At 42.6% G+C, this 557,477-nt stretch overlaps 3 protein-coding genes and 1 pseudogene across 7 annotated transcripts; all 4 read right to left on the bottom strand.

Annotated features, from left to right (window-relative positions):
- Positions 1 to 4,336: 4,336 nt before the first annotated feature.
- Positions 4,337 to 17,859, bottom strand: Siglec15 (sialic acid binding Ig like lectin 15). The gene is made up of 6 exons (XM_021645487.2): positions 17,808 to 17,859; positions 9,857 to 9,916; positions 9,171 to 9,554; positions 8,119 to 8,490; positions 7,077 to 7,107; positions 4,337 to 5,420 (listed from the first exon to the last, which is right to left on the bottom strand). Exons 1-6 carry the CDS (start codon positions 17,857 to 17,859, stop codon positions 5,294 to 5,296), a joined length of 1,026 nt encoding a protein of 341 aa, XP_021501162.2. The 3' UTR covers positions 4,337 to 5,293.
- Positions 17,860 to 25,622: 7,763 nt separating this feature from the next.
- Positions 25,623 to 25,911, bottom strand: LOC110553529 (selenoprotein K-like; annotated as a pseudogene).
- Positions 25,912 to 70,007: 44,096 nt separating this feature from the next.
- On the bottom strand, positions 70,008 to 93,859 carry Slc14a1 (solute carrier family 14 member 1 (Kidd blood group)). 3 transcript variants are annotated; one of them, XM_060377008.1, is made up of 10 exons: positions 93,702 to 93,850; positions 90,646 to 90,803; positions 87,265 to 87,421; positions 86,611 to 86,800; positions 84,488 to 84,616; positions 82,527 to 82,719; positions 80,253 to 80,400; positions 79,932 to 80,066; positions 74,149 to 74,198; positions 70,008 to 72,426 (listed from the first exon to the last, which is right to left on the bottom strand). In XM_060377008.1, the coding sequence occupies exons 2-10, from the start codon at positions 90,790 to 90,792 to the stop codon at positions 72,253 to 72,255; spliced, it is 1,323 nt and encodes a 440-aa protein (XP_060232991.1). In that variant the 5' UTR covers positions 90,793 to 90,803; positions 93,702 to 93,850; the 3' UTR covers positions 70,008 to 72,252. The 3 variants fall into 3 exon arrangements, with proteins under 3 accessions (XP_060232991.1, XP_060232992.1, XP_021501161.1); XM_060377009.1 differs by having other exon boundaries at positions 90,646 to 90,731; positions 93,702 to 93,844; XM_021645486.2 differs by lacking the exon at positions 90,646 to 90,803 and having other exon boundaries at positions 93,702 to 93,859.
- Positions 93,860 to 117,631: 23,772 nt separating this feature from the next.
- Slc14a2 (solute carrier family 14 member 2) lies at positions 117,632 to 545,848 on the bottom strand. 3 transcript variants are annotated; one of them, XM_060377006.1, is made up of 22 exons: positions 545,617 to 545,671; positions 535,605 to 535,735; positions 298,110 to 298,174; positions 179,293 to 179,477; positions 177,367 to 177,547; positions 176,158 to 176,347; positions 167,306 to 167,434; positions 163,196 to 163,388; positions 157,200 to 157,347; positions 156,106 to 156,240; positions 155,727 to 155,776; positions 155,104 to 155,278; positions 136,466 to 136,591; positions 132,588 to 132,670; positions 130,902 to 131,061; positions 130,024 to 130,213; positions 129,623 to 129,751; positions 128,228 to 128,420; positions 126,539 to 126,686; positions 125,861 to 125,995; positions 122,435 to 122,484; positions 117,632 to 118,596 (listed from the first exon to the last, which is right to left on the bottom strand). In XM_060377006.1, the coding sequence occupies exons 4-22, from the start codon at positions 179,464 to 179,466 to the stop codon at positions 118,396 to 118,398; spliced, it is 2,790 nt and encodes a 929-aa protein (XP_060232989.1). In that variant the 5' UTR covers positions 179,467 to 179,477; positions 298,110 to 298,174; positions 535,605 to 535,735; positions 545,617 to 545,671; the 3' UTR covers positions 117,632 to 118,395. The 3 variants fall into 3 exon arrangements, with proteins under 3 accessions (XP_060232989.1, XP_021501172.1, XP_060232990.1); XM_060377007.1 differs by lacking the exons at positions 117,632 to 118,596; positions 122,435 to 122,484; positions 125,861 to 125,995; ... (5 more) ...; positions 132,588 to 132,670; positions 136,466 to 136,591 and having other exon boundaries at positions 154,871 to 155,278; positions 545,617 to 545,848; XM_021645497.2 differs by lacking the exons at positions 155,104 to 155,278; positions 155,727 to 155,776; positions 156,106 to 156,240; ... (7 more) ...; positions 535,605 to 535,735; positions 545,617 to 545,671 and adding an exon at positions 150,180 to 150,873.
- Between the last annotated feature and the right edge of the window lie 11,629 nt (positions 545,849 to 557,477).

The following is a 557,477-nucleotide window of genomic DNA, read 5'->3' as shown; positions in this document are numbered from 1 at the left end:
AACACTGTGCCAAGAGCTAGCAGCGCCAGAGCTACAAGAAGATAAAGGAGGCACCTGGGAACACATTTCAGTCAGCCCTCACAGGTGGAGAGAGACACACCTTTGCCCTTTTTGGTGCCTTTGTTGCCTTATCCTAGTCCCTGCCTAGAGTTGTCACCTCCCGGGGGCCAGGCAGTGCAGATCACTCTCGCACACACTTGGCAGCATCAGTGGCACGTTAACCTCACATCTGGTTGACAGCAGACCTGTTTAGTAGCAGTCACTGCCCAAACCAGTTACACTGAGTGTCTACTTGGTCAGCCCAACAGTCAGGCTCTTTGAACTTCATCACGTATTACTCCCTGCTCTCTTGTGAGCTAACTTCACAGCTTAATTTTGAGGGAATAGCTGATGGTGTTAGGTGAGGCTCTAGACTTAGAGCCAGGCCCTAAATAGACTTCCGCAGGATGCTCCTCTCTTAGAGCACGCCAGGAGTCCTGGGGCCAGGAGCAGGTCCCATGCTTCTCCACAGTCTCCTCCACAGCTCTCTGCACAGGTTCCTGGGTCCTTGTGAGAATAACCTGAAAACAATTTATGCTGCTCCTTCTTTAGTAATGAAAGTGTGAAGGAGTGTTGGCTCTAACTTTTCGATGTATCACATAATATCACTGATCACTGAAGAGAATTTTTCTTTCAGTGGCTTCAGATAATTTATATTGGAGATCAGTCCTGTGGTATGTACACTTTAAAACCACAGTTTTATTTTGATCATTAACTGTGCAATATTTCTTATTCATTGTTTAATATTTTCCATGCTTGTTCAAAGGACACATTTTTTCGTATAATGGTGAGAAACTGGAAGACGTGAGAATTAGCTGAGTGAACTTCTGCAAATAAAGGACATTGTGATTTACCCGTGCTGAGCCTGTATCATTGTTTTCAGCATGTTGGTTGGCAAGCCTTTTCTTGCATAAATCACATTAACAGAACTTTTAAGTTAGTTGATTTATCATGGCAAAGGGTCTTTTTTTTTTTTTTTTTTTTTTTTTAGATAATTCACCACAATGTTAGCATCTCTAGTTCCAAAGAGAAAATTTCTAGCTCAGTATGTGTGTGTGTGTGTGTGTGGGGCAGTTAGGAATTGGCATGGATGGAAGGCCATCAGAAGAGTACTTGATAGCTGTAAAGTGACCTTGACCCCTGCAGGAGGAGGGCCTTGAAAGCTGGGCAAAGGCTCGCAAGGTCTGTGATGAACAGAAATGTTTGGGGTGCTGGGAGGCAAGAGTGTCTGGCAGAGCCCTACCTGAGTTGCTCCGGGTCACTATAGAAATTGCCTTCAGTGTTGGTGAGCTACAGCTTCTCCTTAGCACTGATGGTTATGGACACTAAAGATACATCTGCAATGAGCCAAGCTGTGCATGGAAGATCGGCAGGTGCCATGTAGAGGGTACAGTAATTTGAGATTTTCCAAGGACAGAGCTTTCTGGGTCTGGGTGTGGGGCATGTCTCCCCATCCTTGTGTAGGATCAGCTTCATTTTCAAGAGAGAAATGTGTGGTTTAGGGGTTGATGAACCAGAAGGTTCCAGCTTGCAGCCTGCATCACAAACTTGAAAGCAGTTTGTCTTTGGGATTCCCCCCTCAACTCCTGGGGAGCTGAGTCCCAAATTCGATGACTTTTGGCCATTGCTTGTGTCTCTGGTCCTTGCTTGCCAGTGGACAACTGAGCCTGACTGGAGGTTGGATATGGGTGGACAGACATCCCACGTAGATCTTGGGGACAGCTCAGATGGGATGGTCACAAGTTGTTCCATCACTGTATTCCCCCCTGCCCATTGGCTGCTCTTTCTAGAAGCCGATCATGAAGCTGCCCTCTGCAGCCTAACAGACTGTTAAAGGAGATGGCAGTTCTGCTTGGAATCCTTGTTGTCCATCACTGAAATCACCATAATGGGTTGTTCCCCTAAGGAATGCTGCTGCTTTGCTATTGAACATAGCGCAGCAAGTTCCCCAGCAAAGTGGCCAGCATACCAAAGAGCAAACAGACTTCAGCTGGCCTCAGAATCAGCTGGATTCTCTTACACACAAATTGAAGGAGAAATTTCCAGGAGAACTGGGGAAATGTAAATACGGACTGAAGGCTAGAGTCACTCAATGCAGCAGTGCACGTGTTCTTCAAGATATTCAGGTTCGTGAAGAACTGTGAAGTCTGCTGCTTACTTGCAAATGGTTCGGCCAGACGTGCAGTTAAACAAACAGCAGCCAGCGGGTGATGTTGAATGGAGGTGGTGGGCACATGGGTGTTTAATTCCAAGCTTCTTTAAGGGGTGGTGGTGGAGGGCTTAAAAGATATTCTTTAAAGCCTTGGGGCTAAAGTCTCCTGAAGATAATGCTTAAAGTTCTAATCCCTTCCCTGAACCTGTGGGTCAGTAGGGCCTGGCAACACTCAGCTTATGTACTTACTTAAACAACTCCCCGGGTATCCCTAACAAATATCTTTCAGGTCCCTAGGAAGATGATGGGTTAACAAGTGCAACACTGCTCAGCAGTACCAGGAGAATAGCACCATACTCAGTCTCTTGAGTGCCAACTTCTGTTACTGTCACCACTGCCAGGGGTGTGACAGGGCCCCAGACCAACTGACTCCATGATAGAAATAGCATTCAGGCCATAGAACTCAGCACATACGCAGTACCACCTGCTAAAATAAATACCTAATCCATCAATGTTTGTAGTTGTGGGAAGGTCTCTAAATTCTCTAACCCTGCTTTTGGGCTTCTATAGTTCTGCTTCTGGCTAAGTTCTCTTGTTAATTGAAGTATGTCAACCCAGAATATGGTTTTCGTGCTCAAAAGTTCATCATGAAAAAGGCTTGGGACTACATTGGGTTCCCTAACACTCTGTGTGGTAGCTGCCTGGCTAATAAAGACTTTCTATCAGCTTAAACCCATGTGCAGGCAGCCTTCTCTGATGGATAACCCCATACCATGGCAGCATCCTCTGTCCAACAGTGTTCTACCCTCTCTGTCTACACCCTGCCTCTTCCTTTATGCTCCAGAAACTAATAACTATTTATGCCATATTCTGCCATCTTCGTTTGGGTGTCCCTGTGCTTCAAATACCCCTTTTTCTTGTCTTCCAAGCTCTACCCTCCCCTGTAGTCTCCCCCATCAACATAGCCAGTCCATACCATCTTCAGCCTTCCCAAGAGAGGGTCAGCTATCCTTTTTATGTACATGATTTTAGACTCATTGTGTGTCCAAGCTTGAGAGTTTCTGAAAGGGCTTATTGTGGTATCAATCATTCTCAGTGTTCCTCACAAGCCATTTAGGGGTGTAGTGCTTGCTGTCTTGGTTGAACAGGCTCAGTCAGCAGTAGGATGTCTTGTAGAGGATTTTTTACCCCCAGTCTAGCAATTCACAACATCATAGATGGAGTCCTGTGATCTGGATTCAGTTAACAACACTGAACCTCCCTGCCAGTCTGTGAGAATGGGAATGGGGTGGGTATCATGGCTGTTCTTGGTTGTCAACTTGACTATATATGGAGTTAACTACAACCCAAGTGGCTGGGCACATCTGTAAGAGATCTTTTCTTAATTAAGTCATTTGAAGTGGGACAATCCACCTTTACTCTGGGCCACACCTTCTCTTGGCAGCCTAGAGAAAGACATGAAAGAAGGAAGCTTGCTCTCTTTGCCTGCTTGCAACTCCATTCTTTTACTGGCTTTAAAGCCCAATTCTTCAGGATTCTGGTATATACTGAAGACTGCTTGAGACATCCAGCCTTGTGGACTGAACAACTATTGGATTCTTGGAATTTCCTTGGGTACACAGGTATTGTTGAACTAGCTGGGCCACAGCCTATAAGCCCTTCAAATAACACCCCACTTTCTTGTTCCCTTCCCCCTCTTCATATATTCATTCTATAACTTCTCTTCCTCTAGAGAATCCTGACTGATACAGTGTAAAATACCACTTTCAGACACTGTGATTTTAGAGTTACTGCAGTACAGCCTAGCTCATCCTGACTGGCAATGATTTCTTCTTCAGTTTTGTAACCCCAAATACCAATTCCTAACACAACACAGTATGTAAGCAGTAATTCATAGAATTTTCTTGGCTATGAAAACAGCTTCAAAGACCAGTGATGTTCTAATCCACATTGTAAGCACATCCCTATCTTTTCCTTGGTGATACAAAGTCCTCGATGGAGATGTTCTAATGCTGTCTGCAAGGAGGTCCTGTGCTCTCTTAACAGCTCTTGCTGGAGATAACTATGAGCTGTCATCATCAATTGCCTGGAAACCCACTGCGCTCTACCTACAGACTGTCCTGGGAAAACATGGTCTCTTTAGCCTTCTGTCTCATAGGTTACTTGGTTTCAAGTACACCTCTCTCCTTCTTTAATGGGATCAACAATTGTACACCAAAGTGTAAATAAGGAAAGCACCGTTCTTGAAATCAGCCTGGCTGGGCTGGGGCATGTTGGGAGAAATTGCCAGTGCTCCTAGATTTTGCACATCCTAGGAGGGTGTACACTGTGGAGAGAGGTCAGAGCTACAGCTGCCTTAGTCACTGGGACCCTGGCCCCTTCAGGTCTCCCAGTTCTTGACATACGGCTTTCAGATGCTTTGAGACTGCGGGTCTTCGCTCTTCTCTCTGTGGGGCCCAGCTCAGAGCTGATGTGCTCACTGGTGGGCAGAGGGCTGGGCCAGCACTGTAGAGATCAGAGGAGGCAGGGGGTCCCAGGCCTCTTCCTGCTGTCAAGTTTTCAGGGTTTACCGTTCCTCTGGCTGGTTCGCACAGCTCCAGCCCCAGGCTGTTCTCTGGGGCCCTCCACAAGGCTGGGCGGTGCCACGCTTACCTGAGAATTCTGCATGTCCGGAGGCCCACCTCTGAGACAGAGTTGTAGTTTATGCAGCCCCTTTCAGAACTATTGTTTCCATAGCTCCAGACTGACTGGCTAGTGAATGAGAAGCTCAGCCCCAGAGAGGTGAAGGAAGCGTCCTGGTCCAAAATGCAAGTTGGTGCCAGGGCGGGCTGGAGCCTGGAGCTCCAGACCTTATGGCTAGTTTCCCGTCTGCTTTACTATGTAGTTCTAAGTAAGAAAAAACAAGGGGTGTTTTTCCAGAAGTTTCATGCTGATGCTCATGTGGGCACACATAGACATCCAGATTGCTGTCCCACTGGCATAATTCCACAGGGCTCTGAGCCTCTGTGAGCAGGGTCCTGGGCCCCTCGGACATTGCCTAATCCACAGCTGCCAAGGAACCTGGGAATTAGGAGCTGTACAGGCCTAACCTGGTACTGTCCTTCATTTCTCATGGTGAATGACTGGATGATGATGGCTAAGGAGTTCCCCACAGCAAACACGTGGCAGCTGGTGGCCTGCAGGATTCACCTGGCTCAAATTTTCGTAACTGGACTCCTGAGCCTGAGACCTGCAGACAGGAGAAAATTGGCTTACCACCTAGTATTAGGCGATGTCCTTGACTTCCCAAGCTGTGTCCCAGAAAAGGTCAAGGAAGATACATTATGGGAGGTCATGGAGCCCAAGCCAGCAAGGCTTGGGGACTGATTAATGTAGGACAGGGCCATGCTGCCGGTAACAGCATTTCTGACCAAGTTACCATCTCCTACAAAGTGACTGTCAGAGGCATCAAAAACCAGCTCCATGTTGCGTGCGGTGGCACACGCCTGTGATCCCAGCACCCAGGAACTCACAGGTAGATCTCTGAGAGTGCAAGGTCAGCCTAGTCTACAAAGCGAGTCCAGGACAGCCAAAGCTGCACAGAGAAACTCTGCCTTGAAACAAAACAAAACAAACAAACAAACAAACAAACAAAAACCTAGCTCCATGTCCCCAGTCTAACTGCTTTCCAAACATACACACCTCCAACCTCCAACCACTGTGCTACACACAGCACAAATCTTTCCTTACCTACTTCCCCCTCCTCATCTCTGTGACCAGGATTCAGCTCCAACCCTGGCTGTCCTGTTTTCCTCCCTTATGCTCAGAAGCCCCTTCCCAGCCTCTTCCTGGGTCTCCCTCCAAGACCCTTCAGTTCAAATTCGACCTCTTACGCAGGATCCAAAACCTGACTTCCAGCTCACTCAGAATCACCCCCAACCTTGCCGTCCCAACCCACATTTCCATGCTCCCCCATGCCTGCCTCCCTCCCACATCCCACCTGCCCTTTGCTTGCACTTTTCACTCCTGGGACATCCCTATCACCTTGGCCACCCTAGGCTTCTACCCCCAGCTTGCTTTCGTCAGAGCCAAGTCTTCAAAGAAAATATCCTGATCTAAAAGAATCACAGCCAACCGGCCACCCGCCGGGGCTCTATCCACTGGGGCTCTGCTTTATCACGAGATCCAATTCCTTTACAATCTCAGATGGTCTTGGTATGTGTTTGTGAAAAAATGTGTACATTGGAGTGCAAGTTTGGATTTTTCTGTCACTTTAGTATCCAAATTATCGCCTGCCATATTGTAAGCATTTGGTAAATATTTGTTAGATGGGTGCACAGCAGATAGTGTTGTGACTGTGGTCCTGTTGTGCAGCCATAAAGGAAATGCTTATATGACAGGCTGTCAAGACTTGAGAAGCAGCTGGAAATATGTGCCCCCCCTCCCCAGCCAGCACTAGGCAGCTGCTCTAGAACTGAGTCCTTTCTCTCTCAACATGGGCTGTTATTTGGGTAGACACTGAAGAGAAAGAGTGGACCCTGGGCCAACAGTGTCTTTCTAGATCCCTCATCTAAGCCAAGTTCTTGGTGATTTTGTTTGGGAAGCAGTCAGCAGTGAGCCTGGGAGAAGGAGTCTTCCTACAATGGTATCCTTATGGGGCGAACTCTTCTAGAATGCTGGGGGCAGCAAGAGGGAACAGCTTGGTGGCATTAACTGTTGGAGTCAAAGACCAAGCTCCTGGATGATGGGTGTGGTAACAAGTCACTTGACCTGTCCAGAGGATGGTGTGCTGGAGGGAGGGCAGGGTGCTTCGAGTGTGATCCGGGCCCTGGGCCAGCCTATTACCCTAGCCTTGCCTGCTCTTTCTCCTCGTACTACCATCCCGGGGAAGGCAGTAAGTACTTACCTTGGAGGGGTGTCCTGGGTGACCAGGTGATCTGTGTGAGGGACAGAGAGAAAGAGCAGGTGTGAATTTGCCTCCGGCCTACACGCGGACTTCATCCTCTGCCCCACCCACTGAGAAGTGGTCCCCAGGAATGGCACCAGGCAGCAGGTGGGTAGCTAGCTGGATTGACTATGAAGCCTTAAGCGGGTGAATAGGAGTTAACGTGGGGGGAGGGGTTAAGGGCGATGCGTCCAGCAGAGCAAGGCTGCTTTTCTGGGGATCTGGAGACACAGCCTGTTTGATAAGTTTGAGGAAGCAGCAAGAACGGCAGGGTCCCAGCAAAGAGCAGCTGGGACACTGACACAAATTCTGCATTCCATCCCTGGAGCGTTTGAGACAAACGTTATTGGTCTGGGAGGACAGAGAGGCTCTGAGAAGCTCCCTCCCTCTTGGGGGCGCTCAGCAGCCGCCCCATGACAGCAGCCTGGAGAGGCTCTCTAAAAGTGGCTGCATTCCCCAGCCAGGTGTGCCATTCATGTCTTCCAGGCTTGCGTGTCCGTAAGGTTTTTTTTTTTTTTTTTTTTTTTTTTTGGCTTAGCTATCACCTAGGGCCTCAGAATAGCAGGTTGCCTTCTTTCTTCTGCAGTTTCTGGGGTCTACGGGAGCCCTCCTCGAGGGGTACTGCAAAGGTCTGCAGACTCAGCCTCTCACAGGCTGGCGGGAAAGCACATCCGAGCATCTTTGTGTTCCCACCATCATGGCTCATAACCTCAAGGGCCTCAAGATGCTAGATAAAATGTAAGGGGGAGCTTGAGGCCTGACCTTTACAGGACACTGACTTATGGTGTGGTGGTAAAAGAACGGACAGGACTGGGTCACCATTTTCTCGACGCTGCAAAGACCTTCAAGCAGGTCCCACCTCGGGCCTCCGGGCAGAGACAAGAAAGTGAGCTGGTGCCCGTGCAGGAAGGTTGTTCTGGTGTGCCATGCCAGGTCGTCCGGCAGAAAGGGGAGGAAGCCCTCTCCTCCCCCTCGTAGCCACCCAGATCTGAGGTGCACCCACCTAAGCGGCGGCGGGTGGCCCGCGCACCCAGAACACCCAGCAGCAGCAGCGCCTTGAGGCCCAGAGCGCCCAGCAGGAGCGCCAGGGTCGAGGTTCCGGGGACGCTGTGGAAGTGGAACAGGTAGACGCTGGCCTCCGCGCGGCCCAGACTATTGGCCGCCGTGCACGTGTAGCGGCCATCGCGGGTCAGCGCGGGCAACTCGGCGGTCACCTGGTAGCCATGACTCTGGCCCCGCACCGCGGTCGAGCTGTTGCCCAGGGCCGGGCCCGACCAGGCAAGGGCAGGCGGGGGCTCCCCCTCGGCGGTGCAGAGCGCGCGGAAGGCGTGCGCGGGGCCGGGCAGCACCGAGATGTTGACGATCCGCGGCGCGGCTGCGGGGGAAGAAGGCCAGCACGGGTCAGCCGGCGGGGCACAGCGCCCGCATCACTGGGAGGGTGAGAGTTAAGCAAGGAGTAGCGCCCGCCCCACCCCCAAGCTGGAGGGGTGAGGTAGGGGAGTGCCCAGAGACAAGAGCTGGGCACCTGGGCGCCAGGCTGCCCGGGTCCTAGGGCAGCGGCGGCCTTATCAAGCTATTGCTCTTTTCTGCCTCAGTTTCTCCATGTGTAAAATGGTGATCACGACTGCTTTTAACTTACGGGGTCACTGAGAACTGGCAAACTAATACTCGTGTGTTGCTTGGACGGCCGGGCTTGCAGCAGGTGCTCACTAAAGGGTCAGGACGCAGGGAGGGGTCAGTTGCAGCGTTGTTTTCTCCAGGGACCAGGGATGTGCAGGGGTGGAGGTGGGGGCCCGAGAAATCCTTCAGCGCAGGTGGCGCGCCTCCCACGTCCTTTACCGCGTTTATGGTTGCTTGTTTTCCTACCTTGCCAGCTACCGGTGACGTCACCAGCGTCGGACGCCACTCATTGGCCCCAGCCTTTCCTGGGACCTGATCAGTTCCGTATTTCTACCAAGTTCTCAGAGGTCTCCCTGGCACCCACCCAGCCTGCTCTCGGGGACAGGAATGCGGGGAAGTCGGGCCCCTCGCCCCTCGGTCCCCAGCCCGCCTCACCGGTCACGCGCAGCCGGACCCCGTGACGACTCTCATAGCGGTCGTGGGCGTCGCCGGTGAACTCCACGCGGCAGAAGTAGCGGCCACTGTCTGCCAGGGCAAGGCGCTCGACGCGCAGTGACAGGTCGTTGTGGCGCGGGTTGCCCAGCAGGCGGAAGCGGCCGTGCAGGCTCAGCGCCGTCTGGCACAGCTCGCTGCCGGGCGCCGCGGTGCACCGGAACACCTGCGGGCCGGCGTAGGGCTCGCCCGCGCGCCAGATGGCGGTCAGCGGCCCGTCGTAGTGGCGGTGCGGGTGCGTGAAGGTGCAGGGCAGCATCGCCGCGTCGCCCGCCTCCGCGCTCACCTCCGCAGGCACCTGCATGGACCAGCGCTGCGCTGGAGCGCCTGCAGGCCGGGCGCACATCAGCCTGGAAGGACCGGGCCCTCGGCCCTGGCCCTGCCCACCCCCCTCCTGCAAACACTAGTACGCGGTGCCTTTCCGCTGGAAGCCCACTTTCAGACTTCAGAGGCATCCCCTTAGACCTGCTCTGCTGTGACTGAGAAGGGGACGCTTTGCCACTTTCGTGGCCTGTGACCCAGTGATCCACACAACCCTTTAGCATTCCCCCCCTCAGAAACCTGTGTAGTTGCTGAAAGGCTGTGCTATCCCGTGTTTACAAGATTCTTAAGATGAGAACATCACTTACTGTGCGCCTCTGTGTTGAGCACATTCCCCAGAGTGTCTCTTCTAGTTTTCACAAGTGATCCTAGAGGTAAGTGTAGATAGTCTCTGTTACATGTTAATAAACCAAGGCACGAAGAAGTTAAATGACTGCGGCCATAGCTAGGTCAAGGCAAAGCCAGTTCAGAACCCCCTGGACCTACAGCCTGCACTATAGGGTCCTAACTGTGTGAAACTGGATTCATCTGCAGGCGCTAACAGTCCCATTTGTAGAGGAGAAACCAAGGCCCTGGGAGAGGATAGTGCTTCTAAGCACACATATTGGGTTGGCAGGAACAATCCCTTTAGAATCAGGGTCAGTCCAAGTGGACTGCGTCCTGGCTGGCAACTTGGAAGGCCAGTGTAGGCCGGGAAAGGAAAGACCAGAGTGGTGGGTGCTGTACTGCCTGCCCCCTTGCTGTGTGCAGGCGCCTCTGGACCAGCCGTTGTCAGTCTTCCTAATGCCTTAACCCCTTTAATACAGCTCCTCATACTGCGGTGACTCCCAGCTACAAAATTACTTTCATTACTACTTCACAAAGTGTAATTTTGTTGCTGTCAGAAATCGTAATACAATTATCTGGTGTGGAGGTGGTCGTAGGGTAACCCCGGTGAAAGGGTCATTCAACCCTGTAGGGGGTCGAGACCCACAGCCTGAGAAGCATTTTTCTAGACTCACTTCACACGACCCCCCCCCCCCCCCATTTTCTCCCCCGTGAAGCACATCCTTCAGCCTGTGCTTCCGGTTCTCCTGGCACTGGCAAACCACAGCTGTGGCTGTGAGGGTGCAGGTACTCGGCCTCAGAAGGTTATGCCAGGGCTGGTATCTCCCCAAGAGGAGGCAGGTGGTTGAGCCTGCCTAGCCAGTGCCCTGGGGCACAGTGCACAAAAGGGACCTTTAGAGGGTGTTATTAGAATTGTATGATACACAGTCCCTTTATATATACAGTGCCATGAACCCTGAAGGCACCAGGAGGAGAAAGACAGGGAAGAGTCGTTACAGATGTGTGAATGAAGGTCAAGGTAGGGCAAGTAGGAGACAGAAAAAGCCAGTTTTTCCTGCCGCTAAGCTCAGCCCTCTGTGGCCAGCCTCACTGACTCCTTGGGTAGGATTACCCTCAGGCCACCACTTGTAGCCACCACCATCCTGTGGGTGGACAGGATACTCGTGCATGAGCCACTCCAGCACTGCCATTGCAAGAGCTCGTTGTGGCTACTCTTGGACTCATTTCCTTTTCCTGGTGGGAGAGGGTGGATCACTTGCCTCTCCTCACCTTTTTCCCTTTCAGTTCAAGTCCTGCCCCAGGTGGCCCAAGTGAGCTGCCCCTGCAGGAAGCACCGTGGGCCGCAATGCTGAGCCGCCAGTCAGAGCCTGCCGTGGCGCGCCACCACGAGACCAGACCTTAAACCACGCTTCTTTTTTTTCATTCCGCCCGTACTTAGGCTTAATCTCTTTTGCTCTGGACAAATTGAATTACATGTTTGAATTCGAGGGGAGGGCTTGACATTTATCCTTAGTAAGAACTTGTTTGTTCAGTTGTTAATAATCAAAGGGCTGCCTTTCAAATTCGGGAGACCTGTCTGAAGATTGTACTGATCCTGGAAGGACATCTAGCTGAAGAGTCTCCTCAGGTCTGTCTATCCGTCTGTCTGTCTGACAATGTAGCTCAAGCTGGCCTGGAATTCATTGTATATTCCAGTCTGACTTAAATTTATGTCAGTTCTTTGCTGTAGTCTCTTGAGTTCTGGATCACGGGCATGAACCATCATGCTCCTCTGATTAGCGTGCTTGTGTTTGGATTGCAGTCCCCCTATATAACCCAAACAGGCCCTGAACTTCCTAAAAACTTTCTAAAAGCTGGGATTATGGCTGTGCACCCTCAGCACCAAACTCAGTTTCCCCTCACTTCCTGCCCTCTGTGACCTTAGCCTGTTTTGATCTTTGCATCTTGCAGGCTCCCCGAGTCAAAGCGCTGGCTGCCTATGCGTTTTCTGCTACTGTGCATTCAACAGTTCAGCCAGCATTTATTGGGTGCTTCCCTACTCCTGCCAGGTGCTGAGATTTGAGCTGTAGAGACAAAGATGAACAGGGCACCCGCTCAGCCTGCCGGAGCTCTATGGAGAAAGATCAGTGAACGTGTAATTATGCTGCCCTCTGCCTGGTGCTCAACTGAAGGACACAAACAAACTGCCTTTGTCTGAACAAGTGGCTCCTGGACCGCTTCCACTCACTGGCCCCTCCTGTTCAACCTCTGTTCTCTGTAGAATCATCTCCTGCCAGAATGTTCCCCTCTGAGGCCCCAAACCTGGCTCTAGCGTCTCTCTCCCCTGGAGCCAGGGCATGGGAGGGGGAATGGGTTATCAGAAGGATGGGACTGGTGGAGAGAGTAGACAGGAATTGTGTACAGCGGGCAGGCATTGTAGAGCCCACCAGAGAGGAGATAAACGTGTGCAGAGAATGTAGGGAATTGCACCGGGACCTGGGCTAACAGTCTGTGCACAGGGCGCAGGGGACCAAGCCTTACGGCAGGGCAGTGGAAAGACATGGCAATGTGTGCCTAGCACCCCAGCGCTCAGGAGGAGGAGAAGGATTAGGAGATCAAGGCTACTTCTAGCAACAAGCTGGACAAAGAAAGCATGAGGCATGGACAACATAGGAGCAGGGGAAGCACGATGGGATATGGAGGCCAGACTACTGAAGAATGGGGGCTTGTTGGGACTCGCCCTCATTTCATTGAAAACACACAGCAACCCATGAGATTTCATCACTGGCCCATGTGAGAGAAGGGGGAAGTGGGGCTTGGAGAGCCCAAGTGCCTTGTCAGGGTCAGTCGGTGACTCACTAGGAGCAGGCCTCAGCTTGCTCCTGGGTGATCCTGCCTCCCTGTTTGTATTCTTTCCCTAACCCTTCCAGTTGATTAAGAATGGGTGAAAAAGATTCTTTTTTATTTCCGGGAGCAAACTGCTGTTCATTTGATTAAATGAGCTGCACAGGAACAGCTTATAAATTTTAAAGTCCAAAGAGACTCTGGATTCTTTTTTTAGAGGCTGGATTAGGAGGTACGGCATCTCCTTGCCACTTCCCCAGCCTTCTCTGTGACACACGCAGGAGTGTTTCAGCTCACACAGGAGGTTTCTGAAGCTTCTCCACTGGGCCCCCATCTGCTCATTCGCTTGTCATGCCTGCGCCAGTGACAGCAACATTTAAGATTTTAAAGGTAAAAACCACCAAAGCGGGAGGAGGCTTTCAAGAAAAGAATATACCTTTATCTTGAAGTTTGGGAGAAATTCTCCTAGCTACCCACAGCCATGATGAACTCTGAAATATCACAACAAAGCCAAAAGTAGGCAGAGGCAGCCAGGATCCCCGGTAGGCATGCAGGGTGGGCTCGGCATGCTGGTGTTGTGTTCCTTCAGTGAGAAGATGGGAATAGAGGCTTAACTTAGTCACTCTAACATCAGGGGATAGGCCTCTGTGGATTCCACCCAGATCTATAGTCTGCTGGGAGATATTCTAAAGTGTGATCTGGACGGCTCTCAGGTGGAGTTTGCTCTAGGAGCCAAAGGAAACATAAAGACCCTTTCAGCAGAGGCTCTCTTGTGGCTCCCAGCAGGCATGGGCTCCCTGCTCACTTGCTGAATGGATTCACGAGCGATGCTTGGATCCTGTCGTAGGCAGGGTCCTTTGGATAAGCCCACCCAGAGGACTCAAGGTGAAGGTAAGAGTCCTTAGCAGGTTTGTCCAGAGACCAAAGGCATTTGCTTTGGCTGAGATCCTAGCTCCTGGCATCCAGTGACATTTACCATTGCCACTGGCAGCTCTTGGCTGCTTGCTAAGAAGCGGCAGAGCTGACTCCTGGCCTGGGACTGTGGTGCTTTCTGTAGGGTCTTTCCTGTGAGTGTTCTGTCAGGAAACCTCCAGGGGTCAATGGAAAGCCCACATTCTTGTTGCCCAAAGTATCTGTCTCGAGTGGTGGGCCACTAGGCATGGTGGGGACACGCCAGCTTTGGTACAGCTGAACCTAGGCAGCTGTTCCATCTCTGATAAGGAAAATATAAACTGAAACACTAGAAAGGGGTTTATGATTATAAGGCCATTTAAGGAAGTAAGGAATGACAGTTGACATTCATTAAACCTGGAAGGAATCAGCGGAAACAGTGAAATCACAGAACAGAAATGATATGGTAAAAATATCATTTACAGGAGGAAAGCCATAGAGCCATGACTCACAGTGACCTTGTATCAGGCTGAGTGACAGGTGCTCTGTTAAAATACACCTCAGGGATGAAATGACCAAACTATAGTGCCATTAGCGGGAGGAATAAACCCAGAGAGCTCTGACTCATCATGACCCTGCATCAGGTTGTATAAGTCACAGATGAAAGTCATTCGCTGCCCTCAATGTTGTCTTGTTTCAGTGAGGCAGAGGCTCCATCCCTGGCTCTGAATTGACTGTGGGACCTTAGGTGACTCTATGGTTGTTGGTTAGCTAGGTCCTCCATGAGAAACTATTTCCGGATGTTTACTCAAGTTACTAAGTAAAATTCTGACTGTCTGAGCATACCGGTACTTACTGCCATGATGCCATGCCTCCTGGAGACACAGTCGTGGTGACTGCCCACCTGGCACTATCTCTCCCCAGCTCTCAAAACTGGCCTCCTAGTACTTAGGAGGCCAGGCCAACCTGGATTATATAATAAGACTCTTAAACAACTAAAAACTTAAGGATAAAAACAAAAACAAAAACAAAACAAAAAAACAAACGAAAAAACAACCCTAAACAGGAGCTCCACAAGAAGACCAACAGAGCCAACTAACCAGGGCCCAGGAAGGGCCTGTGGAGATTGAAGCATCAACCAAGGACCATGCATGGACTGGACCTAGGCCCCCTACACAGATATAGCAGATGGGTAACTCCGTCCTCATATGGGTTTCCTCGTGAGGGGAATGGGGGCTGCCTCTGAAATGAACTCTGATGCCTGCTTTTCGATCACTTTCCCCTGGTGGGGCTGCCTTGTAAGGGAAGAGGATGCACTCAGTCCTGATGCAGCTTGATATACTGGGGTGGATGGGGGGAGCTCCCCTTTTCTGAGGAGTAGGAGAGGAGGCATAGTGGAGACAGGGAGGGAGGGTGGGACCAAAAGGAGAGGAAAAAGGGGGCTATGACTGGGATATAAAATGAATAAATTAAAAAAAATTAAATAAAAACCCTAGATCTGAAATTTGAGCGAAATTGACAGTACATAAAATATTTCAGAAATATGTCTAGTTACAAACTTTTAGGTACTTAAAAGTAAGCCACCAGCTAACCAGTAAACAGCTGCTAGAAAAGGTCTCTTACAGCTGTGCACAGGGTCTACCCATGTTCCTTGTGTGCCCCTCAAGGGGACTTGGTTCTCACCTCCTCACAATCTTGACTCAGCTAGGGAGAATCTCTAAGGCTCCCTGAAGTAGGAAGGGAAAGGAACCTAGCTACAGAAGGTGGGCAGGGAGAGTCGGCACTGGTTTGCATCAGAATGGGAAACCTTTGCTTTGGCCACAGCTGACCAAAGATTTCCACCAGTCCCACATGAGGAAGGAGGCAGGAATTTGCAGGGAGCCTGTGTTGACCATCTGTAAGGTTCTGAACACAGCCACACTTTCTGCTTCTCAGTTTGTGGCAGGGGAGGGGACAGGCATCTTTTGATATTTCTATATCATTGTATTAAAGGTCTCACAGATGGTCCAGACAGGAAAGGGAACTTCATGGTGGGGCAAGGGCCAAAGAATGACACTTAGAAAGAGTCAGGTTGGCTACAGTGGCCTTTACAGGACAGTTCTCTAGAATTTGAAGGCTGGGTGTGGAATGAGGCCAGATGGGCAATCACGATGGAGTGATTGTGCCTCTAGGAGGGATAACACCATGCCGGTGAGAACTAGAGTCCATCAAAGACATGTTTCTGTTCCCTCTCTCCAGTGAGCACATTTCTAGTGGACATAGAGCTAGCCTGAAGAACCCAGTTATCTGTAAGGAACCATTTTCTCTCAGAACCACCTGGACAACATGCTAACAGGGTATTCTCAAGCATGGCTCCAATGGTGGTCTCTTGGGCACTGTGGCACCCAGAGGGCCAGGGCTGGGGGCGGGGGGAAGCTATGTTCAGCTTCATCATCAGACTTCACCAACCAGGGTAGGTCTAGCTGGGGTATGCCACTGTTCACAGACCCCCTTTTCCCACCTGGCTCTCTTCCCCTTCACCTGGCTCTAGTTCTTCTCTCTTTGACCTTGCAGGTGCCAGAATGCCTTGTCAGTGGAGAAAGGTTGAGAGGAGGAAGATGACACAGACAGCAGAAATTTCACCCTTTAATGACATACCTAGAAGGTTCCAGAATGGGAGAGTCTACGGGGTGTGAGTAGAAGGCCTGAAATTTTATCCTTTAATGACGCACCTAGAAGGCTCCAGAATGGGTGAGTCCACGGGGTGTGAACAGAGGGCCTGGTTAGTCTCCATCTCCCCTCAGGGTTCTCCTTTAGCCCTGTTTCTCCAGCCATGTGGGTGTGACATGGCTGTGAATGTGTCCCAGTCACCGAGCTGATGGAGATGCACAGCCACAGGCTGGCCCTGTCCTGTAACCAGTGCCCACCATGGGGTTTTGTTCATTGTAGCTGATCCCTGACCTGGTCCTCATGGTGGTTCTGGTTCTGCTCTGCTTCCCTCCTTCTTCTAAGCAGGACTTCCTCCATTGAGCAGACTTTTCCCGCAATGCTCGCTGGAAACAGGAAAGGCCTACTCATTAAACCCTAGGCCTACTCATTTACCCCTAGCCTCAGTGATATTGGCAACAGGGACCAGTTCTATAGGGCACATGAAACTGGCTGTCCACAGCTGGTGAACACAAGGACCAGTACCTGAATTTTGCCCCTGACATCAATGTTGTGTCTCTGGCAATTCGCAGATCTGCCAGTCTAGGTTGGGGCATGATTACCCCTTAGCCCACCCTCCCAGAAAGATGTCTGAGTTGGATCTCCTGGGGGAAAAGACAGACGTGACCAATCCCCATCTCTACCACTGTATGATGGCAGGATATAAGTTGGAGGAATGAGGGCTGAAACTACACACCAATGTTTATCAGTTCTACCTGACCGCGCACCAGGAGAGTAGACTGATGTCAGCACGCAGCACATGGTAGCCATGTATGTGTTGGAGAAGTTGCTGTTTAGAAGCGGTTATGAGAAGGATGTCCCGGGATGGGCGAAAGGACTGCTTCTGAGCTCTGTCTGCCATTTGTCCTTGCCACTCTCATTTGTAGTGGGCAGTGGCATCCCTGAGAAGGTGGCTGGCAATGTTGGGTTCTGGGTCTTGCTGCCTGATTCTGATTCTGCAGGTCATAGATGGAGCCAGAGACTTTGAGTTTTAAATAATGTGCTCTTCAGATTCTGACTCAGGCAAACCCAGCATCCCTCAGTGCAGTACAGGAGTACCGGTCCCCGAGGATAGTTCCCACTCACCCATCATGTTCCCATTAGGAGGTTATGCAGCCTCTGTTCTTGGCCTGATTTCCCACACAGAACCATCCTCATCTTTGTTCCAACACATCCACAAGCTGTTTTCTCCTGTCCCTGGAGCAGTTGGATGACAGCGACACCCGACGTCTGTCCAGAGCCTTACCCTAGGAATTTTTTCTAGGAATTTATTCCTCTCAAAGCAACAGTCAGGGATGTGGCCTTTGTATACTGAGGTGTGCGAAATCAGGGCACTGCCCCAAGTCACTTGGAAACCCAAGACAAGGTCAAGATTTGACCTTCTGCCCCTGTCACCATAGCTCTCTGATACCTAGCTTTTCCCTTGCACAGACCCGGAGGCTGTGGGCAAACACAGCTGCCGAGTTCTGAGGGGAGAAGAGCTGAGTTAAGATTTTTTTCTATTCTGGGTCAGAGTAAACAGGGGAAACTCACCCATCTGGAGGACACATGCCAAGCAGGCCAGGAATTGGAGGGACCCTTCCATGCTCTAAGGTCTGGACACCCAGCAGCCCTCTACCCAGCCAGGCCACCACAGAGAACCCTCTCAGTGTGGTGTGAGAAAGGCAGGTGGGTGTGCTATGTGCCGAGTCGGCAGGCCGCTGGACTGTCTGCAAGCTGGAGGAGCTGAAGAGAGGCAGCCAGGCGGCTAGTGGTGTGAGCAGGCAGGACCCGAGCACTTTAGTCATGTGGAAAACAGACAGGGGAAGCTCTGGAATGAGTCTCCCGGGCAGGAACCAGGGAAGCAGAGGGGAAGAAGCGGGGCCTTTGCTCCTCCCTCCTTCCCTCTTCTTCTCCGGTCACTTCTCAACCACTACCCCCCCCCATTTTTATCAAACTGGATGGTTTTGTCTCTCCCACTCCCCTTAATTTTTTCTTTCAAAAATACCATTTTCTATGGAGGCTCTGTCAAAGTGTGTAGGGGCCTGTCAAAGTGGTCACACAATGATATGAGACCGTGGAAAGCTGTCAGGATTTCCTAGAAAAAGGTTAAACTAGCACAGACTAGCAGATGATTCTGCTAGTGACCAGGACCCTCTCCAGAGCATCAGTTTCCTAGAGCAGCACTTCTGAAGGTTAATGGTTGTGAAGATGACCCTGGAAAGAAATCTCATTGAATGTAGATTCAGGAGGTCTAGTTGGGCAAGTTGTTCATATATCTAACAGGCAGCAGGTCATGCCAAAACTTCTGGTTCTCAGCTTCTCTATCCTTGAGCCACTGGATGAAGGGCAGGGCCCTTGGTGAAGGAAGAAAGGTCATTAGAAACTTATTTGATGGGTCCGTGTGTGTGTGTGTGTGTGTGTGTGTGTGTGTGTGTGTGTCTGTGTGTGTCTGTGTGTACGGATGGTACCTGGAGGACCGTGCCCTGTAGGAACTGGAGTGTGATGGCTAGTTCTGATGTAATGATGAACTGGACTCGTGTCCTTTCTAATGTTGGGGTTTGTAACCTTGAGGGATAAAAGACAACATGAGATGTAGTTTGTGAAATTTCTGTGAGACAAAGGCTTGTGGAAATTATGTAAGACAAAGGCTCTTACTACTTGAAACCAGCCCATCCGTGTGGCCAGATGACAATAGAGTGCTCCTAAGAGACTGTCACAGTGGTGGTTCATTTCTTCAAGCATGAGTGGGAGCTCCATCTTCCTAAGTGAATTCGTGAGAGCCAGGATGAGACATGCCTCAGCAGTGGTGTGGCTTGACTATGCTCCTCTCTGGATTTCATTCGCTGCTTCCATCCTTCAGTGAGATCTTGTTCCAAATTTGAGCACTGTGAGAGCTGGTCTTTAGGAAATCAGTATTGTTAGCAAAATAACCATAACAACAACAAACAACAAACCCAACCAACCAACCAAACAGAAAAACAAAAACAACAACAAAACAACCAATCAACCAACCAACCAAAACAAACCAAAACAAAAACCAGACCTGAAATATGACGGTGATGGTGATGGAGTACTTCGAGGGTGGATAGCAGATCTCATCACTATGGCAGAATGGGGCATGTCCTCTGCCCTGGGTCTTTGTAGCTACATATACAAACCAAACTTCCATTTCTTCTTTCTCCATCTTCCTACTCTTTTTTTCCTCTCTTCCTTCTCTTACTTTTTCTCACCATCTCTTTCTCTAAGTGGTTTTTGTTTTTGTTTTTGTTTTTGACTCATTCCTTGCTTCACCATCCTTCTCCTTGTTTCAGTGTTACTGCAATAAAGTCCGGGATGACCGCCGCTTGAAGGCTAATATTTGGGAAGGCAATTGGTGAGAAGGACTCAGGTTGATTCAAGGGTTGCTCTGCAGAAGGACAGGCTCATACTCTTGTCAAAGCTCCATCTGTGGGATTTAGGGATTCTGCAGGGAGGAAAAGAAAGGCAGGACTCTGATGGTGCATCTCTTGTTTTTTAATTCTTCTCTACCCATCACAATGGTCCTGCACCTCCTTTAGTTCCTTTTTGGACCAACAGGTACAGTTTCTTCAGGTTAAAACTTACATGGTTTCTATTTGATGCATAGAAATAAACAGAGAGGAGAGGCATGACAAGGGTCACTAGAAGCTTTATATTCTGTAAAGATGGTGAAAGATTATATATCAGTTAATATCTTAACCATTTTGGTGACTTTATCTCTGGGATTTAGAATGCTAGGCAAAAGGGAAGGAGTGATGTAAAAGGCTTAGGGAAGGGCAGGAACCTCTGGGGGCAGGTGAGACTGGTGAACTCTGCCAAGGACAACTCCCCAAAGGAGTGGCTTTGCAACACCAGGGCTTCTCTTATCACAGTAGGCCAGGTTTACAACAAGAGTCCTTGAGAAGCAATACACAGAGTGAGAGTTTGCCCGGCTAGGTAAGCAGGTGAGCCGGAATTTGATGTTCCCCAAGCTCGGTCTGGCTTTCCAGTGCCAGCTATTGGTGTGTGTTGAAAAGCATAGGCACATATATATAGTATATAGACATACATACATATATGTAGACATACATACATGTATGTCTATATACATATATGCATATGTATATATGTCTCTCTATATGCACGTGTTTAGTATACATACATAGTAGCTGCTTAGTTGAATGATATTTGTGCTTGTATTACTGGACACTAAGCTGATGCTGCCTTCTCTTGGCCTTACTGTATTACTGGGTTAGGATCCATGATGCTTCTTGAAGGGCAGCGTTTAGGAGACAAGAGTTATCAGGAGGAATCAAGTTTATTCTGACCCTGAAGAGATGGAAGGTCATAACCCACTCTTACACCTCTGTCCTGGGAAGCTTGGAGGCACACGGGCCTACTCTAGGGAGGGGAAAGAGTTGCACAGCGAAGTGGCTGTGTGGTGAGTAGGCCTTTGTCGCCCAACGTGTGTCACCTTTGTTCTTTGGAACGCTTCAGTGGCCATCCACCCCTCACTGTTAGCTTCTCTAGTTCTTTTTCTTTTACTTGCTGTTTGACAGGATGTAGTATTTATTGGTGAGCACGATGAAGGACGGGCTGTGCAGTGGAAGCACCAGTAAGACCCCAGAGTCACTGGAGATGAGTGGGTTCTCAGCTTTTGCATCTTCAGAACTGTCAACATTCGTGTTGATTAAGCCCCATTTCTTTGAGATGTTGTTCTATTGCCAGGGAACTTGAATTTGATCTTGCCTTGGGCCTAATGTCACATGGTGGATGGCCACGATGACTTGGCTAATATGAAGTCTGGCTCCTGGATCTCTGGGGCTTCCCAAAGGCACCCCAAGTACCTCTCTGTAGCCTAGAGTGGAGACAGTATAACTTTGAGACACAAACATTTGGTGGAAAACAAACTCCCCGAGGTACCTTTGGGCAGCGTAAACAGTCAGCTGTGTTCATGGCTGAGAAGGCTGCTTGTGTGGCCACTGAGTACTGTAGTTCCTTGGAGACAGACATACACTGCTCTGCAAGTGTGACCTCACTTTGGTTTATGCGCTGTATATTGTTGGGGACATAGACCGGAAGACTGACGACAGGCCTCACAAAGGTCACCAGATGCAGCAGTTAACACCTTAGACGGTTAGGTGTGGCTTCCCTCTAGAATTGAAAATGTCTGAAAAAAGGATTAGGAAAGGGTGGAAGGGGCAAAGGAGGGGAACCCAAGCAGCTCTGCCAAAGACAACTCCCCAAAGGAGTGGCTCTGGGCACCTGGGCAGGCTCGTTTGTGTTTTACAGGTAGGCTGATGGCAGTGATGGTAACACACTGTCCAAACCAGGACACTTCTGTCTGGTACAAATGTGGGATTGTCAGGACTCCAGCACAACAGTAACAAACCAAGACTGTTCTTGGAAAACTAGGCTGCTCTTGTCTTTTTCTAGAATTTTCATGTACGAATGTACTTTCTGCGGAACGTCTTAAAGGTTTTCTGGCCATACAGACAAATACTTGTGGTAGACATGCATGATGGTGGAAGGACCAAGGCAAAACAAATCCATGGTAATAGGCCTGCCTTATTTGGGAGGGGTCCATGTGTGATTTTAGGACTTAGAGATGATGTGAAAGACATATGCGATTCAACAGAAAACTGTACCTCAGGTTTATAAAATTTTAATATTTTCCTAGGCCAGTACTTTGCTGTAAAGTCAGCTTTCAAGACACTGGACAGAGGGAGGCAGCGAGTCCATTGTCTTATCATAAAATGATATCACAAGAGATCCTACCCTAGGTGTGATGTCTTACTACATTGTTGCCTTGGGTTTGTCAGGATGTAACCCCTCATAATAGAGGAGCGTCATTTCCCAGGTACCCAAAGCATGCCTTTTCTCTCTCTACCTCTGTTTCTTTGACTCCATTTCTCCTGTAATCACTTTGGGGAGGAGATTGAGATGTATGTGGTAGGGTCTTAGAGGGGAGTTGCGAATGAATGCTGGCATCTCAAGAGGGACGAGGGAATGTATGCCTTAGAGGCTGTGCTGATTTACATGCCCTGTAAGCTATACACGACACAACCTGGTGAGGGGTAGGCGATACCTCTGTGTGAATGCCCCAGCAAAGGTAAGGAAAGGTTGGAACACGAAGAGATGATTGGCTCTGGGGAGCTGAGGCTGCTCTGGCCAGGTAGCAGATTGAATCTGGAGGAAGCGAAGCTCCAGCCGACCTGGCCAGAGAAACGGAAGTAAGTCTCAGGATCAGTGGGTGGACTGTAGTGACAGAGTAGATGGCGGAGGAGCTGGTTGAGTCTTAGGTAGTGGGTTTGGGCCTTCAGGCTGCTGTGAGCTCTTATTCCTCAGCAATGGCTGGTTCTAGTCTTAGCCTAACTAGAAAAGGTAGTGTTTCCATGTAGGTCCTCAGGGCCAGACCAGACTTGGGTGGCTAGAAAGTCAGGTTTCTGCCAGTACAGACTTTGGCCAGCTCTGATATATAACAGGGGTGCAGGGGTGGGAGTCAGGGAAGGGTGTAATGGGCCAAGCTCTTGGCACATTTAGGCAGGGAGCAGGGATTCAAAGCTGAGGCTTTCTAAGTATGGGTAAATGAGGCCTTGGCCTCTGGCTCATGTCTGAGGATGTTCCTCCCATGTCCTGTCAACATTTCCCCTTTGGTGGAAATGCTATTTTCAGATTTCTGTGTCATTTCTTCCTTCACCTTATTGGTCGTAGAAGAAGGCTATGGTGCATTACAAAAGAGCACAGCCTCCACACCAGACAGTGGAAGAGCCGAGCCCCGCTTTGCAGTAATCACGGAGAGATGCTAGGAAACATCTCTCTGTGTAGAGAGAGTTATTTTTCATTTTGAGTGTCATCTATGCAGAATACACTTATGGGGACTCTCTCTCTCTCTCTCTCTCTCTCCCCCCTCACTGTGTGTGTATAGAGACCAGAGTTTGACATCATGTATCTTCCTTCATCACTCTCCACTGTAGGTACCAAGTCAAGGTCTCACACCTGAGCACAGTGCTCGCCTATTCAGCCTCTCTATCCAGCTTGCCCCAGGGACCTTCTGTCTCCACCTCCCACACACCTCCCACACCTTGGGATTACCGTGGACTCCCACCCACCCAACATTTGTGTGGGCACTGGAGATCCAAGTCCTGCTCCTTATGTTTGCACAGCAAATACTTTAGCCACTAAACTGTCTCCCAAATACTAGGTTCCAATCTCAATAAAGAAACGATATGAGTTCAAGAATTAGACAGAGAGGCTGGAGAGATGGTTCAGACTGCAGAGCACCTCAGTACTGTGCACAGAGCCCCAGCTTTGGTATAAAGCATCATATTAATCTGGGTGGGGCCAGAAGAACATGGCCCCCTGACTCAACTAAGCAGGGCTCATATGGGCCCACAAAAACTGAAGCGGCAAACACGAGGCTTGCGAGGTCTGCCCCAGGTCCTCTGTGCATATGCTAGGGCTGTCAGCTTGGTGTTTCTGTGGGACTCCGAACAGTGGGAGTGGGCGGGTCACGCTCTTGTAACTCTTTTCCTCCTGTAGAGTTGCCTTGTTCAGCCTTGATATGAGGACTTTTCCCTTGTCTTATAGTATCTTGTTTTGTTTCCTTTGGTTATTGTCTCCTGGAGGACTGCTCTTTTCTGAAGGGAAATGGAGGAGTGAATCTGGGGGAATGGGGAAGTGGGAAGAAGGTGGGAGGAGTGGAGGGAGGGGAAACTGTGGTCAGGACTTATTGTATGAGTGAAGAATTTATTTTTATTTAGAAAGGGGGAGGGGATTGGATGTAGTGTCACTCACCTATAATTCCAGTGCTCAGGAAGTTGAGGCAGGAAGGAAGATTAGATTTTTTTAAGGTTAACTGTGGAAAAGAGATACCTGTGAAAGCTCACTATGATTTCAAGCTTGTCAGAAACACATGGCAAGCCAAACTTAATATCCTGTTTTCTGTTAAAATTCAGACAAGTGTTCACTCTTAAAAAAATCTGTTTAGAGTTTTATTTTTATGTTGCTACTCTTTTAAAATTAGATTTATTTATTTTATTTTATGTGTGAGTGGTTTACTTGCATATATGCGCACCACATGTGTGCTTGGTGCCCACGAAGGTCAGAAGAGGGCATTGGATCCCATGGAACTGGAGTTACAAACAATAGTGAACTGCCAGTGGATGCTGGGAATCAGACCTGGGCCCTCTGCAAAAGAAGCACGCGCTCTTAACCACCAAGCCATATCTTCAGCCCCTAGAGTTTTTATTTTTATTTTTTAATATAATTTTTTATTTATTACAATTTATTCACTTTGTATCCTAGCTGTAGCCCCACACTCTCGTCTCCTCCTGATCCCGCCCTCTCTCCCTCCAAAACCTCCTCCCATGTCCCTTCCCCAGTCCACTGATAGGGGAGGACAGTCTCATGTATTACACTCTTGCTTCCCATTCACTCTACGGCCAATGATGACCTTGAACTTCTATTCCCTTCCTCTGCCTCCCACGTGTTAAGACTACAGGCATGCACCAACCACACCTCATTATGTGCAGTGCTGGGGACTGAACCCAGGACTCAATGCATGCTAAGCCAGCACTCTATCAACTGAGCTACACTCTCAATTCCTTGTAGTTTTGAGAAACAACTCAATTGCTTAAAACAAAACAAAACAAAACTATCATCTCTGTTCCTTCTTTCATCCCTGCACATATTATAGGCTGGACAAATTTTGGGTCGAGGGCTTTGTTTTGTGGGTGGGTGGGTCCCCCTCCCTCCACTGGAAGTCCTTTTTGGTTATAGGATGTGGCCACTTCAGTCTCAGTATTTCCCACTGCTAGGAGTCTTAGCTATGGTCACCCCTATATCTTCCCAGGAGCCTCCCTATACCAGGTCCCCAGCTTGTCCCAGAGATGCCCGAACACCAATTTTCCTTCATGGTGGGAATGGCCAACCGATGACTGGCCCAACCGGAGACCCACTCTATGGGTGAGACCCAACCTCTGACACTGTTTTTTCCCGGGGATTAAATGTGTGGCCTTTATTTCTTCAAGATCAAAGATTTGGGGTTTAATCATATAAAGATGAAGAATCAAGCTTTGCAGCCTAATATTTACCTGCTAAAACCTTTTTAATACTTTAGTAGACTATACAAAAAAAAAAAAAAAAAAGGAGACAAACATGTACATTTATAAAACTGCAGGTCCCTTAGGCCAGATCCTGCAGCGGAATTCCTGGCATGATCTTCATTTATCTATGAAGACGCAGAGCAGTCCTTGTTTAGACATACGCCATCTTTTCCTGCAAGAGCCGCTCTTCACCTCTTGATGGCTTCCTTCTATGCATGTGCGTGTCTAACTGTCTGCTTGTTAGAGCAGACACTTACCTTCGTCATCCACCAGCCATTGGAGGAGGGCTGGGGCCACGGACATGACTGATTCCACCCATCCTTGGTGGAGGGTTTCCTGGTGGTCCTCTCCTGTCATTGTATCTGGAATCAGATGAGCTGCCATAGTCTCTTCTTTTTTTTTTTTTTTCATGTCTTGCTGAAACAGAGTTTTGAGAAACAGAAAATAAAAAACAAAAATTCTGTTATTCTCCAAAAGAAATCTATTATAAAAGAATCTCAATGGGACTGATTCTGGCTGTCCAGCACTTGTCCATTTGAGATGTAAACCATCTTCCTGCTGGTTGCCTGCTTCCAAGTGACTGAACCCCTGGTACTATTAATCATACTCTGTTATCCTTGCAACAGACAGGAACCTAACATAACTGTCATCTGAGAGGCTTCATCCAGCAGATAATGGAAACAGATGCAGAGACCCACAGCCAAACATTAGGTGGAACTCAGGGAGTCTTGTGGAAGAGTTAGGGGAATGATTGAGGGTGCTGGAGGAGTCAAGGACACCACAAGAAGACCTACAGAGAAAACTAACCTGGGCCTATGGGAGCTTCTAGAGGCTGAACCACCAACCAAAGAACATCATGTAGGCCTCCTATACATATGAAGCTGAAGGGCTGCTTGGTCCTCAACTGAGTCCCCTAACAATTGGAGCAGAGGCTGCCTCTGACTTATGCTCTGTGCCTCCCTCTGGATCCTGTTTCCCTTGCAGGGCCACCTTGTCTTGCCTCAGTGAAAGAGGAGGCACTTAGTTCTGATGGAACCTGATGTGCCAGGATGGATTGGTACCCAGGGATGGTGGGGAAGGGGGTATGAAGTGGGTGGGAGTGTGGGACTGGGAAGACAGAAGGGAGTAGGGTTTATTAATGAAGAAAAAATACTATCATCTATACTCCAGAAGACTCTTTGATCTGATTAAATGCTTTTAGCAATGTGGCAAGGTACAAAATCAGTTTATAAAAAGCAGTAGCTTTTCTATACACCAATAATAATCAACTTGAAAAGGAAGCCACAGCCAGGCTGAAGTCACAGCTAGGCATGGTGGTGGTGGTGGTGGTGGTGGTGGCACATGCCTATAATCCCAGCCCTCGGGGAAGCAGAGGCAGGTGGATCTCTGTGAGTGCAAGGCCAGCATCATCTACAAAGCAAGCCCGGGATAGCCAAAGCTACACAGAGAAACCCTGTCTTGAAAAACAAAAACAAACAAACAAACCAAAAAGGAAGTCACTAAAAACATGCTGTTCGAATTTACAATTGCATAAAAATAAATAGCCTTAGTTAAAGCAGTAAGACAAGAGAAAGAAATAAAAGACGAAGAAGTTAAATGTCCCTGTTTGCAGATGCCATGCTCTTGTTTTTAAAAGACATTAAAGACATGGGAAACCTCCCCTAGAGCTGTTGGTCGGGGCGGAGTGTGTGTGTGTGTGTGTGTGTGTGTGTGTGTGAATCCAAGAGACCCCAGGCACTATAGGTTATTGCCATTTCCCTTGGCTTCCTCTCAGAATTTGGAGGTAAATCTGTAGGTGAAGACATTGCACACTTTGGACGCAAAACTTGAAGGAACAGAGCTGGCACCGACCTGGAAACCTCCTCCCAGAGGGCTGGCTTTCGGAGTATCGGGAAGAGCCCTGCGGCTGCCAAGGGAGAAAAGCAGCCAATAGTCTATGGCTAGGAAACCTACTAACTACGATGACCAGCCTGGCAGGGTATGGTGCAACAGTGGCACATTTATCTTGGGGTTGACCAACAGCTGTCTAATTGGACTTAAGGTCCCACTCAAGAGGAGGGAATTCATACCTATATTGAAATTTTAACCAACTAGATCCTGGAGAGATCATAGATCCTAGAGAAGAACCAGCTACTACTATGTTCTTTAACCAATATAGTCCCTAACTATATTCTAAATACTTATTTAAAAAAAAAAAAAAGATTTATTATGTATACAGTGTTCTGCCTACAAGCCAGAAGAGGGCACCCGATCTTATTATAGATGGTTGTGAGCTACGATGTGGTTGCTGGTAATTGAACTCAAGACCTCTGGAGGAGCAACCAGTGCTCTTAAAAAAAAAAATCAAAAACCAAAAAACAATTAATTTTTAAAATTAATTACAGTTTATTCACTTTGTATCCCAGCTGTAGCCCCCTCTTTCATTCTTTCCCAATACTACCTTCTCTCCCTCATCTCCTCCCATCCCCCTCCTCATGTCCACTGATAGGGGAGGTCCTCCTCCCTTTTCCTATGACCCTAGCCTAGCAGGTCTCATCAGGACTGTCTGCACTGTCTTCCTCTGTGGCCTGGTAAGGCTGCCCTCCCCCTCCCAGGGAGGTGATCAAAGAGCCACTCACTGAGTACATGTCAGAAACAGTCCCTATTCTAGGGAACCCACATAGAGACTGAGCTGCCATGGGCTATATCTGAATAGGTTTCTAGGTTATCTCCATGAATGGTTCTTGGTAGGGGTATCAGTCTCAGAAAAGACCCCTGTGCCCAGATTATTTGGTTCTGTTGCTGTCCTTATGGAGCTCCTGTCCCTTCCGGGTCTTTCTATATCCTCTTTCTTTCATGAGATTCCCTGTACTCTGCCCAAAGTTTGGCTATGAGGCTCAGCATCTGCTTTGATGCCCTGCTGGGTAGATTCTTTCAGAGGCCCTCTATGGTAGGCTCCTGTCCTCTTCCCTGTTTTCTTCCTCTTCTGATGTCCATCCCATTTGCCTTTCTGAATGAGGCTTGAGCATCTTACCCAGGGTCCTTCTTCTTGCTTAGCTTCTATAGGTATACAGATTTTAGTAAGTTTATCCTATATTATATGTCTAATATCTACTTATAAGTGAGTATATACCATGTGTGTCTTTCTGCTTCTGGGATACCTCACTCAGGATGATCTTTTCTAATTCCCACCATTTGCCTGCAGATTTCATGATTTTCTTGCTTTTAACTGCTGAGTAGTATTCCATTGTGTAAATGTGCAACCAGTGCTCTTAACCTCTGAGCCATCTCTCCAGTCCCTAAACACTTACCTTGTACCTACAAATAAGAGTAGCTCTCACCCCCTCATCAAAGAAGCTTCTTTTTTGCAGCAGATGGAGACTACTACAGAGACCCACCACTGGCCAAAACTGCAAAGAAATGGAAACATAGGCACCCATCCCCAGCATCTACAATACAGCTTCTACATCTATGGCTTAGGAACATTTTGAAGGACAGAGCAGAAAGACTATAAGAGCTAGAGGACCAGGATGCTTGCTGCTCGGTAGAATCTTCTGGAAATGATAGGGAAAATGCACTCACAAAATCTCAACAACAAGGTTGCCTAAGCAAGACCAGCACAATGACAGCATAAGTCAACATGGCAGTAAGAAAGGAGTCTTCACAAGGCTCCATTCTTAGGTGAAGAGCCACAGGCAACCAGTGGCTTCTGAGAGAGGGAGAAGCAACCTTCTCCAGGTATGAGCCAGTGTAGAAAGAATCTGTTGTGTATTGTATGGATGCAAACACCTGTCAATTAAAAAAATCTTTGGCTGAGGCAGGAAAAAGGTGGGACATCCAGCAGGCAGAGGGAATTCTGGAAGAGTCAGGTGTTTGGAATTTCAGCTGGCAGAATGTGAAGAGGATGTATGCATAGTGCCTGAGCTCAGGTAACCAGCCATGTGGCAGAATGTAAATTACTACAAATGGGTAGTTATTTTAAGTTATGAGTTAGTCAGAGAAGAACCTAGCTGTATGACCTACATATTTGTAAAATAATAATTGAGACTCATGTATTCTTAGTCTAGGAGCTAAAACGTGGGAGGAAAAAAAAACCTTCTCTACAACAAGCCAGCCTTCTCATAGATTATTCAATCCCAAATGGTTAGCCTTTAAAATATGCCCACAACAGCAACACTAAATGCATTTAGGATGTATACGTGCGTGAGTGCGTGTGTGTGTGAGAGAGAGAATAATATTTGTAGAAGATGAGGTCATAAATTTGAACATTTACTCACTGCTAGTGGGAATGTAAACTGAAAAACAATATTAAAGTTCCTCAAAGAACTGCGACTAGAAGTATTATTTGTCCCAGCTTTAACACTTTTGAACATTTCTGAAGAACTGTAAGTAAACAAACTGCAGAAATTCTTCCACGTTCATGTTTCTTGCTGTAAGATTCTTATAGCAGGAAATGGAATGAGCCTAGATGTCCAACAAAAGATGAATGTATTAAAAAATGTAAAGCATGACAGGAGACAACTTCCTGAACAGAACACCAACAGCACAGGCTCTAAGATCTACAATTAATAAATGGGACCTCGTAAAACTGAAAAGCTTCTGCAAAGCAAAGGACACTGTCAACAACAACAAACCAAGAACCTACAGAATGGGAAAAGATCAACCCAACATCCCATAGAGGGAGGACTAATATCCAGAATATATAAAGAACTCAAGAAATTAGATACCAACAAACCAAATAATCCAATTTAAAAATGGGGTACAGAGCTAAGCAGAGAATTCTCAACAGAGGAATATTGAATGGCAGAGAAACACTTAAAGAGATGCTCAACATCTTTAGTCATTAGGGAAATGCAAATCAAAACAACCCTGAGATTCCATCTTACACCAATCAGAATGGCTAAGATCAAAAACTCAAGTGACAACACATGCTGGTGGGAGTGCAAACTTGTACAGCCACTTTGGAAATCAATCTGGTGCTTTCTCAGAAAATTGGGAATAACTCTACCTCAAGATCCAGCTACACCACTCCTAGGCTTATACCCCAAAAATGCCCCACCATTCAATAAGGACATTTGTTCAACTATGTTCGTAGCAGCTTTATTTATAATAACCAGAATCTGGAAACAACCTAGATGTCCCTCAATGAAGGAATGGATACAGAAATTGTGGTACATCCAATAGAATACTACTCAGCTATTAAAAACAAGGAAATCATGAAATTTGCAGGCAAATGGTGGGAACTAGAAAAGAACGTCCTTGGTGAGGTAACCCAGAAACAGAAAGACAGGCATGGTATACACTCATTAATAAGCGGATTTTAGCCATATCATATAGGACAGCCATCTACAGACCCAAAGAAGCTAAACACTAAGGAGGATGCTTAAATCTCATTCAAACAGGATAGACCCCAGAAGCGGTGGAAGAGAGGAAACAGGAAGGGAGTGTACTATAGAGTGTCCTCTGAAAGGATTCACCCAACAGGGGATCGAAGCAGATGCTGAGACTCACAGCCAAACTTTGGGCAGAGCGCAGGGAGTCTTATGGAAGAAGAGAGGGGTGGGATTAGAGGGACATAAAGGGGACAGGAACCCCACAAGGAGACCAACAAAACTAAAAGATCTGAGCCCAGGGGATCCTGCAGAGACTGATGCATCAACCAAGGACCATGCATGGAGAGGATCTAGACCCTTGCTCAGATGTGGCCAATGGCAGCTCAGTCTCCATGTGGATCTCTGAGTGAGGGGAGCAGGGGCTGCCCCTATCATGAATTTAGTTGACTGCTCTTTGATCACTCACCCCTGATGGTGCAGCTCTGCCAGGAGGAAGAGGATTCAAGCAGTCCTGATGAGACTTAACTAGCTATGGGCAGATGGCAATAGTGGAGAACTCCCCCTTCAGTGGACTAGGGGAAGGGGATGGGAGGAAGAAGGAGGGACTGTGTGACTGGGAGAAGTTGATGGAGGGGACTTTAATCAGGGGACTTTAATTATTATATATAATAATAAATTGTGAATAAAAAATGTAGAGCATGTATATACATGGTGGAACTTTATGTAGCCATAAAGAAAAATGAATTCAAAACATATGCAGGAAAATGGATGGAACCAGAAATAATTGTTAAGTGAAACAAGCCAGGCTGAAAAACAAATAGCACATCATTTTGCTCATACATGGAGACACAGTGAAAATGCATATGTGTTTATGTGTGTTAAAAAGGCTAACAGAAGCACATAATAGAAAAGCAGAAGGGTATGAAGTATGGGGTGGCAAGGTGGCTCAGAGGATAAAGGGGCTTGCTGTTGGTTGGACAGAGTTGGATCCCCAGCACCCCTGTAAAAGTTCAAGACTAAATGAATGCCACAAAACTGTCTTCTGACCTCCACACAAGCACCAAGGCGTGCATGCCCTGTCATTACAGCATGCAGGCAGACACACAGCAATAATATATAAAATTACAGCAACAACAACAACAGAAGAGGAGGTTAACCAAAGGAAGGAAAAGGGAGCTGCTTGGATCAGGGAGAGCCAAAGGGAAAGGGAATGAATAGAAACCAAGTGTCGTGACATGTATACATGAAGATGACAGAATAAAATCTGACACTTCATATGCTAATCTGAAAATTGTTAGGTAAAATCTTTAGCAATTTTTCAAACCTAGAATGGTGGCACATTCCTGTAATCCAAGCGCCAAGGAAGCTGAGACAATTTTTGAGGATAGTTTGGGCTACATAGTAATTTTAAGGCCAGCCTCGAGTTGATAGCAAGATCTTATTTAAAAACAAAACAAACAACAAAAAAAATGACTGGTTTCTCTTGGTCTGCACATTAATAAGAAATAACATATTTTATAGAAAAGAAATAAATGCTGGGTGTGGTGATTCACGCCTATAACCCTGGAGCTCTTGAGACCAGGGTAGAAGGGTCATGAGTTTGAGGCCAGCTTGGGCTACATATGAATTCTTGTCTCAACGAACCAAAACCATAATATTTCATGGCGACTTAAGAATTAGAAATTCTTCAACAAAATGCCACATTTCATCTAATAGAGTAGCAAGTATCTGATGGAAACCTTGCAAGAAGACTTGAGGTGGAAACGGACTTCGAGCAGCAGAGGCAGACGGACGTAGCCACATCACCTGTGCTCAAGACATTGACACCTTCAGTCATGATTGTGATGTGTGTGTTCTTTCACCTAGCAGCTCTGTTTCAAGGGCTCAATTCTCTAGACGTTCTTATGTAAGTGGCAAAAATATTTGTATTAGAATCTTCTCCCTAGTATTGTTTTGCTAAGGGATGAGTTCAGAAGCCTCAGCGCCACAGTGGTCTTTGGCAGTAGAGCTGCGTGTTTCTTCCTTAGTTCCGATTCCTCTTAGCTCTCCTTTCTAGAGTGTTCTGCTATCTTTCAGCAATATGGTTGCTCCAGGTCCTGTGTCCTCGTTCTTCAGGCCAGAAAGGCTAGGGTTTCCCGTCAGGTTAAGCTGCTAGTTAAGGTACTGACTGTAGCTTTTTCTCTGGCAAAAAGTCATAAAAGAAGGGAGATTCACCTCATATTATTCCTTCTTCCAACTTCCTCCAGTGTTTGCTTGTTTGGAATACACTCCAGGGCCCAGAGCCTCCTCCCACTCATATCCCAGAGTATGTCATTACTGTTTTCAGGAAGTTGGTACAATCAGACATTACTTAGCTACTGTCAGATCCTGGTTTTATTTTATTTTACTTTTTGAGATGGCTTCAGGCCATGGAGATCAGGCTGGCCTTGAACTCACTATCTTCCTTCCCACCTTCTTGAGCACTGGAATTACAGGTGTGCATTGCATCTGGCTCAGCTCCTGGAAAAAAATTTTTGAAATTATTCAATGTGTGTGTGTGTTGTGGGTAGGGGAGTCAGAAAACTTTCTGGGAGCTGATTCTCTCTTTCTGTCTTATTTCTGAGGCCTTTGCTGGTTTTGCTACCAGGTCTCAATTTTCCTGTCTCCATCGCCCATCTCTCTGAGATTACAGCAAACCACATAATTCCCATGGGTTTGGAGGTTCAAACGCAGGATATCAGGCTTGCATTACAAGCACTTTAACCCACGGAGGTCCTGATAACCACTGACATGTATTGATATCACTTATCCGGATGCTGTTCTGGCTTCATCAAATATTCTATGACAGATTACTGCACTGAAAAAATGTTTCAAATAGTGAGTTTTCAGATACTATGTATGGCGGTGGTATCTTTAGAGAAGGGAGGTTTTTGTCATTGCTTTTTAACTTACAACATTATTTCCCAATTTAGATAACAGAAAATAATGACTATGTATACAAACACAGGACCGATGACTCATGATGAATGAAGCCAGCCCCCATGAAGTGACTCACTGTGGCTTAAGACACTGGAGGAAGTGACCAAGTGATCAGCCTACCTGATAATGTTTGGCTGTGACTTGGACGGATTTCTAACAAGTGGACTCTGATTTGGAAGAGATTTGAACTTGACTGGTCACTGGGAGCCATCTTCCGTTCTCACTTGTTTACCGTCAGGAGGGCATGAGATTCTAGGATGTGATTAGATGTGTTGAGTCACTCAGTCATGAAAAGCATGGCTTGGGATGGATGGTGAGAGGAGTACTAGGACCAGGTGGGGAAAGGCTAGAGGTGCTGAATACAATTGGACCTTGCTATGTTTATATCTCTCCTCCCTTCTCTGGTTAATGGGGTGGGGGTTGACTGCTTGTGAGTGGATGGGGCAGACCTGAGTTTCAAAGCTTCGTGCCAGCATTTAGGAGCTTTGGGCAGTTGGGAAGACTCCATTAAAATAGCATCCCGTTCTTCTGAGGAAAATATGGCCATAGATTATACTCTTTTTAATTTTTAAAAATTTATTTATTTATTATTAATTACAGTTTATTCACTTTGTATCCCAGCTGTAGCCCCCTCTTTCATTCCCTCCCAATCCTACCTACCCTCCCTCATCTCCTCCTATGCCCCTCCCCAGTCCACTGATAGGGGAGGTCCTCCTCCCTTTCCCTTTGATCCTAGCCTGTTAGGTCTCATCAGGACTGGATGCGTTGTCTTCCTCTGTGGCCTGGTAAGGCTGCTTCCCCATCAGGAGGAGGGGACCAAAGCATCAGCTACTGAGTTCATGTCAGAGACAGTCCCTGTTTCCATTTATAGGACACCTACTTGGAGACTGAGCTGCCATGGTCTACATCTGTGCAGGGGTTCTAGGTTATCTCCATGAATGGTTCTTGGTTGGAATATCAGTCTCAGAAAATACCCCTGTGCCCAGATGTTTTTAGTTCTGTTGCTCTCCTTGTGGAGGAGCATTCTTGTTCTATAAATCTTCAGGAACAAAGCTAGTCCACTTTCAGCTCTCATCACAGGATGTGTCATGTGGACCAGGAGTCAGGAACAGGGAAGTCAGAGACAAGAAGACCAGGTTTTGGAGAGTGAAGCTCCTCACCTCTCTTGATTATTCCTCTACCACTGAGCTGAGGGTTGGGTGGACAGGAGCTAGAGGGAACTCTTGTAAAGTGTGTTCCTGGTGAGGACATTGCCACCAGCACTCGCGTTTTCCCTTGGGGACGGAAGCTGCTACCTGAAGTCCTGGAAGCTTGGCTTCTTTCCCTCAGCTAAGTCTGGCCTCCAAAGGGAAGCATGCTGGCCTGCATCTGCTTCTCTTGTGGGTGAGGGCCTTTAGGTGGGTTAAAACAGTCCAAGGACAGGAGCATGGAGTTTAGAGGATGAGAAAAGAACCAGGCAACAAACCACATACCTATAATCCCAGTACAGGGAAGCTTGAGAGAGAAGGATTATGAGTTCAAGACTAGCCTTGAGACTTTGTCTTAAACCAAACCAACTTCCCCACTCCACTCCCAAGGGAGGGGATAAACCAAAAGCAGTGTAAAAGAGGGTGTGATCCAAACATCATAAACATGACATTACTGAACGTAGCACACCCCTATAATTGCAGCATCCAAGAGACAGAAGCAGGAGGATCAAGAGTTCAAGGCCAGCCTGGGCTACAAGAGATCCATGAGCTTTGGGAGAAGGAGGATATAGATATCCCATTTAGGCCAGAGTATTCCACTGACTCTTTGCACCTGAACCTATTGTGATTCTCTGTGTTAATCACCATCCATTACAAAATGAAACTTCTCTGATGAGGCTTGAGAGAGGCATTAATCTATGGGTATAATAACAAGCCATTTAGGATCTGGTTTAATCTGAGCCCATTTAGCAAAATGATTGTAGTAGGTTCTTTCTAGATCCCATGACCTGTCTCGTTATAGGTTCATTTTGGCCCCGATAATGTTGTCAGGTATGGGCTCTATCCTGTGAAGTGATACTTAAACCTAAACAGAAAGTGGTTGCCTACTCCTGTGATGTCAGTGTCACTATTGTGCCAGTGGGCATGCCTTCCCAGTCATTATTGTAGCTCTTGAGGTTCAGAGCTGTATGAGACTGGTGATTTCTTTTCTCCACTGATGGCATGCTTGTGCTTTCTAGTACTATGACAGTTAGCCCTAGGAATGAGGTTTCCAGGTGAGTTTCAGCTTGGTTTCTCTAAGTCCTATGACTCAAATATGTGGTGTCTTCAGCAACAGAGACCTACAGTCAAGCCAGAGGATAAATAAGAACATTGCCAATATCCTGACAAATATCAGACAAAAATGCCCAAGTGTCTATGAGGCTAAAACTCCAAAACAGGTAACTCATTCCTGGCAGTGGGCTTTTTATTTATTAGCCTGTATTATGTAGAAGGGTCATTGTTGCTCTATGATAAAGTAACATCATTTTAACACACTCTCCATATGAATTTAACACATATGAATTTAACACATGCTTCCATATGAATTTTTGAAAGATCATTGCAATTATTGCCTTTATACCAATGTGCTCTGTTTCTCGACCCTTGAAAACCCACTCTTCATTGCCTCTTAGTAATTTATTGACCTCTATAGGTATTCCAAGTGAAACACACATATATGAAAATTCAAAGTAACATCCACAAATAAGAGAAACATGCAACATTGTCTTTCTGGGTCTGGGTTACCCCACCCAGACTTACTGTTTCCAACTTCACTTGTTTTCCTACAGGTTTCATAATTCTGTTTTTCTTAATAGCTGAATAAACTAATTTACTTTCTGTTTTGATAAGCAACATGACCAAAAGCAACTTGGGGAGAGGAAAAGGTTTGTTTGGCTTATACTTTCATGTCATAGCCATCACTCAGGAAAGCAAGTCATGAACCTGGAGGCAGGAATTGAAGTAGAAGCCATGGAAGAACTTATTGGCTTGCTTTCCTGCTTCTATTCATCTTCCTTATACATCCAGAACCACATACCTGAGGGTGATACTGCCCTCAATGAGCTAGACCCTCCTCCATCAATTAGCAATCAAGAACATGCCCCACATACATGCCCACAGGCCACTCCAATATAGGCAATCCCTCAATTGAGTCTCCATTTCCCTGGTGTCACTCAGAAAGACTCATCACAGTATACACAATGGATTCTTACTTGACCATAAAGAAGGATGAAAAGATGTAATTTTCAGAAAACGGAGGTCACACTAAGTGAAGTGAGTGAGACTCAGAAAGACAAATATCATGTTTTCTTTCATATTTGGATCCTAGATTTTATAGAAATGTATAAGATCATGTATTCGTATGACATGAGACTGAAAGCAAGACTGTCTGGAAGAAGGGAAGAGAATACAGAAGATAAAGAAGGTCAAAGTAGATGATCTATTTGAATGAAAATGTGTTTATTAAACTTATATACAATAGCTATGCACCAGGGCCTTAGATTTAACTCTACACTGGTATAATTTTTTCTCAAGGAAAAAAAAACCACCATGTATCTATCATTTTATTTCTTTATTTTTAATTTAAAAAGTAGCTTTGAGGCACTGTCATATGGCCCAGGTTGGCCTCAGACTACTCTGTAGCCAAGACTAATCCTTCTGCCTCCACCTCTCCAGTGCTGGGAATCCGGGTGAGCCATTGTGCTCAGCGAGCAGCATCCTTGTAATGACGCCCTGTCCAGAGTGTGTGCCCGTTTAGGTGCAGATCCTGCTCATTTCTTGACTCTCTGAGTCATTCTCACTTCTAAGTTACTCAGTGACGCTGCAACCCTCTGAGGAACAACAGTTCCTCATGTTGTGGTGACCTCCAACCATAAAATTATTTTTGTTGCTGTCTCATAACTGCAATTTTGCTACTGCTGTGAGCTGTAGTGTAAATATCTGTGTGTTTTCCAATGGTCTTTTCAATGATCCTCAGGTGGAGAACCACTGCTTTATGTGACTCTGAAATACACATGCTCTGCGTATGATCAGACCCAGTCTGTCCCTATTTCCATCCCTTCTGCCCACCATGAACCCAGTCCCTACGTTTAAGTCAGTCTCCCTGTTGTTTGATCCAGCTGGCATTCCCACCAACAGCAGGTGGAAATTTGGCTTATTTTAAGAGTTTTTTTGCTGTCTGGAAAGTCCCTTTTGTTGCTCTGATTACAAGGAAAGTCGCACTTACCCCTGCCCTCCTACCAAGACTAGCGTTTTGTATCATTTTCCAAAGTAATGGCACCATTAACTATCACAGGAGCACCCACAAATCCTTTGTGGCTTTTGTTCTCAGTGCTTTGTGTGTGTTATGTAACTCTAATGGCTCTGGGAGACAGAGACAATGGCTCAGAAGGGTTAAGGAAGGTGCCCAAAGGCACACAGCTTAAGTCATGCTGTGTGGCTTCTAAGCTGAGACAGCTCAGTTCTTCTGTCCTGAGAAAACAAGACACTTTTTCCTTTTGGCATTGGGGCTTGAACCTAGGGCCTCATACATTCTCGGCAAGCATCCTGCCACTGAGCTACATTCAAAGCCCACAAAATTTAATATTCCAGGACAGTTGATCTAGCACAGACACAGACTTGAGTAGCCACACACATGCTCATCTATATGCAGTGTTTTTCTTCCTTTATTATTCTTTTTGTTTGTGTTTGGTTATCTTACCTTCTTCATTTCCTATCACTCTCTTGCCCCACCCTCCTTTTTATGGTGACTGCCTTCTGGCCATATTTCTTCATGAGATGTGATACCACAGTCATAGATATGTGTTTATATAGTGTGTAAATATTTATACTTTTACACAAACATTTATGGATCCATTATTTGGGGATTATAAACTTATTAAGATAGATTGAGTTTTAACCACGTAACCAGGGCTTCCTTGTGTACCCCAGCAAGCTTTTTGGAGATCTGATGTGTTGGGAGCCATGCAGGAGCAGCAGCAAAACAGCTCTAGAACTTGCAGAGTGCACTCACTGCTTAGCACAATCATGATGAGTTTGTCTTGGAGAGGTATAACCCCAAGACAGACATGTCCTGCCAACTTCATGCTGTTATGGAGCAGAGCTCTGCATGTGCTCCTTAAGGTTACCACATCCCTCATAATATACGAGTTGTATGAAAAGCCTCTGGGGGCTGCCAGCCCCTCACTGGGTAGTATATCTAGCACTTAAAATTAACAATGCCTGATCTCTTTCAGCCTTGGTTGCTGGAGCAGATTAATGATTTAACCACCACCCTTGAAAAGAACCTGCAGATATAGATTGTTTGCAATGGCCACTACCCTTAGAAAGAATTAGGAAACAGTGATTAAAAATGTTTTTACCAGTGGCTCTGACATAGAAAATCTTAGGGAAAAAACAGATTGTTTAGCAAGGTTAAGTAAAGACATTTTTGCTAGAGGATCTGCTGGAGCCCACTGGTAGAGTCAAACAGTTCCTGAGTGGGGAGTGAAGATTGAAAGAAAAAACAAAACAACAATAAAAAACAAAACAAAAATAAACACACACAAACACACACTACGCACAAGATCAGTTTGAGAGGGCGGCCAGAAGAAAGTGTCCAGCCTGGTTTATTCCACAATTCTTTTTTATAGTCTGAGTAAAGAGCCTCAATACAATGAATGGGTTCACTGAGAGGTCAAACTTGTTTACTTTGACTACTTGTCTGAGTGATCCTCACACAAACAAAAGGAAGTGGACTTGGCAAAATATCCTGCCTATCTCTGTCTCCAGGTAAAGGCCAGGATGAAAACAAGCTGTTCTCCACAGGGCTCTGATAAAGAAAATTTTAGAGAATAGTTTGAAGTTCAGGAGAGTACACTCTTTAATAGTAAAGCTAGGGACATGTTAAGGTTGGTGAGCAAGAACAGTACCCCAATTAGAACTATCTGACATGACTCTCTCACTGAAGCTGGGCTTTGAGGTGATTAATTTCTGTGTGTGAACATCCAATTAGACCAGCACCATTTGTTGAAGATGCTGTATTTTTTCCATTGTATGGTTTTGGCTTCTTTGTAAAAAATCAGGTGTCTGTAGGTGTGTGGGTTTATTACTGGGTCTTCTATTTGATTCCGTTGTCCAGCAGTCTGTTTCAATGCTAGTATCATGCAGTTTTTATTATTATTGCTTTGTAGTACAGCTTGAGATCAGGGATGGAGACACTTCCAGAAGATCTTTTATTATAGAGGATTGTTTTAGCTGTTTTGTTTTTTTGTTATTCCATATGAAGTTGAGAATTTTTCTTTCAAGGTCTGTAAAGAATTGTGTTGGTAATTTGATGGGAATTGCATTGACTCTGTAGATTGCTTTTGGTAAGATGGCCATTTTTACTATGTTAATCCTGCCAATCCATGAGCATGGGAGATTGAAAGGGTTAGGCTAACTTTGTAACCTATATGTCTTCTAAAGCCTATAGTTTTGAGTTTTAGGTCCAGGTTAAGCTAAAGCCTCTTAGTACCTTTCCAGAGAGTGAAGGAATGTGACCCTATCTGTGAGGACAGATATAAAAAAAAGGGCAAGCAAGCAATGACCTTCACTCAGCAAAAGAAGGACCAGACCCTTGTCCTTGAGATAGCGTTTCTTAGCAACGAACCTAGACTTCTTCTGAGTAGCTTTTGACCTCCGGCCAAGAGCCCGCAGCCCTAATTTTCAAGGATGAGCTAACCACCCCCACCTTCAATTGCAGCTGCATCCACACTTGGCAGGACTGGCCAAGCTTGAACACCTAAGACTAACCAATTATCTTACTTTATAGCTTCCTCATCCAATCCTAAATTGCCAAAACTAGAACTTCAAATCTCCCGCAATTTTTCTTTTAAAAACCTAAAGGTCTTTGTCTCCCGGTGCCACTCTTGGCTGACCAACAAGGGTGACCCCATTGTAAAATGGTTAATAAACCTCTTGCTTTTGCAACGAGTCTTGGTCTGGGGGAGTTTCTGGGAAGGGCGCGATTGAACTCCTGAGCTGTGAGACCCCAGGTCTTACAAGATCATTCCATCTTCTGGTATCTTCTTCAATTTCTATTTCTTGTATGAAGTTATTTTCATACAAGTCTTTCACTTGCTTGGTAGAGTTACACCAAGATAGTTTACGTTATTTTGTGGCTATTGTGAAGGGAATTGTTTCCCTAACTTCTTTCTTTACCCATTTGTATTTTGTATTGTAAGACCTGGGGTCTCACAGCTCAGGAGTTCAAGATCGCGCCCTTCCCAGAAACTCTCACAGACCACGAAACTCATTGCAAAAGCAAGAGGTTTAATTTAACCATTGCGCAATGGGGCCACCCCTGCCGGTCAGCAAAGAGTGGCCCCAGGAGACAAAGGCCTTAGGTTTTTAAAAGAAAAATTGTGGGAAATTTAAAGTTGCAGTTTTGGCAACTTAGGATTGGATGAGGAAGCTATGAAGTAAGATAATTGGTTAGTCTTAGGTGTTCAAGCTTGGCCAGTCCTGCCAAGTGTGGATGCAGCTTCAATTAAAGGGGTGGTTAGCTCATCCTTGAAGCTTAGGGGCTGCGGACTTTTGGATGGAGGTCAAAAGCTACTCAGAAGAAGTCTGAGTTCATTGCTAAGAAGCACTATCTCAAAGACAAGGGTCTGGTCCTTCTTTTTGCTGAGTGAAGGTCAATGCTTGCTTGCTTTTTTATATCTGTCCTCACAGATAGGGTCACATTCCTCCATTCTCTGGAAAGGTACTAAGAGGCTTTAGCTTAACCTGGACCTAAAACTCAAAACTATAGGCTTTAGAAGACATATTGGTTACAAAGTTAGTCTAACCCTTTCAGTATACAGGAGGGCTTTAGATTTTTTTGAGTTAATTTTGTATCCAGCCACTTTGCTGAAGGTGTTTATCAGCTGTGCAAATCGACCCATATCTATCACCCTGCACAAAATTAAAGTCCAAGTGGATCAAAGATCTCAACATAAAACCATATACACTAAATCTGTTGGAAGAAAAAGTGGGGAAGAACCTCAAACTCATTGGCACAGGAGATAATTTCCTGAACAGAACATCAACAGCTCAGGCTCTAAGGTCAACAATAAATGGGACCTCGTGAAACTGAAAAGCTTTTATAAAGCAAAGGACACTGTCAACAGAACAAAACAAGAGCCACCGAATGGGAAAAGATCTTTACCAACCATACATCCAATAGAAGGATAATATCTAGAATATATAAAGAACTGAAGACATTAGATACCAACAAACTAAATAATCCAATTAGAAACGGGGTACAGAACTAAGCAGATAATTCTTCAACAGAGGAACATTGAATGGCAGAGGAACACTTAAAGAAATGTTCAACATCCTTAATCATCAGGGAAATGCAAATCAAAACAACTCTGAGATTCCATCTTACACCAATCAGAATGGCTAAGATAAAAAACTCAAATGACTACCCATGCCAGAGAGGATGTGGAGAAAGGTTGCATTGCTGGTGGGAGTGCAAACTTGTACAACCACTTTGGAAATCAATCTGGCGCTTTCTCAGAAAATTGGGAATAGCACTACCTCAAGGAGCTATACCACTCCTGGGCATATACAGAAAAGATGTCCCACCATTCAATAAGGACATTTGCTCAACTATGTTCATGGCAGCTTCATTTGTAATAACCAGAATCTGGAACAACGTAGATGTCCCTCAACGGAGGAATGGATACAGAAATTGTAGTACTTTTACACAATGGAATACTACTCAGCTATTAAAAACAAGGAAATCATGAAATTTGCAGGCAAATGGATGGAACTAGAAAAGAACATCCTTGGTGAGGTAACCCAGAAACAGAAAGACACACATAGTGTATACTCGCTAATAAGCAGATATTAGCCATATAATATAAGATAAACATACTAAAACCTACAGACCTAAAGAAGCTAAACACTAAGAAGGCTTCTTGGAAGGATGCTTAAATCTCATTCAGAATGGCAAACAGAATAGACACCAGAAGCAGAGGAAGAGAGGAAACAGGAAGGAAGCCTCCTATAGAGGGTTCTCTGAAAGGCTCCACCCAACAGAGGAACAAAGCAGATGCTGAGTCTCACAGCCAAACTTTGGGCAGAGTGCTGGGAGTCTCACAGAAGAAGGAAGAAGGCAGGGGGAGCGAGGATAGAAGGAAATGGAGGGGACAGGAGCCTCACAAGGAGACCAACAAAGCTAAAGAATCTGAGCCCAGGGGGTCCTGCAGAGACTGATGCACCAACCAATGACCATACGTGGAGAGGACCTAGACCCCCTGCTCAGATGTAGCCGATTGGCAGTTCAGTCTTCATGTGGATCCCCAAGTAAGAAGAGCAGGGGCTGCCTCTGTCATGAACTTGATTGCCTGCTCTTTGATCACTTGCCCATGGCGATGAGGCCTTACCAGGCCACAGAGGAAGAGGATCCAGGCAGTCCTGATGAGACAAGGAGGAAAGCTCCCCCTTTCAGTGGACTAGGGGAAGGGGAGAGGGGGGGAGAGGGAAAGAAGGTGGGACTGGGAGGAATTGAGGGAGGGGGCTTCAATCGGGATATATAATGAATAAATTGTGAAGAAAAAATAAAAAGAAAAAAGGTGATTAATTTCTTGTACCCATTTTTGCTTCAGCTTCCTGTTATGATTTAATAAAAATTATTAATGAGTAGATGTGCACCTTAAAGATTTAAAGTAGAAATGGCTGATTATTTTTCATATAAAGGTTTAGATTTGTGATTCTTTTAAGATTTTTATAAGATTACTTTTCTAAGATAATTGATTCTTTCTTTGTGATTGCAAACTGCAGCCTGCCAGTAAAGAAAAGCCAGCTGAGAAATTACCTTGCTTGCTCACCTTGTTAATTTAGAAACAGGTTGCTTAGTTACAAATGTATATGGGTTCTTGGAAATAACGTACTTTTCATATTTGTTGTTCACCCATAATATGTAAAACATTTGGTTGTATGAAGGTATTGGGGAACATGTTTTTCTTACGTATACTGATTGTAATCATTCACTTAAAGAAAATAGAATGTAACTACACTGTGACTTTTGTGCTGCTTGAAGGATTTTGCTGGGATATGTGAGCTGTGGGGAAAAAAGTAAAAGTGTGTTTTGGAACTTGCTCTCTGGAGTTTGTTCTGTCCACCAAGATGTATGCATGCAGGGTGGAACTTGCTCTTTGGAGTTTGTTCCATCCAGCGAGATGTATGTATGTAAGGTTGGACCTCACTCTTTGGAGTTTGCTTCATCCACCCAATATGTGGATGTGTGTGCATGTACCTATGTATGTATGTATGTATGTATGTGTAAAATAGAAGCCTGTAAGAGAAGCTAAATAAAGAAAAGTAAAGAAAGAAGCTTGTTAGAACCTACCTGCTGGTGTGTGTCTTACTTCATCACCAAATGTAAGTGTGTGTGTGTGTGTGTGTGTGTGTGTGTGTGATCTTCTCTCCTGCTTTCCTTTTCTTCTTTGATACTTGCCACAGCCAGTGGCCCCCACTAGGAGCCAACAGCCTTAGTCCCCCTCTGCTTACCATAATAGGTGTAAGTCCCTGCTTGTCACAGGGAAGCACCTTCTAGGAGCCAACAGCCCTAGCCCCCGCTTACATGGTAGCTGTAGGCCCCCGCCAGGAAGCTATCAGCACTGGCCCACTGCCAGCAGTTTAATTCTGGCCCCTCAGTTTGCCACCGTCAGTGGAAGCCACGGTCGGTAACCAACAGTTCTGGCTCTGGAAAATTACCCTCAGAAAAAGTCTGCTGGGTCAGCAACCAGGCAGCCAGCTGCAGGATCTATGCCCTGCCTCAGTTTACCCCCAGCTGGATTGTCCAAGCTGGTCTTTGACACTGAAGTATATAGGACTGATGCCATATGTTGTCTTAGTCTATGGTTGCTATAGCAAAATACCTGAGACTAGGTAATTTTTAAAGACACGTGGTAAAAAAAGAAACAACATGGGGCTGCTTTGCTCTGAGGTAGTCCCCTCAGGCAGTAACTAACTTTGTCCTAACAACCTAAGCATCTCTGGCCTTACTTCCTACACCACTATAATGGCAACCTAATTTCAATAAATATTGGTCTAAATCATGTATCAAGTCATATTATATATACCTCATGCTTTCGATTAATGGCATAATATTTCATCATGTGGTTATACCAAGTTTTATTTAGTTATTTTTTCTATTAGTGGCAAATCTGCTTCCATTTTACTCCTCTACGAACAAATGCAGCAGCAAATGTTATGAAACCCAAGTCTTATGTGCTGGCAATCTTTTTAAAATTATACTTTTATTTAGTCCTTGAAAATTTCATATAGTTATACATTATATTTTGAGCCATCCTTCCATTATCTCCCTCTAACTCACCCCAGAACCCACCAATTCATCTTCCTCTCAGTGTCATGTCCTCTGCCCTCTTACACTGTTATTAGCCTTCTGAACCCACTTAGTCCTGACCATTCTCCACTCAGAACAACAAGATCATTTAATGAAAAACAGTAGATTTCCCCACTAGGGCTTATGATCTTGCCAGCCATGGGCGTTTGACCCATTTTACAGTCTGAGACATGGAATCCCTCCTGTGGAGCAAGCCTGAGAGCCAATTAGAAGGTCGTTGGTGACCCAATAGCAGTCATGCCACTGTTGTACCAGTGAGCACAACTCGCCTGGCAGATCAGTGTTAGAGCATTCGGGACAAGTACTGGTAAAACCATTGGTGTCTTTTCTTACCCAATAGCCTGCACAACACTTTCCAGCACTATGAAAACCAGGAGGCCAGCAGGGAGTTTACTGGCCAGATTTATTTATTTATTTATTATTTATACAGCATTCTGCCTGCATGTGTGCCTGCACACCAGAAGAGGCAACCAGATATCACTATAGATGGTTATAAGCCACCATGTGGTGGCTGGGGGTTGAACTCAGGACCTTTGGAAGAATAGCCAGTGCTCTTAACCTTTGAGACATCTTGCCAGCCCAATTTTGATTTTTTAATGTCCTGCAACCAAAGTGTATAGTATCTTCAGCAATAGGATCTTACCATTTAGTTATGATGGCCAAACAAGTCACAGAAAAAAGCCTGTGCTTTTTTGGGTGCCTTTGAGGTCTCCTTAACCATTGACTCACAGAGAGGTATTCCATGCCTGGCACTAGATTACCATCAAACAACCTACGTTTTCAGGGAGCAGTGTTGTTCACCCACTGCTTAAGCTTCATTTTTTTTTTTTTTAATTAGCTTAGAAATGAGTAAAATTTCATGAAGCATCTTTATAGGCTTTAAGTTTTTAAACCTACTTTATTTGGGGTCTAAACACCTCTACCTCCCTTCAACCCCCCGACCCTAGGTAGGAGGAAAAGAAGGTTAGTAAGGAGAGGGGATGTAGACCTCTTTAAACTTAGTTCCTTGGGTGATTCCATTCTTGTCACAATTTCAGCAATCCAGCCAAACAGCAAACGGCAGTAGCAATGGAACAAATCAGCAGCAGCCTCCTCAAAGCCTCTGAAGCATTTCCGTCTAGTAGCTTCTCGAAGCATCCTTTCTCGCTCTCTCTGTCTCTCTCTCTATTTATCTCTCTGTTTCTCTATCTCTCTCTTTCTCTCTCTCTGGGCTCCTATTTATACCCTCTCAGAGTCTGCACAAGGATATTTTCCAGCTGGCAAAAAACCGTGCCCCCTTCCCCTCCCCCAAGGCAGTTTCCAGCTGACAAAGATCATGGGGCTGTTATCAGCTGTGGATAAACTAAAAGCATTCCCACATCTCACACTTGGGATCTCACACAACAAAAAACATGATTACATAACATACCCCAGTTTTTAAAGAAACCCAAACTTCCACTACCCATCATTATAGCCTTAGCTTTGGTTACTCAGATCCTACACCTTGCTGTTCTTTATCCATTTAAACCTTTAGCCCGAGTATCCCTCACCCTTTTTTTTTTACGTCACCTGTGTCCCACTGTCCCTTCTAGTTGTAGTTTTTGCTTGTGCTGCAAGATTTTTAGGTTTCCAGATAATTTTTTTTTTTTAATGCACTCTTCATTTTTGGTTAGTCTCCCTCCACCACCTGTGGCAATCTTATTTCTATAGGAAGTATTGTCAGAAATGGTATTGTTAAGCACCAGATGTCCTTCCAAAGTGGTTGATACTTTGCATTCCCACTATGTATAAGTTGTAGATGCAATTTTTCTATCACATAACACACTGTATAATAATAAACATATTAAAAAAAAGAAATAGTATTAATGCTTTTCAAATTATTCCATAAAATAGAAAAGGAAGGAATGCTACCGACTTGTTTTTACCAAATTTACAGATCCCGTGACAAAACCAGATAAAGACACAATACACAAAAAAGAAAATTATAAACCAATTTCCATGGTAAAGATGGTGATGCAAAAATTTGGTCCCATTTCATGTTGTTTTCTCTGTGTCTGCTTGTCAGTTCCATCTCTCTTGGGGAGGAACCCTCCGTTTGTGGGACCTAGTGGGAGGTAGGAGTTCATTTTCCAAGGGTCAGCTCCTCTCTGTACCTTGTTAGGTCAGGGTGTGCTTGTGACCCAAGGGTCCCACCTGAACTGTGAACCTGGGAGGGACAGATTGGGATTCCTTATCGCTGAAGGTGAAGAGGAATCTAGTGTGTGACCCTGAGGCTGCACTGTCACCCAGTCTCCCTTGCTTAGCTGGCTTGCCACACCTAGTTGCCCAGCCTTTCTGTTCTTTGTCATCTTACCAGTATGTTCTTTTTCCGACTCAATTAGTCAGGGTTGGTTTTTATTATCGACAAGAACTATGACTTGTTCACAATATTATTCCTGCACTGCCCTCTACTACTCCCTATGTCAGAGGTCCACTGAGGCTGCCCTGCCCTCTGCTCTTCGGGGGTTATTGGAATGCACACTGTTGTTATCCTTTGCCTTCATGGGAAAGAGGAGCTGTCCAGGGCTGAGCAGCGCCTGCATCCCCGGGATGCATTTGCAGCAGGCTTCTTGTCAGGAAGGCCTGGTCTGACTTGAAAAGGAGTAGACAATGGCCGTCCTCCAGTCAAACGGGCTTCCCTAGAAGGAAGAGCTTGTGTGGGAGAGTCAGTGGGGCTCAGCCTCTGCACTGGGGATCACTGATCACTGAGGATTTCCCAGAGGGTCTTTGAAAGCACTACTCGTCCCCCTTAAGAAAATACATGCCTCTGGCTATATGTCCTGTTTTCTGTAATTTATCAAGTATTACCTAGGGTAAATTTAAGGACATGACAAGGCAAAGGTAAAGTGTGCCTGTAATGCCCGCCCTTGGGCGACAGATGCTTCTTGTCATTTACATGCTGGAATCCCCTACTATGCTGTGTTACACTTGAAATTGTCTGGGCATCTTCCCAGAGTGGTGAAGCTGTGTGCTGCCAAGGTGCTCTGCTGCCTCTGTGCCACCCCTCACCATGAGAGCCTCCTCCAGCCCATAGGCCCTCCCTTCCCTGGTTCTTGGCTATGTATGAAAATACCTTTATTGGCCCATCTGGGGACTTTTTCTACAAGTTGTGTTCATTATGGTCTTTGGAATATTCTTACAACAGTCTTAGAATTTAAGTATTAACTTTCAAGGGGCCTCCTTCTAATTTTGAATTGCCTTTCATTTTGAAATGTATATATGTCATTGTAAAAGCAATATATGTTAGGTATAAAGGATAGACATGCAGAAGTGACCAAGAAAGAAAAAATGTAATTCCCCTACTCAAACAAAAAATGTTTTAACATTTATTATTTTTATTTTTTGAGATTATAATTGTATTTCTTTCTCCCCTCTCTAACCCTCTCAGACACCACTCCCTTCACTCCTTCAAATTCACACCCCTTTTTAAAATTAACGGTTTTTGTATGCAATGTTTCCTTTCTTTCTCTTTATATTTATCTCCTTACAGAATTTTAAAATCTACTTCCAGCAGTGGGGGAGAAATCACTGCCTTCCAAGGTTAACCTTCCCAAGCTTTAATGAATTCTTTTCTTCAGAATTAGACACAAAGCCATATCGGTCTCTCTTTTTGTTGTCTCTATTTTGTAACTATCTTATCTGTTTCTATGATTTCAGTAGAACTTGACCCATGATGACCATTGTTTATCTCTGTCTCTATTTACTGTATCTGGAATTATCATGTTTGAGATAGAAGTCTTGCTACATTGCCCAGGCTGTCTACAAACTCCTGTAATCAAGCAATCTTCCCCATTCCAAGTAACTAAAACAATGGGCGTTCATCTCTACACCTAGGCTTTAATGCACATCCATTAGGGGACGAAACTCTGGGCCTCCAATCTAACTTGGTCTATCTGTGTGCATATGAATCCAGCTGAAGGCACTTATATATTTCCATGCATCTTATTAAAATCTATTATTAAAACATGAGTGGGTTTTCACATGTGTACAGACTTTTATGTTCTTTGGCCCCACTACTTTTCTTGCTTAGGAACATTATAACCCCAGTTTCTGGACTGGAACAGTCCAGGGTTTAAACACAGTTTCTTGTAGTTCTGTGATCCTGAATGTCGTGGATGTTGGCCTTCATCTGAGGAACGGAAAGAAGGTGATCGGAGAGGGCAGATGTTCAGCAGTCTCAGGAGTGATGACCTGCCCACATGTCATCACAAGTACCATGCAGACTATACCTTTACCTGCACTCCAGAGTCCAGAATGAGTTTGTCAAAATACACCTTTATCTCCTTTTCTTGAGATACGGAGCACTATACTGAGATGTCAGTGACTGACAGCCAATCTTCTGAAAACATTTAAGAAGCACAGGAACAGGGCAGCAGAGACTGAAGGAGGACATAGGGTGGGGCAGGGCAGGGCTGGGTCTGGGGTGGGTTAAGGACCATAAGATAGGGTGGAGTCCAGTTGGTCCATTGTGGTCAGTGTCCTGGCTTTGGGTCCTCTGGTGGTTGTTTAATTTGTTACTGTTTCTTGGATACACTGTTTACCAAACCACACATCTTGAGGCTTATCCCAAGTTCACATTTGCTGTTCCACTGACTATTCTTTGTGTACAATAAAATGCAAAGTGTTGAGGTCAGGGTAGCAAATGGATCTCATCATGTCCTCCAGCGAAATGTACACAAAAAAGGTGTGCAATGGACATGGGCCTACTCATACCTATAATTTATTGATGAAGAGGATGGGACCCATAGCGGGCCTGGGAGTCTGTCCTGGGGGCCATAAGCACCAGAAGAATGAGGAACTCGAAACGTCCTCCTAGTCACATGTATTGGGGCTAGGAGTCTGGTCTGCTGGTAAAGTCCCCAACACCTGATGATTGTGGATACAAATGGACACAGTTTCCTAGTGCCTGCCACCTGCCTTCTCCTTGGTGGTTAGGTCTGACTCCTAGTGCAATTCCTAGGAAGGATGGTGCTCTTAGCAAGTGTTTAGTGAGGACTGAGGGCAGAGTGGGTATGAGAGTGTCAGTGAGTTTAAGAACTGAGTAAGTTTTCCATTGTTTCGTGAAACTTGGAACAAGGTGAAGGCCTAGCAGACACCAGAACAAGAAGTTATTGATGCTGCTGCGCTGACCTCTTCACTTGCTTTGAGAAGAGCACTTTCTTGCCTCTTCTCAGAGGGGCAAGCTAGGGAGAGTTCACTTGTACTGAGCGGTGTCTCTGCCCTGGGTTGTGGGGCCTTTAGGACTTGCTTGCTTTGGGGGGGTTTCTTTTCTTGTCTTTATTTTTGCCAGAGAGCTTGGGCCATTATTCAAGGATGGCAAGTATGCAGTCATTCATCTTATAGCTAATTTCCTACGGGGAACCACTGCCCCAGGATGGTCATACAGAGATAAGAGGCTCAGGCTCTGCTCTCAGGTTTCAGCGTTCCTCTCTACCTGCGTCGTACATCTGCTCACCCCATTCCCTCGGTCTAGCCTTCTCTCTGTTGGTGCCAGGCTTTCTGAACTTGGGCACTACTGACACTACCGACTGAACAAGTCTGTGTTGCAGGGACTTCCCTGTGTGCTGGAAGGCTTCCAGCAGCATCCTGCTTTCCACCACTATCCGCTATACCTAACTTAGGCTGTTATATCCAAAGCAACTCTAGCTAGATGTTGCCAAATGTCTCCTGGGAATGGAACCACTGATCTCTTTGAAATTTTATTTCTCTTATGACCACATTGTCCAAGAGTTTGCCTCAGTTACTTCTGCTCATGCTGATGTCTGTCTTTAGTCTCGTGCACCTATTGTTGCTACTGCTAAGCATTTTAACACATAATTGTTTACTCCCTTCTTGTACCTGTCTGTGAAGAAACAGATCAATGAGCATGATCCTGAGGATGTGGATATTTTTAAGTACATGGACTTAGCACATCTCCTGGAGTAAGCTTCTTCAATTCTGCCAAGGAGACCCTAGTTTCTTCAAGTGTCAAATCATATGCAGGGATACATCAACCAAAGGCATTCGTCATCTAAGGCATAGAGGGGGCATTTGGGAGAGGTTTCTAGGTAACAACTCTTCTTAAAATAAAGCTGATTTTTTTTTATGTGTTATACACTTAGTTTCTATATGGGGTTTAGTTGGAATAATATGGTAAATAAAATCTGTACATATTCTTTTTAAATAATATTTTTATTTATTGTTAATTACAGTTTATTCCCTTTGTATCCCACCTGTATCTCCTTCCATCTTTCCCTCCCAATCCCATCCTCCCTCAGTCCACTGATAGGGAGGTCCTCCTCCTCTTCCATCTGATCCTAGTCTATCAGGTCTCATCAGGAGTGGCTGCATTGTCTTCCTCTGTGGCCTGGTAAGGTTGCACCCCTCTCAGAGGGAGGTGATCAAAGAGCAGACCAATCAGTTTATCTCAGAGACAGTCCCTGTTCCCATTACTATGGAACCCACTTGGACACTGAGCTGCCATGAGCTACATCTGTGCAGGGGTTCTAGGTTATCTCCATGAATGGCCCATGGTTGGAGTATCATAAGATTCCCTGCACTCTGCCTGAGGTTTGGCTATGAGTCTCAGCATCTGCTTTGATACTCCTGTGCATGTTCTTAAAGGCTTCTCTAACATTTGACCACGATATTTCATTTGTATTGAACTGTGTCCTCCCTCTAGGCTGAGAGCACCTACAGTGCTTGGTACTTTGAGACCTTTCCTCCTTTTCTTTCTATTCCCTTGTCTTTTTCTCTCTTCTCCTCTCCCCTCATCTTCCTTTCCCTCCCTTGTCTTCCACTCTCCTTCCCTTCATCTATAGAGTCTGACTGATTCAATCATATACTTTTCCTGCCTCCAGAACACTCACTCTGCAGGTGTATACCACCGTGTCTACCTTTAGGGGCTCTTATCAAGAAAACTAAACTTTCCCAGAATGGTCTTAACCAATTCTCAAACTGTATTTTGCTGTCCGGTATTGAATTATGGCCACTGAAAGATGCAGGGAGACTGAGCTAGAGAATGATGGCCTCTTTCAGCTTCACAGCAAAAAACCTGAAGGAGGAAGAAGGCAGAAGATGAGTGGGTTTCTGGCCAAGCAGCAGGTCTGACCTCATGTCCACTACATGCCACCACCCCTACTCCGCAGAAGCTCTAGCACCTGCAGCCTTTGCAAGAAAGGCAGGCAGCCAGGGAGCTAGCTCCACCTGCCTCAGCAGTGTAGCCCGCCTTCTGAACTTCCCCATGGCCCAGCATGGCTTAGAGTGGCCCCTGGGCAGGGACAGTGGTTCAGTGTTCCAGGAGTTCAGGGGGAATCTGTGGAGGACCGTTTAGGTTTCCCTTTCCTCTTGGCAGACTCTGTAGTTGCAATGGGAGGTTCCTCAACAAGGAAGCAATTGAGTAAGTCAGACAATGTGGCCTGGCTTCTGAAATGTCAGGGGCTTAACTAGGATTAGAAGTACTGATGGGATGTGGCGTTACAAGCATGTCTCACTGCAGCATGTAAAACTTGGCATTTAGGATTACTCTTGTCCAAGGGGCATTTTTTGATCTGAAGAGGAGGCTGAGAAATGAGTTACTTTTGAAAATTACAGGTGGCTGGGATTCAACATCCACTTTCTGTTGCAATCTGTTGTTCACTTTCTTTTTAGGATGGTGGCGAGGGGGTTGCTCTGAAAAACTTCTTAGCACTTAGAGCCAAGACCCTACAGGGCTGTGCTATGGGTTCAACAAAAACTCAAAGTAAACCGCTTTCAGAGAGAGCCTTGGTTTCACTGCTTTCACTCTGTTCTTGAGGTATCACTGAAGCCTTGAACTTGGATTACAGACAGTGCAGTTCCCCTAGGTGCCTGCCAGAACAAAGGAAGCTCCTACCTGGAAGAAGAGGGTAACCTAGGTCTCAGATAACTTCTACAGAAGAATTTTCAAGCCTCATACCCAAATCACAATAAAAATAAGCAAATGAGAAGGAGGACACAGATAAGTAAGAACCAGCACGTACAAGAGGTGTGAGAGTGCTCAGGCTCCTCCTCCTCTTCTTTTTTAAAATTCTCTTTGAATTAATTGTTACATCTGCACACTGCAAACATTGCACATGGACTGTATTTCCTCCCCAAACCTCCTCTCCTCTATTCTCTCACCCCTCCTACTCCTGTTAGTCTTTCATTCACACCCCTCCAGAAGCCTTACTTTTACTTTCAAGTTGTGATTTTATGTACTTATATAAAGTCTAGGCACCACAAATGAAAGAAAAAAAATAACGTGTCTTTCTGAGACTGGCTCAATTCACTTAATGATCATCACCAGTTATATTAATTTTCTAGTTAGTGACGTACCTTTGTTCTCTATGGCTGAAAAAAATCTGTGATGGCTAGAGAGATGGTTCAGTGAGTGAAAAGAGCCTGGTGAACAAGCATGAGGATTTGGCTCCTGAGCCCCAGCACCTGTGTAAAAAGCCAAGCCTGGCCATGTCAACTGTAATCCAAAATATGGCAGACTCCAGGTTTAACGAGAGACCTGTGCCAAAGGAATAATGTGGAGAGAAATGGAGAACCCCCAATATCCCATTCCTGCCTCCACACTTGTGCACATAGATGACTGCATCCTCCCACATATGTGTACATGAGCATCCACAAGTTTTAAAACATTACAAAAGCAGAAAAATTCCATTATACATACACCACATTTTTCTTATCCATTTCTTTGTTGTTGTACACTTAGGAGTGGTACAGCTGGGCCATATGGTGGTTCTAATTTTAGTCTTTCCAGAAGTTGCCATACTGATTTCTGTAACGTCTGGACCAGTCTGCATTGCCACTAGCAGCGGATGAAATGCTCAAGCTGGACAGACAGAACCAAACCCAGGCCCAGTGCAAAAGAGTGCTCAGGTTATTCATAACATAGGCCTGCCATGCCCAAACTTTAAAGCAACTCTGCTTACTGTGTATTAGAGAACATGAAAGGTGAAACTTAGAGTTCAGCAATGTCTGTAAGTTATAAAATATTCATATAGATTTGATAAACTCCCAAGCCTCTCTAATTGGGAGTTGAGAAAAGACTGAGAAAAGATAAAATAAATAATAGATTCCAGGGGGATGTGCTTAGCATAAAACAATCGAACTTGAAGACAAGTCAAAAAGTAACTTTCCAAACAGAGTACAGAAAGAGGACAAAAGGGTAAGACACAAATCAAAAGCACCAGTAATGTGTGTTATGTTCAAATAGAGTTCCAAATGGAAGAATGGAAGGAAAGGGTGGGGAGTGGGGCATATGAGAAGAGGAAGTGGTTAAGAATTTCCCCAAGTTGATAAGAGTCCTATGAATGTCGATCAGGATAAATATGACACTCAGACCTATACACATCATAGTCAGATTTCAGAAGATCAAAAGCAGAGGAAAACCCTGAAAGCAGATGGAAGTGCAAAAGAGAAAACAGAAATAAGGAAGACTTCTCAACATAAGAAGTGGAAAAAGAAAGAATGTTTTTATTTATTGAAAAAAAAATCCACATAGAACTCTTCACTCTGTAGAAACATCTCTCAGAAATAGTGGTAAATGAAGTTGTTCCCAGGAAATGGGAAGAAGTAGATGCTAGAAAATCTGCATTGATGAAAATTATGAAAGATATTCTTTGGGTCAAGAGAAAGTGGTCCCAGATGGAAGCTTGGAGCTGAAGAAAAAATAAGGATGAAAATGGAAACTATAAAAGTAAATATAAATGATGACAGTGATGAGAATGAAAATAATATTGTCTAGCAGTATTTGTTTATTTATTTACTTCAGCCTCTTGAATACTAGGTGACAGTCGTTAGCCACCTTGCTTTCCTTTCCAGTTAGGTTTAAAACATAGAATTAAGCAAGCCAGACTTGATGGCTAACGCCTGTCATTCCAGCATTGTGTAGGCTGAGGCAGAAAGGTCACCCATTTGAGGCCAGCCTGGGCTAAGCTGTGAAACATTGTCTCAGAAAAGAAACAAAAATCTGATAACATTAACTATCGTGAGACGGTAAATGAATTGAGAGTGCTCTAAGGTCCTTACATTAGTTTGGAGAAAGGCAAAGTTACCATCAGTGTTTGATAAATCATAGCACACACTGGAAACGCAGCACCTAGGAGACAGAGGCAGGAGCGTGAGGCCACTGGGGTCACAGTGAGATACCATCTCCAATAGTATCCCATTAGCTTTCAAGTTTTATATGCCAAGTATACTCTGTGATGTCAAGCGAGCTCTCTAAAGACTGCAGATGTGAAATCCCACCTCTTTCAGTGGTGTATGTAGCACACCTCTCAGTTACAGCTTCCTGTCTCTGTTCACTGTAAATATATTCTCTTCTCTGGGGGATACCCTTCTCCCATCTGCGCAAAGTTACTCCCACGAATCCTGCCTCTTCAACACTCCTGTTTCTCTGTTCTTTCACCTGTGTCTACTTTGTTTATTGATCTTCTAGAGCCTTAATCGACTGATCCACTCAGGAATGGAACGGCTGTTTTAACTTATAATTACACCACAGACGCCTTTTACATCTTTGTATGCTTATCCCACGGCTTTACATGGGGAGGCACTAAACAGTTATTACAGATACAACTATGTACAGAAAGCAAATTAGAATCTACGAGTTTCTTCTCAGCTGTGAAAATAATTAAACTGATATATATTTGAACATAGTTCATAGGATCATAGACAGGCTCAGATGGGCTAACAGATATGAGGAAACTTGGGTTATGTAATGCATTTTACATAATGTAGTTACGTAAAGAATTACTGGCAGCAATAAGCAGTGATGATCAGGTAGCCATTGGGGACTTATAATATGAAGAACATTAACCTAACGATTAAAGATTTTGAGGAGTACATTGACGTACAACAACAATGGGCAATCACACGAGCACCAGGGTAGTGAGATTCTGGAGTGAACACACTGATAAATAGCTGGTCTTTATGATGGGTGCCTCAGGATTATTTAGTCCAATAGTTTGGTAAGCTTGAACATGAATCAGAATCACCTCGAGGTTTGTCAAAACACAGACTGATCACCCAGATATGACAGCTATGAACCACATCAATTATAAGATAACACAACAACCCTATGGGGTGCAGTAGTGGCACACATTATGGTGGTAACCAATGGCTCTCTAATTGGACTTCAGACCTACTCCACAAGGAGGCTACCATGTATGATACTGGAAACCCAGCTAACTACTTAGTGCTAGTGAAATTATGGCTATCGATGGAAAATCTACAACGGCTAACTTTCCAAACCAGAATAACCCCTAACAACAATTAATAAACATTTGTTCTTTTACCTACAGATAAGCGTAGTATTCACCCCTCATTAAGAAAATTTCTTTTGTAACAGAGAGACCATTATAAAAAACCACAACCAATCAAAATGCAGAGTTATGGAGCCCGGTCCCCATGAATACATTTGCAAAACAGTCCTATACTTAAGGCTCAGGGTACACTGAAGACAGTAAGAGGCAGAGGATCAGGGACTTTTCTGCAGGATGGCGTCTTCTAAGAATATCAGAAGCCATACCTGTAAAGACTCACCAATGTGACTGCCCAAATGTGAGCTGAACAAGGAAGAAATCAATAAAGACGGCAAACTGCGTGGAAAAAAGTCCATGAGGCCTCAACCCTAGACAAAGAACTACAGGCAACTGAGCAAAAATGTGAGTGGGAGAGGTAGCCCCCCAGCAAAGAGCAATGTATTGGTTGTCTAGTGCCAAAAGGTTAGCCTTGAGAACACACATACATGTAACATATATGAACTAAACAGGCAATACTTAGGAATACACATGTATATACAAACACATATATGTATGAAATAATAATTGGTAAAAAGGGGCCATGAATTTGAAGGAGAATGGGAAGGAGTATTTAAGAGGGATTGAAGGCAGGAAAGAGGAGGGGGAGATGTTAACATTAAAATACAATCTCACACAAACAAACAACAACAACAAAGGACAGACTGCTGGGCTCCTTTCTGAGTTTCTGATTTGCTGCATCTGGGGTTAGGCCTGTAGTTTGCATTTCCATGCAAACCTGAGTTTTCCATCTACGTTGTTCCTTAGTAGGCATTGTGGGACATCCAAACATGGACAGCATGCACATCTTCCCTCCAGGAGCCTGAAGATAATGTTGGGAAGGGAAGACAAACAGCACAGACAAAGTGCGCCGGCCATTTCACTCCGCCACTTCGGAGGCGTGTCTAGGGATGATACAGACCCAACGCGTGATGAGCAGTGACGGTCTGAACAAGAGTCATGTAAGTGGCCAGCATTGACTTCAGAAAGATGGTGGGGTTTGGTGGAGAGTCAGATCTGCTTAGGTTGGAAGAAAGAAGGAAGTGAGGTAAAGAAGGGTATAACTGGGCTGGAGAGATGCCTCAGCTATTAAAGGCTAGCCTCACAACCATAAATATAAGAAAGGTATAATCTGGGTGGGAGAGGAAAGACTCAGACGGGTGGAAAATGTGTGTCTATATGACACCTCATCTCCAGCAGAGTCCTATTTTTTTGTATTTTGGGTGATGAATGACCTTGGTAAGGCCACAGGATGTGTGACCTTGCTTCCCTGTTGGGCCCCACCTGAGACCTAGAACAAAGACATAGTGATGAAACCCAAAGGCTCTGGCTTTTCTGCTTCCTCCAGAACTCCTGGGAAATGGCACATGATATGGGTAGGCACACACCAGGAATCAGAAAGCTATTAAAGCTTTTATAAACAGCCTCATAATAGTGGCATTTGTCTTCTTGAGGTGGTCTTTCTTTCTTTCTTTTTTTTTTTTTTTAATTAAGGAACCTGTTGGTACATGGTTAATAGCTGAGTCAAACTCCAGCTAGGTGGGGGTGAAAAAAATCTTAGCTTTGATGGGTAACAAGAACAGGGCTGGGAGGCAAGTATGGGATGTGTTGAGAGCATCATAAGAGAGAGCATTTCCAGGAAGGACTGATGTGTATGAGTGTTTTTTCTTCAAATGTAGCACTTACAGTCCCCATTATCAAGTAGCTTTAGGAAACAAACTTATTATTGCAGACGGACATCACTGCATAGGAGCTGGGGAAGTGCTAGTTTAATATAGGATCTTAGCGGAGGGAGATGTTTTTAAAAATGATTATTTTTAAAATTTTATGTGTATGAGTGTTTACCTGTATAGTATGCCTGGTTCCTGAGGAGGCTGCAAGAAGAGGCTTTGGAAATCATGGGGTTGGAGCTGTATTCAAGTGGGTGCTGTGGACGGAACCAGAGGCATCTGTAACAGCAGCAAATGCTTTTAGCCGAAGAGACATCTCTCCAGCTCCACACACACTGGTGTTTTCATTTATTATTCAGAAGGAATGAAGTATTAATAAAGTCCTTCTGCTGAGGAAGGGGCGGAGTGTGAAGGCGGTCTCACATCTGGTATAAAATCGATGGTCATCTCCTGGCAAATACGCAAAGGTCTGAACAGAAGGAGGAGGAGGACCCGGACAGCATTAGCAAGGCGCGCCCTCAGACGCTATAGCAGCCTGTCCTTCGCCTTCATTTTGGAGGTGATTTGGAATTTTAAAGTGTGAAACGTAAAAAGACGCAGATCTTATTGGCACGAATGACAGAAGGGAGAAAGGCAGAGGCAGAAGGAGTCTAAGCTCAGGGGCGTGTTGAGGGAGGGAGCCTGAGAGACGGCCTACAGGAAGACAGTTGACTGTGGCAGAGGACACTGCTGTTTGGTGAGGAGCATCAACAAAGAGAATGGCGGCTGTTCTAGACTGAGCAAGGGTACCTGGCTTTCTGCTGCAGTTTAGGAACCCCTCCCCTCCCCCAAGCACTCCGTAAGTGGAATCAACAGTATTTATTACACCTAATGGTTTTGAGAGTTAGGTGGCATTGGGGCTCATCTGCACGCTTCTGCCTGTGCACCCGTGACAGTTATTTCGTGATCCCTACCATCCTTTCGGAGGAGGAAGAAAACATTCCTGCTATGTTGTTTGCAAGCACAGGCCCTGGGGCTCCACGGTTCTGTCTTTCCCTACCTGTGTGGCCTCCTTACAAGAGTCACTCAGCCTTCACATCTGTAGAATGGGAAACCTTCCTTGTGGGGTTCTAATGAGGTTTAAGTGACATCACACCTGGAAGTGCGCATTAACCCTTGATGTGTTTCTTTGGAAATAATATCTACCCCATGCATGAGGAGCAAAGATGTAGCAGATACAATCCCTGTATCTTAGGAGACAAGCCTAACACCACAGATGGTTGGCATCACCGCCCAGTAGCTGGGGCGAGGGCTAGTGGAAGGGAGATGATGTGATTCTAGAAGACTTCATGGTACCTGTGATAGCTAATGTTGGCTGTCAACTTGATTACATCTGGAATCAATACAAACTTAAGCTTCTGGGCATGCCTGTGAGGAATATTTCTGATTGGGTTATTTGAGGAGGGAAGACGCATCCTAGGTCAAGACCACATGTTCTTGTGGCCGTCCACATAAATGAACATGAGAGAAGGAAGCTTGACTTTCGCCCTTGCCCTCACTCTCACTGGCAAGTTCATTTACCCTGCTGCTGAAGCAGTTCTTCGCATATATTAGAACTTCTTCAGGATTCCAACGTGGACTGAAGATCAGCAGCTGTCCCAGAATCCTCTAGGACCCCAGGGCCAGATTGGGATGACTGAGACATCCAGCCCTGCAGACTGAACAACTACTAGATTCTTGGCCTTTCCATCACAAGGGAGACATTGTTGGGATTCCAGACCACAGCCTGTAAGCCCGCTAATAAATTTCCTTTTCCTCACAACCTTCGCATGTATATGTTTTGTCCTAGCAGTTCTGATCCTTTAGAGAACCCCAACTAATATGCCAGGAAAGTATGCCTTCACTTTAACAGAGGAAGGAAATTCTGGGCTGTAGGGAAAGCAAAGCGACGAGGAAGGGAGGTGGAAGAGTGCACTAGGGGTATTGAGTAGTTTCTGAGGTGCTGAGCTGAGCCCAGAGGGCAAGCAGGCCACATGAGAAGTTCTGAAATTCCATCCTAAGCCCTTTATTTTATTTGCTGGATTCTTTTTATACTTCTCCACTAAAACATTCCAAACCATAGATGAACAGAAATCTCAAGCTTTATTTCAGAAATTCGTGCTGTGGGTGTTCTGTGTGTGTGTCCATGTGTATGTGTGCTGTGTGTGTGTGCTTTGCTCAGTGATGTCTTCATGTTGGTTTTTAATATGGAAAGACCTTTCACTACTTACTTGGCTGAAAGGGCAAGTCTCACGTGATACTCTTCAGCTTCCATTCCCTCCAGCTCCACATTACATTGCCATGATGGACTTCTGACCCTAGTACCATGTACGGTGCTGTGTAAGACTTGAGTGGACACTGATTGGAGCAAGAGCCACAGCCACAGGTGGGGGTAGGTATGCATGGTAGAAGCTATGAGAGGATCGAACAGTTTGGAGTGAGGGGGTTACTAAAAGCAGGAGAAGATAGTTCAATGTATGCAGACGTGTGCTCAGATCCAGACTGTCATTCTATCAGCCCCAGAGCCCATCCTCCCTGAGAGGATGAATTGCTATTCAAGTACCTGCCTTGAGAGTTCATGGGATCTGGATAAAAGGGACAAAGTACAGAAACCACCCAAGAGCTATGGCATATCAAGAGCTATGACTCTTCATAGAACCCTGGGAGATAAGAGTCTGCTTTCCCAGCCTTCTTTTTTCTTTATCTTCCCACTTTCCTGCCTTACAGTGAAGATCTTAAGTTAGCTTGGGTGACTCCATTTTGAGATGAGAAGCCATCTTGTGCACACCTGTGACTGGGGGCTGAACTAAAGTACCAGGAAAAATCACAGAATATATACTTGGCAGAAAACAGAGTTAACTCTCCTAGCAACAGCTTCCAGGAAATATCACAGAATAAACACTTGGTAGAAAATAAGAAATAATTCCCCTGGAAACAACCAATCAGAATCAGGAAAATTCTCCCCAACATTTCAGATGTAGTTTAGAAGAAAAGCAATTGTAGTTAAACTTCACCTAAAGGATCACCTCGCCCCTATGACTTTTACCCACAGTGATCAGGTAGGATATAAGAAAATATTTCTATTTTCCCATATTTGTTGTGTCTTGATTTGTGTCTTAATATATGATCTATTTCAGAGTAAGTTCCATGGGCTGTTGAGGATAAAGTGTGTAACGCAAAGGCATGGAACCCCCTCAGCTTGCGGTTTTTCAGAACAGAGTAAAATGTGAAAGGAAAGCAGGAAGAAAGGAAGGAAGGAAGGAAGGAAAGAAGGAAGGAAGGAAGGAAGGAAGGAAGGAAGGAAGGAAGGAAGGAAGGAAGGAAGGAAGGGGTTTGTCCTCTCTTTTAAACATCCAGTTTCTGGCACGTTCCTAAGTCATTTGGCCTTAATTCAGTTTTTACACCTATAGACTGAGAAAAAATTCTTTACTGACATTTTGTTGTTCACATGTGATCACACACATAGTCACTTAAGAATTCCATGGGTCTCATATCATTAAAATAATCACCCCCTTATCTAGCGCAACAACACTTAATTGTGAATTATTAGCCATGGACATCTAGGCTGATTCCATTTACCAGAAAAAGTGAATAGAGGAGCAACATACATACATGTCCAAGTATCTCTGTAGGAAGATACGGGGACCTTTGGGTGTCCTAGAGTGGTATAGCTTGATATTTGGTAATTTTATTTTTAGCTTTCAGAGAAAGCACAACACTAATTTTCGTAGTGACTGCACCAACTTAAACTTCCACCAACAGGGGCCAAGTGTTCCCTTTCCCCTAGATCTTCACCTGTATTTGTTGTTATTTGTTTTCTTGGTGATGCTTTGCATTCTGCCTGGGATGAGATGGCTGATGTTGAACACTTTTAAAAATGTTTATTAGCTTTTCGTGTTTCTTCTTTTGAGAACCCTCTGTTTTGTTTGATTGTTTTTTTGTTTGTTTTTTTTTTTATGCTTAATTTCTTGAATTCTTTGCATAGTCTAAATAACAATTGTCTGTTGGATACTAGCTGGTGGGGATTTTCTACCATTCTGGAGACTGTCTCCACTTAATCCTTTGCATTATTTCACAGTGTGTCATTTAATCTCCTTGAGTTTGTGTATGCTCCAAGGTGTCTCTTACTTTTGACTTATAGTCTTATTCCACAGTGATCAGGTAGGATATAAGAAAATATTTCTATTTTCCCATATTTGTTGCGTCTTGATTTATGTCTTAATATATGATCTATTTCAGAGTAAGTTCCATGGGCTGTTGAGAAGAAAGTGTGTTCTGTAGCATTGGGATGAAATGTCCTGTGGATATCCGTGAAGTCCATTTGCTCTATGAAGGAAGGTAAAATCCTCTGCTCTAGCAGGCTCCAGGTGGTGCTGGGTGAGAGAGTCTTTAGATTCTTCAGGGTCAGTGTTCTTAGGACCCTGGTGTGTGTGAGATGGATGGCTGTAAATCCTTCCTGGTGGTTCAGGCAGAGGAGTGGGCAGGCAGACAGGAGGGTGGGCAGGTGGCAGGTGGGCAGCTATGGGGGCTAGAAGGCAGGCAGGCAGGCAGGGCCTGGTAGGCAGGAGGGCAGGCAGGACTATGGTTCTTCTCAGCTTTCCTGCCTGTTTCTCTGCCGAGATCTCTCCTGGCTTTTTCATTCATTTATAGACCTCCTCTCTTGCATGATACAAGCCCATTGTGTATTATATCTATTGTTTTCTCTCCTTAGTTTTACTTTTAAAAGTAGCCTACCAACCAGTAGATATTGTGGCACTGATGAACGAAGTGGACTTTAGAGATTTTCCTCCCCCTTTACCTTCCGCACATCCATGCTAACCTGACAACCCCCAACCTACTTTGTAACCCACCCTTCTGTCCCATTTTTCTCTTTTGCACCCTATGTCTCCTTTCACCCACCCTGACCTTCCTCATCTCCTGATTGACCCTCTCTTGATGATCTCTTTTCTAGCTATTTAGACTACGCACATTCACTCTCCTTTGTATACAAATAAGTATGCACTGTATATACCATATATGTCAGAGTAGGATCTGCATGTGAGGGAGAACATGCAGTTTTGTCTTTCTGGGTTTGGATCACCTTGCATAATATTATATTTTCCAGACCCATCCATTACAAATTTCATGATTTCATTTTTCTTTACAGCTGGATGAAGTCCTGTTGTATAATGTACCACATTTTCATTATTCATTTGTCTTTTGATGGGTACCTAAGCTGGCTCCATTTCCCAGCTGTTGTGAACAAAACATGGATGTGCAAGCATCTCTGTGGTAGGAGAGAATATCTTATATGTCCAGGAGTGGTATAGCTGGGTTATAAGGTAGTTCTATTTTTTAGAAATCTCCATGCTGATTGCCATAAGGCTGGGCTAGTTTGTACTCCCAACAGCCGTGAATAATTGTCCTCCTTTCCCATCCTCATCAGCATTTGATGTCAAAGTTCCTGATGGTAGCTATTCTCACTGGGGTGAGCTGGGATCTCCTCATTGACTAAAGATCTCTAAAACAAAACAAAACAAAACAAAACAAAATGGAAAAAACCAAAGCCAAACACAAAAACTTACCAACAAGTTGTGTTTCTTCTTTCAAAAACTATCTGTTCACTTCACTAATCTATTGTTGACTTTTTTTTTTGGTTTTTTTTTTTTTGGTGGTTTTGTTGTTGTTGTTGCCATTACTTATAGCTTCTTCTGCTGTACAGAATCCTTGCTGTTCCACGGAGTCCCATTGTTGATTGTTGGTGTTGGTGCCTATGCTATGGGCATGCTTTCAGAACATCTTTGCCTGAAGCTGCCCCTTGAGGAGCATTCCCTATGTTACCCTCTAGCTGTTCGGTATTTCTGGTTTTATATTAATGTTCTGATTCACTTTGAGTTGATTTTGTACAGGGTGAAAATATATATTTAGCTTCATTCTTCTGTGTGCATGCACACATTCACATACCCACAGTAAAAATGTATAAGGTGAAATTAAATTTATTTGTCTGGAAGAATATATGCAAACAGAATGAAGGGGGCTGTAGTGATAACTCAACAGTTAAGAATGTTACCCTCTTTCGAGGACCAAAGTTCAAATCCCAGCACCATCATTGGATGGCTCACATCTGCCTCTAATTCTAGCTCCAAATATCAGACACTGTTCTGGCCTCTGCAGGCTTCCACATGTACACACACACACATACACACACACACACACACACACACACACACCCTTTAAAAAGCTTAACTGAAATGTTAAGGTTTGCTGGACTGGTTTCAAGAGCTCTTCTGTTGCCCATTAGTAATTCTATGCAGGTTAGATTATGAGGAAAACTGAGGCTATTCAGACAATCAAAGCAAAACCACAGGACTAGTGACTCTCTGGGGACCTCAGTAACTGGAATCCTAGTCCCCATGATCTTCCATGACATACTAGGGAACAGAGTCATGGAGAGTACTGGGCTCACAGTCTGACAGCTGCTCCACCAAGAAAGGAATTTTTTCCAAGCAGCTCCAGGCATCATAACAGGTTGGTACATTTCCATTGGCTTTTGTTTGTTTGTTTGAGACAGGATTTTTTTGTGTAGCCGTGGCTGTCTCAGAACTCACAGAGACCCACTTGTCTCTGCCTTGTGAGTGTTGGGATTTAAGGTGTATGCTGCCACCATCACCTGGCCACATTCCCTTTCTAAATGGGAATTGGTTGAGGCAGAGTGTGTAAGGGTCCAAGAATCACTGGAGAAAGACCGCTGACTCAAGCAGTGTGCAAAAGTAGAGAGCACTTATTCTGCAGAAATTCCAGCATGCAGGGATCACTACCTTTTCCAAAATGGCGATGACCCTGAAGTGAACGCACAGGCTCAATTTAAAGGCAAACGGGGGATTCCCAGAGTGTGTGAGATAACCTTTAATTTGATTGGTTAGGTAGTGACTCAGAAGGTATGGGAGGGATTCAGGATTGGCTAAACTCTTAGGAATTTTTCTGAGTTGCTAGGGACTTTGTGGAATCATTGAGTTTTGCTTAACCCATTTGTTGACTTTTAAGCTAATTCACTGCCTAAAAACTGTGGTTTTTCCAGGAATTATTTTCTATATTCTGAGAAGCGGAAACTCAGGCCTAGTCAAGCAAAGTTAAAAATGATGCCTGTTATGGAGTCAGGTTAGCCAAACAACCTGAGGGGCTCTTCTGGGGGTCTCTCAGGGGCTTTGAGGCTATCAGACCTCTCAGTGTAATGATTGCTCCATCCTGCCTCATGAGCTTCTTTCTGTAGTCAAGGGTTCCAAGCATATGACTAAAAGGGTCAGGGTTGGCATGACCACAGACTGGCCAAAAATAATAGCTCCTTCTTTCCAATCACCACAATCTCAAAGTGTTCCTGTTTATGGTAATAACATTACCGCATTGCTCACACCTCTCCCCCCTTGGAAGAGTCTTCTGAATGCGTCTTCCCTTTCTCTGTTGGGTCTGGATGTGTTTCCCATGGCCTTACAAAGGGATAGACGTGTCACCGCAATGCAGCCAATGTGTGACCACAGTTCGGGGGAAGGAAGAACAATAGAAACTCTCATCTCTGAAAGAGCAAAGTATACAGGAGGTGGCCGAGGAAAACACACCTGTCAAGGAGTGCAGAGAACTTGGGCAAATGCATTTGTCAGCTCACTGCCCTTAGCATGATTGAGTGATCAGCCAGTGTGGTGTCTCTGATTTCTGGAACCTTCAGCTTATCCAGCTCCAAGGAATGCCAGGCTCATTCTGCCCCAGCATGGCCGCTAGGCCCCGGAGGTCACTTTTATAATCAACAGCCTCAAACTCCTGTTTGCTCAGCCTAGGCTTTCTCAGGCCTCATACCCTCACTGACTTCATTTGGAGACTTCAAGTAGTAGCCAAACCATGAAGCCCTTATAACCTACTTCCAGATCACAGTTAGACACAACTTTGGTCTCCTAGTCAGTGGTGTCTACTTCAATTCCAATTTCTCTTAGGATAGCATATGACGGACTTGGTCTGAGTCAGGCAGTCGTCCCTCTGACCTACCATGTGCCTGGGGATGAGAGGGCTCTGATTGACAAGGTCTGTGTTATCTGACTCCACTCTCTGCTTGTAGAGCGTTGAGGCTGGCAACCCCAAGGGAACATCATGGGTAGGAAAGGGACAGAGCCCTCAACTGAGTAAGTTGTTGGTTAGGAGTGACTCCTAAAACAATTGCTGCTGCCCTATTGCTGAAGACACCACGTACTTCAGGAGCAGGACTCAGAGGAGCCAAGCTGGATGTAAGAGCTTTCTCCCTGTGGACTAGAGAGGGAACCAGAGAGGGAAGGGACACAGAGTTCTTCGCAGCTGTGAGTCTATGAACCACAGCGACAGCTAGCACGGTGAGAGCTCCTAAAGGTGTAGCAGCAGCACTCCTATCTTGGCAGTAGACAACAGCTGTCTGACTGGATCTAGGGTTCTCTCAGCAGGAGAGGAATCACGTCCAGTACTGAAAACATAACCAGCTACCTGGGCCTAGTGATGTCACGGATCTACTGCCACTACTTCACTAAGGCAGCATAATTCCTAGCTGCATTCTAAGTCTTTATCTTTATACCCACAGATAAGTGTATCTGCTGACCTTCTTTAAAGAAGCTTCTCTTTGAAACAATCTAGATAAAAACACAATTGGTTAAAATGCAGAGAACAACTGATCATGTGGTATCTGGCCCTATCAAATACAACTACAATACAACTCGTGCACCTAAGGCTCAGGGAACACCGAGGAAAGGGGGAGTGGAAAGATTGTGAGAGCCAGAAGACCAGGAAATCTGTTGTGAGACTGTGTCTCCCAGAAGTGACAGGGAAGCTTCACCTAGGATACAATAGTATGGCTGCCTAAAGAAGATCTTAACATGGACAACACCAGATGCATGCAAAAGGAGGAAATCTCATGGGACCTCATCCTAGATAAAGAGCTACAGGCAACTAAGATAAGCTGAGAGTGGGAGAAACAGTCTTCTCTCATGGAAAAGCCCCAAACTGGTTATCTAATGTTGAGAGGTCAGCCTTGAAATCACATACATGCTACACAGAATGGACTCAGTAGGTTGTATTTATATGTATATATTATATATAAAAAACAGTTAAGGATGGGGAGGTCAGGAATTTGGGAATTAATGGGATAGGAGAGAAGATGGAGGAAGGAAAAGGAATGGAGGAAAGTGATATAATTCAACTTTAATAAAAAATATGCTGCCAGTCCAAAATATTCAAATGATGTTCATTTAAATTATTTTATTTCTGTGAACCTAAAGTGTTTCTACCTTAACATTTAATCATTCAAACTTGCTGATATTTTAACCCTTTTTTCCCATTAAGTGTTTGAAATCCAATATGTTCTTTACATTTGAAGTAAATTTCAACTGGGACTAATTTCTATTCCAGGTTATTCACATTGCCCATTGCTACTGTAATCCATCAGGTGGGGCAAACTGTCACTGGGAGCCCAACACGGAGAGAGGGGCTCAGAAGGAGAAAGGCCCCTTTGTTGGCCTGGCCAGTCCTGTACACTGCGTGCTCTGATTGCTTCAAGATGCCTTGGCCTCTGGGACACTGACTCATGACCTAGCTGCCATTATTTCCTCTGAGGCTTAATTTTAGCCAGGTTTCCTGGAACTGTTCCAACTTTCCTCTGTGCCTCATTTCTTCCCTTCCAAGTCCTTGCATGTCACTGCAATGAAATTCAAAGCTTTGTTGGGCTGGAATCCAATGGACCCAACCCAAACAGGAAATGGGATTTCTCATTGTTTATTTGAGACCACGAACCAGAAAATGTTGGACACTTGTTTTCAGTGCTTCGTTGAGCTGCAAATGAAACGAAATGCAACAATTTCCAAAGGTTTCTTGATGTGGAATGATTTACATTCTTCAACTATTAGATCAAGATGAGGGCCTTTGAGGTGCCTCAGTGGGCAAACATGCTTACGGTCAACCCTGAGGATCTGAGTGGAGCCCACATAGTGGAAGGAGAAGACATTACCCACAAGTTGTCCTCTGATCCTCACATGCACTGTGGTTCTCTCTCTCCCTCCCTCTCTCTCTTGCTCATAAATAAATGAATGTTATTTCTTAAAGATAACTACTTAGAATATGAGTTGGCCCTATACTTTCCTTATCTGGTCATTACCAAGTCACATCCTTTGCTTCTAATTTGTTAGTAAGAAGGTACAGAATTTTTTTTTTTTGTGAGGCTGGGGCATCCCAGCATACTCTGGGAAACATTCCAGCAAGTATTCCATAATTAATATATTTGTAAATAGGTTTGCTGTAGGCCTCTTTCTCAAATCCCTCTGTATGCTCTGAAACAGACTGTATTGTCTGGCGCCACATCCCTACATGCAGCATGGGCACATGCAGTGTCACCATGTGACACTGCATGACCACGGCCAGCATGGACACATAGGTGCCATATGACATATGGAGTTTCGTTATGCCATTTGCCAGACACGTTGTCTGTCCAATAGCTTTTGTCTATTTTTCTCAGTATGATAGAGCTCACTCATTGCATTGAAAACTGACAATACCTTACATAGGCTTTCCTGAACCCTTGAAGCCAGGATCAGGCAAAAGATTCTAAATACGCATAACTTAAAGCATTTTGGGAAGGGCGGGGTTATGAATCTCATCCTTTTGTTAAGAATCCACTCATGTGGAAACTCACTTACTCCAGGACATTAATTCATCTGTGAAGGTAGAATCCGCATGACTAATCTCTTAAAGGCTCCACCTCCCAACCCTACTGTGTTGGGGATTAATTTCCTAACACAGTTTGGAGAAAGCATTTAAGTGGGTGACATGCAAATTGGTACCCGTAGCTTCTAAAGGTTTACATTATCTGGGGCCTCAAAACATCTCATCTTTTCTCTCTCAGATGCAAGGGACATTGCCTGACAATATCACATCAGAAAAATGTTTTGATACAATAGAGATTTTGTTGCAAACAGAAGGCATTTTGGAAGGAGAGCCTTTAACATTCTGTTTGGGATTGTTTCAAAGCCATCACTGAGACTCGTGGAGGCAAATTTTCGTTCTCATCATGTTTCTCAGATGTGATAACCAAAGCAAAAGGAGGAGGGAGAGAAGCACTTTCAGGAACAGAGGCCCGAGTGGAAGAACATCTCCCCGTGGCATCCATTCTGAGAAGCAGCTTTCTCAGAGCACTGACCCTAGGCCCTGGTGGGGATACTACTCTGGACTTATGGCTCCCAGGACATTGACCTCACAGGCTTAGTTAGGAGCTTGTCCCAAACATGTGAAACTGCCCTCAGTACATCCATCTCGTACCAGAGTTGGGAGAACAATGGGTGGTTGAGAAGATGGGATGGACCTGTCAATCTGTAATTGAGAGTTTGATCAGCTCCCCACCTGATTCTGTTACCTGAGGTTTTAGGGTCAAGGCCCATTCTCTGGAAGTAAGATAAGCATGCCCGCTCTCCCCGGATGCCAACCAAAGAGAGCAGAGAGTAAGAGTGGAAGGCGGTGCAAGGAGACCTGTTTAAAGTGGCCACACAGGGAAGAGGAAGAACGAGGTCCAATGGCCTCCAAGTCCATCTGAGGGACCTGACATGAGGTTGAGGTGTAAAGAGAGCGTAAGAAGTACACAGAACCAAGCACTCCTGGCCAGGTATGGTTCTACGTGTCATCGTCTGGGCATCAGTCTGTCCTGCAACGTGGCCTAATGCGACGTGATTACTGAAGTTTCTGCCGGGGAAGCCAGCTCCTCCTCTGTCTGGCACCAGGCTCACCCTTTCCCTTCCCCAGCATGATACTGGGAAAGGAAAATTTTAATCCTTTGGAGCCCATAGATTGCTAGCCAAGGGGGTGGGGGGAGGGGGGAGGCACACATGTCTCTGGCTTTAGAATATTTCCTTTTCCTTGTCAAGCCAGGTATAGTTCTAACTCGGAAATATATGTGACACATACTTATGTATGTGAGTGTTTAGATACAATCACATTAATAACTGTAAAGACACATGAGACTGAACTGAGATGTTAATATAATTTATTCATATGTTTACACAGGAACCTGTTACACAGACAGTAGCAAAAAACAAAACAAAACAAAACAAAACAAAAAACAGTACAAATGAACCCTAAGCGTTTTCACTTAACTTTAGGATAATACTTAGTAACAAAAATACCTTGAAGACATTGATATTATATAAGTAAGATGATACAGAAGGTTTTAGCTTGTTCCCATTTGCAGATCAGAGACGAGGCTGCCTTAGGTGAGCTCAGTGCTGCTGCTGGAGTGGGCTGAGCTACGCTGTAGATGCTCTGCTAGGGTCTGCTCTGCTAGGGTTCAGCTTCTTCACCTCTGGGGAGGGGGCGGTCTTTGCACACTTCTTGCTGCCCCCAGTACTTATTTCACAAATTCCAAATGGAAAAATTTAAGTGCAAACACTGAAAATTCAGAGTTTTTATAGGACAACTCAGGAATCCATGGTAGTTACAAATCCATGACTTCGAAGAGCTTCGGTCACAAGATTTAAAATGGTCATAATTCTCATTTTGTTTTCCTGAGATGAGGGAGCGTGGCTGGCTGCCTCAGGTGTTTGTATAGACTTCCCTCTTGCCCAACTTTAGCAAGCTGGTATTGTCTTCTCAGCACTGACTATCTTCTGCTTTTGATTTTCCAGACAGGGTTTCTCTATGTGGTCCTGGCTGTCCTGGAACTCACTCTGTAGATGATTCTGGCCTCATACTCAGAGATCCTCCTGCCTCTGCCTCCCCAGCCCTGGAGCTCCTGGTTAACACTGACTATCAACAGAGGGGAAATTGTTTCTTTTATTTGTTCTTTTGTTCTGAGATAGGGACATTGAGTGTAGCCCAGGCTGCTCTTAAAGTTGTCCTCCTGCCTCAGTCTCCCAAGCGAACAACATACTCAACAGGAAAAAAAAAAAAGTAAGATTTAAAATGTTCACTTTCCAACCTCCAAATAATTAAATTTCACTGGATGGGTGGCAGGCAGTGAGCACAGCCTTCTGCTGCCCTCTTCAGCATTTTTGGGCATCGAATTTTTAGAGAAACCACAACTTTTAAATAACAAAACAAAACAAAGAAACCCAACAAAACAAAACAAAAAACAAAACCTGGGGTATTCCCTACCGGTATTTCTTTCAGTTCCCAATTCCCAGTTTCCTAGACAGAATATTGGTGTGCAGAAAATAATGTCTTTTTTTTTAAAAGAAATTTAAAACTCTTGAAGACTGTGAATGTGACTTGACTGCCAGAGTTTAGAAGATACCCTCAATTCATTACAATTGTGGATTTAAAAGGCTCTTGAGGTTAATAAAGTTGCCATATATTTGAAGCACTTAAAAACCCAGTATACAGTCCCAGTATACTTAGGAAGTGGAAATACAGATGCTGAGTTCTAGGCTAGCTCGGGCTACATTGCAAGGCCTTATGTCAAGTACTCCCCCAAAACTAAAAAGTAAAAAATAATACAATAATTAAAGCGAAAGCAACTATGCTAAGTGTTTCACACATATACATTTAAATTTAATGTCTAGGAACTGGCTACCTGCAAACTTAAATCAGTGAAAAAATACTTTTTTTTATAAGAATAAATAAACTCTACCTGAATTTTTTAAATTTCATGAGTGGCAATACAAAACTATTTTGACCAGCAAAGTCCTTCCCACAGCTCTGTCGCTTGGAAAAGATCTAACCATCCTCATTAAGAAAATGCCACCATGCTTCTGGTGAGCTGGGGACCTGCCCTGAGGTCAACCTGCCCCAGCTGCAATGTTGGCCACAGTTGCTATGATGACTTGCACTGATTCTGAAAGCAAACTGCTTATCCTAGAACTCTGGGCTCCTCTGTTTTGGTGCCTGTGAATTCCGTAAGGCTTACATGGTTTACAAAGCTTAATTTTTAATACTGACATCAAAGGTAGCTTTAAATAACAGTAATTATTCTGCTTCCGTTTCTTCTTTCTCTTGGAACATTTTGACTTTATAAATATATTACAATCTTAGTGCTACTCCCCAACACACAGCGGAATTTAAATTCCATTCTAGAGATCATTGCCTGGCCATGACTCTCACATGCTTGACGGTACACAGTCAAAACAAACAAACAAACAAACACCACAAAGCATGCAAAAAAATGTGTCACTGATAGCATTAAAGTTGTTCCCTTCAAAGAAAAGCAGTTGGTGAGAGCCCGGAAGCCAACTGGAGCTGCACATAGAAACGACCCATGACCACGGCTGTACGGTGAGGCTGTTTTACAGGGGGCTTTCGACCATCCTTTTCTTGTTTTGTAGGTAGAAGATGCGGTTCTCTTCAGCGTATGTGACTTTGCTGAGGGGCATCCGGTAGATACTGGGATTTTTCGTGGTCAGCAAGAGAAACAGTAGCGTGGCCAAACAGAAAGACCAAGTACAAGCTGGCAGTTGGACCTGGAAAGAAGAGACAAGTTGCACATTCTTTTGAGATTCCACCTGAAAGGGAGTGGCCACCTGAACTTTCACCCCAGGGGATGAGTTGGTGAGGGCATTGCTCTGGGTTCTGCTTGGGCTCACAGAATCATGTCTACGATCTACCATTTTCACTTGTCTTTTACAGTGGTCAGTTTTGTCTCCTTTGTATGTCTGTCCAGTTTTTTCATGTATTTAGACTTCTATATATGACATGCCAGGATGACACTGGGCATACAGGGTGACAGTAAATTGCTAAGATCCCCTGATCACACCCACAAAGGGCTTCTCTGATTGGCCAGTCAGAGTGACCTTTCTGAGCCTGGCTTCTCCCCAGTATTGAACCCTACTTATTTTATTTCTTTCTATTTTCTCCTCTAAATACATTTTAGAGGGTAGGTGACATGCTTCAGTGCTGCCATAGCAACTCACGTAGTTCTGCGTTAGTTAGCTTTAGCCTTTTGTATGGGTCTCATGAGTGTGATGGGAGAAGGGTACCAAAACCTGACTGAACATCAGAATCACCTAGGCAATCTGAAGAGCTAAAATGCCCAATCTTCCTGCATGAGCTTCTTTATCTTCAAATCAAGAGATGGGGCCTCCGGACCTGAAGTTTCCCAGTCTCCCTAGCTAACTCAGTGGTAGAATCAGTCAGTTCACAGACTGATGATGCGTTTGAATTTCTTTGTTGGGGTGTGAAGGACTCCATAATGTTCTCATAACAAGTCTGGTGACCACAGTTTGGACTAGAGTTTGCTTTGTCAGAGGGTGAGAGTAGCTGAGATCAGCATACGAAGGAGCAGGGGTGATCGTGGTCATGGACCTTGACCTTCATTTTTCTGACCTACAATAGAATCTTGAGTTCCCACCACAAAGATGCTGCATCTCCATAGAGACCTTCTCAGATAAAACCTCTGTGAACTGCTGAGAGAGTCAGACACTACTGGGACCCACAAAGCAACCATGAACACCTCAACATTGTCTGAGTTCCACACTACCTGACAGGAGAGGAGGAGATCAAGATTCAGGCATTAGGAAGTAAAGGGGCCCAGTCTAGGTAGGGTATATTTGGCTTCTGGGAGGTGGGGCGAGGGTAGATCACAGGGTGGAAGACAGTGCCACAGTGGGTTTAAGGCCAGCCTGGACTGGAGAGAAAGCCTGGTAGGGTAGAGCTAACGAGCAAAGATTTTCCTAAAAATAACACAAGTAGAACCTAGGTCTGAAAAGCTTCATTGATGAGTGGGTAAGAATGCATTGAAGACTAGAGATATAAAAAAATTGGCAGGATTTTAAATAATACCTGCTTCTTTAGTCAGTTATCCTTGTCTACTCTTTTCTGATTTCTCAACTACTTCATGGGTGTGATTTTCTTAATAAGTAAACTATATTCCAAAGTTAATGTCTTGACACCACAGTTGGACCACGAATGTGATAATATGGTATCTAGTTATTGATAAAGCTATTGTTAAAGTTATTCTTTAAACTGAAACTGAGCAATCTGACATTTGTAACAAGCCTGGTGATTGCAGCTTGGACTAGAGTTTGCTGTGATGTTGGAAGGTAGAAGCAGCTGAGAGCCAGCACATGGCAGAGCGATGGCGATCATGGTCATAGACCCTGTTACCAGGTGCTGCTCAGGTGGGCATCCCTGGACTTTCACCTACAAGTCAGGCTGAGAACGAAATACAACCAAAGAAGACTCACCACAGCCATGATGTGTGTCATACAGGCTCCGAAGTAGGCAGTGAACAGGGCTACGGAAAGAGGAAAGAACACTATTTGGTAGATGTACTTTTCATCAGCATCCTAAACGGTATGCACACTTCTGGGTTCTACTTGCCAGCCCACCCCAGTTTCCTAGGTATACATGTGAATTTAGACTCAGAAGCTCCGAATTCAGATGACGGCCCACTCTTGCAGAACTCACTGGCCTCACCCCTACACTCTGTCTCCTCATTTGAACAACAGAAGTAACAGGACCAGGAAGTAACATATATCAGCACACAGTAAGTGTTCAGTAAAAGTAGTCTTGTGGTGTGATTCCTCCCGCCATTGTTGTAGTAATACTTTAGGGAAAGGCTTTCCACAGCAAATGCACTGCCATGCTGTTCTCTGTACACGTGACTGAATTTAGATGAGACAGCGTGAGTTCTCTACCATCTCACTGCGTCTACAATCTTCACATTAATGGTTTGAATTCATACCTACAAAAACTGTGGAATGTAAAATATGAAGGGGACACGTTGTTTGGAGCATGGCAGAAGCAGAACACAGCCCTGGGACTTTCTTGAATAATGCCTTTCATGTACTAAATTGGGCATGTCTTTTTAATGGTATTTTAAATTAATAATCATAATTACTAAACATCTGATATTTCTATTTACTTGGAGAAAAAAAACAACAGTGCAAATGGCACATTTTGACCATGCAGGTGTCTTCTACATGTAAAGCAACAGGAGCAAAGGGCTCAACCAGCTAATGACATCATCAGTTTCTCTGTCCTAGCTGAGGAGGAGGCAGGGGGTGGGGAACGTCCTCAGGTTTGCCAGGCTCAGTGACTTTCCTGTAATGTCCACAGAGTTAGACAGTCAGTCATCTACCATCACACGTGCTGTCTTACAGGTATGGCAGAAATGATGAGAGGTCTCCCTCATCCTCATTGACTAACGACTGTCCTTTCATCCGTATTTTGTGCCTGGCACCTCGGTCCTTAAACAGTGCAGCGGGTTCTCTCTCGGCTTAGTTTCTCCTGCTAATGAGGGTTAGTCTGCAGAAACAGTTCTGCTTTCAATTCCAGCTCTTCACCGTATAATGAACGAACTCAGGGTCCTCCCCCTCCCCCCTTTTTGGTTATTCAGAACTCGAAGGTCTGCTTTAAGGAGGCAGACAATGAAATCTCAAGTGAAATTTTACATCCACCCAGGGCAGCTGTGAACCCTTCCTTCTTGGCAGGGTGCCAGAATACTACTCTGAGAAGAAGGGTGCTCATGGCTTGGGTGGGAGGAATTTTCTTCTTTGCTTTCATCAATTTCATTCATTCTCAAGATCTAACTCTCTCATCCAACATCTATCCCCTGGGATTCTGTGCAGCATTCTAGCCTGCTCTATTGAGTACTGTCTCTTTATCTCTTCTGAGCACACCAGACATTATTGTCTCTTATCTCTTTCAAAGACCCAACATATTTCTAAGGCGTGCTTCCGGCACTTGTAAGTTTTATTCTGTTATATGCTTTGGGATAATCTGAGTCCAAGTTGCTCTGTTCTTTACAGTGAGAGTCAGACTAATAATACATGGCAGGCTGCCCATCCGTTAAGACTTGCAGTGCAGGGCTGGGACTGGCTCATACCACTGAAGCTTTCACATTCTGCACATCTGCACGGGGGCGATTCCCTGACTGCATTAGAAAAGGCCCTTACACCTCAACGAGACCCTGGGTTTCATGGACAATTCCCCTGTCAGGGTACTGTCATGGGAGAGTCCTACCATAGTAATGAAGTATTGGTAAGTGGCACCAAAACAGGTTTCTAGCTTCTGTAGGTAAGAGACAAGGCTAGTTCTTGGCTGGGCAGCTCCTGATCTACAGGTAAGGCGGGCAGCCCTGTCAGATGCCATTCCAGGTTCCCAGGTCCTTTTCCAGGGAGAGACATATGGACTGAAGAAAAGAACAGTTCTGTAGTCGGTCTCTGCTATTTATTTGCCTTGGCAGACAAGCTTGGGCTTTTGTTTGGTAGTGGCAGGGCAACATGGGCGAGCTGAAACTTGTGATGGCATTTTACGTGAAAGGCTTGCGTTGCAAGAGGGGCTGGCAGTCTGTCTCAAGAGTTCATGTGTGGCTATTAAAACGTCTGCTGGGACACAGTGGGGATGGACTTGACGCTCTCATAGTGTCCGCCTCAGAAGGACCTGCTAAGTCTCTCTGGGGAGGAGCTCAACATCTGTGGACATTAGAACTGCCATTCCCTTCAAATCACCAATTTTGTTTTTAGAAATATTAGTATAATGCACATTTGGATAGTTATACCAAAAGCGTTCAACGGAGCAGGGTTTTTAAGGGCTCCAAACTAGAAGCCCTGTAACTACCTCTCGGCATGGCAAGCTTGTCATATCTAAAGCTTCCCTATTACCTCAACCAGCAGAGGCCTGCATCCTGAGAGGCAGAGCCATGGTCTCCAACCCCCATTGAGAACTGCAGCTAAAACAGCTGGAATACCATGGAAAACAAGCTCTCAGAGCAAAGAAAGGGGACATTCAAGGAGAGCAAATGCCAGGGAGGATAGACACAAATGGAGCAAACACTACAGATGAAGCTTGCGAAGGGATGAAGAGGAGAAAATAATAAGAAAAAGTCCACAGCCATGGAAAAGCTTACATAGAACTAACCCACAAGGAAAGGAATATTTGGAGAGAATATTTGACAAATTAAAAACAAACAAAATCTCCGAATTAAAGAAAGACAGGAGTGCTCACACCGAAAGGATTTAATGGGGAACCCTCCCATCTAGACAGGCACCAGAAAAATAACTCATATGCAAAGATAAAATTCTAAATGTCCAGAGAGAAAAGTAAAATTACCCTTTAATAAGAATTGGGTTCTTTTTAGAAGACTTAATGATGGTTTGGGAGAGGGGAAAAAATCCTTAAATCTAGCTTTGTTTTCAGACAGTGGCATGAACACATAAACCAGGGAGACATGAGCTGAAGCTGTCCTTAGTCATGCAGGGTCTTAGAGGCCCCCAACAAAACTGTCTCTGAAGAGGAAGCACTATGACGGGCAATGTGAGCTGCAGGGCAGGGGTGAACACACGTGTCACCAAAGGCGGCAGTTACTTAACAAGGAAGTATGAAAGTGCCTGTTTACATAGATCTAAAGTGAAAATCCTATATAGTAGCAAATTGGTTCCAATGGTTGCTGGGTGTGGGCCTCCCACTGGAGGTCGACACAGGCTGAGGTATCTATTGTTTATACTTGGAGAGAAGATAAAGGTATTGGATAAAGACACTGAGAGGGAATAGTAAATAATTCTTAATAAGTTATATAAAGCCACCAGGAGAAAAGAAGTTGTCCGTACCCTTAAATGCGGTGAACAAGTGCTGGATAGCACCCAAGTTTCATGTGATTATGTGCACACTGTTTAATCCTAGACAAATTCTATGGGGCACTGAAACACCTCTTTTTAAATGGGGAAATCTAGACCCAGAAAGGTTAAGAACTCTGTTGGAATTAAGTTCCAGGTAAACTGGCAACCAAGTCACGATTGGGTTTTGCTGTTTGTTTGTTTGTTTGTTTGTCTTCCTTGAGTCAAGGTCTTACTGTGTAGTAGAACTTATGGCCCTGCTGCCTCACCTTCCGAAGTTGTAGCCAAGGCAAAGTAAGCATGACAGGCAGAAAATGGTTCCCTATTGGAACACATCCCCAGAATCTGTGATTATGAAAATCTTGCAACCGCAGTTAGGTTAAAGTCTTAAACAGAAAGATTGTCAAGGATAATGTGAGTAGGCCCATGTCATCACACACATAGAAGGAGGTTACAAAGCTGCCTGAGGCAGGAAGATAGTCTTTTGCTCTCTACCTTATACCTCTTTGTACTTTGTTCAGACTGAACAATGAAACTGTCCTATTACTACAATAAAATAGTAATGAAAACATTCACCTTTGGGGGAAACGCTTGCAAAGGTCTTAGGTGTCATCCTTTTCAATAACCTGATAGACCAAATCTACTTTTCATATGATCAAAATGCTTTCTGCTTAATGCTGGCCCCACACCAACTGGTACCATCTCTGTTACCAAATGGACTCCTCTCCTGTGCTAGGGCTCGCAGACTAGCCACCTTCTCTGGGCAGCCCATCCTGATAATCCTAACTATACCCATCAACAGATCCTGTACTATGGATTTTTTTTTTCCTGGTTGTAGTACAAACCTTTAGAGCCTCCCTCAGGATCCCTCCTAAATCACCCCGCTCCTACTTTCCACTCCTGTGCTCTCTGCTCGAGAATCATAGGGAAGCAAAGCCTCTCACCCTTTGTCTCCCTAGGGTACATGATGAAAATCTAAATTCACTCCATGAATTTGTTGCTACTACATACTCAGGAACATCAAGTATGCGTTCCTAATAGACGTGTGAAAGCAATCTTAGGATAAAGCCGGGGCCTGGGAGGGTGAGAGATCTGATCCCAATTACGCTTCAGAATCTCCCCATCTGTCTGCTTTGCCCTGAACTTGGGAATACACAAAGTAGAGTAACACATATTGACAGAGCTCAGCTGAGTCACTTCAGACAGAGACAACAATGACACCTCAGTAGCACCCCACAGCCTGAGATCTGCTAGCCTCACCACGGCATAACCCCTAGACGGCACAGTACCTACAGACCCTTAGACGTGGCTCACCTCCCCCACTCCAGTCCTGCCCACTGCATGGTCTACCGGTCGACAACTTGTTAGATAGCTGATGTTGAACCGCCTGGCGATAAAATGGCTTTAGACATATATTACATCAGGCTAAAAGTAAGTTCTCTACAGTCCAGTGTTCCCTTACCTTTTTGTCCCCAAGGGTGTCTGTCACTCCTTCTAGAACGATCTTTAATGTGTTTATATCCATTAAACTAGGGATGACAGAGGCTGTGGGGGAATGTCTGTCCCTCACCATCAGCTTGGGGAACCCACCAGCTTTTCAAGTCCAAAGCCCTTGTGGCTGACCTTACTTTAAGGAGCCAACCTAGGGCTGGAAAGCTACAGGCAGAAAGCAGCCCAGGGTGGGGCACAGTGGCAGATATGGCTTCTAGGTCTGGATTTAATCTTCTTGGACTTAAGGTGTTTCAACACGTCCCTAACCCAAGTTCAACAAGAAGGCTGGATCTGAGGGTGCTAGGGTCAGCTCAGCAGGTGGGGTCTCCTGGTTTTCATGACCCGTTAACAAATTGGTTCTGCATGCCTCCCTGCCAGAGAGATGCAAGCTTCTCCCTCTACCTCTACCTCTGTATCAGAGGCTGAGGGGGAGATCTGTGTTTTCAACAATTTTCCAGGTGATTCCGGTGCATGTTCAGGTTTGAAAACAGCAAATTAAAGTGACTCTCAAAGGACGTTATGGAATCCCATGTGGTTCATCAAGCAGCATAGCTTTATATTTAGCTTATTTCTTTTTAGTTTTTTTTGGGGGGGGTGGTTAACAACAAGCACAGAAATGCACAGTACAGGTCAGGGATCTATGCCCCCAAACGTATATCAAATGGAACAGCCACTGGGACTCCAGGCTCTTCCTTCACAATAACCAATGAAACAGGCAAAGACGACTTTAATTCTCCCAGCGGAGGAGCAGCACTTGGCCTGCTCACACAGTTAGCTAGCAGTAAACCCAAACTCCAATCGCAGCTTGAATTCCTCTAGGATCCATTTACAGTTTTTATGCAATCATTTCCTGCTTGCCCCTGATTTTGGCAGAGTCCTCCTAGGGACCCCATCTTCAACGCCATTTGTAGGGTACTCACCACAAGCAAGAGCCAGGAGGTGGGTCTGCCAGGTGAGCGCCATGAACATGCCCCCAATCGCAATGCAGGCCAGAGAACTGTTGAAACCCCAGAGGCCAACGTAGATGTCTTTAAATGGAGCTGCAAGACTGAGTCCTGTTATATGAAAACAAGAGTGGTCAGAGCTTGGGACTACAGGCAGGATACTCTGCAATGAGTTGTGAGGTCAGGGGAAACATCCCGAGAGCTCCCCTTGCTCAGAGATCTCCAGAAAGCTCTGTAGTACAGAAGCTGCCTGAGACCTGGATGATGCTTGTGTTGGGTCGAAAGTCTTATGCTCACCTGCGATGACACCCAGCAAGGATCCAATAGCAGCGTGCAGGCACATGAGTGGGGAGGAGAGCAGGATGGCACACAGGAAGATGCCTCCCGTCCACGGGTTATCACAGCCATATATCTGACCAACTCCCACAGGAAGGGACTTCAACAGCTATAATGGAAAGTACAAAATTGTAGCCACTCAAACAACAGACAGGCAGTCCACAGGACACTGACCTTATACAAGGTGAAGTTTAGAAATTTTAGAATTAGCATATTTTATCCTTCAAGATCAGAGCCAACGCTTTATTAATTAACAGGTGAATGCTGAGCAAGGCTCCTCCAAACCTCTTGCACTCAATAGCTTTCCCACCAGCTCTGGTACTTGAGCAGTGCGGGGCTTCCAGTGTTTTCTCCCTAGGTCTGACTCTGAGGACCTACTGATCTTCCCTAGGGTGGCAGGGACACAGGTCACGCTTCAGTTGCTTCCTGTTCTCCATCAGTGCTGGCAGTCACTCAGTGCCCTTCCACGGGCTGTAGAAATGCTATTGCAATTGAGTTGCCTGCCCAGACTAAAAGGCCAGTGAACTGAATAAGATTAGAAACAATTATAGCCAACTTGATGAATCAGGACCACTTTTGTCCTTCTGATAGTAAGCAGAACGTGTATCATTTAGCAAAACATGTATCATTTAGCAAAAATACCTTTAACTTATTTTAGTTATTAACATTTGTCAGATCTCAAAACATGAAAACACAAACTTTACAGTTCCGTTTTCTGACAGAAGCCCAAATCTAACTAAAGTGTTTAGAGAGTGACAGTTCTCAGGAAGGCACAGGATTTGGCTCAAACAAGTAATATTTCCATATAGTAAAACTTTTAGTTGGGACAAGATGACAAACATTCACACATGGCTTCCCCCTTTGAGCAAAACGTTTCCTGAGAGATCATGGCCTCTCTAACCTTTCATGTATCTTTTGACAAGGACCTAGCTAGAAGTAAGGATGCCGATTGGCAGGACAAGTCCCAGGTTGGGCGTCCAAACACTGGCTTGGCCCGTGTTCAGGGCACTGGACCATGGTGAGACCCAGTCCACCTTGACATGGGCTCTGAATGCTTCCTGTATCCAGTCTTGTCTATGTGTAGTCATTTCCCATCTCTTCTAGACTGGGAACTTTACACAGGTAAGGACGGAGAAGGCTCTATATCTTTGAACTTAGTATTCCAAGCATCTCTTGGGTGGCCAGGGGTGGGGTAGGAAGTAGGGCGAGGAGTGGGTAAGTTGAGTGAGCTAGCATATAAACAAGTTCAGGAAGCAAAGGGGTCAGCTGACGTTCAAAACCTTCATCATGATAGTCCGTATCTGAGCTACAGCAGGTACTAGTGTCTGCTACTGAGTACTGGCTGGTGAAGTTGAGAAACTGAGTTGTGAATTTGCATTTAAATTGAAATAACTATACGGGGTTACTGGCTCTCATATGAAACAATGTAGTCCTAGAGAGTGATACAATTTTCAAATGTTACTTTTTTGGTTGTCTTTTATTTTGAGCTGGTTCCCGCTCCCATTTGCTTTCTGGGCCAAAGCTAAAGCAAAGGCTTTGTAGACTTTTTCTCATTCAGTAGAAAGACTGGCAAAAGGGCACACCTAACCTGACAGTTGAAGAGTCAATCTTTTGCACATAAACAAACAAACAAACAAACAAAAAACAAAAATAACCCCAGCAAAGCCTCTTTTGTCTTCTTTGATTTCAAGTATCTTCTTAAGCAAGGGGCTGAGCTGCAGCTCGGTGGTAGACATGTTCCAGTCTCTACTGCATTCTGTAGACACCCCCCCCCCCCCACCACACACACATGAAACCAAGAAACCTGCAAAATTCCTCTAAAAAATCATTGGGAAGAGCTGGAATTCAATTTGGGAGAGGCTTGGGAGAGCCCAACTCTCTCTGAGCCTATCTGAAAGGAGATGCACCATGTCCACACCATGTGACCCTGCAGATCGCTCGCTCTGTCCTCCAGCACAGTTTGGAGGAGTTTGTTGATACAGGTTTCCAGGCCCTACCATACCCCGAGAACCCTGAACTACTGTTTGTATTCTGTAAGAAGGCAGAACACTACCCAGCCCCGAAACTACAACATCCGGATCCTGAACGCACTAACCCCCGAGTGATCGGCTGCCTCGAGAGTAGTCTCACCCACCCAAACTAGGGCTGAGCTTCCCACCATGTCTGACTTCCAATGAGCTGTCCTCTGGAACTGTCTTTGCAGAGTTTTAGGGGGGAAAAAAGTTAGTGTCTTACCTCCAGGGCGCTGAGCTCAGACCACGTGATATTGGGCACGGAGGTGACAGGTGTGAAGAGTTTACTTGGAAAGAATGTATTGTAATGTCCTGTGGCTGAGAGGTACAGTGACAATGCCATGTTGAAGGGGAGAGTGAAGACAGGCAGGTCCCACTTGCTGAGCACGGAGCTCAACGCACTTGAGAAAACCGGGCTAAAGGAACAAAACCAGAAAACAAGAATCAGCAGCCAGCTGAGCCCCCTCCCGAGGCCTCTCCTCGGGGATGGAGAATCTGTTGCAGTTGCTAACGTGCTCTGAAATTGTGCTAGCCAACCTTCCACAGTGGTGCGGGGGGGGGGGGGGGGCAGGGCAAGGGAGGGGAGGTGTGGGGTGGGTGAGGCGCAGGGGGGAATGGGGGAGGGGGGAGGGGGAGAACTGTTTTAATCCCATCACAGAGACAACTCTAAACCACACCGCAAAATCAACTCTTAGTTGGTTTTTGAAAACAAAAACCAAAAAACCATGAGGTGGCTCAGAGTGAGTTATAATCACGGTTTAAAAAAATAGGTTTGGAGCTCTTAATAAGGTGAAATCTTATCCACATAGTTAATGCCGAGCAATCTCCTTCCTCCCCACCACTGTCACACCACCGTCCTGAATCTGGGGGACATCACTCTGCCTGTCTTCTATAAATGTATCTGTTTTGGAGAAGAAAAGAACTAAGGATTCAGGTGGTACGAGCTTGGAAAAAAGGGTCTTATAAAGTGTCTTTGAGCCATTGGCTTGTGAGCCCAGACACTACCACTTCCTCATCCCTTGGTGTGCAAACTTAGGCTTGCTTTGGATGGTGCAGACAGTTTCCTGGACCCTGTGTCACTCTTGCTTGTTGACCCAATGGAGAAGCCTCATTGTAAGATCAGAACAGACCCTCTAGTTGGGGAGTGTCCCTGCCCCATTCAGAGCGGCTCCCAACTGCCTGGGGGAGGACGGTTCTATGGGCAGGGCCTCAGTACACACACGGGTGCAAGCAGAGTGGGGTCCTCCTGCAGGCGGTGCCTGTGGTGGGCTCACGTTCCTTTGTGAGCATGTTAGTACTTTATACTTATGATATGATATGGAAAGACAAACCAGGTTTTGAAGCGATGGGATTAAATTTAGGAAAAAAAATAATAAGGAGGTGGGCAGCTCCTTTAAGGCGATTCCACTGATGGGGTGGGGGTGGGGGACAGACTCAGCTATACTTTAGAACCACCTAGGCAGATTTAAAAAACACAACATTTAGGCAACAGCCCAGAGCAGTTGTGTGTGCTAAGCGTGCTTCATCCCCCTGGATGAAGGGGACACGCAGCGGACTTTGACATAAGGACAAATAACTGGCTGTAAGGAAATCCAGACCTCTTAAGGCAGTTGCTTTAGTTTCTGTAAGGCAGAACCTAGTTCTAATTCCTTTAACTAATTTTTTTTTAATTTGTGGTAAAAGACACATAACATAAAAATTGCCATTTGTTATTATGTTGTTGTTTTGTCTCTGTAGACAGATCAGCCTAGAAGCCCAGGCTGGCCTCATGCTTACAGCACTCCTCTTCACTTAGCCTCCAAAATGCAGGGATTATAGATGCCGCCACAGCTGGCACCATTTAACCATGTTCATTTCATTTTCCGTCTAGTTTGTGCTTGTGTGGCTGAGCATGCGTGTGTGGCCGATGTAGAGGGGCACGCATGGAGGTCAGAGGAAAACCTGGGGGTCAGTTTTCTCCTACCACGTGGGTTCCTGGATAACACTGGTGTCTCTATCTGGCAAACCAACTTGCCGGCCCACTTAACTATTTTAAAGCGTGAAGTTCAAGGACACATTCACGGTGTTACACAGCTGCCATTGACTCAGAGAACAGTCTTCACCTTGCAAAGGTGTGCTCATTAAACGCTGGCTCCTCGTCCCCCCCACGCTCCACAGGCACCTTGAGAACCAGCTAGAACTTACCAAGTCATAGACATAGCCGAAACAGGGAATATCAGCCACCAGAAATAGTCGCCCTTGTCTGAGAAGACAGCCATGAGTATTCCCACCAGCGTGGCATTGTAGCCCTGGAGCCCAGCGGCTATCGCTGACCTGCAGGCAGGAGGGACAGCACAAACGTTGCCTGGGTGGACAGACTTAGGAGCGAGCACAAACAACAGCTGTAACTTCTAGATTCCCTTTAGGATGCAAGCATACCTGGGCATGTGTCTCTAGGCCTTTCAGGAACCACACAGATACAACTAAATTGCACAGTGAAATATACATAGATAAAGCTCTGAAATGTGTTCACGGAACAGCTCTCTCCAAGGAATGTCACCAGCCACAGGAAGGATGGCATCTGGCGAGGGAGAGGGGCCTGTGCAAGGTAATCTACTCTTAGTTCAGCCTCCGCTGAGAAAATTCTTTCTTTAGAATCATTAAGGATTTGACTGGAACAGGGCTTTCGGTGTTTGAAACAGTGTTACCTCTGATTCCTCAGTGAGAGACATACAATTCCTGGAAGGCAAATCTATTCAGTGTCTTCAGAAACAGCCAACTTCAACTTAGGGTACATTTCCACGTTCTTATGGTTCTACTCTGCTCTCTCTAACGTACATCTCCAGTTATTGCAGAGGAAAATGAAGACTCTGACTTGGCCAGGCACCTATTTAATTACGTGCACACTCAGGTCCACTTGTTCGAAACCCCTCTGTGATGGTAGTCAGCCTGTCTCCTCGTTTTTTTTTCTAGAGAACCCTGACCAATGCACCCACCTTGTCCTTGGCATTTAGCTTCACTCCCAAAGCCTCTTATATGTCAGCTTCTACCCTGGCTGTATTAGAATCTATGTCAGGAACTATACCGGAACTAGAAACCTAGGAGAGCAATGGGAACACAGGGGATTCTGTAGAAGAATCCCCTAGTCTGGCAAGCTCCCCATTTGGCCATAGATGGTGTCATGAAGAATGACAGAGTTAGCTCCTAGCCTGACCCTTACAGGCACTGACAGTGGGGACCTGTGAGGTAAGGGTGGTGACATGAGATGGTTAGGTCAAACGCAGGCCCTGAGGGAAGGGGCTGCAGCCAGTGAGCTCGCTGCAGCTGGTGTGAGGGTTTTCGGCTTTTTATCTGACTGTGTACCAAGGCACAGGTTCAGCCAATGAGCTGCTGTCATATCTACTCACTGGACTGAGGACATCAGAGGTTGGACTCTAGGATCAAAGCCCTTTGTCTTTCTTCAGCAATCCCCCAGAAATTGAAGTTACACATGACGACTGTGGAGGGCTCTGTAGACTGCCCCTCCCCCAATACTGTTTGTCAGTGGCTAATGAATGGCAAGATCTACAAGTCAAGAGATGGATGCCACAATTCCAGTCGCAGGAAGAACTGGTCACTTAGCTGGAATTGTAATTTTTATATTTCTTTCCTTTTCTTTCTTTTTAGAACTATGAAAAAGTAAACAAAAGTTGAGCAGTAACACACGCAAATATTTTTAAAAGATGACTTGTCGTCTAAATACTAATTACCAAGAAAATGAGGAGCCCCATACCAGGGATGAAATACAGGCCCTTGTACATGCCAGACACGTGCTCTACCACTGAACTGCACACCTAGCCCATAATCATGCTTCATAGCATCAAAACCAATGAGGGGCTAATCCTATGAGGTGGCTTCTCATCAGCCCAGGAGCTGTGCTGGCTTTTGCATTGCCTATGAAAGGAGATAGCATGCTAAACTAAAGATGAACGCAGGATATAAAGGAGGTTGCTAAGCCTCTAAGTCTTTCCAAGAACCCAGAAGCGTTTCGCTTAATGTTGTAATAAACAATTCTATCACTAATGGAGACTCCAGTAGTTTCCCTCCTGGTGATACAGGAGCTCTGGTTTCCATACACAGCGGGCAGGACCCAGACTGGCTCCCTATCAGATGAGAAGAATAAGAGACTATCCGTGATTCTCTGGCCTCTGACTAAAGGCAAATAGAGGGCTTTGTGGAATAAAGGTTGTTTTTGCCTGGGAGGGTGTGGCTTTATCATGGCTGCCCATGGCCGCTGCCCAGCTAGTGTCTCAGAAAGAGTGAAGGCTGGCATGTGAGGGCTTGCCTACCTGTCTTGGCTAAGCAAGAGGGCGGTCAGAGTGGAGACCACAGTTCCTACAGAGCCACAGAGAGCCCACCACGGGTTCTGGACCAGAAGTCCCACCAGAATCAGGATTCCACTGATGGGGTTGCTCACGAACACCACCTGGGATATGCCGCGAAGAATCCAGTCCACAAACTGCAGAACCACAGGCTTGTCTGCAGAGAAGAGGTGAGCAGAGTTAAAGAAGAGATGGAATAACTGCAGAGTACGCCCCGGTGACGTAGGGGGTGAAACTTTTGAATGTGTTTTGAAGCCTTCCTTTGACCCCTTAGTTTGTTTAGTAAGTCTACACTGCCCCTACTGGGATCCAAGCTTCAGGAAACGGCTCATGCACCTGTTTACCATGCTCAGAGGTACAGACAAGCCAAAGGAATGACTTATCAGCAGTCAAACTTCCTTTGTTAAGTACTGAGATTCTCCTTTCATTTTATATGAAAGGGTCCTGCCCCAGCCTAGTATTTCCATGAAAAAGGTGTGAAGAGGCTTGCAAGACAGAAGATGCAAAACAGAAAATTAAAAAGTGAGGCCTGGGGAATAGAGCTAAATGCTTAGGTAGAAACACAAAGACCCTCCTCAAAGCTGCTTCCCCTAACTCTTCAAGGAATGGATGTTTACATACCTTTAAGCCAGCTGGCAAACTCTTTCATATCACCGGTGACACAGCCAAATACTCGGAAGCCACACCTTCTCCCCCGACATGATGAAATCTCGTTTTCACCCCGGTCTACTTTAACCATGGTGGGACTGTCTTCCATGGTCAACTCTTCTTCTGGATCCTTGAGGGAAGGACAGGGTTTGTAAGCGTCCTGAACCAGAACTCTGTGGTTGGCTAGCTTAGGCGGCTATAGTTGCCATAGCAGCCACCATGACCAGTGAAGCAACCACCTGGACCAATGGTTCTCAACCCTTCTAATTCTGTGACCCTCTGACATAGCTCCTCGTGTTGTGTTGACTTCCAACCCATAAATTTATTTTGTTGCTGCTTCATAACTGTAATTTTGCTACTGTTGTGAATCATAATGTAGATATCTGTGTTTTCTGATGGTCTTAGGTGATCCCTGTGAAAGGGTTGTTTGACATCCAAAGTGGTCATGACTCACATATTGAGAACCACTGTTATAGACTATGAGTGTCATGGGTCTGTGAATGCAGTCACTCCTCCTGGAGTATCACTAAGGAACTCATTATCCAAACCCAAGCACCACACAACCTTTGTCTTCGATGTCTTTAATGCTACCACAAGAAGTTTCCTGTCTATACCCTCATAAGGCTCAGTTTCTAGTTTGACAAATACATGCACTCAAAGAACTCAGTGTTAAGAAGGAAGAAAAACAGTTAACATCAACATAACAAGTCAAATAAAAAAGAAAAAGCTAAAATAAGTAACCTTAAAGTTTATATTTTTTCTTTTTTTACAAAATAGTAGTTGTAAGCAGGAGTGGTGGCAAATACCTCTAATGCTAGCCCTTAAGAGTTGAAAGCAGGAGGATCAGAAGTTCAAGGCCATTCTAAGCAACATAGTTCAAGCACAACCTGGGTTACATGAGATTCTGCCTTAGAGAAGCAAAACACCAACATTGAAACAAAACAAAACACATCCAAACTACTGATTTTATTTAAGATTTCTTTGAAAACGAAGAGATTTTTAAAAGTCTGTGTGTGTTGACAGCCTAAGAATCCCTGGGTCCTGGTCTCCAAGAACAAGATTGCTTGAATTCATTCTTATGTCATACAGTTGCCTCAGATACTCTGTAATTTGGAAACTATCATGTAAATGGATAAAAAAAAAAGCAAGAAAGATACACCACAAAGGTGTAGAACAGTGTCAGTGTTTCTTAACCTGTGGTTCACGACCTCTGACCTTTGTAAGTGAGAAAGCTGGAAATGGACAGTGCTGTGAGAAGCCAGAGTGTGATGCAAGTCTTGCACAGTGCAAGACTGCACAGGGTTTAACTATAGCCGGAATGTCGTGTCAGAATTCAAACACTATAACGATAATGCATGTTGACTACGGGGCTGGCTAACTCTCATGGTAAGTGTGTAACAGGAGGGAACTAACACCCCTGAATTTGGTACACTTCAACACAACACGAAGGTATGTTTCATGGTGCCAACCACAGATGCCAGGGCTCCCAAAGACGTACTGCTAGAGGTAGACACTGGGATAAAGACAACAGCCGAGTCACCCTGGTTGAATGAAAAGGCTCAGAGCATAGAAAGGTGAGTAGGAAGAGGGCAGCTCCATCATCAGCCTTAGAAGGCTTCAGCAGAGACTGTCATGAAATGCCCAAAGCTGCATGGATAAGCCAGCTCATCTCTCCTCACAGCAAGGCCATGGACTTGAGTTCTCCTTAAATTCTGGCTGCTTCTGGTCCCATCATTGCTCTATTTACCACATCCAAAAGCTAGCTATTAACGGCTAATAAAACTATGTCTTCTAAAAACACCTGGACTCTAGTTTTGACTTATGTTAACCCTAGTAGAGCAATCAATGTTTTATTACTGATTTATTACTATACAACAATTTTACTTCTCACTATAGCATAGGCTGACCTTGAACTTGCTATGATCCTCCTGCCTCTGCTGCCCAAGTGCTGGGATTACAGGTATGTGCAACCACGCCTGGCTATCATTCCGGTTTTTAAGCCATGGTATACCATTAATCATCTCATAAAGTTGGAGCTATTTCTACAATACATTCCAGACCAAGGTCATTCTATCTTGGCAACATTCTATCTGACACCAATATTTGCAAGTCTTTCAGTGAATCTTTGTGTTGGGAATTTTTTTCTGGAGGCATGGAACCTAAACCAAGCCCAAATAACTCAGTTTGCTTTCCTTCGTACTTAAAATTCACAAATCTGTTTAACTAACCTGGTGTATGAAAAATTTTTATTTCCTAAGAATAAATATAAATAAATGAATAATAAAAATAAATAAAACTTTTATTTTATAATCCAAGCAATGGCTATCACTTATTTCTGACTTTTCCCTCTTCAGATCTCGTAACTGCATATGCAAATATGTACAGTTAGCCCCTTCCTCAGTGACAGAGATCCATTTGCAAAGACATGCCAAGTTAACGAAGAGGACAGGCTTGAGTCTAGAACATAACAAGAAGCTCAAAGGACCATTGTCCTGAGTTGCTGTAACCGAATGTGCCGAGCCCTGAAAGTGGCAGTTTCCATCACAGATTTTGACTCCAGAATACACAAGTGCATGCTCTCAAAACTTCCAGCCTGTATTTATTTTAGAGAGTTTCGAATACCACGCCACCCTAGAGATTCGAAACCTGATAGTATGACTGGCCAGACATGACTGGGAACCTGAATGGCCTGTGTCCCTTTGGAACCACCCCAAGTTAAGACTAAATTACCTTTGTCCAAATCTACAGCTCAACCTAGAACCATGTTTCCAATGTTCTTGTGTTGAGATTTGGGGGGAGGGGTGGTAACATTGTTCCCCACTATCCCACACCACAGAGACTGAGCAGACAGTGGCTACATCCCAGAGGCCTCAGGGTCCATTTATTCTGAGCTGCTGATCTTTCTGTAGCTCCTGGAATCCCCTACACCTATTCGAGAACTCCAGCCTGAGAGCTGGTTAGGAGAAGTCAGTAGTTTAAATCTAGTTTACTCTAGAATGTTATCATGCTAGAAAATTTGTGTCTCTTTTAGGAACTTGGATGCAGCATCCAGGAGATGACCCTTCTAGCTGATGCCATGTGTTTCCATGGAGAGGAGAGGACAACAGAGGAAGCCTTAACCTAAGAGAAGCAGGAGAATCTTAAGGTTCCCGATTGTGCTTTCCTCATTTCTCTAAGGCTGTGTAATTGCCCTAGCTCAGTGGTCCAGCCTCTAAGCCTCTGGGAGTAGCTCATGCTAAAGCACCATGCTCAGCAGAGCTTGCTCACCACCCATGCCCTCTGCTCAGAAAAGACACCAAGCTGGGAACAGGCTCTCAGGTACCCCAAGGAACAAGGTGCTGGAAGGGAGCCTACCTGTTCTTGCCACCTGTGCGCCAGGGCCAAGCTTAGCCGTCTGAAGCCTCCTGGCGCTGCCTCACCGGCTTTATTTCCAAAAGGATCTATCCAAAGGGGACCGTGATGGGCGTCATCAGTGCCACCAATCAATGACTGTCCATTCATCCTTCCTTTTTCTCCATACATGACAAAGGGCAAAGAGATGTGAATCAGCAGGATGTGTCCTGGCTCTGGGGAGCCCAGGAAAAGGCAGACTGCTAAGGGAAGATGTTTTCTGTCCTGGGTCCCTAAAGCAGAGGGCCCCTTCATCACAGAGCTTGCAGTGGGAGGAAGGAAAGAGGACGCACTGGCTATAGAGATCAAGCTATTTTTCTTTTCTTAAGAAATGGTGGCAAACCATGCTGAAAAGAGCACAGAGGAAAGTAGGGGCACTGCTCTGTGTTTGACTGGCAGGAGGAGACCCATCTGAAATCTGCTGCGGAGAGGGAGGACAGCTTAAGGTTCTGAAGAGCTTGGGCAAGCTGTTGTGTACTGTGTTGGGGACCAGCTTCCAGACAAACAGTATCTCAGCCTTGTTTCTTGTGAAACAGGAGAAAAGGGAGCTCCTGGGTTTCACTTCCTGCAGTAATATACAAGAGACACTCTCCACACCCAGCCAAAGCTCATTCTGGAATACTGACAAAGGCCATTTTTCTTACATCTGAGTAATAATTGCTAAATATTGACTGTCAGTCTGCTAACAAGAAACAATTCTTAAATTTAACAAGTGTCAGATTTTAATAATTTCCTCATTCTTCCCTCCTTTCCCTCTCATTATCCTTCCCTCCCCCCTCTCCCTTTCTTTCCATTGCATTCAAAAATAGTTATTAATTCAGAAGTTCTAGAATATTCTATGTGTGGTATTTTTCTCTTCCTCTTTCACTTATTTTATTTTCGCATTCTTCTACTGAGTTGGTCTGAAACCTGAAAACTTTACCCAAAGCGACTTAAAGAACCCACAGTTGCGGAAAATATTTCTGACATACCTTATAGGAAAAAGTGTGTGTATGTACATGTGTGTTTGCACGTATGTGTGTACTCATGGTAAGCCATCTGGCTGGTGGTAAACCAAACTGACATCCCTGGTGTTTGCAGTATGAGCGGTTTGGGTTGGTAAGAAAGAACAACAGCAGTCTCAAGGCAAGAATCTTATACTGTGCTAAAGGCGAGGAAAAAGGAATGAAAGCAAAAGGAAAGGGAAAAACACAAGGGACACAAGGGGAGGGGTCATGGTCCTTCAGGACAAGCGCCTACTGCTTGCCCCTTCTCCACCTTCCTCCTTACACATCAGTCACCCGCAGATCCACTGCCACAAGCTCAGAATCACTATTTTCTTAGAGACAGAAATAGACAGATATATGAATGAGGTGGGCTTTAGACCACAGGGTTGAAACTTTCATGTCATAGAAAAGTGGGGCTCTGTGGTGCCAGGGGTGGGCACAGCCACACAAGCTGTAAACCCTGTGTTCTCTGTCTTCTCAGTTGGGGCCAGGCAAGTCAGTGTCACCGGATCCTAGTGAAGCCAACAAATGACAACAGCAGCTTCTGCATGGCAGGGTCTGAAGTAGGTGGCAGGGTACAGCAGCCTGAGTTCACTGTCACCCTGAAGTAACTCTGGAGAATGGGGTTGAACAAGAAAGAAAGGCCTCTGTGCCCTCTCTGGGATCAATTACTACCTGTTAAAAACAATGCCAGAGGTTCCTCAAAGCCAGCCTCTCCCAGGCATCACTGATGTGGCTACAAGTGAGCATCCGAGAATATTCTGGAAGTTGTACACGGTAAGCCTCCTAGCAGGGTCTGGAAAGTGTGGCTCAGAGCCCAGATCACAGTGAAACGGGCAGCGCTCAGTATTTTAGTTTGAGGCAAATGTGAAGGTCTCACTTCAATTGCCTTCTCTATTTTCTTGCGCACAATGAAACTCATTGTATTGTAGTGTGTATTAGTGATTGGTACAATTGGAGAGACCAGAAAGTCCTCAAATTTCCATTCAGTATCGCTTTAAATAATACCAAGAGTTAGATCTGTGTTTCTTGAAAGGTTTTCGTGTTCTGTCACAATAAAAAGACTTTCTGCGCTGACATTTATTTGCTACTTTGTCTAATCTTTATTTTAGGTTCTTTTTGATCACAAGGGTAAAACTGCTCAGTTCTCTGTAGAGCTATAATCAGAAACAAAGAACTGCTGTCAGGTAATCCTGCCTGCCGATTCAAACACTTCCCCGGCCAGCAGACACCGCTCCTGGGAGCCTTGAACTGTGTAGGGACAGAGTGCTGCAGGAAGCCACCAAGTCTCCAGCTACGCTTGTGAGTGATCGGAGTTCCAGATGGGCACACAGTACACACACTCCCTTCAGCAGGACAGCACACGCACAGGGGCCCTAAGCCCATAACCGGGAAGGGCTGGTCCCAGTACCGCACATTTTCTTGTGAGTCACAAAGATGCCATCTCTAGCTTTGCTTAGTTTTTCAAGAGCACACTCCGCTGAAATTTCTCATCGTCTTGATTAGTCAGGGCCCTTTAGCATACAGAGCGGGCACCCTGTGCAAGCTCCCTTCCACACCAGCCCAGGGCGGCTTCCACCCTCTCCAGGAATCATAACAAAGGCATTACTTTTAATCTTCTGGGGAGAGGACTGTGGCTTTGGTGAACAGCCTTCCAGTCCACCAGAGCTCCAAATATTCGGTTCCAACAGTCAGCGACACATTTCACTATTTAAAAGAGAGCAGAATTGGAGACAGAAAGGCAAGAGAGAGAAGAAGAGAAGGAGCAGGACCAAGACATAATCCATGCATGTATGCAATGTTGCAGGAAGTCCATTAACTGGTATCATTAAAATAGATAACAATAATAACAATAACAATAATAGTCATTACAACAACAACAATACTAGAAAGTAGGATCTGGAGTCAGACACATCTAAGTTCAAACCTGTGTTCTGTCTTTAAAAAGAAAGGGGAGGGCGCAAGATTGAAGAAAAGGAGGGCCGCCTCCACAAAAGCTAACTGGCAATTAACAGAAACGAGGATGGTCCTTACCCTCCAGCTGGCTTCCCCACGGCAGAAGGCAGTGCCTGATAAGGAGCAGCCAGGCTCTCTCAAACGGGCCAGCGCTGTGGAGAGTTGGTGCGCCAGAGGCACCTCACCCTTTTATACCCACAGTCCGCTCTTCAGGTCTGTGAACTGGCTTTCTCCTCCCACTTAAGCCACCAGCGCCAGAGCAATGGGGGTGGGGTGAGGGGGTGGCCCCGCTTCAGTACCTCATGTCTCTCCCTTGCTCTCTCTTCTCTTGACATGGTGCCAACAGTTTTGTGTGTCCTTCACAGCATAGCAGGGTCTTCTTTACTTAGTGATAACCAAACTCAAATTCACCTTTTCTCTTCTATGCCATTTCCTAGCCTCAACCTGAAATGTTTCTGGCAAGATTTGTAACCAAGAAAAAAGTCCACACAGTGCCATTTAAACGACAAACCACAGAGGCACAGGTTTGCAGTGAAGTGTCCTTGCGATGGAAGCTGCTTGGAGCTGACATTCCTGCTCTGATGTTAGGACAGGAAGACCCATGGGCTGTGGGAGAGGAACGCAGGACGAGTGGATACAAGCTATTTCTGGAAACTAGCTACCTGTTGCCCGTGCAGCAAAACCAAAAACACAAAGGTTTCTCTGGTTGTTCCTCTTTCCAGGTGAAAACCCCAGGATGGACTGCACTGCCTTTATAATGTTAACCCATAAACGCCGAGAGCAGATTCTGGCATTGAAATGAAAAGTTCCTTTTTTCCCTATTCTTCTTCGATTTCAGCTTTGTGGCTTGTTCCTTTATGGTAGGAATATGGTAAAGACGGGGGCACCTCTGTGAATACGGAATTAGGGAGAAACCCTCCCTGCTGTCAGAGGTCTTCCCTGCATACGGACTGATGTGCAGATGTGCGGATTGTCCTTATCGGCCCTCCTTCAGGCGGCCGCGCAGGGCTCTCGGGCTCCGCCCGCTGGACCCGAGCCAGACCTCTGGGCTCCTTCTCTGCAGGGGGCCGGTCAGTGCGTGGGGCTCATCGCAGGGGGGAGCCCCTGGGCCCAGATTCACTAGGAGAACTTTGCGAGGCAGGTAGGTCTCTGTCACTCTCTTTTCCCTGGTAAAACAGGTAGAAAATGAACCCTTCTGGTCACCCTGCAGCTGCTGTGGGGCAGCTTTGGGAATGAAAGGACTCATTCTAGTCTTTTCTGGTGTCCGTTATGCAAATGAACCACAATTTCTAATAATAATAACAATAATGATACACAATAGTGATAAAAATGATAAGAATGACCTAAAAGGGGTTGAGTGTTTCCTCTGGTTGCCAGCATTGTGCTCAGCACCTGGCGGGCATGAGTCATTTAATCACCTCAAAATCCCTATATGGAATGCAGGGCTGAACACTGGTAGAGTGCTTGCCTTTCATTCATCTGGCCCTGTGTCCTAGGACTGAAAAAAAAAATCAAACAAACATCCCTCAAACAAACAAACAAACAAACAAACAGTGCTAAATATCCTACGAAACAACAGAAAAATAAGCAAAACCCTCCATGGTGTCATTATTCCCATTTTGCAAGTGAGGCAGCTGAAGCAACCCATCTAAAGTCTGGACTGCAGCTGCTCAAGCTCTGTCCCCTACTGCCAACCTCTGCCTTATGTTTGCTTAATTCATCCACGAAGTCAGTTGTCATGATTGTGCTGTCGTCCTGACTGGAGCTGCCCCTCTCAGCACCCATACAGCCTTCTCTCTCTGGCTGTTGGCAGGTTGAGTGAGTGGAGCCACCAAGTCTCAGGTCTTTTTGGAGATGGCCACTTTCCCCTGCACTCTCCCTTCCTCCCTGGCCTCTGCTCCAGCCCTGTAAAGCCAGACACACCTTAAGTGCAGGTCACAAAATGCAGCCCTGAGTCAGGCAATACAAAGGATCTGTGTTTCCAAAGCAACCAAACCTGGGTTTGAATTTGTCGCTTTGTCACCTTAGATGCGTCATCCTTTCAGAGCTATGAAATGGGTGACTTCTATCCTTTAGCAATTGTGATGAAGGATGGTGCAGGTAAAGCTTTGCTGCTGATGCATAGGGTACCCCTGCTCTGTTTACCCATCTCTATTAGGGCTGGTGTGGTCTCCAGGATCCCTTTGGTTCTCTCTTGACCTCAGACTGGGTGAAGTCTGAGAATAATGTCAAAAAACATCAAAGTTGCCAGGTGTGGTGGCTCCTATCTTTCATCCCAGCACTGAATAGGCAGGGGCAGGTGAATCTCTGTGAGTGTGAGGCAGCCTGCTCTACATGGTGAGTTCTAGGACAGTCAAGGATACATACACACACACACACACACACACACACACACACAAAGACCTTGTCTCAAACCTCAAACTAACACAAAAACACCCCCCCCCCCCAAAAAAAAAGAAACAAAAAACAAAAAAGGAAACTAAAGTTTTTGGAGAATAACTGGGGTTTTTATGTTCTAATCTGCAAGGTCTGTCTTCTCCAGATGCCGTGGCTTTGGGGAGAGCCCCAGCGGAAAATCAGAGACAGCTGGGAGCCACTGGGAGCCACTGGGAGCCACTGGGAGTCTGTTGTATATTTTCTGGTGCCTTAAGACAGCCCATTGAACAGCTCAATGCCTTAACTGTACTCTCTGCAATGTCTCCCAGTGCCATTGACCAGGTAGCTGAGTGTCTCCCCACTGCTGTCCTGGCCATGCCTCCCTTACCTTCCTCTAGCCCCAATCCCATCTCTGTTTTCAAACCCACCTTCTCTCCTGCTACACGGCTACAAACACAAGCGACACAGAGCTTCCCCGCTCTCCTTTTTCCCTGGAGTTTCTGCTCCAGAAAGTTCTCTCTAGTCTCTTCCTACCCACACTCTGCCCAAATCTATTTGAATTTCTCACCAAATTCTCATGAACTTAAAACAATCTATTATCTATTCCCTGGTGGCCAGGTAAAAAACATGCATCCAGCAGCTGTTCTGGTATTGGTCTCTAAATGCTTCCTGGGTATTGTCTTCTAAGTACTTCCTGGGTGTGGCTGAACACTCCTGTAATTACAGCACTTGGGACACTGAGGCAGGGAGACTGTCAGTTTGAGGCCGCCCTGGGTTACCTAATGATACTCTATCTCAAACATTCCCACCTTTGAAATGTCGCCAAGTCCCACCTGGGCTGGAAGGGGCTGGACAAGATTGGATGCAACAGTGCTTTTTATTCGTGATTTAGTTGTCTTTCCAAAAGGATTTTGGGAAAGTTCATTAAATATATAATGTGAGAGGGGAGGAAGACTATATGAAGAAATAGGAAGAGGGCAAAACAAAATTGGCCGGGGACAGTTTAATATTTCCCTAAGATGTTATCCATGTAGATATATTTCTAAGTACTCATTTGGTTCAGAACCTAGTCCAACACTATTTTTTCTTTTAAGTCACGGCTTGATATCCATCCTTCTACAGGCAGTTAACTTTGGAAATGCTCTACATATGTAGGGGGCAGTGGCCACACAGGGATTCTGCAGAGAATGCCTCTACAGGCTCTTCTGCGTCCGAGTGCCACTGTCCTGAAGGGCAGGGAAGGACATTCTCTCTCGTTCTTTCTCCCCCACCTCACAACAAGAGAAGCAAAGACTGCAATGGAATATTCCTTTGCAGCATGCTTGGATCCAAGGATATTTGGGCTTGGTAAACAGCCAGGCAAAGAGGCATCAGATGAGAGTTAAATCAATTACTGACCCAGAACACCACGTGGGTTCCCTTTGTGGAAGGTGTTCTCTAGACAAGGTGCCTTGGGGCCAGCAGGTTCACAGTGCAAAGGTTTCACTAACACCTCTAATGCCTGTCCCTGTCCCTGAGCCTGCAGGGGGAGGGTGCCAATGGCAGGGGCACTGATGTTCCTGCACTTTTTGCTTTGTCTCCATTACAGTAGCTAGTTCCAATCAGCACAGGTCAGAATGGCGAGGAACCTCGGTTCTCCTCACAGCTTTCATCAGATACGAACTGCATTAAAATTACAACTTGGCCAGTGTTAAGTCTCTAGTGACTTTGCCTAGTGCTTAAAGCTCTGAAAGTTGTACACTGTACAAAGGCACGAAGTCTAAGGGGCTATCACTAACTAACTAGCTAACTAACTATGTATATATGTATTTCTTGCAACACAATTTCAGCAGATGGCACAAACATGTCTTGAGGGGCTGTGATAACCAGCAATGTCCTGCTGATGTTTTTGTTGTTGTTGTTTTGTTTTGTTTTGTTTTTTTAAATGCAGTTTCTCCATCAAGAGCAAGAGGGGAAAGGGTAGGAGGAGAATGTTTTCAATCTCGTTAGACAAAGCTGAGGGAGGGATTAGGACTTTGGGAAGTGAGGGATAGGAAACAGTCCATATCTCAGCCCTGTATTGAGGGTAACTCACCAGCCACTGGGATAGTTCCTTGTTGTGAGAGACACAGGAAGAATACTGTCCCCTAGTTGAGGAAGCTTTACATGGCAGTTGGTTTGGAAAGAGAAAATGGGATAGAATTGGGACTCTCTGGACACCAGGATCTGCCTAAAATGGGAAGGAGGTGAGTTCGGCTGCAGCCAGGGAGGCAGTTGCTGGCTTGGGCTCTTCCCGGTTTTTCCAGCTCTAGGTTTAATATCCCCTGGAAGGACAGCCTGAATTAAAGGACCCTTCATGCTTGTTGAAAGTCTCTTCCTCTCCTCCTCCTCTCTCTGTCTTTTCTTCCTTTGTTTCTTCCCTCCTGCTTCTCTTCCTCCTCCTTTTTTTCTTTCTTTCTTACTGTTGGCATTAGCCAAAGCTGCAGTTAAGACCGAAGCAGAACTTCCAGGAAAATGATTCTGGTTCTTGCCTTTCAGCCAAGAAACAGACCAATCATTCATTATATCATTAATTCTTGGATGGGCCACTTATTTCTTTAGTGATGTGGTATCTTTATAAGACACTTCAACCTGAGGTATTTTGTTAGATTAATGGAAAACTTTGAATGTCCAACATCATTTAGAGACCTAGATCCATTGGGGTCACATTTTTTGAGGAATCTTAGGCCTTTATAATCTTAGAAAGAGATTTGGCTACCATGTAAGCTCAACAAATTCTTGCAAATTTTCCTCAGCTAGGGAACAAATTTTTATCTCTAATATTTAAACAGGAGAAGCTCACTCTAAAACAATATTCATGACAGTCTTTGAAGGGTGACGTGAAGTTACATAAGGGAAGCTGTGGAGCGTGTGAGGCTAATCTCAGCTTATACCTGTGGTTTCTATTGGAGAGGATAGTTGCAGACTCAGATTCTTAGCTCAGTTATGCAAGAGACCATGCCCTGAGGTCCCTGGAAGAGCCTTATTTTAAGCTCTTTATTTCATCTGTTCACATAGTTGGTCTAGTCCATCTTGTTGCTTAAAAATAATCCAATCTTAAAAATACAGTCTTGAAGCACGGGTTCCTAATGGCAGTTACTCACTCTCATCCTGCTTTGGTTGCATCGTATGAAGTAGTCTCTTGGCATTACCCCTTTGCTCAGTCCCAATGTGACTTCTGTGCTTGGCTTGAAAACTTTCTTGTCCTTTAAACCCACACCATTTTATTTTATTTTATTTTATTTTTGCCCTATTTATTCTCTCATCTCCCACTGTGTCTTGTGGGCTGAATTCCAGAGATTTCATCGATGGGTGGAGTGTTCTTAATTCTAATGATTTCGGGCTGGCAAACTTTTGAACAGCTCTGAATCTGCGGTTCCTAAATGTGTGTTGTCAGCTCACATTGGCTTGAATTCTCACCTCTTCTCTTTGCAGTTCCCCTTGGTAACCCCACCCCCATCTTCTTTCCATTCTGCTTCTTCCTGCAACATCACTTTGTTTAGCTAGTTCGTTGGACGGAGTCCCAGGGTAGGCATGGAGACGTACTCGTTTGGACTCTGACAAGGCTGGCACTTCATCCATCAGGGTCTCAATGGCCTCACTTATTAGAGGACAACCTGGCAAAAATCAGCATTTCTCTGGGGTTGCTGTGCATTGCAATGATCGAGGGAGCTTTAAAAATGTGCCGCTTCCCCACCTCCACCCTGTGTGCTTGGTTTGAGGTGTGAACATTTAAAAACTCTTTGTGATTCCTGTGTGCAGCCTTGGTGATAATTCCGGGGTGCAGGCCATGGTGAGAACACAGGTACGCATCTACTGGTAGTGCCATTATATATAAATTATGAGGCTCAGAAGAATGCCTACTGCCAGGTGTGGTGACACATATATTGTTATCCTATCCCTTGGGAGGCTGAAGCAGGAAGACTATAAATTTGAGGCCAGCCTGGGCTTGCTAGGGAGGACAAGAGAGTAAGTAGATCAGTGTCCATCTTCCCTATGAAGCAGGGATGAAGGCTTAGTTTTATTCATCCTGGGTAGAATTCTTCATAGTTCTTGCTGCTCAAAGTGTAGTCGACCACCGAGCAGCTTTGAAGCTCCTAGAACTTGTTGGGCATGGCCTTTTCGGTCCCAGAAGGCCTTTCAAATCAGAACCTGCTTTTCAGCTACATCCCCAGGGAACCTGAGTTCGTGTCAAAGTTGGAATCTGCTCTAAGGCATCTCAGTTTTTTTGAGACTTGATAGGGGGCTGGCAGGGGAATGAATTCAGGCCCCTGGAGTGCTAGCAGCTTACAAATTCCAATGTCTTGCTTAGAGACACAACTGGTGAGCTCAGGTGAGTCACACCAGCTGGCACTAGAAACATCTTGTCTTTGGCTGGGCCGCACCCATGGAAGGCAGTGCTGTAGGCAAAGCCCATCATCCCCTTATCCTATTAGATTCCATCAAGTCCCCACCATGCTCGCCCTTGCCTGGTTAGGCTTGATGCGTGCGTCAGGGCCATCAATCACGGAGAGAGATTACCACAGGTCACGAAAGCTGCCACTCACACACAGAGAAGCAGGGCTTCCTGCAGCCCCAGGAGTCTGGCAGCAGCTCCTGTGATCTGTCCAGAGGCCTCCATGTCCTGCTCACCTACGGGACTGACACCTGCATTGTAATAGTGGCCCCCAGGGGCTCTGAGGTCTCTCCAGCACTTTCTGTGGCTTCCATTCTTGCTTTTGTAATTTTCTTTTATTTCCTTTTTCCTCCTGCCTCTCTCTCTCTTTCTTTCTTTTTTCTCTTTCTTTCTTTCTTTCTTTCTTTCTTTCTTTCTTTCTTTCTTTCTTTCTTTCTTTCTTTCTTTCTTTTTTTAAGACAAGGCTTCTCTGCATACCCCTGGCTGTTCTAGAACTTGCTTTGTAGACCAGACTGTCTTCAAATTCAAACCCAAACTTACAGATCCACCTGCCTCTGCCTCCCGAGTGTTGGAATTATGGCGTGTGCCACCACTGCTTGGCCAATATATTTGGTACTTCTTGGCATCTCAACCTGGGTCCTTGCAGTAATTCTTACCCTATCTCAGTATATCATTCCTTTGACTAAAACCTCTTCCTGACTGGAGCTCTTTCTCTGCACTTTTACACCTGTCTTCCTAATTGTTGCCCCTCACACCCAGGACAGGGGTGAGCTCAGGGGTAGGCCAATGTCTCTCATTAAGATTGATCAGAAAAAGCTTAGCTTTCAGGCTACAGCTGCGACTACGGGCATAAGCTATTCAGAGTATCCTGCATTTTTTTCCGTAATGGTTATCAGTATTTACAGCTATACAGTTTTGCTTTATTATACTTGCCTGTTGGCCTGCAAGCCTCCTAGAGGGCAGAGTCTGGACTGGGCTTACACATTGCTTAGTCTTGGTACTGGGTTCAGTGTCTAGCTCCCGACATGCTCAGAAACTTATTTGCTGGGTCACTGGAATAAATGGGTGAATGACTCTGGGGATTTGAAGGGCTAGAAGAGATTTTGTGCAGCACCAAGAGAAAGCAAAGCCTAGGGGCAGACTTTTCCATATCACAGGCCCAAGAAAGAACTTAGAGCATCAGGCCAAGGACATGTCCTTTAGGGAGCCATGCCTCTGCCTTGGTCAGTCAGCCTAAGGTACAAGCAGCCATCACTTTAGCGTCACAGTTCTCCATTGTGCCCACAGCCTTGGCTTGCCCCTCAATACCTAGGCCATTCTGAGGATGACAGATAAAAAGGAAGCCCAGCTTTGCAGAGCCTCCTCAGTAGATCAATGTGATAGTACAATAGTTTCAACCCCAGTTCCCAAACACAGACCAAAGCAAACACAGGAGGCCTAGAGTCCCCAGTGCCTCCGTGTAGGGCACAGCTACATCTCTTCCCTTTGTAGCCTAGTTGTGGCTTCAAATTCAGACAGCCTTGGCCAGCCCACTAGCTCTTAGTGCTTGGGACTCAGCTCTCTTGTCAGCTGTAGGCCAGCTGCAGCTCCCTTCCATCATTTGTCCAGTCCTCATTCTGGCCTCTGGCAGATGAAGTGTGTAAGACAGCTCTTGTATCTGGTACAGCAAGGGGATACAGGGACTCGTGTCAAAGTCAAGGTTATACGAGCAGTGATTATTCTGTGTATAGATCAGAGCCTAGCACAGAGAGGATTTATAATATCCTCAGTCTAAGAGGAAGCCTCCTCTCCAGGCTTGAAGCAGAGAGGGTTAGGTCCTCACCAATGAGACCAATGAAGCACTGAACTGTGGCAGACGCGATTTAGGGTTAAAGAGTTCTTTACGAGGAACACCTGAAGAGGTGGAGACACACCTGAGCGGTAAACAGCACATCTGAGCTGCATTGAGTGAAGGAGGTATTAGAGAGGATGGCCTCCCAGTCCCTGATGATAGGCCCAGAGAAGCAGTGCATTGTGGGGCCACTGACAGCCTATGATCAATCTGCAGGATGTGTGGGGTCATGGCTCATGAATCTTGTCCCTGCTGTGTCCACAGAAAAGCAACACCCATTGGTGTTTACAGAAGGTATTTGCAAGTCGCTCGCCCAGGTAAGACAACACCACAAATACTCCCCTCCCCCATGAAAAAGAACATCAATTTAAAAATAGTCATGATGAAATATGGGTAATATTAATGTCTAGGAGTCCCTTGTGCAATGTATATGCTCATGTAATATCTATAATAAATTATAAACAAGCACTTTAATAAATTATAAACAAGCACAATTATAATTATAATAAATTATAAACAATTTATATATAAATTATAAACCACATGAAAGTTTCATTTGGCTTCAGAAAGTGTGGTGAAAGTAGCAAAAGCCTGTTTGCTGTTTATCCACCCATACCCCACAACACCCTCACCTCCACCCTACCCTCATTTCCCTGGCTGTCTAGTATGACAGGAGGTCTTGAGTATTCCCTCCCAGAGGAAGGGAATATTGCCAGCTGTGCCTGAGGGGGAGTTTTAGCTCATGGAGAAGCACTTTGGAAAGTGGGGACCTGAGATGTCTCTTTGTTACTGGCTCTCTCCCCGCCCAGTTAATGTTCAAAGTTCTACCGGCTTCAGATCAAAACCTGGTTACCACTAAGGAGGAAGTAGAGGTTAGTTTTGGAAAGCCACAGAACACTTGCCAAGTCACTGGGATTTCTTAAAAGTTCTTTACAACCTGAGGCTCTGTGAAAACAGAGGTGTTGGGACAGGTGTTCGGAGATGCTGTTGCCACTAACACTCTGTAGGCTGGGGTGGGGGTGGGGGGTGGGGTGGTTCTGAAGGGCTGTTAATATAGAGGACCATTTTCCTGCTAACAAAGCTGGCATCCCATACTTACCAGAAGAGGGATTAAAGCTTTGGAGAAAAAAAATGTAAAGCCTTGAATCCTGAAAGGAGTTATGGGGTCTGTTTGATTGCTGACCAGAGGTGTAGAGAATGTCAAGACAGGACAGAGGGACAGGCCTGGATCTAAAGGGCCGGAGAGCAGGAGCTGTGGAGTTCTGTGTGATGCTGAATGCTATGTGAAGGGGATTATGTGAGAGTGGTCCCCAGTTCCTGGGGCGAGACAGTATAGGGGAAAGGGCTGTGAGCATGAGGTAACGGGGGGAGGGGCTATTGATGGACTCGGAGCACAGGAAGGGTGAATCAAAATGGCATCGTATATTGGTGAGGAAGAGGGGGTGGCCTTTAAAAATGGCTGGCAGCCTCTGTAGAAAGGACATCTGTGTGCTCAGTGGGCAGGCAGCTCCTGTCCAGCTCTGTACACAGCAATGCCCAGCACAAACAACTCATAAGAGTCATACGGAGAACAAGCCAAGCGCCCTCAACAGTGAGTGCAGTGGCTGCATAACGACATTTGGCAGCAAGACAACCAAGGCTTGCAACTCTGCTCCGTGGTGTGAGTGCCTCTCAGAATGCTGAGTGAGAACAGTCAGCTGCTGAGGAGTGAGGGCTGTAGGACTCCATTTCACTCACTGGAGTCAAGGTTCGAGTCTACTGAAAGGGCTCATGGTAGCGATGTTTGTTTCTTTATTCAGATACTGCTTCCCTAGGCGTGTTGGCTCATGAATATTCATTAGGTTGTGTATGTGTGATAGGTGCGCTTTGGTTTAAGTCTATCATGCTTTATAAAAAACAGCATGACCACATGGACTCCAGCAAAGGCAGTTGCAGGAAGTACAGCAAAGGCAGCTGGGAGTCTGTTTTGAGGTGATGGTTTGAGATGTCTGGAGAGGTGGGCTGATCCCAGAATGTGATTAGAGGTGCCTGAGCTTTGGTCTGGGTCTCTCCCGGCTGCATACACTGAACTTGAGGCTCATTTACAGAGAATGACAGGGCAGATGGGAGCAGGCTGTGTCTCTTAAGAACAGTGGAGAAGCAGACAGGAGGAGGAATGAGCAATTAGGCAAACCACTAGAGGCAGTTTCAGCGCTCCTTGACACAGCGACTTGACTCTGCTGGCCATAGAGCTTATGATGGGAGGGGGTAGGTGCTGTTTTATTTCTTCAGGTGACAATGCCCTGCCCCAAACTCTTCTTTGTAGAAGTGCTAGGCTCAAATCTAGGGCCTCGCACAGTGCTAAGATAGCCTCTCTTTCAAAAAGTGGAAGAACCAAGCATGCTACTGCATGTCTGTAATCCCAGCATTAGGAGGTGGAGGCAGGAGCACCAGCAGTTCAAGGTTATGATCTTCCAAACAGTGTTCAAGGCCAGTCTGGGCTGTTGAGGTCCTGTCTCCACAAAACAAATGGAATTGAACAAAGGAAAGCTAAGGAAACAATTGACATGTGAACTGTCCAGGACTGCTGAGTGAACAGCCTTTCCTGCGCAGGGCTCTCTGGCCACACAGCTCCAGACGGCAGAGGGCAACAAGGCTCCCGACCAGTGTGGTCAGCTCCACTAAAGGCCTGGAAGGTCAGCCCAAGAAGTGGGGGGCAGTGTGCTGCACGACGCTTCTCTGTGAATGTGATTAGGGCCCCTGCACACACTCAGACAGCAGTGCAGGCTTGACCTCCAGCTTTGCGTGGGTGAAGCGCTGTGCTTTGCTCGTAAGTGCGTCAGGTCAGAAGGTCAAGGCACCATCCTACACACCTATATGGTGCTGGCGCCTGAGGTGATGTGTCAACAGCAGAAGCCGTACATTTCCTCTGATGGAAAGTACCAGGTAGGAGGACTATGGAACACGAGCATAGCATTCAAGGCATATCAGAAACGCAGAGGAACCTTTCATTCTACCTCCACCATGGATGCTCACTGTCATGCAAAGAAGCTGCTTGGGGCACCTGGAAGAATGGAAGAGGCCGGCTGCTGTAGTCTGTACTCTTGACTGTGCTCTACAGGCCCAGGAACTATTGAGAATGTGGCTGTGAGGCCACTGTGCTATCAAGAGGCCCAGGAGAAGGAAGAGAGGTTATTGAGGGCCTGTTCTAGAAGAGCTGTTGGAAAGCTGGTCATTTCTCTTCCCCTGTCTCTGCTCCCTGACCACCATGGGGTGAGCAGCCTTGCTTCAACCCCTCCCAGAGTCATCTGCCCTGCTACAGGTCTTAAAGAAGTATGGCCAAGTGTCCACATGCTGATACCTCTGGACCTGAGTCTAAACAAACCATTTCCTTATGATCTGATGACAGCAGAGAATTTGCTGTAGATGAAAAGCTACGTCAGCCTTGACTCAGGGACTGCCCTCTACCCTTCTCATCTGTTCTTAATTCTAATTACTTCTCAGTGAGACCTTATAAGGAAGCGTCAAATAATTTTGGAGAGAAATGTTCCAGGACAACTATCCCCATCCCTACCTAAGCCCGTGCTATTCCTTCTAGGAAGATACTGAATGACTGAAGTCCTGGCACTGGGACCTCTTAGCATCATAACCTTTCAACGAGGATAAGTTCAGCGTCAGCTTAGCTTTAAATGGGATGGACACCTCAGTGGCACCACAGAGATGGCACCTGTGAGGTCCCTAGCCCAGATACCAGCAAGAGGCAGCAGGCAGACAACCATTCACAGCTGGTCTCGGGCTCACTCCCATGAGCCTTTGCTGGGTTGTCCTCATCAGCATGATGCTCTCCAAGCATTGCTAGCAATTTTCCTCAGGTAGAACATTTTGACTCCAGCTACTTCTGCTATGTCTACTCACATATTTGAAACTTCAGAGTTCATTTTCACATCAAAAGTTTAAATAGAAATGCAGTTGTGAGTGCAGTTGTTGCGGTTCATCTGCCTGGCTGTAGTCTCTCAGCCTGGGGGATAGTTACATGGGTATGTTAATTTGTGGAGAATTTATCGCCAGAGTGCTTACAACCACTTACAACTAGTTCATTTTGCTGGATGCATAGCATACTTTAATAAAATGTTAAAAAAAAAAACAAAAAAACAAATTAAAACAGAAACCTTTTCTATAGGCTGTCTGAATGCAGAGCACAATAGGAGATGGTCTGATGGGTCAGCATGAGGCATTTGCCAGGTCTCTAAAAATGGTCTTTGGGGAGGAGACAGAAAGGTCATCTCTGATGAGATCCCATCAACCCTCTAACAGCAAACCAGTAAAATATTAAAGATGAAGCGTATACAAGTGGTAGAGAGGTGTTCAGTTTTGCCTTGAGAACTGGAAACGTCCACTACGCATGAACGAGAAGAGAGACATAGACAGAGAAGCACTTACAGCAGATGGTAGAAAAAAAGAGATGAAAAGAATAGAAATAAAGTGTATTGAAACTGAAGCTCAGGAGTATTCTACGAGAGGAGAGAGAGAGAGACACAGAGAGAGAACTTGTCTGTCAAGCTCAAGGTTTATCCTTCAGGTGGGCCATCTGCCAACATCGTTATTATTTCTTCCATTTACAATTACATTACAACATTGCCACACCAACATCGCACCGGTAATGCTGCCGTCTTTTTCACTGGTCATACTATCAGACTTCCTATTATAACTGTCCTCAAAGAATGAATTAATAATGAAAATGAAGCTGGAGTGGTGGCGCACGCCTTTAATCCCAGCACTCAGGGAGGCAGAGGCAGGTGGATCTCTGTGAAATAGAGGCCAGCCTGGTCTTCAACAGGACAGCCAAGGCTACGCAGAGAAAGCCTGTCTTGAAAGGCAAAACAAAACCACAGCAATAATGTTAATTGCTTTTGTGATTCAGAGTTCCAGGTTTCTTTTGCAATACAGATCACTGCCTTGTGTTAGACAAGCTGGGAGCCCCGATCACGGAGCTTAACCTCCTTTCACTGTGGAAACCATAGATTCCTCAGCCCCACAGTTAGCAGGGGCATTTCTTAGCAGCTGTGCACTTGTCTGCATTCCAGTGTCCCTTTGAGAATCACCCTGCCAGTCAAGTGGGGACAGACAAGGGAGCACTAGATGCTGAGAACTAGGGCCAGCCTTTAAGTGGCTTTTGGAGGTACTTTGGTGCCCTCTAGTGCAGGCTGCACGCCCAAGCCCAGTGATTGCTTGTAGCTTCCTAGCATGCATTAAAGTGGAGAAACGGGCAATGCAGACTCAGATTAGGTAAAATAAACCATTTCTTTCTGTTTTCCTTCCTTTCTTTCCTTCTTTCTTTCTTTCCTTCCTCCTTTCTTTTTCTTTCTTTCTTTCTTTCTTTCTTTCTTTCTTTCTTTCTTTCTTTCTTTCTTTCTTTCTTTCTTTCTCTCTCTCTCTCTCCCTTCCTTCCTTCTTACTTTTTTGAAATATATATTTTATTTATTACAAGTTATTCATTTTGTATTCCAGCTATAGCCCCCTCCCTCATCCCCCCCAATCCCACGCTCCCTCCCTCTTCTCCTCCCATACCCCCGCCATCCTCCAGTCCACTGATAGGGGAGGTCGTCCTTCCCTTCCTTCTGATCCTAGCCTATCAGGTCTCATCAGGACTGGCTGCACTGTCTTCCTCTGTGGCCTGGTAAAGCTGCTTCCACGCCACGGGGAGGTGATAAAAGAGCCAGCCACTGAGTTCATGTCAGAGACAGTCCCTGTTCCCTTACTAGGGAACCAACCCACTTAAAGATTGAGAGCTGCCATGGGTTATATGTGTGCAGGGGTTCTAGGTTATCTCCATGCATGGTCCTTGGTTGGAATATCAGGCTCAGAAAAGACCCCTGTGCCCAGATATTTTGGTTCTGTTGCTCTCCTTGTGGAGCTCCTGTCCCCTCCATGTCTTTCTATTTTCCCCTTCTTTCATAAGATTCCCTGCACTCTGCCCAATGTTTGGCTATGAGTCTCATTCTTAGTCCTCGGTGTCTGTCACCTCTGTCCCCATCCCTCTACAGACAGTGGGGCTCTTTCTGAATTGAAGGACAGACACAGTTCTCTAACTTTGATGTACATAGGGAGTTTAGGGCCGGTTCTAGCTTCAGCATCCATGCTTCCTTGGTCTGAAGGGCCCCCAGGAATTTGTACTTTTTGACCATATCTGAGTGATTATAATTTAGGTGGGTTTGGACTGCACTCTCAAAAACCAAACCAAAATTACACATTGACAGTTACAGGAAAATTGATACAACTGGAGGTGATTATGCTAGATGAATGAAATAAACCAAACTCAGAAATTTTCCACATTTTCTCTCATATGTTGAATGTAGATGAGTGTGTGTGTGTGTGTGTGTGTGTGTGTGTATGTATGTGTGTGTCTGAAGAAGACATTCTCTCTCTTACTGAACATGAGGGCAGCACAGAGAATCTGAACATGTTAAACCAACTCCTGCCCTCAAAGGGCTCTGAGTCTGCTCTTGTCCAGAGCCTGGGGCTAAGGTCCAGTAGCCAAGTTGAGGCCCAAGGAGGAGGAAGCATTCCATAGTGGCAGCTGGTAAGCCCAGGAAGAGTGGTGAGTGCTGGGGCCAGCCTAGGAGTCCACTCCATTTTGTCCTAGCTATCAGTTTATCTGTCTGTCTATCTATCTATCTATCTATCTATCTATCTATCTATCTATCTATCTATCTATCTATCTTGTTCCATTCTATCTTGCTTTTGGCCAGAGTTTCCAGAAGTGAATCGGGCACCAATATCTCTCAGGATCATTAAAACCAAATATGATGCACAGGAGTCCACGGTCTCTCTGTTTGTCTCCTGTCTGTCTTTTTCTCTCTGTCTCTGTCTCTCTGCCTTACTGCCCATCTGTCTGTCTCTCTCTCTCTCTGTGTGCATGTATTGTTGTTTTGTGGAGCCCTGGCTATCCTCTGTAGACCAGGCTGGCCTTGAACTCATAGAAATCCATCTCCTCCTGCCTCCTCATTGCTAGGTTTAAAGACATGCACCATCACCTGAAGGAGTCCATAGTTTTTACAAGTTTTTATATTTGTTTTTTAAAGGTGATCTCACTATATAGCCCTGGCTGGTCTCAAACTCACAAGGATCCTCTTACCTTTGTCTCCTGAGTGTTAAGATTACTTGCAGGTATAATCTCACTGGGCCCACAGTCAGTTTTCCTTCCTCCCTCCCTCCCTCCCTCCTCCCTCCTCTCTCCCTTTCTCTTTCTTTCTTTCTTTCTTTCTTTCTTTCTTTCTTTCTTTCTTTCTTTCTTTCTTTCTTTCTTTCTTCTTCTTCTCCTTCGTTCCTTCGTTCCTTCGTTCCTTCCTTTCTTCCTTTCTTTCGACAAAGTCTTGCTTTATAGTAATGGAATTCACTATTAGACCCGATGGGCTCTATCTCACAGAGATCCTCCTGCCTCTGCCTCCCAATTAAGTGCTGAGATGAAAGGTTTTTACCACCAGAACTTAAAACTTTAGTAGTTTCAGGCCATCTCTGACCCTCAGGGATAGGAACAACTTCCCTCTGACAAAAATCATGCTACCTGCACCGGTCCAAGCCAGACTTGGTCCCAGTGCTGATAGGAGAAGTGGTGACTGAACTTCAACCCCTAACCAAGATTCTATCTCTAGTTGACAACCACTTGAAAAGGAAAAATCAACAGTTTTAAAAATGGCATGGTACTGGCATAGAAACAGAATGGTGGATCAATGGAACCGAACAGAGGACCCAGAAATAAACCCACACACTTATGGACACCTGATATTTGACAAAGACGCCAAAACCATACAATGGAAAAAAGATAGCATCTTCAACAAATGGTGCTGGTCCAACTGGATGTCTACATGTAGAAAAATGAAAATAGATCCATATTTATCACCCTGCACAAAACTGAAGTCCAAGTGGATCAAAGACCTCAACATAAAACCAGACACATTAAATCGGCTTGAAATAAAAGTGGGGAATACCCTAGAACTCATTGGTACAGGGGAAAACTTCCTGAACAGAACTCCAACAGCACAGGCTCTAAGAGCAACAGTCAATAAATGGGACCTCATGAAACTGAAAAGCTTCTGCAAAGCAAAGGACACCGTCATCAAAACAAAGCGACCTCCTACAGATTGGGAAAGAATCTTCACCAACCCTTTATCTGACAGAGGACTCATATCAAGTATATATAAAGAACTAAAGAAGCTGAAAAGCAGCAAACCAAGTAACCCACTTAAAAAATGGGGAACAGAGCTAAACAGAATTCTCTGTAGAGGAATACCGAATGGCAGAGAAGCACTTAAAGAAATGCTCAACCTTACTAGCCATTAGGGAAATGCAAATCAAAACAACCCTGAGATTTCACCTTACACCCATGAGAATGGCCAAGATCAAAAACTCAAGTGACAACACATGCTGGAGAGGCTGTGGAGAAAGAGGAACCCTCCTCCACTGCTGGTGGGAATGTAAACTGGTACAACCACTCTGGAAATCAATCTGGCGTTTTCTCAGACAACTAGGAATAGTGCTTCCCCAAGATCCAGCTATACCACTCCTAGGCATATATCCAAAAGAGGCTCAAGCACACAAAAAGGAAATTTGCTCAACCATGTTTGTAGCAGCTTTATTTGTAATAGCCAGAAGCTGGAAACAACCCAGATGCCCCTCAACTGAAGAATGGATGCAGAAAATGTGGTACATCTACACAATGGAATATTACTCAGCAATGAAAAATAAGGAAATCATGAAATTTGCAGGTAAATGGTGGGATCTGGAAAGGATCATCCTGAGTGAGTTGTCCCAGAAGCAAAAAGACACACATGGTATATACTCACTCATATAGACATACAACATAGGACAAACCCACTAAAACCTGTGCATCTAAAGAAACTAAGCAAGAGAGAGGACCCTAACTAAAATGTCCAATCCCCATCCGGAAAGGCAAAGAGGATGGACATCAGAAGAAGAAGAAAACAGGAAACAACCTAGGAACCTACCACAGAGGGCCTCTGAAAGCCTCTGCCCTACAGACTATCAAAGCAGATGCTAAGCCTGATGGGCAACTGTTGGGCAGAGTGAATGGAATTTTATGTAAGAACTGGGAAATAGTAAGAGCTGGAGAGGACAGGGTCTCCACAAGGAGAGCAACAGAACAAGAAAATTTGAACACAGGGAACTTCCCAGAGACTCATACTCCAACCAAGGACTTTCATAGAGATAACCCAGAACCCCTGCACAGATGTAGCCCAGGGCAGTTCAGAGTCCAATTGGGTTACATAGTAATGTGAAGAGGGACTGCCTCTGACATGAACTGACTGGCCTGCTCTTTAGTCACCTCCTCCTGAGGGGGAGCAGCTTTACCAGGCCATAGTAGAGGACAATGCAGCCACTTTTGATGTGAACTGATGGACTAAGATCAGAAAGGAGAGGAGAACCTCCCCTATCAGTGGACTTGGGGAGTGGCATGCATGCAGAGGGAGAAGGGAGGGTGGGATTGGGAGGGGAGGGAGGGGCTTATGGGGGATGCAGAATGAATAAAGTGTAATTGATGAAAAATTTTTTAAAAAAAGGGAAAAATAATTTAAGAACCTTAAATAACTTTCAAAAGTGGAGGAAAACATGGAGTTAGTCAATTTACATGGAGCACGTCTCGCCCCTGGGGGCAATGGTCTCCTGAACCTACTCAGACCTCGGACACCACCACTGCTAGTTCTAGAACTGATGCAGGATGTTCCAACGAGGGGGTTAAGGCTTCTCATAATATTTCCTATAAGCCCACACCTGTTTGTTTATATCCCCCATTTTTATTCATTATTAGCCAGATAGAGCCAAGTAATTGTGGTAATGATACTTGCTTTTTTGCCCAATGCTGTAATGCTAGTAAATTTACTAGCTGGTTACTCGCATGCCTCGCTGGGTGCCTGTGCCCGTTGATGCCCTCACACTATGACTCTCTTCAGACAGAAAAGGGATCCTGGAATTACAGCTGCCATTGTTACTGCCATCTCATTGGCGGCTGTTGGAGCTACCACCACGGCATTAGCCATGAGTCATACTGGGCAGACTGCTCAGACCCTGAATAACCTTTTAGCCAATGTAGCTCATGCCTTAGATGTACAAAAAGGAATTAATGCTCAACTAAAAGGAGGTTTGATGGTGTTCAATCAGAGGATTGACCTCGTACAGGAGCAAATTGATACCCTATGGCAAATCGCTCAACTTGGCTGTCAATGAAAGTATGCTGGACTTTGAGTTACTAGCATACAACATGAGAATTTTCCCTGTGCTGCAAATCTGTCTAAACAATTGTCTAGCTATATTTTAGGTAATTGGACTGGAGAATTCGATACTACGATGGAGCAGCTGAGAGTGGCCATTGTCATGGTAAATTCTACCAGAGTGGACGCAGGACTAGCCACAGGATTATCATCATGGATTGCTGCAGCCATGAATCATCTGAAGGAATGGGCGGGCATGGGAGCATTAGCAGGCCTTCTGGTGCTGGTCACCTTGGTTTGCCTGTGGTATATATGCAAGATTAGAGTCTCACAACAGCGTAATGCAGCCATGACCATTCAGGCCTTTATAGCCATTGAAGCAGGACAGTCTCCCCAAGCATGGTTGGCTACCATAAAAAGCCAAAATGTTACGCTCAGGATGCGAGGCTAAGCACTGCACTCAGGGTCAGCCGCTTTGGACCCAGAGAAGAGCATGTCTGATTGCATGCGGGTTGATGTCCCAGGTCCCGCCTCTGAGAAAAAGGTATCGGACAGGTCTGATGCTCTTTGGGTGGATGACACCTAAATGAACATCAGTACAAAGTCCCAATTTATTTCTAATATCAGAGATCAGACCTCTACTCTTGCCTGATGCGTCTAAAACAAAAAGGGGGAACTGTAGAGAGCTGCGGAATGCTATGCCTTAAAGATGGAGCTGGTTTCCGCCTTCCACCTTCCCGATGGTGAGTGCCCTCTGTCAGGAACAATTCCACATTTGGCTAAGGCTGAGGATCTGGCTTGCTTCCATGTATGTGGACCTATCTGCATTGCACACGTGGCACGCCTGGGTTGGCTACCCAGAGGCTATTTAAGCTGTGGGCTGGCTTTCCCCAGGGTCAGATGATTGTTCAAGGTTCCTGAATAAACTGCATTGAAAAAAAAAAAAAAAAAGAAAAGGAAAAATCAGTTCTTCAGGGGAGTTTTACTCAGTATATAAACTACACTCCAGGGCAGGCACCATGCCAGCAGTAGGGGTCAACACAATGATATTTTGGAAATTTTTTTTCTCATTAAGCTTCATTTGGGCATTTTTAAAACCTTAACTGCTCTTTTGCTTATATATTAAGGTGGGGAGGATCTGGAGGGAGAGGAAGGATGGGAAACTGTGAGCAGAATATGTTGTATGAAAAAATATTTTCAGTTATAAAAATCAAGCTGCCTGGTCTCCTTGCACTTGATGACTCCCTCCCAGTGTTGACAGTGTAGGGGCTGCTCCGTGACTTCCAAGGGTGGGTGGTGCTCTTGCACATGGGCACCCTCTGGGAGCGCTGCAAACTGTTCACACCTGGGCACACCCTAGTGCTCTGATGGGGCCAGGCTGAGACCAGAGCACCAGGGTTTTTCCATGCTCCCCACACGAGCTGCCTACCTCCTTGTCCCCTGACACTCCTGTCTGTACCTGCTCAGGCCAGCCTATGCAGGACCAAACCGTTTCTGCAGCATTGTGCCTCAAGATTCGGACAGACCCCTCAAGAAGCTAAGCGCTGGGGAAGGGACTGAGAGCCACCCCCTTCTCCACTGGGAGATCTGTGAACCAAGCAGCTCTGGGGATTAGAACCCCCTCACTCTTACATCATAACAACAATCTGTTTCCTCCCAACTCCTTTCTTATTCTGGTACTGCAAACCCAGCGGCATTTGGTCTTTCTCCTATGTCTTGCTTGTCTCCATCTTTTTCCTTCTTATCTCAAACGGTCCCACTTGGGACTTCCTGCCTGCTTGTCTGCACGGGGCAGGCTCCTTTTCCTGTAACAGCTGCTGTCCCCACCTCCACAGCTCCCTGCCCCCTGTCTTCTAGCTCCACCCGTGGGACAGCCCTCCATCCTACCTGCTCACAGGTGTGCCTGCTGTATCTCAGCAGGACTGCCATGCCCTCCTCTGGCTCCCACTGTGCCCCTGCAGTGTGGCCGGAGGGGCTGAGGCCTACTCCTGTTGTGCTTTTCCTTTAGGTCCACTGTGCGCACTCAGCAGGCTTCTGGGGACAATGCAAAACCTTGCTTCTCTGTTTGGTTTCTTGAGCCGGATGCTTCTGGTTAGTGGTTTCATTTTTCTTCAGTTTCCGTTAGAGTGCAGAGCTAGCCCCCAACTCTTGCTGAGAGAGAGACTTCATTTTGGAAGTTTCTTACTTCCTCCTGCCTGTTAGTACCCAGTGTTCCTCACTATGCCACATGAGAATGGGGACTGAGGACTTAACAGTCTTCAGGAGCAACTCTTTTAGAAGCAGATTAGGACTCAGAAAACAGAACCCACAGTTGCTTTCAAGCCTGGGTGCACACTGGAGCACACCCTGGGCACATTAGGAACACACCTGTGCCCATGACTGCTGATGACTTGCTTGGTCCAGGACAGGCTTGTGCAGCTGAACTGGACGATGCTCATCTACCTGATAAATGTGCAGCGATCTCAATGGCTTGTGCATCTTGATCCTGCACAATTTATGACATTCAAGAGATGATGGGAAAGCTCAGACTCTTGCATTCATCTGGATCTGCTGAACAAGCATCTTTGGGGCTGAGGCTCAGGGTCTGTATTTTTAGGAAGCTCCATAGATGATTCCTTTGTGCACAACAATGAGCAGGCAATTCATCGCAGGGTGCAACAGAAAGGGGAAGGGTTTCCTGGAGGCATTTGTAAATATACATGAGTTTCTCAGAGTGTGACTCACAGCGTCTGTGACCTGAGGACGTCACAGAGAGGTCCATTCTCACCTCTGCTACCATGTCTGAATCTACTCCTGCGAGGCAGCACAGTCATCTCCGTTAAACATGCAGTTCTAAACACACACTGGACCCCAACTGGCCCTGCTATTCCATCTACCTGTCCCCCCCTGAGATTATCGTATGACTTAGGGTTCAAGGTCAGTAAGGGAAGTGTGCGCGACCACCGGGCCACACCCTGCAGTGGGGAATGTGTAAGGATAGGATGCTTGTGGAAGGCTGTGCAGGGCTCACAGTTATCGCTCACGAGTTGATGGTGAGCTTGGAGCCAGTTGGTATAGACTGTTCTTCAGACTGTTCACGGAACACATACGTGTTGGAAGGAGGACTCTGGCAGTAGGTCCTGGAGGTGAGACTGGGTGGGCTGGGCTGCTGGAAAGTCTTGTGTATGCATATAAGTGTTTGTTGTGCATGAAACAGAGTTAAAATTCTATCCAGGACGGGTAGACGAATGCTGTCAGAGGCAAGGGAGTGGGGATGTGTGTCAGCCAATTATCAACAGTTCCAGAGCTACTACCTGACACCAACAGGCTAGTTTAAGGAATGAAAGAGACAAACAGCAGAAAGAGCAGCGTCTGCCCCAAGCAATTGTTTTTTCCTGAGGGAGTTGAGTTAATCGTGTATCTCAGCTTTGGGTAAATCAGCTTCACTGTTCACGCAAGGACTTTCTCGTGAATGAATGGAAGCCTGTGTGTTTTTATTTTTATACCTTACTGTGTCGCATGCTTCCCATATTATAATATACTGTTTTGTTTGCACATGGGCTTTAAAACAGTGTTGTTTGTGTCTGCTCAGATTTGCAGTGTCTGCCATTTTCTGCGGTATAAAACTAGGGCTGCTCTGAGTGATCAGGGTGATGTCACTGAATGGCTTGGAGAAGGACTGCTTCCCTCACCCAGCTGTCTCTTAGGAGTTGGCCAAGCTGGCTCCAGCTCTTTACTTCTGGTGCTTCACTGAACTGCTAGACTTGACAGTCCACCTTGGGATCTCATAGACATTGTATACTTTCATAGGCATTCTTTCACCCCATCTGTTTTCCCCCTGTTTGGAATTCTGGGCCAACTCAGCTTGCTTTATAGGTGAGCTAGTGAAATACTCAGAACAGCTGAAGCATTTTATTAGTGGTCAGTAATCAAAATGGCATACACATGGAAGGGTTCCTACTCTTAATAAAATCAGATTATAAAACTTCGGTGGAAATACACAAGGACCCATTCTTTAATGGATAGATGTCATCACATGGTGGCTGAGGGGCAGCTGAGTAAGCTTCAAGCATAAACAGCCTTTGGGCAAAATTCCCGAATGCTTGATCCTTAGAGAACCATAATTCCATGGTCATTAAAATACAGCCTGGGACCTTCGTGGCCTCAAGGTGTGATCACAAACTCCGAGGTAGCTCTGGAGTGTGAGTCATTTCCTTTTCCTATGTGAAGGACTTTTCTGCTTGGAGGAGTGCTCTATTTTCCTGGAAGAGTCATAAAGGGTTGGATTGGGTCTGGAAGGGAAATATACATCTCAGTGCTCTTGGGCTGGTGGTAAAAGATGGCTGGGACTGCTGGCATACAGAGAAATGAAATAGAAATTTATAGGTCTACATAAAAAATGTAAAAAAAAATGGATTTTGATAAAATGTAGTTCTTCCTTAAACCTGCACTTATAAATCTGTTTTCTTGCTTTTTCCTGCCTTCTTCCCCTGCCACCCATGTATATTACAAGTGTGTGACTGGGTACACATGGAGGCCAGAAGTCAAAGTTGAACGTCACTAATGTGGCAAGACTCTCTGGACTGCCAGTTCTTGGAATCTGCCCTTCTCTGCCTCCCTATAGCTGAGACTGAAGGTGCATGCCATCGAGTCTAGCTTTTTATACGTGTGTTCGGTTCGAGGCTCAGACCCTCGTTTGTGTAACAAGGACTTTACTGGCTGAGCCATCCCTACAGCCCCTGACTCCCTTGCTATCTTGGCACCTCACCATGCCTAACTGGAGGTGTGGAGGTCTCACTGTTGTTAGAAGAGCTTCTTCCACCTCTGGAGAAGGGCTGAAATGTTGCGCTGAGTGGCTTTCTATGAAGGATGACTGTAACTTAGGAGCGCAGTAGGAGGCACACTCAGAGTAACTAAATAAGACGTGGCTGGCTGTTCAAGAAGGGCTGGGCTAGCAATCTTGGTGCCCAGGGCTCCAAGACCGTGTGCTGAAAGGTGATGTGAGTTTGATGTGCACCAACACCTCAGGGCGCAGTGTGCATGGCCATTTCTGCATAGCTCTCCACAGGGAAGTCAGCTGCTTTCCAGGTCTTCCTTAATCCCGTTTCTCTTTCCAGACACATGCCTGGGTACAAAAGCTCCCCTGGTGGACTCTCTGTGAGTGGGCAGGTAAGCCCTGTTTTAAGAAAACCCAGAGAACAACTTGCGAATTTCAACTTTAATGAGAGTATGATTTCGAATATTACACAGGCAAAGACGTTTATTTACACTATGATTTGGGTGTTGGAAGAGATCAATGTTCACCTTCTGATGTTTCTGAACTATCCCTGTGGTGCAGAGAAGGTGCATTGGCATTTTCAATGAATTCAGGTGTCTAGTCCCAAGTCTGGAAAGCATCTCCTATGTCTAAAAATAAACTCCCAGAGGACACTAACACTTTCCTCTCTGTCCTCTGGGAACCCTCTCTAAGTAACTCAACTCAGGACAATTGCTTGCTGGTCATGCTGAGTTGATTAGTATATAGGAGATATAGGAGATGGGAAAGAAACATCTCGGAGGTAGAAGGACTTTAGAGTTCCTCCTCGTCGTAAAGAAACCCATGGCTGACATGGGGGAGGGGGAAGAGGACTGGCCCGAGACAGTTGGAACCCATAGTAGCAGAGCAGGGTAGGGACTACGCCCTCTTACCTTGCAGACTAACGAGGATTTCCTGGCATCATGCTTTGCTCCACTAAATAAGTGAAAGGGGTGATTAGCAAGTTTCCCCTGAAGAGAGTTCCCAGAGAGCCATCAGTGGCTATTTAGTCTAAGCTAGCACGGCTTTGATGAGTCCTGCACATCTTACTGAGGTTTCCAACTAGTAACCACATACATATCAGACAGAAGGGAGGTTGAGTGACCTTAGCATGGGGTGCAGACCCATGTGCTGGAGACTGCATGTATGTAACATGCTTTAGAAAGGACAGTTTAGGAGACATCATAGGCCTGGTACTTTGTTATGGTTGATGCCCTTCTGTTCTTCTCCTGGGACAGGAAGTAGATGCGGTTGGCCTCCGGGTAGGTGACTTTGCTGAGCGGGAGCTTGTAGATGGCGGGGTTGTTGGTTGTGAGGAGAAGGAAGATGAGCGCTGAGAGGCAGAAGGGCCAGGTGCAGGGTGGTAATCCAAACTGGAGAGAGAGGAGAGAAGAGAAACTTGTTATGTTAGATGTGAATGCTTACCTAGACTGTTTTGGCCACCTGCAGCCCCACTTAAAGGAAGGGCTGATTGGTGAGGGTAATACCTGATAGCCAATATAATGAAACCAGGCCGTTAGCTTATACTGTGACAGGTAAGCACGCCTTCCAAAATACAGCTGTTAAAACTTTAAGAGTTGTCAGTGTGATCTGATGTACAAGACTTGTTTTGTCTTGGGGAACCTGGCCAGTCTGTACTTCCAGGTCTAGAAACTATGGGCATTCTATACCTTCTTCAATCAGCTTCCTTTGACTGAATGCATTTGGCAGCCATTTGTAGCAAATAACATGGCTGTAATTGATTGGACTAAAGATAGGCACCAGATTCCAAACAGGCACGTGGCATGAGCTAATAGAATCTCTCTTTTGAGAATGTGAGTTAAAAGACATAGAGACAGTGTCTATAGGGCTCTTGATCTGAGAGAACTAGAGAAGTTAAGTGGTGGTAGATGGCATTTGGAAACTCATCTTTTTAGAAACAGAAATCTTTTACAGAGACATAATAAAAATTATATGGAGAGAGAGAGAGGGGTGGTAGGTTTGTCCTTGTAGAGGGAGGTGAATGTTAGGTTCTCTTCTTAAAGGTTCTCCCTCGGCCACACTTATTTCTCATCATGTTGCCCTGTCTTGTATTCACTCTGCAACAATTAATACTTTCCCCATTCTTCAGCTGAGATAGATGAGCGAATGGTTTGCAAAAAGCCTACAAATGTACTTATGAGGCAGATCAAGCATTTTACTATAATCAATAGAAGCCTCAGGTGGTGCCAGGGGGCAAACACTGCTGGTCCTGTGGAAGTCCAAAAGCCAACACTGTTAGCAAGACTTGGAACCATCAGAACAGCACCAGAACTGAGGCTGTAAGGCTTATCTAAGAGTGATGAATTCCACTCAACAAGTCTTCCCAAAGCTCTAATAAGATGCAATAAAGTGTTTTGGGAAGCATCCATTGAAGCCGCAATTGTAGACAAATCTCAGCTCTGATTATCTTATTATAGTTTTTTAATCTTTCTGAGACCTGCTACCTACTCAGAGAGCTGTTGCTCAGCGCATACCAAGTACCCAATCAACAGTCCTCAGGGCACAGTCATTATTATCAAGCAGATAGCAGCATTGTGGAAGGCCAGGACTTGCATGCACATATGCCAGCTAAAGAAAGGCAAAGAATAGTGGCTCATAGGGCTTTTCTGAGGAGGCATTGCATGGGTTTATGAATGTACCTCAGTGCTTTAGACTGTGCTCCTCAATGAAGTTGGATATTGTTGATAGCTGCTTTGAATTTTTATTTTAGTATCCTTGACCATCAGCAGCAGAACAAGTCAACTGTTTGGAAGAATGTCTACATGGAATAGCTTAGTCTATAACCTCTCAGTGTCAAGAGGAAGGCCATTCAGCACTGTGAACACCTGCATCTGAGAAAGCTCCCTGCATCTCCTCTAGGGACCTATCCAGGGCAGGCAGGCACATGGCAGGCTTACTGAATGATGGGTCAGGTAATGTTGGTGCCAGAACTGATGTCGAAAGCCTAGGGTAGATGGGCCCCTGCTAGGTCATCATCTATCTTCTTGTCTCAGTGCTTCTGAGGCTCCCTTGCCTCAGTTCTAGCATCCCCTGCCGTGTGCTCACTCCTTTAGGGCCTCATTCCCTCAGTATCTCTCTCTTCCATTTTTCCCCTTGTTGTAGAACTCTAAGGTTAAGACTCAGCTATGGAAGGGCCCTGTTCTGGTGCAGTACCTGTGCTGAGTTGAACGAGGACTCATTAGCGTTAAAGTTGTCACAAATGATGTGTGTCAAGTGTCGTAGTAAAGGCACACACAGCGTGTGATGGAGGCATCAGAGGGACTCAGTCCACAGACAGACGGGACAGTATCAGGAAAGCTGGTTTGACTTCTGACGCTAAGCCTCGCCCTCTTTGATAGCGCTGAAGGATGAACCCAGGCAGGCGCTGTACGGAATGTCTAATCCAGAAGTTGCAGCTGTGACTTTCTCTGCTTGGGTAACCAGCCTGGTAGAACCGAATATACCCTAAAGAGACACCTGTGACTGCCAATCTACTGGGATATTGAAAGAACGGATCTCAAGAAATGGAAATGTCCCCAAGAGTCTCATTCTGGAAAAGATGCCGGGATGGAGCTTGGGGGTGTGGTCTTGTCTTCAGGAGAGATTTACAACTTGTTACATCATCTTACCAGATGAGGCTAAAGCCCAGACAATGATGGTTCAGTAGTGGCTGTTTATACATGTGTACAGCACCAGCCCTCTTTAAACTCTCATTTCATCTTTAGGATCTAAAGAAGATGCGCTTGAGTGTAAAAGGAACTTTTATTCTCCTGGTTCAATTGTTGTCTCAGAGGTTACTGCCTTCTTCTGCTAACCTAGACCTAGTCCTTGGAAGCTTCTAGCCTCCATACAATCTAAGCTAGGCCTAGAGTGTTTTCAGCCTCTGAGACTTAATGCTGAATAAGCTTACCCTTTCTTGTTCTTTCTGAGTTCTGGCATGCCTGGTGCAATTCAGCTGTTCTGGCTCAAACTCCTCTCTCAGCTAACTTATTCGATCTGGCTTTTTTCTTGGCCTCTAACTCCAGCAATCAGCTCTAATCTTCTGGCTCCTTCTCATTCTCTGGCTTGTTCCATCCTCACCTGTGTTCTTTCTTTGCAACCTGTCTCTCTATTACTGTTCTGGTAAAAACTGCCTCCTTCCTCTCTGCATTGCCCCTTAAGCACCTCCCCTTTCCTCTTTCTTCTTGTGAGAGCTGGGCATATCTTATTCTGTCAAGTCTTTCTCTGATTCGTCATGGCTTCTGCCACTCAACTAGGTATCACTTTCAAACATGGGTGCTTTCTTCTACAAACTATCTTTATCTTCATTGTTTGAGATTAAAGGCAAGTACCACTATGCTTGGATCTGAGCTTTTCTTTACCTGAAACTCAGATCTGCTTGTCTCTCTCTCCTGAATTAAAGGCATGTTTGTATTCCAGCCAGATCACGGAGACCTAGAAGGTCTTTGGATGTGATCTCTTGAACACATTTCCTTTTCCTGTTTATTATTATTATCATTATTATTATTATTATTAATTTGGTTGTTTTAAGTTCACTTTTCAAGAATGGGTGGCGAAACTTGACGACTTGGGATATTCAGATCGCTACTGCAAGTTGAGTGACAGTTGCTTGTGTGAAGTATCGCTTGTGCTCTTATCTTCGGTGGGTTCGGATGGATTGATTCGTTAGGTAAGCCCTGAGCACTCACTCTGTGCTGGGCCTGTTTGAGCCTAGTGGCAGCTCCTGCTTTGCACACCATCCTAAACTGGGCCCAAGGCAAAGAAGAGGTTCTGGGACCAATTTGTGCTCATAAGCTTAGGATTCTCTTTGGATGACTAGATCATAGGTCTCTGCTCCCTGAAGCCATTGCCAGGGACCAGAGCTCTCCATGAACCATGCTAGTTGCTAAGGGATACAAATGTATACTGTCCATAAGCCAGGCAGGCAGATAATTTACACATGTGCACAAGTTAGATAATAAAGATTTAAAATTAGTTCTGCGGGATAGCAGACTAGAATAGAGTTGTATTTGAGAGATTGACTCTTCATAGTGCGCCACTGTCTTCTGGTGATGGATTTGATTCACCCAGAGCTGACACAAAAGTTACTGAGACCCAGTTCCTCCTTGGCAGTATTCAGGTGGGTAGCAGGATGTGAGCCAAAGAACTGAGGGCTTAATGCAGCATTTGGGAAGTGGAGGTGGCATGAGGTTTGTGGCCCACGTGACTTACCACAGACAGCATGTTGGCCAGGGCGGCACCCAGGTAGGCTGCGAACAGCGCTAGAAAGAGAACCAAGCACAAGTAGCTTAGTGAGATGCAACAGCAGCTCAGCTTCATCTCCATATTCCCTCCTCATTAATTTTATGTCTCAGATGGCATCTCTCACCCAAACTGAGTTTCATTCCTGTTGCCTTGAGGCTTTAAAAAGCATTAAATTCCACGGAAATGCCAGTACAGCTAAGATAGCAGATGAACTTTGTTAAAAAGGGCCAGCATTTAGCTGTGACAGTTCTCTTGGGTCCCATCACCATGCTTTCCAGTAAAGGAACATGTAATAGTATCAACCAGAACTGAAAATTTTACAGTAAAGCAAAAGCAAGTGAGCCTCGGAATTCCCTGTTGGGATATTCCACTGGGAGCTGTTAGCATAACATGGGTTTCCAGGAGAAACAGCATCCTGTAAGTCTGGGGACGTCAAACCTGCCAAAGGCTCTGTGTTTTGGGAAGGCCACGAACATGTTGACTCCTGGGGAGAACCAGCACTGGGAGGAAATGGAAGGCAATAAAATGGACCAACATGACTGGGCTTTGCTTTTGGGCCCATTCTCAAAAGAGACTGTCCCAGTTGCCCCTAAAATACTAAGAATAGCTAACTTTTCTTAGAGTTACTATAAGTCCAGCCAGGCGCAACACCAGCCATATTCTTTAGCATTCCTTCTCGTTAAGCAGTGTTCTCTCTCTCTCTTTCTCCTCTCTCTCTCCTCACATGAACCCCAAAACAACAACAAAAACCAAAACCAAAAAACAACCCCCCCAACAACAACACAAATAAACCAAACCAAAACAAGACCAGACAGATTAAATAATAACGGTGCTCCCCATGGCTAGGAGTTGAAGCCCACTGTTCCGAGGTAAGGATCTGAGATGACAGAGCAGAAGAGATTAAGGGACAGATGATACGACACAGAGTCTGCAGCAGGCGACAGTTTCCTGTGTCCCACCTTGCAGCCTGCTTCCCCTAGAAGACCCGGAGTCCCCGACACCCTTCCCTTGACTACAGGTACCCAGGATGGCATCTCTCAGGCTCTTCCTAGATAACTCTTCCTGCATCAGTCACTCATCTGCCTTTGCCTTGTCAGTAGTCCCACAAAGTGAGAGCCTCTGTGTCAGACGCCACCATCTGAGGTGATAGGGCTGTGTCGGACAGGGGCAGAGCCCTGACCATCTAGTTCTCAGGGTGAGCTCTAACTGCTGTGAACTGCAGCTTCTCAGGATGTTACGAGGTTAGAAAGAGTACAGCAGAGGGGCCAACCCAGGTACCACAGACCCTCCCAGAATATAGGGGAGTTGTATGATATGCAGGCAGCTCCAGCCTCGGCTTGTGAAGAGCAGAGGTTCAGAGAGCGGCCTTCCTGAGCCTAGCCCTACCCGACTGCCCCCTTGATCCCTGGGCTCCACAGCCAAAGGATTCATTCCTATGCTCCCTCGGCCCCACTGTTATTTTAGTCAAACTTGGATCCATTATATCAAGATTTCCCAAAAGCCTCATGTGTGCTCACTTGCAGTCATAAAACTGCAGAGGTTAGAGGTCGAACACAAAGAGAAGAATCCGAAAGTGTAGCCTGTCAGATGTGTGTGAAGGGTAATCTGTCCTGGGGAAGGGGTGGAATGGACTGTGGTGGAAGAAATCTTCCTCCGTGCCCGTCTAACCCATCATGGGCTGAGTGATTACCGGAAAAGGCTTTACTTCTCTGGGCCTTTCCCCTGATGTGGGAGAAATGGCTGTGGGAAAGAGCAGAAGCCATGCTAAGAGCACGCTTTTACAAACCTGGCTGGGCAATTTGTTTTGTTCATTTTAGCTTTAGTTTCCTATCTGCGAAATGGGGACAGGAACAATGTCCACATACTGCAGGATTGTAGGGGGAGGAAATGAGAAGCCATGTACCACGTCTCACAGCTGTGGTAGCAATGGCAGTCTGCGTTGGGTCAGGTCTATCCTGTGCACTCTGGGATATTTAACACTACCCCAGACAGGATGCTAAGAGCAGGTGTGACAAATGATAGCGTCATCAGACACTGCTAAAATGTCCCTGGCTGAGAACCACTGGGTCACATATGACACAGAGCCACTTAACTTCTTTGACAAGATCGGCACTGAAGATGGCGAGGGAGGCACCTGCAATCTGTCAGTCATCACCTGGATGACCCTGACCTTGGGCACCATCCAAGCTGCCTTACCTCTGTCATGCTGTCCTAGCCCTGTTCTTGGGTATGTCCCTTGCAGAGAGTGATAGTGATGATAATAATAATAATAATAATAATAATAATAATAATAATAATACAGACTTTCCATCTGATCCTAGCCTAGCAGGTCTCATCAGGACTGGCTGCATTGTCTTCCTCTGTGGCCTGGGAAGGCTGCCCCCTATCCCCACCCCAGGTAGAGGTGATCAAAGAGCCAGCCCCCAAGTTCAAGTCAGAGACAGTCCCTGTTCCCCTTACTAGGACACCCACTTGGATACTGAGCTGCCACGGGCTACATCTGAGCAGGGGTTCTAGGTTATCTCCATGAATGGTCCTCGTTTAGAGTAGCAGTCTCAGAAAAGGCCCCTTTGCCCAGAGTTTTTGGTTCTGTTGCTCTCCTTGTGGAGCTCCTGTCAGTAAATACTTTTTAAGAAGATAGAAAAAAAAAAGCCTCCAGCTTTACCCTTTAGAATTCAGTTCTCCCACCTTTGCAGTGGTGGTCATAAAATGAAAGTGTCCCTTCAAATTGTGTTAAAGAAACAAATATGTGACTTATATGGGTCAGGAAGCTTCTCTGTATTAGGGAAAATACTATAAATTTTTTTTTATTGTAAACTTATTCTCTAGAACCTTATTTGGTAACATTTTAGCATCCATGGCTATACTGAAATAGAAGCTCTGTTTTAAATCTTTTGGTCAAAAAGAGTTTTATTTGTTTCCATTTGTAGACCATGAAAGAATAAAGGTGGATGGAGAATATATAGGTTGAGAATACATAAATCTGCTGAGCTATGGCCATCATCTTAACTTCCTACATGGTGAACAAATATGCAAAGGCGCTCAACCGAAGGGGGTGCAGTCAATGCCTGACGCTTAGCTTTGGTCACCGTGCAAGGTGTGTGTTGCCCAGGGTTAACACTGGAGAGCTGTTCTCCCGGCTCCATCACAGCCAGGAGAGCAGCAATTCCAGGAGACTGCCTCTGAGGAACAACAACAAAATCATCTCTGCCTCCAAGTGGCCAGCCATCAAGTGTGCCGTGAAAAGAGTTGAAGACACAAAGGACAGTACCAACCAAAAGCTTTTTAAAGCCAAGGATTGCCTTTTATCCTTGGGGGAGTGGCAGCTTTCTCTGCAGGGGTCTGCACAGGTCTTTTCCGAGGCCAGGAGGGGGTTCTATGAGTGGTACCTACCACAGGCAATGGCAAGCAGGTGGGTCTGCCAGGTGATGACATAGAACATGCCTCCGATGGCAATGCAGGCTAGAGTGCTGTTGAAGCCACACAGGCCAAAGTAGATGGAGTCAAATGGTGTGGCGATGCTGAGCGCTGGGGGAGGGAAAGAACAGGCGGTGAGTATTCTACAGGGCTCCTCTGCCTTCCAGAAACACACCCCAGTCCTCAAGCCAGAATCAGACAGCATCACTGGCAGGTTTTCACAAAGAGGAATTTCAATGTTATTCAGTGACAATCCATCTAAAGAAAATAAGGGGACAGATCTGTAAGAAGGCTAGGGGCTGACCTGTTGGGAGGGAAGAGACCTTTGGAGTACGGGTTTGATTTAAACAGGGCAGAGAATGTCCTCTCTTCACAACACACAGAAGAAACTCCGGCTGTGATCCAAGCCCCCATTTTGTCATTGGAGACCACCCTTAACTATATCTGGCTAAAGCTTTCTCAGACTCTACACTCATCCCAAGGGTTAAATGTACAGTCTTTCTTGAGGTCGCTAGCACAGAAAGTGCAGAAAATGGGCATGAGGGAAGAGGGAGTTTCCAGGATTCAGCAGGTATGGTGTGAGAGATAGTCACTATTTTCCTAACACCCCTCTAGCTCATTAAAGAGGATGACGTTAAAAGTGAAGACACAGACCTGCTAACATCCCTATGGTGGATCCAATGGCAGCATGCAAGCAAATGAGAGGTGACGATATGAACAGAGCTATGATGAAGATGCCTCCAGTCCAGGGGTTGTCACAGCCATACACTTGGCCAATCCCAACTGGGATGGCTCGCAGAAGCTGTAGAACGACAAGGTCATTTGCTTGTTTAGACAGTCAGCTCATGCCTCCACATCAAAGCCCCTCACCAACACTTTTTTTTTTTTTTGGACAGGATATATATATATATATATATATATATATATATATATATATATATATATGTATACACACACACACACACACGCAATGATACATGGCTGTTTTATCCCCTAGTTGTACCCTGTGGGGAGTCTCCTCAGTGGTCGTTCAACACTGATGGAATCTCTGGATCCTCTTTCCGATATCCATTGCAAAATTTTTTTTTTTTTTGAAACACAAAGTACAAGTTTTAATTGGAAATCTCAACACACAAGTCCTTATGATAGCCCAGGAAATTATTTCCTCAAGAATGGCTGATAAAAAATTGATATTTTCTTAATCTTTGGGGATGGTGGTGATGGTCTAAACTATTCATATAGGATTATTAAACATTTTTCATTTCTATAAAAGTCTAAAATATCGAGAATATAATGAGCAGTAGTTTATGCTTTCTAACACTATCGCTTCGTAGTGCTCTGAGCAGAGTGACTCACCAACTTGGTCCCTTTCCTGGCCTCTGGCCCACGGAGGCTCTCTCTCACACAACAATGGCCAAGGGTAAGACAGGAATGCCGCCTTGTTTGAATGACGGTACCTCTCAGTGTTTGCAGGGCTCTTGTCAACAACGCCACAGACTGTGGAGAGGCACTGGGCGTCATTACTTCTTACAGTCCCTTTAACAAGCCCAAATGGCTTTGTGGCAACAAACTGCCAATAATGATGTCCCAGGTTGAGCTACAGAGTGGAACAGGAAGTCCTTTAATGTAATGGAAAGTAGGAGGTCTTAGGGGAAAAAAAAGTTCGTACTTAGATAAGAAGCCTAATGAGCATATTTTCCCATCTAGTTTAATACTTTTAGTATTGCTTCTAATTCACTATCTTGGCAGGCTGCCAGAGGTCAGCATTATACAATTAAATACTTTAAAAAGATGAGAATCTCTGCTACCTAGGTTTTGTAATGGAGGAAAACGTGTGCTTTAAAGCTTGAGCAAGGTTCATGGAGAGAACAGAATAAGCCACGGTGAGTCCCCATGCCAGGGGGTAGAGGCATGGTGGGTGTACTTTAATGACTCAGTGCAATGAATGAAAGAAAACATATCGTATAGGTATCTTAAGACTGGGCTTGAGCATCCAAAAGGCTTTCCAACAAAGGAAAGCAGCAAAGAGCCCAGGCCACATGTCGGGATGAGAGGGCTAGCCTTGACTTTTTGCTCTTCATTAATTTACTGAGGAACCTTGGATGGGTCTTTTAACTTGTCTTTGGCTGCTTCCTTTGTGTGATCACAGGGTGGGACCAGAAACAGAACTTTTAGCTCTGAAGAGACAAGGGCAGTATCTCTCAGGCTACGTGTGTAGAACGCCTGTTCTGTGTAATTGTGAATAACCATCATTCGCTTATGTTTCTGATGTACAAAATGAGTAAATTCAGCTTGCCGCTGAAGTTGTACAAATGCTGTCCTTCCTTCTTTCATGATACCTACCAAAGGCACTTGGACTTCCGACCAGGTGATGTTGGGTGTGGCGGCTGCAGGCTGCAGCAGCGTTGTGGGGAAGAAGAGGTTGTAGTGGCCTGTGGCTGCCAGGTACAGGGTCACGGCGATGTTGAAGGGCAGAGTGAAGACGGGGAGGTCCCACTTGCTGAAGACGGTGCTCAGGGCACTGGAAAGGATGGGGCTGGTACAGGAAACGAGTAAAAGATGCATGTCAGCTGCTGCTTGCCTAGGCACTAGAGCACACAGCAGCAAAGAACCCTACTTTCCCCAGAGAAAAGCAGCTTGCCGGCAGCTGTTCCGTGGGTCTTTCTTGAGCAGGACACAGAGACTAGGGAAGGTTCAACCTTAGAAAGGTGCCTTTTAGGGGAGCCCTGGGGTTTCCCCAAAGAGTCCTAGAACTCTATCCCCAAGGTAGGAGGAGTGAGAAAAGTTTTGGAGAAGAAAAGGAGAGAATTACAGTCATGAATACATTTTGAGTAGACAAGGATTCCAATTTCATGGACAGACTACCCTTCATTTTCTGGAAATGAGGGTGAAGCCTGGTACTTCAAGGTCTCTGCCTCCTGGATGGCCTTCAGTCTACCCTGAGAGATTGTCTCTGTCTGGTCAGCAGTCTAAAGGAAGGAGAATGTCTTGGCAGGGCAGGAGGGATGAGACTTCCAGACACTGGTAGGACTCTGCAGTTCTTATTGTACATGGCCGGCAAGTTCTTGCTTTGTGTTCTGGTGAGGCAAGACTGATCACGTTTGTGACCTTAAAGCAAGGATGGCAGCTGGGGAGGTACTGCACATGGATGACCTGGCATGGGGCTCTCAGTTTGGTAGTAACTGCCTCTTGTGGGTATTTCTGACATTCATGCCAAACAAGCACTTTAAAACGGAAGTAAAGTGGCAGTTAAAAGGTAGGGTTAGGAAGCAAACATCAGGTCCTGTGTAAAAGGCTGGGCATGGCAGCTTGGGTCTGTAACACCCCTGCGTGGGGCTGAGCCAGGCAAGTGTAGCAAAGGGCCAGTTCCTTTCTTTTGAAGGGTATTTTTATTGGGTCTAGAGAGATGGCTCAGTGACTAAAGTGCTCTTGCAGAGGGCCTGGGCTTGATTCCCTGCACACACATGACAGCTCACGACCATCTATAACTATGGGTCCATGGGATCCAGTGACCTCTGGCCAGCTAACCTCATTAAAGCAGCGGTCAGGTTCAGTGAGAGACCTTTCCTCAGAAAATGAGGTGGAGAGTAATAGTAATACTGGGGGTCAACCTCTCACCTCAACCATTGACATACTGTCTGACACGCCTGAATGCATGTTCACAGGCATGCAGGCACACAGGCAGGCACACAAGCACGCATGGCCTTGCATGCGCATGACTTTTGGAAGTAAACTCACCAAGTCATAGACATGGCGATGACAGGGAGCAGCAGCCACCAGTAGTAGTTGCCCTTGTCTGAGAACACGGCCATCAGGAGCCCCACGAGCACCCCATTGTAGCCGTGCAGTCCTGCCGCAATGGCTGACCTGAGGACACAAGCACATGCGGGTGGAGGAGGGGCCTTCCCGTGATTTTTACCTGTTTTTCTGAGTTGTGCTTTTCTAACTTGGGGCCCGACAACCCGTCTTCAAGCAGGCTACCCTTTTGGGAGGAGAGAGCAAAGACACCCTTCTACACTTCACTGTTCAAGGAAGAGTGGCATTTAGTTACCAGTGCCATTGTTCTGAGGAGTCCGGGGAGTCCTCCTAGGGAGTGGCCCCCTGGCCTTGTGCTAGAGGGCCGGGCCTTGGGGACCTACCTGTCCTGGCTCAGGACGAGGGCAGTCAAGGTGGACACGATAGTGCCCAAGCAACCAGAGATGGCCCACCAGGGATTCTGCACGAAGAGGCCAAGGGTGATGAGGACACCGCTGAGAGGGTTGTTCACAAACATCACCTGGGACATGCCTCGGAGCACCCAGTCCAGAAACTGGAACACTGGAGATTTGTCTGAAATGACAGGCCAGCAAATGCTCAGAGCAGGCCAGGCCTGGCCCGGGTGGCAATTGGTGGGAGGATCTTCAGAGGACCAGCATGAATTCTCATCCGTCAGGGAAGAGGCTAAACAAAGAACCCAGGGCTGCGTTCGAATGCCCAGAGCACTTGCCGGCCATTGCTAGCCAGAGTCAGCCTCCACTAGTCTCTAGGCTGGTTTTGCCGTGATGGGGTCAGGTGCCTACCGTGAGCCTAATTCTGCTTCCCATGAGAGTGGCATAAAATTTCCAGAAAATTCTCATGCTGCACAGAGGGTATGAAACCCACAAGCCAACCAAGCAATGTGGGGATTTCTAGGGAGCAGGCACTGGCCCTGCAGACACAGTTCGCCTAAGCCACTCAGCAGATATTTGTCTTGAATGCTGGATTCAGAATGCCAGGGCTTGTCTGCACTATTTAGCTGGTATTTTTGGGTCGGCAGAACCTTTCTATGGAGAAACAGGACCTTGCACACCTGTCCATGCTTACAGCACAGTTACAAATATTGAGGAGACTCCCTGCTTTAATGGCAGAAGGAGCTTCTCTGAGAGGCCCGGGAAAGAGATCTCAGACAGGTCTACAGAGAGGCCCTGCAGCACGTTTGCAGGAGGTGAGTGAAGTGACCACTTCGGGGCCTGAGTCGGTTTGATGTCGCAGACTGTACCTTTAAGTCCCTCTCCACACTCCTTCATCTCTCCTGTGATGTAGCTGAGGGCTTTGCTGACTCTCTTCCCACCAGCGGCCATGGAGCTCTGAATCCAGGAAGTCCTGGCTGTGCCGGCCTCCACCTTTATCTCAGAGCTCTCCTCCATGGTGTCCAGGTCCTGCCCAGAGACCAGAAATAGGTAAGAATGCCCCACACTCTTATGGCGTTCACAGCAGGTGACATTTTGAAGGCTCTGTGGGGAACCAAGCTTAGATTTCCATTTGAGATTTTTTTGCACTGCCATTTGACCACCCGTCTGTCTCTTTAGGTTGTTTTGTTTGACACGCCATCTTTTTTTGTTTTTTTTTCAATGCAGTTTATTCAGGAACCTTGAACAATCCTCGGACCCTGGGGAAAGCCAGCCCACAGCTTAAATAGCCTCTGGGTAGCCAACCCCAGCATGCCACATGGGCAATGCAGATAGGTCCACATACATGGAAGCAAGCCAGATCCTCAGCCTTAGCCAAATATGGAGTTGTTCATGACAGAGAGCACTCACCATCAGGAAGGTGGAAGGCGGAAACCAGCTCCATCTTTAAGGCATAGCATTCCGCAGCTCTCTACAGTTCCCCCTTTTTGTTTTAGACGCATCAGGCAAGAGTAGAGGTCTGATCTTTGATATTAGAAATAAATTGGGACTTTGTACTGATGTTCATTTAGGTGTCATCCACCCAAAGAGCATCAGACCTGTCCGATACCTTTTTCTCAGAGGCGGGACCTGGGGCATCAACCCGCATGCAATCAGATATGCTCTTCTCTGGGTCGAAAGCTGCTGACCCTGAGTGCAGTGCTTAGCCTCGCATCCTGAGCGTATCATTTTAGCTTTTTATGGTATCCAACCATGCTTGGGGAGAATGTCCTGCTTCAATGGCTGTAAAGGCCTGAATGATCATGGCTGCATCACACTGTTGTGAGACTCTAATCTTGCATATATACCACAGGCAAACCAAGGAGACCAACACCAGAAGGCCTGCTAACGCTCCCATGCCCGCCCATTCCTTCAGATGATTCATGGCTGCAGCAATCCATGTTGATAATCCTGTGGCTAGTCCTGCGTCCACTCTGGTAGAATTTACTGTGACAATGGCCTTGACACGCCATCTTATTTGACGTTGTCAACCTCGGTGAGGTAGAATGAAATGGCATCTTCACCCTTCTGTGAAGGAGGGTTCAGGCATGCAGCCATTCTTACCGCCAAGGTCAAAGTCAAATGGTAGGATGAAGATTTAGTTACAGATGTCTAGATTTTCTTTTTCTTTCTTTCTTTTTTTTTTTTTAAATCAGTCTTACATTCTTTCTAAAATAAGTTATTTTCCCCTAGCAATCTAAGTTTTTGAAATTTAAACACAGAGGTATGAGATCAAATACACAAAGATTTTCTTAAAAAAAAAAACAGGTAATATCTTATTTTCTAAGTACAAACCGATGATAAATAATCCAACTGAAATGGTACGACAGTTCACAAAGCAAACAGTGAAAAATAGACATTAAAAAAAAATCCATGTAACTACACTGAGTTCTGGAAACACGAACTCCAAGAGACATCTGCCTAAATCAGAGCCTCCTTGATGGACCCAAACTCCCCAACCTTCTGTGGGCTTTGGGCTGCAGGCGCTGGCTATGGTCCGGGGTCACCATACTCACAAAGAGCTCCACTGTGGGCTTCCGGTATGGGTAGGGAACTGGCTCTTTGGTTTGTTTCTCTTGGTGTTCTCCTTTTCCAAACACTGGAGTTTGAGGGAAAGAGAGAGAACCATCAGTTCAGACACCCACGGTTGGCATTTTGGCAGTTATTTCTCAAAAGGGTTAGACCATTTGGTATCTTCTATTCCAGTGAAGAAGCATAAAACCGTGGAGTCTTATGGATCAGAGCGCTTCTTTTCCTTTATCAGTCAGGCCCACTTGGGGGCTTCTATTCAAGGAATTGCATGTCTTCATGTAAACAGGGCCTGAAGGAATATAAGAAGTTCAGAGACCCCAGCATCTTAATCAAGATGCCTCAATTCAGCTTGACCTCTGTGTTTTAGATGAGGAAATAGTAGCCTAGAGGGACAGTGGCTTCTCTGTATCTCATTGAGACATATAGGTGCACAAAAATGGAGTAGATGTGAGACGGACAGTGGCTAATACAGAGAATAAGTGTCAGAAGACAGCTTGGCCACAGGGGGACATCTGTATCCCACACCATCCCCAAAGGCTTGGGGACTATTGAGTATGAAAGAGCAGAAAGATTGTAAAAACCAGAGGTTGGGGAGGATTGGAGCAGAACGGCACCTTCTGAACATGGCAGGACTGTCACCTCACTAGCTGAGAGCAGCTGTGGTTGCTTGCACAAAACTAAGCCCATTAACATTCTAGCACAGAAGGGGTAGAGACCCCATCCCTAACTGGGGAGCTGCTATGTGCAGGTGAGGGCTTCTGGGAACAGGAGAGTCGGTTCTTTAACAAAGCATATTCCCCAGTAAGCCAACCTCACTCCTGTGGATGGCCCCAGACCCACGAGCTTATGGGCTGCACAAATTGGACCTGATGGGTTATGTAAAGGAAAAAAAAAAGGAAAAAGAAGGCATGAAGTTGGGGGATATAGGGTGGAAAGTGAATCTGTGAGGACTTAGGGGAAGAAGTTGGGGGGAATATGACAGTAAAACATTATGAAATTGTCAAAGAATTAATAAAGCATTTTAAATATTTATTTTTATTTTGTGTGAGCGTTTTGCTTGCAAATATGTGCGTGCACCACATACATGCTTGGTGTCTACAGGGGTCACTGGATCCCATGGACCCATAGTTATAGACGGTCGTGAGCTGCCTTGTGTGTGCAGGGAATCGAGCCCAGGCGCTCTGCAAGAGCACTTTAGCCACTGAGCCATCTCTCTAGACCCAATAAAATACCCTTCAAAAGAAAGGGACTGGCCCTTTGCTCATTGGTCATAAAGTCATGGGCGACCTGAGACACTCAGGAGCTGGGTTTGAGCTTGGCAATGAGCTGGGCAGATGATTTTAAATTATTCTCTTTCCTCTCTTACTCTCCCACTTCCTGTTTTGATTATGGTATTTGTTTTTGTTTTTATTTTTTCTTGTTCTTTTTTTTCTTTTTCTTTCTTTTTTCCTTCTTTCCTTCCTTCTCTCCTTCCTCCTCCCCTTCCTTTTCCTCCTCCTCCTTCAACAAGATCTCACTGTGTGGCCTTGGCTGTCCTGGAACTTGCTATGAAGCACAAGATGGCCTCATACTCATCTATCTGCTCCTGTCTCCCTATTGCTGGGATTAAAGGTGAGTGCCACCGCGCCCAGCTATAATGATATTTAGTTTTAACTTATTGGTGGCTACACATGCTTTCTGGTCTAACTGCTAAGTTACCATTCCTCTACTTCCCACCATGCTTGGTCAAGGAACACTGGTTAGATGCAGAAAATAAAGAAAATTCTTTAATCATTTTTCTTTGAATTTTTGCATTTTAGTAGTTGTATCAGGACAGATGCTATCCATGTAGTTGCTGGAAATGGATTTTTATATGACCTTGTGCCCTTGTAATTCTATAGCATTCTTGTCATGTGACTCTAAACACCTTCCATTATTAGGCTGGATCATTAAAAAAAAAAAAAAGGCTTCCAGAAAATACTTTATTTACTTTGATACAAGAAGGCGCACCTATTCTTTCTAATCTTTGAGGGATCTACATACGGCATCAAGATCTGTACACACAAGTCCGAAGAGGAAGATTTTTGAAGAAGAAGCAGTGATAAGGGGACTCCATGAACAGGGCTGGAGCACTGGCTTAGAGCCTACCTCTGTAAGCCGGCCAAAAGAGATGCCACATTTCATTATCGTCCAAACCAAGTTAAGCTCACTCCTTGTTATTTGTTAGGCTGGATCATTTTTAAAGATGGTCTTTTTCGGGTAAGTCCTTTTGGAAAGATCAGGCCCTTTGAAGCTTTGGAACTGGTACTCTGGTGCCCTCCGGTGGTTAAGTGTGAGAATAGCAGACTGGGCTCGCCTTTCTGTTTGTGGTCCAGCATTTACATGTGTTTATGGTGTCTGAGCGCTAGAAGGGACGTACTGAAGGCGCCCTGTTCCCACTTGTGAAGAAGCAGGGGCTACAAACACTGTGGTTTGGGAGCACTTCAGCGGTTCTCCATCTGTGGGTCTCAACCCATGTGGGGGATCAAAAGACCCTTTCATGGGGATTCGTAACAATAGCAAAGTTACAATTATGAAGGAGCAATGAAAGCAATTTCATAGTTAGGGGTGACCACACCATGAAGAACTGTGTCAAAGGGTCGTAGCGTTAGGAAGGGTGAGAACCACTGCCCTTAGGGAAACGGGTACGTTTTGGAAGCTTTCAAAAGCGGAAATGGAGGAAGCCTCTGAACTTGAGGCTCGTGTGTGTGACCGCTCCTTTGAGTCAACCTCTGCCCCTGGGCTTCTGTCTGCAGTAGCCTGCCAGGCTTCAGCCATTCCCATGGGCTGACTTCCCCGCCGCAGGCCTCTGCATAGGCAGCACTCCCCGCTCTCCACACGCAGGAGCCCCGCTCAGAGACCTGCGCTGCCCTCTCTACTTGCAGGTTTTCCCATGACCACACTGGGCCTTTGCTCTGACTTAGCTAACTTTGTGTATGAATGGATGAGACTGGACAGTGGCAAGACAGCCAGGCACTGAGGTAGCTTCTGGGAGGTGAGGGACATGAGGGGCATTAATTCAGGGGTCAGTCTCTTCCTTCCAGGGCCCCTGCATAACTGGCTGGCCGGCTGTGTGGCCTTGGCATTTCTGCCTCCTCTCTGGGGGCTGTGGTGGGATTAGATTGCACTCCATCCTGTCTAGCTAGAGGCTTCTCCATCCCTCAGCTGGCTGGGACAATCTGTCTCTCCAGGATCTTCAGTATTTTCCAGAATCTGACCTTGTTTTTGAGGTTCAAGCTTCAGGTGCCCTCCTCTGCCCAGCTCTGGTTGCCTTCTGGGGAAGGCGTGGTCTATGGAGGACCTCGCACCACTCTTCTCCTTTACCTGCACACTCCTCACAGCTGTCACTGTCACAGTGGGAACTTTTTATCAGCCTTCTGGACAGGTGGATTTTTTGAATCTCTGTTTTGAGGGGGTTTCCAGATAGAGTCTATTTGGCTGTCCTCCTGCCTCAGCCTCCTGAGTGCTGATGTTAGAGGCAGTCACACCACGTGTAGCATGACCAGTGTTTTATAAACTGGCAGTGAATTCCAATCTCACTAGGAGCCCTGAAAGAATCTGCTACTGGTCCAGGCTGTATTCCTGATAGGTTAAATTTAAATCTGTAGTAATGGGTTGAAGGTAATTCCAGAGCCGAGTTGAGACTTCTCCCTGGCCCTATGGAAGCCCATCACTTGTTCGGGATTATTTCCCCGTCAGGCTGGGTGTGTCCAGATACAGGAAACCTGTGGATTTGGCCGGTGGTCATGTGTTAAGAGGACCACTGTGTTTGTAGTGGGTAGCACTGTTGTCTGCGTTGAGGTAGGAAGCTGGGAGCTGAGTGTGAGGGAGACGACATACACACCTTTGCTCCTCCTCCGGATGGATGACCACTCAATGTGGAACACGCTCCTGCGCCTGGGGAGCACGGTCTCGGAGCCCTCCTCTGCCTTCCGCTGGCCTGCTCCCTGCGCCTGCTCTCCACTGCCACCTAGCCAGGGGGCAAGAAGAGACAAGTCAGCATGCCACCTGGTCCCTGTCTGTAAGAGCTAAGCGGTGGAGCCAAGAGAACATCCAGAAGCTAGGGGGCAGTGAGCAGTGCAGCTTGAGGCTGGAGGAGAAACTCCAGGAGTCTGTGTACAAATGTGTGGTGGTCCTATTCCTCCCTTTGCAATGGCCACTTCTTTCCTCCACAGAAACCCAAGTTATATCTGGGTTAGGAGATGGATGAACCAGGCTTGGGCCCACTTAACCACACTAGAGTGAGTAAGGAAGACTCTGGGCTGCCTGGCTAGTCTCTATGGTTCAGCCAATGACATGGACCTCTCTGCAACAGAGTTCCAAAGCAGGCTGTGTCCGAGACTGCCTGGCCACCCCAGGCCAGTTGAAAAGGTAAAAGAAGGCTGCAGTGTGCAGTTTGGGGCCGAGAACCATTCAGTCTGGTCCTTGGAGCAGCTACCATCAGGTGGGAGCTTGTTAGAAATTCATAATTTCGGGCTTTACCCCAGACTGGTAGAACCAGAATCTGCACTTCAATAGGGTCTCCTACTTGAGTTATCTGTATATTAAAGATTTTCAAGTCCCAATATAGGAGAGGCCAAATGTCTGGGACACACTTGTGGCTACAAGAGTGATCCTTTACACACCACACCATCTTCAATTGCCACGTTATGGGGAGAGGATTCTGGCATTAGGAGCTAGACTTCCCCCGGTGTAGCTTGAGCACAGACGGGATTACATCACCTGGGCTGCGTATGAAAGTGCGGTCTCCTAGGCCCACACAAGGTCTGTTAGTGGGAGGCTTTGGTAGTCTCAGGGTATGGGATACACAGATTAGACCTGCCCTACTTGGGTTCTTGTGCAGCTAGAGTGGGGACAGTGCGGTGGCTGGCTGCGACAGTGGACGTCCATACTGCACACTCTGTCCTGTTCACAACTGTCTCCCAAGTGGAAAGGGTGGGCACTGTGAGCTCCAGAAGCTGGGAATCAAGGCTTAGAACGAGCTCTGTAGCATCTTACACACTGAGCCATGGTCCTTTTAGCTTCCAGTCCATCACTCTGTCTTTGCTGCTTAACAGTCTGGTTTGTGGACCAGTTTTCTAGATTCCACAAGAGAGCTTGCTAGGAACACAGAATTTCAGGTGTTGCCTCAAAACCACTAACTTAAAACCTGCATTTTAACATGTTCCTCTGCTGGAAAACGTTTGAAGATCCAGATTTAGATCACATCGCTGCTCATGCAGGGACATTGTTCACAAAGCTCAGACGGGAACGGGTGGGAGCTGTGGGGCAGGTGTGAGCAGGCGAGAAAGTCTGTCTACGCCCTCTCAACAAAAGGCATCATACAGCCGTGGCTCCCGCTAGCGGCCCAGCCTTGACTAACTCCCGAGGCCGAGAAGTGCCGGTTAGCTCTGCACAGGGATTCCTGGGCTGTCAGCTTGCCCTGGGACGCCTCTGAGGACAGCAGTGTGAGAGCGGAGGGGCATGTCTCTTCACCACTTGACGAAGCAAAATGTGCGTACAGTGCACGTTTATCCAGCCGGAAGAGAAGCCCTGCCGGAAGAGAAGCCCTGCCGGATCTGCTTCTCCTTCCTCGTGGAGCAGGCAGAGACCGCCCCGCTTCCTGTGGCCGAAGCCTACATTACTCAGAGCTGGATGAGGATCTCTGATCATGCCACCTCTCTTGTCTAGAGAGACCAGCTCACCAAGACGGCTCATTAATCGCAGAAAAGACAGGGACTATTTTAGGTCTCTTGACTCCCAATTCACCATTTTTCCTCCCCACTTCCAGTCGCTACACAACTGTACAGCACAAACCCGCTGGGTGAAGTTTTTTCTTTAGCTTGGGCCAGGTCCTGGATATCAGATCTCACAACAAATGCCGTGCACTAACCCCTGTTAGTCTTCATATACGCAACGAAAGTCTATCTGTCTAGTAAACCAAGGGGACATTTATCTGGCATGAAAAGGGAAGTTTTTATTAGGATGCTCAAATGTTTTTGTGGCTAAACAGTTAGCCAGAGGCACAGAGGTAGACGTTGGAAGACGTTTGGGGATGGGTAGCTGAGGGAGGCCTAGTGAGACTGGGCTCTCTCATCAGGTAGAGCCTACGATGACCTGGCTTCTTTGTCATACCTCAGATTCTGTGCCGGCTCAGAGCCAGGAAAGTGGGTCAGAGCCAGGAAAGTGGGCCAGGACCACCTATTACCATATGTAGTAGAGTTGATGGCCCGAACACAACAAAGCAAAAGTACAAAGCACCTCTCACACAGGCAAAACTGAAGGACCGATCGCTCTGTACTTCACAGGCCTCAGCTGTGATGGCCAAGAGTTGAAGAGGGAGAGGTAGAAAGAGATGTTACCAAGAAGACTGAAAATGAAACAGCCGACTTCCAAAGACTTGAAAACATTTAGATGTGAGAGCAAATTACTCCTGGCCCCAGAAAGCACTTTCAGAGCAGATGAAGGGAGCTTCAAGAGTGTCACCAACATGTGTATCCATCGCTGTAGAAATGAGACGGCCATCATGTAGCAGAGAAGGAACAGGGACACTGTCTGGAATGTGGAGGCCGTTCCTTTCTGCTCGGCATTTTGCAAATCATGTAACCTCATTGACACTTCCCTTAATTGCAGGATGTAATCCTTCCAGAAAGACATATACAGCTCCCCGTAGCGCTGACCTTCTCAACCTGACCTGTAAGTGCTGACGGATATCTTGAGTCTATCTACCACTTCTTCCCTCTCCTCTAGCAACATCAGATAAGGCCTGTGAAACACTGCTGTTCACAGTCCAGACATACCCTGGGGAGGGCATGTCCCTCTGACAGCACTGGGCTCCTCGGCTCCAGGTAGGATGGTTCCTTCTCCTTGGGGAAGAGCTGTAATTTTTCACCCACCTGCATAGACTCTGCCTTAGTCACGTGTTCTTGACTGGTGAGCTACTGGATTTCCTCCAGCACCTCCAGCATCTATCGCACATCTGGAGGACCAATGGTAGGTTCTCAGCATGTTGTTAAATCAATTAACAAGGGATGGTCATCCTATGCGTTTTAATGAATGGCATAACGAAGAAGCAGTGGCTATGGCAGGGTGTGCGTGTCGTTGTCTGGTGTGTGTTTATGTGTGTGTGGATTCATGTGTATGTGCATGAGGTGCGCATGCGCCTTTGAGTAGAGACCAGGAGTTGTTACTGGGTGTCTTTCTCGTCACTCTTTGACACATTTTTTGTTTTCTTTTTGAGACAGGATCTCTCACTGAAGCTGCTGTTGCCAGTTTGACTAGACTGGCTAACCAGAGCATCCAAGAGATCCTTCTTCCTGCCCCCATCCCCCACCCCTACCCCCACCCAGTGCTTGGATCATAAGAGTGGGCCACCACACCAGCCCTCTAACATGAGGGCTGAGGAGCAAACTTAGGTCCTTATGCTTGCACAGCAAGCCTTTTCCTGACTGAGCCGAGTCATCTCTGCGACCCATAAATAAGTTAAAAAATAATGTGTTTTATGGCGAATGTCAAATGGTTCATAAACATTGAACTAGAAGTGACAGGTTTTCATTGCCTGACAAAGCTATAGCTATAGCTATAACAGGGTGTATATGTGTGTGTGTGTGTGTGTGTGTGTGTGTATGTGTGTATATACATATATAGCAGGGTATGGGCGATCATTTCCAAAATTATCTAGATCAAACGGTAGTTTACAGATGGTTATAACATTGCTGGCCACCTATGACCAAACTGATAGAAACCCAGAAGTCCTAAGGAAGTGGCCAAAGAACTCAGTTAATAAGAGAAAGAAAACGGGCCAATGAGGCTGGAGCTCTGACATGATGTCATCTGATCATTAGGTGCTCTCTAGATCTATTCTGTCTGATGATGGAGCCCAGGCTGCTTGGAGATGAGACCTGGCCTGCTATAACTCACCTGTACATGTTAGTCACTGAATGTCTCCATCACCGCTCTCCCCACCCCCAGCATCAGGCATGGAAAGCGGTACTTAGGTGTCATGGTGTAGCAAGACTGTGCCCAGGGGCTCCGATGACCATGTCCCTGTTTGTGTGAGGTGTAGGGGCATCGCCTGTTGGCACAGCTGAGAATATTCTGTGGCAGGTGGCTGGAAAGCTCTGTCCTTGGTAATCCTTGTGTCATTGCCAGCAGGAGAGTAACTCCTGGGTATGCAGCCTGGCTTAGGACCTGTTGCTCCCCCCTCCACTCACCAGCCTTGTTAAACACTCCAGCGCTCACAGGCTCATTCACGGGCTATTTAGGACCATTCCAGAGGCACGGTCCATACCCTCAGTGATGGCTACTAACTATCTCCTGTCTTAGAAGGCAAGCCTTTAGTGGCATTGCCTTCCCGGTGGCTTAGCGGAAAACAGTTTTGAGCTCTAATTGTTTGTTCAGAAGCACTCTTTCTGGGGGCAGCGGTGACCTCAGAGTTCTCATGACTCTAAAGACAGCTAATGCAGGGGAATGTCAACCATTCAAATGATCAGCAGGAATGGAGATTTTGTCAAAGGGCTTGCCTGTGAAATAAAACTAAACTTTCAGCTTATTGAAACTTCTCTGAGGCTTCCAAAACAAATATCTCACATAGAATTTGATATTTTTTTTTTCAAAGAGGAAAATTCATCTAGTTTTTTTTTTTTTTTTTTTATGACTCAGCCCACTATGGCCTGTAAAATCAGCCTGTGGTGGGCCTGCCTGCAATTCTCCACAAGCTGCCTTCCTCAGGTCTGAGCCAGTTTTACTTTCTCCCGGAGAGGGATTGATGCTGGGTTCGATGCCTTCAATGTCCATCATGTGCAACGTCTGAGCCCACCATGGTGAACTGCCTGTCATTCTCCCCAGCTCCCCAGCTCCTGTGTTCTCATGACACACCCGGTGCACAGGCAATTCCCTAGACAAAATGCCAGAATGGCTGCTTCTGGAGTACCGCATCACAAACAACTTGTGTTTGTCGACTCCTGCTTACGCTTTGGTTACAATTTAGACAGATGTTCACTGCTGAGCTGTTTGCTATGACTCTTCACTGCTAGAGATTCATTCTCATGAGTGCTAAATGAGATGGTTTTTTTCTTTTCTCTTTAAAATTATTTCTCTGTATAGTGAGTGTTTGCTACCTTTGTGTCTGTGTGCCATGGAGGTCAGGGGAGGGTGCTAGATAGCCCGGAGCTGGAGCGGTGGGCAGTGGAGAATCCTCACTGAGTGCAGGGAACCACACCTGGTCCTCTGGGAGAACAGCATGCACCCTTGTTGTGGGCCCATCTCTCTACTTTCCTTTTATCTTTAAAAAATTCATTGTACTGAGTAACGCAAGGTCATTTCATGCATATGACCTATTTTGAACATGTTCTTTTCTCTGTACCCAACTACCCTTTCCCTTCCTGTCCCATCTTCCATTGAGCCACTTTGTTTTTCTAGATGCTTTCTTTTTTATTTTCATGGCATCTGTGCATATATGATTCTAGTGGATTTATTAAATCTAGGAATAAATGAGAGAGAATATATAATATTTCTTTCTAAAACTGATGTAATTTTTTTAGTATGATTCTGTGTAGTTTCATAACTTTATTCTTCATTACAACAAAGCATACATATGATATAATATATATATGGTAAGCATATATATGCTATCATGTATATATGGTAAATATATATAGTATAATATATAGGATATAATAGATAGGATATAATGTATATGTATGATAAATGCATATATGGTATGAATATATATAGTATATATGGGATATCTTAACATATATGATATAATGTATACATATGATAAAGCATTCATGGCATATATATAAAATGAACATATATATGAGAACATATAGTTCGCATTTTGAAATTCATTCCATGTTGATAGAATCAGCAGATCCATTGTGAGCGGTGCTGTAACAAGCAATGACGTGTGAGCATTGCTATGATAGGGTGACTCAGAGTCATTGGGTAAATACTGAGGGGCAGTATAGCTGGTGGCTCTTTTTTTTTCCCTTTAAACTAAAGTTACTGTTTTCAAAAGTTACTTTATACATAGTGAGGCCTGTTAGATTTGGAAATGAGAAATTAGAGTTTTGAGACCCTTTAGCCTGGTCCTTTCACTTTACATGTTGGGAATTTCGTCTTGGAGGAATGGAGTGACTTGTCCATGGCCAAAGCGTTGGCAGAACCAAGAGAAGACACTGGTTCTGTCTTGTGTTTTGTGGTTAATATTTGGGTCCCTGATCCTTGCATCCTATGGGCATTTTGTTTTCACTCCATCAGTTCTATTCTGCTTCTCTGTGATGGCCCACCTAAGGTATTTGAAAACCCATTGCTCTTCTAATGGTTTCTTCCCTTTTCTCAAGAAAGCACCTTCCTAAATCTTCCTAATATTTTTGGCCTAGGCAGTGGATGGAGAGGCAGATTGGATAAAGAGTTCATGAGGATACTTTATTCCTGGGGACTCCAGCCTTACTACATCAGCCAATGGTCCATTTTTTAAGACTGTGGGGTATGGCTCTTTGCAACCATGAGATAAGTGAGACTCATATTAATAGCTGATGCTTTAAACTCTCTTTCTTTCCCTCTCTCTCTTTCTCTTCTCACACAGCTCATTAGTTAGCCAATGGACTCACCTAAATTTTGATTTCTTTTGATTTTTTTGTCTTACTACATGGGGAAGATATTAGTAAGTATAAATGAATTTTATCTCATTTAAACTCATGACATCTTATGACAATCGTGTAGATGAGATTAGAGAGTCAAAAGGCCAGCTATCACTTAGGTAATTCTCAGCTCATTTCTCTTCAAAATGGAATTGCACTGTCTTCCCCTCAGAACTGCGTGAAAGCCCAGCCAGTCTCCCCTGCTCCCTTTCCACACACTCTCTTTTCCCTAATATCTATGGTAGACACAGTAACTTGATCTGTCTTCTTCCTATCCCTCTGCATTCCAGCTATAAAACTGTATTTTAATTTTAACTTTTATATTCAATAATCCGCATAGCTCCACATTGCCTCAGCCCCTCCACCTTGCTTTCTAGATGTTCTAAAACAGGGCAAGCTTCATTCTCAACCTTCACATATGCCACGGCATACTAACTTGTCACACTTCTCACTGCTTCCTCACCCCCGTGACTAAGTCCTGCCACTCCTCTCTGCCTTGTTTATAGTCTACATCTTCCATGAAACTGCCCTTGGTGTATTTGATCATGTGGATCCACCCATTCTCTAAATTCTCATTGTCTTGTCATAAAATACAATAGGTTATGTCTTTGTAGTTTAGGCCATGGCAGGGTTTTTAATGTAGCTCAGGCTGACCCTAAGTTCATAGTCTTACCGCCTTAGCCTTCTCTACCTTCAGATCATAAGCATACAATACCCCAGATCATAGTAGAATTTTATATTTATGGTTGTAACTTTTGTGAAATATATTTGATAACTGTTTTCCAACCCAATGAAACTATTTGGAGTGACCAATTCTTTCATAACTAAGTGACCTTTGAATCTAGGCTTTGGTAGAAGGAAACTGAGGCCCAGAGAGAAGGGTCTTACCTGGGCCATATAGAGGGTCAGTTAGGAAGCCAGGCATTGATATCCTGCTTTGAATTTTATTCCTGCAGTGTAGATGTTTTTATAGATAGCTGGAGGTTTTTACATGAAACCAATGTGATTGCCACTTTTTAAAAGAAAGCATGACTTATTTCATCTATCAAAAAGAATAACAAAAAGTTACAAAGATAAACATCAACATTGGAAGCAAATTGTCCTGGGTCACTGTTGCAGGTTCTTCTCTTATGGCAATATTTCCATGCTCCCTTTCCACACACTCTCTGTTCCCTAATATCTATGGTAGACACAGTGAATTGATTGTAGACCTTTACCAATAAGTTCAGCTATGTCCTCAAAACCCTTAACAGAGTGACCCAAACCTCTAGTACCAAGCAGCCAGAGTTGGTCTTCGAGGGTAGATTTTTCTTTCTGTCTAATGTTATAGAAGGTTGTGGCTTTTGTACACACTTGAGAGAAGGGGTACCTCAAGGCGTGGTGTCGACAATAGGCAGAGAGGCCACAGGTAGACATGTGTAAAGCTCACCGGGTATCTTTCCCCCTGTATAGAGATCAAAAAGCTCCAAAGTGAAGAGCAGAAAAATACCCCAATCTTCCACTAGCTAATATTAAGACTTGAACTATCTGCAGCTAGACACAGTGGACTTGGGATATATTACATAGACAATTACAACATATCTCCTAATGATTATTTGAGTTTCTCTATAAATGGCCAGTTTCAGAAGGGAAAATGGGGTTATAAAATTTACTACCTAACAAGATAAGCTGCCCACCTCTTATCTACTCAAATATGACTTGTGAAACAAACGGCCCATGAGAAAAGGCCAAATAACTTCCCTTAAATGCTATTAAAATGCCCCATTGTTCCTTAGGAGAGCAATTCTGTCTCTTGGAACTTGCTCTACAATGTATTTTCTTTATTAAAACTTTTCTGTCGGTTCTGGTTTGGCAAATACTTTCACCCCTGAACCTTGGGCCTTGGGCTTCCCTTTCCTGAGAAACAGGATTTCTCTGTGTAGCCTTGGCTGTCTTGGATCACCCTTTGTAGACCTGGCTGGCCTAGAACTCACTGAGATCCACCTGCCTCCACCTCCCGAGTACTGGGAGTAAAGCCACACACCACCACTACGAGGCATCCCTCACCTTCTTATGCTTTTCTTCACTCTGAGGCTTATGGTAGTTTGCAGAGTGGCCAATGGACACCTGGAATTCTCTGTCTGGGGCTGTTCTCCATGAGAGCCAAAAGCTTCTGGGCTGAGACTTTAGATTGCTGTAACCCACTAAGGTATGAGATAAGGAGTTCATTTTGGCTTACTCTTCAAGGGTGAGGGGCTGCTTCTCTTCTTTCTGGGATCCCTCTCACTGTCAGCATGTGATATGGAGACGGTGGCAGCTCGTTTGGCGTGAGTCCACATCTATTATGAAGACTCCTTCATTCTTCTCTTCTCTCATTCTGTTTCATGTCTGTCACTCACCACCACAGAGCAGGAGGGAGCAGACATGTGTGGCCTATGATGACATTTGCATCTGCAGTTTTCCTTCTGAGCCAGACTTCCTGCTCTGAGAGGCTGGTGGCCCGCCAGGCTCTCTTACACTCCCTAGCTCAGCGTCTGGCTTGTCTGCTGTCCCCAGCCACACCTCTGCTTAACAATTGCTTCTATTGTCCGTCCCCCTCTGACCTCTCCTCTTCTTTCTGTTCCTTCTCCGTTCCACCCACTGAGCTTTCTCCAATAGCGCCCTATTCACTTGCACCCAGATTCCCCTGGGGACTTGTACGGGGAATTCAGAGAGCCATTGAATGTAAGCCCTTCCCACGGAGAACAGGCTTCTCTGTGAAGAGGCTACTGGGAACTCTGTTACCTCCGAGCACATAGTCTTTTCTCCAAGTCTGACTTTTCCCAAATACAGTTCAAACCAGGATCATTTAGCCAGTGTCCATTCACCTTCATTACAGAGGCCAAAGGCTCACCGTGGCCTTTGACTAACCTGACAGGGTTCTCTACACCATCCTGACCACATGACACACAGATAAGGAAATTGCTTGTGTTTTGTTTCTTGCAAGCACCTGGTCCATGTTTGTAACCCAAATACAGCCTTGTTAGGCTCTGTTAGTGTGCCCAACACAGTCCCACTGGTCAGCTGGTATAGGGAATGAAAGAGAAAGAAGGACTGAAACGTACTATTATCTATCTATTGAAAAAGATGAAAAGGCTATGTGTGCATGTGTGTATGTGGGTGGGTGTGTGGGAATGTGTACCCATGGGTATGTGCCTGTGCCTCTGTGGGTGTGTGGAAGCCAGAGGAGACCATCTTTGTCCCACTGTCTGCCTTATTCCCTTGAAACAGGGCCTGTCTATGAACCTGGAACTCATCATTGTGCGTGTGTGAAGGGCAGGTTGGCTGGCTAGCAAGCCCTATTTATGTTCCTGCCTCCCATCAAAAACTGGGGTGCTTTGCATGTACAACAGTACTGGCTTTTTACATAGGTTCTGGGCCTCTGAACTCAGATCCTCATGGTTGTACAGCAAGTGCTCTTACCCACTGAACCATCCAGCCATCCTAGAAAAGTCCATGACTATAACTGTTAACTACAAGCTATGGGAAACAGAGCACCCTGCTCTCTTCAGTCTAGAATAATTGCAACTTGTGTGAAAGTAAACTAACCTAAATCCTGAGAGTCCAGAGGGCCAAGCTATCCTGGCTGGAGTTTTATAAGCCAAGATTCTCCAAGTGTGAGTTAAAAGCTTAAAACTAGACCAGGGGCTGTAGAATTTATCCTCTCTTTATTAGACATATATGGCCTTTAAGTTCTTTAATAATTGGGAGGAGACATTTGGCCAATAAAAAGGTCAAACTTGAAGAACGGGATAAGAGGCAGGCCACTAATGGCAACAGTGGGAACAGCTTCCTCCCTGCCCGTCTCAGGGAATCTCAGGGCTCCGGCTATTAGCTACCTGGCCTAGTCTAAGGAGACTAATGTAGTCTCAGGTCAAAAGACTCTTGGCTCTTGTTGTGGCTAGCTGGACATTTCACCCGAGAGTGCCTAAGGCTACCAAGCTACAGGCCTTACTCAAGGTCTTGGCCAGTCCGAAAAGGAGAGAGGCCTGTTGAAAGCAAGATTATCTCTCTTTTCCTAGGGCGGGACCCAACCTGAAGAAGGACAAATGCCCCTGACCCTGTTCATTGACTCTGAGGAGTCCAAAAGGAAGGAGACCCACCTTCCTGTTAAGGAATATATAGCTGTGAGGCTGCCCAAGCCCCTGAGTTCTTTTGGTCTGTGGATGGTCCTTGGAATAACCCTGTATGCAGCAGGGAGAAAAATCACATTCCTCTCTGATTCTGGGGCTAGCTTTTCAGCCCTGATCATCTTTTCCTGTTTGATTTTCCAGTCTTTCTTCCGACTTACTGGTACTGATGGCAAACCCCAACCAGCCTGGTTACATCCTCTTTAACCTGTATGATAAACAAATACCATTCACTTCTTCCTTATGGTCCTACCTAGCTACCCCGTTCCTTCCCCTGATAAAGCTATCATGCCTACACTTCAGGCTCTTCTAAGTTTCTGAGATCCTAAATAGTCTATGACAAGTATTACCTAGCACAAGTCCCCATCCCATAGTGGTCCAGAGTCATCTGGAGCCTTGCAGGGCTTCCCTGCAGTCGCTACGGGAGACTTCCACACCACCCGACTAGTTCCTTCTAAAGTCTGGAATTCCTCCGTTCCTGGGTGCCCACTAACAGCCACTCTTGCTACAGAGTTCTTACAGACCCCAACAGCATTTGGAGTCAGAAATCCAAAGGAATATTGATACAGATTTGACCTGCCCTTCCGTGGAACCCACATCCATGCAGCCACCCAGAAAGAAAGAGACATCCTCATGGCTAATAATGCTCGATTAAACATGCCCCTGAAGTTTTGGGCCTACTAGCAGCTATCTGGCCTCCAGTGCAGATGGCCGTTATGTATACTACCTTGCAAGGTCTACCAAAAGACCACATTGCTGCTTTTCTGGTTCAAAGCTGAGCTGAACAAAAAGCCAAACCGGAAGCTCAGCCTCCACTGAAGCCTGCCTTAGGTCTCAGTATCTCTCTCCTCCCTTTCAACATGTCACCTCAAGGAACTCAGCAGGCTTTAAATAAGGGCTTTACAGCCACTCCAGAGGGATGGTGACAGATCTAGAGAATAAGCTGTTGCTCCCTCAGTCCTCCTATGACTTAACAATCTTCATCATATTTGAGGGCTAAAAGCTCTCCATGTTCTAATTGGGTCTCCTTCACAGACACAGGCATTCTTCACATAGTCTATTTCCAAAGTCTGTCCCACTTGTCAAGAAAATCCCAGAGGAGCCGTCAGACTCCACCTCCTTTTATAGCCTGTCCAGAGTAGGGGGATTATGCTGGTAGACTGTCAAACAGATTTCACAGACATCCTTCCTCATGCAAGGGACTAAAATATCTACTAGCTCTTGTGCATACCTTAACTGGGTGGATGGAACACTCCTCAGAGCGAAAGGGCCCCAGAGGTACCAGCAACCAAAGAACACAGTGTTTGCTCTGTGTTCCCGTGGTCCCCACAGTCTGGCATGACTTTCATGTTCAATATTCCTTAGGTAATGAGTGAGGCTGTCAAAGTTAAGTAGTATTTGTATGCAACCCAGTATCCTCAATCTTCTGGAACAGTCAAAAGGGCTTATCTAACATTCATGGCAGGCTCCTTCTCATAACAGATCCAGAGGCTCACGACCTCATCACTGTGTTAATATTGCTAAGAAAGACAATCAAGGCTGCTGCTAAGACCAGGTACAAGTATTGCCTCAAGCATATTTTCATGATCACCTCATCACATTAAGTGGGGAGACCCAGTCCATTTTCTAACCCCCCTACAGGATAAAAGGACACTGGAAGTTTTCTGAACATGACCTATTGTATCCTCCTAGTGTCTTTAACTGTAACCAAGTTACAAAGCAGAAACAGGGGATCAGGGCAAGCTGGCTGAAACGGATGATTTTTGGATTCAGCGAGAGACCCTGACTCAATAAATACAGAATAATTGCCACAAAATGTCAACTTTAGCTTTCCACATCCACATATGCGCATCTGCATGCACACACACACTTTTGTCTCGATTCTTGTCTGATTAATACTTTTACCTCTATTCTTTGGTCTTGGGACAGATCGCATATTTTGTAAGGCTGTCTATGTTCTAATCATACAGCTTTAATATTCTAGAATAATGCCCGGTATAGTAGGTCACATAAAATACTCGCACTCTGCAGCTATATGAAGTAAATATATGCTGTTGAAATCGGCTTATATGAGGGCACCAAGAAGACAAGTTGTTGAGGAGTTGGGATGTGTAGACACCCCTGGACTAGGACGACCCAGTTCTACTGGCGCGTCTACCAAAGGGCACGGGACAGAGATGGGCCAAACCTGGGGCAGGTAACTGGGCTCTGGAAAGAGCAGGTGGGGACTTGCTGGAGGTTCCCTGGGGAGAGCTCTTCGACTCCACCTCATTAGGCAGAAGTTTCATCCCAGAGACTCACTTCTACAGAGTGCCTCCTTTGGGACTCTGTGATGTCAGAGCTACACGGGCTGAAGACCTGGGGAAAGGGTGACAAGAGCACACTGCTCACACAGTGGTCAGGAGACGGGGACAGGGATCTGCAGGCTGACTTGTTTCCCTGGTTCTATCCCAAGGCAATAAGTCAGGCCAGCTCAGGCTGCCGGTTTGCACAACTGAACTCTGGCCCACATTCTCTTATCACTTGGATAAGTCTCTAGACTGGCTGTGCTTTCTTAAGCTATACAACAAGAAGTTTGAACCGTAAATATTTAAGAGTCTTTTCAGCTTTACGTATCCAAGGTCTAGATTTTTTTTTTTTGCCAGAATTCTTAATAGGTTTCCCATCCCATGACTGCCTTCCCCAGATACAGTTGGATGGAGGAAAGCAGAGCTTCCTTTTGAGAAGCCAGATGCTCCCGTAGGTTGGCATCTACCTGGCTCACTTGTGCCCCAGCGTCTCTTACCTGGGCTTCTTCGGAGTCCCAGATAGGGCTGGAGAGATCTAGATCACCAGACTTGAGAAGTCTTGCCAATGTCCTTGGTCCTCAGCTCCTGGCACTGTGGTGTCTCCTACACCCGAACCTCCTCACTGCCCTGCGTCTTCCAGCCCTTCCTTTTGACAACTGTCTGTAATGCACTAATTTTCACCCCTGAATCCATACCTGGCACAGGTCTGCCAGTGGACAAAGAAGAAAGACAGAAGCCTCCTGCAGCCCTCCTGCTCTCTGGCCTTCTTGACTAAAGAAAGACACTTCCTAAGCAGCCTGGGGAAGATGTACGCTAGCTGCCATAGTCTCCCCACAGCTGAATCAGGCAGCTTCCCTTAAAGAGCAGCCCTGACACTTGTCTAGTTGCTTCCTTGTTGTCTCTCAGGCATTACCCTTCTTAGAATTCTAGCTCCAGTATTTGTCTTTAAGCAATTACCTAAGTGTTGTCTCCTTGGGGGGCCAATTTGCCTTCCAACCTCAATAAACGCACTTAATTCCCCAACAGGCAGGACACAGGCTGGGGAATAGTGCTTGCCATCAGTGTCTCAATGGAAATTTTTGCACAGCCTAATACCAAAAGTGGGCTTTCTATGGAAAATTTCAGACCTCTCCCCCTAACTCTTGTTGATCAGGGTCTTCAGGCTCACCAGGGTCCTCTCAGATTAAGAAGGGCATGACCTAACTGTTGAGGCCAAAATACACCCTGAGGTCTATATATTAAGGAGGCTGGCTCTTGAAAGTCCCATGAAGCCTTGGGTCTGGTAGGCTGGCTTGTGGGGGAGGGAGCCAAACATGTTTTGTTTGGCTTCAAGAGTATGATGGGTCATCAACCCCACACTCACATACTGCTCCCAGGATACACTTAGGGGTGAAAGGTGGCATCCTACCCAGAATCAGAAAGATACCTCACACTAAGGACATTAGCTCCACTTGAGTAGACAAACTCTCCTGCTGACGTCAAAGGGTCCCTTCCTACACCAGGTGTTTGGGACTCCCAAAGAAGGATCTTGATGTAGGAGGATGAAAAGCAAACAAGAGGGGTAGGAGGAACTTAGGTGCCCCCACATTCCAGGGGCAGGTTGGGAGCTGGTAGAGAGCTGACCGATTCTGTGCTTAGGCCCTTTCAGGGTCCATGACAGGCTGCTAAGCCTCCTCTTTTCTTTTCCCCTTGCCATGTAGTCTCTCAGCTCCATCATAGATGGCTGCTCTTTGCACTCTTGCTCAAGCTTCTTCTAGCGCTCCTGAACTTTTCACAGCTAGCTCAGTCCTGCTTTTTGAGCCTTCACCTTGGTTAGCTGAGATATAGCATGGGGATGCCACCAAGAAGGAAAGAGAAGAAATAGTCACCCATTAAGAAGCCACCCAGGAAGCTCACACTGGCTGGCTCATGAGCCAACCAAGAACCATGGCCTAGCAGAGCATCTCTCAGCCACACATGTTATGCATATGGCATATTTAGGGTGAGGCTGCCAACTGTTGTAGAAAGCAAAAGGACACAATGGAATCTTGTGCCTATCAGGTCCCAGCAAACACTGGGGCACACTATCAAGGGCACTTGGAACCCTATAGTCTCTTTAGACCTTGTAGGCTTAATTAGAACTCATTTCAGAATGAAATTTTCTTCAGAGTGCTCTGGCTTTCTTCAACTCTACATTTCCATATTTGAAGAAGAAGGATGCTGAAATTAGTACTAGGGCCATACTCCTTGTGGAGTAAATTTAAGTTCAAGCTATGTGTGCTCCAAAGAGTGTCTCCTTTGCCTCATTTTGTGTCAGCCCCCACCTTCCCTCCTGACTGTAAGGGAAGGTGAGTCATAGGAACTGAGTCATAGTTCATAAAGAGTTGGTTCAAGGGGACTTGATGTTCTCCTTCCCATCTCACTCCTAGAGGTTCCAGAATTTCTAGTTCCACTCTAGGCAGAAGGGTTCCCCATGGATTTCTCTATCCATGGTGTATTTAGAGGCAAGGAAAAAAAAAGTAACACACACACACACACACACACACACACACACAAATGTGGATGCTTTTAAGAAAGTTTCCAAATAGGACTGTGTGTGGTTTATGGGGTGGAAATCCTGGCTGTTGCAAAACTGTCACTCCCACCTGTTTTAGATGAGAATGTCTCAAATCTGTCACAACATTTGAGATCTGAGGGACCAAAGGCTTAGGGTCATATAGCAAGCATACTGGCATATGGGGGATGAAGTCAGAAATGCAGTTTGAGAAGACCAGGTGATGGCTGGATCATAGAGGGCTGACCACAGGAAGAACTTCAAAGCAAAGAGGTATGGGGCAGGGCAGGTTAAAGGAAAACTCAAGTTAGTGATGCTCTCTCTCAGGTAACCATGGTGAGGGATGCTGCAGGGGTCACCTGGTCTAGCCCTCTGCTCATTACACAGAGTCCTGACAGGTCTCCAGTTACTTCTGCGATGACTGGGTGGGAAACTGAGTCTACACCATTGCTCAAACAGTTGTAACAAAGAGACTCTCTTCACTGACTCAGTTCAGCTGTCTGTCATCTATGTGCGTTGCTTCTGAGCCACCCACTGCCGACAGCTAAGGCTCCATCCATTTTTCTTCCTAAGGCATACATCATCATTTCCAATAGGATAAGAATGCTTCATCTCATTTCCCCTGCTTGGCTTCATCTCAGCTGCCCTCTCGCATCACAGATAGGTTCAGGACATGCTGCTTGTGTTTCTTAGTACTCTCCTCCTATCATGATCAAACCTATTCTCAGAAATGATGCCTGCCACCTATGATGCGAGTGACCCATCATGCTTATGCCATTACCAACCCAGGGCTGTTTATATTTTAATAGGTTTCAAACCTTAAATCAAAGGGATGGCTGGGGATGCTTGGATAGCAGCTACGGGAAACGCAGGGGATAGAAGGAGAATAGGCAGGGAAATTTCCCTGGATTCCTTAAAATAATTTCTGAGACAATTCCTAAACAGAAGAACAACCCAACCAGGTAACTGCCTCAATCTGAAAACTGGTAAACTTCAATGCACTCTCAGGCTGTCTGTCCAGCATCCTTTTCTGAGGCAGGGCTACTCAGCTGTCCAGGCAAATCCCCATAAAATAAATTCCTTGAAGGCAGGGTCAGCTCTGATTCTCTCCTGGTTTACTGTCAAGCTGGGGCTGAGTAACATATTAACAGTTCCATACAAAAGAATCTTCTGGGTGAATGAACAAATATGGTCAGGCCAAAGGCAGACTTCTCAGGCTCTGAGCATTGGCAGGTACTATGTAGCCACCAACATGAGATGCCAGACGGGATGGAATGGGGGCATGAGTTGAAGTGGGGGTCACGTAGCTTTCAAAGTCAAAAAGAAACCAACATGGAAGATATGGGTGATTCCATTGCAGCGCCTACCCCAAAGGTTTCATAGAGCCCAAACTATGGTTTCTGAACCCCCAGTCCAGTGCAGCTACTGAGTTGCAGGAAAGAACCCACGGCTGGTAGTTGAATGGGAAGAAATACCTCAAAGAAAAGTAAAACAATAAATGATGAAAACCGTAAAGGGGAAGACAAGCAACTTGGAGCACAGGTCACAGAAGCCTAACGGGGTGGAGAGAAGCTCCAGACTCAGAGGAAGAAGGAGGGAAGAAAAGTGAGGATCACACCAATGACGAGCAAAATCTCTGAGTGCAAGAAAAGCTTGCATTTAGGTGTTAAAAAGCAGATAGATGAGAATGGGCGTTAGGCTCAACTTTATAAACAAAGCAAACCTCTAGAATGGAAGGTTACTTATAAAACAAAAAAGAATCACGTTTCTCATTTGTAATAGAGACAGGAAACATTTATGGCCAACTGAGGACTCCATGACCAGATAGAACACCATTCACTTGCTGGGGCCAAGACTTGGTGGCCATGTGAAGAGTTGGAAAGCATAGCACCAGTGTTCTTTCAGGTCTAATTTGAAGAAGATCCTCAAGGAAGAGTTCTAAAGAAGTAGCACATGGATGAGCATAATGTTCGCAAGACAGGATGATGGAAAAAGAGAGCAAAGAGTCAGTGTTCGGTGTTAGTGGTGAACAGACAAGCGCAAGCACAAGGCATGCGGTGGGGTCGGGTATGGTTTCTTGCAAAGGAAGAGGCATGGGATTAAAAATGGTGCACTCCCAAACACCTGGGCTAGGAAACTGCCAGTATTTTAGAAGTGGACATTGTGGAGGGGAAGAGGGAAGGGCTATGAAGGCTTTAGTGTCTGAGATTGGGAGAGGAACACTGAAGAGACGGAGCATGTTATGATTAGCTATTAGGTTTTTTTTTTTTTTAACATAATGGAGAAAATGGCTTTTATACTGAGTGCTGGAAAAAGCAGTTTAACTGCCAGTGGAAGGGAACGCTCAAAAGTTCAAGACTTCTTAATAATGTTTTCAGTGCTCCAGTTTTCCACGTTTGGCTTTTTAAATCACCACAAAAGCCCTCTTCTGTGGAAAGCTCTTTGAACCCACCATCCCCTTGCTCTAAACCGGGGTGACTTTACCTCATGTCCTCACTTGTCTCTACTCTCTGTCTGCCTAGGACCCACTCAGCAAGGTCAATTTCATAGCATCTATTCTTTAGACGCACTACTATAATTTTCTAGCGCTCTTCTTAAAAGACTGAGTAACGTTTTTGTTTTGTGCCAACAACATGTAAATCAGACTCCTCACTTCCAGTTTCAGCAAGGGCATACCAGCTTCCTTTAATGCTGCACAATGGGTAGTTATAAAGGTCTGGGCAGAGGGATGGAATCAGCTCAGGGTTAGGGAGGAACAGGCGGGCTTGATTCGATACAAGTGCAAGGAGAGGCAAAGAAAGTACGCGATGAGTTGATTAGTCCAGAGTTGAGACCACAGGGATGGAGGTAAGAAAAGCATTTCTGCTCAGAGCCGGGCTAGTAGTCACCATTGGGGGACTTCTCTTCTTCACCGCCTTTCATTGTCAGGAAGTAGATGCGGTTGGCCTCTGGGTAGGTGACTTTGCTCAGCGGGAGCTTGTAGATGCCAGGGTTGTTGCTTGTGAGGAGAAGGAAGGTGAGGGTGGAGAGGCAGAAAGCCCAGGTGCCTGGAGGCACGCCAACCTGCAAATTGAACCAAGAGATAGAAGAATGTTTCCAGGATCTTGTGTTGGGCCAGAAGCCCGGGGAGAAGGATATGATAGGAACTGAGGGTGGGGAGCCCTGCCTTCTGCCAGGTGAAGGTAGTTAGTATTCCTGAACCCAGAGTGTCAGAGAGTAGCCAGTCAAGGAAGTTGACTTGTTGCTCTCTTTGGGTACACTCAAAATCTTTTAACGCTGGGCCTGAATGGTCCTTACTCCCAGGTCTAGAGTGCCATCTGTCCATCCTGTTCTCTACTGCTGTCTTTCAACACACACACACACACACACACACACACACACACACACACACACACACACACACACAAACACACAAACACACACACCCTAGAACTAAATGTTCAAAATTCTTATTTGGATGACTCCTGGGTAAAACTTGCCACCCACTTTGGATCAGAGAGTCCCAACTTACCACTGCCATCATATTGGAGAGGGCCGCTCCCAGGTATGCACAGAACAGGGCTGTGGAGGAACAAGAACAGTTGAGTCAGCATCCCAGAGTCTGACTTTTTCAGCCGATGCACAGAACTGGCTTTTCTGCAGCTGTGGTGTCTGACACAGCCTTTACCTGACGATGTTATTTCCCTGTCAGTTATCCCTCCGTGGCTATGTATTCCCTGAGGCCAGAGGCTAAAGCTTACACACCTTTTATCTTCTCTCCACTTTCAGCATGACTTTATATAGTTCATTCTCATCCTGTCTCCACCAATTTTAGTAACAAATTCGAACAGACATATGACTAAAAGAAGGCCAGCTAGAGGGGCTTGGCAGTCACTTTCTTAAAAACTTACCACAGACAAGGGCCAGCACGTGTGTCTGCCAGGTGAGTGCGTAGAACATGCCTCCGATGGCGATACAGGAGAGGACACAGTTGTAGCTCCAAAGGCCCATATAGATTGTCTCAAAGGGCGTGGCCACAGTCAGTGCTATCAAAGAAGGGATGGTATGTTTGGGTAATTTTGGACCACAGAGGAAAGGCCTCAGTGTAGGTTCTGTCCTGTCCTTCACCATATACCTCCACCTCTGCTTATCAGAGGTGCCTCTGTAAATAGCATGTGACCATAGGAAATCAAACAGTAATTCTTGGAGTCACATGGTGGTATGTGTATGTGATGATGTCTGGGATAAGGGGCAGCCTTGGAAAAGACATCAGAACCCTTCTTCAGTGCAAGAAGTTGCATCATTTTCCATTTCAATACTGTTTCAAAGGATTGAGAAAAAAGAAGTCTAGACAAACATAAATGGATATGGAGAGAGGAGTGTCTGAGCCCCAGGGCAGGTGTGAACCGTAGGTAGACACGGGTAGGGAATTACTGCCTCTTGCATTATTGTTATGAGGTTTTGATGAATTTAAAATTATTTCCAATTACATTTTTTTGGAAAGTTCTGTTTCCAAAAGTCTTTGCAAAACATTAGAATAATTCTAAAATAGTCTTTTACTCCCAGGGTCCCCTACCCTATTTTCTGATTCTATTGTGGGAAAAAGCATATCTATATATAAATGTGTGTACATACATATACATATGTGTAGGAATATGAAATTATACTCGAGAAATGCCAATCCGATTTTAGGAGACCTTTCCTTTTAGCTTGCTTAAAACTTCCAAGTGCTGGACCACATGTACCCTAGCTTGGGCCGTAACTGCTCCCCTCCTCCAACTTCTGGGCTCCATACTAAGGGTCCTTGCATTTCTCCACATGTTCTGTTTCTTCAATCTGCTCTCTTTGGAGGAGGCTCAAGGAAGGGAAAAATAGTTTTTATCCCCATGACAGTGTTTAAAACTCTACTGAAGACAAATCTGGGATGGTTTCTGTGTGCTGAGGAGAAACGGGATAAGGAAAATAATTCTAAAGATTCTCCTACAGAGCTGGGAATCTTTCTTACCTGCTAGCAGCCCCACAATTGACCCTATGGCTGCGTGTAAGCAGATGAGTGGTGAGGAGATAAACAGAGCCACCAAGATCAAGCCACCTGTCCAAGGATTGTCGCAGCCGTAGACCTGGCCGACCCCAACAGGGATGGTTTGTAACAGCTGCAAAGTCAACAGAATGCAGGTCACTGGAATGTGGACAGATAATTCAAAATCCAGGCATCAGGGCCAAGACCAGGCCAGTGGGTAATGAAGGGGAACAGCGGGATGACTGTGCCCTCCAGCGCGAGAGAGTACAGGGGGGTGGGATGGCAACAAGCTGGAACAAATAGTTCCTCACTCCACCACCTACCAGGCATCCAGCATCCATCATGCAGTCAGGCAGAGCCCCTAACACAGCACTGGACTTGAGCATTTCCGGGGAGAGGAGAAACTTTGAGAGGGCCAGAATACACCCCCTTCCTAGATTGCCATTGGGGTATAAGGCACCAAGGTATTTCTTATAGATTTCTGAAAATCCTAGGAATGTTCTAGGAATATTGTAAATATTCTAGGCTGTTTTAATGGATGATTTGTAGATGGCCATTAGTGTGGAGCCTCTGAAACTGACTAAGTCTTTGCTACCATTCCTGTCTTTGCGTCAAAACACCATTGACTTGTCCTCATCGAGGAAGCTTGCCTAGCTAATGACCTTCCAGCTTTGAAATTTTGTAATCTAAATTGTGCAGCACAAATTGGACGGGTGTTTCTTCTTCTTGGGGGTGGTGAGGTCACAGGGGACAGACCTGGGAAAACTGGGAAGTGAGTGTGATGGGGCACATAATGTGACATTCCCAAATAATAAAACTATTATGTTAGAGAAAATTCTATAGTCCTATGGTGCTGGATAGATGGCTCAGCAGTTAAGAGTGTTTGTATGGTATGTATTCATGTATATGTAGATATTAGCTGTTAAGTCAATAACCAAGCTACAATCTGTAGAACCACAGAGGTTAGGTATAGAGTAAAGGTCTGGGGGAACATATAGGTCTCCATAGAAAAGGGTGATAATAATAGGTAATTATGGATGGATGGGGATGATGGAATTTGAGGATCAAGTTGAGAGGAGGAAGGAAGAGCGAGAGAATAGTGGGAGAGACAGCTAAAATTAAGGGCCATTAGAGGGGTCCTAATATAGTAGAAGCTTTCTAAAATACATATGTAAAAGTGATATAAATGAAATCGTCCAATACGGGGGAGATGGAGCCCCAACTGGCCATTTCTTGTCACCAAATGAAGCTTTCAGTACTGGGATTGGGTTATATCTAATTGAACTGTTGGTCAAAGGAGTCCCATGGGAATCCCCAAACAACCCAGGCTGCTGCCCAGACCACAGGTTGCTCTCCACGAACTGTTGATAAGGCCCTGATTGCTGAAGACAACAAACCATTCAACATGGGGAAGTGGAGCTGGTGCTTACACAGAACCATTACCCTTATGTCCTAGTGTTTCTGGTACAGGAAGGTACTCTGCACACGACTAAAAGAGAAACGTAAACACCAACCCAGCCACAAACCCTCTGATCTACAATGGTGTCGTGTCTGCAAGATTTTTTAGGGCAATGGTGTCAAAAACCTGGTGGGAGTAGCCAGCCAATATCTGATTGGACTTATGGCCCACTCCATGAGATGGAACCGTACCTGACACTGCCTGGTGACAGGATCCTGATACTTGATATCCCTGGAACTAAGGTAAAACCAAATTCTACTGTTCTAAAAAACCAAAAAGTGTAGCAATCGAACACATCCCAATGACATTCTGCTGTATTTATAGATCAGTGCCTTGCTCAGCCATCATCTTCCTCCTGCAGCAATTGGGAACAAATACAGAGACCCACACCAGACATTATTCAGAGAGTGAGAGTCCTTGGGATAGTAAGCCCTAAATGGGATGTCTCCATCAAATTCCTCCACCCCGGATAGCTCAGGGAACCCTGCAGAAGAGGAGGCAGAAAGAGTGTAAGAGCCGGAGGGGATGGAGGATGCCAGGAGAACAAGGCCCTCTAAATCGACATGAGCAGGGCAGAAACTGAGGCAACACGCTTGGGGTGGGTGTAGGGTCTGCGCCGGGTCCTCTGAATGCACAGCATGGCTTCTGCTTAGTGTTTCTTGGGGGAATCCCGAGTGTGTGTATAAGCAGGCCTCTGATTCTTGTGCCTTCTCTTGGGCTTCTTTCCTTCTTTGTTTTGTCCCATTCTGATGTGTTAGTTTTTGTTTTATCTTATGTTTTATCTTTTGTTTTATCCTATTTATTATTACCCTCTCCCTTCCCCCAAAGGCTGTTTGTTTTCTAATGAGAGACAGGGAATGGATCTGGGTGGGAAGGGAGGTGGGGAGGAACTGGGAGGAAGAGAGGGAGGAGAAACCATAATCAGGATATAGTATGTGAGGGGAAAAAATGGAAAAGAAAGAAAAGAAAAATAAATAAAATTTGCAATTTGGAAAAAATATTCTATTGTTCTTTTCTGTATTAGTGGGTTATGTGACTCTAGGAGACAAGAACTCTTTGAGGGTGAGCATAAACACAGGTGTAATAGCTATGTTCGTTGGAACCCCTGGGAGCTTTAAACAACAATCCAGCCTGGCTTCTCCACAGGGCATTTGGTGAGGACAGCGTGCTTCCCTGCAAGCGAATATCACATGCAACAGGCTGGTGTCTACTAGATTCATAGATCACGCACTTCAGATGTCAGGAGGGCACTGCCTTGTCCTTTTCAGACCTTTGTGATTATCAATGAATTGGATTTAGAGCACATCTGATTTCTTTAGGGAGTAGTGTTTGACTCCCAGAGAACTTTCAAGTGTTGGAATCTCTTGTTTCCCAGTCCGTGGCTTTTAATAGCTGAAGGGATGGTGGTGGTGGGGCCCGGGACCCAGTCTTATTGTTAGGGACCCAGAAGATGTGGGCAGGAAGTCTCAGCAGATGTTTAATCACATGTCAGCCTCTGAGGAACATGGAATGCTCAGTCCAACGTCCATCTTTCCACCTGGAAACACAGCTTGTAAGCCTAAGCAGTTAAGAACGAGAGGAATTTGGGAACACAGAGCCTCTGTTTAGAACAACGCTCTTCCACCTGCAGGGAATCCGTATTTTAGCCTGGGAACTGTGCTTTGCTACTGCTCCGTGCTGCCCCCTAGGCTACAGCGGATGCCTGAGGGAAAGGGCATTCGAGTGGACAGTGGAAATTTACAGACTGCCTCCCTCTTGTAATTCTCAGCTACCTACAGGCTGCTTGCACAAATTGGAAGCGCATCCTCCCAGTTCTTTGAGAGTAAAAGCAAAACGGAATTGATTCTACCAGATTCAGATTTGGATGGAGTAGGGGAGAGAATTTGCTGGTTATCAAGATTAATGGATTTTTGGGCAGGTGAGAGGGTGCGCTTGGACTTCAAGGTACCTGGATTTGTGGTCAACCATTTTTTTTTTTTTTTTTTTGTGTGTGTGTGTGTGCCATAAGCCATCTTTTCTCTGAGATCCATATCACACTGACCACCACAGCACTGAGGCATCTGCCCTTGCATGTACGCTGAGTCCTTGGTGATCCTCTCTTAGGTCGTGCCACAATGTGCCTGGGGTTGACAGTGGACAGGGTTATGTCCCTTCTGCCTGGCTGATCTTTGACAATGAGGTTTGGCTTTTCTTCCTGTTCCGTTTTGCTTCTGGAGCCAGGCCTTTCTGTAAAGGCAGGGTTTTTATTTTTTTTCCAACTTCTTGGGTTTAGTTCTTAACCCTGCTTCTAAACCCACTCTGAACTTAGCAAGACAAAACTTAAAAAGAAAGAGGAGGTACTTTCTCTCTGGAAAATTATGTATGAAAAAAATGCAATACCACTGAGGAAGGCTTATCAACCATCTCAGGGTTTATGAACTCGAAATCCCAATGACTTCAACAATCTCTCACTATTTGATCCAGCATTTGATACACAGGAAGCAGGAGCAAGTACATCTTTTTGAGTGGGCTCAGGTTTAGAGTGTAGCTGTCCCTGAAAGACCCTGGGGTACTGGAGCAGAGAAAGCCACACTAAAGCTCAGGTACACACAGAAGCTGTGGTGGGCAGTGTGGACCCATACGCCAAACCTATTTATACCTGAGGACTTGGGTTGTTTTCAAACACTGCAAAGACTATGACAGAGGCAAATCCTAGGTACTCTAGGAAGCAGAGCTACAAGTGTGGGGGTAAATATAAAGGGATTGCCAAGGACTGTGAAGAGCACTCCTGTGATTAAAGGGACCTGGCGATCGGTAGACTCTTTTGAAAAGCAGTAAGTTTCAGCATGCTATGATTGCTCCAAGCTGAGGCACACATCCTGCGTGGGAGTGTAAGATGGTGGTTCAAAGTTAGGATTTTGCAACACCTGCCTGGTGTTAAGTGCTAGCTGCAGGTTGTCCTTGGACAACTGCTTCTGCTCCTTAGTTTTCTCATTTGTAAATTGGGAGTAATGGTAGTAGCTACAAGGTGAAATGAGTTGTTAATGTATTTATGGTGTAGGATAGTGTGATACATAAGCAGTTGTGTTCATACAACACTAAAGTTTTATACATGATGCTAAAGTACCAGCTGGTAGCTATTTCTACATTTTTAAACAAGCCTAAGATTTTATATTATATATCCTTTTAGAATCTTATGGTAGATTTTTATTCTGCTTCTCTATTCTTAATGTCTAGAGGTCAGGAGAGTAAATGAACATGCATATTTGTAGGTAGGTTATAAGCAGAGGTCCTCAATTCTGGCTCTATTGGCATCCCAATTATATAATTTGTAGGATACTTAGCAGAGTCCCTGGATTCTACTCAGTAGACACTAGTAGCATTCTCTGATATCTCACGTGTTTGGATGCATGCATGTATGTGTGTGTGTGCATGTGTGCATGATAGGTGTGTTTATGAGTGTGGACATGTTTGTGCCACAGCACAAGTGTGGAGGACAGAGGAAAATCTTGGGTGTTGGTTATTTCCTACCAGTATGCGTTCTGAGGGTTGAACTTAGATCGTCAGACATGCCTGGCAAACATTTTTACCTGCTAAGCCATCTCACTGGGCTAGCACTTATTCTCAAGCTCTCTCTTCCTCTTTATCCCCTCCTTTCCTCTGTTTCTATCTTCCTCCTATGTTTTTAGACCCGTATCCCAGGCTGGCCTCAAAGTTGGCATGTAGGTGAGGATGATCTGATCATATTGTTTCTATCCTTCATGTGTCAGATTATAGTCACGTGTCTCTAAACTTGGTTTACATGGTGCTGGAGATTGAACCCAGAGTGTCGCATGCACCCCACCAACTGAGCCATATCCTCACTGCTGGTCATGCTTGACAATAAAAAATATTTCCAGATGTTGACTAAAGTTTCCAAGGAGTAAAATTCCCTTTGCTTGATACAGAGAGTATGTGAAAAAAAATCTACCCTGTCTTCTATAGATAATACCTAATTCAATATGATTTTGAAGTATGTGTTAGTCTTTTACTGCCTGATGAAATTATCTGTCTCATTTAATGCTTTTCATTCAACTGCAGCTACCTTGCATAGGCAACTTCACACTTCCTGCTCATTGTGCATTGTCTCTTGTGTAGAATGTAGGTTTCACGATTGGCTTCTTTCAGGCATACTCTTGGTGTCTGAAAGTTTCTAGAATGTGATAGAGGTCCAGTAGAGATTTATTGAATGCATGGATGTGGCTTCAAGCCTTTCTAGTCAATGCTGAGGTTATCATATGGTCTCTTTTTCTTTTCCTTTTAATTTTTTTCTTAAATTGAGACAGGTTTTCATTATGTAGCTCCAGCTGGCCTGGAGATCCCTATGTCGACCAGGCTGACCTTGAACTCATAGAGATCCACCTGCATCTGCCTCCTTTGAATGCCAGAATTAAAGTGTGCACTGCTATGACCAGCCTCATCTGGTTTCTGTTGAAGGATAGAACCTGGCTAATTTATTGAGTAGAGTCCAGGGTTCTTGACTTATTGCCTTTAGGCAACTTACCAAAGGCATTTCAATCTCTGTCCAGGTGATATTGGGAGCTGAAGACACAGGCTTGACAAGCGTTGTGGGGAAGAAGAGGTTGTAGTGGCCTGTAGCTGCCAGGTACAGTGTTAAGGTGATGTTGAAGGGCAGTGTGAACACTGGCAGGTCCCACTTGCTGAAGATGCTACTCAAAGCACTGGAAACAACTGGGCTGTATAAAGAAGAGACACAATTAATCACCATGACTATCTTTAAGCTGACTCTATCTTTATCTCTGGACATCGGAATGTCTACTATCCCTCATCTTTAAGCTCCCCTAGGGATTTTAGTGGTTCACTGATCTATAACTGAGAATAATGTTCTCAGTTTGAGGAAGCAAATTAAAAACATAGTAATTTGAATGGAATACCTTATGAAATAGTTTAAATACTTTTTTGTTCCTTCAACTGAGAAAACCAAACAAAACATGATCTTTATAAAATGCCATTATTGCCTTTGGCTTGTCCAGATGTATACCAGCTGTTGCCTGGGGTTGTGACAGCATTCTTAGGGTTTGACCTTCTAGTTAGATGATGCTAGAATATGTATGTAATGAACAAGATTGTACTTTCTGGGAGCCTCTCTGGGGACTTCCAGATAAAACAAAATCTTATTTGCACACATTGTCTTCTTGGTCGATGGTCTGTTCCTGGGGATGAGCATGGATTTTGGACACAGAGAGAGCTGAATCCAAAACCAATCTGTTATAACTTAGAGGCTAAGTGAACAATGTTAAATAAATAATAATTTAGAAATAAATTGCTTGCAGTTTCAGCTTTCCCTGGAAGGGACCAGCCACTCCAGATATCCCACACATATCTCATCCTCCGAGGCAGCTGGACAAGACAGAAAACCCCATGACCTGGTTGCATAGCCTGTCTTTAATTAGTGGCCACGAATCTCACATGGGCATTCAGGCCCACCTAAAGTAACTCTAACGCACAGAAAGCTAGTTCATGTTTGTTTTTCTCTTTGAATTCTTACTGTCTGCCTCCCTTCTTTCTGTCTGGGTCAACCACAAGGTTTTATTTACTTCATAAAAATGTGATGGGATGAGAAATGTTTCATTTCCTAGACCATAAAAACACACACCCCGCCAGCTTTGTTCCCACACTGCCTCTCTCCCTCCCACATTTGATGAAAGTATCCCAGCTCCTTCATCAGATTAACTCTTTGCCTGTTCTTTGGTTTGGATCCTTTGCCAGGGCTTTTCTCTTACAGCATTCTCCACAGCGTAGATCTCCTTGTCCTCCAGGCCATTCTTGTCAGGCTATGGTACACTTTATTAGTGTCTGCTTTCAAATGCTGTCTCTGTTTAACTCGACACTCACTCCTCTCCAGGGTCTATTTTTTCATAGCAGTCTTCCTCAGAAGGGCTGGTGCTCTGTTATCACAATCTCTCTGCTCCTATCCTCCCTGAACCCCATCAGTCAGGTGTGTGTTCTCAATTACAGCGCAGAAATGGCTCTTGTCAAGTTCACCTGATGACATCTCACTTGGCGAGTTCACAGTCACTCCTTTCCTCTTAATTTAAAGCTGGAATCTCGCACTGTATGGAAATACTTTCTGTGTGGGCTACTACAACATTGAACTTTCTTAGATTACTCCTCGCTTACTCCATCTCAAGTTCCCTTCCATGACATTCCCGCTTTTCTGCCAGACATCTAATTATTGGGAGATTCCTTGGTTGTCACTTGGCTCCTCTCTCCTTAGCCTTCCCCTGTGGGTGATATTTAGTCTCGTAGATATGAAACACCTTCTGTATGTGTCTGCCTTTCACAGTCAACTCTATCATTAGCTTCTTGATCCCCATGTCCACTTGCCATCTCAGCACGTCTGCTTGGAAGTCTAACACAGGTTGTGTAGACAGGTTTTGTTTGTTTTGGTCTCCCTGCTTTGCTCTTAGACTGCTGTATAACCCATATGCTCAAGCAAATCACAGTAGTATATTGAATATTCCCCCTTTCTTATCACCAGCTTCTCAGAAAGTCTTCTTGCCTTTGTCTCCCTTCAATAAACCCCAGACTCAGTCTCTTCTGGAGACCTTCATGTATTCTCTAGTCCAGGCAGCCCTGTCTCTGTGGATCTTTTTAGTGAATCCTTATTATAACTCTGCAACCACTCTTGATCATCTAAATCTGTTCTCCACTTTGTAGGCAGAGAAGCTTATTTAGTTTTGAGTTTACATCATCACTCTAATCCAAACTGTGACACTCTGTTCCATTTCTACTATAGACATAATAAAAATCAGAACACTCGTTGAGTGCCATGGTGCTAGGGAACCACCTCATCTACTGAACTCTAAACTCCCACCACCCCTCCCTCATTCTTAGAATTTCAGCCTCTTGGGTGTTGCCTCTATTTCTTGGCCACCTCCCATTCTTCATTTGGAGTCTTGTATCTGAGGCATCCTTCACCCAAGCTTTGAGATGGTACATGCCTCCCTGACATTTAAGTGACAATTCAAGTTTCCCATCTATAATGTATCTTTCCCTGACTACCCTGCTTGGAGTCATGCTCACTTTTCTCCAAGCAGTAAATCATCTTGAAAGAACTTTTGTTTGCTAGTTTTATAAGAGGTAAACTTATTAACTAGTAAATAAAGAAAAATATAAACCCAAGAGAATAGTGGTTTTTCCTTATCTACACTTATCAATAGTCACTGTGCTCAGTGAATAGGCACTTGGACTTTTGTCTAGTGGGTAAATCTTGAAAACAGCACTTTAATCCAGGTTAAATGGACCGAGTTTCAAGGGCAGTATGAATGGATTAATAAATGCACTGGAATAGAAGGTGGTACCGAATTTCACCCAAAGCAGGAGTCAGTGTTGTCTGCCTTTTAGTTTGAGAAATGGGGGGGTAGGGGCATTGAAATCTGAGCTACTACCAGGTGCCATATGGCAGAGAGGCTGTGTTGAGGGGTTGAATCTATGTAGTTATAAAACAAATGCATGCAAATGAGGATGAATTCTGCTCCTCACTGGGGGACATGTGGGGAGCATTAAGAAAATTCCCCACAGAAATGACCATTTTGTTTTTTGCCCCAAATGCATCAAGGAAGATAGAAACTCCAAGAAGAAAAATAAATTGCCCAGAATGCTTAATGCAGTAATTTATTTGCAAGCACCACTAAAAAGCAATGAAACACTACTTAAGCTAAATTGAACTAACTAGTTTTAGTAACTCCAGACTTTGAAACCTAAGAAAGACATTTACTTTTTGGAGATGTTAAAAATAAATTACTATGTCTGATTTATTGCTGAGAACAGGAATAAATCACCATGTCTGAGAGGAGTTGAGCATAGTGTAGTAGCGATGTGTGATGGGAAAAGTTGGAGACACTGCTTCCTATGATAGGAAACCAGTGGAGACTGTGGGTTCCTAAGTTATTGATTGGTTACTATTGGGCCATTTGGACACTTTACTGCTTCAAGCTCAAATGAAATTAAGATCATATGTGTGACTGGCTAAGCGCACTCTGTATTCAACAAGTATTTGTTCCTATGTCTCTTCTCTCTCGAAGCTCTCAACTGAAAGCTCTAGTTCAAAGACTCTGCACTTTGCATACAAACCTCCTGCTCCAAGAAAGCCTTCTGATTCTACCACAAGTGTGTTTCCAGATTTGAAAGATTAGTAAGGCCACACAATTCATAATCCCCATGTAGCCTGGGGTTTAATAATGCAGATTCTAGAGTCAGAGATCCAGCCTCAAAACCTGAATGTAAGACCTGGAAGGGGTTACTCACCCTCTCTACGCCTTAGTCTTCTCTTCTGCAAACTGGGGATAAATACAATGTCACCTTGCTGGTACTTAGGAGCTATTTAATTAACATCAACCTTTATTATTTATAAAGGAAGATTAACAACTCAATAAAACATGTGGTTTTCAAAACAGCTCTAAATGGTCTCTGGTAAGTTCTGTCTCCACTTAACCCTGCTGTATTGTTTCTGAAGTCATGAACTTATGGATTTTCATGGTCTTGCTAGACAAAAATTATCTGTTTATGGAGACACTGGGGTACACAAGTGTGCATGTCCCATTGCTACCCAATGAGCATTTCTGTGAGCATAAACAGGGAGGTACCTCACCAGGCCATGGATGTGAAGGTCACAGGAAACAGAAGCCACCAGTAGTAGTCTAGCTTCTCTGAGAACACAACCATGAGCAGTCCCACCAGCATCCCATTATAGCCATGAAGTCCAGAGGCGATGGCTGACCTGGATTGGGGTGGAAGTTATTTTGCATTAGCATATGGTAGTTGTACACATTGAACACTTACTCTCAGAACTCTAGACTCTGCATAAATTAGATGATTCCTTTAGTAATAGATGAAAAGTGAGACTCCGAGGTAAGATGGTGGACTAGAGCCACCTGTATGTGGCCGAGCGGAAGAAGTGTCAGGGTAGCTTAAAAATTTATATCTATGTATATATCCAAAGAGAAAGGGAGGAAATACTTCAGAAATAAAAAAGGATAGCTGAGGTTAAGTTGTGGTTCTTTCTGACAATGACCTCTCTGGCAGGACAGGGCCACCAATCAAGAGGAGGTTTCCTGGCTCAGGGGCCTGCCCTGGGCGCCATCTTGAGAGGGAACCTATTGCTTACGACAGACTTACCTGGGGCTCTCTAGACAGAAGCAATCCCAAGTCAGAAAGCCAGGACAGACTCTATCCTAGCCCCAGCCCTATAGGGGAGGAGAGTGACACTGACAAGCCAAAGGGTAGTCAACAGGACTCTCCCCGAAGGCGGAGTTTAGGGACAGGGGACCTCCTCGTCTGCCACAGAGCAGAGTCCGAGATTCTGAAGTTCCAGCACATGGTTTGCAGTCTACAGTCTCACCTCTCTAGCAAGATGGCTGCTGCTCAGTGGGCTTTAAAGGTGAAAACATAAATCCGCTTCTGTCGACACTAAGGCTGCAGTTGCTTCGAACAACATACATGGAGGCACCCTCCAGCTTGAACATTAGCTACCCCAGCGATTATGAACTGGGGACTCTCAGGAGGGTGAGAAAAACTTGTGTGATCCACAGACTACAAACCTAATGGCTTGCAGAGAGACACACGCAAGGGAACTTCTAAAACGGGGACAGATTAGCAGACATTGGACAGCATTTGTACCAACACAGGCTCAGCACCAGTACAACTCATAGGAGAGGAAAGAGCTGAAACTCAACTAACTCTTTTACCCTCTGCATGTACACAACATTCTCTAATGTTCACCGACATAGAAAAAAGTCAATCAAACAATTCATTTTTAATTTATTTTTTCTTTTTTCACCTCCTCTGTGTCACCCTTCTCTTTATTGTACTTTTCATAGTAGTTTTACTTTATCTTTAAAAATATTAATATTTTCATTTCCAAAGAACTGCGCCTCATCATTACATCAGATATAGAATACCTGTCAGCCCATGGAAATCCCTAAGTCATAAATGAAGTCTTAAGAAATATAAAAGAGTTGAAATAATTTCTTGCATCTTATCAGATCACAGTAGAATAAAAGAAATCAACAAAAATTACACATTGGGGGCTGGAGAGATGACTGAGTGGTTAAGACCATATACTCTTCTTCCACAGGACCTGAGCTTGAGTCCCAGCACACACATTGTGTGGCTCACAACCACGTGAAACTCTAACTCTGTAGGATCTAATATCTCTGGCTTCTGCAGGTACCTGAAGTCTTATACACACACACACACAGTTAAAAATACAATAAATCTTAAAAAAGATATTGTACAAATACTGGAGACTGAAGGATAAATTATTAAACGAGGAGAGGGTTATTGAAGAAGCTAGGGAGGAATTTAAAAAAGTCCTAGAATCAAGTGAAAATGATGAGGGACTTATGAGAACTCTTGCTATGGCGGTTCTAAGAGGAAACTTTATGACTGTGAGTGCTTATGCTAAAAAATCAGAGATCTCCCAAATAAATAACCCAGTGATGTGACTCAGTACCTTAGGAAAACATGAGCTGTTTAAACCTCAAACCGGTAGACGGCAATAAATAAATAAATAAATAAAATACAAAGATCTGTTCAAGAATGGTAAAATAGGGACTAAAAACAAAATCATAGACTCAACCAAAGAGTTTGTCCTTGGAAAAAACAAGATTGATAAAACCTACAGCTAACCTAACCCAAAAAAGGGAGAGAAGAAACTTTGAGTGACAACAGAAGATACAAAGCTGTCACAACAGGTTTCAGTGAAATCTGGAGAGTTACTAGGGAGTATTTCCAAGACTTATATTCCAAAAAAAAGTCTAGAAAATTGGGAAGAAATGGATACATTCCTATACATACAGCTTCCTAAAATTAAATCAAGAGGACATAAAAACTGACACAGACTCCATAGTGTGGACTTTCTCAATAGGATTTTTTTTTTTAACTTAGGACTTAGTACAAACAATGGGATTTCTGTGTGCGTCTCTGCGTCTATATTTGTATTGTTGTGCTTTTTTCTTTTTCTTGTTTGGTTGTTTGTTCTATTCATCTTATAGTATTGTATCATATTGTATTGTATTATTATTCCTTAGATGCCCGTGGGTCTGGATGGGGGGAGGGATGAGGAGGAAATGGAAGGAATAGAGGAAGAGAAACTGTAATCAGAATACATTGTATGAGAAAAAATTTGTTTTCAATAGATTTAGAAAAAAATATTGACAAATGGGCCTCCTGATTGTAAACCTTCTGCATAAGAAACAGTCTACTGAGGAGGAAACCCACAGATGGATGAAAACTGTTTCCAGTTCTATATCTGATGGAGGGTTGATATCTAGACTATACAAAGAACTAAACCCACAAGCATCAAGAAAACACTCCAATAAAAAGGAGGCTTTAAATATGAACACAGAGTCCTCCAAAGAAGAAATGACAAAAGGCTAAGAAATATTTTGACAAAGTGTTCAACATTTTCCTCCAGCAGGGAATTGAAAGTTAAAACTATTCTGAGATTTCATCTTAACCCAGCGAGAACCACTGAGATTAAGTAAACAAAGGACAGTAAGTGCTAGCAAGAATGTGGGGGAGGGAAACCCATGTTCACTCTTGGTAGGTGTCACAATGGCATAGACGTCATGGAAATTAGTATGGAGTTTCCTTCCAAAGCTGGAAATAGATCTACCATATGACCCAGCTCTTCCACTTATGGAAATACATGCAAAAGGATTTTTATCTTACTACAGAGACACTTGCTCATCCATGTTCATTGCTACTCTATTCACAATTGCCAGGAAGTAGGAACAGCCTAGATGTCCATCAACTGATCAATGGATGAAATGAAAATGTGGTGCATTTACATAATGACATATCATTCAGCTGTTAAGAAAAATGAAATTATGAAATTTGCAAGTAAATGGATGAAACTGGAAAAAGTTATATTGAGTAAGGTAAAAGACTCAGAATGATTTGTTACTGAATTATCTATTGAGTAAAACGAGCTAACACCAATGTTCCTCAAAACATTTCATAAAATAGCAAGAGAAAGAACATTATCAAACTCATTCTATGAAGCCAGCATTGTCCATATATTAAAACTGGACATTTCTACAACAGCAACAACAACCTGACCAATACCCCTGATAAACATGCATATAAAGTACTGCAAACTGAATCCAAAACACATGTCCCTACAGTTATGCAAGGACAGTTTAACATATGTAAAGGTAATATAAGATATGAACTTAAGGTTAGAAATCACATTATAATTTTAATAGCTGCAGAAAAGAACTCTGACAAAATCTAACACCTCTTCATGATAAATGCTTTGTAGAATCTAGGAATAGAAAAACAGACCTCAATACAATAAAGACTACTTACATCAAAGCTATGGCCACATTAGATAAAATAGAAAAAACTGAAAGCATTCCTTAAAAATAAGGACTAAGTAGATATTGTCTGTTCTCTCCAATTTTATTCAATATAGTGCTCTAAGTCTTAGGTAGAGCAATAATATAAGAAAAGAAACAAAAAGCATACAAATAGGAAAAGAGGAAGTAAATTATCTATTTGAAGATGACACAATCCTACACTTAAGACATTACCCTACAGATTATACCAGGACACTCATGGGTCTGATAAATATTTTTGGCAGAGTTGTAAGATCAAAACCCAACAGGCAAAATTCAGTCGTTTTTCTACACACCAATGACAAATTTATGAAGAAAGAAACTGTGGGACAATCTCATTTACAATGACTTAAAAACTACCGAGTAGAAAAAATTAACCAAGGATGTGATGACTTATATAGCAATAACTTTGCAACACGGGAGAAAGAAATTAAAGAAGACAACAGAAGATGGAAAATTCCTTCACACTTATGGATTAGGAGAATTAATATTGTGAAATGACTATGTTACTGAAAGAAACCCACAGATTCAAAGCTATCCCCACCAAAATTCTAATGACTCTCTCCATTGAGAGAGAGAGAGAGAGAGAGAGAGAGAGAGAGAGAGAGAGAGAGAGGAGAACCCTCCAGATGGCATCAGAAAAGCCTGAGACTGGACAAAGGAATGCCAAGCAGAAAGAGCAGTCCTGGAGATGAGCTGACTGATGCACTTGCCTCCGTGGATCATGGGATGTTAGCTGGACCTAGAGGAAGCATGGTGTGCAGAGTGGCCCCACACACTGTGGTCACTGCTGTTCTGGGATCCAACCTAGGCCCAGGGCCACACTGTGTGTGCAGTTGCAATGACATCAGCAGCATGGCTTTGAGCCTGTGGGAACTTCACCACGTGGCCAAGCCTGGTCCTGTCACCCATGCATTGTAACTTAAGTGGGTACCTTGTGTCTGCTCTTCCTTTGTCCTTCGGTTATAAAAGACAGACTGTTTTACCCACTAGCTGATTCTGGGTATGATGCGGAGTTACAAATAGCCAGGCATGCTGGTAAAAACTGATCTTGAGAAACCCACTGTAAAGAAATATATTTTATAGTGTGATCTAGTTATCCTACCATGAATATAACAAAAATTTCATAAAATGTTTATCTCTACTCTACATAAATCACTCTAATCAGTTGTGTTTTATTGAGTGGCTGAATTGAATAAGGTTACTGATGATTCATGATATGTAGTCTCCAAATTGAAAAGTATATGATATGGCAGAATCTAGTATTTATTTTCCAAATTTCTTAAACTGTAAGAAACTCCTGGGAAGCTGGGTACCATGGCACATGACTAAGCCCAGCACTCAGGATGGCAGAGGCAGGCAGATCTTTGTGAGTTCGAGGTCAGCCTGGTCTTCAAAGGGAGTCCAGGACAGCCAAGGCTACACAGAGAAATCCTGTCTCCAAAAACCAAAAAACCCCCAAACAAACAAAAAAAGGAAGTTCCTGAGAGACCTAAAAGTCTCTTCCCAAAATGTAGCAAATGTGCACCAAAGGCCCACTGTCACATTATTTGTGATAGATAAAAATTTCAAGGCATATGCTAGCAAAAGCAAGATGGATAAAGAAAGGACGGGAGCTGGTCACAGTGACTGTCACTGGAGGATATGGTGCCATTGTCATGGGCACCAGCACACAAGAGGTTTCCTCTGTGAAGGCTGTTCTATTTCTTGGTCTGCATATTCTTTGCATAGGTCTTTGTTAAACTGAACACACCGATAGTGCTTCCCGCTATTTCTGTACCTAATTTGGAAGAAAATCAACTTTAGGTCACTATTCGCAGATGATATGATAGTATATATGAGCCACCCCCAAAATTCAACCAGAGAACTCCTCCAGCTGATAAACACCTTCAGCAAAGTGGCAGGATACAAAATCAACTCAAAAAAAATCCGAAGCCCTCCTGTATACCAAAGACAAAAGTGCCAAGAAGGAAATTAGGGAAACAACACCCTTCACAATAGCCACTAATAACAAAAAAGTACCTTGGGGTGACACTAGCCAAGCAAGTGAAAGACCTGTTTGAGAAAAACTTCAAGTTTCTGAAGAAAGAAACTGAAGAAGATATCAGAAGATGGAAAGATCTCCCGTGCTCATGAATTGGTAGGATTAACATTGTGAAAATGGCCATACTGCCAAAAGCAATCTACAGATTCAATGCAATTCCCATCAAAATACCAACTCAATTCTTTACAGACCTTGAAAAAAAGATTCTCAGCTTCATATGGAGAAACAAAAAACCCAGAATCTCCAAAACAATCCTGTACAACAACAGATCATCTGGAGGTATCTCCATCCCCAATCTCAAGCTGTACTACAGAGCAATAGTAATAAAAACTGCATGGTATTGGCATAAAAACAGAAAGGAGGATCAATGGAACCGCATAGAAGACCCAGAAATAAACCCACACACCTATGATTACTCGATTTTTGACAAAGAAGCCAAAACCATTCAATGGAAAAAAGACAGTATCTTCAACAAATGGTGCTGGTCCAACATGCAGAAAAATGAAAATAGATCTATATTTATCACCCTGCACAAAACTAAAGTCCAAGTGGATCAAAGACCTCAGCATAAAACCAGATACTCTAAATCTGTTAGAAGAAAAAGTGGGGAACAGCCTAGAACTCATTGGCACAGGAGACAACTTCCTGAACAGAACACCAACAGCACAGGCTCTAAGAGCAACAATCAATAAATGGGACCTCATAAAACTGAAAAGCTTCTGTAAAGCAAAGGACACCATCATCAAAACAAAACAACCTCCTACAGATTGGGAAAGAATCTTCACTAACCCTTTATCTGACAGAGGACTAATATCCAGTATATACAAAGAACTAAAGAAGCTGAAAAGCAGCAAACCAAGTAATCCAATTAAAAAATGGGGAACAGAGCTAAACAGAGAATTCTCGACAGAGGAATATCGAATGGCAGAGAAACACTTAAAGAAATGCTCAACCTCATTAGCCATCAGGGAAATGCAAATCAAAATGACCCTGAGATATCACCTTACACCCATCAGAATGGCCAAGATGAAAAACTCAAGTGACAACACATGCTGGAGAGGTTGTGGAGAAAGGGGAACCCTCCTCCACTGCTGGTGGGAATGTAAACTGGTACAACAACTCTGGAAATCTATCTGGCACTTTCTAAGACAATTACGAATAGTGCTTCCTCAAGACCCAGCTATACCACTGCTAGGTATATACCCAAAGTTTGCTCAAGTACACAAAAGGGATACTTGCTAAACCATGTTTATAGCAGCTTTATTTGTAATAGCCAGAACCTGGAAACAACCCAGATGTCCATCAACGGAGGAATGGGTACAGAAATTGTGGTATTTTCACACAATGGAATACTACTCAGCAATTAAAAAGGAGGAAATCATGAATTTTGCAGGCAAATGGTGGGATCTAGAAAAGATCATTCCGAGTGAAATATCCCAGAAGGAGAAAGACAAACATGGTATATACTCACTTATATAGACCTATAAGATATGATAACCATAATGAAATCTATACACCTAAAAAAGATAATCAAGAGAGTGGACATGGGGTAAGATGATCAATCCTTGTTTAGAAAGACAGATGGGATGTGCATTGAACGTATTACAGGAGTCTACTGAGTGCATCTGAAAGACTCTAACTAGCAGTGTTGTCAAAGCAAAGACTCATGACCAAACCTTTGGCAGAGTACAGGGAATCATAAGAAAGAAGGGGAGTTAGTCTGATGGGGAAAGGATAGGAGCTCCACAAGGACCAAATATATCTGGGCACAGGGTCTTTTCTGAGACTGACATTCAACCAAGGACCATGTATGGATATAACCTAGAACCTCCGCTCAGATGTAGCCTGTGGTAGCTCAGTAACCAATTAGTTTCCCAAAGTGAGGGGAACAAGGACTAGTTCTAATAGGAACTCAATGACTGGCTCTTTGGCCTTCCCACCCCCCAAGGGAGGAGCAGTCCTGTTAGGCCACAGAGGAGGGCTTTGCAGCCAGTCCTGAAGATACCTGATAAAACAGGATCAGATGAATGGGGAGGAGGTCCCCCCCATCAGTGGACTTGGAAAGGGGCAGGGAGGATATGAGGGAGGGAGGGATTGGGAGGGAATGAGGGATCGGGACACGGCTGGGATACAGAGTTAATAAAATGTAACTGATAAGAAAAAAAAATTCAAAAAAAAAAAAAAGAAAATCAACTTTAGGTTTTCAAATAATAGATCTAAATGTAAAAAAAAAATGGGCTTAGCACACATTAAGCATTTGATAAAAATAGTTGTCAAATTCTACCAAATGCTGTTAGTGTTACTTGCTTTCCCATCCGTCAGGCTGCCTCTGTTCCTACCTCTATGATTTTCTTCTTATTGCTTCTGCTTTTTCAAATCTTTGATGCCCCTCCCATATCATCCTTCCTTTCCGCTCTCATCCTCCATACAAAACATGCATCTCTGTGCTCTTTCCAGTACTCAGAGATGTCAGTCTTTATTGACCTCTCCATTACATGCTATCTTGTTATTGCTTATTAGTCTTGCAATTTGAAACCTCCTTGAGAGACAACAGCTTAAGCATCCCTTTTTTATCTTCTTCGGAAGGAGTATTTCCGGAAGGCTCCATAGCCAAAGCCAACATGATGCTGTTGCTGTTGTGAGCTAGGACAGCTTAGTTCTCTATTGACCTTCTCAAAGTTGACACTAGAGTGGCTGACGGGGTTATTTATTTATTTTCAGTCAACTTTATGAAAGTTAGATTTTCCTAAGAAGAAGGAACTGTGCTTGAGAAAATGGTTCCTCCTAAAAATGGGCTCTAGGCAAGCCTGTAGAGTTCAGAGTTCCTCCAGGTCTTCTGCTTCAGCATCTGCTTCCAGGTTCCTGCCCCGGCTTCTGAGTGATAGATTGTAGGTAGACCCTTTCTTCCCTAAGTTGCTTTTGGTCATGGTGAATTATCACAGAAATAACTAAGACAGAGCATTTAGGTAGCTTCTTGGATGAGATTGGCGGACCACTGAATCAAACTTGTCACCTGTCTGTTACATGCTGTACAATAGGACCACAGAGAAAACTTACCTGTCCTGGCTCAAGGCAAGAGCAGCTAAGGTGGAGACCACGGTCCCCAGGACCCCAGCAATTGTCCACCAGGGATTCTGGATCAGGAGCCCTATGAAGATGATGAGCCCACTGAGGGGGTTGTTGACAAGCATCACCTGAGCTGTTCCCCGCAGGACCCAGTCTAGGAACTGGAGGGCCAGGGGCTTATCTGCAAGAGACAGACAGAGCCATCAGCGGGCACAGCTTGGACCAGTATAGGACCACTGGTTGGCATAGAAACTGAGGCACACAGGGATGCCCCAGCCAGGGTATTTCTCTTTATTCAGCCTGGCCTGGGGTGGGAGAGTGAAAGGGTTGGGAGTGGGTCTTGGCACCCAGCCCAAGGCTCTGAGTGGCCTAGCAATTGGTGTACAGCAGGTGGTAGTTTTTGCCATACAGACTGAGGGACCATGCTGAGACCAATTTAAAGCAGTTCCAGCCATTGGCTTGGTTGGCAAGGAGCCCCAGGAGCATTCCATGGGAAATTTATTGGTCCAAGGGAAGAGGTGGGGAGGGAGGTGAACTCCTGCTTTGTGTAGTGCTGTGTGACTCAGTTGAGGGATGGTAGCTGAGCAGCAAAGAAAGTAGCTCCAAGAAAGGATGTTGGAAAAGAAATTGTTAGAGCCCAGCTGTGAAAATCATTATTAAATTGGGGCCTAGAAGAAACCAGGTGTAGGAGAGGGGACATACATTCTGCCTCCCCTGGTTTGGTTTCCAGGACAACCATGCTGGTGGGGGGCAGGTAGGGACTGTTGGGACTGTTGGCGAGAGCGGTGTTTGCTAAGGCATTAAAGTTCGGAAAGCGGTTAAAAGGAAAGAACTCTGGAGCTTGGAGAGGGTGATGCTGATCTTTCCTTGGCACATAATCAGCATAATAAATGGCTGTGGAACAAGGGGAGGAATGAGCATGCAGCTATTTGGGAAATGGCTTGTATGTTACTAATTTGTTTGGCCTGTATCGATTCCACACAGGGATGATTGACTGGCAAAGGACTAAAATTAATAGAATGTATTAATTATAAAAGGAAATGTCAGATTCATTGACTACATGCCCTCATGGGGTCAACTCAGCTTCCCTTTACTGTGTCAATCCTTGCCATGAGAGAGTGAGGGAGCAACCTCATTGTCCAGGCTGGAGGAAAGGTTGCCTCCGGCCTGCCCCTTGCTCTTTCCTGGATACCTGCTTACCTTTCAGCCAGTTTCTGCATTCCTTCATGTCACCAGTGAGATAGCCCACAGCTTGGAAGAGGCTGAAGCCTCCCCGGCCTGCAGAAGCCCTCCGGGACACCTCACTCTCTCTCCTTTTATTCCTTTCATTGGGTTTTTCAATCTTCACTATGTGGCTGTCTTCATCAGATGACCGGAGATCCTTCATGGAAAAGAGAGGAGAAAAATATCAAATAATAAGCCTTTCATGTACTGTTCTTTCTTTGAGAGAGGGTCTCTTTTGTAGCCCAGGCTGTCCTTGAACTCTGTATAGCTCAGGTAAGCCACCTTGTGCCTGCCATCCTCCCCACTTTGTCTTCTGAATGCTGGGATTATAAGCACTTGTTACACAACTTGGATTCAAATGATGTGTCTTTTTGAGAGTAGGGACATTGGGAGCAGAAAGCGTTGTCAGGATTTTTGACAGATGTGGAATTGTGAAACAAAAGATGAGACTTGTGCCTGTTGTCTAAAGCTGCACCCCATGTGAACCCGCCCTTCCCAGGACTATTAAAGGTTCGTTCTGCACAGTAGGTTTTCTTAATGATTTGTGACGTGGATTCCTCTTGGCAGTTTAATGATGCCTGCAGACTTCTTTCCATAATAAACACTTTGGAAATGTATAAAACAAAGTAAGTAAGTGACAAAGAAAATTATATTGAAATGCAGTGATTACAGTGTTTAAAATAATCATGGTTCCTAGCTCTATCTAATGGCAATACAATTTAAAATCAGTGATGGATGGATATGTGGGACCTCCTCACTCCAACTCAGGACAATTCTGTAAGGCTATCTCAGATCCAAAACCCACCACAAGATCAACAATGGCCTTCATTGTGACTGCTGCATAGCTCAGTTTCTCCTTTTGCTGAATCCTGCTGCCCTTCCACATCTTTAAAAGTTGTCTCGAAGCACACCCCAGTAAACTTCTTACTTTCAAATCTTTACATCAAAGTCTAAGTCCTGGGAAATGTGGCTCATGACAGCTTGAATGGAAACCTCAGGTTCTACCAATATGACTGTGGTTCATTGTGTGTATTATTTGCAATTGAAGTAAATGCTAAAATCCATGGAGGTTAGTAGATATAATGATGGATTATTTTCCTCATCCCAGCTAATCTGCTCATCAATTTCATATGTGGACCTCTTGGTCAAGACTTCTTTCTTTAAAGCTTTGATTTTCACTGTGGTAGCTCATAAGACAAGCAGCTATTGAACAGTTGAAACGTGGCTGGTTCTCAATAAACTAGGAATAGATGAAAAATTCCTAAGCTTGATAAACAACATTTCCTAAAAGACCCATGAGTGACAATATATGTAATGGTGAAAGATTAGAAATCTCTTTCTCTAAGATCAAATGCAGAACAAGGATATCTGCTGTTGCCATGGCTGGCTACTCAACATTGTGTTCTAGCACAAAAATAGGGAAGGAAAGGAAACAAAAGTAATAGATTACTTAGAGGTATGAATAGGTTTAGCAAAGTTATAGACTCAAATTTTTTTTATGCCCTGGTATTTATAAAATCTAAAATTAAAATTAAGAAAACAATTTTATTCATGATAGCTCAAAAAGTAGAACATATTTATGGATAAATTTAACAAAAGATGTGTAAATGTTACAGAAAACTATAAAACATCACCAAGAGGAAGTAAAGGTCAAAACAAATGGAAAGACATCCCATGTTCATGGATTGGAAAACTTAGTCTTATCACAATAGCAATATTTCCTAAATTTATCTACAGATTTAATATAATTCCCATCAAAGCCCAAGTCATCTTTTTTTTCTATAGAAATGAAAAAATATGACCTAAAAATTCTTATGGGAATATACCAGGTCTTAAATCATCTCTCAGCCCCTTGGCCTCTGACCCCCACTTAAAAACCCTCTTCATGGGGTCAGTTCTCACCTTTTCCTCAGGCATTTCCAGCAGGGGAAGGGCTGGATGTGTGTCCTGGGAGCCTGAAGGCCAGGTAGGGCTGCTTAGCTCAGATTCGTACAGTTTATATCTGTTGGAAAGAGGCTCTGGCAAGAGAGGGCTGTTGTTGTTGTCAGACATCTCTTTTGAGGGGTGATCACTCATCTGTCATATGACTGGTAAGAGAGAATGGGAAAGAATGGTTAAATGGGAATGGCCACAAAGGACTTAGCTAAGGTTAGACAGAAACATGGAGGAGGCATGGCATCTGACCTGGAGGGGTAAACAGTGACATATATATATATATATATATATATATATATATATATATATATATATATAATATGTGTGTATGTCATATGAATTTATGTAATATACATCACACATATATCTATATAATATACATAAACATCATATACATACATATATTTCATTTATGCCACTGCTTGAGACAGACTCTCATGTTACCAGGCTGGCCTTGAACTTGGCCAAACATGACCTTGGTCTTCTTTACCCTTTGAGTTGTCAAAGGGATATAATCCAGTGTTTTGAGCTTGCTAGTGGAACACTACTAATTGAGCTATAGCTCCAGACCCAGGTGGGATTTCATGTGCCTATAGTCAGTGCTGCTAGAGGATCCGGAGGCTAATCCTCCATCCATAACAGTGTTACCTTTAAAAATCCCCGTTCTTCCATGTCCAGAACAAAGTTCTTTTTGTTGTAAAGATTTGCCTGAGCATCTACACCAAGTCCCTTTTATGTTTATCATTTACACGTTTTTTCCTCGCCATTCATGTCCACTGTGCTATCTCTGTATGGTCGTCAGCAGGAAATTTATTTTTACCACAGTAAATGCAGACAGAATCCAGCACTGATGAGGGTCTATAGAAACACATTCTCTTTGTTGCTAGGGAAATCATGTTGTTTCATTTGGCCCCTAATCCCCCTTCTTTCTCCTGTGTCCCGTGTGACTACTCCTGTCTCTTTCTTCTTGTCCTTCCTCAGAGTGACACAGAGGTACAAAGCCCTGGTATGTGCTATTGGAAGCTGTGTACAACCATGATGCAGGTCCTTTCCCTTCCACGTGGGCCTCCTTTCTCCTTCATTTGTGCTGTGACTAGCTCCAGGGAACATGCTTCGCTGGAGGCCCCCTGTTTCTTGTTCCATTTTGCTGCCTCTGGTAATACTTCATATCTCTCTCCCATTCAACTACTCTATCCCTTCTTCTTTGGCACTCTCCACTGTATGTATGTCTTTATTTACTTTTCCTGTGTTCTGAGAGTGGCTTTGAACCAGCACGCAGTCACCTCTCAGTATTAAGCCTTTGCTCTGGGTTGCCTCATCTGGGTTATAGGAAGCCTTCCTTAGGACAGACTGCAGATCCCTAACACGCGTGCTAGCTACCATTCCTGTGTTCACTGTTATAGGTGCTGCTCAAGGACTGTCCAAGTCCCTTCTGGAGGGGATCAAGATCTGTCTGTCCTGCGTCAGCACCACTTCCTGGTTATCTCCTTTCCTGATCCCACTGGAAGGAATTCTGGTCCTGCACTCTTGCTTCCAGACCACCTCTCCCCTTGTGTGTGCCGTAGCTGTCTTCCCCGTGGCTCACATTGTGTCCCTCTCTCTAGTGCTCACTGCTCTTACTGACTTCCCAGTCTGCCTCAGCAAAGGCTTTTGGTGTTGCAACCAGGCATCTTCCTCCTGACACTAATTCAATGCCCATTGTTCTCTGGTTTCTCATCTCCAGGAATTCTTTTCTTTTCATCTTTCTGGTCACCAGCTGTCACAGTCAAAGCATGGATTTGAAACTATTCATTTATGAATTCTCAAAAGTCAGATCTCTCTTCTGGTGCCTACCTCTTACACTTTTCAACTCACTTGCTCAAGTGCTCCTTATGATCCGGCTCTTTGACTTCCTGGAGACCTTGGACCCAAAGACTCTACCAGCCAGCTGTCATCCCTTTCCTTTGTGACCAAGTTAGGAGCCATGGCTTGTCATTTATCTCTCTGATTTCCTTGTTCCTCTCTCCCTCTGTAATGCTTGTGTAGTGAAAGCCCAAATGGTAGCCTTTTTCAAAGGTGCCTCCATTAAAAGATTTTTCTCACTTTAAGCCATCCCACAGAAAAACACGGAGTCAGACTTACTGGTCTCTCTCCAAACCTAGCAATTCTGTCCTTAAAAATTATCCTTATGTTCACAGTCACTGTCAGCTCGTTATCACCATCTCTTGCCTCTTCTTGGTTAGTGCCACCTGGACATGTCTGATTCTCTCTTGATTCTCCAAGCCATACTCTAAAGAGCAGTTTTGTAAAAACGAAAAAGCCCACCAAAGATGGTTCTACACTTAAACCCTCAAGGAAGACGGGCCTGGTGGTGTACCCCTAGCGTCCCAGCGTATGGGAGGCTAAGACAAGAGGATCCCTGCAACTTTGAGCTTGGGTTATATAACCAGGACCAGGCCAGCCAGAGACTATCTAAAATAACAAACCCCAACCAACCACCCTTATTAACCTCCCTCAAAAACCCCTCAGGTGACTTCAGCTCACATCTTAAACACGCAAGCAAGGCTCTATGTCACAAATTCCTACATGACTTAGCTTGTCGCAAGCTGCCCTGGCCCATGGCTCTGGGCTCCACACAGGACTGTTGCTGGTCAGTGGGTGGTGTTGGGCACCTTCCACAGAAGTGGCACTGCAAGGCCAGGCCTGTGGTTTGGAAGGTCTGTCTGTCCTTTACTCCTTAGTTGGTGGGGTTTGTTTCAGTGTTGTCAGAGAAGCCTTCTCAGACCCACCTTGGATCAGAAACATCCACCAGTCGTGACAGGAGGGCTCTGCCTCCTGAAAATACACAGCTGGCGGAGTGGGGAGGGGCAGTCGCTTAAGCCATTTGGAGGCTCTGGAGGCCCACAAGGATTTGTAAAGTTTTACGTAGAAGCAAATACTTCCAGGGCCCAGGAGTTTTCCTCAGAGCTGATTTGTAGATTTTGTCTAAATCTCCCAGAACTCAAGATTCATCAGGACAGTGATCTGTTCTCCTTACTTCAGTGACTCCTGGCACAGCTCTTGGCAACATAGTTAACACTAAGTGTAAAGAGGAGCGGCAGGAAAAGGGCAGGAGACAAGGAAAGAGGAAGAGTTTTTAAGTAAGACTCCATGTGACAGCAAAAGTGAATACATGTCCCAAGAAAACATCACAAATCCTTATAGATCTTGAGAGTCTCTGAGTGGCTTAAGAAGAGGGTGGCCACCACCGAGCTCTGCACTTGAAGCAGGCCACGCCCTGGCAGTGACTAGTACATGCCTGTGCTCCTTGGATCATCTCATTCAAGTAGAGCTGATGTGACTCCACAAATATAAAATTCAGCCTCCGTTGGTGGGTTCCTCTCCCTGATCTGACTCTGCAGGTGGGCTCCAGTGAGGGGTGGACACACTCATGTGGAGGGGCATACTGGAAAGGTTTTTCAAGTAAGCAGAAGTCACAAGGACACTGGGAATCTGTCCCCTAGTGTTCTCTCCCCCTCTAGTGGCCCAAAGGTGACACAGCATCCCTGGGCCCTTGGTAAAATTTCAATTGAAACAATAGTAAGGGAGGCAGATACCCAGACACAAGAGCCATCATGCATCTGGGTGGACTAAAGATGTTCTGGAAAGATCCGTGCAAGATCCACCGATGGTATTGTTGAAGAATAATAAGGTTTTTTTTTTAAACATTGTATTTTATTGACACCAAGTCGCTGTCAAGTAAATATGTATTGATCATTTTGTACAACAAGAAAGAAGAAAATCCTTCCTATAAAAATGATTTTATGCATCTTGATTGATGGGCATGTAAGAGAAGTACTTGCCTAAAAGGCACTTTCTTCTCTGCCCAAGACCCTGCTGTGTGCAGAAGATGTTCTTCTAGAAGAATCAAGCTACAGAGAAGCAGATAGTAATATTTTTGCATGTGACTACAGGGCCACCTGTGCTTGCCAGAGAAACCTCACCTTTGACTGTGGTATCTACAGAAAGTAGAGACTCACAGCACTGGCTGTTTGTTGCAATGTCTAGATTAGAACTGGCTCCCAGCACCTCTCCTGTCGCTCTCATTGCCTTGTTGGGACCTGGCTGAGTTGTGCAGAGCCTGTGCTGATCCTAGGCTCCAGCCCAGGCCCTCAGCCCAGCAATCAGTTTCATAAGCCCACATGGCCTCCGCAGGAACGTTGGGCTGTATCTCCTCTAGGGAACACAGTGTTCCTCTGCCGTGGGAATGTTTATCCTGTTAAAACACGGGGAATTTTGGCTGGAGGGCAGTGGTGAGATGCGCAGCAAAAATGGCCTTGTAAAGAGAAGGCCCCTGTGCTCGGAAAGTGCTCTGGCCACTCACACTGTGAGGGCCTCCTCGTTGCCCTCTTCAAAGGGCAGGCTAGGGTTCCTAGGACAATAAAAGTGCTGACTTAGGTTGCTGGCACACAGTGGGTAGTCTGTGCTTTTAATTTTCCTTCTAGTGCTTCCAAACTCAAGAGAAGGATGGCTAGAGTAATCAGACCAAGGACAAGAAATCTGATCTAAAACAGAATCGTTCTCTCTTCTTCCCTCCTTCCTTCCCTCTCTGCTTTCTCTTATACTTTAAGCACTTAAAATAATTAGTGTTATTATGACATTTACATACATATGTATCATGGCATTTTGCTCATATTTTCCCAACCTCAATGTTCTCCCTTACCCCTTGCCAGTTCCCATCCTGGCCCCAAATAGTTCACCTTCCTCTTTTCTGTTTTATGCCCCCTCCCACACCAGGTTCTAAAGTTCTGCCTGAAGGAAAATGTGCTATTTTGTCTTTCTTTTCTACAATTATCCCTTTCTCCCCTCCCCATCATAGTCTTCCTTCTACTTTCACGGGTGTATATATATATATATATATATAAATCTAGATTCTGCATCTGAGAGAAAACACGTGATATTTGTGTTTCTGAGTCTCAGAGTCTTTCAAAAGTTTCCCTAAGGCGTCGCCACTTGGTAGAGCTGAATGTGGATCTCTGCCCCAGCCACGTCCTGACTGAGGGCTTCAGAGCCTGTTCCCAGCCCTGCTTGGGCCAGTCCATTAAACTGGCTTCCAAGAACACATAATGATCTGTTTGGCGAGTTCTGCCCCTTCTTGGCTGCCCTGCACCTTCTCTTCTCCCTCAGAAGTACTGACAGAAAGGCTATTTGGATCAGCCCCACATCGCTCCATAAAGCTAGGCTTCCCTAACAGGGCGGCTTCTCCATTCTCTTTGCAAGAGCCCTTTTTATTGGGTACCTACTGTGACTCACAGCCTTTCCTTACGTCGAAAGCCCCCCAGGCCTTGTCTAAGAAGAGCTGGGTTTGAGTGGTGGGGAAGGGGCAATGGGTAGAGTAGCGGCACTGACGGGGAGTGTGGTGATACGGGGTAAGCCTGGCAGCTTGCCTTTCCCGTGCCGGGGGCATGGAGGTCCAGTGTTCGTATTAGGTCTTGGACCCATGGGGAGGTAAGAGAATCAATACTCCTGGCCAAAGAGCCTGGAAAAAAAATCTTTAAGTTCTGCCAGGAATTCCCCAGGGGCACAGAGGGAGGGCGTTACCAGCAAAGATGAAGACAGAGACCCCAGTTCTTTTTCCAGTGTCTAGAAAATGCAATTCTTACTCCATTGCTCTAATTTTACAGTCTTATTTTGGTTCTTTTCTCTAAAAGATTATTCATTCCTCAAACAACTACCAAAACATACCCATGCCAAAGGGGAAAGGCTAGTTTCCACGCAGCATAGTCCTGCTGCCCTGGGTGGGACTGGGCTTGACCCTGGAGGGTTAGAATGCAGTCAGTTCCAGCTCCCGAGTGGTCTCTTAGGTTTAAGTGTAGTGATAGGCCGAATCTCAGATGGCCCATTTATTTATACTGGTCTGGGTTGCAGCAGCTCTGGAGAGGGAAGAGTGAGTATTAGGGTATTCAACATACTTGTTGGCTGATTGGCTCTGCAGTTGATGCAGGGAAGAGTTCCATACAGTTTTACAGTCTTCGGATCCAAGGTCAGGGAGCCTGCGTCCTTCCGTTTTCTAGCGCTTCTACTCCAACTGGCCAAGATTCCACAGGTCCCACGAGGCTGACTGGCTTTAATGTGCACAGCCCCAATTAGTGGAAGCCCTCTGATCTATGAGGCTAACGTGGCCACCGTCACCCTCTCAGTGCTTTCACCCCTTCTGGTTCAAGTTTGGTTCATCACGTCAATGCATGAAACATCTCTACTTAGAGAGAAGTTAAGGGCTGATTGACCCTAAGTCTTCCTTTCTCTGGGGCAGCCCTTTTGGTTTTCCTTCGGTTTGGTTCCTTAGACCAGCCCCAGACCGTACCATTTTGGTCAGCCACCAGGCAGATAGATGGAGCGAACAGTTTAGTAACTGGGCCAGGGTGAACTGTGCCCTTTCTTAGAGTGGACTGTGTAAGAGGCTGGCTCGGCTCTGTCATTTATTAGGGATGTTCTGAGCTTTTCTTGGCAGCTCCAGCCCACCAAGGCTTATCTGCACTGACAGGCTAACTCACTGGCCAGAGGTCCAGGCTGGGAGGGACAGGGTAAGATGCGGCATAGCCTTTATGGGCCAGCTGCAGACTGACTGGACCTAGAGACAGCTGATGACTAGTGAGCCTGTGCTGTATTTTTTAGGTCCTTCGGCAGGGCCTCGCTGGGGTACTGTAGCTGGCAGGGGAACTCTGGTTGTGACCTTGGGAGTAAGAAACCAAACCGCCATGATGCTTCTCCTGAGATGCTAACGAGGTTGGAAGGGCATTTGCAGGGGGTGGTCATTCTCTTCTCAGCTGATACTTTAAAAGTGGTTCTTCCTCAGTCTTCTTCCTACATACTATACCCATGCCTCACCATACCCCATCAGAGGCAACGACTAAACCATCAGGTCTTTCTCCATGCGTGCCTGCCTGTATTAGCCCATGTTCTCCTCTGGGCCAGGCCATCCAAGGCCCAGCTCAGCTCTTTGGTGTGCATGGCTCTCTGTTATCTCCCAAACCTCTTCCCTGTGTTTGGCTTTGCTTTCTGACTTCCCATGGACACTCCTAACTCTCCTCTGGCCTGCAGTGTGCTTAGGGCATATTTGAAAGAATATCGCTCCCCCTCTCTTCTTCTCTCCTTCCCTCTCTCTTTCTTTTTTCTCCTTCCCTTGTTCCAGTACTCTTATCTATGCCCAGATGGCTTTTGGTTATTGTTATTTGGCTTTGCGTTAATTGTTAATGTGTTATTGTGTTATTGTTATTTGGCTTTGGGTTAAAGTTATTGAACTGAGGTTGCATAGAAGCCAGACTTACTGGATCGAATCTTAGGAAAGGTTCTCATCTTTATGTCTCTGTTTGGTCATTTTATCCATGAGACATAGACAAAAACAGTGCCTATCTCATGGGGTTTTCTCTGCCATTGCTGCTTGTATGACATCTCTTATACACAGATAGGAAGCCATTAAGGACAGTTTCCTTATGCTACAGCATTGTCTACATAGTAGGTACTTAATAAATATTTTTCCTGAATTAATGAATGAATGAATAAATCACTGGATATTGGATATCATGACTGTCCAAATTCTGGAATGTATTGGATCATCATGGGCATCATGTTTTACATCCTCTATAGCATTTTTCTTCAGTCATCCCCTACTGCAGTTTTCTCAAGTCAACACCATATTGATGGGGGAGGGGGTGTGGCTGGAGAGAGAGGGAGAGATGCGGTTTTTCTTATTTGACAGGCCTAGAGAAATGAGAGTACCTGCTTAAAGTTCCATAGGAGTTTACCCAGGACCTGAGCTGACCCAGTACCCTCATGCTCAAACCTGGGCTTTCTCCAGTGGCACCATCAAGTCCTTTGCTGTGGATTTTGAACCCTTTTCTGGAGCTGCTTCTCTTTGACACACTGACTGTGGGCTGAGGGGTCTTTGATGCTCCCCAGAGCCCAACCTTGTGCACCTGAAGCTTCTCATACAGGTTGTGTACTGCGGGCAGGTACACAACCTTTACTGCACTCAAACTGGGGTCAATCTTTTCATACTTGACCCAAGATCTTTGTTCATTCTTGAGGACTTGTCTGGTGTTCTTGTTCCATTGAAACCCCCCCTTGTGTGTGTGGTGGGGGGAGGCAGAGCTCACTGAACTCAGGAGGTAATCAAAGGGTTTTATGTCTGGAAGAATAGAAACCTGCAGGATTCTGGAGAGCCATCCCCATCAGGATAAAGGGTAGCAAGCAACTGTTGGGGTGGAGGTTCTGGGTGGCCAGACTGCAGAGAGCAGAGGCTTCTTAGACTGCTGAGCTGCCTGCACACTGTAGCGTGAGTGCTCCCGGTACAGCTTTCATGAACCATCCTGGAGTGGGCTTTCTAGTGACATAGTTGCTTTTGAGTCATCTCTGCTTGTAAGTAATCCTCTCCCACATTCCTGTTAGTAACACCAATTTAAAAAGGTTTGCCACATTGAATTTTGTCAAAATCATTACTTGATTTGTCATGGGTTTCCTTTTTGGGGTGAGCATGTGTTGCAACTTCCCTAGGAAATGTCTGTCACAAAACACTACCATCTTTACTTTAAAACCAATCCACCAATCAACCAACCAACCAACAAACAACCCCCCCCAAAAAAATCACAAAACCCAAACCCCCAAACCACTGCTCCTTTCTTGTGCACAGATGTTTGTTTTCTTAGAAAGCAATACCTGTGCAGAGGGAGAAGGAAGGGCTAACCCTGGGTGGGTGGTGCTTTGGCCAGTGCTCACTAGGTACCATTCCAGGACCCTCTCATTCAGAGAACACCAAAGGCACGAGCATTGAAGGTCCTTTCGAAGGCAATGTCATTAGAGTCCTGTTAGGTTGGCTAAGGGAGGCAGTCGGGGTCTGGTGTTAGATCCTACGTTTCTCTTAGCTACCACCAGGAGCCTCAGGGCCTGATTGACTTAGCACAGCGTCCAGGGCTGTGCCTCCTCCTTGCCTCTGCATAGCATGTCTCAGCATGAGAGGAAATAGGCAGGAGTCCTTCCACGAAGTGGATTTCCCCACAAAACCCACAGTTCCTCAAAATTGGCTTCAGGTGGCATTTTCTGTGATGATGATCTTGAATCACCCACTTAGCCTGACATGGTGGCAGGCACAGTAGGTGACTAGTGGGAGAGGTTGTGGCTTTGATAAGGACCTGAAGGTGCTGAGGAGTCCAGAGTAGGGAAAATGAGACCTCCGGGGAGAGACACCAGCTGTGCGTAGCCACACCTGGCCAGCCTGCAATACAAGTGAGTGACAGAATTATAGAACTTCACAGAGCCTGCTGTTCCCAAATGTCTTTCACTGGCCAATCAGGGAGAAGCGAAGCTCATTGGCCGGAAGTGACTGCTCCTTGCTTCAAGCTCTCAGAGCTGAAATCCTCAGTATTGATCAACATGACATCTTTAACAAAAGTACCATGATTAGGTCCTCTCCTCTAGAGATCCCACCTTAACGGGCCTTCCCACGTAGGGGACTGGGGGCTGAAAAGCACCACAGGCGACGCTAACGTGCAATCAAGTCTGAAGAGTTTGACTGAGCTTTTCTTTCTTCTGGCTGAAAACATTTTGTTGCCTACCTACTCCAGGTGAGTGCTGAATACCAGCTTCGCCTGGGAGGGTAGGAAGGTAGGCTCTCAGCCCTACCTCAGAAGCAGGATCTGGATGTTCAGGAGGCAGGTGAGCCCCCGACTCATTCACACAGGTGTTGAGGTGTAACTGGGATTGCTGCCACTGAGACAGCAAACAACAGGAAGTGGGATGAAGGGAGAGGCATGGAAGCAATCTTCATGGATTCCAGAATTTATGCTTAGTGGTCAAATCATTCAGAAAATAAGCAAAGCCAGACTTCATTTAGCAACAACAAAACCAAAACACAACAAAAACTCAGTTCATGACTGTAAAGACGATTTGCATCCTCTGTCCTCAGATTAAACAAGGTGACAACACCCCAGCATTTTTAGCATGTGCTGTGGCCCGTGGAAGTTAAATGGTGCTTTCCTCAGAGCCTTTTCAGGGTCATATCAACAGCAGGCTCCTGAGGAACCTAGCTGCAGGTGGTGTGCGATCTCAGAAATAAAGTGTATAGCTTATGGAAATGGGACTCCCTCAGTAATTCACATATCCCGTAACGGATCTCCCTTTGCTCTGCAAGCCAGATGTAACCAGAGAGAGGAGGCAGATGGGTTCTTGGTATTCTTAGCTCTGAGGAAGACAGATGCCTAGCCCTCTGGACCTAAGTTGAAGTGAATTGAAATTGTTGGCTCTCTTAGTGTTGTTTCTAGTGTTGAGATAAAACACCGACTAAAGGCAACTTGGGGAAGAAAGGATTTATTTGGCTTACAAGCTACAGTCCATTGTGAAGGAAGTCATGGCAGGAACTCAGGGCTGGAACCTACAGTCAGGAACTGAAGCAGGGGCCCCAGAGGCCTGATGCTTAGTGACTTGCTCACATGACTTGCTCAACCTGCTTCCTTTCTCATACAACCCAGGGCCACATGCCCACAGGCTGCACCACCTACAGTGGGCTGGGCCCCTCCTGCATCAGTCATTAATCAAGAAAATGTCTCTCCAATATTTGCCTACAGACCAATCATAGGGAGGCATTTTTTTTAGTTGAGTTGTTTTCTTCCAAGATGACCTAGTTTGTGTCAAGTTGATGTAAAGCTAACCAGTGCAGTGATTATAGGAAGCATTGTTATCAAGTTCAGTTTATAACAATGGAACAACACAGGAACTTGGACGGAGAACATTAGTCAAGACTATTGGTAGTAAAACAGTTTGTGCAATATCAAGGAGAGAATAGAGAAAGCCCACCTGGAGTGGAAAGCATCATCATGGTGGTGGTAAGAAGTAGAATTAAAGCTAACAGAAAGGAAGGATGGGACAGGAGAGAAGAGAGAGTGGAGAGGTGCTACAAAGGAGAAGTTGGAATGCTGCTGCTGAAGGATGTGCTGAGAAAGAGAACTGGGATGAAAAGGAATGCATAGAAACACAGATGACTGTCCCCAAGGCTTGCATTCCGCTCTAAAGGGTAGGAGACTTCAAGTTGAGGCTTCCCAGGCTGTTGCCTTTTCTCTGCCCCTCGTTCTACTAGCTGTGAAGGACAGAGCAATAGTCAATTTTTGCTCCCACTGCCCTGTGGCTCCTGGAAAACCAAATAGACAAACCTGGACCAGCTTACCCAAGGGAGGGAGGAAATCAAAGACTAGGAATGGAGCTGAGGACCCAACAGCTTTATTTTATCCAGTTTTCCAAAGTGAGCTTCCATCAAATTTTTGAAGAAGGCTCTTAAGGTTGGGTTGTAGTAGTTATATATTAAGGGTTGTTTACAATCTGGAGGTCTCTCAAGGAGTTTGTCAATGTGTTTGTCATAGAGCCTCTCAAACATGACTGATAACTGGTCTAGAGTTAAATATCAGTGGCTATGAAAAGGTGGAGTTGTGCTAAATACCACCGCAAAATAGAGTGTTAAAAATATTTGAACACGTATTTTTCAGAAGAAGGGTGAGTGAGCCCACTGGGATAGTCATAGCAGTGGAATAAAAAGAACACGAGACCAGCCAAACTCGGCGGAACCACTTACTATGCAGCCATGTTGGGCACAGATCCCTCGTGATCTGTGGAGCAGGGATGTTGGAAACTGCCTCATAAGGAAGTGTGTAGAGGACCTAGGATAGTGTCTGGTGTATAGCAACTGTCAACAAGTGTCCTCCTGCCACCCTTGCTCACCCTTTCCTGGGATTGTTCACCAGCCCTGAAGACTCCAACTACACAGATTTAGTGAGAGGATTTGCTAGAATAAATATTTAGGAAAGCTAATCTTTTTAAAGCACTGTTTTCTCCATAATAAATCCTGTGTTGGATACTAGTCATTCAAGTGTTTGCTGAACACCTATTAAAATGAACCGATCACAAGGAATTAAAAAATGAGCAAGAAAAATCACCTTCGCTGAAGTGTTTCCCACAGGTGGATGGAGATGGGTAGGAAATGGAGGTAGATGGACATTTTAAGAGATATAACTAATATTTATTTGCTAGAACATAGGGAGGCTAAATATTCTGCAATGTGTAGGTTTCATCTCTGAAACAAAGATTGTCCCACTCAAAATACTGAATGAATGGTTGTCACAGAATTTGTATGGTGGTGATAAAATATGTGGCAGGCACAATGTGAAGCAGGAAGGATGTATTTTGCTCACACTTTCCTGCACTGTGACAGGAAAGGGGTAGTAGGCATCACATCATGGATGACAGAAACAGAATGGGACAGTCCAGGGAAAATGTAGCTCCTAAGGACAAGTTCCTTGAAGCTTATGATCTCCAATCAGACCCCACTTTCCACAGTTCCATAACCTCCCCATAGACTGCTCAGACTTCAGACCTATCAGTGGATAACACCATTCTTTAGGTCGGAGTCCTCAAGATCTGATGGTCTTTGGAAATGTCCTCACAGACACATCAGAGGTGTGCTTTATTAATCTCCTAGGTGCTTCTCAATGCAGTCAACTTGGCAAACGTAACCATCACAATGAGGGGCTGTAAAAAGAGTAAGGATGGGTGAAAAATGGACATGAAGATGTACATCTGCCAAAAAGATGTTTAATACTGTTACCCTAAGATTAGCTTTTAAGAGAACCCTTGACTAGATAGTAGAGGCTCTGTGTCCTACCTATTTCTTTCTATTTTTCAGTTCTGATGAGCACATTCATCCCTTAGGGAGTTTCCCCCTGTGCATTAACTCTGCTCTCATTTTGGTAATGTTCATAATTCCTTCACACTTCAGGCTGAGGCAGTTGACTCTGAACTAAGGGAGAGCTGAAACTGGGCCAGAAGTTTGGAGGGGAGAATCCCCAGATCAGTGACCTTCCTCTATGAGTGCTCCACCTCTGGACAGGAGTTAGAACGGAGCCATAGAAATGGTAGAGACATGTGATCCAATTAGATGTCCATCTGCCATCTTTGGCTTCAGGGAGACCAGCAGCATGCAAGGCATTGCACTCAGCACCAATGGCTCATCTGTGACATCTCTGCTGGCCCTTGTGGCTTTAAGACGTAGACATTCTAGGGTTTGTAAACTGAAAGTAAGATGATAACACAGCCCATCAAGTAACCACATTCTTGTTCTTCTGCTCATACTTAAGAGTACACAAAGAGAATGAAAACCTCATTACTGTTTTCTGGATTTAGAATTGGTCCCCATGAACACTGGAGCATTTCCCTGCAGACAGCTCTCTGTTCATAGTCTAGGCAGCATGAGAAGTGGGCATATGAAAACAGCTTTTGAGGCAGAGGATAGTACCATATGAACTATTCTAATTTAATTTTGTTTGTGAGGCAGGGTAGCCTGTCTGGCCTTGAATTTGCTGAATGGCTAAAGATGACTTTGAACTCTAGTTCTTCCTGCATCTGCTGCTACCACCAGCTTTTATATAAACTATGTGAAATATATAAAGTATTAAATTTAATTTTACATGAATTTATCCAAATATTGATTAATATGAAGCTAAAGAAACTGTAAAAATTTAGAGAATTTTTTATTTCATCAGAGCAGTATTTATAGTTTTTATCACCCTATAAAGATAGGAAACAGAAAAAAAATAAAAAAATTTTACTTGTAAAAAAAGTGCAATTTTTTATGCCTTAAAGATGGAGCTGGTTTCTGCCTTCCACCTTCCCGATGGTGAGTGCTCTCTGTCACGAACAACTCCACATTTGGCTAAGGCCGAGGATCTGGCTTGCTTCCATGTATGTGGACCTATCTGCATTGCCCCCGTGGCACGCTGGTATTGGCTACCCAGAGGCTATTTAAGCTGTGGGCTGGCTTTCCCCGGGGTCCGAGGATTGTTCAATGTTCCTGAATAAACTGCATTGAAAAAAAAAAAAAAAAAAAAGTGCAATTTTTATATTTAAAGAGTTTGATTACTTAGTAAAGAAAAATGAAAATTACGTTTTTACATTTTTTTGTTATATATCCATAATTTTATTTATTAAAATAAGATGATTTGTTACTTGTTAGTTATTAAGAAATTATTTGGTAATTTATTATTCAATGGTGGTCATTTGAAAGTTAAATTTGAGAAATGTAACACCTTCAGTCCTATTATTATTTTAATTTTTGCAAATGTTATATAATTTTATTGTAGCATTATAATTCATAGCTTTTTCTCACACACAGAGAGAGGATAATTCAGTGATTACTCCTATAGTTCTTTTATGAGAGCTTATATATCTACATAATTTTAAATATGGCCAAATTTTATTACACATATATGTTAACACTATGCATCAGCTATGTAAGTATATCTTTGAAAGAACTGCTCATAGGCACTATATCCTTTGAGTAGGACCATGTCTGGGCATGCTGTAAGTTACTTTAAAGATAAATTTATTCATTCTTTGCACGTTTTTTGAATGAGTGATGTGCTGCAGAGCTAAAACATTGCCAAAGACAGAAGTATCTCCAATGGTGCTTCACAATGCTGAATAAGTTATTTAAAAACAACCTGGCATGGGAGCACACACCTACAGTACAAGTAACAGGAGCCTGATGAAGAGGATTAAATAATTCAAGACCTATCTGAAAAAAACTGAAAAAAAAAATCAAAATCCTTCTCACATCATACCTGGAAGAGCCAATTTAGGCTGTTTTTAGATGTGACAGCCAGCCAAAAAGGTGGCCTTCATGGACACTTGCCCCCTGGTGTTCATAGAGCTGAACTCTGTAGCTAGTAGAGTATGGTGGGAAAGGATGGTCTGTCTGTTACTTTGACTTCAGAAGGGAAATTATGAACCACTCTTCTACTTCAGCATTGTGGTTTGGGCCACCAGATTTGGCAGAAGCTGTTTCTAGGTTGTGACCACACTCAAGGATCTTCTAGTGTTCTTCTTCAGAGAAGCTGGGGGTCTGTTGCTGAGGCCAGTGTCAGCTTGCCATTCCTGTAGGAACCGCCTTGATGGTGGACCACCCAGTTCTAGACAGCAAGAATCCTCGGCCAGCATGAAGTTTCACCGGGGATCTTAAGCCAGTGACCTCGGCATGCTATTCCTGACTTCCTAGCCAAACACAGTGGGAAGATGCGTGTTTCCTGCTTTAAGCTGGTAAGAGGGTAGAATCTACCACATGCAAAAGATTATAGAGAAGCTACCATTACCCCTCATTGGAGGATTGCTTAGCAGGAACCCAGGTATGTCTATTTTTTAAAAATTTTTTATGTCTATTTTTTTAATGAAAGAAAAGATCTGGGGAAAGAAAGAAGTGACCAGAATTTATTGTGTACCTACTATGAGGCAATATTAACCAATTAATTATTCAATATTCAATTCTTAATCATATCATTTAATAATAATAATAATAATAATAATAGAAAATAGTATTTGCCCACTGGCGACATTATGAGGATAAAATAGTATGACAGAGTATGTAAGAAAAATCTGTTGACTTCTCAGTTTTTGAAGTTAATTGTTTAATGGTTGGATGGCATGGTATAGATACCATCTGTGAGGAGAAAACCCACTTGGTGATAAGTTTGGAATACACAGACAACTTGCTAATTAAGGGCTGTATGTATTTACCTACCCTACCTCTCCCCTTTGGGGACATTGACAAGTAGCAATAACATACAATGCCCACAAGGAGGTTCAAAGTATAGGGCAAATTTAAATGCATGAAAAAAATCAGAAAGAAACTTAAGACGAAACTGAAAACAAAGTGCTTTGTCATTTAATTGTTTATCCTTAGCAAAGACCTTCCATTGGCAAGGCTTGCAGCGGAGAGATGTAAAGTCATGTCCCCTGTCCTTTGGGTACTGAGGGCATAAATGTATTGTATGGAGGATTCCTGTGGAGAAAGATTCTTTGGCTTACTCGGTCCTCTGTGTTGTGTATATTGTAATACTCTGGGACTGGGTCTCTAAAGTTCAGTAGGTAGCTTTTAAGAACAAAATCAGGCTTTACCAATATAGGTAAGTAATGATTTAAACGTGGGCGTGCCCGATGCCACACATGTGCGTATGTGCCCTCCAAGGCCAGAAGAGCGTGCTGGATTCTCTGCAGCTGAGTTTCAGGCATCAGTGCCTACTGATACATGTCTGAGAACCAAATTCTGCTCCTCTCGATAGGGTGCAAGGAAGGAACCGCAGTGTGTTTTGTGAGATGAATCAGGGGAAGGGATAATTAGAAAGGCATCTGGCGGGGAGAGAACTTTTTTTTTTTTTTTTTTTTAAGATAGAGGAATATAGATCTCAAGCATCCCAGCAGGACAGATGAGAGATCCCAAGTGGGAATGACAGACAAGCCTCGCCTCCTTCTCCACACTTGGTATTTCCTCTTTTTCCCCCTGCCCCTCCAGCTGAATGGGTTATAGCTTTTATTAAGACTTGGACTTGAATTAAAAAAACAAACAGACTTCAATCTCCATTTGTTGTCTCTGAGAAACAAGTTATCTCAAAGCTAAGAAGGTAGATTGTCATGGAGTCCTCAGAGAGATGCTGCAAAGATCGGTCTGGGAAGGCAGTGCCATTCCCTTTCCGACTGCTGTCCTTCATCACCCTGCTGGAGTCCACAAGCTGCAGTCCTGTGCTCACTTCTTGATCCTACCTCATCAGGGAAGGCAAACCAGAGGGACCAGGTGTTCTCTGACACCGCAAACCAGAAGAAAAATCACTGCATGAGGAGTGAGGATGCATGAGAGCTATATTTAGCTCCGCTGCATATTAGCTGGATGACCTTGGGAAAACTTAGCTAATGAGCAAATGTAATAATCTTGTGGGTCTGCCTGCTTCTCTCCAGCTTAAATGCTGTAACCTTAACTCAGACAATGCTCATTTCTGCTTTTGAAACTTCTGTTTATCTGTGTGCCCCCCCTCCAGTCTTAGGACATCTGGAGTAATCTTGAGAAAATACATGTTGGATCACATAATCTCTCCTTTCAGACTCTTTAATGCTTCCCAGGAGCTCCAGGATGTCAAACCTCCTGAGCACAGTGTGAGGTCTGGTTTGCCTCAGTGGTGCTCGCTGCATTTCTCACAATGGGCTTCTGGTGGGCAGAAAGTAGTGGCTTGTTTAGTGTTATCTGTATCTCAAAATTAAGAAGTAAATCAAGCCTTACTAGCATTTTGTATAAGGTACCCTGGCTCGGGCATCCCTTAGGTAGTCATACGTGGCTCTTGTCTATCCTGTGCCAAGGTCAGCACTGTGAAGTGAGGAGGATGTGTTAGCTCATGCATGTTCTACAGCCAGACCAGACTGCCCAGATGAATACTTGCCATCAGTTAATGCCTTACATCTGTGTGATGACCATTCTGGGAAGTGAAGGAGTTTCATGGTGCAGAAGGATTTACCTTGAGTGGACAATCAGTAGTGTTCTAAGAAGACAGACGCAGTCCCTAAAGTTTTGCAAGAAGTCTGTGGTGTGATTGTTCACTCAGTTTGGATTAGGAGCTCATCACAAGCCATCTCATGAAGTAACACTACAGTGAGAATTATATTTCCCCAAATATATAAAAATATGAGGTCTACCTTAAACACTACTTATGTCATCATTATTAAAGATGTCCCTCATCTGTGTATTATGCCCTGAGACCTTTTTTTTTGGCTGGTATAATTGCATACAATCAAAAATATTGTGGTTCCTGTGCAAACACTTTTTTTCCTCTGGTAAAATTACACAGAGTTTGTAGACCACAGAGTCAGGTAGAGCCCCCGGTCTTGGATCTATGACTTTCCCTAGACGCAACATGCATCCTTTGGTGTAAAATAATAATATGGGCTCCTTGGTTGTTGTTGTACCTGATGCATTTATATAGAAAGGTTGTTTCTGTGTCGTACATTTCCTTTGGACCTTAAAGAAACAGACTTTACGATCTGATTTGAAAGGCTTAATCTGTATACTTATCATCAGACATTTGCTCAGAGTGATAAAGATAGCAAGTGTCATGTGCCATACACAAGTATGTTGTGGAAAGGATAGATTCTGGTAGCCTGCGATCTAAGATGGCAAAGTGCCTCCTTGACATTAGGAACAGTTGGATCACACACCAATTTCATCACGCAGAACCCAGCAAGAAAAGCCCCTTGCACCAGTCACTCTTGAAGCAATCTGTTTTTCCTCGACATCAGAACTCAGCGAATAAACCACAGGGATTGACAGAGTGTCATGGTATAGGCAACAGAAGAAAATTGGAAAAGTGAATTGTAGGTGGCAAGTGAGCAGTAATAAATAATCGGCTTATTCCTGTTTTAGAAATGTCTGGGACCAGTAGGGAAATCTAACCAGTGTAACTACATGACTGGGCCACTTAATCCCATATAAATACAGTGAATATTTTCTGCTTCTCTAAGCGAGATGACTTTTCAAACACCAATCAAAACCACATCTGCCTGTTACTAATCCTCTCCAGACAGCTGGCTGACTTGTGAAGTCTCACCATGAGCGGTTCACTACGGGGATAACATACATCTTTTTCTGGTATGTATCCTCTTTTGAATGAAAACATTTTAACTACACTATGTGTGTGTGTGTGTGTGTGTGTGTGTGTGTGTGTGTGTGTGTGTATGTTCTCTATCAAGTCTGTGCCTCAGCCCTCATGTGAGTATGTTCTCTATCAAGTCTGTGCTTCAGCCCTCATGTGGAGGGCAGAGGACAGGTTTCTGGAGTTGGTACTCCTACTGTGTGGGTCCCAAGGATTGAACTCAGGTGTTCAGCCTCGGTGGTAGGCCTTGTCATCTGCTGAGCTATCTCACTGGTCCTCTCTCCTTTTTAAAAAAAGCATGTATCCTGGAAAGAGCAAATCAAGCTCACGATAGTTTAGTGTAACTGCCTATTAAATGATCCTCTGGCAGAGCTCTGGGTCAGCGTTAGGGTCCTGAGAGGTGAATTTCCTAAAAGAATAGGAAAAAATGCTCTTCAAAGCACAGCATGGTTATAGCTGGAGGTTACCTGCTGTGCATGCCACAAGATTCCAGTTTTTACTGTTACTGTGGATGATTGAGCAGTGGTCATGCTGACAATTATTTTTACTATAGGCAGGGCCTCATCATGTAGGCCAGGTTGGCCTTGAACTCATGATGCCCGACTACTGCCCCAGCCTTTGTTTTCTGAGGGCTAAGATTGAAGAGCGCGGCACTGTCTCTAGCTCTGAGGGAGTGGTTTGATGGCTCACTGCTTGTGTTCACTTCCTTGCTTTTCTAGCAAGCAGATGCAACTGTTCAGTGCCACCCCTCCCAGCAGCTGATTGTGTCGGTGGATGCAGGAAAGAAAAGAATCAAAGCTATTTGACAAAATGCACTTTTTGGATAGAATTTATCAGCCACTTGCTAACTAAATTGAAGGGTTATTTTTTTCTCTTAATTTTGTATTTTTGCTTTCGGAAATAACAAGTTATCTACCTCGAAAGACCAGGTGTCTAATCGGCTTTGGCTGGTGGTGCTGATGGGTATTTGATAAGACACCAATTGACTAAACTGATGGGAATTTGAATGAGTTCAGTCAAAATGCTTAGGGCTGTCAGCAGGGAGTGTCGGCAAAGTTTTGCTCTGGAGAAGTATACTGAATGCTTCCCTATGAGGGAACACAGGGCTTTTGGAAGGGAGGCACACACAGAAGCGGAGCTTTGTAGGAGAGCTCTTTGAAACAACGTGAATGAATTTTTTTTCTGTCTTCTGATCATTTACATCATGGTTTCCTGTTTCGAGTCTCTCAGGAAGTAGGGATATGTAGACAATACTGTGGGGTGAATGAGGGTGACTGTAGTTTTCACATCATACCACTGACTAGCCTCTTGGTTGGGGTAAGGCTAGAGCTGGCCAATGCATGAGCCATGCAGGAAGTCGAGGAGTTTTCAGTAGTCTTTTGCTCTGATACCTCACCCTACCTCTCATTCCCTTTCCTCTTTCTCCACCTTCTCTAGGATATATTGTGCCTCAGAATGCTCCATCCCCAGGGCCGATGGAACAAAAACAGTTAAGGTCACATTTTTGTTGTTAACCTCTGAGCCATCATCTCTCCAGGCTGGTCACATTTTTGTTAAAAACTGCATTCATTCAGCCCTCTGTGTTCCAGGCTCTGTGCTGAGCTCTGTTCACAGCTCCCCATGCCACATTTGTAATCATCCACATTTGTTGGATGGCCTTTTGGTATTTCATGAAATAAGTTTCCTTGGCTGACACCTAGAGCTGAAGCTCTGATCCTTTTGGCTTAATCTGGTGAACAGCAATCCTAGAGCACACCATGGCTTTCAAGAAGAAGGAGATCCCTGGGCATCAGGAAGAGCTGTACACACCCCAAGTCACGAGAGCCAAAGTCATGGCTGTTCCCAAAGGCTCTGACCACTCAGCTCTTTTGGTCAGTCCTGCCAAAGCTTCTTTCATAAAACCAGTGAAAATGTACTCTATCCTGCTCAAGCAAGTGTGAATTACAGGAAACCTTACAGGTTCAGGGTCATCCAAGTTTAGACCTTAGTTCAGTGCCTATTAACTGTCCAATCTGAGCCATGGATTTGAGAAAAGGGCCTGTGCAGGCTATTTCCAGGTGACACTCATGCAGCAAGTCTCTATTTAGGGAGTACAGGGGCCACGTTCCGGGTCACTTTTGGAGAATGCTAGGTTGTTAGGCAGATAGAGGGAAACACACCTGTCAGGACAATGAAATTGAAGTGGTGACACGCAGACATGGAAAATACACTTCCAAGCCATGTGAGGGGTAAACTGGTCCAAACCCTTGCTCTCTTACTGTATTTTCACAGAGAAGTTTATGGCACAGTGTCCTTTCTAGAGAATCAGGGCCAGAGCCAGGCCCAGTTTCTGAGAGATTGGTGGGGAAGACCTGGGAAGATGTCTAAAAGGTCTGAGTTCTGGGTTGGAATTTCTAGCCAGACACCAGATACTTGTCCATAATTTTTTTTTTTTAAATAATCCTGTGCATCCCCTGTACACAGTTCCTCCATGTGGCAGGTGGAGCTAAAGTTCTGAAGGGTTAAGGGACTTGCCAAAGGTGACCAGCCGTGGCTGGACCAGTATGACAGTGCAGACTGGCAGGGCTTTGGCACAGGGTCTTGCAGTGTGGTACCAGTCACTGAGGGGAGGCTCTGATGACTCTGCTGCTCTCCTCCTAGCTCAGCCTCATAATCTTGGGCAGACTGCAGGGCCTGTGTTCTCCCCATTTGCCAAATGAAGATGGTAAAAAAAAAAAAAGTGATCTAAGGTCAGCTCTGTGGGCATGCAGCCAGTATGATCGTGTATGGCCCTAAATGCAAGTCATCAGTTCAAAAGTATTCAAAATTTCCAGTTACTCAAAAATCTTGAATTTATGAGGATTCATTGAATCCTCAGTTTTGTCTCATCTGCTGTTCCTAGTTCCCCATGACTCCTCAGATTCTGGTTCATAGTACCCAATCCAGTCTCTGTTTCTTGTTTCCCATTCAGATGGCTCCTTTCCTCCATGCAAAAGCATGCTTAGGCGTCAGGGAGAGCCGTGATGGGACACACGGACCCTGCAGCATCTCAGTCTGGAGTTTGCTCGCAGTGCGTCGTTGGGTATTGCTGTGTAAGTGTACTACGAGATCAGGTGGAGGTGTACCTCCTGCCTTCTGCTCCCCGGTGACCATGGTCATCCTTCTGGTGACTAGTGGGGAAGGAAGCCTGATAGACAATGACCTCCTTGCAAAATCAGTGAGCTAGAGTGAAGCACTGGGAGGCTGTGGGGGATGGACCTAGGAAGTGCTTCTGTGCTCCAGACATGCAACATTAGATGGTTACCATGCAGAGTGAGTAAAGGAAGAAGAGTTGTTGGAGAGACAGACAGACACAGAGAAGGAGTTATATGAGAGAGAAAAATAAACAAAATTTTATATTTTAGCATCTTTAATTGCATCTAGTTCTTTTTGAGTTTTGAACAGTGCCTCAACTTTCACTTTGCATCACTTCTCATGAATTCTGCAGCTGTCCATGTGTCTACTTCATGAAATATCTTGGGCATTAGATGAGAAAGTCCTTTGAAATCTCCACACAAAGGATGGGAGTTGCTGCTGGAGCCAGAGCAACTCCCTGTTTCCCCTACTATACAAAAAGAGGGCTATCTCATGGTCTATGGAAGCACGTCCCTCAGTTCATCAAAACCAGGATTTTCTGCCATCTTCCTCAGCTGTGTCCAGCCTCATTCTGTTCACTCAGGTAATAGAGAAGAAACCACTGTTCCAATGTTCAGAGCAGGTTGGGTAAGGCCTGTGTTAGACATTCAACAGAACCTAATTGTCTCATGGCCATACCCACTGTGCTATCTGTGTCATTGCTGGCCTGATTATGAATTCAAGAACAAACTTCTGAAATGAACCCTTGATGGGGAGAGGCAGTAATAGTGCTGGTTATTAGTGATTCTTCCTGGATGGGTTGTGAGCAATAGAATGAAATGAATTTCCTTTGAAAGATCTGCTGTGCCAAGTAAGAGATATAAATGCTACATTACGTGCTGAAAATACCTCCAGGGTTTCATTTATAGACTTGTTTATATTTATATATTTATTCAAATGTTTATGACTTTCTGTCATTTTCACGTTGGTATCTCCCCGCTCATTATGGCTTTATGGCTGCTGTTTGGAAGCCAGTGGCTGTGCATACCGTCCCATGATTTGATGAGGGGAAAGGATCCAAGAGAGGAAAATAAGTTTAATTTGATAAGTGGGGAAAAGTCTTCCCTTGGAGGGGAAGTTGAAAAATGAAGTGAGGGGTCTATGTGTTTTGGGCGGGGTGCTGGAGAGTTCCTGCAGGGAGGCGGCTGAGGATGGCATATCTTTCTTTCCGTTGAGAGCTGAGACTCAGTGGCTTGGGGTGGAGGCTGTGCAGAGGTCTCAGAAGGAATGACTAGGAAGTCAGAGCAGTCACAGTCCTCCTTATGTGTGTGCTAATCCAGACCCATCCCCTTTCTTTTACTTACACAGGTCCTACTGAGCCCTCCGGTGTAGCAAGTGCTGTGTCTGGAGCCCATGGTACTTCTAGGGGCCCATGAAACTGTTTCAATTTCTTTTTAAAACCAGAAGAAAAATGCATAGATCCAAATCATGTTATATTTGTCTTGATACCAAGGCAGCCATAAAATATAATTTTTAATACTTTTTTATGGAGTAAGAGACCAACAAAAGCTAAATGTCTGGGATCCCCCACAGTCACAGTGTAGGCCTGATGACACAGGCTGTCTAAGGGAGTAGCAGGGGATGTGTTCAGCCCCTAGAGAAGGCACCGTGGATAAGAGCTTTGAGTTAAGTTAGCATGGGTTAAAGTCTTTTCACCAACTCTAGAGAGACCATTTCAAATAGGAATAGGGGCTCTGGTGCTGTGTGTTTAGATGGATAAATAAAGAGTCCCATAGATAATCTATATTGGCAAATACACACTAAATGTGAGGGCTCTGCTGGCCTTGGCCTTGTTCACCTCTTTTATTTTGTTTTTGAATTTTTCCCTTTTAAGATACAAAGTCTCAGTGCTCTCAAACTCAAAATCCTCTTGCCTCAGTCTTCGGAGTTCTGGGTTTACAGCATGTGCCCCTGATGCACTTTTGATCAAAAGACCTGTGACGGTGCTCCGGGTCCCAGTAGTGGACCACAGCAATTAACGTACATGTGTGGGTGGCCCATCCACCGAGAGTTCCATGTAGTCACATGCGAGGTGGATGGCCCACATCCGACTGGGGTATCAGGATTGGCCCGCATCTCCCTTCTACCTGATCTCTCAGGAGACTCCCTGGCCTTAGGAAAGGGTCCTCCACTTCCGAGCTGCTTAACCTTCTTTCCCCCATCATTTGCCACACCCAAACATACCAGTATCTCCTACCATTTTGATCTCCAGTGATGTCAATATCCTTCTAAACCTTTGAGGCTGAGTTCCTTCAGACCACCCATCCCTCTCTCCAAGATGTGGGAGTGGCCTCTAGACCAGTCTCTTCCTTTCTCCTGGAGCCTGTCTTCCCTCTGTTGTCTACACAGCCAGAGGCCTGGACCCTTGACCATGCAGCTAAAATCTTTCCCCAGCTTAAAATCCAGCCCTGCCCCCGATTTCCTCTCTACTTATACACACATAGTCTGAATGGGAAACTAGAGTTATTAGATTTTATTGCCCACCTCTAAGTTAGTTCTCTTAGGTTAGTTCAGTGACTTGAGCCCTTTATAACTAGTGTTCCCTCTGCTTAGAATACCACGCCTATTGCCAGTTAGTCCTATGGCTGCATCTCGGAAGGGCTGTCTCTTGCCCTTCTCTACCACAGCATATTCTTTTCCTCTCTGGCTTCTGAGTCCTTCTGTTTTCTACTCCTTAGAGGACTCACTACTACCTACCCTCTCTCATGTTACTGGCAAGAAGTATGTTCAACATTCACTCATCATCCAGGACCTACATCAGGTGACACGATCAAGTAATATTTGCTGAAGGAGCAGGGAAAAGATCATGACTGCCAACCCACTAAAAACAGCTGACCACCAGTCCCCATAGACAGGCTTTCCATCTTCACAGCAGACTCAGATTCGGGTCCCCTTGCTAGCTCTGTCCCTTGCAGCATCATAGATATGCCCTGAAACAGCTCAATGTCCCATCTCATGACCCTTCTGCCTTTGGAAGTGGTTCATTGCTAAGACATATCTGGGTTAGACTCTCCCCTTCAAAAACTTGCAGAGGCTCCCTTGGCCTCACGGTGACTCACATACTTTATCCTTCTTAGGGCACCAACTACTGCCCTGGCCTACCTCATATCTTAGCGTTAGCCAGCCTGAACCTTTTCTACTCCCACAAACCCAACTAGAATATCACAAACGATCGTGACATGATTATTGCTGAAACCAGTCTTCAAATCGACAGGAAAAGGAAAAGGAGAAGACAAAATCTCTTTAATAAATTTCAAACTGCATCATGGGAAGGAGAAGCAAGAAGAGAGATGTTAGAAGAGCTGGGAAGAAAAGAGGGTGCCGGGATACATTCTCCACAAACATTCTGTCCATGAACTCAAATAGAATCTGTGGAACTCATGTGAACCAGATGTATACAAAGAAGGGACTGGCATGAAGGGGTTAGGAGTGGTGCTCACAGGCCTTGGGGGGGTGTGTGTTCTGAGCCTGCCTTCAGTGGGAGGCAGAGGCAGGAGTGAAGTGTAGAGCAATATACAACTTTGGTGCTAAGGACTGAGCCTGTGTGGCCAGTTACCAAAACCCTAAAGGTACAGGAGGTTGCAGCAAAGAGGTAAATGTGGGCAGAGGGAGAAGGCTTCTGCAGGCTGTTCCAAAGAGGATGTGATTTATCTGGAAGTGAGTGGGCAGCCCCTTGAGGGGCCTTGGTGCAGAAGGTACTCATCAAGATTTGTAGCTTAAGCTGAGAAAGCCTTTGTTGGCCATGTGGGTTTGGAGGTGGGAAGGCCAAGGTGGAGGCTTTGCCTACTAGCCAGCTGAACAGCACTAATTAACAGTCAGGTGACATGCTTTCAACTTTTCTTGGAGACCTGCTGAGGTCTGTATAGGATTGGTATACAGAGAGCACTAGGGTCATTCTAAAGGGGATACTGAGAATCCATGCGAGGATCAGCAATGTCCCATTTCCTTGGCCAGTGCCAGACGGCAAACAGCTCAGGCAGGCAGCAATTTTATGTGTCATTTTGGTGGGATATAGTCCCCCCATCCCCTGTCATATAATTAATTTCTAACTCTGGTGTTGGTGGGAAGGTACCTTGCATGTGGAAGGTCCATGAAGAAAGGGGCATTATTCATGGTGATATAAGATGATCAGATGGTTCATCTGAAAGGCTCTGAGGACAGCATGGAGGCTTCTTGAGGAAAAAGATCTGAAGCAGGTCAGCCTGCATCCACCCTTTCCCACTGAGCTGCCCATGGACTCCACACTTGCCTTGCCAGTCCACCATAGCACAATCCAAACAACTTCCAGGAAACCTCCTGATATAGATCCTTCCGGTGGGTTCTGTGTTTTGGGTTGAACTTTGCTTACATAGCGGCTGGGACAGGATCCAAACCCAGCCCTTGCCTGACCAGGCCTCCTGGGCTCATTGAGTCACATCACTTTCTGCTCCTCCTGTGTCAGGAAGGTTGTGAAGGGACCAGAAGCAAGAGGAGTCTGCTTGGGATTGGAGAGGTTTCTGTGTGCCCAAGGGTGTGTAAACATGCATAAACATGCACATTTGATGGTGGGGATTCACTTTTGCTTCTTGGAGAAACCAGAACCAAACAACCCACGTCCAGCTTTCACTTTATAACTTACCCATCCAATTCTTTTGCCCAATTCCTGGGAAATTCCCTTTGGGGTTAATAACTCATTGAAAATTCCCCATTTCGAAGGCGGTTGCCCCTGCCCTTTGGGTTCCGACATCTCTCTGCTCCCTATCGAAGGTTTGAAGTAGACCTTCAGTCTGCTGAATGAAGATCGTTCTCTATCTGCTTGTACTTCCGTTAACCCAGCTCAGGAGTCCTGTGGGTAAGACAAACTGTTCTACATGGCTGAGCCAAGGTTCACTGCATCTAATGGTATTCCAAACTCATGGAGAGCAATTGGCAAGGTCGACGTTTCCACATGGTTTACCCACATTAATTAATTTAGCCTTATGCTATAATGGCAAGATGACTGGGCTGCAGTTCTATGGAGGGCCAGGATAGGTGTTCTGTGTGCAGAGAGGGAAGGTCCCTGTGGCAGGTATCACCTTCCAGTCTACCATAGCCACCTTTCTTGTTTTGGATGGACTCTGTACTTCTCAGCAGGAGAGGCTCTAAGGAGCGTGAGCACTGAGGATTCCATGACTCACTTTTGTGCTGTGTCTTCCTGATTGATTCATGGATTCTGTATGTACGTGTGTAAACTCATTATAGATACACTAGGAGTGGCTGACTTGGTCACTGAATAAGGTTGTACAAGGCTTCAGAGGGTGTGGAAGAAGAGAGGCTAGGAGGACAGTATAATGGTCGACCTTCATTGCCAACCTGGCTGGATTTGGAATCACCCAGGAGACAGAACTTTGGATGTATAGGGGAGGGCATTTCCAGGAGGTTTAACTAAAGAGGGAAGACCCATCCTGAATCCAGGCAGCACTGGTCCAGGCGCTGCAGTCCTGCACTGAACAGACAGGGCAACAAGTGTACCAGCATAGCCTACTCCTGCTTCTTGGTGTCCCAGATGTGAGGAGTCCTCGCTGCTCTCGGTGCCACGAACTCTGTCACGCCTCCCTTGCCAGCACAGATGGTATTTTCTTAAACCATAAGCCAAGATAAAGCCTTCTCCCCTTGAGTTGTTTTCTGTCATAGCAGAAGCCCCGGTGGAGAGCAGTTGGGTTCTCTTTCCAGGTGAATAACTAATTCATTCACTCAGAGTCTTTGCTTCAGTTTAGTTAATGCTTAAATGGAAAGCTAGTTTATTGTAGTGGTAAAACTGTGGCATTTAAAGCTAGAATGTATTATATTCTAGAACTTTCTATGCTTCAACTTAAAGAAAAAGAAAAGAAATCTATGAGATCAGACAGGGTATTATATACCTGTAATTCTACCATTTGGTAAGATGAGACAGGAGGATTGTGAGTTTCAGGCAGGTTAGGCTACATAGCAAGACCCTGAAAATGGTAATATTTATAAAGCAGGACACACACACAGACATACACACATACACACAGACACATATGCACACACAGAAATGCAAGACACACATAGAGACAGACACACACAGACACATACACACAGAGATACAAAGACTCTGACATACACACATGGACATACATAACACCCCCACACACAGATAAAAACACAGAAACACAGATAAACACATATATACACATGCACATATATAACACACACAGACACACAGTCAAACATACACACACACACACACACACACGACCACCACCACCACCACCACCATCACTACTATCACCACTGTCGGTCTTTTGTTGTTTGATAACATAGATTCCAAGCAGGGTAGAGAGAGAGCAAACCTAGTCACTGCAAACTCTAAGGAACAGCTGTGTGCAATTACCCACTTGCTCAGTGACTACTCATATAAGCAATACCACCCACGGAAGTGCTGAAGACCACAGAGGTTGAGCATACATAGCTCACATATGGGAGAGTGAGGCCCAAGTCCAGCTTTGTTGGACTTGAAATGTCCACTACGCTGAGCTGGCCCCTGTTGGAGCAGAGTGCTCTGCAACCTTCTGGCAGATCAGTCAGACAGAGCTGGGCCAGGGTCAAGGGCTGCCTCTTCTTGCTCACAGTTGCCTTTTTCTTTTGGCCTTCAAAGCTAGTAGGAATACTCTGTGTCATGTTTCAGCTAGGAAGCAGAACTGGGGGGGTTGGACTCCCACCTTCCAGCTTCAGGTCTCTGTCAGCATGTGTGGGAACTGACCCTCTATATCTGCTCCCCGAGGTACAGTCTGGTGAGGAGATAGCTGGGTTCGGGTGGATCTGTAGCTGGAATAGAAACTGTCTCCACGTACTATCCTGACGCAACATTGGCAACAGCAGCATCATAGTGTTTAGACACTCAGACATTTGGTTGCATTTTATTTATTGTAGAGGTCTTCAGGTACTCATAATTCAGGGTAGGAAAGAGGGAGAGAGGATGAAAAATCATCTAAAAATCTCATTTTACTATCAAATAAATGGCACCAGAAAGGTTACATGTTTGCATAAGCTGACAAGTGAGAGGATGGAAATGGTATCAACAAGCCAACTCCTCTTGGTCAGCAACTGTCCCTCCAGGATTTAAGAGAGACCTTTGGTGCTGACTGTTCTTGACCCCTTGATGCTGTTTATTAATTACCATTCCTGCCAAGTATGTGTAGATATTGGACTCTTTGTTCCTGTGTTGTCTGGATGTTTTCTGCTGCCACAAAGATTAATATCAAGGGGATTCTAACATCCTCAAAGATTGTACCATTTTTATTCCTCCCAGTGCCTGATACTTGCAGTTTAGGGAGGATATGGGTGTGACTCTAGCTGAGACTCCTAATGGGGTGACATGAATGCTGAAGTGACCACCACCTAGCCAGGCAGGACTAGTGGAAGGAGGGGAACAACAATCCACTGACAAAAGCTTTGATCCAAAAATAACTCTGCCTGCAAGAAATGCAGGGATAAAGAGGGAACAAAGATTGAGGGAATGTCCAACCAATAATTGGCTCAACCTGAGACCCACCCTACGATAGAGAGCCAGCCCCTGACACTGTTAATGATGCTCTGCTATGCCTGCAGACAGGAGCCTAACTTGACCGTTGTCTGGGAGGCTTCAGCCATCAGTGGATCTAGACAGATGCTGGGACTTGCAGCCAAGCATGGGGCAGAGCTCTGGGGTTCCTGTGGAAGTGCTGGTGGAAAGATGGAAGAATCTGGAGGGAACAGAAACCTCACAGGAAGACCAACAGACACAACTAATCTAGTCTCATGGGGGCTTACAGAGACTGAGACATCAACTCAGGAGCATGCATGGTCTAGAACTTAGCACCATGCACATATGTGGCCAGTGGGTGGCTTGGTTTTCATATGGGGTGCCTGGAGAGTTCAGGGGGTGCTGTTTTTAACACAGACTTTATTACCTGCTTTTGGATCACTTCCCCTGGCAGTGCTACCTTGCCTGGCCTAGGGGATGAGGATAAGCTCAGTCCTGATGTGACTTGATGTGCTGGGGAGGGTTGATGCAGGGGGAGGAGGTCTTCCCTTTCCTGGGTGGGGGGAGAAAGGGAAAGGAAGAAGAAGAGGAAAGAGAAAGACTGGGAGGAGAGGAGGGAGGGGGCACCCTTGGGATGTAAAGTAAGTAAACAGAAATAAAAATAAATAAAAACATAGTAGACCTATTGGTGGGTGGCATTCAGGTTAAACCCAACCATAACTGTGACATTGACTCCATGGATTTGGTTCTCCCAGCTGATGTCTACAGATGCCTTCACTGCAGACATCAGGACTTGTAGTACATTGTGTGGGAGAACACTTATGGCCTTGCCTCTCTAGGTTGTAGGAGGGCCCAGCAATAGTGCCCGGAGGTTGTTAGCATTGTACACACTCAAGCTCCTCCACAGACCAAACCTACATTTCAGCAGGACTTCTGGAAATGACACCCCACAACTGGAGAAATCTGGGGTTAGGTTATTCAAAACTTCACATATTAGCACTCACAGGAGGGGTTCTACATCAAAAAGGAAAGGAGAGAGTCTAGTACTCTTTAGGAAACAAAACAAAGACTCCTGAGCAGGCTTAGGAAGTGGAAGAATGAAGACTTGGGTGTTGTCTGATTCTCAGGTCTATGAAGTAGGGTTGTTGGTGGGGAGGATGGTGGGGGGTAAACTTAGACTCAAGCTCACTGAGTGAGGTTCAAAGACTGGTTCTGGCGCTTATCTGACTAGAGCATGAGACCTCTGGTCACTCGCCTCAGTTTTCATATTTGCAAAATGGGAGTAAGAGTGTTCCTGTTCATAGTGCTGTTTACAGTAGGAAATGTTTTAATTCCTGTCTGGCCCACAGGACAGAGACTTGACACATTGTAAGTACTCAGTCAGTGTCAGCTTTTATTCTGATCATATCCCAGGCACAAAACCACCCCTGACAGTTGGATCAGAGATGCTGCCAATTTAAGGATGTGTGACATTTGTATTTCAGGGTGACAAGTGGGTCATGGTATTAATATATAATCTTGCATCCCAGGGCTTGGACTTTAGATATATTAGGTACCAGGACATAGAGGAGAGGCTGTATTTGCTTTCCTTCAAAGTGAGTTACACACACACACACACACACACACACACACACACACCCTTCCACAATTGTCTATGTCTTGTGGTAGCTTCCAGAAAGCTAACCCAGTTCTCCTCTGGGAACTTTTCACTCTGTTCTGTTTGAAAAAATCAACATATAATAGTTTTATGATATGAATTATAGTTCAATAGGAAATGAATAAGTGTGTTTAGCCTTCTTTAGGAAGGGCTGTTTCATGGCTGGTGCGGTGAGGTAAGTCTGGGCCTGTGAATTAATGCAAAAACTAATGTTGTCAGCAGCTCCGAGCTGAGGCAAAAAGAATTAGGGCCCTCAGTGAAGACCTCCATCTGGTTTATCCAGGGAAGCCGTGTTTTGGTGGAAGAACCAAATTAGGATCCAGAAGCTCTGGGTTTTCAATTTGCTGGACCTTGGACACCACCTCTTTCCCCCTCCCCACCGCCTGCTACCCCCTTGAACCCTTAGCTGTAAAAAAAGGGGGACAAAGGGGTGGAGCCCACGTGGCTGCCAAGGATTGCTGGAGTCTCCTGGGTTCTGAAACCAATCAGCTAGGCAGCTGAACTCTCCTCACAGTAGGACACTCACCAACCTGGGGCAGAATCATGATGACCACCCGGTTTTCCAGGAAAAGGTCCTCTCTGAGGAAGCCTGGCCACTCTGGTCTGTGTTCTCGGGCCCAGACATAGAAAAGAGCAACCTCTTCAGAACCCCCAGGGTTGAACTCCCTCCCTACAGCAGCTCATCTCTACCTCGTCGCCAGGCGGACCTCAACACCTCCCCCTTCCTCCGCAAGCTAACCAAATTCTCCCTTCATGGACAGTTCAATGGAAAGTTAGTCTGAAACGACAGTGTATCGTATTTCATGAATTTAATAGGGTTTTCATGATTTTACAAAGTGCCTATACCAGACACTCGCAGCTGGAGGCGGCTCAGCGGGAGGCTGAAGCTCCGCATCTGGGTTTTTCAACTCGTGCCAAAATCCATTGAATTTGATCCGGAATGACTATGAATCTTTGGAATGTACAAGCCCCTTTCTCTTGCCTTATCCAAATTTAAAAAAACAAAACAAAACAAAACAAAAAAACAAAACACCAAACAGGGGTGGGGGAGGTGGGAGAGGGTTTGGGGGAAAAAGTCCTGTGAGAATTCCATATGGAAGCACTAAACGTGGATTAGAAAGGATTTCCTATAAACAAAATCACAGTCAGGGATATTGGCCCCTCACCATGTCCAAAACAAAGAGCCCTTGTGTGCGTGTTCGTGTGTGTTTGAAAACATATACATATATTCATTCGGGGTCCTCTCACAGCCCCTTATTTTCTCTGGCTAACTCCCCCCCACCCGCCGTCTTTTCCTCTCACCCACCCCCAAACTAGCCCCAAACTCCTAACAAGAACAAACTTTAATCGTTCTGTGCAGTAAATCCTCTACAAATAAATATCCAGAGCGACTTCAAACACGCTTAATTGGAAGCACATGGGAAAGAGCTCTGCAGTCCTGGCCGAGGCTACAGAGCTGTAATTTAACGTTATGATCTGCCATAAATATGCGCCGTAATGAGTGCCGTTTGGGTTTCCCTTCTGTGTATCAAAAAACTGCAGGTTTGAGAGGTTGGTTGTTTTTTTTTTTTTTCCGTCCACATTCTTTTTCTTTTTTCCCTCTTTTGCTTTGCTTTTGTTCAATCATCAAACTTTACATTTCACACTCCCCACCTACCAACTCCAAATTAGAAAGGATGACCACAACTAAGCCAGCCTTCCTCTCCCTTTAACCTTATTTCCACAATTCTCTCACTCCAAACCACGCGTGACTGTCCTGTCTTCCCCTTTGCTGTAAAAGAATTATGGTTTAGGGTTATAGTGCTTAAAAAAAATGTATTCAGTCACCAGAATGGGAGAAACGAGGTTAAGCATTTCTGGGGCTCCTCATGGCTTTATCTAGAATTATGGTGGAATGAATATGCAGCGATGGCGAAGTCTATCCTTTGATTGCAAAGTTGCCTTAAGTAAAGTTTTAGGGTCCATTGATGCCCAGTTTTCCTCGGAGATCACCTCAAGAGGCATTTTAGAGAAGCCCTTTCACAGCCAAACTGTATAGCTCTGCTCACAAGAAAGGGGGTCTTTTATAGGTCCAACAGAAGTCACGTGGCTCACGACTTGAGACCATTTCTAATCCCATGCTTAGAATGGAAACCGTTTAGAATGTGATCATCTGGGATGACCTCACCCAAGAGAGGGGACGCTTGAAACCACGAGGGTGGGAGAATGCCATTTTGGTTTTGCAGAGAGTGAACCCAGTGCCACATTCTGTGTGCATAGAACTGCTGAACTTCAGGCTTGCAGGAAGCTCAGAGGCCACCCAGCACAGCTGCTCCCCAAGTGCTGCTGTCTTCTGTAGTGTCCATGATTGCTGACATCCAGCCTTGGCCCAGGTCCTCCTGCAGACCAGGAGTCCACTGGTTCCCCGCCAGTCCCAGCTCCCTTTCCTTTCAGAGTTTTAAACACCAGAGAACTCACACTGCTATGGAGACAGATTATCATTCTTGTTCCTTGCTTTGTCTGGTCCCAACATCCTCTCAAGCAACACAGAAAAATTTAATTCTTTCCTTTTTTCTAAAAAGGGTAATCTTTCCATTATCATAGCCAGCCCATCTTATTTCAAGAGTAAGAAAGAGCCAATTTAGAAATTTCCATCAGCCCCTACCTTTCATTCAACATGGTCTAAACACATCCTCAAAATGTTGGCTTTGCTTGTTTTGTATGAAAAAAAAATCACGCCATTGGGAGGACCAATGCAGGACATCTAGAGTAGATATGAGAATGGAAATTATGTGTCCATCAGTGTGCTGAGAAGTGGGGACTTCCTTCTCATCACTGCAATCACCTGCTCTTCCTACCTGTATGGCTCTGGGCCTGTCCCCTTATCTCCACTGAGAAGTTAGTTTCTTCACTTGGGAACCCAGAGGGCTGGATTCACATGCCCTCTAAAACTGCCTTCTGCCTCACCAGCTTCACAGTGACAGGTATTGATATTGACAGTAGAGGCCAGGCTTCTGTGTCTCAGATCTTACCGCCTTTTGCTCATTGATCCACTGATTATGGACACAGAATTTACTGAGAGATGAGGACACAGTTCTTGTCTCCTAGGTCCCTATCTTATGATCCATGAGAAAAGATACAAAAGAGCCAGAGGGTTGGGTGAAATACTTTACCGCCATGTGCTCCAGAGCGTCCAGCATGGGAGTGCTATCCTTAGTCTTGGTATATTGGCAAAAGCAACGAAATGTCTTGCTTAGGGTGTAAGCCATGCACAGTCAGTAACATTAAGGTACTGGGATTGTGAATGCATAATTAAAAAACCAAATCAGAGTAAAGATTCTTTTCCTCTTCTTTATGTATATTTTATTATAGGTTTCTAAATTGATAAAGATGTTATCTTAGGGTTTATATTATTGTGATGAAACCCTATGGCAGGAGCAACTTGGGGAGGAAAGGCTTTATTTAGCTTATACTTCTGTATCACTGTTCATCACTGAAGGAAGCCAGGACAGGAATTCAGACAGGGCAGGAACCTAGAGGCAGGAGCTAATGCAGAGGCCATGGGTTGGTGCTACCTGCTGGCTTGCTCTCCATGACTTGGTCAGCCTGCTTTCTTACAGAACCCGGGACCACCAGCCCGGAGATGGCATCACCCACAGTGGACTGGGCCCTTCCCCCATCAATCAACAATTAAGAAAATACCTACAGGCTTGCTTGTACAGCTTGCTTACAGCTCCATTTTATGGAGGGATTTTGTCCAGTTGACATAAAACTAGCCAGTACAAGTTCAGAGTTCCAACTGGTATTTTATTTACTTTGTTCTTCATGACACAGGCTCCCACTCAAGTTTCTGCCTATGCCTCAGAGCCAGTGGTTTGTTGAGTCCTATTAGGCTTGCATACAGCAACAGCCAAAGGGTTCTGGCAAACTTGATATAGGAGAAAGGGACCTTGCTGCTGTAACGTAGAACAATGTCTCAATAAATGCACAGGCTTGTGCTATATTGGACCACAATCAGGGTAGGAGGACACAGGTTGGTTCAAGACATCACTGAGGCTCATCTGCACCCTGCACTGGTTGCCAGTCTTCTCCTACTCTAGTGTCTTGAAAAATACTCTCCATCTCTCAGTCAGAAGGATCTTTTCAACGTATAGAACCTAGTTAAAAAAAAAAAGCAGGGGTCCTGCATGTGCATTGAGTCATCTGTTACCTTACTGAATGGATAGGCTGAGGTGGCTCTTTGACAGCTGTCTGTGTGATGAGTCGGCTGCTGCCTGTGACTCATTCAGAGAGAACTTCACAACACATGTGGGTAACATAGCAGGAGCTGACGAGTCCGTAAATGATCCAGGAGTATATGGACCAAGGGGGCTCTGACAGCCCTCACCCTCATACCCCTCAGTGGGCACATACTGGCAGGCGACTGTCCCAGTGGTGCTCCACTCCAGCTATTGCTCTAACAGAAGCACCATTAGGAGGCATTAGACCTGGGTCTATTTGGAACTGAGCATCTGTAGTTAACAAAAAAGCTGCAGAGTTGAGTAGACAGGGTGACAGCTGATTTCAAGGACTCGAGGGGCTGCAGGGGCAGAACAGTTGACCTGATCTCTTCCTTGAGTGAAAGGGCAGAGGGAGGAAGCAGATCTCAGGAAAGCAGTTCCTAAGGAGAGCTGCCCACAAGGCATGGGTCCCAGGGACCTCTGCAAGTGCTGGGGACAGGGGTGCAGATGCTAGGGAGGATCAAGATTAGCAGTGTGCTGCACAAACAAGGCAGCTCTTGTTCTTGCCCCAAGCCTCAGGCCTTTCTGGTTTTCTGCCATGATGAGGGGAGATGGTGTCTGCTCCCAAGGCTTCTGCTCCTTTCCCATGTCCTGTAGAGTAGCAGGGATCCTGGACTCCTTCCACTCTGGCTTTGCCTGGCTATTCTCTCTCTTCTACTGTATTCTTCCTTTAGCAGTCATTCCCCACTAGCTTGCAAATGGCTTGGTTCGTTCAGCCTACAGATTGGTTCTTGGGCAGTGTTCCTGTTCAGTTATAGTCTTACCCATCCTTCCTCTGCCACCATGTTTGAATGTGGTCTCTACTCTTAGCTTTATTTTCTCAGTCCTACATTATATCCTCAGATATCTGGATCTGTGTTGTTCCCTCTGTCCCTGTCTGTCATGTCCCCCTTTATGGAAGCTCACCCAATATACTATATGTGTAACTGTGTACCTGTGTGCCTGTGTGTGTATGTGTGTGTTTCTGACTGACAGTTTCAGTCAAATCTTGACTTTGCCCCCCTCTAGGTTTGTGGCCACAAACAAATTTCACAACCTCTCAGCGCCTCAGGTTTCCCATCTATCAAATAGGAGAGTCATCAGAAAAGGTGTTATGGAGAAATTAGACTCCTAAATAAGACAATATTTTGAATAAGGAGAAGGAAAATCTTTCAGGTAGAGGAATGATAGGATCCAGGGGATCCTATTTTTATTTATTTTTATTTCATTCGAACCATGGGGGATAAAAAGCCTTCTAGTCCAGCTATGGAGTAGGTAAGTCATAAAAGTGGAGCATGTTGCTCCAGCATCCTTCATTAAGTATTTCATAACTTTTCCCCCCAGGGAGTGTGTGTCTTGGAGAGCACAGCTACTTCTTTTCTTTCATATAGCATCCCTGGCATTGGACAGAGTGTGAGAGTCTGACCTGTGAGCACTGATGTTTAACTTCACTGAGGCTTATAGAAATATGCTTTATTACACTGCACTTTTGTCACTTTAGAAGACATCTAGAGAGAGTTCCCACTCAAGCATCCTCTGTGACGTCTTGGCCTGGAGAATGTGGACCCTAACAGGTGGGCAGCTGGATGAGTGGCTTCTGATTGTAAAGAGGGGCAGAGGCACCAACTAGTCATTAAAGGCATCTGGGCTGGAGGCTGATTTAAAATATGTGCATTGATTCTTCGGCACTTCTCTGACATCAAATGCAATCCAGTTTACCTCCTTTTGGCTGGCCTTAGTGACTTGCTCGTTACAAACAGCAACAAAAGTAATACTTTGTGATTTAGAAGATAGTTCATGAAAGACAAGATGGCTTCTCTTGGCTCTCCTGTAGCTTCGAGAAATTCTTGGGGCTCAAACACCACGTGGATTGGCTATGTGTTTTATTTTCTGTGTTCTGATGCTTTGGCATCTGAGGCCATGTTGGTCCAGGGCTAGCTAATTCCTAGAAGTAATAAATTATCTCCCTGGCGAGTGTGCCTTTCCTATAGGTCATCCCATCAACCATGAATGTAGACCCCTGACCGTCTCCTTTACGGAGCTCTCACACCATGGCCACTCTATACACTTGCCTGTGACACCCCAGGACCCTGCTATGTACCAGCTAACTTGAGCTAGCCTCTATGTACCACAGCTAGCTGTAATTACTCAAACACTAGCCTGTATACCTTTCCAGATAAACACAACAAAGGCACATTCAAACAGTCCCCTCCCCAACTCCGAAGCTGCTGCTACCTTATCTGGCTCCCCACATTGCCGTGTGCCACCTCCACCTGTCACTTTGAACATAACAAATCTTGGCAGTGGCAATTGTCTTCTGGCTCACTGGAGATCATTGGTGAGTCAGCGCTGAATAATGAAACCTGTGTTTTAAAACAGCGTGTGTGAAGTCTGCTGTGCTGCAGGGCCATACAGGGAGCACAGTGAGAAGGGGAGGGATAGCGAAAAAAATGCCACTGATTGAGCCTTCCAGCCTGGATGCCAGGTCCATAGGGAGGCTTTCAGGAAGATCCCCGCTCTTGTTCCAGCTACTCTCAGATTGCAACTGAAAACCTCAATCAAGAACTGCCAATCAGCCCCTGGAACCATCAGATACAATTGAAATAAAAGAACTGTTTTTTTTTTAACACCAAGTTTGTATAGTTTGTTACACAGCCATAAATATCTAAAGCAGGAGAGGCAAACAAAGTCAAAGTTCTGATGATTCTATTCCCATTCTTTTGATGCCAAATCAGTATCTGTGCTTATAACTGAAACCCCTCCAGTTCTAGCAAGATGTTGTACCCTGCCCCAATGGCCCGCTCAATGTGCTAGTAATAGCTCTCTTGTGTCGCTTGGTACAGGGCCTAAAAGAAAACATCTAAAACTATTTGGAAATATTTCTAAGGGCACCATGATGGGTTTCAGAGCTCAGCATGGCCAATCAGAAAAAAAAAGTGAGGGAGGGGAAAAAAAAAGAAAACAAGACAAACTCGGCTTTCAAAGAAAATTGAGGATCTGGAGAGCCTTCCACTCTTTTGATTTATATTTAAACATTTCTTGAGATTGAAGTCTTGATTAGCCTAGTTCTCTCAAGTTCTGCCTTAGCCTTGATTTATGGGGTGGCCAGGCCAGTGCAAAATGAAAGCAAAATGAGGTGTTCTTTTAAAATTACTTTGGCTCCCTTGAAGGAGGGCACAAGTGCTCCCATGGAGATTAAAAAGGAAGCGATGAGATGAGAAGAGCTTCAGAGGCCCTCTCTCTGTGGCAAAATGGGGAGGGGCCAGTGAAAGATGGGTGCAATCTTTGCAGGCGACCCCCTGCTGGATGCTGTGTTTGGTTGGGATCCCTTAGTCTGAGCTCTCTGTCAAAGGGTGTATCTGAGGAACCAGACTGGCATTTTGATTTAGTGGCCCGTCCACCTGCAGTTAGAAGGGAGGACTTTCTGTGTGACAAGAATAGAAGGGCTGTAGATTGAGGGTCTGGCTGCTTCTGAGATTTGGTAGTAACATCCTGAGTCATTGTGGCTTAGGGGCTGACTCATCCTCTAGGTAGAGGATGATCCAGACTCCACTTTGATTCCATTCTTGACATGCTTTCCCAACACCCTGGAATCCAGGGAGGCTAAGAGGAGGGGTTCACTTGGAGAACACAGTCCTTCATTTTTAACCTTTCCAGGGGTACCCAAAGATACATGGTTCCATAAGCAGATGGCTACAGAACCATTTCCATGGTCTGTGGGCTCCCTACTTTATTTATCCCTCTTGGGAAGATCATACTGGCTTTGTTCATATTCCAAGACTCAAGTGGTGGTCAAGTGATGGTTGTTTACAGGAGATATGGAAGAACATGGACATGTGGGGTTTGTAATAGTCACATGTGTGTGTATGTCAGTTAAAATGTGAGCTGGAGCCAAGGAGAGAGAGGAGGGAGAAGAGGAGAGGGAGAGGCAGAGGCAGAGACAGAGGCAGAGGGAAAGGGAGAGAGAGAGGGAAAGGGAAAGTCAGAGGGAAAGGGAGGGAGGAGGGAGAGGAATAGGAAGAGGAAAGCTGAGGATTTTGAAAAATAGAAATGAAAACTTGGATTTGCTTTTAGGGATGAAGCACATTATACTCAATGGTTGTCTTGGTTTGTAACTACATATATTGTACTGGTGCCCCTGGTCTGAAAATGTTAGGGAAGGGTCTAAGAAACGTGCTGGCCTCTAGGTGACAACTTGCAGTCAGCTCTGCCTTTCTCTACCCTGTCCCTTGAAGGTGTCCCTTGAAGGCAGGTGGTATTCGAGTCATGGCATTGCTCCCAGCCTTAACTTGCTTTCCCAATCATCTGTGCTTAGAAGTTTGACCGTGGCTGTTCTATGAGAAAAGCTTTGGAGACATGTGGAACTTTCTGGGGTCAGCCTATGGTTTTAATCCACTGTCATGGATTTTCTTGGTTGTCAACATGACTACATCTGGAACTAGAAACCCCAAATGGAGAGCACATCTGAGAGGGTTTGTGTTTTTTGCTTAATTTGAATTAGAAAGACACAATTCCAATCTGAATCTTTGAGTTATGAAGACATATGCCTTTAATCCAGATCTCAAGGTGGGAAGATACATCTTTAATCTGTGCTACCCCTTCTGCTAGAAGCTTATACCTGGACATGGAAGAAGGAAGCTTTTTGTCTTTACCTGCTTGCTCTCACCTTGCTAGCAATTCTATTCCTTCACTAGCATTAGAACCCCTTTCTTTGGGAGTCCAGCATATGCTGAAGATCAGTTGAGACATCCAGCCTTGTGGACTGAGAAACTACTGGATTCTTGGACTTTCTGGTTCACAGCCAGCCATTGTTGGATTAGCTGGACTGAGGTCTGTAAGTCGTTCTAATAAATCCTGTTTATAAGCATGTACATATGCACACACATGTGCGCGCGTGCACACACACCCACACACCCACACACCCACACACACATTTTATAAGTTCTGTTACTCTAGAGAATCCTGACTAATAACCCACCTTCCATCACTACTCTCTCCTCCATGAACTTTCTGTGTGATAATGCAAGTTCCTTTCGCACAACTCCATGTTCCTCTACGTTGCGGTTCCCTTACAAGAACCACAACCACACACATGCACACACACACAACAACCACACACACAAAACAACCACACACAAGCACAACAACAACCACCCAGAACAACAACAACAGCAACCACACATTGCAAACTTGTAAATATACATGCCTATGCCCTCATACACACGCACACATGTGTGCTTGTGGGCGACGGAGCTCCTTCATCATGCTTCACCCTTGACACTTTGTTTGAATACCATTTCCTCTCTTCTCCGTCTATCCCAGTCACACCCATTTAAAAAAGATCTAGTTTAATTTAAAAAATTTGTGTACATTGGTTCTTCATTCATTAATTCATTCAGTGTCTAGTAACTGACACTTTGGCATATGTTAAGCCTTGGTTAGAGACAGGAAAACATTTTTCCCTACTTCAACTCACTCTGATCTTTATTTTTCAACTTGGATTTGATACAACACCATTATCACTAGATTTCAACAAAATCACAACACTGTTCTCCAGATTTTCCCAGTTGTAAATTTTGCCTCTAAAAAGTAGATATATATTTCTCACCAACAGGTCTTCTGTGGGCTGCTTCTCTTTTCTATTCATCAGCCATCAGCGAGCTAAGTGATATAAAGTTGATATGCAGTAAATACCTCCTGATTCAATGATAGGCAGCTTGAGGGAGGGATAAACTGATTCGTTGCTAGCCTCTGATCCACATAAAAGAAGCTTAAAAGAACGTGGGTGGTCTGGCTTTCAGTCTTTTTCTGCCACTCTTTATCATCCCATTGGATTATTGCTAATCCATTATGTATCTATCATGCCTAAGTTTATTTAAATGTCTTGAGCATACTGATACTTTGGACCAAATTCTTATAAAGAATGTTTTCTGTATTATAAGATTTATTTGTAATTTATAACAAATTACTCTTCTAGACAACATTTGTTGAAATGAATAGATTCAGTTATTTCTTATTATTTCCATATGATGTTTGGTTTGCTTTTCCAACATTTCTTAGAGTAGGCATAAAATTCCTGTTCCCATCGTTCTTTCTCTAGGAAATAGCTTGCCTTAGAGTAGTGGTCCTCAAAAGAGGGTCCCCAGAGCAGCAACATTAGCAACTTTTGGAAACTTCTTAGAAATGCAGGTATCAGAGCCCACTTCAGAGCCACACGAACAAGCCCTTAAGGTGATTCTGATCCATACCTAGATCTAAGAAACCCTCTGTCAGCCAAAAGATCATTGATGTTTCAGTGTAGTTAACACCACCCTTTCACAGGGGTCACCTAAGACCATTAGAAAACACAGATATTTACATTCACAGTTACTAAGTAGCAGTGAAATAATGTTGTGGTTGTGGGTCACCACAACATGAGGAGCTGTATTAAAGGCTGCAGCATTAGGCAGACCCTGAATTTTGCCCTTGGCCGTGGGACTCTACCTGAGTCTTAGTTTCCTCATACACAGTCTAGGGTGGTATCTTTAGGACCACAGATTGTGCTTTTAGAATTTTTTTTTCAAACTTGTGAAAAATCATATCAACACTCACAATGTTATTCTAAAGATCAGGTAATTCATTGCACACCCTTACAGAATTTTCTTGTAACCAACCAGAACCAAAGGAACCCACGTTCTCATGATTTTACACTAAGTTGCATGATCAAAACATCTTAATTTGTACCATATGTAGGTGTTGGGAGGCACATCTGTTTGCCCACAAGATATAGCCGAAGTGCTTGAAGACAAATGGCACACACAATGGACGCTTCTCAGAAGAGGAAAGCACTTCCGAGAGCTGCAATAGTCACACGCGAGAGGTAGCGTACCAAAGATGGGTCTCGAATTGGAACTTAAAGACAGGCTACGGAGAGGTGAATGATTGGCCCAGGTGGTTTGGGGGTCAGTTTTAGTAGATGAATTTTGAGTTTATGTATTGAGAGTGAAATGAGGGTACAGAGTGGGAATGTGTGTGGGTCAAATATTATGAGTTGGGGTGTGTGTTGAACAGCATGATGGTGAGCAAAGGAATCTGAAGACTCTAAGAGCGAATACTGGTACAGAGATCACTGGTCATATTTCGGATAGCTCCAACACTGGGGGATTGTTACTTGGTGTCTGAAAGTATCTCACCTCAAGCTTTCAGGAAGAAGGCAAAGGAGATCTGAATCCTTAAAAAATCTGTTTTGAGAATCACTTGGCTGTCTTATTGTGGCCCGTCTCAATGTGCAGGTGTTAATCAACACCTAATATCTTTAAAGGTTAGTCCAAACACAAAATTTCAAATGCCCTGAAGTAAAGGAAGCCAGATTATTATTGTCTTTGTTCTTCATTGCAGCTCTCTGTTAGGGTCACTAGAAGCTTAACAACAACAAAATATCCAACAAACTCACATCCAGATTCTACCCCACAGTTTGATTTAATTGGTTCAGGGGTGCATACATGGTTAATTGTAAAGGCTCCCCTAAATCAGATGATGCTGATGTGCAACTAGGGCTGAGGTTCACTTCCCAGGGGATCCAGAAGATATCACTGTGTGTGTAAGATGAGGTTCAGTCATGTGAACACATATTATGTCCTATTGATTTAGAAAGCACTTCTGCTGTGTCAGACAATCGTGGTCTCTGACTTTTGGTGGCTCCAGCTAATGGAACAGATTGACATGCTCTTGACAGCTTGAGGAGTCCAGCAGACATGTCTAATCTCGATTGGAACCTTAAAAAAAAACAAAACAAAAAAACACGGACCCAGAGAAAACAGCGTAGTGTGAGCCTCGCAGTGGAGAAGTGCAAAGACCCTGGAGGAAGCATCTGAAGACCTGATGCCCAGTGAGGAATCAAGAACTGCAAATTAGGACCAGAGCTACAAAACCATGGTCTGTTTTATTAGAATTTCATAGCCATCACATGTCTGTTTGTTTGTTTATTTATTTATTTATTTATTTTTACATTCTACTCTGTGGCCCCAAAGCAGCTACCAGTAAATCCTTGGATTTACAAAAGGACAGCAGGCTTGCTGCCAGGGCCTAAAGGAAAACTGGAGGGCTTTGTGGCATCGTTTCTGGAGGGAAGGATTCCAAACACAGCCTGGGTGGGGTCAGCTTTCCAGAGGAAAGAGCAGAGCTGATGGAACAAAGCCAGCTGGACAGAGTCCCTTGTATCTCTACCGTGTTTAAAAATGGAACCAACAAAAAGCTCAGCACGCGGAATTTATCAAATAAGGGCTTGTTAATACTGACATGTGTTCTGTCTGGTTTCTGTTCCTGTGGGTTATGTATCATTGAACGTGGTGTTTATTCATCTCTAGCTTACTTTACCCTGGGCAAAGGGATGTATACATTCTCAGGAAGTGTCTTGATGGTATAGAAAAGCGACACCTCTAAAAAGGCACACCCGTAACGATGCATTATTCCCCAAAGTCTGAACTCCTCTATCTTAAAAATTCATCTGCAAGCCCCTCTGAGCCTTGCTTAGTTGACTCTGTTGGTCTTCTTGTGGAACTTCTGGCACCTCCAGGTCCTTCTATCCTATCCCCCAGTTTTCCACAAGACTCCCTAAGCTTCACCCAATGTTTCGCTGTGAGTCTCAGCATCTGTTTTGATCAGCTGCTGGGTGGAGCCTCCCAAAGGACAGCTATGCTAGGCTCCTGTCTTGTTCCCTCTCTTCAGCCACTTCTACTGTCTGTTCTATTTCCCCTTCTCAATGAAACACAAACCAAGGACCATGCATAGACTGGACCTAGGTCCCCTATACAGATGTAGCAGATGGACAGCTCAGCCTTCATGTGGGTTCCCTCTTAAGGGAAAGGGTACTGTCTCTGACATGGACCCTGTTGCCTGCTTTCTGATCGTTCCCCTGATGGAGCTGCCTTTTCAGGCTACAAGGGAAAAGAACATGCTCAGTCTTGATGGGACTTAGTGAGCTGTGGGGGGGGGCTCCCCTTATCTGAGGAATGGAGGAGGGGGCTGGGGAAAGAGGAAGGAAGCTTGTGACCAGGAGGAGAGGAGGGAGGGGGCTACGATAGGAATGTAAAGTGAATAAATAAATTAATTAATGAAAAATTAATTATTCACACACCCACCCACCCATCCATCTATCCATCCATGTATCTGTACATCCATCACAGTTTTACCGAGTGCCTACTGTGTACATGCCTCCATTCTAGGCACTTGGAATTGAATACAGAACAACAGCTGTTTCTAGCCTAGAGGATAGAGACACAATAATCCTCATAATTCATTTGTGTTTGATCCTGAAACAAGGACAATTCAGCAACTCTTTTCCTATTTCTGCTTTCCTGGTTTGGTGAGTATTAAATGGTGTTCCTGGCATAGGCACACAGCCCATGTCTGGCCTTCTTTGTGTGTTGAAATTCCTGAGGCATGTAGTCCCATTTGGAAGAACTGAGAACAACAGTATTATAGAGATCAAACAACATGTTTAATCAAATAGTATGGCTATTTGAGGATTTCAACATACTTTGTATATGTAAAGAACACTATGATTTTTAGAGTTTATACTTCCGGATCATGCACGTACAGTGAGAGTTAACGTTAGAAGCACCCAGTACATTAACAAAGGACTCCTTTTTGTGTCTGTGAAGGTGTTTCCAGAGAAAAATAAATAATGGGAGAAGGTCCATTCTGAATGTGAGTAGCACCATTATGTAGGCTAGTGGATGCCCAGAATGTAATAAAAGGAGATCACCAGTGTGGGCCTTCTCCCTACTTCCTACTGCCCATGAGGTGAAAAGCTTTTCCACCAGACACTTGGATTACCAGAAAGTCCTGCTAAAGTACTTGGGGCCAAATGGCCAAGGACTGAAACCTCTGAGCCTGTGAGCCAAAGTAAACTCTTGCTCCCTTAGGTTTTTCCCCTCAGTCATTTGGTCAGTGCAACAAGAAAAGTAACTACTGAATGTATATGTTGTACATATGTACTGTACATGTTATATTGTGTATGGGTGTATGGCTTATACGGTGGCCCCAGTGCCTGCGGAATGCTTTCTTTAAAATGCTCTTACTACTGTGTCACTCTCTGACCCTGGTATTTTAGCACATGCAGGTACAGGTGTACCTAGAGTGTTTTACGATCTACTGTTTGGGTCAAGCAACAAGCACATGGTTCAAGCAGAGTCTCCGTTCAAAGCGAGAGTCTGGAGAATCTGCAACCTGGGTCTTTGAGAATATGTGATATTTCATGGAATTTCAGAACCAGAATAGTTATGTGGCGGGCTGAAGGCTGCAGAGTTGTTAAGAGATGGGATAAGAGCAGAGGGCTGCCCTCTTTCTCTACTTCTTTTCTGTCGAAGGCCAACCTCACTCACACCAACCGCAGCTGTTCTTCCTCAATGGCACACACTCCCTACAGGCCAATTACATTTTTTCCTGTGTTTTGGGGGGACAAATTGATACAGTTCCAATTCTTTCTTTATTCTTGGCAACTCTATTTAGCATAGAAAAGGTCAATGATGAAAAGTCAAAGAATCTTGCCTTTTTAAAGGCCTTTTCTGGCTGAGTAGAGACAGTTGGATGGCAAACTGAAGACTGAAGAGGATTGTGACTGCTTTGAGGTGGCAGCATTGGTCAGGAGTAGCTGATAAGGGTCCCAAGGATGCCGACTATTCATGACAGTACCTTCTTTCATTATCACTTGGAGCCATATTGGTGTGTGCCTATCCTCTTGGTAGTTAAACCATTTAATAAGTCAAATACTTTTTCCAAAAAAGGCGTGAGTACTTCACAATAAATCAGGTCTGTTGCCACAGTGCTCACCTAATTATCTCTAGCCAGGCAGGATGAGCTTCCTCCTTGAAATCCCTATTTCATAGAATATTGATTTCCCAGATACATTGCTGTGAGATGTAATCAGTGGCCAGGATGAGATAGGAAGTCTGAAGTAAATTCATGTCAGGTTGCCTTTTAATAGCAGCAGATCCCTAAGTCTTAAATTTTACTTTCAAGGGAGGAAGTTCCTAGTGGACACTAAAGCTGTAAGAATCATAGAATCCCTATATTAATGCATCAGTAAGAGCACAGGAGAGGGGATTGGTTCAAGGTTAAGAGATGAGTTTTATTTAAGTAGGGAATGATAGGAGTGGACGGTGAAGGGGAGGGTTCAGAGAGAATGAGGGCTGAGGGCACTGTGTTTTCTTAGACTAGAGTGTAAAAAGAACACAAGAGGAATATTGGAGCTGAGTGGTATGATACAGTCATGGGGGGAGGCTCAACTGCCTGATGCGAAGTGTGAGGAGGGACTCAATTGCCTGATGCTCTCCTAACCAGCGCAATGCCTCAGATGTTACCAGCAGCCAGTGTTCAGGAAGAAAAGAGAAAGGTGGGACTTCCTCCAGTTTCTTGGGAGTGTTCTCAAACCTTGCTACGTGCTATAGGTACCTCTGCTACTGTCACATCAAGCGTTCACCACTGTCACCACCAACTGCTCAGTATCCAGAATGTGGCCCACAGGACCCACCTGCCTCCCATCTTTCCCTGCCTCCATCAGAGAGGCTGGGCGCTGCTGCGGATTCTAAAGACCCAGCCTCAGTTCTCGCTTGCACTGATGTCTGCTGTGGTTTATGTGATCATTTGGGAACTCCAGCTGATGAGTGGCTAAAGAGAAATGTTAGTGCTTTCAGGAGGTTTTATATCAGCAATTAGATGCTTTGCTGAGGCCTGGCATAATAGTGTGTCTGTGTGTGTTCACACAGGTGTGTGTGTGTGTGTGTGTGTGTGTGTGTGTGTGTGAGTGTGTGCAATGTACAGGAACCCTTCCTGCTTCATTTTTGAGAAAAGGTTTCTTCTGGCTTAGAGATAATCAAACAGGCTAAACTGTCTGGCCAGTTAGCACCAGGGATCTGCTTTGCCTCTCCTTTCCCAGTGCTGGGGTTGTAAGCAAGTGCCACTGTACCTGGCCAATTATTTGGGTTCAGTGGGTTGAACTCAGGTCTTCCCACAGGGAACAAGCTACCTCCTCAGCTGAACACAATGTGTTCCTGTTCAATTCAATGGCTGGAAACACTGCAGAGACACCACTTATCCTCAGTGGGAAAGGCTCCATTCCAGGGCCGGCAGAAAATGGCCTCTATGCTTTTTAAGCAGACAGGCACATTCCTTCAAGGTTGGGCCACAGTGGCCTCCTGGCTTCTCTGGCAGAGTTCATATTGGGCAGACAGAGAGCCCTGGCCACTAGGTAGTGGCACAATGGCAGTGTCCTTACAACAACCATCAACACAGTCCCCAGACCACAGGACCTGACACTTGTTAGGAAGACCAAGTGAGTCAAGAGAGTGGCTGTGTATACTCAGAGTTCACTGAATGCTGATGTGACTTTTTCAAATGACCAACAACCTCATCTGATTCTCAGGACTGGACAGTGGGCACCACTACTCCTCAGCATCTGGCTGACTTGATTGCAGGGAACGTGGTAGAATCCAGGAACAATCAGACCAAGCCAGGTGAAACTTACAACACCTCCTCTGAGCCAGGCCCTGAGCTCTGTGAGCAACCAGGTTGCCCTTTTCTATGTTTCACTCTTCTGGTAGATCTGCTTTTTTTTTTTTTTTTCCCCAGAACTGTCTGTGCGGGCCTATTAAGCAAGTTTTAAAGCTTAACAAACTCATCGACAGCACATGCCTCTCATTGCCTTCAGTGACTTTAAGCCCCAGAGTTCTTCCAGTGAAGTAGTCAGCAAAAATGGAGGCCCAGAGGGTCAGGCAGGCGGCTTACTCGAAGCAGGGGTCTAATGACCAGGAGTAGCTGCCCCCCCCCACTCCTCAGGGTGCTGTAATCCTTGGCCGTATACCAGCTCCTTCAGAAATAGAACAAAAAGAACTCTAGGCTTCTGAGCCTGAGGGGCACTCTGACTCTCCCAAATTTTTAGACATCCCCAGATATTAAAGAAAACGGACACGCGTGCCTCTATCCAAGGACAACAGCTTGAAATCAGCAGGCAGATCTGAGCTATCTAGCAGCCAGGGTCCCTTTAAGATGAAAAAAGCTGGGAGGTAGGGGGGTCAAAGGCAGGGCAGTGGAAGTTTCCACACTGTGTCTGGGCCAGTGTCTGTCTATCTCCACTTGGAAGGATGGGCCCTGTTCCCACAGGCTAGAGGTTTACGAGTTCAGCCTGGGAGGAGGCTTTGGCCTTATTTTTCTGCAGAGCAAGTGGGTCTCTCTTTGGTTGTAAAGAGGGAGAAAGAAGGTTCAGCACTGGTGCCCTCATTGTGGGGACGTGTTGCTGGCTCCTTGTCTCCTGTGGGCTGAACATGTGCACCCACAGGCATGCAGAACGTGTGTTCACATATGCAGCTATAAAATGAGAGACTGAGGGCCATGCTTCTGGATCTTCTCTAACTCTTGCTCTAATGAATCACCACACACACACACACACACACACACACACACACACACACACACAGGACCTTGTCTTTCAGCCCTCACTAGAGCATCCTCCTGAGCCTGAGCAAAGCTGGAAGTGCCCTCTGCCTGCACCACCCTGAAGTTGTCTGTTAGTGAACGTATAATCTCCTCAAATCTTCTGGTACACCAGAAGCTCTTGCAAGGAGTGAGAGCTGTAAATACAGAAGGTCCAGGTAGAGATTAAACAGAAACCAGAGATCAGTAACCAGCTGGCTGAAGTCTCAGTGTTGGGGGAGGGACAGTGACAAGAAAGCAACACAGCTGGGAGAAGCAGGCTTGGTGGGGCCAGCAGTGACAAGGACAAGAGTATGGATGGATGTAAATGTTTGTAGGCAGATAAAGGGTAGCTACAAGGAGAGAGAGAGAGAGAGAGAGAGAGAGAGAGAGAGAGAGAGAGAGAGAGAGAGAGAGAGAGAGGTTGCCGATTTTCAATTTTGGGGGTCTTTAAATGAGTCTCTGTGTGTGGGAATCTGGCTAGGGTTCTGTACATCTTGGTGAAGTATCCCATTTTCCTCCATGAATGGGGTATACCATCTTCGTTTAGAACTTGCTGAATCTGTGCCCCAAACTGATAATCCTAGCTATGTCAAACTCCATAACTCCAGAAAGCTTTAGTTTGTTTGCCAACGAGCTAGGCCTGATCTGAAGCTATTTTAGAGTTGGGACTGATGAGTCCCCCATCTAGGACATCTACTTTGACTGTCTCTTGAGTTTTTGGAATATGGACAGGTGTTATACGTATTCCCGTACCCAGGCATATATAGATCATCTTCGTTCTTAGTTGTGCAGCAGAGAAACAATTCTCGATTTCCATACAGATGGAAATTCAGATAGCCATTGCAGGAAGCCATACATCTTTCTTCCATTATCTCCTCACCTGATTCTCTAGCACGTTGTGACTTCTAATGGGGACAGAGTTGGAACTAAGGGCTAAGGATGAAAGGACCAGGGAAGAGTCATAGCTGGTGGAGCAGAGTGACCTTTCTGAAGGAGTAGAAAGGTAGGACAAGTGGTCAGGGTATGTGGATACAACCCTGCACGGCAACTGGAACCCAAGGGATGCATGTGGTGTGTGGAGCATGCTCAGAGGGTCTAGACCAGTGGGTCCCAACCTTCCAAAGGCCGTGATCCTTTAATACATTTTTTCATATTGTGGTGACCCCCAACCAAAAAACTGTTTTCGATGCTACTTCATAACTGTAATTTTGCTACTGTTATGGACTGTAATGTCAATATCTCATAGGCAGGATATCTGATATGCAACCCCTGTGGAAGTTGCCACCCAAGGGCGCGCTTGAGCGCTGCCACTGACCAAATGGGAGATGTCAGGCAAACTGCCTCACCTTTCTGGGTTTCAGTGTCCTGTTTCTTTGTCAGCCTATGGCCCACTGTTACGCTCGGGCATTTCTACTGCAGACTTTATACTCATCCCTTAATTCTCTTCCCTATCCATCACATGTGCATATGACAAGTACGTGTGCACACTTGTACAGGGGTATACACATGTTTACACAATATGCCACACACTTACATGAGTGAACCTGCGCATGAACATACATACAGAGGCACACAGGGGTGCTCTTCCTCAGCAGTCTGGATCATACACATTCCAGCTCCCCCCACCCCCCATTTCCTGCTTCTTCCCATCTAGCCCTGATCACCCTCTTATCTGAACTTCAAGGCTGTTCCACACCAAGCCCACTTCAGTTCCCCTGTTATGTACAGGCTGTTGCTAGGTCTGAGACACGTTTGCCTCCAAATACAGGCGATTCCCAGATAGCTTGTGTTCAAGGGACTCTCCCCAAGATCATCCCAATTGGGTAGAAGTCAATTAGCACAGTGTGATCACACGGCCATCAAACTTTTATGTATTTGGGGAGGCCTTTCAGCCAAAGGCGATTAATACCGTTGTGTCTGTCACTTCTGGTTTTGCCACCCAGCCTACTCCCTTCATGTTGGGTGGCACTGAAATGACATTTTAGAAACTATTAAGCAGTTGCTAAGTTTGGGGGGTATGTTATTGGGTTTATTTGATATACCTTCATACATACGTGCATACATACACACACAAACATACACACATACATCTATTTCTTTGTCTGTAATTTACTGTTACCAGTTGTCAAATTTCAATGTTCAAGAACACACCCTGACGCTCACTGTGTTGCACTGTGTGTGTTGAGTCTAAGGGGAATGAAATGATGGGGAGGCCCAAGTGTATGCGTGTCCTAAAGTGCCCAGCATCGTAAGCTCATGGATGACTGAAGAGAAAAAAGCTGCTTGGTGGGAAATTGCTCCCATCATAATGTACATAAAGCCACAAGCAGGATACTGTCATCACTACCCCGTCAAGATACAAGTCCTCTCTTGTCAAAAATATATTTGATCATGCAAAGTAATATAATTATAACTGTACTGTTCATCTTGTTTCTTTTTTGATGGGAATTACTGACATAGAATTTATCAGAATCCCAGTGTTTAAACGTCTCGCTGATTTGACAGGAAATACCGACATTGACAGAGACACCATAAAACTCATTATATGCCACTAAGACAGGGACATCAATGACAATCTGGTTAGGAAGTTTCATAAATTCAAAGAGCATTTTAGATTTGTTGCTATAAAAGAAAAGTTAAAATGCCCTGGATTCTCATAGCTCATGTATGAAAGATACTTGACAGAGGTTTTTGCAAGTTAATAGCAGTCCGGAAAACTCACATGGCATTACCAGTGACGAATTGTGAGGCTGAAAGAGATTTTTCCAAACCATGAATAATAAAGTACCAAATTTGATCAACTTGTTAGATGAGAGACTGAATTATCTTCATATTCTCTGTTTAAAAATAATATTGAAAAGATTGCAGTCATTTAAAGAGACGATCAAAGTGCTTGCTGACAAAAAATTGTAGGAAGAAAAGTATTACAGATGTGTGCCAATTATTCTAAAGTTTGTGGTGCCGGAGGAATTTGTCAGCTTTTCAAATGTGCAGTTTGTTGTGACTTTTCTCTTTCTCATTAAAATTTCACTTTCTGACATAATTTAGTATTTGCAATTTTGAATTATATTTTTCTTCAAGTGAGTTCCCTGCAACACATGAGCTTCAGGCCCTACAAACTGAATCTTATGTTTGTTCATCCTTTGCTGAGAAAGCCCTCTTCTTCTAGCTGCTTATTGGCCTGTGGGTACTAGCAGGGGCTGGGGACCTGAGGACAGTGTCTGGGCAGCTCTCCCAGGCACCTACTATTCCTGAGGGACATCAGAGATCCTTGGAGACCCACCTGCCTCTTAGTCTATCAGGGGCAAAACTTTTGTCACACTACCTGAGAAGGCCCACACCTTCCCAACAACCATCTTGTCAGGGCCTGGCAGGTCCCTGCCAGCCCCCCTACATTTCCTTTTAATAAAATTTAATGTTTTCATTTTCAAAGACCTTGAAAATCCAAACACTTTTTTAAAAGCCCCGAGGAACTATAAAAATTAATAGCACAGGGATAATTTCTTTTTCAGTGGTGACTCAATTAAATCTGCCAAAGTCAGACTGTGATTTAAATGTGCCACTTGCAGAGAGACCAGGGCAGAGTAGGCACAGGGAACGAAACAATAATATTTACCAATTACCCTCTTGGATGTTTCCCACTCGGCTCTTTCCCCCGGGAGGATTTTTTCCCTCCCTCCCTCCTCTTCAGGGCCAGGGCTCAGCATCTCTAATTGTTTTCTCCTTGAATGGTCACATTGCTATCAACAAGTGAGTGAACTTTGCTTCCCAGGGTAATGGAAAAATACCACCCGGGCAGGCTGCCTGAGGCCACGTGGACATCATTCTGCATGGAGGGCTGAGTTAAACTTTGAAAACTGGAGAGGAGGTCCAAGTTCATCACAGCCAGATGCTCCAGGAAGACCAGACATCTCAGATTCCATGCTTAGTCGTGCCCTGGGGCACTTGTTCCCGCTGGTCCATCCACCAGAATGTCCTCTGTCCCCCAGAATGTCATCTATGCCAACCATTGAGGACTGAGCACTTAACTCTTATACTTTCTTTGAAGCTCTTAGGAAGCTTTCTCAATAAAACTTACATCCTTCTGGATTTCGTCCCTTAACTACCTTCAACTCTCCTATTTTAGGCCAATTCATCTTATCTTAATTACGTACAGGCTGTTTAGATACTGCCTCAGAGATCTCTTAGCATACAGCTCTGTAATAGGCTTATTCTGCTCCCGACTGTAAGCTGCTCAAAGGCAAGGACTCCTCTGTGGATATCTTCCACATTACTCCATGTATTAAGTTTAATGCTCTGCATTCAACAGAAGCTTACACAGTACATTTGAGGAGGCTTGGAGACTTTTGAGATTTCTCTGTATTGGAGGAAGAACTGTGAGCCTTGAAAAATAGGCACATGGATTCCAGTGATGAAAATGTGAGAAGAACAGAAACTCAGGTCCACCAGTGGGGGATAGATAAAGAATGGGGGGAATGCTGTTTTGGTACAGAGTAGTTTCAATTAAGCAAATGGTGTGGAGTCATCAGTAAGATACAAGAGTGGAAGGGTGAGGGTACTGAGGCCGTAAGAGCTGATGCGGAGGGTCCCACCTTCATTCTCTTTTCAGAGAGGTCAAAGAGTTCCAGGTTGTATTGTTTAACATCCATTCAAAACTTATAACTCCCTGCACTTACTGTTTCTGTTCCCACTTTTCATCCCTCTATGGTGACTCTAGACAAGATCCTATAAAATGCATGGGGTGTTTATTTCAGAGGCAGAGACATCTAAAGTCAGCATACTAATCTTCAGTCTAGTCTAAGGAGAACTGGTGCCTAGGGATGGCTTTAGGCACAATCAGGCCACACCCTGATAGTAGAAAGTAGGTTGTAGAAAAGCTATCTAGGATGGAAAGAGCTTCAGGCCCTACAAACGGAATCTTATGTGATAGGGGCCTTCATCTGTGGTAGCAATGGCCAGTTACTGAGATTTTGGCTTGAGCAAAGCCATTGAGTCTCCCGGAGACCCAGATTTTGTATTTTTAGAGCGGGAATAATGCAACTTTGCTAGATTGCTAAATAAAACACGTAAAAGAGTTCACCAACCACTGAGTGCTCTCTAAATATATACAAACTCTGTGGCTGGCACAGCTGAAGCCAGATAAATGTGGGTCAGCCTAGATGAATGAACAAGCAAGTGATGAAGGAATGGGCTCCCTGCGGAGGGGACAAAGTTTATATATGGGTCCAGAGGTATGAGGTAAGGCTGTGTGGGCAGAGTCAGGCTCTAGACAAAGACCTTGGGCTCATATTCAGGAAGTCTCTGCCCCAGGACCACAAAGTAGTGGATGTTTTACCATCTCAAGGCTAGATATCAAACATCCTCTTTCCCAGAGGAGAGCCCTTGAGATGAATGGCTGCAAGCCATTGCTTGCAGCAAGTGGAAGTCTTTTGGCTTCTGGCCCAATGAGTGCAGTACAAACTTGAGTCTATACCAACGAGGGCTTGGGGAACAAAGCAATCTCTCTGTTAGTAGTGTCTACTGGTTAGTGTCTACTGGTTTAGCCAGATGGCACGCAGAAAGACAAACTACATGCTTAGAAAAAAACAAGATGATTAAAACAGTGACAAAAGAAGACTGATACAAATCCAAGATGGAAGTATCTTTGTGGGGGAGTACAAGGACAGCAAACTTTCATATCATAGGGTACTACCTAGTTGAGGCACCTAACATCCACTGCTCTGGGAGGGAAAGTCTGAGCATTCTATCTGGACACTGGACTTTCCTACAAACAGTCCAGATAACCTTTCTGGTGTTTTCTTCCTCTTTGGGGGTCTTGCACACACCTATTTCCATTTGACAATGTATCTTACAACATCTTGTTCCTCTCTTTATGGTCAATGTTATCCTATCATTAAGCCCTGCTCAAATCTGCTTTTCTCACTGGATCAAAGGGTTTAACTTTAACTATCTATTATTTTGTTCTTCAGGCTGCCATTTCTAAGATCTCTAAGTGTTCCAGGCCTCTCTATCCTTTAGCTGATCTTCAAGCATTCCTTGCCTTACAGTATAATTGTCTAGTTGGTTTATCCTTTTTATTTTCAATGTCTTTGTGCCAACCCCCACAGGAACAAACTGCATTTAGCCTGTAATTCCTTGTGTCCTCTGATTCAATTCTGTGCTTGATCAGTTGGGAAGATGTCAAACTAAGAGCCAAGAAGGTTGGAGAGAAGTAATTGAGCAAGTGGCTGGAAGGAAGAGAATAAAGAAGTCAAGTGAAGATGGAAAGAGGAGGGGCCAGGAGCTGAAATGACCTGAAAGTTTACTTGGAAGACAATGTGGAAGACTCATGATAAGTCAGAAGTATTTACATCGGAGGTAGGTAGGTTCTGAGTATCTGTGAACACCCACCCTGGGGGTGGACAGACAGTCAGCTAGGGGCATAACCTATATTATTTATGGAAATGTCAGACCTTAGGCAAAGGGTAAATAGATCAGGGGTTGGAGGGAGAACATTCTCATGAGTTCAAACACCTGCCAATCTAGGAGGAATCTGTCCCAAGTACCTAATCTGCCCTAGGGCTTTGAATAGACCTTAGGCAGGAGTAGGTAAAAGTAAGAAATAACTGCCACAATCTCTGTAAGAATCAGGACAGAGTGGTTGCTAGACAGATGGGTTGCCATCAGAGATGAGGCTCTGCTAGGAGCAGGCTTGCCAAAGACCTCAATCTCCAAACCCAAGGGCTCTGGCATGTCTCGAATGGAAAATATCTCATGTCTCTAACTTGACTCAGAGAAGGCAGGAACAGGGATTCTGAAAGAGGTGGGGTTGGGAGACATTTTGGTGAGGTGTTAGGGAGATGTGTCCCAGACCCAGATGTTTAAGGCCATTCCCAAATGAATTTTGTTTTTTTTTGAAAGTTCAAGAGAATATAGCTACAAACTTTGAGTCTGCTGTGTGATCATATTTCCAGGGACATAAATGTCCCTTAGACACATCAGTGGGGCTCTGTACCTGGTTTGTGTATGATAGGTATCCTTTCAAAAAGAGACCTTGGAAACCAGAGAACACCCAGGACATGGACAGAGGCTACAAGGAACTGAGTGCAGGAACTAATAGGGGAAAGGAAATAAAACATGGAGGAGATGGTGGGAGTAAGGAAGATGGAAGGGAATACTGGCAGCAGTGGGCAGCCACGAAAGTAGTGAGCTGTCACCAAGTAAGGGTCATCCCTGGTGGGAAGTATAAATTAAAGATTTCTATGAGGTCAAGTGTAGGGACAGTGCTCTGTGGCACAGTCAGATGATCATGGTAACCACAAATAATCATATATTTCAAAGTAGCTGATAGAGAGGCTTTCCAATGTTCCTAATACAAAGAAACCATCAATGTTTGAGATAAAGGCCAGTTACCTTGATTTCATTATTCATTGCAGATGATGTACTTGTTTCCATATATCACAAACTATGCTCATAAATATGCACAGTTACTGTGTCATTAAAAGTAAAGATATTAAGATAAACAACAGCGCAGGATTTAAGATAGTTTTTTCAAACCTTGAAGACTGTTTACCAAGCAAAGGCTCTGCTCTTTTTGGTAGTGTCTGTTCTGACCCGAGTTCTTGGATGTCTGGGGCCTAATGTTATGATCTGTTGTGGAAAAAACCTGGCTAAACCAGGTTTGTGAGACACCATTTTAAGTTTAGAATCTAGAACGCTTGGGAATGATCTTCTTAAAGATATCTTGTACATACAAAGTTTTTGCACTTATTACTGACAATAGCAAGGTAAGAATGATGTGTTCTCAGATGCAGGAAGTCCCAATGTGACCTTCTATGGGTTCTCTATGTCAGAAATAGTTGCTCACATCAGTTTGGGAATGGCGACTCAACTAGTGTTTGATTTAGCTATATACAGGTTTCACGCAAAGTTATTGGAAACTATGTTTTACAACTCCAAGCAGTTGGGAAATCACATCAACACACACTACCTCATTTATTCTTTACATGAATCTCAGGACTTAAGCATCTTTACTTTCATTTCACAAAAAAGAAAAAACTTTGCTTCTTTGCACACAGAAATACTAATCATTCCTTATCACTTTACTGGTAGGTGCTTAAGGCCAAACTTCAACCAAAGTCTGGCTGAAGGCTTTAGTTTCTGCTGTCTGCTGCAAGTATCTTTTTTGTTTTTTAATGATAAAGATATATTTTGCTGAAAGTATCTTAATATACCAAGAAGGATGGTCTGCTGTGGGTACTAATGGAAGAATTTCTGCCTCGTGTGTGGGGGTGAATTTTTGTGATCTGGTCTACAAAATGTGTAATAATATGGGTTCAGTAGTCTAAATGCTGCTTCTGCTCAAATTTATATAATTTATTTATAAATTTCCACCATCAAAGTAGAACAGTGGTTCTTAGCCTTCCTAATGCTACAACCCTTTAATACAGTTCCTCATTGTTGTGGTGACCCCAACTATAAAATTATTTTCATTGTTACTTCATAACTGTGATTCGATTATTACGAATTACAATGTAAATATCTGGTATGCAAGATCTGTGATACTTGGTCTCGATGGAAGGGTCAATAGACCCCAAAGAGGTGACAACCAACAGATTGAGAACCAATGCTTTAGGCCATGAGAACTTTGGGAAATGATTAATCAGGTCATGCATGATGAATGAAGTGCCTCTATAATAGGGACTCTACGTAAGAATACAATGAGGGAAATACAGTACTGTATGTCCCAGGGTCTTCTGAGAACCCTGCCATGCTCCCACCCTGGTCTCTGACTTGTAGCTTCTAGGTCTGACAGAAATAAATTTGTTTTGTTTATAAGCCACCTAGCCCATGGTAATTTTTGTAGTAGTGTGAATGGAATAAGCCTTCAAACTCTTAGTAAATGCCTAGGCAGTGGTGTTGGGTAGGCAGAATTAGGCACAAGGGCAAAGGGCATGAAGATGGGCCACATCCCTACATCATTGTTTCCTCTGCAGTTTGTCCTGGCTTTCCCTTTAAGCTTTTGGTGAACCAAGTGGCTTATCTGAAACAATCAAATGGTGAAGGGAAGAGATGAACCAAAAGTCTTTTTTAAAGAAAAATGTTATTTTTATTAATTACAGTTTATTCACTTTGTATACCAGCTGTAGCCCCCTCCATCATCCTCTTCCAAACCCACCATCCCTCCCTTTTCTTGTCCTATGCCTCTCCCCCAGTCCAATGATAGGGGACCCATCTGACCCTAGTCTATCAGGTCTCATCAGGACTGGCTTCTTTGTCTCCCTCTGTGGACTGGTAAGGCTACTACCCTCAGGTGGAGGGGAATCGAAGAGCCAGCCCATGAGTTCATGTCAGAGACTGTCCCTGTTCCTATTATTGGGGAACTCTCTTGGACACTGAGTTGCTATGGGCTACTTTTGTGCAGGGGTTCTAGGTTATCTCCATGCATGGTCCTTGTTTGGAGTATCAGTCTCAGAAAAAACCCTGTGTCCAGATTTTTTTGGTTCTGTTCCTCTCCTTGTGAAGCTCCTGTTCCCTCCAAATCTTTCTATCTTCCCCCTCTTTCATAAAATTCCCTGCACTCTGCAAAAAGTTTGGCTGTGAATCCCTGCATATGTTTTGATACCCTGCTGGGTCAAGTCTTTCAGAAGCTCCCTGTGATAGGCTCCTGTCCTAGTCCCTGTTTTCTCCCTCTTCGGATATCCATCTCGTTTCCCTTTCTGAATGAAGATTGAGCATCTTACCAGGGTCCTTCTTCTTGATTCACTTCCTTAGCTGTACAAGTTTTAGTATGATATATCCTATATTATATGTTTTATATCCACTTATAAGTGAGTATATACCATGTGTGTCTTTCTGCTTCTGGGATACCTCACTCAAGATGATCATTTTTAGATCTCACCATTTGCCTGAATAGAATACCAACAGCACAGGTTCTAAGATCAACAAACAATAAATGGGACCTCAGGAAACTGAAAAGCTTCTGTAAAGCAAAGGACACTGGCATCAGAACAAAACAACAGCCTACAGATTGGGAAAGGATCTTCACCAACCCTATATCTGACAGAGGGCTAATATCCAGAATATATAAAGAACTTAAGAAGTTAAATAAACAGCAACAAATCCAGTAACCCAATTAAAAAATGGGGTACAGAGTGAAACAGGAAAATTCTCAATAGAGGAACACCGAATGGCAGAGAAACACTTAAATGCTCAACATTCTTAGTCGTCAGGGAAATGCAAATCAAAACAACCTCGAGATTTTGCCTTATACCCATCAGAATGGCTAAGATGAAAAACTGAAGTGACAACACATGCTGGAGAGGATGTGGAGAAAGAGGAACCCTTCTCCACTGCTGGTGGGAATGTAAACCTGTACAACCACTTTGGAAATCAATCTGGCACTTTCCCAGACAATTAGGAATAATTCTACCTCAAGATCCAGCTATAACACTCCTAGGCATATATAATCCAAAATCTGCTCAAGTATACAACAAGGACATTTGCTCAACTATGTTTGTAGCAGCTTTATTTGTAATAGCCAGAACCTGGAAATAACCCAGATGTCCCTCAGTTGAGGAATAGATACAGAAATTGTGGTATATTGACACAATGGAATACTACTCAGCAATTAAAAACAAACAAATCATAAAATTTGCAGAACCAAAAGTCCTAAACCATCCTTAACATTTCATAGCTCGCTTTTCCTTCCTTCCTCCCTCCCTTCATTCCTCCTTCCCTTCCTCCCTCCCTCCCTTCCTATAGTTCTTTTGTTTTTTGAGACAGGGTTTCTCTGTTATGTAGCCCTGGCTGTCTTAGAATTCATTATGTAGATTAGGTTGGCCTCAAACACACGGTGATCTGCCTGCCTCTGCCTCCTGAGTGCTGGAATTAAAGGTATACACCACCAAGCAGGGCTTAACAGCTCTTCTCAACCCATGATAAAATAAATTTCTCTCCTTCCTTCCCAGATCCAAAAACTGTCCAGAATACTGGTGAGATGGAGAATGAGAGACCCTTTTGGATTTGGTTGGCTTAAGCTTCATCACATTCTCTTCAGCTCTTTTATCCAAAGATTATATTAGGGGAGTCAAAGACAGATTGTGAGCTTTCAAAAATATGAAAATATATTATATTACTGACCGTTAGCTTTCAAACTCTGAATACCCCTTCTTTCTTCCCAACAAGATCTTAATACCTCTTTAGAAGGACCTACCACCTCCCGTACTTGCATGTACAATTGAGTCTTTCTGGCCTTATGCTGTCCTTGTAGCTGAGAAAACAAAGACGGGAGCTCATTCATTAATTAGGTCATAGTCACAAATTATTCATTCAGCTAATCCAGCTTGGTCTAATCAACAGTTATTTACTGAGCATCTTCTATGTGCCCAATATCCTAAAAGCAATATGCATACCTGCATTTTAAAATCAATCTAAGGGGAAGGCACCCTCCAAAGAAGGGACTGAATGTTGACTTGTAGAATTTAGGGAGTGTTGGCAAATATTCTTTTGGTTTGGAAACTTCCAGATACCACAAATATCTCACATAATGGACAAACGTCAGCTAAACTTAACATGTAAAAGACCAGTTCTGCCTAATGCTCAGGTTTCAAGATGGCTGACAGGAAGGGGTTTAGAGACATGTCCCTATGGAAATTAGTACCTCTACAGCCTGCCCTTGTCAACACCCACTTCTCCCTGGGCTCGGTCTTCTACCGTGCCTGCTGTTTTCTCTACGGTCTTTTCACCCCCACTCCACTGAGCAGAAGGGCACCCTTTTCCTTCCCCCTTCATTTCTCCCCACCCAGCCATTCCCAGTACAAAGTTCCATTCTTCATTAATGCTGTTTTAAAGCCAGCACGGAGCTGTTTTCCAGATGTGGCCGTGCGCAGACAGTAATTGTGCTCTGTGATCCCTTCCAGCTGCTCCTGTCGCTTGCCAACAAATCCCCCCACCCCCACCTGGCAGCCCCAGGAGTCCATGTTTGGGGGCTGCAAATTAGGACAACCGTTGTAAAATGATCATGTGCTACACACGGCCTTCCCCACAAGAATTATAGACTTTATAACTGAGCTAATTGGCATTAGGTCTTGCCCGAAAGGTCAGCAGAGTGGCAGGGAAGCAGGATCTTTGGAAATTGATTGGCTGCCTCCCCCTTTCTTCCCCCAACTCCCCTTCCCCTTTTGAAATATGGTCTACCTGCCCTGCAGAGTTGCTGACTCTTGTAAATTACTGCTTTGGCTGTTCGGGACTATGACACATTGTTTTACATTGCATGGAAGGCAGCGTGGATGCTGAAGGGCTGCATAATTATACCCTGCAAATGCTTCTACCTCACCACAAGCTTCAGCCCTGTGCACCTCTGTGAAGTGGGGCATTGTACCTTTCCTTACCTCTAAACCACTCATGATTTATCCAGGCGTAGTGTACAGCCTTCACCTCCTCACTCGCTGGTTTATTTTGCATCATCCTGGGGTTACATATACTCTTTGCTCCTATTGTTTCTCACACGGGAATCCTAACATGGTGTTTTTACATTCCACAAATTCTTACTGATCATATTATAGTTGGGATACAAGGCTGGCTTTAGGAGGGAAGGAAAGTCATGTTGTGGAATGAGAAATGTGTTTCATCTGCAGACTGTGTGGTTCCCTCCCTGCCTGGGGTGCATTGACATCAATGGCTTTAAGTCTGCCTTTCTTCACCTTGTGCTTTCTACTTGGGATTAAACACGGAAAGTCTTTGTTGAGACATATATGGTAACTGAGTGGAAAATCTCTTCAAACCCGTGTGTATTAACACCCTCCCCCCTTTCTTTCTTTGTAGTCCCCGAGAATCTAATGAAAGTTGACCTCATAGCATGTACTTTGGCACATTTTGCTTACGGTATCAGGGTGTTCTTTTGATTTCCATTTAGGGACCGATTCTGGCTGATGATCTGTGCCTAGTTATCATTCACACCCAGTCATATTTGAGCATGTACCCTCCCTGGACCCATCCTAATAGAGAGGCTGAAGAAGCAAGGTTTGGTGTGGATGAAGGAATGGAAAAGAGAAAGTCTCATTGTATGCTTTTGGGGAAAAACATGATTACTGCATCTGAAAAAAAATCACTATGTATATAACTTCTTCAAATGCATGAATATTTGGAGTACGAATTCTGTGGATTCATTTAGTGTTTGCCCCATCAACAACACTGGTAAGACTGTTAAGACTGTGTTGCCGTGGTGGGAGAAATTTGCAAGGTTAGAAAATGTTGTATAATGCTAAAAGGGACTTTGCATGGGAAAATTTGGGAGCTCCTGGTCTACTGTGACACTTTGGGTTTGGCTGCCATCATCTCTCATTTTGATCACCACAGCAGCGTGAGAATGCATCCTCCTTCCATTTCTCCCTGGCATTGCAGCCTGTGGTCCTTATAAATGTCAGGTACTTCTAAATTAACCCCCCTAAGGCTGAGATAGCCCTCCTCCTTAAAGCCAACGGCTTTCCATGGTCACCTGCTCTAGTCTTATTTTTTATTCTCCTTCTTGCTTAGTATAGTCTATCTCTCTAGCCTCCAGAACTCCTGCTGTTTTTGAACGATATTGAGAGAGTGACTGGCATATCTTTCCCACCTGCTGCTATCTACCCAAGGTGTTCGGATACCCAGTCTTTTCCCTTCCAGTGACTGCCCACTGGTTACCACCCCACCTAGCCTTGTGAAAGCAGCTTTTTCCTCTACCTCATTTTGCCTGTAGCATCTGATATCACTTAAAAATTGCTTCTTTTCTTCCCAGAATATCACTGGGAACAGGCACTTTGGGCCATGGACTGTTGCAGCCACAGTATAATTCTGTGACATTTATGAGTGCCCAGTGAATGACCAAAATAGGCAAAGCAACCAGGCAATGGAAGTCAGGATGAGCACTATGATGAGGGGTAGCGAGATTCACTGTCTCCTCAGCCAAAGCTTTTCTTTTTCTTCTCTCCTCCTACCTGATGAAGCTGCCTGGAGAGTGCACATGGGCCTCACTCTCCTATGGTCCTTGTTTCTTTCCACTCTGTAGAATAGGAAGATGATGATGGAGGCTATGCGTAAGCATGTCCTTTGTACAGGTAGCATACCAATCTACTGAAAAATGATTTCACTTCTCTAGGCTTTACTTCTAAGCCTACAAAATGAGGGGATTTGATTAGTAAAATCTCAAAATTGAAGTGGTGCTATTCTGAAAAGGGTTAAGATATAAATTAAACTTCCATAAGACTAATGCTTACAGCAATGTCAAGAAGCCCTGGAGAAAATACCAAATTAGTGACCATTCTGGGTCAAATCTGAAACATCCCCCATAGTCTCCTCTTTTGATCCTCTGGTTTCTAGATTGTAGCTCTATTTTGAAGGCTGTAGATGGGACTGATAGTAGCAGCATGTAAACAGGAGCCTTTGAAAGTGATACCCAACCCTGGTCCCAACCTGTGCTAGATGCTTCTTGGCTGACCATGATGTGAATACCTGCTGTATGTTCCCAGTGCCACAGGAAGGGCTGCTCCTGATACCATGCCATTCTTATCACGGTGGACTGAAATCTCTCCGGGCCTATGAGTCCAAACAAACCTTTCTTCTTTCATTTGCTACTGTGAGGTATTTTGTCACTGTAAAGAAAAGTATCTCTTTACTTTCCAGTGCCCCTGCCTGTCCATTCTCTGAAGTCCTGTATTAGGTAGCATCAGTATTTCCCATTCTGCTTTGGCTAAGGAGGCAGTGGATCTCACAGCACAGATGGTTTTTTTTCTCTTTCCAATAGCTCCTTCTTTTGCTCCTGGCCCTCAGCACTTTTCTTAGCTGTCACCTGGGAGAAGAAGGCACTGTCTTCTGTTGGTGGCTGTTGCTGACCATGGGGGAAATTATGGTACTCAGGCATGGATGCAAAAATATATGTAGAAAAAGGAGAAGGAATAAAATGGATGGGGACAGACTGGATTACACAAGGGTATCCTGAAGGTGCTTGTCCTATCTGGACAGGTAGATAGGATGAGGCGAGTCCTAAAAGGGAAGAAGAGAGTTGAAGTGGGTGGACAGAATGAGCTGGGCACGTGCAATGTGGGAGCAGTGTGCTAGTGCAACTCTCGCATCAGGTCTTCAGCTTCTGTCCTCCTACAGCAGCATCATTAGCCTCTTGGGGTGCATTCTGAGGCAACAAAGCAAGAACACCCTTCTTTATTTGCTGGATTGGGAGCTGAGCCCCAGTGTTCAGCCCACGTGCTAGAACCTCATGCAGATCCCAGCATTTGCTTCTGTTGGGGTTAGTTCTGATCCCGTGGCCTCTTGCTCTCCATGGAGAGCGCTTCTGGGTTGTGTGTTACTGAGTGTCATTGCTCTATATAAACCCAGAGCTGTCCTCTTCCCACCCTGCCATCCTCACTGAAGGAGGCCAAGCCCCTCAATGCTTCATTTACAGAACCCAGAGTACTCTGTGTTATGGTGTATCCCCAGTTGTGAATTGCCCCCCCCCATCTTGTGTAAATTGGATATTGCTCCAGTGTAGCCATGGTTTCCAGGGAACCATTGTACATGTCAGTGAGTGACTGGGTTTATTTTGATGAAAACCAAGGAGCCAAGGCACTTGGCACTGTCTAGCACTTATCTTTGCTTAATTAATGTTGGGATCTCCATTCTATCCTTTTGGCCTCCTAGACCCAGAGACCGACTAGCCTAGAGTACCTGACAACCACTCCTGGTTTAGATGACTCCTCTGGAACTTGATTTCCTAGAGGTGCAACCCTATCTGTTTGACACCCAACCTGTCTGACCCTTGCCTCTGGACCTCTACAAAGCCCAATTCTTTCTTCCCACTAGGGGCAACCAGCTGACCCCCACACTTCCATGGTCAGTTCGGTCTTATAATACCTACAGCTAAGTTTGGTAAAGATTAGTGTTCAGGAAGAATGACATTCAGATGACAAAGTGAGTTGGTACATAAGTTCTCCCTTGACTCTAGATTATAATGTAGGTGACACTGTGTAGCTAATCTGGAAACAACAATCTTTAACATCTAGAAGTGTGAACTTTCAAAGTTAATGTTTTGCCTTCCTCTGAGCCAATCTTCCATTCCATGGGCACATACTTGTCACTGCTTTCTTCTAGTTATATTCTGCTCCTTTTAATGTTTATTTTAAAATGTTCACACTCCACAGCCCTCACACTGTTCATTCCATTTCCTTTCTGTACCAGCATATAGGAAGAAACATCAGGAATGCTTTTCTCAGGTTGGGCTGAAACCAGAGGCTAGCCATGATATTGCTCAGGCCAGAAGGAAGCCCCTTAAATGCTTTAGCTCCATTCTTGCCTCAATAGTTTCTTATCGGTGAGTCCAAACTTAGGTAGGCTAACTTATTGGTAGGCTTACCAATAAGGCAGGCTCTTATTGGTAACTCAAATTTCAGGGCCCCATCTGCTTCCCAGTTGCACCTTGAACACCATGGGGCAGCTTTTCCATGAGAGTTGTCCTGGCTACTGGGAGTTGAAATTATTTTTCCCATTGGTATCTGCAGGACTCATCTTCCAGCATACTTCCCAGTTCTCCACTGTATTTAGAATCCATTTTAACCTCTTTTCTTTTTGGCTTTAATTTTCCGTATTTGAAAAAAATCAGCATCTCAATGCAAATGAAGGGATCATTTTTTCCATGTCTTTTCTGATTATGATAGAAATTATAAGGATAGACTTAGGACCATGCATTGCTTGCTCCAAGCCATATTAGTTATTGGTTCTAGGTCCATGGTTGCTCTTTATTCTAGAAATGACTTTTTAAAAATATTTATTTATTCACTTTACATCCTGATTTTAGCCCCCTTCCTCTCATCCCAACCTCCCTTCCCCTTCCCCCATTCACTCTTCACTCTTCTTCTCAGAGAAGGAGAAGGTTCCCCCTGGGTACCAACCTGCCCTGGTACATTAAGTTGCTGCAGAACTAGATGTACTAGGGATGTCTTTTTAATAGATGCAAATATAATCCAGTCCCAGCTCTTAGCTCCCTCTCTTACCATAAAGCCTTCCTGATTACCCTGGCTTTCCCTTTGACATCACCATAGAAGAGTGAGCTGTGCTGACAATGTATATCTCAGCCAGGTAGCAACTAGAGCTTCTCATATTGGTCTTTAAGTTCTCTAGAGTCCAGGTCAGAGTGTAGTGCCCAATGGTCTTGTGATGCCCTCTAATTTCCTCTTCTTCTTTGAAGGTCTTTTGCTAAGTAGTTCAGATTTGCATCATGCTTGGGATCCATAGCATGAAAAGTCTTTGGAAACCAATATAGTTAATGCGCTCATTTTTCTTTGCTTAGTGTCTCTATGAGCACTAGACTATGGGGACAGACTCCTTGACCCCAATGCCTATATAACGCACAGCCAAATAAATACTCAATAATTGCCTGTAAGATCGTGATAGTGACTGAACATACAAACATACTAGTAAGCACTGGGCATGCTGGTAGATGCTAGGAAGGCAGCAATAGATATGTCATTTCTCCACACTGAAAAAGATTCACAGTGGAGGGGAAGAATGGGAGAAATATGAGAATTTCTGTGATTTCAGGGAACAATTGATTAAATATGGAATTTAAATCAATATTAGAGTTAAAGAAACCACGGAAATTTAAATTTCTAGCTTTATAAAGAAGAGTTGCCAGGGTTTGAAGAACTTGGTGTACTCAAGGAGAAGACAGGGCAGCTCTGTGTGGCTGAGGCATAGGAACAGTGCAGACTGCTGAAAAAGGCAGCTGGGACAGGTATCACTGAACAGCAGAGCGACAGATCTCAGGGACCTTTAGTTATCACTCATATTGCAATGGGCTGCCTTGTCTTCATTATTCCTTCATAAGGAAGTTAATACATTTGTCTCTCTGTATGTGAAGTAGGACTTCTTTGGTTAATCTTAAGTTTTATTAATTTTAATCTTTCTAGAGTTGTTGTTATCCCATGGATAACCTTACTGTCTTAGCTAAGTTATATGTACCAACTCCATTGTTTTAGATGCTACTGAAAACTTCATACTGGACATGTAAAAAAGGATAAAATTGCAAGAAAGTATCAAAAACTTTGTAAAACTGAGAAACAAATCCATTTCTTTCATTGTGACATTGGGAATTGAATTCCTTTGGGCCTTAGTCTTGTCCTCTGAAATGCAGAGAAAGTAACACTCAGACCCACCTGCTTCATTGAGTGATTAGAAGCTTAACAACAATAGCTGTTGAAGAGCCTCGGAACATCAAAGCCAGAACAAGTGCAAGGGTTTACTTCCCAGAAGGAAGGAACAGCAACCCTTCCTCCCTTAAAGACCCTTCATCAGTGTCACCCTGGGGTGGGGGACTCCTTTGGTCTCCCATAGCCTCATTGACAATGCTCATTAGGCATAACAAATCATCCTTACTCTGTTGGGCTATAGATGGAAAGCTGCAAGGTGGGATGGCTTCTTCTCCCTCTATCCCCCTTTACTTCTTACATTCACAAGTGCCTGTGAAGCAAGTTGTCTTCTCTCTGGGGAAGGCAGAGCCTAGGCCCCACAGAGGTGGTTCTTAGAATTTGAGAAGGCACTCTGCTCTTTCCTTCCTCCCCAAATGCTTTTTCCAGGTTGGCCAGCTCTGGCTTCACTGCGCTTGTAGCTCATCTCTTTACCAGTTGTTACAAAATTTGTTATCCTAGGCTTACCATAGATTTCTTTTGGGCTATTAGAATTTACTGGTTTTCAGTTTCCCTTGGGGGTGAGCTGGAAGCCTAATTCCTACTTTATTTCACTCTAGAGAACGGTAAAAGAGCCTCTTGTGGTCACAGTTCTGGCCTTTGGGCCATTTAACTTCTACCCAAAGCAGCAACATGTATCTAAAATCCTGGGGTGAAACAAGGAAATCGGCAGAATAGGAAGGAGGAGAGTAGAGATTTCAACCATGAGCAACACTGGCGTTAATTGCAAGTGCCAGTCTCTGGGGCCTTTCCATCTTCAGACAGAGGCCCAGACCTTTGCAGCACTTGCTGCGAATGTCCCAGCTTGTCATCAGATGTGTCCCCTCACTGCAGTGCCACACCCTGGTTCCAGCAGCGTGGATTTAAAAGCTCACTGAATGACAGACCAGAGGTCTCCTTTCTAGGTCCTTAACCAAAACTCATCTTTACTGTGGCCTGTTCCCTCAAGATCTTCTTCCTGGGTCAGATCAGTACATTATGGATTTGTATTTCTTAACAGAAAATTCTCATAGTAATAAGCAGTGAAGTTCTTCACTTGGGTGGGCTGTATCAGAGGTTCTGCCTTGCCCCTTGAAGACCATCTGGTGATAATCTGGTGATCTTGAGCTCACCGAGTCTCTGTAACGCTGTCTACTTAGCTTTAAATCGAGGGTGATAATGTCTAGAAGATGATAAAATGAGAAATGCACTCCATGTAAGTGGCTCTTAAGATACCAATATAACAGGTTGTGAAGTTCAGGCCTTCATAGGGCTCCTGGGTACTGCCCTGTCTGGCTTAGCCTATTCTGGAGTGGTTTTTGTGTGCAAATCACAGTTCCGTTGGCTTTGATGACCTAAACGCCAGGGCAGGACTGCTACAGGAGGGGCCAAGGGTATTGCAGGACAGAGTGGTGGGCTTTAATGTCCTTGAGAAAATTCCCCCAGAAAGAATATGTTAAAAGCAGAGCTTTGCTTCTATCATATCCAAAGTAAGGGGTTTCTAAACACAACAATGCCTCTTAAGCCAAAATCAATAATATATTTTCCTTCTGCTTAGTGTAAAGAGTACCATTCCTGGTCTCATGAGCACTGGTTGGTTGATGTAGTAACTATCCCCACCCAGGACAAAGAAAAACCTTAGATCTGATCAATACCCTGGTCAGAAAGGTGTTAAAAAATGCTTCTTAGTCAGGTTGACTCCAACAGGTCCAGGGACTATGGATTAATACCTTGGTTTAGAGGGCCTAATAGGTCTTCTCTATGCTTTCAACTATTGGCCAGAACAGCTAGCTGCTAATATGGAATGAAAATCCAAGTGGATCTTGCTTTGGAGACGTTTAAAAGCAATTAGGTAAACAAATATAATTAATACTGTCATTGATAGTTTAATATTCACTAGGAATGGTGCAAAGTGTCTGAGTAAGTAATCTAATTTTTTTTCTTCAGTACAACTTCATGTGGGTATGTTCTATTATTTATTTTGATTTTACTTATGAGAAGATGGAAGCTCAGAGTCTCAACAGTCACTGATGAATTTGAAGTCATTCTGGAGTCAAAGCCAATCAATCCCTTTGTTGCTAAATGCTGACATTTTAGAGCTTAGATAGTAGTTCTAAAATATTTATTTATGTTACTCTTATCTATGTATGTGTGTATATATGCCACATGTATGTACTGCCCACAGAGGCCAGAAGGGGGCATCAGATTCCCTGGAGCTGGAGTTGCAGGTGGTAGAGATCCATTCAACCTGTGTGGTGGGAATCAAATCTGAGTCCTCCATAATAGCAGCAAGTACTCTTAACTATTGAGACATTTCTCCAGTCCCTCAGGTAAAATTCTTGTAAACAATTGTTAATGCTCTTGGTCTGTAGGGAGATGGCTTCTATGGCAATGTTGGTGGCTACTTCCAGGGCCTGAGTAACATCACAGCAGACAAATGAAAATAGAACCAGTTGCTTTCAAAAGGTCAGTGTGATCTGCTGCTGTTCAGGTAAGTTTGTCTCAGTTCCCACACTCTGTTCAGAATCATTTGTATGTCAGTTTGTTGCATCTTCCAGATTCTCCAACGAAGCAGAATCAGTTTAGGAACCTTTCAAGTTTGGGTAGTTTCTGACTCAGCAGTTGTTCTAGGAGTTCAGGAAAGAACATTGCCTTTGAAGATGTTCATCTTTGTTTACAAAACAGTGAAAAGCAATTATAAATGTCCCGGGGATAACAGACAGGCAGGTTACAATACAGATGTTCCCCAGATTAAAATGCAGTGAGGCCTCAGCAAGGCCACCACAAGTTGGAAATACTGTAAGTCAGAATTTCACTCAGTGTACCTAACCTCCCAACCTCCCCGAGATTTCTGCTTCAGCACACTCAGTCTAACCCTCCATTTTCGCCATTCTCTTGCGAACTACCCTTGAACACATCTGGGCTGGCATCACTGCCGTTGCCCTGACACTGTGTTTCTTTCTGCCTATCTTTCCCGAGCTGCAGCCCTCGGAGGTAAACATTCGGTCCTGACCATTTGACCTGGGCTCTTCTGGGACTTCCGAAGCCACTCACCACAACGCTCAGCTGTGCCCTCTGAGAATTCCAAGCCCAAAGAGATCAGAAAGTTATTACTGAGCTGAGAAACATACCTTTCCAATAGCCCTGCAGGCTATTTCAGGCAAGCGAGCTGAAAATCTAAGCTAGGCTTTTTGATTGTTGATGCCTAGGGAATTTAAAAGTTAAAAAAAAAAGCCCAACTTTTTTCTTTCATCTCACAAACCCTTAGGATGGATGCCTTTTGTAATGTCTGCCAAAGAAGTTAGCCTACTCTCAGGACGAGGTCTCTGCCTCCTAACACCATGGCTATATTCATCATTTAAATACTAACTTCTATAAGACCCTGCTTCACACACCAGGAATATGCCAATAAGGGGCTCTTCATGATTCCTGCTCACATGGAGACTATGGCTCATGTAATGTTAGTTATAGGCAGAAACAGACAGTGCTGTGATTCACCTGCTGTCACCTGTCTGTGCTCCAGGCTAATTCCTCCTCTCTCAGAAAATCTGGGTCATGTCATCCATACTTGGTTGTTCAATAACCCTGAAATCGCACTGTGCTTGCCTCTCAAGTGATTCATTCATTCAGACCCACAGCTACAGCTACTTAATTATATTTTGGCCAACTTTAAAGGTTCAAACTAATCTAAACTTCTTCAGTAGAAATGCTCTGGATTAGAATCTACTGGAAAGGCAATCTAGCTCCCTATTAGACAAGGTTTGGTCCTTGTCTTTAACCTAAGAAGCCTTTAACCTAGGTTGATGTGTATAAGACATTTTCTTGTGGGTTAGAGAATGGATCAGTGTGGGTACCTGGTTCCATGAGAGCTGGTTTTAAGATGACTGGATTTCTATGAGTAATTCTCCGTGAATATTTGCCTAAAGGAATGAAGGGGTAGTGTGGGTTGATAGGGTCTAAGGATAGGGTTCAATAGACACTGGTGATGGTAGAAGATATGGACACAACAGGTGTGTACACATACATGTACACACAGCAAAATCATAACAGCGGGAGAATGCTGGTGAGAAACTAAAGACTCCTGAATCCAGCATGGCCATGGATCTAGAGATGCTTAGATGATCATTTTGTGTGCCTTGTTGGGAAGGGGCCATGAACTTCAAGCATCCTGAGCTCATGTTTCTTCTAACTCAGAGAGTTAAGTTAAGTAAGACATTTCTCCCCTTCCTTTAGCTCCATTCCTCCATTCCCAAAACTTCTTACCCCAGGGATATTTCTTGCCTCTTCAATGAAGCTTCATGGAGTCCCTAAATCTTAGCTTCTTAGGGGCAAGGAGAGGCTCTGTAGAATTTCTCTCTCTGCACCAGGCATCATAAGCCAGGATGCCTTGTCTTAGCTCTTGGGCAGGGCAGTTAAGTTTGCTGACTTGCTAACTCCCTAGAGACATTGGCTGTCCTCAGTGAGGTGTGCTCAAGTGATATGTGAGCAAACAGAGACCTTGGGTATTGGAGGATAGAAGAATATGACTGACTGGAAATGGGGACTAGTTAGAGAACAGAAGGGGAAGAGGTGTAGAAATGGGAATGAGGCAGGTCAAGAGCTATAGGGGAGGGGGAAGCTGGGAGCTGCAAGCTAGCCACCCTGCAGTCTCCTTTCTGTCATTAAATCTGGAGAAGCCACCGTGTGGGTGCAGCAGCCCACCTGCTCCCTCAGTCACCTCATCAGGCTTGAGGTGCCAGGATTGAAAAAAGAAGAGAAAAGAAAGGAAAGGCCTCATTATAGGGTTGGAAATACTCACAGCAGATATAAAATTTTATGAGTTGCCTATTGCTCAGCACCCCGTATTTTTGACATCCCTTGTTTCACATACAGTATTTTAAACATGTGAGACCCAGGCATTACTGATTAAAAGAATTTTTTTTTTTTTTTTTACCCTTTTCATTTTTCTCTCCTTTCTGTCATGGCTTAGTGGATAGCTCTGAAGTTTTTAATACTGACGGGCCCATTTCATGTTATTTATTACCTTGCTTGTGTGAATGCTGAGGCCTATAAATTGTCAACACAGGCTGTCTAATCCCAGCAACAGCAAGGTTTCGTCACATGTAATTAAAAGATCCCAAAGCCATTGGAATGTAATGGATTTGGAAATGACACCATGGGGGCAAGGGGAACAGGCCCATGAAGAGGTGGCCGTATTTCAAAGACTTTCTTGCAAGGCCTGGGATCGATGGGGCTCTCTGGCAAGGCTCCAGCAGCATAGGCTGATGTGAGGATGCAAGCTCAGTCTGGGTCTATTCTTGTCTTCAGCTCTGGGACTGCACCTTTGTAATTCCCACCTACACAGAGGTATACTGAACATGTGAACTCACACATTCCTGTAGCCTGGCCTGCCAAGGCCCCAGCTCTGACAGCACTGTGCATCTGCCATCCCTTGAAAGGGGATTTCTAGAAGCAAGGTTATAACACAATCTTACAGGCAGAAACCAAGCCTGAGACAGCACATAAGTTTGGATGTTTACCTTTCATACAAATAAAATAGGACTCTTATCCTTGCCTATCCACTGCCTGAAACTGATTCCGGTTCTTGTAGTCCCCATAGTTGCTTGTCTATGACTCACATTCTGCAGTCAAATGAAAGTTCCCTAACTTTCTACACATAGACCCCTCCTCTGAGTTTCCTGAGTACCATCTCTATCTCTATTTGGAGCATAATGGGGCTGGGGTGGCTCCTTTTCTTTTCTTTTCTTTTCTTTTCTTTTCTTTTCTTTTCTTTTCTTTTCCTTTCTTTTCTTTTCTTTTCTTTTCTTTTTTGACTTATTACCTCCATAGGTTCCTCACAAGCAAAGATTAGGCACACATCTTTTCTGGACCTGGTGGCTTTCTAATGACCCGATGTGTAAGAGACAATCAGCAACTTCATATGTGAGGAAAGAGGAGAGGGGGGAAAAAGGGGAAAAGGAAAAGAGATAAAAAAAAAGATTAGAAGGAAAGGAACTGGAGAGAAAGGTCTTTTATGATCTTTAATTATCTCCTGGCTTTAAATAATATGGGTAATCTTATTCTAGTATGATAGCCCTCATAGATCCCCATTTCTTAGTGTTCAGAGCCTATATCACAGGGTATTAGAGTGGTTGTGTGTAACAGTCTTTGGGAGAAGTGATGGCCTATCAGTTTGGAGATTAATTTATTAAAAAAGATACGGCTTCGGAAATTAGTGGTTGTAGATTCTCCATCAACGACCATGACTAGCATTGAGTAGTTGCCTAGGTTTCCAGTACCAGTTATAGTCTCTCTCTAGTTGAGAGGTTCTTAAGCCCAAGTAGAGAACTGTTGGTTATCACCAAGGTATGTGTGCCACTCTTATACCCTAGGGTTCTTGTCCTTGCTGGTCATTGGTGTGGATCATAGGTATCATAGCGTAGGGCAGCTGAGTGAGACTGTTGGTTCCCTTCCTTCTTTGGAAGCTTGCATGATCCCTTCTGGTACTATGGAAGCTTTTAGGTCAGTTCAAGCTCAGGGGCCTCTGGGCCCTGTTTCTGAAGTGAATGAATGGTGTCTTCAGCAATAGTAATGCCAGAAGCTATACCCATCAAGTCTCACTGGTATGACTCCCCAAATATTAGCTGAACGTGAATAACACCAATGAACATGTCAAACTAGATGGAGAAAAGCCCATGTAGCCTCAACCCTACACGAAGATGACTTAAAGCATCTTGGACAGCAGCCTTAATGCAGATCATGAAAGTTCCTGAGAGCCACTCAACAAAGCCACTCTAACATCTGCACCACATGAGAACAATATCCACGGAGGACAGAAGACAGCACTGGCTCCCCTGAGAATGGAGTTACATGTGGTTGTGGATTGCCATGTGGGTACTGCGAATTAAATATGGGCTCTCAGGAATAGTAGTGCTCTTAGCCACCGAACCATCTCTCCAGTGACCCCATTATATTTTTATTATATTAAGGTGTTATTCTAGTCTTTTCAGCTGAACTGAAAAATTACACACCAGATGTCTCTGTCACATGTCTTCCCTATAATCTAAACCTAATCTAACCATTCTCCCAATATGCTTTCTTGTTTATGACCTTAGTTGTGGTCACTGTCCCCTGATACTTGCTGTAAACTGTTGTTGGTTTCGTGTTCTTTCCACGTCCACACAGTCTATTCTTTACCCAGCAGTCAGTGATTCCTAGTCGCATGTAAGTCAGAGTATGATGTTCTTTTGAACTAAATTTACCAATGGCTCATCTTGTCCACAGAACAAAAAGTGAAGTTCCTAAGTAGATTTCCAAGCCTAGTTCTTGGTCTTCCTCTACCTCAGCTTCCACCTTTCCCTCCACTCACTCCCTTTTTGCTTTGTCTTTTTTCCCCTGCCATGTACATGGTTGCTCTAGGGCTCCATGGCAGTTCTTCCTCCTATCATGGTCACCCTTTCCACTCTGCATCATTTAATCCCTCATATTAAAGTTCTTAACTAGCTGTGACGTTTTGGGAAGTCAACATTGGCAGTCTTATTAACGTTTGCAGACTGGGACTGGAGAGATGGCTCAGTGGGAAAGAGCACATGTTGCACTTGCAGAGGACTGAGGTCAGTTCCTAGCACCTATGTGGTAGATCCCAACCATCACCTGTAATTCTAGTTCCTGGGTGTCTGACACCCTTTTGTGACCTCCAGAGTCATGAGGTACATAGATAGTGCACACATACACTTAGGCAAAATACTTGAAAACACGTAAGGGGTAGAGGGTTGTAGACTAATTCCCCTGAGCCTGCTGAGCTCATTAATTTGCTCTCATTTCCTACTCTTTACGGAGGAATAAAAGTTTCTAAAGTCTTAAGTGAATTACACTTCATGTGTGCTTATTGCTCATGTGTGCTGGTGTGTAAGTAGCTCCATGTGAACAAAACTGTTTCACTGCTGGGTTTGTCAATTGTTCATTGTTGCATTTCCAGCATTGACAACTGATGCTTGGAAGCATGTGGCTGGAACATGGTGATGTCAGTAGGACTTGTTGGGGAAAGGAAGGAAAGAAGAAAAGATGAAAGGAGGATGCTCAGACAGAAGAGAGCAAAGGTCACCTGTAGAGTGCTTGTACTTGGCTGAGTTGAAGCATAGCGGGACAGCTCCTCTCTGGAGTAGACCATATGCTCCTTGAAGGCCTATGTCTCTGCTTAACCCTCAGTTTCCAGTGGAGGCCCTGCTGAGACTAGCCCTAGGGATCGTCTCAGTTGCGTTACACTCAACACCAAGCAGATCTAGCTATTTTCACTTGTCTGGGTTTTTGATGACAGTCTCCTGCTGCTTTCCTGCTTCACTTACTCTGTCAAAGGCAAAGTCTCAAGTCCTTCTATCCTAGATTGGACTTATTTAGAAACAGGATTGTTGTGGCTATCGTGGACTAGAGAGATCCTCCTAGAGAAGAGTGGACCATTAATCCCATGTGTCTCATGCCATCTTAAAAGGACAGAGTTACACGTGAAGACCATGTGAAGATGGATGTGGAGTTTAAAGTCTGTAAGTCAAGAACACCAAAGATTTGTTGCTATCACCAAGAAGGCTTGGAACAACACCGGGAAGATTAATTTTTCTATTAATCCTGTCACAATCTGATATGGGAATTTAGCTTCCACAGGGTAAAAGAAGAACTATCTGCTTTAAGCCACCAGGTTTGTGGGCCTTGCTATTTCAGTCCTAGGAAGATAACAGATCTGTATCCTTATTTGTCTATTTTCCAACTCAGAGAAGAGATGGTCACGTGAGTGGATAAGGACTGTCTTTTAAGTAGGGGTTTGGTTTTTACTATTTTACAAATGAAGAAACTGGGGCCCAGGATGAAATAGTGACTCCAAAAGATTAAAGACAAACAAATACTTTCATGTGCCTCTATTCAGCATTTCTGACCATATTAGCGACTCTTCTCATTGCTGGGATACCCTCCCCACCCTATGGAAGGAAATATACATTTATTTTGGTTCATGATATGAGAGGGTGCAGTCTATCATGATAGGGGAGGTATGGCTGCTGGGTTGGGAAGGTGGAGTCTTGCTTATTACATCTCTGTGGAACAGGAACCAGAAGGACATCAGGTGGAACCAGGGCATATCTATTACCCACAAGTCTCTGCCCCAGTGACTTATTTTCTCCAGCCAGCCCCTGCCTCTCACTGGTTCTATAGCTCCTCAAATAGCACCACCCACTGTGGTGCAGGTGCTCAAATAGAAGATCTGATAGAAGGCATTTCACACCCAAACTATAATGCTGACAGTAGGGCTTTTTGTTTAAGCCAAATAAAAACATTCCAAGAGCCCTTTGCAAAGTCACTCTTATCATAGACCCACAGTGGGCTCAAATGGCTGTCCTGATGCTCTTTAGTTGCACAATCTTGGGGAATTACTTAATCTTTCTCAGTTTGGATTCTTCATCTAAAAATTATGACCGAAAGATATTTCACAGGAGGCATATTTTGAGAGAATACTACATGAATAGCATCGAAGAACTGAGGCTGTATGCTGTGGACATTCAATAATTCCTAATCTCTCAACTTTCATTTCCATTGTATATATTTCAAGCCAGAAGAGAATTTAAACAAATACTTTCAACAAAAACCTTTGTCTGTTTGTCATATTCAGTTCAATCTAGAAAACTAAAAACTAATTGAAGCATTATGTAATTTTTCTCAGTGCTAACAAGATCTTTCATCAGGAAAAAAAAAAAAAGACCCAGAAATGTTCACTGGACTGAACTGAGTAGAAGAGCAAAGTAAAACATTGGTATTTTGGAAAGATCTTCAAAACCCAGAGTATAAGCAGAAAGAGCTTTCTGGATACCTATTAATAAAGGATTGGGTATCATACTAGATTTAAAGGTGCATATGAATTACAGACCTGGAGCAGACACTGAGTGTCATCAACTAGCTAATCTAATTAGTCAGAATGCAACATAGCTTAAGATACGGAGCAAGCTGAGCTTTTGTAACATTCTAATGCTTGCAGGTTATAGTTTTCTTCTGAACAGGGGCTACAAGGATACCTTGTGATACAGTACACATCATTTCTGGCTGAGAATAATTTGCCAATAACTGACCTGATATGAAAGCAACAATACAGGGACGTAGAACTTTAAGGTATGTGGTCTGGTATCTCAATAATCTGTGACAGTTTTATACTCTTTAATTATAAAGTGTAGCTAAATGACTGCAATCAGACCTCACAGTTTGTATTATAAGAAAGGAGAAAATAACCTGTCAGAAAAATTACCCACAAAAATTTTAAAATGATGTTTATGGATGAGATTCATTTGAACATGGGAGCTTTGATTTACACTTTGGTAGATTTCTCAGCATGATTTCCCATTCTTGATTTATATCCTTAATATATATCTGGCAAGCACATGGTACACAGAAGATGCTCAATAAATACTTGGTTAATGAATGAAAAGGAGGACTGTTTGAAGGATTGTGATGTTTGATTTTTAATGACTTCACTTCTGTACAGTATCATGCTTTCTTGTGAGTCACTGAATAAAATCTTTAAGAACATCAACTAAATAGGTAGTCTGGGCCTCCTTTGAGAACGGTGTTGGGTCTGTGTCAATCTCTTATAGTGAACAGTCATGAGAACTGTCTTTGAAGCCTGGGAATTCTTTGAGATCCTGGTCAGGTTTCATGTCTTTTGGGAGAAATTGTAGAAAACAGAGAAGTTCATTCCAGGCACCTCTTTACTCGAAACCATCAGACACAAAGGCCCCACACAAAGACCTTCAGAGAGGGAATGACATGAGGAATGTCATGCTGAAAAGAACAAGTGAGGAGGTCATTCCACCGCACTCTCCAACACTTTGGTCTTTTATAGTCAGTCAAAACTCCTTTTCTTATTGGACAATTGACTCCAATCACCCTTAAGTCTTAGGTTTCAATGTGACTAAAATGAAGACCAGGAGAGGGAAAGAGAAACAAGCTGAGGATTGGCATTTGGGCTAAAGTTAGGAAGCTATCCATATTTATTGGTGATCTAATAAAATGCCTGAAAAATAAAGCAGTATTTATAAGGAGGAAATAAAATAAATATAAAACTTATCAGTTCTTTAAACTTGGACAAGTTATCAGATGAAGTTTATAGATGCACAGATGATTCTGTATCTTGGACTCCTTCCAATCTCTGTGGCTCTTCACTGAATTGTACAGCCAAATAGCATGGCAGTATATATCCAGTCAACAAGAAAGCAGACCAGAGGAAGATGCCTGTTATCCTTTTTATTTCTTGGACACAAGGTTATTCTATTCAGCCTAGGCTGGCCACAAATTAATGACCCTCTTGTCTCAGCCCCCTAGCTAGTCTATGTTGATTTTCCTACTGTGGATTTTGTGTTAGCTGCTATTGCTGCCTCACGGACAAAGATTTAGTATTTCTTTTTCCTTTCTGTCAGAGGTTTGAGGAGAACTCTTAGACGAAAGGCTCTTCTTGGGGTACCTTAGCTGCATTTAGTAGATGGCTAGGTTTGGTAGCATAGGAAGGCCTTGCTCACATGTTTGTGTCCAGATATTATTCTAGGTACCCTTTTTTCATATGACATCTTAAAATTCTGAATTCTAACCTATGCATCTATCTATCTATCTATCTATCTATCTATCTATCTATCTATCTATTTAATTTTTAAATACACGATAGTAGCTGGATTATCTAGAAAGAAGAAAAGTAGAAAATTCTAGATTAGGCCTGGAATTGGTAATGCCATGTTCACCTCACTTATTGGTCAACAGTGTTCTGAGTCTATATATTAGTGAATAATGAATGGATCACTAAAAGGAATCAAGAAGGATATAAAAAAATTATAGGTGTGAATTAAATAGAAGTATAATATACCCCAATCTATGAGATATAATGAAAGCAATCTCAATAGGGAAATTTATAGCTAGAAGTGACTATATTGAAAAATCAGAGAGATATCAAACAAATAACTTAATGACTTTGGGAATACTAGAACAAGTCAAACCCAAAATGTGTAGATGGAAAGAGAGAGTTAAGACCTAGGGAGATGGCTCAGTGGGGAAGATCGCTGTTGTTTGAATCTCGAGTCCCTAAGTAAGAAGTCTTGTATATCCCCTCTACACAAGCCTGTAATCCCAGGATGAGATGGGGATGGATACAGGAAGATCCTACAGAGCACAGCAGGTAGGTAAAGAATGGGACAGCCACCCTTAGATGTGTTCTAAACAAATTTGGGTGCTCGCTTATTACTCAGTTAACTCAATGTTTCCTGAAGTTTTGAGTATCTTGAGTGAAAGTATTAGGGTTTGATCCAGTGACTTCCATGGTTCTGGTTTTGTACATGGTGTGTGTGTGTGTGTGTGTGTGTGTGTGTGTGTGTGTTAAGGATAAAAAGATGGATTCCTTGCCTGAATGTTTAATCCACAAAGTAACCCGATGTAGAATACAACTGTTTGTGATTTACAGCTCTGTGTGGTAAAAGCCCCAACAGTGGAGCATGGCTACTGCAAGGTCCTTGGTCCAGGTAAATTTTCTGGTAGAATCCTAAGATGTCTGGGGTTGGTGAGTCTTTTTCACCAGGGCAGATTTTGAAAACAAATTTGGAACTACAAGGTTGACCTTGTGAGCATGATGGCAGCTTTCACTTGCAACCTTACTGCTTAAATATAGAATAATCTTATGCCTTCTACACATTTTAGGAAAATTTCTGAGATCCATTTCAATCTTCCCAAACAGACATAAGCAAGCCCGAGGAAGCCTGAGGTTCTTGTAGCAAAGATATTTTATGGTTGTAACTTTCCATTGTGAACTATTCAGCATCTAGTCTGATTTTCAAAACTCTGCTTCCTACTCAGTTTCTTCTGTTTTAATTGAGTTTGTGTGTGTGTGTGTGTGTGTGTGTGTGTGTGTGTGTTCTGTGGAGGTCTGTGGAGGGTCATGGTAAACTTCTTTATTTTTGATGGGAAGGGGCAGGGTCTTACTATATAATCTTGGCTGCTCTGGAATTTGCTGTTACCAGACTAGCCTTGAATTTACAGACACCCTCCTGCCTCTGCCTCCTGAGTTCTGGGATTAAAGGCGTGGATTACCATGACTGGCCCAGTGATGTATGTATTAGCACAGCCTTCCTTGTTTATAAGGCCCCTGCTTCAGATTATTACAAATATTCAGAATGTTAAAATCCACACTGCCTTTCCTTTTAACTTTTAGCTTCTTCTCAATCTTTTTGTTATTGATCTTTTTTGTTGTTCTTGTTTGTTTTTGTTTCTCTAGCAGAGGATCTCACTAAGTAGCCCAGGATAGCTTAGAAGTCACCTCACAGCCAAAACTGGCTATGAATTTTTAGTTTGCTATTACAGCTTCTGGAAAGTCTTTGCAATTTTGTTTACCTCCTTGTCCACGTATACTTGCCTTCCTCCTCTACATGGGTTTCTGTTTAAGCCACGTTAGACACTCGCCTGAGCTCCCTTTCTTTATGGCTCAGTTCTTTAATGCTAGACACTCGGTGACCCCCCACTGACCTCTCAAGTTCATGCCAAGTCATTTTTTATCTGAACACAAGCATGGCCCTACTGCTTTCTATTTGTTGGATTTTCTAGTTAATTTCCTTATCTTTCTACGTAAATTATAAGCTACTTGACTCATATAGTCTGTTAGTCTTTGTTCTGTGTCCCCAAGTGCCAGGCACAGTCAGGCTTCACTGACAGCCATTTTATCGGTTAGCTTTCTCAGAAGAGCTCACCCCTCAGCTAGGTATCGGAATTAACGACTAATATTTTTCAGAGCCGGGTCATCTTGACAATGACTTGTGACTGCATCACACACAGAGAATTCACTAGGATTACACTGGCAAAGAAACTATTTTTATTCTTTTCAGCTGGACAGGAGTGACTGTAAACCATGAGGGGTCACTGTTGGGAAGAGAATAGTTATACAGGCAGTACAACACTATGCTGAAGATTCTCCCTTGTATAACCCAAGTCCTTACATTTCAATGGAAGTTCACCTTCTGAACCTGTTCCACAGAGGGAGAAGTGTTTCCAAATATCTTCCACTTTCTGTTTTAGTGCAATGATACTTTTGCAGAACAATTAGTATTTAAAATTTTTTTTCCTGTAGTTTTGCTTCTGCTTCTTGAACTTGTGCACAGATTTGGATGGTATCTGTTCTCATCATGTAAAAACAGTTCTGTGGTGTAACTTGAATGCCACTGTCTCTCAGAAAATCTCCAGAAACAAAATGGCTGTCAAGAAATTGCACATTTCTCATAAGCTTGAATTTGTACAGCAGTAAATTGAGAGTTGTTCATTTAGTGTATTTGTGGGTCACAGTACATCTAGGAGAACAATGAAAAATCCAGCATCACAGTCAGAAACATAATCTAAATATGTGAAAATAATTTTCAAGTAGATCTACAAGATGTTAAGCAGAATGCACGACAAGTAGGTTGGTTAAGTTTCTGAGTACTTTGGAATCATTATGGGTAATATGAGCATATTTTTACCACCATAATTTAATAAAAGCTTTTGTGTGTGTGTGTGTTGGGGCCAAGGGCTTTGGAACATATTAGGTACAAGTCATAGGGCTTAATAGCCAGTGACAAAGGGAAATGAAGCCAAGGAATATTTAAGCTGTGTATCTCTGAGGATTTTTGAAGCCCTAGAAGAAAGGACATTCTCCAAGAAACATGAATTATATCAACAGCATTGTAACCATGCATTTTAAGCTCATTCTGGTTCATCATTCCTAGGAGAGTAGGCAAGGAAAGAATGTCATTGTGGGTCCTATACAGTCTTTGTCTTATGTGCTTAGTTTTGTAATTAAACAAAAATCTGTAATGCCACCATATTTGGGTATGAGTTCACTGTGCTCAGTGGTATTATCAAGATGTTAATCAGAAACAGTGCTACTTTGTGGCTCCCAGGAAGGTGTAGTGGTCAGTGAGAAAAAGAACAGCCACTTGTGAGCACCCATCACTGGGGCAACCACTTGCTAACAGTAGTTTCAAAGATATATAGTTTCTGTTTTATCAGAACTTATTATTTGTCAATTCTGTTCTGAACTCAAAAAGGTTAAAGAGCTTGGTGAAGCTTTGCTAAGTGGCTGAAGCTAGGATTGCAACCTTCCTTGATTTATTTTCATAGTGCACTGCATTCTTAAATGGGATAATACTATGGTAGCTCTTTGAAAGATTACAGGAGCTGGTTGGTGTTTAACCTATGGTTCTAAAATTTGGAGCAGGCAAGGTCAGGAGCACGGTGAAGTAGAGTCGATGCAGATCTGTTTTGTAAGAGCAAATACAAGATCTAGAAGTTGTTCCATCTCTCCTGAATGCTCTAGATTCATTCACTCATTTAACCAGTAAGCAAATATTGTACATGTCCTCCAAATGGCCAGGTACTATGCTAAGAGGCAGGCAGGCAGGCAGGCAGGCAGAAGGGGAGGCAGAGGATGAGCTGGCAGTCCACAGGATACTTGAGCAGAGTTCTCAGAAAACAACAAAGAAAGGGAGATGAGTCGACATGACATATAAAGCCTAGTGTGCAAAGAGTCAGGAGAAGTAGAGCTGCAACTCTGTGAAGGCGGAAAGCATGTAAAGAAATGTCCACGAGAAGGCAGGATGGTGGGAGCCAGGCGTTTCCACGTGAATGTCTGGAACTAGTCTGGGTGTTACCAAGACCTTTTCAGTAGGTGAGACACAATCTAAGATAAAGAAGACTGGAGGATCCCATCCATTCTCTCAGTGCCCATCTAAGAAAGCGAGTCTTTCTAAGAACTCTGGGTAGGGAGTGGCTTTGCCTTCTTGAAGCATGAACTAAGCAGGATAGTTGGAAAGGAACCTCTGCCTTAGGAACTATTAGGAATAGGACAAATATCTTCAGCGGGGAGTCTCAGAAGCCATTGACCTCTCTTGGCCTACAAGACCTACTGCTTGCTGTGGTTCAAGGCCTGAAAACCTTAAATGCTTCTCTGAAACGTCATTCTTGGGAAGGCTCCCAGGAGCAGGTGCTTCTAGGGCAGGCCCGTGGAGCTAGAAGGACTGACTATTTTATCTTTCCATGTAACTTCCCGTTCAATGCTTCAGCCACCGAGCTCCTTGCCAGTGCCTTCAGGGGCTCCAGCTTCCATTCTAGATAAAGCCTCTTTTTCTCTTCCTCCTTTTGTAATTTCTAAAGTGACAAATATTAATCTGGGCTCAGGGCAAGTGTTACTGCTGTGGATGGTCTGCTGAGTGACTGTGGTATGGAAAGCTAGGCTGATTACAAGGTTTATTTTGAGCCACAGAGTCATGATGGCAAGACACCATCAGGGCTGTGCTGTTTGCTACCCATCTTATAGACAGAAAGGCTAGCACCCAAGAAGGTATGTTAGATATGAAAGGGCTTGTCAGACTAAGGTCTGTCCATGTGGAATTTCATTCCTGGCATGTGTTCTTTTCATCGAGACATCTTTCATCTGTAACAACAAATCAGTCCTCAGCTGAGAAAGCAAGTACAAACGCATCTGCTATCTGGCAGCCTCCATGTGCACGTAATGGGCTAGATGAGGAACTTTACTACTGGGGGTAGTTAGGCTGCTCTGAGATAACCTGAGGAAACATTCCTTGGTTCCAGCCAGACATTGGTTGGGTTTGGAAGGTACTAAGTAACTGAAACACTCCACTCGAGACTCCAGGGAAAGACAGTCCTGTTAAGAGCCAAAACCGACAGTCCAAGACAGAGTAGTGTAATATTATTGGGCAGTTATTAAGTACCCTGTCCTGAGTATTTAATATCTGTTACCACTAGCCTTTAAACAGTAGAGGGAGATAGGTATTGGATGCCACCCATTGTGCTCAAATAAGCCTGTTTCATAATCAGTCCTAAGGTTCAATTCCAACTCCACTTGTATAAATTATGATGTATATTTAAGAATGTAACTTTTGCTATATCTGAGCAAGGGGTCTAGGTCCTCTTAATGCATGGTCCTTGGTTGGTGCATCAGTCCCTGCAGGCTCCCATAGGCCCAGTGGCCTCTGTTGGTCTTCTTATGGAGTTCCTGTCCACTCTGAATCCTTCTATTCCCCTACTCTTTCCTACAACTCCCTGTGCTCTGCTCAAAGTCTGGTTGTGAGTCTTAGCACCTGTTTGGATCTCATGTTGGGTGGAATCTTTCAGAGGACATCTATGGTAGGCTCTTGTCCTGTTCCCTCTTTTCAATCACTTCTGGTGTTCATTTTATTTGCCCTTCTGAATAAGAACTAAAAAGACTTCCTAGATCCCCTCCTTGTTATTTAACTTCTTTAGGTCTGTGGATTGTAATATGGTTATTGGTATTATATGGCTGATATCTGCTTATAAGCAAGTATATTCCATGCCTGTCTTTCTGGGTCTGGGTTACCTCACTCTGGATGATCTTTTCTAGTTCCATCCATTTGCCTGCAATAGGCAGCTCAGTCTTTATGTGGGATTCCCTAGTAAGGGAAGCAGGGGCTGTCTCTGACATGGACTTCTGTTGCCTGCTCTTTGATCACTTCCCTCTGGTGGTGGTGAGGAGTCATTGCCAGGCTACAGAGGAAGAGGCCACAAGCAGTCCTAATGAGACTTGATAAGCTGGTGTCAGATAGTAGGGCAGGAGGGTTCCCCTTTTCTGAGAAATAGGGGAGGGGAATAGGGGGAGAAAAGAGAGGGAGGGTGGGACTGGGAGAAGATGAGGGAGGAGGCTACAATCAGGACATAAAGTGAATAATTTATAAAAAAAATAAAGTTAAAAAAAGAAAGTAACTTTTGTCATTTTCCATATATAAAAAGAAGATAGCAAAATGCTCATAGGAAGAATGTAACGGTGAAATGATAAAAGTACTCAAGGGGCCTACTGTTGGGTACGTTCTTGGCTAGAGAGCTAGGCATTCTGGGAAAATTGGAATTACAGTCAGTGGATACTTGGGAGTGCTAGCACTCAGCAAGGTGGTGGCGGACTCAGGGGAGGAGTAACAGTGAGCATGCAGAATCCGAGCCTTTTTTCTAAGACAGGGCCTTGAGGGAATCGGACTATGGTGACCAGCCAGGGTTCTGATTGCTTCTGCCCTGTGCTGTTCATCCATGCTTTTAGGGTATATACTTTGGGTTTTCAGAATAACAGCAGATATTGGAGAGAGGTCTTGGAATTCTCCAATTCTTCTCAAATGAAGGGTTAGTTGCAATCCTTAGCCTCTAGGAAAGCCAAGACCTGAATGACTAGGGAGGAACACAGCTGAGACCATATACATAGACCATCTCTGGAGTAGCAGTAAAATACTTGGACTGCTATAGGTCTGAACTTTGAATAGACTATCAATCTGTTTGGTTCTGTGTGTGCCAAGATATGGCTCTTCGAATTGAAATTTATCCCAGCCTGTCCAGACCAGTCATGTTCAATGCTATGTCCCAGGCCTTCCACCACTCATGGCAATGGTATATAACTGTTGGCTAAGAGGATTTTCTGATGACTCAAATACCGCTGAAAACTGGGAGATCAGGTGAGAGTCCCGGGAAAGTAAACCGAGCAAGCAAACAGAAATTCTCTCATGGAAAACAACAGCAGCAAAAACACACTGTGAAAATCAATAAATATTTGTGGTCTACAATGAATGAATGAATACATGAATGGAATTTCCTGAAGAAAGTCCTATTACCAACATCATCAGCTTATTTTAGAAGCCGATGGAGAACTAGGCCTGTTTCCCGGGAACTGTCAGTGCAGAATTAAATGGGCTCTGTGGCATTTCCATTCCGGGTAGTGAGTTATGTCTGACTGTTCCAGTCCTGAGCTCAGGGCTGATCTCCAGCAGGACCAGAGTCTAAAGGATGGTTCTGGGAAGAGGCTGTTCTGTAAGTGACAGGGTTAGAACTCACCCCTGACTTCAATGAGGAGGGAAAACCTTTTGGGGCTACCTTCCTGAGCTTATCACTAACAGCTGGACATTTTCTCACTGGCTCTGGTATTTGTGCTGAGCTGTGTTGGGTAACAAAGCTTGTTTTCCACAATGCATGAGACCAAGAAACTTATGACATTAGTGTTTCTACAGTACTTTATATTTCTTAAGGTGCTTTGGTATCTACCCTCTCTTTTGGAATCAGTAACCTGTGTGATAAATTGCTTTTGCCACTGCTACAGTGCGAAGAGGTAACAGGCAGAGTACAAGAACACATCCTTGGTCAGAAAGGTATAAAGTGTAGCTGTTGCTTGGGGGTAAATAATCAGGGCAGGATTAAAACTGTGTATTTACTCATAGACAAACTCTGGGCAGAGTGCAGGGAATCTTATGAAAGAAAGGGGAAATAGAAAGACCTGGAGGGGGACTGGAGCTCTGTAAGGAAAGCAACAGAACCAAAAAATTTGGGCACAGGGGTCTTTTCTGAGACTGATACTCTGATCAAGGACCATGCATGGAGATAACCTAGAACCCCTGCACAGATGTAGCCTGTGGCAGCTCAGTCTCCAAAAGCGCTCTCTAGGAAAGGGAACAGATGCTGTTTCTGAGATGAAATCAGTGTCTGGCTCTTTGATGACCTCCCCCTGAGTTGGGGCAGCCTTACCAGGCCACAGAGGAAGACAATGCAGACAGTCCTGATGAGACCTGATAGGTTAGGGTCAGATGGAAGGGGAGGAGGACTAGGGAAGGAGCATGGGAGGAGAAGAGGGAAGGAGGATGGGATTGGGAGGGGATGAGGGGCCATAGCTGGGATACAAAGTGAGTCAATTGTAGTAAATAAAAAATTACAAAAAAACTGTGTTTCTGACTTCCACCTCCATGCGAAGCTCACAGGAGGCTGCGCTCAGGGACAGTGATGTTTAGGCTGAATGCTTCTTGTCATTGGATGGTGTGAATATGCACTCACACCAACTGTTCCTCTCCTACCTCCCTTAGCTTGGCTCTCTCATATCACGTGGCTGCTTGGTACAAGTACAGATTTGATAGCCTAACCTCAAAGGTTCTGTTTCCGTAGAAATGTCTTTCAGTTGGGGATTTAGCTCACTGGTAGTGCACCTCCCCAGCAAGTGCAAGGTCCTGGGTTTTGTCCTCAGCTCCAAAGGAAAAAAAAAGTCTTTTTTGACAGAGTTATCAGGTTATTCTGATACACCTTAAATTTTGCAAATTGCTGCTTTAGAAAATGCAAGAGACTTTAAAGCTCATTTGAGCCAGACATATCAATGCTCAACAATTCCTTAAAAATATGAGTATACCACACATGATGATTGAAGTTATACGAGAGAAAACCAGGGTTATGGGAGGTGAAGAATGTGATCATGGCCTTGTCTTGAGTGTAGCCTTCTTGAAATGATGCTTTTATTTAGCACTATTTTGAAACATAATTTTTCAACAATTGATTAAATGTGTTTAAAATTGCATTTTTGTTTGTTCTTTTTGTTTAAAATTTATGCCACACATTTTCAATCTGTGAAATCAGTTAGGCCTTTATCAAGATTTTTTTTTTTTTCTGGGAGTTTCTATTAGGGAGAGGTATGGCCTGCAGGACAAGAAGCAATGTGATATCCTGGAAAAGGCATGAAATTTCAACATCAGAAAATATGTGCTTTCACGCATCCAGCTGTGTGACCTGGGGTCATTCACTTAACCTCTGGGAACATCCATTTCCTAGGCTGTAGACACAGAGGGAATATTTTGCCTAATTTGTAGGTAATTTTGAAATGATAAGGGAAAAGGCTTTCTGTCTGGCAGAGTCCAGAACAAACATAATCTGTTGTTATCACGACCATTGCTATTACAGGAAAAGGCACAAATGGTGGGACTTGAGCTTCTCAGTGTTTCCCTCCACTTGGTGATGTCTATGTCTGTTTCCTGTGCCTGCATCTCTGGTGTCTGCACAGCTGTCCCCTGCAAACGTGATGGATGTGAGTAACTGACAGGCTCGCCTGAGGTCTGGACTCATGGTGCTGATTTGGGAGATTGTAAAACCTTTGGGAAACAGGGCCTGGCTCACAGATAGTGACCCCCAGAAGTTGGCTAGTAGGCCTGTTCTAGAAGTGCTCCATGCTTCCTGCTTGGCTGCCTTGTGAACAGCACTGGTTCTCCATCAGGTGAGTTGCCAAGAATCATGCTTAGCATATGCATACACATTACTCTTATTGTTGCAGTCCTATGGATTGAATGCAGGGCTTTGCTTATGCTGAGCAGTCTGCCACTGAATTATATATTTGGTACAATACTCAGTTAATGATGTTAAATATCAAACCTAGGATCTTATAAATGCAAAGCAAACTACTACTGATCTACATTCCAAGACCGTGCTCATATTTAAAATTAATATTTATTTATTTGCTTATTTACTTGTGTGTGTATATGTGTGTGTGTTTGTGCATGTACATGCATGTGACATGACCTGTGTGTGGAGGTTAGAGGACTTTCAGAAATTGGTTCTCTCTTTCCATTATGTGAGCTCCATGTTCCATGACAAGCATCTTTACCTACCAATCAATCTCACTACCAACCATCTTATTATTAACGAGAGTTTTTGAGAGCCAAGTCTTAGATTTACTGCTGATAAGATTTCAGTGTGTATCTGATGATGAATTTTGCTTTTGCAACATCATTATCACCTTTTTGGATGGAGAGAGCAGTGCCAAAGCCTGGAGACCAACACAGTGATGTGCCTCATTCCGAGACTTTGGTTAAAGCATCCTTTTATTCTTCAAGTACATGCCAAACTTGGCTCCTACAGTTTATAAACTAAAGCAAGTGGTACGTAAACCTCATGCTCGTTGGCCTGAAGAGCTCTGACCAGGCCTCAGGTGTAGCTGCTGTGTGAGAACAGCAGCAGCTGCCCTTTCCTTCCTATGTATGCAAAGGCTGGCGAACAGCCTCATGAGGTGGGTTAGCAACTTGATGCTGTTCCTAGACATTTGATCCTTCTTAGCTCAGGAAGCCCACCTGGCTCCAGTGTCACTGAGAGACCTAGCTTTAGTGTGGAACCCAAAGAGATCTTATACTGCAGGCTTCCAGATCACAGGTCCCCAAGGAAGACATGTCTGACAGTTACAGTATGAGTGTCATTTCTATGAGCCATTAGCTTGATTTCTTAGAGCCATCAGCCAGAAGATATTTTTCTCAGTACCTTTTTGGTGGCCTAGTGTTCAGGTTGTGGTTTGCAAGCTCTCTTCCTCTTTGTGTTCCTCCATTCCCTTATTCCAATTAGGTTTTTGTCAAGATTCTTCCTCGGCTACCAGCAAACAGTAGATTACATGTCTTGGGTTCCCCTGGGGGTTGAACAGGTGAGGTAGGTGTGTGTGTATGTGTGCATATTTGGGCTCATGCATAGGCATGGGGGTGCAGAAGTGAGAGAGGATGATCTAGGTTTAGAACTAGCCCTGGAGACTCGGTGACTGGGCAGATAAAGAATAATTTCCCCTGAGGGTCGTGCCCAGCCTCGGAGCATCCGGTCTTCTACAAGAAGCGATCAAATGGAACTGTGCTTGATTCGGGGGTAGCCAATCTACAAAAGAGATTTTTTTTCAATGCACACCCCATCTTGCCTTTTGTTGTCTTTGTGGATTTCAGTTCATTTGTACATGTATTCGGTTGCTTGTTAGTGTGAGCTGCAGTGCCTCCCTAAGGATACGAGCCTGCAGATAGACAACATTTTTTATTTTACTTTTAATATTATTCTTGGGTTTTTGGAGAAGATATTTTTAATGATTATTCCTCCTGGTATTATTTTAGTTTCCAATTACAATGTGGGCATACTCCAGCACACTGCTATTTTGTAAATGGATGTATATGCTTATTGTTAATTGATTCCCCAAACAGGACCCAAATGCTTGCATTTAGATTGTGTATTATATTACTTGCATGCCACCAGGCTGGCTCCTCGCCAGCAAACACTGTTTGCCAGAATCACAGTGGCCACAGCTTGTTTTCCCTGACACTTGCACTAACCAGTGAGCCTGCTCTCGCCTTTACTCTCTAGAGAGGAGCTAAAGGGCACTTTGTTCAAGAGATGTTAAAAAATCTTTAGATCCTCATGCTGTTTTTTTTTTTTTTTATAAGGAAAGAACTAGAAAAAATTTCAAGCTTGTCCTCTAGACTATCTATATTCTTGTGAAAACAGAGAGGAAGGGTGAACCCTGGACACATTGTTTTAATCCCTGACTATCTGTGTTAGTTAGGGTTTTGGTTGCAGAGATAAAAACACCATTACATAACACAACTAGGGGAAGATAGGGTTTATTTCATTTTACTCTTTCAGGTAACTGCCCATCACTGAGGGAACTCAGGTTGGAAACCTGGAGGTAGGAGCTAATGCAGAAGTCATGGAAAAGTGGTGTTTACTAGTTTGCTCCTCCTGGCCTGCTCAGCCTGCTTTCTTATAGAACTCAGGACCACCAGCTCAGAGGTGCCACTCCTGCATCAGGCATCCATCAGGAAAATGCCCTGGAGGCTGCTGGGGCATTTTCTCAGTTGAGGTTTCCTTTTCTAAAACTACTCTAGCATGTGTCAAGTTGACATGAAACCAGCCAGCATCAGTGGCTGGGTCCAGATTCCAGCAGCTTGATCCCTGCTCTGTGAAGTCTTCTGTGAGGTCTCTGTGAAAGTCAGACTCTCTTACGGCAGTTAGAGTGCCATTTTATTTGCAGGTTTGTCTATTTTGGCTCCAGGTTATGAACCTGAGTCAGGGCCTTTTCTTTCTGACAGTGTCCAGGTCGTCCTTGCCAGGTATTAGAGTGACTGGATGGCTGTATTAATGAACACAGGTGCTGTCATGGAGGAAGTATCCTGGAGTTTAACTCTGGGCTCATGCAAACAATGGGTGGACTGATGCTAGAAGGGATTTTTAGTTGCCTTTGAAAGTCATAATATTTGATAAACCTGAAAGCTCAGACACAAAGCACATGGAGAATGGGACTCTGAATATGAAGTGCAGTGAATAGGTTCTGGGAGTTTCAGAAGTCCTTGAGTGCTGAGTGGCTTTATTGCAGTGAGTGGCAGCCTCCCCAAGGAACGGGAATCCATCTAGGAGGATCTTAGATGTCCTGTTTCTCATTCTCTAAGAGGGAACCGAGTGTAGACTACATTTTAAAAAATTAATTAATTAATTATTAATTACAATTTATTCACTTGTATCCCAGCTGTAGACCCTTCCCCATCTCCTCCTAGTCCCCCCTACCCTCCCTCCTCTTCCCTATGTCCCTCCCCTAGTCCACTGCATTTTGATGTTGCATTCATCATTACTATTCTTATTTTGGAGGTAAGATGTCAAAGTGAAGCTGCGATACTGATTTGAATATTATACTCCCATTATCTTCTACAAGAGCAGCAACAAAAACACATCAGTCTTACAGCACTTGTGCTTTTGGGCACAAATGCTGGATTTTCTAATTGTTCTCTGAAATTGGTAGGGTATTTCTTTTTTTAATAGTTCTCTGAATTTAGCTATGTCTTTATCAGGGAAAGAGAAATTGTAGTTTCCACTACAATGCCCAAATCTCAAAGGTAGAATTTCAGGTGTCAGTCAAAAGGCAAGAAAGTTTTGGGAAGAGAAAGAAAAGTAAGGAGCCCCAAGATTTACAACTCCCAGCCAAAAACTGGTGGCTGCCTTCACCTCTGGGTGAGACTGGCCCTGACCATGATAAGGCCTGTCAAAAAGAAGCTAATTCTGCAAGTTGGCTCACAGCATGCATGTTTATGTAATGCTAGCCTGAGGTTTAATGCCACAGTCAAAAGAATAACAAACTCTCCTGCGGAGAAGCCTGTTGGCCACTCCAGACCCTTTAATTCCCATCAGAAAACAGAGTGTCCCTTCCAAGGGTTACCCACAGCAGGGCCTGCTCGGGAGACCTGAGAAGTAATTATTTGTTGGGGGGTGGGGAGACACTGAAATGGGTCTGGCTGGGGCAAGAGCCTGTCCTCTATGCTGATATTGGAATGTCTTGGAATTCCTGCCAACCTTATCAGCCAGGGCCACGTCTCATGAGAAGCTGCTTTGGAAGAGCATTCTGTCTGCCCTGTTGCCGACTCAAGCAGCCTTCCCTGAGCTAACCAGACTCAGGCGGCTTTATAGGAAAAGCTTCTTGATATAAAACTCACCAAACAGATCAGAACGAGAGCCCACCCTGTCCTTCTGTGTGTCATGCCAAATTGGGGGTAACTGCAGAAGAGCAGGGTCTTGCCCATCTTTTCCCTCTCTATTGTATCCAGCTCGAGGATGCTACTCCCATGAGAGAGACCTTGCAGAGAGAAGGAAAAGTCCTAGCTGCCTATATTGTAGTCTACCCTGTTATTTTCAAGGTCCCACTCACCTGCTTAGGTTGAGCCCTGCCTCCCCGTGACTTTTTTTCTTTTCCTCATAGAGATGTTTTCTGGATTCTTCCCACCCAGAGCACTGAGTTTGCTGGTGCCCCAAACACCAACTTTACTGTAACTAGCTTAGAGCTGGGCAAGCTTCTTGGAGCCAAAGCCTTGTACCCTCTTTGTCTTCACTTTCTTGCATTGAATGTGTTATCCTTCACATGATAGAAACTCAGTACATGGTAGAAACCTCTAACTCTAGACTGGGACCCTCAAAATCAACTGGTTTAGTGAGTTTTTAATGTTTTCTGCTTAGGCAGAAAAAAAACCAACATAATCCTTTATTCTTTGAAAATGAACTATTAGGTTATCTCCTGTGTCATGTAAACAGATGAGGAATTTGCTTCTTCTGTATTATCTTCCTCTGAGCCCATGCTGGTCACTGGGACCTCATTTGAAGAATTAGTGATTTGTCCAGATTCTTCATCTTACATATGAGAAAGCTGAGGGTTAGAAAAGAAAGTAACTTGGGAAGTCGAGACACTCCTTTTAATAGCAGCCCTGGAAAGGAGCAAGGTTGTCCAAGTCAGCCAAGTGACATTTCCATTTATGATACTGCCTGACTTCCAGTTGAAATAGAGGAGGAAGAGATGGAGTGTGCAAAGAGACAGCAATGGAAATGACAGAGAAGTGGTGAGTCAAGACAGTGTTGATGAGTTTGACTTTTCTCTTCTTCAACTTTAGCATCAGCACAGCGGTAACCGGGTGCAGCAGAATTTTTCCTCCAAAAAGAGAAATCTCAAATATCAGGTTTGTACAGAGAATTGCCAGCAAGGTAATTTAAAGACAAATATCAGTCAACAACCCATGTACTTGATACTAAAGTTTCATGCTATCAGCTAATTTTGAACTTTTACAATTAATAATTCCTACAAATTGCCTTCGGTCTTCGAGGTCCTGGTCCATGGGCACCTTGCAAGACAGGGCAGCAGAACATGCTTCGTCTCAGCTCCTATAACACGCTATCTTAAATTCCCCTTCCTCTGGTTCATTTCCTGTAATATGTAGGTTTTTTTTTTTATTATTAAATTACAAATGCAATTTTCCCCACCGGCAACCAGCACTGCCTTGATGCTCAGTAAGATTCTTATTGTTTTCTTACTACATTTCAAAAGAATACCTGTACCTGCTGTTGTTTTTGATAAGTTATAGAACAAAGGAAGGAAAGTAGTCGTGATTAGTAGGAATAAATCAGTTTAATAATATATCATTATCATCTGAGTGGAGATTAGTGTCACATTAAGAGTTATCTCAGTGTTGTATAAAAATATGGCATCTGGAGCTTGAGTATTTTCCCACTGCATTAGAGGGCACAGTTGGACTTTTTTCATCTTTATACCCCCATACAGTTAAGCCTTGCATATCACGAATGCTGAGTAGCCTTCTGATGGATAGCTACACTTCCCAGTATCACATCGTACACAGGCCATCCTAGAGTATTCACCCTGGACTTGTGTGCTTTTCTAATAAAGCATATTCTTTTTTAAAAGTCTATCTTACATGTGGTTATAGTAAGTGTCTACATCTCTGACATCATCTTGGAGAAAACATTTATTTTCAACTGCTGGCTGATTCTACTAATCTGATTAAGGACAAATTTTTAGTTCTAGAGATGAAGCTTGGGGCTGTAGAACAAAGAGGTAGAGAGAGTTGAGAATTAATGGATTCTGTCAGTGTAGGCAGAGCAGTAGGGGATGGGGTAGAGTGGAGCAAGCATTCTTTAATCTGTGGGTCCCCCTGGAAAAGGAGTCCATCTTTGGTTGTCAAGGGGTGCTCTATCGCTTAGTCTGAGCAGTGTTGATAAGAACAGCGCAGATCAGATGAGTATCTCATTTCCGTGGGCCACTCCAGAGGATGTCTTTGTGTCCCTACCATTTCTAAGGTCACAGTCTGGACTCTTATTGGAAATTATTACATGTCTGAAGCCAGGAAACACAGGTTCAGTTCACTCATCAGTTCTTATTGCATGTTGGCAAAACCAAACACTCTTGCCATTCAGTAGTCCTATCTGGGCTTAAATTCAAATTGTTGTAGTACTTAAATACACTGCTGACTTCAATTAGAGGTAGAATCATACACAAAGGAAGTATCATGACACAATGGGATGTATAGCTTTGTCACAACGAGCTATTAATACAATGGAAGCATCTTTGCCTCTGATAATGTATCTCCCCTACATCTTATCCATTCAACAATGCTAGAGATTTCTTTATCATAGAGTTAGTGACGGAGCTAAAATAAAGTTTCTGCCAAGAAAGAGAAAATCATAATTTATATTTACATTGAGGGTAAGATAAACCGTGAGTGGTATTTAAAGTTAGAACAAATCTTTGGTAAATGTCAACCCTGATGTCCTCTATAGTAGCCACATAGTATAAACTCTCAGAATGTCACTTTGCTGAGGTTGTGGTATAGCCACATAATAATGTACCCATGACAGATACCTCTCTAATTTGAGAACACAAGATTCACTTAAAAAGTTACCAACAGAAAAGTACTTGGAATCATTTTGGACAAGCCATGGCCTTTATTGAGAAATGATGTCTGGGAATTCCATGCTGCTTTCCCACCCTCCTAGCCCGCCCCCACTGCTCCACTAATGGCTTCATGATCTCATCCTCTAAGACAGACTTGCAAGGCAGAGTAAGGCTGATATATGTAAATCTTGTGCCCTAGCCAGACTCTCTCAGAGAAGCTGCCCTGAAGAAAATCTATTGCCCTGATCAATTACCAAACTTCCAAATGAAATAGATTGTTCTCTCTTGCTGGAAGACCATCAAGCTGTCATTTTTCTTGGTAATGAGAAACAGTGCAGGAGGGGAATTGCACTTTCTCTGTGGCACTGGACAAAGGGTTCCAGTAAACAGGGCCTCACCAGGAAAGCTGGGGTTACCTGCCAGTATGATAGAAAGGTATCTGGAAATCTCTTCCTCTTTGAAACTGCATTCCAGCAAATTTCTCTTGACTTTTTGGGTCAGGTAGTTTGCTGAGTCTGGCAGATGTACAATTGAGAAAGCGCCCCCTTTCCTGATCTGGGCAACTCATCAGCCTTTGCTTTCTTGTCTCTTGGCTCATCTCATTCACCCTGGATTCTTGAGTCATGCTTGGTGAAGATGAAAACTCATTTAGGAGCTTAACTTCCATCTGCTGACAGGAGCTGGATACGACATCCATCCACTGCATAGGATTTTCCTTGGATGTTGGCAAATAGTGCCAGGCATCCCTCTTTCCTCTGACTTGTGCACTTGCTCACACATCTGGGATCATGTCTCAGTTAAACTGTCCAACTTCCTCATTCTCCTTTGGGCTTTAAATAGTGTCTCATACTTAATCCTGTTTCAGGGACGTCTTGCTGGGACCCTTCCTCAGGAGCCAAGAGTTTGTTTTTCCCCCTGCTTCTTGCTCTGAGGGCCCTGCCCTAGGCCGAGTGATGACTTCGTGTCTTCACACTTTAAGTGTTGTTCACCCCATGGACATGTCCCTGCTGTGGTGCTCTGCTAACCAAGGAGACTCTGCTGAGCCTTTTATCATATTCTCTTTCCCTTAGAATCTGTAGTCTTTCTCCAGTGGAAGAAATATTTATAAGAAACCCCCCTGTATTAACTAACAGCAAAGGAGAGCACAAAGGGCTAAGGGAATAATTTTTTTTCCCCAGGAAAAAGCGCAAATAATTCTGCTTAGAGTAGGAAACGGGGCTAGGGTTGTCTTAACAGATTTACGTGAAGTGGACATTTGAAGAGGCCACTTGGTAGTCAAAGGCCTTCTAAGGAAGGCTTACCCTGATACGATCTGCTTTTGAAAATATGAGAGAGGCTGAGAAAGAATGTTAAGCTACTATATTACTTTTAGAATTTCAGAGATTCACTGACCCAGACTATGATTCATATTTTCGAGAGAAAAAATGTTTTCACACGGTAAACAGCTAAATAATAATGAGAGGCTATACATAATAAAGTGTCACCGCAGTTAACAGTGAATACTGAGGATAAATCAATGCTCAAATGTCTGGTCTAGGCAGCATCCCTTCCAGAAGGCTAGGAAGAAGAGCAAGACAATTGCCATAGAATGAGTCAGGGAAGAACAAAAGTGCACTTAACACAGGAGCTCAGAATGGAAACCTTTCTTCTCGGTGACAAATCCCGCAGAGTGGTGGCCATCTCTATGGCCTCTGCCCTGTGGAAGACTATTGTACTTCTAGGAAAGAAGGAATGTGTGTGTGTGTGTGTGAGTGTGTGTAGCCATCATGAGCAGTGCAGCTCACTCTAAGCCCTGGCTGGTCAAGTGTCCTGGATGCAAAGTGAAGGGAACGGCCTTTGCAAATGTCAGTTGGAGACACTTACATTTCATGTGGGACAGGAACAAGCCAGTGAACTGTCACTTCTCTAAGTAAGTTCCTTCCCTAACTGTAAGGTATTAGCTCCCTACCCTGAGAAGGACTCTGAATATTTCAGTCTTTCACTATTGGCATGGCAGGCTTGATCAAACACTCCTTCAGCTGGAGTGGGAGCCTGGATCACTTTCAACAGGCAAAGAGAACATGGCATTAGTACAGTTACAGCAGCTTCCTTCCTTAGCCCATTGGTGGCAGATTTGAGTTTGGGGAATCTCCCTCCCTTTGCCAGCAGGTGTCACTTGAAGAAGGTTGCCAGTAGGAGCTTGTCCCTCGGTTCCACACCCATTCTTTCCTCCAACATTATGTTAAGCATAGTGTGTGTGTGTGTGTGTGTGTGTGTGTGCATGTGTGTGTGTGTAAACCATAGGAATCAAGATTCAAATTCTCTAGGCTACATGATCTTAAGGCATTTGCTTAATCATTCTGAGACACATTTTCCTTTTCTGTATTATGGACATTTCATGACTATTGTTAATGTAGGGTTTTAACATAAAAATACTTATGAACAACACAACATGAGGGATTTCTTCTGTAGCCATGTCTTCACAGTTTTCAGGTTCAAAGAGGTTAAATGTATCACCTTATGCCAACTATTAGTGACAGACCTGGGATGGGAACCTGATAAATATACTGAACAGGCATTCTGTTTTTTATTTTTATTTTTTGGTCACCTTGACCAAAACTAGGGGCATTTGAAAAGAGGGGACCTCAATTGAGAAAATGTTTCCATCATATTGGCCAGTAGGCATTGCTCCATTGTGGGCAATGACATTGCTGGACATTCTGATGATCTTGTGTTATATAGGAAAGCAGATGGTACAAGTCATTGAGAGCACGCTAGCAAGCGCCATCCTTTCATGACCCCTGTATTAGGTCCTGCCTCTATGTTTCTGCCTTAAGTCCTCGCCCTGACTTCCCTTCATGATGGAGTGTGATTCGGATGTGTAGGCCAAATAAATCCTTTCCTCCCTGAGCTGCTTTTAATCATGATCTTTATCACATAAATAGAAAGCAAACAAAGCAGAAGGTGAAGAAGAAACACTCTGGCCTCAGCTCTGCCTCTAAGTGGAGTTTGAAACCACTTTTTTTTTTTTTCTTTTTCCCATGCTTCAGTTTGCCTGTGTTTAGTGGAAGATACTGTGGACCCTCTCCAAGGTCCCATCCATTTAGAAAGTTGAAAGAGCATCACTCTTTTCTTCATGTAGCTGGGCCCAGCCCACAATTCATAAAACCCTGCACTAAGAGAAACAAGAGTGTGAGTTGTTCAGGTCAGACACTTCTGCCAAAGGAGTTCATAACGGTGGACCTTTCCCAAAGCTTCAGCTCTTCTATGAGAACAAGCCATGGGAAATAGTGGGAGGGTCCATGGAGTGTAAATAAGTCATCCCTGGGATGGCAAATTGCTGCCGCCAGGGGACTTGTTTCACCTGGTTTTAACTTTTTCATTTTATCAAATTCACGTTCCCACTCTGTCCCTTCCTAAACTTGAAACATTATGGCCTTATTTTAGTTTTCTTGTAAATATCATCTCTTTTTAAAATCTTGATCTTCTTTTTATTAATAAACTAGAACATAGCTTAACATGACAAGAGCAGCGGGTTTCTCTGAAAAGGATAATTGTATGTATGTAGGTGATTGAAAGATATAGAATCTGAGAAGAGAAAGGTGGAGAGAAAAACAGAGAAGCTTGTGGTGGAGAGAAAGAGGAGAGAAGGAGACAGAAAGAGAGAGAAATACAGACAGAGACAGACACAGAGAGGGACAGAGAGACAGAGAGACAGAGAGAGCAAGAGAGAAAGAGGGATTAGAATCAGAGAGTCTAAGGGAAGAAATGACTAAGAAGGATAAATGTAGGCAGAGACAAAGTACAAAGTAGCTGAATCATCTCTTCTTTGATTTCTTGTTCACAAAGAAGTATGCAACGGAAATTGTCAGGACAAATGAGTTGGGTTGGACTTGTCAAGGCATCCCATAAAGGGAAATATAGAATCATCATTTTTTTTTCACTCTTGGCCTCTTCCAAAAGATGGCAAGACCATTGGCAACAGGTGGTTCTAAATAAGAGTTGGCCCATCCATTATTTCTGAGGCCAAGAATGTGGATTCTCGATCCCAGTATTTTGCCTGAGGAAATATAAAAGCAATGATCTGAAGGATGTTGATATTGTCAACCATAAAATCAACTCAAAAGTCCCATAATTTCCAAATATCTTGACAGTCTGTGATGTTTTCATTTTTACATATTTATGCCTCATTTCCCCAGCCAGATGGTAAAATCTTTGAGAACAAACATTTTTATGTGAGTATGGGATCCTAAACTCAGAGGACTTTTAATAAAATGTTAATGAATCACTGGGCCACCCTCCTTAGGCAGATTTTAGAGACCTGTAGAAGTTGGAGAGACCCAATCAATAGATCATGACAATTTATAGAAGAAATGGATGCCCAGAAACAGGCTGACATGTGCAGAAAAGAAGAGGAGCTTGCCTCCGAACAACTCAGGACTGTTGATGAAGCCTAGCCAACAGAAAGGGAGGTTACACCAAGAACACAAATAAATCTTGGCCCATATCATAGGAGGGGTGGAGGTGCTTGGCTCCAGCTAAGAGCAGAGCATCTACCTAAGTATCTTCTAGAGATCCAGGATAACTCTATTGATTGTGTCCCTGGAAAGTTCCTAATCTGTGCAGGGACATTTGTCCCTGTGCTAGATGGCTTCAGACTGCTATGTTTGCCAATGGTTTACAACTGATTGTTTTTCTTACCCTTTCTCACTGATACTTTTATTTCTCTTGAATTTGATGCTTTCTTATTTTACTTATAAATGAAGGAGAGCTGCAAGGAAGCTGTCAGGATCCTTGTCAACAGGTATCTTTTGGGAACATATCCCAATCCTCCAAGCTGAGGTAGGGCTTCTGCTGTGTACTTTCCTCACTAAAATACCTACCATTCTAAACATAGGTACTTGCTCAGTGGTCTGCTCTTACCATCAGATTGAGTGTTCACTGAAGATAAGAGCTATTTCATTATTCGTTAGGGTCCAGGCCACTACTATGTGAACGAGAATGTTTAATGTATGTGAGAATGAAGAAGAATCCTAATCTCTTCCACAGAACAAGGCACTTCTTTCTATGCTGGGACAAAAGACTAAACAGAGTTATGGAGGTACTAAGGGCCTCTCTGTTTCAGCCCAAATTGTTTCCTCATGGTGACCCATTCACCCAACCTTTGTACACTTGCTCCTCATGCTCTATGCCTCGCATGCTCACTTTAGCATTACAGATTTGGAATCCATTGTACTCAGAGACTAGCCTCCCCCCCACCCCCAATGGTGTCTTCCCTGACATTACAGCCATTAATCATTCCATTCCTTTGATTTCCAGTATCAGACAATCGGGTTTTGAGGTCTTGTTGCCATTATCTTGTGTAGTGATTATTTCCAGTGCTTTAGGATATGGCAGCAGGGTATCACAAATATTGCTCTATTTCCTTTGAAGCACAGGCTAGGAGCTCAAGTATCCTTTATAAGAGGACATAACTATATGACAGACCAAAGGGAAAGTCAGGTCATCTCACCCTCATCCTTAGTATTTTGTCATCATGTCAACCTAGCTCAGTGAATGTATGGTAGTTTCCACGTTAATCAGTTCTTGTGTCTGTGTGTATGTTACTATAACAAATGCCTAGAAAAATAATGAACATATGGAAGAAAGCTTTATCATGGCCCATGGTATCAGAGGTATCAGTTCAAAGGGAGCTGCATCCATTGCCTAAGATGAGACAGAAAATGGAGGCAGATGGTATGCTGTCTACTCACTTCATGGAAGCAGGGAGGAGAAAGAAGGGGGCAGTAACAAAGTCTGTCCTTTGGCAGCATACTGATAGTGACTGACTTCCTACAACTAAGCCCCATCTCCTACTCTCTGCTACATAATGCCATCACATTATGAATCCATAAAAAGATTAATCCATCCATGAAGTCTTAGCCCTCACCACTAAATCACTTCCTCAAGGCTGTGCTGCCAAGAAAACCCTCAACATATGGAACTTTTAGGGACTTTTCAAGATACTTCCAAAGTGCAAAGTGTTTCCTAGTACTCTGTGGCAAATGTCCACAAACAGGATGCCTTAAAATGGCATACAATTTTTCTCACAGTTCTGGAGGACTGAAGTCCAAAGCTATGCTATCTCTTTAGGTTCTAGAAAGAATCATTCTTGTCTCTCAGCTTTGGGTGATGTCCGGCTTACTTTGGTTTGGGGCTGCATCAGTCTAGTCTCTACTTATGTTTTCACATGCACTTTACCTCTTTTGATTACCTTCTATTTTGTCACGACAATGATGCACCCTATCTGAGATTATTTCATCTTGAGCTTCTTCCACTGACTGCAGACACTTCTTTCAAATCAGTTCATATTCTGAGGTTCCAGGTGGATATATCTTAAAGAAGGGGCCTATTGAAGTCACATAGCTGAATTACTGGGTAGAACCATTGGTCAAGAAGAGGGTTCTGGGACAGTAATTTGAGGTTGCACGGAGAAAGGAGATTTGGTTTTCTGTGAGAGGGTAATATGGAGATCAGGATCTTGGAGCTTCTGGGAGAAAGACTCATGGGAAACTTGAGGATGAGGCCTCAGTTAGTGTACAGGCCATAGCACAGAGACACAACTCTGGACTTGTTATCTGGAGAAGTTCTCCCATAGAGTTTAGAGCTCCAGAGAGGCTAAGGATCACTTTTCAGTAACCTTTTCAGTAAACACGTTTCGGTAAACACTTTTTGAGAAATAGACCTCTTCCCCCAAACATGATTTTTTCCAGCCAGGTGTTTTCTGCTCTCAACTTGGCCTCCCCACCCTGATTCTTCTCAGAGAAATCTGCATCAGATCCAAAAGGGGTGAAGGCGAATGGTTAGTTACTTGAGAAGAAAACAAGAGGAGAGGAAACACTAGGCTTTATGAAACATGCAGGCAGGCCTGTACACAAACATGGGCTCATACAAATAAACCTAAACTGGCCAAAAATAACAGAGAAGATGACAGATGCTCCCAATTAAAATGTCAGCTTCTCTTTAAGAAGCCAAGATCTCATGTAGTGTGGGTGCTCTGGGGCCGATGACTACTGGAAGGGACTACATATGGAACTCTGTTTGCTTTATACCACATCCCATATACCACAGAAGACACTGTCCGACCTTGCAATTAACACATTGACTGTTTCTGGGGTGCAGTACATAAATGCAGGGAGAAAACAGAAAATTGTGAAATAGCATGTCTGTTCCCACTGGGTTTGACAGGAAACAAGAGAACCAGGAAATACACTACTCTGTAGATGTGTCAGACTCAGTTTCCCCATGTCCTTCAACACTATCATGAAAGGACAATCAGTTTGCAGGAACTTGTGGGATCCGCTGTCAGAGGGCTTCAGTGTCCATTAGGGGTTGGGTGAAGGATAGTGTGGGTGCCCCAGGGGTACAACAGTCTCTCTTGGTGACAAGGAGAGCTTGGATAAGAAACTGGCATGGACGGAGAGAACAGTGCACAATGCCCCATCCTCCTCCCCACCACAGCACTTACAGAGCCTTTATAAACCTGTTCCTTTAGCATCTGCTTTGCTGCTTACTAACAGAAGTTCTTCGTTCTCCCTTCCTCCTAATGTAGCTTTTTGTTTATTTGTTCATGTTTTTCAAACTCTCTCTCGTTCCCCTAGGTGACTACACATGAAAGAGGAAGGAAATGGGCCAATGAGCAGAAGGAGTCATTCCTCCCCAAATCTCACTTCCTCATCAAATCATTGGGGAGTATACTGTTGAAAGAGATTCTAATAAATGAATCTCTTTCTTCTCTTAATTATTTTTATTATCACCACTGTTATAATAAAATCCACATAGTATAGCTAAGGATCTAACTAGGGTAATATCCACAGAAAGGAAGAACAATGGGGAAATTAATGAACTAGATCTTCATTTGTGTTTCTGTAGATGATAATTTGTTGGCTTTAATAAGCTCATGGATTGAATTGTTACCACAGGCCAGCGTTGCTAGGTTTGGGTGCCCACTGGGTGAAAGTCAGACATTTTTGTGTGAATTCAAAACACATTTTCATTTCCTAATGGTCACTATTACTAACCAGATAAGAGAAAGGCTTAGCTGCATAAAACAAACACATGATTAGTTTTGACAACAGAAGCTTAAACAGGACGTTAATTAGCAGCCATAGAGTTGGGAAGGTTCTGGATGGGAACAATTACACAGACAAACCCACAAGTATGGCTACAATGTGCCAGGGTCCCATCCCTTACCATATGGCTTCAGTCTGGCAAATGGCTCGTTGGCAATTCATTACCATAGTGCTTGGAACTCAGGAGTGACTCATTTATGATCAGCCAATTCATTATGCTATCGTTGGTGGCTCAAGGGGACTCTAAGGGCTTGCCTCTCCCTGTCGTGTTATTTTAAGGACATATGACAGGGAAGGAGCAGCCCTCCCTTCTCCAGCTGCCTCAGCGTACTGTTTGCTGGGAAGTTTGCAGGAATCTAGATAGAATCTTCCAAAAGAAAACAAACAAGCAGAAACTCCCGACAGTCGTAAACTGTAACCACAGCTGGAACTATTGAAACATTCCAGGAGATAAAAACAAAGACTTCCTCCCCTTGTCCTCCATCCCACTGAGGCTGCCTGGCCAACCTGTGAATACACCTCACCACAGCTATTTGATGAGGGACAGCTAAGGACTAGTGACCAGCAGACCCGAAGATAGGAAGCAGGGTCTCTGTAAGGGTCTCTCTTGTTAACTTACTTGGGAAATTAGCTCGATCCTGCAAAATGACTGTCTTTTATCTTATCTTCTCCCTGCTGCTGTGGGAGCATTGAGTGAGAGGGGCTCCAGTGAATCCACAAGGCTTAGAACGCTGAAGCAGGTCAGTAAACTGCCTGTGAATATTGACTGTCAGAGTCATTTCATTCCTGAGCACATGTGGTTGAGAGCAGCGGTACAACCAGCCGCACTGAGACCCAGGCAGGACCAGTAGGCTCTGCTTCCTTTATTATTACAATTTTAGCTGGGCTTGCCCATGAAGAGTCCATGGGACTCGGTATATTAAGTTTTAAAAAAGTGGACATTAGACCTGAAAGTCTAGTTTAAGGTCCAAAGCTTGACAGGGATGCCAGAATGTCTGAAGATGTATAAAAACATCAAGACAGCATGTTAAAACCCAAGTAGGTCCAAACGGGAAGGGCAGGAAAGGAAGGGAGGGCAGATAAGAACTAAGCCTTGGGTTAAATTGCTGTGGTTTACTAAGCGTGTGGCTGGGAAGATGCTGTGCTCAGTGAGGACCGGTCTGAGGAAGGACAGAGTCCTGGAACAGTTAGGTAAACATGACTAATGTAGAGGGGCATTACAGAGCCTGCTCTCTGAGACCCACTGCAGTCCCCTCTCTAAGCCTACAAAGCCAGTTCCTAGTAAAACCCCAGCACTGAAACAAGGCCCTGCTTTACTAAAGACATGAACAGCAGTCACGAACACATCACCCTCCCACACCATCAGCATGGCCTCCACACTCAACAGTAATTATACATTTAATTAACTCTAATTTTGTTTCCTTCTTTGAATTCATAGGGATTTTGAGGAAGATTTTACAGGGGCCAGGTCTGTGGAAAGAGCCATCTAGGGATCTTTAAAATGATGCCATCTTCATACTATAAATTTCCCTGGAGTTTGCAGTAGAACTATTTAAAAAGAGAAAGGAGTTTAAGCATCATTCTTTTAAAACAAAACAGAACAGAACAAAACAAAACAAAGCAAAACAAAAAAAAAAAACAAAACAAAACAAAACAGGACTTTCTTAAAATGAAGATGCCTTGATGAGCAAGTTCATGGGCTTTAGTCTGGATGGGAACAGCAGTGAGGTTCTTTAAGCCTCCATTAGCTCATCTACACAGGAACTGAATGGCAAGCTCCATCCACTCTGTTGAGTAGCTGAACACTACTGCAATGTTCCTTGCAGCAACATAATTTCTCTAACTGAAAGGAAGGCAGAGGTCAGAGCTGAGCCTTTGCTTAAAGAATGCTAAAGAATATATATATATATTAGTTTAATCACTGTAGTGGCCATGATTCAACAGCTTGCCCATGTTTACGATGCATGGGGCTATAGTGAACCTTCTCAGCAGTCCACAGTGTCACTGTGAAACTAGTTCCAAGGCAAATGAGCTATATGAGATGGCTCTCCTGACCTGCTAAGATCAAGCAAACATGTACAGTATGCCAAATGCCTCCTGGGCTCTGCGGAATGAAGAGGAGAATCACAGATCTTGTCTTGTATGACTTCGAGTTCTTCCCCCTCTGAAATCATCTGCATTAGAAGCGACTGGGCAATTTCCCCAAAGGGATATTTTTTGCCTCGTTTCTACCTCTTGAGTCTAAACCTCCAGGGATGGTAGGAATTTGTCTAAGAAGCGTCTCCTCTTTGTCACTGAAGTTTAACTATGGGGAAGTTAATTGTAGGAAGTCATGGAATTAAGATTTCCTGCCCTCATGGAGCTCTCTAGGCGCTACCAAAAAACCCAGATGGTTATGGTGGCCTATGCTTGTAATTCCAGCAATTGGGAGGTAAAGGCAGCAGGATCACTAGAAGGTTGAGGTCAGCCTGGTCTACATAGTGAGCTCCAGGCTGGCCAGGGCTGCACTGTAAGATATTCTCTTTGTTTAGTAGTTTGAGTATTTTATATATGCTAGATCTTAACCTTGTATTGGATAAATAACTAGCAAAGGTTTTCTCCCATTCTGTGGGCTTCTTACTTGATTGATTCATAATTCCCTTTGTTGTACAGAAGCTTTTAGCTTCATGAGATGCTGTTTGTTGATTCTTGCTCTCCCCTCTGCCCCCTGTGGAAAGGTCTTACCTGTGCCCATAAGTTGAAACACTACTTTTTCCTTCTTATATTGAGATCCTTATTCTATTTGTAGTTAAGTTTTGTGACGGAAAGAGTGATAAGGATCTACTTTAATCTTTCTACATGTTGGAATCCATTTACCCCAGCACCATTTGTTGAAGATGTTATCTTTTGTCCAATGCATATTTTTGGAGTCATGGAAAAAAAATCCAGATAACTGTAGTTGTATGGATTTATGTCTGAGTCCTAAATTCTATTCCAAAAATCTAAGCATCTGTTTCTGTGCCAGCACCATGCTATTCTTATGACTATGGATCTATAGTATTATTTGGAACGGTGTATGGTTGGTGATAGCTCAATATCCTTTTGGTTCAGAATTGCTGTTTTGCCCTCATCTTTTGTGTCTCCATATAAATTTTTGCATTGTTTTCTCTATGTCTGTGAAGAAAAAAATTAAAAGAAGAGATAACAAATGACTAAAAAACACTTAAAATGTGCTCAACTTTCTCAACTATCAGGAAAATGTAGATTGAAATTACTTTAAGATTCCATCTCACCCAGTCAGCATGACCATCATTAAGAATACAAATGTCAGCAAATGCTGACAGTGGATGTGTGAAAGGGGAACCCATCTACACTGCCTATGGGGGTGTAAACTAATGCAGTCACTTTGGAGCTCAGTCTGGAGGTTTATCAAGGAGCTAGAAATAGAACTGCTATGTGACCCAGCCGTACCACTCCAGGGCATGTGCCCTTCTGAAGAAGGTATTTTTTTAGAACCATGCTTACTGCTGCTCTATTCTCAATAGCTAGGAAATGAATTCCATTAAAAAAGGGATGCAAAAGAGAAATGTGAACCTTGCAGGTCAGTATATGACTCAATTCTCATCAGAGGGACACACCGGTCAATGTATAGAATAAGAGATTTAAAGGCCTGAAATGGAAAGGTCCCTCCACTCACAGTTCATGAAGCCATGTGGAAGAGGAGGCAGAAAGATGGCAAGAGCCCAAGGTGGCAAATGACTTTAGTGTCTTTAGACACAATAGAGCAGATGCACATATGAACTCACAGCCATTGTGATCCATGCACAAAACCCGTACAAGCTCAAGTCAGACAAAAATCCCAGAATGGAAAGAAGAATGTGACCTCCTCTGTTGTGGGTTAGTAATATTATTGATTTATCTTTTAGTCAAGCTGTGGTTATACCTAATCCAGCTGTATAACCAAATCACCACATAGAGACTAGGACTTATTTATTTAACCTAGAGCACAATGTTGGGCAATAGTTACTCCATCCTAAACCTCCAAGCCCACATAGTTTCCTACCATTCATATTTCACCCATTATACTTGCTTTTAGTCATAGCTTAGGTCCGGTTCATCCCTCTTCATGGTTCCAAGTCCTGTCCTCTGATCTCTCCTCTCTTGCTTCCTTCTCCTCCCCTCTGGACAAGGATGCCCCACCCTATTCTCCCCATTGCACAACAATGGCTGGTTGTTTTATTGACAACACAGAGAAAGAAATAGTGGCATGTTTAAACAAACTTGAGATAGGTGATGCTTAGGATAAGCATCACAATGCAATGTCTGGGTTGAAACCAGATAGTGGGGTAGAGAAATCAGCATTTGAATGAACAAGGGTACATTCCACAAGCATATTATACCAATACACCCTACCACTAAGAAAAATGTGGTACATAAACACAATGGAATGTTACTCAGAGAAATAACAATGAAATTTGCAGGCAAACGGAAAGAACTAGAAAAATCATGCTTAGTAAAGTAATAGGCCCTGACAGATAAATCCCATATTTCTCTTTTATATATACATCTTAGCTTAACATTGCTTGTTGTATGTGTTTAACTTGTAGCACTCCTAGAGGCCACCGAGTGGCCTTGAGGGAGCACACGAAGGGAACGGTAGGGTGGTAGAACACAGAGAAAAAGCAGAAAGTGGAGACTGAAGAACAGGCTTAAACAGGATGAGGCTGGGGAGTCTGGGAAGTCACTAGGTATGGAACATTCCTCAACATGATCATGCTTTAAGCAAGAAAGACTTTTTTTTTTTTCTCTCTTGCAAGACTTGCTTTTCCTTTCCCAAGGGAAGGGACCACTTCACACATCTAGGGAGATACAGTTGCACTAGAGACTCTAGGATTACTCCATCCTAGGGAGATATTTCATAGCTCTGAATAGCTCTCAGCTATGTCCCAGATCCTCCTCTACTTAGCCTGTGTTCCAGGGCCCCAGAAACCTTTTCTTCTGTGTCTTTTTCCAGAGGCTTCGCCTGCAGCCTTGTGTGTAGAGACAGTGCCAGTCTCTCCACCTTCGGTACAACTTAGACGCTTTCACTGAAAGGATTCCAGCTACACAGCAACGAGCATATTTTCTGGAGAGATCATGTTATATGGTATTTGTTTTATGGGTATGTTTTAAGGATATAGTTAGTTCAGAAAGTTGGTAAATGTGAGGCATATGTCTTAGTTTGGGTCATCTTGTTTAACCATAGTACCATAATAATAAACAGACACTTAGGGAAATGTTTATGGACAGGACAAGGGCAAAACCACTTTGTCTTTTGCTGGATCTAACACCTGGAGAGGCCTCTGACACCTCCGATGAGCCATAGTACCAGAATGTGTCTTGAATAGTCACTTGAACTTGAAGTCCTCTTTGTTCTTTACTCTCTTTGTGATCTTGGAAAAATTTTATCTTCTCTAACTCTCAGGCAAATGAAGTCACAAACTCCTATAGAGAGTGTTATTAGGTGTGTTGACTGAAAAAGTATAGGTAACTTTCTTGTTTAAATAAATGCTAGCTTCTCTCCCATGTTTTTTTTTTTTTTTTTTTTTTTTTACTGTTCTTCCTTTGTGTCAGGAGTCCAAAAATTCTCACCTTACTTTTACACTCCTCCCCTCCCCTCATCGACCTATCATAAAGCAGCTAATTCCTTCCTTCTCACAGCAACAAGGAAGAACCTGGCAGAGAAGCTGGGTGCATCCACCTTAATCTTGCTAGTCTCTCTCCTCTGGTTCTCTCCTGTACTCCCACTAGTCAGCTGGGCATAGAAGTGTCTGGGGACAGAGGATGCTCAGTGGGGATGGAGAAATCACTTACTTAGCAAAAAGTATCCCTTCCAAGCATGAGCACACAGATGGGTGTCAACCACCCTCCTGAAGAGCTGGGCTTGGGGATGTGTGCAAGAATCGTAGTGCTGAGGCTCACTGGGGTTCACTGGCCAGACAAGCTAGCTGATTCAGTAAACCCCAGATCTGTGGGAGACCTTGCCTTAGGAAGCAAGGTGGATGGCATCCAAGGAATGACGTCTATCCTCCACATGTGTGTGTGCATACACATGTGCACACATATAGCACAGCCATGTGAATGAAATGTGAAGAGAAGCAAATGGTTTTAGTATCCATGCTCTGTTTCAGGAAGCTAGTAAAATGGATGCATTCGTTGGAGACCGCAGACACTCCTGTATCAGGGCAAAGCTGGGACTTCAGGTGATAAAGCATTTGATAGCTACCCAGCACATCAGAGGCACACTAGTACTCCTGGGGGTGAGTCTGAATATAGACCAAGAGGCTGGGGTGGTGGCGATTATTTCCCCAGAGAATAATCTTTCTCACCTACTGTATTCTTTCTCTCTCTGCCTCCTCTTAAAAAAATAGTAGCCAAGTACTACCAATTTATTTGCTGCTTCTTATAATTACATTATCCATGATTAACTCACTGGAGTCTAATTTGATTTTAGAGCTGTTTGGTAGGAAAGCTCCATCATTGGGCACGGTGGGACTCTTGTGAGCACAGCCTTACTCTGTTGGATGCTTGGTGCTCAGTTAATACACTTGGAAAGGGACAAAGAAGAGGATGAGAAATGGCAGTTCCTCTAGTCTTGCTGAGCTGCAAACTCCTTCCACATTTATCATCTCATTTGGTACTAACACTAGCTGTGTGAGGTAGCAGCGCTGCTGATACCATCTCCTGTCCACACACTGGGGAGTGGAGCCAGGACAAATCATAACACACTGCTCTAGATGGAATTAAAACTCATATAGACTCTCACTGGTCTCTCTTCCAACAGACTGTATCTCCAGGGAGACTGATCCTTGACTTTAGTTGAAATCGCTTTTTGTAGCATAAATGCTCCTTCATGAGTGATGGGGTTGTGTTGTGATAAGCTGAAAGTACTGTAGGATGGAAGCTATTGTTAACACATCTAACTTACTAAACATTGTAGCGCAGTAATGCAGTGCAGCATGGCTGTTTCTAATGGCTACAGTTGTGTCAACAGCATGTTCCTAGGAGAGCACCCCTCAGCATATCACCAGTCCAGGAAACGAGCAAAACTCAACGTGTGTTTTCCACTGAATGCGTTTTGCATTCAAATCTCTGTAAATCAAAAGCCATAGTTTCCCAAACTGTCTGGCCTGCTACCTGGCAGGTTCTTGCTTCTTGTTGCCTCTTCATTTGTCCTAGGGGAAAGAGGCTGGTGGTCACTAACTTTTTCTTTCCTTTACCATTTCCTGAATCATTCACTATATTAAGTGTGTTGTGCTGAAATTGTTTTATTTTTAATTAAACAAAACTCTACCCATATAATTGAATTCTTTGCCTATTTTCCATGAGTCTGTTTTACCTTGTTTCTGAAAACATTCTCCTGAGCTTGTTTCTGAGTTTTTATGCTTTCACTATGTATTTCTAAAATATATTCAGTGACATTGTTTTGTGTTTTACACGAGTGTAAATGTTATGTTAAGATAATTTGTTATCTACCATCTAACTATCATCTATTAATTATCTCTATCTATCTACCTATTTACCTATCTATCATCTATTTCTATTTATTTATCTATGTTTTTCAGTGATGAAGGTGAAATCTAGGACTTTATGCATTGTTAGGCAAATCCTCTGCCAATGGCCTGCTCTTCTTCATCTTTATGTGGTTTGATTTTTTTTTTAACTCAGTTAATTTTTTTTTTCATTTTTTAGATTTTTTTTATTAATTACAGTTTATTCACTTTGTATCTCACCTGTAGCCCCCTCCTCTGTCCCCTCCTAATCCCACCTTTTCTCCCTCTTTTTCACCCATGCTTCTCCCCAGTCCATTGACAGGGGAGGTCCTTCCCTCTGACCCTAGCCTATCAGGTCTGATCAGGAGTGGCTGCATTGTCTTCCTTTGTGGCCTGGTAAGGCGGCAGGCCCCTCAGGGGGAAGTGATCAAAGAGCAGGCAACTGAATTTATGTCAAGAGGCAGTTCCTGTTCCCCTTACTAGGGAACCCACTTGGATACTGAGCTGCCATGGGATACATGTGTGCAGGGGTTCTAGCTTATCTCCATGAAAGGTCTTTGGTTGTAGTATCAGTCTCAAAAAAGATCCCTGTGCTCAGATTATTTTTCTTTCCTTGTGCAGCTCCTGTCCCCTCCAAGTTTTTCTATCTCCCCCTTCTTTCATAAGATTTCCTGCATTCTGCCCAAAGTTTGGCTATGAGTCTCAGCATCTGCTTTGATGCCCTGTAGCGTAGAGTCTTTCAGAGTCCCTTTGTGGTAGGCTCCTGTCCTGTTCCCTGTTTTCTCCCTCTTCTGATGTCCATCCTGTTTGCCTTTCAGGGTCCTCCTTCTTGATTAGCTTCTTTAGGTGTACAGATTTTAGTATGTTTATCCTATATTATATGTCTAATATCCACTTATAAGTGAATATATACCATATGTGTCTTTCTGCTTCTGGGATACCTCACTCAGGATGATCTTTTTAGTTCTCACCATTTGCATTCAAATTTCATGATTTACTTATTTTTAATTGCTGAGTAGTATTCCATTGTGTAAATGTACCACAATTTCTGTATCCATTCCCCAACTGAGGGACATCTGGGTTCTTTCCAACCTCTGGCTATTACAAATAAAGCTGATACAAATATGGTTGAGCAAATGTCCTTGATGTATACTTGAGCATCTTTTGGATATATGCCTAGGAGTGGTATAGCTGGATCTTGAGGTAGCACTATTCTTAATGGTCTGAGGAAGTGCCAGATTAATTTCCAAAGTAGTTGTACAAGTTTACATTCCCACCAGCATGGAGGAGGGTTTTCCTTTCTCTACATCCTCTCCAGCATGTGTTGTCACTTGAGTTTTTGACTTAGCCATTCTGATGGGTGTAAGGTGAAATCTCAGGGTTGTTTTGATTTGTATTTCCCTGATAGCTAAGGATGTTGAGCACTTGTTTAAGTGTTTCTCTGCCATTCAATGTTCCTCTATTGAGAATTTTCTGTTTAGTTCTGTACCCCATTTTTTAACTGAATTACTTGATTTGTTGCTGTTTTTTTTTTAATTTTTTTACTATTAATTACACTTTATTCATTTTGTATTCCCCCATAAGCCCCTCCCTCCTCCCCTCCAGATCCCACTCTTCCTCCCCCTTCCTCATGCATGCCCCTCCTCAAGTCCACTGATAGGGGAGGTTTTTAAAAGACCCCTTTTCCACAGATGCAACCCACTAATGTCCATGCCTGTGTTATGCTCTGTTTCTCCATTGTCCTGTTAATGAACATTTAGGTTGCTTCATATTCTGATTATTACAAAGATGTCTCAATAAATATAATTTTACATATCAACAATATCTAGGGTAGATATTGTGGCATAAACTTAGTCATGCTAGGGCATGCATCTCTTCACTTCTAGGAGATAGTAAAAACAATTTGAGGTTTCTTAAGGGTTATGATACCTTCTTGGAATTGTCAAACCTTTGAATTTTTGATAACGAGGTATGTGTTAAATGCACCACTTTGCTTTAATTGGCATTTTCATGAGAGATAACAAAGCAGGCATTTTTTTTTTTTTCATGCAGCGCCTCCAAGTCCATTGCCTGTTCCTTTAGTGTTGCTCATGCCGCCTCTGGCTCTGCAGTTTAAGCTTTGGCATCATCCAATCTTTTCTTTTGTGCTTGTTTCAAATATTAAGAAATTCTTCCCTGATGACCTGGCATAAAAATACTTTCCTGAATTTTATTATAATATTTTAAAACTTAAAAAAAAGCTCCTATCTTTTTATCTTCCTGAAATTTGTTTACAGTATTTATCATTTTTATGCTTTAAATATTTGAGTGTTTTAATGTTAACTTTCCAATATTAAAAGATGCTGTTTTCAGACACTGTGGATCAAATACCTCACACCTTTCCTGCTTATTTGTAATCAACATTGTGTGCCAAATTTCCAAACATGATGCATCATTTTCTTCCTGGACCTGTAGTCTACCCACTGGTTTCTGTATCTGCCCCCTCTATCATACTCTTATGCCATCTATTTGATGCCTGTGACCTGAGCCCCTCTTCTTTGTATATCAAAAATGTTGACTGTTATTGACCCTTTTAACTTTCAGGTGTGTGTTGCTGACTCTTTTAATAAACTGTGTCTTCCTGCCATTCTCCAGAAGTCTCTGCTGCCCCCTCCACCCCAGAAGCATTCCCATGAAGCATAGGTGCTAGCCCTGGCTGTGCTATCAAATGTCTGGCTGGTCTTTGGTAAATTAAATGAATCCTGTGGGTTTTATATTCATAACTATTCTATGCCTGCCTGGCATGGTTGCTGGGCTGATCAAGTGAGATAAAAGTGTGAGAATGCTTTTGTGAGCCCCCTAAACAAAACTACAAATAAAAAAAACAAAGAAAACAAAAACAAAACACCAAACCAAACCAAACCAACCAACCAACGAAAAAGTAAACACCACAATCTCAGCATGATCTGTGACAAATGTACAGTTCAGACCATCTCCTCCTCAATTTTCTCTACTCTTCCTAATGCTCCATTCTCCCAAATTTCCAAGGCTGCTATGAAAACTCTTTTCTCTGAGGGCTTAATCTTATTAACTGGCTACAGGCAGCTTACACGCAGAGCACCTGGGTGCCAGGTTAGGTTCTCAGCTTGTGGCATCAGTGACTCATACTCTGGGAGTCTTAATTTCTTTACCTGAACAAAGGCCATGATACTCAGTCCAAATAATCAGCACCATGAAATTCAAATGAAAGTGTAAGTGAAGGTGCTTGGTAAAATGTGAGGTCCTGTAAGAAACACAGGTGCCATGGGTGGTTTTACTGACATCCGCCCGTGTGAAGTGCCCCGCTTTACCTGTGTCACTCAAATCAAGGCATGCAGGAGAATTTAACTTGTTCTGTAAGCAAGCGTAGTTGGCCCAGTGTAATGTCTGCACATTATTTTAAAAGACATAGGAATTCTACTTTAAATGAATATAATGCTGATGCTGAGAATAATAATAATAATAACAACAATAATACATAGTTATTATTGAGATAGGATTTCACTGTGTAGATCAGGCTGACCTTGAACTAACAGCACTCCTGCCCTTGGGTCCTGAGTGTTGGGATTGCAGGCAGCACCTGGCTGGAAGTTCATTCATTCTTTCTCCTTTTCTTTTTTAATGTATATATGGTGTGTGTGTGTGTGGTTTGTGTGTATATGTATGATGTATATGTGATTGTGGGAATGTATGAGCCATGGCACATGAAGAAGTTAGGGAACAACTTTCAGAAATTGGGTCTCTCTTTCTACTTTCTTCTTAGACAAGGTGTCTCTTGTTTCCCTGCACCGCAGTATACTGCAGGCTATCTGCTCTGTGAGCTTCCATGTGCTTCTCCTGTCCACTGGGATTACAGATATGCATCTGGTTTTACGTGGGTTCTGAACTTAGGTCACCAGGCTTGAGTGGCAGGTGCTTTTATCCAGCGAGCCATCTCTCTGGCATCTGGAAGTCTCTTTGGTAAATATTTCCTGACTTTGTGGTCTGGAAGGGTGGAAGAGTGGAGGCGGGAGACTGGTCCAGGTGGTTTCTCTGGACAAATAAGCAGAACCACCTGTATGCAGATGCCGGGCTTGGCACTGACCTGAGGGAGTGGGAACCCTGTGGGTGCAAGGGTGGAAACAAATCAGTCTTTGTCCCTCATTGCTGAGTGCAGACTCAATTAAGTTAAAATGAGCACTGAGGTGAGCCCGGAGATAATGTGAGAGTGCCTCCCCTGGAGTGAGCATATGGCTCTTCCCTCCATCTTTCTGACCCTTGCATCTCTCAATCCTGTGCCAGGATCAGCCTTGGACTTGGGCCAAATGACGTTCATGGACCAGATGATACAACACCATAGCCTTCTCCTTAATTTATTAATAATACAAAATGTCCTTTCCTTGGTAATTAAGTTGTTGCCTTTGGTTCTATTGAAACAGGATTTCTCATCAGCTCTCCACCCACTTCCCTGGCTGACCCTCCTTTCAACTCAATTGAGAAGTTGTTGGATCCTTAAGTTCCCATCACAACTGCCTACCCTGCCTGTGCCAATAGCCACTTCTCTGTTGTAGTTTAGACAGAGCCCTGGATTTCTGTCTTAGCTTTGGATCTTAGTCCAATAATTCATCATCTGTGGTTTTAATAACGGAGCCAACACTATTGATTTTCTTCTATCCCTGCGCTGTCCTTGCCCACTCTTGCTTGACTTCTCAGACAATATTAGTAAAATTTCAATCTTCTTCCATACCCTATCTTGTCTAAGCTAAAAACCTTGATGAGATACAGGGTTCTTTTCCTACTGATTTCCAAGCTTTACTTTTAGTACCACTCTGTGCTTTCTCCCAACTGTTTTATTCCAAATAGACCACTGCCAACTCTTTTTTTCCCCTTCTTTTTTTTACAAAAAAAAGTTTTTTTTACAAAAACTTGAAGCTTAGGAATGGCTTTTGTGGGTGCAGCTTACTTGGATCCTTCTGCTTGAATAAAGGACACATTGCCCTCGCAGTTCAAAGTTGCTCTCAGAAGATAACCGATTGGTACACCCTTCCTCAGCAAGACAGACCACATCTTGTGACTGCTTGATGTGGTCAGAGCAATCAGAGCAAGAAGAACTTAAAGACCCAGCCACTCTTGACAATTCTACCTCAGAGAACTCTATGGGAGGGGTGGCAGCTTTGTGACACACCTGAAGCCCCCTCCTCCTTCTGAGCATTTCTGACTCCTCATCTTCCCACTCCCCTGCAAAACCCAGGCATGAGGGCACATCTTTAACCTAGATGCTTCCATCTCAGAGACTGACACCAGACGACCCCAGCCTACAACTGGTGTCTACAAATATTTCTTTCTTAGCCAATGCACTTTTGGCTTACCATGCTTTTCTGTCATCTTCCTGTGACAGACAAAATTGTGTCTGCACCCAATCAAAGATGTGCACACTTGCAGCACCATCAACCTGTGCATGTCGTGTCTTAGATGTCAAAAGGATTAAAACCTTAGATTAAGTCAAGACATGTGAGGCCTTAAAAGCAGAAAATGGCTTCCAGTTGCAGTTGGAGATATGATTAGAGAATGGTCAAGAAGAATGCAACATTATCAAATTAAGAGATGGAGGAAGAGGTCACAAGCCAAGGAACATAGGCAGTCCCTAAGAGCTGAAAAGGAAAAGTAAATGGATTGTTCTCAGACTTTCTAAAATGGAACCCTGTCCTGCATGTATCTTGCTTTTTAACCAGTGAGATCTGTATCAGACCTCTGAACTACAGCACTACAAGGTTGCTTTAAGTCTTTAAGCTGGTGTTATCTGGTTACATCAATTACAGAAAACTAGTGTAGTCCTTCGAGGATCACCTTAACACTAGCTCTTTCTTTTATGTACTTAGACATGTCCCTCACCTGCCTGCACCTTCATTTTCTCATTTATACAAAAAGAGGCTCAATTACACAACAAGGACATTTGCTCTACCATGTTTGTAGCAGCCTTATTTGTAATAGCCAGAAGCTGGAAATGCCCAGATGCCCCTCAGTGGAGGAATGGATGCACAAATTGTGGTATATCTACACAATGGAATATTACTCAGCAATAAAAAACAAGGAAATCATGAAATTTGCAGGTAAATGGTGGGATCTGGAAAAGATCAACCTGAGTGAGCTATCCCAGAAGCAGAAAGATGCACACGGTATATACTCACTCATATAGACATATAATATAGGATAAACCTACTAAAATCTGTACACCTAAAGAAACTAATCAAGAGGGAGGACTCTTGCTAAAATGCTCAATTTCTATCCAGAAAGGCAAAGAGGATGGACATCAGAAGAAGGAGAAAAGAGGGAACAAGTCAGGAGCCTGACACAGAGGACCTCTGAAAAGCTCTGCCCTGCAGACTATCAATGTAGATGCTGAGACTTATGGGCAACCTTTGGGCAGAGTGCAGGGAATCTTAGGAAAGAAGGAAAGAAGTGGGAAACAGTAAAATCTGGAGAGGACAGAAACTCCATAAGGAGAGCAACAGAACCAAAAAATCTGAGCACAGGGGTCTTTCCTGAGACTGCTATTCCAACCAAGGACTATGCATGGAGATAACCTAAGACCCCTGCACAGATGTAGCCCATGACAGTTCAGTATCCAAGTGGGTTCCATTGTGATAGGAACAGGGACTGTCTCTGACATGAACTGATTGGCCTGCTCTTTAATTACCTCCCCCTGAGGTAGAAGCAGCATTACCAGGCCACCGAAGAGGACAAGGCAACCACTCCTGATGAGACCTAATTGACTAGGATCAGAAGGAAGGAAAAGAAGTCCTCCCCTATCAGTGGACTTGGGGAGGGGCATGCATGCAGAGGGTGGAGGAAGGGAGGGATTGGGGTGGGAGGAGGGAGGGAACCACGGGGGGGGGAATACAAAGTGAGTAAAGTGTAATTAATAAAGAAAAAAATTTAACTTAAAAAAAACATTTGGATCACATGTTCCTTATATGTTGACATTGATTCCAAGCATAGTGACTGATGGATTTTGCATTTTTATTTTTCATTAATGGACTTACAATTACTGCTGAAACTAATTCATCAAAAGCTATAGATACAAAGACTAGGGGAGTTATTGAAAATACCATGTCCTGACTGTAGAGAAAATGAAATCAACCATTACTTAAGATGATGATGATGATGATTGTGTATGTGTGTGTGTAAGGACATGCCATGGTACATGTGTGGAGGTCAGAGGAAAACATTTAGGAGTCAGTTTTTTTTTTTTTTTTCCACTGCAGATTTGGGAGTATCAGACTTAGGTCAGTAGGGTTTTGCAGCAAGAGATTTTACCCACAAACCCATCTTGCCAGCTCTCAGCCACCATTTATAATATCATAAAGACTGTTCCTAGCCTGAATTTTGTCAGGAAAAGCAGGGCCTTATAAGAGACTGACACAGAACTTCATTTTGCTCTTTTAGCCTCCTCATAAAGGGAATCACTATAGTTTCCATTAGTTTTCCCTGAGATAATAATGGCAATAGCAAAGTGATAGTAGTGATTATCCTCTGTGCTGATCTGCCATGGTATGCTTCTGAAACCCTTTTCTTCACCTTCCTTTCCTCCTTAATTTCTTTCTTTCTGTCTTCTTAAAAATATTAAAAATAGGTAAATTTTAATCCATTCTTCTGTAGATTCACTAAAAGTTTAAATAACAAGATTTTCTTTTATTGCAGACTCCCAAATATCACAAAATCTAATGACCCACTCTAATGACATTCTAACAAAACTGCTCCTACATCCATTTACAACATTTCAAATTATCTCACTTCAGACTTGAGGCTTCTAATGCATATGAGAATATAATAGACTCTTTGCCAAATCAAAACACAAAGGTATAATGAAGTCATTCATGTGCATTCAAACTGTACGCATCCCTTAAAGATTGCCAGTGACAAGTTTGAAAGAGATTCCCCAGCACCAAAAACAATGACAGAGAAATATATCTCTGACCTTGTGTATACAGGTTATTTAAAACTATTGTTGCAATCTAATTTCTTAGAGTAGCTTCCTTGCTTACAGCATGACATTTTAGTATCTTGATTGTTGTCTGTTATAACATCTATTGTCCTATGGCTCCCTTTGGAAAGAGATCCACTAGTATTTGATATCTAGGCCTAATATTCTGATACCTTGGTGACCACTGGCTTCCTTTCTAATCAGTACCTGCTTGCTTGCCCTTTAGAGGTGACTTTTTTTGCTCTGTGCTAGTGTAGAATGGCTTGTGTGCTTGTCAATCAGCCAATACATTTGTTCTTGGCAATACAGTAATTTTCATCAGTGATCTTAAGACAACATTTACTGTGGTGGAGATGCTTTTCTAAACCTGAGCTAGATGTCTCTCAACTCAGGCTGCCTTCATACATGAGACACAAAGTAGGAAGATTATTAGTGGCTCTGTCACACTCATCCCTCCCCTTTTCCAAATTTGCAATTTGCTTTGCACTGTCGTATCCATTCATTTACTTATGACATAGAAATAGAAACTCTCCCTTTAGGATTTTGCAGAGGAGATGGTGATATGATCTGTAAGAAACAAAAATTGAATGGAAAAGATGACATTGGCTCAGGGGGAACCTCTGAGCCACCTCTTTCAGGTCAGTTTCAGTTCCCAAGTAGCCCTAGTGATCTCAGAGAGGGAAAAATAGTTTTGACTTTCAATGGTACTATTACTAGTTACAACTGCTGCTTTAGATGCTATAACCTCAGCAACAAACTCTAGCACATACTCACAGTTTCCTTGTCTTGCTGGTCTTGTGAACTTCTTTTTAGATGACTCCAAGTGGTAAGAAACAGCCCTGAAAATATATAAGAGGTTAGAAACAGTAGGACATCTCAACTGCTGTTTTAAAATTAAATGATACCTTTGAAAATTATGAACAAATAATTTTATTTAGAAAAAATTAAGATTTATAAACAGGACATATATATATATATGATACTATTAACTCATGGAACATTTAGTTTTTTTAATGTGTTTATGTATACATGGGTATACTGTCTTTAGTTTGAAAATGGGGTCATACTGTACACATGGCTTTATAGTGTTATTTTTCCAAATGAATGTGATATTGTAAGTAACTTTGGACAATAAACAGACTTCAACTGGCAGACATCCTCTTGTATGGCTTTCAGTGGTTACTGTCCACACTTCGAGATGAGCCTTGCTGAATTCGGAGCAGCAGGGTGGAACAAAAGTGCTACGATTAAGATGAAGCACATAAGCGATTCTGTCTTTTGTGTGGCTCACCCTCTCTTGCTGTCTGGCTTGCTTGTGGTAATGAAGCCATTTTATGAACTGCACTACAGAAATGCTCACACAGCAAGTAACTGAGGGAGACCCCTGCTCCACAGTCCATGAATAAATGAATCCTGCCAGCAACCACTCTAGTAGGCTTCAAAGTGCATCCTCTCCTAGTTTGGCAGTGAGACAACTATGGTTCCAGAAAACACCTGCACTGCAATTTTGTGAGAGGCCTATGTCAGAACACCTGGGGAAGCTATGTCCATACCTCGGAGCTGCTAAGCTGTGAACTAGTATTTTGTTGTTTTAAGCTAATGCTTTTTAGTGTAATGCAGCCACACTTAGTATAAGGCACACAGTGTTTAGTAGATGTATAATATTTCAGCTGTGTTATAACTCTCCCAGTGTTTTATTGTTGTACAGTTTGGCTTTTTTAATTTTTTCCAATTACAAAGAAGGCTGCAATGAATAGCATTGTAACATAGTTCAAAATATATTTTTGGGTTATTTCCAACCACCTCCTTTAAAACTGTCTCCATATAAATCAGTTAGAAACCTAAATAAATAAAAAGAAAACCTCAAGGATGAAAAACTTAAGTTTGATTCTTGAAAATTACTACTTATTTTGATGCTAAGCAGTATTCAAAATAGCATTGTTTTGAAACCAGCCTGATGAATCCAACCACTCTAAAATCACCCATCTTATCTTTAGTGAACACTGATGTCCTGGCAGTGTGGTGATGCTCACAGCTTCCAAGAGCTTTGAGCAGCAGCACTTCACATGAAGCAAATACTGCATCAGGCTACTTTGAAAATATTCAGCCTACCTCAGTCTAAGAGGTTGCCAATACATTCAAATTTTATGGTACCAAGCTGGATGGGGTGAATTCAATGGCAGTCCTTTTGGAAGAATTTCCTTTACATAGATAACATCACCATTTCTGAACTGCAATGATGCATTGTTGGGGACAAATGCATATTTTAATGAATGCTATATATTTTAATAGATTCCAAATCCTGTGGTTGGTTGAAGCCCAGGGTACAATTTTAGGATCTAAATAAGTAAATAAATGAGGAAGAAAATGTATGTTAATTGCAGTAATTTGTGATACTTTCAAATTCTTAATTAAGAAATAAAATAGGATCATTAGCCATGTCCACTGTAGATGGCATACATAGATCACCATTATAACCAGATGCAAGACCCAAAGTCCTTGCCGTAAATGAAATAAGAGAGGGAGGAGGTTGCTGGCACTTTATACCCATAGAAAAGGAGGTGAGAGAGCCATCCAGAATGTACAGAGTTTCTAAGTGTCATCCTCCCTGGCCCAGGATTGCATTATTCTGAAAACATTGCTTCTGAGCTTGGAGGCCTGCCTCTGCCTCCTAAATCTTGGGAACCATGTTAGTAGCTGCACTGAACTCACTACCTCCCCCCTCCCTGTTCCCTGCCGCAGGCTGTATCGGGACTTGGACTTGGGTCTTTGTGTGCCTCATTTTCATGGTAAGCCAGTATTGTTCAACAAAGGAGGGAAGAAAATAAGGACATTGCTTTTAATTTAGAGCTATTCTTGTTTGTTACACATTAAAATTTTTTTCAATATGTCATATAACTTGTCGTTAAAAACCAGGGTGACTGGGAAACATCCAGTTAACTTCATAGGGTAGAGGTAGGGTGAGGGTAGGCACAGATTGTCATATAGGTAAGAGAAAGCTGTTGGGTGATATGAACCATGAGGGTAATATCAGTATTTGTCTGGGAGAAGAAAGATTGATGCCTCCAGCTCTGGGTGGAGATAGCTGATCATCATGCTTCTGCAGGCAAGGCATGCATCTCCCTGGCCTTTTCTTTCCTGTGATGCTGCTCATCTTAGTACGGATGCCCAGGTAGGGGTGGACTCCTTGAAGGCAGACAGGGCAGGGTGTATAGTGGATTGGAGTTAGCGCTGCAGTGAGACGTGTCTGAGTATGAGCAAGCTGAGGGATTCCGAATGATTCAAGACAAAGAAAAAAATAAAAGAAAGGAAATTATCCATGGGTGATTTCTAAAAGGATTAATGCAGTGTGGGATTAGATATTTGAATATTTTGAGCAGGACTTAAGGGAAGCCAGAAGCCAAAAATCTATCGTTTACCTATCTATTATTTCCCTTTAATGGAAGCTGTGAGAGCACTCTGAGACACACTCCTTGCACTCAGGGAATTGAGATGGCATAGCTTCCTCCAGTCAAAGGCTTGTACTTATTGAAAAAGAAAACCAGAGAGGATCCTGGACTCTGGTATCCACATTAACTAAAGATAATCCTTTCTAGCGGAAGCTACTTAACTCTCCCACCCCTAAATCTAAGGGTCCCCCAAAATTCATGAGGAATGAAATAAATTCTCACATTTTGTAGTATTCTCTTTTTTAAATAATCCTTCCATAATGACTACATCTGGACACAGTTCTGGCCACCAGTGGACTTTAGGGACATTGCTGCAGGTGATGTGAATGCTTATCACCATTATTTACTGAAATTGGGGTACAAAGAGATTGTTTTTGTCTTTAATTTTCTAAAAATGTACACTAAAGAGGAAAGAGGCTTTGCCAATTTCTGAAGTAAGCCAAGCAGAAACAAATTTAAAACACATGCATAAAAACTGAGGCTAGAGATTAGATTAGAGTTTTTTGAAACCTGGTACATAAAGCACTTGTATAGATTTCCCTGATCCTATAGGTTCCTGGGTATCTGATACAATTACTTAGCCAAGGGAAAGCGGAATGCCAAGAAGAGACAATAACGATAGGTAAAATAGGTTGGAAATGTCTGAGCATTGAGACAGTCCTGGGACATATGCCTCATTACCCACCCCAGAAGAAACCAGGAGCATTCTTTGTTAAAGTTCTTTTAAAGGAAGTTCTTTAATGCAGTCTTTTCTCTGCTCTTACATTTGAGAACTGTTTGCCTGCCTCTGTACATCTTCATTTTGTTTAACAAATATTCTTGGACCATCACCTCTTTCCCAGATACAGCCTTAGGTGCTGGAGATTCAGGGGTGGACTGTTAGAGACGGCACAGTTGTGTAGAAGGAATGCCTACTTTTAAGACAGCTGTGTTCAGATAGCCCTGTCCACTTCCTTTGAATTCCTTTCAAAACACCAAGGAAAATGGGAAACAGAAATACAGAACCCACCTTTGTTGAGGAACATCTGCCAAAAGCAACACATTTGCAACGATAGCAGGTAGATGCTGGAAGATCTGCCAAAGACCTCAAACAAAGTTGGCAGAGCCCAGAGTCTGTGAAAGAGTTCAAAACAACAAAGTCTTTGGGGCAGCGACTGATCTAAAGTGAATGGGAGTCTGCAAAAGAAGTCCTGGGCCTTGTTAAGTGGTGGGGATGAGGGAGTTCAGACACAAAGACTGTGTAGATGCAGCATCCAAGCATGCCCGTTGGAGAAGGTCAGAGAAGAAAATGTCCATATTAATCAGTCTTGCAATCATCAATTGCTTCTTTTTTTGGGGGGAGGCATATAAAGGTGAAAATAACCTGCACACATAGATACAGTCACAACCCTACATGTGACAGGTTGTAAAGAAGTCAGGCTATGCCGGGTGCTATCATGGGTCCTTCCTCCCCCAAAAAGTTGCTGCAAAATAGATGGTTAAAAGGGAGTTGTCCCAGTCAACTATTAGCTGGCATTAAAAAACTATCACAATAATATTCCTAGAATATTATAATAGGAGAATAATTTATGATCAGAGAAAAACAGGCAAAGAACACACACCAAATCACGCCGTCAAGCAAAGGGATGCTATGTATGCCAAGAAAATTACCACAGACCAAACAAACATATCAACACAACAAACTTCAATAAATAAAATTGTTTAAATAAAATAAGAAATCTTGGAAGAAGTTTCAAAACAACTTAGAGAAAAAATAAGCAGAGAGAGAAAGAGAGAGAGAGAGAATCATGAGTCCAGAGAAGAAGTAGAGGAAAAGCAAAGTCATCTATCTCCAAATTAGAGACCCATTCTAGGTAACAAATCCCCAAACAGGCATAAGAACAGAGGGTGTTCTTAGTTTAAAAGGATGAAGAATGGACACACACACACACACACAGACACGCACGCACACACAATAGGGTGGATTTGGTAGATCTGTGCAGGTGTAGCAACACAGGGCTTGCGAAAGGGCATGAAGCAAAAACAGGAAAAAAATGTATCTGAAAGAATATGCTGACAAAACATCTCCCGAAAAAAAAAAAAACTGAAATCCCCATGCCACACAAAGCACAAATCGCATACTGTGACAGGAAATATTTGTGCAGGCCTGTCAACCCCGAAGGCAAAGGTGCTCACCATCCGATGACCAATTTCAACACAAAGTAAAGTAAACCATGCTAAACTCTTCTTCCAAAATTGGCAGTGTGGTCTGGCATCATAATTCCGCATTGTCATATGATGCTTGTAAACCTTGTCATTGAGAATCAGGCAAGAACAAAGTTTATCCGTGATTAACCTGTAGTTCAAGGACAAGTGCAGCCAAACACCGAGACCCAGGAAGATGCTCCTGACTGAACCTGATCTTGAGTCTGTTAGAAGCCAAACTTCAGCCACGGTTGTAGAAACTATTGAAAGACCTTGAGTGAGATCTTACTGAATTCAATGAAAAAAAAAGTTGTAGAAATGATGGTTAGAGGAAACCATGAAAATGTTGATGAACTGCAGCACTGTTTTAAACACTCTAACAAAATTCAGCTGTGAGGAGAGAGAAGCAGAAAATAGCCACAGGAGACATGGCTGAATTCAGGGCACGAAGCTCCATTGTGACCTACAGTGACCCTCTCAGCATTATGAATGTTTGTGCACCAAAAATATGACAGCAAAGTTTATTATGCTAAGGAGCAATGCATACAAACAGAAAGGACGGATGTGAGGATACTAGAAGTCTTAAAGAAACTAAAGAATGTTTTTGAACTTTGCTAGAGGACCAGCTCTAGTTTTCAAGCCCCTATATTTGTACAAACAACTATAAGAAAACCTGAGGGGGGAGATAGAAAAACCTGGAGGGTACAGGAGCTTCAAAAGGAGACCAAGAGAGAAAAAACAAAACAAAACAAAAAAAAAAAAAAACCTGAACCCTGGGAGCCCTGCAGAGACTGATACCCTAACCAAGGACAATGCATGGAGATAACCTAGAATCCCTGCACAGATGTAGCTCATAGACTCCGTGTCCAAGTGGGTTTCCTAATAAGGGGAGCAGGGGCTTTCTCTGTACTCAGTGGCTAGGTCTTTGATCACTTCCCCCTGGTGGGGGGCAGCCTTACCAGGCCAGAGTAAGACTATGCAACCAGTCCTGATGAGACCTGATAGGCTAGGTAGGGTCAGAGGGAAGGGGATAAGGTCCTCTCCTATCAGTGGACTAAGAGAGAGGCATAGGGGAGAAGAGGGAGGGAGGATGGGATTAGGAAGAGATGAAGGAGGGGGCCACAGCCAGTATACAAATTGAATAAATTGTAATAAATGATAATAATTTAAAAAGGAAAAAAATCTATTAAAGACCTTTTCAACTTGGAAAAAAAAAAGAAAGAAAAGAGAAAGAAAATTGAGTCTTTCCTTTCCTCTTCATCCTCTTGCATCACATATCTGCTGTGTAAGTTCATATGTCTAAGTAATTGGAGCCTGCCCAGCTTTCCAGCCTTCTCTGTCTTTATGGGCTCAGAGACATCCCTCAGACTAGGGGCTCTGTTTTTCACACCTCTGGGCCCATGATGCTCTTTATCCCTCTAATGGCAGGTAAATATTACCTTTGAGACTCCATAACACTTTCTCTCAGAAGCCTTCTCTGTTTCTAACCCCGACCAGGTGCAGGACAGAATTAGTACAAGCAGCCTTGCAACTTACAGTTGTTTGTGATGGAGTCAACTGTAGGCAAGTAGGTACCTGCCAACACTTTCCCATTATTCATTCTTAAAATAAATAAAAAATATCATTTGTGTGTAGGTGATGTGTGTGAAGTCATGCATGTCACAGTGCATGTTGGAGGTCAAAGGAAGCTGTGGAGTCGGCTCCTTCCTTCTACCTTTACATGTGTTTCCGGAATGGAATTTAGGTTGTCAGGGTTGCATATCCAGCACCTTCACCCATCCACCCACCTTGCTTACCCGCCATTCTTCTTTTACTTTATTATAGGAAACATTGAAAATAAATAAAAATATCACACACCAAAATTAACCTGACCCAAAGACTGTACAACTTAATGGACTTATATACAGTTAGATGTGGCATACCAAATGGAAGATGTGAAGTTTCCTATTAAAATTATGGATGTGCCCACTACTCAAATAGAGAAAAACCCATGGCAGAATTAGAGCTAGAAAAATATTTAGCTTTATGTCTATAAACTCACATAGGAACTCCACTATTATTTATTTTCTCTGCAGCCACCGGATTGGATTCTCCTTCCTATGCCTCAAGCTCCTTCTCTCTAAGTATTTTGCCATAGTCTCACCTTCCCTGTCTATTCAAGAGTCCATCCCTCTATCTGTCTACTTGTTGGCTCAGACAGCCCTTTTATGTCAAGGTGCCCAAAAGGTTTCCTTTTCCTTTGCAATCAATTCCTTCATTTAATATTAAAGATTTCTGCAGCTGGGACATTTCTAAAAATCATTGTTACTTCCAGCTTACAGTATTTCATCCACACTGACCATCCCTTCGAGCACACCACACATACATGCCATCTCCATGGTTTTTCTGGCCTCTACCTCAGTGAGCATCCTCCGCTTCTCCCCCTCCCTTACCCTCCTATAGAAATGCAATAGGAGTAAGTCCATCTGTGCTCAGGTCTTACTCTGAGCTCTGCTTGTATTATCGATCCCTCAACTTGCATTTCTTTCTTTGTTCATAGAGGGAATTGTACCATTTTGTTCTATTTGACTAGACAGACTGGAGGCTTTCAGGTTTTATTTTTTTTCCCATATCTTTTCTACATCACACTTGACGTCTTGTAAGGGACTGAGGATGCAGGAGCTTCTACTCAATTGTGCATACTTTTTAAATACAGAGAGATCATCACTTTGGTCCTTGGCATTTAGCAGGATGCGAGCTCACCTGAATCCTAAGCCTTAATCAGCCTCCATCCCCGCCCCCTTCTTCACTTGGTTAGAATGACCCAATTTCTAACTGTCATTTTCTAATTATTCACCTACCCTAATTAAATACATACTTGCTGCTTAATGTTTCCAAGTCTCTCCCCTTCCATCATCTCAGCAGATTGTTACACGATATTGTGCTACGTTCAATGTGGGGATTCTCAAGTCATTTTACAAATGGGGAAATACAGCCCAGCGTCTAAGACCACACAGCCTGACAACGGCACATCCAAGGTTAGACTCCCCCATCCCGATTCTTCTTCTAGTGAAATACTTCTTATATCAGAGCAAACTGTGACTGTTTCAAAGTTTCCAGAACTTCTCTTCTCTCTGAAGCGTGAATATATGTTTTTAAAGCATTGATTTTTGCTCAAATTTCTCTTCATTTTGCTTTGATTTCTCCTTCCTGGCGAAGAGATTGCCTTCTTCCCTGATGGTAAGCATTCGTTTTCTTTGCTGAATGATGGCCCCACTGGCTGCCCCCCCCACCTTTGGTTCCTTTTGCCTGCATTTCCACTTAGCCCTGCCACCCCCTGGAGAACCATTCTGGCTTAATGCCTCCTGCATCCTTTCAAATTGTTCTTGTTCCTCAGTGCTGGTTTCCTGCAGGGATGCCCTTCTCAGCTAATGAAGAGCCTCCAACCGAAGGCACTGCTCCTGACAGTTCCTCAGCCTGCTGGGAGTGGGGGGTGGCGGTTGGTGGCAAAGGGGGTGACAGCCCTGTCTTGATGTTTTGCAAGGGCAAGCAGAGGTTCCGGTGACACAGCTCTGGTCAGTCCTGGGACTCATTAGCACCTGATTTTGTGATAGCTGATGCTACCCATCACACTTCACACTGTATCTTCCAAAGGCTCTACATTCTTCTTCTCCCTCTGGGAGGAGCTATTCTGTATTTTGGAAGAAGCCCTCAATACAATAGTCCCTGAGATGAAGTGACAGTTTCACTAGTGGATTTCTACTATTTAGCTCCCTTCTTTCCCACTAACTGGAAGGGACCAGGTATGAAGTAATCTAGTCTAGCATAGAACTCACCTCTCTGGCTGCTACAAGGGCTCAACAGGTGAACATGTGACTAAAAATCAGTTCCTTCATAGCTTCAATCGGAACTGGACAGAGGAAGCCAAATGTCAGGGTATGAGGCCATAGGAACTGAAACTAAATCCTCAATGAAGACTGGATTTGAGGGATGGATAGTATCAAAACCTCGAGTTCTAGTTACCAACTTTTACCCCTTGGCTTTAAGGATCTTGCCTACAGAGCCTATAAATTACCTTTTAATGCTTAAGCCACTTTGCTTTGCTAATTTCAATCAAGACAGGCCTGGCTAACAGAATCCCTTCTTGGCAGTGACTTCTCCCATCCCAAGTCCCAGTTACCCTTGCATTATCCTCCTAAGAGTTCAAGGTCAGGCATCCACAGCTGCACTGTAGATTACCCAGAGGTCGGTTCCTGCCTGTTGTGAACCCTGAAAATTCCACCTACATGGGCCTTACACGGGTCAGAGTCCTGCAGGAGCAGAGGCTCTGCCTGCTTTGTGCACTGATGTAAGCTTCTTCCTAGCTGAGGTCAGGGACACAATGGAGATGTGACAAATATCCGCTGTGTGTAAGAATCAGTGAATGCAGACATTCACTCACTTACAGAGCTGTGCGGGGAGTTGGGCCATATTTTCCACTCAGACCCTCTAGTCTTTGCCCACTGAAACCCACATTTCTTTTCTGACCCAGCCTCTTGTCTTCAGCCTCCATCTACTTGTCTTCTCAGCCTTGCTCTCACAATTCTACTTATTCAAGGCAGACATGATAGCACGCATCTGTAACTACTCCAAGCTCCCAGGAAGACAGAGGCAGAAAAACTGTAAAACTGTAAAGCTGCTAAAAGCCTGGTCAACTTAGGCACTATCTCAGAGTAAGAAATAAATAAAATAAAGGGTAAGGATAGAGCTCGGTGGTGGAGGAATTCATGCCAGGAAATTGAGAGACTCTGAGTTTAATCCTTAGTACCACTTCAACCTCATAAAACAAACAAAATCCCCAAAACAAACACGTGTGTGTGGGGGGGTGGGGAGGGAGAAGGAGGAGGGGGAGAGAGAGAAAGGGAGAGGGAGAGGGAGAGAAGCAGAGAGGGAGATGGGGGAGAGGGAGAAGAAGAAAGGGAGAGGCAGAGAGGGAGAAGGAGAGAGAGAGGATAGCCTTCTGGTGTGTGCCAGGATGCTAAGAGACAAGGTAACCTCGTGAGCTCTATTTCTGCATTGATTGGCCTTTGTCCTTTGTGGAATACATCTTCTCTGCATTCCAGTCCCTTGTTTTGAACTCACGCCTTCAGGCTCACCCCAAGTGAGCCTCATGCTCTGTCCTCATTCCAAAAGAATCTTAATTATCTGTTGAAACTTCTGAGCAGTCTCCATACTTTATGCGCAAGCTCAAGCTGCTCATGTGCTAGCCTTTCCCTAGTGGTCCCTCAGGCTTCATGGATAAAGCTCTTTAGCTGTCTTTTTTGTCTCTCATCTGCCCCTTTCTCTTCCATCCATTATTGCATGTTTCTTCCAACTAGATCTAGGAAAATCTCCTACCCTGTAGCTGTCCAGTGCATTTGGTAAGACTTGAATAAATCGGTATAAAACAGCCAGCTTTGATCTGACTGGAATGGCACAGGGAATGCAGTTGAAGGCTCATCTTTGGGATGGGAATATTACTACAGACCTTATAGGCATGTGGCTGACAAAAGTATGTACGCTTAGCTCCCAGCACATAAAGTGCTCTATAACAAATGTTAGCTACTATTGGTAGCAGGTTTGAGGCACTTGGAAAGCCAGGAAGACATTATTCTTTGTATTTCCCACCCAGTGGAAGTCTCTAATATTTACAACTTGACAGCAATCTCCACCTCATATTTAGCAATTTGGCTCCTACACATCTTCCCCCTTGAGGGTCCCTTCATTGATCTAGCTGGCTTTAAGCTGGGCGTGCTGTCAATAGCCCCCTCCTACATTTGTCCTTTGCCACAGCAGCTGTACCTGTAGGAAAGTGTTGCCTGAGCCACCAGTGCCCAGATGATCAAGCCTGGGAGCTCAGTATTCCAGCCAGGCCTTATGTTTTTTGAGTAGGGCTCTAAGGAAATAAGAGAAGTGGGTGGATGGAGGAATGGAGGAAGTGATGGGAGAAGGAAAGAATGAAGAAAGGAAGGAAGGAGAATCAGGAAAGATGTCATGTTTGCGTGTCTGTCTTGATATTTTCTGTCAAGAGAGGCAAGAAAAGGAGGGAGGCCTTGCCATGACTGCCGTCCATGCCTGTTTACTAGCTTGCTCAGAATATTAGAGTGATGAAATGTAACTGGCAGCGAAGATCTTATAGGTGGGTAGCTGAAGATATGTGCATATGCTGAGTTCTCTACCTGGAACATGGAGTGCCCTGTATGTAAACATCACTCATGGGGCTGAGGGCCTGCTGGTTTCATGCAACAGCATTGGCTGGCTGAGCAGCCCTTGATGAACAGCCCTTGCTGTCACTCCACGGGTTTGGGGCTTTCATTGATTTCTCCCTTTGCCCCTGTTTACAGTTGATAGTGGAAGTTTTGCCCTTTTGCTGAACCTTCAAATTCATGCATCGGATTCTGCTTATGACAAAGACTGTGTTGCCTTTTGTTTTGGCATTTGCCCATCTCTGAGCTCTCTCCGCTAATCTCCCTGTTTTGTGTGTTTCTCTTCTCTTGAGCTGGTTCCTGTGTGAGTGCCTCTGTCTTTCTACCATTTCCCTAGCTATCTGTCCATTGTCTGTTTTTGTTGGTCCCTCACTCTGACACTCAGCTGTTCCCAGCTGCTCTCTTCCCTCTCCCCCCTCCTTCCTGAGTACATTCTGACTCTCCCTCCCGCCCGCTCTCACTGCCATGATGCTGCTGCAGTGAGGAGGGGGCAATCTATCTGTCAGAGACAGGCTCCGCCAACCTCAACCACCTCTCTCCCGCTGCTGGCAATTATCTGGAGGTTGGCACAGGGCCCGGAAACTGCTGCTTGCACCGCCCTGCGGCTCAGGGTCTGTTCCTCCATGCCAGCCCCTGTGGAGGATCACTTGGTGCCTTGCCCAGGATGTGACAACCTGCAAAGGTCACACACACTCTGGAGAAGATGGACTGCTCTGCAAGCGGAATTGACATCGGGCAGATTTTGCACACGACCCTCCAGATTTTCCAGCACTTCCCAGAGGCGAATAAAGAGCAACAAAACCCCAGAAATTACTCACAGCATGGCACCCCCACAACCACCTTGCCATTTGCTACATCCAGCTTTTAATTGATTTTTTTTAGAAGATGGATTTTTGTACCTTATTTGAAATATTATAGGGGATTTGTCTAGAAAACTTCTTCAGAGGTTGATAGCATGCTTGATTCTAGGCATGGAGCTCACCAAGCTTTACAGAATGGAGAATAATTCAATTCAATTCTGAAAGTAGGGCCATAGTTACAGCCTGCCATTCTCCTCTCTCTGTAAATGGGACCTCAGAGCTGAAGGAGAGTTGTGTGATGGTTATTTGCTGCAAACCCTGCATGTAGGAGCTCGGATATTTGAAGTCTAGAAAAGCCAGTTTACCGTAAGACACCCAGCTAGTTGGCAGTGGACTGGCGAGGTGATTTAGTCCTTGGTGTGCCTACTGTACTCATAGTCTAAAGTACCCTGCTTGTGGGTACTGTGGAGTCACAGCCCTTTAACAAGGAAGAGAACAAGCTTCCAGGAGTGTAAGTGACTGAGTCCAGATCACTCAGCTACTAGTTTCGAGAGCTCTGGTATCTCATTTATTTAATAAAATGCCCTTTTGATCAGCCAACTGATGTTGTGAAGCTTCCTGGCAGCTATAGATGCTGAGAGAATGATCCTTAGGTGTTGACTTGAGTCTTTTCAGGTGTTCTGACCATGGACAATCTTTCTATAAATATTGAATGTGCCAAGTCGTTCCTTCAGGTGTTTCATAATGATCAAGGAGTCTTTTCTCTGGGGCCTTCAGTGTGTGCTGGGCTCATTACATGGCAGGTTAACTCAAATTTTCTGCTCATGCAATGCTACATCCTGCAGTCTATCACACGGAGACCCTCATGTCCACAGAGCTCTGTGCCTAGCTTACCACAGCCCATTGGTGATTTGCCTCTGAACTCTGTGGTACTGCCTTCCTAAATGCTGGAAAAACCTTAACTGAAAAAGGAAGTGTGAAAAAAGAAGAGATGATTGGGCAATTATAGACAATCTTACAAACCTGACTATAACTAAATCAGGTTCACTGTTGGGTCAAATGTAAAGATGCAGTCGTGTAGCCTTCGTCTTTTCTCTGTGGCTCTTAGTCAATAGTAACTGCTAAGATTTACTGAGCATCCATGATGAACCCAACATTGTGGTTTTGGCGCCCCTTACTTGATTTCCCTTGGTGTTCATGATCACCCCAGGAGGCAGTGTTGCTACTTCCTTGAAACTTTGAGAATGCAACATCACACAGCTCATGCCTGCTCTTCAGCAGGCTGCCTAGCTACTTCTTCTTTTATCTGATTCGTGAAAAATTCAGGTAAGAGGTAAGTAAAGGGACAGGCGTGTCATATAGTGAGATTTTGTAGCTTGGAAGGCAGTAGAGCGAGCACATGAGTGACAGCAGACAGGACTCTACATTTGGGCTTGGCCTTGCTTTTACACCTTCTGAGCCCCCACAGGCATGCTGTACCAGGGCATTTTACAAAAACAGACACTTTTCAAATCATCCTCTCTACAAGGGAGACCAGGAGCAAAGCATGTTCAGCAGGTTTTAAGAAGGGAGGAATCATCATAATGAAGTCAATGAGAGCAGCAGACACAATGTCTTGAGTGGATGCAGGTGACAAGCATTTTGCGGAGGCCTTCATTCATATTTCACAAAAATTTGCCAAAGAGTCATGATCCTATTTTATTATTTTGGTGAAATTAAAATGCAAAGAAAAAACAAGACAATAGAAAAATAAGACCTCTGCCAGCAGATTCCCATTTTAGGGGTGGAACTGGGATTCAAACATCCGTGTACCTGCTGCCAAAGCCTTTCCCACCACAAACCCCTCGAGGGCTCTACACTTTAAGTGTATTTTTAGTAGGAGAGGAGACGCTTTCCTACTAAATAATTAAAACTTCAGAATTGTCCTGGTACTTAAAAGGCTACATTTCAATTATCTGGAACAGTTGCTGAGGCAGAACGGTCTCCCAAGTACATTCTGTGTTGGCAACATTTCAAGTCGTATATCCTGGAGCCTTCAGACTCTAGTGGACAATATATACTTCCTGCTTGGCAGCCATGTGAAGGGGCCCTAAAGCTGGGGAATTTATGGGCCTGCAAGGTGGTATACAAATCTCTTGCCTGCTTGGAATGCAGAACTCCGGCCCCTGATCTTTCCATAGAAACCAGGGCTTGGCTCCAGCCCTTCAACCAGCTCTTAAAGTCTGTGCCTTTGGTACTGAAGTTTTATTTCTCCTTTCCGTGCTGTTACAGGGGATGTTGAAGAAGAAATTCTCTTATAGCTCAACTGACTCCAGATTTATGGAGAAGTGTGGAAATATTTGCCCTCTGTCTGGAACTGCTTGAAGTGGGAAAAGGAAATGTTTTCTACAGACATGAAAACAGAAACATTGATTTGTTTTGCTCAGGGTTTGCCACTCTTTTAATGATATCTTGATATTTTCTGGGGACTCTTAAGGGTAGTTTTATTTTTGCAGGAAGACTGACAGCTGGGAAAATGTGAAGGCTTTTTTTCTTACACCTTCCATCTCAGTCTCTGGGTTCCACCTGCCCTGTCTTCCCTTTTTAATTCCCACCTGCAGGGATCTGAGCCCCATCTCACCTGAGAATTCTTCAGGAAGAAAACCAGTCCAGTAGTAATTCATAGTAATTATGAAGCTGACAAACAGCAATCTCCTTTTCTGTCTTTTTTTAAAAAGCTGAAGCTGAGCAGTGCTCCTTAACCCAAATGTGTGATTACTTTCTAATGGTGTAACGTTAGGCACTTGGGGAGAAATAAGCCCAGTAAAACTTGGAAGTTCCTGGTAGCCCGCATGTCACGCTGCACAGGTGTTGATGGTAGTGCCTGTAGGGGTGGCTCTGACTACGTACATTCATTTTGCTTTGGGGCTCCTGATTTCCAAAGCCAAATTTATTCTTGACATTTTGATCTCAAAATTTACATGAGGCTTCCTAGCAGTTTTGAAGGGTACATCCCAAGGCTTTGAGCTATAAATTAGATGAGACGCTAATAGAAGGAGATCAATTAGTCTGATGTTATTCAAGGATGGCTCAGAATGATGCTCCTAGCAGGGGAGGAAGGAAGACAGATGCAATTCCCGTTAATGAATCGCACAATTATGTTCAACCTAGGAGGTTCCTGGAGATGACCTAGTATTTGAGTTCATCTTTACCGGGTCCAGTGGCCCCCAGTGAGAAGCAATGGCACTAACCCCTTGCCCCTGCAGGTTCTTCCAACACAACAAAAACTCCTAGACATCAAGATTGACCTCTGCCCATCTGCTTATCTGTCAAGAGGCACTGTGACCTCCCGGCCTCAGTTATGGGAACAGAAGAAGCAGGTTTTAAAAAGCAGGGCTGAAGTGAATGAAACACAAGAGGGGTATTTGAGCTGCAGAGATGGCTCAGCAGTTAAGAGCACTTGCAGAGGATCTGGGTTCAGTTCCCTTCACCCACAAAGTGTTTCACAGTGATGTGTAACTCCAGTCTCAGGAGATCTGATGCCCTCTTCTGGCTCTGTGAGCCCTAGGCATACAGTGCAGAGTCACATGTAGACATAACATCTGTACACATGAAATAGAATAAAAAATGCAAAAAAGATATGTGGAATGTTGCTGATATTTTCTTTGTGTAGGGCAGCCTTTATTGTTGGGCAGAATGATCCTTGATGGGGGTTTTCATGGGAACATCATAGGGGCTCAGACACCTCATGGGAAATGGCTAAGGACTAGAGGAAGGAGATAATCATACAAGGGAGCCAGAAGCTGCCTCTGATGGCACACATTTCCAGATCTTGTCTAAGTTCTTCCTGTTTAGCTTTCTTTGGGATGGTCAGCCATGCCTTTCAAATACATTTATAGATTTATAGCAATGAGAGTGCTTTTCAGAGTCTTGATCAAAGTCACAGATGTGAGGCATCTCAGCTTGAGAGCTTCTAGCTTCTAAATCTAGCTTCTGTGAATGTCCTCTGAGAAGCCTCTCACCTGGGCTCCCGAACAGAATATAATGGACACAGTCTTGTTCTTCATATTCTGTCAGTCCAAACACCCTCCATGGAATAGGTGAAGGCCAATCAATGCAGTGGAGACATGCTCAAGGTTAGAGGAAGGCACAGCAGGCTGTGAGGCATTGCAACTGCTTCCCTAGAGAGCAGCATGGAAGACTCTATAAGGATGAACAGGAAGAGGAAGGGACCAGAAGACAGGGATTTTATAGCTCCCCAGGGAACTTGAAGCAAGGCCAAATAAGCTGAGGTCTCCCAGGGCATAATGGGCTCAAAAAGGGTCCTGGTTACTATCAACTCCCTTGATTTGGACTTTCTTTGTTCCTCACACTTCTTGGCTTAGGCAAGGGCACCCTGAAGAGGTACTAAGTTAGCATTAGCTAACTGAGCCAGTGACCTCACTCCTGGAGAGACTTTGGGTTTGATGATCACTCCATGGAATCACTAAGCAGACACAGCACTGACAAATTGAGGGGTCTCCAAATCCCAACCTTACTCTAGAACTGATGAATACACACAGGACCCCACCTGGAAGCTTCACTCACCACTTAGAGAGCACCCCATTATCATCGTTATACTTTACTTTCATCTGTATATCAGGATACTCATAGCATCAAACATTTTGAAGGTTTTTATCCTTTGTTGGCTCTAAGAAAGGTCATAATGAAGGGTATTCCAGACTGTTGACAAGTGACTGTACTCCCACTCTCTCTGTCTCTGCTTCCCGAACATAAAGTGATAAGGAGACTCAGAACATGTCTAGCAAATATGTTCTCTGACAAGTTAAACACGTCTGCTGTAAAATGTGTCCTTGGAATTGGTATACTACAATGTCTTTCTCCAGCTCAAACTGATGGGGGTGGTAAGAGCTGGGTCAGCAAATGTGCCTATGCAATCCAGTGCATAGCTAGCTCATCATTCCAAGTGCTAGATCAGGAAGAAAGCTCTTTAGTGAGGGGGGAGGACTGTGGGACTGTGGGGTCTCCATGCCTGCAGGGAAGGCCTTTACCCCTTGATGTAGGGCCCTCTTCAGATGTTGCTGGGCCACTCAGAGTTTTGCTCTGATGCCAAATTCCCTCTACTAATGTTCCGAGAAGAACATTTTCATGGAAGACAAATTGCTGGTCCTTGACCCCATGACAGCAAATGAAGACTAATGATGGAGCTGCGGCCTCAAAGCCGCCTTTACATTAGTGCCCATTGTGGCAAACTTTTCCAGAAAGCTCTTTTGTGTTGCTCAGCTTTTCTTGGGCTTGCTGTTGAGGCTGCAGGGTAACCGCTATCAGGCAAGGATGCCTACCCAGCAATCATTTTTTTATCTATCTGCCTTCCTTCATGGATAAGGCCTTCAGCCCTCAGCCCAAGCTATCTCCTGAACTCTTATGACTAAAGCAAAATCCTAGTGTTACATCAGAATTTTTCTCCCCACTGTTTTTCCATCAAGGTCTACTGTGCTGTCTGCTTCCCCACTACCTCTCTTAGCGCTTCTGAGTTCTGATTCTTGATACTCAGTTTCCTGTGGGTTGGTGTCTGAATCTAGGAGGGCCCTTCTCTTCCTACTCTTTTAGGGTGTCTGCTCTCAGCATTACCATTTATTACCATGGAACAGGCACGAAGTGAGCTGCATCACACAGATGGGAAGTAGCAAAGCCAGAAGTACAACCCAGGCATTTCAGCTCCCAAACCTGTGTTCATAACCTTGTGACTCTTCTGTGTTCTTTCAGTTACAGACTCTTCCCAACTTCTAATCATCACTTCTTGGTTCCCATCTTCCAATGACTTTATCTGACATATGATTTTAGAACCACTTAAAAAAAATTAAAGATATTTATTTATTGATTTGTTTCTCTGTGTTTGTGTCTGCATGTGTATTTCTCTCTGTGTATGTCTCTGTGGTGTGTATCTCTCTCTGTGTGTGCATGTGTATCTCTGTGTGCGCATATGCTGTGGCATGCTTGTGGAGGTTAGAATGCAACTACTGAGAGCCAGTTCTCTTCTTCCATCATGCAGACTCTGTGAATTGAACTCAGGTCATCAGGCTTGGCTGCAAATATCTTTACCCACTAAGCCTTTCTACTGGCCTGGATTCTGTTGAATCCAGGAACTTTTGATAGTTTGTGGAGCTGAGCAAGATAGGGTAAAACAAGACTAACTAGCCAACTTAAAGAAACCTACCTGCCATCTGAGCTGTTTCCAGTGTTGCTTAGAAGGGAGGTGGGCAGGGCTTGGGCTCTTCTGTGTCCCTTCTGCACAGACATGAAGTTGACTCTGCAGAGCCCATGTGTTGTTCCTCTCTATACCTACCACCTGGGACAGGTCTCAAGCAAAGGAGGCTGTGTGTCCAGGCTGTTTAGTGGGCTTTTAGGTGGCGTTGCCCATCAGACTGGCTGAAAACGGACAATTGTAATCTATTGATCCAGTCAGTCTTCAATAAAATTGAAATCTCATTTGATAGCTGAATCTGAGACTCAATAAGATTAAAAATTAAAAAAAAAAAAACTCCCTTCATCTATCACAGGGCCTGTGCTATATGGGCTTTTACCCAGAGTGGAATTGATTTTTTTGAAATTTGTATTCATGCATGCTTCCTAATTGGGGGAAGCACCTGGCAGCCCTGAGGTCTCTGAGTCCCTTCATCTCTTGAGTCCCACAGGTCCTCCACAAATGCCTGGTCTCTCTCTCAGCTCAACTGTGTTGGATAGCAAAGCATTCCTTGTGCTCCTGCTACCCCATTTCCCACTTTGCATTGATTCCAAAAGCTAACTTTACCTCAGCTTTGAAAACCTGCAGCTGCCCTGCCACTAGAAAGAGAGCGTATCATTTGGCTTTTTGCCCAGTAAACAAGATGCTTCAAAAAGGTCATTAAAAAAATGTCTCTTGGGGAGACAAAGAAAAAAAAAAGAGAGAGAGAAAGAAAGAAAACTACTCTTTTAATGCTGAGTGGAAGTTGAACTTTTATCACTTGCTGTCCTTTTGAGAAGGCCACATGTCCTTCAGGACCTTCAGAGGGTAGCTCATGGGGGACATAAGTATATGCAGCATTGCTCCCTAGAGCCTGGGAGAGAGGGAAAATCTACCATGGAGGAGTAGACAAAGGAAGCACACAGACATGTGGCCACAGTAGGTAGCAGCCTGTACATGATATAAAGGATGTGGGAGCGTTCACTCCTGTGTATGAAAGAAGACCCCAAACCCAGGTGAACCCCAGGACAGGCAGTGAACAGACCATAATCTGGTGCAAAGGCCTGGCTGGGCCTGAAGGTGGCAAATGTCTTTTTCTGAGCTATGGGAAGGCTGACTTTCTTGGGGCTTTTGCACCTTCTCTTCTTCAGCCTAGCCTTGTGAATCTGAACCAGAGACATTTTTACTCACCCCCATTGTAGGACATTTAGCAGTGTCTGGGACTTTTTTTTTTCCCAGAGGCTGCTGAACCCCAGGTTAGCCTTTCTTTCCATGGAACACCCAGCCTGATATCTAATTGTGCTCAGTTGGAAAAGCCCAGACCAGGCACACACAAGCATGCATGCACACACACGTATCATCATCATCATGACCTCCTCTATTCTGTGCATTATTTACATGTTTGCCTAAAGCTGCATGCTTGAGAATCCATTCATGACTGTCTTCCTTAAAAACAAAAAACACAGAGAAAATAAAATGAAACTGCTAAATGTGTTACTTCATTGCTTTTCTCCTCTTACTGTGTTTCAGTCGTTTCTACAGCTTTTCCTTCTCCTTGTACAGCTATATATGTGTTTAACTGCTTGTCAGGCCAGAAAATACCTTCCACAAGAGCAGTGTCTTTTTGTTCATTTATCTATTCCTAACATCAAGAAGGAGGCAGTACAGATGTTCAATAAACACCCCCTAAGTTAATGGCTGGGAGTGTGGATTAGTGGTTGTATATATATTTAGTGGGTGATAGGGCCTTAGGTCAATCTCTAGCATCAAAACCAAACACAATGACAACAACATCTGAAGGTAAAGAATGAATGGATGATCGTCCCAAATAGCTGTATGGACTCGGCTCCTCACTTATCCACTCTTGTATATATTTGGATTCTTCTGTGAGAAAAGAAGTTGAGGACTGGGTTGTTTAGTTGGCCTGTTCTAGTCTAAGCGTCTTTGATTCTGGAAGTAAATACAGCTTACTTTGAAGGTTTTAAGTGTTGGGACTGCAGCATGCTGAAGTAAGCAATACCTTAATGCAATATTTTAAGATAAAAAATTAATAGTGAATGAAAACACCAGAATTTTGCTGAAAGACAAGATCATTTTCTGGTTGCCCTTTGCCCCAGTCTCATGTGGGAAAGTGGTGGGGTGAACTTTGATTTTATTTTACATTTTGGTATTTTCTTCATTAGAAATTTTTGTTTGTTTGAATTTTATTTTCTGGTGCTAGAGACAGGATCAGGGACTGTGTCACACACACAATGCATGCTTCGTCAGTGAGTTATTATCAGTTTATGACACTACATTTTTAAAAAGAATATTGCATTGAAATTATATATATATATATATATATATATATATATATATATATATTACTTGTCTTTTGTCTTTTGTCTTTTGTCTTTTCCCTTTCAGGTGCTGGAGATAAAGATTCATAAAGATTCAACTACTGGCTTTTTAAAGGTCACTATGCACCCTAAGTTACTCTTATGTTTTGTTTTGTTTTTTATCTTCACCCCTAGCTGGGTATCACCATACCAAGTACTACACAAGTATTGAGGTTAAACCAATTTTCTGCTGGGGCTGAGTGACCCTTAGGTTGAATGGTGCTAAAAATCGAGAGGCACCACTCTTCAGTTGTAAATCTTTCTGATTTCCATCCAGTGGAAGAGAGTAGGGTGAAAGAGCACTTTGGGACAACTAGTGAGTGTTAGCATTGGAAGGCAGCTTCCTAGACAGATGAGGATGAGTCCGTTAGTCTGAATTTTCAAGTGAAAAGGAAGCAACCTAGCTCAGGTCTAATGTGAGCTTAGCCCTGGGAGATTCTGGTTTCACATTTGTCTTGGTGAGCTTGGTGAATTTCCCCCTTTGCTTTGTAGCATGTCTAGGACTGAGGGGTATGTTCATGTTCACAGTTGCTTTGGATCATGTTTGCAAGGATGCAGTAGCATCTCTTGCCCACAAAGAAGATATTTGTTTCGAGTTGAATGCTAATCTCTGATGACCTCTGATGCTGCTGGAGGATTCTTCAGACAACACTCTGGATGCTAACCACATTTTCCAGTTCTTCACACAGCTTGGTAACATTTTTCACAAGTCTGACCTTGCCCTTATATTGCCAGAATCTTAGCACTCATGGCCTCGACTTATGATCTACTTATTGCAAGCACTACAGAAAATTTTTCAGGGAAGAAATATTCACAAAGAACAGTTTTGTTATATTCTATTATGTTGGAGAGAAAAGCATCAATAATCAGGAAAGTAATAAATGTAAAATGTCATTCTTTCTATCTTAATTTCCATGGTATTAACCTAAAGCTTGCTTCCCTTCTGGTTGTATTTATTGTCCCACACCCAAAATGTAGATGTTGACTAAAAATGTAAAGTACCCAATCAGAAATACTAAATTCCTTATCATACAGGACCAAGGAAATTAGTATATCGTATTAAAATCCAGTGATGAGAAGTTTTGAAACCATCATGTATAGTTAGGTGACTGTCCTACTGTGCTGTTTTAAAATGCATTTGGTACCACAGTGAAACCCAATATTTTATCTACTAAAGTGAATAAAAATAGAGAAATTCATTTGGTTTAAGTTGTTAGTGTTTTAAGCTCTGGCTTGCATACATGTTTTATAGGCTCCTATTCCTTTTAATGTTAATCTCCAAGTCTGTTCTCACATGGATGGTATTAACTCCATTTTAGACATGAGCCATCTGAGGTCAGTAGGGATCAAGTTCCTTAAAGTTACGAAGTTGTTAAGTTGAAGAGCTGGGGTTCAAACCCAGGCTTTTCTGAGTCTGAGCCTTGGTTAAACTACTTCACTGCTTTGCCCCCAATTTAGTGTCAAATCAAAATTTGATAAGAGAATTCCTCATGCAATGGCTTAATTCCTTTATGGACATGCAAAGCAGACGACTTCTCAGCTGCCATCACTATTTAGCTGTGTGTTGCAGTATATAAAAAGCCCTAAAGTTTCACTTTTACCCAAGGTGTGGCATGCAGAATAAAAAGACAGGTAATGACCCATATAACCAGAAAAATGATATTTCAAAATACAAGGTACATGGCCCCTTGAATGATGTGTTGATGACCCATGATCATAAAAATTACAGATGAGAAAGGAATTTAGATGTCATCTGATTTAAACTTCTTTAACTATGTAAATAAAATGCAAAAGAAAGCTAATGGACAGTGGTTCTGGGAGTATGATTGTAGACATGGGTAAACTATTTCTAAGATTAGGGAATGCAAACATCTATAGGAGGGAAAAGAATTCACTGGCTTCCACTGAATAATTTGTCAACCAGAATTTAACATCCAACTTTGAGAATAAATAAATTCATCCCATTATTTTAATCCTCTTTCCTACAATCCAAATTCTACCCCTTCATCAAATTCTAATTAATTAATTAATTAGAGACAAGGTCTTACTTTGAGTCCCAGGCTTTCCAGGATCTCATGACACAAGCTTGTGCAGGACTTAAACTCCCATCAGCCCTCCTATTAATTGCCACCTTCATATGCTGGAATTACAGGCATGAGCTATGTGCTGGGCCAAATTCTAATTTAATTCTAAGGGTTTTGGAATGGTTGAATAAAGTTTCCCTGAGGTAGTTCAGTGTTTAGGCATGGCATTGCTTTCTGATAGAATTACTGTTCTCTCTTGACTGAATCGAGAGTGGAGAAAGCGTACCTTCAACTTGTTGCTTCCCCAGACCTTCCTTTCCTCTGTAGCAGGTGCTCTCATGGCCCCAAGCAATAGCCTTGGACACGTCTGCAGGCTTCAGTGAACTCATAACTGTCAGCATCTGGTTACCTTAGGCCTGGAGCCACTCTTCCACCAGACTCAATGTGCAAACACGGAAGTCCAGCTTCATAGCGTTATCATTGAGGACGACTCTTAATCTCTTGAGAAGGTTCTGAGCCACTTGCTATTAGAATCATCAGTGTTTTCCTAAGAGTTATTTTCCTCTGACTCACATGGCCACTGGCTTCAAATGCTGTTCTTTGTCCTCCTGTTGTTTTCCTAGTGCTCCTTGAGTGTTACCTGTACTTCTTTGACTAAATGGCTTGCCTTCAAATCTTTATCTCAGGGTCTTCTGGGTGGAAACTCAAACCAAGCTGGGTGATAGTTCACATTGACTCGTTGATGGGATGATGAATGGACTGCCAGAGCACTAAATTGCAGATACAGGGATTGTATGTTCTCCTTTCAGAAAGCATGATGCTATCTCACCACGTGCTATTGAACACACTGTGCTGATGGGCAAGGGTCTGACCTCAAGTACATCTGGTCCTATTCTCTACTTTGTATCCGTGATCTCCTTCTGACTTTGGTGAGCAGTGACAAGTCAAGAAGAATCATGTCAAACCACTGTTATCCTTAGCCCATCACTGTTGTATCAGCCATATATAACTCGCTCAGGGTAGTGTCTTCAGACTCATTACCTTCTGACAAGACCAAGAAGAAACATTGACCCTGGGTTACAACCAAAGCAAAGGGCTGTTCCCTGCAGAAGCACAAAACAATGGGAAAATGCATAACGGCAAGATATTTCCTAACAAGGCCATGTCAAATTTATAGGGACATAAAACAGTGAAGATCAAGTGAGGCGACATCAGCAGTTTGGACGCCTCCCACCAAGCAGGGAAGGCGGTGTCGACTACCTTGGACTGACTTCCTCCTCTGTGAGTCTCAGCTTCAGCCAAGCAGAGCACATCCAGCAACCCAGTTTATTTTTTACCTTCTAAAAAAGGCTGGAGAAGTGCATCGGTGGCTCATAAGAGGAGGAGGCGTTAGCAGACGGTCTGACCATAGCGAGACAGGCAGATGGTTTGCGGGACTAATGCCAGCTGGGTGGTGCCATAAGTGATCGCGTATCTCTTCTCTGTGCCCCAGCTCTTGGCTTGATTAAGAGGTCAAGAGGAGGCTGCCTCAGCACGAGGCCACGGTGCACATAATATACGGCCAACCTGTCTGTCGCCTAGAAACAGCTCCGGAAAGGGTCCTAACGACAAATCAATTTACAAGCCCGCAAGTTTCGGCCAGGTAGTAGTGCCTGTTACTAATACATGTCTGAGTGCTTAGATTTGTTTTCTTAAACATCAGTCAGGCCTTTCAGCTTTGATCCATTCAAACGCCCTTCCTTTTTAATATTGTCTTTTCCGATATGTGACTGTACCCTTTGGGTGGGATTCTGGCGAGTGAGTGAAGCCTGCAGAGACAGGAGAAAGAAGGCAAAGATGGCTTGTTTTTCCCTGGCCTTGCTGAGCCCTGCTTGCGCTCTCAGTTCTGGAGACTTGTAGAGAGATGACAGTTGACCCTTCTCCCTATGAGAGTGTGAGGTTTTCGTGCAGGAAGCACACTTTCCTCGGGGTGTGAAGAGACAACTAGAGGCTGAGGTAATATGAGGGAATGGCAGGAGAGGTGGTCAGGGAAGGCTTCCAGAACAGAGGTAGGGTAAGACAAGCAGATCACATAAATGAATAAGTGGATTGGCCGAGGTACATGTGTCCCTCGCCAGCCGAGTGAGCTTTAGAAGCCCTTTCAGCCTGCCTCCCCTTTAGCAGATGCTACTTTTGTCTGTAAGAAGAGCCTAAGATGCAGAACCTTCCAGATAAGAGGAAAGAGAAAAGTTAGAGCATGACACGGGGGCCAGTGCAGCACTGTGTGATGGCTAGAATGGACCTTCAGGCCTTGCACACTGGCTCAGCAAACAATCCCAGTCTCAGGTCATTCCTGCCTGACCTGGGAGATCCCTGAGATGGATCCTGCCTGTTAGGTCTGCTTCTGTGTATGCTACTTAGCAGGTTTATCAGCTAAGTAGCTGGTTTTGGTCGGTGGCCTTAGGCTGTAAGATAAGACGTTGAATATAGCTATAAATCTGTTTAGAAAATATTGTTTTTACTATGGGATAACTATTTTTAGCAAGGCAGTGGGGAATGCTGAAAAAAAAAAAAAAACAACTGAAAACTTCAAATAAAAGCCAGTCTCTTCCTTGCCGCCTCTTCATTGAAACAGTGTTAAAAATAAATCCCTGAATGAAAACTGCTGTAAGCCAGCCAGGGAGACCTGAACGGAGAGAGGTGGTGGGAGAAAGAGGAGGGGCCTGTCACCTGTGGAGGCTTGAACAGGGTGGTTTTCCTGGTGACTTTTTGAAAATGAAGACAAAGGTTTAGGTTTATTTAAAATCATAAGTGTTGATAGCAGTCATTGTGAAGGCGATTCTCTTAGCTTTTTCTTTCTCGTATTATTTTGCACCAATTGTTGCTGGAAGGAATCTAGCCAGATGACTAATTTTTGGAGCATCAACCTGGATGGCTTGGAGTTTACACATAATAATTAGGAAAAACCCGTTTTATCCTTAAAATTATCCCTGAACAGTGAATTACATAGTCATCTTAATTATGGCTATTGCCTCCTACAGTCTTCCTGAAACTGTAAGATGACATTATTGGCTCTGAAATTTTGAGCTACAGACAACATGACAGACTGGCGAGGATGTTAGCTAGAACCAAGACACATCGCTTGCTTTGCTTCTAAGCAAGCGAATGAGACCAAATTTAGAGTAGGAAGACACCGAACCTGTTTCCTCTAGGATGAGGTAGGCTGCAGAAGCAAGTGGGTACGACAGACACACACCCATGGCTGAATGCCAGACACACACCCATGGCTGAGGTACACCAACAACACCCCACATGATCACAGTAATCTATTAACACACTTGAGCCACACTCAGTCTTGCTGCTCAGATAAACACTGTCTGTGATTATTCTACAACACTGTTAAGGTGCAGGGGGTTGTCCCTCATTTATTACTTGACTAATAAATACTTTAATTACACTTAATAAATAATGTAAGCAGGGCTCACTGAAGTGGTAATTCTTTAAATTAATTATTAACTGCATGCAAAAAGCTGCACTGCCAGTACCACTAAAAGAAAATTCAGCCTTTAATCTAAAGTGATTATTCATTATCTGGTATAAAGGCTCCATTTGCATATTATTAGGGAAATAAACTTTGGCCTCCTTGGCAATACAGATAGATCTCAAAGTCTGTGTGTTACGAATCTCCAAATACTAACGTAATGATAAACAATATGCAATAAAGTCTCCAGTTTATAGCTCTATAACAGCTGGTTTTTGATTTTCCAAATATATTACAATGATAAAGTGACCAGTTTATGTATAAGCTCTTTGTGAAAGGCGGTGCCCACAGATGGTCGGCTGATAGGAAACAGTAAATGTGCAAACTGCTTGTTTCCCTTGAGATCAGAGCCATAAAACGATCTCAATAAGATATGTGAAGAAAATTTCTGCTTAACTCCTTTCTCTGCTGCAGAGCAGATAGGATTCTGTCTGTAGGTGTTCTGCACATGTTTCTTTCTCCACTCTGCTCTGGCTTCCATTCTCTCCCCACAAAGAGAAAGTCAACATCCCCAGACATTGTGGTAACTTTGCTTTTATCATGGGACAAAGATGCTAGGCAAGGTGCATGTGACTGAAGATGGTTCGTAGTTAGCATTAATGCTCGTTTCTCAGCATTGAGCATCTCTCCAGGTGAGTAACTGATCTTAGGAGCCATGGCTGGAGAACAAGGCTTTCCAGCATGCAAAAGTATGAAATGTAAGAGGAAATTAACAAAATAAAACAGATTTTTTGGGGGGGGGGAGAAAAATTCTTTCTCTTCAGCTCCCTTTGGCACTGTGGTGAGGATGGAAGTAGGAAGTAAGAAATTCATGAGCATGAGATAGCAGCTGCTGACAGAAATAGCAGCTGCTTCCCACCCCATCTAACTCATCATCTCCCTGAGACCCATTTTGAGACTACCATTCCTTCCTCTCTTCCTCCCTTCCTTTCTACCTTTTCTTTCAATAGAGTATTGCTCTATAATTCAGGCTGGCTTTCAATATTCTTTCCTCGGCCTCCTGAGTGCTGGGATTCTAGGCATGTGCCACCGTACTTAGCTTTAGGGACTATCTCTCACAGGAGACTTCCTTAATCTCTGCTGATTCTAAGTCTATATCTGAGAATGGACCAGTAGGCACCGCGGTGACTCTTGTGAAGTGGGGAAGAGGCTACATGAGCTGTGATCTATGTCTCTCAAGGTGATTACTCAGCAAGATCAAACATTCCGGTAATGCTGTTACTGCTTCAGTTATTGTTGTGAAACTTTGAGCATTGACTTCTGTGCTTGTATTATCTCCAACTGCTATAACAAAATACCAACAAAATGTTTATATCTTATAGATCTGAACATTGGAAGAGTACAACTAGGAAGTCAGCATGGCTGAGACCCAGAGAGGAGCCTTTTCTTAGCCCGCAAGCAGCCACATCCTCCTCCATACTCCCAAAGTCAAGGCTTCCCACACTACCCTATTTCTCCATTTGCCTGAAGCTTGGGAAAGAATTAACGGTTAAATATCAATATGTTCCCCCTTTCATGCCACCAGTGGGCCTTTTCCGTACATTTTTTTTAGCTAAAGGTAACTTGAATCATAAAAATTTTAGACTCACTGCAGATCAGTGAGGTAATTTTGGAATCATGCCATGAAGGCAACTGCCTCTCTTATTGTTGATGCACTGAAAATGTTAGCTTTATCTTCAGCTAAACACGTTCGTAGGCTACTAGCTATCGTCAGTGCTTGCATGTTTCTCATTCAGTCTTTCTGTGGTTCCTTGGGGTTAGATTGCTGTTCTTGCCTATGCTCATTTTAAGGATAAAAAAGGGGAAAAAAAAGCAGTCCAAAAGAAGTTGAACAACTTAGGGAAGGTTAACCTAACAAGAAAGGGGAAGATGCAGGGATTGTAGCACAGATATTTTCAATCTCCAATGAATAAACAGTTGGATCCTCTATCACAAACACCTCTTGCCTTCTAGCAAACACTATGCCAATGAAGAGTTAAGCTTATCTGAAGTATTACCAACCTCCCAGGTTCCCATCCATTCAGTCCTGCATTCCTGCCTGGTTTTATACATTCACTGAGTGACTCGTGTGCATTTCTCAAATGGCAGCCACTATAACAGGCACTGGCTGTGTAATAAAAAAAATGCAGAGAAGAAACAGAACCAACGGGCTATTAATGGAGTTAACAAAAGTGATCCAGTTACTTTGGGGCTGACAGAGATTTCATCAGAAAGCTCTGCACTTTCAGTTTTGTGTCGGCACCAGAAGAGAAGTCTTAATACATCTCATGGATTCTCAAACACCTGTGAGCCTCACCACTGGCTCCCACTTCTTGAGAGATGAGGGAGTGATTTCTGATTACAGCCATTAGGGAAAAGAAAACAGAGCTGGCACTCCAGAGCCATCATGCTGATCTCTGGGTTCAGTCACACTATTCAGTGCATGCTGTGTTCCCATACTGCAAGGACAGACCTGGGGAAAGCCAAGCCAGGCACAGGTAGTGACCTCCCACCAGCACCCCTCATCCAAAAGCCTGCTCCAGGTTCCAAGCCTGGTTATAGTTGCAGCTCCTCCTCCTCTTCTCCACCATGTATCTGCTACTGGTCCATTGTGTTTCCTCTCAACCTATATATATATATAATATAACATAATATTAATATAGAATATAATATTCTATATTAAATTTCAGTCAAGCAGAATGTCCTCATTGCAACTGAAGCCATTGCAGAACTCAGTAAGATACGATCATAGTGGCCTGTAGGGGCCCTCTCATATCCTGGCTGGTATTTTAATGCAGTGGTGGAATTTGGGCACAAAAGTAACCGGCACAAAAGAGGGCAGCATGTGAGGCAGAGAAATGGCTGATCGTGCTACACATCAACCATGTCCAGAAAACACTAGAGACCAGGGCCAAGTCATTGAGCAGACTCTCCCTCACACCGTCAGGAGGAACCTTCTTTAGCTAGCATCTTCATTCCACATCTCTAGGCAACAGAACTTTGGGATAGTCAATTGCTGGTGAGCGACCCACTGATTGCAGAAGCTCTGGCTTGTGAGTAGGAAGCCTCTGAACTATATTTTCCTATTTAGTTACAGGAAGCTGAGGTTCAGAGAGGTAAAGTAACCCGCACCAGGTGACATAGCTGGGAGAGGGAAAGTCAATAGTCCTGGGAAACTGGGCCAGTAAAAGATGGGAAAGGCCCTCCTTTCCTCCTTTATTTTTTTACCTTTATTTATTTAATCACTTTACAACCTGATCCAAGGCCCCATTCCTCCTCTCCTCCCAGTCCTACCCTTATTCCCCTTCTCCCATTCATGCCTTCCCTTCTTTTAAAGAAGGGGAGGCCCCCAGCAGGTATAACCCACCCGGGCATTTCAAGTTGCAGCTGGACTAAATGTATCTTCTTCCACTGAGGGCAGACAAGGCAGCCCAGCTAGGGTAAGAGGGAGTCAGTGTAGGCAACAGAATCAGAGACAGCCTCTACTCCAATAGTTAGGGGATCCCCATGATGGCTAACCTTCACATTTGCTACATATGTGTAGGGGGTCTAGGCTCAGACCATGCATAGGCTTTGGTTGGTAGTTCAGTCTCTGTGAACCCCCAAGGGCCCAGGTTAGTTTTCTCTGTAGGTCTTCCTGTGGTATCCTTGATCCCTCCAGCTCCCTCTATCCTTCCTCCCACTCTTCCACAAGACTCCCCAAACTTGGCTTGTTGTTTGGTCATGGGTCTCTGTTTCCATCAGTTTCTCTCAGAAGACAGTTATGCTAGGCTCCTATATCAGACGCAGTACACATTCCTGTCAGTCTGGATCATCCAGGTTGCCCTTGACACTAGCTCTGTATCCAATGCCATTGCTTGTTTTTTGTCATGTTTTTCTTTAAACCATTAACTGAATCGAATCAAATGCCAAGGGTCAATATAGAAAAGTTTCCTACCTCAATTGTCTTATTTTATGCTATTTGTTTAGGTTAGGGAAGACGTAACATTTGAGGCACCAACATGCTGTGTGTGTGTGTGTGTGTGTGTGTGTGTGTGTGTGTGTGTTGAATTTGGATTTTCTATGCCAGGCAGAAAGATTTCTCCTGGGGTTCCTCTTATCATTAGAATAATTTTCCTGCCATTCATTCTGAAGCCAAGTCCATGGTAGTCATGCTTCAAGGGCCATGGCATTTCTGTGACTGACTTTTGACTGTATTTAGAAAAGAGGAGGCCTTACCACCTCTCACCCCCCACCGACACCCAGCTAACCATCAGTCTGGATTTAATTCCATTCCTAAATTATTGGGGGATGGATGTGTTCAGGATACATTGTATACATTTATAAAATTTTCAAAGAATGAAAGGATTCTTCCTTGACTTGCTTTTGGTTCTCATGTTTGTCATAGTAATAGAAAAAAAACTACTACAACTGCCTACAAGCCTGGACAGTCAGGAGCTGGTGTAAGCATAGGCAGGTGGATATAAGCCAACATCCAACCACAGAGGTCAGGCAAAATCTGGAGACCAAGAGCTGCTAAGTAGGTTAGTACCAGATGCTATTTAAATCTTAAATGTCCATCACAGGCTTTGTTTTGAATGCTTGGTCTCCTGCTGTGGGAGGGGGGACAGGGTTGGTGGAAATACTCACTTATGGGAGAGTTATGAAAGTCAGGTTTGCTTCTTCTACTGTCCTGCTTCCCCAAGTTACCCCATACCTCCTGCTTCTACTGGCATGGCTAGGTATAAGTCTCTCTTACTAGTGTGCCACCCCTATGATGGACTGAAGTTTCTGTGATACCATGAGTCAAAATAAAGCTCTCTCCCTTCGTTTGCTTCAACCAGCTATTTGATTACAGTGACCAAAACAATATATTGGATCAAGAAGTAATATGGTCCAACAATGTGGGCATGATAGTCCCTAGACAGGAAGCTTTTTATTTCACCTCTTGGTTGTCCCAGATAGAGCAGGAATTAGCATCTAAGTGCTGGGACTGGAAGGAAGCCCAAAACCTACAGGCTTAAATGTTTTACTCCTCTCAGTTTCTAGGAGCATCTCATACATGACATAAGTGACAATAGAGGCAACTGTTTTTCTTCATGGCACCGTATCTCTGGGTCCTTGGTGTCCTAAGCACATTATCTTTGGTGTGATTTCTACTGCCCAGTTTACAGATGATAAAGTTGAGGTCCCATGAGGTCAATTTGCCAAATGTCACATATGTAGTAAGAGATTGTGCTGGGGCTCAGGTACTTGTGTTGCATTCTTAGAGTTCTGCTGGGTGTCAAAGGCTGTGTTCTTCAGACCTGTCCTCTGATAGGGCTGCTGCTCACAGGCTGTGCTTGCAGGACTCGGTGCTTCCTTAAATGCTGATGGGAACCTGAGGCCTGATGCTCAGATCAACCAAATTGATTCAAAACAACTGGGCCAGGTCTGGTGATACAAAAGAAAAGCCAGGCTACCAGCTTCCCTGCTGTGGGGTCTTAGAGTGGGTACCCACTGAAGGTTTATAGTGTGGATGCAAGCAGGAGGAGAATGGAATGTTAGGGGACATTTTGTGCTGGCAAAAGTCATACAGCAAGGTTTCTAGATGCCAGTAGGCAGAAAGAAGGGGAAGAACTTCTAAATAAAAATTCTTTAAAGCAGTGTTTGCATGGAAACAACCTGGTGCTGAGTTGCTTTTAGAAGGCTGATATTCATACCCTGCTGGAAAAGCACTGAGTTATGATTTTATCAACTTACAAAGGTCACTTTTTAACTTTCAGAGAATCGCAACCTTAAATAATGCCAGAACCACTCATGGAAAGGGAAACATTCAATGAATCCAGCCTAGGCATTGAACCTGGCTTCCTAAAGGCAGGCATCTCTCTTAAAAGTGTCGTCTTGTTCACAAGAACAGAGCTCAGGATGCCTAGTGATTAACCAGAACAGGGCAGAGCCTGAGGTGATTCTCCAGGTGAGGCTGGTAAGCAGTCTCTGTCCTTCTGGACTTTCTCACACTGTGATTTCTTGGTCTTCTCTCATTCCCAACATTTACTAGTGAATTTTGACATGGCCCATCCCACTTTTCGAAGTCTGTGTCAAGTTTAGGCAAATTTCCTTAATGTGTTTTTTCTTAGTACAAAATAGCAGAGACTAGTTTATAATTATTTAGCATAATTATGGTTTTGGCATCTTCTCTTCACTAGGCTCTAGATATCACAGAAGTAAGAACCAGGTTGACTGTGCCTCATCTGCGAATCTTCAGCATCCTGTGCACATGGTGGATTCTGATTGACAAGTGGTTGTTCATTAAACTCTTCTTCTCAAAGGGAAAACCAAAAACAGACATTCCAGAAAACATGGGCAGACTTTGTGCTGTTTCTTTACTGAGCACTTTGTAGGGAAACAAATACTGTATTCTACTCAAGTTGATGGCATGTAGATCTGATAAGTCAACCAGACACCCTGTCCTTTGTCAGTGCCAGATCTGTCATCCTTCAGAAGGTAAATCTCAGCTGCCACTGGGATTACATTGGGGTTCCTGGGAAAGCCAAAGATGATATTGTACAGAGAGTGTCCAACGTCTGGCATAGGAGACCCGAGCTTGTGTGTGGAACTCTCCGCAGCTTCCTAAGGAATCTTTAGCCAACACTGTTGTCGACACGGGATTACCTTCTTCTTCACATTGGACTGGTTCTTCCTGCTCCCTGCCCACTACATGGCTGTCACACTTTGAGTCCTATTTTCCTGCCTCTGAATTCACTGACAGCTTCTTGGTGCAGCAGTGGCATTATTGAGCCTCCCCATCAGGAGAGGTTTACTTGAAACAGGTACTCTGGCTATTTAAAAATAGTATTAAACAACCAGCCTTAGAGAAATAGTTCATCTACTCACTCTCGCCCTCTTTTTCTCACACATGTATGAACATGAACACACACAATAGTTTGTTTTGTGTGTTTTTCAGGCAACATTGTGGCTACAATTGCAGAGAGAGGTTGACTTGGTGCCAACATTCAGAGGGATGATTTTTGGAGTTTTAACTTATTAACTTTTATTTAATCAAATTCAACAAATATTTGTTGGGCTCCTTCCATATGCAAAGAACTCACTGTACTTTGCAGTTAGGAGAGGAACTTTACCCTTATCTTGGTGTTCTTGAATGTACAACCTTTCTCTTTACTATAGCAGTTTCTGTGCCTAGCACAGTAAATGTCCCATTAACGTCTTCTTGTCTACGTGACAAAGACAAATATCAGAGGGGTAAGGGTATTTGTAAGTCAAATGTCCTAGCCCCTAAGAGGGCGGAAGGGAATGGCATATACGACCAGCATATGTTTTGATCTTAGTGTGCAAATTCACCCCCCCCCCCCCGGGACATTATCTACCACAAAGTTTACCATCTTCTGCAAGTCTTAATTGACTCATGACTAAAATGGGAAATAATGGGTGACCCTGAGAGCAAATATGTTGATGAAATGCTCAGCAAAGTGTTTGGTACAGCGAGCACTCCATGTGATAAGAATGACTTCCTATACTGCTGTCCACATTGGGGGCTGCTCGCGAGGTTCCTTGTGTGTGGCAGACACTTGATACCCTCCTGTGACTCTGGTAAGACACAAAAGACAGGAGGCACATGCAAGGGTGGTAAGGGCATGAGGGGAAATGAGGCAGACAGGCTCAAGAGTCGAGGCTTGGCTGGGGTTTGAGCCATGGCTGGCACACCTGGTGCTTGGAAAGATCTTGTCTGAACTGAGGCAGGGAAAGGAAGAGTGGCTCAGCTTTTGTGTCTGGCCCAGGGCTCCTGTTTCCATGACTACTTCATGAGGCAGGTTTTTATGATCCAGAGACACAGTTGCATCTGCATCCTAGCCCTTATTCTTTGTTGCTCCCTTAAGGTCTAGAGATAACAGCAGGGTCTCAGTCCCTCCATAATGGTGTTTTCACAGACTTGGGAATCCCACTACAATCCTTGAGGATTGTGATTAGTGAGCAATAAGAATGATAGAAAATTGACAGGGGCAGCAGGTGTGTGTGTGTGTGTGTGTGTGTGTGTGTGTGTGTGTGTGTGTAAATGGAAGGGAGGGTGGGTTCAGTCAAAACAAAACAAAACAAAACAAAAACCACGCTTACTTAGAAGAGCATCACAGCTTTTCTGCTTTCCTCCCTAGCCTACTCTGAAATCCTTAGCTTTGGGAGACACAGAAACTGAAGCGTTTCTTTTCTTCCCCTTTGCTTCTCAGTTCTATGAAATCATGTCCATTGTACATTGCCACCATCTTCTCTGAAATGGACCTTTTGCTCCTACTGTAGACCTGGTTTTGATTTTTCCAAGATGAAATAGCCAACCACATATCTTCAGTTTCCGGCCCCACTGGCACCTCCATTTTACTTTAATTACCCAATTACTGAAGCCATCTGATCTATTTATTCAGGCAATCACGACTTTAAATGCATGGATTTATCATCGCCTCAAATCACCTGTCACTGCCATAGAACAAAAGTAGAAAGGTAACCAGGGGCTGCAAAAGCAAACTTGCCCACACTTGTTTCTCTTGGTCAGGTAATTATTTCAGAGACTTCCACGGGGGTGGAGAATGGAAGGGAGAGTGAAAAGTATGATGGTAAAAGAGAGTAGGCACTGTTTGGAAGTGTGTTGTCTGGTTTTTTATTGGGGAGGGGACTGGTTTACGAAGAGGGGATATTGGCATTTCTGGCATCTCTAAGAGATTCTCAGGGCTTGGTAGAAGAGATAGGGGGATATGAGAGGATGAAGAAGGTAGCCTATAGATCATATTGTGGCTGGAATTAAAGCAGTTTCTAGACTTGGCCCAAAGAAGGCAATTTTCTCACTTATCTGATGTCCAAAATGTATTTGAAAACAGAATGCTCTTGTCAACATGAACAGCTTTGTTTCTTTTAGCCATCCATTCACCACTGGCCATTTCACTCCAATTTATCAATATTTTTTATTAAAATGTGGTGCCCCTCCCCAATTTATTACACAAAGTCAAGTGTGGTGTGTTCAGCAAAGGGCCATGGTCTTTGCCCCTCTGAGCTTGGCATCATCATTTGTGCTGCCTCGGGTCTCTGAAAGGTCCTCTGGGGAGCTCTGTAGCTCTTTAGGCTACATCTTTCCTGTCATGCGCAGTGTGGGGTTAATATTTGTCCACATCTGTGTCTAATAAAACTAAATACATTTTTGTGAACTTTTTAAAATTTGAGAACAAAACATAAATTGTTTTAACTTCATGATGTTGAGGTTAAATTTGACCACAGAGATCAGTTTGAATTCCATCAAAACTCCCAATATGTTTACTACTTTACTTCAAATGTGGCTGCGGTACCTTCATTTTAGTAATCGTGGTTATAATCCAGATGAGGGTTGATACAGAGGACTGGAGCAAGCCACCAGCCACTACCTGATGGGCTGTTCTGGCTCCACCAGTCAGCGCAGGGGCTGTGTCCCAGTCCAGAGGAAATCCTAGAGGTGCAGATGCCAGGCGCCCTGTCATCACTTAGTTCTTAGCATCAGAATAGAAACAGATCAATCTTGCCAAAGCTGTTTTTGGTCAAATTCAATTCTAAAAGAGAACTCAATCAACTGTAGATCCACCCATGACTTAATATTGAATTTTTGACATGTACTGTATTATAACGCTAGCAGACATGTACTCATTTTTCATATATAAAATCAAAAGCACCCTGGGTATAAATGAATACAACCGATCTATTTGTTTCCTCCAAAGCATTAAAACACTCTCACCCAGTTCTTTTGCCATTAAGCTTATCTAATGACCTCACTCTAGTGTATTTTCACCTGTGAGTTTTGTCAAAGCAAATTCGCCAGCAAGATTGTGAAAATCGAGGAATCAGCTTCATCTGCACGTGGAAGCATGTGGTAAATGGATACGTTTTGGGTAAGATTTATTGTGTCACCTTCTAGAAAATTCTAACTCCAGAGAGAACCAGATTATAGAGAACTGTCGATTAAAGCTTCTTTCATTTTCTACAGCCCAGGTGGAGGGGACAAATGGATTCTACCTGACTGCAAAATATGATATATTATTATAAACAGAGTCTTGAATTATAGAAAATACTAGTTAGCATAATTACATTACCATATTTTTATATGGAGATTATTATTCAAACACCAAACAGGCAATCTTCCATTGGGGGGAAAAACCAATAAACACTCTCAATTCTGACTTCCACTGTTATGTATGTCACAGCACCAAATGATTCTAAAGTTTAAAACCCATTACATTGCAAGAGCTATTCTCTTCAAGTGGGTGGTAATTTGCTTCTTTTTTTCATCCCACGTTTTGATAGCTATTCACCTCTATCAATTCTTATCTTGCCCATTCTTTAGAAACCAATTGCAGTTTAAAAAGTGCCCATCTACTTTTGATTGAAATCATCACATGCTGGTTTTTTAAAAACTATTTTTCAATCTCTTAATAAAATAGATTGCCTCACGGCTGCCGGTTAGTAAACCTGTTAAGGCAGTACTTCCAAGGACCTCCTTGCCTCTTGGATTTTTCTTGCATTTGGTGCTGTCCAAGAAATCACAGACTTCTACTGGTCTTATCTACATGTACAAACAGTTTAATGGAGCAGAATAGTTTAAAAAGGTATGAAATATTGACAATAACAAAACTCTTCAAATTGCCGGTTCAGCTGCCAGCCTTTTAGCGTTCATGAAATATAAAATCAGTCTTACACCTCTTCCCTTAGCATGTTAACAGTGTTTTTTCTTTCTTTTTTTTCTGTTGACATCTGAGTTGACACACTTAAAGTTCTCCCTGAAGCGTGAGGAATCACCTATACTGCCATGTGAGAAAGACTCTCACCTCATCAGTCCTGGAATAAACACTCTTAAGGAGTCTCTATGTGCGGTCAAGTATAGGAAGGAAAGGTACTGTGTCTGCCCTCAAGGGTCATGTTTGAAAAAGAATGTCATGAGACGGCTTGCAAAGTCAAGAGGGACTATTCTGATTATGGGTTCTACAGTGATTTAGATATGGAAGAAATGTGGTTGAGAAAGTGGTACCCTAATGACAAGAAGATCTCAAATAGCCAAGGTAAAAGTTGTGTTAACAAAAGACTACCTCAAGTTTAGAGAAGAAGCCGTGAATAAGGCTTATAATCATAGGATGAACTTAAGGCTGTGAAATCAGCCAAACTGATCCTTGTCCCATCCCTGCTATTCATTTTCCCTCTCTTACAGGAAGAACAACCATCTTTTCTTCTTTAAATTATGGTTATCCTTGATGTCCCCTGAATATTATCATACTCAATCTAAAATAATTGTGTGTTACAGTAAGTATGAAACGAAGTTAACTGAATGGAATGAATGAACACATCAATCTGAGAGGCCATCACTTCATGCCATTTTATGGGAAACTTCCACAAGTCATATACCCCTGATCTTCTTATTTCTTAGGGTTTACATGTCTTGTGACCTTTGATTACATCCATACCATTTTCTTTGAATCCTGTTAACACCCTTTGCAGCTCCAAATACAGTTGAGACTAAGATAATTGGCACAAAACCATGAATCGATCCTATATGAGGCTCTAAGACATGCATATTCCCTGTCATATAGAGCTTTTTTAAAATCCTAGAACAGGTAAGAGGTGGAGGAGAGTGGTAGAAAGCAGCATGCAAGTAGAGTAAGGAGCCCTGAGTCCCTAAGCTAGAGATAGAGCACAAACATGTCTAGAGAATTAGAGAAGGTTCAAAACATTTAGGACAGTTGTTATAAAACCTAGGGATTTGATATTCCTCATAGAAAAAGAAGATAAGAAAATGTGGAGTTAAAAACAAGCTGAGGTGATATTCAGGGAAGAGCAAATAGTTCGACAAGGCCAATAGTGTTGGTGATATGAGTGTTTTGATACACAAATCATCTATCACACCTTCTGTCTTACAGTCATCCCATTTGACTCTTTATAGGCACTTTTTCACATCAACTTCACAGCACCATATGAAAGGCTGTACACATGGGAACTGAGGTGTGGGTTGAGGTTCTTGTCTGAGGCCCTCTGTTACTAGCACTTTGTCTATTTGATATGTATTAAAAAGAATATGATTCAGTGCAGCTAATAGTTTGAGAGAATAGGGACATGCTGATAGAGTCTGCCCCAGAGTAGGGGCAGATGAAGAAGGCTTAGAGCAGCAGGGAAAGCAGAGTGATTGCTTAACTCATTCTGCTAACACAAGAGAGCTTGGGACTCACATCCAGTCATCCTTCTGGGCCAGAGCTCAGATATACAATAATTCCTACATTATAACATTAATTCTTTTTTTTTTTTAATTTTTCATCAATTTTATTCATTTTAACATTAATTCTTTATGTACACTTTTCCCCTGGGAAGGATGAATTTGATGATGCTAGTTCCACTTAGCAGGTGCTTCATGGAAGCTGTGTCTCCTTTTAAGTTGTTCTGAGAATCCATGGGACCTTGTATTGGGGATCCATGCTGTCCAACTGCCATCTAAGTCAGCAAAGAAGACAGCACAAGAATCATGGCCACTTCAGTAGACTCCTAAAGCCAAGTTCAGGTTGAAACATCTGGGCTGGAAGGTAGGCTATGGCAGAGAGAATAGTGTTAGAGCTCACCAGGGCATGACCTCTTCTAGGCTACAAGGACTGTTCTCTCTGAGGTATGATGCCTTGAACCTCTGGATTAGAATGTGTCCCTGTGAACTCTCTGGGTTGCAGGGACTTTTGTACTGTAGGCAGGAGTCTCATCAGAGACTGCATGTTTCATAATACTTGTTAACTAATTACCCTTTCCTTTCTAGCTACGGACTTCTAAAGAGAGTTTTATAATGACAGTTTCTCAAAAGTTAGACCCAAAGCTTCATCCAAACAGCTACCTGTCTTCTGCTACTCCTGTGGCCCTATTGTTTTGTATAAGAGTGTTTTGTCATTTCTATTCCTTCATTGCCATGTAGAACACCGTGCAGGGAGGGGAGGTGCCATGCTGAGAGTGTTGTTATCCCTCCTAACACTGCTATTTTTATTATAAAAGATGGAGAGTAGTAGGAGGTTAATGGCCACTTAGAATAAAAACAAATAGCAAGGAAGAACAAATATTCAAAAGAGGTGTTGTCTTGCTGAGTGGATGATACTGACAGCTAAGCTTTGTGCTTAGTTTTCCCTTCCTTATTCGACTGCATAAACCAGGGTCAGGTGTGCGCAAGGGTTGGCATTGTACTGCCATCTATTGTTAGGCAAGAACCCTCAGAAGGGCCAAGGGTTCTAGCCAGAACATTTATTTCCTTCTTTTTCCAACATGATACTTTCCACTGCCTTTGTTTTAGTAGATGGTTACTCTCATGGTGATTACACAGGTGCTTGCAAAGTACACTTCTTGACACTGAGCGGTGGGCAACAACAGAAGACCATCAGCTCTAGAGCATGCACATTGTTTTGTGAACCACTTAAAATCATCTGCCGACAGGACAAAGCATCTGCATTATTGCACCTTTGCAATCTGAAGAACTTTCTTGTCTATAGTTGCAATAAGACAGTTTCTAACCATGCTGTCTTTTCAGGCTACGTCATGTGTAGTCTCCAAACTTCTGTAAGCCCATGTCCAGTCCCCTCAAAGTTCTGCTCTTTGTAATTATCAAAAGAAAAAAAGACTAACATTATTTGGGTGCAAACTTTATGTTAGACACCTTGGGAGATGTTTTTACTTCATTTACTTCTTTTGATAATCCAGCAGGGTAAGTGCTACTATATTTATTCCAGTGTGAAGGAACTAAACTCGGGCACAGAAAGGCTTAGTTATTAACTATGGTCATGAAAGTAGTTAGTAAGAAGTGCAGATTCAGATATTAATCAGACACACACACACACACACACACACACACACCATACTCAATCTCTTGCTAAGCATACATTATATTTTTCTTTACATAATAGCTTATACATTCAAGACATAAGGTCTCCCAAAATTCCTTGGGAAGATTACAATTACAAAATCTTAGCACAAAGGAATACAATATAGAGAGTATTCTTTCTACCTAATAAGCACAAGCTTTGTCCAATTATCAATAAAAGAAAATGTTCTATTATTGCTTCGTATAGTTCTAAGTAAATTATGTCAGATCTCCCACCCAATTCCACACCTTTATCTAAATGAGCCTTATCGCATGTCTGGATTCTGAATTCTCTTCATGATCATTCCTTCTCCTTTTCTCCATCCAAAGAGTTTTTCACACCAGAGAAGTTTCATCAGACCCAGGCTCACACTGGAGTAGGCTAAACAGTCTCCCTGGGTGTCTTCTACCTGTTGGTTCCACTGACTCACTCTGGGCAGTCAGCAGACTCCCTTCTTCCACTCTTGGAAGGCCTCAACCTCTGAAAGTCCCTGGGTCTGGTTTTTACCCAATTCCCACCTGCCTTCTGGAAGTTCTCTTTTCTTTGTTCTCCTGATACTGTAGTCCTGTCTGGTTCTCAATGGGAGCCTCTGTGTGCCAACTGTGAGCCTTGACCATACAACCTTGACGAGGAGGGATTAAGTGATGGGTGGATAGGCTTCCTTCCCCACTTTGGGCTTTCTCACTTTGAAACTAAGGGGATGATTTAAGCCCAGCTGGCAAGCCTACTTCCTTTCACAGAGTGCTCACTCTCCAACCATCTTGCATAGATTGATTCTCTGCTTCTCTTCCAACAGCCAGTCTTAGGGCTTTAGTAGGACTGTGTGGTTTCCACACTCTTGTCTTCATAGACTTAGCCTTCAAGCATGTAATAGAATCTGTTCATGGAATAAGTGTTTTTCTTTCTATAAAAATCGGGACACATGGTATATATCGCTTTATAATTTTTATTTAGGCTCTGCTGTAAACATCTCTTTAAGATAATAAAGATAAAACTCAGCATCAATACCTTCACTGGGGCATCTGCGGTGCGGGCTCTTGGTATAGCTCTATGTTCTCCCAGCACCATCTCTCCTTCACACTTCAGCTGTTGTGTACATCTTCTAGGCTTTTTATTTTAAAGTTATGGCCAGTGGTAGCCATTTTATAGCTTTTTAAACATGGACCCTCTTCTATCCAGCAATTGGAAGAGTGACACTATACCTTTGAAAGATGCTTTATTTGTGTTGGAGATAATACTGCTAAAATAGACGCCATCCCCAGGGACTTACTGTGTTGTATGGTCCCCCCTCCCCCCATAAATTTCTAGCTTCCACCCTGAATTCCCAGGGCAGCTGGGAATTCCCACTCCAAGTTTTGAGCAACACAATTTCCAAAGTAATGCAGATACAGAGGGTAAGTAATTTACATATGGGAAGTCCTTTTGGGACTTCCTGTTTGGAGGGTGAGTTTCTTACACTGAATTAGTAGCTTTTAGTCCAGATATTCCTGCTAAACCGGTGAGATCTTTTGTTATACACTTGTTAACATTTTTCCATGCATGTTGTTTTATATTCTCACAGCACCCTGTGAGAAAGGTAGGGAGACTATTTTCATGTCCGTTGGACAGAGGAGACTGTATGCCTGTGGTGTAATTGTGATAATAGAGATGGTGGTCAAGCTGAAAACAAGTATCCTGTCTTGGGTCTGTCCTTTTGGCAAGATGCCAAGTGAAGTTTTGATGAGTTTTTTTTTCTTTTTTTTTCTTTTTTTCTGTACATCATTTGTCTCTAAAATATGGTCATAATCTTAATCGCACATGATTCTCACAGGAGCCCTGGATGGAACTGGGTAAGGATAAGGATTCTTAGAGTCCCTGTTTTCAACATACAGGATTACAAAACACGGAGACTTAAGAGTCTATTCTTGTTACATATGAATCTATGGCTGGGATGAGACTGAACTAGGTACATAGACCTGCCAGGTAGGACTTCGGCACCTTTCTGCCTCCACACCAGGTACCATGGACGTTGGTGTCTTGGTTGCTAATAATTTTAACCAGAAAGCATGACTGTTGGTGGCCACTTCAGGGTGGTCTTAAAGGAAAACACTGCCAGCTGGACCCACTGTCTGGAAGTAAGTGATGGGCAGGTGTGCAAGTGGTGTGGTCCATGAAATGAATGGAGGTGGGGTAGGACAGGTACAGAGCCAAGGTGAGAACCAGACCCCTTTCCCATTTCTTTTCCTCCCTAAAACCAATAGCAGGAGAAGTCACCAACTTGCCCATGAAGAAAAGATTAAGTGAATGTCAAATCAGAGGTTGGTTGAGACAAATACAAGAGTCACTCTTGCAATCATCCAGCGAAAGAGGGAGGGTGCCCGGTTTCTTACTATTGCTACACTCAGCAAGTATGCTGCAGCGACTTGGCTATTTTTAACTTCGAAAAATGACCCACTGCCTTAACTCAGCCAATGCAAATATCTCACCAGCTCTGGGTTGAAGAAAAAGATGAATATATCTGGCACCTTAAGAAATAAACAGAGACAGTTGTGATGGAGTCATTCCCCAGGGATGTGTAACAGATGACCATATTTCCTGCTTCTGTGATGGGTGGTCCCAAATTTGCAAAGAATGTACCTTCTCACATATACATGAATAACATTGTCAGTTCCTTGGGGGCGAACTGGGTACATGGCACGGTGTTCTGCTTCCTTAGAAAATGCTGTTTTGTTCAAGGACTCTTAGTCTATTGTTTCTCTCTCTCTCTCATCTTTCTATCTATCATCTATCTATCTGTCTATCAATCTATCTACCTTAGTTATCTATCAGTCAATCAATCAATCTATCATCTATATATCTATATCATCTATTTACCAAACTTAGTTATCTATCATCTGTCTATCTGTCTGCCTATCTATCTATCTATCTATCTATCTATCTATCTAATCTATCATCTATCTATAAAGAAGTAGTGTTTGAATAGGATGAGATGGTGACATGATTATATTCTGGTCCTTGTATAACAACAAAAATTCTACAGTATAATCTTAAAAGATATTTTGTGAATTCAATGGACCTGTTGATCCTGGATTACTCTGTGTTTATGACCTAAGACCTTGATGCAGTCTTCAAGATCACATTTCATAAGATTCAGAATGTTGTTCCCTGTATGAGTTTATCAGAGACATAGTAGGAGCTTAATATTTCTTTTAGCTCTTAAATAAATGATGGTATAAAAGTAGCACAATTAATGAAAAAGAGGCAATGATTTTGAAAGAGAGCAAGGAAGGATAGTGGGGGGATTGGAAGAAGGAAGGGAGAGGGGAATGATGTAATTATATCATAATTTGAAAAATGACCTTTTAAAAAGTAAATAAAACAGGCTAGGCATTTGGACAAGAGTAATTCACATGCACTAATGGCATGCCATTCATTTCATTGTCTATTGTTTTCAGCTGACTGACACAAGAAGGCCATTTCTGAAGTGAGAAGTAGCACGTTTTCAGACAAATGATAATTTCCTCTCGTTAATACACAGTACTTATAAGAAAGTCTACTTAACTTATAAGAAAGACTAAAAGAGAAGGAGCCTAGTTTGCTTAGATGAGCTGTAGAAGGTTAAGCAGGTCTGTAAATCAGAAAAACGTAACAACTTAGTAGTGTCCTCAAGGCTTGGTAGAGGGAACCGACTCCAGAAGATGACATGGTACAAGATGCTTGTAGTAATTTTAGTAAGTGTGTTTCTTGTGTCTTTAGAGGAGATAGAATCTCAAGTGAACAGTCATGTTCTCTCTCAGGGCAGATATTTGACAGACAGTATCAGGGTCACCAGCCTCTGTTCTTGTGATATCTTATCTTGTATCCAGTTATTAAAAGAAAATGGATACATGTTAAGTCACTCTGAGATAAAATTTGGCTTTGCCATTGGGTGTAGTATTGTTAGATATTGTGAATACTCAGTAAGAGTTATTGATTTAATAGGAAACTCAGGGGAAATTGGGTAATGCCTCTGGGTCTCAATTTCCTCACCCCTAAAACAGGGGCACTAGTCTCTAGCATTCTCACTTGACAGGGATTCTACAAAATAAAATTAGGTAGTGATTTTTGAACACATTAAAAAATTAAAAGCTCTTTAAAAATACAAGTGGTTGCTATGGTGAACTGGGTAGAATCAGACCTGTGACTAGAACCTAGTAAACTTTGGGTCTTGTCCAACTTAGCTCAAAAGCAATAAATCTCAGGAAGTCTCTTACCTCCCCAGTTACGTCATTTACCTCATTTGTAAACACAACAGTGGAGTCTGTTTATTTCAGGGGAGCATTTGAAAGTCAACAGAGATGATTATAAATTGCTCCTCTCTGAAGAGCAATGAGAATGTAAGTTATGGGTGTCCGTTGTTCTGCGCCTGTGCTCAGTTGTGAGTTTAGAAAGTTAATTTCTAGAGAACTGAAGGCTTCTTTTCATAGGCAGCCCCTGAGCCTGACCCCACTCCCTTTCTTCCTGCCCTAATCATCTGCACCATGTGTTTTCCATTAGCTTCTCCTAAACATTGCTCTTTCTCCCATGTTTCCTGCAGTTGCTGTTCACAGTCCCTTAGATGCAAAATCTCCATACAATCCCAGAATGTGAGAGCCGGATATGGTCTCTGAGTTTACAAAACCAGCTCCCTTCTGTATCAGAGTATGGAGGCCCATAAGGTCAATCTGGTAGTCAGGTAAGAATCAGATTCCGTGTTCAAGTTCAGAGGTCTGTTTTTCTTTTCTTTCTTTCTTTCTTCCTTCTTTCCTTTCCTTTTTTTTTTTTTAAACCAGTGTACTTTTCAATCCCATGTTCTTACAGGAAATGGCACCTTCTGTGGCCTCAGATAAGATTCGTAATTGTCTTTGTTATGGGAAATGCTGGTCTTCCGTCTTTGTACCCGTCTCAGTGACCTCTCAGAAAGCTGTCCTTAGGTGTGATTAGCATGTCTTAGATACACTGGGGAAAAAGTTTTTCTTTCAGCTCCAGTTAGTTTTATCTTGTAGAAAACCAAAACAGAGATGAATAAATGATGGGTGAAATGATGTAGCCTGGAGAGGTCAGTGAAAAACAGAACGCTTCCACACCAGCATGAGTGATGAGATGAAGGCATGCCAATCACTGAGACCTCTGCCACTTTCTTTCTTTCTTTCTTTCTTTCTTTCTTTCTTTCTTTCTTTCTTTCTTTCTTTCTTTCTTCCTTCCTTCCTTCCTTCCTTCCTTCCTTCCTTTCTTTCTTTCTTTTCTTTCTTTCTCTTTCTCTCTCTCTCTCTTTCTTTCTTTCTCTCTCTCTATCTCTCTCTCTTTCTCTCTTTCTCTTTTTCTTTTTTTTGTTTTTGTTTTGGTTTTTCAAGACAGGTTTTTCTGTGTAGCTTTGGCTATTCCTAGACTCACTTTGCAGATCAGGCTAGCCTCGAACTCACAGAGATCTGCCTGCCTCTGCCTCCCCAGGTGCTGGTATTAAAGGCATGTACCACCATACCCGGCCACTTTATTTTCTTACGTGTGGCTTTTTGTTTCTGTTTAGGACATTTGATATTGTGGATGTCATATTTGTGATATATAGACCAAGATAAACTTCAGAGAAGAATTTTTGATTGGTTTCCAGCACTGAGATGGTCTTTGCATGTGTATCCCAATTGCTCACATTCCTCATCTGAGCTTCACTCTCTTCACTGATGACATGCTGTAACTTAGATGGTCATAAAGGAATCTTCCAACTAGAGTGTTCGTCTCCTGTCGTTAAGTGTAAGAGTATTTTAAAACATTAATGCTCACCCTGCCCCAGCTCAGAGGCACTCTGCACAGACACCCCTGAGCAAAGGCCTATCACTAGGGCAGGGCATAAACCAACTGACATTCTGTCACAGAGCACCCTGTCTTTCAACTTCTGTTTCCCAACAATTCACTTAACCACCTTTAGGAAGGACATGATAATCCAGTGTCTGGGCCGTAAAACTGCTCATAAAACATTATGGGATCGTGGCACGTCTGGTTCCCTATAAAGATGCTGCTGGAATCCAATGTAAGCCTGAGTAGCAGAAAAATGATGAGCTATTTGAAACTGTCATCATTTCCTCAAAACAGCATAGAGAGAGAAGGAAAATGGAAACCCCATCAGTTACAACTTTTCCAAATGGGAAAGTAATGATAATTGAACAACATGTGGCATGATAGTGTGGATCTTCATGGAGGACTTATCATCCTCAACGAAAGTAATGGGATGGTTACAGAAGTTCAAAGAGGTAGAAAAGAAGATGCAGAAATGTGAGAATGGGGAGCCACAATAAAAATAAAAAATAAAAAATTGGGCTGGAGTGAAGCATGCCCTTCTTTCAGGTCTTATTGTTCCTTATCTAAATGGAGATCAAGGAAGGAAAGAATCAGCACCCTGAAAGGACCCTACAGTTTTTAGCTAGTATTCTTTGTTCAGAACCTTGCTTCTTCTTTTTTTTTTTTCTCACCTTCACCTTTTTTGTGGAGGAAGTGGAGCACTCCTAAATCTAGTCTTGTTTTATGTGTGAAATCTTGATATCTACTGAGTCTACCTTTGTCAGGACCCTCCCACATCTTAGTTCTAAACCACTGTAAAAACTCCTGTACACCTGCCCTGCTTCCAGCTTTCTCCCACTAAAGCCTATCCACTGTTCTGTGGTTGACCACTCTCATATACTCCATCATTACAGCCCTTCTCTGGTCAGAAACCTGCAGTGGTACCCTGTTTCCAGTATGAACTCAACTGCTCAGCTTCTCTGGCCTGCTATTTCTGACAGAGCACATTTTCAGCCTTTCTTTTTCATGCTTTCTTAGCCAGTTCACAAATCTCTTTGTTTCCATACTCATTCTGTCTTTTGTGGTGTAACCACCTGTCATACTAGCCACTTTACACCATACACAAAGCCAAAGTTAGTACGTTCCTCTAGGAGGACATCTATCTTGCCTATGAGAGTGGTGTTGATATGATAAATACCTGGGCACTATAATTGAGCATTGGGTTAGAAGGTGATTACATTATCATCCTAAAGTCAGGACCAAACATAACTGCTCTAACACTTTCTCAGTTTTTGAGGTCTTTGTTAAGCCTTTCCTCTTTCTTTCTTTCTTTCTTTCTTTCTTTCTTTCTTTCTTTCTTTCTTTCTTTCTTTCTTTCTTCATTGTGGCTTCATGCATAGTTTGTGATTGTCAGATCAGTTGCATGGCCAGTGCAGGTATTTGAGGGTTTCTTGTTTCTTGTTTGGTTTTTGTCTTTTGGAATGGAATACAAACTGCAGTCATTTTAACTCACATTTTAAAGGAAATGCAAATTAAGTAAAATATTGGCCATCACCTTACATTATAGTATTATCCTTTAACAAATTATATTCATCATCTTCAGAACATTCTGAGGAACATTTGGGGCAGCCCACTTCTCTCTAGGAAACACACTTGTGTTTCCCAAGAATCAATTGTTGTTTGTTCCCAAACATTTTTATGCTGGTTATAGTTATAATTTATGTAATATATTTAAATATTATGCAAAACTGTAAGATAAAAATGCAAAGAGGGTTACTGTTTCTATAAAATTAAGTTGATTACTCTGGAAAGAGTCGTTAAATGAAAAGTTGATAAAAAAAGAACTGATGTTGAATTGAATATGTGTGACAACTCCAACAGATTAACTAGAAACTATACAAGTCTTGATGCAGTCCATATCTAGATAGTTCAGAAAGTACATTTTTAGGTCCTTGATTTACTGTAGAGATTCCAATATAAATAATGCTTTTCAGAAATGGTAGAGGGAAATGGTGGTGTAAAAGACCCCTATTTTGAAAATGACACTGATCTTACATCAAAAGATTGGCATATAAATATGCACTTATACATTTAAAGAAAAGTTTGCCATTTAATGCATGTTTAAAATAATTTGACCACCATTGTTCATTATCAGCCATCATTTTACATTCTATGAAATTAAAAGAATTCTTCACTGAGCACCACCATAAAGATAAAACATTTCTAGTTTTTGAGCAGAAACAGATGGAATCCACACACATGGATGCTCCACGGTACCCACACTCTGAGAAACCTTTTTAATGGGTCCTAGGGTCCCCACCTTGTGTAAATCCTTCTCTCAGTGAAATAGTGGATCAGTGAACTACATTAGGTGATGCCGAGCAATTTTCAAGGCTGGTTCATAAAGGCTTTCTGTTGCCTACCATCAATAACTGGAGGAAGTCAGCCATTGTGCTGTGAGGACACTCAATAGCCATGTTGAAAGGCTCACCACTGCTGAATGGCCAGCTCCTGTGAATAGCCAGCACTCCACCTCCTTCTTAGAGCCATGTAGGTGAGCCTCCTTCGCAGTGTATTGATTAGCTCCAGTCAAATCTCCATGTAACAATACCCTTGACAAAACCTAACCAAGATCCTATAAGAAATACTAAGCCAGAAGAGTGATGTCAAGCTGCTCTTGAATTTATGATCCATAGGTACCATAAGACCTATTAAATTATCAGCATTATTTGAATCCATTATGCTTTGAACCACTTCATTATACAGATTTGGATAACCAAAAATAGAACCTGGAGTTAGATACCAATTGTCTCTTGACTGCTGTTTCTCCCTGGAGCCTACCAGTGTTCTTGGCATGTACAAGAAATACAGCGTACAGTTGAATAAATGTGTAGTAGATAAATGAGTTTCCTCTTCCACTCAGTTTTGCTTTTCCACAAAACAGCTTCCTGCCTGTCCTCTATATACATTTATTTCAAATGGAGAACTACAACAGAAAAACTGTAGGAATGGTGCTGTGTTCCTGGATAACTGAATTTAGCTAGAATCTTCCCATTTCATTATATTTTCATTGCTGAATCTAATAATTTAGTCTTACTTGATTAAACTGACTCCAGGTCTTTCTCAGAAAAGATAGTCTTGGAGGCAGGTGATGTTGGTGGCAATCTAGAAGACAGGACCTGAAGAGAGAGTGTTTAAAAAATGTCCTTGCCTCTTTTAATCAATCCTTTGAAAAAAATATTTTTTTTCTTTTACTGATTGCTAATATTCTCCCAGTGGAGATTCAGTGCTGACTTCTTCCTTATGTTTGAATAGGTGACACTTAAGGCATGATGATTATCACCGATAATAATGATGAAGGAAGGCGTGTAAGAAATGAGTCTGAGGACTCAGAACATTGCAAGAAGAGATGGGGATGGTTATTGAGATGGCCAAACAAGAATTTGTGACTTGGTTGAAGTTTGGCATCCTTCTCAGTAATATTTTTTTATGGGGCATTCTTTCAGGACCAGAAACTATCTCAACTAATGAATATGATTCTAACTTAATTTCATTCTGTTCACCCCCAGCTCTACTGTAATGGCTTAGGATGGAGAGGCAGCTTTCATGTCATATAGTCATTTTCTTTCTAGGGTCCATGCTGTGGGTTTGTGAGCACACACAGACACAACACATACACACGTATGCACTCACATGCTAGGTTGGCAGAGCACTCCCCAGCTCCTTCCTAATCTTTCAGAACCACTCATTTTTATTTCTAAGATGATATATCAGACACCTTGAAATTTCTAGGTGTGTATTAAAGCACAATATATGGAAAATAAATTAACCAAATGCATCCAAAGGATACAAATGATCAAATGTTCTATAAGGGTAATTTGAGAGGAAAGAAGCCTGCTGGTTTTGATGGCAGTTAAAATATCTTTTATTTCTAATAAATAATAGGCTAGTTAAAATGTTCATTTTACTTATATCATGTTAATGAGTTCTATATGCCATTCTCAAATCCTCATCTTTCTCTCATTAAGCCTTCCCAATAACAATGCCAATAACAATAACAGCAATGATCATATACAACAAAGAGCAAAGATCATTGGAAAGTTTTCTCCCCCCAAAGAGGAATTTTTGAATGGCTGCACTCTGAGCCTTGAATGCATTATGGTTAATTTCAGATTCCGAGGATGATTAACTCTGACTGGTGGAATAAAAGGCCATGACCAATTATTATTCAGAAAAATCCTGCTGTTTAGCCAAAGAGCGTACAGTGCAAGCCAGTCCTTGATGTTCCTGTGATAAACGCTCACATGACAAGGTTATTTGGTGTAGAGCAGCCAGAGTGGTTGCTATGGCAACCTATTCACAATGCTCATAAATCTGAGGTGCAGTTATCCTTGCTGTGTATGCAAAAAAAAAAAAAAGAAAGAAAGAAAGAAAAAAAGAAAAAAGAAACCTACAAAGCCAGCTCAAGCGGTTTAATTTACAGCACTGCCTGAAAAAATAAAGAGGCGAATGAATTCTAAGATAATAGACCTCTCCATATTATATTCTTTCACAATACAGGCACTTAGGACTCAAATGCTCTCCTCCAAGCCAAAAAGACTTTTAAGATAATCATTATGGTAGAGAATATAGGTCATCATTAGCACCAGGAGTGACAAAAATAAAAGAGGTGGTTAGAAATCCGAGTTTGCCAGCATCAATTGTTTTCCCTTGGCCCAGTTAGCAATGCAAACAGCTGTTGACAGCACATCAGGACAGGTACGGATTCATGGGAACAAATGGCTTTTTCAGTTGCTGCTTCCCAGAAATGATGGGCTGTAAGTCTAAGGGTCCAAAGGTCAAACAGACAATGATGAAATATCCCCCACAGACCCGGTGTCAGGTGGTTCAGTGTTAAGATCGCTCTGATATGGTCTCTTTGCCTCGATTTCAGCTCCACTCAGGCCCCATTAGATACAAGGGCAGCCTATTAAACCAGCAGGTAGCAAGGCTTTCCTCATCTTGGCTATAGGCCTCCTGGCCACCTGGATCTTTGACCCCCTGCGGCTTATTTCAACCATTATCAGTTTTCTAAATAAAAATTGAGGAAGAGTTGAACTCTTTGAAGTGGCATTTCTTTAACACTTGGCAATATGAGAACCACTGGCTGCTGCTGCTACCGGAATGGCAAGGAACTGTAACAGGATGATAGTCTAGTCTGAATTAAGACTCATCTCTGACTCTATCATCTAATGGTAGATATGGCTCAATCGGAGATCTTTGATGGGCAGATTCCTCTTGATGATGACATCATTAAGAGTGTAAAGACAACCCGTTGGACAGGTTGGACAGTGCTAGATGATTTTCAGTTTTCTAAAGTTGGAGAAAGTGATCATGGAAGCCTACCCCGTACTCCTAAGCTTAATTATGCTCCAAAGCATACTTTTCTTCACTAACCTGCTTTGGGCCTCTTTATACTTCTTCAGCCAAGGAGTGAGTGTCCTATTCATGAGACATTTGAGAGCTGCATTCCTTATTTCATTCCTTATTTCATAAGCTGCATTGCTTATTTCAGGGTCAGCAATTTATATTAAAAAGATTGTTCTATTTGCCATTTTGAGAAGATTTAAAAGTCTTCGGATAAACACTTTTGTTTAAGATAGATCAGCTCCTTTAAATTTGAAGAATATGTCATTGCAAATGTGCTCAGCCTTGATTCTGGAGTTAATGCACTGGGCAGTTGGGAACTCAGGAACACTGGAAAGACCAAAGGCTGGGGCTTTGTGAAGATAACCTTGACTTGGAGATGAGGAGATCCTTAAATGTATAGACTCTATTTTCTACTCTCACTGCCTTGCACGGTGCCTGACACGTGGAAAGGCCTGTGGTGTTCTTGATAAATCAGTTTATAGTAGTTGATACAGAATGTGCACTTCTGTGGCTGTTAGACTATATTCTAAAAAATGTACTGATACAATGTACTGATGTCAGAATACAAGTGCTGATGGACACATGGGTAGATAGGAGGGAAAGGAAAGAGTGATGAAAAAGGAGTTCCATTTTTTTTTTTTTTTTTTTTTGTAATTGTTGAGCACTGTTCTTTTATTTTAAAGTAAGGCTACATTCCAACTGAGCACCTCACAACAGGTTATGGGACTGGAATCCTTGCCCTGCCCCTTAGCTCAGTCTTTCGGTAGTACATGCTGAGTGCCAGACCTGAAATCCAACAATCATACACTGTTCCTTTGATGAGGCCATGCATCACCAGTATAGTGATAATTCTGGTTTTCTACGGCCAACTCATGCAATTTGAAGCAATTTATAAATATAAAAAATATTTTAAAAAGAAATATTCATATTCTTACTGGCAATAAGGAAATCAATACCATTCTGTTTGCCAGGCATAGGCCTCTGTTCTTTGCATGTAGGCTTGTACATTACTAAGCTCTGTAAAAAAAAAAAATCACATAGCATTCTTTTCAAAATATAAATTTTTGCTTTGTGATCTCAGTTGCTCCTTATAAAACACACAAGTAGAAACTACCATAGTCTTACTTGAAAGGTAAGAAAACCATGGCTTAGGGAATAAGTTACGCATATGGTTTAACCTTATAATCCTGCTTGCTCTTCCTTAGGTCTAAGCAAAGTGTTTTCCGTAATTCAGAAACTGCTGTCTGACTGAGTTCAGTTGAGGGGATATGGAAGAGGGAGGCAGCTGAAGAATGCTGGGTTAGCACTGCTGCCCAATGTGCTAGTTTTCATTCCAGCATGACTTTGATGGAATCATCTTCATCAGCTTTTTTATCACATTGCAACACAGCTGTCCAAGCCATTCTACAACTCAACTAGCTCAGCAAAGAGGCTCTGTTCACAAAATAAAAGGCTTCTTAGGGTTGGGGGCAGGGACAGTTCATTTTTATGTTGCTAAAGAGAGGAGAATCTTCCTAACAAATTGACTGATAAGACTTCTTGGTGCTCTGTCTCTGTGGAGGTGTTAGGTATCATAGGATAGATACTGCCTATAAGTATTCTTTTTACGCAGGGCATTGACTTTGCCCCTGGACTTTCAGATGGGATGAGGTTCTTCTCCTCTTTATTTCCTCCCTAAGACTGGAAAAATGTAATTCAGAAAGACAACAACAAAAATCCCTGACAATATGAGAATATTTTCTGATTCCATAAAAGCAGAATTTATGAAAAAACTATTAGAAATCAGATTCATTTTCTCTTGAAATAAGACCTTGAGACAGTATTCTCAGAGTAGATGTCAACAGCAGCTAAACCCTTCAGACAGTTTACATCAGTTCCACCTGATCAGTTACACTCATTTACATCACCTTCCAGCTACATGAGCATTTGATTGTGAAAACCCCACAACAAACATCTTAGCAGGGAAGTGAAAAAAAAATCTGGATTGGAAGCTCTCCAGAATCCAACTACTATCTTATTCTTGGCTATTTTGGCTTACATACAGAAAAAGGGATCTGTTATAGTTTGGATGTGACAACACTCCTCCATAGCTCATGTGTTAAGGTCCTGCTCTCTAATGCATCAGTGTCAGAATTGAACATTTTGGAGGTAGTTATAGCAGAAGAGCTTTAACCTCATCCTTGGATCAATACATTGGAGGTGGCAACTTTAGAAAGTGGAGCCTCTTTGGAAGAAGTAGGTTAATGAAGGGTATGCCTTTGAAGTACATACCTTGTCCCTGATGACCCCTCTACTCTGCTTTTTGGCTGATAGAAAGTGAGCAACTTTGTTACATCTTGCCATCACGTCTTACTTTCCATTGGCCCAAAGCAATGAGGCCAAGAGACCATAACTAACCGTGAGCCACCTAAATATTCTCTCCCTTAAGCTGTCTTTCAGAGGCATTTTGTTGGTGTTGGCAATATGACTAAACATACAGTTTTCATACCAAGGACAAGGTCACTGAGTAGAATGAAATAGCCCTTCTGGAAATGGGATTCAGGACTGATTAAGCTCAGATATATCAGGAAGAGGTGAGAAAAGCAGGTGCATGATCTCCCGGGTCCATATGACAGTCTTCATGCTGAGTCAGAAGCAAGGAGTTAGCTGATAGTTCCAAAGGTCATATTTAGGCTAGAAATGAAAAACCTGAACTGTTGGTCTTTATTGTTCTTTCAAGTCTAGTTATTGCTAATTTACTCATTATTAGATAAAAAAAAAAACTAGCAATGAAAAGCTAGTGTCAGATGGCTAAAAATGCCAGCAGAGTGATTTTTCAGGATAAAATACTGTTCCCTATGAAAAGGGGAACAAAATTATGGAACATTGTACATCTCCTAGAAAAGTACTGATTGGGATGAGGTTGAATCAGTTCTCTGAAGTGCTCGAGAGTCCACTGTGTAATAGCTTATGTGAGGCAAATTGGGGAAACAATAGTAAAAATTTAAAAAAAAGTATTTGTTCTCCACCTTCTGATGTATGTACTCTCATTGGGAAGATAGATACCGAGCAAGTAAGTTTGAGGATTAATGGAAGGAGTCTTTTCCAAAGATCTAGTCTTTGGAAAGACTAGATCTTCATTGGGATTACTTCTTTATATGGAGAAGAGGATGTCTCCAGTGAACAATTCTTTGGGAAGCTGGCCCGTCAGGACAGCAATGCAATAATTCAGTGTGATCCATACACCTGTTCTCATGGTCTCCATGGTTAGAATTATGGACACTTGTATAAGGTATTCTAACCAGGGCCAAGGTGCAAGCCCTCCTGGTCTCCACTTGAGCATGGCATTTAGGGGGTAATTTCAGTGACATTCCAATTCAGGCTGAGCTGTCTTTGGCATTCTCCTGAGTGAAATCTAGGACAACAGAGGTGATGGGTGGAGAACAACTGAATTTCTGTGATTTAGGAAAGAGCTGGACTTGGTTTATGTTCACAAGATGCACAATTAAATCTCCCTCACTGTGATTCTACTCTAATTTTTTTTAAAGTTTATAACACAAAGAAGTTTGGCTTTGAAGGCAGACTCCTATATGTCCTAAGAAAGAGTTGACTGATTTTCATTTGTCTTGGTAAGAACTGAAACATTCATTTAAATTAGCAACTCCTGGTGAGATTAACAGGCTAAAGAGAAAAAAATGCTGGATAAATTTGCAAATTAAAATGTATCTGTAGTCAGTGTCTAATACTTAACTACCTATATCCATACATATTCAACACTCATTATTCACAGCAGTTATGTTTTATAATGTTGCTGAAGATGCTGAATTAGGGAATACGGAGTGATTGTGCCTATGGGAAATGTGGAGCTAGGTCACTACAAGCCTCTGGTCATAACATTTTTTCTCAATCATTTAATAATTAACTTTGGTTAATTATTTGTTTGATGTATGATTCTATTTGAAGCCATCTTTTGTTCTTTTAGATGGTGCCTGTCTTAGCCAGGGTTTCGATTGCTATGATGAAACACCAGGACCAAGTTGGAAAGGAAGGAAGCCAGGACAGGGACATGAACAGGGCAGGATCCTGGAGAGAGGAGCTGATACAGAGGCCTGGATGGGTACTGATTCCTGGCTTGCTCTTCATGGCTTGCTCAGCCTGCTTTCTTATAGAACCTAGGACAATCTAGTGATAGCACCACCAGAAATGGGCTGTGTCCTCCCCCATCAATCACTAAAAAAAATGTTGTACAGCTGGATCTTGTGGAGGCATTTCTCAACTGAGGTTCCCTCATTTCAGATGACTCAGGCTTGTGTCAAGTTGACATAAAACTAGCCAGACAGTACCTTTTATTTATATATTTCTTTAAATTACATTTCTTTAAATTATTATTTTTATGTCTGAATCCAGAGTTCATGTATGTTTTTGATAAATTGAAAATATATTGTAATATAATATTTTCTGATTGTAGTTTCCCTTTCCAAACTCCTCCCATATCCTGAAGATGTCATATTTAATATGTACTTGCCTCGTTAACAGTGAACTCGGCCAGTGCTGCTGTGGTTCAGGATTGAAGGAAGCCTGTCTAGCGCATTCCTTTCCTCCCTCTAGAAGGCATATCCTAGCCTTTTTCAGCTTAGGACACTATTGTACCACCTCACGGAGAGTCATTTTAAGAAACAAAATCACCAACAAAAAGTACAAAAATACTGAATGATAGGTGGCACAAAAATAGACTGCAAAGACTTGTTTGCAGTATAGAAAACAGAGTGCTAATTTTATGTGACCACAGTGGAAATGCTTATATCAGATGACTCAAAGATTTCACCATTACACACATGCTCCTGAATGATGATGTACTACTGGAATATTGATTTTAGGGATACCAAATAAATCTTACTGAGTCAGTTAATTCAAACTATGGAATCTGTGAACAGTGATAGGTAGATATACATGTGATGTATAGACAAAGTAAATTTATTACTGTGGGTATATGTCTCAGGGCAGTTTCTGGCTCTATTGCATGCCCAGTAAATACTTTTGAATAAGATGTTATCTAATATGGTTAAAAGTTTATAAAGTTTTCTTAAAGTTCAATAACTTCCCTAGAATATTCTGGTAGAATACAAGCACAAGCAGACTTTCACCTAACTTTTTGCTTTTTCATTTAGCTAAGGAGAAGTCTCAAGATCTTAAGGTCTTGGGGTGAGTGGCAGGAAGTTCCGTTTGAAGCTCTGCAGTTTGAGTCATAAAAGGGTTTCATAAATCGGTGGGGAGTGCATCTCTGGGCAGGGGAAGCTTCCCGGAGTCTGGGGTGGTGGCTAGCTGAGACTCCTAGCAGCAGAGGATACAGAGCCTGAAGTGGCCACCTCCTGTAGCCAGGCAGGACTTCCAGTGGAGGGAGAGGAACACCAATTCACACACAAAACCTCTGACCCAGCCAATCAATGACTGGCCCAACTTGAGTCACATGCTATGAGAGAGAGCCCACCCCTGACACTATTAATAATATTCTGCTATTCTTGCAGACAAGAGGCTAGCGTAACAGTCATCTGAGTGGCTTCACGCAGCAGCTGATGAAGACAGATGCAGAGACCCACAGACAAACATTAGACAGAGCTCTGGGAATCTTATGGGAGAGGGGGAGGAAGCACTGAAGCAGCCAGAGAGGTCAAGACACCACAGGGAAACCTAAAACATTAACTAGTCTGGAACATAAGGGCTCACACAGACTGAACTACCAACCAGAGAGCATCCACGGGACAGAACTAGCCCCCCCCCATATGTAACATGTTCAGTTTGGTCTTTATGTACCTGTAACAGTAGAAGCAGTGGCTGCCTCCGACTCTGTTGCCTGCCTTTAGATCTCTTTCTCCTAACTGGACAGCCTTGTTTAGCCTCATCAGATGTGCCCATTCCTGCTTGAAATGCCAAGGAGGGTTGATACTCATGGGAAGTCTTCCCTTCTCTGAGAAAGCGAGGGGGTTTTGGGGAGACATGAAGGGAGGTGAGAGGGAGGGACTGGGAGAAGAGGAAGGAGAGAAACTTCCTACTGGGACGTAAAGTAAGATAATGCATTAATGAATGAATGAAAATAGTGTTTCATATAGTTTGAGCAATGAAGAATGATGAGTACCAAACAGCTTGGGGATATTTTGCAAAAACCAAAACTCCAGAATGAGGACTAATATAGACAGAAAAGCAGTGATGGGATGCAGAAACACAACTGAATAGCCATAGACAAGACAGGACTCCAAGAGTCACCTGTCATCAGCCCTGAGTTATAGTATAATAGAGAAAACAGAGGCTCACACATGTACCACACCTTTTTGGCTCTCATATGAGATACAACATTTAGCCTCATTATAGCTTTTTGTTTGTTTGTTTGTTTGTTTGTTTTTTGCTACAGATTAGCATGTATCCATTTAAATGAGGAGCTGGAGAATTGAATGAATCTGTTTACTTCTAGAATGTACCTGCAAGCAGGGAAGTGGATGGTGGCACATATGAATCCACATCCAGTGTTCTTGTGGGTATTCTCGCTGGACTTTACTGAAGTGGGGGCTTTAAGACAGAGTTTCCTGAGCAGGAAGCAACAGAAACATGAATAACTTAAGTAAACAGGTCACATTCAGAATCCATTGATTAAATTCATAGGATCCGAACACTGCGTAAACAAAAGAACTCTTGAGGACAATGTATCTCACACTAAAAAACCATAATTTATAATTTATAGTATATAATGTGCTTTTATCAAGTCTTTCCCTTAATTCTTCACCTCCAACCCCCCATAGCCTCACCACCATTCTTTCCAAATTTCACGTATTCTTCAGTTCTCTCTTTTTAAGCAACATCTTGAGTCTGCTCAGTATTGCTGGTTCGTATATGGCTATAAGGCCATGTAATGGATTGCCGGCAGCCTCTTGGGGGCCACATCCTTGAAGTAAACCGACTCGCCTTCCTTCTCCCAGCAGCTAATAATGGTCAGTAGCTCCTCATCTAGGGCTAGGACTTCATGACTACTTACCCCTTCCATACTTGGATTTTGTCTGTCTTGATTTTGGGCAGGTCTTGTGGATGGTTTCACCACCATTGTGAATTCATAGGAGCACCTATTCTGTTGTGTCTGGGAAACACTGTTTTTCTATAGCCACCCGTTGTTCCTGGCTCTTTGCACTCTCTTTTGTGATGATCCCTAAGCCCTAATTCAGGTGTCTGATTTAGGGATGAACACTCTACTCTCTCTTATTTTTTATGTGTTGATCCACTGTGGGTCTCTGTGCTAATCACCACCTGAAAGAAGTTTTCTGCTGAGGATTGGAGATGTACTAATTTATGAGTATAACTTTTAGGTAATTAGGAGTTTGTTTAACATTATGTTCCTTTAGCAGAATAATAGTAGCTGATTCTTCCCTAGGGCCTGTCACCTACCTAGCCATTGGTTCTTGCCTCTGTCAATGGTGTTGGGTATAAGGTCTGTCTTGTAAAGTGGGCTTTAGATACAATTAGAAAGTGACTGGTTACTCCCTTAACATGAATACCAGTATTGCATAAGGTGTTTATCTTACTAGGCAAATTGTTATTGTAACTTGCAGGCCTCACAGCTGGGTCAAGTTAATAATTAATTATCATATACAGCACCTTCCAGCACTATGAAATTAGCTAGTTGGGATAAAGCTTCCAAGTTGATACTAGTGGGATTTCTCCATGTTCCATTTCTCGAGTCTGCAGTATCTTTAGCAGTAGGGTCTTACCATTAAGTTATGGAGACTATCCAAAGAAATGACAGTAACCTGTAATGTTTGAGAGGGTCTTTGGGACCCTAGCAACCAACAACTCCAAAAAAGCCAGACCATTCCTAGCTTTTTTTTTTTTTTTTAATTCTATAGCTCATGGTGTCTAGGAGAGTCATTGTCTACCACCATTATGGGATAACTATATTGAAACTCTGCATAAGCTTCTATAGCAGCAGGTCTCCACAGAGCTTTTTCACGGGTCTTTAGTGTTAGTTATCCCTCCTCATACTCCCTCTTCTATCCTGCCCTTCCAGGCCTCCTTAATCCTTCTTGTTCTATTATTATTCCCCATCCTCCCTGTATGCCAAATGGATTTTATTTTCAGAAAAGAAAATCAAGGTCAGAGAAGTAAAGTGATTTACATGAAGTCACACAGCAGTTAGCAGTCTGGCCTTGAACTTACGTCTTGAAATTCTGGATTTCCTGCCAGCCAAATGCCATTTCTATTTATTATACTCTTTTACTCCCTCCCCACCCCATTTCCAACAGGCTTGCAATTTTGAATTTGCATGATAGGGTTTCAAATACATGGAGTGAGGAAATAGTCTCTGTGGTCTACAGATAAGAATTGCAGCCTTCCCTGCTGTATTAATTAATGGCCTCATTAATCCACATTTAACTGTTCAATTAAATGTTTAATGTAACACTTAGAGGTGCCATCAATTACTGTGTGAGAATCAACTCTTGGAGATCGGAGGCTGGAAGCTGCTATGTACATGTGCGGAATCGCTGTCTCTCGGACACACCATGTTATCTCCCAGTGCGCCATTCAGCAAAGGTGCGCTACAGCTACAGCTTAACTCAAGGCGGATTAAATCAGTGTGTTGGAGAAGAATGGAATTAAATGCTTTGCTGTAATGACTCATATCCTCACAAGTACCTCATTAATTGTAGGTGCTACATGACATGAATACGCATGGGGATGGCAAATATAATATTTAGAATGCTTTCCTTTCCTAGAATTACCCAAGAGAGAAAGAAAAATGATCTTAGTAGTAGCTGCTGAAAACATATGCCAGCTTGATTTCCTTAGGTATGATGTTAACAGTGGAGAGTAAAGCATTTATGCCTGAGCTCAGAGAAAGGCAGGTTTATTTCCACCAATTATATTTCAACCTGACTTAAGTAATAATTGAACAAGCAATGCGGAGAGGTTAATAATAACAGCTGTTCATTTGTTAGCAGAACTGTAAGATTTACTTCTATGCCAGAGTTTCCCCAATCAGGTCCTTAGATTCAAGCTGGCACTCATTTCTGTGGAAGGCCATCATGCATGGCATGTATTGGTTGAGACATCATGAGAGAGAGGCAATGGCATAGCAGAGCTAGGATCATGTCTTGAAAACAAGAAAAAAAAATCTCATGGTCAGAAAGGTTGGTCAGACAAATAACGATTGTCATTGTCCTAAGTGATGTCCAATGCCCTTCTTTGTACCTAGTGGTTGAGGATGATGGAAACTTGGCATTTGTGAGAAAAGACTTTGGGATGAGAGGAAAGGACCATTTAACACATGGCTCCTAAATGTTTTCCCTCTTAAACCTGCCGTAAAACAGCTGTGATGGTGCTTGCCTTCAATCCTAGTATTTGGGAAGCAGAGGAAGGTGGATCTTTGTGAATTTGAGGACATCCTGGATTACATAGTAAATTTCAGTTCCAGTGAGGTTGAGTCCTTCACCACCATGGCAGGAGCACCACAGCAGGCAGACAAGTAGGCAGAAAGGCATGAGGTTGGAACAGTTGCCAAGAGCTTTCATTCTGGTTTACAAGCACAAGGCAGGGAAAAGTTAACTGGAAATGGCATGGGTGCCTGAAACTTCAAAGCCAACTCCAGAGTCAGACCTCCTCCCAAAAGGCTACGTCCCTTAATCGTTTCAGAGAGATTTCTTCAACTGATGACCTAGAATTTGAACATAGGAGCCTATGGGCATTTTCATTCAAAACACCACATTCCATTCACTGGTCCCTAGAGGTTCATGGCCATGTCATAGTGCAAAGTATATTTTGTCCAATGTCAAAATTCTACCTAGTCCCTCCACAGTCTCAACATAGTATCAAAGTTCAAAGTGTCTTCTGAGACTCAAGGCAATGTCTTAATTGCAACTCCCTGTAAAATCAAAAGCAAAAAGAAAATTACAGATTTCCAACATACAATGGTACAGAATATATATTATCATTCCAAAAGTGAGAAAAGAGGTATATAGTGAGAAAATACTGGACAAAAAGCAAGGCTCAAACCCAACAGGACAAATTCCAAATTCTGTAGCTGAATGTCTGATGTCATAGGGGGGCTTAGACGGCCTATCTTTCCAGCTTTGCTGACTGCAACACACTTCTCTTTCTTGGGCTGGTTCCATTCCCTGTGTGCAGCTCTCCTTGGCAAGTGCTCCATGGCTCTGGCATCTCTAACATCTTTGAGTAACCAACCTTTTAAGTTTCACTTGAAATTATAAAATACAGCTTCATACAATGTCTGTTCCAGGCCCTCATGCAGGAATTCTCCTGCCACATGCCTGGTCTTAGCAGTTCTCCTTAACTGCAGAGGAAGATCCACAACACCTTTCCTACTTTTGGGTTCTTTATGACTCTACAGTCAGAACTATGTGGCCAAGTTTGACTGCTTGCTTGGGATGGAGCCTGGCCACCTCTTTGACTCATATTTGCTTTTATTTTTTGCTTTTTAGAGCCAGAAAATCCTTCAGGCCTTTCTTTTCCTTTCACAAATTGCAAGATTAGAAGGGTAGAGTCTGTCCTTGAGGGTTCTATTCCCTTTATTTTGCTTTGCGTCATGCCTCTCCTTATCTCCTTCAACGCGATCCTTGGCTCTAATACTAAATTTCCTGGTGGTCTTTTTCTCTTCAAATTGTACATTTTTATATTTCTTTTGTACTTGGTGCTCCCTTTCATCGTAGAGCTGAATAACAGTAATTACTAAAAGCCAAGCAATAGAATCAATATTAAGCTGTCTTGAAATTTTTTCTGCCAGTAAGTTAGTCCAAAACTCTTCAATTTAGTGTAAGGTATATTCTCAGGACAAGGGCAAAAGATAGCTAAATTCTTTGCCAAAATATCACAAGAATTATCTCTAATCCAGTTGCTAATATTGTTCCCTTCTGAATCCTCTTGAGCTGCCCCCTCCCCCCAGTCCATACTGCTCTCAGCACTACTGTCTTTCAAGATCCTACCAAGATGGTCCAATAAACTCTGTTCATGTTCAGCCACTTTTCTAATCCAGTGTTCCAAAGTCTTCCACATTTTTCTACAAAACATCATGGTCACAGCAGTAACCCATTCCTCAGTACCAACTTCCAAAAATTCAAACAGATGAGCCTATGTGGTTCATTCTCATCCAAACCAGCATAGAGATCATGTCTCAAAAAAATAAAAAGCCTAATTTCCTAGGAGTTTTCTTTGGAAGGCTTGGGTAGCCCTCTCAGTGTCAGCACAGGATATAAGGGAACAGACTAGTATGAAGAGAAAAGGTCAGCTTTAAACCAATTGTAATCCTAAGGATATCTATGCCAATAGCCATAAATGATCTAACAAAAATCACAGTGCCAGGCAAGAGTAACATCCCTTCAAGATGTTGGTTAGACGGATTCAAGAGACTCCCTAAAACAATATAGGATGTTGCCATTGCCCTTGGTCCTCTCCAAGAACTTGAATATAAGAACTTTTGCTGAAGATAACACACACTTTGAACATAGAACTTGGAGAAATCAAACTGGAACCTCCCTGAGAACTTCAGGGATCCCTGAAGACTAGCTGTTATAATATTGGATGATGTTATGTGAGCTGCTAAGAAATAAAAGTAAGCAATTGTCCTACCCAACACTAAAGCCTCATTTAAACTAAAGTGTATGAACCACAACAATGGCTGGTATGAGAAGATATTCTTAATGGTGCAATAGTGGCTCTTGTGTCCTGGCAGTAACCAACCAACAATTAGACCTAAAGCCTAAGAGGTAGACTTCATACCTCGTACTATAGACTTAGCAAACTACCTATAGCTGGAAAGGTCACAAACCTCAAAAGGGAACCTATTACTGCTCTTCTCTAAATAGGTATCTTACTTATACCTGATCATGAGTATAGCTTTTACCTATCACAAAAGAAGCTTCTTCTTTCTTTACAGCAGACTGAGGCTACTATAGGAATCCGCAATTGGTCAAGATGCAGAGAATAAATGACAAGGAGGATCTCAATCCCAATGGGTACATCTATAAGACAACCCTTACACCCAAGTCTTCAATGACATGATGGAAGAGGAAGTGGAAAGATTTTTAAGATCCTGAGGACCAGGATGTCAGCTTAGCCAGCATATTCTAGACATGACAGGAAAACTATACCCATGAAATCTCAACAATTGGATTGTATAAACAAGACTTGCATAATGACTATACCCATAGACATGGCAACATAGTGGAGGAAATTTCCCTAGGCGCCATCTCCAGATGAAGAGCTTCAGGCAATCAATAGCTACTGAGAGAGGATGGGTGAATAATTTTTCTCTGGAGCTGAGCCCCCTGATAGGATATCCAATACCAAATGCTCATCCCTAAATACATGTACATCTGAATGACACTAAATAGACAGACCAGGTGGAAACTCTAGTCTTGGGTTTTCTTCCTTTATGACCGTGGTTACCAGCAGGCTGATCACTGGACACATGGAGAAACATTATAGAAACACCTGGACTCTCACCTGGAGATGCCATGACACCAAAAATGATGGACATATGGCTTAGGAATATATCACCTCAGATTTCTCAGGATGTGTGATCAATACATGAGTCAGTGCTTCATTCACATTGTCCTTCAAAGTTTCCATAGCAACAAGACTGAGACAACAATGGACATACTTCTCCAATGATGGGCAGACAGGCAAAACATCAGAAGTCACTCAAACCCACAAAGCTCTCAAAAACATAAACCTTCTTCTCTTAGTGTATTCTAAACTAGCTTTTGATTTATGGATTAACAATCTAGCATTACTAATATATACTACAAAATTATAACATAATAATTAGGCTCTTTAATATTTGTTGGGCTGGGTATTATTCTAGATAGTCACAATAATTGATAGGTATCAAGTCAACGGATACTGGTATCTCTGGGAGTAAGGCTCTAGCTAGAAATCAACAGGGAACCAGGAAATGGGAGTATCTCTAAATCTTGGGGAATGAGAGGAAGTTCTGATACCTGAACTCAGCCAGATCAAGAATGTCCCCTCCAGGCAGGTGGAACAGGACGGACAAGGAATATATGGGACGTTTTTAAAAAAAATTAACATGGACAGAGGCATATGGGGAGCACTGTTAGGGTGGGAGACACTGGGGCTAGAGAGATGAGCATGGACAATCATGCTTGGCCTTCACCCTCCAGGTACAGGGGAGCTGCTGAAGAAGGCTACAGGATCAAATCCTACTCGCAAACTTGTTCATTCATGTATTCATTCACAGAAGAATCTCTGATTGGCTGGTTGCTTTAGGCCAGAACCTGGCTTGTCATTGGAGATATAAAAAAGAGCAGATACAACATGGTCCTGCCTAGAGAGCAGGGGAGTTTGGCATGTACTTTTTTACTTCTGCCTGCTCCCTTGTCCTGCCTATACTCGATACAGTTATCTTGCTAGAGGATAGAATGGGCAGGCACACAGAGCTCAGGGCTGAAGAAACCCCCCCTGTGCCGGTGGCCCACAGCTGTGGAGCACCAATGTTGTTTCCAAAACATTACCACTATTGCTAACCTCATTTTTTTCTAATGCGGTTTTAGGGTATAATAATATTTTTATGTTTGTTAGTCTTTGTTTTTTTTGTCACTCTGACGAATACTGAAGACAAATAGGTTAAAATGGAAATTATTTTGGTTCATGTTTTTAGGCCATAGTCAGCTGCCCCATCACTGCTTTCGTGTTTGTTATGTGGCAGAAACATTGTGGAGGGAAGGTATAGCCAGGTATGTCTGCTCACTTCATGACAGCTTAGATTCAAAGAGACGAAGGCCTGGGGTCAACCTACAGCCCTCAAGAACATACATCCAAGAGACCTACTTTCTCCCACTAGGTCTACCTCCCCCAAAAGATCATGACTGGTTGTAAACCACACCTTCAGCAATGAGCCTGTAGGGGAGTTTTCATATTGAAAGCATGATGTTATCCTATGATGGATATAGAATCCATTATGTTCTTCTAAAATGTCTATGCCAATGCCTTAACTCTCAGTGTGATTGGGTCAGAAAGTTGGCCTCTCATCTGTGATGGTTCTTGTGTGAGAAGAAGAATGCACACCAAAGATCATTCTCTCCCTTTTATGGAGGAAAATCCATAAGGATACAGTAAGAAAGCAGCCATATTTCAACCTAGAAAAGAGGATTCATAAAAAATCACCATTGGCACCTTGATCTTGGACTTCTAGCCTCAGAAATATTTAAAAAAATTCTTGCTCTTTGGGCAACATGATCTGAGGTATTTTCTTAAGGCATCTTGAGCTAGTTAACACATCCTGTTAGAGGATACTAAAGTTACTCAGCCAGTGGACATTTTTTTTTTTAAATCAAGAGTTAAAGGCAGAACACTTCACGTGTGTGGGAATGGTAAAGCGGAACTTCAGCTGGGTTCGGCTAAGCTGTATCAGCTTCACCATCAGATTCACACAGCAGACCTCTCCACTACCAGAAAGCTGGGGGAACTTCTCAACAGTTCAGATTCCTCAGGCGTGTAACACAGAGTGGCTGTTAGAGGTGGGTGGGCTGCGTTCCCTCAGGAGCCTTAGGAGGGCTGAGGTACACTAGTGTTTTTCCTTCCTGTCTCCCTGATAGATATTGTAGTGTTGACAAGATCTATTGGGCTGTTTGCCAGATAAACACACAAACAGTATAGATACCTTGAAGAGGCCCACTTGCAATAAACCTGATTGGGAAAAGAAACGGACGATTAATTTCAGGCAAACAATAAAAATTTATGAAAATTAAAGAGGTAGAGAAACTAATAACAACAGCGATGAGGGGCTGGCTCTGCCTTTATTAGCGTCTTTTGTGTTCCTTTATGAACATCTATTATCAGCGAACTCACTGATTATTCTCTCATAATTACTTCATACAGAATAATTAAATAAAATGCAGACAATAATCTTTTATAGACAATTACAAAAGGAAACATTTTTGTGGGAAGAAAGGAAGGAGGGGTGCTGGGTGGGAAGCTGAGATGTGAGTCTATATCCACAGACTTTCTTGGGAGTTTCTTCACTAGGATCTCTGCAGTGGCCCGAGACCTCCTTCTGTCACTTATTTGGACAGAGAAGAATTTGGGTCCCTGGTAGGAGGGAAGAGTTTAGAAAAGGGTAGAAATCTTACCATTTTAATTTTCACCCACCTAAGCATTCACCCCCTGCTCAAGATTTTCTGTTTCTGGAGACCTTTGGATATGAGAGCAGTGAAGGTAAAAGGCTTTGACTCTAGATAGGTCTGGGTTAAATTCTATGTCTTTCAAACTATCAACTGCATATCTTTCCTGACTCTTTCCTCTTCCTTGCTGTATCACTAGTAGTCTTAGGAAACTTTGTCTTCCATGTTTCCAAATCTACCATTACCTCTGCTGTCACTGACCTAAGCCATCAGTTCTTCACCATAACAAGTAATAGTGTCAATAAGAATGAGAATTTTTGCCAAAATTCTTGCTTCATATGATCACTTCTCCCTTCAGTAGCCAGTGTGATCTTTAGGAAAACACAAGAGATAAGTCACTTTTATAGTTCACATCATGGCTGATGGGTTGTGTTTATATGGAATGCACCAAGCCTGTTGGCTGAGCTGCAAAGCTCTGCCATAGTTTCCAACACCCCTCATGAGACCTGAGCTTCAGCCTCCTGCCATATCCTTCATTGCTTTGCTTTGGCTCATTGCTATGCATCTTTAACACTCATTAATGAGAACAAAGATTTCCATCTGGTTTTGATTACCTAAAATAATGTCTATGCCCAAGCCTATGGTATTTTATTTTCCTTGTGGGATTGTCATAATAAAGTAAATGATTAATACATTCTCATTGTATTTTATCATAATAAGTAATAGCAAAGATTAAAGCAAAGAAGAGGTATTGGTTGGGACTAAGGATGGTGTTGGGTTTATAATTTTAAATAGAGTATCCAGATAAGACTTCATGAAGGTGAAATTTGAGTAAAGACATAAAGGACCTAGATAGTAAATTGTGACAAGTGGGATGTCTTCAAGACAGTAATGCCTAAGTATCGCATCTTCCACCAAGACTTCAGTCCCTAAATGTCATACTCCACTAAAAAGAAAGGGAACTCTGGGTTACTACAGATGTGAGGCAGGAAAATCACAGTTCAAACAACATTTTCAAAGAATAATAGAGGTAGACGAAGAGGACACAGGATCTTCAGGGGCTTCAGCTAACTAAATCCAGGTCATATCTAAGCACCAATACAAATGGCTATTGGAAGAGATTGCAAGTCATTGAACAAACCAAATACCCATGCACCAGCCTTCACATAAAGAGATAAATGCCTCACAACAGAAGGAAAGGCAAAGTCCTTCCTTACGGCAGATTCCAACCAATAAGTAGGAAATCATTTTATAACTACTCTGGTAAGAATTAATTTAGGAAGACACACAAATAGATCCTAAAGTGTGTACAGGACAATGAGACAATAAAAAATCTTAAAGAATTTCATATAAAATATAGGTGAAAAGCTGATTTTGTACCAAAAGTCCCTTCATCACATGATCAAGGTTAAATTAATATCAATACACCCGGGCTCCCTTCTGTAGTTCTAGCCCCAACATTCATGCCATAAAATGGAAAACAAAGACAGGAAAATAGTTCAGAAATTTGCTTATTCAGCCCAGCAACAGAAATAAAGGAGACCCTGACTCCACATAAAGGTGGAAGGGGGACCCAACCTCACAGAGTTGTCTTCTGCTATTTATACACATGTCACCACATGTATGTGCTCTCTTTCTCTCTTTAAATAAATAAAAACATAAATAGAAAGGCACAAGCAAAGCATAAACTGAGCCTAATCATAATAAATGGTTGGATTAATACCAGCTAGAGAGCATTATGTAAAATGATTGTCTTGCCGCTGAGAAAAGGCTCGAGCAAGAACAAGGAACTAACAAAGAGGCAGAAAGATGGCTTCCAATGTTGTGACAAGTAGGGTACAATTCACGAGTCTAGTCTGGTCCTATTTGCTGTAACAAACATCATTGGAACATATGATGTAACTTGGCTGGGGTTTCTGGGTAAAGAGTATGTAATACGTCACAGTTCTATTCCAATGCTTCTATAAATTTTGATTTGATTGAAATAAAATTATATTAAAGAGTTTTTTTTCTATGAGCTTTTCTTTAATGATTGTTAGGGAAAGGTACTTTACAATAGGTATTACAGCTGCCCGTGATGTGCATATGAATAGAGATCAGGGAGTCAGTTGCCTCAGGTCTGGGGACCTTTGGTCTGTAGCCAACTCTGATGATGTGTAGCATGACTCTGTCACTTGGCTCTTGGTATCAACCCTAACATGCAAATCCCTCCAAAGTAAGAGTAGCACAAGCAGAAACATTTTAACTTTGAATGCAGCCTTGCCAGTTGTATTTCTGTGTGGTGGGGAGTGTGTGGGTGGTGGCAAATAGAGGAAAAAATCTGAAAATGGCAAAAACAAGTACTAACAAATATATTCTTCTCCCCTCCCACCCCAACTCAACCAAACAGAATAACGTTAGGAAAAGAAAACAGAAAAATTAGCTACCACCAGGAAACTCCCCAAGTTCTTCTGTGCCAGCAAGGGTTGACGCCAAGGAAGTGGCATTTCACCCACATGGCCTTCTTGTCAATGGACTCCAGCTGGGGCTCCCACGTTGGAGATATTTGTGAGACTCTGGGAAGGCATTCAGAACTAGAAGAAACTCCCAACCCTGCTGCTCTGAAAAGTGTAGTGGTGGCTTTGTAGTTCAGCCCCCAGCTTTCCTGCAGGTTTAGCAGTCTGTCGTTTTGAGAGCTGGGATTCCAGACACCAGCCTACCTTCGCACCGATCTTCACAATGCCCTGGAAACACACCCAGTTGCTTGCACCCCAAAGTTTCCCTTAGAGTCTGGAGTAGGAGGCTAGTTGGAGGGGAACAGCATGGAATATAAGAGCACCCTTTCAGAAGTTGTGTTATAACGTGTCAGAATTCAATTCCTTTTAGCAGATTAATAGTAAATGTTGTTTATCAATGGGCATCTATGGGCATTTTGATATTTAGCTGTTATGAATATGTGGCTGTGAACATTTTTGAACAAATCTTTCTCTGAATTCCTGTTATTAATTCTTTACTACTGTCTTGTACTAAAGCTTTTGCCATTAATCTGTGACGCAATATGAGAAGCTTGATATTTGATTTGATACCTGGAAATAGCCTGGGTATCTTGTCTTTCCTCTAGGAACTTGCTCTTCACTGTCTGATCTGGGTAGGAAATTGGCATCTACCCCTATCTTGGCTAGGTATTCAGAGCAGAAGAGATAAGAGAGACTGCTGCAAAGACAAAGGCTTTGCTTAGAAAGAATACCTTCTGAGTGCTGCTTCTCTCTCCTTAAAGCCCTGGGGCCTTGTCTGCACAGTTAATCTCTATGAGTCTCAGTGTTCCTCTACACAAAATAATTCCTGTGTATAAAAAAAAAATTACCTTTGTGAAAATTAGAAAAAATATTTCTTGAAGTAGGCCCTGAAAACCAACAAAACTAGCACTGTTTTCTAATCTCCTATGTTAGGGTTAATGTAAAAGTGATACAAGCTGGTAGATATGTGATTTACTTTGATGATAATTATCATCAACGATTTCTTACCACATGCCAGGGAAAAGTTCTATTAGAGTGCCCCAGGACTAGACATGATTAGAAGTTTTATTTGTCAGTAACTTAACTGAATGGGCACCTAAAGGACTGTCAGAGCACCGCGGCCACTGGAAGACACAGAGTTTTCACTATAGGAGAGAGCTGTAAAGAGGTGGTGGACGTTTTTATTACCATCCGCATCTGAACTCAAGAGAAAAAGAGGAACACACAACTGGAATGAAGATGAAGTTACTTGCTGGAAGTTAAGTGAAAGAAACATTAGGAATGATTTCTTTGTTTCTTCACTTGGAATGAAGATTTCAGGCTTCACTTTGGGATATTTGTCAATTACTCATCAACCCTTCAGCCCTGTTGTCAGCAGCACAATCCCAGACAATGATGAAGTCCCTTGCATTGGTTTGATCACAATGAACACATGTATCCAGTGCTGGAAGCCACACCAGAAGGGCATGGACAGCTGCTATTGACTCCAAAGGATACCACGAGAAAGCCAAGAGTGAGAGGAAGTCTGGAAACCATGTCCTACAGGACCTGTTGTTCAGAAGTCTGATCCAGTCATGGATATTTGAAGAAAAACTGACGTGTCTCTAACTACTTGAAAGCCTTTCACATGGAAAAGGAATAATTTTACTCCTTGCTAATAAGGGCTGTACTTTCATAGAAGAAAGAGTTTGCAAGAATTGATTGCTGCTTATACGTAGCAGCAGCTTTCTTGTCAATGTTGATCAGTGGATCTTTTTATTGAGGCAGAAAAATAAAACCCTTGGATTGGCTGTCAGAGATGTTTCAGGCGAGAGTTCCCATCAGGCAGTGCATTACGTTCTATAACTATGGCTATATATCCTCTCTAACTCCAGACTTGATAGTGTGAGTCTCTTGGTTCTTAGATTTGTTATTGTTGTTCAGAACATCCCAGAAGTAGGCAAAGGAGGAGATGGTAACCCAGGGAACCCCAGCAGGGATTGGAATCTAACTGGATGGATTCTTTTTTTTTTTTCCTGCTTTTTAAATTCTTGAGACAAGATGTTGCTATGTAGCTCAGGCTAATCATGGATTCTGTGGTCCTCCTGCCTCAGCCTCTCAAGTGCTGAGAGTATAGTCATGAAGCACTGCCATGCTGGGATTAGCCTTGTGATTTGAGAAAAGTACTTACTTTCTTTGAGCCTCAGTTTTTCATATTAGGGTCTCCTTAATTTCAAATTACACACAATTTTGAGGAGCATAATTCAGGAATTCTCTAGCATTCCAGCAGATTATATAAAAATAAGGAAGGAAGGCGTAGAGATGTACAAACTGACAGCCGTGTAGAGGGACTGTTGACAGCTCAGGACAGGACAAATAAGAGATGAAGAGAAAATAGGTATGCAAGAGGAAAGAATTTCACTTTGCAAATAATTTATTATCCTCTTGGAACCCCCAGCTTTGCAATTATCAATGCCACACAGGATGGCCAGGCAACTAGTGGCTGTAATACTTCTAGTGAGATGAGGAAGAAGGGTGATAAGTCCATATGTGATGTAAGTTTTCCTAACAGGGAGAGTTTGGATGAATTTATACTGCCTCAGTGTCGGAGAGGAGGGGTTCAGACTATTGATATTTGGACCTACGGCTGGATTCTGACTCTATCACTTGTGAACTGTATAACTTTAGAGCTCTGTTTTCTTTTTGGTAAAACATAAGTGATAGAATCACAGGCAGATAGATTGGTGATGAGTGAGGTCGAGGTCTTATATTCAGAATGGTTTGAAGGTTCTAGATCTGAAGTTGAAACTAGGACTGGCTGCTGCTCTGATAGGGTAATTGTCAGAGAAACTGTGTCTTTTGTGTGTTGAGCTTGTAGATTTGGCAAGATGCCTCCCAAGAGATGGTGAAGGAGAGTGCATATGAGGTGATTCATAGACAATGGAGAAAGAGACAGAAGGCTTGGGATGTGCTGAGTGCTCATGACACTCTTAAGAAACTCCCATTCTCTTGGGTGTCACTGTCTCTCCTGTAGAGAAACATGAGCTGGCACAGGCTTCCCATTGCTGGTGATCTTTCTTTACATGGGTGCTGGCTAAGTCAGGCTTCACTGAAGCAAAGCCACTCTTAGCAAATTTCAGGCATGGACTGGAAGAGGAGAGTTGGGGATGTTTAGGCTCCCTAGACTCTCTTAATTTTTCTCAAATGTAGCTTGAGCTCATATGTATAAGTATAGTCTTAAGTGAATCAATAAATAAAATGATAATAAAATATTATAGCTATTCTGACGAGGATGAGATGGAATCTCAGAGACAATAACTGCTAGCAAGGATAAGAGGAAAGAGGAACCTTTATTCACTACCGGAAGGAGCGTTATCTAGTAGAGCTATCATGGAACTCAGTACAGATATTTCCCAAAAAATTAAAAATAAAACTATCATAAGACTCAGCTACTCCACTCCTGGGCATATACTCAAAAACTGTATCCTAACACAGAGATGCCTGAATATATATATATATAAATAAATAAACATATATATATATATATATATATGTTTATTGCTGAATTATCCACAACACCAAAGAAATGGAACCAGCCTCTCTGTCTATCAAAAGATAAATGGATAGTGGAAATGTGGTCATATGCACAGTATAATTTTATTCAGCTGTAAAGAAAAAATGAAAATTGTAAGAGAATAGATAGAACTGGAAAATATATTCAGCAAGTTAACTCAGACTCAGAGGGAGAAAACAAATCACATGTTCTTTAGTAACATGGGTCTTTGCTTATAATGTTTATGTTTCTGTGTATTATGTAATCAGGGTGAGTGTAGATGTGGACTATGAAACCAGAAAGGAAGTCACAGGGATGGCGGAAGTGGTCTTGAGAAAGTTGAGGAAAATAGGATATATGAGATGTAACAGATAAAAAGGAGTTATGGGTGAGATGGACGGGCATAGGATATGTACGGGGTGGTTCAGAGGGATGATGGAGAAGAGAAAAGGAGAATCAACAAAACCAAATTTTGTTTTAAAGATGAATGATGAAACTGAATATTGTATATGGCAAGTAAAAATTACAAATAACAACAACTGAAATTAAGCAAACATTTATGTAGAACGTATAGAAGAAGACACTGGGGAGATGGGGGTTTTCAGCCAAGGGTCTTGGTGGAATCTTAGAACTGCTGAGAAGGAATCTTCAGTCTTCTACTCAAGAACTGAAAGTGTTCAGCTCCTTCAAACTCAAAACAGACTGATCCACATCATTAGAAAACAACTCTGCTCTTACAAGGAAACAAGTGCAACTCCCAAACTTTAGAGATTGGGATTTCTGTTTTGTTGTTGTTTGTTTCATGGTGAGTTTGAAAAGCTATATCCATATGCATAAAAACATGTACAAAAAAGTAAAGGTTCAGTCAGAAGTGTGTCACTCCTTCCACAAATGAAACCAAAAGATTCTCAGCTTCATATGGAAAAACAAAAAACCCAGAATCTCCAAAACGATCCTGTACAACAACAGATCATCTGGAGGTATCTCCATCCCTGATCTCAAGCTGTACTACAGGGCAACAGTAATAAAAACTGCATGGTATTGGCATAGAAACAGAAAGGAGGATCAATGAAACCACATAGAAGACCCAGAAATGAACCCACACACCTATGAATACTCGATATTTGACAAAGAAGCCAAATCCATTCAATGGAAAAAAGACAGCATCTTCAACAAATGGTGCTGGACCAACTGGATGTCTACATGCAGAAAAATGAAAATAGATCCATATTTATCACCTTGCACAAAACTAAAGTCAAAGTGGATCAAGGACCTCAACATAAAACCAGATACCCTAAATCAATTGGAAAAAAAAGTGGGGAACAGCCTAGAACTCATTGGTACAGGAGACAACTTCCTGAACAGAACACCAACAGCACAGGCTCTAAGAGCAACAATCAATAAATGGGACCTCATGAAACTGAAAAGTTTCTATAAAGCAAAGGACACCGTCATCAAAACAAAACGATGGCCTACAGATTGGGAAAGAATCTTCACTAACCCTTTATCTGACAGAGGACTAATATCCAGTATATACAAAGAACTAAAGAAGCTGAAAAGCAGCAAACCAAGTAATCCAATTAAAAAATGGGGAACAGAGATAAACAGAGAATTCTCGACAGAGGAATATCAAATGGCAGAGAAACACTTAAAGGAATGCTCATCCTCATTAGCCATCAGGGAAAAGCAAATCAAAACAACCCTGAGATTTCACCTTACACCCATGAGAATGGCCAAGATCAAAAACTCAAGTGACAACACATGCTGGAGAGGTTGTGGAGAAAGGGGAACCCTCCTCCACTGCTGGTGGGAATGTAAACTGGTACAACCACTCTGGAAAGCAATCTGGCGCTTTCTCAGACAGCTAGGAATAGTGCTTCCTTAAGACCCAGCTATACCACTGCTAGGTATATACCCAAAGTTTGTTCAAGTACACAAAAGGGATACTTGCTCAACCATGTTTATAGCAGCTTTATTTGTAATAGCCAGAACCTGGAAACAACCCAGATTTCCATCAACGGAGGAATGGGTACAGAAATTGTGGTATTTTTACACAATGGAATACTACTCAGCAATCAAAAAGGAGGAAATCATGAAATTTGCAGGCAAATGGTGGGATCTAGAAAAGATCATTCTGAGTGAAATATCCCAGAAGGAGAAAGACAAACATGGGATATACTCAGTTATATAGACCTATAAGATATGATAAACATAATGAAATCTATACACCTAAAAAAGATAATCAATTGAGCGGACATGGGGTAAGATGATCAATCCTCGTTTAGAAAGACAGATGGGATGTGCATTGAACGTGTGACAGGAGTCTACTGAGCGCATCTGAAAGACTCTAACTAGCAGTGTTTTCAAAGCAAAGACTCATGACCAAACCTTTGGCAGAGTACAGGGAATCATAAGAAAGAAGGGAAGTTAGTCTGATGGGGAAAGGATAGGAGCTCCATAAGGACCAAATATATCTGGGCACAGGGTCTTTTCTGAGATTGACATTCAACCAAGGACCATGTATGGATATAACCTAGAACCTCCACTCAGATGTAGCCTGTGGTAGCTCAGTAACCAATTGGTTTCCCAAAGTGAGGGGAACAGGGACTATTTCTAACAGGAACTCAATGACTGGCTCTTTGGTCTCCCCACCCCCGAAGGGAGGAGCAGTCCTGTTAGGCCACAGAGGAGGGCTTTGCAGCCAGTCCTGAAGATACCTGATAAAACAGGATCAGATGAATAGGGAGGAGGTCCCCCCCATCAGTGGACTTGGAAAGGGGCACGGTAGAGATGAGGGAGGGAGGGAGGGACTGGGAGGGAATGAGGGATCGGGACACAGCTGGGATACAGAGTTAATAAAATGTAACTGATAAAAAAAAATTAAAAAAAAAAAAAAGAAACCTTGTTTCAGTGCTTTCGACAATAAAATCTTTTACATAACCATGGCATATGCTTCTTAATGCACAGAGCCCCTTGGGTTGAGACATTGAAAATTATGTTCTGTACCAACCCCACTTAAACAGCGGCATTACATATGATTTGGCATTTGAGCGAATTTTGGGCCAACATCATATGTGTTGATTATCATACTCTGCTGTACAGAACTGAGACCTTTACTGACACAAATGCTACACAGGTCCAGGTGACAAAATTAGCAGCAATCATAAGGTGCGAAGAGAAATAAACAGATAAAGTGCACAAAACCAAACAAATGTAGGTGAAAACTTTGTTTGTTTGTGCTGGGGAGGGTGGGGCAGATGTTAATGATCAGGTTACACGTGGCCCTCGATGGTTTGGCATTCACTTTGCCTGTTCTAAGACAGTGATTTAGCAAAGTGGTTAGGATCCTCACCTAGGGTTCTGTGACCTAAAAGAAGTTATTTAACCTTTCTGAACACTGCTCTTTTTATCTCTAAAATGGGCATTACAATACTGACCGGGGCACCCAGGTATTAAAATCGTGACGCAGGCCTCTGAAAGGAAGGTAGAAATTATCATTTTCTTTGCATCTTTCAGATTTGACCACCTCAGCTAGAATCACCTCCTAACCTCCTTCCTTAACCTTTGGCACGAATCCTAGTTTATTCAGTCATTTGCTTTGTTTTGTTTTGTTTTACATATCTCAAATAATAAAATATAAGTTCCACCCAGACGGGATTTTTGTCTTTCTTTACACTACTGGAACAGTTCATGGCAGTTAGGCATTCTGTGAATATTTGTCTAATGATGAATGGATGAATTCACTGACAAGGTGAGTAAGACCCCACTGGGAACAGTACAGTGGAACACTTCTTCCACTGGGATGCCCAGAGGGTACCACATCACCTGGTTACCCTGAGCATCCCATTCACGGGGCTCTGTATTCGCTGGAGGCTGGTTACCCTGAGCATCCCATTCACGGGGCTCTGTATTCACTGGAGGCAGTGATTAAATGCTGTATGCAATTGTTCATGGGGTATTTTAAGAGGAGCAGTGATAAGCTGGGCTGTTGGATCTGAGGGTGTGGGACAGGTAAAGGTCTCCTGTTAAACCTACCTGGACATTCCACTGTCTGTCCCAGGCTCTGGTTGTTCTCTCAGGAACGATTTCCCACCTGCCTTGTTTGCAGCTTTGTGTGTAGGCTAATAAGTGATAAAGGTAACCATTACATAAGTGGTTATCTGTTTTCTACAGTGTCAAGGCCTGTTACTAACTTCTTTTCTTTTCTTAAATCCTTTTCCAAAAGTGAATGAGAAATTTTAAAATGGGGTTCATAGTTTCCAGAGGAGAAACTATGGGTCAGAGTAAAGTTGAAGGAAGAGGAGGGGAGGAGAGGGGCGCATGTGCATGCTATAATTATCTTTTAGCTTAAGACTTGGGCACCTGTCAAAAATGAAAGCAATTTTTTTACAAAGTACATTAGATACCTAATCACTGCAATAATTTTACTCTTTAGAGTGGGTATGAAATGTGATTTGAAGATATTTTAGCATAGGGGTATGGATGGTACACTGCACTCAGAAAATAGGAGTGGGAGAGGAGAAATAGAGTTATTAGGTTAGTAAGTAAAACATTATTTCTTTTCTTACTTAGCCTAAGCCTGCTCTACCATCTGGCAATTATAAAAAAATAACTTCAAGAATAAGTCACCCTTTAGCTCTTCAGTTGAATAACTATTTAAGATCCTTCTACAGCAGGATCCTAAAGCTATAATTTTTCAGTGTTCACCCATTTTCTCAACCCAAAAAAGATAGAATGCTGGTTTCCGTTGATTCAAGACCCTAAAAGTCACTGAAAGAACTATGTTTTCGACACTAAAAATGGATTTGATATTACAGAAGTACTTGGATATGAGGAATAGAATGTTCTTTGGTAAGGAATGAGATGATAACTTCAGAATGGTGAAATTTCGTCACAGGCTAACTGTGACTTTGGGAAAGAAGCAGCTATGATGCATGTGGAGCCTAATCATGGACACAGTCTCTACAGCCCACATTTAAGAGCAAGAAAATACACAAAGCGCCAAACCAATAACCCAGTTTAGTCAAGAAAACATGCCGAAAGCCAACCCTGCAACCAGCACACACATACTTCTTTCCCTCAGTTAATCTATGAGCCTCCACAGCCAGCCTAATGTCTGGTCAGAGAGACGATTGTCAGCACATAGTTTTGGGTTGATTACTTCCCTCTGCGGGATCATTGATAAACAAGAAAGATTTTTATCCAAATGATTCAAATGGAAATGGTGAGTGTGGACCCCCTTGACTTGTTTCTTATCTTAAAAGAAATACCTTTAATATTTCCTAATGGAATATGATGTCAGCTGTGGACTTGTCATATATGCCCTTTATTGGGTTAAGGAATATTCTTTCTATATGTATTTTGTAGATAGAGATTCTTTCCCCTTGCAGTAATAGGGCTAAACCCTGGACGCTGTTCATATCAGGCAAGCATCCTACCACTGAGTTACATCCCCAGTTATTATCCCCAGGTTTTATTATGATGGAATATATAGTTTTATGTATGCTTTATTTGCATTTATTGAGATGACATGTTTTTGACCTTCGTTCTATAACTATGTACAATAATTTTTTATTGATTAGTAAATGCTGATTCAACCTTGAATGTGATAAGACCTTTCTTGATTATGGCAAATGATCAGTTTAATGTACGGTTGAGTATTTCTCAACTAGTATTTAGTTGAGGGGTTTTGCATCTGCGTTCAGCAGTGATATTCAGTGTAACACTTTCTATTTGGTGGTTTCTTCCTTTGTTTTTGTTTATCAGGGTGATATTGGCCTCATAAAGTGAGGTTAAAATTATTTCCACTATTCAGTTTCTAGATTTTGAGAAGTATTTATATTAGTTGTTCTTTAAGAGTTTGGCAGTTCTCAACAATGAAATTATTCTTTATTGGGAGATTTGTACTTTCTAGCTCAATTTCCCTACTCTATAATGAGCTGCTCAGATATCCAGTTTCTTCATGATCTAATCAGTATAGATTATGTTTTTAGGACTTATCAATTTTTTCTAGGTTGCCCATTTCTTTGGTACATAACTGTTCATGCTAGTATCTTGTGGTTCTTTGTATTTCTGTGTCATTTGTTGCAATGTCAGAACAATTATGAAAGTAACATTTAAATAAGAAAAATTGAAGTAAAATTGTTTCTACCCTCATATAATCTTAAACAGAGACAGTTTTAAATGGCTTCCCATCAAAGCCAGTTAGAACTGATGAATACATTCAATGAAATTTTGAGATACAGTATTAACTTGCAAAAATAGGCAGCATTTCTAAACATTAGTTATAATATTTCTAAAACTGGAATTTAGAAAAATAAACCCTTTTATAATAACACAAACGAAATGTCTTAGCTATAGACTTAATCCAAAATTCTCCGTAGTGAATTCTCTGTAGAAAAATATAGAATGGCAGAGAAACACTTAAAGAAATGTTCAGTGTCCTTAGCCGTCAGAGAGATGCAGATCAAAACGACCCTGAGATTTCACCTTACACCCATCAGAATGGCTAAGATCAAAAACTCAAGTGACAACACGTGCTGGAGAGTTTGTGGAGAAAGGGGAACCCTCCTCCACTGCTGGTGGGAATGTAAACTTGTACAACCACTATGGAGATTAATCTGGCGATTTTTCAAACAATTAGGAATAGCGCTTCCCCAAGATCTAGCTATGCCACTCCTAGGCACATATTCAAAAGATGCTCAAGTACACAACAAGGACATTTGCTCAACCATGTTTGTAGCAGCTTTATTCATAATAGCCAGAACCTGGAAACAACCCAGATGTCCCTCAATTGAGGAATGGATACAGAAATTGTAGTACCTTTCCACAATGGAATACTACTCAGCAATTGAAACAAGGAAATCATGAAATTTGCAGGCAAATGGTGGGATCTAGAAAAGATCATCCTGAGTGAGGTATCCCAGAAGCAGAAAGACTCACTTATAAGTGGATACTAGACCTATAATATAGAATAAACATACTAAAATCTGTACACCTACAGAAGATAAACAAGAAAGAGGACCCGGGGTAAGATGATCAATCTTCACTTTGAAAGAGAAATGGGATGGACATTGAAAATAGGAGAAAACAAGTAACAGGACAGGAGCCTATACAGAAGGCCCCTGAAAGACTCTACCTAATCGTGTGTCAAAGCAGAGGCTGAGACTCATAACCAAACCTTGGGCAGGGTGCAGGGAAAGAAGGGGAACTAGTATGACCTGGAGAGGGCAGGAGCTCCACAAGGACCAAATATATCTGGGCACAGGGGTCTTTTATGAGACTGTTTCTCCAACCAAGGACCATGCATGGATATAACCTAGAACCCCTGCCCGGATGTAGCCCATGGCAGCTCAGTATCCAAGTGAGTTTCTTAATTATGGGAACAGGGACTATTTCTGAGGTGAACTTAGTGGCTGGCTCTTGGACCTCCCTCTCCTTTCCCCTCCCCCAGGAGGGAGGAACAGTCTTGCTAGGCCACAGAGGAGGACATTGCAGCCAGTACTGAAGAGACCTGATAAGCTAGGATCAGATGGAAGGAGAGGAGGACCTCCCCCATCAGTGAACTTAGAGAGGAGCAAGGAGGAGATGAGGGATGGAGGGCAGGATTGGGAGAGAATGAGGGAGGTGGCTACAGCTGGGATACAAAGTGAATAAACTGTAACTAATATAAAAAAATAAAAATTTAATTAAAAAAAGAATCTTTGGAAAAATGAAATAATATAGAAATAAAAAATATGATCTGCTTGAAGTAGTGTCTGAAAAAGTATATGTATATATACATTTTATTCCTATTTATGAAAAAGATAAATTTAGTATTAATAAAAGTAATATAGTTTGAGTAATAAAGTAATAAAGTTTGAGTAATATATGAAAAAAAGGAGTATGATTAGTTGTCATTATCTTTGAGAATTAGAGTCCAGGAAGCTAACAGGTTCTATTTCACCATTTGAAAATTCATTGAGAACCTAGGAATCTGCAGTCTAGAAGTGGTCCTTTACTATAACATGGTGCTGCTGGTACTGTAATCTCAGACTTCAAGACCTCAGAACTGTGATAATAATATTTCTCTTCTTCATAAACTAGCCAGACTAGCATAGTGCTGGACAGTTATTATGAGCATCATAAGGATCATGCATTGATGCTTAATGTTGCCAATACTGGTATATTTTTCTATCTCGTGTTACGTTCTCAGTTAATTAAAATTGGTAACTCAACACATGCTATTCTAGGTGCAGTATTAGTGAAGTAAGACAATCCTTATAAATTATGCTTAATATTTTGAGTATAAGTACATTGTTGTGTTCCTGTAACAAAGTTTTACATTATTTTAGGCTGTGTGTACTGTAGTGAATTATTGATATCCACTGACCCTGTACTCACTTTTAACAATACAATCTGGTCTGTTAAATGTTTATTTGGCTCAAAAAAGAAAGAAAGAAAGAAAAATAACACCTTTTATAATAACACAAAAGAAATGTCTAGGCTATAGATTTAATCCAAAAATGGGAGAAGTATGTTATAAATACTAGCAAAATATTGATGTAAGAAATTAAAAATGATATGAACAAATGGAAAACTAGTTCATTTTGATGGATTTGAGGGTTAATATTGTTAGATGTCCATACTTGACAAAGTACTCTATAGATTCAGTGCATTACTTACAAATTTCATTGATTTCTTCTCAGAAATAGTAAAACAATCATAAAATTCACATAGAAACACAAAAGTCCCTAAATATCAAAGGCAGTTTTGACCCAAATGAGAAACGCTGGAGGTATCATATTGTTGAACCTCAAAATACTACAAAGCTACAGTAATCAATTCAGCATGGTATTGTGATATTGGCAGAAATTTCCTTCTTATTTCATATTATATTGATTGAGAATTTAATACAGTGTATTTTATCATATTTACCCCAACTCTTCCCCTTAACTCCTTCCAGATGTACCCAACTCCCTCACCTCCTCTAACTTTGTGAACTTTTAAAATTTTTTTAATAAGCAATTTATTACCATTTGTGCTCTCTTTATACTTCTGTGTATGGTATCCACTGGACTGTGGCTGAGGTGCCAAGAGCCATGGTCTCCAGGAAAGCTGCTTTTCCTCCCTGGAGAAATAATTAACAGCCTAGCACTCTTCATTTATGGTCAGTGGCACATGAATGCGTTCCCACTCCGTGCTAGAATGTTTACTAGCTTGGTCTTGAGAAGGTCTTGGGCAGCCACAGCTGCTGTGGCTATTCTGCCTGTCTAGAAGTCACTGTTTTGCTTGAGTCCCCACTTAACCCCTCGCTCTTATCATTTTTCTGCCCCTTTCTTTCGTGATGGCTCCTGAGCCTCAGGGAGTAAGTATTGCATAGATGCTCTGTTTTTGACAGAAAACTTCACAGCTACATATTTGACAGAAATTTATTGGATATGACCCTAAAAGTCCTGACAATGAAAGCAAAAGAAGCAAATCATGTGGAGTCAAACTAAAAAGTGTGAGCATAACAAATGGAACAATTAATAAAAAGACAACCCATGGATTGGGAGAAACACATTTCAAATCAGAGATCAGATACAGGACTAACATCCAAACTGTAGAAGGAACTCAAAACTACTAAATTCCAAGAAAACGAAAAATCCTACCACAAATGGACAAAAGTGGGGTATTTGTATGACTCCTTTTTCCTGAGGCTTAGAGAGCTTTGTAGAAGAGCGGCAGAAAGACTCCAAAAGTTAGAGGTCAGGGAGGCTTGCTGCAAAATGTATCTTCTGGACATGTCAGGGCCATTGCACTCATGATCTCACAATTATAGCTGCTTGTATAGGTCAAGCACAAGATCCAGCCGATCAGTATTTCAGGGTGTGTGGAGGAGGGGCTCGTGGGGCACACCCCTTGCTGAGCGTTACTGGCAGTCGATAACAGGTGGAAGGGGAGACACTAAAACTAGGAAGGGCATATAAGGGGTATCTGGGAGAAGCTGACAAGGGGAGGTAGTGGATAGGATCAAAATTCAATATTTATGTGCACAAAACTCCCAAAGGATAGAAAAATAAAAATTTTAAATGAGCAAAGGTTTCAAATAGATATCACACACTCCCCAAATGATAAATGCATAAATGAAACAAATCCTTATTATCTTCAATGACAATAGAAATGTGGATTAAAACACCACAATGAGTGATCACCTAACCCTTACCAGATCAGCTATCGTCAAATGATGAACAAGTGTTAGAACGGATCTTAGTATTATGGCAAATTCTCATTTGGGAAACAGTATGTAGCTTCCCCAAAATATTAGAAATAGAGTTAGCATGTTATCCTACGATACCATGACTTGTTACACACTTAAAGGTTTTGAGATCAGCAGACCAAAAGACACCTGCTCTCTCAGAAGAATTAATCACAATAGCCAGGCTATAGAAAGAACCAAAGCATCTGTCAACAGACAGGCAGATGTTTTTCAAATGTGATATTTACATAGAATGGAACACCAGTCAGCCTTAAGAATATAAAATTCTATTTCATCTATATCATTTGCAATGATAGGGAAGAATTTAGAGACAACACGCTGAGTGAAATAAGCTAGAACACAAAGAAGCAAAAACCATGATTGCATTTATGTGCTCATAGTTAGATGCTAAAAAATGCCAAATTTGTGAAAGTAGAGAATAGACTAGTGGTCACAGAAGCTGGGGTGAGTTGGTTAGGGCCACAATGGTCAACATGTATAGAGCGATAGTTTGATCTGAGTGTGCTCTATTGTGCAACAAGATGACTATAGTTAATAATAATGCATATTAATAATATTAATGGTTATGCATATTAAAATATTACATTATGCCTTATTAGTAAAGGTAATAATTATAAAGATTAACACATCAGAAACAATTTAAAATGAAAAAGTTTTGTCTCTCAATAAGTTAATTCTAATTATCTTTAATTACTAGTTCTGTTCATTTGTACACATTTATATACTAATAGCTTAATGGTGTACTTCTTTCTTACTTGATTCTACATTTAGTATTTTTAGAAGTCTCATTTAGATACTTCCATCACATCAACATGCCTTCTTCACAGGAGCCAGCCCACATCTGATCCACAGGAATCCCCTTTGGGTTCACAGCCAATCAACCACAAGATATAGTTATGTTCTCTTGCAGCCTCCACTTGCTCTCTACATGTCTGCAGATTACATGGATGAGGTTGTGATTTTTGCCTATTTTCCATGCAAGTGCCAGGTGTTCTCTGTGGAGTAGGCTTCTCCGATGAGAAGTCTGGCAGAGAATTCACATTCTCGTTCTCTCGGGGAATAGAAAGTAGAATGGTAGAAGTGAAGGCGGTAGCTTCACCTCAGTATATAAATATCTTCAGCTCCCAGCAAGAGTTTGCCCACTGGCCTGGGAGAAACCAAGGGTGCTTTCAAACTTGGTGGTACCATTTTTCCTAATAGTTGTAACTCTTGCCACCGAGAATATGGAGTGAAATTGTTCTCCAGTTCTAGGTAAAGGCCATTTTAAGCTGGGGGGTTTCTTAAAGCAGAAGCAAGGTGAGCTATTGATTTTCTAGGAAATTTTATTTATTTGAGGCTTTCAATTGTACACTGCCCTTAAAAATCAGGTCAAAGCTGGGAGTAGTGGTAGATTCCTATAATCACAGAACTTGGGACACTGAGGTAGGAGAGTTGCTTCCAAATTGGTGTTAGCCTGGGACACAGAGTGTCCTGGCTTGTTTTTATGTTAATTTGATGAAAGATAGAGCTGTTTTGGAAGAAGAAACTTGAACTGAAGCAAATCTCCCTACAAGATTGGCCTGTGTGCATTTTCCTGGCTGGTGTTTACTATAGGAGGGCCCAGATCACTGTGGATGGTGCGCCCCCTGTGCTGGTGGCCATGGGTGCTATAAGGAATCGGAATCAGACTTGTCAAGCCACAAAGAGCAAGCCTGTAAGCAGCATTCCTCCATGGCCCCTGCATCTGTTCCTGCCCTGACTCCTTTGATAACGGTCTGTGACATGGAAGTGTAAACTGAAACAAACCCTTTCTCCCCAAGTTTTTTTGGTCATGGTGGGTTTTTGTTTGTTTGTTTGTTTGTTTTATCAGAGCAACAGAAAGCTCACTAAGACACACAGGCAGTTTAAGACCAACTTGGGGTCTGGTATGTGATACTCTTTATCTTAGAACAAATACACATCCAATTTCCCTAAAAGAAGTCAGGTCAAGCATGACTTCCTTCCTTTACAACCTGACTTCAACTGAGATTCTACTATTCTTTTCTTCCCTTCTAGGGACAGAACATGTATCCTATATCATACACTGCCTACAAATAGCCCTGTATTCTCCACCCAGAGATAATTCATATGCGAATTAGTTTCTTGGGACAAATCATTCTGATTCTCAGTGCCTGGCAGTCTCAATCACCGACTGTAGACAGTTCACACAGTTTTCTGTATTTAGAAACGCATGGAGGAGATAGGTGGGAAACAAAGTTCTGTTCTGGATCTTGACTTCTGACTTGTCCCCAGAATACCTGAAACTTCCACCCATCAGACTTAAGAGATTTTTTTTAAGAATCTAAATATAGGCATGGTTTTGATTGGGAGAGATAACATAATTGTGAACTAATCTGTTCATTCAGTTCACTCGGAGATTTCCACTGTGTATCTTGTGACTTGAATATGAAATGCCTTCCACAGCCTCATGTGCTGAACACTTGGTCCCCAGCTGGTCGTACCATTTTGAGAGGCTCTGAAAACTTTTTTAAAATTAATTTTTAAGATTAGCATACAAAGTAATGAGTTTCATCATGGTATGTTCATACATATGTGTTACTATACTTTGTCCTCATGTGTTCCCCTCCCTCACTGCCCTCAGCCGTCCCCTCCCCCACCAGCTGGCTCCTTTTCTTTCCGCGGTTAGTCCCCTCCTGCTTTCCTATTGCATGCATTCCACTATTCCTTGCAATATTCCACCTTCCTCAGATGAACTCCTTCTGTCTCATAACCACCTTTCTAGTTTTGTGACCTAGAAACACACATACATAAACACATACATGCATAGACACCCAAGCATAATTTTAAATCTAGGTTCTGCATATTAAAAGAACACACACGGTATTTGTTTTGCTGAGTCTAGCTTATTTTGCTTAACATAATGATTTCCAGTTGCATTCATTTTCCTGAAGGCATTTCATTTTTCCTTACAGCTGCATAAAATTCCAATGTGTATATGTAGCACATTTTCTTTATCCATCCGTTTCTCGATGAACATCTACACTGGTTCCATTTCCTGGTTACTGGGACTAGTGCAACTGTAAAAATGGATGTGAGAGTATCTCTCTAGTTTGTTGATTAGAGTCCTTAGAGTATCCCTGGGTGGCATAGATGGGTCATATGGTAGTTCTATTTTTATTTTTTTGAGGAAGAAGTTTCTGGAAACTCCAGGGGTTAGGGCTTGACTGGTAGAAAATAGGTCACTTGGGGACATGCCTTTGAGGGCCCACTGGTCTGCAGTTCTTTCGTCTCTTTCTGTTTCTTGCCTGCTTTGAGCTTAACAGCCTCCTCTTCACGCGTTCTCACCTACATAGCGTTTTGCCCGCTGTGCGCCTAGAAAAATGAAGTCAAATGACCATGGATTCGATATTCGATAGAAAAACAGAGGCAAAGTAAATCTTTCCTCTTCTCAAGGTGCTTCTGTCAGACATCTTGTCCCAGAGATGTGACAGTGAGTAACACCACATGTTTACAGTGTATAAGGTATTCTCGTGGACAGCCTTGGGGCTGGTGTGAAGGAGAATTAGAGCTTGATTTTGCTTTCCAGGCTGTGGTGGTCCTCCGTGGTCTCCACTGTTGTCTGCTACCTCCTCCCTTTGGAAGCGTGAAAGGGTAGGCTCTATGGGGGCATTTGCTCCTTCTCTGTGTTGCAGAGGAGGTGACTGGTTCTGGCTAATAAGTGGAGGCCAGAGTCATATGTGTTACTCTCAGGATAAAACACTTAAGTGCTAGTATGAATCCCTCCAGACCTGTTTTCTTTTGGCATGGTTGCCATGAAAGATGGGTCCAGAGCTATCTCATTAGTGGTGGCCATGACAAAGACTCAACTGATGGGACAAACTGATGGCCCCCATGAATAGGGTATCAGTGAAAGCCCAATGCAAGATAGCAAGTGGGATGGGCTCAGTGTAAGGAAATAGTACATCAGATGACAGCATTCCAGAAATAGTGTGAGCTCTGGTCCTGGAGGAGAGTTGACACTCACAAGGGTGCTCACAGAAACTAACTCTGATTGAATCACACCACTATTCCACAAAACAATAAGCTGCTGCTGACTGCTTCACACATGCTTGGTAACATGTGATATGTATGTGCCTACAGGTTTGAATGACTTATTACCTGGGAGCTTAGCACTATCATCCGTTTAAACAGGTAAAGTAACCTGTTAAAAGTCTCAGCCAGTTGATGTCATTGCAGAGTCAAATCCCATCCAGACTCCTGTGTTCCTACCCTCCCTGTGGCTTGCTGTGCTTCTGAGAGCTGGTGTGCTGAAAACTGTAGAGTGGTGGGAGACTTTCAGGTACATGTTATCAGAATTTGGTCTCTCCATGAGCGAAAGCTTCCCACTGCTGTGGAACATGAAGCAAGACTTGAGGAGAGAATTCTGTGAGCTGAGCCACAGTGGATTGTCAAGGGACAGAGGGGATGCCTGGGCCCATTAGGGGGCACCATGGGCCTTCAGACTGAAACTTGCAGTTGGTTCTGTTTTCCCCCAAACCTCCTGGGGTCTTTGAATTCGAAAGAAAATTTCAGAAAACAGAGTTCTGACTTCAGAAGTCACCTAAAACTTAGCATGTCACCAATCCGCACTCCGCCCCCAGCCAGTTTTAATGCTCTTTCCTTCTATCTGTGGGTTTAGGATATGAAATTTCCATGAGACATTTGACCCTTCACTTTGGCTTTTAAAAGCCAGCCACAAGTAGTTTCCAGCTGTGCTTTTTGAATCAGCTCCAGGGAGGCAGATGTGGCTCTTCATCTGGGCCTCCTCTGTTAGCCCAGAATAACTCAGCACCATCACTTTCACCTCCGGCCCTCGGTGAATGAGCTTTTCCATGCTGATCAGAATCAGTCCTGCCCATCAGAACCCCCAAACTTCCTCATGGCTACCTTGAACAATATCCTTTCCTTCACAGAGGCCCTAAGTCCCTGGAGGAAAGCTTTCTGCTTTCTGCTTTGTCCCAGGGAACTGGTAGTAGCCATCTTGGCTATCCTAAGCTTGTTTGATTTCATCTTTTGATACCACTGACTGAACTGATGCATGTTTACCAGCTTACTTTTCTGGGTACTTTCTAACTGGTCCTAATCACTGTATTGTCATTTTTGAACCCCTAGTCTTCCAGAGCCATGGACTGTGAAGGATTGTTAAGTCAGTCCTAGGTTCAAATCATGGCTCTGGAATTTTGGCAAAGATGTCTTTAATGGGTCGCTTAAATTGCTCTCTTCCTTTCAAAATGTGGATACGATAATGGCAACTGTGCCCTATTTTGTGAGAATTAATTACATAAAGTATCCAGCCTGTGACACATGTTGGTAGACATTGTACAGGTTTTTCAAATCCCCACTCTCTCTCTATCTTGTTTCCGTGCTTCTCTAGAAACAATCGTCCAGTCCTCTCTTAACCCCTCCCAGCCTGTCCCTACTGAGCCTCTTCAGCTGTATATTTGGAACCAGCATCATAGCAGCCTCGAAAGAAAGGCTGAGCTGAGCTCCTCAGAATATTGCAAGGCAAAAACAAATATGTGGAGTTAGTGTCAGCCCGTAATTCCTGCCCTCGGAAGCTTATCAAGTTGCATGGAATTTGGTAGCACTAATCAAACGTGTTCTGTGTAGCACCTGGAGCTGGCGTGCACTTTAAGATAATGTCTGGCTTCAGATTGCATGCTAGTGATTAGAGCAGTAAATTAGCCCCACTTCGTGGTTACAGGTTTCTTGGCCCGCTTAGAGCATCAGAGCAGATTTCAGCATGCAGATGTTTCTCAGCTTCCCTTTTCATGTCTGAGGAGAACAATTACAATATCCCGATGTTCTCCTGCCATCCGACGATTCCCATTTAGCTTATGCGTTTTAGTTCATCAATAATAAAAGGCAGGAGAAGCTGTGCGTCTCTGCTTGTAGGGAGCATTATGTTGGGACTTGTGCTAACTTTTCTCACCAGTGGCGTCAGAGGGTCATTGTGGAATTTTCACATAATTGGGGGCATCTGGTCATTTGGGTTTGCACCCATATGCCTAGCTCTCTGCAGTACTTGCTCAGAAACATGTCTTAGTAGTCTTCATTTTTCTTGTGTGTCTCCATTTGCAAAACAGATCTGTTAGGGCTAACAGAGGGCAGCTGTGAGGGAGCGGGTGGGTCAGTGGGAGAGGCAGCATCTTGTTCAGATGGTTGGCTACATACCATCCAGCAGAGGGCAGCTGTGCCTAAGAGTGACCTCCAAATTCTTTATCCAAAGAAGCAATTACTTTGGGACATCTTCTAAAGCTCTGAGTAAGTAGGTAATGTTTGCCTGTGGAGTCAATAGGGTGATTTCTACTGAAGAACATAACAAAATTGCAGAAATCCCTTTAGAGTGCAAAGTTCTGATCCATTCACCTTACAGAAAGAGAATTCGTTCATGAGACTCCCCCTCCTCCCAGGCTGGTCCTGTCAGTGTTTTCTGGGATATCAAGATGTTCTTCATTGTGAAGGTGAAATCCTCAGCTGCTGGTAATGGAGTCAGCATGGAGCAACCAGCAGAGGAATGAATCTGTGTGTTTCTCATGTGTTCTAGTGGCTTTGGACAGAATACAAGGATTTCTCTTCTCAGCCTCTCATTTTCAACTAAATGTATTTTACTCCTAATCTTAACTTCTCCGGGTAGTGACTATGTTAGCATGTCTCATGCCTACAAGCAATTTTCTTTCCTCTGTGCTCAATGTAGGGACCTTCTTTGGTAAATTTGTTCATCTTCTAGCTATTTCCCCTTGATATTGGCCCCTCTGCAATCATTCCTGCAAACGCACTGCAGATCAGACTCTTTCATTGTCTCATCTCTTGTAACTGCCAGGGTTCCCTTAGAGGCTTCAGGAAGGAAAGTGAAAGGAATCCATGGGTTCGCAGGAGATGGAAACAAAGAAGCCTACCTGGGCAGGCAGAGCCCAGGGCAGCCACACAAGTCTATTTTTCAAGTTCCATTCATGCAGCATCCAGCTGGGATAATGGTTTAGCATGTGACAGTGTAGGAAAATTAGTCCTGGATGAAAGATCTAACCTGGATTCAGATCATAACAGAGGACATCAGGCTAGTGAGAAGAGCCCCAGGCTGCACAATGCCAGAGATGTGCGCGTTTAAGAATACAAATCTTGCCTATATCAACATTTTGTTTAGGGTCATCAAAGAAACTGCAGATACACTTTCTCCGAGAGTTGGGTGATCACTCTGGGTGACCTTTATGCCAGTCTCAACTCTCCACCTCTGCGGTTCTCTGAGTTGGATGGAGTTTTGACATGCCTGTCTGAGGAGTTTAGTTTGGTCACTGTTTTAGTTCTCGTCTATTGTAACAAACACCACGATCAAAAGCAACATAGGGGAAGGAAGAGTTTACTTCGTCTTATGCTTTCATGTCACAGTCTACCATTGAGACAATCAGGGTAGGAACCTGAAAAAGAAACCTTGGAGGAGTGTTGCTTCCCAGCTAGCTTACTGGCTTGCTCTCCGGCTCCTGTTCAGCTAGCTTTCAGGTCCACATGCTTAGGGACTGTGCCACCCCAAGTAGGCTGAGAATCCTTACATTAATCATCTATCAAGACAATCCCTTAAAGAAATGACCACAGACCAACCTGATCTGAGTGTTCCTCAACTGAGACTCCTTTAGATGATTTTAAATTGTGTCAAGTTGACACCTGAAGCTAATTAGGATGATCAATATGTTTCATTATATTTTCTCAGATTTATACATACATAGATGTGCTAGGACAATGGTTCCCAACCTGTGGGTCAGGACGCTCTTTCTTGTCCCTGTTCCTTTCACAGGGCTCACACATCAGATATCCTATGCATCAGATATTTACAATACGATTCATAACAGTAGAAAAATTAGTTATGAAGCACCAATAAAAAAATTTGTGGGTGAGAGCCACCACAACTTGAGAAACTGAATTGAAGGATCACAGCATTAGAAAAGTTGAGAACCACTGTTCTAGGAAGAGAGGAATTACATGGGATTGTGAGGGAAGCAATGTTTCTGCGTCAGGAGACTTGCATCCTTATATTAAGTTGAGCAAATCACTTTTGTCTTTGATTTCTAGTTTGCTTTTCAGTCTTAGAAGGCAATGTGTAGCACAAATGAAGCCAGGAGGTCTCTGCTCATATATATTTAATAGCATATTCTGCTACTAACTCATTGCATTCTTTCCTACTGACATCCCTACAAGATTCTTTTCAACTCTGAGTTTGAGAGATCAGTATCAACCAAACAGATACATTTCTTGGGGAAGGTGCTTTATTTATTTATTTATTTATTTATTTATTTTGAGTTACATATTATTAACTTTGTATCCCAGCTGTATCTGCCCCCTCATTCCCTCCCAATCCTACCCTCCCTTCCTCATCTCCTCCCTGCTTCTTTCCAAGTCCACTGATAGGGGAGGACTTCCTCCCCTTTCATCTGACCCTGTTTTATCAGATATCTTCAGAACTGGTGCAAAGTCCTCCTCTGTGGCCTAGCAGGGCTGCTCCTCCCTTGGGGGGTGGGGAGGTCAAAGAGCCCACCATTGAGTTCATGTCAGAAAGAGTCCCTGTTCCCCTTACTAGGGTACTCACTTGGATACTGAGCTACCATGGGCTACATCTGGGCAGAGGTTCTAGGTTATATCCATATATGGTCCTTGGTTGGAGAAACAGTCTCATAAAAGTCTCATATGTTTATCTCACAGATAAATATATCTGTGCCCAGATATATTTGGTCCTTTTGGAGTTCCTGTTCTCTCCAGGTCATATTAACTCCCCCTTCTTTCATATGATTCCCTGCACTCTGCCAAAGATTTGGTCATGAGTCTCAGCATCTGCTTTGATACACTGCTGGGTAGAGTGGGGAAGGTGCTTTTGCTTTGTTCCCTCCTATTCTGTTTTGGGGATACAGTCTCTCTGTGTAGGCAATGCTGACCTTAAGCTTGCAATTTTTCTACTTCAGCCTTTTAAATGCTGGAGTTCTAAGTGTGTGATGCCTTGTCTGACTAAATAGATTTTTTTTCCTAGTATTTAAAACTCTTGACCATCACTGGACTGTCCAGTCCTGAAGGCTATTTTCAGTTCTAATGTAAACTCATTTCTTTTTCTGTATAACACCCCTAGCTGCTGTAATCATAGATGCAAACATTTCTTTATTTGTGATGGAGTTAAGTCTTAAAAAATCAATGGCGAATTGAAATACCATAAGTTGATAATGCATTTAATATAGTTGGACCCAAGATCCTCACCTCCTCACCAATCACGACTAGGAAGGAACTACATCTGCAAGCTCTCTTGGTATGTGTGACTCAGTTTCCTCAGCGCACAGCATTCCCCATCCAGGTTCAGGCCTGGAGTCATATCAGCATATCCCTTGCTGATCAGGCCCAGGACCCTCACCTTACATCACAAATGCTCTCCCTCCAGGTGAACTCTCTCTAGGCTTACACCAGTCAGGAGTTACATTATCTGCCTTTCTTGTTTGGTCTTACCCTCATCTCATCCCATATATCCATGCCACTTTTCCAGGCCCAGGCCCAGGTAGGAGTTGAATCCATATACCATCTTGATGAATCTGAGCATACACTGCCCATCCATACTTCTCCTCTAAGTCCAGGTGGAAGCTACATCAGAGAACTTCTTGACTCATGACTTGAACTGCCCTGCAGGCCGAGGTCTTAGGCCCATCTGGGAGCCACATTCATGCTCATGCCCTGTTTCTAAGAGATTGCCTGGTGCCTTGCCCTACAGCCTTTCACATTCAAGCCCAGCTGGAAAGCTGCACTAGGGGACGTTTTTAGACTTTACACAAGCAATTTCATGAATGAAAATTCTGACACACACACACCGACAGACACACCCGGAATATGCAGTAACTCTGGAAATGCACGAAAAGACCAAAGGCCACATCTACGAATTATGAGCATAGAAAGAGAAGACTCCCTGGCTAATGGCATAAAACAGATCTTAACGAGTTCATAAAAGAAAACTTTTCCAAGTTAATGAAAGATATACTGATATAAGAAATACGTATGGACAGGACTCAAAAAATTTATTCTCACTAGCATATTATTTAAAACACTAAATATAGAGACCAAAGAAAATGCATTTAAAGCAGCAACACCGGAGTCACAGATTCACTTTTAAAGGAAAGCTCATCAGAATAACTGTTACTTTCTCAATGGAAACGCTAACAGCCAGAAGATCTTGGAACAATATACTCCAAGTTCTGAAAGACCGCACATGCCAGACTACTTTATCCAGCAAAACAATCTGCTGTAGTTTAAGAAGAAAGGAGAATGTTCCATGATATATATAGGCTAAAATAACTCATGTTCTTCACACCAAGCCTGCAGAGAATACTGAAGGTAGTATTTCAGACTAAAGAGAGGAATAAACCTAACTAAAAGCCTACATCCACAGAAAGTTATAATTTCTGAAACATAAAACGGGGATGAATAAATCACAAACAGAAAAAACAACCAACCACTGAAGCAACCAACCAAACAACAAAATTACAGCAATTAGCAAATACATTGTAATAATAACTTTAAATTTGAATATCCTTTACTCCCAAGTCAAAAGACCCCGCTTAGTTCAGTAAGAAACAACATCCATCTTCTTGTTGTCTACAGGAAACTCATTCTAAATTTATCTAAATCACCAAAATTAGACTAAGATGTGATAAATTTAAACAAATACAGCATATAAGATCAAAACAATAACAAAACTTCTTCTAACAACAACAAAAAACATGCCCATGTCCACAGCAGAATCCTATTAGACTTTCTTCAGAAAATATTTTTAAAAATAGAAAGAAAAGAAGTACCTCCAAACTCCTTCTATGAAACTAGTATTAGTCATTCCAAAATCAGGTTAAAAACACAACAAAAAACAAGACTAAAGATCAATATCGCTCATGAGCATAAATGCAAAATTCTTCAATAAAATACCTGCAAACCAAACACAGGCATACATCAAAAGATAAGTTGTTTTTATTCCAGAGACATAGGTTGGTTCAACATCAATCAATCAACCAACCAATCAATCCAGAAAACAGGAAATGAACTTAGATAAAAATCACATGATCATCTCAATATATGGAGAAGAGACCTTTGAGGACATTCAAAATATCTTCATAATACTTAGGGAGAGTAGGACTGGAGGAAATATACTTTAACATAGTAAAGGTTGCCTGTGACAAATGCATTGGTAATATCTTAAGTGAAGAAAAACTTGAATCAGTCCTATTAAAATAAAACCAGTAGCAAGACATAGCTGTCCATTCTCCTGATTCCCTTTCAATGCAACACTTAAAGCACTAGCTAGAGAAATAAGACAGGAGCAAGAAATTAAAGGAATGCAAAAATTGGAAAAGAGGAAGTCAAATTATCCCCATTTACAGATGTATGATATTATACATAAGAGATCCAAAAATTTCACCAGAACACTTTTAGAAATGATCAACATTTTGAGCAAAGTTGAAGGATACAAAATCAGCTTAAAGATAAGTATAACTTCTGTATACCAATGACAAGCGTGCTGAAAAAGGGATCATGGAAACACTCATATTTACAATACTCATATATGTGTGTGTGTGTGTGTGTGTGTATCTATGAGGCATATGATTCCTATAATACATGGCAGGAAATCTCCAGATGCTGAAGTGTGAGTTAAATACTGTGGAGAATTTGGGAGGTATATTGCAGACTACCTCAATCATATAGATTAATAAAGGTATAAATGCTGATTTTTTTTGAGGAAGTCTTCTGTACCTAAAGGTAGAATAACACATCACAATACTATATTCTGTGTACTCTCACTAAATTCCACCATGAGCTATGCTTATTTTTTTTTTACAAAAAAGTAGAAGTTCTTTTAAATCAAATTTATTTTTAATTTATCTTCATATCATCTGCATCTAGCTCATGCTATTTGCAAATGTTACTTGCATTGAGTTTAAATTTTGTCTCCAGTCAGCCTGTCTCATGAAGGACATATATTTCATATAATTAGGTCACTGAGAGCTATATCTAAGAAACAAAGGAGAAGGATGAAGTAAAATGCTGACTGACATACAAAAGCCTTTAAAGTGATAGTTCAGAATCTAGAAACAAAGGGAGTATGTCAGAGCCAGTCTTGTGAGTTTGTGGCCTTTGCAGCTTGGGTTGACTGTGGTCAAGAGACAGCGAGAAATAAATTCAGCAGGTCTATTCCTTTATGACCTTTAATTTTTTAAGTATAAAATGAGAGGTTTAGGCAAGAAAATGTTTAATGCTGCCCAGACCTACCATCCAATAGTATTTTAGCTAAAAATAACTATACTATTTATTAATCAAGTATATGCCAATCATCATGATCTAGCTGCATTAGACTAGAAGATTGATACAGTCTAGCCAGAATTTCTCTGAAGAGTGAGGCCAGTGCAGCTGGTGGAAGAGAGCATTCCTGACTATCAAGTACAGAGTACTAGCAGGTTTATTGGGAGAGTTTAAGAGCAGATCCCTAACTTACCCTATGAAACTACAGATAAGATTTCTTTTCAGTACGATGGCATCCTGACAATGCTCAGGAGAAATCCAGGAAACCTACAAAAGCTAAATCCCAGGACGTAAAGGTAGGTAAGAACTTTCTCATTTATCAAGCGATGTTGGAGTGGACAAAATAGCTTAACAAATGCTGCCCGCTTTGATACCTGATTACAGGAAAAAAGTTGTTATTACTGTTGTATGGATGGTATAGTTGAGGGTGGTTAAAGATAGCATGTTAAGATGACAGTGAAAATGAGAAGCTGTTTCCACCTATTAGCACTCTCAGCCATATCATCTCCCTCTTGAGCATAGCCAACCTTAGAAAAGACTAGATTGGCTGGCAAGATGGCTCGGAAGGTAAAGATACTTGGTGCCAAGCCTGATAATCTGTTTGATTCCTGAAACCCAAGATGGAAGAAGAAAAGCCACTCCTGCATGTTGTCCTTCTACTTCTACGTGCTCATGCCTATTTCCTAAGCAAACTTTCCTTCCTAACGTCTCTCTCAGCTGATGCTCTAAAAGCTGCATTTGTGTGAGCTTTGATAAGGGGACTGAGTCACAATAAGGGAAATTGTATATTCCAAGGAAAGAAATAGAGATAGAACTTGAGGAAGAACTTCTGAAATGCACAAAGCAAGTAAAGAGTTATCTAGGAAGTGTAGAGAAAAAGATGGGGGCATACCAATAAGTAAGCCAAACACAGCCTCATGTAGGTATCTCTCTAGTGGAAGGAGAGGAGGCAGAAACTTTGCCCTAAAGCTCTTCTTTTTCCTCTCTGAGTGGTACTGGGACTAAACTATCATGAATAGGCTGCTCAGAAGAAGACCCCCGGATAAACTCAGAATAGATGTCTAAACTAACAGAGGTACACTGCAATACAGAAGCACAAAACCCCTCACCCCACAAAAATAAGGCACAGGACTCCTCTAGCTGATCATAACTTCTCAACTACTGAACTGAAAAGATATTGAAATACATGAACTATGAGATGAAGAATTCAAAGCTACTGGAAAGGCAATCTAGGAGCATAGAGGGGGAAATATACAAAATTAATAAGTCTATTAGCAATGTGAGTGGAAAACCAGCAAGTAAAGAGATTTTGCAAAGCCATTGGAATAGAAATATTGCTAATGAAAAACTTTACGTATTAAGTGAAAAACCAGTAGAAAACCATCTCCAATACATCTAACCAAGCGGAAGAAAGAACATCAGCAATGTAGGACAAGGGGAATAAAATACTACATCCAACCATCAATAAACTGGAAAACAATGTGAGCATAACCACATCATCCAAAAAGTTTGGGATACTATCAAAAAGTCAGATCCAAGAACCCATAGGACAGGAAGAAAAGTTGAGAGATGTATTCGTGGCACAGAGAATCTACTCAATACATCCATAGTGGAGAATGCACAAGCCTATAGAAACAACTAGACATTCAAACATGACTGCTATAGCCAGCAAAATTACATTTTCAAATTGACATAGAAATAAGAAAAATTCAAGACCAACTCAGTGTAAACCAGATCATGATCACCATGCCATTACTGCAGAAGATACTTAAACATATACAGAGAGAAATAAAGCAATATCAGTTTTGAGGGCATGGGCAATAAAAGACTTATGAGAAGGATAGATGAACCATGGAGTATAATGATGCATCATGGCTACTACATTAAGTCAGCAATCTTTCACTGCTGAGAAAGGTAGAAGCAAAGAGCAATCAAACCCACCAACACTCCCCCCCCAAAAAAAAAAACCAGCAAAAAATTATATGAATTAGTAACTATGTCTCAACAATTACCCTAAATTACAAATGGTCTCAATTTTCAAAAAAAAAGAGGAACAGACTAGATTGCTGGATTAAAAACCTCAATTGGCTTGCTTCCCAAGACGCACATAAAGGTAGGAGAGAATCAACCATACAAAGTCGCCCTCTGACCTTCATTTGCACATCATGCATACAAAGCCTCCTCATACACATTTATACACACTATAATAGCAAATACAATTTAATAATTTTAAAAATTAAAAATAATCCAAATAAATCACCTAATGATGTGCTTAAAGGTCTTAGAAAAACACAAACAAGTCAAATCTTAAAGCAATGGGCTAAAATGAATGAAACTGAAACCAGAACAACACATAGAATCAATCAAAAGAGTTGGCTATTTGAAAACAAAGCAAAATTGACAAAAGTCTATAGTTCAAAAGATATGTGAAATGAAAATTCCACATAAGGAAGGAAACAATAACCAGAGAGAAGAGGCAGTTTATAAATTGTCAAGAGGTAGTGAATTAAATGTTATAATATACAAAGACCTACAAAACCAAGCATGAAAAACAATGACAAAAACAAAACAACCAATCAAACCCCAAATGAGACTATCCAATCAATAAATTTGCTAATGAACTGAACAAGCAATTCTCCCTATCAGTGGACTTGGGGAGGGGGATGCATGAAGAAGGGGGTGGGAGGGTGGGAGTGGGAGGGGAGGAGGGAGGGGCTTATGGGGGATACAAAGTGAAAAAAGTGTAATTAATAAAAAAAAAAGAAAGAAAGCCAAGTCATTTGAAATTTAAAAATGTTTTGTTTAACTAATTACAATAACTTAAGTCTTAGAAATATATTTCTATGAGCTTCCTTTCACTTAAAAAAAAAGAAATACTATCAATGGCCAATAACTACTGAAACAGAACTCAACATTCGTAGTCATCAGAGCAATGCAGCTATTCTTTCCAGTAAGAATAACTGTCATCAAAAAGAAACAACAAACAAAGAAATAAACAAAACAACAACAAAGAATAGCAAATTCTAATAAGGATGTGGAAAAAGAGGTGCCTCTAGAGGGATTTCAAATTGGTGCACGTGGCCACTATAGAAATTAGCATGGAGGTTCCTCCAAAAACTGAAAATAGAACTACCACATGCCCCAACTGTTCAACTATTGGATATGTACCCAAAGGACTCTAATCGACATACCATGGAGCTGTTGTGAATCCATGCTCACTGTTACACGTCCTCCATAGCCAGAGGGCAGAACCAGTCTAGACATCCATCACAGATGAACAGATAGTGAAAATATAGCACATGTGCACATCAGAACATTCTACAGCCCGAAAGAAAAAACGAAATCATGACAACTGAGAAAACCGGTGGAACTGTAAGTTAGTATGCCAAGAGAAACAAGCCAGACTTAGAAAAACAAGTGTTTCAAGTTTTCTTTCATCTTCAGACTCCAGATTTAAATTTATGTGTGTGTCTGTGCGTCATCAAACCAGAAAGAAACCCCGAGATAGAAGATATTTTTAAAGAAAGGGAGGGTAACAGAATAGATGTGACAAGAGAGCAGAAGAGGTTCTTTAGGGGAAGAGGGGGCTGAGATCATGCAGGGTCTGGAACAAATCACAGTGGATTGTAACGCTGAACATGTGTGAAACCCATTGCTTTGTGCACTATTTTTTTTTTATGAACAGGAACCTCAGACAGGATTATTCTAAGATCATGATAAAGTGAGACAGAGAGCTCACTTCATTATTTTGTCTAAACTTAGGCAACAAGGTCAGTTCATCACCCACAGCATATCAAAATCCTTCTTTCTTGAATATAATGAATGACTTCTATGTCTTTACCACACACAGTTACTTTATTTTCACTATTAAAAAAAACCTCATGATCATATGTTTGTATCCACTTTTTTATAATAGTCAATTATTTTTTGGGGGGACCCACATAGTGTAAGTTTTCTTTATCACCCTCACACTGAGATGACCTATGGTTCCTGTGATGTGTGCATCCTTGTTCCAAAGGGTGGTGTCCTAGTTTTGTTGTCAACTTGACATAGCTGGAAAGAGGAGACTTTACCCTATAGGATTGGCCTCTGGGAAGGTCTATGGGGCATTTTCTTGATTGTTAATTTGCTTAGACGGTCCCAGCCAACTATGGGTGGTACCATTTCTAGGCAAGTGGGCCTGGGCTGTGTAAGAAAGGTAGTGAAAGATAAGTCTGGGAGCAAGCCACTAAGCAGTGTTACTATGTGGTCTCTGCTTCAGCTTCTGTCTCCAGGCTCCTGCCTTAGTTTCCCCTCATGATAGACTTTAGCCTGTAAGCCCTCCCCCCAAAAAAATTTCCCTCCCTTCCCCAAGTTGCTTTTGGTTAGAATGTTTTATCATAGCAACAGAAAGCAAACTAGGACAGGCAGTAAAACCCAAGTAGGTAAACTATTGATTGGTATGTTCTTCCTGGTCTTTGGTTGGAGTTCATGGGCAGCTCCTAAAAAATCAATTGAGATTGCCACAGTCACACCACTAGCAAAGAGCTGGTCTTTCTCTCTCCAGGCCACTCACAGCTGAGGAATGAAAACTAACCTCCTATCTCCACAAAAGAGAGGGCTAGAGAGTATAGTGCTAGGCACTAGTAGATAATTAAAGTGCTCTTGATTTAAAAGAGAATCATCTATTTTGCTGTTTGAGTTACTAGTGCACATTTAGAACGTCTTTTTCAATCCAATGGCTTCAGCTGAACTGTATATTGGCCTGGTGAGGAAGGCAAGAGGGAATTAATTCCTCATTTGACAGGTAAGGTAAGAAGTGATCATATACTGGCCCTTGGCTTGTTAGTGGGGGGCTCTTCCTTTCTCTAGAGGTCCATGAAAGAAGTGGAGTACATGTTTTGAACTCAGTCAAATCATATGGGGAGGACTGTTATTAAGAATAGGTATGGAGGTTTAAGATTATACACAGTGTGAGCAAACATTCACTGTTAGTAAAATTTGATAGGTATTGTTAACAGGGGGATGGGCTCAGACTGCAGAAAGTGAGTATTCTGACAGCATTCTAAAGGTATCTATTTCACCTAGATCCTAGAACCTCTGCAGAGCATCAGCATGTACCTGGATCCCAGAATCTCTGAAGAGCATTGCTGTGTACCTGGAGTGCGCTTGGGTGAAGGTAAGGATTCTAAAGAGTGGTCTTCAAAGGGGATTGGTTAAGGAAAGGAGAGTTGTTTGGAGACTACCCCACATGTTGAAAGTATGAGAGCTGCCTTCAGATGTAGGAAAGGCCACCACACAGAAAATAGACTCTCACTACTTTGCTTTGGAGACAGAATTAAGACCAGTGGGTGGAATTTCTAAGAAGCCAACTTTTGACTCAATATAGGAACTGTCTTTTTAACGTGGAGAACTGCCCAACTGTGTAGATGGCAGTAAGCTCCCATGCCTGAGAGAAGGTAAGTATAACCTGGAGGACATTTTGTGGACAACACTGGAGGACAGCTCCAGGTGGAAATCCATGCCTCGCGACACCTGCCCACCTCAGCCCTCTTGAGTGCTGATTTAGGCTACGGGTCAGAGAGACAATGGGGTGAACAGTTCAAGGATTTATAAGCTGCAGTCATTTCTTTTTCAGTTTTTTTTTAATTTGATGATTTGCTTCTTTGGATTTTAATTTAATTAATTTTTGAACATGTAGTATATCTTCCCAGATCTATTTGGTAAAAGTGCATATGGAATATATAGTATTTATGTTCCTAACTCTGTGAAAATATTGGAGGATGAAATAGATATAGCCTGTCTCCTCACAGAATTCCAACAGCATCTTAAAGCTGAGAGCAGGAGTTGTACTGTAATCTATTTTTTAACTAACATACCAGTTCACTAATGCAGTGGCATAGAAAGAAATAAGTAAATTAGAATTCAGGACAAGTTATACCCACTAGTACATACTTTGTGCTGGATTACTTGCCTCTTAACATGTTATCTTAGAGTTGTACAAATTATTTCTAGAGGACTTTGAAGTTGGTTTTCACAAGAGGTAAAAGATGACCATTCAAGTTCAATTCTAAGTGTTAACAGTTCTATAATAGCTCATGGGTTCTTCTCAAGAAGTGGCTCTCTAAATATTTTACTCTAGAGACTGGGAATAAAAGAAGCTGTTTTCAGATCACTTTCTAGTAATTCAATTCGGTTCAATTCAGTTCAGTACATTTCTTATAAGAACCTTTAAGGCACTATGCTAAATACTCCGAAGAATTCAGAAATGGGTGATACCTAGCCCCCAGCCTTAGGAACCTAAATTCTACTTTGGAACCTATAGATAAATAACTATATTCAAAGTAAAAAACCCAAGTGCCTTAGGGGAGAAATATGGTGACAGAGATGGCGCTTGCTTCTGAATTCAAGATGAAAATGCAATCCCGTGGACATGTTGGAGGGTATGTACCCTTTTATTGTGAGTGTGAGGAGTAGGGTCTTCTAGGAAGACACATAAGGAGGCCACAGAAACTAGAATATGTACGGTGCCTTCGAGACGCAGCCGAGATCCCTGCAATTGGGAGGTTAAGAAACAGTGGGAAATTGGAGACACAGAAGGTTGCATGCCCAGATCCAGGTATCGAGTTTAATAGGTAATTGAGAATCACCAGAGAAGACAAATATACTTAGCCATCACATAGAAAAGGTGTTTTGCAGAGTATTAGGAATAAGAGCAAATCAGCTGCCCAGGAAGTAGAGACTATCCAACTGCAGGGTAGACAGGTGACATGGATGGATTTGACATGTGAGGAAGGAGAATCCAAGAGGCTTAGGCTTTCGAATAAATGTGGTAGAGCAAAGATAAGGATAAGTAAGTATAAAGAAGATGGGAATAAGCTGAGTGGAGAAGAGTTTGGTAGGCTGCCCTTCAGATACTAATTTTTAGGTGCCGTTAGGATTCCAGGCTGAGAGGTTATGTACTTGCAGTTGAAAGCTAGTGTATTAAACTTAAGGTAAGAGTTGAACTTGTAACCAGGGATGTATAAGCCATGTGGGTAGAAGTCAGTGTTATACAAGAACATGAAAGCATTGGGTTGGGGGAGGAAGCTCAGGTGGTAAAATAGGAGTTTGATCCTAGAACTCTGTGTCTTTAAAAAACAAACAGGCATATCTGAGAGGATAGCAGGCTGGCAACACACTTTAGTAAGGCAGGAAAGACAAGAATCTGGTTTTGGAAGTGGGTAGAATGGAAGGAGGTTGAAATAATGGACAAGAACAAAGAAACTGCTCTTGTGGTTACTTCTTTTATTAACACTCATAGACAAGAAGCTGTAGTTTAGGCATCACCTTCCTCCTGAACAGGTTTCATCCTAGCCCTAAAGCTGAGCTTTGGCTCACAGTCACCTCCTCCCATCCATCACTATTGGAGCATCTTTATAATACTCCAGCCAGCAGTACTCCCTCTTTTTCTGAACTCCACCAGATTATGTTCTTTAACTCTAAGCAAGCTTTCGTTGAACCTGAGCACATAGACACTTCTCAATACTCTGGGTCAGAATTAAACTGAGAAAGTACAGAAATTGACGTCATGAGAGATTTAGGACTTAATTGGCTAATTATGCCATTTGCCAAACATTTGAAAAGCATTTGTTGGGGGTAGACACTACAAGGATCTCAGGACTGAAAGAAAGATCAAAGACCCATGTCTGTCTTATCAACTTCGGAGCACAGCCCTAACCATCCAAGCCCATGCTGCTACTCTTCAAGTGTGTGCAATGGTAAATTGCTCTGTCCTAGCAATAGTTTCCTACTCTATCCTGGTGCACAAATACATGGGCAAGGGCTGCTTCTTGCTAGATATTTGGGTGATGATGAGGCTATTGTTGCCTTTAGGGAAATGGAGCAGCATGATGGAAGTGGAGAGCTTGCTTAGGATCTGCTTGAGAGAAAGGAATGAGAGAGGGGAAAGAAATTAGAGAAGTGCACTTATGGGCTATGCACAGACCCTGTCCGGAACTCCCTTGATGCTGGTAGTTCAGTAGTAACAGTAGCTAATTGGTAAGTTTGAATCTTTCTCTCTCTCTCTCTCTCTCTCTCTCTCTCTCTCTCTCTCTCTGTAGACTATGTTCAGAGGAAGGGTCTCATCCCAATCCATTGCATGCAGCCTTAGGTTAACATGGCTATGCTGTTTGACACCAGATGTCAGATGCTTTGGGTTTGAATCTTCTTTTCTTTTTGTCTTGTAGACCTAGGATTTGGTTCTCCGTATCACAGGTCCAGATCAGGAAAATGGATGGAAGGGAGAGACCACTAGATAAAATTTCACTTGAAAGGATGCTTTACAGCAGTAAAAGCTCCAGCACCAGAAGAGACATTTTGGCATCTCAGGGAGGAGTCAAGGCTCAGAGATTGCAGCTGAACTTTGACCCTGAGTTTGCCTTTCACAGTGAATGATCTTAGGGGCCCTCTCTGCATTTCTGACTCTTTTTCTTCAGGTAAGAGTTTGGGGGATGGGAGAAAGGCTTTAAGAGCCCTTGAGAGTCCCAACTCTAGTGGTCTCCAGATTGCTAATTAAAGCCCCAAGAAAACTGCAGCTCTTCATTCTCTCTTCTCACCCCAAGAGAAAAAAAAAATGGCTCTGGCCCCTTAGCATGGAAAGTGGTGGATGGACCACAGACATCACAGCTGAGATATTAATAGATTATTGCAAATGTTGTATTTGCATAGATGTGTTACTCATTATGCAGATTGCCAATTATGAACTATTTGTTCTTTCTTCCAGGAGGGAGAGTGTTTATTTTCAAACTGCATGAGGGTGACTTTGGGCAGCATGCAGACAAGACCCTCATTCAGCCTATCTTTGTGGAGTTCTCTGCAAAGGCCTGTACTTAGGTTTCTCAAGAGGCTGGGGAAGGACAGCTGACAATATGGGGAAGTGGAGAAGGAGACAGATGCCAGGGTTAGGACTACAAGAGGACAGCGATTAAAAGGTTTGGAGGTTAGCATGATCAGATGTCTAATGCAAAAATAGAAATCATCTTATTGTAAGATTCAAACTACCATAATTTTGGAGCTTTGGGCCTCAGTATTTTCGCTGGTTGTACCCTATAGTGAAGGTCACAATTCAAACAACCCAGCTTTAATGGCACTGACTGTCTCTACGTAGAAGCACTTTTTAAAGAAATTTACTTGGATCTGTCTCATTTAATCTCGCAGCTGTAGAAGCACCGAGAATTTACATACTGTTCCCATGCTGATCGAGTGTTCTATCAAGGCTGTCCGATCCCAGTGCCTGAGCACTTACCCACCGTACTATATTCTCCCTTAGACACTTAATGCTTTGACCGCAGGCCATTTTTCTCAGGGCCGTTTATAAACACAAGCCCAAATTCTATAGGCATGTTGAAATGGGAGCATCTGATATAGTGTCCCCAGTGTTCTCTATCAGGCACTGGTGTTCCACTTAAGCCTCTAAATCTGAGAAGAGTCTGAAGTTGGCTCCAGAGGGAGTGTGGAGGTGATTAATGAGTCTTTAAGAGGGGAAATGAGGGATGGTTGTAGGAACTGCTTGCTGTGAAGAAAAAGAAGATGACAGAATTTCTGGGGGTGCAAAGTGCAGCTGATGTGAAATGTAATAAGGCATAGGTTCCTGAAGGAGGAAAAAGCTTGGAAGGTCCTAATATGATATCACATCCAATGCAGAGACCCTGAGCTGAAGTAGATGAACATGGGAAGAGGGAAAGGATATGTTCCCTTTAAGAAGGACAAGAAGTAGTCAATCAGATAGGCTTCCTGGACTCCAAGCTTCCAGTCTGATCAAATCTGGACACGATGCCATGAGGCAAGCACAGAGGAGAGCCCTGTTCTTAGGAGGAAGTTGGTCTAGTTAGGTGTTTTATTTCTTAGTGAAACAGAGTCTAGAAGATGTTTTAGTTTCAGAAATGTGTTTTAGAAGTCATCTGCCAATCATGTTACATGGAACTATTCAACATGTGACTAGAAAATTTGAACTAAACACTAGTTGCTAAATATTTAGTGTAAAAAAGTAAAACAAGGAAGCTGTCTTTTCTTCAGTGTCTATTCTTTTGGCATCTTTGTCAAAACTCAGGAAACTGGAGGTGCATGGGTTCATATCTGACTCTCCCATTCTGTTCTGTCGATCTCTGTGTGTGCATGTTTGTACCAGTTTCAGGTTTCTGGGAAAATTGACTCCCCAGTTGTAGAAGAAGGAAACTAGACTCCCATCTTTTACCCAACACAGCACTCAACTTGAAGTGTATCAGAGACTTAAATGTAAATCCTGAAATTCTGAAAATGTTAAAAGAAAAATTAGGCAAAACACTTCAAGATATAGACATCAGTCAGGAAGACTTTCTGAATAGGTATTTAGTCGCTTAGGAAACAAGGTGAGCGACTGACAAATGGAACATCATGAAATTTAAAAGCTTCTGTACAGCACAGAAAATGGTTGATTGCCTGGAAAAAAAAGGTCTACAGAATTGAAGAAAATCTTTGCTAGCTATTCATCTCACAGATAATTAATACCTAAAATATACAATGAACTAAAAAATGTAAACATTAGGAAACCATACAATTCAATAAAAATAGGCCAATACAATGTATGTACAATTCTTAAAAGAATAAAAACCACTTAAAACTACTTTGAGGTTCCACTTCATCCCAGAGATAATGGTTCTCGTCAAGAAAACAGCAGCTATGGCCTCCTGCACAAAACATGTACAAGATCAAGCCAGCCAACATTTTAGTGTGGAGGTGTGTATGTATGTGTGTGTGTATGTGTGTGTGTGTGTGTGTAGAGGGTGTTATGAAGTCCACATCTGAGGAACTATTGATAACATCTTAGGAATAGAGAGACAGTTTTTTAAGGGTGTGGCCCTAGTGGGTCTACCACACTCCAGTGGATAGCCCACATCTGTAAATATATAGTTATCACAATTGGACTCAGTGGGTTATTAAAACAAAGAAGAAGACACACAGTTTGGAGGTGGAAAGAAGTCGAAGGTGGCTTAGAGGCATTTTAGGAGAGAACTGGGGATGAATATAGTAAAACAATACAGTAAAAGATTCTCACAGTGTTAAAATATGCTTTAAATAAAAATTAAAAGAGAAAACAAATGGTGAAAATGAAGCTGGAGAAATAGTGCAGTTGTTAAGAGCATTTAATATTCTTGAAGACCTAGGTTTGGTTCGCAGCCCTCACAGGACAGCTCACTTCTGACCATAACTCTAGTCCCAAGGGATTTATCTTCTTGTTACATCTGCAAGTACCATGCACACACAAGGTGTACATGCATACATGCAGGCAAGGACTCAAATGCATGAAATAAAAATAAATAAACCTTTAAAATAAATTCACTTTAATAAGAAAGTGCTCAGATACTAAGGGCAAGTTTAAAACTATTTTTTCCTGTCTTTTTTTTTTTGTACTTTTTTTTTTAGCTAAGATCTGCATTGCTGGCATCTACCAATTTCTCGTCCAGAGACAAGAAGTAAGCACTGATAGAAGCAGGAAAACACAGGGTTAAGAGAATAATAGGTTGTGCAGTTTGAATAACTGAAACTGGTATTTCAGCTCTGCTCATGGTCTTAGACCATTTGTATTAAGCAGCTGAACATTAGCTTATATCTCTGTGAAGATTAACAATGTCACCATGTTTTCACTCAAGAGACAGCACAAGAATGGTCTGAGTTTAGCTGAATGTTAGGGCCCAATGTTCAATAAATAATAGCAGTTAGCATCATTATCCTTTGTATATTAATGTAGTGAGTTATAATTAATGTACACCTGGCTAGGGATTCTCTGTGTAAAAAGAGTCTGTGGGGTCTGCTAATTGTAGCTGGCTACCCGGTAGGGGAGGCAGAGTTTGAAATGTCGTGAGATTTAGAGAGTGGGAGGCACAGTAGGAATTGTGTGAAAGGAGACTTGAATCCTTCTGTGGAGACAGATACAAGAGCTGTTTTGCTGTTACAGAGTTTCAACATTTTTACTAAGGTTGAAAAAGTGTGTATCTGCATCCACAAAGCAAGGAGCAGAGTCCCTTTACTTCTGGGATGTTACCTTGTGTCGCCTTAAGCATTACCAGAGTATCTTATCCTTCCTATCTCTCTGGCCTGTCGCCCCCTTACCAAGTCCTGGTAATCAGAACGGCTCCCACGCTGACATTTCCCTGAGATTCATTTCATGCTATTTCTTCACGGGGGCATCTGGACTGACAATGCAAGGACTTTTCCCACATAATTGAAAGGAATTTGTGATTATGTGCAGGGATGTCAGCCATGATGAGGTCTTGGACTGTTTCCAATTGCAGCAGCCTCTGATGTTGGTGCTCCAGTCTCCATTTCTCTCCTCCCTCCCTGGCACTTGCCTTACGACCTCCTTTACTCCATTTTCTGAGTGGTTCCTCATTACAGTATTTTCTTTCCTTCTACTGACTGATAGGTCCCCCTTGAAGTACACTTTTTGGGGAAGCCCCTGCTCATAAGCCCTATTGTTCACACACCTTTCCCTCGGTGTCTAGTCTCCTGGCCGTAACCGGGAGCTGTGTCTGACAGGAAAGGGTGAGCGAACACATGCACAGTTTGAGTGTTTCTTTATCCAGGTCCTTTCGCATATGCGCAGCACAGAGCGAGGGCTGCGTTTATCCCCGACCCTCTCAGGCTCCTTTTCCTCCTCCGAGCTCACCAGCCTCATCTCCCGCGGAGCAGATGAAAGAGTTGCCTGTCTTGGCTTCCTTGCCAGTCTTGCTTTCCAAAGCCTGCCTCAGTCTCTCCCTGCTACCGATTCTCTCTGGTGTTCCCGGGGATCCTGGCAACCATGGCAGGGGCTTTGGGAAGAGGTCGGCTAAAGGGTCGGCCCTGCAGACCCTAGCTTCTTCAGTGTGCTACCCAACCTCCTTACGGAAACTGCTTCTTCTTTTTTTGTAGGGCACAGTAGGGCCACATGTGACGTGGTGAAAGAAAGCACAGGAGAGGCAGGGGGAAATGACGCAGATGTGTCTAGCCCATCCCTTGGAGTTTTGCTTAGAGCTGAAATGGTGCAGGCTCTCCCTGTATGGAGTTTCATCATAACTCTGGTCTGATCTGGGAGCACCTCTATGAGAGAAATCTTTTAATCACATTTTCTCCATTTCCTATCTCTCTGGAAATAGTTACAACATAGTAGAAAGAACTGAGGAGTTGCTGTGAGGTGTTGACTGTAGACATTTTAAGGCTACGTGCTGGCCTGTGAGCTTCACAAGAGTTGTAAGTCTGCTTGGCTTCCCATCGTTGCTAAGTAAAGTACAATCTGGATCGAGTACATATATGCATGTAAATGTATGTATATACACACACATAAATGTACATATATATTTTCATATTTTTTATGTATATGTATATTCCTTTCTCACCTTTTTGCTTTTCTACTACTATAGTTGAAATAACACTATAGGAAAATGTTCTTAGAATGAAACATTTACATGTAAAGCTTATTTTCCTTACACTCTTTGAATTTTACCATTCAGTTAACCCACCTTAGACAGCATCCTTGTGTTGGGCCTTCGTGATTCAACCAATAAATAGGCCATTTCCCCCCTTTAGGATCCAGACGTAAATTTTCCTAACAACATTTTTTAAAATGTCAATGTGTCTCAGTTGGGCTGTATATTAAATCACATATGTGAATTAGTTTGGCAATGACTTTCCCAAGAAGGACAGAAGAGACTCTTATTGCTAGTCCCAAAGGAGTGTGGGTAGGTAGACAGTAAAGAGAAAGCTAGAAACTGAGTATTCTTCATCCTAGCCTGAGTTGCCTGCATTTCCCTGCACTAAGCAGTCTTACCATCCCTTCTCACATGGAAAAGAGAGATGTTCAATAGCATTTCTTTGTTTTTGTTTTGTTTTTCTTTTCTTTCTTTCCTTCTATGTCGATAGAGTTCTGGACAGAATCATTACCTTGACTGAGGAAGAGGCTTACTCTCTCTTAGATGGATTGTTGGCAATCACCCATCTAGTTTAGGGAATTCCATTTTGTTGCTCAGTTTCTTAGCTGAAGAGACTACAAATTCATTCACTGCTTCTTATGACCCACCTCCCTACTGTTGAATGGCCAAAAACATTAGAAAAATATGTCACTTAATTGGACATTTTTAAGGCTTGCGTTTATTGACTGTTATCTGGAGTTCTCCAGGATGTAACTAGGGACCAGTTTGCTGATTGGTGTGAGATGGGCAGAGAGTTAAAGGCTATTAGCTTAAGGAGATGAGGAAGGTGAGACATTTAAAGCTCTTTTTATCTTCACTTATGTTTTCTTTGTTGTTGTTGTTTATTTCAACATGTCTACATGGCTTTTCCTCTCCTACTTCACCACTGAAGGCTTAAAACTTTCAAGGTTTGAAGTTTGTGAGGTTTCATAGGTTCTAAAGCAGAGATAATAAATCTGACTTCCCAAACACTTAACAAGGGAAATGACAATAAAAGTCATATGCCTCATGTGGCACAAAATATTCTAGGGTTTGCAACCCACATCTCAGTTTTCCACTCTTTGTACTCAGGAAAAGGCCAAAGATGAATCCAAAGGAACAAGTTTTCTTACTGCCGGTTTATAAGGACATAGCAGTTATTTTAAGTATTCTGTTTTCCCTCCCACATTTCCTCCCTCAACTCCTGCTTCCATATATGCTAATACCATAAAACTCAACAACAGGACAATGTGTATATTCCAAAGAAACACATCATCTCTTTTAGTGCTATTCACGGGCACTGATTATAAAACCTGAAAAATGTCTTTAGGTAAAGGAAAAAAAAATCAGAACGTGTCTCTCCCTTTCTCCCAAGTTACATCTGCTCTGAGGCTCTGTCATCTCCTGAATTCCACAGTAGGCGAGAGAAACGACCATGTACAGAGCAGTAAAGGGACAGGAAAGATCACAGCCATCAGGATACTTCTGTTTCTCGGGTGGTGCTCAGGAGCTCAAGATGTGTCTTTGATGCATCAAAAAGAGTTGTAAGCCTTCTGTGCCTCTCTTTGTAGATAAAAGCTGGAAGTTTGTTCTGATTACAATTCCTGGACTTGGAAACCGAAAGTAAGTTGAGCCAGGTAGCCTTTGATAGCAGGATAAATAGAGCCCCTGCAAGGAAGGAAGAATGCTGGCAAATTGGCTCAAGGACAACAATCTGTAACATTTGCTCATTTCCATTGTGCAAATACTTGCCTTGTAGCTGATTTTGAGGTATGAACTTCTGGCTACTGATGTTGGAATGGAGAAAGATGCAGAGAGTGATCTTACTATGAGCCAAATTCAACATACCACTGGGAGAAAGTGACCTTTACAAGGGCAGAGGGTCACTACAATATTGAAGACACAGACTGATGACATTCTAGCCAATTTGTTCATTGATTTGATCAATGTGTTATTTAAAATGAAAAAAAAAAGATAATTTTTTGCACTCACACAAAGATTCTTAGCTAGTTCCTGAGAATCCAGAAACTAAGGAGAAAGGGATATTGAAGTAAGAGTTCACCATTATTCCTATAATCTATGGGAATAATCATTCCATTTTACATACATCAAATTGTGGTAGTTTTCCCAAACTCACAGGTTCTCTATTTCTCTGACAAACAGATGTTTTCATGTTTCTGTGAGTCTTTGGTCTAATTATTTCCTTTTTTTTTTTTTTTTTTTTTCTGGCTTGCTGTATTCACGACTATGAAATGGGGAGGATAAACTACAAAATTTAATTCAGGAGAGCTACAGATCCAAAAAATCAAAATGCAAGAATTTTCTAGTCTATTACATACCTTTCTTTGTTAACATACGGCTGGACAACTGGCTGTCTATATCGCATATTACATGGTCCATGCATTTATGCTGGGTCTTTGAATGTTGTGTGCTTTGAAAAAGTACCAACACATTCTAGGCCTTGTCCTTAAAATGTCCTCCCATTGGTTTGTTTAGTGTCCTGATATTGTACTTTCATATAGAAACTTTGAAGGGTACAGGCTGTTCTGACTGTACTGACTCTGTTAGCAGGCCTGAGTACTTTCGCATCTACACGTATGAGACCATTGCCAGCAGACTCAGTTCTCCTTGCAATGAAGGACGTGCACCAAGAAAGCATCTAAAGAAGGTTATATGGCCCCAAGGGCTTGTGAACCCGTCTGTTCCATTTGCTGGTCTACACGTAACACAGGGGCTGCCCTTAGGTTTGGAGTAGCACTGCTAAGAGAAAAGGGGAGGCTAATGGGAGAAAGTTAGTTAGTTTGTTAGTTGGAAAGTTTGTCGGTTAGGTGCGGTGTAGTAAAAGCTTACTTGTGAGACCTTGTGAATAAAATTCTGTTCTTAGAGGGAGGGAGCCCCTCCGCATCTCTGCAAAGACAGCTGAGTACACACCATTGATAACAAAAACAAGTGCATGATGCTTGCTCGGTGTGCAGCATTATTTCTTACCTAATCTGTGTTGCGTATAAGACCCCGAGTTGTATCTTTATATTAAGACCACTCTTGCAGATGAAAGTTGATCTCCTGAGAATGTGGTTTCCAGAGACACAGAAGCATGGAGTCAGAGCATAGGGCACACTAGAAATAGGGAAAAGTTTGCTTGCATTTGAACAGGGCTGGAAAAAACTGTGTGTTACAGCATGGATGCGAGGTGCCCCCGAATGCATTGTGTGTTCAGTGGTTTGTCTCCAGCTGGTGGTGCTGTTGTGGGAGATTCTAGAAGCTTTAGGAGGAGGCGGAGTCTCACTGGAAAATGAGCAGTGGGGCAGGGCAGGCTTTGGGAGTATTTTGTCCTTCTGTTGTTTCTCCCTGCTGCCTGTCTGCTCTCAGGTTAGACTTTCCTCTGCTCTATAACCAGGCCCCAGTGTTCCCAGCATCAGTAGAATTAAGGTCAGTGGATGTAACTTGTGAAGCTGAGAGTCAAAATGGAGCCTTGGACTGCTACAGTGGTGCCAAGCACACTGATGTAATGGCCATGGCTGGGGCTATTTATTTGTATACAGCCTCTTTGGGCAGAATGATGATAATTCTGGGTAGGGGAGGCCTCCTACTTAAGAAATCAGATGGAGGAGAGTGCATGTTGAGGTCCCCAACCCTTTACATCTCACTTTTTGCCTGCTGCCGAGGTCCAAGTGCTGAGCAGGTGTTTCCGACCACTGGTGTTCACCCAGGTAGGCTCTGCTCTGGTGGTTGGCAGAGGAGCCTGGCCCTTTCCCATCAGGGCCACTTGGCAAAGGCCCAGCCTGTTTCTTTGTCTTAATCCACGTCATTCAGGAATAAAATCTGGGTTTCTCCATCTTGCACTTTTTAACAGTCTCATTGGTATTCAGCAAACTTTCCCGGCCCTCTTCTCTTTTAATTCTGTGAGAAGACATTTCAATGAGTCTGAGCTGGGACAATTTAGAGCTGAGACTCTGATCTCTATTCACAGCCTGGGTACGTTCTCACCAGATTTGAGTCAGGAGGCTAAGCTTTCAGATCCCCCGTGGCATTGTCTCCAAGTTCCTCGGGGCCAGGCTGCCAAGTTCATGCGAGAGGCTGACCCCCTTCCTTTCACAGACCCACTTATTAGCAGCTTTCTTTCTTTCTTTTGCTTTTTCTTTTTCTCCCCCTTCCAGGCCCATAGATACAATTATTAGAAATTCCTGGTTTTGTGCCCATATTGAAAGAAGGCCTGAATGGGTATGCTAAGGACCCGAAAGGGAGCCACTCTCCCCAACTCCAGCTTCTGCGGTTAATTAGATTTGGATGGTTTCAGAGGAGCAGCTGGAGTTTTCAGAAAATGGGAGTGATAAAAAGGGACTATTCAAGGTAGTTTGGAGGGGCTGTATAAAACAATATAGCTGTGAAATGGGGTTTGGGAAATACAACATTCTTGATTTGGTGGGGGTATGAGTGCAGGGGAGGGCAGGCAAGGGCAGATGAGAGTGGATGTGAGCAAGCAGAACAGTCCCTGTCTGGACAGACTCCATTAAACTGGGCACTTAAGCTGATGTCCCACACCCTACTCCCATCCTCATGACAGTTCTGCTCCAAAATTGGCACAGTAGCCCCATCAAGCCCATACCTGAGGTAGGTGAACTGGAGCAGGAAAGGGTTAGAGATGTGGATTGGAGTTCAAGGCCACTCTCTAGTGTAGCCACCAGAAACATTTTAGCAGAATAGTGAGGAGGCAGAGGGTGAAAACCGGCTCCCCAGAGAGAAGCAAGCTCTTCCGCTGGGGACAGAGCTTGGCTGTCCTTGGAAGAGGCTGATGCCCCCAATATGAAAAGACTCCATAGAGAACAAGTCTCGACACTCATGTCACATACTTGGGCCATCACCCTGTCTGTCTGCAATCCATAGATGATTTCTTCTCCCTCAGGACTGAGGAGCTGGTATCTACGCTAAGGCCTCTGATCACTGTCACACTCAGGTGTTGAGTCATAGTAATGAAGATACACGGTTGAAAGTGAGTGGTGTGCCTCAGGCTCTAGAGCCTCAGGGCCTCCTTCCAGGGGTCAGTAGAGAAAGACACCTGGTCATCATGTCTCAGCTCAGGTCTCCCAGTGATATATAGTCTAGCACATTTTAAGGGTAGATCAAGAGCTCTCGGCAGGGGGAGACTGACATGAGGTAATAGCATTCTAGCCCATGAATTAGCATGTAGGGAATTTTGTTATAATCCAGTAGTTTTCAAATATATATATCTATAATTATATCAAATCTATATCTAATATATATATATATATATATATATATATATATATATATATATAAAATTCTCAGAAGACTTTTTGCAAGCAATATCCTACATAGAATCTCAGTCTACAAAATTAAGAGCTGTAGAAGAGCCTAGTTAGCTGCTGGGGCTATGTGCTCACTGTGGCTCTTATGACAGAGCCTGGGGCTCTATGGACGATAGGTGTTTCTGCAAGGCCTCTCTGTGTAACAAAGCAATTCCTGCCAAACCTACAAGTCTTAAACCATCCCATCTCTGTGTGTGTGTGTTTATTAGGGCTTTGTCATAGACCTTATTTAATAAAATTATATAATTATATCTATACCTATATCTATATCTATATGTCTCCTTCCTAATTCTCTCAGAGTCCATGTGCATCAGGCTATCTGAGTGTGTAAGCCGGACAAAGAGCGGTTATTAATACCAGTGTGCCCATGGGCTGGAAGCTAGAGATAAAATAACAGTGTGCTCACTTGGTTAGTAAAAGGCTGTTCTTGTATAGCCCCTGTGTCCTTTGGCCGTCAGGAGGAGAATGAGATGCAGCCTCCGCTATTAAGGGGTTTATCCTTTAATAAGGGATGGAGACTGCACAATGACCACAATGCAGGCGACTCCATTAGGCAAAAGACCCAGATCACTATCTAGCCTCAGGTCTTAGAGGATGCAGACAGGGCCTCCAGGTGGGTGGTCTAATGGAAATGGCACAAGCTATGCAGCGGCAGCGGCAGGAATGAGCACTGGATATAAATGCTGATCTTTGGACTCAATTTCAGTTCTTGAAGGTTTAAGTTTTGGAAGGGAAGGAGTAATTTGGAAAAAGAAGTGGAGGTTTTAGGGGTACCGGGGAGAGAAAAAGGAGGGGAGACTGCTTTCAATATGTGATACTACAAAATCTTCTTTCCTGGTTGGAGTGCTATTTTCATACCGCGTCTAACTCTGTTCTTGTCTTTTCAAATGTCCTTTCTCTCTGTGATATGTTTTTAGATTGTTGGTTTCTTGAAGGCAAGAATGGTGGGCACCTATTTTAACAACTCTGGCTGCTATCCAAGTGTTTTCTTTCCTTGGAAACCAGACCACCAGCTGAAGAGCCTTTAGGCAAACAGAACACGCGTTGAGATCCCAGTTTTCCCTTTAGCCAGGAGGGGCACACGAAGAGCGCAGGCACATCTTTAGGAACAAACCGTGGAGGGACATGTGAGTTTACAGAGCCTTTAGGAAAGAGGGTGTCGCCGCCTCTACAGGTAACTAGCATTTGGAAGTTTGGGTTGCTAGAGGAGACTTCAAGAGCGCAAAGAGATGAACTGGGCATTGTAAAAGCTTTAGGCTAGGAAGAAGGGTGGAATTCATGGTGCTTCGGTGCCTTGGCTATTCCTAGGTATAGGAAAGACATGAAAAGTCGAGCCCAGTTCACTCTCTGTTCTTTAGAGAGATACACATGGGGAATTGCGGAAGTCATCTCTGACACAAAGACCCCACAGGGATACCATACTGCTGGCTTCTGTGATCTTGACAGTGGCAGAGCTCTGGGAAAGAGAGAGACATGCATGGGCTGGGCTGGTCATAAGGCAAAGAAGTGTTCCTCATTTTCAGAACTGCAGATCCACATGGAGGAACTTTTCTTAGGAAAAGAAAATAGGGCTTTGAGCCAAGGCCAGTGGCAGTTTCCATTTACTGAACTAAACTAAACTGAAGCCTCCTCTTTGAGGGGTTGCAGGGTCTCGGTTGGGGAACCCAGGTTACACAGAGCTTAGAATCACAGGGACCTTGAATTCCAAACTCAAAAGTATGAACTTGATCTGTGAGAGAGGCTAGTCATTAGACATAAAGCTGACCCTATCACTTCACCAGTTTGAAAGAAGCGCTCATCCTGGTCCGCACAGACCCAGCCGGGCATCGCCCTGTAATGACGGAGGAGAAGGAAGCAGCTCTCAGAGATTGGTGCTCTCTTGGCTGCTGCCTCGCTGGAGAGCACAGGCAATGCGGAAGCGATGCGTCCTCCTCTGCACGCAGTGATTGCTGGCCCAAAATAGCCTTGCACCTGCTCTGAGCTGCCTGAGAGATAATTTCAGCTTCCAAGGAGACTGCCCTGATTGGTGTTGATTTTTCATGATCTCCCCCCTGCACACACCTGGGGAAAAACACCTGATCATAGGTGCACCCTGGAGAGCCCAGGTCACTGAGAGAGCTGTTTCAGCCTAGCCAAGGAAGACAGGCTCTGGGGCCTCCTGCCCCATAGGTATCTGCTCCTGTAACAGGTGGGTTTAACATAGAGAAGAGGGGGCTATCGTTCTGGGAAACCACTTTGGAAAAGCGTTGGTGTTGTGAGTGGGTCTCATTGCTTCTGTCTGACCCAAGTTTTCTTCTCAGTGTATCGTCTACCTCTGCTCCTTGTCATGTTAATTCTAAAATGGCTCTCCTTCAGCATGTCCCTGGAACCCATCTCTGATCTGCTTAAATGACAAATGCTTCCTATCAGCTCAAATATCTCTGTGGAGTCAGCCTTACATTTACAGAAGATTGCCAGGTTTTAGAGACATTCTAACAACTGCCTGGAAACAAGGCTGAAGTCAGTAGAGAACCCCCCCCCCCAACACACACACAGTTTTGAGGGTAGAACTGAAACTCAATGTATTTTAGACACAGTGGAAAATGGCATGATTTCATTCCATTTGTTTCCAAACTCTAGGTGCTAGGTGGAATTCCTGTTTTCATTTTGCAGGTATTTATTAGCTTGACTGAGGCCATATACTTAGAAATGTTAGACTCTACATTTGTTTCTCTGTGCTATAACATTTTGGTCAAACATTATGTATATGGTTATATACGTGATATGATCTAAGTCAACGTTATGGCACAGAGTTTTATTATATTCCTCAGGTGATCTGCTGGGCTCTGGAGACAGCTGTCAATTTACCACTCTGCGGAATTTCATCTGAGCCCAAGAAGAAACTGCTACCAGAAAGCAGGGCCAGAGAGTAGCAGAGAGCCTAGTTCTTCATGGAAAGCTCCAAGAGCATTCGTGTAGAGTAGTAAGGCACTGTCTGTCATGACAGTACGACGAGGCCAATGTCTAAGTGTCATTAATCACTGGCCACATAAGCCCTTTAGAGAACATAGATGCAGGAAGAATCAATGCATGTGACAGACAGGGTCTGAGCGGGGAAACACAGCTGGCCCCTGCTGTTGCTTCTATGCCAACCACTAACATTCACTGCAACTCACTTTTTTTTTTTTGACAAGTTTTTGGAGCTTTTTCAAGTGAAACCCTCTTTTGAGCACTTTGATAGAGGATAGACAGCCCATTCTCTATCTCTCTGTCTCTTTCCTTTAGAATTTTTTTTTTTCTTAAAGGAAAGGCATGCACAATCTACTACCTTGCTTGGCAAACTCTATGGCACCTACTGCTCATCTATGCAGATTCAGGAATTTTGCCTTGTCTCTATGGATTTTTTCCCCTCCATCTGTGGGTTAGTAAAAGTCAAAGGGTCGGGGGCTTTTCTAACCAGCCCTCACCTCTTATCAATGCCTGGCAGCTGCATTTTCCCCATGGTCTTGGGCAGTCCAATCTGTGACTCTCTCTTGACGTATCAGAGAAGAGTGCTCCTCATGGGGCTTTCCTTCACCTCCCACTACAGCTGCAGAGGGAAATGCAGAAATGCACGTTCTAGAATAGTCTTATTTTTCCTCATCTTACTTCTAATTCCATCACATCTTCCTCCATCCTCTATTTTCTTAACCTTTCCTGAGACCATAGGAAAAAAAAAAAACTCATATACACCCAAAGGCCTTGTGTTAGAAGATCATGGGGAGCAATGTGAGAGGATCTACCTCGGCCATGCAGTTTGGCTCTCTACCTACCTTTATACTCTTCCCTCTTCTCAGCCTAATTAAACAAAGAAACAAAATCCACAGCCTGGTCCTCCTTCTCCCCTCTCCCCTCTATATCCCTAGCAAGGCCTAGGCCATTGCCAAGGCCATTGCCCATGCTCTCCATCCTACAGGGCAGCTGGCTTCTTGTACCTGTTATAGATTTCTGCTCTCCAGACTTCCTGGTTGGCTGATCACTCCATAATACCTACCATTATTGTTTTCTGACATAATCAGGATCATTGATAAGCCTACCCTGTACTCTAAAATAGAATGGAAGTACTTTGGTAATAATGGTTCATGGTTTTGTATTGAGATATTCTGCCTGGAGCCTTACGTACAAGTGTGGATGGAGATTTTCATGTCCAGTCCCCAAATGCCTTCCTTCTCCAACCCCCTCTGGAAGCCAGAGAAAGGTGGCCTCTTATACATGAATAAAGTTAGATTCATTATCAGCATCACAAAAATTGTCCTTCACTGAATATATGCCAAGCCTTCTGCTGAACACACATTTCCTCCTTTGAGAGCCTGGCATGCTTTTCCTCATTTTGTAGACTGGGACATTTGGATTTAGTTCCTTTTTATTAACTTTGATATCATTAGCTACGATAAAATACCATGGCCAAGGCAACTTATAGGAAGAAGGGTTTATTTGGGCCTGTGGTTCCAGAGAGATAACAGTCCATCACCACGGGTGCCTGGGAACTGTGGCCGCAGGCAAGCATGCATGGAGCAGCAAGCTGAGAGCTCCCTTTCCAAGCACAAGTAGGACACTACGAGAGGGTGAACTGAGAATGGTGTACGACATTTGAAACCTCGAGGCCTTTTCTCAGTGACGTACTTCCTCTGGCAAGGCCACCCATCCCAATGCTGCTCAAACAGTACCACAACCTGGGAACCAAGCAGTCAAATGTTGGGGCTGTTCTCATTCAAACCACCATAGGTCTCAAAGAGATTAAAATGAAAATACATGTGTATCTTTCTGTACTCCATCATAGAAATAAGTGTTTCTTCCATGATGCTATCATTTCTCAATTTTCACAATACACATTCTATTTATGTTATTGTGTTTCTTAGGAAGCACTATGGACTTACTTATCACTGATACATAGTTTCATAGTTTTTCCAATTGCACACAGCTGAAAACCCTTCAATATTTTAATAGAAGAAAACCAGGGCTAATCTGAAGTTTGGGCTACTGCATGAAACAGTAAGTAGATCCAGTAGGGCATGTGGACAGTGAGGGTTGGGGGCATGAAATTCTCAAACTTTCCTGCATTCTTTATTTTACCTCTTTTGGCCATTCCCATGGAAATCATCTTTCCAGAGCAGGGAATTTGTGAAAATATTGATAATCTAATCTTGCCATTTAACCAGGTGAAAAGCTATTGTTTTCACCAGACAGTGCTCAGAGCTCCCTGCTGGGATCAGAGGACTTGCCTACATATTTGTCTGCGCTAATAAGCTATATCATATGGCTATGTAAGTCAGAACATCCATGACATGCCCCCCCACCTGGGGTCAGTCTCATGCTAGATACCATTCTCAGTGGCTTGAAATGATGACTGAGGCATGAATCATACCCAGATTTGTATAGGCAATAACCCAGAAGCCAATGTATCCAGACTCTACCTATTTTCAAGGTTTCTTACAAATCAGCCTGCTCCCAAATGTTTAGAAGCTTTGGTGATTGATTCACAGAGGACCTGTGAAGCCTATTGATTTGGTAAATAGAACGCAAACAAGTTGTACTGGTCATTCAGGAAACATCAATAGCTTAGATAAGCTTGAACCAGCAACTTCTATTGGCTAAAGCATGGATAATTTGTCTTCATATTTACTCAGTATTGTTGCTAAAGAGAACAATTAGTCATTTGTTTTATAGCTTACCTCAGCTGTAGCCCATCTCTAAAATTGTCTCAGCTGCCTTCAGTATTTTAGGTAGGAAACTAAGAGTTTTGATTCTTATAATAGAGAAAGACCAGCTTGGCACAAATACTTCCTATTATCTCTGTCATTTCACCATTTTTGGAAGAGTCCCTGATCATCTTAAAATTTTTTCAATCTCAGAAAGGAAAAATCCATTAGTAACTCATTAGTCTATCTACTTAACAGAATCTGTAAGAATTCAGAGTAAATCAAGCTTAAAGCAGCCATGAGTAGATTATCATAAAGAATTGGATGATCCAGGGACCTGCATTTAGTATATCAAGGTTAGAAGAAAGTGCCTAGTCACAGCCTTTATACACTCCTACCACACCCAGGTTTTCACAAATACGTTCATTATATTGGTACCCAGTCTCATGACTTTTCTATACCTAATGAATATTCTCTTTCTCCAATCCTTAATAGTGTCTTAGAGGGCTGGGAAGTTCGCTCAGTTGGTAAAATGCTTGTCTTATATGCATGGTCATCTAAGATCCATCCTCACGCCAAACAAACACCAGAAATGGTAGTGTGCTCTTGTAATTGCATATCTGGGAAAGTAGGAATAGGAGATCCCTGGGGTTTGCTGGCAAGTCAGCCTAACTTACCTGTAAGTTAGTAAGCTGTAAGTAAAATATCCTTTATCCAAAAAAAGTGGATTGTACTTGAGGAATTAATCCCTCTGACCTCTTACACACAACTACACACACAGGAGCATGCACACACACACACACACACACACACACACACAGAGAGAGACAGACAGACAGACAGACAGAGGAGAAAGAGAGAGAAATAAAGGAAACCCATATATGGCACAAGTTACTAGGGCTAATCATTGCTTGTTACTTAATAGATGATTGAAGTTTTACTGCTAAGGTTCGCCTGGGCTTGCAAGAGAATTGTGCTATACTAGTTCATATGGACAAGCCATAAATATTTTCTGTGATGTAATTGACCTACAAGACAAATGTTAATTTTCCATCTTTAAAAGGAAATGCACAGAATTAGAATTGCAATATTTGCAAGACCCCTGACTCCCAAATTTACCAGTGTACCCCATTTCTTTCCACATCACTGATCATAGTCATGTGTTTGGTTCAGCTTGTTTCACCATCAGGGGTGTATGTCCTAGAATTTCACTTCAGTTTCTTGCCTATGTAGGCATTTCTCTTGCTTTTGTGTATGTGGTTTCTTTTTCCTGGAATATTGTTTGATATTTCCCGCCTCCTCTATTGCCACTGTTCACCTTGTCACCATTTACTAACCTTACATCTAAGATCAGCTTCCTTGTGGCAGCCTGGTCTTTCTCTCTCAACTTGGATCTGGAATTATTCTTTTTGATGTTTTGAGACAAAGTCTCAGTCTAAAGCCCATGCTGGCTACTCACAGCCTTCTGAGTGCTATTCTAATCCATTTCTTTGATTATATTTATTTTACTTTGATATTATTCACAAATGTGTATTGGTAACATTAGTTGTCCATTTTTTTGTCTTCTCTAGATCTTATAAGGGAGAGAATATATCTGTCTTTAAACCTTCCTATTTCTGGGACCATGTTCCCAATGAATCATAATGAAAACTAGAAGAAAAGAATGAGAAGAAAAGAGAAAATAAAAGCGCGGATGTTGGTTTGGTCTACTTGTCACTCTTCTTTATCTTTGGTGTGTGTGTGTATGAACAAGCAATGAGCTATTTTCTCTCTACCAAGAAAAAGGACAGTGTATATGCTGTGTGTGGTTCTTTTTCTAAAACCCCCTTCCCAGTGACTTCTCTGCAAATTTAGTTGTGGTTCTCTCTCTCCTTCTCTGTCTTTGTCTCTCTCCTCTCTCTTTCTAACTGGAGATTGAACTTGAGCTCAAACATTTAGGCACAGTAGGAAAACTATAGCATCAGACATTTAGGCTTATTTTTTTTATTTTGAGATAGGGTCTCACTAAGTTGCCTGGGTGGCAACTTGAACATGTTATGCATCTCAGGCAGCATGGGACTTACAATCTCCCTCACAGGCCTTTTTCACCAGATTCAGGACTTGCCTCAGTTTTGTTCTGTCTTTGAAATTGTCTTTAGTGACTGAAACACTCTCAAATGTACATCTTTTGCAGAACCCTAACGTACATATTTGTCACATTAGAGAACATAGGGTTTGACTAAACCAATCTCAGTCCTCATCAATGATGCAATTTCCCTACACAGCTGCTGCCTCCATGAATTCCTAATGGATAACACCTTGTTGATAGATGACTGTGTTCAGTAGCTTGTGATGCTTTCTTGTCCCCATATCATGCCATGCTTGCTCCTACTCAGGTACTCCAAATTCTCACAGTATGTCCACTTACTCTACTAAATCCTTTTCTCACCTTTAACCATTCTAACCTCACAGTGTCCTTCTTGCTTCTCTGTTTCATGTGTATATCATTTCCTGTTATAGATTCCAGACTTCTGGTTGGGACAAATTTTTTTCCTTTCATGTACTTTTCAAACTCAATAGGTATCTGGATATATGGCAGGTATTTTCCAAATTTAGGGTAAATAAATGGAGTATAGAAGATATATCAAGGGTTAAAGGAAAACTGTTTGGGCTACAAAAAGGATGGAATTTCCTCTCTTATTTTTATCAAATGGTGTTAAAGTTAAACTGACCAGCATCAAGTCTTTCAGCATTTCCACAGTAGCCTTGTTCTTCCAGTTACTGAACATTTAGTTAGGAGGAAAAAGATTACACTTGAACAAATGGTATCAGAATAAATGACCAAAGAATTTTATCATCAGAATAGTACAGGAACACAGACAGTTAAACACAGAGAAAGAGATTAAGGGGCAGAGAAGAGACAGGAACACCGTGTGGACCCCAGAGCACGATCAGGCCAGGAGCCTGGAGAGTTCTCTGGTACCCTCCACTCTAATCCCAGAGGATACATTAGGTCTAATACAGAAAATGACTGACAAATTACTAGGTCACTGAGTGTGAAATTTATATTTTGCTTTTTGCTTTCTCCCATCCTATAATTGTATTGATCTGAACAGTAAAAATATCGCCATTGTCTTCTTTATTATGGTGCCTCTGAAATGTGAGCTGCTGTGTTTCAGCAGATGTGTTTTTCCAGGATAAATCTCTTTCTTGCAATAAATAAATCTCCTAATAGGGTCCTATTTAAATAACAGTGTGCTGGGAGTGAGGCAGAAATCAAAAGATGAACCATTAAGCCTAGTAATAAGAAAGTGGTGTGTGTCAGCCACATTACCACTTCCTGAGAAGCCACATCAATTAGGTACCTAATGTGTGATCCATCACATAAACCATCACAGCCACGCAGCCCTCATGCTCACAGTATTGATTGGTGTACAGACGTTGGTACTGAGCAGCATGTCCCAACCCTCAGGCACGTGGGCTGTCCTTGTGCTCCCACTGGGAGACAGAATGGACATCTTCCCCAGGAGTTCCTCTCACTGGATGAACATTTGTCCCTGTGACCTTGAACTGAGTGTGTGTTTGTTTGATCATCATGCCTGTGTAACTCATGCAAGTGTTCTTAGGCCTCAGAGAAAGCAGAAATAGCGACTCCGTAGTGCACTCAAAGATACACCGTGCTTTTTGGGGTGTCACCCAGGTTGGTTTAAAGTGACATTTCCTCAGAGAAAATGCTGGTCTCAGAGTAAATCCATGTCTCAGAGATTTCTCTGGCTCTTTGGTTACCTTAGGTCATAGAGAACTCTCCCTTTCCCAAACTCTTACTGTTCTGTCAGTCTTTCTCCCCAGACTCTGTTTTATCCCTGTAGCTCTTTATCCTCAGGAGTGAGCACTATAATAACCTGTAATAGCACATTTGTGTTTGTCTTAAGGTGTGTGTGTGTGTGTGTGTGTGTGTGTGTGTGTGTGTGTGAGTTAGGTTGGGCACATAGTGTCTGCTTGGTAAAAATTTGCTATTACTAGTTCATTTGATGACATCTTGTATTATTTTAAGTAGTCTTTGTTTCTCACAATTGGTACATTTAGAAGTTGCCTTTTATTAATTATCTACCTAGAATTGGATTTTAATTCTATTGACATTATTTTCCACTAAGCCATATCTAGTTAATTCTCTTAATCTTTTTTGCTGTTCTACATTTTGCTTTCTTTTCTCTTTCTTTCTTTCTTTCTTTCTTTCTTTCTTTCTTTCTTTTTTCAATATAGAGGTTACATCACCTTGAATAATTTGAAGAGAGCTATCTGGGGAAATACCCAGGAGATGCAAGCTCTGTGACCAACATGGATTATATTTTTTTTCATATTTTTCATTATCACAGAATTTGTTTTTCCATATAGCAGACTTGAAATGTCCACTCCAACCTGTAGATAATTGTTGCTGCCAAGGTTTGCCTGTCCTTTCTGTGTTCAGGAGTGGACATGCTGGTCCAGTGCCTAGGAGGCCCATTGATATCTATTTACTTCACAGGAAGAGGTTGGAATGTGGCCAGCCAATCAAACATGGAAAGACAATTACTAGTAAACTTTCATGAACAACAAAATCTGGGCTAGGGAGATGGCTGAAAATGCTAGTTAAATGCTTGCTATACATGATGTTCAGGGTTTGGCTTTCTAGGGAGAAGCCATGTACATAATGAGTAAGTGCTGTGGCCTGACTTTAATTCAAGCCCTGAGAAACCAGAGATAATGGATCCCTTGAGCAGCCTGGCTCATTAGATGAGTAGTATTTGTGAGCTGTGGGTTCAAATGAAAGACCTTGCCTCAATACCTAAGTTGGAGAACTATGAAGGAACATTCCTGAGGTCAGCCTCTGGTCTCTGCATGCATGTGCACCTGCTCTGGAGAGCAAAAACCTATACCAGGTACAAGAAGTCATCTACCCTGTAGGATGAACAGGGGGAACCTGGGCATGGGCAATTACCTGGACCACTGTGGGGACATAAAAGAGAGAGGGTAAGGGGAGGAGCAGTCTTCACGGGCCTGTGGATTTTGTTTGCCTATTTAATTAGGCACATAACCACACATACTCAAATACATACACACATGCCACATGAAAAAGAAAAAAAAAAAAAAGAATACATTTCTACATGAAAAATAGGAAGTGGGCTCAATACGATACTCTTGAAGACTGCAAATTTTGCATGTGTCTGTCCAGAAAGGTAATCTTACTGTGGTACCTCAATGCACTCCCCATCATGTAAACTTTCTATCACTTAATACAATACCAGTCTCAGAAATGTGTGTGTGTGTGTGTGTGTGTGTGTGTGTGTGTGTGTTTTAATCAGGTAAAGCTTTTTACCAAGCATTATCTGTTATATCCAAATAGACAAGAAAATTGGAAGGGCCTTCAGGAACAAGAAATCAAAACAAGCATAGAGAAATTGAGTAGAATATGTAGAAAGCCTGTTCTAAACCATCCCAAGCAAGCCTGGATGGTACTGCATACCCTGGGTCAGAAATGTGTTCACCAATCACACGGGAGGTCAGGGGGAGCCTGACTCGGGGCGCAGCCCTAACACTCAGAGTCTTGCCAGTTGTTGCCTACTTCTGCAATGGATAAGGCCTAGGTGATACAGGCTTGAAAATTCTAATGGGAAATGGTGGAATCTTTAGGAAACAGAGTCCATGGCAGATTCTTGTTTTTCTGTGTCTCTGTGATTGGGAGAGCAGTTTGTTCTACCATAAACTCCCCCAGCAGCACTACCTGGTACTTTGATCAGAAACTTGAGAAATATGTCCATTTGCTCTTGGAACTCTAGAACCATGAGCCAAATAAACTTTTTAAATTAAAATTTTATTTTTTATATTAATTACAGTTTATTCACTTTGTATCCCGGCTGAAGCCCCCTCCCTCATTCCCTCCCAGTCCCACCCTTCCTCCTTCATTTCCTCCCTCCAAATAAACTTTTAAGTTAATTGTCTCAGGTGTTTTGTTGCAGCAACATAGATCTGATTGATATAACTTCCCTATATAAAGCTATCTTACAAAACCATGGTTAAAACCATAGATGATATTAGCAAAGAGGATGTAATAGGAAGTCAAAAGTCAACCCTGTCTTTTCTGGAATCTTAACAAAAAATGATCTTACAGATTTATAGGGGAAGAATGGATTGTTTCATTCTTGGTGTGGAAATAGAAGAAAACATCAGATAGATTAAAGAAATCATTATGAAAATAAAAAATAAAAACTAAATAAAATAAAAATAATTTTTCAAAGAAAATAATATGAATTAAAGTAGGTAAGAGTTCAATTATGATAAACTTATTTAAACAGAGAATTCACAGAAGAAATACAAATCACAAGGATATAACTAGAAGTCAAACACTGACTTCAGGAAAATGCAAATTAAATTATAGCTAGATACAGCTTTTCACCCATGACATAGGTAAAAAATTGCACACTATGACAATTTCAAGTATTGGCAAGGGCATAGAGGGATCTCTACTCTCATTAATTGGAATAGAACTTGGTCCTTCTCTCACTTTGAAGAGAAACTTGTCACTTTCTGGTAAAGTTGAAGATGCACAATTCTTTTTATAAATATTATACCCAGAGAGGTCAGAAGGTCTGCATATGACTGAGAGCATAAAATGAATTAGGAAAAATTCACAGATACATTGAAAGAGATTGGGTAAACTATAATAGAGTTACAGAGCAGCGTAAAGGAACCACACAACACACATGGAACAAGTTAATAAATTGGGTTCAGAATAAATAGCTGCTGAGAAATGTTTGCATGATGCTCCAACCAAGGACCGTGCATGGAGATAACCTAGATCCCCTGCTCAGATGTATCCCATGGCAACTCAGTATCCAAGTGGGTTCCCTAGTAAGGGGAACAGGGACTGTCTCTGACATGAACTCTGTAGCTGGCTCTTTGATCACCTCCTCCTGAGGGGGGGGGGAGCAGCCTTACCAGGCCACAGAGAAAGACAATGCAGCCACTCCTGATGAGACCTGATAGGTAGGGCCAGAGGGAAGGGGAAGAGGACATCCCCTATCAGTGAATTTGGAGAGGACTATGGGAGGAGATAAGGGAAGGAGGGTGGAATTGAGAGGGAATGAGGGAGGGGCTACAGCTGGGATACAAAGTGAATAAACTGTAATTAATAGAAAAAAATAAAAAATATATGAAAAAAGAGAACTATAAACAACTGGATAATAAGCACAGAGGTAAACCTAATTGAGGTTCTGTAGGGTGGCTTTAGTAGGACACTGTGAGGATGATCTGAGCAGGTTTCCCTCCCAAAAGCATGTCCATTGGACTCCCTAGTATCATGCCTAAAGGACTCTACATTACTGAAAAATCTCTGTTTGCCTCACACTTGTTGGATAAATTTTTATAATTTTTAACAATGTATTTTAAAATGAATGCCCAATGACAAGCACCAATGCTATCCTAGTGTATAGACTGATTTTTGGAACTATTTTTATTGCATCTGTTTGCTTCTTGCTCACAAATTTCTCCTTTTCTCATTCTTGGTTTGTCACACAACAAATTACTTTTTGGATCTTTTCTTTTGACATATATTGGGAGTTTGTCTTTTTCCTTTGCATGTAAAAACATCTACTCATCTATTGCCCAGATCACTCTAGGCCTCATCCCATGAACTTAGTTGTTCACTGTATATTCTACAATGAATTAGTATTTGAGAAGTTCTTTTCTGAGTTCTGCTCTTTGGTTTAGTAAACTATTGAATCTTAGGATCTTGTATAGAGTCCTGAATCTATATAGTCCTAACTATCCAGAAGCATACAGGAAGTACCTGAAACTTAAGAATGACATATGAAGTCAGGTAGTCTTGTGAGACTGAGCCCTTAGCTTCTAGGGTCTTTTAGAAGTCTATAACTAGTGACAAATTCATTTTAATTGAACACTTAACTTGTTGGGGAATTGATGTTGCAATATATAGGAATAATATCTCGATGAAGTGATATGTGTGTATATATTTATTTAATAAATAATCTATTAAATATCAGAGACTGTAGTGCATAGTAAGATAATTCAGTAGTGTCAATGATTGTGACACATCTTGACTAGAGAAGTCCTCAAAAGATTTTTCACATACTTAGAGCCTTTTAATCCTAAAACAAAAAGTAGAATATTACATCTGATGCAACTTATTGGGCTAGTGAACCACAGCTTTTTATTCACGCACACATTTCACCGTGAAAGTTTGCTTACTCAGGAAAGGGTAGCCCCACCCTGGGGCTACATAGTTCTAGGAGGCCTGAGGTCTCCTCGAATCAGATATTGCTGTCACACAAAATCTAGTCTTGTCATTATCATACAAATCATCTCTTTTGGATCCTTCATGCATTTGTTGACCAGTTTTTATGATCTTATTGTGTCTGCTTTTCCTACGACCCTTTGATTACTCAGAAGGAACCACAGGGCACAATGGGACTGGGTCGGGGACATAGGACCCTTTCAAAGGCCTCCTAAAGGCAAGAGAGAATTCCTCCAGCAGAAATTAAATCATAGCATTTAAATTTTTATCAGATACAGGCCACCATCCTCCCTCCCCTTTTCTTCCATGAAAATTGAGAAAGTAGGAATCCAATTACAAAGGCAAGATAAAAAGGAGAGATAGTAAAACATTTTAATTGGATGGCAGAGATGCCAAATCATATTGCCTGCTATGTTCTCTGGGCATCACAGCATCGCTACAGGGTCACAGGAGACAGGTGCAATAAGAAGGCAGAGGAGGAATGGGCCTTTTCCCTGAGTCTTCCAGTCAGTGGCCACCTCCGTCACAGCTGCGTGGTGAGCCCTGGCATCTTTGCCTGTAGACAACCTGAACCAACACATTGGCAGACAGAATGCACCCCAAACAGAAAGCCTTTACCTCCTCTGTAGTTTATTTGAAATGAGGATTCTTCAGAGCTGGAGAGGGCCTGATGTGAAATAAGTCAGACAGTGAGTGAAGGCAGCTGTTGGGTCAGAACTTCTCTTAGGAAAATCACAGTGAACCGAAAGTTTTCAGTAAAAGTGAAGGGAAGTAGCTAGGAACATCAGCCTGGGAAGGGAGAGTAAAGTGAACCTCTGGCTATGCTCATGTTTGGGAATCTGTGCTCAGTTTTCTAAGCGCATCCCACTCCTCCCTCCCTAACACCCCTTCCCCTCAGTTCTTCATGGCACAGCAGTTCATTAGGTTTTAGGACATTAGGACAAGAACTACAATGATCCAACGCTTGTAATTTAGGTGCCAAAGAAGATTGACACAAGGCCTGCTTTAATGATAGTCTAGGTTAGAAGGCCTGAAGTTTCTTGCTCCAGAATTATTTCACATCTAGGAGGTTGTTTAGAAATCTTAGTTGTTCCCCAGAAACAAAGCGTGGGTATCAAAGGGTGCTATGTGACTGGAATGAGGTCCAGGTCGTGACTGCTTCCTCAAGTTCAGGTTATTAATGAGCCCTGCTGGTCTGCCTCCTTTCTATCTTTTTAGTTTCTATGTCTCTCCCTCCCACCTAGCCAGGTTCTAGCATCAATATGCACCATTTTTCTGTAGAACACTAACACTTGTCTTTTCGAGGACTTCCAGCATCCACTCTGCTTCTCTCAAATACACTCTCCGCATTTCAGCCCAAGTAACTTCACGTAATTTAGTTCTGACCTGTCCATCTTATCTCAGTTAAAATTCTGCGGATGCCGGTCCCTGTTCACATCTCTGACCTTGACTTTAGACTATAATTACTTTCCATCCAGCTGTGCTCACTCATCTCTTGTTTCAGGGGAGTCTTTCTGCCCTTTCTGTCTCCCAGAAGTTTTCCTCTGTCCCCACAATATTTCCGGTTCCATAAAAGCACATGCAATTGCCCTGACTTCACAGTACCAGTTCTATTGCACGGCTGCATTCCGTTTTTTTGTAGATACTTTAGTTAGCATACAGAGTCTCCTTGTTCACTGCAGCTTTGTTCTATAATACTGCCATGGAGGCTAAATTAGCGAACAAGGAGCCATTGCTTGCAAGAGAAATATATGGTTAGTTTTCTGCAAGCCTCTGATCATGTTGTCATTAACTAATCGATAAAGAAAATTGCTTAATGTATGTTTCAGTTTAAACACATTATTGAACATAAATTGTTAACTCGCTAACCTTGAACTCCTAGCAAAAGTAATATGTTTCCAGGCTGAATGATATAAGGCAACATAATAGCTATTTTCTTAAGAAGACAAAAATAACCTTTATGTCTTAAAAGTAGATAACACTTCAACTTCTACAGAATGAATTTACCAGCAAAATGCAGGCAAAAAATAAAGGTGTGTTCCCAAGCATACCATGAAGAAACCGTTTGTTTCCAATAGGCAACACTAGCTGGTGCCTGCTTGTTAGGCCACACCTGGACACCCGAGCATCTGGAAACTCAAATTTCTCACACAGTGTTCATGTCTGCAAATGGGTTGCAAATACATTGTACTGAGTAGAAAAAAAATCACTAATACAGAATTGGCAAATGAAAACATCAGCAGCAACAGCTGTATTGTGTCGTCCACTATTTTTTTTTCCTTTACAGTGGACCCACAGCACCTAACAGTGCCTGCAAAGTTATAGAAACTTTATTCATGTGTGTTCAGTGAATTAATAAATGTGAGGGGCGCATGAAGTAGTATATTGAAAAACAACAATAAAAACCCAACAATTTTGTTGTCTACTCAGTTTAAGGGATGACCTGGCCCCTTTTATACTCATGAGCCTTTGACTGGGAGAAAATTCTGTAATAGACAGTAAGTGAGATGATGAAGGTAATCATTTCATTCTCTAACATCACGTATAACTGTCCTGCAGTACAGTACAGACAGTGAAATCAGGTTGAAGAATCAAGTGAGATAAATTTTCTGTTTGCCTCAGAACAATGTCCTAGTTTAGTTTCAGTGGGTCTGGTGTCTGACTCCATGAGAGATGGCTCAAAATTTGCCACAAGAACACTGCTGCATTTGCATCAGAGCACATTTTTCTTCAAGAACATGAGTCAGGACTTTGTTATTTCTAACATTCTGTGTGGTTTTCCTCATAACCTGCCTGACAACAAGCGTGTGTGTACCAAGGAATGGAAGCCTGGCTACCTGGCAAGTTATAACTTGGAAATCAAATATGTCAATTTCTCTTCCTCTGTCCTACCAAAAATAGCTAAATAATCTGCATGGGTCAGTTTGCAAACGATTCCATCTCCCTCTGTCTGCTGTCGTTTTCCATATTGTTTCTCGAATCGCTCATCTCAGTTCAGCACCATCCTTCACAGCCCAGTTCAAGTGCTTCTCACAGCCGAAGACCCTCTTGATCCCTCTTGCTCCTCAAGATTTATTTTCTGAACTCCTACACTACTTAGAGCTGAATGCATGCAACCTAGTCTGCAGTTCCACTGTCTAAGGGTGGTTTGTTGTTTCGCTCCCTTTAAAAGTATATTTTTTAGAATGTAAACTTAAAAAAAAATCTGAGACATACATTTCTTGATGTAGAGATGCTGTCCAGTTTCCTTGGAGCCCCTTATACTTGGCTCAGTTAATGCTTGGCAATCAGTGAACAGACTAAGGGAACCTCACCCTTGAGCCTCCATCCATTTGGAGTGTATACAGAGCAAGTAGAAGCCAACTGATGAAGGATGCTGAATTCCAGGCAGTGGATTTAGATGTGCTGGTGAGGATACTGGGACCCATCATAGACACTTATTGTTACATTTCCGTGTGAAATATGGGGCCAAAGGAACAGTCCCAGAACATCTGTCTAGGGCTGGAGGCCAACACGTATCCTCCAGATGTTACTCGGCAGCCTATGAATGCTCTGTTGGCAAGGAGGTAACAGAGGGAAGGAGGCAAGATCCGGAGGGAAAACTGGCGAAATAAAAGAGACATTATAAGGCACACCTTTGGAGAGTAGTCAATTTATAGGTTCTGAATATTGAGCTATAAATATCAGCATCTTGGAATCTCAGAGTGAGAAAGGGCCCTTGGAGATTATCTGGCCCAGCCTCCTGCCCAGCACAGGATTATTAACCATGACAGGCTAATGTTAATAAGGGTCCCTGCTGCTTGCCCTGGAAAACTCCTTTCTTCCAAATCGCTCCCTCACCTTTTATATTCTGCTAGACTCCTGCCCAGAGGATATTTCCCCAGTTCAAATATTTTTTTGTTTCCTTTGGATTCACTTCTTTGAAATCCGTTTTCCTTGAGCAAAAAGGTAATACAAAAGTGTTCTGTCCAGGTGGTGTGTGTTTATCTCCTTTGCTGTCCCCACTTTTCTAATTAATTGGTGCATTTTCAAAATGAATGCTGGCAGACGCTTACTCCTTTAGGGTCTCTTTACCTCTGCCAAAAAACAGCCATGTTAAAAACCTATTTTATGACTAGATTTTCCAAAGTTACAACCTCCCTCATTCCAAGCAGCTTGGCAAGAAGGAAGCCAAAACACAGATTAAGCCGTTTTCTCCTCATTATCGCCCCATTAAGCTTGCAAAGATGCTATGAAAGCCCAGAGCTTCATCTACCTGTTCTGGCTTGGGAAACAGCAAGACCTTAGCACCTTCCTCTGAGAGGAGCTGTTTATCCAGTGAGTGGCAGGAATGCTCTACCCTCCTGGATATGAATGGGAACCCCAAATGTAATCCCAAACCTTAGCTACTCAGAAACCTTGGGAGAGAATCACGGGTCAGCAAAGTTCTCCAGGTAGTTGAGGGTACCATCTGAGGGCTCCCAGTTCAAAACAGTTCTACCTAGAAATGTCTGCAATTTCATGACTTCTTAAAGTGGGCAACCTTCACAAGGTGGTCTTTTCTTGATTTTGGGGGCATTTTGTTCATTTGTTTGTTTTTATTGACAGCAACTCTACTAATTTAAATAAGTGACAGGAGGCAGAGTCACTTCCAGAAATGGGAAATGTTTTGCATTTTTCTTTTTGAATGTGGTAGAATTTGTCTATTATCTCTTCTGTGGTCATGACTTCATCTCCAATGATGTGTCATTCAGAAGGACATTTTATTTACACACAACCTAGAAAAATCTCCAAATAGCTATGCTAAAATAAAGAAACTAGGGAAAAATAGAAGAAAACCGAAGAAGGAGAAGAGTAGAGGAAAATAAAGAAAAGAGGATCTTTTTCGAATAAAACTCTGCAAGTTCAAAACCATTTGGGTGACAGAAAGTAGATAGGTGTTATCTGGCATAGCACATGGCTGCACAAGAATGAGAATGCTGAAAAGAGGGGCTGTGAAAGGGCAAAGGCAACTTTTGGTAAAGATGTCCACTGTTTTGATTGTAGTGAGGGTCAAAAGGATGAATGCATTTGCCAAAACATACACAGCATGTTTTAAAGAAGTGATTTTTTTTCTCTAAAAATGCATTTTTATTTGCCATACTGAGAATTAGACCCAGAGCTTTACACATGCCTGGCAAAGTCTCTGTACTATGCCTACAGCCAGTTTTTCAATTTTTCAATTTTGAAACAGGGTTGCACTTAGTTGCCCAGGCTGGTCTTCAGTTTACAATTCTGTCCCAACTTCCCGAATAGCCAGGATTATAGGCTTTTGCCATCTTGTCCAGCTTGATTTCATATTAATTATACCTCAAGAGACCTACATTATAGACTACATTTATTGACTTAGAGTTTTGTGGAAGTCTTTGTAAACAAGGTCAGAAGGTGAACACCAAGTGGGAAGAGAGGTAGACTAGGGTTGGAACCCCTTCCAACAGACCCTTCGGGGGGGGGTGATCATGGCTCTACTGTAGGAAGAGCCCCAGTTTGGGAAAGTGAATTATAGTTACTGAGAACTAACTCAGCCACCAGCTTGTAGAGGTTCTGACTACTTTTCATTTGTTGATTTGGATTAGTTTTTAATCACTGCTATGTAAAGAAAAGAGACCAAGACAAAAAGTTCTAAATGTGAAGAGTCATCTAAAACAGGCAAGCAAAAGGTGTTTGTCAGAGGGCAGACCTCAATGACCAAGAGAGAGTTGAGGAAGGAAACATGACTACGGGGTGGCGCAGTGCTCGCATATGCAGGATAAGGCATTACCGTGTCCCACTTTCAGACCTCTCCTTTGCTGTCAGCAGCATTAAATGGTATCCTCAATGACTTCAACAGAAGAGGAATAAAAACATTCTCACTTAATAGGAAAAACAAAATGCAATGGTTCCATGGATTGCCAGTATTCAAACTTACACTGACAATAAAAGGCAATAACCATGGTTCTACTTTTATATCAGTGCTGTGCTACTGATGGCATCCAAGTCTTGGAGCAAAAAACTCACAGGTGACCAGATTTCAGACAGAAAATGAAGACAGCCCTTAAAAACCGGGGTTCTTGTTAACTAGAAATAGCCTCTTTACCTTAAATCATGAGTGTTTGTAATAATGACAATGATAGTATTAGAACCCTTATATTTCATTGCAGTGTATTGTATATTACTAGGTGTAATAAACTGAATATACTTCAGAGTATATAATCAGTCTCAGTCAATATAAGAAACACTTTATTGTGAGAAATCACTATATTACAAATATTATAATTAATAACGATGGGTGTTAGGTAGTTTTTAAGATGCAGGTCAGTGCCTGGTACCCAATAAACACCTATTGAACTAATGAATGGAATCAAGATCTAGAACATGTATAGTCAGTTACGTGTTACTCTGCTCTTCCCTTTTGATGAGGTGTGTTAAGTGCTCATATGTTGTGCGTTGCATAAGCTCCTTTAATGCTGGCAAGAACTCAAACATCTCACTATGCCTAGTGCAGGATCACATTCCCTGAACCGTCAATGAAGATTTATAGATGGTGTAAATGTAATTTATTGACTTCATATTTGTTCTCAAGATAAATTCTAGATCATATTTTGTTATTTTTATATGTGCGTGAGATATGTTATATGATCATTATGAAATATATGGCACTACAGTAATCTTTGGATTTCAAGGAAATGTCTATCAAAATACATTTTAGTGCCTTCTTGAAGCAGGCCCTGTTGCTGTACTGCTCTTTCCTCCTGTCCCGAGATCAACAGACGTAGTCTTAGAGACGGTAACAGACTTTATTGCATTATGTAGCCACCAACTATAAATATTTTTGCCTGTATATGTAATAAAAATATCTCTCCATTTTAGACCACTCTGTGTGATCCTCCAAGAAGGCCAATAATTTCTTCTGTCAATGGCTATGATTCCCCGGAAGATACTGATGCATTTGGGAGTATAATTTGGCAGAGGAAGGAGATAACCTGAAACCACAAGCTGCCCTAAACACTCTATTACGAACAAAGAGAAAACAGCTGAATTGAGTTGGAGGAAAGCTTTGTTGAATGATAAATTGCCAGATCCTTTGAGGCTCAGGAGGTTTCAGCCCATTCACCCCAGCTGCATTTTTATGAATACTTGAGGAAAGTATTTTGAAACTGAAAGGCTCTGACTCATGGTTTGACTGTCTTCATTGGCTCCCAAAGGTGGCCAGAGTCTTAAGAATCACAGCTGAGAAATTTGCAGTGTGCAGATCACAGTGTGCAGGCCTGGGGCCATTATGCTGCTCTGCTGATCTTCTCCTGCAAAATGGAGTCATCCAAAAAACATGCCAATGCTGTGTTCTAACTTAAGATATGTGTTTAATTTAAGATTCATGATTATAGAAATTTCTTCTCTGACAAGGAGGACAATTCTGAGTGTGAGTGAAGGATTCAAGTCAAACTTGCAAGTCTGAGTCCTTCTGAGTTGTTTGTTTCTTTAAGTTTAAGTTCTAGGGGTATTTGTCTTATTTTATCCTTTCCAGCATCTTAGATACAAACCACTAAGAAACTGAAATAGACATCTGAAGAAAACTGAGAGAGGGAACTGATTGAGAGAGGGGTTGGAGAGGGAAACAGGATGAGGGAGGAATCAGGTCCAGGGAGAGCAGGGTTGGGGGTGAGAGGCCTGGGAGAGAGAAGGGAAATTGGTATTGGGGCATCTCTGGGACAAGCTAGCAACCTGTGTTGGGGGAGGCTCCTGAGAAGATATGGGAGTGACCCTAGCTGAGACTACTAGCATCCTGGAACACTGAGACAGAAATGGCCACATCCTGAAGGAGCTGGGAAGGACTTCCAGTGGAAGGAGAGGCACATCAACCCACCCACAAAATTCTTGACCCAAAATTTGTCTTGCCTACATTACATGAAGGGATAAAAGATGGGACAGAGATGGAGGGAACAGCCAACTAATGTTTGGCCCAACTTGAGACCCACCCCATGGAAGAGACTTAACCTCTGACACTATTAATGTCTGCTATTCTTGCAGACAGGAACCTAACATAACTGTCATCTGAGAGGCTTTATCCAGCAGAAAATGGAAACAGATGCAGAGACGCACAGTTAAGCATTAGGTAGAACTCAGGGAGTCTTGTGGAAGAGTTAGAGGAAAGATTGAGGAAGCTAGAGGGCTCAAGGACACCACAAGAAGACCTACAGAGAAAACTAACCTGGGCCCTTGGGAGCTCATAGAGACTGAACAACAATGATAGAACATACATGTACTGGTCCTAGGTTCTCTGCATATATGAAACTGATGGGCAGCTTAGTCCTCAAGTGGGTCCTCTCACAATTGCAGTGGGGGCTGTGCTTGGCTTGGACTGTGATGACTCCCTCTGGAACCTGTTTCCTAGCAGGGCCACCTTGCCTTGCCTCAGTGAAAGGGGAGTCATTTGGTCCTGATGCTACTTGATGTGTCAGGGGAGGCTGGTACAGGAAGCACGGGAAGTATGAGGGAAGTGGGTGGAAGGGTGTTGGGACTTGGAAGAGAGAAGAGGAAGTGTGGTTGTGATTGTGGTGTAAAATGAACAAATAAATAATAAATTAAGGGAAAAAAAAGAAGTTTCTACTAACTCTTCCAGGTCCTTGGTCATTACTATATTTGAAAGACAGAATGGTCAAAGAAAAATCTAGCAGATGAAAACAGACAAATCTACCACATCAATTGATTTTGAACATTTCAGAAGCCCTTAACTTTAAAGGTAACTTTTTGGCAGATAGGAGAGAAAGCGTATTTGTGCCAAGGTACCAGAAACTATCCTCTACAGAGGATTAAATCCTTCATACCCACACACGGCTGCCACTCAGGTGTACAGGTCATGCTTATCCTTAATCTCATCCACTGTCTGCAGTTTGGGTCCAAACTTGGCCTGAGCCCTACTGGAAGCTATCACCTCACATTTGCAGATAGAAGATATTAATATGTTTTAAATATTCTAGAACAACAACAATAACAAACATAGTTTGTGGTTTTGATGGAGTGGAATAGATGAAACATGAATGCTAGAGTGCTGAGGATCAGTCAGGGTGAAGGGGTTGTGTGGAGGTATCTCACCTGAGTTTTATATATATAGTGTTTTGAAGAATAAAACGCCGTAGAGAAAAAAAAATTAAAAAGGCACCAAGTTACTTCCTCACTACCCCATAGGAACCAAACAAGCTTTCTGTTGCTTGTTAGAATTTTCTGTGCTTTTAAAATGACTTTGTAAATAATGTTCACAATAGCTTCAGACGCTGCTTATAAAGAAACCTAAGGAGATGAAAAATTTCTACAGTAAAAACTGTAAGATGCTGAATAAACAGAAGAGGACATTAGAAGATCTTCCATGCTCAGGATAGGCAAAATTAATGCTGTGAAAACAGCTACATTACCAAAAATTATCTGTAGAGTCAATGCAATCCCCACTGAGTTCTAATGATGCTCTGCACAGAATGAGGAAAAAAAATCCTATGATTCATGTTGAAAAACAAAAGGCTCTGAGAAGCTAAAGCAATCCCAACCAGAAAAGAGCAGAAATGCTTTATCCCAAATTATGTTACAGAGCTGTTGTAACAAAAACAGCATGATACTGGCACAAAATGTAATTTAGACCAATGGATTAGAATAGAGGACCAGATACAAACTTTTGCTATAGCTGCTTGATTTTTGACAAAGATGTCAAAAATACAGCTTGGAGAAAAGGCAGCCACTTTAGCTAACAGTGCTGAGAGAACTGGTTATCAACATTTTGAAACTACCTCTTTATCTCTCATCTTGCACAAAAGTAAATTAAAAAATCAATGAAAGACCTTAAATGTAAGACACAAAACTCTGAAACTGTTAGAGAAAAATAAAAATAAAAAAACAAACAAACAAGAAAATCTTTCCAAGATAGAAGCCTAAGCAAGGACTTTCTGAGTGGGTCTCTAGTCTTTCAGGACAAAGCCACGCATCCAATAACTGCAAAGGAGACCTCATGAAATTTGAAAGCTTCTGCACAGAAAAGGAAACAGTAAACTGAATGAATACAGACAGAGACTTGGCTAGCTAAATATCTGGCAGAGGATTGATATTAGAATACATAAAGAACTCAAAAAACCCCTAAACAATAACAAATAGAAACACATCCACCAACAATGCAACAATGAACTGAAAAGACAGTTCTCAAAATCTGAAGTGCCAATGACCAATAAACGTATGAAAAAACCCTTCACTCTCACTAGTTGTGAGGGTTAGTTCTAACTGTTGACTGGATATGATAGAGGTCACATCAATGAGGAAGTGTTTAGAGTAAGTTGGCCTGTCTATGTAATTGTGAGGAATTTTCTTAGAAGTAACTGAGGTAGAAAGATCCACTCTAAATTCGAGTAGTACCATTTCATGAACTGGACCTTGGGCCAAAGGAGAAAGGGAGAGCCAGCTGGGCACAGTTCCTTGTTTTCTGCTCTTGTTATAGATGTAATGTGACTAACCGCTTTAGGTTCCTGCTGCCTAGACTTGCCCACAATGATGGACTGTAACCTGCAATTATTAGCCAAATAAAAACATTCTTTCTGATGCTGAGTTTTTCAGGACATTTTTATCACATCAACAAAAATCAAACTAAGACACTATCTGCAGAGAAATGCAAATTAAAACTGTGTTGGTTCAAGCATCCTCCCTGAGCTCTCCTTGTTACTTAGTTTCTTTGTATGTGTGGATTGAAGCATGGTTATCATGTCCTCTATGGCTAATATCCATTTATTAAGTGAGTAAATACCATACCATGTGTGTCTTTCTGGGTCTGGGTTACCTCACTCAGGATGACATTTTCTAGTTCCATTCATTTGCCTGCAAATTTCATGATGTTCCTGTTTTTAATAGCTGAGCAGAATTCCTTCATGTAAATGTACCACAGTTTCCTTACTCATTCTTCAGTTAAGAGACATCTGGGTTGTTTTCAGTTTCTGGCTATTATGAATAAAGCAACTATAAAGGTAGTTGATCAAGTGACCTTGTGTTTTGGTGAAGCATATTCAGAGAGAGTCCCTTTCACTGCAGGCAGAGCAAGCACAGTCCTACCAATAGTCAAGGGGTGGGGATGATGCTCTGAACTACTGGCTATTAGTAGACTCTGAGAGATTAGGAGTCACTGTCTCTATTGAGCCTAGCATGCTCCAATATTTAGCCTCAAACCTACAGTGACACAGATGCTCTGATTCATCTTGGTGAATTCCCAAATAAGATGAACAGATACAAATGTTAAAGAAGGATTTGTGGGGTGGTAGGATGATATACAGGGGAAGTGGGGAGGTAGAAGGTGAGAGTAGTCAGTATGCAGTCTGTAGCTATGAAGAATTATTTCAAAAAAAAAAAAAAAAAAGAAAGAGAGATCCAACTTCTGCCATTAATGTATACAGAAGAGAAACTGGTACATTACTGGTGGGAATTTAAACTAGTGCATCCACTATGGAAGCCAGTATGGAGGCTTTTCAGACAATAAAAAAATAAATCTCTCATATGATCTAGCTATAGCACTCTAGAGTATTATCCAATGAACTCCAAGTCAGTGTACTATAGAGATATCTGTACATCAACGTTTATTGCAGGACTCTTCAAAAGAGCTAATTTTGTTGAGTATTTTTGCATCGATGTTCATAAGGGAGATTGGCCTGAAGTTCTCTTTTTTTGTTGGGTCTTTGTGAGGTTTAGGTACCAATGTGACTGTGGCTTCATAGAATGAGTTTGGTAATGTTGCTTCTGTTTCGATTTTGTGGAATAGTTTGAAGAGAATTGGTGTTAGCTCTTTTTTGAATGTCTGGTAGAATTCTGCGCTGAAACCATCAGGTCCTGGGCTTTTTTTGGATGGGAGACTTTCGATGACTGCTTCTATTTCCTTGGGGGATATAGGACTATTTAATTGATTTACCTGGTCCTGATTTAGCTTTGGTAAGTGGAATTGATCAAGAAATTGTCCATTTCATTTAAATTTTCAAATTTTGTTGTGTATAGACTTTTGAAGTAAGTCCTAATTATTGTTTGAATTTCCTCAGTGTCTGTAGTTATGTCCCCCTTTTCATTTCTGATTTTGTTTATTTGGATGGTGTCTCTCTGCCTTTTAGTTAGCTTGGCTAAGGGTTTGTCTATCTTGTTGATTTTCTCAAAGAACCAGCTCTTGGTTTCATTGATTCTTTGAATTGTTTTATTTGTTTCTAATTGATTGATTTCAGCCCTGAGTTTGATTATTTCCAGCCGTCTACTCCTTTTTGGTGTGTCTGCTTCTTCTTTTTCTAGGGTTTTTAAGTGAGCCATTAAGTTGCTTGAATGCGCTGTCTCAAATTTCTTCTTGAAGGCACTTAGTGCTATGAACTTTCCTCTTAGCACTGCCTTCATTGTGTCCCACAAGTTTGGAAATAGTAAGAGCTGGAGAGGACAGGGTCTCTACAAGGAGAGCAACAGAACAAGAAAATTTGAACACAGGGAACTTCCCAGAGACTCATAGTCCAACCAAGGACTATTCATGGAGATAACCTAGAACCCCTGCACAGATGTAGCCCATGGCAGTTCAGTGTCCAAGTGGGTTACATAGTAATGGGAAGAGGGACTGCCTCTGACATAATCTGATTGGCCTGCTCTTTGATCACCTCCCCCTGTGGGGGGAGCAGCCTTACCAGGCCACAGTAGAGGACAATGTAGCCACTTTTGATGTGAACTGATAGACTAAGATCAGAAAGGAGAGAACCTCCCCTATCAGTGGACTTGGGGAGTGGCATGCATACAGAAAGGGGAGGGAGGGTGGGATCAGGAGGGGAGGAGGGAGGGGCTTATGGGAAACAAAATGAATAAAGTGTAATTAATAAAATAAAAAAAGAGCTAATTTATTAAACTAGCAGAAGTGTCTAAGAGCAGAGCAATGGGTATAAAATATGGTGCATATACAAAACAGTTTTGTTTTAACCATGAAAGAGAAACTAAGTTACTTTCACAAAAAGAATGTAATTAGAGAAAATTCTGCAAGGTTAGTCAAGTGAGTCTCAGAGAGAACGGTCTGCCTTTTGTCATTTCTTGCTCCTAGATTTTGTAGCGCTGCATAAAGTCAGGTATACACATATGACAGGAAAGTAGACGTGAAGCTGCCCAGGGGAACAAAGGGGACCATCAGGAGTGGATAATGGTGAGAAAAAGGGAGAGCAAGGGTGAAGAAGAGCCAATATGCTTAACACACATGTGTGCGTGAATGAAAACTTTAAGAAACAGTTTATTTTATTTTATTTTTTAGATCATAGAAGTGATCTGAAAAACTATGAGCTCTGAGGTATCACCAGAGATGGGCAAGGCCAGTGAGAGGGAAATTAATTTGCCTCCTTCTTTTACCTTATTTGTTCTGGAGGTTCAGTTAATGAGTTATGCTTGTTAGTTGTACTTACTCTAAAATTTTTTTGCTTTGCCAAATGTTAAAAACATACAGGTTTAATGAGATTTTGGATACAGAAATATTTATAAGTAATTTTACTTATACATCTTAACTACTTTCCTACTGCTGTGATAAAACACAATGACCAAAAGCAGCCTATGGAGGAAAGGACTTATTTTATCTTAAAGCTTGTAGTCCATCATCCAGCAAGAACTCAACCATGGCAGGGACTGATGAAGAGGCCATGAAGGAGTACTGTTTACTGGCTTCCTTTCCATGCTCTGCCTGCTTTCTTACACCATCTAGGACCACCAGCCCAGGGGTGGTACCACCCACCGTGATCTGGGCTCACCCACATCAATCACCAATCAAGAAAACATACCACTGACTTGTCTACGGGCCAATCTGGTCAGGAAATTTTCTCGATGGAGGTTCTCTCTTCTCAAATGGCTCTAGCATGTGTCAAGTTGACATAAAACTGGCCAGCACATTACGCATTTCCTCGTGCTCCCTGGGATTTATGGTATGTCATAACTCCTTCTGACCACATACTTCTTGCAATTCGTGGAACACTTTATGCTTGTGGGTTTGTGGCGTGTGTAATGATGTCCTCATGACAATGACAGACATTCAGCAAGGCAGAGATTAAGCTACATGTTTATCTTTAGAAAGAGAGACTGGAGGATAACTTTTCTATCAACTAAGGGGCAATGATAGATGTTTCCCAGCATCTTATTTCAAAGTCAATTCTCTCTTTCATCAGCATGAGAAGTTGGCAATGTGAAGGGTTTCAGAATGGGAAGGTGGGTGAAAATTGGGGTTACTGCTGGGGCAGTGGAAGACTTGAACATCTTAGTAAAGAGTTTGAAAAGGGTATAAATGTGCTCATTCATGAGGATTGTATTGTGTCCTATATCCTGCTCAACAGAATGAACATTCTACCTTATTTATAACAGTTCACTCCCTCCTATTCAATGACTGGGACCATGCCTAAAATTTTATAAACATCCCTACATAGATGTTGGCAATCACGCACTCTCATCTCTCATACATACACAAACATGTTTCCCCAGCCTCCAGTCAGGAGATCACATGCTTTAAGCCCCAAAACTAGTATTGCATTCCTCATGGCCACACATATTCTTTTGCCTGTGACAAATTGCATAATTCCAAGTCCAGGGGATAAGGCTTAGCAATACGGTTAAAGCCAAAACCAAAGTCTCTCTTGATGCAACATAAGCACTCAGAGTGGCTATCTTGCACTTGCCTTCTTGGCACCACTGAACAAACTGGTACCAGCCCCCTGTGGTTTATGATCTCAGCTTAGACACCAGGACTCATGAACTGAGCTGCTCTGACTCACTTTTGGTCCTTGAAATCTAAAGTGACAATTCTTTGAACCTCAATTTCCTTGTTCATAGAATGAGCTCATAATTTTCTCTTTGCAGAATTGCTTTCAAGATTAGGGAACATTACATATGGTTGTTCTCCTTTGCTTCTCTGTTGCTGTGACAAAACGCTGAGCTAAAGCAACTTGGGGGAGGAAAAAGTTATATTTGGCTCACAGGCTACGGTCCATCATCAAGGAAGGCAAGGCAGGAACTGAAGAAGAGACCACGGAGGAAAGCTGTTTGTTGGCTTGCTCTCCGTGGGTTCACCTGCCTAGGGATGGCATTGCCCACAGTGGGACACACCTTCCTAAAACAATTAGCAATTAAGAAAATGCCTCACAAGCAAAGCCACAGACCAAACTTATCTCTGTAATTCTTCAGTTGAGGGTCCCCTCTTTCCAGGTGACTCAAGCATTGTGTCAAGTTGGCAGCTAAAGCTAACTAAATATTATACTATATAAGTCACTTTATACAGCTCATAGCATAACTTTAATAAATGATGAGCATTGTAGTAACGACATTACTAGCACGTATTGTAGGTTACTATAATCAGAAACAATGACGTCTTGTAGTCTAAGTGACTATTCTGTAGTTGAATTTGCTTCTCAAACAGAAGCATGGCAATTTAATCAGCTAAAGAATATTGCATGTCCCATTCTATGCTTTTTTTTTTCTCCTAAGTAAACATTTATTGGTGATCGAGTACCATGGGGGTTACACAGAAGGAGATGATCCCCTTCCAGAGCTGCAGGAGCACAGCCTCTCACAGTGAACACAAGATCTATACACATTAAACTGGAGGGTAAACATCTCAGTCTGGAAGAAGTTGAATGCAATAATTTGAAAAAAAAATATCTAGACCTTTTCCTGCCAGTTCTGTGAAATTTAGCCATCCCTAAAGATGCCCCCTGTGGTCATTCTCCAGGTCTGGCACCCAGAGCCCAAGCATTCTTCTTAGTGGACACAGCAATTTAATGCTGCCTATTCCTTGGGGGGAAGGAATGTTACTATGTAAATTGAGGACTCTGTGAAAACCAGGGAGGAAGGAGAGGCAGAGAACAGAGGACAGAGGCTTGGGTGCATCTGCTGTTTGCGCTCTCTCTCTCTCTCTCTCTCTCTCTCTCTCTCTCTCTCTCACACACACACACACATCATTTTTCAGGGAGCCTGAGTTAAGCCTCTTTGAAATAAGCTTCTTCGCCCAACTTGCAACATGTATAATTGTATGGCCATTTTTTTTTTCATCATCACAGTCTGCTTCATAACAAAATAAATGCCACCTTGCCAAAGGAAACAAGGCTTTGGCAATCCGCGTGCCTTCCCAGACCTTGTCCTGGAGCCATCGCTGTAACAGCATAAACAAATAGATCATCAGCCCTTCTCCCTCTTTCCTCGCTCAGCTCCTCTTCCTTTCACTCTGAATGCTCCACTAGAGTGCTGAGGATTTCACAGTTTCTCCAGCTCTGGAAAAATCATTAAGCCCTTCTGCTGGTCGACTTCGGAAACATCTGGAACAAATTATCTCTACTTTTGGAATCTGAATAAAGGAATGTGAGCCTCACTGGAGAAATGTGAAATCTAGGGTGGGATTTGCAAAATGGTTTAAGGTTTGCGCATGTACTTTTTTGAGTTTGTTTGGGTTTGGAACATATTATAAGAAAAAAATAACAAGGCTTGCCATGTGCTTTTCATAATTCCTTTGCTTTTCATAAAAATCATTTGGCCCCTCCCCCAATTTTCCACCAATTCTTAGTAGCTCCCATCCATAGTGTTAAGTGCTCTTATGTAACATGAAATCCACGAGTTAGGAGTTTTGGAGGGATTTTTCTCAGCCCACTCACAGGTTTAATGCTTTTGTTATGCTTCTAGCTTCATGATGCCCAAGTACCTGTTCAGGAACTTGACTTGGTCCCAGTAGGAGGCACTGGGGCTTTACAAACCTCAGTGCCCAGTTCACTGTCTTAGCCCAAGAGCAGCTGCAGCAGGCCACAACCTCAGGGCAGTTCAAGCTGAGTGTGTTGCTTTCATCTCTGTGGCCTTTCATGGCTTCCTCTATCACTCCTGCCTCTGGCCCTGTGGTTAATGTTTAGCAATAGCAGGATGGAAGATTTGCACAGGCTGGGAGATGGCATAGACATCTCCCACAGGCCACAAGCTGTTTCTCCTAGGCTGTTCTTCCTGAGGTCTCCTTGGCCACACCCCCTCCCTGCCATTCAGACAAACGCTACCAGAAAGCAAAGGCAGATGCTTCCATGGAGGAACCAGGAACAAGGGACCACTCAGTCATGCCTTGGAAGAAGGGAAAGTGAGGGTAGGAAACTAAGAGTGTGAACCTTTGTGTCAGAAAAGGGGCTATCTAATGGAGCTACACCCCTTTCCTTTCCCACGTTGTGTTTTTCTTTTCATCGCCGAGACAGTTTCAGTGACCACAGCTGTCCAACATCGACATTATGTTCAGCATGTAAACATAGTGCCTATGCAGTCATGTCTTGGTTTTGGTTCTGAAAAACTTGGACCCTCTCATATTCCGGTAGTTTCAGAAACATCATTCAGAGATTTCCTGCAAACTCACTGATCCCCATTACTTCCTCCTGTCACACTACACCACAATGTCACCTCCATGAGTGACATGACAGAAGTGTCTAAGCTGTGGCTTAAACAGACAAGTGCCAACAAACCCTATGCCAGCTACAAAAGAACAAACATTGTTCCATTGTGCTTTCGTCACATGTCTAAAAGAGTCCAATTCAGAGAAACAGATGGTGTAACAGAGGTCACTAGTGAGCAGCAGAGAGGGAATGGGAAGAGAGAGGGAACAGGAGTTACTTACTAAACACAGGATTTCTGTCCGGTAAAATGACAACAACAAAAAATTCTCGAGGCAGGTGTTGGTGATGTTGGTAATGTTGTATAACATTATGAATGAATTTACTGCCATTGATTTATAGCTTTAAAGTGGTTAAAGGTATAAATTTTGTTGTGTATGTTTTATCACAATAAAAAGAATCTGACCTGTATTTTAGATTGACTTTAAAAAGTAAAGCCAAGCGGACATTCTCTGGGAGTAGAGAAATGCAATAATCATATTACAGCTGCCACCAAGTGAGTCAAATAGCTTATGATAGAAAACTGTGATGTTGATCCATACTCAAATGAAGGACATGCTAGAGAGAATCTGTTCTATTAAGAAAAGAAAAGAGCAACCCCATATTCTCTCTCTTAGAGACTGAAGATCCTTCAAGTCCATTAAACACGAGTATAACTGGATCAAAAGATAAGAAGACACGAAGAGAAGGAGAAACTAAGGGCCGCTATTCCAAGCACTTCCTGGCTACAGGAAGGAAAGCCAGTGCTCCACGTTTCGGTTTCTGCCCTCATTCCCATGAAAGACCCCTCACAGAAAGCCAAACTGGAAAGTTCTTTCAGATATGAGATCTTCTTGAAGCTTTCTGCACCCTGGCCGTGAACTGGTAATAGGATGTTCCTGGAATCGGTCCTGGGTCTACTGGTTTAGCACACACTCAGGAATGGGTGTTCCTGGGAAAGGACTCTGCTTTTGTTCCTACCAGAGCTTGAGTGCCAGGCCCCTGTGAACAGGACATCCATAAACAAGAGCTCTGTTTCTCACGAGTGACTCTTCTCATGAGTGGGGCTCTGGGAAGGACATTAGCTCTGAATAATTCCATGGACCCTCCTTTTCTGTAATCATGAAAGGATCAGAGGAATTATAGGAAAGAGTTTGGTTCTTGAAGGGGCAGAAAACTGAGGGAAGGAACACATTTTCTTTTCTCTAATATAACTCATGTGTAGCCTGGAGTTCTTTTTCTTCTTCCCCAGAATCTGTCCACACATTTTCGGATATTGACATGAGCCCAAAGGTAGTGAAACACTCATTTAGTTTGGAAGAGAACCAAAGGGCTTGATGGCCACAGGTGTGTAACCCCAGTCACTTAGGATGCTGGAGGACCACTTCGTTCAGTCCAACTACAGCTTCAGAGAAAGTTTAGCCAAGGAGAACAGTTGAGACCCTATTTCAACATAAAAAGTAGTAAGAGGGCTGGGAATAGGGTGTGGTGGTGATGATGTATATGGTTAGGTTTAATATCAGCTTGCTACAAATTACCTTAGTAGGGCTCCTCAACTAAGGATCAGTCCTCATTGTCTTAACTGTTGTGGGCAAACTCACCACAAATGTGGGTGGCATGTTCTGGGAGCATCACGGATGAAAAGGGCAGAGCAGGAGGTTGGGTCATGTCCCACTCCTTGACCCTCCCTCTTGCTTTTTAGTGTTTTTGCCCTCTTGTTGCTGCTGCTGATGCCAGGCTGATATTAGAACTACTATTTCCAGGCTTCCATCACTGAGTGAGAAACAGTGGCTCCCCGGGAAGCTGCAGGTTTTTGGTGCAATTGAAATTATCAGGGCACCCGTCCTCATGGACTGAGCAGCTACTAGCTTCTTAGCTTCTATGGTGGGAGACAGACAACTGTTATTACTATTGCAGTGTAAGCCAATTTAATTATATATATATATGTATGTATATATAATTCTCTCTATATAATACTATATAATATATAATACTATTCAATATATAGTATAGTATAATACTATATAATATATAGTATAATATATATAGAATACATATTATATGGAGAATATATATAATTTATATAGAATATATAGAATTATATATATAATATATATTATATATATATATATATATAAAGAGAGAGTGTGTGTGTTCTATCAGTTCTATTCCTCTAGAGACTCCTGAGTAAACAGAGCATATATTTACTAGATGCAACTCCATAAGTTCAATCTCAGTACCCTCATCAAACAAATAGAAAAAGAGATATCTGCAAGAGAAATAGGGGGTCACTGTTGAGCATCTGAGTCAAATCTTGAGACTGGGAAGAGCCTATACTGAGTGGAAATACCCAGAGCAGATGACTAGTATCTGGAGGTTTTTCTCCCACAGCGCATACTTTGGACACAGCACCTTTAACCATTGTCTTTCCTTCTGACTAGAGGGCAGCAAAATATGGCTTAAAATCAATGACACGATCTTGACAGTTTCTTTTTGTATTCAGGAAAGAAAAATGGCTGGAAAGTGCAAAATAAGACCCCTATGTATCAAGAGACTTTGGGGCCTGTTGGGCCCAGCCATCGGGTATGGTTCTGGCCAGTCCCATCAAGCTTAAATATCAGATTCAACACAGAACAGTGCAGATGCATATTGAATCAGCTTCAGCATTTTCTACAGTAATATAGGAGCCTTGTTTGAAGCACTAATTACTGAATTGAATCTTGTATACATGTGATGAGGTAGAAAAGTAGAGCAAGTAGTCAGAGGGTTGCTAGGCCCCTAGGTTTCAAAACTAGTTCCCCTCATAAGGTCATGCATGGTCCTACTCAGCCTTTTCCTTCCAGAATTGCAGTTTTGATGACTTTCAGACCTACTCTTTTTTTTTCCCCTCCAAAGTTTAAAAGAATCCTGGATCCTCTTTCTCTGTGGCTGACTAAGGCCACCTCACCAGGGGGAGTTGATTAAAGAGCAGGTAACCAAGTTCATACCAGTGACTGACACTGCTCCCCTTACTAGGGAACCCCAATGGAGACTGAGCAGTCCATGGGCTACATCTGAGCAGGGGTTCTAGGTCCTCTCCATGCATGGTCCTTGGTTAGAGTATTGGTCTCTGTAGACCCCCTGGACCCAGGTTTTTGGCTCTGTTGTCCTCCTTGTAGAACTCCTGTCCCCTTCAGGTCTTTCTGTCTCCACTTTCTTTCATAAGATTCCATGCACTCTGCCCAAAGTTTGGCTATGAGTCTCAGCATCTTCTGCAATACTCTGTTGAGTAGAATTTTTCAGAGGCCCTCTGTGGAAGACTCTTGTCCTGTTCCCTATCTTCTCCTACTTCCAATGTCTATCTTTTGCTTTTCTGAATGAGAATTAAGCATCTTTTGGCACAGAAGACAACTTTCTAAACAGAACACCAACAGCACAGGCTATAGGATCAACAATCAATAAATGGGACCTCATGAAACTGAAAAGCTCTTTAAAGCAAAGGACACTGTCATCAGAACAAAATGACAGCCTACAGATTGGGAAAGGATCTTCACTAACCCTACATCTGACAGAGGGTATCTAGAATATATCCAGAATATATAAAGAACTCAAGAAATTAAACACCAGCAAACCAAGTAATTCAATTAAAAAGTGGGGTATAGAGCTAAACAGAGAATTCTCAATAGAAGAATATTGAACAGTAGAGAAACACTTAAAGAAATGCTCAATGTTCTTAGTTATCAGAGAAATGCAAATCAAAACGACCCTGAGATTCTTCCTTACACCCATCAGAATGGTTAAGATCAAAAACTCAACTGACAATACATGCTAGAGAGGTTGTGGATAAAAGGAATCCTTTTCCATTGCTGGTGGGAATATAACCTTGTACAAATACTTTGGAAATCAATCTGGTGCTTTCTCAGAAAATTAAGAATAGTGTTATCTCAAGATACAGCTATACCACTACTGGGCATGTATCTGAAAGATGCTCAACCATACAACAAGGACATTTGCTCAACTATATTCATAGCAGCTTTAGTCATAATAGCTGGAATCTGGAAACAACCTAGATGTCCCCCAACAGAGGAATGGATAAAGAAAATGTGGTACATTTACACAATGAAATACTACTCAGCAATTAAAATCAAGGAAATCATGAAATTTTCAGGCAAATGAATGGAGCTAGAAAGTTTCATCCTGAGTGAGGTAACCCAGAAGCAGAAAGGCACACATGGTATATACTCACTCAAAAGTGTATATTAGCTATATAATATAGGATAAACATATCAAAATCTATAGTCCTAAAGAAGCTAAACAACAAGGAGGACCCTAGGAAAGAGGCCCTACTTTTTTTAAGCTCTCATAAAAATCAGAGACTAAAACACTCATTTGAGTTACCAATTTTTCTGAAATTTTGACATGCAAGAATGTGTTTTCAATAAAAAGCAAGGTGTTTATAGATGATTATTTAATAAATCATTCAGTATTATTTGATATTGACTGTCTTGTGAAAAAATATAAAACAAAACAAAACAAAACAAACAAACAGCAAAAACCTCAGAGACTAAACACTGACCCTGACAACTAAACATGGCTGTTATAGGATCAAACGAGGAAATAATATATGTGCACATCATAGAATAGATTGCCATACAAATGTAAGCAATTACCTGGCCTCCCTTAACTCGGTGTGTTATCCATTTGGTTCATCAAATATTCATTAAGCTTTTCTAGATTAGGAAACACAATGCAAGTGTTAAAAGCATAGGGTGTACACCTCATGCTTTTGCTTTCATTTCTCCCGGGGAGGGTATGTACTAGGCTAATGAAATCCTTGCTTGCTACTAATACAAATCCTTCTAATTCATAAATGAACAGTATTCATGTACCCTTTTTCAGCATAGAGGAGCCAGGGTACATCTTAAAGGTACCCATTTTCCCAGCTCAGAATCTTTGTATTATAAAAGTCTCTTCCTAAATAAGTGTGTGCCTCCACCCCCACACCCCCTGCATCCCCCTTCCTTAAAGGGTGAGACCAGTGCTATGGCATGGCTACTAGCTTGACATCAGGGTAGAGTTGTTATTTTGCCGCAAAGAACCCTGGGGAGTGGGGGAGGAATATCTTTACCTAGAATCCTTCATTTCCACTGAGCTAATGAGAGCGCTGTCACCTAAATTTTCATTGTTTCAAGAGCAAGTGGAGGCTGACAATTTCTTTTCAAGCTTGAATGATGAAGGGAAAACATCCCACGGCCTCATCTGGCTGGCTTGCTGCGAGGTAATGAGCCCTGTGCAGCACCCATCTCTGCTAGACTGAGATGACCTTATGTCTGGTAATGCATCAGGGAGGAGTGAAAAAACACACGGCAGGTCCTGCCAACAATTCCCCCAGGACATGCTGAGTGTGCCAAACAGTTTAGTAAATAGATCTCAAGTTACCATGTTGAAACATATTCCAACACATTGCAACAGAGAACGTCTCAATCTAAAGGTCACCCTTGAGTGTGTAAAGGTGCTATGTGCAGCGATTTGGTGGAAGTGAGGGTCGGGAGATAAAGCATTTGTAGCATTTCAAAACAAATTTCACAACCTTCCCTGGATAATCTCTATGATGTTCAGTCCAGAAGGGGAATTTCGTTTTCTGTCAGTCTTTGTTCCAGGACTTGCTGGAATTTCTTGGGATAACAGCCCTCAGGGTAGGGTTGCTGATTGGTGCCCTTCACAAGCTGACAGGGTGTGACAGGATGAGGTGAGGCCAGGATGGAGTGAAAAGGCTCCAACTTTCCTAATTTCTCATTTGGGTCACTTTTAGAGTCCTTAGGGAAGAAATAAAGAACTAGGGACTTCGAAATGCAATCTTTGCTTAAAATAATTTTTGGAGACCTAGTACAGAGAAGAGTAAAAAGATTGGAAAGCCTTTGAACAGAGTCAGTTTTGCACTGAGTACTTCCATAGTTTTCTGAGGTGTGGCTTGAAAAACGACTGTAGAAGGAGCATCCTGTGTCCAGCATAATGGTTTCCATACTGTGAACCTCAAAAACATCCTATTGTATCCACTGTGTACAGACGGGCAGCTCAAGTACAGCAGTGCCCAGTTTGAGAAGGATGCCTACCTTTGCAACAGAAGTATACCAGCTAACTCATTCAATACAATGTCTTTTACACTTCCAAATTGCATTGTGCTTAAATTTTCTCATTTGCTCTTTTGCCATTGCCATTAACCTTTGAATTTCCCTTGCAAGGAGTTTACACAGAGTGCTACAACAACCCCCATCTCTGAATGAGCAAATAAATGAAGGAAAAGCCCATCACTTCTCAATGGTTACTGGTAGCAAAGCTTCAAAAGCACGATGCATTTTAGGTGGTGGTAGAGCAGAGGGGTCACGCTATGCACTGGCATTTGGAACGTGCTTAGGCAAACAGGCCCTTTGAGACAAGAACTTTAATTAACTTGGGTAGCTGCATAGAAAGAACTGGATGGTGCAGGGCTTTGTCAAGCCCCGGAGCACATCCATTCAATGCTGTTAGGGTGAACCTTATTAAGTTGATAATATTTGACTGTTTAGATCCACAAAAATGAAATTTTTATAGGGTTTAAGCTAACAAAAAGCAGAATTTGAAAGAGCTACAACAGAGAGAGGGAGTGGCCAGATTTAGGCTGTAGTGATTAAAGCTCCATTCCCTCACCTCTTCTCCTTGCCCTCACCAAACTTATTAAATCTTTATGGGCAAGCACATTAAGAAGGAGTATGAAGGAGAGCAACAGAACCAGAAAATTTGAACACAGGGAACTTCCCAGAGACTCATACTCCAACCAAGGACTATTCATGGAGATAACCCAGAACCCCTGCACAGATGTAGCCCAGGGCAGTTCAGAGTCCAATTGGGTTACATAGTAATGTGAAGAGGGACTGCCTCTGACATAATCTGATTGGCCTGCTCTTTGATCACCTCCCCCTGCGGGGGAGCAGCCTTACCAGGCCCTAGTAGAGGACAATGCAGCCACTTTTGATGTGAACTGACAGACTAAGATCAGAAAGGAGAGGAGAACCTCCCCTATTAGTGGACTTGGGGAGTGGCATGCAAGCAGAGGGAGGAGGGAGGGTGGGATTGGGAGGGGAGGAGGGAGGGGCTTATGGGGGGATGCAGAATGAATAAAGTATAATTGATGAAAAAAAAAAAAAAGAAGGAGTATGGCATCTGCTGAGATCAAGACCCTACAGGATGGTTTTGACACAGGGGAGAGACCTGATGTACAAAACTAATATGGGTGAAGGTACGAGGAGAGAGAGAGTAAACATCCTTGAACACAAATTAAATATTTTCAGTTATTCACAAAAACTGACTTTATTGTTTGAACAGTCTTACAGTGTCTGTAGTAGGTAGAGGGCACCAATGAACATATACAGTATTCATGAAACAAAATACCAGGCTAGGTTGTAGCACATTTTGTGAATTCTATAAACACATGCTTGTGATGTCCACGAATTCTGAATCACACACTTGAAAACCACTTCAAATTATAATTTAGTTAGGTGGTATTTTTGTTTGTTTTGTTTTGTTTGTAATCAGGACACAAAATTATTTCACCTTGGCATTCATATCTGTGGACTGATTTCTGTATCAAACAGTTATTAGAGAAGGTTCTTGTGATTTCTAGGTTACAACACATGTGTGATGAGGGTAACAGGTTAATACTGGATAATTTAAAATTCTTCTGATTCTAAAACCCATGGGTTTCTGAGACATTACAGAAATCTGAGAGTCATGTGACCAGATTTTATGCCAATTGTCTAGAAACAGCTGTGGAAATTTGAACAGTAGCTTTGGGGAGAACTCTTTTGCTTATATATGATAGTCTAGATATGCCATTACAGTTATACCCAAAATTCTTTGGGAGGCCATGAAGAAGAAGAAGAGGAAGAAGAGGAGGAGGAGGAGGAGGAGAAGGAGGAGGAAGAGGAAGAGAAGAAGCAGGAGGATGAAGATGAGGAAGAGGAAGAAAAAGAGGTGGAGGAAGAAGAAGACTTTGTAATTAGTAGTGGTTAAAGAGGGGTGCTTAGATGTGTTACCAATCTACCCAAAAGATCAAACTGTAACATTTATAAAATTGACTGTTCTAATTTTGATGTGAAATTCCAGATATCAGCATGCTACAAAAGCCACAATCTTTTTCTGGATATGTGAATACTCAGTGCCCTTAGCGACCTGCCTATGAACCTACCACTAGGAATTTTTCCTGAAGACTTCAGAGACTATTTCTTGAAACTAAGGTTTGGTGTTATGAGTCAGTATTATTTCTTTTTTATCTTTTTTTTTAACTTTTATTAATTACACTTTATTCACTTTGTATCCCCCCATAAGCCCATTCCTCCTCCCCTCCCAACCCCACCCTCTCTTCCTGTTCTTCATGCATGCCCCTCCCCAAGTCCACTGATAGGGGAGGTCCTCCTCTCCTTCCTTCTGATCTTAGTCTATCAGATATCATCAGGAGTGGCTGCATTGTCATCTTCTGTGGCCTGGTAAGGCTGATCCCCCCTCAGGGGGAGATGATCAAAGAGCAGGCCAATCAGTTCATGTCAGAGGCAGTCCCTCTTCCCATTACTATGTAACCCACTTGGACACTAAACTGCCATGGGCTACATCTGTGCAGGGGTTCTAGGTTATCTCCATGCATGGTACTTGGTTGGAGTATGAGTCTCTGGGAAGACCCCTGTGTTCAAAATTTCTGCTTCTGTTGCTCTCCTTGTGGAGTTCCTGTCCTCTCCAGATCTTACTATTTCCCACTTCTTACATAAGATTCCATGCACACTGCCCGACTGTTGGCCATAAGTCTCAGCGTCTGCTTTGATAGTCTGCATGGCAGAGCCTTTCTGAGGCCCTCTTTGGCAGGTTCCTAACTTGTTTCCTGTTTTCTTCTTCTTCTGGTGTCCATCTTCTTTGCCTTTTGGGATGAGGATTGAGCATTTTAGTCAGGGTCCTCTCTCTTTATTAGTTTCTTTAGATGTACAGATTTTAGTAGGTTTATCCTATATTGTATGTCTATATGAGTGAGTATATACTGTGTGTGTCTTTCTGTTTCTGGGACAGCTCACCTTCACCTTCTTTACAGACCTGGAAAGAAAAATTCTCATCTTCATATGGAATAACAAGAAACCCAGAATTGCTAAAACAATCCTCTACAATAAAAGATCTTCTGGAGGTATCTCCATCCCTGATCTTAAGCTGTACTACAGAGCAACAGTAATAAAAACTGCATGGTACTGGCATAGAAACAGACTGGTGGAGCAATGGAACCGAACAGAAGACCCAGAAATAAACCCACAAACTTATGGACACCTGATCTTTGACAAAGATGCCAAAACCGTACAATGGAAAAAAGATAGCATCTTCAACAAATGGTGCTGGTCTAACTGGATGTCTACATGTAGAAAAATGCAAATAGTTCCATACTTATCACCCTGCACAAAACTAAAATCCAAGTGGATCAAAGACCTCAACATAAAACCAGACACATTAAATTGGTTAGAAGAAAAAGTGGGGAAGACCCTAGAACTCATTGGTATAGGAGACAACTTCCTGAACAGAACACCAACAGCACAGGCTCTAAGAACAACAGTTAATAAATGGGACCTCATGAAATTGAAAAGCTTCTGTAAAGCAAAGGACATCATCATCAAAACAAAGCGACTGCCTACAGATTGGGAAAGAATCTTCACCAACCCTTTATCTGACAGAGAGGTAATATCCAGTATATATAAAGAACTAAAGAAGCTGAAAAGCAGCAAACCAAGTAATCCAATTAAAAAATAGGGAACAGAGCTAAACAGAGAATTCTCTGTAGAGGAATATTGAATGGGAGAGAAACACTTCAAGAAATGCTCAACCTCATTAGCCATCAGGGAAATGCAAATCAAAACGACCCTGAGATTTCACCTTACACCCATCAGAATGGCCAAGATGAAAAATTCAAGTGACATTACATGCTGGAAAGGTTGTGGAGAAAGGGGAACCCTCCTCCACTGCTGGTAGGAATGTAAACTTGTACAACCACTCTGGAAATCAATCTGGCACTTTCTCAGACAACTAGGAATAGCACTTCCTCAAGACCTATCCATACCACTCCTAGGCATATATCCAAAAGAGGCTCAAGTACACAACAAGGACATTTGCTCAACTATGTTTGTAGCAGCTTTACTTGTAGCCAGAAGCTGGAAGCAGCCCAGATGCCCCTCAACTGAAGAATGGATGCAGAAATTGTGATACATCTACACAATGGAATATTACTCAACAATGAAAAATAAGGAAATCATGAAATTTGCAGGTAAATGGTGGGACCTGGAAAGAGTCAGTATTATTTCTAAACCCATCAAGGCCTCCAAGTTCTAGGCTCTACCCATCATATACCCAACACTAAATTACATAATTTACTGTATCCATGAATGTAAAGGTGACATTCCCAACTAGGACATTATGAACAGCATCTGAACAGACTAAACAAAATAGAAATATTTGTCATTTGTTTCTACTTTAAGCTTGCAAGAATAAGAACAATGTGTACTTCTGCTTTTTTTCTTTTTTAAAAATTAATTAATTATGCTTTTATTTTATTATTAATTACTGTTTATTCATTTTGTATCCCAGCTGTAGCACCCTTCCTCATCTCTTCTCAATCCCATCCTCCCTCCCTCATCTCCTCCCATGCCCCTCCCCAAGTCCACTGATAAGGGAGTTGGGGAGGGGCATGATAAGTGATAAGTATGGAACTATTTGCATTTTTCTACATGTAGACTTCCAGTTAGACCAGCACCATTTGTTGAAGATGCTATCTTTTGTCCATTGTATGGTTTTGGCATCTTTGTCAAAGATCTCTGACCCCATCCTATCAGGTCTCATCAAGACTGGCTGCATTTTCTTCCTCTGTGGCCTAGTAAGGCTGTTCCCCCAACAAGGGGAGGTGATCAAAGAGTCAGCCACTGAGTTCATGTCAGAGATAGTCCCTGTTCCTCTTACTAGAGAAGAGACTGAGCTGCCATGGGCTGCATCTGTGCAGGGGTTCTAGGTTATCTGCAGGCATGCTTCTTGGTTAGAATACCAGTCTCAGAAAAGACACCTGTGCCCAGATTTTTTGGTTCTGTTGCTGTCCTTGTGGAGTTCCTGTCCCTTCCAGGTCTTTCTATCTCCCTCTTCTTTCATAAGATTCCCTACACTCTGCCCAAAGTTTGGCTATGAGTCTCAGCATCTTCTTTGAATCTGGCACTTTCTCAAGATCCAGCAATACCATTCCTGGGCATATATCTGAAAGATGCTCAACCATACAACAGGGACATTTCCTCAACTATGTTCATAGCAGCTTTAGTGATAAATGCTAGAATCTGAAAACAACCTATATGTCCCTCAACAGAGAGATGGATAAAGAAATTGTGGTACATGTACACAATGGAATACTACTTAGCAATTAAAATCAAGAAAATCATGAAAATTTCAGGCAAATGCATGGAGCTAGAAAGGATCATCCTGAGTGAGGTATCCCAGAAGCAGAAAGGCACACATGGTATATACTCACTCATAAGTGGATATTAGACCTATAATATAGGATAATCATACTGAAATCTGTACACCTAAAGAAGCTAAGCAAGAAGGAGGATCCTGGATAAGATGATCAATCCTCACTCTGAAAGGCAAACAGGATAGACATTGGAAGAGGGAGAAAACAGGGAACAGGACTGGGGCCTACCATAAAGAGCCTCTGTACCTCTGCTTTCTATAATCAAAATCCTATAAACCTTTAAGTATGTGTTCTGCCATCAAACACTTCGCTGACTGATAAGAATGACTTCCTTTAAGTGCCCAGCTCCTGCACTTCTACGTCAGCACTCCATCCTCAACCAACACTAAACCAAATCTCAAATAAGAAACTCTCCAAGGTTGCAAGGACTCAGTTGACAGGGTATTAGGGTCCGATACATGGACTCTATCCACACATCCCCATCTTCCTACTTACTAACTGCACCCGCCCTGGGAGACTTTCCAAATGTCCCTTTGCTCTTTACAGAAGCACTAAAAATAGCACATGACTGCTTAGTACAGGTGCTGTTTGTGCAAATGTTCTCTTTGCATTTAGCCTGCCTGCCTCTGTGATTAGCACACTGCAGACACACAGCATCCCCCAGATTCTGCTGTGTCAGCTTTTCTCTATAATAGAGCAATGCTGGAGGATAATTCTAGGACTGCTGTTTATAGAGTCTCTCTCTCTCTCTCCCCCACCCCCCCCTTCCAGGAGCAAGAGGCTTTTTTCTCTTCTCTGTCCACCATTAGGGTCTTCTGGCTCTAAAACAGCCTCAAGGGAACTTCAGGATGAGTTTTCAACTACAGTGCCTGACAGAATGAACTAAAATGCATCCTCTTTTTTCATAGAATTGTTGTAGTTAGGTGATGAATGAGAGATTCCATTCCTAGGTGTTGCTCCTTGTGTACTTTTCACTAATTATATTCATAACCATTGGAAGATGGTAGATGGTAGATATCTGTGTGGCAGTTCAGCAGTCAGTTTTGTCCTGTGTTTGTAGTTGTTGCACTTTAATACATACAATCATCACCTGGTAAGCTTGTTTCCTGTGGTGGTTTCTTTGTCCCATGCCATCATACTCTGATTCAAAAAGTCTTCAGGAAATCCAAGGATATGCCTATATAGGCATAGACCCAGGTGATTTGGATATAGTTGGTCCTTGGACCAAGTAGAACTTTCCCCAACCAAGTCTCTGAAGTAAACATTAGGAAACAGGCCAGAATGTGGAAGCAATTCTCTCACAAGGGCTGCAATTAGAACTTTGGTTCACTGTCTTCTTGCCCAGAATTCTTTCCATATGAAATCATATGCCTTCCACTCAATTCAAGCCCATGAAAATGGTGATGCAACATGTATGCAGATGCTGTTGTCATCAAAGTTCAAAGGCATTTTCAGATGGGAAGGCAGCAGCGAGTGAGTGAGGGAGCCACATTTCTTGGCTAATATTTTTGGGGGGATTTCCTGGGCCATTGCTGTACCTCTATAAGCCTCATATTTTAAAAGTATTATAATCAACCAGCTTTCTTGTTTTATCTTATGATGGAAATTCATGTAATATGGTAGCCAAAAGACCTTGAGCTGCATTCCTTCATTAGAACTCAACTAAAAGTCTAACCTCCACCCTCCTGTAATTCCTTCCAGAATCAAAATGTCTAGTACGAGAGACTCCAACTCACATGGCAAAGTCAGCTTGATGAAGTGCCAGGGCTCAGCAGTCCTGATCCGGGACTTCGGGGACAAAGAAGATATGCCTGTCAACAATAGAACACAAACATGGACCACCATGGGTGCTAGAACCTTCTCCCTCAGGCAGTCATGTTTGTAAAGGGTGAGTGAATTCCTTTGGATTTTTCTTTTATAACATCTCATGTGAATCACTTTGTGTTTTATGATTCATCTGATTATGGTATATGAAAATCTTTGGCTCCACCTTGAGGAAGCCATCCTGCAAGAGGTCAAAGGGTACAAAACTTTGAACTTGGGCCTCTTGGAAATGCCAAGGATCAGACATCATCCAGTTCAGAGTTGTTAAGAGTGATTTCACTATGCTAATTATGTTGCAGTGCCAAGAAACAAGATAAAACATATGATGCTTCTAAAACATTCAAAAGCCTGTACTTGTCGAAGCAATTTAAATATTTTTGCCATAATTATAAAACTAGAACACTAAGGTGACATCAGTGAATCTGCCTGAGGTATCATGCACATTTAATGAAGAGTTTGGCCACCTGACTCTTGCATCCTACAGTATGGTAAGCTTTTTTTCCCCTAATGCCTAGTAGAAAAAAAAAATCTCATCAGTTGCTGAAACTGCTGATACTATGTACCACAGCAGAGGAGAAAAAAATATGGCTAGAGAAGCAGTTATACGTCTTGATAATTGATCTGCAACGATTGCCCCAGTACAGTAATTGAGGTGAGCACAGTATGATGTGATCACGAACAATGGGAACTGTAGATTAAAGTTTCTATCAGAGGTACAGGACTGAAGATGTTTGCTGAACTACAGTGAGAGACCAGGGAAAGTCTATCAGAATTGGTCTTCAGGAGCTAGATGACTTATTCACTCTCCAGTGTTTACTGGGAACTTTCTAGATGTCAGTTTTATACTAGGCATCAGGATAATGAACAAGAGAGTAAATTTATTTTTATTTCCTCAGATGAGGTGATGAGATGAGAGCCAGACCCAAGATTTATGAATACATGGCTTGGGCTGAACCCAGAGTATTCCTATCTAACTATCCCTAGGCCTAGGCCTGGAAGCTTCTAGCCTCCATACTATCTAATCTTCTGTAAGCCTGAACCTTGAAGGCTTCAGCTTCCAGCCTCTGTCTGCTAATCTAGGCCTAGAATGTTTTCAGCCTCCAAGATTTACTGCTGAATAAGCTCACCCTTTCTGGTTCTTTCTGAACTCTGTCTGGTATGTTCAACTCAGCTCTTCTGGCTCAAACTCCTCTCCAAGCTGACTGATTCAAACTGGCTTTTTTCACCCTCTCACTGAATTGTGCTGCTTGAAAAAACTGCCTCAGAATTCCATGAGGTCAACTTCACTGACTGCATAAGCAGAACTGAACAGAACTGTACAGATTAAACTGAATTCAGCTGAACTTCATCAAACTGAGCTCAACCCTCTCTCCCTCCCTGTCCTCATAAGAGTTGGACATATCCTATTTGTGACTCATTCTGTCCAATCTTTTTCTAATTCATTACTTTTGTCTGCCCTTCGATTAGACATTATTGCTTGGGATTAAAGGTGTGTACTAAAGGCATGTCTGTATTCCAGCCAGAGGGATTAAAGGTGTGTATCTATTCCAGAAGGATCCCACAGACCTAAAAGGTCTTTGGATGTGATCCATTGCCAGAGCAGCCATGTTGTTGGATTAAAATTTCTCTACAGAAGAGGATCATGATCCTAGTTCTTTTGGTGCCATAGATTTTATTTCATCACAGAAGAACCTTGAAGCATGTGTTTCGGGTACAAGGAGAGGACTACAGCAGAGTTCACAAGAATAGCTGGAACACAGGGAGACATTAGTGGTCAGGGTCTCAGGTAGGCAGTACTCTTATGTGTGAGAAATCTTCCCCTGCATGGAAATTGACTTGACAAATGAAGAAGTTGTTGCAGAAGTATCTCTGCAGCCTCTGTACATTTCAATTCAAGGCCAGACTCTTTGCTTCCTCATCCCCTTGAGCTCAATGTGGCTGAGAATCTGGCTCTGCATTCTGTCTTTCCTAATATGTAGTGAGGATTTCTTAGAAGCAAGCAAGCTGAAGAGTGCTGAGTGATGGCCAAATCCAAGGAGGATCTAAGCACGGCCTCTCCTGCCTAGGAAACAGGAGAGTCAAGTACCATTGACGAGAGCCATCAAAGGACTCTGCTGACCTTCCTTCCACCCTACAAGTTCAGATACTCAAAAGCAACTCTCTTGGAGGCTCTTCAGGGTGGCATTTCCCAAACACAGTTTTGTTGCCTTCATTTCCTATTGAGGTACGGGAAGTTGTTAGATGGGAAAAGAACTTGAAAGAAGTGACCCCTGCACTAGGATGTCACATGTGCTGGCTCCAGGGCTCCTCTGGGATCAGAATGTGCCACATAAATGGCATCAGATTGTCTCATGTCATCATTTCCCTTTCTTCATTCTCTTGGCTCCAAAAGACTCTTCCCAAGGGGTAGTTATGAGCTAGTTTCTATTCAAGCAAAGGGTTAATGACAAATTGGATTAAAATGTTCTCCATTTTAGGAATGTTTTCACCCTGAAGTCATTCATCATAACGTAACTCAAAGGAATAGTTTTTTAGTTGTAGATCAGTAAGCATCAAGAAAAAAAGTGAAAGGACTATTTACTGAAAGGCCTATTTCAGATGTCTTAAATCTTGACTTCTACACTAAGGGCCAGGAAATAGCTAAGCCCACCTGCCCTGACAGTAAAGATTCTCAATGTTAGAGGCTTGGTATGGGGCTTGTGTGTTAATCATTTTCAGCCCCTCAGTTATCACTTCTGCATCCACTGAAACTGTGTCCTGCTAGACAGTATCATGGGTCATTGTTGTCAGAGATCGGAGGAGGGATGGAATCACTGTGGCCAGCTGTGCTAGTACACAGGGGTATAGCTCTTGGTTAGCAAAATGCAAAGAAGCCATGCTAGGATTCACATATTCAATTCTGGTTGAGAAAGAGGAGTCTGGAATAAAGAACAGCAAATACATGCCACACAAAGCTATTTTCAAATGCCTTTCTTAAAAAATGACACCAATTGCATGTGAAGAACTATTCCTAACTCCCCTTTACTTGGGCCCTGCAATACTTGTCAATTTTGTTGAGCCTAAGTCCATTCTTTCCAGATGAAGCTTCTCTGGTTGGGAGGACAAGAGCTGCAACAGACCAGTTCAGATCCAGTGCTGGGAAAGTATGCTTAACCAGAGCCTTCCCTCTCGCAGACAGAAAGGGGAAGAGATCCTTCCCCCAGTGTTTCTGGCCACAGTTCCCCAGAGTCCGCCGGGCTGGATCCCAAGCCTCCCAGCCATGTGTCTGTCCCTGGGCCCTTTGTTGCTGTCCTCTCTGTGTTCAGAGCCAGCTGCCTCCTATTCCTGGAAGCCTGCCAGCAGCGCCCTCTAAAGAGATGCATCTCAATCAAGTTACTTATTCACCTAATCAAAAAGGAAATAATGTATACAATTTAGAGTCTTTCCCAGGTCCTAGCTTCCTTGGAGGGTGGGGAGGAGGAGATCCAAATGAGAGCCATTCTGGACCTGGGCCTTACCCAAGGAGATGAACCAGAGCCGGCCCGTGTGGTCCAGGAGCCCCCACCACGATCAAAAGGGGAAAATGGGCAAAGCAAAAGACAGAGCTCACGCTGCAGCTGAGGATAACGTCATTAACAATAAACCAGGGGTGGAGGCAGAAGGGGAGCCATCTGCTCAGCCCAGGGCATTCAGAGGGTGGGTCACAGGGGCTCCAGAACTCTCCCTTCCCAAACAGGAAATGTTGGAAGCATCCAGCTGGCTGCCTTGGCTAGGTGTGTGTTTCTCTAAATCCCCATTTTCTTCCTGTTTTGGGGCTCTGACCAGAAATCCTCTCTCTCCAGGTCTCAACCTCCTTCCATTTTGCTAACTCCTACTCATTTCTCAAATCTCAGCTGTAATGACACTTTGGAACGGGTTTCTCTGACCTTCTTGTCTATAACAGGTACCCTTGTTATTCTCGCCCATAGCATATGGGATTTTTTTCTTCCAAATGTTTTACACTGTAAATGATACAGCCATTTGCAAATTTACTTGCTTAAGAACTAACTCCCACGTGGGCTGGAGACTGAGCTCTTTCTTGATGTCTTTACGGTATTAGTGATGTGCTTGAAACACACGGGATGCTCAGTAATTACCAGTTGATTTTATGATAGTGTCCACATGTGCCTTGTGTTCTATATGGTTTAATGCCCTGACTATCTAGGGCATTAAATATCCTATGGTCTTTTAAATTTCTGCAGATCCAAGCAAAGCAAATGATAATCCAAGGAGGTTTTAACCAGACAACAGTGCACACCATCAGTTGTCAGTGTTAGAGGCAGGAGTAGAATGTAGTGGTTCTGAGCTCCGATGCTGTGATGAGCTGGGCCTGCATTCACATTCCTTAAATTCCTTTGTGCCTCAGTTTTGCCACCAGCGATTAAAGAAGTGGCCGCTTCATGACACAACCTCTGTTTCCTGTATGGTCTACACGTGAGTGAGCTCTCCTTTACTGGGAGTTCTGTTGAGCTGGGCACTGGGAGGAGTTTGTGGAGATTAGAGTTCACTTCCAGACCTTTTTGATGGTTTTGAAGGATGGAAAAATTGGGGAGTCTAAAGCGAAGGCATATCTATCATTATGGTAATTTTATGGTTACTGGGATTCTGCCCGAGGTGTGTATGGTTGATTTGGCCCATGGTGTGGGTGATTCTGCCAATGTTTGGGGTGTTTTTTGTCCATGGCTATGGTTATGGAGAAAGTTCTGATTGCTGTGATGTTATAGTGCCGCTCCTTCCCATATTTCCTTCCTTCTGCTGAAAAAGGTGCCAAATGACAAACTTCCCTATTTTCGAATGTCAATGTTAACCTGTCATCAAAGCAAATGCTCTTTCCAATCAGTCTGGCATCTTGAGACAAGTTTTACAGTGCTTTCCCTCCTTTGCTCCCTTTGATGTTGACACCTCTTCCTACCCAGAATCCCTTGTCGCTCCTTTCCTCATTCAAATCCTTCCTCCCCAAGATCACTTCACTGCTTCCTCTGGTTACTCCTGCCTTCATCAAGGTGCAGTTTCTCTCACTGTTATAAGCCAGTCATGGGCTTATGGTCCATCTTTTACTTGCTTCTATTATTGCATGCTAAATCCCAGCCCAACCTTCCCCATGGACATCCATACTATTTCTCCTTAAGCTTGTGGTGTACATGAAGGCATGTATCTCACTCCTCTCTGGACTCGCTTTTATAACTTTTACATGTGATAGGTTCTCTGTTGGTAGAACTATTACTTTCCCCTAGATTCCAAGTTTCCAAGAGACACTGCAACAGTGTAGAAGCACTTTTGTTTCTCCATCTACAGCATTTGCATCCCCACTGAGTTAGGAACTCACCGAATGTTTCTTTTCTTCTGTCATCACAGGAGTGAGTGAACTCAGTTTATCAGGACAAATAACCCTTATGGAAGGAGAGATTCAAAGAGTAGAAAGAAGAAACTCAGATCAAGAGATGAGGTCACATTCCAGCTATGTGAACTTACTTAGAAAAAGCCCTCAATCCTTCTTAACCCTTAAACAACCTGGTCTGCAGTATAAGGATGTCAACATAAGGCACTCCAAATGACAGGATGGCCTTCAGTGTCAAGCTGAGCGTTAATGCACACGGTCACTACTTATGGGGATTATGTCCTCTCTGGGGACAGGAGCATCTCCGCACATTTGGTCTGGAAACCCAGGACTTACCTAGTATTCATGGATGTCCCACTGAATACACACAGAACAGTTTCCATGGGTCAGGCTAAGGTGACTCCATAATATAGCAGGCATGTAGTCATATGTTAATATGCCTCAGTTTGCCTCTTTCCCCAAGAGAAGTGCAATCTATGGCTGCACTACACTGAACACACCTGATCTCTGAAAACCAAATTCCAGTTATTTCCATGCTCAAAGGGCTGTCTGAGAGATTTCTTTTCTCTCAGTTCTTTAGCTTCTGGAGGCCTGGAAGACTCTCCCTGGCTTCCTCACGGTGCTGTCTGAATCAAACTGGCTTGCCCCCTGTGCTGTCTGCATCAGGAATTGAATCAGCACATATTCAAGATGTACCAGGAATCAGGCCTGAGCTGCTTACAGGGGAAACAAGCAAATCAGGCAGGCTTCCTATTAGTTCAAGGATGGACATCAACAACTGTAGATCTGTCTTTGTTTTTAGTTTTTGTTTCAAGTAAAAGAGAACCTCTGGAACTTTTTCTTCCCCCAGCTTTGCAATAATACAGGATTGTTGAAAAAAGTGAAGTCAGGGAAAAAGACAATATCCCCTTTATTGAGAAACAGGAATCATCCCTCAGCAGGCACACAATTATATGATAAAAATAAATTAGAAATTTAGACTGTCCTAATAATAATGCTAATCACAGCTAATGTTCAGATGAGACTGATATATTCCAGGTGTACTCTGAGCACATTATTTAATACAGTAATCTTTGGTCTACATGCCATTTATCCCATTTTACAGGTGCAGAAACAGACACTGAGAAGAGTGAGTAGCTTGCAAACTATTACTTCTCTAAACCCAATATTTGAATGCAGATACTCTGACTTGGGTTTCTGCTGACAAGTTAGCTATTGAAAAGACATTAGTACCACAGGGGAGTGAGTCTTTAGGTCAAGGCTTAGACAAACTGCTGATTGTCTTTGTGACCATAAGTGGCTGACTCTTGGGGGTTTCCAGCCATCCAGCCCAAGGAAGACTTGAAGAGCCTCTGCCAGCTCCTTGGATTCCCAATGAGGGGAGAGAAAGGAGACGGCCCGATCTTTCTCAAAGCACTTCTTAGAAGTGAACACCACTTCTCTGTCTTCATCATATACTCCTTACGCAAAGAACACCCTCGATGACCGCCAGTTAGCTCTCCATCTGCCCCAGTGGAAGCCACTCCACAAGAAACCAAAGTGTCATGGGACTTAAGAGAGTAAAGCATGACACCAGCAGGTGCCTGTTGGAAGAATGACCTCAGTTGCAGGGCGGGCAGGATTCACCTCATGTGCCCTTAGGCACAGAGCAGTGAGCACGGCTGTGCAGGCCAGTTACTATCCTGAACCCTCCGTTTTGGAACAAATATTCCACACCTGAATCAGCACACATTCGACAACTCTTGGTTTGCAAGAGTTAGGAGGAGAAGCTTGAGAAGGGGGTGGGCTGAGGCCTGAGAGGAGCCTAAGCTCTCTCTTTGGCTAAGTAGATTGGAAAACGTGAAATTAACACACATTGTTTATTTCACGCTCTCAGCCTTGCCTGCACAATAGCACAAATTAAATTCTGCACTAACCAGACGGGCAATTAGCTCACAGCGAAGATCGGGCTCTCGGCTGATTGCTCAGGCGTTCCATTCGCACTGTTTATGAAGGGAACAAACTTACTGAAAATATTTTTGTAGCAATAATTTTTCTGATACACATTTTTCCCCAATTTGCTGCATTACCCCACACTTCCTGATATTTAGATGATCTGGCTAGGTTTTCAGAAAAGCAGCATGCAGTTCATCAAAGAGAAATTCATCTTGGGTCAATACCCAGCAATTAGCATCATCTTCATTGAAAATCAATCTGCTGTCATTTGGAAAAAGCAGAGGGTGCTCTTTTTTTTTCCATTCTGTTTTTCTTTGTTGTTGTTGTTATTTTGTTATTTTTTTTCTATACTGAAGGTAGCCTGTAGGAGGATGAGAGATATTAGAGTTCTTTGGTAGATGAAAAAAACCTCCACATCTTATCTTATTTTTTCTCATGATGCTCACATACCAAATAATTGCTTTCCTATCAATAAAGAGGTAGTATTTATTATTCATCAAGGAGAAAAGGTTGTTATAGATCTAATTCTTCATTCAATGAGAGAAAGTCTATCCATTTTTTTTTAAATTTTAGAAACAAATCAAAGCACAGAAAGGTGAAGCAATTTTCCTATAGCCACACAGTTTATCAGCAACAGAAGAATGAAAACCAGAGTGAACATGCTGGTGGTCTTTTGAACAGTCAGATAACTAGCATCTTGGGAGTTTCAGCTGTGCCTGCTTACAAAAGATCATCTCAGTTGGGCTTGTTGACCCTTTCCACTTCACAGAGGGCAAGAGAAGTTTACCAGACGCTCACTTTCTCAGCCTTGTGACTTGTAGGCATCCGCTGGTGTCTGGATGGACTCTGGAATCCATGGCTTATGTCACTTTCCCCTGTCTGACTCAGCACCCTTCCACATTGCCTCGCCTTCTGCAGAACCTGCCATTCTCTCCCTACCCCATTGTTCCTGGCTTTCCTCAGCCCTGCTAAGTCACACAATTGCCAGATTCACCCTATTCATGCTACATTGGTCGTGTCCTTTCCTTGGGGATAGCTCCTAAAGCAGCCACCAGGAGGTGACAAGAAGGGATACATGTGAACATCAGAGCTCTGTAAGGAGGTCTTAGTTATGGTTTTGAGCTAGGATCACATTATTCTGCTCAGGCTGGTCTTGAACTCCTGGATTAGAGCAATCCTCCTGCCTCCTCCGTAGCTACAACTACAGGTGTACAGTGACAGAAAAAGACACTTATTCAGATTTGTAAATATTTGAAATGCATCAAATCTTAATGTCTAGTGACATTGTCACACATTTGGAGATGTTTCAGAACCATCAGTTTTGGATTCACCTCTATTTAGGCATCCCTAGGACCTAGAGTAGAAGTAGAATGTGTTGATTGGGAGACTAGACATAGAAACCATCTTGCCTCATTCCAAAGTTTGGCTTTGCTGCTGGATAATTGTGGCTATCTCCTAACATAACTGCGAAATAAGGGTAAACATATACCTGTTTCCCAGGGCAAACAAAAGGCTTAAATGGGACACATAGTTGAGTGTGCTCAGAAACTAGGACATGGTAGTACTGTCTAGGTGTGCTGATGCTGTTCCTGGGTGAGACTCAGTGCTTTTCTCAGTATCCCAGGCTCCTTAGCTTTTGGTCTTGATACTCCCGACCACAGACTCCCTAGCATATGGTTTCTTTATCTTGTTATCACAGGTACTGTGTATATAAAGCCTGGAATGCCTTTTTTTTTTTTTTATCCCTTCATTAAGATATCAAGTCTGAAGCTGGGATGGAGGCTTACCTGTGCTACTTTGGTACTTCCAATTGTCTGGAGGTGGAAGGCCTCGAACAGAGCATGTGTAGGTCCCACATTAATGTTTCACCTTCTGGATCTGATTAGTTGCCAATGCTCTGGGTCTCCTTCAGTCAACAAGAAACACTACGGGAAGCAGTGATGCTTTTTCTATGCTATTTATTCATCAAGTAGCTCAATAGAACTGACCTGCTGTCTTCTGGCCTGCTGACTCCCAATAGCCTCTTGTTTTTTCCTGCCTTAACTTCAGCTTTCAATATCTGCCTGAGCCTGTCTGGTTCATAATCTTACCCATGTCACCTAGCTCATCTTTTCACTCCCTGGCCAGCCAGACACAACTCTGAACACATTTTAAAACTTGAGTTGACTTTGTATTCGAACCCTAGCTAGATCCTCTGCCCTTTTGGGTTATTGTTAATAGTCCTCATATGCCACACCCTCCTCACTGCTATTCAATGGCAGTTACCTTGAGGGTATGGAAGACACTCACTCTAACAGAACCATGTGACCACGCCTTGCTGTAATGTAGCCTGACATGGTGCACACATGAATTACATCTCTGAAAACAGCCTAAGCCCAACTTTTAAACCATCTTCTCTTGTCCCTCCATTAGGGACAAACTCAGATGTACCCCCCTTGAGTAGCTCATTGCAACTAAGACAATATTCTTCACAAATCAGTGCTTAGGAAATAGAGACTGATGGTCTTCAGCAGTGAGGCAGATTCTAACTGCTATTAAAGACATTGCATTCTAGTTTATGCTGTGGCTTGTTTGTTCAAGACAACAATGACCACGCTTATCAGTCTGACAAGATATGTCTAGCAATTCTATTTCTGGGCAAACCCCAGAGACCATTATTGCTCAAGGACAATAATGCAATGTTTGCAAAAGAGTTATTGCAATGGGCATTTTGAGAAAGAAACTAAATGTCCATCTAAAGTCAAATAGGGTGCTAAGGAGAGGACTGGCTATAGTGCAAGCCTGATGAGCTGAGCTTCAATTTCCAGAGCCCAAATAAAAGCCAAGCTGGACACAGTAGCACACACAGGATTTTACAATGTCAATGCAAACACAAGAAGTGGAGACATGAGAATCTCCAGAAACGTGATGAAACTGTCTCAGAAAATGGTAGAAAGGCAAGGCCCAACAATCAAGGCTATTCTCTGATCTCCACAAGTGCACCTGGTCTATAGACCAAATTCTAGGTTCCAGGCTACCCAGACAGACCTATATTTCTATGCTATTTACTCATCAAGTAGCTCAATAGAACTGACCTGAAGGTTCAGTTGGCTATATATATTAAAATAAAGCCAAGGATTGATTTGAAATTATTTCTTCCACTTTGGTAACAGTGTCCTCTTGTATACAATGGCAATTGTTATAATGTTCCCCGCCCCCCATTCATAGGATGCCTGAGAAGATTAACAATCATACTAGTTATCATCTTAAAGGAGAACGCAGGGGTAAATGAGAAGGCAAAATGTTAGAAATCTGAGTTTCACATATAAGGGGCCTTTGAAAGAATTGCTCACTATGGAAAATAAAGCTTCTATAATCATGACTTTAAAATTTTGCAACATCTAAGCACTTTATACAATGTAGTTCTAGAAGAAGAACATGAGAAAGAATTCAAGAGCATCTAGAAGGGTTTAAGACCTTCCTGACAAATGAATCTCCCAGTCACTGTAGGAATCTCTCAAACAGCATTTCTCCACCTGTGGGTCATGACCCTTTTAGGGGTCAAATGACCCTTTCACAGAGGTTACATATCAGAAATTTACATTACAACTCATAGCAATAGCAAAGTTACAGTTATGAAGTAGCAGCAAAATAATTTTATGGTTGTGGTCACCATGTCAAGAGGAACTATATTACAGGGTCACAGCATTAGAAAGAGTGGCCCAGTCTACTGATCAGCATTTTTGGAAATGTGATCCAAGAGAAGAGAAGGCAGGTGATGGCCTGTGGGTCCTTTCCAAGCCTGAGTTCCTGTTCAGGCGTTTCAACACTTTCTGGAAAACTGCTTGTGCTGTCTCCATTATGGAAACACCAAAATAATGAAGGCACTCAAATGACATGAAGAACAGATAGGGAACACAGATGGCTGCAGTGGTATTTTAAAGTGTTGTGTTTTTGTTCTGTTCAGAAGAGGGAGAAAGAAAAATCTCAAGTTAGGAACCATAAATATTAGCTTTAGTTAACCAATTATTTTTATAATGAAATTATTATTTGGCCATCTGGATGAAATCATACTGCACGGGATGGCTAGGCAGCCTGAGAGGACTGGAGGGAGGCAGAGCCAGCAGCTCTCAGGAAAATCACCTCTTACATTTCAGGACGTGAGAGCCATCCTCCCAGGAAATTGTGAATGAGGAGAGTAAAGCATATGACTGGACAAACAGCTTCTCACAGAGCAGAGAGAGAGCCAGCACCATGGCCTACATGATGCAGTGGTCCAGGCAAGCTCTTTCAAGTACATTTTGTTTCCTTCCAGATTCCAAAGTTTATCCACACAGAGCATAGTGATCGAAAACAGATAGTGCTATGGAGTCAAAAGCCTTGGGTTCAAATCCCAGTCCTGACAATTACAAGGAGGTAATCATGGACAGAATACTGACAAGCCTGTTCGCCCATTCTCCTTTTCCTCCATACCCAAACATCTACTTTGGACAAAAAAGGAACATGGTCCACATCCCACTGCTGTATTGCCTGCCTTGGTGATCTATGCACTGTTTTTCCCCCTGTAGCTGGTTCTCCTGGGATAAGTTTTTCTGCATAAAATTTAGATATTCCAAAGAGAAAAGTTATTTCTTACTGTAGCCAAACTGACAATGAATGGAGCTTTTATTTTTCATGCTATGGAGAATGATCCACCAGCACCGCTGAGATGGCCTGGCTGTGTGCTCTTTTTTTTGTGTGTGTGTGTTTTAAATTACTCTCCTGAAGGAGTAAGTAAAGATATTTTAAGAGGAAAGAGAGAAGTTAGAACATATGGTCTTTGTGGACTCCAGAAAAAAAACTTTGATTGAGTTGCCAATGGGGAAGAATTACTTAGAACAAGGACTCAGCTGTCATCCAACTGAACCTTCAGTTTTCAATGGAAGGAACTGATTTCCAGATCAATGCAGGTTTTCCTCTTGGTGACCTAATGAGAGTGATGGAATGAGATGCTAGGTTTCTCAGGCATTTGAACCCAGGTGGTGCTGTTTGGAGAGTTGTAGAGGGTGTGTCCTAGTTGGAGGAATTATGTCACTGGAGACAGAATTTGAGTGTCAAGACTCTTGTCACTCTTTGTTCTCTCTCCAGTCTCGTCTCTCTCTCTCTCTCTCTCTCTCTCTCTCTCTCTCTCTCTCCTCTCTCTCTCTTTCCCCCTTCACTCTTGTATTTCAACTTGTGAACCTCCAGCTTCTTGGTCCTGCCACTGTACCTGTCACTCGCTGCCATGACTCTGTTCTTCCCATCATGGACTCTTATCCCCCAGAAATCATAAGCCCAAATAAATTTTTTTTTCTATGAGTTGCCTCAGTCATAAAGTTTTATCACAGCAGAAAAAAAAAGTGACTAATATACTTGGGATTGTTAAATTATGTGCTTTTCAAAAATCATAAGTTAAGAATATTATAATCTCAAAATTAAAAGAAATAAAAAGCCAAAGAAGAATGCTTGAATGAGAAATATCAATGTTAGTTCTTTGATGATGTGGTGAATTGCTTCCTAAATCTGTCTGGCCTTGGGTGATTTGCATTTTTTTCCTTTCTCTCAGCACTGGAAATGGACTCCCAGCCCTCACACATGCTAAGTTAATGCTCTGTCACAGAGCTACATTGGCAACTCTTGACTTTTAAAGACAGGATGTTACTATGTAGATGAGGCTGGCCTTGCACTTGCTATCCTCCTGCCTCTATTTCTGACATGTTGGCATGTACCACCCTAAACATGCAGTACCATATCTAGTAAATTTTAAAGAGTAATAGTATTTTGTAGCATTAAAAATATATGAATTTAAAATTTCAGTATTAATGAATAAAGTTTTATTGCTCATTTGCATACTGTCTACATTGCTTTTTCACCACAAGGACAGAGTGAGCAATCTGTGACAGAAATTGATGACTTCCATAGACTAAAAACACATACTACTTGGAATATTATAGGAAAAGTATGTATAAATCTTCAGAAAGTATGTTACTCTTATGCATAGGGAAAGAGGAAGAGGTAGCTTCAAAGTATATAGATTTAACAGTTCCTTCCTGTGCTCAGGTCTGGCTTGTTCAGAAAATTCATGCTATCCCTCTCCTACACACCACTCAAAAGGCTCCGGAGGAAAGCTAATAATGATAGTAAAATTGTGTTCCTGACCGATAGCTCAGAATGGCAAAGGGAAGATAGAGCTGTTCTATTGGTCAGCGAGAATCAAGGAGCCATAATGCCATCCCCTCCCTCTGGAAGTACCCTGATCAAATGTTATTGGATATTAAAAATGCATTACTGCAAGCATTAATTGAGGATTTAATATGCTCCCTAATTAAAATTTGGTGGAAGGAAGTTCATCATATTTAGAAACACAGTATTAGAATCCTCAGAAACTTAATAAAATTATACATCAGAATATCTTCTCTGAAATTAATGATCCAAAATATTATAGTCAAGTAGGAGTCTGGAATTCTGAAGGTCATTTGGAGTCATAAAAATGCAGTTTTATATTTTATGGCTTCAGAACAATAATAAGGTTGAGCAGAATCTGGCAGAAAGAAAAAGTAATCTTTGCTACATACAGCAATTAGTATAAGAAGAAGCCATAGGCTGGTGGCTTAGGCAGAGAGTAGGCATGTTGGCTGTGTGACAAGTGTGACAAGTAGGACAAGTAGGCTGTGTGACAAGTAGGGAAGGAAGGAGACATTGTCAATTGGTGGAAGAAGTACGAGAATGGAGAAAATGAGGAAAAAAGAGAATTATCAGAAAAGAAAGTTGTGTGTAGGTGTGTTCCACAATGGCGCAATCCATTCAAAAGGAGCATGAACCCCAGGAAGCAGTATACTTGGCCACTGCAAGAAAAATCAAGTAAAAGATTCTATCTAGAACTCCAGGTAGAGATTCCTACAAGGGTAGGCACTCAGCTTCATAGCATCTAAGCATGCTTCAAGGTTAACATTTTTGAAGCCTATCACCTTTGATGGACAAATCCATTTAGAAAGTAATGATAATATTAACTAATTTATTAGTTTTGCGGAACTTAAAAGAGAACTGTGGACATCAGACTCCTCTTTACTTAATATACATTCCATTCAGACTTCACTTTGTCTCCCAAATAGCCAGGCCTCTCTGCCTTCTTGTTTATCAGCCTCCCTAGTACTTTAAAAAAAACCTTGGCCTCCACCATGGTATACTATTAGCGCTATACCTTGATCAATCCCCTTTTCAAAATAAGTCACGGGTCAAGTTGGAAGCCTTCATACTTCATTTGGACAGTGACACTATGGAGTGGTTATGGGTATGTATGGGTTGTACCTTTCAAATCATCTCATTCGAGTAAATTAAAAAAATTCTATAATAAAAATTACAAAATATCAACCAAAGGAATGGAAGACAAAATGATAAAATAAATCTATGTTCATTGGTTATAAAATATTGCTAGTACATCTATAGGATAAAAGCACAAAAGACTCAAAGAATCAAGGTGATTTTGAAGGAAAGGAGCAAAGCTGGAAGGATCACAATATGTGATTTCAAGACATATGACAGAGTCACAGAGAAAAACTAGCATGACCCTCATATAAAAAAAAAAAAAAACAAACAACAAAAAACAGGCATTGGGACCTCACATCTAGAACAGAGATCTGAGAAAGAAATTATTTTAGTTACCATTCTATTGTTGCAAAGAGGCACCATGCGCAAGGTAACTTATTAAATATAACATTTGATTTGGGGCCTCATCATGGAAGCATGGCAGCAGGAAGGCAGCACGGTGCTGCAGTGGTAGCTGGGAGCTCACATCTGATCCAAAAGGACGCAGGCAGAGAGAGAGAGCTAAGCGGGAATGGTGTGGGCTTTTGCAACCTCAGAGCCCACTTCCAGTGCTACAGTTCCTCCAACAAGACCACACCTTCTAATCTTTCCCAAACAGGTCCACCAGTTGCAGACCAAGCATTCAAATACACGAGTCTATGGGCGCTGTTCTTACTCAAAGCACCACAAAAACCATTTATCTGTAATCAACAACTTTCAACCAAGATGGCAAAAGCAAATGTTGGGAGTAAGAGAACCTCTTCTACAAATTGTGCTGAACTTCTATGTGCAGAAGATTGAAACATGACTACATATCTTACCTTATACAAAATTTATCTCTAAGTCAAAGACCTAAGTGTAGGACCTAAAACTATGGCATCCCTAGGATAAAATGGAAATGAAACACTTCAAGGGAACAATTTTTTTTTGTACTTGCAAAAGGAACAGAATAAAGAAACAAGACCACATCAGATTAAAAAGTTTTCATCACAACAAAGGCAATAACCAAAAGAACAAAGAGACAACCCACATAGTAAAGGAGAGAGCCTTCTAACTCTTCATCTGGCAAAAATTAGTGTCTACTATATGGGGCTCCAAATCTGACAATGAACACACTGAGCAGCCAGTCAAAGCATGGATAAGTGATCTGAATTGACACTTCTAATAGAAATGGCCCTTCAATAAATAGAAAGCACTCAGCATCATTGGCAATAAAAGACATGAAAATCAAAGCTGTAATGAAATATAGTCTTTCAACATTCTCTGACCACCACCCATAAAAGTGGTAAAAATCTCACGGATACACAATCTCAGTGTAGCAGAGCAGCTTAACTCCGCGAGCCTTACTGCCCATAGCTGCAGAGCAGACACCACAATTCCTAACTTCCGGGTCCTAGTAAAACACTGCAAGGAGATAATACAGCACACAGGAAACTGCAGTCCCCCTAGAAAGGGCTCAGTCTTGTGTATGCAGACAACCAGAATGATGAGCTAAGCAAAGATTTTTACCTCCTAAGCTTCTCTTCTAAAATGTTCCTTGACCAAACCTTGGCCTGACTTCAAAGACACACCATTAATAGGAATGTCAAAGAGACTACTCTTGTTGAAAAAAAAAATGTGTAAGATAAGGCCACACAACTAATTGTCTGCTAAGTAGGTAAAAAGAATGCAAAACTAGGAGGCCATCTTTCTGTACATCTCCATTCCAGCCACAGCTCTGTCTGGTGGAGATACATTAGAAGACAAACCAGGACGCAGCATTTCACAAGTGGCTCTGGTAGGCCATAAAAGAAGACAAAAGGAAATGCGGAACAGTCTATAGGTTTTTAAATAGCTGCGCCTTAAGGTAAGGACTCCCCCTCCCCTGTCTGTCTAAATGCAAATGTTGCAACTTTGGTGTTTCCTGGTATCTAATCTACATCAAATAACAACAGCTTCCTCCAGCAAAGACTAGAGGCAGCCTGGAATGAGGAACCTTGTTTCCAAACTCCCCCTTTTTATGTAAAACATCAGAAATGTGCTCCTGTTCAACTACTGGTATGTGCTAAAGAAAAAGGGGTTCTTATTTTGTGTGGTGATGTGGCCTTATGCACCACTGCTGCAAGGTTCAAATACAGCCTCATTAGTGTCTGTACTAAGAACCGAGAAATCATGGGGTAAATATCACCTGTCCAGGACCACAGCTAAATGCTGTATGGCTACAGCTATAGTACTACAGCTGAATGATGTATTTCTTTGAGAAAATTCCTAATGTATCAAGGAATCTAACTTATACAAGAAAGTTACCTTTTGGCTAGAAAGAAGGCTCAGGTTGTACTTTGCTAAGTACCCTGACCTCCAGTTCCTAAAGTACCATTGCAGCTATGTACCTTTTTTTGGAGGGCGGGGGGAGGGTGTAGGGAAAGAGGAGTGAGTGATGTCTTTGCAAATGATAGGTCAACTGTCTCAGCTCTAGGTCATATCTATGAATACAGAAAATACCCATGGTGCTTTCTTCCTTGAGAATGAGAAAGATGTCAAACTGAAAAGTAAGGACTGAACCCTGGTCTTTGGGGGAACATAAGATCTCTTATTCCTCCCACTGAATTAGGTCAGAGAACCCCCCTACCCCTTCTCAACCAGAAAACCACACAGGAGGCTGGTTTCGGGGGAGATTAAACTGGGTATTTTTATTTAACTTTCAGTTTTCATAATTAAATTGGTGTCAATATGTCCTCAAACATTAATTACAGCCTAATGTAACTTAACCTCTGTTGAAATCCAGTAGACAGATGGTCTTTGATAAGGTTTACTAATTTAAACAAGGGGAAGACAAAATAAGCAGGAGCTGGGAAACAGAAGGTGGGTTAAATGGGCCTCAGGAAAAACAAATTCCAGTTTGAAATAATCAAACCAGGACAGAGCAAACAGGCCCATCAGCTCTGTTTGTTTGTTTGTTTGTTTTTGTTTACAGTGACATTGCCCTTTGATAAGGGAATCCCAGGTTTCTGGATTTTTGCATGCTGCCTGGTTATGTTTGCATCAAGGGAAAAATGGAAGAAGAAAATCATTTTAGAACCGGGCACTGCCTTATCCTTCCCTCTACATACCCTGGGTGACTCGCTTTCCTGATGTAGCTCTACAAAGGCCTGGGGTGTCTCACTGGTGGACAAGTGGGAACACACTTTTCTAAATCTTAAATTATCCCTCCACGACTTTACTTAGCATGATGTTAGGGAGATGAGCCTGGTGCCCTGTTCAAAGTCAATCTTCAGAAGGTATTAGGTGACAACTACAGCTTTTCGTGCCTTTGAATGTGGCTTAAACAAATTTGTCTCTGAAGGATTTTTCCATGTACTTTTAAAATGGAGACATAGACATGGAGGTTTAACAATCATTTTTGTCATTGAGGTGAACCTTTTGTGACCTTTTGAATGAATGGCTCATCACATTTAATCTGTCTCTTAATTGGGGTTGTAAAATTTCTCCTTCAGAGTTATGCCCTGTGCACCTAGGCCACACAGCCTGTTCCACAGGCTAGGTGCCTGCTCTACCTAAAAGTGTCTCATTTGGTCACTGCTTAGAATAGAATCAGGGTGGCTCTATTTGGCCAGCAGGGAACAGTGTTTCTGGTCATTAGGGACTGACAGTAACACTTGTTTGGCAAAGTATATACCATATGCTTTTATAAACGCCATCCCATGACAGTCTCTACAAAATGCTGTATGTCAAGTGGCCATTTTTACATTAAATATAAAGATAAAATAATTGATGCTCAGAAAAGTTTCTTGACTTGTCCTCAATCCCCAGTTACCAGGTAGCATAGTAGAGATTAAAAATGGGCCTTTCTGGATCCCTGCTGGGTCCACCTCTAAGGGACGCTTCTTATCCAGAGCAGCCAGGCCTGGCGTATAGTCTGCTCCCAGTAACTGGAAAACACTTCCATCTACATTTGTCCTTAGAGGATGTGATATTCAAAACATCATCCCAGATAAGAATCCTGCCTCAAAATTGCTAATCAAATCTGGCCTGATAGGATGTCAGCTCTTCCTTTCATTCTAATTACAAAACCAAGCTGTAATTAATACATAAAAGATGATGATTACAGTGAATTAGACAACATATTGAAAGGAACCACAGTGTTAGACTGTGTTCCAAGGCTTGTTGTGCCTTTAAGAAGTACAGCCATCTAATAAAGCATTATTGTGTTAACGGACTATATAAATGCCACTCATGATCCTTGCACCGATTGTTTATACTCAATATCTGTCTCTCCTTCTCTAATAAAGTAGATTCTTATTCATCTTCTCATATTCCTTCTTTCTTCCACTATTGTGTTTTTATTGCTTTCTTCCACAGGGTAGCATGAGACTTGAAATCAAAATAAGAGGCAGAATAATAGAAGGCCTCACATCTGGTTTCCTAACTCAGCTACAAAATCTCTTACAAGACCTCAAAAAGAAGCTATCAAAAATGTATAAACAGTAAACATGAAAAAAAAAAACAAAACAAAAACAATAGGATATTTGAAATGGAGAAAAATATCCCCACCAGCAGAGACTGACACTTTCATGACTGTTGTCCTGGGAAAAATACATCAGAAAATTAGTTGTCTTATAGTTCTCCCTAAATGGAGAAGTAGACGTCATGATACTTCAAAAACAGCCTACTTCATTTGTCAACCACTCCTGCTGACTATGTTTTTATCACTGGGCCTGTGGAACTGGTCTGGTGTGCCTAGAAGAGTGATACAAGGACTTCTGTTATTGACACATCTCACTGAAAATTCCAGAGATAATGATGGCCTGATCCAACATGCAATTTGTATTACCTAGGAGGTTGAGAGGCTCAAGACACTGGTTTACTAATTCAGAAACATCCAACTCACTCTGATGTAGCTGATGTTGTAATCTGGTTAGCTTCAAATGAGATTATCAAATTTGCATCCAATTAGATCTCAAAGTATCTTACTATTTTGTTGATGTTTCTGTCTAAAAACAAAATTAAAGGACCCTTGGAAGGCAAAAATTATTTTCCCCTAGCTTTATGTCTGACCTACCCCCTACCAAGAAATAGTTCAGCCCTCAACTCTGATGTCCCTTATTCTATAGTGTTTCCTTTTAGAGGCAAGATTGCTAGTTTATTTACCCTCACTTCCTCTGAGAGCCCTGTTCAAAGCCCAGAAACCCATTGGTAGATATCAGATATTTACTGAATAATGTATCTGATGTGTATTGAAGCCTTGTTTAACACAAACAGAAAGCAAGCCTTCAAGAAGTAATTCTAACCTATCCTGACAAAACAGTTAAGAAACAATGACTAAAAATTTCCTGAGTATCTCTTCTCCACTAGATCCCTGCTTAGTGTTTTCGACTGTCTTGTTTGTGTTCACACAGTAGCTGCCTATGTCCAGGGAATGGAAGTTGTTACTTCCATTCAGCAGATAGTTAACTTAGAAGTTAATTCCATAGCACATGGTTGAATAGCTGAAAAACAGGATCTAACAAAGTATTTCTAGGATAAGAGACAGCAAAGCAGAAAAGTGTATATCTAGTCTTTTGCCTACTTCTGTGGTCCTTCGGATAGTTTCCATAGCCAACACGATTAATGGTGCAGAAATCAGTTATCAAGGGGAAAAGGCAGGCTGTGGATAGATAAGGCTGCAAAAATGGACAGAACATGACATGCCTCGCTGGAAGGACTGATGGAGAGGATTGGGATTACTTCCGAGAAATGTGCTGATTCTTATCCAGTGGTGGCTGTGCCCTGACCTTTTCTAAGGAACCACCTCTAGGAAAATGTAACAGACTCTTTTTTCTTCCTTTCAGATACAGGAAGCCACAGAGGAGTGAGAGGAGGGGTATCTCAGAGCCAGTATTCTTAGGTCACTGTATGGCTCCCCAAATGATGTTCTTTGTGGTGACAGTCACCACCCTGACTGCAAGTGGAGAGGAGTGGGACTTGGAGGGCCGTGAGCAGCTGCATTTCCACAGATGTTTCTCTATTGCTGGAAAGTATACTTCAAAAAATGTGTGTTGATTACATTTAAAGGGGATACACAGTGAATGGATAATGCAAAACAAATTTCAAAAAAACATCCATTATTCACACACACACACACACAGATGCACACACATTTCATTATATATATGTATAATGAAGTCTTCCATTTGTCCATAAACGCATGAAAGGGGATTGCACTGTGTCACAAGTGTTGGCTAGCCTGGGGGCACAATTCCATCTTTACTTTCCACATTGCTCTGTGAGAGTGAGTTTTCCTGTTAGCCGCTTTCCTTCTGGTCTTACAACACACTACCCGTCCTTTAGAAGTAATCAGTATATGTTTGACAAATGAATAAAGGAAAGACATGATAAATATGATGCTTCATGAAGAACTCACCTTAACTAAAGAATGTTCTGTGCTTTCAAAATGTTTAAAGCAAATATGTATGTATCAAATATAAACCTTAAAATGAACTGAGTTTCCTAAACTAAATTTTATTCATGCTAAAAAAAATGTTTGGAGAAGAGAGAGCTTGGGAGCATAAAGTTAGACAAATTGGTTTGATATTTTTATTGTTTAATAACTTCATGCATGCATATAATGCATTTTCATCAATTCCATACCCTATTGCCCCTAATCCCTCCCTTACTTCCCCACCACTTTTTCTTCCTAATTTCATGCATTCTTGTTTATAAAGCCACTGAGTCTACTTAATGCTGCCTGTATGTGCATGGGTGTAGGACCTCTGCTGGTCCATCGCTGGCCTCTCAAGGCCTGCATGCCTGGAGAAAGCCAGCTCTCTCTCCTCCAAGAGCCATAAGCTACCAATAGCTCTTCAGCTAGCAATGGGATTTCATGAGCCACTTCCCCATCTGTGCTGGCAGTATGGCGGACTTCATCTTGCTCAAGACTTGTGTATGCAGTCCCTCATGCTGTGAGATCATGTCCTCAATGCCATCATGTCCCACAAATATAAGCATGTTATTTTTTTTTCTTTTTTCTCTTGTTGAGGGCACACATGAATGCATATGAGCACATGTCTTTGGGCACACTGTGTGGATATGTGTGGAAATCTGCACATTCAGAGGCTTGAGGTTGATGTGACTGATTCTCACTCTCACCCCTTATTTAGTGAGGCATGGTCCCTCAGTCAAATCCAGAGCTCATAGATATGGGTTGTTTCTCTAGCTTAGCTTACTGTGGAGGTCCCTGCTCTCTGCCTTTTGAGCCTAGAATTACAACCCATTATGCACACTTGACATTTCTATGGGTTCTGGGTTAGGAATTCTGGTCCTCCCTCTTGCACTGCAAACACTTAACCACAAAATCCTCTCTTCAGCCTGTAGAGAAATAGAATAGTAAATAATAATAGTAATTCACAGTGTGTGTTGACAAGACTCAGCAGCAGTGCATTTTCTTTAAAAAGAAACTGTACATAGAAATTAAGGTCAGAAAATTAAATTACGTCAGACCTTACCTATATACAGCCTAGAACTAATTTTCTTGAGTAAAATCTAATGTGTAATTGATTTTCCATATACATACATACATGCATACACATATGTACACACATACATATGTATCATATATAGTGAATAAATAAAACTATTTTTCTTGTTATTTCCAAAATCATATAGTATAAGAATTATTGTATAGGATTACATTGTATCAGGCGTAAATAATACAAAAACGATTTAAAATATACACAATAATATATAGAGATTATATACAAACACTGCTTACTTTGATAAAAGAACATTTTAAATGTTGGTTATATATGGAGGTTCTTTAACAAATCCTCTGTAGACACCGGAGATTGACACACACACACATTCACATACCACACATGTGCATACTATATATCTACATATATGTAAGGTATAGTCCTTCAAAATACATATGTATACCTGTATATATGTATATCATGCATGTGTATATGCATAAATACACATTCCTAAGGAAAAGTGCATGCCTCCTTGTGATTGGCCTGTGTTTACATCCTGGGGGAATGAAGGTTACCATCCTGTATAGATGGCACTAACCCATAGCAAACACAATTAGTCTTTCCAGTTGGCACATATTCTTCCTGCTAGGGCAAGACTTGGGGTGAATTCTTTCCTTTAGCTTGACCATTTTGTTTAAATTCCTCGGTCCCAATAAACTCCCCTAGCCTGAGTGTCAGAATTGTCTCCCGAATAAAATGTACTTTCTTGTATTCTCCCTTGGTTGACCTCCTCCTCCTTCAGTTCTTAGCTTGAATGGCTCTGTGAACCTGCCTGACCCTTCCCATCTACTTAAGAAAGAGCCTCTTATTCCATTTCATTGTTTCTGGTTCTTGCAATTGCACACATATATTTTAATATATATCTTCCCATTAAATTGAACATTGGACAAGATTTTGCCCATTGTGCTTTTATCTGTATCCCCGGCACCTAGAACACTACCTGAAATGGATGATATTAAAAATTAAATAAAAATGAACACATAAATGAGTGAGTGAGTGAATGAATGAATGAAAAGAGAAAATAGAATAGCTGACTATCACTGAGGTGTGACTTACCTGAGTGTATATTTAGGTGCACTGTAGGTCCAAAGATGGAAAGTGTCAGTTTATTCCAATGTTGCAATTGCTGCCTCAACAGCTTTAGAATTTCCCTTCAATTTATTTCTCATATGTGTGTGTGTTGTGGCTCATGTATACAAATGTGGGTTCACACATGTGTGGGTGCACATGTGTGCAGAAGCCTGACTTGGCAGCAGGATCTTCATTGTCTGCTCCCCACCTCCTGTATTCAGGCGGTGTCTTTGGTGCACAGAGCCGTAGGTTCTGGCTGGCCAGCCAGATTGCTCCTGCAATTTTTCACATTCACCCCCTGCTCTGGCCCAAGGTGCTCTAGTTTTGTGACACAGCCAGGCTTCATTCAGAACCGAATCTTGAGGGTGTAATGGAAGTTGAATCATGTTGAAGCGGGTGGGGCAGGAAAGCAACAAAGCTTGCCACTGGTCCTGAAATTCTCACCTCGAAGATCATCATAAGGATCACTAAAGACCCAGCAGAGATTCACAGAAAAGTAGCGCTTCCTTGAATGAGTGTCTGGCCTCAGAGTTCTTTTTCTTAACTTACAGGATCAACAAGGAACCTGATACGTCTGAGGAGCCCTGGTACCCATCTACATCCGTTTCTAACTGTGTGGGCAACATATGGCCGGGCTGGCCTGTCCCACAATAACAGGGTTTCAGCAACATTGTTCCAATGAAGTTATCAATTTCCCATAAGTCTTATTTGGGAAACTCTATTTAAAGAGAAAGAATAACAATCAAATGACATAATGGAGATTCATCCGGGCCAGGTACAATTGCCCCACAATCCACCCCTTTCTTGCACCATAATGAGATCATGTGTGAAAGCCTAAATTATGTAAATGAAAAGGCTCCACTAATACTGATGAAATATTCCTGGAGTGTTACACTTGACAACCTCAAAGTACATTTCACACTGCTAATGACTTCATCACTAACACAACTGCCGTGAGTCAAGCAGTTGCCATGGCAACCCCTTAGTACAGCTGTTTACCCATATAAAGTATTGCACCTACTTAGTTACATATACAGACAGATCACTAGATTCCTAGGTCCTGAAACTGAAATAATTCAATTTTCAATGTCTCTCTTTATGAAGTGATTCTGCCAGCTAGAGGGATTAGCATATCAATGTGACTTTGACAGGGGTTGCTGCAAAAGACATATTTTGCAGGCACTTCATGTCAATTAGAGCTCTAACTGTTTCATGGAATAATCATTCCTGCCAGATTAAGGTCGGGCTGCAAGGTAATTTAATTGGTGCCATTATATGAAGGAAAAAATGCTCTAATAGACTGCGTACACTGTCTCTGCCAGGAAAGGGAGGGCTGCACACAGAAAATGACTGAAAAGCATTACCTTCTTAGCCATTTTGAAGGATTTAAAAACATCACATAGGCCAAGATGAGAGCCTCTGAGATGTTATTTCCTGAATTATTGAAGAGGAGATCTCCAAAGGAGAGAAGAAATTTGGGCCAGTTTGTGGGTTGTTTTTTTTTTGTTGTTGTTGTTGTTGTTGTTTTTGTTTTTGTTTTTTTTTTTCTCCAAAAGGTTTTTGTTTTTCTTTCAAGAATGAAGAATGGCACAATGACAGTTCAATTGGTCTGTCATTGCAGCTTCTACATGAGCTTGAGAAGTTATGACCATATTGCCTGAAGGCACATCTGTTCTTGGATAGGGCAGTAGGAAGTGGGAAAAGACCACTCAGAAGATGCCCAGTCCAAAGCGGTTCCACCACCTTTTCTTTCACCACCTCTGTGGAGTGTCAGGCACCTTTTTCCTTTCCTGCCCTTTGCTGTTGATATTTTCTAACCCTAACCCCACTGCTTACGAAGCTGCTCATGTTATTTCTAGTCTTTCCTACTTGAGGGATAGGAGAAAACGGCTTAACGAGCAATGTGTATCAACACCCAAAGTTTCCAAATACTGCTAGGGACAAAGTAGAGGAAATATGCTCAGAAGAAAAGCTAATGGCCCAGAAGAAATATTGTGTCTCCAAAAACGCCATTTGCTCATCCATGCTCACCCGTTATGCCCACAGTTATGCAATTATTTATGGGAGAAATAAAAAAGGCAGTCCCATCTTTGTTTCTGTTTGTATGAATTGTAATAGTATCCCAAAGAAGAGCTCTGGTTCTGTTAAAGTTTTGCACATGATAAAATGTGAGAAGGACTAATCTGTGACCTCTGTGCCACAGCATGCACGTGGAGGTGAGAGAACAGCTCGAGGCAGCTGGTGCTCTGTTTCCACTATGTGGGTCCTGGGGATCCAGCTTAAGTCATTCGTCAAAGCTCTAAGTCCCACTGAGCCATATCAGTGGCCCAGGATTTCCCTTTTTAGCAATTGCATGTTTTATTAGCACAATTAGTCATAAAATAATGGGTTTCATTGTGACATCTTCACACATGCATATAACATGATTTGAACATACTTACTTCGTTACCCTCTCTTACACACTCTCCCTCTCATCTCATTTCATTTCCTAATAGTAACAGTTCCTTCTGTGTGTGTGTGAGAGAGTGCGTGTGTGTGTGTGCACATGTGTGTGCCTGCACAGTGGCCAGATGTCAACCTTGGATGTCTGTCTATAAGTAGCTATCTTCCTTGTATTCTGAGACAGCGTCTTTCGGTTGGATGAGTCACACCCCATGCCTGCCTTTCTGCATGGGTGCTGGTATCACACTCGTGTTCATGCTTACACAGCTGACAGATGGAGCCGTAGCCCCAGCCCCACTGTGCCCTACCTTTCTCTCTTCTGCCTTTACATTTTATCAACGAGGGCAGTAGCCATTTAAAAAATATCCAAGGATAAAGTGAATCTCAGAAGAAGTAGCTTGTACAAGGAAATTACTCCTTGCTGAAGTACTTAGCTCTCCAGCACTGGGAAGCCCTGTGAGTTTGTCAGTGACAGTGCTGTCCCATAGAAATATAATGTGAATTACATACAAAACTCTAAATCTCCAAGGGGACACATTAACAAAGTAAAACACATCAATGTAATGAATACTATTTAATATCATTAAAATTACAGCAATTAATATGATTTATTAATTTATAATATTTTAATTGGGCTAATGTTTTATTTAACCTAATATATCTAAATCACATACTAGCATTGCAGCAAGTTTCAAGATGAACATTGCTCGTGTGATGTTTTACATTGTTATGTCAGTCTTAGACACCCATTATGTGTTTTCTTTGGCACCTCATTTGGAATCTGCCACATTTCAAAGACTTCATAGCCACATATAACTGTTGGACAGTACGAGTCGGTCACCCCATTGCCAGTCAGCAGCAGAGTGGGACTCGAGTCTGTCTCCCCGAAGACTTCCACTGATATGCTTGGCACTACACAAGGTGAAAGCAAAGGATTTCCTCAGCGTCTCCCTCATCCCCCACTCTTGGTGTCTCTGGCAGAGTACCTGCCAGCCTCAGCAGTGAGCTGAAGCCAGCTAATGCCCTGACAACACAGTCACACAAAGCCTCTGAGAAATCTCATGAGAAATTTAGTTTGACTTTCTCCTAACAGTGCAGGCTTAAAATAGTACAAGGTAAACTTCTGAAAGTTGATGAGAGGAGGGACAATCTGCTGCAGATGAATTCTTGGTAGCTGCACATTGTCAAAATTATTTATCACAAACTCATTGGTTCTTTCCATTCTGTCAGCCAGGGAGGCAATGCCCTTGGGTTCTGTGTTTCTATGCCTCAGTGTACAAAGCTCAGGAGGCTTCTCCCAGTCTTACCTCTGATTTGACAGTAATGATTTAATCTGGGTAATGTTACAAGAAGACAAACATTCTATCCACGAACAAGATGATTCTGAAGGTAAGCTGACTACTCTCATACACTGCCTATCAGGAGAAGAGAAAGCAAAGCACACAGAAATGGAGCAAATTGTTCAAAGCCATTGAACAACAGAAAAAGGAGGTTTGCACTGGAGCGTGGATAAACCTGAGAACCAGGATGGTGAAAGATAGCATTGAAGGGTTTTCAATAGTTCCTGGGATCAAGAGAGGCCAGGACAAGCTGCGTTAGTGAGCTCCTGTGTGGATAGAAAATACAATATTTTATTCATAGTGTCTTGTGTCGAAGTAGTAGAAGACTTGGGGGTAGGAAAATGACTGAGAAAAAAAATGAGAAAATATGAATGACCCAATGGCTTGGTAGAGTAAGTCATGCCGAAGTGATGAGGAAGGATGGATGAGAAACCAGAGGACCACAGAGCCAAGGAAAAGAAAGTTCTTCAACTAGTGATTGGATAGGACAAAACAAGGCAGAATCAACCAGATCTCTGGATTGCCACAGCACTCTGCAACTTCAGCTTTCTTCCCTTAATCCTTAAGTCAAAATTTGAGAGTTGAGCTACAGACAGCATGGACTGGGGCCACTCCTTCCCTGTCACTGTGAATGCTCCTGTTCTAACAAGCCCTTCTTCCTGTGTGGAGATGACGTACTGCTCATCACATGGGCCTGGACCCTTTATCCAGAGAGAATCAGCCCATTGGTTTGTCTGAAGTGACACAGTGACAGTCAATATGCTATTCATGCACGTTGTAGTCATTTCTCCTACAATATTTGCCACCTTCTCCCTCTTTCTAACTTATGTTAGCAGGTAATCCTTCCCCTACAAGAAAACAGCTGCCTTTTCTGAGCTATTTCTACTTCACCATGCCAGCTCAGACATGGGCGCACTGGAGAGACACACTAACAGTCACTTCTACCTGAGGTGGTGGAGATGGAGAACAATGCATGAGCTCTGAGACATGACCATGCCTCTTGTTTTCCTTTAGTGACTGCCAGTCAGTGCTCACTGTATCGCTCATCTTTACCTCCTGCATGCATTTTATAATTTTTTTTATCCATTTTAAATTATTTGACCATTCCATATACCTAAAGTTTAGTCTTGTAGACTAACCATTCCTCAAAACCATCTGAAACCATTTGTATTCTCAGCACATTGTACTCCTACATTCATGTCTTCATTTTGTGTGTGATTCATTGAGTTTAATTAGAGGATTCTTATGCCAGCATTATTAGGAAGTTATTTATTGGGTCCTGGACACCTGATTAGTGGCTACATCACTGAAGAAAACAACATTTCCTACCCTAGCAATAATGAACTGCCAAATGTTCCAAAAGGAGGCATAGAGCCCATTATCCACTCTCCCATTGGTGAAAAAATATTTACAGGCCCCGTCTTGTTCAGGCCACAAACTGTAGTGAGTTCATAAGTGCAATGGTCATCTCTTATACAGAAGATGAAGGTTTTTTTTTTTTTTTGGGGGTAGTACATCTCCTTACCTTCTGGATATCATATTCTTCCCATCCCCTCATTGATAATATTCTCTGAGTCCAAATTTTCTCCCTATTATGCAGTTTTCATTGAGTGAGAAAGTGTTATGTAGGAAAACATTTCATCAACAGTCTTACCCAGCTGTAAATACTGGGAAATAGATTATTAACCTGCTTAGAAAGATACATCCTTTGGTGTAATAGTGGCATGTCTGTCATAGAGGTAACCAACTGCTTTCTGATTATATCTGAGGCCCAATTCACAGGAAGGAACTCATGTCTAGTTCTATAAATCTGGTCAAAGGTCTCTGGTTGGAGAGGTCATTGGTGCAGAAAATGATTCTAGTAATAATTGTTGTGTTAAAATGTATGTTGTCAAACTTCCTTCATATATTTAGAGTATATATAAACAGAACATATGTATAAAATATATATAAACATAATAGATGTATATATAGTATATAAACATAATATATACATTTATAAAGTATATATATATATATATATATATATTTATGTGTGTGTGTTCTCTCCAGAAAGAGAAAACAACTCAAAGACACAAGGTAGCATCTAGCCACCTCCTGAACACCACCTGACCTGGAAAAGAAGCCCCCTAGCTGATGGGTCCTTCTGTGCTCGTAGTGGATTCTCCACATGCTATTCTAATATACATACATACATAGCTACATATACACATACAGACATATATATGAACACTGAGTATTGTACTGAGCCTTCATTAGAGAAGCTTCTCACTAGGGTATGAGGAATGCAGAAATAGAAAACTAGCCAAAAGGACAAAAATAAGTGATAATGGAGTACTCATCCCTAAACAGGACATCTACACAAATGTTTAAAAACTTGTTGATGATCACATAAATGCACAAAAGATAAATCAAGAATAGAAGGATGGAAGGAAGAAAATAAGGAAGAAAAGGACAAGGAGAAATATGGAGAATGAAGAAGAGAAAGGAAGGACATGAATAAAAAAATAACAAAAGAAAGATAAGTACAAAACTAATGTTAGTCTACCCAGAGCATGATAATTTGGAGGACACTTTGTATTTTGGAGTCACATCTTTATACTTCACTCTAATGTCTATTTTCACACAACCAAATGTTGAGATGTGCTATAGAAAATCAAGCCTCACATTGTTCTATGCCAGAAATCCAATACATTTATTTGCCTGCGGGGACATGTACACATACTTTATGAGAGGGAAAGGAATTTGGTCAATTTGTTAGAATTGGCCCAGTGTTGGTGTGGTCCTCTAACATCTGAGACCAGAACAGATTAGAGATTTGCTAGCTTGGAATAACTTCAGAAGGAAAAAACAACTCAAGGACATAAGGTAGTGGCCAGCCACCTCTTGAGCACCACCTGACCTCTCACAGAAGCTCCCCAGCTGCTGGGTCTTTCTGTGCTCACAGTGGATTCCGCACATGCTATTCCAAGCAAGACCTGACTGACAGCTTTAGGGGTTTAGGTGTGGGTTTTCTGCTGAAGCTGTCTTGACTTCTGGAGCTAGGCATAAGGAGCGATGGCCCAGCAGGTTGTTCAGTGGTGCCAAGCCTTTGACACAAAGGGCCTCCCTGACACAAGAGAATTGAGCTACAATGACATGGAAATTGTCAAGATTCAGGCTTCCAGAAACAGATTTAGGGAGAAGGAAGATTTAAGACAAGTTAAAACTCTAGCTGCATGGGAGAGCACCAGTCATCCAACAGGGAGGGGAGGCAACCCAGAGCCAAGCCCTTGTATCTCTGAGGAACACGTGACCGCTGATCTATCTGCCTTGTGGTGTATTTAAGCTCTGTTGCATGTCAGTACTGTTTGACTTAGAAGTCAAACATTAGCAGATGGTTTTCACCTTCTGTAAGGGAGTCCTGCACCTGTCACAGGCAGGATTGCTTCATCTTCCTAAGCACCAAGTGGTCTTGTGTCTACTAACAAAGTTATAGGCATATTTTGTTTTTCAAGACAATATTGTTAAATTACCCTCCCCAGCATCTAAGAGAGGAGAAAGAATAGTGACAACCAGTCTCGTTTCAGCTAACAGAGTCACATAATTAAATTTTGATTGGAAAGGCTTGAAGAAACAAACAAAAAAGAAATCTAAATTTATCCCATATCTTATTTTCTTTCTTTGCTTTCAACAATTTGAATGGTCTCTGAAAACACGAATGATCTTAACTATATCGTTGTTCCTGTAACTCGCAGACCAATGATAATCTTGTCTGATATGTGTGACAGTGATGGCTTGCCCTGAAACATTAATGTTTATGTATGTACATACGCATGCATGGGATGCATGTGTGTGTGCACACATGATGCTAGCAGCATACCAATAAGGTGTCTGAGTGGAAGATGCAGCGAGTAAACTCCAAGAATAGCAGGGACACTGCGAAAACCCCCGAACAGTGATTTGGAATTTAAATAGCAAGTGTTGAGAAGTGATAGGCAAAATAAACCTGGAAGACTGTTTGTGATACAGATGGGATCTGATGCTCTCGGAGCAGGGAGAAGTGCTGTCAGTATTTTGACAGACACAGAATGACTGCTTAGACTGATGTTTGGGCAGAACCGAGGCAATGCTAGATGGTGGGTTTGCCACTGAGAGTGTGTGAGTTTGGAGAGCCAGGGCTGGGGAGAGGCTGGGTAACTCTGTGAAAGACTAAGAAGCCTGAGGAATTCTTCTCAGAATGAAGGGGTGGGGCAGAAGTGATGTGGAATGAGAGGCACAGTAATATGAATGCTGGCTCCCTGTCATGCTGGTGGCTGGTGAGGGAGAGAGGAAGAAATGAGTTTACCAGGTTTTCCTCTTGGGGATTATTAAGCAATGGGAAGAGGCAGAGGCCAAATATCCAGGCCATGCAGGACAGGTAGTACTTCCCTGAACTTGACTTCTCTTTGCGTTGTATTGTATTGTGTTCTGAGAAGGAAAACCAGTGACAAACACTTCCGGAGAGGATTGTGGGGCAGAAGAGCTTAATCGGAAGCAATCATACAGGTATATGGTACTTATGTTCCAAGACCCAGATGTCACCCAGAAAAGAATGTCACCCAGAAAAGATACTGGTGTCTGGGATAGGGGTACAAAAATACTATAAACTGAGGCCTTCCTAGCAGGGGACCTTATCGTGGTAGTGGAGTGTCATTACCAATGTTGTGCTCCAGCGCTCCTCCCCCAGCCTCCTTGTAGCTCTTTAGCACACTCATATGCCTCCGAACACGGGGAGACCACTCATCTCTTTGACACCACTGTCTGTGCTTGAGGCCCCTTCTCCCCACTATGTCTAACATCCCTGGGGACCGTTGTTTAGATTCCTGTTCTTATAATGCCTGCCATTCAGAATTTGGGCAGCCACAGGCAGTGAGCTGGTACAGCCACATAGCGGCAATGTCTGAAAAGCTCCTTTTAAATATTTCTTCTGCCTTCAAAAACCTGTGCTTCTGAGCACGTCTCCTGTTCTAGAGTTTGGTTTTCTGGCTGGGGTAGTACACCAAGCAGCATGCTGCGTGGGCATCCATGGTTCTCAGCTAGGTTACATTTAGCAATGTCTAGAGACAGTTTTCTTTCTTTTTGACTGTGGCATTGGGTAAAATTCGATGTAGAGATCAGAGATGCTGTTAAATGTCCTTAACGCATATGAGCCTCCTACTTCTGTAAGACGTTAATAGAGCCTAGGTTTAGTAGAATTACTTATCATAAGCCTCTGTGTTTCTTTTCTGTCTGTAAAATGGGCCCTATATGAAACATTTATGGCAATATGGTGTAGAATAAAAGGTTACATCCCTTAAAGTGAATGCACATTGGCAAATGTCACACAGCAGTCCTGGTGTTTGTAAGGTAAATGGAGCATCTCACTGTCCCTTACAGGAATGCTAATGCTGCCATATTACTTTGATCACAGTAAACCTGGGAGGCAAGTAAGTCAACGTGTTTATTCTTTCTTGCCTAAGTCAGGAGCCTGATGAAGATCATAGATGGAATCCCGCCTCTAAAGCACAGATAGCAGATAGAGGGTTTTCAACTTTGGCAATTTTGCCTGCCCTGGGAACATTTGGTGTGTTTTGGAGACTCTGGTGCTTTATTCTGATTGTCAACATGAGAGCATCTAAAATCCCCTGAGGGGACAGGCTTTTGGACATGCCTAGAAGGTATTATCTAAATAGAGTTAATTAAGGAAGGATGGCTGTGGACAGCATTATCCGCTCTATCTCATAGGTGGGAATCCTTGGCAGAATAAAAAAAAGAAGTGATCTGAGCACCAGTATTTATCACTGTCTGCCTTCTTAATGTGAATACAATATGACAAGCCACTTCAAATCCCTGCCATTATGACTTCCCAACCACAACAGACCTTTGAACTATGAGCCAAAATAAACCCTTTCTCCTATAAGATTTTTTTTTCCTTCAGGGTGTTTTATCAAGGAAACAGTGAAAGTTACTAATGCATGGGAAATAGGTAGGTGCTGACAGTACCAAGTAGGTAGAAAACAGGGGTACCACTGAATATCATACAGTGTACAGACAAGTCCACAAAGGAAAATTATCTAACCTCAACTGACACGACAGGTAAAAATGAGAACAGGACATTTCATACCATTTCTACCAAGTTCAACAGTGAAACAGTGAGCAAATACCAGCAGTTGCTCTACACATTCAACAAAAAAGTCATCGTTCAGCTCAGTGGCCCTGGGTATCCACAGACTGTTCCTGGAAAATGTACTTTGTAAATTACTATTTATTCACTAAGCTACAGAATCACAATAGGCATTAAAAATTAAAGGCTTCAAGGGAACACCTTGACCGTATGTGTGACCTTATAGACTGAAGCTTCCTGGACAAGACTAGACTGTATTTGTTGGAAGATTATGGATCAGTAAATGCTCATATAAATAGTGGTTCTCAACCTAAGGGTCGTGACCCCTTGGGGGTGAGTTCAAATGACCTTTTCAGAAGGGTCACATATCAGATAGCCTACATATCTGATATTTACATTACAATTCATAACAGTAGCAAAATTACAGTTATAAAATAGCAACAGAAATAATTTTGTGATTATCACATGACAAGCTGTATAAAAGGGTCATAGCATTAGGAAGGTTGAGAACCACCGATAGAAATATTAACTATGTATACAAGGCTGAAAAAGAGGTTTGTTTTTTTTTAAAGAATATGGAAACTTCTCTATCTTTTATATTTTTGGTGGCTTGTATGAATCATATTTGTATTTATGTTTTTCTATTTACCATCAAAACCAATCTATTATATAGGAACTAAAGTCTTAGGAAAAGAAACTATTTTATAGATTCCAAACCAAATAGTTTTAATATTTCAACATTCTAGAGTGGATGTGTCCATTTCAAAATTGATGCTGTTTTACAATTGATGTTGGCCTTTTGTTCTTTTATGTTTTAACATATCTGAATTTAGGATATATTGTTAAATTCTTGGCATCTTAGATTCATAAAGTATGGTCATTTGTCCAAGATCGTACAACTTATAAATGGCAGAGCTGGAAGTCATATGATGATATATATTATTTATTTCTAATCCAGCAAGGAAATTCAAGCGCAAGTGGGAGCTATCCGTCTTTAGGAAAAGTGAGCCAGGGAGCACTTTTCTTCCCGAGATGACTGGATGGCTCTAGAGGGAGGCTAAGAAGAATGCTGCAGTCATGTTACTCTTTGCTTTTAGGGAAGCTTTACATTTTTATTACATTTTTATATTCATTATTTATTTGGGGAGCCTGTGTTGAGGTCAGAGGACAACTCGCAGGAGTCAGTTCTCTCCACCCGTTTGACTTGGGGGTCAAACTCAGGTCAATAAGCTTGCGGCATGTGTTTTTACCTGATGCTCCATCCCATCAGCCCATTTAAGGAAAGTTTTAAGCCAGTGAGAGAGAATGACGAAGACAAGTACAGAAGTTTTGAGACTGCTGTTGTTAACAAGGGAAACCGATGGCAAGTCTATCAGACGAGATACGCAATAAAAAGCAAAGTCATAGCAGGATCACAGCAGCTATGATAGAGGGCGGAAGTCAAGTCTAGACATAAAGCTTCAGGGTGGTGGTTTACCCCCACACTGGTTCTGTGCTTTAGAATAATGTAGAAAATGACACATCAATAAAATGACATTGGTGATAATACCCTTGAGGCACTAATTGATATTTAGGAATAGAATTCATTTTATGTTTGTTCCAAATGCTATTCCAAAGTATAACTCAATGTTACCATAGTTAGGAAAAGTTGAATACATACTTGTTCGATACAGCACTTTAAAAAAGAATTGTGTAATACACGTGAGTGTTCTCTGTCAGGTGCCGCCCGTGTTTTGAACATGACATACTCTGTCTTACTGATCTTTCCTTGCATGGTTATCTTCCTATTCTTGTTTCCCATCTCTTTGCCTGCCTAGTAATCTAAACAGTCGTTTCTCAAAGCCAATGTCCTACAAGCCTTGGCTTATTTCTTCAGGCTTTGGATGCTTTCCTAAACGAGGCCTCTACTCTTTGTGCATGGATCTGTTATGAGAACCACCTGGCTGTAAGGATGCTGTGCCCAGTCTTCATTGGCATAACAACTGGTCTACATTCTAGTGAACTTGCTGAAAGGAGAAACATAGAAAGAATGCCAGTGTGACCTGCTCTTACATGGTCTCAAACTCTATAGATGATCTGCCCCACCTGCCTGGCCATATCTTGTTGCTATACTTATCTAGAAAGCCTCATTTTCTGTTAGCTACCTGATGATACGCTCAAAGGAAAGCCTTCCAAAGAGCCATTCTTTGACCATGTTGCCAAAAAGCAGCATTCACCATTCTTAGTCTCTCTTATTTAACCTGTTTTAACCTTAATTCTCACCAACAAGATACATATTATGTATACATGAACTAATGGGCCTGCTCTTTGATCACCTCCCTCTGAGGGAGGAGCAGCCTTACCAGGCCATAGAGGAAGACATTGTAGCCACTCCTGATGAGACCTAATAGACTAGAATCAGTGGACTTGTCGAGGGACATGGGTGGAAAAGGGAGAGGAAGGGTGGAATTGGGAGGGGAGGAGGGAAAGAACTATGGGGGGGTGATACAAAGTGAATAAAGTATAATTAATAAAAATAAAAAATAAAACATGAAAAATGTATATATCACATTTTTTACCTTGAGGCGAATTTAAAGAAGATACATTTTTTTTCTTTAATCAGCAAACAGTAAATAACTACCCAATTGGTTAAAAATGTGATAGGCCCATAACTACATTTAAATGTATCTGTTTGAGAATTTTACATGGGTATATGATGTGTTTTGATCCTGTCCACCTCTCCCCACCTGCCTCCTACTTCCTCCAGAGCCCTCACGTCTCCTTGCCAACTTGATGCTCTTCCCACTTTCTTTCACTCTTTACCGAGTGCATGGTGCTGCCCATATGTGCTTGGGCATGTGGTCATCTGCCGGAGCATGGACACCTACCAGGGGTCACAGTCCTGAAGAAAACTGACTTTCCCTCACATAGACTGAGCGACTGCCAACAGCTCTCCAGAGAAGGTCTTGTGATTTCCCCATACCCATCTATTCTATGGAAAGAAGTACGGAAAGCTGTATGGATGCTTCAGTGCTGTCCCATTAAATGAGGGCAGGCCTGACCACCTAATGTCTTCATTCAAAGACAGGTTCCATAAGAGCTAAGCCAAAGCATTTTGGTCATCTGGGGCCAGGGGGAGGGGAGTTATGATAAGAATGTACTGGCCTTGAAAAGGACAGTGAAGCTAGGCTGTTGTGTGTGCTGCTACCATGACATGCCCTCTTCATCTTCCAATACCAGTCTCCCACTCCTTCTCCTAAAGGGAAGGATTTGGAGAACACCTTCATTCATGTATAAGGGATAGTTAAATGCATACTGTGAAATATTCCTGTGTTAAAAAAAAAAATCTCATGACAGAGGAGTGACATTCAGTGGGGACCTATTGTAGAGATCCGTTTTACTACATCTGAGATTCATCCTTTTGGGATAGGAGAGCCCTTACAGTGGAAAATACAAGACCCTGGCAACTGGGTTTAAGCCATTCTCATTAATTCATTAAGGCTTGTTATTAAAACTCTTGCTTACATAAAACTCTCCTGGAAGCAGGAATCATACTCTAAGCCCTCTTTCTATCTGCCAGTGAGGGCTATTGATAACCAAGTTTTCTACCAACCCATTTTGTGTACATGCAGGTATATGTGTGTGCATGTATGTAAAGGGGAGGCAGAGAGATAAAGATTCTCTGTACCGCCGTCAGTGCTCCCCTTAGTGACTCCATTTAGCTTGTTTTCTTGGTCTTACCATCTAGATGCTCAATTTTCCTTTGCAAAGTCCAGGCCTGACTGTCCAGCTTCACCAGTCGTAGAAAGCTTGACCTTTAGCCAGCTTGACCTAGGGTGGCTATCAACTGTTTACCCATGACCTTCCAAGCAGATGAAATGTCAGGATCCCAGGCCTGTTACCACCTGCTCACTGCCCTCAAGTCTGGGCCATAGTGTTCATAATTGCGTATGTGTGCTTCCAAATCTACCACACAGTACCTGTTTAAACTTCAGATAATCATGTTGACATCTCAAGTGAAAACAGTATAAAAGTAATCAAGAACACCACTATTTGCTTTAGATAAGACAAAAATCTTATGTCATTTGACCACAACCACATTATGAAACAATGACTTAACAGTGATCGCACAGATGGTATTATAACATGTGTTTATCATGATTCAGAGATAAATTTTAGTCTCTCTTGCAGTATTATACCATTTTTACTAGTCCTCAGCATTTCTAACTAAAACAAAAGTGTGTGTGTGTGTATGTGTTGTGAGTTGGCTATTGTTGGTCCTTCTCCCAAGGTCCAGCCAGTGGGTGAGAAAACGGGGTCCAGGCTTCGAGGGTGAGAGGTACGGAGTCATCACACAGACACTGGGAATGCAATCTAAGGGTGAGTGGATGTAGTCTCATTTATTCTGGAAGAGAGAGCATGTTGTGTAGCTTTGGGTGACCAATCAGGTTCCTCAAAACCATCTCTAAGCCTGCCATTGGTTGCTCATCTCCAGGCAGACTCTCCAATATCAGCTCACATATTCTTGGTCCAACTACTTCCATAATCATGTCAATGAAAGCTGTCCCAGGCCATGAGCTGAGGATGCCCACAGTGTATAATGTATGTGTCATATACCATGACACAAATTTAGAAGTCAGAGGACAATTTTGTGGAGTCAGTTCTCTTCTTCACCCTTATGTGGCTCCACACATGTACTTGAGTAGTCAGGCCTGTGCAGCAATCACCTTTATTTGCTGAGCCAGCTCATCATGACCCCTTTTGCTTGATGTTTATACATACATTTTTTTTACCTACTTGTGATTTGTTTTTTTATTTTCCTATCCTTTCAAGAAAAGACCTATTTTCATTCTTCAGTGTCTATCAGACTGCTTAGATAGGTATTTGCATTAAACAAACCCAGAATTTACCGATACATACTTATTGAGCCACTTATAACTTTTTTCAACTTTATTCTAGCTAGTGTTGCATTTATAGAAGGTGACTTTATAAACTGCCTTCTTCCCCAGACTTCTACTTAAGTGGAGATTAGGTAGGACTAAGGAGCATGAGGCTGACAGAGATGAGTGCAAGGGGTCTTACAGTCACATGATACATGTGGGGACTCTGCTATTTTGCTATGAAGATTTGGAAAACAAAAATCCCTGATTATGTAAATTTTTATGACTTGAGCTGGAAGAACATAAAACAGGCCCATTCTTTAGCTCATGCCAAACTGCTCTCTACAGTTTATCTCTTGAGAATTCTGTTTAGTCTAGTTTTGAATACTGCTGAGGACCAGGTTTCTATCACAGCGAGAAACACCTTCATAGTCTTTTTTTTTTTTTTGACTTAGGAGGTTCCCCCAGTGCTTGACTTCTATGGGTGTAGTTAAAAATGCCTTCCAAAGTTTCCTTTCATCATTTCTCAAGTTGTAACACCTAGTACCTTCCTTTTCTAAGTTATTACTGTGATTGACCTAAAAGTTCCACATATCTAATTCTCCTTGTCTTTATCCCTAATCATTATTGTGTTCCTATCCAGCAGTGCCCTCCAAAGTAAATAAGTGATGAAGAAGAAGATCACAGGATCAAAACAGCCTTGGAAGCAACAGCTCTAATACTCTCAGACACTGTAGTTTTATTGCATGGTTCTGTTACTGTATCTACAGTGGCATGTAGTAGTTGTACAATTATGATTGCAATATTACAGTATTGTAGACAGCAATATCATAGAGTAGCTCCCATTACACAGGAGTTTACTGTTCCCCATGATGGCAACCATATGTCTGAAATGGATGACCACCCAGTGGAATGGAATACTGTAATCTTTGTGACTCTGGGCCAGACGGAGTGTAGTGAAGCTACCAAGTGAATCATGGGAGCTTAGCACCATGATTAAGAAATGAGACTGAGAGTATGGAGGGAAAGGTCTGGACTTGGAGCAGAGCAGAACGCAAGCAGGACACACGAACTTCATGTCTGACACGTGACCTAACAAGATAGGCCTGATTTTGTTTGTGTTGTTAGAATTTTTTGAATTGAACAGTGAAACTTTTTGGCAGAACACTAAATACTTGTCTTTAGACAAAAAATGTCAGTAAAAAGAACACTGTCACTGATGGGACTGACAAATCTCTCCCAGCATCTGTGACAGCACTCATATTCAGAGTACCCACTGGGCTGGTTATCCTTCAAATTGGTGTCATGATGGTGGAGAGACCTGGCCATTACCCTGTTGTCACTCTGACCTTAGTTGAAAAGGCAATGCTTTCACATGTTATAAAATTACATGACGGTATGGCATGTTTTGTTTTGTTTTGTCTTTTAAATCATGGACTGTAATTTTCCTCTTTGACATACAGGAATGGGTATCCAACTTACTCAGCTCAGTATTCACCCTACTAGCCCTCCTTCAAAGTTATGGACCCTCCACTGTAACAAAGTTAGTATGTACATACTTATGCATATAGTTATGAAGCGTGACTATGAAGGATGTTTTGTACTCATGGAAAACTACCTACCCAAAGATGATTTCTACATTTTAGTAAGCTTTCCATCATTTGAGGGGCATAGAACAGTACAAAGAAAGTACAACCAATATTACTTTAAAAACATTCTTTTGCTCAAGTATGTTTGAAATCTTTAAAAATTTTTAAATCTGTAGCTCATGCTTCAATAGATATGGCACCTACGTACTTCCTCTATGCTTGTTTCCAAGACAAGTCTCGCAAGCTCACCACAGCAGAAAGAATCTGGAAGAAAGGTTCTAGCTTGTTCTTCAGGGTAGTCAGCAGTCGCAGTGATCTCCGGCCCTCCTGTAAGTGTAGAGAAGTAGCCTTCTGGAGAAAGCTGATCTCCGACTTCTTCCTGCGATCAATTTCACTTATCCATATTGGCTTACTGTACATTTGTATTGTATATACCACCTATCTCTGATCAGGAGAATATACAAAAAACAGTGCAAGAATTTCTGGTGATTTTTATAATTGTTATGCCCCTAAAACTGGCACCATCAGCCATCACCTTGAATTGCTGATCTGATTCAATGAGAAAAACGTGACTTCCTCTATAAATTTCTTACAGGAGAAATGCATAACAGGAGAAAGCACCAAAGAAAACCGACACTAAACAAACAGACAAACAAACAAAAAACTAGTGGGACATCATACAAAATTAACAAACGATAATCTTCCAAATTGCCTTGGCCAGAAAGCCAAGAAAAGGGTGTGAGGTTGTCACAGATTGGAGTGAACCTAGCAACAGTGAGAACTATGTGAAGTAGGATCCCAGATTAGATTCTAGAAGAGAAATTGGGATTTTAATGGATAAAACCTGGCAAGGTACAAATAAAGTCAGAATGACTAACACTGTACCACTGTCCATCTCTAAGTTTTAATATTTGTGTTATGATTATATGTGATTTAACAGGAAGGAACCGTGTGGGAACTTATCTGGGATTTTTTTTTTCTGTTCTGATTTGCAATGTATCTATAAGTCTAAAATTATTTCACAACAAAAGGTTTAAAAATCACCATCGATCAATGGCTAACACAAAATGAATTCAGTAGTCTTTTTATAGATAGTTTTTCTTATGTTGCTTTGTCTGGGCAATTTTTGTCTTACTGACTCTTTGCTTGTTTATTATGTGAGCATGTATACATACATACATGTCTGCAGGGTTTTTTTTTGTGAAGTTCTTTTTTCTTTTTTTTTAAATTCTGGTTTGTTGGTTTGGTTTAGTTTGCCCATTTTTTTTCTAAAGAGAGAAAGAAAGGGCACGGAATTGGGTAGGTAGGGAAGTGGGAAGGATCTAGGAAGAGTTGGAGTTTGAGAAGGTGAGTATATTGTATGAAAAATTTATTTTTTTAGATTTATTTTTTTAACACACACACACACACCATTACAGCTTTCAAGGTCAATTGCTTGTCAGCAGCTTCCTGGCTTAGTCTGGAGTTGCCTTTGCTGTTTGTCTTATAACAGATTTCTTGGTTATGCTGTGGGACGGGAGTATACCTGGAACAGGGCTGTTTCTAGACTACAAATTCATATGTCCCACGCTGCCCAAATTGGAAGTTCTAACGGGTCGAAAAGAGACCTTAATTTTAGTTCTGACCTCATCAGATTATCTTTGGTGGAAAGACGTTCGGCAATTTTTATTGCAGAAATGGGCATAAAAAATGACCTGCCTTCTCTTTTCCACAGGGCTCTTACTAGGCTCAAAGGACTTTAGGCTCTGGGCCACAGCAGTGAGTTAGAATCCAATTGCATATATTGGATGATTCATTTACCTTCTATAATACATAGTTGTGTCTGACAAGGGCCAGCACACACAATAGTTCAGAACTCAGGCTCTATGTTAATAGTTTATACTTCTCACTTTGATGCTGCTACTTACTTGCTATGTTGGAATTTTTTTTTTAAGTTATGAAAAATAGGGTAATCACAAAAACTACCTTATAGGGTCATTTTTAAGGATAAAAGAAAGTAAGATCAGCTTTTAAAAGTTGCTTTGCAACATGGTAAATGTTGTACAGTATTGCTCTTTACATTAGTTTAAAATCCATTCTTGTGGTTTCATGGCAGTATTTTGAATACAATTTATTAAATTTGTGGGACCTGGCTGGGTAGATCATCCCAAGCCTTTCTGACTGAACTATTGGCAGCTTGAGGGCAGGCAACACATGCATGCTCTGTGTTCCCACCTTCCCCAGCAAGCAACATTTATAGAGAAACTCCATGCATATCTGGTGATTGACAGATTCATAAGGCCCTAAAGCCATTGCTCTTCCTCTTCACGATTTTGCTTCAGGGCAACTTGTCATCTACGTATATTTAGACAAACTTGAAAAATAGAAGAGTCTGTAGTGCTAGAACTGTTCTCCCCAAACGCTGCCGGTTTCTTACAGAAATCATTAGCTTTTCCAGGTCCCACCCTCCCATCACCCCTCTCCCAAACCTGCTTTATCAGCATCATATACAAGCCCAAGGCAGAAAAGGTGAGTCCATGTTCAGTTTTTGCAATTTGCCCTTCTTTTTTTCTTGTCTGCAGGTTAAAGGGCACAAAAATCATGCTTTCCACTTATCCAGATTATTTCTTAATGTTCTCTTGTTCATATTTCTAAGAACACATTTTCAGAGCCAACTCTAGCATCAACCCTTGGAAATTTTTAAAAGAATAAAAGATTAACTCCTCTACTAAGCACCTTGGCCATATTCTTTCTGGTGTTTCTACTTTCAGTATCTAAAATGCAGCACTCCTTTGGTGCCCTTGAGGATGAATTTGTTTCTCTTTCTTTACTGAATGCATTATTCCACAGAAGGAAAAAAAAGTATCTTTCAATTTATGAATCACTCTTATCTTTACTCTTCACCTTTCCTTTCCATTGTGTTTCTTCTTCTTACATACTTGTAAATTATTTCTGACCAAACTTAGGGCAGCCACATTGGAACCCTGAGTCTTCCGCTCTCTCTTTGATCATTCCTTTCAAATCATTTGTATAAAAGTGAAGTTCTATAGATTTGAGTAACACTAAAAACTACTTACATTTCTGCAGACAGCAGCTGACTGTACTGTGGAAAATTATCTCAGTGCTGATCCTCCATTCCAAGGTATCATTTTCGCCAACAAGTAATTATCTTTTCTATTGCTTCTAACACTTAGTACAAATAACTAAGGAATCCAAGGAGCTTTATTGTTTTAGCCCCCAAAATTGTATGAGAATGATAAGGGTCCATCTTTACCCTCCGAGGTAAGGAGAAAAGGTAAAACAGTTAGTAGAAGTCATACAAACTTCTCATTTCATTTTTTTTTTCTGGCCTTAATTCTACCAAGACAAAATCATTGCTTTCTACTCTGATAAGAACAACTGAGAAGTGCAACATGACAGCATGAGTGTGTAAGGGACATAGTTCAAAAACAATGGCTGCTTGTGATAGTTTCCATCATTTGTGATGATGTGAGAACAAACCAGCTGCGAGGAACTCAGGGTTTGGATTTGAAGAACACACAAGAAGTCTCAACTATCCACTTTCCATCAATCCTCAGAACTTGATAAAGTCACATCACTAATGATCTTTGCAAAAGTTAAGCCTAATCATGCCCTTCTCTATACATCATGGGAGTCAAAGGACTCAGTAGTTACCAAAGCATTTATGAACTGCAGAGGGCGAAGTCAATGACACTTCTCAAAAATGGTTTCTATAGCAACCAATAAAAGGATTGTTATTAATGTGGACCTTTAGTTCAGTTTTCAATATGACTTACAGTGGTGGTGTCATGGAAAAGCATATGCTAAGTCCTTTAGAAAACAACAAGCTTAAAAGCCAGTTGAGAAGACAAAGTATAAACAACTTGCCCAGACATATACAGCTGAGTGTATGAGAAAGCAGATGAAATCTGGTGCTAAGCTGGGTGCTTTGACAATTTGGGAAGAAAGCATCTTAATTGAGAATATGCCTCCATACGATTGGCCTGCAAGTAATTCTGTGAGGTGTTTTCCTGCCTGAGGATTGATGTGAAAGGACCCAGTTAATTTAGGTGGCTCTACCCTTGAACTGATGGTCTCAGACAATATAAGAAAGCATGCTGAACAAACTGTGAGGAACAAGCCAGTAAATAGGGATCCTCCACTGCTTCTGCTTTAGCTCCTGCCTTCAGTTTCCTGCCTTGAGTCCCTGAAACCCTTTTTTGCCCTAGTTTCTTTTGGTCATGCGATTTTATCATATCAATAAAACCCTAACTAACACAAGTATCAAAATACGTAAGGAAAAACTTGATGGCTTTGAATTTAACCAACTTAGCTTATTTAAGTGTACCTAGTGTGGGCCCTAGTTCTTGAGTAATGTCAGTGAGTATAGACCTCCACAAGGCACACTGGAAAATTTTTTTCTGTGAGATGAAAAAGCAAAGAAAATCTTCCCTAAGTTATAATTATTTTCAGTTCATTGGCTATATTGTAGTAAAGAAATCAACTGCAAATGATATTAACCATGTTGCAAGTGATTTATCATGCTTATCAAACAATTTGCATAATTTATTTGATAATCACCTCTTTATTTCATAGATTAAAATTGACAACACTATTGACATTTTTCTCAATCCAATACTTGACCTGTAATTTGAGAGAGAGGAATGGGGGCAAGGAGAAATAGATTGGAGTACAAAGTCCATAGAAGGACACAAATATAAGGAATGCATTAGAAATTATGTCTCTCCACCTGACAAACACAAAAGTTAGGAATAATTTCCCAAATAACTTCACATATAATGTGTAAGTTTATCTAAAACTTCTCATTCCCTATTAGCTCTAGGAAAGTTAACTTCATAATAAATTGTTACCTTATAAATTAGGGTCAGTATATGTGGAGGCCATCTCTGTCCATCTTCCCCCTTGCTGAGAATATGTCCCCAAGAATAGCCACTGTAAAGATGTGCTGTGGTTGGGCTGTCATTGCTTCATAAGTTGAGCACTTCAGCAGGACATTGGTGGAGGTATGAGAAAAAAAAATGCAAAAGTAGCCTGATCTGGTAGTTTTGTTTTCCATATTGCCTAAAGAGATGCCAACAAATGTTAACTGAACCACATTAGAATGTGATCAAAAGACAGCAGAAACAAACAAACAAACAAACGGTGCATGGGAAAGGTGCTATACATCCATTCTATGGGTCTGACATACTGAAGTGATCTCTTTGAGCCCCAGGCTTTGAGAAACCTCATGTTGTATATGTAATGTTTAGTTGACATTTTGGGGCCTTTCCAGGACTACATTCCAATGTCCTAATTCACCTTAGACCTGTAAGTTAACCTTTTCCCTCGTGTGCTCCCAGACAGACAAAAGAAGAGGATCTCGGGGGAAAGCTGCTACCTGTTAGGCTTTTATTTCACTCATCATCTGATAATAGAAAATTTCCTGTTGAACTTAACAGGATCGGTCTTAATGATAGTTTTATAATTGGTAACTTGGCCTTCATTAAAATGATATTTTTACATGATTCTATGTCACCGAGTTGACTCTCTTCAGAAGATAACAAAGAGGTAGGTGACATTAGACTTATAAGAGGTTCAGAGGTAGGGGCAGGATGGAAAGAGCCACCCTTGGGATTTATGAGACACTTGGGGAATTCTCTAGGCAATCTGAATATTATAAGAAGCTCCATTGGAATCCAAACAGGTAGCAAGGGAGAGATAGTTGGAACGGATGTGATACAAAGTAATATTATTTTTTTTCCCCATCAGTTGGTTTTGGGCTGGCCCTGCCATTGATACCTCATTCATACTTAGAAGTCATCATTTATCTAATGATTTAACTCTCAGGGATGCATCAATAACCCAATGTCTTAAAAAATTCTTCTCTCTTATCTATTTTTTGAAATCGAATTTGGGAACTTTAGATAAAAGGTATTATCAGTTTCTTTACCCAAAAAGTTCAGTGCTCTGAGAGACACTTTGAACACAGAGAGTCTTGCACCCCAGGAGCTAACCATCTTTTAGCTCTTCAGTGATGGATAAATAAAAAGAAAAAAATGAAAAGAATGTCCAAGCATGAAACACAGAAGCCAATTCAAAGAGCATAGTATCATAAGCCCCCAGGAAAGTGTGTCTGGGCTTTCTCTCCTCTCTGAGTCTCTGTGTCAGCAGGTATTTGGAAGCAAAGGGCTGAGGAACGAATCACAGAGTTCTTCCAAGGGTGCTGTTAAACAAGTGCTGGGGCTACTTGTGTATGCGTTTCTTTTTAAAATACACACACACACACATATATATATATATTTTTTTTCCTCTGAGTTAAAACCACAAGTATTTGAACTACTCCCAGAGGAGTGAAATCCCAGACCTGTGGAATGTCAGTCGTGGAAATTAAGTGGCCACCACGTGACCTAGCAAATGCCAGGGTGGAAAATAAACATGTGATGCTGAGCAGACCACTGTTTACGCTAACGTTAGAGATGACAGGCAATTGCTTTCCGAAGCTATGGCCAGAGGTGAAGTTCACAGAAGGCTTAAATCAAGAGTCTTTGAGGGCAAATTGACTATTTGTCTGCGATTCCCCAGCACATGAAGAATCTGTTCTTGAACACTGGACAATGAAACCTCGACAAAACTGCTAAATACACACTTCTTCCTTTCCGGCCACAAAAGACCAACCTGTTTAGTTCCAGCTTGCTTGATCTGGCTTGCAGCTGTGCAAGATAGAGAAGCAAAATCTGGGCACAGGGGTCTTTTCTGAGACTGATACTCCAACCAAAGACAATTCATGGAGATAACCTAGAACCCCTGCACAGATGTAGCCCATGGCAGCTCAGTCTCCAAGTGGGTTCCATAGTAATGGGAACAGGGACTGTCTCTGACAGGAACTGATTGGCTTGCTCTTTGATCACCTCCCCCTTCGGGGGAGTAACCTTACCAGGCCACAGAGGAAGACAATGCAGCCACTCCTGATGAGACCTGATGGATTGGGATCAGAAGAAAAGGGAGGAAGACCTCCCCTATCAGTGGACTGGGGGAGGAGCTTGGGAGGGGAGAAGGAAGGGAGCTACAAGTGGAATACAAAGTGAATAAACTGTAATTAATAACAAAAAAGAAAATTTAAAAATGCGAAAAAGTGGAGAAGCAAGGATGAACAGGTTACTCTGGTGTGTTGGTGTGAACTGAGGCTGAAGAAAAGACGTGGACTGTTAGAAGAACCAAGCTGGAGAAGGAGTGAAGGTCAATGGGTCCCTTCGGGAGGGGAACTGAAAAATCTGGAGGAGAATGTGTTGAATGGAGTAGCACACATGCCTAATCCCAGGGTGTTGGTCTAGGGATCATGGGTTTGAGACCAACCTTGGCTATGTAGAAAGATAGAGGGCAGCTTGGGCTACATGAGATTTTTTTGTCTCAAAATAGGAAGGAAGGAAGGAAGGAAGGAAGGAAGGAAGGAAGGAAGGAAGGAAGGAAGGAAGGAAGAAAGGAAGGAAGGAAGGAAGGAAGGAAGGATATGAGAGGAGGGATTAGAAAAATGGGAACAGAATAGAGTGGAGAAATGGGAAAAAAATGGAGTATGTAAACACACACACAGCAACACACACACACACACAGTAAGGAAACAAGATGGGCAAGATGGCTAGTACAAGAACAAAGAGTAGAGTAGAGCTGAGGTGCCCTTGGCCCTTCTGTGAACACTGTAAATGCAGGAGGCTTGGCCAGACAGCCACAGAACAGCTGGAATCAATCTGGGCAGCTGCCCAGGCCCACTCCAGGGAAGCAGTGGAAGCCCTTCCCTTTGGTTTGGCAGGGGGAGGCTCAAGCCTGCCAGAAATGCCAGCCTCTTTGGGGGCAGCCATAGAGAGGAAGAAGCATTCTATAGACCCAAGCCTGTTACACTCTGCCTTTTTTTTTGTTTTGTTTTGTTTTTTTTGTTTCATGTGGAGTTCTGGGAATGGGGTATGACTCCCAAAGGAATTTGAATGCTTACTGAAGAGTAAACTCCATTCAGCTATCTTCAGGCCTTCAAAACATTAAAATTAAGGTCCTGTTTCATAGCATAAAGAAACAAGCTCTTTGCCAAGTTATGCAGTTATATGCATGGTTTGTATTTACACCTTTCTTCTCTATCCCTTTTTGGATTTTAAGCATCTCAGTTCATTTTATTAAAATGTGATGTAACCTCTAACATGTGAGGCCCATGTTTTTGAGCAGAAGATGTTAAGTGAGTGACACATGCCCAGGTCCTGTCTTCGGGCTGCTTTTTAGCGATTCTATGGTCTTGTATCTCTCCCCAGGGTCTTAGGATTTTGAGTCAAAACCAGAATAAGGGCATGCCATTATCCTAAGCTAACAACACTGTGTTCTGGTGTTCTTTAAAGAGGCAACATAGCCAGCTGGAAAGGTTGTCTGGATTATAAAGGAGACAGCCTGGTATATATTTCTAGGAAGTATATCGCCTGGCTATGAAACCTGAGACCCAATGATTTTTTTCTAGAACCTTGGGTTTCCTCCATTTAAGTGCCGTCGGACTAAATGACCCCTAGGGTCCCTTCTACCAGTCTGTGGTTCAGTTGTGTGCTTTTCTTTTCTCTACTTGCATCAATCTCTAGCAAGTCTTAGATTCAAATAAGATTTATTTTTTTTCAGGTTTGTTGTTAGTCAAGGAATAGAATTTCCTCACTATTAAGGTACTTGAGAAGAACTTCATAATATTAAAAACCCAATTCACCATGAAAATTTAATTTAGGAAATAGGAATTAAATGAAATATTTCTTAAATTACTTTAATGAATTTACAAAATTGAAATAAATCTATTTGTTCTCTAAAGATAATGCTCAGAGCCCAAGATTCAATTCTGTCTTCAAATGGCTTAGGGTGGTGATGGGGGAAAAGTGAAGTGTATTCATATCTGAAAATGATTAAATAAAATCTTAATCCTTAATTACCCTCCTAACAGCTGTGGTGGAGGAAAATCATGAATGCTCACCAAATTGTAAAGTACCTGGGCTGTATGCTTTCAAAGTAACTTTCTTCTTCATTTTTTTTCAGTCATTTGACTTTTAAAGTTATGATGAATATCTGTTTTCAAAGCATCCAACACAATGCAGAAAAGTAATTATTTAAGGAGGTATTATGCAAAAGTAGGTCTGCTCATTTCCTTCATGGATCTCTGAACAGTGGGTGCAGTTCTTTGGTGCACATTCTCTCTCTGCCCTGCTGTGCTGTTCCTCTCTGTACAAACTCACTCTTTTATGCCTTTCAGCTGGGATATTGCATTGTTCACCTGATCAGACTCTATCAGAGCAAGGTCTTCAAAATGTGGCATTGCCAGCAGCAGCAGCAGCAGCAGCAGCAGCAGCAGCAGCAGCAGCAGCATACTCTAGGGACATTGAAGCACTTCGTAGTCACAGGCACCACTCTGACCTGGATATAGTCCTCAACAATCTGTTTTAAACAAATCTTTCAGTGGCTTACAGGTTCCAGATAGAGCATGCGGATGTAGAGGGAACAGAATTAGAAGTAGAAAAAGAAGAGCTATAAGGGAAAGAACTCAGCCTTCTTTGTTTTGGTTTGTTCTTCATATTCATTGTTCACTACCCCCAAGGCGCATGCTTTGGAGTAACTCTTTATGTTTGTCTGTCTGCAGACACTTTTGAGTGGAATGTTAAATGTGAAATGGAGAAGATATGTACTTTTATGATTTTTGCTTTATTCTAGCTCAATCATGCTTTCTAAGTCCTTTGGCCCATCTTCATTGAGATCTCTATTAAAAGAACTCCATGTCATTGGCAGTGTTTGAAAGTGCTGGCATTGACACAAAACCTGAAGCAAAGACATTTAACCTTGACTACAATAGTTCTTAGACTAGCTTTATGGAGAGTATAAAATTTCTCATGTTGGAATAGCAGTGAGAGCCATAACATTTCTCAAATTATACTCCTGGCCCATGCTGGACTTCTTGTCAGAATGTGGCAAGATTTGTGAGAAAGTTTTTTTTTTCCCCTTTGCTCTTGTTTGTTTGATATTTCTGCTGTTTGCATTTTCTGTGTGTGTGTGTGTGTGTGTGTGTGTGTGTGTGTGTGGTCCACGGTGTATCTGTGTGTGTGTGTGTGTGTGTATTTATGTGTACTTGCAGAGATAAGTATTCATTTATTCTTGTGCAGCTTATTTTTTGAGACAATTTCTCATTGATCCTGGAGCTCACTAAGTGGATAAATGGGTTATCAAGCCTGTAGAATCTTCCTGTCTGTTTCTCAGTTCTGAGGTTACAGGCATATGACACTACTCCATTTTTTAAAAGTGTAGGTGCTAGAGATATTAATGCAGTTCCTAATGCTTATACAATGAGCATGTTACATTTTATGCTTTTCACTGTCTAAATTTAGCAAAGCACAAGTTGGATGCCTTCAGAAATGCACCCGTAAGAAATTATTGATGATAAAATGATAAAATGGGGAACATAAATATAGTCAACTTCTAAGGTGCTGTGTGCCCTCAAAATTTTTTGTTTTTCACTCTCATCTTCCACACTAAATCTTAGGTTAAAATAAATCCCAAATCTCATCCCATGATACCAATAGTTTGGGGAATTTTTGTGAATAAAACAAGTCGGGCTATTCTGTTGTAGACACTCAAAGGTAGAAATTATGAGATTAGCATGGAATCTAACACATCCTCAACACAATACATGCCAAAGCCTTTCTAACAAAAATAGGTCTTATAGGTAGTAGAGTCCCCTAAGACATATCGGTCTATTCAAACACAGGAGTAAGGAAATAATGTACTTCTGCCATCATAAATTTAATGTTCTATGAGTTAATGGCTTTCTGTTTCTAACACCTCCAGATCAGGAAAGATTGTCATATTCATTAACTGAAGGTACTTTTCCATAGACTCTCTGTTCATTACATGTTATGACCTAAATTGTGTCTCTCCAAAGTTGATACACTGAAGCTCTAAGCACCAGTTCCTCCAAATATGACCATATTTGAGGACAAGGTCTTTAAAAAGGAAACCGACTAAACGTGATTAAGGTGGGGCCTTGTCTGATGTGACTTATGTTCTTATAAGTAGATATGATTAAAATGTACATACTGAGAGAAAACCATTGGAAGATACCAGAAGAAGACAATGCAAGGAGATGGGCTTTTAAATAAAATTTTCCTGGACTTTTACCTTAGACTTAGATCCTCCAGAGTTGGCTTGTTTATACATTATTTAAACCACTCAGCATGTGGGATTTGTTGTGATGACCCTATGGAAAGAATACACTACCCAGCCAGTGAATCAGAATGCACCTTAAAGGTAATAGTCTTTTCTGACCAGAAATATAACTTTACTTCTTCCAGAGTGTTGGAAAACATCTCTCTAAACGAGATTCCTCTCTAACTGTCTATGAATCATGAACTTTTCTCAGCCCCATTTCAGGAAGTGTTTTTATACCCAGGAACACTCCTTCCTAGAATAGTAAGAATCCAAGACAGTTAAAAAGGTCATCTGGTCTACCTGCCTTCCTCATCATCTGTTTATAGATAAGAACCTGAAGTTCTAAAAGGTTAAGCATGTTTGTTTAAGTTGATGGTTAGTTAATAGAATCTCTGCTTCAATTCTAGATGCTTTTATCACATTAAACTAACTTCTATTTTGTTAATTTATTTATTTTACAAAGAATTATTAAAATCCTACTATGGGCTAGGTGCTATGATTAAAAATTTTAGGCTAACAATGGTGGATCTAAATCAGAATGAATACAGACGCATATAATGAGACTTTTTAAAATGAGCTACATAGATGGAGGGTATCAGAGAAAAGGCAGCCATGGGGACAAAGGAGGGACAGAAGAGAATTACAAATCTGAACTAAATGACAATGAGTCTCTTGGGGCTCCATATGAAATGACTTGAGCAGCTTCCTAGCATCACTTTTAGAAGAGTTGTGAATGATATTTCTGTGAGTCCCATGTATTTCCCCAGTTAATTTTACTCAAGCATCTCCTTTTCAAAGCCTCCAGGTCGATCCATAACTGACTTTCAGGGAAACAGACCTGATTCAATTCAGTGAACACCTTTTTTTTTTTTTTCCTGCTCCCAAATTTATTAGAGCCCAAATAAGCACAACTAACCAGAATTTTCAGCTGTAGGTCAGAGGTCATCTGTGACAAATAAAGGGGTCAATACACTTTTCTTCTGGGCTTTTTCTCAAGCATAGGCTGTTACCATGTGGTGTGAGTGCCATTCTGTTCCCATTCTAACTCTATTTGCCCCAGTGTGTGCTTGGAAGATAGGGAATAAGATGTTATTCCTTTTGCTCACTGGAGCACAACAGAATTTGCAAGTATAATATAAATCTATCTGTCACTGGTAAATGTACTTTATATCTTTTCAGTATAGATTTTGCTGTTTTGTTTTTTTAATACCAACTAAATTTATTTTTGTTGTTAAAAAAGATACTAGAGGAGAGAAAGAAGAGGATATGAGTACAGTAAACAAGTAGAAAACTCAAGGCCAGAGAACCAAGAGTTCCATGGAAAGTTAAACAGGAGGAAACGGTGAAGTAACAGTAGAAAGAATGGAGAAAGTTTATAAAGTGGGAAAAGAAGTAAGCTACATATGACATCAAGAATTTGAAAACAGCCACGGGATAAACGCAAGGTTACAATATAAAATGGTAACTCACTAAAAACACGCTCTCAAATATCTACATGAACACATGATATTGGTCAAGGCCACTTACGCTCTAAACCTCAGATTCCTGGAGCAGATACTTGGAATAGAGTGGGTTCGCTGGAGTACTGCTTTAAATGCTCACTCCCTGTTGTGGCCATTTGTTTTCTTATTATTTCCACAGTTTACTCATATCATTAGTGTGTACTAATTAAGTACAGGTGTGAATTTTCACACGTGTTTACATTTCATTTTCTTTTAGTGTAAATTTCAGATCTGGCTTTGAAGGGGGTGTCTATTTTCTTTTTCCTAGTAGCTATCAGGCCTGTTTCTCTTTAACCAATAACTCTGATTCACAGAATGAGTCCATCATCTTCTAGGCTGTTTAGGGAAGTCATTGTCCCCGAGTATTGCAGTTGAAGGGGGAGAGACTTTTCATTGGACACAATGAGAGGCAAGCATCAGAAAGGCTAGATAGTCTTTGAGTGGCTGCACACTCATTGCGATTCAGGCTAGTTCTGCCACCTGAAACCAGTTCCATCTTCTTTCAAATGAATATTTCAATATTTGCTTCAAGGATTTTTGAGAAGAAAACATAAAAACTCTTATGTTTAGAAGGCAAATATTGTAACCTCAAAGTGGGTGTTAAACTATGTTAAGCATATATGTGGGCATGTTCTATCGGTTGCATATCCAGATGAAAACTAAAGCTGCAATGTAAATGTGAATTAGTGAGGGAATAAAGGAGTGGATGAATGAAAGTTACTTTCCCTCCTTAATTTAAAATCTATTTAAAGTAACATTTAATAAAGGTTGGTAAAATAGAAAACATGTCAAAAATATACTCAGTAAAATAGCATCTTCTCTTGATACTAAAGCAGGCACTCTTACATGCTTACACATGTGAATAGTCAGGTACATGCAGACAGTATGTCCTATGTTCACTTGGAGGCACCCCCTCCCAAAAGAAAGATGAAAGATCCTTCTTTTATTTCCCAAAAAAAAAAAAACCATCAACGAGAATTTAAAAGGGAAAAATTATGGAAAGTGGACAGCAATGAAAAGATCATTTCACTCAGGTTCATAAATCATTAAGAAAATTCTCTCATTTCCCATCACCTAGTAGATTTATTGAAAATTTATCACCCATCCTTTCAGGGAAGCTTTCCCCATTCAGAACAGAAAGGAGTTTGACCTAAATTGCCTAAGAGCTGAGCTGGAATACCATTGTAATTCTGTGGCTCCATTTCAAACTAGCCTGTGTTTTACAGAATTTCAAATATCTAAGTCATTTCCAGTCATAGGAGCTAAAACTGGCTGGGGTGGAACTTGCGGCTGTCAGAACTGATAAACATTTCCTGAATGCCAATTGGTTGGAGACCCGTGTCTCTGAATGCCATTAAAATAGTCTAAAGTCTACCTCAGCACGTAACCCCAAGTTCTAATTGCTTGTCGGGAAATTGAGACTTTGTTTGGACAAGTTCAAACAATTTTTTTAGCCCCTCTTTTCTGCCAAGCAGGAGTCTTATGAAGGCTGTGATATCCGTGTGAATCAGGACAAGGCGTCTAACTCCCCACAAGGAGAAGAATAATAAAACTCACATCCATTTCTCCTATGGATCAGGACCTTGCTGCAAGGACTCAAGACTTTCAAAGGCTTCACAGAGTTATAAGAATAAAAGAAACAAAAACAAAAAAACCAAGATATTCAAAATTGACCAGGGTAGAAAAAAAATGGCTTGTGTTGGAAGAATCTTCTTCTCTAAGGCAGTGTTTATTCTCAGCAAAACTGCCAAAGGATAGAGTATTTCTGTTTTTCACTGTCCTACTACCCATTTCTTTTCCATGTAGTCAGCCTTGCAAGCAGAGGATTTGTTGCATGACTGTAGACTGTCCTACAGCTAGATTTTTAAGGGATGATTGGATGCTAGTCCCCAGAACCTCATTTATGGGAAGGGACCTTTTGTTCACAACTGACAGACCATCTCACCTAGCCTGGGCTCAGAGACACCATACTTCAATAGATGCTGGAACCTGTCCCTTCAGAGGAACTTGGAATCAGTTACTGAAATTCCATCACTCTCTTCTTTGCCTCTTTCATTTTCACTTGTGTCTGAGTCAGATCCACTCTCTCCCACTGTGGACTAGTTTCTTTCATAATGGGAGATGTGGTTGCTCACAACTCCAGACCCTCCTATCTTAACACCAGAGAGTCTTGCTTGTTTGGGGGACCAGAATTAAACAATACTGACGAAGTGTCTTGATGACTCTAATTCCTGTGAACAAGCTGCATATACTTGTTATGCCTCATATTTCTCCTTCGAAAAACTAGGTTTGTAATATTAACTATTATTGGTTTATAATGTTAATATGAATCCAAAAAGAGATAAACCTATGAAAAATATGCTAAGCCATATATTACTCTGGTAATTACCATGACAATGGCCCTCCATAGGTCCACAGTTAGTGGAACTCTTGGGGAAGAATTAGGAGGCATGGCCTTGCTGGAGTAAGTGTGGTCTTTGCAGAAGGTTTCAAATCTAATTATCTTTTAAAAATATCTGAGATGATTTATTCATAGAGCACATCTAAAGCCACACAAGCAGTGATCACAAGTCTTGAAGTCCTTTGTTTATAAAGAAGGAGAGAGAAAGTTTGTAAAATTTCGAATAAATGTGAATGCAGGCCTTGAGAAAGGGTCAGCTTGCTGGGCTAATCCAGGGCCTCTGAGCTTTGCTGTCTGACTTGGAGAGTGTTGTAGTTCAGGATCTATCCTCCCCCTTGCAGAATTGAGCACCGGTTTTGTTTGCCACCAAAGAGTGAGTAGGCTTAGCAGGAACGGTCTCCACTTTACCTCTGAGACATGGTAGACATCGGACTGTCCATTAATCAATTTATCCCAAACACTGTAATAACTGTGCCAGCCAGATTGCTTCCACATAGTAAATTCCTGCCAAATAAGGAATCTTCTTGTTGATCATAGAATCCTAGTCCAAGAATTTTTTTTTAATTATCATTTATTACAATTTATTCAATTTGTATCCCGGCTGTGGTCCCCTTTCTCGTCTCCTCCCAATCCCACCCTCCCTCCCTCTTCTCACCCTATGTCCCTCCCCTAGTCCACTGATAGAGGAGGTCCTCCCCCTTCTATTTGACCCTAGCCTATCAGGTCTCATCAGGACTGGTTGCATTGTCTTCTTCTATGGACTGGCAAGGCTGCACCCTCCAGGGAGGTGATCAGAGAGCCTGCCGCTGAGTTCATGACAGAGACAGCCCCTGCTTCTAGGAACCCCACTAGGAGACTGAGTCTATGGGCTACATCTGAGCCTGGGATTTAGGTCCTCTCCATGCATTGTCCTTGATTACGGTATCGTTCTCTTCAGGGCCCCCAGGGCTCAATTTTTATGGCTCTGTTGGTCTCCTTTTAGAGCTCCTGCCCACTCCAGGTTTTTCTATCTCTCCCTTCTTCCATAAGATTCCCTGCACTTTTCCCAAAGTTTGGCTATGAGTCTCAGCCCCTGCTTTGATACCTCTGCTTCGATATAGTCCAAGAATTTTGAGATAAAGCCTGAGATTCAGGTGCCCAGAGGACTGTGACTTGCGAAGGGCCTCCTCCAGTACAGAGTTTTGGATACTGTGGCCCTCGCTGTGTCATAGGTTCCCACATGGACTGTGCATCTAGTACAAACCGAAGTCCTCCCTAATGCAATTTTCCTCTACAGATAATATAAAATCTTCTAATCTATTAACGATCAAGAAGGTTTTTGGAAGCTTTTTTTTTGTACAAAGGAAGGTTCTGATGTACCACTTACTCAAAAATAAATTTCAGAGAAATCCTACTTTCTTCATAATTTCAAGTGTTTTTCAGCACACCAATCTTTCCATACTGACCCTTCACTGTCTGTGGGATCATTCTTTGTGCGGGAGTTGAGAATGCTCATTGAGGAGTCATGGAGACCTAGCTTCCAATCCAAGTTGAGCGAACACAGGCAAATCACCTAACTTTTCTGAGCATGCCTCCTCATCTGGAAAATGGCTCTGAAATAGCTGAGACAGCTTTGTAAAGACTAATTACGATAACATTTGTGAACCACTTGGCACACGGCAAGCCCTCACTCACAGTAAGCAATAATAAATGCAACTATTATTCATCATCTCTCACTGCTTTATCCAGCTTTCCTTCTCTGAGCACCTACTGAATGGGTCTGGCCTAACATGAGGCCAGAAATCCAGCACAGAGTAATTACTACTACTGAATATTAAATTTAGCTCCCAGCTTCCTGGATGCCAAGGCCCAATGGGCCAAATTAATTATTGCCAAGGGTTTTTTTTTTTTTGTCAGAACTCAGGTTCATTTGATCCTATGATATACGCACAGGGACAAGGAGGCTTAAGCTCTAGGGAATGACTGTCTAATTTTGGGCTTCAGATGTTGAAACATCAGACAAGGATGACATTTGAGTATAGCTCAATGCCAGCCATGGTAGTAGTGTGAATAGGCAACATGAACAATACCCAGGCTTCTCCACATTCCTGACAGGGCAGGTAGCTACCTAGCTTGCCGTTCTTTGACAACAGGACTGGTTCTCTTGTCTGGTGAGATGATGATGATCTTTGGATAATACTGACTTAAAGTTAGAAGTATCAATTGTTTCTTCATAGTTTTAAATAGATCCAGGACTGAACCTGCATGGCTGAGGTGCATGCATGCCTTCACCCAGCCTGTCTCATCTCCAGCGGTTCACGTTAATGAGAAAGAAGCAGGGGATCATCTCACCATATACTGGCAGTCACTTTACTGGACTTGAGATAGAATCAAAGTAATTGCCCCATAAAGTAAAGCAGTTAGTAATAACCTAAACTCCAAAAGCCCCTTTATTTTCTGATTCATATCTTTAATCAATTTGCAACATGAAGCAATTGAGTTTTCTCTCTAGTTTTCCAATTGTTTGCTCAGAAGGGCTGCTCCATTGCCTTTGACTGACGTGACATTATTGCATTTATATTGACTTTTACAGCAGACTTTACAACATTTGAGGTGCATACGTAACAGGAAAATGTAGCACAGGAACATTTCAAGATGAAAGTAAGCCATAAAGAGAGTGCCTAGCTACAGTGTCTGCCATTTACAATGCGAGGAAATTACAAATGGAGAATAGCAAATGAGGCTTGGCTGCTGGGTGCCATCAGCTTCTAGACACCCAGGAGCTGTCTCGCTGGTCTCCACTGGGACCTAAAGCAGGAAAGGCCCATGATGGGTCAGTTGCAAAACCATTAAGTCTCTAGTTCCCAAGGTGGAGGCAAGAAGGTGCGGGAGCGGGTGCCATGACTTGGATAATGGGATGCGGGTGCCATGACTTGGATAATGGGATGATATTGTTTTTGAAAACTGATGAATCCATTAGTAGAGCCAAGAAGTGGCTAGAGGCCGTTCCAAGACAGAAACTACTGCTGGCATTGCTCTTCTGTGTCTTTCCCATGCACTTCTTGCCAGGGCCGTGACTGCAAGTGAGCTGGGAAATCAATTGAAAGCTGGATTTCCACCTGTAAAGAGCCTTCCATTTCTGCTTTTATATTCTGCTTTAATTCATACCTTAACTTTCAAAGTTGGGATAATTCCTGACTTCTCTCTCCTTTTGGTTAAGTAGCTGGGCCTTTAGTCAACATGCAAGCCCTATCAAAAACTTGCTCCATTTCCTTTCCAAGTGTAGTTCCATCCCCTACTCCTCTGCTCCTTACTCCTGACACTCCATTCTCTGCACTGTCTGTGGCCTACTGATTCCCTTCTCTTAGTCCTGAAGGTTCTGAGAGGGGAAGAGAACAAGTCCAGAGCTAGATTCTCTAGGTTGGTATTACACTGTTACCGTTTCCTTTGAGACCAAAGGACAACTACTTAACCTTTCGGTGCCTCAGTTTTGTCAACCGTAAACTGAGTAAGAGTGAGACCTGTCACTGGATTTTAAGTATTCATTTTTTTTATTCTATTTGAAGAGCTCAGAGCAACACCCTGCAGAATAAGGGCTACTCAAGTGCATGCTGCTATTTGATTCAAAACAGTCCTTTTTCCTTTCTTCTAAGGACACCTTTCCCATGTTTTGGGTGATCAAAATATAATCTTTTCATATTTGCCAAAAGTAATCCTCCCCATTGAAGCCAATCTACTTGCAAGATAAAATAAGTGTTCTTCTTGGCCCATTCCTCCTTTCACATTTATTTCTTGCCTCAAAACTTGTACTTTTCTAGCGAGATAGGCATGTTTTTCCTCATCAGCAGAAACCCAGCCAGCACCTTCAGCTGGACATCAACATGTCTGCACTTCTGTCTGTACATGTGCAACCACAGAGGTTCTGTGCACATATCAACAGTGTAGTGCAAAGTTACTTTCTCTACGTCCTTTATGACTAAATCTTGGCGCATGCCAGGAAAAGCTCGATGGTACAGTGAGAATTTAAACTCGCAAGCTATGCAAATCTTGTCTTATCAGTCCTTACACACCTGTTAGATAGTCGTTGTAGTAAGATTAGAACCTAGAAAAGGTTGATTTGACATTATCCTACCTGAGCAGTCTAGAGTGGCTTGTAATTTCTACCTGACATAGGTCCAGTGTCCCTGCAGAGGAGAGACACCTTACTAGCCACTGGGGATCCATAGAAATGGATGACGTCTTTGTCCATATTTCTGATTGGTACACTTTTGCCATATCCCTGATGGGTGCACATTCACCACATCTTTTTAGATACTCTTTCATCATGTGGCCTCTTTACTTTATGTAAACTTTTTCAATTAAAACACCCCTTTGAACATTGTTTTATTTAATTTAATCTATTTTTCTCTGACAACATAGTTTATGTCTCTTTGTTTTTCCTCCTGGACTATGAAGTCCTTTAGACAGGAATAAATTCAGGTATTTACTTTCAAAATATGAAAATATACAAATATCACTGTTAATAAAAATCTTAAAATGCAGTGTGAAATTTCAAACAAGAATATGTTTTCTCTCTCTGTCTCCATATTACCAATTTCAAGCACATTCTTCCTGAAAGTCCATTTCCTTAGCTATTTCTCATCTATCTGTCCTTCTTAGTCAGTGTTCTCTTCCTGTGACCAAGAGAACAAGTTGCCTATGCATAACTCACTTTTAATGATGTGCTACCCTCCTAGAAGTATGATTACTAAGTCAAGGAGCACAAGCATTTGGGGCTAGCAATCCCCCAGACTCTTCAGCAAAATCTGGCTTCTCCTATTCTGACTGTCCCTTAGGATGTTACTATTCCTTGATCTCTCTGCTTTTCTATGCACCTTCTGTGCCCTGTGAGTCTTGAATTCATCTTCTTCCCCACTCTTTGCCATACCCAGTGCTTTACATATGGCAAGTATTCAATAAAAGTCTGTTGTATTAATGAATGGACATTCAGAAAGCCTAGTATAATACTACCCAATCAAGGCCAGGCCCATCTGCTAGTCAGACAGCATATGTAGTTCAGGAACTTCACATGTTGCTTTCAGGAAGTTACTGAGCTGTTTTTGTTTCCTCAGTTTCCCATTTATCCAGCAAGTCTATAGACATTGGCCTGTCTCCCAGAGACCCTGGCTAGAATCTAGTATTCCAAAGTGCTTAATGGCACTGCTCAGTAAATAAAAGATGTCATTAATATGCATGAAGCTATTTCATCAAGAGGCCAAGAGAACAAATTTAAAAGCTATCTTTAAAGAAATAGAACTAAGCAGCCATTATCATGCATACTACAAACCACATGGAAGTCTGCAGAAGCCCAGACAATGGCCTCCCAGGGGCTCAGAACACTCTGCTGAAACTTAAGGTGACTCTGGTCTCACTGCCAACCACTTAGAGCAGGTCTCAAAAAGGAGAATTGTCTACCTCCAGACTCTCATAAGCAGGACAGAAATTCTCAGCATTGTGGATCTGGGCCTAAGGGCCATGAGATGATGTATCTAATGGCTTCTGAGAACTGTGTCTAAAAATATGAAGAATTAGGTAAGAAACAGAGAGGCATGGGCAGGAGAAAGGCTCTGTAGGATTTATGTTTGCCATCATTCCAAGGTCACATTTCTACTCATAAGTTGAAAAATGAAAGTGTGGTTAAGGCAAAGCCATTAGCAGTGAGTTGAGTGGAGCTGTGCAAGTCTGAATGAAGAAGATGCTGGGAAAAGAGGTGGGTTGTTCTGGGTTCTGTCTAGCTGTGTGATCTTGGAAAAAATCTGTATGTTCTTTGTCTAGAACTTTTATTGCCCCATATCCACAAGTGACCAGAGAACATCTCTTGCAGACTTCAAATGTTATCATGAGCAGAATGACCCCTCGAGATAGCTTGCTAATTGTTCAAGAGCTTCTACTATTTGGTTGGTATTCACTCCAAACACCAGGAAGGAAAAATAGTAGTCTGTTACACACAGTTGTGGGGTCCTGGTTAAGTTACTTTTGTGTCTGTTGTCACCAGAGGCATTGGTAATGAAAGCAGCCACGTCACACAGCCCCTGTGTTTCTTTTACAGTTGAGTTAAGGCCTTTTCCACACTGGCCTCTGTTACTGACTGCTCTGATCTTCTCCCTTGTGACTTTCTACTCACAGTGATGAGTGGTCATACTCAGACACCCACCAAAGCAATTTCTAGGCTCACAGCCACTTCTCCCAGATCCTGGCATTGAGGCCAGACCACTAGTTCCAAATCTTAAAACATTTTTTCCCAAAAGAAATCAATGAAACTAGCTATTACATCTAAAAGAGGATGTCTGGAGTCTTGGTTCCTTTCACTCCCAGGGGAACCTGGCATGTGTAGAAATTCACTTTTCAATTTTTCAGCTGGGAGTGACTGAGGTTGTTGAAAGGACATAAAGATTTTATTTTATTTTATTACCAAGTTTAGAGAAGTGTCCTTTCCTAATGGATTAGGGACCTTTCTGAAGGGTTCCAAAACATACTTACTGTCTACACAATAAAATAGTAGACCAAAATTCTCAGGGAAAAAAAATGCAAGGGAAGATGAAGGAACAAATAATACTAAGGGTATTTGATAAAGCCTCAAGGAATCATAGTATTTTTACGTAAAACTATATGTTTGAATGTATGCATGCATGGTGTGTGTGTGTGTGTGTGTGTGTGTGTGTGTGTGTGTGTATTAAATCAACTATGCCATTTGGACTATATGGTGATTTGGATGAGAACAGACCCCAAAGACTCACATATTTAAATACTTAGTCCCTAGTTATTGAAACTATTTTGGGAAGGACTAGGAGGTGTGGCTTTGTTGGAGGAGGTGTGTTACTGAGGTAGACTGTGAGATTTCAAAAGCCCATTCCAAGTCAGGTCTTGTTCGCTCTGCCTGCAGACTGAAGTTCAGGATATAAGTTCTTAGCTACTGCTCCAGCACTATTCTTGCTTACCTGCTACCACACTTCCCACCATGATGGTCATGGATTTACTCTTTGAAACTGTAAGTAAGACGCCAGTTAAGTGCTTTTTAAAAAATGAGTTGCCTTGGTCATTGTGTCTCTTTACAGTATTAGTAACAGAGACGGGTTGACAATGTTGCCCCCAAGAGTCATAGAGTATCTAATAAACCCACCAGAACCAGGCATAAGAACCTTCACTTGAGCTGTTAGTCCCGGGGACTCCCAAAACAACGTAGGCTATTGCCATTGCCCTTGGTTGCCTCCTCACAAACGAAGAAGATAAGTCCTTATTGCAGAAGACACCCACATACTTTGGACACAGGACACAGAAGATTTAAGCTGAACATAATCTAAAATTCTCCTTCCTAATGGCTAGCTACAGTAGTAGCAAAGATGCTACGACAAGTGTCAAGAAAAGGGAGCAGTCAGTAGTCCTGTCCATCTGTAATACCTCTGAACCATAGCAATGATTAGCATGGAAGGCTATTCCTAAATAATAAACTATGAGGAGAAGTCTGGCCTGGGAGCCAGATAAAAATCATGACAATCTCATTAATTGGTCTAATTAATCAGCTAATTAAGTTTTTTCCAAATTCAACTTTATAGCTACTTTGTTATAATGAAATGTGCCTCAGCAATATTTGATCCTTACATGTCACTGGGTATTAGGAGAATTAAATGAGGCAATGGAAAAAAAAGTGAATTTGGAAAACTAAGAGATAACGGTAAATAAAGAGGAATTGCTATATACATAATTTATTCTATTAGAGAATGTTAGTTCCAGATACAAGCGACCTCTGTTTCCCAATAGGTGGTAGAAATTGGTTCCTCAAGGAAGAAGATCCAGGTGGAAGACTCTTGCTTTGTGTTTCAAATACAGAGAGGATGCTAAAATGATACAGTGGCTAAAATAAAAATTGGACAATATTTTTATGTTACAGTCAGTTCAGTCATTCATTCCCAAAATAAATAATTGTTATTACTCTAGCTTGTCTACCCAATTCTGCATGGATTTTCATAATCTTTGTTTTCCTCAATGTGAAACAAGAGAATTCGACAAATATAGGGACATTTTTCTTTCTTTTTTTTTTAAGTTAAACTGCTTTGGACAAGTAAAGACTTACTAACTACTCGGTTAACAAACTTAATGAAGTAATGTATTTGAATTTGAGTACTTTGTGGTGACAGATGTCCCTCAGTCAAAGAATGGATAAAGAAAATATGGTCCATTTACACAATGGAATACTACTCAGCTATTAAAAACAAAGACATCATTCCATTTTCAGGCAAATGAATGGAAGTAGAAACTATCACCCAGAGTGAGGTAACACAGGTCCAGAAAAATACTCATGGTATGTGCTCACTTATAATTGGATATTAGCTGTAAAGTACAGGATAACCATGATAACAGAATACAACAGAATATTACAACAGAGATAACAGAATCTCACTCAGGAGGAAAAATAAAATAAAATAGACATCTGAAGTAAATGGAGGGAGGTAACTAGGTGGGACGGGGGGTGGGAAGGGGAACGGGGTTGGGGCAAGAATGTGAGGAGAGTGGGGTGGGGAAAGGACTGAGAGAGAATGAAAATGAGTAGGGGGTATCTCTGAGATGGGAGAGGCTGCTGAGAGTTCATGGGGTGACCCTAGCTGAGACTCCTCACAGCCTGGGATATGGAACCCGAAGTTGCCACCTTCTATAGCCAGGTAGGCCTTCCGGTGGAAAGATGGGAGCACCAATCCACCCATAAAACCTTCAACCTGCACTTTATCTTGCCTACAAGAAGTATAGGGATGATGATGGAACAGAGACTGAGGGAATGCCCAACCAATGATTGGCCCAACTTGAGACCCATCCCCTGGAAGAGAGCCAACCACTGTCACTATTAATGATATGCTTCTATGCTTGCAGATAGGAGCGTAGCATAGCTATTTTCTGAAGAAGTTCATCCATCAGCTGATGGAAACAGAAGCAGAGATTCATGGCCAAACAATAGACAGACCTCAGGGAGTGTTGTAGAAGAGTGGGAGGAAGTACTGATGTTGCTGGAGGGGGCAAGGACACCACAGAAAACTGAGAGAGTCAACTAACCTGGGCCCATGGGGGCTCACAGAGACTGAACCACCAACCAAAGAGCATGCACAGGCTGGACCTAGACCCTCTACACATATGTAGCAGATGTGCAGCTTGGTTATCATGTGGGTCCCCTAACAATTGGAGCAGGAGGCCGTCTCTGACTCTGTTGCCTGCCTTTGGATCCCTCTCCCCTAACTGGGCTGCCTTGTCTGGCCTCAGTGGGAGAGTATATGTTTAGTCTTGCTGAGACTTCACTTGCCAAGGCAGGTTAGTATCCATGTGAGGCCTCCCCTTCTCTGAGGAGAAAGGAAAGGGGAAATGGGGGAAGGGAGTATGAGAGTGGGACTGGGAGGAGAGGAGGGAGGGTCTGGGATCAGGTTGTAAAGTGTTTAAATAAAGAAATTAATGAAAAAAAAAGACTACACAGTCAGAAATAAGTGACAGTCTTCTGAAGTTTAGTCAAACCTTTTAGAGTAGCAGATGTCATCCTGCCCTGCCACTCCAATATGAGCTCTCTGACAGTATTTTAGGAGACAATCTTTAGTGGCTAAGGCCATAGATTCTCAGTTCTAGGCTGTATCTAAGGTTGTAAGATGTTGAGCAACTGATTGTGCTAGGCAGAGGCACAAAGAGAATAAGTACCTAATTTTTCTGGTTTTGAATCCACTTAGACCAAGGGTGTCTTGTGAGTAAACTAGTTCTTAAGATGCTTAGGAACCCATAAGCAGTCTAGATTATGAACAGTCTAGATGGACTTTCATTGTCTAATAGCAAATCTGAATTTTTGTAATGATCTAATTTCTCATTTTCCTAATAGGTGCATTTAACATTCTCCCTTGCACCAGAAAATGAAGAGGCCAGTGCTTGCAAACCAGGAGCAGTTGTGTTTTCTTACATGAATATTTTGTCGCCATTGAAAGACACTTGTGGTTCTGGCAGTAGGCTGGGTAGGAAATGAAGAACACTTAGGAATGAATCAGGCAGTACAGACAACCTGGGAGGGCAATAAGGCTGATTAGCATTTACAAAACTCAACTCCTTAAGTCAAAAGAAACTATGGATTCAGTGAGTCATGTCAATACTGCCTGATCATGGCTTGACTTCATTTGTTTCTGGAGCAACAAGGGCTGCCCTTTCTTCATAAAAATCTTTAAGAGAGAAGTTGGGCGCAGTGGCACACTCCTGTAATTCCAGCACTTAGGGAGGCAGAGGTAGGTGGATATTTGTAAGTTCAAGGCCAGCCTGATCTACAAGTGAGTCCAGAACAGCCAAGGCTACACAGAGAAATTCTGTCTCAAAAACAAACAAACAAAAAGCAAAGAACCCAAACAAAAAAACAACAAAAACCCAAAACAAAACAAAACAAAAAGTAAAGCAACAACAACAAAAATCTTCAAGAGATTATAAACTAGGGACAGGATTAGTGATTGGTTTTTCTCATGTTCCTACATGATCACTTGTTCTTTTTCATAGTTGGCCGCTAAACAATAGAAATGTCAATTTATCCATCAAGAGCAATGAGTTAAATAATCCATGCGGCAAAAGCTTAGTTTGTGGGCGTGGTCCACCCTCTACAAAGACACATTAGTCACATGAGTTTAGATTAGGAGACTTCTGGGTTTAAGAGACTGATCTGTGGAATCCCTAACCATACAGGACTCCCCTCTGCAACCCTGAAGAAAGATGAGACCTTAGGCTTTGCTGAAGCATCTTTATTGTGAACTCACTATTAAGCCAGGAATCTACAATGGAACAAGTCCAAGTAGTAGAAAATTGCTTACAGTACAAACACACACTCCTCAAAATCTCAAAGTACAAAAAGAAGAAAATGTTTAACCAGAAGCAAAGCAAAAAAATACATGTAGGAATTTAAAGAGAAGAAAACTTAGAATATGCAGAGTCAGCCTGCCCATTCTTTCTATGGCCTCCTTTTGAACCAGAACTGGAAGCCTCATCACATAGCCTGACACTTGATTATATTCTGAATCACAGTGCTTTCCTGGGCATGTCTCTCAAGTGGCCTATAAGTAGTTTAGTTTCATCTCCCATAACATTTAGCCTGGAGCAGACTACCTAGGAGGTACTTTTCAAAAATCTTGTGACTAAGCCAATTATGTTGTACTTATAACAGAGTTTTAAAAGTAACTATCTGAAATGTATTTAAATGTAGTCTCTAGAGTTCTATCACATAGGGTGTTGCCCATGGTGCTAGCCTGGGGTATCCTGCTTTGCCACATGAAATCTTCAAAGCTGGCATCCAAATTGGTTAATCTTTACACATTTCTAAATGGTCTGTGGAACACCAGGTAATTAGAACAATGGGTTGAGACATGTTACAGCCATGACTTACTTGATGCTCCCCTCTTAGTTTCAACAGTGGTTCAAGTTCTCATCACTCTGTATTTTCACTGCTGCAATGGATCTTATTTTAAATACCTTGGGCAAGTTTTTAAGACATTGTAAGAAAGGCTTCAAGCTTCGTAATTTGTTTCTTCCTAAAGAAATGTGCAGTTCTTCTTTGATAATGCTCTTTAAGCATGTACTTATTTATTTGAAGGATTGTTCTCATTACCATTCTGCAGAGGTTGACCAGGGAAATGGGAAAACCTGTATCACAGATGGTCTTGAATAAACTACCTAGTGCCTCATGTATACATACAATCTAGATAATTAACATGTGTGCCATTCTCCAAAAATGATCCAAACTCTCTCACAGTGTTAGTGTATATATTATATGGTTGTGTTACTTGTATTATGGTCATATTGAGAGTAAATATCATTGATAGAAGAGGGACGGTGTTTTACACATTATTTGAGTGGTTAATATAGAGAGGAAAGGTCAGAGTGTTTTGCCTAAAAACACAGGAAGATACTTAGAGTCACAAGCTTAATCATCAAGACACCAGGACTTTATTATTTCAGCTTTCGATTCTGGATTATACTGCGACTTTATTAAAGTGATTCGATCTCTCCATGCATGGGTTCCTTACTTGGCAGACCTGGGTAGTAATGCTGCTACATTCACCAGCCTTCTAGGAGGCTGCGTAGAATACTGTGAAATACTCTGGGCCTTGGCACTCTTGTTACTATTTCTTATTTTGTTGTTGTTCATAAAAATTTAACATTATTGAAACTTGGAATAAAAATACTGTTTTTCTTTCTGCGATATTAACTGAAGTATAACAGCTCATTGTAATAGTTTGTATAAATAATGTTAAGAAAACAACTTTGGAAAAACAATTACCTTTTTGAAATTCTCCTTGAGCCTTTTGTCTTTTATGTTAAATATTGGATTACATCCACCCACAGCTTTTGAAAAGCTTTTCTATGCAAGGGTTCAGGAAGAAAAGTTAGCAGAGGAGAGATCTGCATTCAAGAAACTTGTACAGATAGGCAGAATAATCAGTCCCCGAGAGATCAACCGCAGAAACCATGAATATTTTACATTTCCCATTCTTCAGCTAGTCTCATGATATGTAGATTTTCTTGGATTTAACTATCTAGGTGGTCACAAATGAACCAAAATGCTTAAAACTTTAGACCATTTCCTGGATGTGGATGACTAGCAAGGAGAATGCTGGCATCTCTGGAATGTAAGCAGCCTTTAGAAGCTAGATAAAGTACAATAATGGATTCTCCCATGAGCCTCTAGAAAGAGACACAGCTCAGCCAAAACCTTGACTATCTGGTTCAGTGAGACCAATGTTAGACTTTTGACTTGTAAGATAATAATCTTTTTGTATTCAAGCCACTAAAGTTTGTGGTAAATTTTATGGCAGCCAAAGAACCTTAATACAAACTTCATGAAGCAAGGAAGGAGGAACAAGAAGAGGAATCACAAAAATGAAAGAGGATCTGGTGACTTAGTTTTTATGAGTAGAATCAGTTGACATGTAATATTAAAGATATTGATGATGATGACCTTGAAGAGAATGTATATTTGATTCCAAGCTATACAAAAGCTCAATCATTGAATGCTTGATATATAGCTTATTATTGACCTCATTTTAAAGATAAGGAAACAGAGGTACAGGAATACTAACTTATCCAAGGACTCAGAGCAAGCCCATGTGCATCCATGATTAGAATTCAAGCAGTGTGGATAAGGTCTTTACACTGCCAACCATATTCACTCCATAGAGAGAAGTGTTCTATCTAGAAACTTCCTGAATTAGACAAGATTCCTGACCTTGAGCTAGAAAGAGCTTCTTTTTGTGACAGAGTCTCTTGTTGTCTACATTGGCCTGGAATTCGATGTACAACCTAGGTTGGACTTGAACTTCTAATCCCCCTGATTCAACTTCCTGGGCACTTGGGTTAAAGGTGTGAGTCATCATCCCCAACTCTGAGTAGGATTTTGATGGAAGAGATTAAGCTCATTTGTGGAAGCTGACTGAAGAGTGTTCCAAGAACACCTCTGTGCCTCTGTGCTTTAGGAAAGATAGAGCTTGAGTTAATGCATTCTAAGTAGCAGAAGATTTCCTAGCAGACAGAAGCAGACCTGGAAGACTGCTCACCTGACACGTCAGGAAAGGAAAGGCTGAAAGCAGAGAAAGAGGAAAAAACAAACAAACAAACAAAACAAAACAAACAAACACGTGATTCTCACATCCACCATTCTAATTTTCTCTCTGTATGTATTTAGCTCCTTAGTTATCAGTTTTTATCTTCCATCTCTCTGCGAGGCAGGATTGGGCTTCCATCCATGTGCACCTGAGTGCTGCAAGGCATTAACTAGAAGCAGCAAGTAAGTGAGCAGACATGTGGGTCACATCAGTATACTCTGGATTCTTTGCTAGTTTTCAAGACAGAGAAAGGCATCTCCTCCACTGCCACTTTGAGAACAGAGAGGCCAGACCTTCAGGAACAGAGATTCCTTCAGGAATCTCTCTTAGACCTGGACTCTGCCTTGGCAGAAATGATCTGGGTGTAACCTAGTTGTCATCAATATATCAGCAGTAACCAGAGAGGTCACCTAATAGTAATATGCAGTAATATGCAGTAACCAGAGAGGTCACCTAATAGTAACGGGTCCCAACTATGGAAAGAGGAAATCCATATATTTTGGTACAGCCGACAACACACAGAGATACTCACAGCTATTGGAAATAGCTCCAGCTCTAGAAATTTTCTGACAATTACATTTATTAAGACTTGCCACTGTCATGGTAATTGGGTCATATATTCTTTTTCAATGACCTGAAATATTTTTTTCTTTTTCTTGTTGACCAAAATACAATTTAACTTTAAAGAAAATGTTGTAATAATAATAAATCACCCCATATTCTGTCACTAACATGATCCTCATTTTCATTGTTCTTATTCTTAATCCCTTTAATCAATGACAGATTCTCCTTTGTCTTATAGAAAAGACATTCTTAATGAGAAAATGGAAATAGAAAATGAAGAATTCTTCTATTATCTACTTACAGTGACACAATCTATTTTAAATGGGACACAAAACTCCTCATATATGAACCTAGAACTCCCTATCCTGCAATGGAATGCAGCCCTAAGGCATGGAAAAATTTCTTTGAAATTTAACAAATTAGAGTAACTAAAATATGCATCTTATTAAAAGGCAGGAGCCAGAAAGCATGGCGGACAGAAGTGTAGAAACAGTGTACTGGCATGAAACCTTTTCTTCTTGCCTTGAAAACTAATGTGCCCTCTAGGGATGGATGGCTTGTCTTTTAAGAGGCGATAGGCACGAGGAAAAGGATGGGCGAACTCTCCTGCTTCACTAAAGTGCTGTGTACATACCTGGTGCTGCCCATCTCTGGACTCTCATTAGAAGAGAAAACACCCATTTACTTATGTAAATTGGGCTACTTAATTAATTGACATCAAAGTTTTCTTAATTTATATAACCACCCACGTCATCCCACACCAACCCATCCAGCCTGAGAGTCACAGTGGATTCAGAAGTATCCTGCAGCCAATGGTCGCTTACTGGTTCTATAATCTTAGACAAGTTGTCTATGTAGACTTCATTCTTTCTATCCAAAATATGGAAATAGCAGTAGTGTGTTCTCCACATAAGTGCAAGATACAATAACTTTTTTAAACTATTTAGTACATTAGCAAGCAGATAAATGTCAAACAACATTGGTTTTCCTAGTGGAGGTGGTTCTGTCTCCAGCAACCACTGAAGACTAAGATGCCTGAACTCTTCCTGTTTCCTAAAGCATGCTCACTCATCCAGCTCTTAGAGACTCCCCACCACCCTTTGACTACATATCATGAAATAAAAAAAAGAAAAAAAATTCAGAGTAATTACCCACCATCTGGTTTACCCTGAGTCTTACAGGTCTCCACTCTGAAGCCTAAGTAGACTGAGTCACAGTTGTTATTTTAAATTCCAGCTGAACTGGGGGGCCTCATTCTATCTTATCCATGGGTTCTTGAAGAAGAGAAATTTGTAGCTGAGCATGAGAAAGCAGAAAACTGTGAGTCTGTTTTCTAATGCTTTGCTCCCTGAGGCTGATGGCTAGGCAGCCTAGAAAAATCCAGCTGTTGCCATGACAGTGGGCTCTGAGACCCCCCACAGTTGCCTTCTAGTCTCCCTCACACTTCAAGGATGGGAAAAACAAATTGTTCAAAGAGTCTCCTTACTTCTTGGGAACAAGGGATTATGCTAAAACTTTATTATTACTTTAAATAAATAAATTAGTCCCTTGAGACCAGATGAAAACATGCTCTTATTAAAGTTTTAAAAGGAGGATTGGAATTAGTGAGAATAAAGTCAAAGGTGCCTGAGTAGATTGAAGTGGCTCTTCTGAAGTGGACAGAACAGCAGTCTGTGTTTATATTACAAGTCTCACCAAAGGAGGTTAACCAAGGCCCCATTTCCCCTGTGAGACCAACTGAAATGCAGAATAGTGTGAGCCTTGGTGGGGGAGGGGAGGGGATGGGAGAGAGGGTATCTTAGCTTCGGGGCTCTGTCCAAGGTAGCTGTCTTTGGCTTTCAAGGGTGGCTGTCTTCTTACAGTAGCTAAGAGAAGATATCTCTCACTTTGATTGTCAGTGGGAAAGAGAATAGCTACATCCCAATCTCAGAAGTCCTAGTGAAGGCTTCTCACGGCGATTAGTCAAGAGAGTAAGGCATATATACCTTCATCAACACAGATAGAGACATATACCTACACACACCGCCAGTGAAAACCAATGTGAAGGGTAGAGGGAAGAATCCATTTCTTCCTCAGATGCTCATTAATTCATCACCAGAAATAAGGATTTTTTCATGATAGCTTTCCCAAGTGTATTTAAAATGCAGAACAATAAAATGAAACTTTTTTTCTTTTGTTCTTTTGTTTTGGGTAAGAGAACCCCCTCAAAGAAGGGATCCGATATGTCCTTTAAACAAATGTGTGCACTATGTTGAGGAAAGATCAACAGGATAAATTGTCTGGTGGGTGAAGTTTCTCAAGGTGGGGGTGGTTGCTATGTGCCAGAGAGGCAGATTAGAATTTCACTACACAAAGAAAAAGCAAGTAATATAGCAACTTTCATTCAGTGGATACTCTATGCCCTGTACTCTGCTACAAATTAATATGTTTCAAAAGTATAGTGTTCATCTTAGTCCTTTCAACAGCATTGTTTTACAGATGTGGAGCTGAGAATCACAGAAATTGTGGTTTCTCCACTGGCTAAGGTCAAGGTTGGAATCAAGCTTTCTTTGGCACCAAATCTGCTTCTTCCCAGGCCTTCCAGTCTCCCTTCACTTGGTCCTTGAAAATTTTAGACTTGAAATACTTCCTCCTCTTTTATTTAGGGAAAAAAAAACAATCTCTATTTTCTTTAAAGTAAAATCCTACTCTTAAACCTCCCAGTATTTAGGCTATGCCCACTAAACAAATGAAGAGGTACAGAGGAAATAATAAGAAGAACAGAGGAAAGATTTCCACACCAATTGGCAAAGTTTGGATCATCTGTGAAATCATGGCTGACATTTTGGGCACATGTCTTGAGCTGTTGTTTTTTTTCTGAGTCCCCAGTGTGATGGCACTCACTCAGTGATGTACACTGTCTACAATCAGATTCCCAACTCTTTCTCTAACCATATATGGATCTTATATGGGCCATTCATCTTTGTAAGCTCTATTTTAACTCATTTTTAGAGAGATGGAGAGAATTAATATAGGTCTCACCCCTTAGAGCTATTGGAAGGATTCTTAGCCTGAGTACCAGGCATGTAGGCCTGATGACTACCGTGGTCGTGATGTTGAGCAAGATGGTAGAGATGGATCTTCTCACATGATTTCCCAAACAGTGTTAGTCTTTGCAGAGGCTCTTTCTATAACGTAGTAGTTTTTTGTTTTGTTTTGTTTTGTTTTTGTTTTTATTATTCAGTTGCCTCCTGTTGAGTTCCTTTGGGAAATGTTGGCAGTGGGAGAGAGAACTTCCATGTAGGGTTAGAGCTTTGTGCCGAGCTTGATTGATAGCAAGAGATGTAGAAAGCCTCAGAAGTAGGTTAAAATGTAGAATATTTAAAAGAAGATAGTGTGTAGTAGTATCAGAAGGGAGGTTGGCCTTTGAAAGCCTTAGTGCATTTGACTTGGATAATATTAGCTTTTCTCCACCTTTACTTTCTTGTTCAGACTCCCTCCAGTTGGTGCACAAGTCCCTTCTCCATGATGACTCTTTGTCTTTGCCTATGGGACTCTCTATCATCCTTTCAATCCAGTGGAAACTCACAATGCAAATACTCCTTTCTTGGAGTGCTTACATCAGAACCATCTTTACCCCTAACATGTCATTCTTTCTCTGGTGACATCACATTGATATCTAATTGTTCATAGTTAAGCCATGATGACTAGTCTGCATTGTTCCATAGAGTGGAACTGTGCCAAGCAAGGATTTTTAGATTCCAACTTCAAGTCAGAAAGATAAGTAGAAACCAGCCTAACTGGCAGAGTCCTAAAAGCTCACCAATGTAAATCTTTTCATCTCAAATGAGAGGCTAAATAGAATCAAAGTGGAGATGTTTTCAGCCCAGAGTCCTACTCAGTATCATGGCCAGACTTAGCACATGGCAATTGTAAGCTTTCTCAGATAACCAGCCCCAAATTATACTTTCCACCCCTTTCCCTTCATATCTTCATCTTAATGGAAATTCAGAGCTTTGTTATTTAATTGGGAAAAGAGCCAAAATTACATGCTCACTCTTGATCTACTGTAATCCTCCCAAAATGCCTATTTTGAGGATGTGTACTTTTTGTCCTCAATTTTTTATTCTGTTGCACCGCACCAAATTTTGCACTTTCCCTAAAGTCCCCAGTGAAAAATGTGTGCATTTTCCCCATGCTTCACTTCCCTTGGCTTGCTTTTACCTTCTTGGTATTTGTCTTTAAGGTCACTATCCGCATGAACCCTTTGATGATCCCTCAAGATTCTGATGCAACCACCAAATTTACTACATCACAATGGAATTTTTGCTTATTTTCCTGTTTTTGGTCCTCTGTGATATGCTGGATATCTGAGCTACACTTTCCCTGGCAGTTTTCCTCTATTAAGAAAACTCTTATTCCTAACCCATGTGTTCTCAAGTGTGTTTTAGAAATGGGCTCACATATGGATAAGACCCTGGTTCCTTGGCTTTAGTAACTAACTGACCTGATAGGGAGTACTTACTGAACTTGGATTAGTTGTAGTGATTGATCCTGTTACAACTGATGATTGATCCATTGAAGATGACCTGATGACAAATAGCAGAATCAGAGGCTTGTCTCTGGGGGTTTCAAACTCAATTGCTGCTAGGCAATGATTTTTGTATTTAATCATGTATTCAGTATTTGGGGTGGGACTATTGGAATGATATGGCTCCCTCCTACAGGAGTGGTTGTTGTGGAACATTGATACCCAATGAAAGGAACAAAGCTGACATTTAGAGGAAGGGAATCTTAACCATATTTGAGCCATCAAGTTTCCAGACTTGTGTCACCTTTACCAGTTAAATACTTTGATCAGACAACCCTGTTGTGGGCTGAATTATGCTATCCCAAAATTCCTGTGCTTGAAGCAGGCTTACCTTTAAAAAAGTGGCTAAGTTCAAAGGAGGCCACTAGTGTGGGTATTGATCTAATATGCTTGGCCTTCTAATAAAGAAGATTTTTCTACATACAGAAGAGATACCAATGATGCGTATACACAGAAAGAAAGGCCATTTGAAGATACAGAGCAAACGTCACCATCTGCAAACAAAACAATAAAGCCTAGGAAAAAAACCAAACTGATAAACAGTTGACTTTGAGTATTTAGTCTTTAGTCTTGGGAGACAAATTTCTATTGTTCAAGCCAGCTGATCTGTAATAGTTTGAATGCAGCCTCAGAATTCATATATAGATTTCAACATTCCCCTTTATTTGTTCAAATTAGTTTAATATTGGTCTCTAAATATTATAAACAAAAGATGTAATACATGTTGTCAAATGTCCTAAGCAGCTTTAGTGGTTAAGTATATTCCAAATGGTTTCACGTCCTGTCTTAATGTTCAAGACTCATGGCTGTGACAATAGGAATGTAACAGGTTCCCTCATGGACTCATTAATGAGTCAAGATCAAACCCAAATTATATAAGTTTAAAATTCTGCCTTGGTATGATGAATTAGTAGTTGCCTGAAACATTCATTTTATTAAGCAAATTTTTCCCTTAACAGAATCCAGAAATCTAGGAGGGAGGAATGATGAGACTCAGTCTCTGAGAAACAAAGGTCTGGGTAACTGTAATTGCCAAAATAAAAAAGATTGCTTTACACAAACATTCCTGTTGGATGAGCCCAGTACAGGTGGCCACTGGCCTTAGAGCAGGTGACTTCCTTCAAACAGGACTGAATGGCACTTTTCCCATCCTTCAAATGAGCTACTCTCTGACTATCAAGGTCAAATTCTTTCTAGATCTGTTATATGTGACTTCATTTAGTATATCAGAATCACTTATATTTCATATGATAATATCATTTAAGTTTTTAGTTACACCCTCATTATAGAACTACTGTTTATCAGAAACTCCACGTTCCCTTACCATTTCAAATTGGGTGCTTGAGCTAAATTTCCAAATGTTCATGTGTGCAAATACAGGCGTTTTAGATTATTCCTAAAGCTTGGATGGCTTCATGATCTGATTATACTTGGTTTTACTGGTTAGTAACTTTTCCTCCTCTGTGAGCTTTATCTACTACTGCTCATTCACTATATTCTACTACAAGGTTGTTTTTCCTTCCTAAAACTTAGCTGCTGGATGAACTCCATGCTGTTGTAGATAACAGCTACATTGCTTACTGAAAAGCAAACTAAAGTATGTTCTAGAAATTTTAGAAAATGAAGATTAAAAGCAAAGAGAAAAATAGAAAGGCAAGAAAAGACAGAAAAACAGGGCACTGGTTTTATTGTTTATTTTTATTGTTTTTTGCTCTTTTGGAAACACTTCTTTTTCCAAGGGTCTGAGTGTTTTGCCCTTAACATTGGTGAGTTTCTCCCACCTTCCCCATATTCTCCCACCATGGGATCCATGGTTAATAATCAGTATTCTGCAGTGAACTTGTGTCTAACAAAAGGCCTTAACTGTGTTCATGTTCTTCATTCTTCCCAGAGCAAAAGATTAGGAGAAATCTTTATTTAAACAGCATTTTATTTAAATAAATTTATTTAAATAACATAACTGTGCTTTCCACAAAAAAAGCAGACAACAAATACTGAAATTATTTACTACATCAATTTTTCAGGGTTCTTTATGTAGACAAACACTTGAGTGTAGCTAAAGAATTTTCAAGAAAATAGCAAATGAATTCTCTGACTGTGAGTATAAATGCCTTTGTCCTGAAAATGGGAAAATTGAGGCAAATTTATTTGTCTGTGGATCACAATTCACTCAGCTCAACTCAAAAGGAGCTGAGATTTTACAATCTCAGAAGCTCTGATCTCCGTCACCTTTTTAAACATTTTATCTTGTTTTAATATGAACATTTCAAAGTATTACAAAAATAACAACTAAACATGATTCTGAATTCAGATGTCCTTGGAAAATAAAGACTTCTTTGAAGCAGTGAGACTCCTCAGAGAATTCTAAATGGTTGTGTATCAAGAGAATCTGGGACGGATGCCACTGAAGGCAACAGTCACAGATTTCTTTGACCTTCCAAGCCCCCTTTGTGAAGAGCCTCTTTTAACATTAGTGATCTGCTGACACTGAGTTGACATTGCTAAATCACTTCAAAGACTTAGAAGAAAGGAAGAATTGAAATATATTTAAAATGTTTTTTTTTAAATGCAGGCTATTATTTTTACTTGTTCTCAGAACTAATAAATGTCTTTGAATGAATGCTTTTTCTGGTTGGAATCACCTGGCATATTATTTTCAGCCCCATCAATATTCAAGCTCTTAAATCAAATAGTTGCATATTTTACAATATAAGGAGAATCCTGTTACTCAAAAATACCAAAAATTTGGACATAGATAGATGTTAGGGCATGGTAGTCAACATTTTGCTTTCTCTAAGCCCTGATGTGCTAAACAAATAAAATGTGTATGGCTACAAGTAACATTATTCACCCTCAAAGAGGAAGGGAATGATGATTTATGATACAGCGTTCAAGCTTGAAGACATTTTGCGAAGTAAATTAAGCCAGACATCAAAGGACTGATGTAAAATCTGTCATATGATTCCATCTTATAATTACTTAGAGCATTCCCATTCTTAAAGACAGAAAGTGGAATGGTGGTTACCAGAGCCTAAGAGAAGTAGAGATTGGGAACTACTATCTTATGATTATGGTTGCTATTTAATAATATCAAAAAGTTCTAGGGATGTATGGTGATGGTTGCAGGACAGCAATGTGACTATATTGAATGCCATTGAGCTCTGCACTTAAAATGCCAAAGAAATAGATTTTCTATTGTGCATCTTCACATGGTAAAAAAAATAACGTGAGATGACAACTTCCAGAAATTTCTTAGAAAAAAAGGGTGACCCTAACTTCTAATCTCTAATACCTAGAGATACCTCTTGTGAATGAGGAAATATCCTTGATTGAACATTTTATATTTTAAGTTCACAAAATATTTGTCTAAATTGAATCTAAGAAGTACCTCTACAATGAAATGAAGAAGAAATTGTTTTTAATAAGATTTATCTGTGTCATGCCTTATGGCCTTCACAATTGATAATCTCTCTATAAAGTAAAAGGAAGACACTGTGAGTTTTATTTCTTTCCTGCCTCTATTTCCCCAAAGCTAAAATTAATTATAAAACAAAGAGAATCTAAAAAGAAAAGAAAGAAGACTATAAGTTAAGTCACAGAGAGATTCAAGAAAAAGAGTTGGTATTAGGATTTTGTCCTTTGAAAATATTAATAATTCTTCCACAGTTTTCCAATAGTGCTTTCTGTTAACAAGCTGAGGTAAATATATGTTTGTCTGGACTAGTAAAAGGTACAAACGATTCATAACTTTTTAATCCTCAAAAATGTATGAATATCTCTCTTTTATAGTTTAAAAAAATCCCAGAACTTCTCATAAACTGCTGTTTCCCTTGGTAGATTAGAATTTTCTCCATGGTCAAACTCTGATACTTCTTACCCTTTCCTGGGTCAGCATCCACAACAAAGTTATTCTCTGTGTTCCCTTTTCTTTTTGATATATTAAAACATAGTTTGCTTTAAGAAGCCATCAAATGCCCATTTTTCTGATGAGGGATTTCAAAGTGGGAGAATGAAGGAAATGTAAAGAAGGACAGCCCTATAGTTTGGCAAGCAGCCCTGGATCTTAGTGACAAAATTATCAGACTGTCTGACTTTCCCTAGGTGTGTTAATTAAGGTAAGGTGTTCAAGACTGCTAATGCTGAAACACTGTAGGAAGCAACACAGAAATAAGCTGAACACTGATTCTTAGTCATACTCGTAAATAATGAGGTAATTGCATCTTAAAATATAGGGACTGTATTTTTTTCTTTTTTATGAGATCTTCAGAAACATGTCACACTCGAGGTCCTATAAACAGCCTTTACTTCTCTTAGGAAGCCATTGCAATTCTATCTTATACCTAATCCCTTTCAGGCAATCTAGCCCTCACCAATTTCCTTCTTCTCTGAGTAGCAAAACTGTAGCCTGTGGTGCTCACAGGGTGGGATCTGTTACAAATCTTTTGTTGTTATTGTTCTTTGTTTGTTTAACAAACATGGTCAAATAGATAGCAAAATCCTCCAGGGTAGAGAAGTACATTAAACTCTTCTTATTATCCCCAGTTTGTACCCTAAAGCCTGATCCACAGCCCAGAAATGTTCAATAAATGTTTGTTGTTAATGATGAGCTATTGTAGATTCATCTGAAAGACAGTCTGAATAACCATAATACAGGAAAAGTGCAAATGATCCTCTAACAAACATGAAAGCCAAGAAATCAATGTGAGTGCTGCCTGAGCACCAAGTGAAAGATAAAGGAACGCTCTCCACCCTACTCCAGCATCCAGCATGGTGACGGATTACGCTACATGAAACTGCTGATACAGACCAACACAATCACAACGATTTCTGAGTTGGAGGAGGGAATGCCTCATAAAAGAGGCAGAGGAACTGAAAGACCATTCCTACAGAAACAAATGCATACTATGCATACTATTGGTGAAGAACCTCTTTGTAAATCAAATACTTCAAGTAGAATGAAAGCCTGGTACTTTTCCTTCTTCCTTCACTGTTCCTCCAAGCCAGACTGACATTCTGATATATCCATCAAGAAATGTGGGAAGCCCAGCACTTACCCCATGAGTGAAAGAACAGAAAGGCAAACTTAGGGCATTCAACCTTGGCCAAAACAAACCCAACCCTTTGAGATGAGTTATGTTCTTGTCATGTGAGTTGAATATGTTCATATACTTCTAATTTATGTGCACAGGGGAGAAAGGGAGAGCATGATGTCTGGACCAAATTTTTGTCTTCTTCCACAAGATTTGGCTTATATAAGTAGCTGAAATATTATGATAGATACATTCCAGTAATAAATCTCACCTCTAATTCTCATTTATCTACTATCTACTTAGTCCCTTTCTTTTATCTTGGATTGCATTGGGAGCAGAGCTAGCATAAGTACAGGGATATTTTGTGTGGCACAGTGGAGTAATCTATCAGATCAATCCAAATGTCTCTGGACCTGGGTGGACATTTGGGACAGATCAATAGGAGAATGAAGACCACAGCTTTCTATCCTAGTTAGATATGTCACATTGTTAAGCGAGAGGCCTAAACAGGATAATCAGTTTTGTCTTGCCTTTTCTTTAAAACATTGATAGTAGTTTGGGTGATCTTGCATGGCTGTTATTAGCCGTTTGGTCCAATTTACTAACCAAGATGACATGTTAGTTAGTATGTTTACTTCTTACCTCACCCAGAACTGCATTCTGGATTTTGAACGGTGCAGCACATTTTCATGATAATCATCCATACAACTGTAATGGCCTGTGTTTCCCCTACTATTAGTGACTTTTTTTGGTGGGTAAAATCCCACCCACTAAAGGAAATGATAATATTCTATGAGCTAATCAAAAGGAACCAGGAAGAATTTCTATAATCAGTTTTATTTTATTCATAACCAAAAGGACACCAATGCCATACTATTTCTTGGAAACAAATGGAATTGTGTTTGAGTCAATATTCTCTTTGAAAGTATGATGTTTTATTTTTTTCCAGAGAAAAATGTAAAATGCTCCTAAGTTTATTTAGTAAGCTCTTCTTTTAAGACACACAATTATCTTCCCAGGAGCTGAAGACACAGATTTAAAAATATTGCTTCTACTTACGGTCATTCAGGTCCGGTTGATGAAGTAGACTGGGGTGCTTTAAGCCTTATCTTTGTCTGTTGATAGAGGCAGGAAGATTTCAGTGCAATGCACTCACATCCAGAAACACTCAGTAAGAAAACTGGAGAGATCTAAATAGAAGTGAAGATCACCTTATTTAGTATGGGCATTCTTTAGCGTGATGGAAGGAACCCCTCCCCCATCAAAAAATGGTGTGTGGGAGCAATGGCTAGAACAGGTATTCTGCATCATTGGGTAGAAAGTGGAATTTCCCACTAGGTGGTGCTAGGACACACCTGTGGCTTCCAGGGTATTGTTAGCCAGGCGGAGCAGAGAGCAATGTTTATCTTCTTTGTTGCTGTAAGTAAGGTTCTATATGAAATTCTTCATGGATTGAAGTGATGCTTGATATTGCAGTGGGAGACATACCTGGAATTCCATAAATGAATGTGATTTCATATGTGAATGTGAGTCTATACAAATGCATGCACACAGACACATACATAATAGACATGAAGGTCAATACCAGTGCAGATGTAGAATGGAGCACATTACTATGATAAACAGCAAGCATGGTGGAGAAAGAGGCCCGGCTCCTGAGGAGTGGGTATACTGTATGCTATGCGTTTCATTTCCTTCTTCATTCCACCTTTACCATGGCTATGGAAAGCCGCCATCATTACTCCATGTTTATGAAAGGAGAAACTTGATGGACTTCATATAGGTTAAAGAACTGTACCAGGGTCATATAGCTATGAGGTTTTAAGGTCTGGTCTGAAATACAGTTCTATAGCATCCCAAAACCAGAACCCAGTTATATATCACACGGGCTTACTATATTTTTTTATGGTGTACAAATTAACTCCAGAGAATATGGTCCACAGTATGTTTACACAAACAATACAGCATGTGCATTACATAAAGATAAAAATAACACATATGTAAAAGTCTAATCTATGTTGGGCTGAAATCTACATAAGCGTTACAAAAGTAAAGTATTCCACCTTTCTCCTTATGCTCCAAGATAGTTATTAAATAACTCCACTATAGAAAAATACACAAACATGAGTTCCATATAAAAGTCAATGAAAATAAGTCATTTAAACAAATAATAAGCTTATTTTAAACTTGATATATCAAATCCACATGTATAAGTAATTGAAGCCATTTACTGTTATCATCATACAATGGCATTAAGGTTACACAAATTCCATTTATGTTGCCTCTTTATATTGTAGAAAAAGCATTTCCATTGAGATAATTGGTACCCACTCAACTATGGTCTGTTTTCATTGAAGGCATTGCAATCTTTGAGCAGCAGCCTTTTAATATTTTTAAATTGCATTTTTGTTGGACAGGTTAAATAATTATGTATATTGTGGGCATTTAACACAATATCTGATAAGTGGAAAGTGATGAATAAAATCCAGCAATAGTATTTATGATTGTTGTAGAAGGACAGAAAGGCAGAAGAGGAAGAGGGGACAGAGGGAAGAGGAGAGTACGAAGGAGGTAAGACAGGGAGGCAAAGAGAAAACAGGTAAAATCTTGGGAAGCGCTAATGATAAAGGTGACAATTTGTAGCTCTATTCTGAGTAGCAGAGTTTTTCTCTGAGGCTTCAGAAGAAGTGCCTGAAAAAATTTAAAGTTAAGTACCTGCCTTGAACTGTGTAATTCGTCCTACTCTTTATCTCAGGCTTTGGTGTAAAGTTTTATTTTCATTTTTCTTTCTTCTTCTTTTTTTTTTTTAACCTGAGATTTTTCTTTTAACCTAGCATTTCTGTAGGATAAGAAGAAAATGCTGAGAACTGAGTCCCCGGCAGACACCTTGGGACTGGAAAGGGTTAGGATGATGAGGAAGGTTTCATTTAGTTGTTCTTTGGACACTGGAGAGTTCTTGGTTGAACTGATTACAGTTTTCTTTTAAAAGTGAAAAGGTTGGACTCTAGCACCCCAATACCAAATGGCCGATTGGAAGGTTCATTCCCAGAAGAATCAAAACAAGACACATGGTTTTTGTGTGTGTGAAAGACAAAGGGCTTCCCTGAGCATACTGGGTAGCACAGGTTGCAACCGAGGCAGAGGAGGAAAAATGAAAATAACCTCAATTGCTTTCAGAAGTAAAATTCCACTTAAAACTTTTTCCAAATAAATTTCTTACGTGCCATTTAAATCCTCAGTCATCATTTCTTTCATTAGTGTTGGAGAGTATTGAGAATGTACATGATTATGAAGTGTAGAGTAATCTAACTACCATTTGTCGATAACTCATTGTATGTGCACAGGTTTTCATGTTTTGTGTCATCTTATATTCAACAAAACTCTACAAAGTCAGTGCCATGTTAGGGAGAATAAATATGAAGTTCAAGGAAGTAAGCTGATAAAGTCACATGAGTAGTAGGTGGCAGAACCAGGACTCAAGTCCAGGTGGCTATTTGAGGCCAAAGACTTCCCTGTGGCCCACCTTTCTGTACTTTGGTTACATGCAAACAAAACTCCAGTGTCACTTCTGCTACACAGTGGATTTTCGGTAGGGCTCATTTTTACTTTCTGGAAAGGAATGTTGCGTTCATATTGTTACCCCTGATAAGGAAAGCTTTATTTTAATCTATCCACAGTTTGGTAGAATGATATGCTTTTGTTTTGCAAGCTCCAGGTTTCAATATAAAAGCCTGTGTATTTTCCTAAGCTTATAAAATTATGAGTAGGGTCAATAGTTGAATATTTAAAGAAGTAGGCTACTCATTGACAAGATAGAAGACTTCTAACTTTAATGGACTTCCCTTTCCGCACCAGCCTGGCTCGTTCATACTTACATAATTACATGTATAAATGAACTGTTAAAGCTAAGGGAGGGGAAGAGCAAAGCTTTACTTGGTTTCCAGAAAATAGTTTCCTGTACTTCTAGAGTGCTGCAGCAAATTCTATCAGGACCACTAAGCATGGCAGCAGCTAATGATCACCACAGGAAGAGAGCATGCCAGTCAATGAGAACAGTTCTTTCCCTACAGTCTCTTTCAATCCGTCCCCTGAAGAAGGACAGCAAGATAGTTCACTGTTAGATATAACTGGACTACAGCCTAGGTTGTCCACGACCAGGTTCAAAAAGAATCTTTCATTGAAGGTAACTTCATGCATTTTGGAGAAGTTGGCTAATTAGTTAAACATACAGGAATGTATTCTTTTAAAATTGTGGCTCGCTTCTTTGCCGAGAAAAGGAAAAGAAGAGAGAGAGGACATTGGGTGGGTTGGAAGATCTGGTGGAGGAGTTGGGGGAAGGGAAAACATGATCAGAATATATTGTATGAATTTTTATTAAAAATTATCTTATAATAAGTGAAGTTTCTCGAAAAAAAATCTTGCTATAAATTTTATGCTTTGTTTTGCCCACAATTTCACATGTTAACCAATTATTTTCTTATAAAAATTTCATACATTAATACAGTATGTTTCATCATATCCAATCTTTTCTCAACTCATCCCAGGTCTCTTCCTCACCCTCTTAAATTTTTTTCCATGTATATGTATGTATATATGTATATATATTCATATAGATGTACTTATGTGTTATGAATTTATTTATCGTGTGTGTGTATATATATATATAAATACATATATATGCATATACATTTCTGAGTCCAAATAGTGGTGCCTGAATGTACTTGAGGCATTTGGGGGCTCACCACTGGGACATGGGTCTTTTGAGCACCCCTTCCATGTTGGTATTTTGAGTGGTGGGCTATTGTGAAGGCCTTGTGTAAGCAACCACACTGTTGAGAGTTCGTGGGCATAACATCCCTGTCATATCCAGAAGATCCAGCATTTCTCTTGGTCCTCTGGCTCTTGTAGTCTTTCTAGCCCCCTTTCCATGATGTTCTCTGAATCTCGAGTATAGTGGTGGTTATATTCCACTAGACGATAGATACCCCATCATTATTTCTGTTCTGTGTGCCTTTATCTAATAGCCTCCATCTGATGCAAAAAGAAGCTCCTTTGATGAGTCGTGAGAGCCGTACTTCTCTATAGGCAGGAGAATGAATATTTAGAAAGCAGCTGGCCATTATATTACTTTAGCAAGACAGTACTAGGAGGCTCTCTTCTGGGGCCTATGGCCTCTCCCCCCATGGGTTCTTGACTAGGTTTACAATGCCAGGCATGAATTCCATCTTATTAAGTAGCTCTTAAGTCCAATTTGAAAGCTGATGGCTCCCTCTTCCCCAAACAAAACAAACAAACCAAACCAAAACCATGACAAAACCAAAAGGTCCTTCCCAGGACTTAGAAAAATCAAGCTAGTACTAGTCCAGAAGCCTCCTCCCTGATAGCTAGCTTTCAAAGTGTCAGAAAGTACTAAGCAAGCTGCCAGGGGAGAAAAGATGCCAAATAGTTAAACTATCCATAAATACTGCATACCATACCTCTGATAATGATTGGCATGGCTCAAATGCAAAAGTGGCATTAACATATTTTTTTTCTGGTTTGGCATCTCTATAAAGGCCAAGGTGTCAATGAACTCATCATCTTCCTACCTCAGCTTCTTGAGAATTGTAACACAGGTGTGCACCATACACACAGCATTTTTAAGAATTTTAAATATCTGCATTTGATGCACTAGTCTTTCTTAAAACTAATTTTGGATCATGTATTTCAGAATAACTCAGTATCAATCCTGAGAATGCTTCCTATTAGTCCTAATGGTAGTAATAATAATTACAACAATTTCTTTTTGTTGACTATTTCTATATTCTTACTATCTCATTTCATAATCCTACAGTATATTAACAGTCCTTTCCAATCCCAACTTCTCCATAGAATAAATTCTCATATTCCTACTAGATTAGCTTTCCCTAGTAACACTCACTAGTTTCCTTTCTACTCTGTCTTTTCAGTAGAAAAGAGTTTCTCATTTCGCATTTCAGGATCAGTCTGTATCTCCAAAGGGAGCCCTGTGGTTATTGAAACCACACTCATGCTCTGTTCTCTGAAGAGAACACCCTTCCTGTTTCCCCTGCCTTCACAGTCCCCCTTTCCACGTGTTTCCCAAGATAGGGGGGTATTCTGAGAGCTGAGGTGGCTGGCTGTTCACCTGCCCTTATTTTCCTACAGCCCTGCCCCATGTCTCGTCCAAGGGCTGCTGGCAAGTTGTGCTTATCACACTCCATCCCATAGCTTTTAGAAATGAATGTTCTTGGGCAATGACCTTTTAATTACCTGGCATTTGGCAACACATGGAAATTCTTTTTTAAACTTCAAGTATGAGGACAAAGCTTCATCAACTTAGTAATCCTTAAAACAAGTACATTTGCTAGGAGGAAAAGTTGTGCATATTTTATTACAGTGATTGAAAATGATTTTATTGCACATGTAGAGCTTCAAGCCTGAGGGCGTTTGTTTTGTTTTGGTTTTTTAAATAGGAATAGCTTCAGGTAGGCCTGATGCTGTCTCTTCTGAGTAGTCAAGATTCTTCCTCGGGAAATAACTGAGAGGGTTCCATGAAGATGAAGAAGAGAAAGAAGGACAATCTAGAATCAAAAGAGGCTGTGAGCTTTACAGCTGCCATCTGAGTGGTCTTAAGGTAAGACATTTAGTCTCCTTGAGTGACAATTCCCTATGTTGAAAATAAACTTTAATGTGTAAACCTATATGGTCAGTGTGGGAAACAATGGTGTCATTGCTGCAAATTGCCTGTAGAATACCAAGATCTCTGCTTCTTCTCCTCATCCTCTTCCTCTTCTTTCTCAATATTCCTCAAGAATCTTGTTGGCATTTTGTAAGTTAATGGATAAGATAATGGATCTCATTATCACATTTTCATACATAAATATTGTAGCTCATGTTTCCCTTAGAAAAATAATTTTGATGTTTGAAGGCTGATTCTTGAGTTACTGGAAGCTGTTCAAGTGTTATGGCTAAAATATCAGATTCAGCTGCTTATTTTAAACTTGGATTTTTAGCGAAATACATACATACATACACACATAAACACACACACACACACACACACACACTTTTGTGTACATGTTTCCCTGCCCTTTCTTTCACATTCTCATCTCTTTTCTCATTTCCCCTTGTTTTGCCCTTCCTTCCTTCTTCCTTCATCCTCTATTCCCCCTCTTACTAATTCTCCTATGTTTCCCATATCTCCTTCATCTCTCCCTTTCTTCCTACAGACATTTTGCTATGTTCACATCATCAAATGCCACCTGGACCTTTAGCGGCCTGTCTCACTTCTTCCCTGCCTGAGGCTGAAATGCCTGTAAAGTTTTTTTTCATTGTTTCCAGACATGGACTGGTAGTAGAATATACTTACTTACGTGTTATGTACCAATCAGGTCCAAAAATAAACTCTAAAGTTAATGTATTATCTACTTTGCATACTTGGACTGAAGCACATTTCCCAGGCAGTCTACAGCCTAGAGAGTGATACGTTTCTTATGTGACGGTAGGTATTGACTAACTGGATTGGAACACACTCAAAGTTCACACAAAGAAGCTGATTTACATGATGGCTTCAAAGGATAGCATTCTCCTGTTTTTCACATACCCACAGTTTGTGGGTTATTGATCTGATAACATATCATCATATTCTCTAGATGTTCTTAGTTTTTTGTTTTTTGTTTTTTTTTCCACGTACACACCTTCACCCAGAGCTCTCCCAGCCAGGATCCCAACAACTCAAATTATTATTTTTTTATTTAAAATGTAATATTTCAGATTTCTTTGAAAAATATAAATTCTGAGTATGTGATATCCCTTGGGAAATAGTAAATGAATTTCTATATATCTAATCAGAAATACATGCTCATAGACCCTCATAACTGGAATAAAAGGCAATAACATAATTTATTATGTTATTATATTTAACAAATTAAGGCTAACCTGGGTAAATGAAAAGTCCATTTGAAAGTTAAGTATCTGTTGTGGGCTCTGTGTGTGTGTGTGTGTGGGAGGCAAATGTGAATGTGTGTTTGTGTGTGTTGTATATGTGAATTACTGATTTTCCTGAAGAGACTTTGTTAGCCCTTGTTTAATATAATACACTCAAATTTCAAATGAATAGGTGGGATCTAGCTTTCTCCACTTTAGGACTGCAGTCTTCAGAACAGCATGCCCTCAGTGGCTGACACAAAAGACCCAGAATGAAAGGAATATTCTGAGCCTTGTCTCAGAACTTGATTCCCCTCCCCCATCACATCTTCTAGGACAAGTTCTGAGTAAAGACCTCTCTGTCTCTTGTGCAGATGAAACCACATGCGTAGCTCCTCTGTCTGCCTCCCACCATTCTCTCCAAGTCATGTTGTCAACTCACACTACCATAGCAAACCTACATAACTCATAGCTCCAAATAAGAATAGTGCTCTGACACGCAAATCTTCTTACCCTCCTGTACCTCAGAACGACCTGGGCACTCCCTCTTGTACTGAAAGTAGGTGTCTGTAGCAGCTTTCTTGTGGAAATAGCTCAAATTCACGTGTGTTAAAGGCTCACTCACTTTTCTGAATAAAAGCTAATAGATTTCAGAACAAGTCCAGCCAGCTGTCTCCTGTATAGGTCTGTGCCCTTCCAAGCATTCCATCTTCCATAGGATCACTCCATACTAACACAAGAAAGACGGAAGGGATTTTTCACCCCTCTGAATAGCCCCTGTACTGGTGGAATTTTTAGAATCAATGCAGGCAGTGAGGTCTTGAATGCTATGACTTTGAATTTGCACCTGCTCAATCTGCTTTTCTCATCAAGTGCTTATAAGCACCACAACAGCAATGACCTTTTCCCTACTTCTGTGTTTAACCCCCAGCAGTCTTCATCATATTACTCTGTTCAATAAATGTGGATGTCCAGCTCTTTTAGCTCCTTCCATCCCCAGACAATTTAAAGTTGACTCTAATAAAATGTTTTGCAACTTACAGCATGAAGTTGTTAAAAATCCTCTGTCAGATAATTGTTAAAAAGAATAGTGCAAATGCTCTTAGTGTTTACTGGCTCTAACTTACTATACCTAGACTTGTAAAAATCATACCTCAATCACCTTTAGCCAGCTGGCGTGAGGATACCATCCATCAGCAAGGGGATGGTGTTGCTGATCTCTCATTTTCTCTACAGTCTGAAAGCTGGTGCTGCTGGAAGATGGTCCAGGTCATAACTCTAGCTGGAATGCTAGGATATAGAGAGAAGCCCTTTCCACTGTTCCTTGCTCAGCACCAAACAGATGCTTTAATGTAGTTTCAGAGCATAATCATGGCCATGATTGTGACTAAATGCATACATTTCCTGCATAGGCTTTTGAGCAAGTCTAGGAAAGCAGGTACTCAATGGGTCTCCTCACTAAATTCATCCTGGTTCAATAATATCTTTTCATGAAATGTTAGTATAGATAGAGGCTAAAAGCAGAAGCTAACTGTGAGAAAGCCATTCGGGTGGTACTTTCTTTAGAAATTATAATTCTAAATTTCAAGCAGAGATTAAAATTTGGAGGCTGTTTTAATATTATGAAAATGAGATGGTTGAACTTGATTCAGTAAAATAAAACCATGGCTTACTTGTCCAAATAAAATTTCTCTTGACATTTGTCAGTTACTCTAAATATAATAATTTATAAATGTTTTATTGTTAATGAAACAACGTTAATCTTTTTACATATTTACAGAACCTGTTTTACTCTTAGGAATGTTATTTAAAAGACAAAATAAGAATATATGGTCACTCTGCTTCCCTTTAAACCTAAGTGATACTCAATCTAAACACAGCAGCATACAATGTTATCAGAAAGATCAAACCCCAACTGTTAATCAAACCAGCCACACATTTCACAGTATACAGAAAGCTGCATACAGCAGCTTAACAATCATACCACAGTGAAGCTGGAACATACAATCAGATATTCAAGAATGCTTTCACCTCACAGATATCCAATTAGGCTTTAAAGTAGGAATAAATTTCCAGGCAGGTGTACAGATTGAAGTTTAAATATGTCCTCTTGTTTGACTAGCAGGAGCTTCAAGAAATTGATATTCTGGGCTACGATCATAGCTCAACTGGTAACGTGTTTACCACACAAGAACGAGAACCCAAATTTGATCACCAATCATACAAAAAAAAAAAAAAGGCCAGGTGTGTAGGCACACACCTGTTTTCCAACAGCAGGGAAGGAAAAGACAGGAGGATCCTGGGTTCAGGTGGCTAGCCAGGCTAGCTGAATCAGTGAGCTCCAGGCTCATGGGGAGACTCTGCCTCAAAAACACTGAGGTTAACTGTGACTAGGGAATACACTTGACATAGACTTCTGGTCTACCTATGTACATCTATGTACATGAACACATTTGCAGGTACACTGGCCTCTGCTACACACACAAACACACACATAGACACACACACACACACACACACACGCCTCTCCAGTATAACATTCATTTCCAGTACAAGAGAAAGAAATATGAATTAACATTCACCTTTGAGCTGTGTAAAAATAACTCTCAGACCATGGCACTAAACACTCAATATTCTGGTGTCTACACTGGCTGTTGGGAAATTCATAGTACAGCATTTGACATAACCGTTTGCTCAGGTGAAATACTCCGGGAATGCTCTATAATTCATTACATTGATAGAGTGAGGCTGAATAAGTAGATCATCTCCTTGTACAAGGCTACATTTTAAATGACCATTTTAACTCTATAAATTAGGGTTGGATTGAGAATAAGAGAGGTTTAGAAGACAAACTAAGGAGCCACTCTATGAAATAACAGCTGTATAAGCTCATACTATGAAGACTCATTCTCAAAAGTCATGCATAGAATTTATATTAGTGGTAAATAAGAAAATCAAATGTTTTAATTTAAAACATTGTTATATAGAAATGCAACATCCATACTGTGGTGCATTTTTACTTTGGTGGGTAAAGCAGAAAAGAAAAAGTTTAAAAGGCAATAATCACCCCATGAACAAACATAACAGATGAATTTCCTAAATGTTATCAAGAGGAGATGAAGTCCAAGAAAGGACAAAGCCTTACCTCACATCCCCTGAGCTTTGCAGTGGTGAGTGAGTAGCTGATGCTGTTACAGAGGCCACCTTACATACGTAGTCTCCCTTGAGTATTCGAGGCAGAAAGAAGAGATAGAGGAAAAGTGAGCGTCCTGATGTCTGCTGTCCTGGCCAGCTGTGTCTTTCTTCTTTAGCTACTGTGTACTACAGTGCATTTGTCATTCTGGAAGACTTGCTTTTAAAGTACTAATCTCATCAACATCTTGTTCTCCTTCAGTGGTCCACTGATATGTGAAGACCAGAGTGTGTTCTCATTGGAGGGTTCGCCTCGTATTAGGTAGCCAGACAACCCATCTCAGTCCTCTGGCTTGAGCCATTGGAACACCATGCATCCCGTGGCCACGCTTGTTCTGCTTGGCCTCCATTCCTACCAGCTTGTTTCCTTCTCCCCCTCCCCCTTCTCTTTACACATTACTGAGAGGTTAAATTTTTACAAATCTTACGTTCATAAGACATTTTTTTGTCTTCAAAGTGATAGTAGATAAGGAGGGCTCATAACCTGGCCTTCCAGGGTGGAAAACTCCATTGGAGATTGTGAATGTTAGTACATGTGTACACTTCATTATATGTTTCAGGTGGGAAAAGAAAATGTTAAAAAGACAAAAGAAACTGAACACACACACACACACACACACACACACACTTAAAAACAATAAAAATAGATCTTCAGAAGGCCAAAGAAAACCTTCCAGTATGGGCTGGCTCTTTTATCTTTGAGAGGACTGACATGAAGTTTTCAACTGTAGTCACTTTAGAACTGAAGCAACTTAAACTCAGGAGCCTAGACCATCATTTGCCTTTATCATCTTCATGTCACCTTCATTATAATTATCTCAAAAACGTCTTTATTCCCTAACACTGACTTGGACATATTTTCGGTAAGCACAGGGAAGACACTAAGACTCACTTGCATCCACTCTTCCCTATGAACTTTACGTAATCAATCCTTAGATTTACGTGATATCTTGGCCTTTACTCTGAAAGCCTTATATCAGCTATGACTTTATTCTAAAAACCAACTGTCTTTAAACTTCAATATCTATTCCTCCCCTTTGGAAATGGAATTATTTTCCCAGTGGTTCAACAAGGTGTCCTTTGGGCTTCTGCTATATCTATGGCAACCATTCTGTTGTGGAGACTTGTAAATACTCAAGGCTTTGGAGACTGGGCATATAATGAAAGATACATTGCAATAATACACATTTTAAGTTCTTTGTTTAAGCTAGCAACAGTAGCTTATTAAAAGTTGCTGGGGTATTTCCCTTGGCTCTGATTATCTATTTCCTTAAATTTAGTAGATGCATTGGGGAGAAAACAAGAAAAATTAAATTTAGAATATTGCCAATTTAATTTGATTATGTATTTAAGAATTTTCTAAGTGGTAGTAAAATAGTAAAGCCATCTTTCAAAGAAGTGTGTGGTCTCAAAGATGGCATTTTTACCTTGGCTAAATTTTCTACTTTTTTCTAGGAGTGACGTTCATTTTGAAGGTCTCCCTTTTCAAAGAATTCCTATGAAGCTTTTTATCTATTCTTAGCATTCTTGTGAAACTGAGAGAAGAAGAACACCAAATATTTTATAAGTGAGGATGAATGAGGAAAATAATGTCTACTTATGTTGAACTTAATTCAACATTTCCTTTTAGTTAATAATCTACTTACTGAAAGAAATCTTGGGTTCTTCAGACACATTGATGATTTGAGGTCTGGGACAGGAAGTATGTACAATGTGCCAAGAACCTCTCACACTGCCAGAAAAGAAGGAAAGAAAGAAGGAAGAGAAGGAGAAAGAGAGAAGGTGGAGAGGAAGAAGAGGTGAGTTTAAACACACACACACACACACACACATAAATATAAAATGGGTATGTCAAAGATATCAAAAGCTCCCAATTGATAGAGTTGGAACAATTTGGTAAGCAAAATGAATTGGTGAGGAACATCCATGGGTACACAATTATATAAAGAAATGATTAAACAAATAGTGATTTGTTTTGTAATATGTACACTAATATTAATTGGGATATGCTTTGGATAAACTTTTATTTTCTAGGATTCAGTTTTCTTGCCTAATAAATGAAGAGACCTCATGGTACAGGAAGTATTTATATTTAATATTTCTCCCAAATCAAAATAGATCGATTGTAATAACTTTATATTTTGAAATAAATATAAATATTCAATTTTAATAACAAAGGAAACTCACAGGCATGGGCAGAGACTGAAACCCTAACGTACTAGTGAAATGAACCTACATGAGACTAAATGAAATGGTTGAGATTAAAGTGAGAAACTCAAAAGCAAGTTAAATACTACCTTAGCATAACCAAAGCCATGAGGAAACAAAAGGTAGCAAGAACTGAGGTAATTCCCCAGGATGAAAAGTGATGGACTGATGGAAGAAATTAGAAGAGAGTTAAGCATTTGTGGGAAACAACATGGGTTTAATGATAAGAAAAAAACATAAATAATAAGAAAGAAGGGTAACACAGGTAATGTCTGTTATTTTCCAGAATTCAAGCAACAGGAGGTTTTCAGGAGAGACAATGTATGCAGACAATAGGGGAAAGGAAAATAAGCCCACACATGGATGTAACAATGGCAAAAAGACTGTATGTCCCACTAGATAAGACAGTTGTTCAAAGAATACAGTAATCATGGTGACAGCTCATTTTTCACCAATCAAAGACCTTGTTTAAAGCCCTGTAGAAAAATAACTCAACAGAAACTTGTGTGCATTTTAGAAAGTGTAAAGTGAAGCATCTTTAGGCATTGAAGGGCTGAGCTTAGCACTCAGATCTTTGCGGAAAAAAACAAAACAAAACAAAAAAAACTACTGAAAGACATAATTCAAAAATTCACAGTTAAGGAGTAGGATTTGAAAAAGTTGACAAGAAAAGAAACAAGATATTATGATATAAATATATACAGGTGTTTACAGTAAATAAGCAAATAAATGAACTTCCTTTCATGTTGAAAACATGTCAGCATTAAAATGTGAGACTGTAAAAGCATGAAAATCAGAAGTGGGTCATCTAAGGATTAGTGAAATGTACTGGATAAAGGCTTTCTTTGCATTCATGTTTGCGAATTAATAATGGGGGGGTTGCAAGATGGTGACGCCAGGAGGACAATCTTTCTGACCAGCAGCACAGCAGGATCCGTACAGTGACCAGCAGACAGAACTCTCGGTCCAAAAACACCAGAGACCTGTTTTTCCCAGGTGAGAGGATACCCCTTGGTGTGGGATTTAATCAGCTTCAACTTGCCCAGCTAAACAGCGAAAGAGGTCCTTGTTCCACCAGGCACTTGGTTGCCAGCCCAGAGCCACACGCCAGCATGCTCTGATCACTGTCCCAGACTGAACTGTGGGCCCCACAACATGAGAGACTGGGATTTCCAGTCAAGAGAAAACCCCACAGTGCAGGAAATGATCGGGACCAACCTTAGGTCACCCAGACAATCCCTGGAAAAGACCCAGGGTCGGGCGGGCAGCCAGCAGCCAGCCCAGAACCAGGGACACAGGCACAAGCACAGAGTCCTGCTCCGTGCCTGACTAACTGCCCCAGATAGAACTGTGGGCCCCAGGACACCAGAATCTGAGTTTCTCTGTCAGGTGACAAACAGAGAGGGGAACAGCAGGTTTGACCTCAGAGCATTCAGCCGACCCCCCACCCCCACCCCTGAAAAAGTTCTCGGGAAAAGTTATAGTTTCGGCAGATGTCCAGGCACCCAATCGCCAGCAAGGTGGCCACACATGCCTGTGCCTGCGGGTTCTACTCTCCATCCCAGAAAGAATTGCGGTCCCCAAAGCACAGTCTGGGTGTAGTTTCCTGCAGGGAGGAAACCCCACAACGGAGGGGTCATCAGGTCCAATGCTCAGGACACCCAGCTGCAGAAGACTTTTTGGGTTCATGCCAGCTCTAGGCTCTAGCCTTCTACTGTAGGCATGAGTGCCCTGCTCACCTGCCATTGATTACTGCTAGGGCACAGGGGCACAAAGCTGCAACCTCAGACCTACAAATGCCTGAGAACCATTAGAGCAGCCCTCAGATACTGGTCCAAGTTGTGACCGGTTATCCCTAGCTAAACTGACAAAACTGTGGGACTCCCTGGTTCTTAAGAGGGCTGTACCCAAAAAATACACCTTAAGAACAGCAGCTGCAGCTCACTACACTTAGAGCAAAAGATGGCAGGGCAGCCATCTCCCAGGACTTCTCCTGATGAGAGGAGAGCACCTGAACACCTGAACAGTTATCACACAGGTCCATGTGCCTGAGGTGAACTGTGACAATTCCTGAGAAGCACCACCATTCAGTTCACCATACCCAAAAAGCTGAGGAGATCTACTTCAGAAACCTGCCAAGGGGATTGTCCCCACCCCAGGACCCAGCAGGCACCAGAAATTAACAGACAACACCTGAGATAGCCAGATGGGTAGACACCAGCATAAAAATACAACCAACAAAAGGCAAAGCCATATGACATCCCCAGAACCCAGTTACCCAGGGGCAAGTAGCCCTGGACACCCTAACATAAGTGAAATTCAAGAAGATGACCTTACATCTATGCTTATGAAGAGGTTAATGGAGGAAGAAAATAAAATGCGTAAAGAATTAGAGGAAGATGTAGCAAACAGATTATGGCCATCCGTAAAGAAATACAGAAAGATGGAGCCAAACAGTTTGTGGCTTTCAGGGAGGAAATGATTAAATCACTGAAAGAAATTAAAGAAATAGTAGAATGTTCAGATAAACCAGTGAAGGAATTGAAGGAAAATACAGTCACACAGGTGAAGGAAAACAACAAAACAGTTCAAGATCTGAAGATAGACTTGGAAAAATTAAAGAAAACACAAATGGAGAAAATCATGGAGAGGGAGAACCTAGGGAAGAAAACAGGAACTACAGAGGTAAGCATAACCAACAGACTACAAGAGATGGAAGGAAGAATATCTGGTGTGGAGGGTACAATGGAAGAAATCGATGTATCAGTCAAAGAAAACAATAAATCTAAAAAATTCCTGACACAAACTATCCAAGAAAATAGAGGAAAAAGAAGATTCTCTCCTCCAAGGCCCAGAAAATATTTTCAACAAAATCATAGAAGAAAATTTCCCTAACTTAAAGGAGAGGCCTATAAGAATTCAAGGGGCCTACAGAACACCTAATAAATTAGACCAGAAAAGAAAATCCTCCTGTCACATAATAATCAAACAGTAAGTATACAGAACAAAGAAAAAATACTAAAAGCTACAAGGGAAAAAGGCCAAGTAACATATAATGGCAAACCCATTAGAATCACACCTGACTTCTCAACAGAAAGACTATGAAAGCCAGAAGGGCCTGGAAGGATATCATGCAGACACTAAGAGAACACAGATGTCAGCCCAGGCTACTATATCCAGAAAAACTCTGTTCTAATAGACAGAGAAAACAAGATATTCAATGACAAAAACAAATTTCAACAATACCTACAAACAAATCCAGTGTTACAGAAGATACTAAAAGGAAAAATACAACCTGAGAATTTATAATGGATAGAAGTATTAAAAATTAGAGATAGTTTCTTAAAGGCCAGAAATAAAATGCCTAACTTACAAATGAGCATCAGAGGAGAAAAGGACAAAAGAAAATTATATTAATCACATAAAGATGACTATGAATAGAGTTACAGAAAGAGAAAACTAAAATAAAGTGGTAGAAAAAAGTCTAACTGTATACAGGGAAACAATTTGAAAGGTAATAATTTATATCTACCTTTGATACATATTATATAAAAAGTTTTAAAACATACTAGGTTATTATGATATATACCTACCATATATGTAGTCAACTGTTTAAAATATTTTAAATAGCTTAAGAAAGTCAAATTTACTAATTTCATGATCATGGTTCAATATTGGGCAAAGGGTCCAACATAACTTTGTAACATCTTAATTATTTATTAAAACAGTGACAAAATAAACACAGCAAAATATCCATGCTGATTAATGAAAAACAATGAAGATCCAGCTATGAATTTTTGCCTTTGGATATCTTCTGGCTTTCTATTTTTAACAAAATGTGCTTGAGCTGTGTTATTTCTTCCATGTCTAATAATACACACATTTCCAAACTGCCCCCTAAGTGCCCAGGGAGCTACAGGCAAACAGCACCAAAGTTTTCTAATGGTCAAGCCTGTGGCTCTTTCCATTACACGAGGCTAGTTAGTGTTCTAGTTACAATCAATGCTAGCCATTCCCTGGGGTAGAAGACTTTAAAGAGTTCCTACAATCCCTTGGTTTTCGTTTTTCTTTGGCTCTCAATACTTAGGTTGCACCAATTTACCCTGGAGAGGTTCTTCGTAGCCTTAATTGAGAACCACAAAAGATAGGAAGATCTTTAAGTGAGTAGCCCTGAATAATTTCCCTTAGCGGGTTGCTCTTCGGAATTTCATTTTCAACATGAATGGTCACACTTCCAGCAATGAATGAGACGCATTGTTCAGGGGGAAATGACGCACTCATCTTGTAGAGCTGCTGAGAGTCTCAGAGCCACTTACGAGTGCGTCAGCATTTTCATCAGAAACCCATTAGCAGGGTAAAGGGCTTGGAGGCTGCCTCGGAAATTGATTTGCTGAGTCATGGCTAAGAAGAGGCAACATAATGGGACTCACAAAAACGTCACAAATATAAACACCAACCTCCTCCAAAATACCTCCTCTGGCAAGACTGAATCTTGTTCTGAACTCATTTTGACCCTGAATGTGTTCCTTGTTGGAGTACTGTTTTCCTGCTTAAGAAACTTTCTTATTATCAGATTTCATCAATTGGCCTTTACTTCTCTTACTGGGTCACACTTGTTCTCAGGGACTGGATAAAACATTAGGGTAAGGAGAAGGTCTTATTGGTCATGCAGCTCCTTCTGTACTGATCTGACTGGTGCACACCACGGGTTCTGAAATAGAGTAACTGAATGTGAAAGGTAACCAATAATCTAAGATTTAATCATAATCTTAAGTAGCAAAAATTTCATGGCCCTGATTCACTCCCAGAATAAAGGGCTGGATGGAACAGATAGCATTTTGACTGTTTTCTGTTTTGTTTTGTTTTTTTTTTTCTTTTTCTAGAATATATATATATATATATATATATATATATATATGCAGGATAAAAGGTACATACACATTCTTGAACTAAAATTGTTCAGCCATGGAGTGCTTTTTGCTGGCCATGTCTAAAACCAGTTCATAGTTCATGATTAGTCCAAGACTAGTCCAAGTCTATCTTAGAAGAATTCTTCTCCATCAGCTCATTCTGTCCTCACAGCCTCCGAATTCTTAAGTATTTAGTATTTATTGGGTTCATTTAAATGGTTTCTTGATCTATGAGTTATTTCAAGGACATTTTACTAGTCGTGCAAGTGCTGGAGCTCCTGGAGACCAACCCCCTGTTCAGGTATGAAGCACAGTTTGAGAAGACAGCTGGCAGTGTGAAAGGTACAGGAGAATCAGCTCTACATCCACTGCCCACTCTTTTTTTTATTAATTACAGTTTATTCACTTTGTATCCCCCCATAAGCTCCTCCCTCCTCCCCTCCCAGCCTCCCCCTCCCTCCCCCTTCTTCTCGCTTGCCCCTCCCAAGTCCACTGATAGGGGAGGTCCTCCTCTCCTTCCTTCTGATCTTAGTCTATCAGATCCCATCAGGAATGGATGCATTGTCATCTTCTGTGGCATGGTAGGGCTGCTCTCCCCTCAGGGGGAGGTGATCAAAGAACAGGCCTATCAGATTATGTCAGAGGCAGTCCCTCTTCCCATTACTATGGAACCCATTTGGATACTACGCTGTCATGGACTACATCTGTGCAGGGGTTCTAGGTTATCTCCATGCATGTTCCTTGGTTGGAATATGAGTCCCTGGGGAGACCCCCATGTTCAAATTTTCTGGTTCTATTGCTCTCCTTGTGGAGTTCCTGTCCTCTCCAGATCTTACTATTTCCCACTTCTTACTTAAGATTCCATGCACTTTGCCCATCAGTTGGCCTTAAGTCTCAGTGTCTGCTTTGATAGTCTGCAGGGAAGAGCCTTTCAGAGGCCCTCTGTGGCAGGTTCCTAGGTTGTTTCCTGTTTTCTTCTTCTTCTGATGTCTATCCTCTTTGCCTTTCGGGATGGGGATTGAGGTTTTAGTCAGGGTCCTCTCTCTTGATTAGTTTCTTTAGATGTTCAGGGGTTTAGAAGGTTTATCCTATGTTATATGCCTATATGAGTGAGTATATACCATGTGTGTCTTTCTGTTTCTGGGACAGCTCACTCAGGATGATCCTTTCCAAGTCCCACCATTTACCTGCAAATTTCATGATTTCCTTATTTTTCATTGCAGAGTAATACTCCATTGTGTAGATGTACCACAATTTCTGCATTCATTCTTCAGTTGAAGGACATCTGGGCTGTTTCCAACTTCTAACTATTACAAATAAAGCTGCTACAAACATGGTTGAGCAAATGTCTTTATTGTGTACTTGAGCCCTTTTGGATATATGCCTAGGAGTGGTATGGCCAGATCTTGAGGAAGTGCTATTCCTAGTTGTCTGAGAAAGCACCAGATTGATTTCCAGAGTGGTTGTACGAGTTTACATTCCCACCAGCAGTGGAGGAGGGTTCCCCTTTCTCCACAGCCTCTCCAGCATGTGTTGTCACTTGAGTTTTTCATCTTGGCCATTCTGATGGGTGTAAGGTGAAATCTCAGGGTGATTTTGATTTTCATTTCCCTAATGGCTAATGAGGTTGGGCATTTCTTTAAGTGTTTCTCTGCCATTCGATATTCCTCTACAGAGAATTCTCTGTTTAGCTCTGTTCCCCATTTTTTAATTGGATTACTTGGTTTGCTGTTTTTCAGCTTCTTTAGTTCTTTATATATACTGGATATTAGCCCTCTGTCAGATAAACGGTTAGTGAAGATTCTTTCCCAGTCTGTAGGCAGTCGTTTTGTTTTGATGATGGTGTCCTTTGCTTTACAGAAGCTTTTCAGTTTCATGAGGTCCCATTTATTGATTGTTGCTCTTAGAGCCTGTGCTGTTGGTGTTCTGTTCAGGAAGTTGTCTCCTGTGCCAATGAGTTCAAGGGTATTCCCCACTTTTTCTTCTAACCGATTTAGTGTGTCCGGTTTTATGTTGAGGTCTTTGATCCACTTGGACTTCAGCTTTAACCACAGACAGTGAGGAAATCCAAACAATCATTAGGACTTACTTCAAAAGTCCATATGCCACAAAATTTGAAAATCTAAATGAAATGGACAATTTTCTTGACTGATTCGACTTACCAAAACTGAATCAGGACCAGGTAAAGCAATTAAATAGCACTATATCCCCCAAGGAAATAGAAGCGGTCATCAAAAGTCTCCTATCCAAAAAAAGCCCAGGACCAGATGGTTTCAGTGCAGAATTCTACCAGACCTTCAAAGAAGAGCTAACTCCAATTCTCTCCAAACTATTTCACAAAATAGAAACAGAAGGAACACTACCAAACTCATTCTATGAAGCCACAGTCACCTTGGTACCTAAATCTCACAAAGACCCAACAAAGAAAGAGAATTTTAAGCCAATTTCCCTTATGAACATTGATGCAAAAATACTCAACAAAATACTTGCAAACCGAATACAAGAATGCATCAAAGATATCATCCACCATGACCAAGTAGGCTTCATCCCAGGCATGCAGGGGTGGTTCAATATATGGAAATCCATCCATTTGATCCACCATATTAACAAACTGAAAGAAAAAAAAAACACATGATAATCTCTCTAGATGCTGAAAAAGCATTTGACAAAATCCAGCATCCATTCATGTTTAAAGTATTAGAGAGATCAGGGATACAAGGCACATATCTAAACATAGTAAAAGCGATATACAGCAAATCTACAGCCAACATCAAACTGAACGGAGAGAAACTTAAAGCAATCCCACTGAAATCAGGGACAAGACAAGGCTGCCCACTCTCTCCATATCTCTTCAACATAGTACTTGAAGTCTTTGCTAGAGCAATAAGACAGTTGAAGGAGATCAAGGGGATACAAATTGGAAAGGAAGAAGTCAAATTATCATTATTTGCAGATGATATGATAGTATACGTGAGTGACCCCAAAAACTCTACCAGGGAACTTCTACAGCTGATAAATACCTTCAGTAAAGTGGTCAGATACAAAATTAACTCAAAAAAATCAGTAGCCCTCCTGCATACAAAAGACAAAAGGGCTGAGAAAGAAATTAGGGAAACAACACCCTTCACAATAGCCACAAATGACATAAAGTACCTTGGAGTAACCCTAACCAAGGAAGTCAAAGACTTGTATGAAAAAATTTCAAGTCTCTGAAGAAAGAAATAGAAGAAGATATGAGAAGATGGAAAGATCTCCCATGCTCATGGCTGGGCAGGATTAACATAGTAAAAATGGCCATCTTACCAAAAGCAATCTCAGATTCAATGCAATGCCCATCAAATTACCAACACAATTCTTTACAGACCTGGAAAGAAAAGTTCTCAACTTCATATGGAATAACAAGAAACCCAGAATTGCTAAAACAATTCTCTACAATAAAAGATCTTCTGGAGGTATCTCCATCTCTGATCTTAAGCTGTACTATAGAGCAACTGTTATAAAAACTGCATGGTACTGGCATAGAAACAGAATTGTGGATCAATGGAACCAAACAGAGGACCCAGAAATAAACCCACACATCTATGGACACCTGATCTTTGACAAAGATGCCAAAACCATACAATGGAAAAAAGATAGCATCTTCAACAAATGGTGCTGGTCCAACTGGATGTCTACATGTAGAAAAATGAAAATAGATCCATACTTATCACCCTGCACACTGCCCACTCTTAAGCCAATGTAACAAAATAACATTCCTGGGTTGGGTCTCCTTCAAAGCTATTGAGTTGGCTAATTGGGATAGATTTTGCAGAGTAAGCTCAGATTACCTACAATAGCATTCCTCTCAGTCCTGGAAATCAAGCAATCTGTTCTTAGAAGTGCTTCTTAATGTTACCTTTGGTTTAGTAGAGAACTTTAGTGACTCTTGTCAATAGCTTTAAACCTTACATTAACGTATAATTTCTTCCACTTTGTAAACTCACAGTTTGGCAGTGTGGATGACCTTTATCTCAATAGTTTCAAACTTCTTCAACTGCAATTCACACACACAAAATCATTTATTTATTTATTTATTTATTTATTTATCTTTATTAATTACACTTTACTCACTTTGTATTCCCCCTGTGGTTCCCTCCCTCCTCCCATCCCAATCCCTCCCTTCCCTCCACCCTCTACATGCATGCCCCTCCCCAAGTTCACTGATAGGAGAGGACTTCTTTTCATTCCTTCTGATCCTAGTCAATTAGGTCTCATCAGGAGTGGCTGCATTGTCTTCTTCTGTGGCCTGGTAATGCTGCTTCCCCCTCAGGGGAAGGTAATTAAAGAACAGGCCAATCAGTTCATGTCAGAGACAGTCTCTGTTCCTATTACAATGGAACCCACTTGGATACTGAACTGCCATGGGCTACATCTGTGCAGGGGTCTTAGGTTATCTCCATGCGTAGTCCTTGGTTGGAATAGCAGTCTCAGGAAAGACCCCTGTGCTCAGATTTTTTGGTTCTGTTGTTCTCCTTGTGGAGTTCCTGTCCTCTCCAGATCTTACTGTTTTCCACTTCTTTCCTAAGATTCCCTGCACTCTGCCCAAAGGTTGCCCATAAGTCTCAGCATCTACATTGATAGTCTGCAGGGCAGAGCTTTTCAGAGGTAATGCAAAAATTTTTTTTTATATTGCAACTTAGGACATACATAAGGTAAA

This window comes from Meriones unguiculatus, chromosome 2, assembly GCF_030254825.1.
Source record: "Meriones unguiculatus strain TT.TT164.6M chromosome 2, Bangor_MerUng_6.1, whole genome shotgun sequence".
Taxonomy (NCBI): Eukaryota; Metazoa; Chordata; class Mammalia; order Rodentia; family Muridae; genus Meriones; species Meriones unguiculatus.
The sequence above is the reverse complement of the archived record's forward strand: the minus strand, read 5'-3'. Positions and strand labels throughout refer to the sequence as shown.

Coding starts and splice junctions, on each gene's coding strand:
- Slc14a1 (XM_060377008.1), bottom strand. CDS start 90,792: ATGAATGGACAGTCATTGATTGGTGGCACTGATGACGCCCATCACGGT. Junction 84,617..86,610: donor CTCTTGCTTAGCCAAGACAG/GTAGGCAAGCCC, acceptor TCCTGCCTGCAG/GTCAGCGATAGCCGCTGGGC. Junction 82,720..84,487: donor TCGGCTATGTCTATGACTTG/GTAAGTTCTAGC, acceptor TTGTTCCTTTAG/CCCGGTTTTCTCAAGTGCGT.
- Slc14a2 (XM_060377006.1), bottom strand. CDS start 179,466: ATGAGTGATCACCCCTCAAAAGAGATGTCTGACAACAACAACAGCCCT. Junction 177,548..179,292: donor TGGAAATGCCTGAGGAAAAG/GTGAGAACTGAC, acceptor TTTTCCATGAAG/GATCTCCGGTCATCTGATGA. Junction 157,348..163,195: donor CAGAGATTGAAATGCCTTTG/GTAAGTTGCCTA, acceptor TTGACTTTGCAG/CTGTTACAAACCATCCCTGT.
- Siglec15 (XM_021645487.2), bottom strand. CDS start 17,859: ATGGAAGGGTCCCTCCAATTCCTGGCCTGCTTGGCATGTGTCCTCCAG. Junction 9,917..17,807: donor GGCATGTGTCCTCCAGATGG/GTGAGTTTCCCC, acceptor ACTTACCTCTAG/GATCACTTGTGAAAACTAGA. Junction 9,555..9,856: donor GCTCAACACAGAGGCGCACA/GTAAGTGATGTT, acceptor CCCGGCCTGCAG/GCGCTCCAGCGCAGCGCTGG.